The sequence below is a fragment of the Schistocerca serialis genome, chromosome 3 (genome assembly GCF_023864345.2).
Source record: "Schistocerca serialis cubense isolate TAMUIC-IGC-003099 chromosome 3, iqSchSeri2.2, whole genome shotgun sequence".
Classification (NCBI taxonomy): Eukaryota; Metazoa; Arthropoda; class Insecta; order Orthoptera; family Acrididae; genus Schistocerca; species Schistocerca serialis.
The window spans coordinates 224,166,765-224,743,480 of record NC_064640.1 but is presented as its reverse complement, the minus strand read 5'-3'; the positions used below and the strand labels follow the sequence as shown (position 1 = coordinate 224,743,480).

General features: G+C 41.4%; 1 protein-coding gene across 1 annotated transcript; it reads right to left on the bottom strand.

The window, feature by feature from the left end:
• Positions 1-146,152: 146,152 nt before the first annotated feature.
• Positions 146,153-426,451, bottom strand: LOC126470759 (uncharacterized; the record flags this gene model as incomplete). The annotated part of the gene is made up of 2 exons (XM_050098766.1): positions 146,153-146,297; positions 426,222-426,451. Coding segments are annotated over 2 exons (375 nt in total), but the record flags the coding sequence as incomplete, so codon positions are not given.
• Positions 426,452-576,716: the final 150,265 nt, after the last annotated feature.

Below are 576,716 nucleotides of genomic sequence, written 5' to 3'. Positions count from 1 at the left end.
AGAAGACAACTAAAAGGTAGTCTCATCATCAAAACCTCTTTTTACGCAGGAGCAGCTCATTTTCACATGACTGCTGATAACAAAAATATTACACACGATGTGTCACATACAAAAGCTAAAAGTCAACTCAGCTGACTACTATGTCCAATCTGATTTGGGATGCATACAGTTCCATATAACACAAAATTGTTGTCCAAAATTTTCTAGAATTTCCTTTGTCAAAATAAATATTTTAATGACGTCTGGTTTTACAAACAGTGGCGATTGATGCAAAAATTATACCTTTTTATGGTTAAAAAAAAATGCTATTTAGAAATGAAATTTTATATATTGTTGAATTAAAATTTAGAAATTCCAAAATACACCATGTCCCAAGATTTGTTTACATATTGCAGGATTAAATTATTATGTCAATCGGAAATTTTCCGGTAAAGTTAGTTACGGTTTTTGAATACACTGAAGATTATTGTCTGATAAACAGTCAATTACGTTTTTCTACAGCTCATATGACATTTGGAAGTTTGTTGCGTACATGTCATATACAAGAAAAACTGTATTTATGAAATGAAATCCAATAAAACCTTTAAGGTTAACAATACTTTTTAAATATCGACTTCTGTAAAGACAAATCAGTAAGATGACCAGTTCTCATAATTTTATGTCTTCATAGTTTAACTCGCACTAAAGAGGTAAATTTGGAAAAGAACAGGCTACTATTCGTAAATACTTCAAAGTATCGCGTATCTATATAAGAGTTGTAAATATCATACTTTACGATCTAAATCGGAATAAATGTTAGACAAATGGATGTGGTATCGTATCTTTTGGTTTTGCCTAGGCAGGTGTCGTAACGACTTGCTGTTCCAGGAAGCCCTTCATTTTTCTTTTTTATACTCTCAAGTAGACAATCTCGTGTTTTGCACGAAATTATTGGACTCCTGAGGAAATGGGTCTTCCTTAATGTTTTCTAGTTGACTTTCTCGTTTCTGTGCACAGCTCAAGGCAAATTTGAAATTTGTACTAATACACAATAGTAACAAATTTAGTTCAATATCACCTGCTCCGTGAATGGAAGTGAAAGAAGAACATAAAAACCTAGTTTTGATCTTTGAGAAGATTACGTCTCATACATCAATGGATGGTTTGTCTAGACTTATGAATGGTAAACTTTCTCCTTGGTTAGCAAAGTGCTTCTTGTGACTCTGGAATAGCAGAGAAAAAACACATCCCAGTTGGGCCTTTTGAGGCAGTGTGTAAAGGTTTTTGATAAGAACGGATCACGCTTTCCATATATAGGGAAAAATGTCTGAGCTGAAAGCGGAAAAGTTAAAGCAGAAATATTTGACGATCCACAAATGCCAATGCAAAGGCCCTCGTGATAAAATAAAACGTTATAAAGTACACAGAGGGCATCCACCGCATTCACCAAACTTCATCACTAAAACCCAGCGAGGTGACGAAGTGGGATGACCCAGAAGTCACAGTTAGGAGCCCAGTGGTTTGTATCTCAATCAGGCCATCCACATTTAAGTTTCCAGCAGTCTTCCAAGCATAAGCTTAGACTGGAGAATGATGAGAATGAAACCTAAATGTAAATGCCCTGACTGAGATTCGAACCACTGTCCTCCTGACTGTGAGTCCTGTGTCTTCCCACTTCGCCACCTCGCTGGGTTTGAGCTTTTGTCTACGGAGAGGAGTTTTCTCCTACACAGAAATATGGAAGTGATTGCGCATGCGCGCGTGTCTGTTTGTGTGCGCACGCGCGCGCGCGCGCGCGCGCGCGCGCGCGTGTGTGTGTTTGTGTGTGTGTGTGTGTGTGTGTGTGTGTGTGTGTGCTCGGCCGCAAGGCGGGCTGGTGTGACGGTAGCGGACTACGCGAAGGCGTACCTCCAGGAATGTTAGGACGCTTTGTCGTGTGTCGGATAGCCAGATGCTGGATTTACTACCATTCATGTTCCCTTGAACAATCTTATAGTACACAGCCATTTCTGCAGAAGCAGAGAATGAAGGAGGAACTTCGTAACTTGGTTATTTCTAGCACTAGTCTATATCTACATCTACAGGGCGTGGACACAAATATGGAACAACGTAAAGTACAACATCGTACCACGCATAACGCGGAGAAGGAAAAAAACAGCTTCTAGTCATCAGAGAACGGCGAAATACATGTACTGTGCGGTTTCCAGGGGAATCTTATACCATTGTCCCTGAAAAATATTGGGAACTTCAGGTAGTGATGATGGAAGTGAGTAGTGATCACGTACACTTCATTCCCAAATTGACGATGAAGGCTCAAAAATGCTGAGATCTGTCACTGCGGTGGTCAGGGGAGATGCGACAACTCAATCTCTTGGTCACAAACCAGTCCAGTACTATGTGAGCTGTGCGAACAGGAACCATAACTTCTTGGAACACAGCATCTACATCTACATGATTACTCTGCTGTTCATAAGAAAGTACCTGGCAGAGGGTTCAATGAACCATCTTCAAGCTGTCTCTCTACCGTTCCACTCTCAAACGGTGCACGGGAAAACGAGCACTTAAATTTTTCTGTGCGAGCCCAGGTTTCTCATATTTTATCGTGATGATCATTTCTCCCTATGTAGGTGGGTTCTCGCGATCGGAGTAGCAAACTGGTGATTGAAATATCATGAGAAGATCCCATCGCAACAAAAACCGCCTTTGTTTTAATGATTGCCACTCCAATTCACATATCATGTCTGCGGCACTATCTCCCCAACTTCGCGGTAATACAAAACGAGCTGCCCTCCTTATACCTTTTCGATGTCATCCGCCTGTCCCATCTGATGCGGTTCCCACACCGCACAGAAACATTCCAGAACAGGGCGGACAAGCGTGGTGTAAGCAGTCTCTTTAGAAGACCTGTCGCACCTTCTAAGTGTTCTGCCATTGAATCTCAGGCTTTGGTTGGCTCTACCCACAACATTATCTATGTGATCGTTCCAATTTAGGGTATTTGTAATTGCAATCCTTAATTATTTAGTTGAATTTACACCCTTCAGATTTGTGTGTCTTCCGCGAAACGAAATTCAGCGGATTTCTTTTAGTACTCATGTGAATAACTTCACATTTTACTTTGCTCAGGGTCAATTGCTATTTTTCGCACCATACCGATTCCTTATCTAAAACATTTTGTAATTTGTTTTGGTCATCTGATGACTTTACAACACGGTAAATGACAGCATCATCTGCAAACAATCTAAGATGGCTACTGAGATTGTCTTTTATGTCGTTAATACAGATCAGGAAAAATACAGGGCCTATAACACAGCCTTGGGGAACGCCGGATATTATTTCTGTTTTACAGATGACTTTCCGTCTATTACTACGAACTGTGACCTTTCTGACAGGGAATCATGAATCCAGCCGCATAACTGAGGCGATATTCCATAGGCACACAGTTGGTTAGAAGATGCTTGTGAGGAACAGTGTCGAAATCCTTCTGGAAATCTAAAAATATGGAATCGGTTTGACATCCCCTGTCTATAGCACTCATTACTTCATTAGTATAAAGAGCTAGCTGTGTTTCGAAAGAATGATATTTTCTGAATTCGTGCTGACTACGTGTCAATAAATCGTTTTCCTCGAGGTACTTCATAAAGTCCGAATACGGTGTATGTTCCAAAATCCTATTGCAAATCGACGTTAGTGATATGGGTCTGTTATTCAATGGATTACTCCTACTTCCCGTTTTGGGTATTGGTGTCACTTGAGTAATTTTCCAGTCTTTAGGTACGGATCTTTCTGGGAACGACCGGTTGTATCTAATTGCTAAAAATGGAGCTATTGTATCAGCATACTCTGAGAGGAACCTTACTGGTATACAGTCTTGACCGGAAGCCTTGCTTTTATTAAGTGATTCTAGCTACTTTGCGACAGCAAGGATATCTATTTCCATGTTTCTCATCTTTACAGTTGTTCTTTGATAGGAATTCAGGAATATTAACTTCGTCTTCTTTGTTGAAGGAGTTTCTGAAAATTATGTTTAATATCTGTTCTTTAGTGGCAGTGTCATTAGTGACTTCAGCGTTGTTATCGCGCTGTGAAGGCAGGGGAACTAGGGGCAGAACGGGATAGCGGGGCACAATGGGAAATTGCTCTTTTCCAGACTGCACAGTGTTGCAACCTGTAAGGGAAGTGAGGGCAGCCATTCTGATTTAGTTTGAAGTGCGAGATCTAAGTGAATTGTTCTCCGTCACGTAACCGCTTGCGTTGTTCTAACGTTTGGTGAGTTTCATCGTCAGGTAAGTTGTTAATTGTATACCCTAAAATGACACATTCCCTTAAAGTGCATGGTATTTGTTATATTTTAGTTATTTAATGCATTTAAATACGTTAGTTACCGCTCTCCATAAAAGTTGTTATCCTCAAAAGTGCTCTTGGGCGGAACGGGACAGGGCAGAATGGGATAGTGTCCCGTTGTGCTCCGTCATATTTTGATGCAAGTAGAAAGCAAACCCAGCCTGGATGTTCATGGATGCCAGACTCTCCCAACCAGCTACGTTCGCCGAACAACACAGTTTTCCAGATATCGCCCGAGGCTGTCATTCCAATCCCACTAATCTGTCAATATACTCGGCGGAGTACAAGACGAAAAGGAAAAACCGTCGTATTAACAGATTCTCCTTATAAGAAGGAACTGCAGAATGCTGTCACACATAAACTAGGCCTACAGAAAGGAGGAGGGTGCACAAATATAAACAAAGTCAGGACAGAGACGTCAGGTGCAATGCAACTTAAGGCAAAAATATCAGACTGTACACCCAAAATACTGAAAGAAAGAACGTCAGAGACCTTAAGAAAAATAAAAGAAAGAAGTGGTGGAGAAGAGAGAATCAGAGAGAGAGGATGCTGAGTGTCTCTACTGTGGGGACTTCTACTCTGTTTCTAATGAGGGCTGGGTCGCATGCCAGAGTGGGCACACAATTCATGAGTTGGCATAGACAGTGAAGATGAAGAGGAAATACTGATTTGTGACTATTGTAGAAAGGGCTAGTGGTTTGGTGGTTATTAAGCATTGTACATTTTTCAGAATGACATTAAAATATTTTCTTATTTTGAAGAATGACTTTTTAATTATTTAAATTACACATTCCTTAGTCTGAATTGCCTGTTATACAACATTTTGTCATAGTTTAATACGATATTCGTAATTCAAATTCAACGTGTATGCAATAATTTAATAAAAAATACCCTTATCCCACTCTGCCCCGTGGGTGAGGCAGAACGGGCAATATCCAAGACTTTCTTCGAAAAATTGTAAAAAATGCAAAATGTACTGTTTTAAGTGATTTTAAAATAAGGTACATTAGGATACATTACAAGGAGTTTTTTATCACTTTAAGATTTGTTTCCTTGTGTTCCCTTACTTTATAGAAATTCTTAAACGTTAAGTATCCCGTTCCACCCTGAGTTCCTCTATTAATTGCGTCTTGCCGCTAGTGTGCTTTATGTATCACCAGAATCTCTTTGGGTTTTCTGCCAGATTTAGTGACAGAGTTTCGTTGTGGAAATTATTGAAAGCATCTCGCATTGAAGTACGAACTATATTTCGAACTTCGGCAAAACTTTGCCAGTCTTGGTTATTTTGCGTCCTTTTAAATTTGGTACGCATATTTCGCTGTTTTTACAACATTGATCTGATCCGTTTTGTGTACCATGGGGAATCAGTACCATCACTTATTAATTTATGTGGTATGTATCTCTCAATTGCTGTCGATATTATCTTTTGTAAATCATTCCACAACTTTTCTACACTTACATGATCAAATCGGAAGGGGTGCAGACTCTCTCTTAAACAGGCGTTAAGAGCATTTTTATCAGTTTTTTAAACAGATATACTTTGCGTTTCTTTTTGATGGTTGTAGGAGTTATTGTATTCAGACTAGCAACTACTGCCTTGTGGTCGCTAATCCTTGTATTCGTCACGATAGTCACTATTTGTCCAGGATTATTTGTTGCTAAGAGGTCAAGTATGCTTTCGCAACCATTTACGCTTCGAGTTGGCTTATGAACTAACTGTTCAAAATAATTTTCTGAGAAAGCGTTTAGTACAATTTCGGATGACGTTATATGCCTGTCCCCAGCTTTAAACGTATAATTTTTCCAGCAAGTCGAGGATTGATCAAAGTCACCACCGACTATAATTGTATGAGTGGGGTACCTATTTGAAATGAGAATCAAGTTTTCTTTGAACTGTTCAACAACTACATCCTTGCAGAGTAACCATGGGGTACAAGGAATACCACGGTATGGCTGAATAAATCATCACCGAACCCTCGCCATGTTTCGCTGTTGGCAGCAAGCTGTCTGTATCGTAGGCATGGGACATGCATATGCCAGACATTAACTCGGGCAGCAATTGGAAACAGTGTAAAACAAGACTCAGACAACCAAATCACTTTCTTCCATTGTTCCACATTTAAGTTTTTATGGCTTCAGTACCACCTTTTCCTGTTACACCCATTGCAGTCGCTAATACTTGGTTTCGAAATCCCACTTCAGCCTGCAGTTCTCTGCTTATGAAGATCCCTTACTGTTGTTTTGGTGCTCACAGTGTACTCGAGTGCGAAATTGAGTTCTACAGTGATTATTATAGCTGCTGTCCTCTTATTTTTCGTCACAGTCCTCTTCAGTGATCATATGCAGTGGTTACTCAACACACACTTTCGTTCGCATTGTGACTCAGAGTACACGTTTCCGCTCTATTCGGTATAAATCTTTGATACGGTGCCTCATGAAACACGAACCACTTCAGCTACTTGGTAACACAAGCAAATACCATTAAATCACCAACAATCTGGCCATTTATGAATTCACTTACCTCTGACATAACACACTTACAGCTGCACAGAACACTCTTCCGACCACAACTGACACTTGCAACGTATTGAGGGCATTGCACAGGTGGCGTTCGTGATCAAATACAACAGCGCACCCAGCAGGTTTGGATAGCATCCGCATTTATGATTACGCATGCCTTGTATTTCCCTCAGTGCTTGCAAGTTTTTGTCCAACACCTGTATATCTACATCCATTGTTGAACCCCTGTGTACCTACATACAGACTCTGCAAACCACTATGAGATGTGTGGTAGAGGGTACATCCAACTGAACTAATTAGGGTTTCTTCTCCTTCCATTCACGTACGGATTTCATGAAAAATTGCCATTTGTATGCCTTTATAGTCGCTGGAGTTAACCTAATCCTGTCCTCTCGATTGCTGCAGAGGAGTTGCAGTATATTCTAAAATTCGTCTACTGGTTCCTGACACTTTGTATGGAGATGTCTGCAAGTCCAGTTTCTCCAGAATTTCCGTGACACTGTCCTGTAGATCAGACAAACCTGTGATCGTTGCAGAGTCATTTCTCTGTATACGTTCAGTGCTCTTGTTCGTCCTGTTTGGAAAGGATCACACACACTAGTGCAATATTCTAGGAAGGGTCGCATGAGTGTTTTGTAAGCAGTCTCCTTTGAAGACTGAGTACATCCTAGTATTCTACTTATGAAACGAATTCTGCGATCTGCTTTGCCTACGGATGAGCAAATGATATGCAATTATTCAGTTTGCAGGGTACGTATATATGACGACTGTTTACATTAATGAACACTTTTTTTGTCCTATTCGCTCAATTACATTTAAAAATATTTTCTTTCTCAGGCTACCGGCTTTTAAAGATAAGTTCGTCCATGAAGTAGAACTGGGTTGTCCATGGAAAATGATTCTAATATATATATAAATCTTGCTACGCTACCTGTCAGACATAGTACGTTATGGTGTAAATAATGAAAAAATTTTTGCAGCGTATTGAACTCATTTGTGAGTCACTGAAAGCTTTAATAATGGGTAATAAACTTCACTTTTCCCTCTAGTGTTGCAGGTGAGTAAATGACTACTCTTCTCAAATTGTTTTCGATTATGTATGACGAATTCGTGACATCGTGTTTAAAATGCACAGCTCCTTGAAGAAGTATGAACATGACGACCGCGTGTGAACGTCACTTATTATTGCTTATTATTCTTACTGCTCGCTTTTGGGCAATCAGTACCTTATTTCTTACTGGTAATGTCCCAAGAAAATTACTACATGAGTCATTATTCAGAGTAAATACGCAAAATATGTTAGTATGTTGTTTCCAAGACTAGCTATTATACTAAGAACAAAAGTAGCTGAACTTCACTGTTTGAGAAACTCAGCAATACGCTTCTTCTACTTCAAGTTTTCATAAGTATGTAGACCCAAAAATTTGGAGTATTCTACCCTGTTTACTGACTCCTGTTCTTGTGCCGCGTCAATTATTGATATTAGTCTAGTCATTGAACAGAACTGAATATAGTGCATTTTCCCAAATATTTAGGGAAAGTCCATTTCAGAGAACCAGTTAATAAGCCTTTGAAAAACGTCATTGACAAATGAATCTGCAAAAAGTACCAGTTCTGCGATCAACTTCGATTCCACAAGGAACTGTTGCGTGCAGCGGCCGTAGACTATAAGGAAGGAGAGAAGCACAACATTCAGTCGCATTTCCATTAGTTTTATTACTTTTGCATTTCTGAAGACGGCTATTTAGAGCCGAAATCTAGATAGGCAAGAGTAGTAAAACTAATGTGTCGCGAATGGTTACTTCCTTAAATTCTGCGACCACCCCGTTTTATACATTCAAACCTGTTACATCCAAGTATTTGTATGTGTTAACAGATTCCAATTAAGACTCGTTGATATTGTAGACATAAAATGCTACATTGTTTTCTTTTTGCGAAGTGCGTAATTTTGCATTCTTAGCACTTGAAGAAAGTGTCCAGGTGTTGCATCACTCTGAAATTCTATCAAGATTAGACTAAATATCTGTGGACCGTATTTCAGGCAGCTCTTATTGTAAATAACTACAGCATCTACAAAAAACTTGAGGTTACCGTTAATATTTTCTGCACTGTCATTAATATTCAACATGAACAGCAAGGGCCCCAACACACCTTCCTGGGGAACACTGTGTCCCAGGAGCAATGGTCAATATTAAGGGATATCACAGGAACGATCGTTTGAAGCAAAAAACATCAGACAGGCATATACCCTATTCCGAATGATTTTCGAGACAGAACACATTTAATAGATATCGTTATTTATTTTCTGTACCCTTGAATAAATTGCCAGCTTCGCACATGTACGCATGTACAATAGTTAGTTAATACAACACTATCCGTTTAGCAAGGTATCAGTTTTAAAAAAACGTATTTTTAGCACATTCATCTCTAAGTATTGTACAGGTCATATCACAGCTGATGTACGGTGCACAATCAATGTTCGAGTATCCCAGAGCGAACTTCAATGCATTTGTGCACTCTTGGGGGAACATGTGTTGCCTGTCTGAGTGCCTCAGCACGTTTCCTAGAGCCAAAATCTAGATAGGCAGCAGTGTCCATGATGCGTCCACGCAGTTCATCTCGCGGATTCATCTTTTGCTTGTACATCTTAGACTACATCCAACCTTATAATGAAAATGGTGTAAGGTCTGGCTATCTTAATGGCCAATTAATTGCACTACCACGACCAAACCAGCGACAAGGGAAGTGCTGCTGGGAAGTTTTCTCATACGTCTGGTAAAATGTAGAGGGTCTCCATAATGCTGGAAGTAAATTGCACTCCGAGTGTGTAAGAGAATGCTCTCAAGCTTTCAACATGCAAATCATTCTGTCTTGTTAGTCGCTCTTCTAAACCTATCAGCATGTTACCGTTCGTGTCACACCAAACAGTGATCGTAAAACGAACCTGTAAATTGGTTTCCACTGTAGCGTGCAGATTCTCCTGCGGCCATCGATAATTATTGAGTGTGTTGTTGATTACATACCACATGAACGCGTCTACATGAGCAAAAAGTATTAATGGAAGCAAATGACGACTGTCATGTAACCAGTGACAAAATTTAATTACGACGCTGTTGTCGCTATTATGAAGATTGTGAAAAGGTAGTACGTAGAATGGGTAAAAGTAACCAGCGAGGGCGAGGCCACAGGCAGCTGCGACAGCGGCGCTTCCCAAGTGAGTGACACGCCAGAAGGCGACCTGGCTGCTCCTTGCTCAGCGGTTGTGCGTGGGTCTGTACCCATGCCCCTCAGACAGGCGATAGACGGGGGCTGACGGTGTGACGTCGAGTCCCTCCCTGGGTCTCATCCTTTGCGGCAGCAGACCGGAACAGCAACCCAACAGGGCTATGACGCTAAGTCTCACATAGGACCGAGTGTGGCGGCAGACGCAGCCTGGTCTCGAACCATAGGCTGCTGCTGGCGCTGCCCAGTCGTCTGATTGGCCAGTGGTGCTCCAGTATTGTAGTGCGGCTACGCAGCAATTACCAAGTCCCTGACTCGAATGACGTAATCTCCTCAAATTCAGCCTCATTTATACACCAGTACTGCCCATTTGTTCCTCTAAAGACTGGTATCTAGTCACACTGCCCATAACAGAGAGACTCCACTTCAGTGCAGTGGCAACGATCCAATTGTTACATCATTATGAATTACCTCGAAAAAAACTGTCTATTGACACACAGCCAACATGGGTTTAGACAAGATCGTTCCTGTGAAAGGCAACTAGCTCTTTATTCAAATGAAGTGCTTAGTGCTATTGACAAGGGATTTCAGATCGATTCCAAATTTCTGGATTTCCGGAAAGTTTTAGAAACTGTAACGCATAAGCTGCTTGTAGTGAAATTGCGTGCTTATCGAATATCGTCTCAGATATGTGACTGAATTTGTGATTTCCTGTCAGAGAAGTCACAGTTCGTAGTAACTGACGGAAAGTCATCGAGTCCAACAGATGTGATTTCTCGCGTTCCGCAAGGTAGTGTTATGGGCCCTTTGCTTTCCTTGGCAGACAACCTGAGTAGCCGTCTTACGTTGGTTGCAGATGACGCTATGGTTTATCGACTAATAAAGCCATCAGAAGACCAAAACAAATTGCAAAGCGATTTAGATAAAATATCTCAATGTTGCGAAAATTGGCAGTTGACCCTAAATAACGAAAAGTATGAAGTCATCCACATGAGTGGGAAAAGGAATTCGATAAACTTCGGTTACACAATATTTCTGTCTAATCTAAAAGCCATAAATTCGACTAAAAGCCTAGTTATTACAATTACGAACAACTTAAATTAGAAGGAACACCCAAATACTGCGTTTTATTGGCAGGACACTTACAAAATGTAACAGAACTACTAACGAGACTGCCTATACTACGCTTGTCCGTCGTCTCTTACAATACTGCTGAACGGTGTGGGATCCTTACCAGACAGGACTGACAGAGTACATCGAAAAAGTTCAAAAAAGGGCAGCACGTTTTGTATTATCTCAAAATATGGGAGAGAGTGTAACAGAAATGATACAGAATTTTGTCTGGACAAAATTAAAAGAAAGGCGTTTTTCGTAACGACGGAATCTGCTCACGTAACTCCAAACACCAACTTTTTCCACCGAATGAGAAAATATTTTGTTGACAACGACCTACATAGGGAGAAACGATCACCACGATAAAATAAGATATATCAGAGCTCGTACGGAAAGATATAGGTTTTCGTTCTTTCCGCACGGTATACGAGATTGGAATAACAGAGAATTGTGATGTTGGTTCGATTCGCCCTCTGCCAGGCACTTAAATGTGATTTGCAGAGTATCCTTGTAGATATAGATGTAGATTCTTTGCTGCGTGGGGCAATTTACCATTGCGCTAAGCTATACTTGCTTCACAACTCCTTTACGCATCTATTATCTGCCCTGTTTGTCGATGTAGCATGGCTGACGGCCAGCGCTGTCACTGCAATACTCCGTGGTGGCCTCCATGCTACTCTCAGCGCTTACAATAAAAATTTAATACTTTTACCAGAATTCTGGGTAGTGTCACTACACAGTGTAGTAGGAGTAATACGACCTACATTTTGTATTTATGGGTTTCTCATTCAGAATAATGTTTGCTTGTGAGATGATCGTGTTACGCCTTACTTACGAACAGAAACGTCTACTAGCCCGTGTCAGAATTCAACAGTGGCAGCATCGTGAACATTCGAAACAGTGGTTTATCGTTCCGCGATATCACTACTTACGTTGGTTGGCATCCCACGATTGTCACGTGATATGGAATTAATGAGTTTAGTAGATTCCTATTCAGCGACTTGAAGGATCGCAACAGTCACCTATGTCTGGCGCCCGAGGGACATGCATATTCATTCACCTGTGCAGGATCACAAAGTAAAGTTACATGCCAAGAACCAGGAAATGAGTTTGCTTACAACATGACAAGTATCCACGTGGAGAATGAGGTGGCGTCTCGAGCACTACGTACTATCAGTGCAGAGACCATTGCTGCTGCAATCCTTGACACTGCAGCAGAGGGAGGTGTGGTGACAACCTTGGACACAGGAGTGGCGCCATGACACGCTTTCTGCGTATATCATCATGGTTTTTCAGCTTTACAATCATTGTCATACATGCTCCAATACATGGCATCATGCTTTTCAGGGCCAATGCGTACAGGAAATGTCTACTTCTGGTTCTTACAGCCGGTAACTTGGTCAGCAGCCGTTACATTTCAGACTCCTTAAGCCCAAAGATGTTGCCTTATATTTGAGGTCTCCAAAACGTTATGCTTCACCAACACGAAGCAAGACCGCATGTAACCACACTGTGCAAACCAATCTCTATACAGAGGGTGTACAACTGTAGTCCTGGCCAACACGTTCTCCACATCTTTCGCCCATTGAATACATTTGGTCACGGGTTGCCAAGAGGCTAGGATGCTTGTACTTGACACCACGATTGTCATGTAACTGAAACAGCATAGTGTGCTGCACCCATACCTCTCATACAAGCTCAGTTCAACTCAATGCTCAGACAAATTGGAGGCATCGTTGCTGCCAGAACTAACCACCTGACAAAAGCCTCATTTACCACCTTTTGCAGTGTGAGATATGCAGAAGGAGTCAGTGAGGTTCTAGGGGTACAGAGAGGGGCGTGGAGTCGAGCCGACTCCATGGCCATTGCCAGCTGTGCTAAGTTTCTCGGTTGAGGCTCCCTGGTGGGATCGAGCCAGTATCATAGATTCTCAACTAGGTTCAATACAGGGAGGTTGGCAGCCAGGGGAGAAAATTATACTCATCCTGGTGCTACTCGAAACAAGCACATACACTTCAAGCTATTTGACATGATGCTTTGTCCGCCTTGTAGGTGGCATCATGTCAGGAAAAACAAAATTCGTGTAGGGGACAGATGGATATAAGTACTTTGTTGAAACATTCTGCCTCCAGAATGATGAGATTATCCATGGAATGTCACTAAAAACATTGCCTAGATTATAACGCTCCCTCCTGGTTGCAGGGTGTTTCCTTTCAGACATTCCTATGGAACATAATACGTGATTCATCTGAAAAGGACAGCTGTCGAGACACACAGTGGCCGCCAGTTGAGATATTGGCGTGCAAATTACAGCCTTTGTCGCCGATGAATAGCAGTCAGCATGGGTGCATGAACCATAGACCTGCAGCATGGCTCATACACAGCGAAGTTCGCTGAGAGATCGTAGAGGAGACACTGTTGATACCTCCTTGGGTCATCTAGGTGGTCAATTGCTTAACAGCTGCACGTCTATTCCCCAATACATATCTCTGCAGCCGTCGTTCTCCTCTGTTATCTACAGGTGCACCACAGTTGCCTCAATGCAGGTTTTGAGTGCACGGTATACTGCAACCGCAGTGGCACATGAACAGTTTACAAAAATAGCCATTTCGGAAATACTTCCACCCTTGGTCCGAAAGTCAATGATCATGTCCTTTTGGGCATAATATAAATCACTCCATTACCGCATTACGATAACGACTGCATTGTTTTCCGCATCCCCCCAACACTGCTGGTGGTGTCACCTGTCACCTCAAATCTTTGAGTGGTTATTGCATGTTGACGTCGAACATATTCGGAGGCCACATTAATGTTACTGGACCGTGTAAAATTTCGGAACCTGTATGCTTTCAAATCACCTACAGATTTATTCACGTGTTCTTTCTACTACACTTTATAAGCATTATGAGTAAAATGTCATTATTTTCTATCCTTCCTGGTGAGCAGTTTCAACGGCCAGCAATGTATTTTCGATCGTTCTTACAATGTGCTACAAGGTTGTCATCAACTATTACCACTGGCGGATTCTGATTTCTATTCGAAAACAATGTTTCCATACATCTCCACAGCTGTCAGGTGTTGCAAGTACGAAGCACGTAATGGTTTCCCATGAATTATCATTTCAGCACGTAACGTGTCATCTAGCACTGCAGCTGTTTCCTAGCTAGTGGAAGTGGAGCGTTCTGGTTTTGCAAAGATATAAATTATACAACGAAACTAATTTTCGTTGAGAGAAGAGCAGTAGAAAGAAAGAAGGGAAGTTCAATAGTCCATCATTCTGTTTTGCACAGCGTGGTCACCAAAGATATTAACTAAACAACGAAACTAGTCTTTGTACAACGAAGACGATGGAGACAAAATGGAACATTGGGGCTCAAATCCTCAGCGACGACGGTATGATTATGTACCGAATACTTCCTCAGTGAGAGAAGGATGGGGAAAGATATTCGTCTGCGTCTCATTCAAAGAACCGACCTGGAAATTGCTTGCATCGATTCAAGTGAACCATAGACAACCTTACCCTGAATGGCCAGATCATTTACTCGAACTCTATTTCTACTGGAAACAAATCTACTATCTTAGCAGAAATAAATTATTGTTCATTTAATGCATCAGATTGAAGAAGTCAAATGTATATTGGTGCTTCGCACATCTATTATCAACAATAATAACTATTACGCCATGATAAGATAATCAGGCAAACTAACAATGAAATATTTTACACAGGCCAAAAACAAACTGTTTCTTACATCTAGGATTTTAGAATTGATTCTAGCCACAGTTGGGGCGTTGAATCAAAAAGTGAAATCAGTCTTCCTCTATCTGCTCTAATATTTTTGATCATTGTTGTTTTACATGCACTTCTACATGAAATGTGCATTTGTAACTCTGGTTTGTGCACTTCTAAATCACATGTACGAGGATTGGTTCTTGTAGGTTTGCCTTATTGCCGGTCTCCTTTCTAATTACTTTCAGGAATATCCACCAGATGGAGTTGGAGGTTACTGTGTGAGCTAGGCCGTAAAGGGCTGAGCGAGAATGACGTCGCTTGATCTATGCTGTAGTTTTTTGCACTAGTGCTGTTGAACAGAAATAATATAAGTCAAAGTAGAAGAAGTTGCGTAAATCACTTTGATGGTTTCTGCTACATATGCAGAGAATAAACGCTGAAAGGAAACCGACAACCTGTTGTTGAGTTTGTAAATGCTTTTGCAATAAATCTGTAAAACTTGTACAGAAAATTTACGATTGGGGAATACTGGGAAACGAAAACGTCTGAAACAATGGCGACGCCCTCAGATACTAACGACGATGACAGTGATTATACAGGTATGGCATTAATTCCTCAAGGTTAACCTGGGATGAGTTAATAACCCACCAGGGATCTCAAGCTGTCAAAAGAAGCTTCTGAATTACTGGCTTCCAACAAAAATTTACTGGATCAAGGAACCAAAGTTACCTTTTCCCATACAACAGAAAAGGTATGCTACCCTTCTTGCTCTTGAAATGGTTCATCTGAGGCAAAATATCCCAGATGAGCCATTCCAATTGAAATAAATCTCTACTGTAATTACATAATAGTTTTAGTTCAACAGAACGTCATGAGAAAATTACTCTTTCAAGATATATTCAAACAATTTGTAGAATAAAAGTAAATACTTTTTTTGTTTCAAAGAGAAGCGGCAGCATTCACCTAATTTGGACATGAATAGGTTCTCAGTTTGTTTACTAGCTTGTGAAGATACTATTTCTTAATATTTCTTCTTGATTTATTTCACAATTAGTTTGTTACCCATAGTAAAACATAATACACAATTTTTTCTTAGTGTCAACTTTTTTACCCACCAACAAGACAAAAAAAACGTAGTCATACCACCAAAACCTCTTCTTACACAGAAGGAGCTCATTTTCAATTGATTGCTGATAACAAAAACGTTACACACGTGTCTCACATACAAAATCTTGAAAGTCAACTCAGCTAACAACTATGCCCAATCTGATTTGGGATGCATACAGTTCTATATAACACAAAATTGTTGTCCAAAATGTTCTAGAATTTCCTTTCTCAAAATAATTATTAGAACGACATCTGGTTTTACAAACAGTGGCGATTTATGCAATAATTATACCTTTTTATGGTTACAAAAATGCGATTTGCAAAAGAAATTTTATATATTCCTACATTAAAATGTAGAAATATAAAAATCCACAACGTTACAAAATTTGTTTACATAATGCAGTATTAAATTATTATGTCAAGTAGAAATTTTCTGGTGAAGTTAACTGCGGTTTTTTGAATACACTGAAGACTATTGTCTGATAAACAATCTATTACGTTTTTCTACAGCTCATATGACACTTGGAATTTTGTTGAGTATATGTCATATACAGGAAAAACTGTATATATGAAATGAAATCCAATAAAAACCTTTAAGGTTAACAATACCTTTTAAATATAGATTACTATAAAGCGAAATCTGTAGGATGACCAGTTTTCATGATGTTATGTCTTCATGGTGTAACCCACACTAAAGAGGTAAACTTGGAAAAAAACAGGCTACTATTTCGGAAATACTTCAAAGTATCGCGTACCTATATAAGAGTCGTAAGTCTCATACTTTACGATCTAAATCGGAATAAATGTGTGGAATCGGATCTTTCGGTTTTGCCCAGGCTGGTGTTGTAACGACTTGTTGATCCAGGAAGCCCTCCATTTTTATTTTTTACACTGTCAAGAAGACAATCTCGTGGTTTGCACGAAATTAGTGGACTCCTAGGGAAATGGGTCTTCCTCATTGTTTTATAGTTGATTTTCTTGTTTCTGTGTACAGCTCAAGGCAGGTTTGAAATTTGTACTAATACACAATGGTAACAAATTTAGTTCAATATCAGCTGCTCCGTCAAGGGAAATGCAAGAAGAAGATATAACTGTAGTTTTGATCTTTGAGAAGATTAAGTCTCATCAACATCAATGGATGGTTTGTCTAGAATTATGAACGGTAAACTTTCTCCTTGGTTTGCAATGTGATTCTTGTGACTCTGGAATAGCAGAGACAAAAAACATCACAGTGTTGAAAAAGAACGGCCAAAGAGAGAAAACATGTACGGAGGGAGGAAGAATGTCATTAACGACCCCTTAGCTGAATGAGAGAAAATCATTTGTCGTCCACTGCATATCAAGTTGGGCCTTTTGAAGCAGCTTGTAAAGGCTTATGATAAGAATGGGTCACGCTTTGCATATATAGGGAAAAATGTCTGAGCTGAGAACGGAAAAATTCAAGCAGGAATATTTGACTATCCACAAATAAGGCAACTCTGCAATATGAAAACTGTCGAGGAACGCTACCAAAGAAGATCGGATATGCCCGTGATTGTAGTTTACTGCTCGAATTTATAAAATGGAACGCTCCATAGTACATTCAAGAATGTTATGGAAAAGAAGCTTCCTAAATGTTCAGGGACTGGATGTTATCATCTATGACCTTTTTATTTAGTATAGAATAATATTTATATAATACAGTAGTAATATTATTGTTTCATTTTTTATCCATGGACTTCTATTAACACAGTATAACATATATTCACTAAAAACTTGTATTTTAGAATTTTTAGCTCCTTTGAAAATACTAATGAATTGTTTGAATTCATCCATTGCCGAAGCCCTGTATATCTACAAACCCTGTATATCTGCAAACCACTATGAAATGTACGGCAGAGGGTACTTCCAACTGAACTAAATACCGTTTCTTCTCCTTCCATAAACGTACGGATTGCGTGAAATATAACTGTTTGTACGCCTTTATACGCGCTGCAATTAACCTAATCCTGTCCTCTCGATCCTTGTAAGGGCTTTGTAGTATATTCCAAAATTCGTCTACTAAAACTGTCCTGAAAATCAGACGAACCTGTGATCATTGCTGTGTCATTTCTCTCTATACGTTCAGTACTCTAGTTCATCCTATTTGGAAAGGATCACACACGCTATTGCAATATTCTAGGAAGTGTCGTATGAGTGTTGTGTAAGCAGTCTCCTTTGAAGGAGGAGTATTTCCTAGTATTCTACCAATGAAACGAATTCTGAAATCTTCTTTGCCTATGGCTCAGCAAATGATATGGAATTATTCAGTTTACAGGGTACGTATATATGACGACTGTTTACATTAATGAACACATTATCTTTTGTCCTACTCACCAAACTACATTTAAAAATATTTTCTATCTGAGGCTACCGGGATTTAAAGAGAAGCTCGCCAATGAAGCAGATGTGGGTTGTCCAGGGAAAATGATTCTAATTTATATATAAATCTTGCTGCGCTACCTGTCAGACATAGTACGTTATTGTACAAATGATCAAATTTTTTTTGCAGGCCATTGAACACCTTTGTTAGCCACTGACTGCTTTAATAATGGGTAACAAAGTACATTTTTTTTCCTTTAGTTTTGTAGGTGTGTATTATTTATGACGAATTTTACTAGCGGGTATATGTATTGAGACACTACAATTAAAATGCACAGCTACCTTATTTCAAACTGGTAACTTTCCAATAAAATTATTTCATGAGTCATTATTCAGAGTAAATACGCAAAATATGTTAGTATTTTGTTTCCAAGACTAGCAATTATACGAAGTACAAAAGTAGCTGAACTTCACTGTTTGAGAAACTCAGCAATACGCTCCTTCCAGTTCAAGTTTTCATCAATATGTAGACCCAAAAATCTGAAGCATTCTACCCTGTTAACTGACACGTGTTCTTGTGCCACGTCTATTGTTGACATTACTCTGTTTATTGTACAGAACTGAATATAGTGCATTTTCCCAAAAATTTAGGGCGGACCAGTTACAGAGAACCAGTTAATAACTCTTTGAATGTCTTCTGATGCTTTCCCTTTAATGACATTTCTTAAAACACAAGCATCATCTGCAAATACGTACCAGTTTTGCGATCAACTTTGATTCCACAAGTAACTGTTGTGCACAGGGACCGTAGACGACAAGGACGGAGAGAAACACAGCATTCAGTCGCATTTCCATTACTTTTCTTACTCTTGCATATGCGAAGAACTATCCGCGGTGACGGAGCGGTTCTAGGCGCTTCAATCAGGAACCGCGCGACTGCTACGGTCGCAGGTTCGAATCCTGCCTCGGGCATTGATGTGTGTGATGTCCTTAGGTTAGTTAGGTTTAAGTAGTTCTAAGTTTTAGGGGACTGATGACCTCAGATGTTAAGTCCCATAGTGCTTAGAGCCATTTGAACCATATGTGAAGACGGCTACTTAGAGCCGAATTCTAGATATGCAAATGTAGTAAAACTAATGGGTCGCGAATGATTGCCATGTGACATTTCTTCCTTAAATTCTGCGATCATCCCGTTTCATACCTTCAAAACCTGTTACATCCAAGTATTTTTATGTGTTGACAGATTCCAGTTAAGACTCATTGATATTGTAGTTATAAAATACTGCATTGTTTTCTTTTTGCGAAGTATGTAATTTTGCATTCTTAGTATTTGAAGCAAGTGTCCAGGTGTTGCATCACGCTGAAATTCTATCAAGATTAGACTGAATATCTGTGGACCGTATTTCGGGCAGCTCTTAATTGTAAATAACTATACCATCTACAATAAGTCTGAGGTTACCGTTAATATTTTCTGCACTGTCATTAATTTTCAACATGAATAGCAAGAGCCCCAACGCACTTCCGTGGGGCACAGGGTGTCCCAAGAGAAATGGTTAATATTCATGAATGTCACAGGAACGATCGTTTGAAGCAAAAAACTTCATACAGGCATATGCCCTATTCCGAATGAGTTTCGACACAGAACACATTTAATGTACATCGTTATTTATTTTCTGTGCTCTTCAATAAATTGCCAGCTTCACTCACGTGCAACAGTTAGTAAATATAACATTATTAGCTTAACAAAGAATCAGCTCAAAAATACGTTTTTTAGCACATTCACCTCCAAGTATTATCGTACACGTCACATCACAGCTGATGTACGGTGCACAATCAGTATTCGAGTATCCCAGCGCCAACTTCAATGCATTTGTTCACTCTTGGAGTACATGTTGTGTTGCCTGTCAGTGCCTCAGCGTGTTCCCTAATGAGGGTAGCAGTGTCCATGATGCGACCATGCGGTTCATCTCTCGTACATATCTTCCGCTTGTACATCTGAAACTTCATCAAAACTCAAAGTCAAAAATCTAATGACGTAATACCTGGCGATCTTAGTGGCCAGTTAATTGGAGTATTACGACCAAACCCGCGACTAAGGAATTGCCGCTGAGAAGTTTTCTCATATGTCTGGTAAAATGAAGAGGGACTCCATAATGCTGGAAATAAATTGCACTCCGAGAGTGTAAGAGAATGCTCTCAAGCTTTCAACATGCAAATCATTCTGCCTTCTTATTTGCTCCTCTAAAATTAGTGAACCTATCAGCATATCACCGATCGTGTCAGACCAAACAGTGATCGTAAAAAGGACTTGTAAATTGGTTTCCACTGTAGCGTGAAAATTTTTGTGCCCCCATCGATAATTATGTGTTGTTGATTACATTCCATATAAACGTGTCTACATGAGCAAAAAGTATTAATGGAAGCAAATGACGATTGTCATGTAACCAGTGACAAAATTTAATTACGATGCTATTGTCGCTATTATGAAGATTGTGTAAAGGTAGTACGTAGAATGGGTCAAAGTAACCAGCGAGGGCGAGGCCACAGGCAGCTGCGACAGCGGCGCTTCCCAGGGGAGTGACACGCCAGAAGGCGACCTGGCTGCTCCTTGCTCAGCGGTTGTGGAGGCTGTTGTGCGTGGGTCTGAACCTATGTCCCTCAGACAGACGACAGACGGCGGCTGACGGTGTGATGTCGAGTACCTCCAGGGTCTCATCATTTGCAGCAGCAGACAGGAGCAGCAAGCCAGCAGGACTATGACGCCAAGTCTCACAAAGGACCGAGTGTGGCGGCAGACACAGCCTGGGCTCGAACCATTGGCTGCTCCTGGCGCTGCCCAGCCGTCTGATTGGCCAGTGGTGCTCCAGCATTGTAGTGCGGCTACTCTGCAGTTACCAAGTCCCTGACTCGAATAACGTCCTATTCTCAAATTCAGCCTCATTTATAATCCATTACTGTGTCTAGTCACACTGCCCATAACTGCTTCAGTGCAGTGGCAACGACCAAATTGCTACATCATTATGAATTACCTCGATGAAAACTTTTTAACACACAGTCAATATGGGTTTAGAAAAGATCTTTCCTGTGAAACGCAACTAGCTCATTATTCACATGAAGTGTTTAGTGCTATTGACAAGGGATTTCAAATCGATGCCATATTTCTGGATTTCCGGAAAGCTTTAGACACTGTACCGCACAAGTGGCTTGTAGTGAAATTGCGTGCTTATGGAATATCGTCTCAGTCATGTGACTGGATTTATGATTTCCTGTCCGAGAGGTCACAATTCGTAGTAATTGACCTAAAGTCGTCGAATATAACAGATGTGATTTCTCGTGTTCCCCAAGGTAGTATTACAGGCCCTTTGCTGTTCGTTATCTATATGATAACGACAACCTGAGCAGCCGTCTTAAGTTGTTTGCAGATGACGCTGTATTTATCGATTAATAAAGTCATCATAAGATCAAAACAAATTGCAAAACGATTTAGAAAGTATATCTGAGTGGGGCGAAAATTGGCGGTTGACCCTAAATAACGAAAAGTGTGAGGTCATCCACATGAGTGCTAAAAGGAATTCGTTAAACTTCGGTTTACAATAAACCTGTCTAATATAAAAGCCATAAATTCAACTAAAAGCCTAGGTATTACAAATACGAACAACTTAAACTGGAAGGAAAACATGGAAAATGTTTTGGGGGGAAATCTACCCAAAGAATGCGTTTTATTGGCAGGACACTTAGAAAACGTAACAGAACTACTAAGGAGACTGCCTATACTACGCTTGTCCGTCGTCTTTTAAAATACTGCTGCGCAGTGTGGGATCCTTACCAGATAGGACTTTCGGAGTACATCGAAAAATTTCAAAGAAGGGCAGCACGTTTTGTATTATCTCAATATATGGGGGAGAGTGTCACAGAAATGATAAGAATTTTGGCTGGACAAAATTAAAAGAAAGGCGTTTTTCGCAGCGGCGGAATCTTTTCACGAAATTCCAGTCTCCAACTTTCCCCTCCGAATGCGAAAATATTTTGTTGAGACCGACCTACATAGAGAGAAACAATCACCTCGATAAAATAAGGGAAATCAGAGCCCGTACGGTGCTTGTTCTTTCCACACTCTATACGAGATTGGAATAATAGAGAATTGTGATGGTGGTTCGATTAGCCCTCTGCCAGGCACTTCAATGTGATATGCACAGTATCTTTGTAGATGTCGATGTAGATGTAGATTCTTTGCTGCGTCGGGCAATTTACCATTGCGCTAAGCTATACTTGCTTCACAACTCACTTACGCATCTATTATTCTGCCCTATCTGTCGACGTAGCATGGGTGATGGCCAGCGCTGTCACTATAATACTCCGTGGAGGCCTCCATGCTACTTTCAGCGCTTACAATAAAGATTTATTACTTTTACCAGAATTCTGGGTAGTGCCATTACGCAGTGTAGTAGGAATAATACCACCTACATTCAGCATATATGGGTTTCTCATTCAGAATGTTGTTTGCTAGTGAGATGATCGTGTTACGCCTCATGTACGGACAGAAACGTCTACCAGCACATGTCAGAATTCGACAGTGGCAGCATCGTGAACATTCGAAACAGTGGTTTATCGTTCCGCGATATCACTATTGCCTTAGTTGGCATCCCACGATTGTCACGTGACACGGAATTAATGCGTTCAGTAGACTCTTTCTCCGTATACCATCATGGTTTTTCAGCTTTCCCATCGCTGTCATACATGCTCCAATACCTGGTATCATGCTATTCAGGGCCAATGCATACAGGAAATATCTACTTCTGGTTCTCATAGCCGGTAACTTGGACAACAGCCGTTACATTTCCGACTCCTTAAGGCCAGTGATATTGTCTTATATTTGAGGTCTCCAAAACGTTATGTTTCACCAAGTCCGCATGTTATCACACTGTCCAAACCTCCTGCTATACAGAGGGTGTACAACTGTAGTCCTCGCCAACACGTTCTCCAGATCTCTCGCCCATTGAATACGTTTGGTCACGGGTTGCCAAGAGACTACGATGCTTCCACTTGACACTTCGATTGGCATGTAACTGAAGCAGCATAGCGTGCTGCTCCCATACCACAGTCTTTAGGTACGGATCTTTCTGTGAGCGAGCGGGTGTATATAATTGCTAAATATGGAGCTATTGTATCAGCATACTCTGAGGCGAACCTGACTGGTATACAATCTGGACTGGAAGCCTTGCTTTTATTAAGTGACTCTAGCTGCTTTGCGACTGCGAGGATATCTGTTTCTATGTTTCTCATCTTGGCAGTTGTTCTTGTTTTCAGGAATATTTACTTTGTCTTCTTTGTTGAAGGAGTTTCGGAAAATCGTGTTTAATAACAGTGCTTTAGTGGCACTGTCATCAGTGACTTCACCGTTGTTATCGCGCAATGAAGGTATTGACTGCGTGTTGCCACTGGTGTGCTTTATGTATGACCGAATTTCTTTGGGTTTTCTGCATTATTATTTGTCCCGGATTATTTAATCTTAAGAGGTCAAGTATACTTTCACAAGCATTTACGCTTCGAGTGGGCTTATGAACTAATTGTTCAAAATAATTTTCTGAGAATGACCCAGTACAATTTCGGATGACGTTTTATGCCTGCCGCCAGTTTTAACGTATAATTTTTCCACCATATCGAGGGTAGATTAAGGTCACCACCGACTATTACTGTATGAATGGGGTACCTATTTTAAATCAGGCTGAAGTTTTCTTTGAACTGTTCAGCAACTGTATGTTCTGAGTCGGTGGGTCGGCAAAACGACCAAATTAATAAATGGTTCTGAGCACTATGGGACTTAACATCTATGGTCATCACTCCCCTAGACATGTCCCCTAAGGACATCACACAACACCCAGTCATCACGAGGCAGAGAAAATCCCTGACCCCGCCGGGAATCGAACCCGGGCCCTGGGCGCGCGAAGCGAGAACGCTATCGCACGACCACGAGCTGCACACTAGGGCTTGGAGCTCTGTTTCTTTCCCAACACAGCTACGACAATTTACACCCACAATACCGATCGTTTCAACATCTAACTTACTGTGTTTTACCTGCCCCCTTTTAGACGGACGCCCTTTCTGTGGTTCCTTGAGTCCCACTAATCTAAAAACACCACCCAGTCCCTTCCGCACAGCCCCCGCTACCTGTGTAGCAGCTTGCTGTGTGTAGTGGACTGCTGACCTATTAAGCGGAACCCGGAAACCCACCACCCGATGGCGCAAGTCAAGGAATCTGCAGCCTACACGGTCACAGAACCGCCTGAGCCTCTGATTCAGACCCTCCCCTCGGCTCTGCACCAAAGGACCACAGTGCAGTACATCGACGATGCTGCAGCTCACTATTGGAGAACAAATATTGTACCATGAAATGGATCTGGCCAGACAAAATTGACACACAATGCTTGGCAGTAATATGACCTTGCAGAGTAACCATGGGGTCCAAGGAATAGCAGGGTATGACTGACCGAATTATCACCGAACCCTCGCCATGTTGCGCTCTTGGCAGCAAGCTGTCTGTATTGTAGGCTTGGGACATGCAAATGCCAGATATTAACTCGGGCAGAAATCGAAAAAAGTGTAAAACAAGACTTAGCCAACCAAATGAATTTCTTCCATTGCTCCATATTTAAGGTTCTATGGCTTCAGTACCACATTTTCCTGTTACACCCACTGCAGTCGCTAATGCTTGGTTTTGAAATTCCACATCGGCCTGCAGTTCTCTGCTTATGAAGAGCCATTCCTGGCTTTTGGTGCTGACAGGGTACTCGAGTGCGATATTGAGTTCTGCAGTGACTATTATAGCTTTTGTCCTCTTATTTTTCGTCACAGTCCTATTTAATGATGATCTGCGTTGGTTACTCAACACACACTTTCCTTCGCATTGTGACTAAGAGGGCGCGATTCCGCTCTATCGGTATTCGGTATTAATCTTAGATACGGTGCCTCATGAAACACGAACCACTTCTGCTACTTGAGGGCATTGCACAGGTGCCGTTCGTGATCAAATACAACAGCGCACCCTGCAGGTTTGGCCAGCATCTGCAGTTATGTTCAAGAATCCTTTGTATTTCTCGCAGTGCTTCCATGTTTTTGTTCAACACCCGTATATCTATATCCATTGTCGAACCCCTGTATATCTACATCCATAGTCTGCAAACCACTATGAAATGTATGGTAGAGTGTACTTCCACCCGGCCAGGTGGCCGAGCGCTTCTAGGCGGTACAGTCTGGAACCGAGCGACCGCTACGGTCGCAGGTTCGAATCCTGCATCGGGCATGGATGTGTGTGTTGTCCTTAGGTTAGTTAGGTTTAAGTCGTTCTATGTTCTAGGGGACTGATGACCTCAGAAGTTGCCGTTTGTATGCCATTATACTCGCTGGAGTTAACCTAATCCTGTCCTCTCGATTGTTGTAGAGGAGTTGTAGTATATTCCTAAATTCGTCTACTAAAACTGGAACCTGACACTTTGTATGTAGGTGTCTGCCAGTCCAGTTTCTCCAGAATTTCCGTGACTCTGTCCTGCAGATCAAACAAACATGTGATCATTGCTGTTGTCTTTGTCTGTATATGTTCAGTACTCTTGTTCGTCCTATTTGGAAAGGATTTACATCACCATCTACATGGCTACTCTGCAATTCACACTTAAGTGCCTGGTACAGGTTTCATCGTACCATTTTCCTACTACTTCTCTACCATTCCACTCTCGAATGGCACGTGGGGAAAAGGAACACCTAAATCTTTCCGATCGAGCTCTAATTTCTCTTATTTTATTATAATGATCATTTCTCCCTTCGAAGGTGGATGTCAAGAAAAGATTTTCGCGTTCGGAAGAGAAAGTTGGTGATTGAAATTTCGTAAATAGATTTCACCGCAAAGAAAACCGCCTTTGTTTCAGTGACTGCCACCCCAACTCACGTATCGTATCAGTGACACTCTCACCCCTATTGCGCGATAACACGAAACGAGCTGCCCTTCTTTGCACTTTTTCGATGTCCTCCGTCAATCCCACCTGGTAAGGATCTCACACCACGCAGCAATATTCCAGCAGAGGACGGACAAGTGTAATGTAGGCTGTCTCTTTAGTGGGTTTGTCACATCTTCTTAAGTGTTCTGCCAACAAATAGCAGTCTTTGTTTCGCCCTCCCTACAATATTATCTATGTTGTCTTTCTAATTTAAGTTGCTCGTAGTATTTAGTCGATTCGACAGCCCTACGATTTGTGCGATTTATCGTATACCAAAAATTTATTGGATTTCTTTTAGTACCCATGTGGATGACCTCGCACTTTTCTCTGCTTAGTGCCAATTGCCACTTTTCGCGCCATACAGAAATTCTCTCTAGATCCTTTTGTAATTAGAGTTGATCGTCTGATGATTTTACTAGACGGCAAATTACAGCGTCATCTGTAAACAATCTAAGGGGGCTGCTCAGATTATCTCCCAGATAATTTATGTAAATCAGGAACAGCAGATGGCCTATGACACTGCCTTAGGGAACGCCAGATATCACTTCTGTTGTTCTCCATGATTTACCGTCTATCACTGCGAACTGTGACACTAGAACAATACTCGAGGAAGGGTCGTATGAGTATTGTATAAGCAGTCTCATTTGAAGACTGAGTACTTCCTAGTATTCTACCAATGAAACGAATTCTGCGATCTGCTTTGCCTACAACGCAGCAAATGGTACGGAATTATTCAGTTTACAGGGTACGTACATGTGACGACTGTTTACATTAATGAACACATTTATTTTGTCATACTCACTCAACTACATTTAAAAGTATTTCCTTTCTCAGGCTACCGGCTTTTAAAGAGAAGTTCGCCCATGAAGTAGAACTGGGTTGTCCAGGGAAGATGATTATAATTTTTATTTAAATCTTGCTGCGCTACCTGTTAGATATATTACGTTATTGTGCAAATGATGAAAAATTTTTTTGCAGCGCATTGAACTCGTTTGTAACGCACTGACTCCTTTAATAATGGGTAACAAAGTACACTCTTTCCTATAGTTTTGTAGGTGTGTAAATCACTGTTCTTCTCAAATTGTGGTGGATTATATTTGACGAATTTGTGACATCACAGTTAAAATGCACAGCTCCTTGAAGAAGTACCTACATGACGACCGCGTGTGAACATCACTTATTATTACTTATTATTCTTACTGCTCGCTTTTGGGCAATCAGTACCTTATTTCTAACTGGTTATGTTCCAAGAAAATTACTACATGAGTCATTATTCAGAGTAAATAGGCAAAATACGTTAGTATATTGTTTCCAAGACTAGCAATTATACGAAGAACAAAAGGAGCTGAACTTAACTGTTTGAGAAACTCAGCAACACGCTTCTTCCAGTTCAAGTTTTCATCAGTATGTAGACCCAAAATTCAGAAGCATTCTACCCTGTTTACTGACTCCTGTTCTTGCGCCACGTCTATTGTTGATATTACTCTGTTTATTGTGCAGAACTGAATATACTGTATTTTCCCAAAAAATTTGGGAGAGTCCAGTTTCCGAGAATCAGTTAATAACATCATTAAAATGTCTTCAGATGCTTTCCCTTTAACGGCATTTCTTAAAACGCAAACATCATCTGCAAAAACCTACCAGTTTTGTGATCAGCTTTGATGCCACAAGGAACTGTTGTGCACAAGGTTCAAAATCGTTCAAATGGCTCTGAGCACTATGGGACTCAACTGCTGAGGTCATTAGTCCCCTAGAACTTAGAACTAGTTAAACCTAACTAACCTAAGGACATCGCAAACATCCATTCCCGAGGCAGGATTGGAACCTGCGACCGTAGCGGTCTTGCGGTTCCAGACTGCAGCGCCTTTAACCGCACGGCCACTTCGGCCGGCTGTGCACAAGGACCGGAGACTACAAGGAAGGAGCCAACCACAGCATTCAGTCGCATTTCCATTTCTTTTCTTACTCTTGCATATGCGAAGAGCCGGCCGCGGTGGCCGAGCGGTTTTAGACGCTTCAATCCGGAACCGCGCGACTGCTACGTTCGCAGGTTCGAATCCTACCTCGGGCATGGATGTGTGTGATATCCTTAGGTTAGTTAGGTTTAAGTAGTTCAACGTTCTAGAGGACTGATGACCTCAGATGTTAAGTCCTATAGTGCTCAGGGCCATTTGAACCATATGTGAAAACGGCTACTTAGAGCCGAAATCTAGATATGCAACAGTAGTAAAACTAATGGGTCGCGAATAATTGCCGTGTGTCTCTTCTTCCTTAAATTCTGCGATCATCCCGTTTCATTCCTTCAAAACCTGTTACATCCAAGTACTTGTATGTGTTGACAGATTCTGTTGTGGTTGGCAGGAGAGCAAACACCGTGTTACTAGAGGAGGCCGAAAGGCACGCGTTTTAGCTCACGCAGGCAGGCGTGAGGTCTGGAACAGGACAAGGAAATTAGACTTTAGAAAAACGGACGTAGCTGGTGGAATACTTAACTTTAATCCATTAATGATGAACGTCGCTCTAGACGGTACATGATTCACAATATCAATAGTAACTGAATATGGCGCCTTGCTAGGTCGTAGCAAATGACGTAGCTGAAGGCTATGCTAAACTATCGTCTCGGCAAATGAGAGCGTATTTTGTCAGTGAACCATCGCTAGCGAAGTCGGTTGTACAACTGGGCGAGTGCTAGGAAGTCTGTCTAGACCTGCCGTGTGGCGGCGCACGGTCTGCAATCACTGATAGTGGCGACACGCGTGTCCGACGTATACTAACGGACCGTGGCCGATTTAAAGGCTACCACCTAGTAAGTGTGGTGTCTGGCGGTGACACCACAGACTCCAATTAAGACTCGTTGATATTTTAGTTATAATATACTACAGTGTTTTCTTTTTGCGAAGTGCATAATTTTGCATTCTTAGCACTTGAAGGAAGTGTCCAGGTGTTGCATCACTCTGAAATTCTATCAAGATTAGACTAAATATCTGTGGACCGTATTTCAGGCAGCTCTTATTCTAAATAACTACACCATCTACAAAAAATCTGAGGTTACCGTTAATATTTTCTGCACTGTCATTAATATTCAACATGAACAGCAAGGGCTCCAACACACATTCCTGGGGAACATGGAGTCCCAGGAGGAATGGTCAATATTAAGGGACATCACAGGAACGATCATTTGAAGCAAAAAACTTCATACAGGCACATGCCCTATTCCGAATGATTTTCGAGACAGAATACATTTAATGTACATCGTTATTTATTTTCTGTATTCTCCTATAAATTGCCAGATTCACTCATTTACAACAGTTAGTAAATATAACATTATTAGTTTAACAAACTATCAGCTCAAAAATATGATTTTTAGCACATTCATCTCAAAGTATTATCGTACACGTCACATCACAGCTGATGTACGGTGTACAATCAGTGTTGGAGTATCCCAGCACCAATTTCAATGCGCCGGCCGAGGTGGCCGAGCGGTTCTAGGTGCATCTCTCCGGAACCGTGCGACTGCTACGGTCGCAGGTTCGAATCCTGCCTCGGGCATGGATGTGTGTGATGTCCTTAGGTTAGTTAGGTTTAAGTAGTTCTAAGCTCTAGGGCACTGATGACCTCAGATGTTAAGTCCCATGTTCCCTAATGAGGGTAGCAGTGTCCATGATGCGACCATGCGGTTCATCTCGCGTACATATCATTCGCTTGAACATCTGAGACTTCACCCAACTTAAAAGTCAAAAATCTAACGATGTAATATCTGGCGATCTTATTGGCCAGTTAATTGGACTACTACGACTAATCCAGCGACTAGGGAAGAGCGGCTGAGAAGTTTTCTCGTACGTCTGGTAAAATGTACAGGGTCTCCATAATGCTCGAAGTACATTGCAGTTCCTGAGGCCAAGAGAACGCTCTTAAGCTTTCAACATACAAATCATTCAGTCTTGTTATTCGCTCTTCTAAACTGATTGAACCAATCAGCATTTAACCGATCGTGTCACACCAGTGATCGTAAAAAGAACTTGTAAATTGGGTTCCACTGTAGCGTGCAGATTTTCCTGCGGCCACTGATAATTATTGAGTGTGTTATTGATTACGTTCCATATAAACGTGTCTACATGAGCAAAAAGTAATAATGGAAGCAAATGACGATTGTCATGTACCCTGTGACAAAATTTAATTACGATTCTATTGTCGGTATTATGAAGATTGTGAAAAGGTAGTATGTAGAATGGGTAAAAGTAACCAGCGAGGGCGAGGACACAGGCAGCTGCGACAGCGGCGCTTCCCAGGGGAGTGACACTCCAGAAGGCGACCTGGCTGCTCTTTGCTCTGCGGTTGTGGAGGCGGTTTTGCGTTGGTGTTAACCCATGCCCGTCAGACAGGCGATAGACGGGGGCTGACGATGTGACGTCGAGTCCCTTCCTGGGTCTCATCATTTGCGGCAGCATACAGGAACAGCAAGCCAGCAGGGCTATGACGCCAAGTCTCACAAAGGACCCAGTGTGGCGGCAGACACAGCCTGGTCTCGAACCATAGGCTGCTGCTGGCACTGCCCAGTCGTCTTATTGGCCAGTGGTGCTCCAGCATTGTAGTGCGGCTACTCAGCAATTACCAAGTCCCTGACTCGAATAACGTCCTATCCTCAAATTCAGCCTCATTTATACTCCATTACTGCCCATTTGTTCCTCTAAAACCTGGTGTCTAGTCGCACTGCCCATAACAGAGAGACCTGCTTCAGTGCAGTGGCAACGACCAAATTGCCACTTCATTATGAATTACCTCGAAGAAAACTGTCTGTTGACACATAGTCAACATGGGTTTAGAAAACAGCGTTCCTGTGAAACACAACTGGCTCTTTATTCACATGAAGTGCTTAGTGCTATTGATAAGGGATTTCAGATCAATTCTATAATTCTGGTTTTCCGGAAAGTTTTAGACACTGTACCGCACAAGCGGCTTGTAGTGAAATTGCGTGTTTAAGGAATATTGTCTCAGTTATGTGACTGGAATTGTGATTTCCTGTCAGAGACGTCACAGTTCGTAGTAATTGACGGAAAGTCATTGAGTAAAACAGATGTAATTCCGCGCGTTCCCCAACGTAGTGTTATAGGCCCTTTGATGTTCCTTATCTATATAAACGATTTGGACGACAGCCTCAGCTGCCGTCTTAACTTCTTTGCAGATCACGCTGTCGTTTATCGAATAATAAAGACATCAGAAGATAAAAACAAATTGAAAAACGATTTACAAAAAATATCTGAATGGTGCGAAAATTGACAGTTGACCCTAAATAACGAAAAGTGTGAGGTCATCCACATGAGTGCTAAAAGGAATTCGTTAAACTTCGGTTACACTATAAATCTGTCTAATCTAAAAGCCGTAAATTCTACTAAAAGCCTAGGTATTACAATTACGAACAACTTAAACTGGAAGGAATACATAGAAAATAGTGTGGGGAAGGCTACCAAAAGACTGCGCCTTATTGGCAGGACACTTCGAAAACGTAACATAACTACTAAGGAGACTGCCTATGCTACGCTTGTCCGTCGTCTCTTACAATACTGCTGCGCGGTGTGGGATCCTTACCAGATAGGACTGACGGAGTACATCGAAAAAGTTCAAAGAAGGGCAACACGTTTTGTACTATCGCAAAATATGGGAGAGAGTGTCACAGAAATGATACAGAATTTTGGCTGGACATAATTAAAAGAAAGGCGTTTTTCGTAGAGACGGAATCTTCTCACGAAATTACAATCACCAACTTTATCCTCCGAATGCGAAAATATTTTGTTGACATCGTCCCACAGGGAGAAACGATCATCACGTTAAAATAAGGGAAATCAGAGTTCGTACGGAAAGATATAGGTGTTTGTATTTTCTGCGCACTATAAGAGATTGAAATATTAGAGAATTTTGATGGTGGTTCGATTAGCCATCTGCCAGGCACTTAAATGTGATTTGCAGAGTATGCTTGTGGATGTAGATGTAGATTCTTTGCTGTGTGGGGCAAATTACCATTGCGCTACGCAACACTTGCTTCACAACTCCCTTACGCATCTATTATTCTGCCTTATTTGTCGACGTAGCTTGGATGATAGCCAGCGCTGTCACTATAATACTCCGTGGAGGCCTCCATGCTACTTTCAGCGCTTACAATAAAGATTTATTACTTTTAGCAGATTTCTGGGTAGTGTCACTACGCAGTGTAGTAGGAGTAATACCACCTATATTTTGGATATATCGGTTTCTCATTCAGAATGTTGTTTGCTTGTGACATGATCGTGTTACGCCTCACGTACGAACAGAAACGTCTACCAGCCCATGTCAGAATTCGACAGTGGCAGCATCAAGAACATTCGAAACTGTGGTTTGTCGTTCCGTGATATCAGTACTTGCGTTGGTTGGCATCCCACGATTGTCACGCAGATATGGAATTAATGTGTTCAGTAGATTTTTATTCAGCGAAATGAGGGATTGCAACAATCACATATGTCTCGAGCCCGTGGAACATCAAGTATCCACGCGGAGAAAGAGATTACGTCTCGAGCACTACAGACTATCAGTTCAGAAACCATTGCTGCTGTAACCCTTGACACAGTAGCAGAGAGAGGTGTGGTGAGGACCCTGGACACAGGAGTGGCGCCGTGACACTATTTCTGCGTATACCATCATGGTTTTCAGCTTTCCCATCATTGTCATGCATGCTCCAATACCTGGCATCGTGCTATTGAAGACCAATGGGTACAGGAAATATCTACTTCTGGTTCTCATAGTCGGTAACTTGGACAGCAGCCGTTACATTTCCGACTCCTTAAGGCCAGTGATATTGCCTTATATTTGAGGTCTCCAACAGCTGTCAGGTGTCAGGTGTCAGTTGTTGCAAGTATGAAGCAAGTAATGGTTTCCCATGAATTAGCATTTCAGCACATAACGTGTCATCTAGCATTGCAGCTGTTTCCTAGCTAGTGGAAGTGGAGCGTACTGGCTTTTCACATATATTAGTTATACAACGAATCTAATTTTCGTTGAGCGAAGAGCAGTAGAAAGTAAGAAGGAAAGTTCAATAGCCCATCTTCTGTTTTGAACAGCGTGCTCACCAAAGATATTAACTAACAACGAAACTAGTCTTCCTACAACGAAGACGATGGAGACATAACGGAACGTTGGGGCTCAAATCCTCAACGACGACGATATGATTGTGTACAGAATACGTCCTCAGTGGGAGAAGGATGGGGAAGACATTCGTCTGCGTCTCATTCAAAGAATCGACCTGGAAATTGCTTGCATCGATTCAAGTGAACCATAGACAACCATAACCTGAATGGACAGATCATTTACTCGAACTCTATTTCTATTGGAAGGAGGTCTACTATCTTAGCAGAAATATATTATCGTTCATTTAATGCATCAGACTGTGGAAGTCAAATCTACATTGGAGCTTTGTACACCTATTATCAACATTAATAACTGTTAGGCCATTTTAAAATACTCAGGGAACCTAGCAATGAAGTAATTACACAGGCCAAGAACAAACTGTTTTTTTTTTTTTTTTTTTATCTAGGACTTTAGAATTGATTGTAGCCACAGTTGTCGCATTGAATCAAAAAGTGAAATCAGTCATCCAATATCTGCTCTTATTTTTTGATCATTGTTGTTTAACTAGCACTTCTACATGAATATGCATTTGTAACTCTGGTTTGTGCACTTTTAAATCACATGTACGAGGATTGGTTCCTGAAGGTTTGCCGTATTGCCGGCCTGCTTTCTTATTAGTTCCAGGAATATCCACCAGATGGAGTAGGAGGTTATTGTGTGAGCTCTGGCCGTACAGGGCTGACCAAGGATGATGCACATGACAATTCAGTTAGGAAACATCTATGCTGTACGTTTTTGCACTTGTGTTGTTGAACATAAATAATATAACTTAAAGTACAAGAAGTAGCGTAAATCATCTTGGTGGTTTTGGTTACATATGCAGAGAATTAACGTTAAAAGGAAACCAAAAACATATTATTGACTTTGTAAAGACTTTTGCAATAAATCTGTAAAACTTGTACAGAACATTTATGATTGTGGACTACTGGGAAACCAAAACGTCTGAAAAAAAGGCCACTCCAATACCTGTTGTTTGTGGCGACTGGTGTTGTCCCTCTGATACTAATGACGATGACAGTGATTATGCAGTTATGGCATTAATTCCTCTGAGTTTAAACTGGGATCACTTAGTAACCCACCAGAGATTTCAAGCCGTCAAAAGAAGCTTCTGAATTACTCGCTTCCAACAAAAATGTACTGAATCAAGGATCCAAAGTTACCTTTTACCATACAACAGAAAAAGTATGCTACCCCTCTTGCTCTTGAAATGGTACATCTGAGGCAAAATATCCCTGATGAGCCATTCCAATCGAAATAAATCTCTTCTGTAACTACGTAATAGTTTTAGTAGAACAGAACATCATGAGAAAATTACTCTTCCAGAATGTGGTTAAACAATTTGTAGAATAAAGGTAAATACTCATCTTGTTTCAATGTGAAGCGGCAGCATTCGCCTAATTTGGGTATAAATAGGTTCTCAGATTGTTTACTAGCTTTTGAAGATACTATTTCTTAATATTTATTCTTGTTTTATTTCACAATTAGTTTGTCACACATAGTAAAACATAATACACAGTTTTTTGTTAGTGTCAACTTTTTTACCAATCAACAAGGCAAAAAAAAACATAGTCTCATCACTAAAACCGCTTTTTACACAGAATGAGCTCATTTTCACATGATTGCTGATAACAACAACATTGCACACGGTGTGTCACATACAAAAGCTTAAAAGTCAATTCAGCTATCAACGATGCCCAATCTGATTTGAGATGCATACAGTTCTATATAACACAAAATTGTTGTCCAAAATGGTCTAAAACTACCTTTGTCAAAGTAATTATTATAACGACTTCTGTTTTTGCAAACAGTGGTGATTTGTCCAAATATTATACCTTTTTATGGTTACAAAAATGCGATTTGCAAAAGAAATTTTATATATTGTTGAAATAAAATTTGGAAATATAAAAATCCACCATGTCCCAAGATTTGTTTACATATTGCGGTATTAAAATAGTGTCAAGAGGAAATTTTCTGGTGAAGTTAACTGGAGTTTTTGAATACACTGAAGACTATTGTCCGATAAACAATCAATTACGTTTTTCTAGAGCTCATTTGACATTTGGAATTTTGGTGAGTAACTGTCATATACGGGAAAAACTGTATATATGAAATGAAATCCAATAAAAACCTTTAAGGTTAACAATGTTTTTTAAATATAGACTTCTGTAAAGTGAAATCTGTGGGATGACCAGTTTTCATAATTTTATGTCTTCATGGTTTAAGTCGCACTAAAGAGGTAAATTTTTAAAGAATACTACTTCGTAAATACTTCAAAGTATTGTGTAACTATATAAGAGTCGTAAATCTCATACTTTACGATTTAATCGGAATAAATGTACATCAAATTGATGTGGAATCGTATCTTTCGGTTTTGCCCCGGCTGCTGTCGTAACGTCTTGTTGATCCAGGAAGCCCTTCATTTTTATTTTTTATACTCTCAAGAAGACAATCTCGTGTTCTGAACGAATCTGTGGACTCCTGAGGAAATGGGTCTTACTGAATGTTTTCTAGTTGATTTTCTTGAGTTTGTGCACAGCTCAAGGCAAGTTTGAAATTTGTATTAATACACAATGGTAACAAATTTAGTTCAATGCCAGCTGATCCCTCAAGGGAAATGAAATAAGAACGTAAAACCATAGTTTTGATCTTTGAGAAGATTAAGTCTCATAAACATCAATGAATGGTAAACTTTCTGTTCTTGTGACTCTGGAATAGCAGAGAAAAAACACATCACAGTGTTGGAAAAGAACGGCCAAAGGGAGAAAACATGTTCGGAGGGAGGAATAATGTCATTAACGGCCCCTTCGTTGAATCATATCAAGTTGGGCCTTTTGAAGCAGTTTGTAAAGGCTTTTGATAAGAATGAGTCACGGTTTGAAAATATAGGGAAAAATGTCTCAGCCGAGAATGGAAAAATTCAGGCACGAATATTTGACGATCCACAAATAATGCAACTCTGCATATGAAAACTGTCGAGGAACGCTACCAAGGAAGTTCGGTTATGCACGTTATGCCAGTTGACATTCAAGAATCTCATGGAAAAGAAGTTTCCTAAATGTTCAGGGACTGAATGTTATCATCAATGACGTTTTTATTTAGTATAGAATAATATTTATATAATACAATAGTAAAACTATTGTTTCATTTTTTATCCATGGACTTATAAGAAAACAGTATAACATATATTTCACTAAAATCTTGTATTTTAGAATTTTGAGCTCCTTGGCAAATATTAACTAATTGTTTGAAATGAGGGCATCAAATTCTTAGAAAATCAACTCAAAACACTCCAGTGTTATGCAAATAAATAGCATTTTACACGAATCTTAATGCCATCGTTTTCAGTCAAGACTAGTTAATGCAATTACAGTAAGAAACTTCAAAATAGTAGCATTTTAAACATTTCATAGGATTGTTTGCCAGGTAATTGTTACACTGACAATAATCTATGTTTTTACTCGTGAGTATTAACTTTTGCTCTGTGGTCTGTGGTAATGAAGGTTAGAATGTAACGTACCTTGAATCAGAATTATTACAAAGGGGCACTATCTTACTTGAAAGGACAGTTTAGAAAATTGGTCATAACCTTGTTCAAGGAGCTGTAATATCATTTGCATGAAATGAGTTAGAGAAACATGAGGAATTCTTAATCTTCCTGAACGAGAGTCCAGTGTTTCCATGGCTGCACCACATCGTACATAAAATACAATGTGGAATGCTGATGTGCTGCTATTATTTTTTATTATCTGTTGTTGGATTCTGCTGAAAGAACAAGTTTTGAAGTACTCGAACATGTAGGGTTGGCTACACCAAAAATAGCTACCTCACGAGAACTTCCCAATGCGAAGGCTGTCTTGATAAAAGAAAACCTTATAAACTACACAGAGCGCATCCATAGCATTCACCAAATTTCATTAATAAAACCCAGCGGGGTGACGAAGTGGGATGACCCAGAAGTCACAGTTAGGAGATCAGAGGTTTGTATCTCAATCAGTCCATCCACATTTTGGTTTCCTGCAGTTTTCCAAGCATAAGCTTGGATAGGAGACTGCTGAGAAAGAAACCTAAATGTGGATGGCCTGACAGAGATTCGAACCACTGCCCTCCTGACTGTAAGTCCTGTGTCTTCCCACTTCGCCACCTCGCTGGGTTTGTACTTTCGTCTAAGGAAAGGAGTATTCTCCTACACAGATATGTGGACGTGATTACGCATGCGCGCGTGTCTGTGTGTGCGCGTGTGCGTGCGTGCGTGCGTGTGTGTGTGTGTGTGTGACTGTGAGCTCATGGTCATGTGCTCGGTGGAAGGCGGGCTGGGGCGATGGTAGCAGACACGTGAAGGCGTACCTCCAGGAACGTTACGACGCTTTCTCGTGTGTCGGATAGCCAGATGGATTTACTACCGTTCCTGTTCCCTTGAACAATCTAGTACACAGCCATTTCTGCAGAAGCAGAGAATGAAGGAGGAACTTCGTAACTTGGTTATTTCTAGCACTAGTCTATATCTACATCTACAGGGCGTCGACACAAATATGGAAAAACGTAAAGTACAACATCTTACCACGCCTAACGCGGCGTAGGATGAAACAGATTATACTCATCACAGAACGGCGAAATATAGGTTCTGTGCGGTTTTCACGGGAATCTTATACCATTGTCAGTGAAAAATATTGGGAACGTCAGGTAGTGATGATGGAAGTGAGTAGTGATCACGTACACTTCATTCCCAATTTGACGATGAAGGCTCAAACATGCTGAGATCTGTCACTGTGGTGGTCAGGGGAGATGCGACAACTCAATCTCTTGGTCACAAACCAGTCCTGGACTATGTGAGGTGTGCGAACAGGAACCATGTCTTCCTGGAACACAGCATCTACATCTATATGATAACTCTGCTGTTCACAAGAAAGCGCCTGGCAGAGGGTTCAATGAACCACTTTCAAGCTGTCTCTCTACCGTTCCACTCTGAAACGGTGCGCGGGAAAGCGAGCTCTTAAATTTTTCTGTGCGAGCCCTGATTTCTCTTATTTTATCGTGATGATCATTTCTCCCTATGTAGGTGGGTTTTCGGAATCGGAGTAGCAAACTGGTGACTGAAATATCGTCAGAAGATCCCATCGGAACAAAAACCGCCTTATTTTAATGATTGCCACTCCAATTCACGTATCATCTCTGCGGTACTATCTCCCCAACTTCGCGACAGTACAAAACGAGCTGCCCTCCTTTATACCTTTTCGATGTTATCCACCAGTCCCATCTGATGCGGTTCCCACACCGCACAGAAACATTGCAGAACAGGGCGGACAAGCGTGGTGTAAGCAGTCTCTTTAGAAGACCTGTCGCACCTTCTAAGTGTTCTGCCATTGAATCGCAGGCTTTGGTTGGTTCTACCCACAACATTATCTATGTGATCGTTCCAATTTAGGGTATTTGTAATTGCAATCCTTATTAATGTAGTTGAATTTACACCCTTCAGATTTGTGTGACTTCCGCGAAACGAAATTCAGCGGATTTCTTTTAGTACTCATGTTAATAACTTCACATTTTACTTTACTCAGGGTCAGTTGCTACTTTACGCACCATTCAGATCCCTTATCTAAATCATTTTGTAATTTATTTTGGTCATCTGATGACTTTACAACACGGTAAACGACAGCATCATCTGCAAACAATCTAAGACGGCTACTGAGATTGTCTTTTATGTCGGTAATGTTGTTTGTTTCCTTTACTGCTTGCTCAATATACAGATTGAACAACATCGGGGAGAGGCTACAACCCTGTCTTACTCCCTTCCCAACCACTGCTTCCCTTTCATGTCCCTCGACTCTTATAACTGCCATCTGGTTTCTGTAAATAGCCTTTCGCTCCCTGTATTTTACCCCTGCCACCTTTAGAATTTGAAAGAGAGTATTCCAGTCAACATTGTCAAAAGCTTTCTCTAAGTCTACAAATGCTAGAAACGTAGGTTTGCCTTTCCTTAATCTTTCTTCTAAGATAAGTCGTAAGGTCAGTATTGCCTCACGTGTTCCAGTGTTTCTACGGAATCCAAACTGATCTTCCCCGAGGTTGGCTTCTACTAGTTTTTCCATTCGTCTGTAAAGAATTCGTGTTAGGATTTTGCAGCTGTGACTTATTAAGCTGATAGTTCGGTAATTTTCACATCTGTCAACACCTGCTTTCTTTGGGATTGGAATTATTATATTCTTCTTGAAGTCTGAGGGTATTTCGCCTGTTTCATACATCTTGCTCACCAGATGGTAGAGTTTTGTCAGGACTGGCTCTCCCACGGCCGTCAGTAGTTCCAATGGAATATTGTCTACTCTGGGGGCCTTGTTTCGACTCAGGTCTTTCAGTGCTCTGTCAAACTCTTCACGCAGTATCGTATCTCCCATTTCATCTTCATCTACATCCTCTTCCATTTCCATAATATTGTCCTCAAGTACATCGCCCTTGTATAGATCCTCTATATACTCCTTCCACCTTTCTGCTTTCCCTTCTTTGCTTAGAACTGGGTTTCCATCTGAGCTCTTGATATTCATACAAGTCGTTCTCTTATCTCCAAAGGTCTCTTTAATTTTCCTGTAGGCGTTATCTATCTTACCCCTATTGAGGTAGCCTCTACATCCTTACATTTGTCCTCTAGCCATCCCTGCTTAGCCATTTTGCACTTCCTGCCGATCTCATTTTTGAGACGTTTGTATTCCTTTTTGCCTGTTTCACTTACTGCATTTTTATATTTTCTCCTTTCATCAATTAAATTCAATATTTCTTCTGTTACCCAAGGATTTCTACTAGCCCTCGTCTTTTTACCTACTTGATCCTCTGCTGCCTTCACTACTTCATCCCTCAAAGCTACCCATTCTTCTTCTACTGTATTTATTTCCCCCATTCCTGTCAATTGCTCCCTTATGCTCTCCCTGAATCTCTGTACAACCTCTGGTTCTCTTAGTTTATCCAGGTCCCATCTCCTTAAATTCCCACCTTTTTGCAGTTTCTTCAGTTTTAATCTACAGGTCATAACCAATAGATTGTGGTCAGAGTCCACATCTGCCCCTGGAAATGTCTTACAATTTAAAACCTGGTTCCTAAATCTCTGTCTTACCATTATATAATCTATCTGATACCTTTTAGTATCTCCAGGGTTCTTCCAGGTATACAACCTTCTTTCATGATTCTTAAACCAAGTGTTAGTTATGATTATGTTGTGCTCTGTGCAAAATTCTACCAGGCGGCTTCCTCTTTCATTTCTGTCCCCCAATCCATATTCACCTACTATGTTTCCTTCTCTCCCTTTTCCTACACTCGAATTCCAGTCACCCATGACTATTAAATTTTCGTCTCCCTTCACAATCTGGATAATTTCTTTTATTTCATCATACATTTCTTCAATTTCTTCGTCATCTGCAGAGCTAGTTGGCATATAAACTTGTACTACTGTAGTAGGTGTGGGCTTCGTATCTATCTTGGCCACAATAATGCGTTCACTATGCTGTTTGTAGTAGCTTACCCGCATTCCTATTTTCCTATTCATTATTAAACCTACTCCTGCATTACCCCTATCTGATTTTGTGTTTATAACCCTGTAGTCACCTGACCAGAAGTCTTGTTCCTCCTGCCACCGAACTACACTAATTCCCACTATATCTAACTTCAACCTATCCATTTCCCTTTTTAAATTTTCTAACCTACCTGCCCGATTAAGGGATCTGACATTCCACGCTCCGATCCGTAGAACGCCAGTTTTCTTTCTCCTGATAATGACATCCTCTTGAGTAGTCCCCGCCCGGAGATCCGAATGGAGGACTATTTTACCTCCGGAATATTTTACCCAAGAGGACGCCATCATCATGTAATCATACAGTAAAACTGCATGCCCTCGGGAAAAATTACGGCTGTAGTTTCCCCTTGCTTTCAGCCGTTCGCAGTACCAGCACAGCAAGGCCGTTTTGGTTATTGTTACAAGGCCAGATCGGTCAATCATCCAGACTGTTGCCCTTGCAACTACTGAAAAGGCTGCTGCCCCTCTTCAGGAACCACACGTTTGTCTGGCCTCTCAACAGATACCCCTCCGTTGTGGTTGCACCTACGGTACGGCTATCTGTATCGCTGAGGCACGCAAGCCTCCCCACCAACGGCAAGGTCCATGGTTCATGGGGGGGATGAATGGGGTACCTGTTTTAAATGAGACTCAAGTTTTCTTTGAACTGTTCAGCAACTGTATGTTCTGAGTCGGTGGGTCGGCAAAACGACCAAATTAATAAATGGTTCTAATGGCTCTGAGCACTATCGGACCTAACATCTGAGGTCGTCAGCCCCCTAGAACTTAGAACTACTTAAACCTTACTAACCTGAGGACAACACACAAATCCATGCCCGAGGCAGGATTCGAACCTGCTACCATAGCGGTCGCGCGGCTCCAGACTTAAGCGCCTAGAACCGCTCTTCCACGGCGGCCGGCCCCAATTGATAGTTTAGTCAAATTGACAAGTATAACCTCTACCCATACTATTTCGCAGGAACTATGTACTTCTATTTCACTACAAGGTAAACTACATCTGACAGCAATAAATACTCCACCACCAATTGTATTTAACCTATCCTTTCTGGAAACTGCTAGATCGTTAGAAAAAATTTCTGCTGAACTTGTTTCTGGCTTTAGCCAACTTTCTGTACCTATAACTATTTGAGCTTCAGTGCTTTGTATTACGGCTTGGAGCTCTGGTTCTTTCCCAACACAGCTACTCAATTTACAACCACAATACCGATCGTTTCAACATCTGACTTACTGTGTTTTACCTGCCCCCTTTTAGACGGACGCCCTTTCTGTGGTTCCCTGAGTCCACTAATCTAAAAACACCGCCCAGTCCCTTCCGCACAGCTCCTGCTACCCGTGTAGCAGCTCTTGCTGTGTATAGTGGACTGCTTACCTACTAAGCGGAACCCGGAAACCCACCATCCGATGGCGCAAGTCAAGGAATCTGCAGCTGCACCGTCACAGAACCGCCTGAGCCTCTGATTCACACCGTCCACTCGGCACTGCACCAAAGGACCACAGAACGGTACATCGACGATGCTGCAGATCACTATTGGAGAACAAATATTGTACCATGAAATGGATCTGATTAGACAAAATTGACACACAATGCTTGGCAGTAATATGACCTTGCAGAATAACCATGGGGTCCAAGGAATACCAGGGTATGGCTGACCGAATCATCACCGAACCCTCGCCGTGTTTCGCTCTTTGCAGCAAGCTGTCTGTATCGTAGGCTTGGGACATGCATATACCAGACATTAACTCGGGCAGAAATTGGAAACAGTGTAAAACAAGACTCAGCCAACCAAATGACTTTTATTCCATTGCTCCATATTTAAGGTTTTGTGGCTTCAGTACCACATTTTCCTGTTACACCCACTGCAGTCGCCAATGTCTGGTTTTGAAATTCCACATTGGCCTGCCGTTCTCTGCTTATGAAGACCCCTTCCTATTGTTTTGGTGCTGGCAGGGTACTCGAGTGCGACATTGAGTTCTGCAGTGACTGTTATAGCTGTGGTCCTCTTATTTTTCGTCACAGTTCTCTTCAGTGATCATTTGCGATGGTTACTCAACACGCACTTTCGTTCGCATTGTGACTAAGAGGGCACGTTTCCGCTCTCTTTGTATTCGGTATAAACCTTTGATATGGTGCCTCATGAAACACTAACCACTTCAGCTACTTGGTAACAGAAGCAAATACCACAAAATCACCAACAATCTGTCCATTTATGAATTCACTTACCTGTGACATAACACACTTACAGCTACACAAAACACTCTTCTGACCACGACTGACACGTGCAACGCATTGAGGGCATAGCACAGGTGCCGTTCCTGATCAAGTACAACAGCGCACCCAGCAGGTTCGGCTAGCATCTGCAGTTATGTTCAAGAATGCTTTGTATTTCTCGCAGTGCTTCCCTGTTTTTGTCCAACACCCGTATATCTACATCCATTGTCGACCCCCTGTATATCTACATCCATACTCTGCAAACCACTATGAAATGTATGGTAGAGTGTACTTCCACCCGGCCTGTGTGGCCGAGTGGTTCTAGGCGCTACAGTCTGGAACCGCGCGACCGCTACGATCGCAGGTTCGAATCCTGCATCGGGCATGGATGTGTGTGAAGTCCTTAGTTTAGTTAGGTTTAAGTAGTTCTATGTTCTATGGGACTGATGACCTCAGAAGTTAAGACCCATAGTGCTCAGAGCCATTTAAACCATTTGGTAGTTCCAACTGAACTAATTAGGGTTTCTTCTCCTTCCATTCACGTACAGATTTCGAGAAAAATGAATGTTTGTACGCGTTTATACTCTCTGTAGTTAACTTAATCTTGTCCTCTCTATCCCTGTAGGGGCGTTGTAGTATATTCCAAAATTCGTCTACTAAAACTAGTTCCTGACACTTTGTATGTAGGTGTCTGCCAGTCCAGTTTCTCCAGAATTCCCGTGACACTGTCCTGCAGATCAAACAAACATGTGATCATTGCTGTAGTCTTTCTCTGTATATGTTCAGTACTCTTGTTCGTCCTGTTTGGAAAGGATTTACATCACCATCTACATGGCTACTCTGCAATTCACACTTAAGTGCCTGGCAGAGGTTTCATCGAACCATTTTCCTACTACTTCTCTACTATTCCACTCTCGAATGGCGCGGAGAAAAAGGAACACCTAAATCTTTCCGATCGAGCTCTAATTTCTCTTATTTTATTATAATGATCATTTCTCCCTACGTAGGTGGGTGTCAACAAAAGATTTTAGCGTTCGGAAGAGAAAGTTGGTGATTGAAATTTCGTAAATAGATTTCGCCGCCAAGAAAACCGCCTTTTATTTTCAGTGACTGCCACCCCAACTCGCGTATCGTATCAGTGACACTCTCACCCCTATTACGCGATAACACGAGACGAGCTACCCTTCTTTGCACATTTTTGATGTCCTCCGTCAATCCCACCTGGTAAGGATCTCACACCACGCAGTAATATTCCAGCAGAGGACGGACAAGTGTAATGTAGGCTGTCTCTTTATTCGGTTTGTCACATCTTCTAAGTGTTCTGCCAACAAAGCGCAGTCTTTGTTTCACCTTCCCCACAATATTATCTATGTTGTCTTTCCAATTTAAGTTGCTCGTAGTATTTAGTGGAATTGACAGCCCTTAGATTTGTGCGATTTATCGTATACCAAAAATTTATTGGATTTCTTTTAGTACCCATGTGGATGACCTCGCACTTTTCTCTGTTTAGTGCCAATTGCTACTTTTCGCGCCATACAGAAATTCTCTCTAGATCATTTTGTAATTAGAATTGATCGTCTGATGATTTTACTAGGTGGCAAATTACAGCGTCATCTGCAAACAATCTAAGGGTGCTGCTCAGATTATCACCTAGATCATTTATGTAAATCAGGAACAACAGAGGGCCTATGGCACTGCCTTGGGGAACACCAGATGTCACTTCTGTTGTACTCGATGATTTACCGTCTATCACTACGGACTGTGACACTAGAGCAATATTCTAGGAAGGGTCGTATGAGTGTTGTGTAAGCAGTCTCCTTTGAAGACTGAGTATATCCTAGTATTCTACCAATGAAACGAATTCTGCGATCTGCTTTGCCTACAGAGCAGCAAATGATATGGAATTATTCAGTTTACAGGGTACGTATATATGACGACTACTTACATTAATGAACACGTTTATTTTGTCATATTCACTCAACTACATTTAAAAATATTTCCTTTCTCAGGCTACCGGCTTTTAAAGAGAAGATCGCCCATGTAGTAGAACTGGGTTGTCCAGAGAAAATGATTCTAATTTATATTTAAATCTTGCTGTGCTACCTGTCAGACATAGTACGTTATTGTACAAATGCTCAAAAAAATTTTTGAAGGGCATTGAACTCCTTTGTGAACCACTGACTGCTTTAATAATGGGTAATAAAGTACATTTTTTCCTATAGTTTTGTAGGTGTGTAAATCACTATTCTTCTCAAATTGTGATGGATTATTTATGACGAATTTTACTAGCGAATATATGTATTGTGACAATACAGTTAAAATGCACAGCTCCTTGAAGCAGTACCAACATGACGACCGCGGGTGAACACCACATATTATTCTTACTGCTCGCTTTTGGGCAATCAGTACCTTATTTCAAACTGGTAACTTTCCAATAAAATTATTTCATGAGTCATTATTCAGAGTAAATACGCAAAATATGTTAGTATGTTGTTTCCAAGACTAGCAATTATACGAAGTACAAAAGTAGCTGAACTTCACTGTTTGAGAAACTCAGCAATACGCTTCTTCTAGTTCAAGTTTTCATAAGTATGCAGACCCAAAAATTTGGAGTATTCTACCCTGTTTACTGAGTCCTGTTCTTGTACCGCGTCAATTGTTGATATTATTCTACTCATTGTACAGAACTGAATATAGTGCATTTTCCCAAAAATTTAGGGAAAGTCCAATTTCAGAGAACCAGTTATTAAGCCTTATAAAAACATCATTAACAATGTCTTCTATTGCTTTCCCTTTAATGGCATTTCTTAAAACACAAGCATCATCTGCAAAAACGTACCACTTTTGCGACCAACTTTGTTTCCACAAGGAACTGATATGCACAGGAACCGTAGACTACAAGGAAGGAGAGATACACAGCACTCAGTCACATTTGAATAGCTACTATTACTCTTGCATATGTGGAGACGGCCACTTAGAGCCGAAATCTAGAAGAGCAAGAGTAGTAAAACTAATGGGTGGCGAATGATTGCCGTGTGTCTGTTCTTCCTTAAATTCTACGATCATCCCGTTTGATACCTACAAAAACTGTTATATCCAAGTATTTTTATGTGTTTACAGATTACAGTTAAGACTCGTTGATATTGTAGTTATAAAATACTACATTGTTTTCTTTTTGCGAAGTGCGTAATTTTGCATTGTTAGCACTTGAAGAAAGTGTCCAGGTGTTGCGTCACTCTGAAATTCCATCAAGATTAGACTGAACATCTATGGACCATATTTCAGGCAGATCTTAATTGTAAATAACTACACCATCTACAAAAAGTCTGAGGTTACCGTTAATATTTTCTGCCCTGTCATTAATATTCAAGATGAACAGCAAGGGCACCAACACACTTTCCTGGGGAACAGGGTGTCCCAGGAAGAATGGCCAATATTCAGGGATGTTAAAGGAACGATTGTTTGAAGCAAAGAACTTCATACAGACATATCTACATCTACATACATATTCCGCAATCTACCATACGGTGCGTGGCGGAGGGTACCTCGTACCATAACTAGCATCTTTTCTCCCTGTTCCACTCCCAAACAGAACGAGAGAAAAATGACTGCCTATATGCCTCTGTACGAGCCCTGATCTCTCTTATCTTATCTTTGTGATCTTTTCGCGAAATGTAAGTTGGCGGCAGTAAAATTGTACTGCAGTCAGCCTCAAATGCCAGTTCTCTATATTTCCTCAGTAGCGATTCACGAAAAGAACGCCTCCTTTCCTCTAGAGACTCCCACCCGAGTTCCTGAAGCATTTCCGTAACACTCACGTGATGATCAAACCTACCAGTAACAAATCTAGCAGCCCGCCTCTGAATTGCTTTTGTGTCCTCCCTCAATCCGACGTGATAGGGATCTCAAACGCTCGAGCAGTACTCAAGAATAGGTCGTATTAGTGTTTTATAAGCGGTCTCCTTTACAGATGAACCACATCTTCCCAAAATTCTATCAATGAACCGAAGACGACTATCCGCCTTCCCCACAACTGCCATTACATGCTTGTCCCACTTCATATCGCTCTGCAATGTACACCCAAATATTTAATCGACGTGACTGTGTCAAGCGCTACACTACTAATGGAGTTTTCAAACACTGCAGGATTCTTTTTCCTATTCATCTGCATTAATTTACATTTATCTATATTTAGAGTTAGCTGCCATTCTTTACACTAATCACAAATCCTGTCCAAGTCATCTTGTATCTTCCTACAGTCACTCAACGACGACACCTTCCCGTACACCACAGCATCATCAGCAAACAGCCGCACATTGCTATTCACCCTATCCAAAAGATCATTTATGTAGATAGAAAACAACGGCGGACCTACCACACTTCCCTGGGGCACTCCAGATGATACCCTCACCTCCGATGAACACTCACCATCGAGGACAACATACTGGGTTCTATTACTTAAGAAGTCTTCGAGCCACTCACATACTTGGGAACCAATGCCATATGCTCGTACCTTAGTTAGGAGTCTGCAGTGGGGCACCGAGTCAAACGCTTTCCGGAAGTCAAGGAATATGGCATCCGTCTAATACCATTCATCCATGGTTCGCAGGATATCATGTGAAAAAAGGGCGAGTTGCGTTTCGCAGGAGCGATGCTTTCTAAAGCCGTGCTGATTCATGAACAGCAACTTCTCTGTCTCAAGGAAATTCATTATATTCAAACTGAGAATATGTTCGAGAATCCTGCAACAAACCGATGTTAAGGATATTGGTCTGTAATTTTGAGGATCCATCCTTCTACCCTTCTTATATACAGGCGTCACCTGTGCTTTTTTCCAGTCGCTCGTGACTTAATGTTGGGCAAGAGATTCGCGATAAATGCATGCTAAGTAAGGAGCCAATGCAGTAGAGTACTCTCTGTAAAAACCGAATTGGAATCCCATCAGGACCTGGCGATTTATTTATTTTCACCCCATTCAGCTGCTTCACAACCCCAGGGATGTCTATCACTATGTCCTCCATACGGGAATCTGTACGAGACTCAAACGGCGGTATGTTTGTACGATCCTCCTGCGTGATAGATTTCTCAAATGCTAAATTTAAAATTTCAGCTTTCGTTTTGCTGTCTTCCGTTGCCAGGCCAGACTGATCAGTGAGTGACTGGATGGAAGCCTTCGACCCGCTTACCGATTTTACGTAAGACCAGAATTTCGTTGGGTTTTCAGCGAGATATTTTGCTAAGGTATGACGGTGGTAGTGGTTGAATGCTTCACGCATCGCTCTTTTTACAGCAGCACGAATCTCTACTAACTTTTGCCTGTCCCCATGCTCACGATCGTTCTTGTATCGCGAGTGCAACTGCCTTTGCTTCCTGAGCATTCTCCGAATTGCGCTGTTAAACCACGGTGGGTCTTTTCCGTCCGTAACCCACTTTTTCGGCACATACTTGTCCAATGCGTGATTTACAATGTGTTTAAAATTTGCCCATAATTCTTCCACGACCATCGTACCGGAAGTAAATGAAGTCGATTCATTTACTAAGTGGAATGCTAACAACTGCTTATCTGCTCTTTCTTCTGGATTTCTTTCCAGCCCTGTACACTATTTCCCTAAGGGGTTCCTTCACCCGCCTAACGTTGGAGCTCCCAATAACCATCAAGCCCTTGCCCCCGTGTGCCTGCTCGGACCCACTGGCAGGATGAACGGGCGAGGCCAGCCGGCCAGCCTCCACATTGGCCCTCCGCATCGAGTGACGCGATCGCGTTGCATCCCGCCACTCACCCTGAGGTGAGTATCATCCAACGCGCCGGGTACACTAGACGGTGCCTCGGCGGCTGAGTCAGCGGACGCAGCAAGCGACACCTGTGGTGTCTCAAGCGACGCGCCAGACCCTCCGCCATCGCTGCACCTCGAGGCAGCAGCCTGAAGGCGGCTGACCGTGGCCAGCAGCACGCTCAGCTGCTCGCGAACCGCGGAAAGTTCCCCTGCGCCCGCACACAGCACGCAGACACCCTATCCATCCTACTGCTAATATCTAACGACTCCGCGAATTTGTACTCTACGGCTGTCAATAAGCAATATTACTCCTCTCAAATACGGGGATACGCAAGGATTTTTTGAATTTAATATGCAAGCGCACAAACACACGGAAAGAAATTAAGAATCAAACTACAAAACAATTATCAAAGCTAAACATGCGACTCGCTACTGCACTGCTGCAGCGCTAATGCTTCACCAGCAGCTGCTCAAGGCTCACTGACCTATGTCAAAAGCGCACTGGCTGTCCAAAACAAACAACTGCGCGAATTTATACTCTACGGCTATCAATAAAGGCAACGGCCTTGCCGCAGTGGATACGCCGGTTCCCGTGAGATCACCGAACTTAAGCGCTGTCGGGCGTGGTCGGCAGTTGGATGGGTGACCATCCTGCCGCCATGCGCTGTTGCCATTTTTCGGGGTGCACTCAACCTCGTGATGCTAAATGAGAAGCTACTCGACCGAATAGTAGCGGCTCTGGTCAAAGAAAACCATCATAACGACTGGGAGAGCGGTGTGCTGACCGCATCCTCAACCGAAGATGACACGGCGGTCGGATGGTCCCGATGAGCCACTTGTGGCCTGAAGACGGAGTGCTTGCTTTGCTATCAATAAGCAATATTACTCCTCACAAATACGAGAATACGCAAGGATTTTATGTATTTAAATATGCAAGCGCACAAACATTCGGAAAGAAATTAAGAATCAAATTACAAAACAAATATGAAAGCTAAATATGCGCTACTGCACTGCTGCTGCACTGATACTTCACCAGCGGCTGCTCAAGGCTCACATATGCCCTATTCCGAATGATTTTCGAGACAAAACACATTTAATGTACATCGTTATTTATTTGCTGTATCCCTAAATAAATTGCCAGCTTCACACATGTAGGCATGTACAACAGTTAGTTAAAATAACAATATTCGTTTAGCAAAGTATCAGTTTAAAAATATGTTTTTTAGCACATTCATCTCCAAGTACTATCGTACACGTCACATCACAGCTGATGTACGGTGCACAATCAGTGTTCGTGTATTCCAGCGCCAACTTCAATGCATTTGTTCACTCTTGGAGAACATGTTGTGTTGCCTGTCTGACTGCCTCAGCACGTTCCCTAATGAGGGCAGCAGTGTCCATTATGCGCCCACGCAATTTATCTCACGTATTCATCTTTTGCTTGTACATCTCAGACTTCATTCAACCTCAAAATCAAAATGGCGTAAGGTCTGGCTATCTTAGTGGCCAGTTAATTGCACTACCACGACCAAACCAGCGACTAGGGAAGTGCGGCTGAGAAGTTTTCTCATACGTCTGGTAAAATGTAGAGGGTCTCCATAATGCTGGAAGTACATTGCAGTCCGTGAGGGCAAGAGAACGCTCTCAAGCTTTTAACATGAAAATCATTCCGTCTTGTTATTCGCTCTTCTAAAATGCGTGAACCTATCAGCATGTTACCGATCGTGTCACACCATACAGTTCTTGTAAAAAGAATTTGTAAATTCTTTTCCACTGTAGCGTGCAGATTTTCCTGCGGCCACCGATAATTATTGAGTGTGTCGTTGATTACGTTCCGTATAAACGCGTCTACACGAGTAAAAAGTGTTAATGGAAGCAAATGACGATTGTCATGTAACCAGTTACAAAATTTAATTACGATGCTATTGTCGCTATTATGAAGATTGTGAAAAGGTAGTACGTAGAATGGGTAAAAGTAACCAGCGAGGGAGAGGCCAGAGGCCCTTGCGACAGCGGCGCTTCCCAGGGGAGTGAAATGCCAGAAGGAGACCTGGCTGCTCTTTGCTCAGCGGTTGTGCGTGGGTCTCAACCCATGCCCCTCAGGCAGGCGACATACGGCGGCTGACGGTTTGACGCCGAGTTCCTCCCTGGGTCTCATCATTTGCGGCAGCAGACAGGAACAGCAAGCCAGCAGGGCTATGACGCCAAGTCTCACAAAGGACCCAGTGTGCCCGCAGACAGAGCCTGGTCTCGAACCATAGGCTGCTGCTGGCACTGCCCAGTCGTCTGATGGACCAGTGGTGCTCCAGCACTGTAGTGCGGCTACTCAGCAATTACCAAGTCCCTGACTCGAATAACGTCCTATCCTCATTTATACTCCATTACTGCCCATTTGTTCCTCGAAAACCTGATGCCTAGTCACACTGCCCATAAGAGAGAGACCTGCTTCAGTGCAGTGGCAACGACCCAATTGCTACTTCATTATGAATTACCTCGAAGAAAACTGTCTATTGACACACAGTCAACATGGGTTTAGAAAAGATCGCTCCTGTGAAACACAACTAGCTCTTTATTCAAATGATGTGCTTAGTGCTATTGACAAGGGATTTCAGATCGATTACATATTTCTGGTTTTCCGGAAAGCTTTAGACACTGTACCGCACAAGCGGTTTGTAGTGAAATTGCGTGATTATGGAATATCGTCTCAGTTACGTGACTGGATTTGAGATTTCCTGTCAGAGAGGTCACAGTTGGTTGAAATTTACGGAAAGTCATCGAGTAAAACAGATGTGATTTCTCGTGTTCCCCGAGGTAGTATTATAGGCCCTTTGCTGTTCCTTATCTATATAAACGATTTGGCAGACAACCTGAGCAGCCATCTTACGTTGTTTGCAGATGACACTGTCGTTTATGGACTAATAAAGTCATCAGAAGATCAAAACAAATTGCAAAACGATTTAGAAAAAATATCTGAATGGAGCGAAAATAGGCAGTTAACCCTAAATAACGAAGCGTGTGAGGTCATCCACATGAGTGGTAAAAGGAATTCGTTAAACTTTGGTTTACAATAAACCTGTCTAATCTAAAAGCCGGAAATTCAACTAAAAGCCTAGGTATTACAATCACGAACAACTTAGACTGGAAGGAACACATAGAAAATGTTGTGGGGAAGGGTACCCAAAGACGGCGTTTTATTGGCAGGACACTTAGAAAATGTGGCAGAACTACTACGAATATCCGTCGTCTTTTAGAATACTGCTGCGCGGTGTGGGATCCTTACCAGAAAGGACTGACGGAGTACATCGAAAAAGATCAAAGAAAGGCAATACGTTTTGTATTATCGCAAAATATGGGACATGTTCCACATCCACGAGGATCTCCTCAGCACGGATCTATCAAACGAAAAAATTATCTAATCTAATGAAAAGAGTGTCACAGTAATGATACAGAATTTTGGCTGGACAAAATTAAAAGAAAGGCGTTTTTCGTAGCGACGGAATCTTCTCACGAAATTACAATCACCAACTTTTTCCTCCGAATGCGAAAATATTTTGTTGACACCGACCTACATAGGGACAAACGAACACCCCGATAAAATAAGGGAAATCAGAGCTCGTACGGTAAACTTTAGGTGTTTGTTCTTACCGCACGCTATACGAGATTGGAATAATAGAGAATTGTGATGGTGGTTAGATTAGCCCTCTGCCAGGCACATCAATGTGATTTGCAGAGTATCCTCATAGATGTAGATGTAGATTCATTGCTGCGTGGGGCAATTTACCATTGCGCTAAGCTATACTTGCTTCACAACTCACTTACGCATCTATTATTCTGCCTTATTTGACGACGTAGCATGGCTGATGGCCAGCGCTGTCACTATAATACTCCGTGGTGGCCTCCATGCTACTTTCAGCGCTTACAATAAAGATTTATTACTTTTACCAGATTTCTGGGTAGTGTCACAACGCATTGTAGTAGGACTAATACCACCTACATTATGTATATATGGGTTTCTCATTCAGAAAGTTGTTTGCTTGTGAGATGATCGTGTTACGCCTCACATACGAACAGAGACGTGTACCAGCACATGTCAGAATTTGAGAGTGGCAGCATCGTGAACAATCGAAACAGTGGTTTATTGTTCAGCGATGTCACTACTTGCGTTGGTTGGCGTCCCACGATTGCCACGTGATATGGAATTAATGCGATCAGTAGATTCCTATTCAGCGACATGAGGGATCGCAACAATCACATATGTCTGGAGCCCGTGGGACATGCATATTTATTCAGCTGTGCAGGATCACAAAGTAAAGTTACATGCCAAGAACCTGGAAATGGGTTTGCTTACTACACAACAAGTATCGACGCGGAGAGTGAGGTGACGTCAGTGCAGAAACCATTGCTGCTGCAACCCTTGACACTGCAGCAGAGGGAGGCAAGGTGACAACCCAGGACACAGGAGTGGCGCCATGACACTCTTTCTGCGTATACCATCATGGTTTTTCAGCTTTCCCATCGTTGTCATACATGCTCCAATACCTGCTATCATGTTATTCAGGGCCAATGCGTACAGGAAATGTCTACTTCTGGTTCTCATAGCCGGTAACTTGGACAGCAGCCGTTACATTTCCGACTCCATAAGGCCAGTGATATTGCCTTATATTTGAGGTCTCCAAAACGTTATGTTTCAGCAACACGATGCAAGACCGCATGTAACCACACTGTCCAAACCTACCTCTATACAGAGGGTGTACAACTGTAGTCGTCGCCTCGCCAACACGTTCTCCAGATCACTCGCCCATTGAATACGTTTGGTCACGGGACTACGATGCTTGCACTTGACACTTCGATTGGCATGTAACTGAAGCAGCATAGCGTGCTGCACCCATACCTCTCATACAAACTCAGTTCAACTCAATGCTCAGCCAAACTGGAGCCATTGTTGCTGCCAGAACAGGCAATTCTGTGTACTGCTTGGGCCACTCTTATTAATGTGACCACCCGACAAAAGTCTGAATGACCACCTTTTGCAATGTGAGATGTGCAGAAGTAGTCAGTAAGGTTCTAGGGGTTCAGAGAGGGATGTGGAGTCATGCCAACCCCACCACTATTGCCAGCTGATCTACGTTTCTCGGTTGAGGCTCCATTGTGGGATCGAGCTAGTCTCACAGATTCTCAACTAGGTTCAATCGAGGGAGGTTGACAGCCAGGGGAGAACAGTGTAGTCATCCTGGTGCTCCTCGAAACACGCAACACATACATTGCAACCTATGTGACATTATGCTTTGTCCTGCCGGTCGGTGGCATCATGTCAAGGAAAAACCAAATTCATGTAGGGGCCAGATGGATGTAAGTATTTTGTTGAAATATTGTGCCTCCAGAATGACAAGATTACCCAGGGAATGCCACTGAAAACATTGCCCAGATCATAACGCTCCCTCCTGGTTGCAGGGTGTTTCCTTTCAGACATTCCTATGGAACATAATACGTAATTCACCTGAAAAGGACAGCTGTCGAGACACTCAGTGGCCGTCAGTTGAAGTATTGGCGTGCTAATTACAGCCTTTGCCTCCGATGAATAGCAGTCAGCATGGGTGCATGAACCAAACACCTACTCCAGGGCTCATACACAACGAAGTTCGCTGAACAGTAGTTGAGGAGACACTTTTGCTACCTCCTTGGGTCGTACTTTAACCACAGTTGCACATAAACACTCTAAAAAAATAGCCGTTTCGGAAATACATCCTCCCTTGGCCAAAATGCCAATGATCATACCCTTTTCGGCATCATATAAATCACTCCATTTCCACATTACGATAACGACTGCATTGTTTTCCGCATCCCCCCAACACTGCTGGCGGTGTCACATATCACCTCAAATCTTTGAGTGGTTATTGCATGTTGACGTCGAACATAGGCGGTGGCCACATTAATGTTACTGGACCGTGCAAAATTCGGAACCTCTATGCTTCCAAATCACTTACAGTTTTATTCACGTATTCTTTCTACTACACCGTATAAGCACTACAAGTAAAATGTTATTATGTTCTATCCGTCCTGGGGAGCCGTTTCATGGCCAGCAATATATTTTAGATCGTTCTTACAATGTGCTACAAGGATGTCATCAACTATTACCTCTGGTGGATTCTGATTTCTATTCCAAAACAATGTTTGCATTTATCTCCACAGCTGTCAGGTGTTGCAAGTACGAAGTTACTAATGTTTTCCCACTAATTAGCATTTCAGCACGTAACGTGTCATCTAGCACTGCAGCTGTTACCTAGCTAGTGGATCTGGAGCGTTCTGGTTTTGCTCAGATGTTAATTACACAATGAAACTAATTTTCGTAGAGAGTAGAGCAGTAGAAAGAAAGGAAGAAAGTTCAATAGCCCATCATGCTGTTTTGCACAGCGTGATCACCAAAGATATTAACTAAACAACGAAACTAGTCTTCGTACAAGGAAGACGATGGAGACAAAACGGAATGTTGGGGCTCAAATCTTCAACGACGATGGTATGACTATGTACCGAATACTTCCTCTGTGGGAGAAGGATAAGGAAGAAATTCGTCTGCATCTCATTCAAAGAATCGTCCTGGAAATTGCTTCAATCGATTCAAGTGAACCATAGACAACCTTAATCTCTGTGACTAGATCATTCACTCAAAATCTGTTTCCACTGGAAGCAAATCTACTATCTTAGCAGAAATAAATTATTATTCATTTAATGCATCAGACTGAAGAGGTCAAATCTATTTTTGCGCTTTGCACACCTATTATCAACATTAATAATTGTACATCAGCCTACTGCAACGTTACCCCATTTTACCATACTCAGGGAAACTAGCAATGAAGTAATTCCACAGGCCAAGAACAAACGGTTTTCTTATATCTAGGAATTTAGAATTGATTTTAGCCAAAGTTGGAGAGTTGAATCAAAAAGTGAAATCAGTCTTCCTCTATCCACTCTTATTTTTTGATCGTGGTTGTTTAACATGCATTTCAAGATGAAATGGGCATTTGTAACTCTGTTTTGTGCACTTCTAAATCACTTGTACGAGTATTGGTTCCTGTAGATTTGCCCTATTGCCGGTCTGCTTTCCAATTAGTTCCAGGAATATCCACCAGATGGAGTTGGAGGTTACTGTTTGAGCTCTGGCCATACCGTGCTGAGCTAGAATGACGTCACATGATAAATCAGTCAGGAAACATCTATGCTGAAGTTTTTGCACTAGTGTAGTTGAACAGAAATAATATAAGTAAATCACGTAGATGGTTTTTGCTACTTATTCAGAGATTAAACGCTGAAAGGAAACCAAAATTAGAATAAATCAGTAAAACCTGTACAGAACATTTACGATTGTGGACTACTGGGAAACGAAAACGTCTGAAAGAAAAGCCATTCCGATACCTGTTGTTTGTGAGGACTGGTGTTGCCCCTCTGATACTAATGACGATGACAGTGATTATGCGGGTATGGCATTAATTCCTCAGCGTTTAAACTGGGATGAGTTAATAACTCACCACAGATCTCAAGCCGTCAATAGAAGCTTCTGAATTACTGGCTTCCAACAAAAATATACTGGATCCAGAAACCATAGTTCACTTTTACCATACAACGTAAAGAGTATGCTACCCTTCTTGCTCTTGAAATGGTACATCTGAGGCAAACTATCCCTGATGAGCCATTCCAATTGAAATAAATCTCTACTGTAACTACGTAATGGTTTTAGTTCAACAGAACGCCATGAGAAAATGAGTCTTTCAAGATGTGATTAAACAATTTATAGAATAAAGGTAAATACTACCCTTGCTTCAATGAGAAGCGGCAGCATTCGCCTAATTTGGGTATGAATAGGTTCTCAGATTGTTAACTAGCTTGTGAAGATACTATTTCTTAATATTTCTACTTGATTTATTTCACAATTAGTTCGTCACCCACAGTAAAACATAATACACTGTTTTTTCTTAGTGTCAACTTTTTTACCAATCAACAAGGCAAAAAAACGTAGTCTCATCACCAAAACCTCTTTTTAGACAGAAGGAGCTCATTTTCACATGATTGCTGATAACAAAAACATTACACACGATGTGTCACATACAAAATCTTAAAAGTCAACTCAGCTAACAACTATGCCCAATCTGATTTGGGATGCATACAGTTCTATGTAACACAAAATTTCTGTCCAAAATGTTCTAGAATTTCCTTTGTCAAAATAATTATTATAACGACATCTGTTTTTAGAAACAGTGGCGGTTTATGCAAAATTTATACCTTGTTATGGTTACAAAAATGCGATTTGCAAAAGAAATTTTTCTATATTCCTGCAATAAAATTTAGAAACATAAAAATCCATCACGTCCCAAGATTTGTTTACATATTGCAGTATTAAATTATTATGCCAAGCAGAAATTTTCTGGTGAAGTTAACTGCGGTTTTTGAATACACTGAAGACTATTGTCTGATAAACAATCAACTACGTTTTCCTACAGCTCATATGACAATTGCAATTTTGGTGAGTAACTGTCATATACGGGAAAAACTGTATATATGAAATGAAATCCAATAAAAAACTTTAAGGTTAACAATGATTTTTAAATATAGACTTCTGTAAAGTGAAATCTGTAGGATGACCAGTTTTCATAATTTTATGTCTTCGTGGTTTAACTCGCACTAAAATAGTAAATTTGAAAAAGAATACTATTTCGTAAATACTTCAAAGTATCCTGTACCTATATAAGAGTCGTAAATCTCATACTTTACGATCTAAATCGGAATAAATGTTAAACAAATGGATGTGGACTCATCTTTCGGTTGTGCCCAGGCTGGTGTCATAACGACCTGTTGATCCAGGAAGCCCTTCATTTTTATTTTTTATAATCTCAAGAAGACAATCTCGTGTTCTGCACGAAATTAGTGAACACCTGAGGAAATGGGTCTTCCTGAATGTTTTCTAGTTGAATTTTTCGGTTCTGTGCACAGCTCAGGGCAAGTTTGAAATTTGTTTTAATACACAATGGTACCAAAATTAGTTCAATATCAGCTGCTCCCTTAAGGGAAATGAAAGAAGAACATAAAACCGTAGTTTTGCTCTTTGAGACGATTAAGTCTCATAAACATCGATGGATGGTTTGTCTAGACTTATGAACGGTAAACTTTCTCCTTGGTTTGCAAAGTGCTTCTTGTGACTCTGGAATAGCAGACACAAAACAGATGACAGTGTTGGAAAAGAACGGCCAAAGAGAGAAAACATGTACGGAGGGAGGAAGAATGTCATTAACGACCCCTTAGTTGAACGAGAGGAAATCATTTGTCGTCTACTGTATATCAAGTTGGGCCTTCTGAAGCAGTTTGTAAAGGCTTTTGATAAGAACGGGTCACGCTTTGCCATATAAAGGGAAAAATGTCTGAGCTGAGAACGGAAAAATTCAAGCAGGAATATTTGACTACCCGCAAATAAGGCAACTCTGCATATTAAAACTGTCGAGGAACGTTACCAAGGAAGATCGGATATGCACGTGATGGCAGTTTACTGCTCGAATTTAAAAATGGACCGCTTCATAATACATTCAAGAATGTCATGGAAAAGAAGCTTCCTAAATGTTCAGGGACTGGATGTTATCATCAATGACCTTTTTATTTAGTATAGAATAATAGTTATATAATACAATAGTAAAATTATTGTTTCATTTTTTATCCATGGACTTATATTAAAACAGTATGACATATATTTCACTAAAATCTTGTATTTTAGAATTTTGAGCTCCTTGGCAAATATTAATGAGTTGTTTGAATTCAGGGCATGAAATGCTTAGCAAATCAACTCAAAACACTCCGGTGTTACGCAAATAAATAGGACTTTACACGAATCTTAATGCTCATTGTTACACTAATAATAATCTACGTTTTTGCTCGTGAGTATTATCTTTCGCTATGTGCTCTGTGGTAACGAAGGTTAGAATGTAACGTACCTTGAATCAGAATTATTACAAAGGGGCACTGTCTTACTTGAAAGGGCAGTTTAGAAAATTGGTCATAACCTTGTTCAAGGAGCCGTAATATCATTTGCATGAAATGAGTTAGAGAAACATGAGGAATTGTTAATCTTCCTGAACGAGAGTCCAGTGTTTCCATGGCTGCACCACATCGTACATAAAATACAATGTGGACTGCTGATGTGCTGCAATTATTTTTTATTATCTGTTGTTGGATTTACTGAAAGAACAAGTTTTGAAGTATTCGAACATGTTGGGTTGGCTATACCAAAAATAGCTACCTCACGTGAACTGGCCAATGCGAAGGCTGTCGTGATAAAATAAAACGTTATAAACTGCACAAAGGGCATCCATCGCATTCACCAAATTTCTTTAATAAAACCCAGTGGGGTGACGAAGTGGGATGACCCAGAAGTCACAGTTAGGAGATCAGTGGTTTGTATCTCTATCAGTCCATCCACATTTAGGTTTCCTGCAGTTTTCCAAGCATAAGCTAGGATATTAGACTGCTGAGAAAGAAATCTAAATGTGAATGGCCTGACAGAGATTCGAACCACTGGCCTCCTGACTGTGAGTCCTGTGTCTTCCCACTTCGCCACCTCTCTGGGTTTGTGCTTTTGTCTAAGGAAAGGAGTATACTCCTACATAGAAATATGGAAGCGATTGCGCATGCTCGCGCGTCTGTGTGTGTGCGCGTGTGCGTGTGTATGTGTGTGTGTGTGTGTGTGTGTGTGTGTGTGACTGTGAGCTCATGTGCTCGGCAGAAGGCGGGCTGGGGCGACGGTAGCAGACACGCGAAGGGTTACCTCCAGAGTCGTTACGATGCTTTCTCGTGTGTCGGATAGCCAGATGACGGATTTACTACCGTTCCTGTTCTCTTGAACAATCTTATAGCACACAGCCATCTCTGCAGAAGCTGAGAAAGAAGGAGGAACTTCGTAACTTGGTCATTTCTAGCACTACTCTATATCTACATCTACAGGGCGTGGACACAAATATGGAACAACGTAAAGTACAACAGGAACCACGTCTCCTTGGAACACAGCATCTACATCTACATGATTACTCTGCTGTTCACAAGAAAGTATCTGGCTGAAGGTTGAATGAACCACCTTCAAGCTGTCTCTCTACCGTTCCTCTCACGAACGGTGCGCGGGAAAACGAGTACTTAAATTTTTTCTGTGCGATCCCTGATTTCTCTTATTTTATCGTGATGATCATTCCTCCCTATGTAGGTGGGTTCCAAGAGAATGTTTTCGCAATAGGAGTAGAAAGCTGGTGATTGAAATATCATGAGAAGATCCCTTCGCAACGAAAAACGCTTTTGTCTTAATGATTGCCACACCAATTCACTTATCATGTCTGCGGCACTGTCTCCCCTACTTCGCGGTAATACAAAACGAGTTGCCCTCCTTTGTACTTTTTCGGTGTCATCCGCCAGTTCTATCTGATGCGGATCCCACACCCCACAAATACACCCGAGAATAGGGCGGACAAGCGTGGTGTAAGCAGTCTCTTTAATAGACCTGTCGCACCCTCTAAGTGTTCTGCCATTGAATCTCAGTCTTTGGTTGGCTGTGCCCACAACATTATCTATGTGATCGTTGCAATTTAGGGTATTTGTAATTGCAATTCTTAATTATTTAGTTGAATTTACAGTCTTCAGATTTATGTGACTTACCTTGAATCGAAATTTAGCTGTTTTCTTTCAGTACTCAGGTGAATAACTTCAACGTCAATTGCCACTTTTTACACCATACAGATACCTTATCTAAATTATTTTGCAGTTCGTTTTGGTCATATGATTACTTTACAAGACGGCAAATAACAGCATCATCTGCAAGCAATCTAAGACGGCTACTGAGATTGTCTCCTTCCTGCTGAACTTGTTTCTGGCTTTAGCCAGCTATTTGATATTCACTGCTGGCTATTGGGGCTTGGAGCTCTGGTTCCTTCCCAACACAGCTACAACAATTATCAAGTAGAATACTGACCGTTTTTACAACTAACTGACTGTGTTTTACCTACCCCCTTTTAGACAGACGCCCTTTCTGTGGTTCCCTGAGGCCCACTAACCTAAACAACCTCCCAGTCCCTTCCACACATTCCCCACTACCTGTGTAGCACCTTCCTGACCTATTAAGCTGAACCCGGAAACCCAGCACCTGATGGCGCAAGTCAAGGAATCTGCAACCTACACCGTCACAGAACCGCCTGAGCCTCTGATTCAGTCCCTCCACTCGGCTCTGGACCAAAGGACCACAGCCTGTTCTATCGACGATGCTGCAGGTCACTATTGGAGAACAAGTATTGTACCATGAAATGGATCTGATCAGACAAAATTGACACACAATCCTTGGAAGTAATATGACCTTGTAGAGTTACCATGGGGTCCAAGGCATACCAGGGTATGGCTGACCAAATCTTCACCAAACCCTCGCATTGTTTCGCTCTTTGCAGCAAGCAATCTATAACATGGGCTTGGGACATGCACATGACAGACATTAACACGGGCAGCAGTTGGAAACAGTGTAAAACAAGACTCACTCAACCAATTGACTTTCTTCCATTGCTCCATATTTAAGGTTTTAGGCCTTCAGTACCACAATTTCCTGTTACATCCATTGCAGTCGCTAATGCTTGGTTTTGAAATTCCACATCAGCCTGCAATTCTCTGCTTATGAAGACCGCTTCCTGTTGTTTTGGTGCTTACAGGGTTCTCGAGTGCGACATTGAATTCTGCAGTGACTACTATATCTGTTGTCCTCTTATTTTTCGTCACAGTCCTCTTCAATGATCATCTGCGGTGGTTACTGAACACACATATTCGTTCGCATTGTGACTCAGAGGATGCGTTTCCGCTCTCATTGTATTCGGTACAAATCTTTGATGCGGTGCCTCATGAATCACGAACCACTTCAGCTACTTGGTAACAGAAGCAAATACCATAAAAATACCAAAAACTTGGCAATATATGAATTCACTTACCTCTGACATAACACATTTACAGCTACACAAAACACTCTTCTGACCACGACTGACACTTGCATCGAATTGAGGGCATCGAACAGGTGCCATTAGTGATCAAATACAACAGCTAATCCAGCAGGTTTGGCTAGCATCTGCATTTATGTTCAAGAATGCTTTGTATTTCTTGAAGTGATTCCATGTTTGTGTCCAACACCTGTATATCTACAGCCATTGTCGAAACCCTGTATATCTACAAACCCTGTATATCTGCAAACCACTATGAAATGTATGGCAGAGGGTACTTCCAGCTGAACTAAATACCGTTTCTTCGCCTTCCATTCATGTACGGATTTCGTGAAAAATGACCGTTTATACATCTTTATACGCGCTGCAGTTAACCTAATCCTGTCCTCTCGATCCCTGTAGGGTCGTTGTAGTATATTCCAAAATTCGTCTACTAAAACTGGTTCCTGACACTTTGTATGTAGGTGTCTGCCAGTCCAGTTTCTCCAGAATTTCCGTGACACTATCCTGCAGATCTGACAAACTTGTGATCATAGCTGTGTCTCTTCTCTGTATACGTTCACTACTCTTGTTCGTCCTATTTGGAACGGATCACACACACTAGTGCAATATTCTAGGAAGTGTCGTATGAGTGTTTCGTAAGCAGTCTCCTTTGAAGACTGAGAACATCCTAGTATTCCACTTATGAAACGAATTCTGCGATCTGCTTTGCATACGGATGAGCAAATGATATGGAATTATTCAGTTTACAGGGTACGTATATATGACGACTGTTTACGTAAGTGAACCCATTATTTTTTGTCCTACTCAAATGGTTCAAATGGCTCTGAGCACTATGGGACTCAACTGCTGAGGTCATTAGTCCCCTAGAACTTAGAACTAGTTAAACCTAACTAACCTAAGGACATCACAAACATCCATGCCCGAGGCAGGATTCGAACCTGCGACCGTAGTGGTCTTGCGGTTCCAGACTGCAGCGCCTTTAACCGCACGGCCACTTCGGCCGGCTTGTCCTACTCACTCAACTACATTTAAAAATATTTTCTTTCTCAGGCTACCTGCTTTTAAGGAGAATTTCGCCCATGAAGTAGAACTGGGTTGTCCAGGGAAAATGATTCTAATTTATATTTAAATCTTGCTACGCTACCTGTCAGACTTAGTACATTATTGTGCAAATAATCAAAAATTTTTTTGCAGCGTATTGAACTCATTTGTGAATCAATGAAGCTTTCATAATGGGTAATAAAGTTCACTTTTTTCCTCTACCGTTGCAGGTGAGTAAATCCCTATACTTCTCAAATTGTGGTGGATTATTTATGACGAATTTGTGACATCACAGTTAAAATGCACAGCTCCTTTATGGAATTAACTGCTTCCAGTTGCTGACCTGCTATTTTGTAGCTAAATGATAAGGGATTTATCTTTCTATGTATTCGCAGCACATTACACTTGTCTAAATTGAGATTCAATTGTCATTCCCTGCACCATGCGTCAATTCGCTGCAGATCCTCCTGCATTTCAGTACAATTTTCCATTGTTACAACCTCTCGATACACCACAGCATCATCTGCAAAAATCCTCATTAAACTTCCGATGTCATCCACAAGGTCATTAATGTATATTGTGAATAGCAACGGTCCTATGACACTCCCCTGCGGCACACCTGAAATCACTCTTACTTCGGAAGACTTCTCTCCATTGAGAATGACAAGCTGCGTTCTGTTATCTAGGAACTCTTCAATCCAATCACACAATTGGTCTGATAGTCCATATCCTCTTACTGTGTTTATTAAACACTGTGGGGAACTGTATCGAACGCCTTGCGGAAGTCTACCTGTGAACCTGTCTCTATGGCTCTCTGAGTCTCGAGGACGAATAGCGCGAGCTGGGTTTCACACGACCGTCTTTTTCGAAACCCATGCTGATTCCTACAGAGTTGATTACTAGTCTCCAGAAAAGTCATTATACTCGAACATAATACGTGTACCAAAATTCTACAACTGATCGACGTTAGAAATATAGGTCTATAGTTCTGCACATCTGTTCGACGTCCCTTCTTGAAAACGGGGATGACCTGTGCCCTTTTCCAATCCTTTGGAACGCTACGCTCTTCTAGAGACCTACGGTACACCGCTGCAAGAATGGGGGCAAGTTCAAATGGCTCTGAGCACTATGCGACTTATCTTCTGAGGTCATCAGTCGCTCAGAACTTAGAACTAATTAAACCTAACTAACCTATGGACATCACACACATCCATGCCCGAGGCAGGATTCGAACCTGCGACCGTAGCGGTCGCTCGGCTCCAGACTGTAGCGCCTAGAACCGCACGGCCACTCCGGCCGGCGGGACAAGTTCCTTCGCGTACTCTGTGTAAAATCGGACTGATATCCCATCAGGTCCAGCGGCCTTTTCTCGTTTGAGCGATTTTAATTTTTTCACTATCCCTCTCTCGTCTATTTCGATATCTACCATTTTGTCATCTGTGCGACAATCTTGAGAAGGAACTAGAGTGCAGTCTTCCTCTGTGAAACAGCTTTGGAAAAAGACATTTAGTATTTCGGCCTTTAGTCTGTCATCCTCTGTTTCAGTACCATTTTGGTCACAGAGTGTCTGGACATTTTGTTTTGATCCACCTACCGCTTTGACATAAGACCAATATTTCTTAGGATTTTCTGCCAAGTCAGTACATTGAACTTTACTTTCGAATTCATTGAACGCCTCTCGCATAGCCCTCCTCACACTACATTTCGCTTCGCGTAATTTTTGTTTGTCTGCAAGGCTTTGGCTATGTTTATGTTTGCGGTGAAGTTCCCTTTGCTTCCGCAGCAGTTTTCTAACTCGGTTGTTGTACCACGGTGGCTCTTTTCCATCTCTTACGAACTTGCTTGGCACATACTCATCTAACGCATATTGTAACATGGTTTTGAACTTTGTCCACTGATCCTCAACACTATCTGTACTTGAGACAAAACTTTTGTGTTGAGCCGTCAGGTACTCTGTCACTTTTGCTAAACAGAAAAATCGTCCTACCTTTTTTAATATTTCTATTTACAGCTGAAATCATCGATGCGTTAACCGCTTTATGATCGCTGATTCCCTGTTCAGTGTTAACTGTTTCAAATAGTTCGGGTCTGTTTGTCACCAGAAGATCTAATATGTTTTTGCCACGAGTCGGTTCTCTGTTTAACTGCTCAAGGTAGTTTTCAGATAAAGCACTTAAAAAAATTTCACTGGATTCTTTGTCCCTGCCACCTGTTATGAACGTTTGAGTCTCCCAGTCTATACCCGGCAAATTAAAATCTCCACCCAGAACTATAACATGGTGGGGAAATCTACTCGAAATATTTTCCAAATTATCCTTCAGGTGCTCAGCCACAACAAATGCTGAGCTAGGGGGCCTATAGAGACATCCAATTACTATGTCTGAGCCTGCTTTAACCGTGACCTTCGCCCAAATTATATCACATTTTGGATCTCCGTCAATTTCCTTCGATACTATTGCACTTCTTATCGCTATAAACACGCCTCCCCCTTCACTGTCCAGCCTGTCTCTGCGGTATACATTCCAATCTGAGTTTAGGATTTCGTTACTGTTTACGTCTGGTTTCAGCCAACTTTCTGTCCCTAGTACTATATGGGCTTTGTGACCGTTTATTAATGAGAGCAATTCTGGGACCTTTCTATAGACGCTCCTGCAATTTACTACTAGCAGATTAATATTGTTATTCCCTGTTGCATTTTGCCTACTCCTACCTTGCCGCGTCTCAGGAGGCGTCTTGACGGGCCTAGGGAGGGAATTGTCAAACCTAAAAAAACCACATGTGCACTCCACACGTACTCCGCTACCCTTGTAGTCGCTTCCGGCGTGTAGTGCACGCCTGACCTATTCAGGGGGACCCTACATTTCTCCACCCGATAGCGGAGGTCCAGAAATTTGCACCCCAGATCTCCGCAGAATCGTCTGAGCCTCTGGTTTAAGCCTTCCACTCGGCTCCAAACCAGAGGACCGCGATCGGTTCTGGGAACTATACTACAAATAGTTAGCTCTGATTCCACCCCGCGAGTGAGGCTTTCCGCCTTCACCAATTCCGCCAACCGCCTGTACGAACTGAGGATGACCTCTGAACCCAGAAGGCAGGAGTCATTGGTGCCGACATGAGCAACAATTTGCAGTCGGGTGCACCCAGTGCTCTCTATCGCCGCAGGCAGGGCCTCCTCCACATCTCGGAATAGACCCTCCGGCAAGCAGACAGAGTGAAACACCTTTCCGCTATTTCCCTGAGCGGCTCCATCACCCGCCTAACGTTGGAGCTCCCAATAACTAATAAACCCCTCCCTCCGTGTGCCTGCTCGGACCTTGCTGAAGGAGCGGCCACATGTCCACTAACAGGTAGAGCGGGCGATGCCACACGGCCAGCCTCCACATTGACCCTCCACCTCGTGCGCCGTGAACGCCGCTGAACCCGCCACTCCCCTTGGGGAGAGGGTGACCCAACCGCGCCCGGTACCCGCGAAGATGTCTCGACAGCAGAGACAGTGGGTGAAGCATGTAACACTGGGGTGTACCATGCGACGCACCAGACTCCCCACTGCCGCTACCCTCCGAGGCAGCAGCCTGAAGACGGCTGACCGCGGCCATCAACACGTTCAGCCGTTCGCGAACAGTGGTCAGCTCATCCAGCGTCCGTACACAGCAGTCACACATCCTATCCATCCTAAGAAATCAATTTACTGTAGAGAGTTAATCAACTTTTAACTAGACTGCTAATTCACTAAAGGCGGCTGAATGTTGACTAAACTGTGGTTGCTAGCCAATTCTTGTAGAAAACAATAAAAATAGCACTACCTGTCTCTGGACTGCTTTCAAAAACAGTTAATATTTTCTGCAGTGTCATTAATATCCAACATGAACAGCAAGGGCCCCAACACACCTTCCTATGGAACATGGTGTCTCAGGAAGAATGGTCAATATTAAGGGAAATCACAGGAACGATCGTTTGAAGCAAAAAACTTCATACAGGCATATGCCGTAATCCGAATGACTTTCGAGCCAGAACACATTTAATGTACATCGTTATTTATTTTCTGTATTCTTCAATAAATTGCCAGATCCACTCATTTACAACAGTTAGTAAATATAAAATTATTAGTTTAACAAAGTATCACCTCAAAAATATGTTTTATGGCACATTAATCTCCAAGTATTATCGTACATGTCACATCACAGCTGATGTACGGTGTACCATCAGTGTTCGAGTATCCCAGCGCCAACTTCAATGCATTTGTTCACTTTTGGAGAACATGTTGTGTTAACTGTCACTGCCTCAGCATGTTCCCTAATGAGGGTCGCACTGTCCATGATGCGACCATGCGGTTCATCTCTCGTACATATCTTTCGCTTGTACATCTGAGACTTCATCCAACTTCAAAGTCAAAAATCTAATGATGTAATACCTGGCGATCTTATGGGCCAGTTAACTGGAGTACTACGACCAAACCAGCGACTAGGGAAGAGCGGCGGAGAAATTTTCTGATACGTCTGGTAAAATGAAAGGGGTCTACATAATGCTGGATGTACATTGCAGTTCCTTAGGCCAAGAGAACGCTCTCAAGAATTCAACACGCAAATCATTCTGTCTTGTTATTCGCTGTTCTAAACTGATTGAACCTATCAGCATTTTACCGATCGTGTCACACCAGACAGTGATCGTAAAAAGAACTTGTAAATTGGGTTCCACTGTAGCGTGCACTGGTGTCTAGTCACACTGCCCATAACAGAGAGACCTGCTTCAGTGCAGTGGCAACGACCAAATTGCCACTTCATTATGAATTACCTCGAAGATAACTGTCTATTGACACACAGTCAACATGGGTTTAGAAAACAGCGTTCCTGTGAAACACAACTGGCTCTTTATTCACATGAAGTGCTTAGTGCTATTGATAAGGGATTTCAAATCAATTCCATATTTCTGGTTTTCCGGAAAGTTTTAGACACTGTACCGCACAAGCGGCTTGTAGTGAAATTGCGTGTTTACGGAATATAGTCTCAGTTATGTGACTGGATTTGTGATTTCCTGTCAGAGAGGTCACAGTTCGTAGTCATTGACGGAAAGTCATCGAGTAAAACAAATGTGATTTCGCGCGTTCCCCAACGTAGTGTTATAGGCCCTTTGATGTTCCTTATCTATATAAACGATTTGGAAGACAACCTGAGCAGCCGTCTTAACTTCTTTGCAGATGACGCTGTCGTTTATCGAATAATAAAGACATCAGAAGATCAAAACAAATTGAAAAACGATTTAGAAAAAATATCTGAATGTTGCGAAAATTGACAGTTGACCCTAAATAACGAAAAGTGTGAGGTCCTCCACATGAGTGCTCAAAGGAATTCGTTAAACTTCGGTTACACTATAAATCTGTCTAATCTAAAAGACGTAAATTCAACTAAAAGCCTAGGTATTACAATTACGAACAACTTAAACTGGAAGGAACACATAGAAAATATTGTGGGGAAGGCTACCAAGAGACTGCGCCTTATTGGCAGGACACTTCGAAAACGTAACATAACTACTAAGGAGACTGCCTATACTACGCTTGTCCGTCGTCTCTTACAATACTGCTGCGCGGTGTGGGATCCTTAACAGATAGGACTGACGGAGTACATCGAAAAAGTTCAAAGAAGGGCAATACGTTTTGTACTATCGCATAATATGGGAGAGAATGTCACAGAAATGATACAGAATTTTGGCTGGACGAAATTAATGGAAAGGCGTTGTTCGTAGCGACGGAATCTTCTCACGAAATTACAATCACCAACTTTTTCCTCCGATTGCGAAAATATTTTGTTGACACCGACCTACATAGGGACAAACGAACACCCCGATAAAATAAGGGAAATCAGAGCTCGTACGGTAAAATATAGGTGTTCGTTCTTACCGCACGATATACGAGATTAGAATAATAGAGAATTGTGATGGTGGTTAGATTAGCCCTCTGCCAGGCACATCAATGTGATTTGCAGAGTATCCTCATAGATGTAGATGCAGATTCATTGCTGCGTGGGGCAATTTACCATTGCGCTAAGCTATACTTGCTTCACAACTCACTTACGCATCTATTATTCTGCCTTATTTGTCGACGTAGCATGGCTGATGGCCAGCGCTGTCACTATAATACTCCGTGGTGGCCTCCATGCTACTTTCAGCGCTTACAATAAAGATTTATTACTTTTACCAGATTTCTGGGTAGTGTCACAACGCATTGTAGTAGGAGTAATACCACGTACATTATGTATATATGGGTTTCCCATTCAGAATATTGTTTGCTTGTGACATGATCGTGTTACGCCTCGCGTACAAACAGAAACGTCTACCAGCCCATGTCAGAATTCGACAGTGGCAGCATCATGAACATTCGAAACTGTGGTTTATTGTTACCCGATATCACTACTTGCGTTGGTTGGCATCCACGATTGTCACGCAGATATGGAATTAATGTGTTCAGTAGATTTTTATTCAGCGACATGAGGGATCGCAACAATCACATATGTCTGGAGCCCGTGGGACATGCATATTAATTCAGCTGTGCAGGATCACAAAGTAAAGTTACATGCCAAGTACCAGGAAATGGGTTTGCTTACTACACGACAAGTATCCACGCAGAGTGAGAGGTTACGTCTCGAGCACTACGGACTATCAGTGTAGAAACCATTGCAGCTGCAACCCTTGACACATCAGCAGAGGTAGGTAAGGTGACAACCCTGAACACAGGAGTGGCGCCATGACACTCTTTCTGCGTATACCATAATGGTTTTTCAGCATTCCCATCGCTGTCATACATGCTCCAATACCTGGTATCATGCCATTCAGGGCCAATGCGTACAGGAAATGTCAACTTCTGGTTCTCATAGCCGGTAACTTGGACAGCAGCCGTTACATTTCCGACTCCTTACGGCCAGTGATATTGCCTTATATTTGAGGTCTCCAACAGCTGTCAGGTGTCAGGTGTCAGGTGTTCCAAGTATGAAGCAAGTAATGGTTTCCCATCAATTAGCATTTTAGCACATGACGTGTCATCTAGCACTGCAGCTGTTTCCTAGCTAGTGGAAGTGGAGCGTTCTGGTTTTGCACAGATATTAATTATACAACGAAACTAATTTTCGTTGAGAGACGAGCAGTAGAAAGAAAGAAGGAAAGTTCAATAGCCAATCATTCTGTTTTGCACAGCGTGGTCACCAAAGATATGAACTAAACAACGAAACTAGTCTTCGTACAACGAAGACGATGGAGACAAAACGGAACGTTTGGGCTCAAATCCTCAATGACGACAGTATGATTATGTACCGAATACTTCCTCAGTGGGAGAAGGATGGGGAAGAAATTCGTCTGCGTCTCATTCAAAGAATCGACCTGGAAATTGCTTGCATCGTTTCAAGTGAACCATAGACAACCGTAACCTGAATGGACAGATGATTTACTCGAACTCTATTTCTATTGGAAGGAGATCTACTATCTTAGCAAAATAAATTATTATTCATTTAATGCATCAGACGGAGGGAGTCAAATCTATATTGGCGCTTTGCACATCTATTATCAACATTAACAACTGATACGCCATTTTAAGGTACTCAGGGAAACTAGCAATAAAGTAATTCCACAGGCCAAGAACAAACTGGTTTTTTTATATCTAAGATTTTAGAACTGATTTTAGCCACAGTTGGGGCATTGAATCAAAAAGTGAAATCAGGCATCCTCTATCCGCTCTTATTTTTTTGATCATAGTTGTTTAACATGCACTTCTACGTGAAATATGCATTTGTAACTCTGGTTTGTGCACTTCTAAATCACATGCATGAGGATTGGTTCCTGTAGGTTTGCCCTATTGCCGGTCTGCTTTCTAATTAGTTCCAGGAATATCCACCAGATGGAGTTGGAGGTTATTTTGTGAGCTCTGACGGTACAGGTCTGAGCGAGATTGATGTCGCATGATAAGTTAGTTAGGAAACATCTATGCTGTAGTTTTTTGCACTAGTGTTGTTGAACAGAAATAATATAAGATGAACTTGAAGAAGTTACGTGAATCACTTTGATGGTTTTTGCTACATATGCAGAGAATAAACGCTGAAACGAAACCGATAACCTATTATTGACTTTGTAAAAACTTTTGCAATAAATCTGTAAAACTTGTACAGAACATTTACAATTGTGGACTACCGGAAAATGAAAACGTCTGAAACAAAAGCCACTGCAATACATGTTGTTTCTGAGGACTGTTGTTCTCCCACTGATACTAATAATGATGAGAGTGATTATGCAGGTGTGGCATTAATTTCTCAGGGTTTAAACCGGGATTAATTAATAACTCACCAGAGATCTCAAGGGAAACTAGCAATGACTTAATTACACAGGCCAAGAACTAACTGTTTTTTTATATCTAGGATTTTAGAATTGATTTTAGCCACAGTTGGGGCATTGAATCAAAATGCGAAATTAGTCTTCCTCTATCCACTCTTATTTTTTTGATCATTGTTGTTTAACATGCACTTCTACATGAAATGTGCACTTGTGACTCTGGTTTGTGCACTTCTAAATCACACGTACGAGGATTGGTTCCTGTAGGTTTACCCTACTGACGGTCTGCTCTCTAATTAGTTCCGGGAATATCCACCAGATGGAGTTAGAGGTTATTGTGTGAGCTCTGGCCATACAGGGCTGACCGAGGATGATGTCACATGACAGTTCACTTAGGAAACAAATATGCTGTGAGTTGCACTTGTGTTGTTGAACAGAAATAATATAAGTTAAAGTAGAAGAAGTTGCGTAAATCACCTTGATGGTTTTTGCTACATATACAGAGATGAAACGCCGAAAGGAAACCAAAAACTTATAATTGACTTTGTAAAGACTTTTGCAGTAAATCTGTAAAACTTGTACAGAACATTTACAATTCTGGACTATAGGGAAACAAAAACGTCTGAAACAAAGGCCCCTAGGATGCCTGTTGGTTGGGAGGACTGGTGTTGTCCCTCTGATACTAATGACGATGACAGTGATTATGCAGTTATGGCATTAATTCCGTTGGGTTTAAATTGGGATGACTTAATAACCCACTAGAGATTTCAACCCGTCAAAAGAAGCTTCTGAATTACTGGCTTCCAACAAAAATTTACTGGATGAAGGAACCAAAGTTACCTTTCAGCATACAATAGAAAAAGTATGCTATCCTTCTTGCTCTTGAAATGGTTCATTAGATGCAAAATATCCATGACGATATTGAAATAATTGAAATAAATCTCTACTGTAACTACATAATAGCTTTAGTACAACAGAACGTCAAGAGAAAATATCTCTTCCAAGATGTGATTAAACAATTTGTGGAATAAAGGTAAATACTCATCTTGTTTCAATGAGAAGTGGCAGCATTCGCATAATTTGGGCATGAATAGGTTCTCACTTTTTTTACTAGCCTGTGATGATACTATTTCTTAATATTTCTTCTTGATTTATTTCACAATTAGTTTCTCACCCATAGTAAACCATAATACACAGTTTTTTTTAGTGTCAACTTTTTACCAATCAACATGATAAAAAAAATGTAGTCTCATCACCAAAACCTTTTTTTACACAGAAGGAGCCTATTTTCACATGATTGCTGATAACAACAACATTATGTACGATGTGTCACACACAAAATCTTAAAAGTCAACTCAGCTAACAACTATGTCCAATCTGATTTGGGATGCATACAGTTCTATATAACACAAATTGTTGTCCAAAATGTTCTAGAATTTCTTTGTCAAAATAATTATTACAACGACATCTGTTTTTACAAACAGTGGTGATTTATGCAAAAATTATACCTTTTTACGGTTACAAAAATGCGATTTGCAAAATAAATTTTATATATTCCTGAAATAAAATTTAGAAATTTAAAAAAAAAAACACGTCCAATGATTTGTTTACATATTGCAGTATTAAATTATTATGTCAAGCAGAAATGTTTCTGGTGAAGGTAACTGCGGTTTTTGAATACACTGATGACTATGGTCTGATGAACAATCAATTACGATTTTCTACAGCTCATATAACATTTGGAATTTTGGTGAATACATGTGATATACGAAAAAAACTGTATATATGAAATGAAATCTAATAAAAAGCTTTAAAGTTAACAATTATTTTTAAATATAGACTTCTGTAAAGTGAAATCTGTAGGATGACCAGTTTTCATAATTTTATGTCTTCTTGGTTTAACTCGCACTAAAGAGGTAAATTTGGAAAAGAATACTATTACATAAATACTTGAAAGTATCGCCTACCTATATAAGAGTCGTAAATCTCATACTATACGATCTAAATCGGTATAAATGTTAAACAAATGGACGTGGAATCGTATCTTTCGGTTTTGCCCAGGCTGGTGTCGTAACGACCTGTTGATCCAGGAAGCCCTTCATTTTTATTTTTTATACTCTCAAGAAGACAATCTCGTGTTCTGCATGAAATTAGTGAACACCTGAGGAAATGGGTCTTCCTGAATGTGTTCTAGATGATTTTCTTGTGTTTGTGCACAGCTCAAGGCAAGTTTGAAATTTGTACTAATACACAATGGTAACAAATTCAGTTCAATGTCAGCTGCTCCCTCAAGGGAAGTTAAAGAAGAACATAAAATCATAGTTTTGATCTTTGAGAAGATTAAGTCTCATAAACGTCAATGGATGGTTTGTCTAGACTTATGAATGGTAAACTTTCTCCTTGGTTTGCAAAGTGCTTCTGGTGTCTTTGGAATAGCAGAGACAAAACACATTACTGTGTTAGAGAAAATAATGGTCTAAGAGAGAAAACATGCACGAAGGGAGAAAGAATATCATTAACGACCCCTCAGTTGGACGAGAGAAAATCATCTTTCCTCCACTGCACATCAAGTTGGACCTTTTGATCCGATTTGTAAAGGCTTTTGATAAGAACGGGTCACGTTTTGCATACACAGGGAAAAATATTTGAGGAGTTGAGTACGGAAAAATTAAAGCGGGAATATTTGACGTTCCACAAATAAGGCAACTCTGCATATGAAAACTGCGGAGGTCCGCTACCAAGGAAGATCAGATATGCACGTGGTGGCAGTTTACTCCTGGAATTTAAAAATGGACCGCTCTATAATACACTCAAGAATGTCATACAAAAGAAGCTTCCTAAATGTTGAGGGACTAGACGTTTTCATCAGTGACTTTTTTATTTAGTATAGAATAATATTTATATAATACAATCGTAAAACTATTGTTTCATATTTATCCATGGACTCATATTAAAACAGTATAACAAATAAATCACTAAAATCTTGTATTTTAGAATTTTGAGCTCCTTGGTAAATATTAATGAAATGTTTGAATTTAAGGGATCAAATTCTCAGAAAATCAGCTCAAAACACTCCGGTGTTATGCAAATAAATAGCACTTTATACGAATATGAATGCTATCATTTTCACTCAATGTTAGTTAATGCAATTATTGTAAGCAACATAAAAGTTGGAGCATTTTAAACATTTCATAGGATTTTTAGCCAGCTCATTGTTACACTGATAATAATGTATGTCTTTCCTCGTGAGTATTAACTTTTGCTCTGTGGTCTGTGGTAATGAAGGTTAGAATGTAACGAACCTTGAATCAGAATTATTTCAAAGGGTCACTGTCTTACTTGAAAGGGCAGGGTAGAAGGAAAATGGTACCGCCCTAGGTGGCCGAGCGGTTCCAGGCGCTACAGTCTGGAACCGCGCGACCGCTACGGTCGCAGGTTCGAATCCTGCCTCGGTCATGGATGTGTGTGTTGTCCTTGGGTTAGTAAGGTTCAAGAAGTTCTGAGTTCTAGCGGACTGATGACCTCAGAAGTTAAGTCCCATAGTGCTCAGACCCATTTGGCTCAGACCCATTTGAAGCAAAGAAATTGGTCATAACCTTGTTCGAGGAGCCATAACATCCCTTGCATGAAATAAGTTAGAGATACATCAGGAAATGTTAATCTTCCTGAACGAGAGTCCAGCAAAATACAATTTGGACTCCAGATGTGCTGCAGATATTGTTTATTATCTGTTGTTTGATTCTGCTGAAAGAACAAGTTTTGGGAAGCACTCGAACATGTTGGGTTGCCTACACCAAAATTGGCTACCTCACGTGAACCAGTCAATGCGAAGGCCCTCGTGATAAAATAAAACGTTATAAACTACACAGAGGGCATCCACCGCATTCACCAAATTTCATCACTAAAACCCAGCGAGGTGACGAAGTGGGATGACCCACAAGTCACAGTTAAGAGACCAGTGGTTTGTATCTCAGTCAGTCCATCCACGTGTAGGTTTCCTGCAGTCTTCCAAGCATAAGCATAGACTGGATAATGACGAGAAAGAAACCTAAATGTAAATGCAATTACTGAGATTCGAACCACTGCCCTCCTGACTGTGAGTCCTGGGTCTTCCCACTTCGCCACCTCGCTGGGTTTGTGCTTTTGTCTAAAGATAGGAGTATTCTCGTACACAGAAATATGGAAGTGATTGCGCGTGCGCATGCGCGCGTGTCTGTGTGTGTGTGTGTGTGTGTGCGTGTGTGCGCGCGTGTGTGTGTGTGTGTGTGTGTGTGTGCCTAATGCGGCAAAGGAAAAAACAGCTTCCAGTCATCGCAGAACGGCGAAATACAGGTTCTGTGCCGTTTTCAGGGGAATCTTATACCATTGTTCCTGAAAAATACTGGGAACGTCAGGTAGTGATGATGGAAGTGAGTAGTGATCACGTACACTTCATTCCCAATTTGACGGTGAAGGCTGAATAATGCTGAGATCTGTCACTGTGGTGGCCAGGGGAGATGCGACAACTCAATCTCTTGGTCACAAACCAGTCCTGGACTATGTGAGCTGTGCGAACAGGAACCATGTCTTCTTGGAACACAGCATCTACATCTACATGATTACTCTGCTGTTCACAGGAAAGTGCCTGGCAGAGGGTTCAATGAACCACCTTCAAGCTGTCTCTTTACTGTTCTACTCTCGAACAGAGCGCGGGAAAACGAGCACTTAAATTTTTCTGTGCGATCCCTGATTTCTCTTAATTTATCGTGATGATCATTTTTCCCTATGTAGGTGGGTGCGAAGAGCATGTTTTCACAATCTGGTGATTGAAACTTCTTGAGAAGATCCCATCGCAACGAAAAGCGCCTTTGATTTAACAATTGCCACTCCAATTCACGTAGCATGTCTGCGGCACTATCTCCCCAACTTCGCAGTAATACAAAACGAGCTGCCCTCCTTTATACTTTTTCGATGTCATCCGCCAGTCCCATCTGATGCGGATCCCACACCGCACAGAAACATTCCAGAATAGGGCGTACAAGCGTGGTGTAAGCAGTCTGTTTAGTTGGGTGGCTTGCGGAGTATAAATGTAGATGTAGATGAAGACCTGTCGCAACTTCTAAGTGTTCTGCCATTGAAACTCAGGCTTTGGTTGGCTCTACCCACAACATTATCTATGTGATCGTTCCAGTTTTTGGATATTTATAATTGCAATCCTTTACTATTTAGTTGAATTTACACCCTTCAAATTTGTGTGACTTAACGCGAATCGAAATTTAGCGGATTTCTTTTAGTACTCATGTGAATAACTTCACACTATACTTTACTCAGGGTCAATTGCCACTTTTTACGCCATACAGATACCTTATCTAAATCTTTTTGTCGTTCGTTTTGGTCATCTGATGACTTTACAAGACGGTAAATCAGAGCATCATCTGCAAACAATCTAAGACGACTACTGAGATTGTCTCCTACGTCGTTACCATAGATCAGGAACAATAGAAGGTCTGTAACACTTCCTTGGGAACGCCGGATATTATTTCTGTTTTACTAGATGACTTTCCGTCTATTACTACGAACTGTGACCTTTCTGACAGGGAATCATGAATCCAGCCGCATAACTGAGGCGACATTCCATAGGCACACAGTTGGTTAGAAGATGCTTGTGAGGAACAGTGTCAAAATCCTCCCGGAAATCTAAAAATATGGAATCAGTTTGATATCCCATGTCGATAACACTCATTACTTCATTAGTATAAAGAGCTAGCTGTGTTTCGAATGAATGATATTTTCTGAATTCGTGCTGACTACGTGTCAATAAATCGTTTTCCTCGAGGTACTTCATAAAGTCCGAATACGGCGTATGTTCCAAAATCCTATTGCAAATCGACGTTAGTGATATGGGTCTGTTATTCAATGGATTACTCCTACTTCCCGTTTTGGGTATTGGTGTCACTTGAGTAATTTTCCAGTCTTTAGGTACGGATCTTTCTGGGAACGACGGGTTGTTTCTAATTGCTAAATATTGAGCTGTTGTATCAGCATACTCTGAGAGAAACCTGACTGGTATACAATGCGGACCGGAAGCCTTGCTTTTATTAAGTGATTCTATCTACTTTGCGACACCAAGGATATCTATTTCTATATTTCTCATCTTGGCAGTTGTTCTTGATAGGAATTCAGGAATATTAACTTCGTCTTCTTTGTTGAAGAAGTTTCTGAAAATTATGTTTAATATCTGTTCTTTAGTGGCAGTGTCATTAGTGACTTCAGCGTTGTTATCGCGCTATGAAGGTAGGGGAACTAGGGGCAGAACGGGATAGCGGGGCACAATGGAAAATTGCTCTTTTCTAGACTGCACAGTGTTGCAACCTGCTGTATGGCCATGTAACTATTTCTCCGAATGTAAGGGAAGTGAGGCAGCCATTCTGATTTAGTTTGAAGTGCGAGATCTAAGTGAATTGTTGACCGTCACGTTACCGCTTGCGTTGTTCTAACGTTTGGTGAGTTTCAACGCCAGGTAAGTTGTTAATTGGATACCCTAAAACGACACATTCCCTTGAAGTGCATGGTATTTGTTATACTTTAGTTATTTAATGCATTTAAATACGTTAGTTACTACACTCCATAAAAGTTGTTATCCTCAAAAGTGCTCTTGGGCCAGAACGAGACAGGGCAGAATGGGATAGTGTCCCGTTGTGCTCCGTCATATTTTGATGCAAGTAGAAAGCAAACCCAGCCTGGATGTTCGTGGATGCCAGACTCTCCCAACTAGCTATGTTCGCCGAAAAACTCAGTTTTCCAGATATCGCCCGAGGCTGTCATTCCAATCCCACTAATCTGTCAATATACTCAGCGGAGTACAAGACGAAAAGGAAAAACTGTCGTATTAACAGATTCTCCTCATAAGAAGGAACTGCAGAATGCTTTCGCATGTAAACTAGGCCTACAGAAAGGAGGAGGGTGCACAAATATAAACAATGTCAGGACAGAGACGTCAGGTGCAGTGCAACTTACGGCAATAATATCAGACTGTACACCCAAAATACTGAAACAGAGAACATCAAAGACCTTAAGAAAAATAAATGAAAGAAGTGATGGAGAAGAGAGATCAGAGAGAGAGGATGCTGAGTGTCTCTACTGTGGGGACTTCTACTCCGTTTCTAATGAGGGCTGGGTAGCATGCCAGAGTGGGCACACAATTCATGTGCTGGCATAGACAGTGAATATGAAGAGGAAATACTGATTTGTGACTATTGTGGAAAGGGCTAGTAGCTGGTGGTTTGGTGGTTATTAAGCATTGTACATTTTTCAGAATGACATTAAAATATTTTCTTATTTTGAAGAATGACTCTTTAATTATTTAAATTACACATTCCTTAGTCTGAATTGCCTGTTATACAACATTTTGTCATAGTTTAATACGATATTCGTAATTCAAATTCAACGTGTATGCAATAAATTAACAAAAAGTACCCTTACCCATTCTGCCCGTGGGTGGGGCGGAACGCGCAATATGCAAGACTTTCTTCGAAAAATTGTAAAAAATGCAAAATGTATTGTTTTAATTGATTTGAAAATAAGGTACATTAGGTTACATTACAAGGTGTTTTTTATCACTTTAAGAAGTTTTTCCTTGTGTTCCCTTATTTTATAGAAATTCTTAAACCTTAAGTATCCCGTTCCGCCCCGAGTTCCCCTATTAATTGCGTCTTGCCACTAGTGTGCTTTATGTATCACCAGAATCTCGTTGAGTTTTCTGCCAGATTTAGTGACAGAGTTTCGTTGTGGAAATTATTGAAAGCATCTCGCATTGAACAACGCGCTATATTTCGAACTTCTGCAAAACTTTTCCAGCGTTGGTTATTTTGCGTTCTTTTAAATTTGGCGTGCATTTTTCGCTGTTTCTTCAACGGTGATCTGATCCGTTTTGTGTACCATGTGGGATCAGTACCATCATTTATTAATTTATGTGGTATGTATCTCTCAATTGCTGTCGATATTATCTTTTGGAAATCATTCCACAACTGGTAGACTGATGACCATAGATGTTAAGTCCCAAAGTGCTCAGAGCCATTTGAACCATTTGAATCATTCCACAACTTTTCTACACATACATGATCAGATCGGTAGGAGTGTAGACTGTCTTTTAAAAAGGCGTTAAGAGCATTTTTATCAGTTTTTTTAAATAGATATACTCTGTGTTCCTTTTTGATGATTGTAGGAGTTGTGGTATTCAAACAAACAACTACTGCCTTGTGGTCGGTAATCCTTGTATTCGTCACGATACTCACTATTTGTCCAGGATTATTTGTTTCTAAGAGGTCAAGTACGCTTTCGCACCCGTTTACGCTTCGAGTTGACTTATGAACTAACTGTTCAAAATAATTTTCTGAGAAAGCATTCAGTACAATTTCGGATGATGTTCTATGTCAGCTGCCTGCTGTAAACGTATAATTTTTCGAGCAAATCGAGTGTAGATCAAAGTCACCACCGACTATAATTTTATGAGTGGGGTACCTATTTGAAATGAGAATCAAGATTTCTTTGAACTGTTCAGCAACTACATCATCTGAGTCGGAGGGTCGGTAAAATGACCCAGTTAATAGTTTAGTCCGATTGTCAAGTATAACCTCTACCCATACTATTTCGCAGGAACTATCTATTTCAGTTTCACTACAGTCAACTACTTCTGACAGCAGTAAATACTCCACCACCAATTGTATTTAATCTACCCTTTCTGAAAACTGTTAGACCTTTAGAAAAAATTTATGCTGAACTTGTTTCCGGCTTTAGCCAGCTTTCTGTACCTGTAACTATTTGATCTTCAGTGCTTTCTATTAGGACTCGTAGCTCTGGTTCTTTTTCAATACTGCTACGCCAATTTACAACTATAATACCGATCGTTTCTACAACTAACTTACTGTGTTTTACCTACCCCCTTTTAGACGGACGCCCTTTCTGTGGTTCCATGATGCCCATTAACCTAAAAAACCGCCCAGTCCCTTCCACACAGTCCCCGCTACCCGTGTAGCAGCTTCCTGTGTGTAGTGGACTCCTGACCAATTAAGCAAAACCCAGAAACCCACCACCCGATGGCTCAAGTCAAGGAATCTGCAGCCTACACCGTCACAGAACCGCCTGAGCCTCTGATTCACACTCTCCACTCGGCTCTGCACCAAACGACCACAGTCCATTCTATCGACGATACTGCAGATCACTATTGGAGAACAAATATTGTACCATGAAATGGATCTGATCAGACAAAATTGACACACAATGCTAGGCAGTAATATGACCTTGCAGAGTAACCATGGGAACCAAGGAATACCAGGGTATGGCTTACCGAATCATCACCGAACCCTCGCCATGTTTCGCTCTTGGCAGCATGCTGTCTGTATCGAAGGCTTGGGACATGCATATACCAGACATTAACTCGCGGAGCAATTGGAAACAGTGTAAAACAAGACTCAGCCAACCAAATGACTTTTTTCCATTGTTCCACATTTAAGTTTTTATGGCTTCAGCACCACGTTTTCCTGTTACACCCATTCCAGTCGCTAAAACTTGGTTTCGAAATCACACATCAGCCTGCAGTTCTCTGCTTATGAAGATCCCTTCCTGTTGTTTTGGTGCTGACAGTGTACTCGAGTGCGAAATTGAGTTCTGCAGTGATTATTATAGCTTTTATCCTCTTATTTTTCATCACTGTCCTCTTCAATGATAATCTGCGGTGGTTACTCAATACACACTTTCGTTCGCATTGTGACTCAGTGTACGCGTTTCTGCTCTCATTGTATTCGGTATAAATCTTTGATACGGCGCCTCATGAAACACGAACCACTTCAGCTACTCGGTAACAGAAGCAAATACCATAAAAATACTGCGAATCTGGCCATTTATCAATTCACTTACCTCTGACATAACACACTTACAGCTACACAGAACACGCATTGAGGGCATTGCACAGGTGCCGTTCGTGATCAAATACAACAGCGCACCCAGCAGGTTTGGCTAGCATCTGCATTTATGTTCAAGCATCCTTTGTATTTCTCGCAGTGCTTCCATGTTTTTGTCCAACACCTATATATCTGCATCCAATGTCGAAAACCCTGTATATCCACATCCATACTCTGCAAACCACTGTGAAATGTATGGTAGGGGGCACTTCCAAACGAAATAATTACTGTTTCTTCTCCTTGCATTCGCGTACGGTTTTCATGAAGAATGACGTTTGTACGCCTCTATACGCGCTGCAGTTAAGCTAATCCTATCCTCTCGATCCCTGTAGGGGCGTTGTAGTATATTCCAAAATTCGTCTACTAAAACCGGTTACTTACACTTTGTATGTAGATGTCTGCCAGTCCAGTTTCTCCAGAATTTCCGTGACACTGCCCTGCAGATCAGACAAACCTGTGATCATTGCTGTGTCATTTCTCTGTATACGTTCAGTACTCTTGTTCATCCTATTTGGAAAGGATTACTTGCACTAGTGCAATATTCTAGGAAGTGTCATATGAGTGTTTCGTAGGCAGTCTCCTTTGAAGACTGAGTACATCCAAGTATTCTACCACTGAAACGAATTCTGCGATCTGCTTTACTACGGCTGAGCAAATGATATGGAATTATTCAGTTTACAGGGTACGTTTATATGACGACAGTTTACGTTAATGAACCCATTATTTTTTTTCCTACTCACTCAACTACATTTAAAAATATTTTCGTTCTCAGGCTTCCGGCTTTTAAAGAGAAGTTCGCCCATGAAGTGGAACTGGGTTCTCCAGGCAAAATGATTAAATTTTGCTGCGCTACCTGTCAGACATAGTACGTTATGGTGCAAATGATCAAAAAAAATCTTTGCTGCCTATTGAACTCCTTTGTGAGTCATTGAAAGCTTTAATAATGGGTAATAAAGTTCACTTTTTCCACTATTGTGCAAATGATCAAAAAATTCTTTGCAGCGTATTGAACTTCTTTGTGAGTCACTGAAAGCTTTAATAATGGGTACTAAAGTTCACTTTTTCCTCTAGTGTTGCAGGTGAGTAAGTCACTATCATTCTCAAATTGTGGTAGATTATTTATGAGGAATTTGTGACATCACAGTTAAACTGCACAGCACCTTGAAGAAGTAACTACATGTCGACCGCGTGTGAACATCACTTATTTTTACTTATTATTCTTACTGCACGCTTTGGGCAATCAGTACCCTATTTCTAATTGCTAATGTCCCAAGAAAATTACTAGATGAGTCATTTTTCAGAGTAAATACGCAAAATATGTTAGTATGTTGTTTCCAAGACTAGCAATTATACGAAGAACAAAAGTAGCTGAACTTCACTGTTTGAGAAACTCAGCAACACGCTTCTTCCAGTTCAAGTTGTCATCAGTATGTAGACACAAAAATCTGAAGCATTCTACCCTGTTTACTGACTCCTGTTCTTGTGCCACGTCTATTGCTGATATTACTCTGTTTATTGTACAGAACTGAATATAGAGTATTTTCCCAAAAATTAAGGGGGAGTCCAATATCCGAGAACCAGTTAATAACCCTTTGAAAAACATCATTAACTATGTACATCATTAACTATGTCTTCTGATGCTTTCCCTGTAATGGCATTTTTTAAAACACAAGCATCATCTGCAAAAACGTACCAGTTTTGCGCTCAACTTTGATTGCGCAAGGAACTGTTGTGCACAGGGACCGTAGACTACGAGGAAGGAGACAAACACAGCATTCAGTCGCATTTCCATTACTTTTCTTACTCTTGCATATGCGAAGAGCCGGCCGCGGTGACCGAGCGGTTCTAGGCGTTTTAATCCGGTACCGCGCGACTGCTACAGCCGCAGGTTCGAATCCTGCCTCGGGCTTCGATATGTGTGATGTCCTTAGATTAGTTAGGTTTAAGTAGTTCTACGTTCTAGGGGACTGATGACCTCAGATGTTAAGTCCATTTGCTCAGAGCCATTTGAACCATATGTGAAGACGGCTACTTAGAACCGAAATCTAGATATGCATTAGTAGTAAAACTAATGGGATCCCGAATGATTGCCGTGTGTCTCTTCTTCGTTAAATTCTGCGAGCATCCCATTTCGTTCCTTCAAAACCTGTTACATCCAAGTATTTGTATGTGTTGACAGATTCCAATTAAGACTCGTTGATACTGTAGTTATAAAATACTGCATTGTTTTATTTTTGCGAAGTATGTAATTTTGCATTCTTAGGATTTGAAGCAAGTGTCCAGGTGTTGCATCACTCTGAAATTCTATCAAGATTAGGCTGAGTATGTGTGGACCGTATTTCAGGCACATCGTAATTGTAAATAAGTACACCATCTACAAAAACTCTGAGGTTACTGTTAATATTTTCTGCACTGTCATTAATTTTCAACATGAACAGCAAGGGCCCCAACACACCTTCCTGGGGAACATGGTGTCCCAGGAGAAATTGTCAATATTCAGGCATGTCACAGGAACGATCGTTTGAAGCAAAAAACTTCATACAGGCATATGCCCTATTCCGAATGATTTTCGAAACAGAACACATTTAATGTACATCGTTATTTTCTGTTTTCTTCAATAAATTGACAGCTTCACTCATTTACAACAGTTAGTAAATGAACATTATTAGTTTAACAAAATATCAGCTCAAAAATATAGCACATTCATCTCCAAGTATTATCGTACACGTCACATCACAGCAGATGAACGGTACACAATCAGTGTTCGAGTATCCCAGCGCCAACTTCATTGCGTTTGGTCACTCCTGGAGAACATGTTGTGTTACCTGTCAGTGTCTCAGCGTGTTCCCTAATGAGGGTAGCAGTGTCCATGATGCGACCATGCGGTTCATCTCTCGTACATATCTTTCACTTGTACATCTGAAACTTCATCCAACTTCAAAGTCAAAAATTTAGTGATGTAATACCTGGCGATCTTAGTGGCCTCTTAATTGGACTACTTCGACCAAACCAGCGACTAGGGAAGAACGGCTGAGAAGTTTTCTCGTACGTCTGGTAAAATGAAGAGGGTCTCCATAATGATGGAAGTACATTGCAGTTCCTGAGGCCAAGAGAACGCTCTCAAGCTTTCAGCATGAAAATAATTCTTTCTTGTTATTCGCTCTTCTAAACTGATTGAACCTATGAGCATTTTACTGACCGTGTCACACCAGTGATCGTAAAAAGAACTTGTAAATTGGGTTCCACTGTAGCGTGCAGATTTTCCTGGGGCCACCGATAATTATTAAGTGTGTTGTTGATTACGTTCCATATAAACGTGTCTATATGAGCAAAAAGTTTTAATGGAATCAACTGACGATTGTCATATAACCAGTGACAAAATGTAATTACGGTGCTATTGTCGCTATTATGAAGATTGTGAAAAGGTAGTATGTAGAATGGGTAAAAGTAACCAGCGAGGGCGAGGACACAGGTTGTTGCGACAGCGGCGCTTCCCAGGGGAGTGACACGCCAGAAGACGACTTGGCTGCTCTTTGCTCTGCGGTTGCAGAGGCGGTTTTACGTTGGTCTGAACCCATACCCCTCAGACAGGCGACAGACGGCGGCTGACGTTGTGACGTCGAGTCCCTCCCTGGGTCTCATCATTTGCGGCAGCAGACAGGAGCAGCAAGCCAGCAGGGCTATGACGCCAAGTCTCACAAAGGACCCAGTGTGGCGGCAGACACAGCCTGGTCTCGAACCATAGGATGCTGCTGGCGCTGTCCAGTCGTCTGATTGGCCAGACTTTGAGAGATTATTGCATGTTGACGTAGAACATGGGCGGTGGCCACATTAATGTTACGGGACCGTGCAAAATTCGGAACCTGTATGCTTCCAAATCACCTACAGATTTATTCACGTATTCTTTCCACTACACTGTATAAGCACTATGAAAAATGTCATTATTTTCTATCCTTCCTGGGGAGCAGTTTCAATGGCCAGCAATGTATTTTCGATCGTTCTTACAATGTGCTACAAGGGTGTCATCAACTATTACCACTGGCGGATTCTGATATCTATTCCAAAAGAATGTTTGGATATATCTCCACGGTTGCCCGGTGTTGCAAGTATGAAGCAAGTAATGGTTTCCCATGATTTAGCATTACAGCACATAACGTGTCATCTAGCACTGGAGCTGTTTCCTAGCTAGTGGAAGTGGAGCGTACTGCTTTTGCACATATATTAGTTATACAACGAATCTAATTTTCGTTGAGCGAAGAGCAGTAGAAAGTAAGAAGGAAAGTTCAATAGCCCATCTTCTGTTTTGAACAGCGTGCTCACCAAAGATATTAACTAACAACGAAACTAGTCTTCGTACAACGAAGACGATGGAGACATAACGGAACGTTGGGGCTCAAATCCTCAAGGACGACGATATGATTGTGTACAGAATACGTCCTCAGAGGCAAAAGGATGGGGAAGAAATTCGTCTGCGTCTCATTCAAAGAATCGACCTGGAAATTGCTTGCATCGATTCAAGTGAACAATAGACATCCTTAATCTGAATGGACAGAGCATTTACTCGAACTCTGTTTCTACTGGAAGCAAATCTACTATCTTATTAGAAATAAATTATTGTTCATTTAATGCATCAGAATGAAGAAGTCAAATCTAAATTGGCGCTTTGCACACCTATTATCAACATTAATAACTGTTACGCCATTTTAAGACAATCAAGGAATCTAGCAGTGAAATAATTACACAGGCCAAAAACCAACTGTTTTTTATATCTAGGATTTTAGAATTGATTTTAGCCACAGTTGGGGCATTGAATCAAAAAGTGAATTCAGTCTTCCTCTATCCGCTCTTCTTTTTGTTTATCATTGTTGTTTAACATGCACTTCTACGTGAAATGTGCATTGGAAACTCTGGTTTGTGCACTTCTAAATCACATGTACGAGGATTGGTTCCTGTAGGTTTGCCCTATTGCCGGTCTGCTTTCTAATTAGTTTCAGGAATATCCACCAGATGGAGTTGGAGGTTACTGTGTGAGCTCTGGCCGTACAGGGCTGAGCGAGAATGACGTCGCTTGATCTATGCTGTAGTTTTTTGCACTAGTGCAGTTGAACAGAAATAATATCGGTTACAATAGAAGAAGTTTCGTAAATCACTTTGATGGTTTTTGCTACATATGCAGAGAATAAACACTGAAAGGAAACCGAATACCTATTATTGACTTCGTAAGACTTTTGCAATAAATTTGTAAAACGTGTACAGAATATTTACAATTGTGGACTACCGGGAAACGAAAACGTCTGTAACTTAAGTCACTCCGATACCTGTTGTTTGTGCGAACTGGTGTTGTCCCTCTGATACTAATGATGATGACAGTGATTAAGCTGGTACAGCATTAATTGCTCACGGTTTAAACTGGGATGAGTTAATAACACACCAGAGATCTCAAGGGAACCTAGTAATAAGGTAATAACACAGGCCAAGAACAAACTGTTTTTTTTTTTTTTATATCTAGGATTTTAGAATTGATTTTAGCCACAGTTGGGGCGTTGAATCAAAAAGTGAAATCAGTCTTCCTCTATCCGCTCTTATTTTTTTGATCATTGTTGTTTAATATGCACATCTACATGAAATGTGCATTTGTAACTCTGGTTTGTGCACTTGTAATTCACATGTATGAGAATTGGCTCCTGTAGGTTTGCACTATTGCGGGTCTGCTTTCTAATTAGTTCCAGGAATATCCACCAGATGGAGTTAGAGGTTACTGTGTGAGCTAGGCCGTACAGGGCTGAGCGAGCATGACATCGCTTGATAATTCAGTTAGGAAACATCTATGTTGTAGTTTTTTACACTTGTGTTGTTGAACAGAAATAATATAAATTAAACTAGAAGATGTTGCGTAAATCACCTTGATGGCTTTTGCTACATATGCAAAGAATAAAACGCTGAAAGGAAACCGAAAATCTATTATTGACTTTGTAAAGCAATAAATCTGTAAAACTTGTACAGAACATTTACGATTGTGGACTACAGGGAAATGAAAACATCTGAAAAAAAAGCCACTCCAAAACCTGTTGTTTGTGGGGACTAGTATTGTCCCTCTGATACTAATGACAATGACAGTGATTATGCAGGTATGGCATTAATTCCTCTGGGTTTAAACTGGGATGAGTTAATAACCCACCAGAGATCTCAAGCCGTCAAAAGAAGCTTCTGAATTACTGGCTTCCAACAAAAATGTACCGGATCAAGGTACCAAGGTTACCTTTTACCATACAACACAAAAAGGCTGGTACCCTTCTTGCTATTGAAATGGACCACCTGAGGCAAAATATATCTGATGAGCCATTCCAGTTATAATAAATCTCTGCTGTAACTATGTAATAGGTTTAGTTCAACGGAACGTCATGAGAAAATGACTCTTTCAAGATATGATTAAACAATTTGTAGAATAAAGGTAAATACTCATCTAGTTTCAATGAGAAGAGGCAGTATTCGCCTAATTTGGCTATGAATAGGTTCTCAGATGGTTTACTAGCTTGTGAAGATACTATTTCTTAATATTTCTACTTGATTTATTTCACAATTAGTTTGTCACCCATAGTAAAACATAATACACAGTTTTTTCTTAGTGTCAACTTTTTTACCAATCAACAAGACAAAAAAGACGTAGTCTCATTGCCAAAACCTCTTTTCACTCAGAAGGAGCTCATTTTTAGATGACTGCTGATAACAAAAACATTACACACGATGTGTCACATACAAAATCTTGAAAGTCAATTCAGCTAACAACTATGCCCAATCTGATTTGGGATGCATACAGTTCTATGTAACACAAAATTTTTTTCCAAAATGTTCTAGAATTTCCTTTGTCAAAATAATTATTAGTATGACATCTGTTTTTACAAACAGTGGCGATTTATGCAAAAATTATACCTTTTTGTGGTTATATATTCCTGTAGCAAAATTTAGAAATACAAAAATCCACCATGTCCCAAGATTTGTTTACATATTGCAGGTTTAAATAATTAAGACAAGTGGAAATTTTCTGGTGAAGTTAATTACAGTTTTTGAATACACTCAAGACTATTGTCTGATAAACAATCAATTACTTTTTTCTACAGCTCATACGACATTTGGAATTTTGGTGAGTAACTGTCATATACGGGAAAAACTGTATATATGAAATGAAATCCAATAAAAACCTTTAAGGTTAACAATATTTTTTAAATATAGACTGCTGTAAAGTGAAATCTGTAGGATAACCAGTTTTCATAATTTTATGTCTTCATGGTTTAACTCGCACTAAAGAGGTAAAATGCAAAAGAACAGGCTATTATTTTGTAAATACTTCAAAGTATCGTGTACCTATATAAGAGTCATAAATCTCATACTATACGATCTGAATCGGTATAAATGTTAAACAAATGGATGTGGAATCGTATCTTTCGGTTGTGCCCAGGCTGGTGTCGTAACGACCTGTTGATCCAGGAAGCCCTTCATTTTTATTTTTTATACTCTCAAGAAGACAATCTCGTGTTCTGCACGAAATTAGTGAACACCTGAGGAAATGGGTCTTCCTGAATGTGTTCTAGATGATTTTCTTGTGTTTGTGCACAGCTCAAGGCAAATTTGAAATTTGTACTAATCCACAATGGTAACAAATTTAGTTCAATGCCAGCTGATCCCTAAAGGGAAATGAAATAAGAACGTAAAACCATAGTTTTGATCTTTGAGAAGATTAAGTCTCATAAACATCAATGAATGGTAAACTTTCTCTTCTTATGACTCTGGAATACCAGAGAAAAAACACATCATAGTGTTGTAAAAGAACGGCCAAAGAGAGAAAACATGTTCAGAGGGAGGAATAATGTCATTAACAACCCCTTCGTTGAATCATATCAAGTTGTGCCTTTTGAAGCAGTTTGTAAAGGCTTTTGATAAGAACGAGCCACGGTTTGAATATATAGGGAAAAACATCTGAGCTGAGAACGAAAAAATTCAGGCACGAATATTTGACGATCCACAAATAATGCAACTCTGTATATGAAAACTGCCGAGGAAGATCGGATATGCACGTGATGGCAGTTTACTGCTGGAATTTAAAAATGGACCGCTTCATAATACATTCAAGAATGTCATGGAAAAGAAGTTTCCTAAATGTTCGGGGACTGGATGTTACCATCTATGACTTTTTTATTTAGTATAGAATAATATTTATATAATACAATACTAAAACTATTGTTTCATTTTTTATCCATGGACTTATAAGAAAACAGTATAACATGTATTTCACTAAAATCTTGTATTTTAGAATTTTGAGCTCCTTGGCAAATATTAACTAATTGTTTGAATTGAGGGCATCAAATTCTTAGAAAATCAACTCAAAACACTCCAGTGCTAAGCAAATAAATAGCATTTTACACGAATCTTAATGCTATCGTTTTCAGTCAAGACTATTTAATGCAATTATAGTAAGAAACTTCAAAGTTGTAGCATTTTAAACATTTCATAGGATTGTTTGCCAGGTAATTGTTACACTGATAATAATCTATGTTTTTACTCGAGAGTATTAACTTATGAAGGTTAGAATGTAACGTACCTTGAATCAGAATTATTACAAAGGGGCACTATCTTACTTGAAAGGACAGTTTAGAAAATTGGTCATAACCTTGTTCAAGGAGCTGTAATATCATTTGCATGAAATGAGTTAGAGAAACATGAGGAATTGTTAATCTTCCTGAACGAGAGTCCAGTGTTTCCATGGCTGCACCACATCGTACATAAAATACAATGTGGAATGCTGATGTGCTGCAATTATTTTTTATTATCTGTTGTTGTATTCTGCTGAAAGAACAAGTTTTGAAGTACTCGAACATGTTGGGTTGGCTACACCAAAAATAGCTACCTCACGTGAACCGGAAAATGCGAAGGCCCTTGTGATAAGATAAAACGTTATAAACTACACAGAGGGCATTCACCGCATTCACCAAATTTCATTAATAAAACGCAGTGGGGTGATGCAGTGGGATGACCCAGAAGTCACAGTTAGGACATCAGTCGTTTGTATCTCTATCACTCCATCCACATTTAGGTTTCCTGCAGTTTTCCAAGCATAAGCTTGGATAGGAGACTGCTGAGAAAGAAATCTAAATGTGGATGGCCTGACAGAGATTCGAACCACTGCCCTCCTGACTGTGAGCCCTGTGTCTTCCCACTGCACCACCTCGCTGGGTTTGTACTTTCGTCTAAGGAAAGCAGTATTCTCTTACACAGATATGTGGACGTGATTGCGCATGCGCGCGTGTCTGTGTGTGCGCGTGTGCGTGTGTACGTGTGTGTGTGTGTGTGTGTGTGTGTGTGTGTGTGACTGTGAGCTCGTGGTCATGTGCTCGGCGGAAGGCAGGCTGGGGCGATGGCAGCAGACACGTGAACGCGTACCTCCAGGAACGTTACGACGCTTTCTCGTGTGTCGGATAGCCAGATGACGGATTTACTGTCGTTCCTGTTCCCTTGAAAAATCTTATAGTACACAGCCATCTCTGCAGAAGCAGAGAAAGAAGCAGGAACTTCGTAACTTGGTCATTTCTAGCACTAGTCTATATCTACATCTACAGGGCGTGGACACAAATATGGAACAACGTGAAATACAACATCTTACCACGCCTAACGCGGCGAAGGAAAAAACAGCTTCTAGTTATTACAGAACGGCGAAATACAGGTTCTGTGCCGTTTTCAGGGGAATCTTATACCATTGTTCCTGAAAAATATTGGGAACGTCAGGTAGTGATGATGGAAGTGAGTAGTGATCACGTACACTTCGTTCCCAATTTGACGATGAAGGCTGAATAATGATGAGATCTGTCACTGTGGTGGCCAGGGAAGATGCGACAACTCAATCTCTTGGTCACAAACCAGTCCTGGACGACGTGAGCTGTGCGAACACGAACCATGTCTTCTTGGAACACAGCATCATCATCTACATGATTACTCTGCTGTTCACAAGAAAGTGCCTGGCAGAGGGTTCAATGAACCATCTTCAAGCTGTCTCTCTACCGTTCCACCCTCAAACGGTGCGTGGGAAAAACGAGCACTTAAATTTTTCTGCACGAGCCCTGATTTCTCTTATTTTATAGTGATGATACTTTCTCTCTATGTAGGTGGGTTTTCGCAATCGGAGTAGCAAACTGGTGATTGAAATATCATGAGAATATCCCATCGCAATAAAAACCGCCTTTGTTTTAATGATAGCCACTCTAATTCACGTATCATGTCTGCGGCACTATCTCCCCAACTTCGCGGTAATACGAAACGAGCAGCCCTCCTTTATACTATTTCGATGTCATCCGCCAGTCCCATCTGATGCGGATCCCACACCGCACAGAAACATTGCAGAACAGGGCGGACAAGCGTGGTGTAAGCAGTCTCTTTAGAAGACCTGTCGCACCTTCTAAGTGTTCTGCCATTGAATCTCAGGCTTTGGTTGGTTCTACCCACAACATTATATATGTGATCGTTCCAATTTATGGTATTTGTAATTGCAATCCTTAGTTATTTAGTTGAATATACACCCTTCAGATTTGTGTCACTTCCGCGAAACGAAATTCAGCGTATTTCTTTTAGTACTCATGTGAATAACTTCACATTTTACTTTATTCAGGGTCAATTGCTACTTTTCGTTCCATACAGATTCCTTATCAAAATCATTTTGTAGTTTGTTTTGGTCATCTGATGACTTTACAACACGGTAAATAACAGCATCACCTGCAAACAATCTAAGACGGCTACTGAGATTGTCTTTTATGTCGTTAATACAGATCAGGAAAAATAGAGGGCCTATAACCCTGCCTTGGGGAACGCCGGATGTTATTTCTATTTTATTTGATGTCTTTCCGTCTGTGACTACGAACTGTGACCTTTCTGACAGGAAATCACGAATCCAATTGCACAACTGATGTGATATTCCATAGCCACGCAGTTAGGTTAGAAGACGATTGTGAGGAACGGTGTCGAAAGCCTTCTGGAAACTTAACAATATGGAATCAATTTGAAATCCCCTGTCGATAGCTCTCACTACTTCATGACTATAAAGAGCTAGTGTGTTTCAAAAGAACGATATTTTCTGAATCCGTGCTGACTACGTGTCAAAAATGGTTCAAATGGCACTGAGCACTATGGGACTTAACAACTGAGATCATCAGTCCCCTGGAACTTAGAACTTCGTAAAACCTAACTAATCTAAGGACATCACACACATGCATGCCCGAGGCAGGAGTCGAACCTGCGACCGTAGCGGCCGCGCGGTTCCAGACTGAAGGGCCTACAACCGCTGGCCACACTGGAAGGCGTCTACGTGTCAATAAACGGTTTTCTTCGCGGTACCTCATAATGTTCGAATACAGTATATGTTGCAAAACCCTACTGCAAATCGACGTTAGTGATATGGGCCTGTAACGAACGGATTACTCCTGCTTCCTGTTTTGGGTATTGGTGTCACTTGAGTAATTTTCCAGTCTTTAGGTACGGATCATTGTGTGAGCGAGCGTGTGTATATAGTTGTTAAATATGGAGATATTGTATCAGCATACTCTGAGACGAACCTGACTGGTATACCATCTGGGCTGGAAGCCTTGCTTTTATTAAGTGATTCTAGCTGCTTTGCGACTGCGAGGATATCTATTTCTATGTTTCTCATCTTGGCAGTTGTTGGATTTCAGGTATATTTACTTTGTCTTCCTTGTTGAAGGACTTTCGGAAAATCGTGTTAAATAACAGTGCTTTAGTGGCACTGTCATCAGTGACTTCACCGTTGTTATCGCGCAATGAAGGTATTGACTACGTATTGCCACTGGTATGCTTTATGTATGACCGAATTTCTTTGGGTTTTCTGCCTCATTATTTGTCCAGGATTATTTAATGCTAAGAGGTCAAGTATGCTTTCACAAGCATTTACGCTTCGAGTGGGCTTATGAACTAATTGTTCAAAATAATTTTCTGAGAATGCCCCAGTACAATTTCGGATTACGTTTTATGCCTGCCGCCAGTTCTAACGTACAATTTTTCCAGCATATCGAGGGTAGATTAAGGTCACCACCGACTATTACTGTATGAATGGGGTACCTATTTTAAATGAGACTCAAGTTTTCTTTGAACTGTTCAGCAACTGTGTGTTCTGAGTCGATGGGTCGGCAAAACGACCAAATTAATAAATGGTTCTAATGGCTCTGAGCACTATGGGACTTAACATCTATGGTCATCAGTCCCCTAGAACTTAGAACTACTTAAACCTAACTAACCTAAGGACATCACACAACACCCAGTCATCACGAGGTAGAGAAAATCCCTGACCCCGCCGGGAATCGAACCCGGGAACCCGGGCGCGGGAAGCGAGAACGCTACCGCACCACCACGAGCTGCAGACTAGGGCTTGTAGCTCTGGTTCTTTCCCAACATAGCTACGACAATTTACAACCACAATACCGATCGTTTCAACATCTAACTTACTGTGTTTTACCTGCCCCCTTTTAGACGGACGCCCTTTCTGTGGTTCCCTGAGTCCCACTAATCTAAAAACACCGCCCAGTCCCTTCCGCACAGCTCCTGCTACCCGTGTAGCAGATTGCCGTGTGTAGTGGACTGCTGACCTATTAAGCGTAACCCGGAAATCCACCACCCGATGGCGCAAGTCAAGGAATCTGCAGCCTACACCGTCACAGTACCACCTGAGCCTCTGATTCAGACCCTCCACTCGGCTCTGCACCAAAGGACCACAGTGCAGTACATCGGCGATGTAGCAGATCGCTATTGGAGAACAAATATTGTACCATGAAATGGATATGATTAGACAAAATTGACACACAATGCTTGGCAGTAATATGACTTTGCAGAGTAACCATGGGGACCAAGGACTACCAGGGTATGGCTTACCGAATCATCACCGAACCCTCGCCATGTTTCGCTCTTGACAGCAAGCTGTCTGTATTGTAGGCTTGGGACATGCATATGCCAGACATTAATTCGAGCAGAAATTGGAAACAGTGTAAAACAAGACTTAGCCAACCAAATGACTTTCTTCCACCGCTCCTTATTTAAGGTTTCATGGCTTCAGTACCACATTTTCCTGTTACACCCACTGCAGTCGCTAATGCTTGGTTTTGAAATTCCACATCGGCCTGCAGTTCTCTGCTTATGAAGACCCATTCCTGGCTTTTGGTGCTGACAGGGTACTCTAGTGCGATATTGTCCTATTGTAGCTTTTGTCCTCTTATTTTTCGTCACAGTCCTCTTTAATGATGATCTGCGATGGTTACTCAACACAGTTTTGTTCGCATTGTGACTAAGGGGGCGCGTTTCCGCTCTATCGGTATTCGGTATAAATCTTAGATACGGTGCCTCATGAAACACGAACCACTTCAGCTACTTGGTAACGGAAGCAAATACATAAAATCACCAACAATCTGGCCATGTATGAATTCACTTACCTCTGACGTAACACACTTACAGCTACACAAAACACTCTTCTGGCCACGACTGACACTTGCAACGTATTGAGGGCATTGCACAGGTGCCGTTCGTGATCAAATACAACAGCGCACCCAGCACGTTTGACCTCCATCTGCGTTTATGTTCAAGAATGCTTTGTATTTCTCTCAGTGGTTCCATGTTTTTGTCCAACACCCGTATATCTACATCCATTGTCGAACCCCTGTATATCTACATCCATACTCTGCAAACCACTATGAAATGTATGGTAGAGTGTACTTGACCCGGCCTGTGTGGCCGAGCGGTTCTAGACGCTACAGTCTGGAACCGCGCGACCGCTACGGCTGCACGTCCGAATCCTGCATTGGGCATGGATGTGTGATGTCCATAGGTTAGTTAGGTTTATGTAGTTCTATGTTCTAGAGGACTGATGACCTCAGAAGTTAAGACCCATAGTGCTCAGAGCCATTTAAACCATTTGGTAGTTCCAACTGAACTAATTAGGGTTTCTTCTCCTTCCATTCACGTACAGATTTCGAGAAAAACGACTGTTTATACGCCTTTAAACTCTCCGTAGTTAACTTAATCTTGTCCTCTCGATCCCTGTAGTGCCGTTGTAGTATATTCCAAAATTCGTCTACTAAAACTGGTTTCTGACACTTTGTATGTAGGTGTCTGCCAGTTCAGTTTCTCCAGAATTTTCGTGACACTGTCCTGTAGATCAAACAAACATGTGATCATTGCTGTTGTCTTTCTCCGTATATGTTCAGTACTCTTTTCGTCCTATTTGGAAAGGATTTACATCACCATCTACGTGGTTACTCTGCAATTCACACTTAAGTGCCTGGCAGAGGTTTCATCGAACCATTTTCCTACTACTTCTCTACTATTCCACTCTCGAATGGCACGTGGGGAAAAGAAAGACCTAAATCTTTCCGATCGAGCTCTAATTTCTCTTATTTTATTATAATGACCATTTCTCCCTGCGTAGGTGGGTGTCAAAAAAATATTTTCGCGTTCGGAAGAGAAAGTTGGTGATTGAAATTTTGTAAATAGCTTTCGCCGCCAAGAAAACCGTCTTTTATTTTCAGTGACTGCCACCCCAACTCGCGCATCGTATCAGTGACACTCTCACCCCTATTACGCGATAACACGAGACGAGCTGCCCTTCTTTGCACATTTTTGATGTCCTCCGTCAATCCCACCTGGTAAGGATCTCACACCACGCAGTAATATTCCAGCAGAGGACGGACAAGTGTAATGTAGGCTGTCACTTTATTCGGTTTGTCACATCTTCTAAGTGTTCTGCCAACAAAGCGCAGTCTTTGCTTCACCTTCCCCACAATATTATCTATGTTGTCTTTCCAATTTAAGTTGCTCGTAGTATTTAGTGGAATTGACAGCCCTTAGATTTGTGCGATTTATCGTATACCCAAAATTTATTGGATTTCTTTTAGTACCCATGTGGATGACCTCGCACTTTTCTCTGTTTAGTGCCAATTGGCACTTTTCGCGCCATACAGAAATTCTCTCTAGATCATTTTGTAATTAGAATTGACCGTTTGATGATTTTACTAGACAGCAAATTACAGTGTCATCTGCAAACAATCTAAGGGGGCTCAGATTATTACCTAGATAATTTATGTAAATCAGGAGCAGCAGATGGCCTATGACACTGCTTTGGGGAACGCCAGATATCTCTTCTGTAGTTCTCCATGATTTACCGTCTATCACTACGGACTGTGACACTAGAGCAATACTCGAGGAAGGGTCGTATGAGTGTTGTATAAGCAGTCTCATTTGAAGACTGAGTACTTCCTAGTATTCTACCAATGAAACGAATTCTGCGATCCGCTTTGCCTACAGCGCAGCAAATGATATGGAATTATTCAGTTTACAGGGTATGTACACTCCTGGAAATGGAAAAAAGAACACATTGACACCGGTGTGTCAGACCCACCATACTTGCTCCGGACGCTGCGAGAGGGCTGTACAAGCAATGATCACACGCACGGCACAGCGGACACACCAGGAACCGCGGTGTTGGCCGTCGAATGGCGCTAGCTGCGCAGCATTTGTGCACCGCCGCCGTCAGTGTCAGCCAGTTTGCCGTGGCATACGGAGTTCCATCGCAGTCTTTAACACTGGTAGCATGCCGCGACAGCGTGGACGTGAACCGTATATGCAGTTGACGGACTTTGAGCGAGGGCGTATAGTGGGCATGCGGGAGGCCGGGTGGACGTACCGCCGAATTGCTCAACACGTGGGGCGTGAGGTCTCCACAGTACATCGATGTTGTCGCCAGTGGTCGGCGGAAGGTGCACGTGCCCGTCGACCTGGGACCGGACCGCAGCGAAGCACGGATGCACGCCAAGACCGTAGGATCCTACGCAGTGCCGTAGGGGACCGCACCGCCACTTCCCAGCAAATTAGGGACACTGTTGCTCCTGGGGTATCGGCGAGGACCATTCGCAACCGTCTCCATGAAGCTGGGCTACGGTCCCGCACACCGTTAGGCCGTCTTCCGCTCACGCCCCAACATCGTGCAGCCCGCCTCCAGTGGTGTCGCGACAGGCGTGAATGGAGGGACGAATGGAGACGTGTCGTCTTCAGCGATGAGAGTCGCTTCTGCCTTGGTGTCAATGATGGTCGTATGCGTGTTTGGCGCCGTGCAGGTGAGCGCCACAATCAGGACTGCATACGACCGAGGCACACAGGGCCAACACCCGGCATCATGGTGTGGGGAGCGATCTCCTACACTGGCCGTACACCACTGGTGATCGTCGAGGGGACACTGAATAGTGCACGGTACATCCAAACCGTCATCGAACCCATCGTTCTACCATTCCTAGACCGGCAAGGGAACTTGCTGTTCCAACAGGACAATGTACGTCCGCATGTAACCCGTGCCACCCAACGTGCTCTAGAAGGTGTAAGTCAACTACCCTGGCCAGCAAGATCTCCGGATCTGTCTCCCATTGAGCATGTTTGGGACTGGATGAAGCGTCGTCTCACGCGGTCTGCACGTCCAGCACGAACGTTGGTCCAACTGAGGCGCCAGGTGGAAATGGCATGGCAAGCCATTCCACAGGACTACATCCAGCATCTCTACGATCGTCTCCATGGGAGAATAGCAGCCTGCATTGCTGCGAAAGGTGGATATACACTGTACTAGTGCCGACATTGTGCATGCTCTGTTGCCTGTGTCTATGTGCCTGTGGTTCTGTCAGTGTGATCATGTGATGTATCTGACCCCAGGTATGTGTCAATAAAGTTTCCCCTTCCTGGGACAATGAATTCATGGTGTTCTTATTTCAATTTCCAGGAGTGTATATTGTAAGTAGGCTGTTTAGGTTTTTTATTGGTAACGCCACCTCTGTATGAAAATCTCTTTCTGTGCTGTGTGCAGTCTGTGTCTAGTTTGCATTGTTGTCTGCCATTGTAGTGTTGGGCAGCGGCAACTGGATGGGAACAGCGCGTAGCGTTGCGCAGTTGGAGGTGAGCCGCCAGCAGTGGTGGATGTGGGGAGAGAGATGGCGGAGTTTTGTAATTTGTCATGAACTGCTAGATATATGATGATATTAAGGTAAATACATTGTTTGTTCTCTATTAATATCTTTCATTTGCTAACTATCCCTATCAGTAGTTAGTGCCTTCTGTAGTTTGAATCTTTTATTTAGCTGGCAGTAGATTTTTGTGAGGTAAGTGATTTGTGAAACATATTGGTTAATGTTAGTCAGGGCCATTCTTTTGTAGGGATTACTGAAAGTCAGATTGCGTTGCGCTAAAAAAATATTGTGTGTCAGTTTAAGCACAGTCTTGTATAAATAGTTCAAAGGGGACGTTTCATATGGCGACCCTGCCAGGATGCAAAAGAATGGCCCTGACTAACATTAACCAATATGTTTCACAAATCACTTACCTCACAAAAATCTACTGCCAGCTAAATAAAAGATTCAAACTACGGAAGGCACTAACTACTGATAGGGATAGTTAGCAAATGAAAGATATTAATAGAGAACAAACAATGTATTTACCTTAATATCATCATATATCTAGCAGTTCATGACAAATTACAAAACTCCGCCATCTCTCTCCCCACATCCACCACTGCTGGCGGCTCACCTCCAACTGCGCAACGCTATGCGCTGTTCCCATCCAGCTGCCGCTGCCCAACACTACAATGGCAGACAACAGTGCAAACTAGACACAGACTGCACACAGCACAGCCAGTGATCTTTATACAGAGGTGGCGTTACCAATAAAAAACCTAAACAGCCTACTTACAATATGTGATGACTGTTTACATTAATGAACACATTTATTTTGTCATACTTACGCAACTATATTTAAAAGTACTTCCTTTCTCAGGCTACCGGCTTTTAAAGAGACGTTCGCCCATGAAGTAGAACTGGGCTGTATAGGGAAGATGACTATAATTTTTATTTAAATCTTGCAGCGCTACCTGTCAGATATTTTACGTTATTGTGCAAATGATGAAAAATTGTTTTGCAGCGCATTGAACTCCTTTGTAACGCACTGACTGCTTTAGTAATGGGTAATGAAGTACACTTTTTCCTATAGTTTTGTAGGTGTGTAAATCACTATTCTTCTCAAATTGTGGTAGATTATTTATGACGAATTTGTGACGTCCCAGTTAAAATGCACAGCTCCTTGAAGAAGTACCTACATGACGACCGTGTGTGAACATCACTTATTATTACTTATTATTCTTACTGCTCGCTTTTGGGCGATCAGTACCTTATTTCTAACTGGTAATGTCCCAAGAAAATTACTACATGAGTCATTATTCAGAGTAAATACGCAAAATATGTTAGTATATTGTTTCCAAGACTAGCAATTATACGAAGAACAAAAGGAGCTGAACTTAACTGTTTGAGAAACTCAGCAACACGCTTCTTCCAGTTCAAGTTTTCATCAGTATGTAGACCCAAAATTCAGAAGCATTCTACCCTGTTTACAGACTCCTGTTCTTGTGCCACGTCTATTGTTGATATTACTCTGTTTATTGTGCAGAACTGAATATAGTGTATTTTCCCAAAAATTTTGGGAGAGTCCAGTTTCCGAGAATCAGTTAATAACCCTTTGAAAAACATCATTAACAACATCTACAGATGCTTTCCCTTTAATGGCATATCTTAAAAAACAAGCATCATCTGCAAAAACGTACCAGTTTTGCGATCAGCATTGATTCCACAAGGAACTGTTGTGCTCAAGGACCGTAGACTACAAGGAAGGAGACAACTACAACATTCAGTCGCATTTCCATTTCTTTTCTTACTCTTGCATATGTGAAGAGCCGGCCGTCGTGGCCGAGCGCTTCTAGTCGCTTCAGTCCGGAACCGCGCGACTGCTACGTTCGCAGGTTCGAATCCTGCCTCGGGCATGGATGTGTGTGATGTCCTTAGGTTAGTTAGGTTTAAGTAGTTCTACGTTCTAGAGGACTGATGACCTCAGATGTTAAGTCCCATAGTGCTCAGGGCCATTTGAACCATATGTGAAGACGGCTACATAGAGCCGAAATCTAGATATACAACAGTAGTAAAACTAATGGGTCGCGAATGATTGCCGTGTGTCTCTTCTTCCTTAAATTCTGCGATCATCCCGTTTCATTCCTTCAAAACCTGTTACATCCAAGTTTTTGTATGTGATGACAGATTCTGTTGTGGTTGGCAGGAGAGCCAACACCGTCTTACTAGAGGAGGCCGAAAGGCACGCGTTTTAGCTCACGCAGGCTGGCGTGAGGTCTGGAACAGGACGAGGAAATTAGACTTTAGAAAAACGGACGTAGCTGGTGGAATACTTAACTTTAATCTGTCGCTCTTGACGGTACATGATTCACAATATCAATAGTAACTGAATATGGCGCCTGTCTAGGTCGTAGCAAATGACGTAGCTGAAGGCTATGCTAAACTATCGTCTCGGCAAATGAGAGCGTGTTTTGTCAGTGAACCATCGCTAGCAAAGTCGGTTGTGCAACTGGGCGAGTGCTAGGAAGTCTGTCTAGACCTGCCGTGTGGCGGCGCTCGATCTGCAATCATTGATAGTGGCGACACGGGGGTCCGACGTATACTAGCGGACCGCGGCCGATTTAAAGGCTACCAAAATGGTTCAAATGGCTCTGAGCACTATGGGACTTAAAATCTCAGGTCATCAGTCCCCTATAACTTAGAACTACTTAAACCTAACTAACCTACGGGCATCACACACATCCATGCCCGAGGCAGGATTCGAACCTGCGACCGTAGCGGTCGCGCGGTTCCAGACTGAAGCGCCTAGAACCACTCGACCACACAGGCCGGCTAAAAGGCTACCACCTAGCAAGTGTGGTGTCTGGCGGTGACACCACAGATTCCAATTAAGACTCGTTGATATTTTAGTTATAAAATACTACAGTGTTTTCTTTTTGCGAAGTGCATAATTTTGCATTCTTAGCACTTGAAGAAAATGTCCAGGTGTTGCATCACTCTGAAATTATATCAAGATTAGACTAAATATCTGTGCACCGTATTTCAGGCAGCTCTTATTGTAAATAACTACACCATCTACAAAAAATCTGAGGTTACCGTTAATATTTTCTGCACTGTCATTAATATTCAACATGAACAGCAAGGGCCCCAACACACCTTCCAGGGGGAACATGGTGTCCCAGGAGGAATCGTCAATATTAAGGGACATCACAGGAACGATCATTTGAAGCAAAAAACTTCATACAGGCATATGCCCTATTCCGAATGATTTTCGAGACGGAACACATTCAATGTACATCGTTATTTATTTTCTGTATTCTTCGATAAATTGCCAGCTTCACGCATTTACAACAGTTAGTAAATATAACATTATTAGTTTAACAAAGTATCAGCTCAAAAATACGATTTTTAGCACATTCATAACCAAGTATTATCGTACACGTCACATCACAGCTGATGTACGGTGTACAATCAGTGTTGGAGTATCCCAGCGCCAACTTCAATGCGCCGGCCGCGGTGGCCGAGCGGTTCTAGGCCTTTCAGTCCGGAACCATGCGACTGCTACGGTCGCAGGTTCGAATCCTGCCTCGGGCATGGATGTGTGTCATGTCCTTAGGTTAGTTAGGTTTAAGTAGTTCTAAGATCTAGGGGACTGATGACCTCAGATGTGAAGTCCCATGGTGCTCAGAGGCAACTTCAATGCATTTGTTCACTCTTGGAGAACATGTTGTGTTACCTGTCACTGCCTCAGCATGTTCCATGATGCGACCATGCGGTTCATCTCTCGTACATATCTTTCGCTTGTACATCTGAGACTTCATCCAACTTCAAAGACAAAAATCTAATCATGTAATACCTGGCGATCTTATTGGCCAGTTAATTGGAGTACTACGACCAAACCAGCGACTAGGGAAGAGCGGCTGAGGAGTTTTCCCGTACGTCTGGTAAAATGAAGAGGGTCTCCATAATGCTGGAAGTACATTGCAGTTCCTGAGGCCAAGAGAACGCTGTCAAGCTTTCAACATGCAAATCATTCAGTCTTGTTATTCGCTCTTCTAAACTGCATTTTACCGATCGTGTGACACCAATGATCGTAAAAAGAACTTGTAAATTGAGTTTCACTGTAGCGTGCAGATTTACCTGCGGCCACCGATAATTATTGAGTGTGATGTTGATTACGTTCCATATAAACGTGTGTAATGAGCAAAAAGTATTAATGGAATCAACTGACGATTGTCATATAACCAGTGACAAAATGTAATTACGGTGCTATTGTCGCTATTATGAAGATTGTGAAAAGGTAGTATGTAGAATGGGTAAAAGTAACCAGCGAGGGCGAGGACACAGGTTGTTGCGACAGCGGCGCTTCCCAGGGGAGTGACACGCCAGAAGGCGACCTGGCTGCTCTTTGCTCTGCGGTTACAGAGGCGGTTTTACGTTGGTCTGAACCCATACCCCTCAGACAGGCGACAGACGGCGGCTGACGTTGTGACGTCGAGTCCCTCCCTGGGTCTCATCATTTGCGGCAGCAGACAGGAGTAGCAAGCCAGCAGGACTATGACGCCAAGTCTCACATAAGACCCAGAGTGGCGGCAGAGACAACCTGGTCTCGGACCATAGGCTGCTGCTGGCGCTGCCCAGTCGTCTGATTGGCCGCTGGTGCTCCAGCATTGTAGTGCGGCTACTCAGCAATTACCAAGTCTCTGGCTCGAATAACGTCCTATCCTCAAATTCAGCCTCGTTTATACTCCATTACTGCCCATTAGTTGCTCTAAAACCTGGTGTCTAGTCACAATGCCCGTAACAGAGAGACCTGCTTCAGTGCACTGGCAACGACCCAATTGCTACTTCATTATGAATTACCTCGAACAAAACTGTCTATTGACACACAGTCAACATGGGTTTAGAAATCATCGTTCGTGTGAAATACAACTGGCTCTTTATTCACATGAAGTGCTTAGTGCTACTGATAAGGGATTTTAGATCGATTCCATACTTCTGGTTTTACCGGAAAGTTTTAGACACTGTACCGCACAAGCGGCTTGTAGTGAAATTGCGTGTTTAAGGAATATCGTCTCAGTTATGTGACTGGATCTGTGATTTCCTGGCAGAGAGGTCACAGTTCGTAGAAATTGACGGAAAGTCATCGAGTAAAACAAATGTGATTTCTCGCGTTCCCCAACGTAGTGTTATAGGCCCTTTGACGTTCCTTATCTATATAAACGATTTGGAAGGCAACCTGAGCAGCCGTCTTAAGTTCTTTGCAGATGACACCGTCAGAAGATCAATACAAATTGCAAAACGATTTAGAAAAAATATCTGAATGGTGCGAAAATGGGCAGTTGACACTAAATATCGAAAAGTGTGAGGTCATCCACACGAGTGTTAAAAGGAATTCGTTAAACTTCTGTCTAATCTAAAAGACGTAAATTCAACTAAAAGCCTAGGCCTTACAATTACGAGCAACTCAAACAGGAAGGAACAGATAGAAAATATTGTGGGGAAGGCTACCAAAAGACTGCGCCTCATTGGCGGGACACTTCGTAAACGTAACAGAACTACTAAGGAGACTCCCTATACTACGCTTGTCCGTCGTCTCTTGCAATACTGGTGCCCGGTGTGGGATCCTTACCAGATAGGACTGACGGAGTACATCGAAAAAGTTCAAAGAAGAGCAACACGTTTTGTACTATCGCAAAATATGGGAGAGAGTGTCACAGAAATTATACAGAATTTTGGCTGGACATAATTAAAACAGAGGCGTTTTTCGTAGCGACGGAATCTTCTCACGAAATTACAATCACCAACTTTATCCTCCGAATGCGAAAATATTTAGTTGACATCGTCCTACACAGGGAGAAACGATCATCACGATAAAATAAAAGAAATCAGAGCTCGTACGGAATGATATAGGTGTTTGTATTTTCTGCGCACTATAAGAGATTGAAATACTAGAGAATTGTGATGGTGGTAGGATTAGCCTTCTGCCAGGAACTTAAATGTGATTTGCAAAGTATCCTTGTAGATGTAGATGTAGATTCTTTGCTGCGTGGGGCAAATTACCATTGCGCTGCGCAATACTTGTTTCACAGCTCACTTACGCATGTATTATTCTGCTTTATTTGTCGACGTAGCTGGTAGCCAGCGCTGTCACTATAATACTCGGTGGAGGCCTCCATCCTACTTTCAGCGCTTACAATAAAGATTTATTACTTTTAGCAGAATTATGGGTAGTGACACTACGCAGTGTAGTAGGAGTAATACCTCCTATATTTTGGATATATCGGTTTCTCATTCAGAATGTTGTGTGCTTGTGATATGATCGTGTTACGCCTCACGTACGAACAGAAACGTCTACCAGCCCATGTCAGAATTCGACACTGGCAGCATCGTGAACATTCGAAACTGCGGTTTATCTTTCCCTGATATCACTACTTGCGTTGGTTGGCATCCCACGATTGTCACGCAGATATGGAATTAATGTGTTCAGTAGATTTTTATTCAGCGACATGAGGGATTACAACAATCACATATGTCTCGAGTCCGTGGGACATGCATATTCATTCAGCTGTGCAGGATCACAAAGTAAAGTTACATGCCAAGAACCAGGATATGGCTTTGCTTACTACACGACAAGTATCCACGCGGAGAGTGAGGTACGTCTCGAGCACTACAGACTATCAGTGCAGAAACCATAGCTGCTGTAACCCTTGACACAGCAGCAGAGAGAGCATTACCGAACTATCAGTTTAATAAGTCACAGCTGCAAAATACTAACGCGAATTCTTTACAGACGAATGGAAAAACTAGTAGAAGTCGACCTCGGGGAAGATCAGTTTGGATTCCGTAGAAATATTGGAACACTGGAGGCAATACTGACCCTACGACTGATCTTAGAAGCTAGATTAAGGAAAGGCAAACCTACGTTTCTAGCATTTGTAGACTTGGAGAAAGCTTTTGACAATGTTGACTGGAATACTCTCTTTCAAATTCTGAAGGTGGCAGAGGTAAAATACAGGGAGCGAATGGCTATTTACAATTTGTACAGAAACCATTTATGGCACTTATAAGAGTCGAGGGACATGAAAGGGAATCAGTGGTTGGGAAGGGAAAGATACAGGGCTGTAGCCTCTCCCCGATGTTATTCAATCTGTATATTGAGCAAGCAGTAAAGGAAACAAAAGAAAAATTCGGAGTAGGTATTAAAATCCATGGAGAAGAAATAAAAACTTTGAGGTTCGCCGATGACATTGTAATTCTGTCAGAGACAGCAAAGGACTTGGAAGAGCAGTTGAACGGAATGGATAGTGTCTTGAACGGAAAGGATAGTGTCTTGAAAGGAGGATAAAGATGAACATCAACAAAAGTAAAACGAGGATAATGGAATGTAGTCGAATTAAGTTGGGTGATGCTGAGGGAATTAGATTAGGAAATGAGACACTTAAAGTAGTAAAGGAATTTTGCTATTTGGGGAGCAAAAAACTGATGATGGTCGAAGTATAGAGGATATCAAATGTAGACTGGCAATGGCAAGGAAAGCGTTTCTGAAGACGAGAAACTTGTTAAAATCGAGTATAGATTTAAGTGTCAGGAAGTCGTTTCTGAAAGTATTTGTATACAGTCTAGCCATCTATGGAAGTGAAACATGGACGATAAATAGTTTGGACAAGAAGGGAAAAGAAACTTTTGAAATGTGGTGCTACAGAAGAATGCTGAAAATTAGATGGGTAGATCACATAACTAATGAGGAGGTATTGAATAGGATTGGGGAGAAGAGAAATTTGTGGCACAACTTGACTAGAAGAAGGGATCGGTTGGTAGGACATGTTCTGAGGCATCAAGGGATCTTCAATTTAGTATTGGAGGGCAGCGTGGAGGGTAAAAATCGTAGAGGGAGACCAAGAGATGAATACACTAAGCAGATTCAGAAGGATGTAGGTTGCAGTAGGTACTGGGAGATGAAGAAGCTTGCACAGGATAGAGTAGCATGGAGAGCTGCATCGAACCAGTCTCAGGACTGAAGACCACTACAATAACAACAGTGTTAAGCACGCCCAGGCGTTTCTGCCTACAGCAGACCTGGCGTTCACCGTGCCTTGTTGACGTGACATCACCAACAAGCGCCGAGGCCTTCCTTTGAGTCGGTGTTGATCAGGGGCGCCGCTATTGGCCGCTGGAACCACGTGGCGCCCTCACTCTAAATGCAGGCCATCAGACGCGCGCCATCACACCTTACGGTGCGATGGTGCCATGGTGAACAAAAGTAAGGGAACTTAACTGTTTGAGAAACTCAGCAATTCGCTTCTTCCAGTTCAAGTTTTCATCAGTATGGAGACCCAAAAATTTGAAGCATTCTACCCTGTTTACTGACTCCTGTTCTTGTGCCACGTCTATTGTTGATATTACTCTGTTTATTGTACAGTACTAAATATAGTGTATTTCCCCAAAAATTTAACGTGAGTCCAATTACAGAGAACCAGTTAATAAGCCTTATAAAAACATCATTAACAATGTCTTCTATTGCTTTCCCTTTAATGGCATTTCTTAAAACACAAGCATCATCTGCAAAAACATACCAGTTTTGCGACCAACTTCGATTCCACAAGGAACTGATGTGCAGAGGAACCGTAGACTACAAGGAAGGAGAGAATCACAGCACTCAGTCGCATTTCCGTTACTTTTATAACTCTTGCATATATGGAGACGGCTACTTAGAGCAGAAATCTAGATAGGCAAGAGTAGTAAAACTAATGGGTCGTGAATGATTGCCGTGTGTCTCTTCTACCTTAAATTCTGCGATCATCCCGTTTGATACCGACAAAAACTGTTACATCGAAGTATTTTTATGTGTTTACAGATTCCAATTAAGAGGCGTTGATATTGTAGTTCTAAAATTCTACATTGTTTTCTTTTTGCGAAGTGCGTAATTTTGCATTCTTACCATTTCAAGCAAGTGTCCAGGTGTTGCATCACTCTGAAATTCAATCAAGATAACACTGAATATCTGTGAACCCTATGTCAGGCAGCTCCTAATTGTAAATAACTACACCATCTACAAAAAGTCTGAGGTTACCGTTAATATATTCTGCACTGTCAATAATATTCAACTTGAAAAGCAAGGGCCCCAACACACTTCCCTGGGGCACAGGGTGTCCCAGGAGGAATGGTTTATATTGATGAAGGTCACAGCAACGATCGTTTGAAGCAAAAAACTTCATACAGACATATGTCCTATTCCGAATTACTTTCGAGACAGAACACATTTAATGTACATCGTTATTTATTTTCTGTGTTCTTCAATAAATTGCCAACTTAACTCATTTACAACAGTTAGTAAATATAACATTATTAGTTTAACAAAGTATCAGCTAAAAATTTGTTTCTTAGCACATTCATCTCCAAGTATTATCGTACACGTCACATCACAGCTGATGTACGGTGTACAGTCACTGTTCGAGTATCCCAGTGCCATCTTCACTGCATTTGTTCACTCTTGGAGAACATGTGTTAACTGTCACTGTGTCAGCATGTTCCCTAATGAGGGTAGCAATGCCCATGATGCAACCATACGGTTCATCTCACGTACATATCATTCGCTTGTACATCTGAGACTTCATCCAACCTCAAAGTCAAAAATCTAACGACGTAATACCTGGCGATCGTAGTGGCTAGTTAATTAGACTGCTACAACCAAACCAGCGACTAGGGAAGTGCGGCTGAGACGTTTTCTCATACGTCTGGTAAAATGTAGATGGTCTCCATAATGCTGGAAGTACATTGCAGTTCCTGAGCCTAAGAGAACTTTCTCAAACTTTCAACATGCAAATCATTCTGTCTTGTTATTCGCTCTTCTAAACTGATTGAACCTATCAGCATTTTACCGATCATGTCACACCATTGATCGTAAAAAGAACTTGTAAATTGGTTTCCACTGTAGCGTGCAGATTTTCCTGCGGCCACCGATAATTGAGTGTGTTGTCGATTACGTTCCATGTAAATGAGTGTAATGAGCAAAAAGTGTTAATGGAAGCAAATGACGATTGTCATGTAACCAGTGACAAAATTTAATTACGGTGCTATTGTCGCTATTATGAAGATTGTGAAAAGGTAGTATGTAGAATGGGTAAAAGTAACCAGCGAGGGCGAGGACACAGGCAGCTAAGACAGCGGCGCTTCCCAGGGGAGTGACACGCCAGAAGGCGACCTGGCTACTCCTTGCTCTGCGGTTGTGGAGGCGGTTGTGCGTGGGTCTGAACCTATGTCCCTCAGACAGACGACAGACGGCGGCTGACGGTGTGATGTCGACTACCTCCAGGGTCTCATCATTTGCAGCAGCAGACAGGAGCAGCAAGCCAGCAGGACTATGACGCCAAGTCTCACAAAGGACCGAGTGTGGCGGCAGACACAGCCTGGGCTCGAACCATTGGCTGCTCCTGGCGCTGCCCAGCCGTCTGATTGGCCAGTGGTGCTCCAGCATTGTAGTGCGGCTACTCAGCAATTACCAAGTCCCTGACTCGAATAACGTCCTATCCTCAAATTCACCCTCATTTATACTCCATTACTGCCCATTTGTTCCTCTAAAACCTGTTGTCTAGTCACACTGCCCAAAACAGAGAGACCTGCTTCAGTGCAGTGGAAACGACCCAATTGCTACATCATTATGAATTACCTCGAAGAAAACTGTCTATTGACACACGTTCAACATCGGTTTAGAAAAGGTCGTTCCTGTGAAACACAACTAGCTCTTTATTCACATGAAGTGATTAGAGCTATTGACAAGGGATTTCAGATCGATCCCATCTTTCTGGATTTCCGCAATGTTTTAAACACTGTACCGCACAAGTAGCCTGCAGTGAAATGGACTGGATTTGTGATTTTCTGTCAGAGAGGTCACAGTTCGTAGTAATTGACGGAAAGTCATCGAGTAAAACAGAAATGATTTCTCGCGTTCCCCAAGGTAGTGTTATAGGCCGTTTGCTGTTCCTTATCTATCTAAACGAATTGGGAGAAAACCTGAGCAGCCGTCTTAAGTTGTTTTCAGATGACGCTGTCGTTTATCGACTAATAAAGTCATCAGAAGATCAAAACAAATTGCAAAACGATTTAGAAAAAATATCTGAATGGTGCGAAAATTGGCAGTTGACATTAAATAACGAAAAGTGTGAGGTCATCCACATGAGTGCTAAAAGGAATTCGTTAAACTTCGGTTACACATAAATCTGTCTACTCCAAAAATCATAAATTCAACTAAAAGCCTAGGTATTACAATTACGAACAACTTAAGCTGGAAGGAACACACAGAAAATGTTGTGGGGAAGGGTACCCAAAGACTGCATTTTATTGACAGGACACATAAAAAATATAACAGAACTACTAACGAGACTGCCTATACTACGCTTGTCCGTTGTCTCTTACAATACTGCTGCACGGTGTGGGATCCTACCAGATAGGACTGACAGAGTACATCGAAAAAGTTCAAAGAAGGGCAGCACGTTTTGTATTATCGCAGAATATGGGAGAGAGTGTCACACAAATGATACAGAATTTTGTGTGGATAAAATTAAAAGAAAGGCGTTTTTCGTAGCGACGGAATCTGCTCACGAAATTCCAAACACCATCTTTTTCCTCCGAATGCGAAAATATTTTGTTGACACTGACCTACATAGGGAGAAACGATCACCACGATAAAATAAGGGATATCAGAGCTCGTACGGAAAGATATAGATGTTTGTTCTTTGTGCACGCCATACGAGATTGGAATAGTAGAGAATTGTGATGGTGGTTCGATTAGCTCTCTGTCGGGCACTTAAATGTGATTTGCAGAGTATCCTTGTAGGATATACTTGCTTCACAATTCACTTACGCATCTATTATTCTGCCTTATTTGTCGACATAGCATGGCTGATGGCCAGCGCTGTCACTATAATACTCGGTGGAGGCCTCCATGCTACTTTCAGCGCTTACAATAAAGATTTATTAGTTTTTGCAGAATTCTGGGTAGTGCCATTACGCAGTGTAGTAGGAGTAATACCACCTACATTCTGCATATATGGGTTTCTCATTCAGTATATTGTTTGCTTGTGAGATGATCGTGTTACGCCTCACGTACGAACAGAAACGTCTACCAGCACATGTCAGAATTCGACAGTGCCAGCATCCTGAACATTGGAAACAGTGGTTTATCGTTCCGCGATATCACTACTTGCGTTGGTTGGCATCCCACGATTGTCACGTGATATGGAGTTAATGCGTTTAGTGGATTCCTATTCAGCGACATGAGGCATCGCAACAATCACATATGTCTGGAGCCCATGGGACATGCATATTCATTCAGCTGTGCAGGATCACAAAGTAAAGTTACATTCCAAGAATCAGGAAATGGGTTTGCTTACTACACGACAAGTATCCACGCGGAGAGTGAGGTGACGTCTCGAGCACTACGGACTATCAGTGCAGAAACCATTGCTGCTGCAACCCTTGACACTGCAGCAGAGGGAGATGTTGTGACAACCTTGGACACAGGAGTGGCGCTGTGACACTCTTTCCGCTTATACCATAATGGTTTTTCAGCTTTCCAATCATTATCATACATGCTCCAATACATGGCATCACGCTATTCAGGGCCAATGCGTACAGGAAATGTCTACTTCTGGTTCTAACAGCCGGTAAGTTGGTCAGCAGCTGTTACATTTCCGACTCCTTAAGCCCAAAGATGTTGCCTTATATTTGAGGTCTCCAAAACGTTATGCTTCACCAACACGAAGCAAGACCGTATGTAACCACACTGTGCAAACCAATCTCTATACAGAGGGTGTACAACTGTAGTCCTGGCCAACACGTTCTCCAGATCTTTTGCCCATTGAATACATTTCGTCACGGGTTGCCAAGAGGCTAGGATGCTTGTACTTGACACCACGATTGTCATGTAACTGAAACAGCATAGTGTGCTGCACCCATACCTCTCATACAAGCTCAGTTCAACTCAATGCTCAGACAAATTGGAGGCATCGTTGCTGCCAGAACTAACCACCTGACAAAAGCCTCAATTACCACCTTTTGCAGTGTGAGATATGCAGGAGGAGTCAGTGAGGTTCTAGGGGTACAGAGAGGGGTGTGGAGTCGAGCCGACTCCATGGCCATTGCCAGCTGTGCTAAGTTTCTCGGTTGAGGCTGCCTGGTGGGATCGAGCCAGTATCACAGATTCTCAACTACGTTCAATACAGGGAGCTTGGCAGCCAGGGGAGAACATTATACTCATCCTGGTGCTACTCGAAACACGCACATACACTTCAAGCTATTTGACACAGTGCTTTGTCCTGTCGGCAGGTGGCATCAAGTCAAGAAAAACAAAATTCATGTAGGGGACAGATGGATAAAAGTACTTTGTTGAAATATTCTGCCACAAGGATGATGAGATTATCCAGGGAATGCCACTAAAAACATTGCCTAGATCATAACGCTCCCTCCTGGTTGCAGGGTGTTTCCCTTTAGACGTTACTATGGAACCTAATACGTCATTCATCTAAAAAGGACAGCTGTCGAGACACTCAGTGGCCGCCAGTTGAAGTATTGGCGTGCAAATTACAGCCTTTGTCGCCGACGAATAGCAGTCAGCATGGGTGCATGAACCAGAGACCTGCTCCAGGGCTCATATACAGTGAAGTACCCTGACGGGTCGTAGAGGAGACACTGTTGATACCTCCTTGGGTCATCTAGGTGGTCAATTGCTTAACAGCTGCACGTCTATTCCCCCATACATATCTCTGCAGCCGTCGTTCACCTCTGTTATCTACAGGTGCACCACAGTTGCCTCAGTACTGGTTTTGAGTGCATGGTATACTGCAACCACAGTGGCACATGAACAGTTTACAAAAATAGCCATTTCGGAAATACTTCCACCCTTGTTCCGAAAGTCAATGATCATGTCCTTTTGGGCATAATATAAACCACTCCATTTCCGCATAACGATAACGACTGCATTGATTTCCGCATCCCCCCGACACTGCTGGTGGTGTCACCTGTCACCTCAAATCTTTGAGTGGTTATTGCATGTTGACGTCGAACATAGTCGGTGGCCACATTAATGTTACTGGACTTTGCAAAATTTCGGAACCTGTATGCTTCCAAATCACCTACAGATTCATTCACGTTGTCTTTCTACTACACTTTATTAGCACTATGAGTAAAATGTCATTATTTTCTATCCTTCCTGGTGAGCAGTTTCAATGGCCAGCAACGTATTTTCGATCGCTCCTCCAATGTGCTACAAGGGTGTCATCAACTATTACCACTGGCGGATTCTGATTTCTATTTCAAAACAATGTTTGCATACATCTCCACAGCTGTCAGGTATTGCAAGTATGGAGCAAGTAATGGTTTCCCATGAATTAGTATTTCAGCACGTAACATGTCATCTAGCACTGCAGCTGTTTCCTAGCTAGTGGAAGTGGAGCGTTCTGGATTTGCAGAGATATAAATTATACAACGAAACTAATTTTCGTTGAGAGAAGAGCAGTAGAAAGAAAGAAGGAAAGTTCAATAGTCCATCATTCTGTTTTGCACAGCGTCGTCACCAAAAATATTAACCAAACAACGAAACTAGTCTTTGTACAACGAAGACGATGGAGACAAAACGGAACGTTGGGCTCAAATCTTCAACGACGACGGTATGATTATGTACAGAATACTTCCTCAGTGGGAGAAGGATGGGGAAGACATTCGTCTGCGTCTCATTCAAAGAATCGACCTGGAAATTGCTTGCATCGATTCAAGTGAACCATAGACAACCTTAATCTGAGTGGAAAGATCATTTACTGGAACTCTATTTCTACTGGAAACAAATCTACTATCTTAGTAGAAATAAATTATTGTTCATTTAATGCATCAGAATGAAGAAGTGAAATCTATATTGGCGCTTTGCACACCTATTATCAACGTTAATAACTGTTCCCGCCATTTTAAGATATTCAGGGAAACTAGCAATGAAATAATTACACAGGCCAAAATCAAACCGTTTTTTATAGCTAGGATTTTAGAATTGATTTAAGGCACAGTTGGGGCGTTGAATCAAAAAGTGAAATCAGTCTTCCTCTATCCGCTCTTCTTTTTTTGATCATAGTTGTTTAACATGCACGTCTACATTAAATGTGCATTTGCAACTCTGGTTTGTCCACTCCTAAATCACATGTACGAGGATTGGTTCCTGTAGGTTTGCCCTATTGCCGGTCTGCTTTTATATTAGTTTCAGGAATATCCACCAGATGGAGTTGGAGGTTACTGTGTGAGCTCTGGCCGTACAGGGCTGAGCGAGAATGACATCGCTTGATCTATGCTGTAGTTTTTTGTACTAGTGCTGTTGAACAAAAATAATATAAGTTAAAGTAGAAGAAGTTGCATAAATCACTTTGATGGTTTTTGGTACATATGCAGATAATAAACGCTGAAAGAAAACCAAAAACGTATTGTTGAGTTTGTAAACACTTTTACAATAAATCTGTAAAACTTGTACAGAAAATTTACGATTGTGGACTACCGGGAAACGAAAACGTGTGAAGCAATGGCCACGCCAATACCTGTTGTTTGTGAGGACTGGTGTTATCCCTCTGATAGTAATGTTGATGACAGTGATTATGTGGGTATGGCATTAATCCCTCAAGGTTTAACCTGGGATACGTTAATAACCTACCAGGGATCTCAAGCTGTCAAAAGAAGCTTCTGAATTACTGGCTTCCAACAAAAATTTACTGGATCAAGGAACCAAAGTTACCTTTTACCATACAACAGAAAAAGTATGCTACCCTTCTTGCTCTAGAAATGGTTCATCTGAGGCAAAATATCCCAAACGAGCCATTCCAATTGAAATAAATCTCTACTGTAATTATGTAATAGTTTTAGTTCAACAGAACGTCATGAGAAGATGACTCTTTCAAGATATGATTAAACAATTTGTAGAATAAAAGTAAACACTCATTTTGTCTCAATGAGAAGCGACGGCATTCACCTAATTTGGGTATGAATAGGTTCTCAGATTGTTTACTAGCTTGTGAAGATATTATTTCTTAATATTTCTTCTTGATTTATTTCACAATTAGTTTGTCACCCATAGTAAAACATAATACACAGTTTTTTCTTAGTGTCAACTTTTTTACCCATCAACAAGACAAAAAAACGTAGTCTCATCACCAAAACCTCTTTTTATACAGAAGGAGCTCATTTTCAGTTGATTGCTGATAACAAAAACGTTACACACGTGTCTTACATAAAAAAGCTTAAAAGTCAACTCAGCTAACAACTATGCCCAATCTGATTTGGTTCTATTTAACACAAAATTGTTGTCCAAAATGTTCTAGAATTTCCTTTGTCATAATAATTATTAGAACGATATCTGGTATTCACTGAAGACTATTGTCTGATAAACAACCAATTACGTTTTTCTACAGCTCATACGACACTTGGAATTTTGTTGAGTATATGTCATATACGGGGAAAACTGTATATATGAAATTAAATCCAATAAAAATCTTTAAGGTTAACAATACCTTTTAAATATAGACATCTGTAAAGTGAAATCTGTAGGATGACCAGTTTTCATAATTTTATGTCTTCATGGTTTAACTCACACTAAAGAGTGAAAATTGGAAAAGAATACTATTTCATAAATACGTCAAAGTATCGTGTACCTGTATAAGAGTCCTAAATCTCATACTTTACGATCAAAATCGGAATAAATGTTAAGCAAATGGATGTGGAATCGTATCTTTCGGTTTTGCCCAGGCTGGTGTCGTAACGACATGTTGATCCAGGAAGCCAATAATTTTTATATTTTCTACTCTCAAGAAGACAATCTCGTGTTTTGCATGAAATGAGTGGACTCCTGAGGAAATGGGTCTTCCTTAATGTTTTCTAGTGGATTATCTCGTTTCTGTGCACAGCTAAAGTCAAGTCTGAAATTTGTACTAATACACAATGGTAGCAAATTTAGTTCAATATCAGCTGCTCCCTCAAGGGAAATGAAAGAAGAACATAAAACCTTAGTTTTGATCTTTTGGAAGATTAAGTCTCATAAACATCAATGGATGGTTTGTCTATACTTATGAACGGTAAACTTTCTCCTTGGTTTGCAATGTGCTTCTTGTGACTCTGGAATAGCAGAGACAAAACACATCACAGTGTTGGAAAAGAATGGCCAAAGAGAGAAAACATGTACAGAGGGTGGAAGAATGTCATTAACGACCCCTTAGTTGGACGAGAGAAAATCATTTGTCGTGCACTGCATATCAAGTTGGGCCTTTTGAAGCAGTTTGTAAAGGCTTTTGATAAGAACGGGTCGCGCTTTGCCATATACAGGGAAAAATGTCTGAGCTGAGAACGGAAAAATTCGAGCAGGAATATTTGACTATCCACAAATAAGCCAACTCTGCATATGAAAACTGTCGAGGAATGCTACCAAGGAAGATTGGATACGCACGTGATGGCAGTTTACTGCTCCAATTTAAAATTGGACCGCTCCATAATACATTCAAGAACGTCACGGAAAAGAAGCTTCCTAAATGTTCAGGGACCAGATGTTTACATCAATGACTTTTTTTATTTAGTATAGAATAATATTTATATAATACAATAGTAAAACTATTGTTTCATATTTATCCATGGACTCATATTAAACATTATAACATATATTTCACTAAAATCTTGTATTTTAGAATTTTGAGCTCCTTAGCAAATATTAATGAATTGTTTGAATTCAGGGCATCAAATTCTTAGAAAATCAGCTCAAACCACTCCTGTGTTATGCAAATAAATAGCACTTTACACGAATCTTAATGCTATCGTTTTCAGTCAACACTAGATAATGCAATTATAGTAAGAAACTTCAAAGTTGTAGCATTTTAAACATTTCAAAGGATTTCTTGCCAGCTAATTGTTACACTGATAATAATCTATGTTTTTACTCGTGAGTATTAACTTTTGCTCTGTGGTCTGTGGTAATGAAGGTAAGAATGTAACGTACCTTGAATCAGAATTATTACAAAGGGGCACTATCTTACTTGAAAGGACAGTTTAGAAAATTGGTCATAACTTTGTTCAAGGAGCTGTAATATCATTTGCATGAAATGAGTTAGAGAAACATGAGGAATTGTTAATCTTCCTGAACGAGAGTCCAGTGGAATGCTGATGTGCTGCAATTATTTTTTATTATCTGTTGTTGGATTCTGCTGACAGAACAAGTTTTGAAGTACTCGAACATGTTGGGTTGGCTACACCAAAAATAGCTACCTCACGTGAACTGGCCAATGCGAAGGTTGTCTTGATAAAATAAAACCTTATAAACTACACAGAGGGCATCCAACGCATTCACTAAATTTTATTAATAAAACCCAGCGGGGTGACGAAGTGGGATGACCCAGAAGTCACAGTTAGGAGATCAGTGGTTTGTATCTCTATCAGTCCATCCACATTTAGGTTTCCTGCAGTTTTCCAAGCATAAGCTTGGATGGGAGACTGCTGAGAAAGAAACCTAAACGTGGATGGCCTGACAGAGATTCGAACCACTGCCCTCCTGACTGTGAGTCCTGTGTCTTCCCACTTCGCCACCTCGCTGGGTTTGTGCTTTTGTCTAAGGAAAGGAGTATTCTCCTACACAGATATGTGGACTTGATTGCGCATGCGCATGCGCGCGTGTCTGTGTGTGCTCACGTGCGTGTGTGTGTGTGTGTGTGTGTGTGTGTGTGTGTGTGTGTGTGTGTGGGTGTGTGTTTGTGTGTGACTGTGAGCTCGTGGTCATGTGCTTGGTGGCGACGGTAGCAGACACGCGAAGGCGTACCTCCAGGAACGTTACGACGCTTTCTCGTGTGTCGGATAGCCAGATGACGGATTTACTACCGTTCCTGTTCCCTTGAACAATCTTATACTACACAGCCATTTCTGCAGAAGCAGAGAATGAAGGGGGAACTTCGTAACTTGGTTATTTCTAGAACTAGTCTATATCAACATCCACATGTCGTGGACACAAATATGGAACAACGTAAAGTACAACATCGTGCCACGCCTAACGCGGCGACGGAAAAAACAGCTTCTAGTCATCACAGAACGGCGAAATACATGTACTGTGCTGTTTTCAGGGGAATCTTATACCATGGTCCCTGAAAAATATTGGAAACTTCAGGTAGTGATGATGGAAGTGAGTAGTATTCACGTACACTTCATTCCCAATTTGACGATGAAGGCTCAAAAATGCTGAGATCTGTCACTGTGGTGGTCAGGGGAGATGCGACAACTCATTCTCTTGGTCACAAACCAGTCGTGGACTATGTGAGCTGTGCGAACAGGAACCATGTCTTCTTGGAACACAGCATCTACATCTACATCTACATGATTACTCTGCTGTTCATAAGAAAGTGCCTGGCAGAGGGTTCAATGAACCATCTTCAAGCTGTCTCTCTACCGTTCCACTCTCAAACGGTGCGCGGGAAAACGAGCACTTAAATTTTTCTGTGCGAGCCCAGGTTTGTCATATTTTATCGTGATGATCATTTCTCCCCATGGAGGTGGGTTCTTGCGATCGGAGTAGCAAACTGGTGATTGAAATATCATGAGAAGATCCCATCGTAAGAAAAACCGCGTTTGTTTTAGTGATTGCCACAATTCACGTATCATGTCTGCGGCACTATCTCCCCAACTTCGTGGTAATACAAAACGAGCTGCCCTCCTTTATACCTTTTCGATGTCATCCGCCAGTCCCATTTGATGCGGATCCCACACCGCACAGAAACATTCCAGAACAGGGCGGACAAGCGTGGTGTAAGCAGTCTCTTTAGAAGACCTGTCGCACCTTCTAAGTGTTCTGCCATTGAATCTCAGGCTTTGGTTGGCTCTACCCACCACATTATCTATGTGATCGTTCCAATTTAGGATATTTGTAATTGCAATCCTTAATTATTTAGTTGAATTTACATCCTTCAGATTTGTGTGACTTCCGCGAAACGAAATTCAGCGTATTTCTTTTAGTACTCATGCGAATAACTTCACATTTTACTTTACTCAGGGTCAATTGCTACCGTTCGCACCATACAGATTCCTTATCTAAATCATTTTGTAATTTGTTTTGGTCATCTGATGACTTTACAACACGGTAAACGATAGCATCATCTGCAAACAATCTAAGACGGCTACTGAGATTGTCTTTTATGTCGTTAATACAGATCAGGAAAAATAGAGGGCCTATAACACTGCCTAGGGGAACGCCGGATATTATTTCTGTTTTACTTGATGTCTTTCCGTCTATTACTACGAACTGTGACCTTTCTGACAGGAAATCACGAATCCAATTGCACAACTGATGCGATATTTCATAGCCATGCAGTTACGTTAGAAGAGGATTGTGAGGAACGGTGTCGAAAGCCTTCTGGAAACTTAACAATATGGAATCAATTTGAAATCCCCTGTCGATAGCTCTCATTACTTCATGACTATAAAGAGCTAGTGTGTTTCAAAAGAACGATATTTTCTGAATCCGTGCTGAATACGTGTCAAAAATGGTTCAAATGGCACTGAGCACTATGGGACTTAACAACTGAGATCATCAGTCCCCTGGAACTTGGAACTTCGTAAAACCTAACTAATCTAAGGACATCACACACATCCATGCCCGAGGCAGGATTCGAACCGGCGACCGCAGCGGCCGCGCAGTTCCGGACTGTAGGGCCTAGAACTTCTTGGCCACAGTGGAAGGCAGCTACGTGTCAATAAAGCGTTTTCTTCGCGGTACTTCATAATGTTCGAATACAGTATATGTTCCAAAACCCTACTGCAAATCGACGTTAGTTATATGGGCCTGTAATTGAACGGATTACTCCTGCTTCCTGTTTTGGGTATTGGTGTCACTTGAGTAATTTTCCAGTCTTTAGGTACGGATCTTTCTGTGAGCGAGCGGGTGTATATAATTGCTAGATATGGAGCTATTGTATGAGCATACTCTGAGACGAACCTGACTGGTCTACTATCAGGACTGGAAGCCTTGCTTTTATTAAGTGATTCTAGCTGCTTTGCGACTGCGAGGATATCTATTTCTATGTTTCTCATCTTGGCAGTTGTTCTTGATTGGAATTCAGGAATATTTACTTCGTCTTCTTTGTTGAAGGAGTTTCGGAAAATCGTGTTTAATAACAGTGCTTTAGTGGCACTGTCATCAGTGACTTCACCGTTGTTATCGCGTAGTGGAGGTATTGATTGCGTCTTGCCACTGGCGTGCTTTATGTATGATCAGAATTTCTTTGGGATTTCTGCCTTATTATTTGTCCAGGATTATTTAATGCTAAGAGGTCAAGTATGCTTTCACAAACATTTACGCTTCGAGTGGGCTTATGAACTAATTGTTCAAAATAATTTTCTGAGAAAGCCCAGTACAATTTCGGATGACGTTTTATGCCTGGCGCCAGTTTTAACGTATAATTTTTTGAGCATATCGAGGGTAGAATAATGTCACCACCGACTATAACTGTTTGAATAGGGTACCTATTTTAAATGAGACTCAAGTTTTCTTTGAACTGTTCAGATACTGTATGTTCTGAGTCGGTGGGTCGGCAAAACGACCAAATTAATAAATGGTTCTAATGGCTCTGAGCACTATGGGACCTAACATCTGAGGTCATCAGTCAACTAGAACTTAGAACTACTTGAACCTAACTAACCTGAGGACAGCACACACATCCATCCCCGAGGGAGGATTCGAACCTGCGACCGTAGCGGTCGCGCGGCTCCAGACAGAAGCGCCTAGAACCGCTCGGACACTGCGGCCGGCCCCAATTGATAGTTTAGTCAAGTTGTCAAGTCTAACCTCTACCCATACTATTTCGCAGCAACTATGTATTTCTATTTCACTACAAGGCAAACTACTTCTCACAGCAATAAATACTCCACCACCAATTGTATTTAACTTATCTTTTCTGGAAACTACAAGATCGTTAGAAAAAATTTCTGCTGAACTTGTTTCCGGCTTTAGCCAGCTTTCTGTACCTATAACTATTTGAGCTTCAGTGCTTTGTATTAGGGGTTGGAGCTCTGGTTCTTTCCCAACATAGCTACGACAATTTACGACCACAATACCGATCGTTTCAACAATTGACTTACTGTGTTTTACCTGCCCCATTTTTGACAGACGTCCTTTCTGTGGTTCCCTGAGTCCCCCTAATCTCAAAAAACCGCCCAGTCCCTTCCGCACAGCCTCCGCTACCCGTGTAGCAGCTTGCTGTGTGTAGTGGACTGCTGACCTTTTAAGCGGAACCCGGAAACCCACCACCCGAAGGTGCAAGTCAAGGAATCTGCAGCCTACACCGTCACAGAACCCCCTGAGCCTCTGATTCAGTCCCTCCACTCGGCTCTGCACCAAAGGACCACAGAGCGGTACATCGACGATGCTGCAGATCACTATTGGAGAACAAATATTGTACCATGAAATGGATCTGATCAGACAAAATTGACACACAATGCTTCACAGTAATGTGACCTTGCAGAGTAACCATGGGGTCCGAGGAATACCAGTGTGTGGCTGACCGAATTATCACCGTACCCTCGCCATGTTTCGCTCTTGACAGCAAGCTGTCTGTATTGTAGGCTTGGCACATGCATATGCCAGACATTAGCTCAGGCAGAAATTGGAAACAGCGTAAAACAAGACTCAGCCAACCAAATGACTTTCTTCCATTGCTCCATATTTAAGGTTTTATGCCTTCAGTACCACATTTTCGTGTTGCACCCACTACAGTCGCTAATGCTTGGTTTTGAAATTCCACATCGGCCTGCAGTTCTCTGCTTATGAAGACCCCTGCCTGGCTTTTGGTGCTGACAGGGTACTCGAATGCGATATTGAGTTCTGCAGTGACTATTACAGCTTTTGTCCTCTTATTTTCCGTCACAGTCCTCTTTAATGATGATCTGCGATGGTTACTCAACACACACTTTCGTTCGCATTGTGACTAAGAGGGCGCGTTTCCACTCTATCGGTATTCGGTATAAATCTTAGATACGGTGCCTCATGAAACACCAACCACTTCAGCTACTTGGTAACGGAAGCAAATACATAAAATCACCAACAATCTGGCCATGTATGAATTCACTTACCTCTGACATAACACACTTATAGCTATACAAAACACTCTTCTGGCCACGACTGACACGTGCAACGTATTGAGGGCAATGCACGGGTGCCGCTCGTGATCAAATACAACAGCTAATCCAGCAGGTTTGGCTAGCATCTGCATTTCTGTTCAAGAATGCTTTGTATTTCTCGCAGTGCTTCCATGTTTTTGTCCAACACCCGTATATCTACATCCACTGTCTAACCCCTGTATATCTACATCCATGCTCTGCAAACCACTATGAAGTGTATGGTAGAGTGTACTTCCACCCGGCCTGTGTGGCCGAGCGGTTCTAGACGCTACAGTCTGGAACCGCGCGACCGCTACCGCAGCAGGTTCGAATCCTGCATCGGGCGTGGATGTGTGTGATGTCCTAAGGTTAGTTATGTCTAAGTAGTTGTATGTTCTACGGGATTGATGACCTCAGAAGTTAAGACCCATAGTGTTCAGAGCCATTTGAACCATTTGGTAGTTCCAACTGAGCTAATTAGGGTTTCTTCTCCTTCCATTCACGTACAGATTTCGAGAAAAATGACTGTTAATACGCCTTTATACTCTCTGTAGTTAATCTTGTCCACTCGATCTCTATAGGGGCATTGTAGTATATTCCAAAATTCGTCTACTAAAACTGGTTCCTGACACTTTGTATGTAGGTGTCTGCCAGTCCAGTTTCTCCAGAACTTCCGTTACCTGTCCTACATGGTTACTCTGCAATTCACACTTAAGTGCCTGGCAGAGGTTTCATCGAACCATTTTCATACTACTTCTCTACCATTCCACTCTCGAATGGCGCGGAGAAAAAGGAACACCTAAATCTTTCCGATTGAGCTCTAATTTCTCTAATTTTATTATAATGATCATTTCTCCCTACGTAAGTGGGTGTCAAAAAAAGATTTACGCGTTCGGAAGAGAAAGTTGGTGATTGAAATTTCGTAAATAGATTTCGCCGCAAAGAGAACCGCCTTTGTTTCAGTGACTGCCACCCCAACTCGCGTATCGTATCAGTGACACTCTCACTCTATTGCGCGATAACACGAAACGAGCTGCCCTTCTTTGCACTTTTTCGATGTCCTCCGTCAATTCCACCCGGTAAGGATCTCACACCACGCAGCAATATTCCAGCAGAGGACGGACAAGTGTAGGCTGTCTCTTTAGTGGGTTTGTCACATCTTCTAAGTGTTCTGCCAACAAAGCGCAGCCTTTGTTTCGCCTTCCCGACAATATTATCTATGTGGTCTTTCCAATTTAAGTTGCTCGTAGTATTTAGTCGATTCGACAGCCCTACGATTTGTGCGATTTATCGTATACCAAAAATTTATTGGATTTCTTTTAGTACCCATGTGGGTGAACTCGCACTTTTCTCTGTTTAGTGCCTATTGCCACTTTTCGCGCCATACAGAAATTCTCTCTAGATCATTTTGTAATTAGTATTGATCGTCTGATGATTTTAGTAGACGGCAAAGTACAGCGTCGTCTGTAAACAATCTAAGGGGACTGCTCAGATTATCATCTAGATAATTTATGTAAATCAGGAACAGCAGAGGGCCTATGACACTGCCTTGGGGATCGCCAGATATCACTTCTGTTGTACTCGATGATTTACCATCTATCACTGCGAACTATGACACTAGAGCAATATTCTAGGAAGGGTCGTATGAGTGTTGTGTAAGCAGTCTCATTTGAAGACTGAGTACTTCCTAGTATTCTACCAGTGAAACGAATTCTGCGATCTGCTTTGCCTACAGCGCAGCAAATGATACGGAATTATTCAGTTTACAGGGTCCGTATATGTGACGACTGTTTACATTAATGAACACATTTATTTTGTCGTACTCACTCAAATACATTTAAAAATATTTCCTTTATCAGGCTACCGGATTTTTGAGAGAAGTTCGCCCATGAAGCAGAACTGGGTTGTCCAGGGAAGATGATTATAATTTTTATTTAAATCTTGCTGCGCTACCTGTCAGATATATTACGCTATTGTGCAAATGATCAAAAATTTTTTTGTAGGGCGTTGAACTCCTTGGTGAGCCATTGACTGCTTTAATAACAGTTACTAAAGTACATTTTTTCCTATTGTTTTTTAGATGTGTAAATCACTATTCTTCTCAAATTGTGGTTGATTATTTATGACGAATTTGTGACATCACAGTTAAAACTGAAGTGATATCAGGTGTTGCCCATGGAAGCGTCCTGGGACCTCTGCTGTTCCTGATCTATATAAATGACCTGGGTGACAATCTGAGCAGTTTTCTTAGGTTGTTCGCAGATGATGCTGTAATTTACCGTCGAGTAAGGTCATCCGAAGACCAGTATCAGTTGCAAAGCGATTTAGAAAAGATTGCTGGATGGTGTGGCAGGTGGCAGTTGACGCTAAATAACGAAAAGTGTGAGGTGATCCACATGAGTTCCAAAAGAAATCCGTTGGAATTCGATTACTTGATAAATAGTACAATTCTCAAGGCAGTCAATTCAACTAAGTACCTGGGTGTTAAAATCACGAACAACTTCAGTTGGAAAGACCACATAGATAATATCTCGGGGAACGCAAGCCAAAGATTGCGTTTCATTGGTAGGACACTTAGAAGATGCAACAAGTCCACTAAAGAGACAGCTTAAACTACAACTGGTTCGTCCTCTGTTAAAATATTGCTGTGCGGCGTGGGATCCTTACCAGGTGGGATTACGGAGGACATCGAAATGGTGCAAAAAAGGGCAGCTCGTTTTGTATTATCACATAATAGGGGAAAGAGTGTGGCAGATATGATACGCGAGTTGGGATGGAAGTCATTAAAGCAAAGACGTTTTCGTCGCGGCTAGATCTACACTCCTGGAAATGGAAAAAAGAACACATTGACACCGGTGTGTCAGACCCACCATACTTGCTCCGGACACTGCGAGAGGGCTGTACAAGCAATGATCACACGCACGGCACAGCGGACACACCAGGAACCGCGGTGTTGGCCGTCGAATGGCGCTAGCTGCGCAGCATTTGTGCACCGCCGCCGTCAGTGTCAGCCAGTTTGCCGTGGCATACGGAGCTCCATCGCAGTCTTTAACACTGGTAGCATGCCGCGACAGCGTGGACGTGAACCGTATGTGCAGTTGAGGGACTTTGAGCGAGGGCGTATAGTGGGCATGCGGGAGGCCGGGTGGACGTACCGCCGAATTGCTCAACACGTGGGGCGTGAGGTCTCCACAGTACATCGATGTTGTCGCCAGTGGTCGGCGGAAGGTGCACGTGCCCGTCGACCTGGGACCGGACCGCAGCGACGCACGGATGCACGCCAAGACCGTAGGATCCTACGCAGTGCCGTAGGGGACCGCACCGCCACTTCCCAGCAAATTAGGGACACTGTTGCTCCTGGAGTATCGGCGAGGACCATTCGCAACCGTCTCCATGAAGTTGGGCTACGGTCCCGCACACCGTTAGGCCGTCTTCCGCTCACGCCCCAACATCGTGCAGCCCGCCTCCAGTGGTGTCGCGACAGGCGTGAATGGAGGGACGAAAGGAGACATGTCGTCTTCAGTGATGAGAGTCGCTTCTGCCTTGGTGCCAATGATGGTCGTATGCGTGTTTGGCGCCGTGCAGGTGAGCGCCACAATCAGGACTGCATACGACCGAGGCACACAGGGCCAACACCCGGCATCATGGTGTGGGGAGCGATCTCCTACACTGGCCGTACACCACTGGTGATCGTCGAGGGGACACTGAATAGTGCACGGTACATCCAAACCGTCATCGAACCCATCGTTCTACCATTCCTAGACCGGCAAGGGAACTTGCTGTTCCAACAGGACAATGCACGTCCGCATGTATCCCGTGCCACCCAACATGCTCTAGAAGGTGTAAGTCAACTACCCTGGCCAGCAAGATCTCCGGATCTGTCCCCCATTGAGCATGTTTGGCAATGGATGAAGCGTCGTCTCACGCGGTCTGCACGTCCAGCACGAACGCTGGTCCAACTGAGGCGCCAGGTGGAAATGGCATGGCAAGCCGTTCCACAGGACTACTACATCCAGCATCTCTACGATCGTCTCCATGGGAGAATAGCAGCCTGCATTGCTGCGAAAGGTGGATATATACTGTACTAGTGGCGACATTGTGCATGCTCTGTTGCCTGTGTCTATGTGCCTGTGGTTCTGTCAGTGTGATCATGTGATGTATCTGACCCCAGGAATGTGGCAATAAAGTTTCCCCTTCCTGGGACAATGAATTCACGGTGTTCTTATTTCAATTTCCAGGAGTGTATTTACGAAATTTCAGTCACCAACTTTCTCTTCCGAATGCGAAAATATTTTGTTCAGCCCTACCTACATAGGTAGGAATGATCATCAAAAGAAAATAAGAGAAATCAGAGCTCGAACAGAAAAATTTAGGTGTTCGTCTTTCCCGCGCGCTGTTCGGGAGTGGAATGGTAGAGAGATAGTATGATTGTGGTTTGATGAACCCTCTGCCAAGCACTTAAATGTGAATTGCAGAGCAATCATGTAGATGTAAATGTAGATGTAAAATGCACAGCTCCTTGAAGAAGTACCTACATGACGACCGTGTGTGAACATCACTTATTATTACTTATTATTCTTAATGCTCGCTTTTGGACAATCAGTACCTTATTTCTAACTGGTAATGTCCCAAGAAAATTACTACATGAGCCATTATTCAGAGTAAATACGCAAAATATGTTAGTATGTTGTTTCCAAGACTAGCAATTATACGAAGAACGAAAGTAGCTTAATTTAACCGTTTGAGAAACTGAGCAACACGCTTTTCCAGTTCAAGTTTTCATCAGTATGTAGACCGAAAAATCTGAAGCATTCTACCCCGTTTTCCGACTCCTGTTCTTGTGCCACGCCTATTGTTGATATTACTCTGTTTATTGGACAGAACTGAATATAGAGTATTTTCACAAAAATTTAGGGAGAGTCCAATTTCAGAGAATCAGTTAATAACCCTATGAAAAACATCATTAACAATGTCTTCTGATGCTTTCCCTTTAATGGCATTTCTTAAAACACAAGCATCTTCTGCAAAAACGTACAAGTTTTGCGATCAACTTTCATTCCACAAGGAACTGTTGTGCACAGGGACCGTAGACTACAAGGAAGGAGACAAACACAGTACTCAGTCGCATTTCCATTTCTTTTCTTACTCTTGCATATGTGAAGAGCCGGCCGCGGTGACAGAGCGGTTCTAGACGCTTCAATCCGGAACCGCGCGACTGCTATGGTCGCAGGTTCGAATCCTGCCTCGGGCATTGATGTGTGTGATGTCCTTAGGTTAGTTAGGTTTAAATAGTTCTACTTTCCAGAGGACTGATGACCTCAGATGTTAAGTCCCATAGTGCTCAGGGCCATAAAATAAATAAATCAATACCAAAATACTCAGAAAATATTCCGAAAATACTCCAAAAACATTCCTAAAAAACTCTGAAATTTATCCCATGAATTCAGGTTCCCCATGTATGTGAAGTGATTCCATATCCTGTATTTTATATAAATTACAGAAATACTTTAATCCTGTCCTGTGTGTGCGTGGGGGGGGGGGGGGGGGGGGGAGGGATGGACTGAAAAATACGTCTGTATCTTTAGGTGTATAAAATTTTTTAGCTGCATCTGTTACTATTCTGTGTTTCTTTTTGTGATTGGTACTATACATTTGATGAATGTGGCCTTATTGTTAGGTGGCTGTAATTGTAATTGTAACAAATCTTACCTGATAATTGTTAAGTGTGTTTCCTTTCATGTTTTTCAGCTATCTGTGATTGTGTAATGTTATTTGATGGTGTAATAGTTCAGAAAGACAGACTAAGTGATACCCCCTACGCTGATTACTGTTAAAGATAAGGGAACAGGCTTATATGAATTACTTTTTATGCATGGAAATGACACTCTGTGGCCCATACATACATGAAACATTGATGTACATCACACAAAAACAGGGGTATTTATATTGAAAGCACTTAAGATCAAAAAACTTAAAAGCTCTAGAATTAGGTGTGCATCATTATGTATTTAGTGTAGATAATACTACTTATATTAATGTACTCTTATTGAAGGTAGACACACTGTTCATGGAAATATGTAAAATTTTAAGAAGTTGGTAATACAACTTCAATATTTTCTTTGAGAAGTCTTGCAACAGACTCATTATGGGTTACCAGATTTATAAATTTTTGTTTATGCTATGTGTTGTTAGTAATCATTTTAAGTTGTGCTCAAAGGTAGCTAACTTTTGTATGGAATGAAAATCTGGTTCTCTAGTCCCTCAACAAATTTGCAATTTTTAGTGAGGTGTGCGATATATGCAGCTGCGTTGTTATTTGTACTACTTTTTATTGATAGTGTCATATTTTTATTTATTTTCTTGGAGAAGGTAACTGTGAGATTTACTGCGGTGTACATTTTTTTGTTTCAACATCTTTATATTTGTTTCTTGCATATTTTACTTGGTAGCAGTTAGTTTCTTTGAGTTCAGACTCTATGCAGACTGTTAAATTTTGTTATAAAAAGATTAATGATATTTATGATGCCATTGGTTTCATACTACACAGTGAATGTATTGTCTTTGTGTAGATTATTAAATTAAATTCACTTTCATTGTTTATTTGTCCTTAGATCTTATAATGCTTGTATGTCTGGGAGTAAACAATCTGACCATACTTGATATAATTAACAATTTCAACAAACTTCTTCCCACCTGTAGGTCAGTAATTAGCAATGATAGTGCTTTTACATTTTTTGTAGAGACATATGACAATGACTTGCTATGTTTAATGGAGCAGGATATATTCTGTTATCAAATTAGACATTGATAATATCGGACAGAAGCTCACTAATAAAATGAACATTTGAGGGAAAAGAATAGGGAAAAATTCTGAACACAGTCTCTGGCAGGTTTCATTTTCTTAGTTCATTTACATATCAATTTTTATACTAATTACTATATCATCAAGGCATACTGTAGGTATACTCTCATTTTTTCACTTGAGTTTATTTGCATTAACCGATTTTTAAAAAAAATTAATAGCAACATCATAGCCATTGTTAGTATTTTCATTTTCAGAATCTAGAGAGATTTATTCTCTGAAGCTTAGTGTTCGTTTTTTTTTTTTTTTTTTTTAAGGTGTTTGGAATATTCTCCACAGGTTCACATTTATTGTATTATATTGAATTAGCATGTTGTAGTCAGCTTTCTTGGGTAATTTCATGACTTTTTTTATAAATTAGGTGCTCTAGCACTATTTGAAATTTGAACAGTTTTAGTTTTGTGTTTGGCTCTTTCCTGTGAAATGCAGTGTAGGCAAATAGATCTTGGGAGGTCTATATGGAAATGTCAAATATTTTATCTACAGACTAATGTTTAAACCAATTATTCAATTTTTCTCTTTTTTACAAAAATACAAACGAAATCAAAAATATTGTTGTAATTATACAGTCTGCATTCTGGAGTTAAGTTTGCTGATGACAGTTCAGACTGAGGCAATATTGTAGGTATAATAAGGAACATATTTTCCAACATACCTACATTAATTACATTCAGAGAGCAGTTAAATTTTCTCTTTTGTTGAGACTGCTGGTGGTATGAGAATATACTTGAGACCAACATTAGTAAATATCAAGTTTACATGTGATATTATTTTGGTGAAAAACACTATGCTTAAGTTCAGATTAAATGAGTGCATTAGGTATACAGACTATTTTTTCAAGTATCATAGATGTGTTGTCATGAAGGTTGCAACCGAAGTCTTAGGATATATGTTATAGGTCTAACAAATGTTACTGCTGAAGGAATTGCAACAACCAGTCACTATTTATGTGAAAAAATGTATTTTATTGACCTTTATCAGTTTTGGGTGTTTGTACACACATACATGGAAGGTGCACAGTAATAGGTATAATCTTTGTTCTTTACATTTGTCTTTTGTGCTGCACACTCATATTTAAAAGACATGAAGTCTGTGTTAACAGTCCATTGTGCCCATATTTCTGTTTTTACACTTAGAAAAGGAAGAAGAAAATGTGTGTGGTAATAACAAATATTAGACCTAGTATTTGATTTATGTTAGGTGGGTCTGAGAACACCCAAAACTGGTAAAGGATAATAAAATAAATTTGTTATGAGAAATAGTGATTGGGTGCTGCAATTCCTTCCACAGGAATACATGACAGTCCAGGTGTTCCTTCATCCATTACGGAAAAATGAATATATTACAAAGATGATGAAATAGAGTAGTTCAGCCCATAATAACTCTATGTATTCCTCTGTACAAAACATTTATACAAAATATGAGGAATTCCTTCAATATCTTTCATGTATATATAAGTTCCTCCATTTGCCTTTAGTTTCTGCTTGGAAACTGTTTGATTAATTTGAAATTTGGTATAACAAGGCATGACAGTTATGTTTCTTTTACCAGTGTTTATTCACTAATGTACCACATGTGATGAGGATATCATAGCTATGATCTGTATTTCATTCACCTTATTGTTGAAGAAATGAACATAATAACACTGAATTGTTAAATATTGCTATTTTATGCACTTAATGGTGGTGTTAATGGAGAAACACAAATTTCTACTTACCTTGGAATCTTCTTATTTTTGTAGCCTGGCTGTAAGAAATCATTATCATGAACACCAGATGTTTGTCCTGGAAGATTTCTTTTCTGTATTGTCCAATAATTTGTTAGGGCTGAAGGAGATTTGATGACAGATGTCTCCACTTCTTTTGTGATTGTTTTGGTCCTTTTTCGGTACCTTTCTGTCCTTCCTTCTTACTAAGAAAAGTATTCTAATTTACCACTCCATTGGAGCTAGTTGTGGCTAAATAAGGATTAGTTTTGGGAGCAGTTGAAACTGTAGTTACTTGTGTTGACATTAAACATTTGATGTTAAAACATTAGACAGTGTTATGTATAATGACTCTGTCTAAGGAAGCATATAGCTATATAAAGTAATTGTGCTATAAAATAAAATGTTTCTCATCCAAGGTTATATAATGCTCTGAATAACAGGTGATTATGTATACAGAGGGCAAAAAACCCTGATACTGTGACTGGAAGATCAGAGTGCCAGGGGGCAGTGTTACCCTCAAGCAGCAAGCACTGTTTGACAGTGCTCTGCATGTACCTTCAAAAGAGGCAACACAACAAGCATGTTGTGCCTGAGAAAGAACAGCTGGATGGTGACTGGCCCCTACCATTCAACTAATTGAAACATCAATAGCAAAGCTATTTTAACTGAAATATAGTCTTGATGATTATGTGCTTAAAGTCCCTGTTAATGTGGCAAGTGTCATTTGTACATGCCTAAACTGCACCACAGTTACTGTTGCCAAAACTTTCAATTTTGATTTGTGTATGGCTGAAATCATCTTTAAAAGCCACTTTATAGGTTATTGATGTACTAGTGTTTGTACATGATGTTCATTTTCTGTGCATTGAGCCTATTATGACTGTCAGTGAAAGCATTCTTTTCTTTAATTTTAAATTCATGAATATGTTGTAGGTTTTTGCATTCACAGGGCTCACTTACACTCATGAGCCAAATCGTTATAACCACTTGGTTAACAGCTTGTTGGTCCACTTTTGGAATGCAGTACAGCAGTAATTTTGCATGGAAAGTATTTTGTACGTTTCTGGAGGTATGTGGCACCAAATGCCTATGCACTGTAAACTACGGGCTAGTGGTTTGTCGGTGTGGAGCACCCAATAGTATCCCAGATGCGTTCCATCAGATCGCCAAGATATCGATGTCAGTTGACCATCATGCTTCTCAAACCACTGTAGCATGGTTCTGGCCTTGCGATTCAGAAAGTTATCCTGCTGGAAGATGCCACTGCCATTGGGGAAGACATCAAGCATGAAATGATGCAGATGATCCACAACAGCATTTACATAGTCCACAGCTGTCGTGCCTTGGATTGCTACCACAAGTCTTGTGAAAGCCCAGTAAATGTCTCCCATAGTATAATACTGCCCCCACTAGCCTGGATCCAGGCAACAAGTTTCCATCGATCCACAGTCTGACATGGGTGATACCATATCCACTACAGTTGTAATTGACAATGTTGATGGGTCAGCAAGGCATGGGTAACCATAGAAGTCATCAGCTGTTGAGTCCCGTGTTCAGCATGTGTGCCAAATAGTGTGTACCAAAATACTTCTGTCTGCAACAAAACTGTATGGTTTCATCAGATGTGGCACTTCTTCAACCACTTTCCATAGATGCCTGTGCCAGTAGCAAGTGAACAGCCAACCAGCTTCAATATTTCTGAGGCGCTTGTACCGAGGTGCCAGACTGTAACAATTGGCCCTTTGTCAAAGTTGCTTATGTCAGTGGATTTCCCCATTTGCATTTCCTTATCCCCACTAGATTGGTTTCCCATTCTTCTCTGCTCCATCTATATAGTTTCCTTACCATGTCACATGCCTCCAATGAACAATCTTGCTGTGATCAGTGGTCAAAATATTTTGGTTCATCAGTGTATTTATTTGTCAATGTGTGTCATACATTCATATTTTTTAAAGTGGACTATTTAATTTCACTAATGTATGTTCATTTATCAGAGTAACTGTTGTAGGGCACATGTAATTGACTTTAATTAACTTTCATTCATTTTAACATCAATTTGCTAATAACATCTTGTGTAATAATTATAGTATAAAAGTTCCAGTTTATCGATCATTTAATATTTTGACACCTGTGCAGCCCTGGTTATCAGATTTGCACAGTGCGCACATCAGTTGTACATATAGCATTTTATTTGTGGCAAATATACCAATTTGTGCTTTGTAACTATGAAAGACTTCTCCATTCAAATATTGGTAGATAAATTAAACTTATGAAGCAGAGCAACTTCTTTATTTTGGGATACTGATATATTAAATTTAATCTATTTGTCTGTAGATATTCTTCAGTGAATAGTTTCCCTTAAACTAAGATTGGGGTCAATTTTTGATTAATTCTACAGCCTAGGGGCTCTCTGCTATGTGCTGTTGACATACATGTGGAACCTGCTGTTTGTATTTTAAATTGCAGGTACTGGATGATGGGAGCCATGTAGTCAAATTTTGTAGTGCCAACCAAAAAACTAAAAATTAAATAGTGACTGACACAGTTAATCATTTTTATTCATGTAAAGAAACTCTTGATTTCTGTAGGCTGAGAGGAACCTGGTAACAGCTGTGTGTCTTCCGTTTTGCTCAAATGCTGATCTTTCATGTTAAAGATGTTAGAAAACCAACAAATATATCTGTATAATAAAAATCATAATATGTGATATGAGATACCAGTTGACAAGAAAGAAAAGAAGGAAGGGAAGCGGGGAGGGGGGGGGGGGGAGAGGCAGGGGGGGGGGAGAGAGAGAGAGAGAGAGAGAGAGAGAGAGAGAGTGTTTTCATGGAGTACAGTTCATGCCTCAACCTGTAATTTAAAAAAAAAAAATCATTTCGGTGTATTTATTTAATCTTAACTGTAACACTTTACGGCAGACATATGACTGGTTTGTCAAATATTTTGTAAAAACTGCTCTGTGTTGACACATGTGATACACACAGTAGGAAACCATGAGTACAGGTTTAAATCCAGTACTTTTCACTGTTGTGAAATAATGATTGCCCATATTTTCCATAGCAATTGCATCTTTTATACTCACATATAGCAACTACTATTGATCATTGAACATACTTTCAATAGGATCTTGCTGTGTGTGTAACATGTAAAATAAAAGAAAATGTTACACTAAAGTTGTTGTTGTAAAGCTTATTTTGTTACATTTCCTGCCGTGACATCTTTTTTGTATTTATAAAGATATTGAGAGAAAAGGAAGTTTTGTGTTTTTATTTTAGTCTCTTTCATAGAATAAAGATGTTAAGCCCAAGAAATAAATCACCAGGAAGAAAAGAACACTGTAAAACTCCAAGGGGCATACACAGAACAAGAAACAAAATGTATTTAATGCACACTGTTCTGTCGTTTTATTATAATTATAATAGCAATTACAGGGATTTATTAAGCATAATTCTCATCAGACCACTGTACTGTTGACAGAATCTGTGTTTTCCATTTCAGTGTGTCTGGTGACATCAGCATTGTATGTGCTCGATGATGAGGACAGTGTGTATCGCGGTCTGATGCTTTTCTGTTGTGTGATTGTGCCATGATGCAATCTGCTGCTTCTGAAACTGCTGCTCCTGTGCCTGGACAAATTTCTTCTGCAGCCAAGAGTCTCAAACTGTCTTTTCAGTGAACGGCGGAAGTTTTTTGACATGAAAGAGTATATTACTGGATTAAAGCAAGCATGAATGACTGGCAGGATGTTGAACACAACCCTCATTGTGTACTCAGTTGGAGTAAAACTTTGTAGACCAATTTTAGTAAGCATGTTCATTATTATTCTTGGTCCCCAACATAGGAGGAAAAGTACTACTACCAAAATCAGCATTTTGATAACCTGGAAAAAAAGGAAATTAACATTTTAAATCCATACATCAGTGAAACTTTTCTTTACACTTGGAACTGGCTGTGGGAAAATACAATTCATTTTACCTGTCTATATTGTAAACTAGTTGTTATCAACATATATGTAATTCAAACTGGAAGTTATCAGGTTAGGGGAAAATGGAATAACATGCACACTACGATATTTAAATTTCACACACACACACACACACACACACACACACACACACACACACACACACACACACACACACACACACACACAAACTGATGAGAATGATACCACAAAATGACAAAGGCAAAGCGTATAACACCTACAGCTCAGCATAGAAAAAAATATGTAAAGAGTGAACTTCTACTATAGCCAACTGAAGGCCAGGACAGAAAGGAATGAAAGTCAAAACACACTCTTACAAATATGGAGAAGATTCGACAGAGGGAATAGGAAAATACTTGAAAGCAAAACAATAAAAAAAAAAAATGCTGTGTAATTGAAAAGGCCATAGTATGTCAAGGTGCATAACTTGCACTGAATTCTGGTTGAAGGTTTTACTATATTGTTTGGACAATACTTTTATTATGAGCATTACTTTGTAGACCAAGAAAGACTGCTAGAATTGCCTTATTGTGTTGTTTAATGACATTTGTTCCATCTTTGCACCTCTTATGTAATAAAGACCAACAAAAACATATAGAAACCATGACGTGTGTCAAAACTGTTGTCAAATTAATGTTAAACATCAGGTTCCATTTTCAGAAGTTTCTTTCCCATTTCCAGCAATTTCTTTTTTACTTGTGAAGGAAGAGGAAGAAATCACAAGTTGCAGAAAAGTTATTGGAGTTGACTATGAGAAAAGGATGTGAAGTTACAAGAGAACAACAATCTAAACAAAAATAGAGCACACTTGTAGAAAATAGAGGAGGAAAATGAAAAGCATAGGGTGAAATTAAAAATAAAAAATAAGAAGCCTGACACAGGCGGAAAGAGAGGTACCTATCAAAGGTAAAGGTGAAGTAAAGGAGCAGGCAAAGAGGAAATTGACATTATGGGAACAAGATGCAAAATAACAAACATATGGTACTCTCAGAACAGCAGATCTCACAAAGTAAGAGATGGACATGGCAGAAACACACATTGTACAATGGAGACAGCAGGCAGAATGTAAAAGATCATCACAAGTTAAATCAAAACAGAGTATGAGAGACGAGTGTGTAATTTTTAATGAGTTTATGTCTGTCGGTTGTAAATACTTGCTGCAAGAGGGGAAGAGTCACCTTCACTATGTACAGGATAAAATTGTTATATTTTATGGCCAATTTCATTGTTACTTTTTGCCTGTTGGTATTATTTTCTGTCAGTGTTTTTTTTTTTTTTTGCCTTCTTTGGCTTGCAGTATGTTCTTATTTTTGTCTTATTTCGTTGTTTTCCAGTGTTATGTTGAAGATGTAAATATAATTAGCAATTACATTATATTTACTAACCTAATTTTTATTTAAAGAGAAATCATTTATATTAAACCCATTAAATCTAATCAGTTAAAGAAAAAAATAGTTTTGTAACCAGACACCACTAAAAATATTAAGAGAAAGCATTGCCGTAACCTTGAAAGTTCTCTTCTGAGACTTTATGCCAGCGATATGTGAGTACTTCACTGTAGTGTGAAACAGCCCCCCCCCCCCCCCCCCCCCCCCCCGCCACTGAGTCTAAACTCGAACATAGAAGACAGAAACTGACTTCAGCATAACACCAGACATTTTGCGATGTCCACAAATCTTGCTGGCATAAAAATTTGCTTTTCCACTATATTGTGAATGATATTGTATCCCTTTAGAATATCTTACACAGATGAGATCTGCCATTCTAGGTACACATAACAGACTCTTTGCAAAGTCAGCATTACTAGAGTTAACTATCTTCCCATAGTTGAAACAAGAACATAGAGCTGTGAACACAGACTTAATGAATGGATCTGTAGCCATAAAAGAAATTAGACTAATTCGAAAGTGCAATACAGGGCATTTCAGTATTTCCTTCACCTCTTTCTGAAGTATGCTTATTTCTTTCTGAATTATGCATATTTCTCAAAAGCTTACTAGTTTAATAGCAAAAAGTTATTTTTTGTACATTAATGAAGCAATCTTCGTGTTTAACTTATAAATACAGTTAATGTTTTATCCAGCTGCTATCAGCCAATCACAGAAAAAGATACAATTTCATTCAAACATTTTTATGGCAGTAAAACACAACACTGATTATTTATTTCAATATTTATACACTATTATTTTTACTGTTGATTGAATGAAGATTGAGGTAACAACATGATCCGTTGTGTAGGCTAGAACGTAAGTTAGGTTGAAAAGTATCAGATGCTATGTTGACTTAAGTGTTTGCAAAGCTATACTGCAGAATTCTGTGATTTCATGTTTATACTAGCGTACCATCAAACGGGGTGATTTTGGACACCGGGGCGAATTCAGACAGTATGGCTTATTTGCTCTTTGCCACTGCGCAGAAACAAAGAGTTACTTATTTTAACGTCTGTGCACCAGTTATTTTAAGTGCAAGATAGCATTTATCACTTCCCACAACTTTTCTTTTGTGTCAATTTTTTCCATAGGGGAATAATTGATGAACAGTCTCAGTGTTAAAAATCCATGCATTATCTTAAAGTGGAAACTTTCTATTGTTGCACCGAGCAGGAAGTTATTGTAACCATAATTCTTGATGCGCTCAGTAGCTAACAGCATTGAGACAATTTCTGTACAAGTTTGTCGAGTTTCTTGTGCAAGGTTATAAAATAATGATGGTTTTTGTAAAACTGTGTACTGTGTGGGGTGATTTTGGACAATGCCAAGAACGTATAAGAGCAGGAGAGGTGCTACAGTACGGTGTAATTATGATCCAGAACTTTTAGATAAAGATGTTCGTGATATTCAGAGTGGTAAATTATCATACAGAAAAGCTTCAGATTTGTATGGTATACCTAAATCAACACTAAAAAATTAAGTGCAAAAAGCACATCCGAAAAAAATGGGAGGACAGCCAATGCTAAATAAAGAAGAAGAAGAAGAAGAAGAAGATAAGAAGAAGAAGAACTGTTGAAGCAAGGTATCTTGAGGGCTGCACATTGCCGATTTCCCTTCACTAAATAAGATATTAGATATTTAGTTAAAGGCTACCTTGATAAATCTGGCTGAAAAGAGAAGAAATTTCGTAATAATTTGCCAGGAGAAGAATGGGTGCATTTATTCCTCAAATGACAGTCAGAAGATCTTTCTGTTCACTTAAGCAAAAATATTAAACGAGCTGGTCCAGAACTTATCTGTAATACATAAAATTCATTATATCGTTCTATATCACTTATTTGTAACAAAGGGCTACCTTAAAATGTGTAAAATGTCACCCAAATGAAATAAAATGCATGTAGAATTTTTAAAAAAGGCAGTAACTGTCCGAATTAGCCCTCTATATTCTGTAACTTCGGACAGAGATTTAAAAAACACGTGTCTGAAATCACCCCAATCCATGGGGTGACTTCGGACACTTTATTTAACTGCCTCAGATAAATATACCTACACATACACTTTCTGGTTCTGGGATATTTTATTCGTTACACTTATACCCTACCACTTCCATAACAATCAATTTAATCTAACAATATATACAAAAGTTACAATCAAAATAACGACAAAACTGTCCGAAATCACCCTGTTTGGCGGTACTACCAAAGTATCTAGTTTGATTGATGCATCACATTAAAGAACTCTCAAAAACAGGGAAATATCACCTCAGCAACTAAAACTGCTACAGGAATATAGTCTGCATGACGACATATCTAGAGCGATAGTTCTTTATTTGGGAAATCAACTGTTGTTTTAAAATTATATGCAATTTTCAAATTTGAGAAGAAAGATAAAATCCAATTTCACCATTCAGTAATTATCATTTACCAATGTTCATGAACTCCCATCCTCAGATTTACAACATTTATATGTAGGAACAGGAAAAATGTCAAATTTAGTGACAATTTATAAAAACCACCACTTTTGCATTGCATTGTTAAAATTCAAAAAGTTCACATTATTTTCTTCTGCTTTGTCATTTCTGCAGGATTTTCATATCCCTAGACTAATCAGATGAATCGACATTCCTTGCAGATGTATCAGCAAAAGACGTCATGTAACGGGATACTGTATGTCGTTGGTACAGATAGTTGTTCTGCAGCTATTCATTATAAATCAGCCTGCAGAGAGACCTCTTTGATATTTAATATAACCTGCAACTACATTTCCTTCAGTATTCTCAAACAGTATTATAAAATAACAGACAACAATCAGCAATGATGACACTAAAGCTGCTAGCATGACACCAACTTGATTGTTTACAAAGCTGGAAAAACTTACACTGTTTACCTTAACACTGCTGACTTGGACTAATTCTGACCGAGGACGACCAGTCAAAATAAAAGTGAACAAATAGTACTGAGTATATGTTGTAGCCTTATAGTCTGCTGTGATTGGGTGACAGATTTGTCTGCATTATGTTTTGTATGAGCTGAATAAGGGATACGAATGCAAAGGATGAAATGAAATAATCATGGAGCATTTACATATCAGTTTTCAGAGTCGTTTAAAGCACTTTTGTGCTTAATGAACTGTAGAACCTATGGCTTTTCTACTGCAACAATAGAGCATATCTTATTCTTAATAATTAGGTGTAAATAGAACCTCTCAGTAGAGACAGGTTCGAGAGTTTTTGTTAGAGGCTGAGCAGCAGTGGCATAAATCAACAGTGTAAGTTATATATCTGTCGACATCCACAAATTGTCACAACTGCTGTGATCACATTGCTGAGATTTCTCCAAAAATGTACAAATTTTGTATCATTGTTCAATATTTAATCCTCAGTGGCTGATGTTGGAAAAGATACGCTAAAAAATATAGATAAGTAATAGTTCTACGGGGTGTGAAAAGATAAATTTTCAGCAGACACTTTGTGTATGAAAAGGAAAGGTAACCACGTGCCCTGAAGAAATAACTGAAAAACAATGCTGTACTTGAGTATTTCCACTCCCTTATTTTTTTCCCGTACCTGAGTTGTCAAACTCAACACAATAACACCTGATATAGCAATCTTACTGTGATAAAGAACATGAAATTAATGCATGAGTTATATGTCAAAATATCATGAGGCTAAGAGTTTGCTGTACAAGAATTAAATATTCCAACAACAACAGCCTTCATTCACCTGTAAACAATTTTGGCAGAATATGTTTGCTTTAAGATCAGCTTTGAAGCTTCTCCAAGAAGGAAAAAGAATGGAGCACAAGCTGGATCTATAAAATGCTGAAAAGATCAGCCTATAAATCCTCCCCCCCTTTTTTTTTACTAGCTTTGTGGGTGCTCTGAAGAACAACACTAGTTTGTAAGCTGTCTACATTATACAGTGAGCTGTTATCTCTGTTTATTCCACTGTTTGTATTCCACTCAGTATTTTCCAAGAAATATCAATGTTGACATGAGATTACCAATGTGCAATGTGCTTTACCAGCCATGACAAACTGTGAAAGCTGGATGAAGAGTGATCCGTGCCAAACTGTGATGGCATTACATTAAGAGAGTGTGCTTTATTTCAAATTTCCTCACCAGTTACAATAATTTGAAAAACTCAAGAATATCCCATGTATCCAATAAACAACAAATGTTGTTACAAGAAAATGGGCCTTTATCTTCTCTAAAGTTTCATATATTTTAAATATGTAGGCAAAAGTAATGGTTTGTGATGGAATATGGAAAATACATTTTAGATGAGGACATTAAACTTGTTGAACCCATTAGTATTTGAGATTAGTAGGTGCTGTGTTGGTGGCAGATTTCACCCTCTTTCTTCTCTTACCATCTTCCAACACATATGTGACACCACACTACACTTACACCCATTACAGTCACCTATTCTATTCTTAACAATTACACTTAACAAACACACACTGCATGCAATTCGTGAAGGAAAGGTGCCTATGGGTGCAAAGGATAGAATATACTTTTCCAGTTCAGGTGGCTGAACCTAACCTTTGGGATTTCACAGATAGTTGTATCATACAACTTTACTTTTGTTGCACAATGGTTTGACAGTGATGCAGTAAACATAACACTTCTTGAAACTGACCATTCAACCAAGAAGTTAATCATGAATCATATTGCACCTGGTGTTGGGATTCAGCAGCTATTCTTAATTGTTAGTGAGACACTATGAGAGCAATGTGACAACTTTTTGGCCTGGCAGTGTAACACAGTATTTGTTAGATAAAAAGTGCACTTATGTTTCAACATCGTCCTCTTATGGCTGTGCACTTTACTTTTCCAATTAGGAGAGTCCACCCCTGAAGATTTATTTTGGAGGGTGTGTAAAATAGCCACTAATGGTTCTCATAGTCTCTTCATTTGACTTGAAACATTTTTTAAGCCACAAATTTCCTTAAATGTGAAAATACAAGGGCTATTCAGAAAGTAACTTGGTTTTTAGAATTAAAAAAAAAAAAAGAAAAAAGAAATGAAACTTATTTTATTACTTACATTTGAAATGCACATTGTTCAGTTATTTCTCAACATAATTTCCGTACAAATTAATGCACTTATCGTAATGATACACCATCTTGTTAATACCATCATTGTAGAATGTTGCCACCTGAGACTTCAACTCTGTTTGGACACCTTTGTACAGTTTCTTGTCATCATCGAAGCCCTGTGTTGCAGGCCAGGTCTTCATGTGTGGAAACAAGTGGAAATTGTTCACAGTAAGTTCCAGAATGTGCAGTGGACGACTAAAATGCTCCCAACCAAAGCCATTCGAGATCCTTTGAGTCTAAATCACTGTGTGAGGTCATGTATTGTCATGAATGAAAAAAAAAAAAACCTTGGAATGTAACTTTCCTTGATGTTTTGATTTATATCACTCTCCTCGATTTCTTTAATGTTTCACATGTGCAAATATTATCACTGATTTTCTCCACCAGTTCAGCACTGACAATTCTGGGCCACTTCACACTTTCTCCTGAAGATTAGTATGGCTGGCCATTGTTAAATGTGATGCACTATTGTCTCACTTCAGCTTCACTCAGTTCATCATTTCCATACATTATACAAACTTCCTGACAAATCTCAATTGGCCTCAGTTTTTTGGAGAACAAAAACGCGTGTGTACGCGCGCGCAGTTCATGGACTGGTCTTTGTAAATCATCTTCTGACTATGTTGTGATTACTTGGTCATCTACAGCAAATAAGTCCACCTTTGGTACTGCTCTGTATTAGATTTCAGAGCCAAGACTTTCTTTACAGTTACAAATAACAATTTATATGTAAAACTTAAACAACAGTGCAGATGATAAAAGACATGTTTATCTGAAGTATTGGTTTACAGTTATTTGCTTTTTTCCCACATTACCTCCGCTTTACTGTTTCTCTTGGGCCAGAGATTTCTAACAGCATTTAACATATGGGCTGGAACTCCTTTCTCTTTCATAATTTCCAATAGTTTTTGTCTACTGACTCCAAGAAAAGTTTTAGCATGCCATAATTTTTGACTGTTAGAAATGTAGGTTTGTTGAATTCTTTTTGTTTTCCAGTTAACTAGATTATGTTATAGACTCAATATGTATAGGCTCTTCCTCTTAAAAACTATGTTGGTTGTTTAATAGCATAAGGGAGGCTGTTTGATAATACTTCATATATCATCATCATGATGGACAAAATGCTATAATGGTGCCTTAATTGATATAACATGGTGTCTCCTTAGTCTTTAAAAATGTGGGGCTAAAATCATACCACTTGGTGTAGAGTAAAAGTTGTTAAAATATCTAGGGTATAGATTGATGATTTTCACTAGGAGAACTTCATTTGTACTGAGGCACAGTATCATGTATCAGATATTAAATTGCCAATTACTCTACTCATACCATCCCCATCATGTGTAGGACTTCAACAATGCAGAATTGCCTTCCAACTGCATTTCTGCTCTGCCACAATTTATTATTAAACATAATTATCTTCTTTTAAAGAACAGATTCAGCTGAGATGGTATTTTTAATTCCATAACTGATATGTTTGGACTGACTGTAATGTTTATAATGCACACTTCACAATATCAGCAGTACATCTTACTGAGTATCCGTGTGAGATTACTCTCTCACTGTGTAAATGGACCTTAATTCTTGCTACATAGATTAACATTTATGAAGTATCTTCACTTGTAGCAAAGTGTTCTTCCTGATCTTTTATAAGATGTCTCATTTTAACTGTGGCTGAAAATTTGGTTAATACACTAGTGCATAGTCCTAGATCGCTGGACTTATTCCATGGATTCCTGCATTTTTGGTCATGTAAAATACCTCATGCACATGGCTCACATTACAACACTGGAAAATTGGGAATGTTGCTTTGAAGGATAAACTGATGGAAAACACAGGAGAGCAACAGAAGATTCACAGATTATTGCAGAGACATGCTATATAATATATGGACACAAGAACAGCATTCTGAACACTTTTTTCTGTAACATTGTGTTGATGAATTGATTACAAGTTTCTATGGAACTCAGAAATAGGTGTCACTATTTCAAAATTGGATAATTTGTGGAACCATTGTTTGTTTATGTGTCTCCTTTTCACTTTCCTATAATTAACAATTATTTATGAAGCACATGCAAGAAAATAGATTAAGGAAAGGCAAACCTACATTTCTAGCATTTGTAGACTTAGAGAAAGCTTTTGACCATGTTGACTGGAATACTCTCTTTCAAATTCTGAAGGTGGCAGGGGTAAAATACAGGGAGTGAAAGGCTTTTTACAATTTGTATAGAAACCAGATGGCAGTTATAAGATTTAAGGGGCATGAAAGGGAAGTAGTGGTTGGGAAGGGAGTGAGACAGGGTTGTAGCCTATCCCCGATGTTATTCAGTCTGTATATTGAGCAAGCAGTAAGGGAAACAAAAGAAAAATTCAGAGTAGGAATTAAAATACATGGAGAAGAAATAAAAACTTTGAGGTTCGCCGATGACATTATAATTCTGTCAGAGACAGCAAAGGACCTGGAAGAGCAGCTGAACGGGATGGACATGGTCTTGAAAGGAGGATATAAGATGAACATCAACAAAACCAAAACAAGAATAATGGAATGTAGTCAAATTAAATTGGGTGATACTGTGGGAATTAGATTACGAAATGAGACACTTAAAGAAGTAAATGAGTATTGCTATTTGGAGAGCAAAATAACTGATGATGGTCGAAGTAGAGAGCATATAAAAAGTAGACTGGCAATGGCAAGGAAAACGTTTCTGAAGAAGAGAAATTTGTTAACATCGAGTATAGATTTAAGTGTCAGGAAGTCGGTTCTGAAAGTATTTGTATGGAGTGTAACCATGTATGGAAGGGAAATGTGGACAATAAATAGTTTAGGCAAGAAGAGAATAGAAGCTTTCGAAATGTGGTGCTACAGGAGAATGCTGAAGATTAGATGGGTAGACCACATAACTAATGAGGAGGTATTGAATAGAATTGTAGAGAAGAGAAATTTCTGGCACAACTTGACTAGAAGAAGGGATCGGTTGGTAGGGCATATTCTGAGGCATCGAGGGATCACCAATTTAGTATTAGAGGGCAGCATGGAGGGCAAAAATTGTAGAGGGAGACCAAGAGGTGAATAGACTAAACAGATTCTTAAAGATGTAGGTTGCAGTAGTTACTGGGAGATGAAGAAGCTTGCACAGGATAGAGTGGCATGGAGAGCTGCATCAAACCAGTCTCTGCACTGCAGACCACAACAACAACATGCTATAAGAATTGTTCTAAGAAGTGTCCTGATAGAAGTTTGACTTCTGATGACAAGGGCCAGAAGTGTTCAAAAAAGCTTGAACTATAATATTAAACTAATCTGGCATCTCAGTGTTTTCTAGTTTTAGTGTTTTGTAGATGTCTGTAACAGAGAGTTTTTTCATATGAATATGTCTTCATATTTCTATAGCTGAGCGTCACTTACTTAATGTATCTTATATAATACATATCTCTAAAATTGAATTAAATCACATATCATATTTTCCTTTAACAACAAAGAAGGAAGTTTGTATCATAAGTAATTTTTATAAGTATTTTTCTTCCATTCAAGTTGCTGAAATATTTATTTTGGGCACAAACAAGAAACAATTGTGCATTGATCTACACATGTTGGGACAACCGTCAATTGCAGCCAGACTCACTGCCATCAGCTATTTTAAACCAGCAAACCTAAAGTGGCTCTAAATGTTTACTAAGTCATTAAAAGAGGTTGCAAGAACCAGTTTGCAGTGACAGAAACACTTGCCAGCCTAATAACTGTAGAGAGGATCTCCTGACCAATTATGCCATATGATCATCTCAATGTAAAATGAAAACTATTTTGTGGCAAAAATTTCCTTTGTGCTCAATTTGTGTTTGGAAGAAGTGTGTCAATGTCGTATAATATGAGGATAACTATTCCTTATACTGAAATCAAACTGAAGATTTGACGAGTGTTTTGTTTCAGTGCCATAAGATAGACCAACCATTACTTGTGTTATGTCTTTTATTGAGCATCATAATAGATTTTACACGAGGAGAAAAAGTTATTGTTGATTGTTTCGAAGTCATAATATGTTTAAATTCTTCAGAATTCACAATACACCATATTTATTTTGGTACTTAATTACTGCATGTACGAGGGCAGTTCAATAAGTAATGCAACACATTTTTTTTCTGAAACAGGGGTTGTTTTATTCAGCATTGAAATACACCAGGTTATTCCCCAATCTTTTAGCTACACAACACTATTTTTCAACATAATCTCCATTCAATGCTACGGCCTTACGCCATCTTGAAATGAGGGCCTGTATGCCTGCACGGTACCATTCCACTGGTCGATGTCAGAGCCAACGTCGTACTGCATCAATAACTTCTTCATCATCTGCATAGTGCCTCCCACGGACTGCGTCCTTCATTGGGCCAAACATATGGAAATCCGATGGTGCAAGATCGGGGCTGTAGGGTGCATGAGGAAGAACAGTCCACTGAAGTTTTGTGAGCTCCTCTCGGGTGCGAAGACTTGTGTGAGGTCTTGCGTTGTCATGAAGAAGGAGAAGTTCGTTCAGATTTTTGTGCCTACGAACACGCTGAAGTCGTTTCTTCAATTTCTGAAGAGTAGCACAATACACTTCAGAGTTGATCGTTTGACCATGGGGAAGGACATAGAACAGAATAACCCCTTCAGCGTCCCAGAAGACTGTAAACATTTTCTTGGTAGGGGAGTGGGTGTGGCGCCACTCCATTGATTGCCGTTTTGTTTCAGGTTCGAAGTGATGAACCATGTTTCATCACCTGTAACAATCTTTGACAAGAAATTGTCACCCTCAGCCACATGACGAGCAAGCAATTCCGCACAGATGGTTCTCCTTTGCTCTTTACGGTGTTCGGTTAGACAACGAGGGACCCAGCGGGAACAAACCTTTGAATATCCCAACTGGTGAACAATTGTGACAGCACTACCAACAGAGATGTCAAGTTGAGCACTGAGTTGTTTGATGGTGATCCGTCGATCATCTCGAACGAGTGTGTTCGCACGCTCCGCCATTGCAGGAGTCACAGCTGTGCACGGCCGGCCCGCACGCGGGAGATCAGACAGTCTTGCTTGACCTTGCGGCGATGATGACACACGCTTTGCCCAACGACTCACCATGCTTTTGTCCACTGCCAGATCACCGTAGACATTCTGCAAGCGCCTATGAATATCTGAGATGCTCTGATTTTCCGCCAAAAGAAACTCGATCACTGCCCGTTGTTTGCAACGCACATCCGTTACAGACGCCATTTTAACAGCTCCGTACAGCGCTGCCACCTGCCGGAAGTCAATGACACTATACGAGATGAAGCGGGAATGTTTGAAAATATTCCACAAGAAATTTCTGGCTTTTTCAACCAAAATTGGCCGAGAAAAAAAGTGTGTTGCATTACTTATTGAACTGCCCTCGTACATATAATTATGCAGAGAAATAAATTATCTCCACTTGTAAAATTTAGTAAATGTTTATAAACTGACTGGACAAGTCTATACATCAGAATTAGAGACCAGTAACTAAAAAATCTGTGTTCACCTGAATTAAGTTTCAATGTCTTCTACTTTTTAATGATGTTTAATTGCATATGTTGAATTTTATGCAATGTATCTCTTGCCTCCAAGCCATGCACTAGAGAATTTTGTGAGTACTCAATCAGTGGTAGCATTTAGTTGACTGATGTACCTGCTTCCTTGTGGTGCATGCTGTGTCAGCCCTGTTTCGTCTTCTAGTCACTGTGTGTCTGCTGCTTTGTGAGGCTGTCAATGTGTTCTCTTGACGGCTGGAAATTCTGTTTGTGCTGAAAAGTACAGTCTTTTATTGAGTATGTTTATAATAGTTTTTTAAATAGATGACCTCTACATATCATGCTCACAGAGTATAGATGAAAATAATTTAGAATAAAAAATAAAGACACACTGTTTTAACCCTAAATACAAGAGTGACACTTTAACTTAACATACTTTCATACTTTTCCTAAAAAACTGAGCAGAATGGTCTCCTGATTAAAAAAAATTGCACCTTTAAACAAAGTTAACTCAACATACGCATCTGTGATTGAAATGTAATTCTATTTATATTATGTGCAATGTCTTTGTTTCTTGTGGATTAAATGTTTTCAGTCATTTTACACAAACAAGTCACGATGAGACTGAACGGCTAGCCAGCACTTTCCATCAGGAGTTTAAATTAACCATATGGATGTGGAGCATCAGTGATTGCAAGTTATTACAAAACCATTTCATTTTCAGTCATAATCCCAAGCATGTTCAACAGCTATTACCAATTTTTATGGTAATGTCATCTTCAAATAATCAGCTGTACTGAGGGGCATATTATCACTGCTATATGTTGAAATACTAAATAAACAAAGACCTGTAAGACAAGCATGGTGAAATCTGTCTGGCTACATTGTCCTCAGTAATGTTGCACAGCTTAACATGCAGCTGTTGGTCAGCTTCTGGTATGGCGAAACTTGGTGTGTATCTCCTTCCATAAAACTACACAAAATAGCTGCAGTTTTCTAGTGTTATTTTTATTTATACAATTATTTGCTTAACAACTACTTTTTAATGATAACGACATGAAAGAACTACATCACAACAGTCAATATCAGCAGTTTGCAACTGATCAGTGTTGGCAATCCAGAATTGGCATTGCTTGTACGTTGTTGATGATTCTAGGCTTTCACATTTTGGATTACTCTCAATTTGCCCTTTCGGATGTGTGTACATTTTTTCCCATCATCCACTTGGTCCTTTTGGCCACTTGCCAGAAACTCACTCGTGGCATTCCCTCACCTGGGTAGTGTGTTACTAAAGTGGTGAAGAGGCTGATTCTTGCATGTGCATAAATTCATAACAATGGATCAAAAGTTTCTGGAGCCTTTGGCAGCATAAAACAATGCTACAGGCACAACAGCAGGAACATATGAAACTGCAACTGCTGTCAACTACTACAGCAGGAGCAGATGCAAGAGCTGTCAAGCGAGATGTAGAGCTGGTCCAAAACGCAAGCATGCAGCCAGTGGGGCGAACATCTGCAAGCAGCCATTACCCCTGTCTCCACAGTTTTCTATGTCTCACGGCACTGTAGAGAGGTGGAAAAACTACTTGTGTAGATTTACGCTGTATTCGAGGTAAGAAACATGTCAGATCCCGCAGTCCTGAGTGCTTTGTTACTTAGCAGTAGTAACAGTTTGCACAAGATTGTGCAAAAGTATGGACCCTCCCTTTCTGTATCTACAGCAGATCACAAGATGCTACCCCACCTCAACATTGGATTCACTCCCATAGCCATTTAAGTCTTGTCCAAACTGTTGGCTTCATCATGGGCATTGCCAGTGTCCACTTTTTTTGCATGTCTCAAGTGAGGGCTCTTAGCAGTACTGTGCCAGGACAGGACAACGGAGTGATGAGTCAACATGCTGGTGTTTGCCACTACATTCTGGGTGCAGTACCTGACCAAGCATCTGTGCTTGCTTTAACCCTTGTGTTGGCAGAACCCGGCCGAGCACCTAATAACCTCTTGTTTGAATTAAATACCAGTGGTGTTACAACACAGTTCTAAGTTCACACAGAGGAAGTAATTCCTTTGGTTAACTGGGAAACCTATCAGAGTTTGGGCTCCATCTGTCTGCAGATGCCGCAGTGGCAGGTTATTTGATATAGCCAGCAAAAGATTCCTTTGAGAGGACAAACTGCTGTGTGGGCAGAATACTAGGATATGGAATGGCACATCACCTTGTTGATCATAATTTCACTGCCAGCTGTAAACATTTTTGGTTTAGATGCATTCACTGCATTCAGTTTTTGAGTACTGGATGATGTGAAGCTGGCATCAAGCTCAATACAATTCTAGATTTTAGAACCATTATCACAAAATTATCAGCAGTTATTCCGATCAACGTTGGGTATGGCTAAAGAGTTTAACGTTCATATGTCACTCATGCAGTCCACTGTACCTATGCTGGATGCCATAAAGGCCAACTTATCCACATTACAGGTGTGTGGAGCAATTACACCAGTCTTCGATAGTTCTTGGTGACACTCATGGCCATTATAAAGAAAGAGAATAGGTTCATCAGAATTTTCAGTGATTTTAAGACCATGATTAATGCACAAAGTTGGATCGACATTTCCCCAGTTCCTTGACCAGGACCTTGTTAGAAAGTTAGCAGGGGCACAATATTTTACGTAGACTGATTTGAAGGATGCATACTTGCAGCTACCTCTAGATGCAGATACATGAGAAGCCTTGGTAAAAAAAAGCATTTTAGAATGTTTCATTACAAGAGACAACGTTTTGGGGGTTGCCTCAGCAACAGTAAGTTTCCGAAGATACACACAGCAACTAACTCAAGGTATTCCAAAGTGCATAAACTATTTAAATGACATTTAGGTGACTGGTGCTACCATGAATGAACTCACGTAAAACTTGTAAACATTGTTTTAGCAGCTGTTAGAGAACAGACTGAATTGTAACCTGGAGTAATGCAAGATCCTGTGCAGTATTGGGGCATATGTTAAGCAGCAAAGGGATCATGCTGATGACAGAGCATATCAATGCTATTGAGAAACTGCTGGGTCAAAAATCTGGAAGAAATTGCAGTCTTTTCTGGTGAAAGTGATCTGCTACACAAAGTTCATTCCCCAGGCAACTCACCTTACACATCCAGTGACCTTGTAAGGGTAGAGATGTAAATGTGGCATTTGCCAGATTGAATCTACCCCTATACTTTATGCTACAGCACAGTGTACCTCTTTGCTACAGTGCAGTGGCATCACTGATAGGGTGCCCCATAGTTCTGGAAGGTACAAGCTCGTTCTAGAGACTGGCTGGTGGTAGGCAGTCAGTTGCACTCGAGCCATACTTGTAGCCTTCATGTGAGCAGGATGTGAATATGTATGAGAGCACCATCATGAGAACTGTGTTAAAAATATTAATTCATCAATTATGAAATATTTAATTTGGAAAAGAAGACTGCACAGAAAAAGAATGTCAATGACTAACACATTTGATATTATGAATGAGGAGGATATGCAAGTGTAGTGCAAGTGCAGTTAGAAACCATGTGAAATTGATTTGCAATCAAGAAACAAATAAAATCAAGTGCTTCATACCAGTGTGTTATCTAGTTGACAACATCAATCACTTTCCTAACTTTTTTATGGGATTGTTTCGCATTAGTTTGAATGAAGTAGATAGGACATGTGTTGTAATTTACACAGTAGAGACTCTAAATACAGTTGCATGTACTTTGAGAGTATGATTGCCACTCAAAAAACTAGTTGTCTAGATGTTTGATAGCCTTGAAAATGTCAAGCAGCCAGAGTGAAACATTGCAAGCAAACTGAGATACATATAGGGGGCAGCTTACATGTAACAACACATGACAACATGGACTGCATGATTCTCAGATGTGCTCATAAGAAGAACAAAGGAAGGAACAATTTTCTAAACATTTAGGATATGACAGAAGAGCTGCTACAAGAAAGAAGAAGAAGCCAGGCTACCTGATGATTAGCAGATCAAGCAGATGCCACATCACAAAAATCAGCAGCTAGCAGTACAGTGGCCAACAGCAGCAGCAGAAGTACAAAACAAGTTGCAAGTTGCTGTAAGCCATTAAGCAAAAAATTATGCAGTAGAAATTGATAAATAGTGTGACAAAAAGTAATCAATGACAGTTGCTGTATAGGCTATGAAGTATGTGTGTGACAAAACAGCGAAATTTTAGAACAGTGAATATTGGTAAATTTGGGATCAGATACAGAAAAGTAGCAGTAAATTTCAAATAGTGTAAAATGAGCCAACATTGCATGTAGAGGAAATCAAACAGGAGAGTGTTTCAGAGGAGGCAAATATCAGTCAAATGTAGAGCAACAGGAAAACTGGTTACCAGGGAGTGAAATGAAACAAGAAAATGAATCCGATGGGGAGGAAAATCTGTTAATTAACTCAAAAAAATTATTCTTTGAAGATAGCATGGAGTGGGAAAGTGCAGGAATTCAGGCCACACCCCAAGCATTTGGCACAAAAGCCATGATCACACCCAAAATGGAAAATTGAGAAGCTATGGAGGCAAGCAAAGATAGTTAGTACAACATTTTCGAAGAAACCCCAGAGCTAAGGGGAGGAACTGGTTTTGATTTACAACTAATGATGAAGGCAGTCAAGGAATTAGATGAAAAAGTAGATAAGTGAGTAAAAGAAATGTAATGGTCACTAAACAGAAAAATAATTAAGCAAATAGAAGAAATTAAAAGTCAAACAAGGAAATTAAATCATTAATATTAAGCAAACTCAAATCAGACATTAAAGCACTTGAAGAAGATCAGGGAAAACAATTTGTGATTCACAAGTTTTGAGGCAAGATTTAAAGCATGGGAGGAAAAGATGGATAATGAATTAAAATGAAAGGGAAGGAAGAACATGAAAAAGTAAACAATGAAATAAAATCACAATTCAGAAAACAGGCAATAGTAGTTAAACAAATAAAAGAACAACAAAAACAGATGCAGGATAACATAACACTAGAGATAAACACAATATGGGTTTTGGCAAATATGATCGCACAAGGATGAGAAGAAACTAATAAATGAGTAGAAGAGGTTGAGAAGATGGTGAAAGTCACAGGGGAGATGATAGCAGAAATGTAGAAAGTACAAAAAAATATTGAGCAAAAGATCAAGCCGGTTGTAACTGAGAAACTAATTAGTGAAATAAAACATTAAGTGCCTAAACTGCAGTAGTGACCCTCAAGTGGAGTTCATAAACAGTTGTAAGTTCAGTAAATTCCACCACAAAGGCAAGTTACACCCTGCTGCATTTATAAGGAATTTCCAGAGATCATTACCAAAATTACAGGATAAGGAACTAAAATTGCTTACATCATAAATCAAATAGAGGGTGAAGCATATGACTGGGGCATATGGTTAGATATGGAACATTTAACGTATGCAGAATTTAAGAAGCTGCTCCTAAAAAAGTATTGGCCCAAGAACAAACAGGATGACATATTAATCTTTATATGGAAATTTCCATATTAAGAGAATGAGGAAGAACTTACAGTGAGTTCTTTGAAAAGGAATTAGAGAGGAATCAGATGAGAAAAATGTGGTGCAATTGGGGTGATACAAAGGCTGCCACGTGAAGTATGTAGTCATTTAATAGTAACCATTACTGACTCCGTGGGCCAGGCCAGGGTTATATTTGAGCAATTAGAGTGTGCAGATAGGTTGCCACAAGTGAACACAGACCATTCCAGTAGTGCAGCCCCACATCATGGGACATGCTACTAACAGTAGTGGCAGAATGAACAGAGTGTTGTATTCTGCCAGCTCGTCTAATATAGGGTGCCTAGGAAAGCTGATTTCTAGGATCACTAGACAACAATTCAAGCAAATCATATTAATGGACTTTATTACAAAAGGAAATGATTAAAATGATTACAATAATTAACTTTGTGAGATACTGACATGTTTTAAGCAAGGGGCAATAGACAAACACAAGCAAGCTCTTCAGCAAATACAATTCCAATACAAGCAAAACAATACATTTCATAAGTCATAAGTCACTGCTGTAGCATTAATAGGATGGCTTGTCTTCAACTCAAGCTACAGCCAGACAGAGCGGTACTTATATTCTCTTGGCCTAGATGCCGCTTATGTCTTGCTGATGTCCTAGAGAGGGGTCTGTCAGTGTGCTATTGGCTGATGTCGTCTCACAGCCCTCTCTGCTCTTCCTTTCTTGATGGTTGTGTTGGCACTTGACATTACGCCGGAACACAGAGAAATGGTAGAGGCCAAGAACATGGTAGTTATGCTTTCAGATCTCATGATGATCAAAGGACAGGTAGAAGAGAGGAAGAAAGGTGCAGCTTGCACAAAGATAGCTGCAGTGGATGGGGGCAGGGAAGTGGAGCAGAACCCTCTGAGAATGGAGGAACGGAAAACATGTAGGTGTTTCAGGAGTGGCCCGACCTGAAGTATACATGGCAGGGCCTGTAAACGCAGACAATGAAGAAATAAATATTTATGCCATAAAGGCTGAACATCTAAATGATGAACTAGAAGACCCACTAGAGGAAACAGTAAAAGATAAGGTGATAATTACTCCAATAATTGAAGTTAAAATACGTGGGTGTGCAACTAGGTCTGTAGTCAATTTGGGAAACCAGCTGCATGATATAGCTAACAACATATATAATGAGCTACTGAAATCAGGAAACAACATATGGAGTTTACAATAAAAGAAGCTGTTGATGGATACGGGAATGTGGTGAATTGTCAAGTAATGGTGGAGGCTGAGACTGAAGGAGACATATACAGAATGGATGTGGTAGTCATGCCTAATTTGCAAGAAGTCATTATAGAGTCAGACTGGTTGACAGAGCACGAAGTAGAAATAAGTAGAGAAAATAAGGCGAGACTTTACGATGGAGAAAAAGAGAAGATAAGTTTCAATGACAAAATTACACTAGATAGAGTACTAGATTTTTCCCACGTTGCTAAGTAGCAACCTGTGAAGATGTAATGGAAGAGGAAAATTTAGCAATCCGCATCTGTCAGTACAAATGATGCAAGTGAGCTCACATGGGAAGAAGTCAGCAAAAAAATACATGGAATTAAGAATATTGATAAAAGAGCAGCTGAACGGCTATCCAAATTAATCAGAAGATACAGAAAAGTTTTTGGAAACAGATCCTGAATAATAAAAGGCTTAGCATATCATATAAAATTAAAGCTGCATAAGCCATATTTTAAGCCATCTTATCCAATACTACATGCAAGAAAAGAAGTAGTAGAGAGGAAACTGCAGTAGATCCTAACAAATGAAGTAATAGACAGATCTAAAAGTCAATACAACAGCCTATTAGTTACTGTGGCTAAGAAGAGGGAGTGTAAGGCTTGTGTTGGGTGCATGACAAGCAAACAAGGTATCTGAACCAGAAAAGAAACAATCAAAGAACATAGACAAACTGTTGCAGAAATTTAAACGAGCAAAGATGTTTACAAATCTGGATTTGATGTCTGAATACCATCAAATACTGCTAGACCCAGAGTCAAGGCCATTTACAGCATTTTCGTACAAGGGAAGATATTATCAATATAGAGTGCTGCCTTTTGGACTGAACATATCCCTGTCTGATTTTATTACAATGCTAGACCAAATGCTAGGAGAAGATTTGCTGAAGAAAATTATGATATATTTAGATGACATGTTTGTAGCCAGTGAAATGTGGGAGGAAGACTTAAGCACTCTGGAGGAAATGTTAGAAAGTTGTGAATGTGCAGGTGCCATCCTTAATTTTCAGAAGTCAGAATTCAGAAGACTGGAAATACCTTTCATGGGACATATTATTGGGCCAGAAGGAATAAAACCACGACCCAGAGAAGCTGACAGCAATAAGAAATTTTCAGATACCGATAAACAGGAAGCAGGTGATAAGTTTTATTGGTCTCTGTGGATTCTACTGTTGATTCATTGGTGAGCAAACATTAAATAGCAAAGCACTGCATAGATGGCTGAAGAAAAGCAATGCATTGTCATGGACAGAGGAGGGTACTGCGGATTTTGCAAAAATAAAACAAAAACTTTGTAATGCTCCAAAATAGCTCATCCAGATATGTCAAAGGCATTTTACTTGGGGTGTGATGCTTTGGATTATGGACTAGGGGTCCATTTATATAAAAAACATGAGAAAAAAGGAAAGGAATAATTAGAACCATTGCTTTTGGTAGTCAGGTGTTGAATGAACAAGAACAGAAGTAGTCAATAATGGAGAAGGAAGCATCAGAAGTAGTGTATCATTTTGCTAAATTTAGACATTATTTGAGAAGACGAAAATTTATTGTAGTAACAGATCACAAGGCTTTGTCATCTATGTTAACATGCAGACTGTGGCATAACAGATCAATGTGATGGATGCTTGCTCCATGAGAATCTAATTTCGATATTCAATGCATACCAAGAACTTCACAGACAGTGCCAGATGCGCTATCTCAAATGCATATAGGATTAGAAGAACATTTTGCACCTCCTTTGCCAACAAAAAGCAAGATTTATCTGATAAAAGGGGTTATACAGGAAGGGGCAGCGTGCAGAGTGGTAAGGAACATCTAAGAGAGCAAATGAGGGTGAAAAGTTAGTGCTACTTAAAAGTAAGTAGAATAGCACTGGGGAAGACAAGATCATGGCATATTACCTTTTGCATGATGGAGTGTTATGCCATAGAAACAATGTAAATGAGGAGGAATGGAGGGTGTGCATTCTGGAACAAAGTATAACGTTCATAATATGGTATACCAATCTCAGCTGTGGACATTTTGGTCTCAGGAAATATATGGAAAAATCATGGCAAGATTGCTAGTTTTTTGACATGACAAGATGGATAAAGAAACTGTTGAAGAATTATGAGACATTTCAGAAAACGAAGACTGTTACAGTACAGCACAAAGGGTTTGTGCTTGTAGTACTGCCAAAGGAACCCAAGGAAGCAATTGCGGTAAATCTCCTGGGCCCACTCCCGAAATCTAGTGGTGCAATGACATATGTATTTGTGGCAATTGAGTTAGTCTCTCAATACTTTGAGGAAAGCAACAGGAGGTGAAGTTGGAAGGAAAGTTGGCCAAAGTCTATTTTCATAATTCATGCCTACCAAAGTACATAATAATAAGTGACAATGGGAGTCAGTTCACTAGAAAGGCATGGACCAATGTGTTGAAGCAATATAGAGTAGACCCAACAGATAGAGCGGGTTTCACAATTCGCATTACACACTTCTAGAGGTTTTAGAGGGAACTTATCAAGTTTTTCATAGGAACCCATGTCCAGAAACATTTGTTTCCATTTTACGAGGAAACAACACAAACAGATTTCACTCCTATTAATTGCAGTGTTACAACAGCTTTTTGATATGATGACCACCATGTTCAAATGGTTCAAATGGCTCTGAGCACTATGGGACTTAACATCTGAGGTCATTAGTCCCCTAGAACTTAGAAGTACTTAAACCTAACTAATCTAGCGACATCACACACAGCCATGCCCGAGGCAGGATTCAAACCTGTGACCGTAGTGGTCTCGCGGTTCCAGACTGAAGTGCCTAGAACCTCTCGGCCACGCCAGCCGGCCACCATGTTCAGTGCACACAGTTTATCTGCACAGCAAGTTTGCACAAACTCTGTCCAAAATGTGTGATGTATGGATAATGACATCTGCTGCACCCATGATCCATACAATTAGATCTTCCTCTGACTGGACAGGGGTCTCATAAACAAGAATCTTCATGTGGCCCCACAAGAAAATGTCCAAAGGATTAAATCGGGGAATCTCGGTGGCCAAGCTTGTGGTCCACCTCGACTGATCCACCTATCCCTGTAGATTATATTCAAATGATTTTGGACGAGAACTGTAAAATATACTGCCACACCATCATGCTGGAACCACAACTTGTTCTGAATCTCCAATGGCACATCTTCCAAAAACTCCACCAACACCTGCTGCAGGAACATCAAGTACCTGGCACCCATTAGGTGGGGTGGAAGGATGTATGGCCCAATCACATGACCATCATAGACACTTGCCCAGGCACTGATGCCAAAGGAGTGTTGAAATCTTTGTGTACATGTGGCTTTGGGTTTTTCTTGACCCCGAATGTGGCTATTTCAAGTATTCAAAACACAGTCTTTGTTGAAATGTACTTCATCGATGAACAAAATTTACCTTGGAAACTGAGGAAATCCGCACAACAGTCTAAAAAAACAAGTACAGAAATTGACCTGTGGCACAGAATCCGCCAGGTCCTGACAAGGACCTGACATGGGAAGAAAAACCTGAAAAGGCCAAGTAAATTGTTATTAGGGGAGCTGAAGTACAAGGACAAATTGACTAGCTTGTGCATCTAGTAGTGTACAGCATTGCCCGCTGTGAATGCTACCAATGGTCAGCACCTCTTGGCGTCACTGGGAAGACAGCACTGTAGTGCTAAGTGGTAAGCGTGGTGTTGGTTCCTTGGTTACTTCTCGCACTGACCATTAATAGTTCTACTTTTTAACTCTGATAGTTTTAAAACAACTACTCTTCGAATTAGTCAAGCTGAAAGCGCTTCACACTAATATGATTAAAAAATAGAATATGACTGTACGAATTATGAGAACGTTCACAGACAGTTTTGCAGTTCCACGTAGTTGCGTATGTTTATCGATTAAAATAATTATCAGGATATCATAAACACCATTTTCACCATAGTAATGTTTCGCATCAAATTGTTGTTTTTGTTCTTGTGGGCTTCAGTGCTGAGACTGGCTTGATGCAGCTCTCCATGCTACTCTATCCTGTGCAAGCTTCTTCATCTCCCAGCACGTACAGCAGCCTACATCCTTCTGAATCTGCTTAATGTATTCATCTCTTGGTCTCCCTCTAAGATTTTTACCCTCCACGCTGCCCTCAAATACTAAATTGGTGATCCCTTGGTGCCTCAGAACATGTCCTACCAACCGATCCCTTCTTCTAATCAAGTTGTGCCACAAACTCCTCTTCCCCACAATCCTATTCAGTACTTCCTCATTAATTATGTGGTCTACCAATCTAATCTTCAGCATTCTTCTGTAGCACCACATTTCGAAAGCTTCTATTCTCTTCTTGTCTGAACTATTTATCATCCATGTTTCACTTCCATACATGGTTACACTCCATACAAATACTTTCAGAAACGACTTCCTGACACTTAAATCTATACTCAATGTTAACAAATTTCTCTTCTTCAGAAATGCTTTCCTTGCCATTGCCAGTCTACATTTTATATCCCCTCTACTTCGACCATCATCAGTTATTTTGCTCCCCAAATAGCAATACTCATTTACTACTTCAAGTGTCTCATTTCCTAATCTAATTCCCTCAGCATCACCCGACTTAATTCGACCACATTCCATTATCCTTGTTTTGCTTTTGTTGATGTTCATCTTATATCCTCCTTTCAAGACACTGTCCATTCCGTTCAACTGTTCTTCCAAGTCGTTTGCTGTCTCTGACAGAATTACAATGTCATCGGCGAACCTTAATGTTTTTATTTCTTCTCCATGGATTTTAATACCTACTCCGAATTTTTCTTTTGTTTCCTTTACTGCTTGCTCAATATACATATCGAACAACATCGGGGAGAGGATACAACCCTGTCTCACTCCCTTCCCAACCACTGCTTCCCTTTCATGTCCCTTGACTCATATAACTGCCATCTGTTCTCTGTACAAATTGTAAATAGCCTTTCACTCCCTATATTTTACCCCTGCCACCTTCAGCATTTCAAAGAGAGTATTCTAGCCAACATTCTCAGAAGCTTTCTCTAAGTCTACAAATGCTAGAAACGTAGGTTTGTCTTTTCTTAATCTAGCTTCTAAAATAAGTCATAGGGTCAGTATTGCCTCATGTGTTCCAACATTTCCACGGAATCCAAACTGATCTTCCCCAAGGTCTGCTTCTACCAGTATTTCCTTTCGTCTGTAAAGAATTTGCATTAGTATTTTGCATCTGTGACTTATTAAACTGTTAGTTCGGTAATTTTCACATCTGTCAACGCCTACTTTCTTTGGGATTGGAATTATTATATTCTTCTTAAAGTCTGAGGGTGTCTCATACATTTTGCTCACCAGATGGTAGAGTCTTGTCAGGACTGGATCTCCCAAGGCCGTCAGTAGCTCTAATGGAATGTTGTCTACTCCCGGGGCCTTGTTTCGACACAGGTCTTTCAGTGCTCTGTCAAACTCTTCACGCAGTATCATATCTCCCTTTTCGTCTTCGTCTACATCGTCTTCCATTTCCATAATATTGTCCTCAAGTACATCGCCCTTGTATAGACCCTCTATATACTCCTTCCACCTTTCTGCTTTCTCTTCTTTGCTTAGAACTGGGTTTCCATCTGAGCTCTTGACATTCAAACAAGTGGTCCTCTTTTCTTTAATTTTCCTGTAGGCGGTATCTATCTTACCTCTAGTGATATAAGCCTCTACATCTTTACATTTGTCCTCCAAACATCCCTGCTTAGCCATTCTGCACTTCCTATCGATCTCCTTTTTGAGACGTTTGTATTCCTTTTTGCCTGCTTCATTTACTGCGTTTTTATATTTTCTCCTTTCATCAATTAAATTCAATATTTCTTCTGTCACCCAAGGATTTCTACTAGCCCTCGTCTTTTTACCTACTTGATGCTCTGCTGCCTTCACTACTTCATCCCTCAAAGCTGCCCATTCTTCTTCTAATGTATTTCTTTCCCCCGGGATGGTTCCTTTGAAAGGGCACGGCTGATTTTCCTTCCCCATCCTTCCCTCACCCGAGCTTGCGCTCCGTCTCTAATGACCTCGTTGTCAACGGGACGTCTAACACTAATCTCCTCCTCCTCCTCCTTCTTTCCCCCATTTTTGTCAATTGTTCCCTTATGCTCTCCCTGAAACTCTGTACAACCTCTGGTTTAGTCAGTTTATCCAGGTCCCATCTCCTTAAATTCCCACCTTTTTGCAGTTTCTTCAGTTTTAATCTACAGTTCATAACCAATAGATTGTTTTCAGAGTCCACATCTGCCCCTGGAAATGTCTTACAATTTAAAACCTGGTTCTTAAATCTCTGTCTTACCATTATATAATCTATCTGAAACCTGTCAGTATCTCCAGGCTTCTTCCATGTATACAACCTTCTTTTATGATTCTTGAACCAAGTGTTAGCTATGATTAAGTTGTGCTCTGTGCAAAATTCCACCAGGCGGCTTCCTCTTTCATTTCTTACCCCCAATCCATATTCATCTACTATGTTTCCTTCTCTTCCTTTTCCTACTATCGAATTCCAGTCACCCATGACTATTAAATTTTCGTCTCCCTTCACTATCTGAATAATTTCTTTTATCTCATCATACATTTCTTCAATTTCTTCGTCATCTGCAGAGCTAGTTGGCATATAAACTTGTACTACTGTAGTAGGCGTGGGCTTCATGTCTATCTTGGCCACAATAATGCATTCACTATGCTGTTTGTGGTAGCTTACCTGCGTTCCTATTGTTTTATTCATTATTAAACCTACTCCTGCATTACCCCTATTTGATTTTGTTTTTATAACCCTGTATTCACCTGATCAAAAATCTTGTTCCTCCTGCCACCGATCTTCACTAATTCCCACTATATCTAACTTTAACCTATCCATTTCGCTTTTTAAATTTTCTAACCTACCTGCCCGATTAAGGGATCTGACATTCCACGCTCCAATCCGTAGAACGCCAGTTTTCTTTCTCCTGATAACGACATCCTCCCGAGTAGTCCCTGCCCGGAGGTCCAAAAGGGGGACTATTTTATCTCCGGAATATTTTACCCGAGAGGACGCCATCGTCATTTATCCATACAGTAAAGCTCCATGCCCTCGGGAAAAATTACGGCCGTAGTTTCCCTTTACTTTCAGCCATTCGCATCACCAGCAAGGCCGTTTTGGTTAGTGTTCCAAGGCCAGATTAGTCAATCATCCAGACTGTTGCCCCTGCAACTACTGAAAAGGCTGCTGCCCCTCTTCAGGAACCATACGTTTGTCTGGCATCTCAACAAATACCTCTCCGTTGCACCTACGGTACGGCTATCTGTATCACTGAGGCACACAAGCCTCCCCACGGCAAGGTCTATGGTTTAAGGTGGGGGGGGGGGGGGTCACATCAGATACACAACGAAAAAAATCGTTTGGTTTAAACGATGTTAGCGCAATAGGTTGAATCTGTGAATGCTAAAAGAGACTTAGCTCCGAGCAGGTTTCTTCTTGCTGCATTCTTCTTAATAGCCACCCATTTAGCATTCATGTTTAGACACCTGATCCCAATCAAAGTCCTCGGTTTCACATACAAGGAAATGGCTTTTGCTAATTTTGTCAAAGTGTGACTATATGAGTATTTCCATAACCTATTTGTACTTCAAAATTCTCTCTCTGTGGAAAGCTGCGAAAATATGCTGGAACTCGAGTAATGTACCCGGCCACTCAGGTGATGGATATGAGATCTCGTTTAGAAATCACAGTCGCCTAGTCTTGATCCGCGATTTGTTTTTTAGCAGATTTGGCCTCCCAGTGAACTGTCCATGATCTTGCATTTGAAGGCATGGCTAGGAACTGTGTGCTGTATCTTCAGTGAGACATACTGAACTGTTGTTGTCAATATTTAGTTAGGAACCGTTCTCTGGGCTTCTATTTTGAAGTTGTTACCAATTAAACTGGCACCTAGTTTGTAGCACTGGCAAGAAAATTTTCATAATATCCCTAGGAGCTTGTGCTATGTTCTTAGGTATTTGCTGGGTATGAGTGAGTAACATTGAGACACCTGCCATGGCTAATACAAGAAGCTACGGGCTGGCCAGGTGAAGTTACATCAGGGGCAACTTGCTGATATGATAAGTACTGCCCCTGAGTCACAGAGCAGTTACTTCATAACCCAGCACGGCAGAGGGACCACGGTCATGACATTGTCAATGCAGCGAAAAAGAGAAGCCACTGGATGAGTTAGACTGCTTTACATCAGAGCCACAGTCCTGTTATGACTTACGTGATAGAAACCGATGCTTTAGCTAAACAAGGATGGCCCAAGCCTGTATAAGTAATCGTCATTTGTAGTCAGAGGTATTTCAGTCTACCAGCCACTAGCTCTGAGGAGGTTCTATGACAGTTCGCGAGTCTACAAGGAGCAAGAGGTCATCTCCTCTTGACTCTGCCACTGCTAGCTGCGGGACTACTGTTCACGTTAAGTCCAGTGCTGTGGACTTAACGCCCTCCAACCATAGTGCCACCTGGGGGCCTACCTTAACCGCTGCCGGACTCGTACCCAGCAGGCGGCCTACTGTTCAAGCCTGGGGCTGTGCAGGCACCATCGCCTGTACAGGAAAACTCCTTAAAGCCGTCGGCACACGGACCGTGCATCCGAATGTTGAGCGTTGAGCGTGCCCAGTTTCTGATGCCATAGCGTGGAATAGCACGTTCGGGAGTCTTTCCGAACGTGCAGAGCAATATCTGGCATGTCAGATATTCTGAGCGAGCGTCTGAGGGTTGACCAATGAGATGGCACAACGCTACCGACGTCACACGCACGCCGTCTCTCTTCATTACAGAGTTGTGAGGTGCCATATTGGCATTCATTTCGAGCCTATATCTACATATGCCGTTTCTGAGCACCAGCAAATTGAGAATCACTGGAAAACCCGTTGTTAACTCTGTGATTCGTTCCAACAAAATAATGAGAAACATCATATTCGTGGCAAAAGAATGATTGTAACTTGCATATTATGAGAGTTTGCTATTTGAAGGCAGCGACACACTGAAGATCCACCCAAAACGCTTTGTTCTTGGTACAATTTGTTATACTTAAATTTAAATTAGTAACATATCTACGATTATGGTTTTCAGCAAGGGTAACATACTATGATTAGATGGAGAGGCTGTGTTGTTGGCTTAGCGTAATGAGAAGAATCCTTGTCTTGAAGTGCGTTGTTTGTTGGGGCAGTGGTTTGCGTCTTGTCCCATCTAAATTTTTATCTTAACATTCGCGTTTTTATTAGGTTCTGATACTTTATTATTAGTTTAATATAAGTATATACTATAATATTTGATGTTATGTAAATATAAGTTCACCATTTTTTTGAGGGGTAACTTTGTTCGATTGGCGTAATCTACTAGACAGCTTGCGCTACCTGTATAAAGATATCTTGCTCCTTTTTCTTTTACGCTTCATAATTCACATGTTGCAAAGCTTCTGCTACTGGGTAGTAAAAGTGATAAAGTAAGACTGACCTTGGGGTTTTACTAAAATGTGGTAATGATGAAATAATAAACATTATTTATTATTCTTATGCGGAGAAGTATTCCAGATTTGTACTGCACTGTTTGTAATGGAACTTATATAAGCCTGTGTCCTTATTGATTCGACATGGTACTTTCCTTTTCGTGGACAATGGAGGAAATGTGCCTTTTAATAGAGCTAACGTGGGAATTTTACGCGGGCCCGTTGAGCAAACAGTCTGATTTACGAATTAGAAATATCTCTCAGCTGCCCCTGGAGTGCGTTGCGATTGCGTATACCACGTTGGGGCCCACGTACTGTATGCACAAGTCGCATCGTTCCTGAGCGTTCAGCAGCACGTCGAACTTGGCACGCTCAACGTTAATGTTCGACAGCACGGTCCGTGTGCCGACGGCTTAAGCTGTCGGCACACGGACTCGTGCATCCGAACGTTGAGTGTTGAGAGTGCTGAGTTTCTGACGTCATAGCATGGAACAGCACGTTCGGGAGTCTTTCCGATCGTGCAGAGCAGTATCTGGCATGTCAGATATTCTGAGCGAGCGTCTGAGCGTTGACTAATGAGATGGCACAACGCCACCTACGTCACACGCACGCCACCTCCCTTCAGTACAGAGTTGTGAGGCGCCATATTGGCATTGATTTCAAGCCTATATGTATATATGCCGTTTCTGAGCACCAGTAAATTGAGAATCACTGGAAAACTCATTAACTGTGTGATTCGTTGCAATAAAATAATGAGAAACATCATATTCGTGGCAAAAGAATGATTGTAACTTGCGTATTATGAGAGTAGGCTATTTGAAGGCAGCGACACACGGAAGATCCATCGAAAACGCATTGTTCTTGGTACAATTTGTTATAATTAAATTTCAATTAGTAACATATCTACGATTAAAGTTTTCAGCACGCCGTAAGAGAATGTGATTAGATTTAACAGGTGTGTTGTTGGATTAGCATAATAAGTAGCGTCACTCTCTGGTGATGAATTGTTTAATAGGGCCCTGGTTCGCGTATGGACACTTCCGAACTTTTTTTCCAAACATTCGCGTTTTTATTAGGTTCTGATACTTTATTATTAGTTTAATATAAGTATATACTATAATATTTGATGTTATGTATATATAAATTCACCTTATTTTGAGGGGTGACTTTGTTCGATTGGCTTAATCAACAGGACAGCTTGAGCTATCTGTGTAAAGATATTTTGCGCCTTTTTTCTTTCACGCTTCGTAATTCACATGTTGCAAAGATTCTGCTGCTGTGTAGGAATAGTGATCAAGTAAGACTGACCGTGGGGTTTCACGAAAATGTGGGAATGATGAAATAATGTTTATCTTATGCAGAGAAGTATTCCAAATTTGTACCGCACTGTTTGTAATGGATCTTTTATAAGCCTGTGTGCTTATTGATTGGACATGGTACTTTCCTTTTCGTGGACGATAGAGGAAACGTGCGTTTTAATAGAGCTAACGTGGGAATTTTACGCGAGTCCGTTGAGTAAACAGTGTGATTTGCGAACTAGAAACAACCCTCAACTACCGCTGGAGTGCATTGCGATCGCGTATACCACGTTGGGGCCCACGTACCTTATGTGCAAGTCGCATCGTTCCTGAGCGTTCAGCAGCACGTCGAACTTGGCACGCTCAACATTAACGTTCGACAGCATGGTCCGTGTGCCGACGGCTTTACTCTGCTCGTGTGGGCAGACACTGCTGCTGCCGTGAGCCATCGTATCCATTCTGGATCCACGGCGTAATTCCACGCGCCCTTCCTGTGCTGGAAGGAAGTCTCTTGTCTGCACTGCGAGCCGCCGCCCGCTGCCGCGGTCAGTTTCCTTGCAGAATCGCTGCCGTCATCACCACCGGTCGCACGATACTGCCAGCCTTCCCACTGACTGCCGTGCCCCCTCGCAGACTGTGTACAGCTTATGTACTTCTCTGAGTATCATCACGATTTTGAAGTTGATGAACAATAAATGAATGTTTTACTAATGATGTTTTCATGACAACACTTATGACGGCTTCCAGGAATCCTCAGCACTCAACTTTACCTCGCCAAAGTAGAGGTCATACCAATGTCTCTGCAGCAGTGGTCGTCAAACGTTTTTGCTCATGAGCCAATACTGGTGCTGTGGGGCGGAGCCTAGGACCGCATATGTGGGGATGTTATTGTCAATTGATAACTTACATAAATTAGTATGTTACGAGCTCACAGTACTATACACGCAGACTAAGTTGACTCTCGGCGCGGTGGCTGATGGGAGCGATCGTAAAGGCTTTTCTCATTCATTGTCGCTCCATCAGCCACCGCGCTGAATGTCAACTTATTTGGCACTATCTATAGTTAGGGCAAGGTAAGTTGGCCACCGGCCCCGAAATAGCTGCTGGTCGTTAAAAGTTGCCACCATTCGGAACACTTCGTGTCTGTTCTCTGTTTCTCTCCATTTCTCTCCATACTACGTCCACTACTGTTTCTTGTGTATATTAATGACCTGCATCTGTTACATTACCAGACGCCAAGTTTGTCTTATTTGCAGATGATACAAACATTGCAATAAATAATAAATCAAATATAAATTTAGAAAGAGCAGCTAATCAAATTTTTACTGACGTTAATAAGTGGTTCATAACCAATTCACTGTCATTAAACTTTGAAAAGACCTGCTATGTGCAATTCAGAACTTCCAAGAGATTTCCTTCTGGTGTGTGTATAAAATATGATGACATGGAAATAGGAGAAGTTGAGAGTGTAAAATTCTTGGGATTACAACTTGATAATAAATTCAGTTGGGAGCAACGTACTAACGAACTGCTAAAGCGCCTAAACAAGTCTGTGTATGCAATGCGAATGATGTCAGACATAGGCGATATAAATATAAAAAAACTGGCATATTTTGCTTATTTTCACTCCATTATGTCATATGGTATCATATTTTGGGGTAACTCCACAAACAGAGAAAAAAATTTTAGAGTACAGAAGCGTATAATAAGAGTAATGAGTAGTGTAAATCCAAGAACATCATGTCAAAACCTACTCAAAGAATTGGGCATATTAACCACAGCTTCTCAGTATATTTATTCCTTAATGAAGTTTGTTGTAAATAATACATCTCTTTTTCCAACTAACTGCTTAGTACTCAGTATCAATACTAAGAATAAGAACAATATACATAAAGATTTAAAATCACTTACTCTTGCCCAGAAAGGAGTCCAGTATTCAGCAACGCATATTTTCAATAAGTTACTAGCAACCATTAAGAGTTTAGTTTCAAACAAGGCACAATTTAAACATAATCTGAAAGAATTTTTGGTGGGCAACTCCTATTCCATCCATGAGTTTCTCAACAAGTGCAGTAGACCATTTTAATGAAATTTTATTATACTTTAATTTTTGACAATACTTGGTTGTAACAGCCAAGTAACTACCTACTGTGTGAATGATGGATGTATGGAAAGCAGATGTAAGTCTTAAGTCTGTAAATAGTGAAAGTTTAATTTTAAATCTTGTCCATAATCTGACTGTTCTTAACTGAGGATCACTGAAATGAATAATTTACTTTAATTTTTGACAATACTTGGTTGTAATAGCCAAGAAACTAGCAAATGTCTGAATGATGAATTTAATGAAAGCAGATGCATGTATTAAACCTGTAAATATTAGAAGTTGAAATTTAATTAATGTATATAATTTTACTGTTTATTGACTGAGGATCATTAAAATTAATGAAACTCAAGTTTTTCTAATTACAATTTTGTAATGTGTTTATCTGACATGTTTGGGTCTATGGAATGAATAATTAATCTAAGCTAATCTAATCTTCGGATTGTTGCTGCACTCAGAAATCCTAAAACTGTAACACCGCAACTGCCTGACGAAGTGTTGTTGCAGTTGTCTGTGAGAGTGAATGATTAATTGATTCGTAACAGTAACTTTACTTATCTTCAAATGCATTACGCAGTAGGAGACATGTTCACAAACGTTTACTAAATGTTTGGATGTCATTGACTCACTGCATTGTATTACAACAGCCTTAAATTAATTTCATATTGCTTGCTACGATCTGGGTGGCTAAATCGTTCGCTCGCATTGTCCAGAATGTTCCTCAAACCAGTCGCGAACAGTCATTATCCGGTGACATGGCGCATTGTAACCCATAAAAATTCCATCGTTGTTTTGGAACATTTAGTCCATGAATGGCTGCAAATGCTCCCCAGGTAGCCGAATGGAACCATTTCTAGTCAGTGATAGGTTCTGGGCTCACTCCATTCTATGCAACACAGCCCATACCATTGTAGATCCACAACCAGCTTTCACAGTGCCTTGTTCACAATTTGGGTCAATAGCTTTGAGGGGTCTGCGCCACTCCCGAACCCTACCATCAGCTCTTACCAACTGAACTCGGGACACATCTGACCAGGTCATGGTTTTCTAATCTTCGAGTCCAAACGATATGGTCACCAGCCCAGGAGTCCGCCCCAATAGCTGAATGATCAGCGTGACAGACTGCCGTCCTAAGGGAACCGGGTTCGATTGACGGCTGCGTCGGGGATTTTCTCCGCTCCGGGACTGGGTGTTGTGTTATCTTCATCATCATTTCATCCCCATCTGGCGTGCAGGTCGCCCAATGTGGAGTCTAATGTAATGAGACCTGCACCAAGACGGCCGGACCTGCCCCGTAAGGGGCCTCCCGGCCCATGACGCCAAACACTCATTCCATTACCAGCCCAGGAGACGGCTGCAGGCGATGTCGTGGTGTTAGCAGAGGCACTCGCGTCGGTCGTCTCCTGCATTAGCCAGTTAACGGCATATGTCGCCGCACTGAACTACGGGTACGTTTGTCGCACGTCCCAATTTGATTTTTGCGGTTATTTCACGCAGCGTTGCTTGTGTGTTACCACAGACAACTCTACTCAAACGCCGCTGCTCTACATCTACATCTACATCTACACCCATACTCCGCAAGCCACCTGACCGTGTGTGGCGGAGGGTACTTTGAGTACCACTATCGATTCTCCTTTCTATTCCAGTCTCGTATTGTTCGTGGAAAGAAAGATTGTCGGTATGCCTCTGTGTGGGCTCTAATCTCTCTGATTTAATTCTCATGGTCTCTTCGCGAGATACACGTAGGAGGGAGCAATATACTGCTTGACTCCTCGGTGAAGGTATGTTCTCGAAACTTCAACAAAAGCCCGTACCGAGCTACTGAGCGTCTCTCCTGCAGAGTCTTCCACTGGAGTTTATCTATCATCTCCGTAACGCTTTCGCGATTACTAAATGATCCTGTAACGAAGCGCGCTGCTCTCCGTTGGATCTTCTCTATCTCTTCTATCAACCCTATCTGGTACGGATCCCACACTGGTGAGCAATATTGAAGCAGTGGGCGAACAAGTGTACTGTAACCGACTTCCTTTGTTTTCGGACTGCATTTCCTTAGGATTCTTCCAATGAATTTCAGTCTGGCATCTGCTTTACCGACGATCAACTTTATATGATCATTCCATTTTAAATAACTCCTAATGCCTACTCCCAGATAATTTATGGAATTAACTGCTTCCAGTTGCTGAACTGCTATATTGTAGCTAAATGATAAAGGATCTTTCTTTCTATGTATTCGCACCACATTACACTTGTCTACATTGAGATTCAATTGCCATTCCCTGCATCATGCACATCTGTTCGACGTCCCTTCTAAAAACGGGGATGACCTGTGCCCTTTTCCAATCCTTTGGAAGCTACGCTCTTCTAGAGTCCTACGGTACACCGCTGCAAGAAGGGCGGCAAGTTTCTTCGCGTACTCTGTGTAAAATCGAACTGGTATCCCATCACGTCCAGCGGCCTTTCCTCTTTTGGGCGATTTTGTTTTTCTATCCCTCTGTCATCTATTTCCACATCTACCAGTTTGTCATCTGTGCGAAAATCTAGAGAAGGAACTACAGTGCAGTCTTCCTCTGTGAAACAGCTTTGGAAAAAGACATTTAGTATTTCGGCCTTTAGTCTGTCATCCTCTGTTTCAATACCATTTTGCTCACAGAGTGTCTGGACATTTTGTTTTGATCCACCTACCGCTTTGACGTAAGACCAAAATTTCTTAGGATTTTCTTCTCTCGGTCATTACGTGAAAGCCCTCGGTCATTGCGTTGTCCGTGCTGAGAATAACGCCTGAAATTTGGTATTTTCGGCACACTCTTGACACTGTGAATCTCGGAATACTGAATTACCTATCGATTTTCGAAATGGAATGTCCCGCGCGCGTAGGTCCAACAACCATTCCATGAGCAACTGACATTGGTTATTTCTTAATTGTCACTTTACTGCTAATTCCTCTCAACTTTTCTGACATTTTAAGAAGTAACAAACGATGGGGATTAAGATTCTGACGGCAAAGAAAAAGGCAAGGAGCGGAAATAAGTAATAGAAGTGCGTGTTGTGTAGCCGGACACACAAGAATTTCAGTAGATGCGTACCTGATGCTGTTGGTCAGGACCTACATGTTGCGCGTGCTCTTCCAGAGTTCGACAATGACGCAGCTGTAGCAGAAGAGCATGAGCACGCCCGGCGCCCCGAACAGCAGCACCAGCTGGTAAACGGCCAGGCTGAGACCACCCACCGTGTCGGCGCAGTGGTGTATCGTCACATTCACTATCATGTTGGTGTACAGCATCGCGTAAGTACCCTGCAACAGCACCATTAAATGAAACACCACACTGCAAATAATGAACACGCGCGGCAATCATGAGAACTCTGGTCCGTCTATTATATCCAAATATGTTTCGGCACCCTGGGGGCTATCCTCGGTAGGTGCTTTATTACGGTCTTGTTCTCCAGACTGTTAGGCAGTGCGTGACCATCTTTCTGCAATTTTACAGCTTGCCACAGCTATTTTCGTGGCAATTGTCCTCTGTCCTCATGCGCACGCTCGTCTGTTACAGGAAAAAAAAGAGGTACTGAATTACACTTTCAAGCTCAGACATGGATGTGTCTTTGTGAACCTGCAGAGTTTGTATTTCGGAATGTGATTCAGTAAAATTATGTGCCGTCTCTCTGCGTGTGTTTCAGATGAGCAAGCAGGCGGGGATCAGTGGCATGAACATAACTACGGCATAGAAATCTATACAGGGTATAAACGATAACTGTTTGTAACGTACCTTGGTGGTGTAGAGGAGGGGTTCCCAAACTTTGAGAATCCTGGTACTTTGATGGAACACCTTATTTATTTTTAAAAACGAGAAAAACTGGTTTTATTCAGTGATTACTTCAATTTGAAATCATAACTACAGAAATCATAATAAAATTAAAAAAAACGTAGTTAGTATCGTCAAAATGGCGAGACAAAAATCCTCCAAGTTGTTAATAGTTTTTCGCGGCGCACTTCTGCACTTCCCGTGGAGCACTGCTGTTCCGCGGAACACAATTTGGGAAACCCTGGTGTAGGGCAAGTCGAGACGAAGAATTTGATATGGGACGCTTGTGGTCTGTCAGTTCGGGAAACTACATCAAATGGGTCTACAAAGATCACCTAAGCGACAATACATAGGCATCGCGTGAGATTTTCATTGTTCTCTTGCTCTCTTCGCGAAAACTGTTAGTCCTAGAGAAAAAATATTATGACCTTTTTGTAGTAAATTTGATTTAGTTTAATTTTGTACTGGTGCACGTTTCCGCCGAAGGCCTTTACTTTCGAGTTAGTCTAGGACCACTGTACTAAAAATTTGACTACGCAAATTATTTGCCATATTCGACCTTTTGATTACGCCACGAGCTTAGACGTGCCCTTACAAATTGCTAAACTGACGTTTGTGTGAATTTTATATCACAATTTTGTGAATGTTAGCAGATTCAAATTAGCAATTAAATCGTTTTGTCTAACCTTTCTAAGAAAGCGTAATGCTTGTAAGGGTTTGATTAGATCGAATTCTAAACGAAATTAGGTTTTGCGTAACGTTTACAAACGTCTTTTTTCTTTCATTGCCCTTACTGGAAAGTTTAAATTAATAACGAAATAGCCCACTAAGCCGGTGGCGTAATAGCCCAATCAATGAACATCAAAAACGTCAACCATAGAAAATAATTCACATAGTCGCAAATCTTTGTACAGTGGTAGGATGGAGTACCGTGAACAATATTCCAAAAGGACTAACGGTGAGAGGGTGAGTTGGCGTTTGAAGGTCACTTTTTATGTTTTTCTTGATAAACTCGATAAGTACGGCAATAGCGAAAACGTATCTCAGTTTAAAATCAAATTAAAGCTCCTACAGGAAAGGTCCTATTAATTTTTTCTCTAGGACTAATACTTTGCGTGAAGAGAGCGAGAGAATATTGAGAATCTCTCGCTATGTGCATGGGCTGTAGCTTAAATGGTTTTTGCACGCCAATTTGAGATATTTTTCCGACTTGATAGACCGGAAGTGTCCTGTATCAAATTGTTTGTCTCGACTCCCTCTACACTACTGTGGTACGTTTTAAACAATTATCGTTTACATCTTGTAAATAAAGAGAAGATGGTCTTACAATAACTAACAATGTGGAGTATAAGACCGTACCGGTAATAAGAATATCCACTGAGGATGGTGCAAAATTGCTGAAACACGTTTGAGCTCGTAACTGAATAACCGTTGTTTGCATAATGTGTATCTACATCCACACTCTGCAAACCACAGTGAAGGCGTGGTAGTTTCATCTCACCACACGTAATCCACCAACATTTACTAGCAAAGAAGGCTCACAATGTTTATTTTATAATACTTCTACTCGCGCTGTCGAAATGTTAAGAAATCCTTCAAATAAACATTTGCTGAGGAACTGGATAGCATAATATTAAATGACCGCAAAATTCTAGATGGCTCGAGCCATGTGCTACTTTGAAAAATGCTTTAGGTTAGGTTAGGTAGAGGGCACACCGGATGAATCATCTAAAACAAGACAGAGTAATTTCGAAACGATACCTACAATTGAAGTATTTTTTTCAAAAAAGTGAAGTACAGTAAGGGGCTCACAAAGTTAACTTACACAGTAATTCGAAAAACGATGGAAATACGTTTACGAACATCACTTGTACATTTATTAAATGCAGCAACGCACATTTTTGACGAAACTGATAGTAGAGGCGACTTTATTCGATGTAGAGCTTACTGCGGTACTCCATAGCAAACAGTTCATGAGTTATATTTAATTTTCGCTTGTTCCTACTTCGAACAACATGGGGAATAATTCCTCACAGAATCGATAAAGCTTAGGGTGCCGTTCCCTGCAAACATTCTTGGTCCTTTACTAAAGAATGGTAAAGCAGTTGTTAGATTTCAGATAAGATTAACTGCAGTTAGCAATTTTAACATATGTCCACAGAGCTGCAGACCAGGCGTAATTACCATTTTTTATTGGTTAAAGTTAAAGAAATTACAACTCAGAGCTGTAATTGCTTTAATTTGTAAATGGTCGCTGACTACGCAGTCATGTTTAAAAAATTGTAGTGGTTAATTCAACGAAATTGTTTGTGTCTCAAAGGATACTGATTGCACAAACCTGTTGTAAACATGTTTTGTAACGAAAAATTTGTTTATTATTTCTGCATTTAGAAAGTAAGAAGTCATTCCTTTTTTATTTCTGCTATACTGTAAAGAAATATTGTTCAGTTATTTTAAAATCACATGTTCATTTACATGTTCTGTGAAAACAATTTTTTGTAATTGTTGGTGGCTAAGTAGTGTAATCGTCGAAGGCTAAATACTATAATTATGGATGGCTAAATAGTGTATTCATCCTGAAGGCCAAATAAAAAAAAAGAGCTATGATAATTACACTCAACGGGTGTTATCCCTGCCATTGGAACCACTACTAGCAAGATACTTGAACCTTAACCTCGAGAGTATCAAGTAGCCATGTTCATACTTATGTTTCCATGGTCGCCGGCCGCGGTGGTCGAACGGTTCTAGGCACTTCAGTCCGGAACCGCGTGACTGCTATAGTCGCAGGTTCGAATCGTGCCTCGGGCATGGATGTTTGTGATGTCCGAAGGTTAGTTAGGTTTAGGTAGTTCTAAGTTCTAGGGGACTGATGACCTCCGATGTTAAGTCCCATAGTGCTCAGAGCCATTTGAACCATTTTCCAGTGTGGCTGGTCCCAGCGGAGGTTCGAGTCCTCCCTCGGGCATGGGTGTGTGTGTTTGTCCTTAGGATAATTTAGGTTAAGTAGTGTGTAAGCTTAGGGACTGATGACCTTAGCAGTTAAGTCCCATAAGATTTCACACACATTTGAACATTTGAACCATTTTCCATAGTCTTGTGCTAGTGCACCACTGAAGTCAACTGTACGGAGCAAGTTAGATTTTTTGGTGTTTAGAATGGCTGAGAAAGTCGAAATGATCCTTATGTATGGAGAATATTACCTGCATAGACAACAACCACCAGGACAACAATTTACCAAGCTCCTACATGATTTAAGTGTCACACGGTACAAATGAGTTCACAAACTTGTTCGAAATAAACTCGTGGCCGGAATAAATGGCGAAGTTCATTTTCTAGCAGCCGTAGCTATTGATTGACACATTTCCTTCTCATCTGTTACGAGAGAAAGTGACATTATTAGATCTAATGAACACTATATTATTCACCGACAAATACTCCATCTGTATCATATCAAAAATGGTTCAAATAGCTCTAAGCACTATGGGACTTAACATCTGTGGTCATCAGTCCCCTAGACTTAGAACTATTTAAACCTAACTAACCTAATAGTCCAGTGAAACTGTCAGAAAAAAAGCCTGTACCTTGCAAAAGGTGGGGTAGAAGATTTTATTTTTTTAACTCGTTCATATTGTTGGAAAGGTTAGAAAACCAAGTTTTTCCAACAAAATTTCTTTTGGGAAAACTTTCTGCAGTCAAAAATATTCAAAAATTTCGCACTTTTTTCAGTTTTTTCAAAATATCTCAGTTTCATTTGCTCCTATCGCTTTGGCGTCTAATTTCTTTTTTAAAGAGCACAAAATTCTCTACAAATTTGATTTTTACCTTTTTTTCTACTCCAAATATCTAAGGAGCTACAGCGTGTCAAAAAATACCAATTTTTCAAATTTCGAGCAAAGTGGCAAATTACCTAATTTTTGAACACTGTTATTTCAGTTTCTATTTGTGTAGTATAAACATATTACTCGTAATGTTATTCATTGGAATTTACCATCTCACTCTGCTGCAGGGCCAGGACAAACAGCATCATATTCAGTAACTACGAACACATTCACGTCGGATTGCGTGAAGTTTATTTGTGTTACAATATGTAATACGATTGCACGCAGGTGCTGTAAATTTTCTACAGTTGATTGCCGTTAATGATCAGTTATAAGAAAAAGTATGTAGGAATTGTTCTTTAGCGGACAAAAGCGTATTTATTCTTTGGCGGGCGGAAGGCAATTATCTCTAGTGATTGTTCACAATGCGCTGACAGCTATTAGCACACAACAATAAGGGTCCTACAGTTTGGAGTCGCGTCCATTCAGTATATGTTGTGGTGCTGAAAATGAGTATGTCTGACATGAATTTGTGTTTCATTTGAGAAAAAACTATGGTGAGTGGTGGATGCAATGAGAAAAAGAAACGACTGAGCACACTTAACGATTGTAGTGCTAAACGCAGGGAGTCTGCTCACACCCGTTTCTTGGAAACGCTCAGTGAAGTGATGGTGCATGAAATATGCTACAAGAAGTACATTAATGAGAGAATGATAGCAGCTAACCTTTGACATCCTCAGGAACCAACAGGCGTGCTACGTCGGTCGCAGGAAAAAGGTCAGTTCAGTTTCAAAGAGAAATGCTTCTTATGTTGAAAAGGGAATTCTGATGACTTGTTAACCAAGCAGTTAAGACTGCCATATGCCAAATGAAATTTTGATGGAGGGTACCTTATCCACAAAGTGACTTGGACTCGAAATGTTTGCTTCAAGTCAATAGCCCAAAGCTATGTTTCTTACCTACAACGTCAATTTGGACCTCAATTTGCTTTTGTATTTGATGGGTATCCATGTGAGGGAGACAAATGTAGCACAAAGAGTGCTGAGAGGATTTGTAGGTCCAAAAACATACTTCGGTTGAGGTTGTGGTTGAATCAGAGATGGTGAACCAAGTCCCTCAGGACAAGTTCTTGTACAACGAACGAAACAAGATGCGTTTGATCACACTTCTTAAAAAGGAATTTCTGGAGTGTAGCGTTGAAGTGCACCAGGCACAAGAAGATGCTGACGTTATGATTGTAACATCTGTCATTTCAAGAACCAAAGATTTTGGAAGTATTATCATTGTCGGAGAAGATGTTGACCTGCTTGTGCTCATGACCGGTTTGGGGTAAGGCATTGAAAACTTATTTTTCTTAAAGCCAGGAAGAGGAAATGCAGAGGACAAGTGGTTTTCCACTGCATCTTACAAGTTTGACAGTGAATATATTCTGTTCACTCACGCCTTTAGCGGATGTGACACAACATCCGCTTTTTTTGGTCAAGGAAAAATTAAGTGCTGCAATATTGTTGCGAAAAATGAACACCTAACCTCAGCGCTTTGCACGTTCAATAAACCACATGCTACCCGTGAAGAAATAATAACAGCAACAGAACAGGTTACTATTGCATTGTATAGTGGAGGTGTCAGCAATTCCCACACACTAGACCATTTGCGGTACCAGCTATTCGCCAAGTCTGCCACAAAAAGCAAACTGAATCTTACACGGTTGCCACCTACACTAGATGCTGCACAACATCATTCGTTGCGGACTTACGAACAAGTCCAAAGTTGGATGGGAAACTGGAAGCCCCCTGAAAAATGGGGCTGGAATCACAGTGACCACGGTCCAATACCCGTTATAATGAGCCAAGATCCAGCACCTGAACCACTTCTTCACATTGTTTCATGCTCATGCAAGCTGAATTGTGGCGGTGCGTGCTCCTGCAGAAAAGCGGGTTTGAAATGTTCTTCAGTTTGCAAGAAATGTATTGGGGTCAAATGTGAAAACGTGCCAAAATTTTTATATGAAGACAGTGAAGAAGATGTTATGGAGGATGTTGAGGAAACCGCCGACGAAATCAACGAACTTGCTGAGGCTGACTCGCTGTTTAAAGAAGAGGTCAATTTGGGATCAACTCTAGGTACAGACCATGAATCCGTAACTCAAGGTATTTCTGGTGACACTGAGGAACCTGGACCATCAAAACGTTGGAAGTGATGCTCATATCTGTATCAAGTGCGCTAATGTGCGATATTACAAGTATTACATACCCAGAACTGTCAACATTTTTTAGTAACTGACAATGCATTTTAATTGTAATAAAGCTACTTATTTTTAATGTCAACTGTGTGGCTTTTATACACAAGAATAATTACCTACCTAATTAGGTTGCCTATTGCAGCTAATAACAGTTCAGTTTCCTGAGACAATTTATTTTGTGTGCGTGTGTATATGTATGTGTGTGTGTGCGTGTGTGTGCGTGTGCGTGCGTGTGTGTGTGTGTGTGTGTGTGTGTGTGTGTGTGTGTGTGTGTGCGTGTGCGTGTGTGTGTCTAAGTCTCTTAATGATGTATTTTTATATTTATAGTTTTACAAATACCAGGGCTGAGGTGGCCCATAGTGAACTTAAGGTAGTGATGTAAGAATCACAATAGTTGGGTGCCCAGCAATCCTCATGTTGCATACAGAGAAATTGAATACTTGAAAGTGAGGTGGTAAGTTCCAACATATAACATGATGTATAATGTATTTATACTACACAAACAGAAACTGAAAAAATACTGTTAAAAAATAAGGTATTTGCCAATACGCTCAAAATTTGAAAAATTGGTATTATTTGAGGCGCTGTAGCTCCTTAGATATTGGGAGTAGAAAAAAATGGCAAGAATCAAATTTGTAGAGAACTGTGCGCTCTTTAAAAAAGAAAATAGACGTTAAAGCGATTGGAGCAAATGAAACTGAGATATTTTGAAAAAAACTGAAAAAAGGCCGAAATTTTCCAAGTTTTTTGACTGCAGAAAGTTTTCCCGAGCGAAATTTTGTTGGCAAAATCGGTTTTCTAATCTTTCAAACCATATGAACGAGTTGAAAAAATAAACTCTTCTACCCCACCTTTTGCAAGGTATATCTGCAATTTGACTGGACTATAAGGACATCGCACCGAGCGAGGTGGCGCAGTGGTTAGACATTGGACTCGCATTCGGGAGGACGACGGTTCAATCCTGCGTCCGGCCATCCTGATTTAGGTTTTCCGTGATTTCCCTAAATCGCTCCAGGCAAATACCAGGATGGTTCCTTTGAAAGGGCACGGCCGACTTCCTTCCCTAATCCGATGAGACCGATGACCTCGCTGTCTGGTCTCCTTCCCCAAAACAACCCAACCCAACCTAAGGACATCACACACATCCATACCCGAGGCAGGATTCGAACCTGCGACCGTAGCAGCAGTGCGGGGTACCGGACTGAAGCACCTAGAACAGCTCGGCCAAAGAGCTACTTGAAAACGATTTTGTTCAAATGGTTCAAATGGCTCTGAGCACTATGGGACTTAACTTCTGAGGTCATCAGTCCCCTAGAACTTAGAACTACTTAAAGCTAACTAACCTAAGGACATCACACACATCCATGCCCGAGGCAGGATTCGAACCTGCGACCGTAGCGGTCACGCGGTTCCAAACTGAAGCGCTTAGAACCGCACGGCCACACTGGCCGGCCAACGATTTTGTTACCTTCTTATCCATTTGAACAATGTTTCATACGCGACCAGCTACTTGGCACTTTGTAAGGTTTCATTAATGCTGGAGATGTCGTGTACCTTGTTTACTGACGAAGTAACCTTCACTAACCATAGAAAAGTTATACTGGAGAATATTCATATAGGTAGGTAAACATCTCTTTCCAAGTGCAACGTCGGTGCCGTCAGTGGAGTGTAAGTGTGTAGTAGAAATAATGAGGCAATCATCTTACATACAATTTTTTATACGCTATTCACTGAGTGCCAACAAGCATGTCAACCTTCCAACACATCGTCTTCCACCAACTTTTGAAGGATCTTCCGTTACAGAAACTTCTCTACTCAAAACGCGTGTGGTGTCTTATCCCATGTGCCACCTCACAATGTACGTCACGCACCAACCAGTTTTTTTGTATCGTCACATACATTATGCATTTATTGGTCAAATTAACTGTAAATAAACAAATTCCCATTAAATAAGAGAAGTAAAACAATTTTTTCTGGAAATTACATAAACTGTGAGTCAGAGAAGTTCGTGATATTGGTACTCTCACAAAGAACGATCCACAAAGAAATAGAGCACCACATACACCAGTGGGAGGGATACAGAGGGGACTTATTTTAACCCTTGTTACATAAAAATGACAGCAACGGGCTACATAGGGAGAGCAGCACTTGTTCAGATGTCCATCAGCTAGCAGTATTCCAGGAGATTGTACTTGGGCCGACGATGCTAACACACGGCTGTCTTGTCGGCATATACGAAGTCAGGTGGTCGGTACATCGTACAGCTCAGTGTGAGTGCTGTGACTACAATGTGACTAATGTACAGGGTGATTCAAAAAGAATACCACAACTTTAGGAATTTAAAACTCTGCAACGACAAAAGGCAGAGCTAAGCACTACCTGTCGGCGAATTAAGGGAGCTATAAAGTTTCATTTAGTTGTACATTTGTTCGCTTGAGGCGCTGTTGACTAGGCGTCGGTGTCAGTTGATGCTAAGATGGCGACCGCTCAACAGAAAGCTTTTTGTGTTGTTGAGTACGGCAGAAGTGAATCGACGACAGTTGTTCAGCGTGCATTACGAACGAAGTATGGTGTTAAACCTCCTGATAGGTGATGTATTAAACGTTGGTATAAACAGTTTACACAGAATGGGTGTTTGTGCAAAGGGAAAAGTTCTGGACGGCCGAGAATGAGTGATGAAAATGTAGCACGCATCCAGCAAGCATTTGTTCGCAGCCCAGGAAAATCGACTCGCAGAGCTATTCAATTTCAATTACAATTCATATTTCAGCAGGATGGAGCGCCACCACATTGGCACTTATCTGTCCGTAACTACCTGAACGTCAACTACCCGAGGCGATGGATCGGCCGCCAGGCAGCCCGTGACAGAGCACTTCATCACTGGCCTCCAAGAAGCCCTGATCTTACCCCCTGCGATTTTTTCTAATGGGGGTATGTTAAGGATATGGTGTTTCGGCCACCTCTCCCAGCCACCATTGATGATTTGAAACGAGAAATAACAGCAGCTATCCAAAATGTTACACCTGATATGCTACAGAGAGTGTGGAACGAGTTGGAGTATCGGGTTGATATTGCTCGAGTGTCTGGAGGGGGCCATATTGAACATCTCTGAACTTGTTTTTGATTGAAAAAAAACCTTTTAAATACTCTTTGTAATGATGTATAACAGAAGGTTATATTATGTTTCTTTCATTAAATACACATTTTTAAAGTTGTGATATTCTTTTTGAATCACCCTGTATATGTCTGGCATGGCCGGCCGCTGTTGCCGAGCGGTTCTAGGTGCTTCAGTCCGGAACCGCGCTGCTGCTGCTGTCGCAGGTTCGAATCCTGCCTCGGGCATAGATGTGTGTGATGTCCTTAGGTTAGTTAGGTTTAGGTAGTTCTAATTCTATGGGACTGATGACCTCAGATGTTAAGTCCCATAGTGCTTGGAGCCATTATTTTGTCTGGCATGAGTGCATATGAAGTGAAATATTGTATTTATTTCACTAATGACAAAGAGAGAGGATGAAACGCGGTGCCAGCACATAACCTACTCCGCCCAAGGAATGTCAAAGAGATTCCACGTGCAGACGGATCACCGGTACAGCATCACATGCGCTCGCTCGATGAGATTCGTTGGACAGATTTGGAATTTAATGAAAGACATTTACACAAAGTCTGATAATCAGAAAATGTAGTTTGCTATCTCTCCTCACCTTGCCCTCCAATTAGTAATGATCTCTCACAGCCGTGTGTCAGATTGGTTGTCTCGTGGTTGACTTTCACCGCACTAGTGTCCAATAGTGGCCTCGGCTATAGAGTCATGTCTGTATCCGATGCTTGGTAAGAGTACTGCAACGTCTGTTATCGTTTATAGAAGATGTTTGTAATCATTTGTAACAAACATTGGGAGATACTTCCTTGGATCTAGATAATAAACATGTCGCACCAAGTGTTGTTTCTGAATTGCACGCTAAGCGCTACAAAACTTACAGTAGCCACATCATAGGGGACGTTCTGACAGGCATATCGGATAGGCCAGTGCCATGAACTTCAACGTTAGATCTACCTTCTTGGGAAGCAGTCGTCCAAAAGATGGCGTACTCACTAACTGATATATTTTAGGCCCCCATATATGAATCACGGGGCTCGGCGTTCTGCTAGGAGCACATTTTCCATTAGTGTAACCAGCGTGATTTGCAAGAAGTTCTAGGACGCTGGGTCATTCAGTCACCGTTGTTGCATGGATAATATCGCGTCACACACTGAGTCTGAAAATCAGTGTTTATGTTAACTGACCAGCATCCGTTGGGGATTAACACCTGCCTACAGCAAGAGACTATTGTACGCTCTAAGACAAAGAAAAACGACGTACCGCGAAGGAACTATCCGCATGTGACGGAAATAGGTAGATGTGATGTAAATGTACAGACAAATAAATGACTACAGTTTCAGAAAAAAATGGATGATTTATTCAAGAGAAAGAGCTTCACAAATTGATCAAGTCAATAATAGACTGGTCCACCTTTGGCACTTATCTAAGCAGTTATTCGGCTTGGAATTGATCGATAAAGTTGTTGAACGTCCTCCTGAAGGATATCGAGCCAAATTCTGTCCAACTGGCGCATTAGATCGTCGAAATCCCGAGCTGGATGGAGGGCCCCGCCCATAATGCTCAAAATTTTCTCATTTGGGGAGAGATCCGGCGACCTTGCTGGGCAAGGTAGGGTTTGACAAGCACGAAGACTATAACAAAAGTTCCTATAACATACGTCTGGAAACCAACAGCTGTTGAGATATGGCTCACTGTACCTGTGATGAGTATTGTGTAGTATTCGAAGGCTCACAAGAAATAACAAAGTAAATTACCACAATACACACGTGTGGGCAGCCATGGAAGTGAGGAACCACGATCGCTTCAGCATCGATATATGGGCAGGAATTGTCAATGACAGACTCATGGGACCATACACTTTGCCAACAGATTAACAGGTACTATGTATCACCGATTTCTGCGCGATGAATTACCAGCATTATAGGAGAACGTTACCTTTGCAGGAAGAGAACGACAGTGATTACGCACGACGGAGCATCTCACCCTTTTCTACGGATCGTACGAAAGTACGTACGTTTCACGGGCGAAAGGTTGGTTAAGAAGGTCCGGTAGCATGGTCCGTCTGTTCAGTGGTCCTGAATTAGTTGGATTTCTGGTTATGGGGACATTTAAGGGCATTGGTGTATGCCCAATTCGAAGTAAATGTGCCGACGTTATAGGAGCCTTTGACCAACGCATGTGACTTAATCTGAATGGAGCCAGGTGTGTTTGAAAAGTGCGTGATTTATTTCGAAGAAGGGCTGAACACATCCTTCAGCCCTTCTTCGAAAGGATTTGTGGTAATCGCATTCAGGATTGCCTATAGTGTTTACTTCTACAAAACAGGCAGATGGGAGTGACAGGACAAATTGCCTGATATCTCAATAGGTACTGGTGTCCGAGCATGTCGTTATAGGAAGTTTTCTTCTGGTTTTGACCAATATTACCTCTTGTAAAAATATGTGTTACTTTTTTAAACACCCTATATTTTTTGAAGTTAAAATACGTAACTTCTTTACGAGGTACCTACAAGATGACTGAGGGAGAATACCACAAATTATACTTACTGCTTGCTTTTACGCGATCAGTGCTTGCTTTCTAAGTCACGAATGACCCCAGAAAATTAGTCCATAAGACATTATTTATTGTAAATATCTAAAATATGTTAGGAGATTGATCTTTTGTTTCGAAGGCTACCACTTAGAAGAACAGAATTAGCTGAACTTAACTGTTGAGAAGCTCAGTAATAAGTTTCTCCCAGTTCAAGTTTTCATTAATAGGGGCAGTCAATAATTTTTAGCATTCTACCTTGCCTATACAGGCGTGCAGCTTCACGCCAAGCGCTTTTTCGTTGTACCACCATACCTGAACAACATGTCACATTCTTATCCGTTTGAACAATGTATAAATGTTTCATATGCGACCAGCTACTTGCCTTGTTTCGCCGTTCACTACTCGCTGTGCTTGAGGGTGTTTCAGCCTTTGGTATACGCACATCCAGTTACCGTGTACGATAACAGGTACCATCTGTGTATTTCAGGCCTAGACACGTTTGTTTAGTACTACATATGGATGGTATAAGCGCCTTTACAACAAATGTGTCACAATAGAATGTATCGGTGGAAGGACACGAAATAATGTTTTTTGCAGCGTCTGTAACTCACTACAAATGCGTTGTAGAACATAATTATGCTGATAAGTACATTTTGTCTTTCCTGATCACGATGCATTAAATCATCTTTCTTCTTTCTTTTGGGAACAGAGATTTACAGACGCATTCTCTCTTTCCTTGAGTTAATACAACTGTACAGAGCCCGCTGTTTTCATGATTTCGCAGATTTATTTTAGCTTCGTGGCCAGATGTTCTTGTAGAAACACGTCTACCAACTTTCGTTTATGTCGCACAACCCCTTCTTCGTGTTGCGATGTTTTTATGTCAATGGATAACAACCTTGAAAACCCAGAATGCGTTTTTTTATAAAAAAAAAGCAATAAAATATCACAGAAACTGTAAATGAAGTGGGTTTGAAAAGATGTGACACACAACGACTCACCTAAACTTCGGGTTTAGAAATGCAGCTACGAATTCCACTTCAAAACCACAGTTACAGTTTCAAGGTAACGGTCTCGTCTCACAACCCACTACTTTACAAACTGAGAGGATTACGGGGAGTGGGTCGGGGAGGGCTCTCTCACCTTAAAGCAGTAAGCACATCTGTCATAGTGCTACGCTGCTCAGTTGACCCATATGGTAAAAATCATTTCCAGCCAGAAAGACCAGTGTTACCCTAAAAGAAAGATACTCATAGATCTGAGACGAAAGTAGACACACAAACGTCATTCCGTTGCAAGTACAGCTCGATTTGTGCTGTGACGCAAGATTTCTCCAAGTACTGAGAGGCCATCATCGCCTTCATGAAAGTTATTCTTCGCCACTAACTGTGACGTCTGTTAACTGTTTCCTGTACCATAAAGACCTACTCAACATAGATATAATGAAAGCTGGTTTGAACTATAAAACTATAAATTTCCCAACTATCTGAAAAGTGTTGGCCGCAAAGAGAGCGCATCCCATGGCAATGAAGAAACCTGGTCTCATCGAAATCGCTCAACTAGTTTCAAACTGTCGTCCACAGAGCAAAGGACAAACTGAAGAAATGGAACATCCCGGGGAAAGGACATATACGCTCTAACACAAGCAGAAATATGATTTACATGTAGAGACAAACAACTGATTACAATTTAAGAAAAATTGGATGCATTCAAGAAGAAGAGCTTCGCAAATTGAGCAAGTCAGTAATAGACTTATCCACCTCTGGCCCTTATCCAAGCAGTTATTCTGCTTGGCATTGATTGATAGAGTTGTTGTACGAGGCGTGTTTTTTTTTTTTTTTTTTTTTTTTTTTAGTAAGATCCGTTTTGTTGTAGACACTTGTAGTGCAACGAGCCCGTGCGTCGTGCGCCGACATGCCTCGGGAACAACTGCGCTCAGTTTAAGGTCTGAAGCTAACCTGTACGGTTCTGTTCTGTGCTGTCAAAGTGTTTAAGACTATCAACTCGCCCGCCGCGTGTGAGGGTCGCTCAGTGATATGGTTTTTGTCTGGAAGGAACCTGTCTGCTGCAGAAATTCATGGACAGATTTGTGAAGTGTACGGTGATACTGTTATGAGTGAAAGCAAAGTGCGTAAGTGGGTACGAGAGTTCAAAGATGGCCGTGACAACGTTCATGATGAGGACAGCTCCAGTCGCCCTTCTTTGATTACAGACGATTTGGTGGCTTCAGTTGAAGCGAGGATTCGTGAGAACAGGCGCTTCACAATAACAGGTCTCTCAAACGAATTTACTGAAGCGTCAAGATCAGTGCTTTACAACACTGTTTCTGATCACCTAAAGTTTAGGAAACTGTGCTCCCGCTGGATCCCGAAACTCCTAACAGAGGACCACAAAAACCAAAGATTTGAGTGTGCGATGAAGTTCTTGACTCGTAATCACGAAGAAGGCGACGGCTTCTTGAGTCAGATCGTAACTGGAGACAAGACATTGGATTCGCATATCATGCCCGAATCGAAGCAACCAGCATGGAATGGAGACACACACACTCGCCTGTAAAGGTGAAGGAAAACAGACTGTCCCAGCGCAAAATCATGGCATGGGTGTTTTGGTATAGGAATGGTGTTTTGTTGGTCAACTTCATGCAACGAGGAACCACTATCAATGCAGAAGCATACTGCCAAACCCTGAGAAAGGTACACAGAGCGATTCGAAACAAAAGACGCGGCATGCTGACAAAGGAAATTGTCCTTCTTCATGACAATGCAAGACCTCACACTGCAGGTCAGACCCGCGATTTATTGGACAGTTTTGGCTGGGAAGCTTTAGACCACCCACCCTACAGTCCTGATCTTGCGCCGAGCGATTACCATCTGTTCCTCCACCTCAAACAACATCTCAGTGGCAGCCGTTACAATGATGACGACGTGAAAACGGCAATGAACTCTTGGTTATCGGAGCAGGCGGAAAGTTTTTATGAAGAGGGTATTTTAAAATTGGTTGAGAGGTATGATACGTGTTTCAACAAACTTGGCAACTATGTCGAAAAATAGAGTGAAGTATGTACTTTCTGAAAATAAATTTACTTTTTTGAAATAACCTTTCGTTGTGTATTTATGTTCAAACGGACCTTACTTAAAAAACACACCTCGTATGTCTTCCTGAGGGATATCGGACCAAATTCTGTCCAGCCACGATCTTCAAAATTACGAGCTAGTTGGAAGGCTCTACTCACAAATGCTCCAAACGTTCTCAGCTGGCGAGGGGTCCGGCGACCTTGCTAGCCAAAATAGGGTTTGGGAAACACGAGGACAAGCAGTACAAGCACCAACCGTGTGTGTGGATGGCCATTATATTGCTCAAATGTTAACCCAGGACGGCTTTCCATAAAGAGCAAATAAACGGTGCGTAGAATATCGTTAACATACCGCTGCGATGTAACAGTGCCGTAGATGACAACCAAAGCGATCCTGCTATGAAATGAAATGGCAATCCAGGCCCTCACTCCTGGCTGTCGGACCGTATGGAAGGCGGCAGTCAGGTTGTGTCTCACAGTTGCCCAGACACATCTTCGCTGGTCATCGGGGCTCAGTTCGAAGCGGAACTCATCACTGAAGACAATTCTACTCCAGCCAGTATCTGGAGACGCCCAGGACAACGGTGGGGTACCTACCTGACTGTCGCTAGGGACTGATGACCATCGCAGTCTGGTCCCTTCAATCTCACACACCAACCAACCTAACTGTCGCCCTCCATACGGCCCAACAGCCAGAAGCGATGATATGGGCTGCCCTTTCTTTTCAGAGGAGGACCGCTTTGAATGTCATCAGCGGCACCCTTACAGCACAGCGGTATATCGCCTATATTCTACGCCCCGTTTTGTTGCCTTTCATGGCAGGGTGGCCTGGACTTACATTTCAGTAAGACAATGCCCGCCTGTACATGACGAGAGTTTATACTACTTGTCTTTGTGCTTACCAAACCTTACATTGGCCAGCAAGGTCACCGGATCTCTTCCCAAATGAGAACGTTTGGGGCATTATAAACAGCGCCCTCCAACCACTTCGGGATTTTGACGACCTAACGCGCCTATTGGACATAATTTAGCACGATATCCCTCAGGACGACATGCAGAAACTCTGTCAATCAATACCAAGCCGAACAGCTGCTTGCATAGTGGCCAGAGGTGCACCACTGTATTATTGGCCTCCTCAGCTTGTGAAGCTCTTTTTCTTGACCAAATCATCCAATTTCTCTGAAACTGTAATCATTTGTTTATCTCTACATATACATCGTATATGCCGATTTCCATCGGCATCGGATAATTTCTTCGTGGTTCGCAGTTTTCTTTGTCTTAGTATGTGTCATGGATGAGCGAGAATAAAACAACCTTTTACATGATGAAGCACTAGACAGTGCTGCACCTCAAAAATTTTGGCGCGCGAATTGTAAGTTTTTAAAGTTTGATTCCAGACACGGCGAGGCAGTAGAGGCCATATTGGCTGGTGTGCTAATCAAATAAGCCACTGGACAGTACTGTTGACATTACGTCAAAACACTCCAGTCATACGGGGCTTGTGACACTGGTCACATCCGAGATGCATAGGACTGTGGACGCCACAACACAGTGTGACGAAGAGTGAGGTAATATTTTGTAACTCAGAGCAAGTGCGTGCTGCAGAGAAACTCACGCGTCGCTAATTTAACCGGGTCTAACAACTCGTGCTCGAGGCTGAGCGAGCGAAGGAAAAGCTGACAGGACAAGAGTATGGCAAACCTACCCATTCCCCTTCACGCGATAGGACTATGTCACGATCTTAGATACAAGGGTATAAATAATCGAGCTAAGGCATTCACTCATGTTGCCATTATGTCTGCATCACGAACAGGAGAGAATGAAGGGCTTTTGTGTTCTAGAGAAACCAAAGCTAGTCCTGGACGATGAAGATATGTTGGCTCCCTGCTCGCTGATTAACACGAATTCCAATACAAGGCTCGAAGTACTTGTGCCAGGGCGACTGCGGGATTTGGCAAATTCTACCGATGCGGAGAGCTTGTGTCAGGCCAACCTTTGCCCTCTGAGGGACTTTGGCTGACGAACTGCAAGCTGCCTATGGTATGACTGGGGGAGGAACGACCTTGCGGCCTCCTAGCCACTCCCTCGCGGCCTTCTAGCCACCTAGACGTCACCGGCACTGTCCTGGTCTACCCCTGGGGGTTCCGGGGCATTGCTGTTTGTCATCAGGACATCTAGTGTCGGCTATTGCACCCATGAGCGCGACATGTGGACAAGGAGTACTCGTGGGGGTGCATAGCTGGCCAAATTTCGGAGGGCCTGGGCAGACAGCGCTTGTTCTTCGCTGGATGGTAGCAGCCGCCTGCGACCCAGGACAGTGGACGTCACCGGCATAATAGGAGTGGCAGCACATTCCGCAGTCAACTGTGTTTGCATACACACATTACGATCCTGAGGCCGGCCGGAGTGCTGTATAAGGCTGCGTGAATAAACCACCTGTCAATACTATCACTGTACGCCCAGGCGTGGTTCTACCCTTTCCTTAAACATTTCTCTCGCCCATTCTGACTTGTAGCGACCCGGAGTAGGCTGGATCGTTGGACTAGCTAGTTACAAACAGCTACAAACAGCACTATCCGTGCCACTGTCACTAATGCGGCCAAATTTTAGAATAACTATTTGTTTCTAAAATGTATCTTTCTGCGGACAATTTCACAGGTGATAATTTAGCTCTTCTCTCTTTTCTAAGTAGTTTGTTACATTCAAAGTGAATCATTAAGTTATATAAGACGTAATTACCAAAGAGCACTGTCTCACACGTCAATATTTGTAGATATTTTGCAATTATTAGAGCCTACTACTTTTTTCACAGTATTCGTATTTATTTGCTACAGTTTTATTATTGAGAGACGTATCTGGATACTGTGCTAGGATAGCATTTAATGGAAAGAGAATATGTCAAACAATGGCTTAATGACAATGATAGAAAAATTCACCTGTCAAAGGCAAAGGTTATGGGTTTGACTTATTTTCTGGTACACAGTTTTAATGAAGGAGGAAGTATCAAATCAGTATACACGCCGCTATTGGGTGAAGATACATTTTGGGGTGAAAAGATTATGTGAAGAACGAATCTTTCACTCTGTTTAGGAGCATGTGCAGAAATCAAGCTTCCTGACACATCGAAATTGGGTGCTAGTCCATAAATGTATGCAAGAGAAATGGAAGGTACAACAGAGGCATAGAAGAAACGTATAAACCTACGAGTACACTATCAACGAGTGACAGTTGGAATCGTTCAACTGATACCAATATCTGGGTGTAATATTTTGCAAGGATATGAAATGGAATTTTTCACAGAGGCTCAGTCGTAGGTCAGGCAGATGGCAGGCTTCAGTTCATAGGTAGAATACTTGGGAAATGCAATCAGTCTACAAAGGAGATTGTTTGCAAATCATTTGTGCGACCTATCCTAGAATATCGCCCAAATGTGTGGGACTCGTACGAAATAGAACCAACAGGTGATACTGAACATATACAGAGAAGAGCAGCACAAATGGTTACTGTTTGTTTGACACGTGGTAGAGTGTCACAGGGTTGCTGGAGAAACTGTACTGACAGGTACCCGAAGAGATGCAAATTATCCCGAGAGAGTCTACTTGCAAATTTTCAAGAATCAGCTTTAAATAGTGAATCCAGCAATATGCTACAACCCTCTTCGTATTGCTTCCATGAGGCTTGTGAGGACAATATTAGATTATATAAATGCGTGGTGTCTGTTCGTTCGGACGAAAGAAGACACACGACACATTCATACAACTGAGTCGCCTCGATGGGCTATGAATCCACCGTCTTCAGTGCGAGATGCATAGTCACGTTCGATCTACAGCAGGAATCTCAAAGTAGCGAGCATGGAGGACATGGGCGGGGTCTGTGGAGAGATGGTGATAGGTGGGAATGTGGGTCGGCCGAGAGGCGTATCGAGTGAGTTCGCGGGTGGCGCAGCGGTTAACGCAGGTGCCTACTAAGCAAGATATCCCCGTTTAGAATCCCGGTCTGACACACATTTTCATTCGACGCCACTGACTCTGCATAATGTTCCGATGAAGCTGACATCGTGAATTCCTTCTCTTTCCTTTCCTTTCTCCCACAACCACCTTAAATTTATACAAAATTAGATTAATTACAACTGCACAGAGGCATTTAAATAATCATTCTCCCTGCGCTCCATGCGTGAGTGGATTGAGAAGAAGTCCCAATAACTGGTACAATGTGAAGTACCTTCCGCCATGCACTTCACGGTGGTTTGCAGAGTATGAATGTAGATGTAAGACTGAAGTTTGAGCTTTACCTATAGGTGTGCTCGGATAGCTCAGTTTGACAGGAAGCTTCATGTGTTGCAAATCACTGCAACCATCCCCCTCAACAATACTCCACATTTATACGGATCGGTATTTCCATAGCCTTGGCTCACTTAGGTGTAAATCAGAAGTATAGGGTACGAATACTGAATAAATTTTCATCTTGTAGGATCGCTAAAATCATAATACTACAGATAGCCCCCACGCTGACGATTCCAGAAGTGGATACAGGGTTTTACAAAAAGGTACTGCCAAACTTTCAGGAAACATTCCTCACACACAAAGAAAGAACATAGGGCCCAATAAAGACATCACCAACAATGCTTGCCCAAACGTTCACAGAAAATCTGTGTTGATGACGTGATTGCACAATTGCGTGCTGATTCTTGTCAGCCCACACATGTTGATTGTGAAAATTTACAATTTGATCACGTTCGAATGAAGTCTCATCCGTATTGAGAACATTAGCACTGAAATGAGGATTAACACATTGTTGGATGAACCATTCGCAGAAATGTACCCGTGGAGGCCAATCAGCTGCTGATAGTGCCTGTACACGCTGTACATGGTACGGAAACAACTGGTTCTCCCGTAGCACTCTCCATACAGTGACGTGGTCAACGTTACCCTGTACAGCAGCAACGTCTCTGACGCTGACATTAGGGTTATCATCAACTCCACGAAGAATTGCCTCGTCCATTGCAGATGTCCTCGTCGTTCTAGGTCTTCCCCAGTCGCCAGTCATAGGCTGGAATGTTCCGTGCTCTCAAAGACTCCGATCAATTGCTTCGAACGTCTTCCTGTCGGGACACCTTCGTTCTGGAAATCTGTCTCGATACAAACGTACCGCGTCACGGCTATTGTCCCATACATCAAATGGGCATCTGCCAACCCCGCATTTGTAAACATTGCACTGACTGCAAAACCACGTTCGTGATGAACACTAACCTGTTGATGCCACGTACTGAAGTGCTTGATGCTAGTACTATAGGGCAATCAGTCGCATGTCAACACAAGCACCGAAGTCAACATTACCTTCCTTCAATTGGGCCAACTGGCGGTGAATCGAGGAAGTACAGTACATACTGACGAAACTAAAATGAGCTCTAACATGGAAATTAAGCGTTTCTGGACACATGTCCACATAACATTTTTCTTTATTTGTGTGTGAGGAATGTTTCCTGTAAGTTTGGCAGTACCTTTTCTTAACACCCTGTATAATACAGGGTATTCTCGAAACTGGTTGTGCGTTTAGGTCCCGTGAAGTAAAGAGGAAAATCAGTAATTGTATGTTTTACGTTATTAACAATATCATTCTTGTATTTAATGTAACACGATTTAAACAATTACCTGTGGAGATAACAGCATAGATAATGTAATGGCAAAAAGCACTCCCACTTGATACAAAGGCCGCGGTTACTAGGACCATTGTGGATGTTAATTATCCGTCTCCGTTATTACAGCCTACCATAAAAAATGTTTTGGGTCGGGATGAAAATTTGCAGTTGTTAATAACTGTTTAAACATCTTTTTTTCCAGCACCTGTCCTCTTTTTGCATCTCATTTTCCATATGATTCAATTCACCCAGGAAAACTATTGTGCAGTTACAATAGAGGATGTATCACAAGGGCATTAAGCTTTGTGAACGGATTCCTCCAACCAACATAGGGTATAGATATAGGTCCGAAAGTCTTTCGTTTTTAAGTTATATATGGAAGAGCGTGATACAAATTTCTCAACTCAGGAAAAGCGTGAAAAATGTTTAAAATATCCTCAGCTCGCTTCCACACAAACACATGCGTTCATCGGCTCATTGACTGTTTTAAACACAGTATCCGCTCGGGTAGCCGCGCGTGTGAACGCTCCGCTCCGAGACGGGGAGTATGCCGGCCTTGATGGAAACCGCCTGGCGGATTAAAAATGAGGTTTCGGTGTGGTAGCCAGCCTGGATGTGGATTTTAGGCGGTTTTCTCATCCCACTAGGTGAATACTAGGGTGGTTCCCAGGTTCCATCTCAGATACACGCTACGCAAACATTTAGAGCAGTTTCTCATACTTGCACACTGAATTGACTATGTACACAGACAGACTGTATACGCTGTTTCCGGCCTGGGGGTGAGGGGGGGGGGTGAATTGGAGACAGATGACCTTCGCTGGGTGGTATTCTTAAACACTTACTCAGTATCAAGCATTGCTTGACGGTGTTGAATGGTTTCGCAGGCTTCTATGAACTGACAACGAAGTGCCTCCTCATTTTGAACATCTGCTGCATAATTCAGCTGTTTTAAAGGATGTAGCTGATAATCTGAAGGATTGTTATAGGCCATGAAACTGATCCTCTCCTACTTATCCATTCGTTATGACAGATATCATCCAATTTTGTTGCTGTGGTATTCAGTCTGAAGACCGACTGGTTTGATGCAGGTCTCCACACTAGTCCATCCTGTGCAAGTCTCTTCATCTTTGCATAACTATTGCATCCTACATCCACTTCAGCCTGCTTACTTTAGTCAAGAGTGGGTCTCCCTCTACAATTTTTACCCGCTGCACTCCCCTCCATTACCAAATTAACTATTCCTTCTTGCCTCAGGATATGTCGTAGAAACTGATCGTTTAGTCAAGTTGTGACTAAATTCCTTCTCGATTATTACCTCTTCATTAACTTTCCAGTCTGACCATCTAATCTACAACATTCTTCTGTAGTACATTTCAGAAGCCTCTATTCTCTATTCGCCTGTACTGTTCGTCGCCCACGTTTCACTTCCGTATAAGGTTGCACTCCAGATTAATACTGTTAACAAAACTTCCTTACTCTTTAATTTGTATTGGATGCTAAGTACAGGGCGTATCAAAAAGAATCATGCGATTTGGCACGTCTATATTTCTGAAACAAATAAACATATACAATGAATTTTGTTTTTAGGTGAACGGGAAACTCTAAAACTTTTTTTTTTCGTGCCTTTTCGTAGGTGTTCAATATGCCCACCTTGAGATGCATGGCATATGTCAAAGCGGTATTCAAATTGTACCCTCACTGCAGCGAGCATGGCGGTGTCCCATACTGTTCGCGAATGAAGTCGTTCGAATCAGTCTCCAACTGAAGGAAAAGAAAGTTCTGAGGCATATCGAGATATGTGCTTCCTGTAACAGTGTTCTCGGCGAGGAAAAATGGACTATACATCTTTTAAAATGAAACTGCACAAAACAAATTAAATTTTGGAGAGTCCCTCTCACGTTGTACAACTTTAAGTGGTTGTTCCGTACGCCATATACTCAGATTATGATGGTTCACCTTTCCATTTAATGGAATGTTGCCTCGTTACTTAACACTAAGCGTGGGAGAAAACTGTTACCCTCCATCTTGCCAAGAACGACATTACAGAACTCCACGTTGTTGTCTGACATCTTCAGGAAGAGCTTGCAGTAGCTGAATTTTGTATGGTTTCATGTGTAAACGTCGACGGAACACACGCCAGACGGACACCGGGGGCATGTTGAGCTGTCGAGCTGCACGGTGAACGAAATTCTGCGGACTCCTTGTGAAACTATGGCGCATGCGTTCGACATCTGTGTCAGACACTCTGCGACGGCCCGGCGATTTGCCTTTACACAAACAATATGTTTTTCGGAGTTGTTGATGCCGTCGTCTAATGCTCTGTGCTGTAGGAGGATGCACATCATACCTAGCACGAAAGTCACGCTGAACAGTTATTACTGACCCGCACATCACAAATCGTAGAACACAAAACGCTTTCTGTTGTCCTGACACCATTTTTACTAGAACTGAAGTGGGCGCACACTGTCGCTACCTAGCGGGAACCATGTAAGACTCGAGAGTTTGCTCTTTCCAACATTACGTTGTTCACGCACATGTCTCAAGTAACATAATAGTAACGATTTTTTTCAATCGTATCATTATTTTTGAGACACCCTGTACTCTGCCTGACAAAAAAATTAAGCACTCATAGAGGTAGGAGGAAATGAAATGACCTTCATGGGTTGACGGGGTATGTGACGTTATTTCAATGATTTTAAAATCGAGCCAGATTTACAAACTTCATAGCAGTACGAGCCGACTTATCAATATGACGTTACACCCACTCTGACCTCAATGTATGCACTAATTTTGTTGGGAAGGGTGTCTTAAAGGCGTTGTATCCTCTCTCGTAGCAAACTGGCCCGCACCTGTTTTAACTGGTCCACAATATCCTGGAAACTGAACTCGAATGGAGTTGACATCCGAGCTGGTCTCACACATTATTCTATGGATGACAGATCTAGGGATATTGCTGGCCAAATCACACAGGTAGTTCATAAAAAAAAAATCGTCCTGAAGAATGGCATCGCGAAACTTTTGCATGAGAGGTAAAATGTAAATGTCGCGTGACTAGGGTCTTCCGTCGGGTAGACTGTTCGCCGGGTGCAAGTCTTTCGATTTTACGCCACTTCGGTGACTTGCGCGTCGATGGGGATAAAATGATGATGATGACAACACAACACCCAGTCCCTGAGCGGAGAAAATCTCCGACCCAACCGGCAATCGAACCCGGTCCCTTAGGATTGATATTCTGTCGCGCTGACCACTCAGCTACCGGGGCCGGACTGCATGAGATGTAACACGTGAAGACGCAGGATGTCTGTGACGTGTCGTTCTGCCTTCAGAGCTCCCTCCTCAATCACTACCAGCCGTTACCTGACGTCACAGACGAGGACTCCGCACGTTACGAGCCCGGAATGACACCGCTGTGCCTCTCCAAAGCACTGGAAGAATGAGACCCTCCAGGTCGCCGCCATACTCGCCAGTGATGGTCATCCATGGTAGTGCAGAACCGCAGTTCATTACTGAACGCAGGCCACTGTGGCCGAGCGGTTCTAGGCGCTTCAGTCCGGAACCGCGCTGCTGCTACGGTCGCAGGTTCGAATCCTGCCTCGGGCATGGATGCGTGTGATGTCCTTAGGTTAGTTAGGTTTAAGTAGGTCTAAGTCCAGGGGACTGATGACCTCAGATGTTAAGTCCCATAGTGCTTAGAGCCATTCGAACAATTGCTGAACACAGTGTGACACCATTCATCACTAGTCCATTCTTTCCGGTCACGGTACCACTCCAAACGCGGCCGTTTATGTTGTGGTGGTGACAGCAACCTATTCATCGGACTGTAATTCCCTAGGCCTGCTGCTGATAGTCTCTGACGTATGTTGCGGGATGACACAGAATGTAGTAGGGAGTCCATTACTTGTTCTCAGGATGGAGGGACAGATGTGAAGAGGTTACGCTGTGCTTTCTGTTCAATACCGTGATCATCCCTTTTGCTGATCAGACGTGGTTGCCCAGAATATTAACGACGAGTATGCCTGCCCTCGCGTTCTCAAGCAGTCCAGCATCGGACCACTGACATCTGAATACCTCACAAATCTGAATATTGCACTACTGAAACAATTGGAAAATGGAAACCCATTATGAGTCCCTTTACAAACTCTATCAGGTGCTGATAACGCTGTCTCTCAAGAGTGGTTACCATCTTTTTATCCCACACAGTGATCAATCAACATTTGGTGATGTCCACGTCCATTATGTACCCTAGCAGGCCTGCTAACAGCATTAAACACGAACAATGTTAATGCATTCTGATGGTCGTTCTGTCAGTCACACAGACTTGTAGCACTAATAATTTACATGTCAATGGTGTGTACGTGTATGAAGCTACACTGACATCCCGCCATGTCTTCTGGGTGCTTCACTCATTATTGTCAAGCGTTGTATATCCCTGCGAAAGCCTTTTGTCGCTATCGCGAGTCCGCGTTTCATATCCACTCTACTTCAATCATCATCAGTTATTTTGCTGCCCAAATACCAGAACTTCTCCACTTCTTTTAATATCTCATTTCCTCATCTGATTCCCTCAGAATCATCTGATATAATTAAACTACACTCCATACCGTTTTGTTTATGATAATCTTAAAATCTCTTTTCAATACACAATCCGTTCCGTACAACTGCACTTCAATATCCTGTGTCGTCTCTGACAGAATCAGAATGCCATCGACAAGCTTCAATATTTTGTTTCTTCTTCCTGAACTTTAATCCCTTTCCATATTTCTCCTTGGTTTCCCTTACTGCGTGTTCACTGTACAGGTTGAGTAGCATCGAGGATATGCTACAACTCTGTCTCACTACCTTCTCAACAACTGCTTTCCTTTCATGTCCTTAGGTTCTTGTAAGTGTAGTTTGGTTTCTGTAAAAGTTGTAGATAACATATTGCTCACTGTATTTTATCTCTTCTACATTCAAAATTTTGAAGACTGTATTCCAGTCTACATTGTCAAAGTGTTTCTCAAAATCTACGAGAGCTATAAATGCTGGTTTGCTTTTCTTCAGTCTTCTAAGATAAGCCGTCGGGTCATCATTGCCTCGCGTGTTCCTTCATTTTTCCGTAATCCAAATTGATCTTCCCAAAGGTCAGCTTCTGCCAGTCCTTTCCTTTTTCTATAAATAATTTGTGTTAATATTTTGCTACGAAGATTTATTAAACGCATGGTTAGAAAATATTCACACCTGTCAGCATTTGTCTTTTTTGAAATTGGGATTGCTACATTGTTTTTGATGGCAGATGATATTTCGACTGTCTTCTATATCTTGATTAGCAGGTGGAACGGATTTTTCATGGTTGGTTTTCCCAAGAATCTTATTAATTCTGTGGGTATGTCGTCTACTCCAGATGGTTGTTCCGACTTGGGTTTTGCGGACCACTGTCAAATTCTTCTCGCAGTATCGTATCCCTAATATGTCTTCATCTATTTCTTTTCTCTTTCATAACATTGTCATCATGTTTGTTTCCTTTGTATAGCCCTTTCATATATTCCTTTCACGTTACTTGACAATCAGCTACAGTTCCGATCCACGCGCTAAGCATAAACTAGTGGTGTTGCCTAGCCTGATTTACACCATGAGGATTTTCATTTGACCGCAAATATTGGCTGTCTAAAGTTACTATTTAATCTCTTCCAGCTATTAACTATAAGCAAGACTAAAGACTGCGACAACTGATTGGTTATTTGTATAAGAAATCATAAGCAAAATAAAAGTTCTCTGTGGTCGTTTATCGGCGGGCGAATTACCTTCGCTGTGGAGCTAGGAGCTGAGTAACATTTTACTGCGACGTTGTATGTAACGTTGTTAATCGAAGTCTGCCACTTAGTACACGTGTGTAGTAGGATGCTTCTCAATTGACACTGCACATCAGCGCACGAATTTATCATTGTTACGCGCGTCTGGCAAGAAAGAAAAAAAATTAAGTCAGAAAAAAATGGTTCAAATGGTTCTAAGCACTATGGGACTTAACATCTGAGGTCATCAGTCCCCTAGACTTAGAACTACTTAAACCTAACTAACCTAAGGACATCACACACATCCATGTCCGAGGCAGGATTCGAACCTGCGATCGTAGTAGCAGCGCGGTCCCGGACTGAAGCGCCTAGAACCACTCAGCCACAGCGGCCAGCTAAGTCAGAAATTCCAAAATGAAATTATAACCATTTCGCAAAGATGGTATTTATTTACTAAGACCTCACAAAATAACACAGATTTTCTTTTCCCAAAATACCATGACGAAATTGAATGTGTTGCCCCTTGAAGCACCAGTTTGATATTTATCAAATTTTTAGGAGATGTTCATCATGTAACTGGTTAAACATACCTTGATGGTTGGGCCTGCTGTGAAATAAGTGTCTTTAAAGGACATTGTAAGTAAGGTTCCAGTATCACTGCTGAAACCATTTATTAATTATTACGACAGCTGCTTCGGTAGGTTTCCAGTTTCAAGTACCTGGGTATAGAAAGTTTGAGAGTTACAATGTGCTATTTCTATAGGAATCTTAGACTTAAATTTTTTTAAAAAAAATGTTCAAATGTGTGTGAAATCTTATGGGACTTAACTGCTACGGTCATCACTCCCTAAGATTACACACTACTTAACCTAAATTATCCTAAGGACAAACCCACACACCCATGCCCGAGGGAGCACTCGAGCCTCCGCCGGGACCAGCCGCACAGTCCATGACTACAGCGCTTTTGACCGCTCGGCTAATCCCGCGCGGATTATTATTGTTATTATTATCATTATTATTTTTAGTGAAGAATTTCGTAAGCTAAGATACACTGAACACAACTTTGAACTATACTGAAAGCCTACCACTACCGATTGTATCATAAATACCGATTCATGTCATCCGACTTCACATAAATTTGCATATTTAACTCCGTGATAAACAGATTAATAAATTTACCACTAAATAAAGAAGCAATCCGTAATGACTTGAAATACTACAATATATAGCTTACAAAAATAACTTTGACGGTAAAATTGTCACCCAATTATATAACAAACGAATAAAACCAAAACAAGACACACTACACGAAGACATCCACTTAGTTACAGAAAACAGGACACACACTAAATTTAAATAAATATCCACAGTGTATTTAGGTAACATTCACAACAAAATTAACGAACTTTTCAAAAATACCATAATTAATGTCGTTTTTTGCACTAACAACAATTTAAGAACGAAACTACACTTAGCAACCTCCAGAAGTACTTACTACTCAGAACCAGGAGCCGGCCGGGGAGGCCGAGCGGTTCTAGGCGCTACAGTGTAGAACCGCGCGACCGCTACGGTCGCAGGTTCGAATCCTGCCTCGGGCATGGATGTGTGTGATGTCCTTAGGTTAGTTAAGTTTAAATTGTTCTAAGTTCTAGGAGACTGATGACCTCAGAAGTTAAGTCCCATAATGCTCAGAGTAATTTGAGAGCCAGAACCGGGAATTTACAAAATCAAATGTGGAACTGGAAACACTTCTACATCTGTCAGGCAGGACGTAATTTCATCGCACGATTCCGTGAACACGTAAGAGTCAGTGAAAACGACCAATCAATTTTCTATCTACATCTAAAAACCGAAAACTACTGAGCACAAAACTTCGAAACAGCTCTAACATTACATAAAGCACGAAAACGATTAGAAGTGGTAGGATCATCCCCAATAGCTAGAGAGGATTTTGACTGCAGAGGACAGATCCTTCCTCACACTGAGAACACTGGGTGGGAAGTTGCACAACATGTGGCCATGCGTCTGCGGATGCACTATCAAAAACACTTCATATACTGCCCAACTATGGACGTGAATCTTCTCAGTATAGAGAAGAGAATAGCATTCGAAAGGAACTGAAGCTTCTGCTGTGGGTTTTCTGAAAGATAGTCTTCACAGGGGTACAAGTGTTCAGATGCACAACTGATACAATTTTGTAGTGTACTGTCAAGGAATCTGTGAACCTCAGTATTTAATTAGTTTTATTAGTCATATTCTGTTCCACTACGTGAGCCAGAGTCCTAGATTGTGCACTGAGTTTCTACGTCTGCGTCTACATACGTACTCCACAAGCCACCCTTGTGAGGTAACGGGCGAGTTCTGGAGCCCTGAAAATATTCGAAGTTTGAAGTTGGCGTGGCCGCACGGGCCGCTCGGCAACCACATGGTGCGAAACGTTAGCCGAGCAAGAGGGGTAGCCCCCGTGCGTGGTCCAGCTGACGCGTGGTTGGGAATTCCATGGTGATGCTGTGTTGATGAAGGAGACACGCCGGAAGTGCCAAAGATGGCGGACTTTGTGAAACCTTAATGGCAGACATTTCACAGTTCGTATAGAAATTGATAGTAGCCAGATGAATCATGATACCTCAAGAAGAAACATGTACATTTCCATTATTTGCACGACGATTCTGATGGTGTAATCAGATTTTCAATATCTTTATTAGTATAAAGTTTTGTATCTGACTGTAAATTATACAGGTAACACCCAGCAACGAATTTCCAAAATCTAAACGGTTCATCCGATTTTGTCGATCAACGTGTCTTTAGAAAGCTATTAGTGTAAACCTAAATTAGTATAAATTACGGGCATCTAACTTGAATAGCACATGAGTTATTTGAGGTCAAAGTTGCCGATTACTATCGAACGCGTCAGGCCATAAGTACTCCACAGTTAAACGAAAAAAACGGTAGTAGCATGCTTATAAATATATTTATTCATCTATGCATCTAGGTCTTTGTTTATATCAGATATATACTATTCATGGAGAAATTGGTCAATTATTTACTGTGTTTTAGAAAGCACAGAGACATTAGGCTACTGGCTTACCTCTGTTCTATTCCTTTGATATACACTCCTGGAAATGGAAAAAAGAACACATTGACACGAGTGTGTCAGACCCACCATACTTGCTCCGGACACTGCGAGAGGGCTGTACAAGCAATGATCACACGCACGGCACAGCGGACACACCAGGAACCGCGGTGTTGGCCGTCGAATGGCGCTAGTTGCGCAGCATTTGTGCACCGCCGCCGTCAGTGTCAGCCAGTTTGCCGTGGCATACGGAGCTCCATCGCAGTCTTTAACACTGGTAGCATGCCGCGACAGCGTGGACGTGAACCGTATGTGCAGTTGACGGACTTTGAGCGAGGGCGTATAGTGGGCATGCGGGAGGCCGGGTGGACGTACCGCCGAATTGCTCAACACGTGGGGCGTGAGGTCTCCACAGTACATCGATGTTGTCGCCAGTGGTCGGCGGAAGGTGCACGTGCCCGTCGACCTGGGACCGGACCGCAGCGACGCACGGATGCACGCCAAGACCGTAGGATCCTACGCAGTGCCGTAGGGGACCGCACCGCCACTTCCCAGCAAATTAGGGACACTGTTGCTCCTGGGGTATCGGCGAGGACCATTCGCAACCGTCTCCATGAAGCTGGGCTACGGTCCCGCACACCGTTAGGCCGTCTTCCGCTCACGCCCCAACATCGTGCAGCCCGCCTCCTGTGGTGTCGCGACAGGCGTGAATGGAGGGACGAATGGAGACGTGTCGTCTTCAGCGATGAGAGTCGCTTCTGCCTTGGTGCCAATGATGGTCGTATGCGTGTTTGGCGCCGTGCAGGTGAGCGCCACAATCAGGACTGCATACGACCGAGGCACACAGGGCCAACACCCGGCATCATGGTGTGGGGAGCGATCTCCTACACTGGCCGTACACCACTGGTGATCGTCGAGGGGACACTGAACAGTGCACGGTACATCCAAACCGTCATCGAACCCATCGTTCTACCATTCCTAGACCGGCAAGGGAACTTGCTGTCCCAACAGGACAATGCACGTCCGCATGTATCCCGTGCCACCCAACGTGCTCTAGAAGGTGTACGTCAACTACCCTGGCCAGCAAGATCACCAGATCTGTCCCACATTGAGCATGTTTGGGACTGGATGAAGCGCCGTCTCACGCGGTCTGCACGTCCAGCACGAACGCTGGTCTAACTGAGGCGCCAGGTGGAAATGGCATGGCAAGCCGTTCCACAGGACTACATCCAGCATCTCTACGATCGTCTCCATGGGAGAATAGCAGCCTGCATTGCTGCGAAAGGTGGATATACACTGTACTAGTGCCGACATTGTGCATGCTCTGTTGCCTGTGTCTATGTGCCTGTGGTTCTGTCAGTGTGATCATGTGATGTATCTGACCCCAGGAATGTGTCAATAAATTTTCCCTTTCCTGGGACAATGAATTCACGGTGTTCTTATTTCAATTTCCAGGAGTGTATGTTTATTTAATTTGTTTATGCATTTCATAATGTGTTTAGAGTATGTTTATGGTCCAGACGTAGGAATATTTATTTAATTTCAATGTATTTAAATGTAAATCCAGTATTTCAAATGTGTTTCAAAATCTTGGTGAATATGCGTTGGCTTGGAGACATTATGGGAGCGCTATCGCCAATCACCGCGCTCGTTACTAAGGGAGGCGACTACCAAAGTGATTGGGGGGGGGGGGGGGGGTTCTGGACAGGGTGGCGGGAGGGACAGTCGTACGGGACACGGAGAGTTCTGGACAGTACGGGAGAGGACACGGGAGTGTCCTGGACAGTACGACGCGACGGACGCACGGTCGCAGGAGAGACTTGGAGAATGTGGAGCGGTTTGCTCGTGTTCACGGGAGATAGAAATATTTCGTAGTGCCGACTTGTGCACTTGTGAGACTTTCGTGGCTTCTGCAGTGAAGACGTAGTATTTGTTTAGAAGTGAATATCTCGTGAGCTATGTTGTTGTTCATAACTAATTAAGTGAAGTAGGAATCTATTGACATGTGGAATAATCGGGTCTACTGCCGGATGTTTGTGTCGCTCTGGCACAATATTTCGGCCACGTAACTCGTTGCCTTCTTCAAGTGCGATCTGCCAGAGCGACACAAACATCCGGCGGTAGACCCGATTACTCCACATGTCAAGATCTCGCAGGGGAAGCCTGGAGAATTAGGAATCTATTGTTTCCCTGTTATTCAACTTATATTTTATTTAATTGCTAGACCATCGACACCAATAAGTGTTTGCAGTAATAAAGGAAGTTCTTAAAGGTACTTCTGCTATCGTACTCTTCATTTAAAGTCGTTAAAATAGTACTTGCAGATTTTATTTAATTGCAATCTTTCATTTACAAATTTCTATATAACATTTATAATTCGCAATTGCCGAGTGATAGGAACCTTCGACCATTCGATTCATGTGTATATTCATATTGTATACTGTAGACTCAGCAGTATTTGGCTTGTAATGCGGCAACTACGTATCCCAGCCCCTAGACAACGAAACCAGCCAAAACTTTTAATATTTCAACTCTGAGTCAGAGGGTAAGTAGTTGAGGGCCACACTCCATTTCATCATTTATTTTTGAAAGCCCGCACCCTGTACCATTATTTGTCATTTCCTTTCCTGTTTAACTCGCATATACAGCGAGGGAAGAACGACTGCCTATATGCCTCCGTTCGAGTCCTACTTTCTCTTATGTTATCTTCGTGGTTCTTACGCGAAATATACGTTGGAAGCAGCAGAATCGTTCTCCAGTCAGCTTTCGATGCCGGCTCTCTAAATTTTCTCAATAGCGTTCGTCGAAAAGAACGTCGTCTTCCTTCCAGGCATTCCCATGTGAGGTCCCGAAGCATATCCGTTACACCTGCGTGTTGTTCGAACATACCGGTAAAAAATCTTGTAGCCCGCGTCTGAACTGTTTCGATGTCTTCCTTTAAACCGACCAGTAGCGTCCTATATGCGGTCTCCTTTACAGATGAACAACACTTTCCTAAAATTCTCGCAATGAATCGAAATCAACCATTCGCCTTGCCTACAACAATCCTCACATGCTAGTTCCACTTCATATAGCTCTGGAACGTTACTCCTACATATTTCATCGCCGTGATTGTGTCAAGCAGCACACATTCGAACATTATGGGTTTGTTTTTCCCTCTCATTTGCATTACTTCATTTAGAGAAACCAAATAAGAAGTTTAAAAGGCAAAAGGAAGACTATAGGAATAAAAGAAACAGAAATGGTTTAGTATAGTATATGCAATCAATAATATGTTGTAGTGCAAGGCTCTAAGCCACTGCATCGAAATTAGGTACAGAATAGAAAGGAGCGTGATATAAGTAACCTTATATTTGAGTATCTGGCGATTATCACTCATTTTTATAGTTTCTCTGGAAGCCCATTGAAAGTGGAATGGTGCACACACCTCTCTGTACAATAGTTAAAAAATGCATATCGTTATTCCGTCTAGCGTTCTCTCAGTGAATGTGGCAGTTGATTTTGACTAAACGTTTTGACTAACTATTTTGACTAACTATTTTCACCAGACCATTAATCATAAATCACATAGGCAGTATACGTACAGGGATGGCAAAGTTAGAATTCCGAGGCACTTCAACAATGGTCTGTTCTTAGTTCGACTACTCTTTTCCGGTCTGAGATTATGTTTTGTGAACGCACAGTGTTGCCGCAAAATATGATAGTATAGGCTATAGTAGAGAGAAAATATGCAAAGTAAACAAACTTTCGTGCTTCATTGTCAGAGATAGTAGCAATTATAGCAAACACAGTGGCATTTAGTTTCTGAAAGTGGTACTACCAAATATTACCTTGTTGTTGTTGTTGTTGTTGTTGTCTTCAGTCTTATGACTGGTTTGATGTTCTCCGTGCTAGTCGATCCTGTTGCAAGGTTCGTCATCTCCATGTGACTGCTGCAACCTACATCCATATGAACCTGCTTACTGTACTCAACTCTTGGTCTCACTCTGTATAATTTTTGCTCTCCTTACTTCCTTCCATTACCAAACTGACTGTTCCTTGATGCCTTAGGATGATTCCCATCAACCGATTCCTTCTTTTAGCCTAGAGGTGCCGCAAATTTCTTTTTTTCTGCATTTAGATTCAGTGCCTCCTCATTAGTTATTCGATAGATCCAAGAAATGAAATACCTCCAGAAGAGACTTCGTAACATTTAAATTTGTGTTCGATATTAACAAATTTCTGTTTCAGAAACACATTTCTTGCTATTGCCAGTCTACATATCCTCTCTCCTTCGGCTGTGGTCAGTTATTTTGCTGTCCAAAGAGCTAAACTCGTCAACTACTTTTCGGGTCCTATTTCCTGATTTTGTTCCAGCAGTACCACGTGATTTATTTCAGCTGCATTAGATTTTTATAGTTTTACTTTTGTTGATCAACATCTTATAATCTCCTTCCAAGACATTACCCATTCCATTCAGTTGGTATTGCAAGTCTTTTGCCATCTCTGACAGAAATACAGAGTCATCGGCAAACATCTAACTTTTCATTTCTTCACCCTGAAATTTATCTGTTTCCAAATTTCGCATTGATTTCCTGTATTGCTTGCTCACTGTAAAGGTAAATAAGGAGGCACAGAAACCTATCTCACCCTCTTCTCAACAAGTGCTTCCCTTGCATTACCCTCTACTCGTACAACTGCAGTGTTGCTTTCCTCTGTATTTTTTGTGTGAAGTCTCCTAAAGCTTTTTAAATTAAACAAACGTTGTTAACATGCTACATCTTTAATTTTCACGTCTACATATTAGCAGCCACTGCTACTCGAGGTCTCCGAATTGTAGGGTGTAACATGACGGTGTGTAACGAAATTACGTCGGTGCGTGTGAAACAGCGTGCTCTAATCGAATTTCAAATTCGAAGAATTCGTCCACTCATGGAGCACCCTCTCCTTCAGCACGGCAATTCCAGACGATAAACGAGCGCTGCGACGTCTGCAGCAATCCGACGCCTTGGGTTCATTATCATCTACGAGGGATATTCGGAAAGTAAGGAACGATAGGTCGCTAAATGGATGCCAAAGTGAAAATCAAAACTGTTTTATTTGAAACAGTTAGCTACAACTTCCAGCTACTTTTCTCCATAGTCGCCGATACGACTTAGACGTTTGTCGTAGCGTTGTACTAACTTTCCAATACCCACGTTATACAAGACAGCTGCCAGTGCTTTCTGCCAATTCTCTACGCTGGTCTACAGCTCGTTGTCTGTGCCAAAATGTTGTTTTCATAGCCAGCGGTTCGTGTGAGCAGAGATGAAACTTAGAGGGAGACAATAGCAACCTGTTTTGTCGGTAATCAAACATTTCCAACTGAAAACGATGCGGGAGAATCTTCATTGCCCCTGCAGAATGCGGATGAGAATTGTCTTGAAGAAGAAAACGCACGACAGTTATGTAATGTTGGCTGCATAGCTTCAGGCGAAATTTCTCACCAGGCCCTCGTACTTATCGGGAGACACTATTGTTCTAGGTATCTTTATGTGCTCCCTGTGTGCTCAGAGCTAAAAAGAACGACGTAACACGATCGACGGGCACACTAGAAACACAGCCCAACAGATCTGTACAAAACGTCATCGTATTTTCACTGTGGTTTCCATTTCGCGACCGATCGTTCCTTAATTTCCGAATAACCCTCGTATTGTACTCCACACAGTTCCAACTTGGCCCCAGACGATTTTCATCTGTTTTCAAAAGTTAAAGAACACCTTCAAGAACTTCACTTTGATAGTGATGGAACGATGCAAGCACAGGTGAGATTATGGCTCCATCAATGAAGTCAAAGGTTCCACAGTGACGGTGAGAGAAATGTGCTCGTCGCCAGGGTGACTACGTTAAGAAATAAATACGCAGACATGGAGAATAAAGATGTAGAATGCTACAAACGTTTGAGATATTTCAAAAGTTTTAAGAGTTTTCACATAAAAAATTCGAAGGCATTATTTTTCAACACGCCCTTGAGGATTACTTTTCGCTCTCTGTATTTTATATCTGCTGCCTTCGTAATTTCTAAAAGTGTGTTGCTTTCAAAATTGCCAAAACTTTTTCTAAATCTACTAATATTATAAATATAAAGTTGCCTTTCTTGAAGTTATTTTCGAAGATACATCGTAAGGTCAGTATTGCGTCACAGGTTCCTACATTTCTCCGAAACCCAAACTGATCATTCTAGAGGCCGGCTTCAACTCAGTTTTTCCATTCTTCCGTTTATGATTCGTGTCAGTATTTTGAAACTTGACTTCTCACCTGTCAGCACATGCATTCTTTGGAATAGGAACTACGCCTTCTGAGTTCTTGATATTTGTACAGACCCTTCTTTTTTCTCTAAAGACCTCTTCACTTTTCCCATAGGCTGCATCTTTCTTTCCTTTAGCTATGCACGCTTCTACAGCCTTTGATTTTTCGTCCAGACATTTCTGCTTTGGCGTTTTGCACTTCCTGTCAATCTCATTTTAGACCATTATATTCTCTTTTTCTAGCTTAATTTGCTGCATTTTAAAATTCTCTCCGTTCCTCAATTAGAATCAATACAGCCTGGGGTATCCAAGAATTTCTGTTGGACGATGTCCTTTTACCTATTCGATCCTCTGCTAGCTTCAGTACTCCAGCTCTCAAAGGTGCTCATTCTTCGACAAATGAGTTCCTTTTCTCTGTTTCAGTCAGTCATTGCCTAACGGTATCTTAGAAACTCTCAACAGCCTCTGCTTCTTCCAGCTTATTTAGATTACATCTCCTTAATTTTCTACGTTTATGAAATACAGCCTTCTTTCATAGCTCTGAAACAAGATTACAGTAATGATTAAATTTCTCTCTGTGCAAAATTTTAATAGGAACTTACCCTTTCATTCTTTTCCACCAGTCTATCTTCTCCTGCTACTTTCCCTCCTCTTACTTTTCTTACCATAGAATTGCAGTCCCCCATCACAATTAAATTTTCGTCTTCTTTAACTGTTTGAATAATTCACACATTCTTTCAGTTTCCTCATTCTATGCGGAGCTTATAAGCACGCAAACTTGTGCTCCTGTAGCGGACGTTGGCTTTGTATGTGTCTGGGCTACTATAATGGGTTCACTATGCTGCTCAGAGTAGTTTACCCACATTCCTATATTCTTATCCATTTTTAGACCTACTCCTGCATTACCCCTATTTGATTTTGTGTTGATAATCGTATATGACATGGTCGGAAGTACTGTTCTTGCTGCCATCACATTTCACTAATTCTCTTCATGTTTAACTTATACCTATAGATTTCTGTTTTTAAAATCTCTAGCCTAAGGGATCTAACATTCCACACCCCGACCCAAAGAATAGCAGTTTTGTTTCTTCTGGTGACAGCATCCTCCCGAGTAGTCCCTATCCGGATATCAGAATGCGGGCTGTTTCAGCTCCGGAATATTTTACCCAACAGGATGCCACAGTCAAGGCAAACAGTAGAGCAATAAAACGGCTGTAATTTCCCCGTTATTTCTGCTGGTGGCAGTACGAACATAGCAAGACCATGTTACCCAATGTTACAAGACTAGATCAGTCAATCATCTAGACTGCTGTCCCTGTAACTACTGTAAAGGCTGCTGCCCCTTTACAGTAACCAAGTGTCTATATGGCCTCTCACAGATACCCCCATGATGTTGTTGCACCTACAGTACAATTATATATCGGGTAGATTGATCTACCTAGGCAAGGTCCGTGGCTCGTGGGAGGTCGTTTACTTAAGGTCTAAGAATTTGCAATTTTCGACTTCACTGCGTACATCGTCACCTTGTGAAAATAAAATTGCATTTCCACAAGAGTTCCGTGTCGTGTTGTTGCCGGTGAACATCAATCTAATTTCCGCAACCCACGAGCTAATGTTATTCATTACTGTAGTTACTAAATCATTTACATTATAGCCCACGTTTTTCCCAATGACTCTTGTTTCATATGCAAATAGAAATATATGTGAATCGCCTGCCATGTTATGTGGCAGATCATTGTCACATGTTAAGAAAAAGCAAGGGCCTCAGAATAGAGCCCTATGCTGCCACCCCTCTACCTCTCCACTACTTTACAGTATTCCAGTCAGATTCAAACCTGTTCACTGTTTTGTGAGATTGGAGGACATCAATCTGTTTCTTATTTCAAAGATGTGAAATGAATACTTATATAGTTTTTCTATTAATTCCGCTATGTTACAGCTCATACATGGTCCACACAATCGAAAGCTCTTGTTAAATCAAAGAAGATATCTACCCCCTCATCCTATCATTTAGCCCCGCAAGCGCTTCGCCAGGTGTAGCTCTCAAGCGTATTGTATTGACGTCCTCCTTAATCCTTGCTGAGGCCTTCCTTAGCAGCTCGAGTACATTGGTCAATGACAGAACGATCCAGTGTTGGTCTGTGGCGCAATGAAAGTTGTTTTTGTGGAATATAAATCACTGGATATCATGCGACGTTCATGTGGACGTATACGAATCTGGTCCGTGGCTATTGCATGATAATTTCTCATTGTGTTCTCGTAAACCTGAAACTATGTGGACGTTATGCTCTGCAGCTAGTTATCAGGGATTGGGTTCAGAATATTGTTTTTGGTGGATTGTAGAATCAAAGCAGGTATTTAGGAAAACATGTCAGATAGTAACTTGATTCCATCATGTGGCAACAGTGTAGTATCAGACATTTTCTACCTTAGGTACATAATATTTCTTTTAAGAAAGGAAGAAGCATTAAATGATGGTTTGAAGAATATCTGGGTAAATTTATGGACTAGGCTCCCCGAAGTCCTGATTTGAACCTCATTCGAATATCTTTGAAATGAACTAGAGCGACGATATAACAGAACTCAGCGGAAAGCATTTTCCTACGGCAAAACGGTGTAATAGTATCAAAGGTTAGTCCTATACGATAGTAATTGGGGTGCTGAGAACCAGAAGGGCCCAGAGCACGTCATCGTTGATTTTGAGAGTGTAGCATTAATGCATGTTTCTGAAATCTGTTGATCTTAAGGTGAGTAAGATTTATGTGTGCTGTAGCCCACATTGTATATATGAACATTCAGGAGAAGGTGTCTGATCGATTTCTCTGATATTCACTTCAATGCGGAATCGACGACGGTGTGCTTTAGGATCTTGTGGTTCTCAGCGCCTCATTTATGTTAGTTACATAATCAGTGTCTTTGCAACAAACACGAACGGGTGTCCACAACACTATGGCTTAATAACACGGCTGTGTGATAATTGATTAGTGTCTCCTTTGGACTGACACTTTCGATTTCCCTTAGTAGCACTGGAAATAGGTGATCGTACAGCGTTCCAATTATAATTTTCCTGAAGGCCAAAAAATGAAGATTTACTGCATAGTTAATCTGATACAATGTTTCGAAGTGTCACAGCTATCACTGACAATGAAGATTCAAAATGGAGCGCAAACGGAGGAGAAATGTGGACAAGAAGTTAAATTTCAGACAGCGCGTGTCTGCTTTATGTGCGTAACGTATGTATACAGCGCGTGGTGCGGCTTCCGCTTGTAAAACACGCTTACTGCCGCTAGGACCTTGGCGCCTGTCATGCCTCACTCTCTGCCTAACGCCTTGTCACTCAGTGTAGCCCAGTTTCTCTACCTAGCAGGAGAAAAAATATATTTCGAACTTTGCGAAAAAGCAGGAACGTTTTATCTCAAAATTGTCCAACAATACTAGATTGTAGTCGACAAGAGCAACAAGTCTTGCCGATCGACGCGTGCTCGTTACAGTGCCTATAAGTTAATGCATCTCTTCGACGGACTTTGTTGTCGATGAGACAATAAACAAAATAATGAGGTTGTGAATAATTATGCATTACGGCAACTGTAAGTGGTTCCACGACACCATTGTTTAAAGATAAGGAAAAATTAGATAAAGATAGACCACCTAACAAAAAAAGTGAAGCACCGAAAAGAGGAGGAGGAAACGAAATGAAACTTTACTGTTTGAGAGAGTCTCTGATGATATTTTAGTGATGACAAAATCGAGTCAAATTATCAAAAAACTTTGCAGTATGAGTCACTTCTCAGAATGGCGTTATACCCCCTTTGGTCTTCATACATGCACTGATTAGGTTGGGAATCATGTCATAAATTCGTTGTAGTCTCTTGTGAGGCAATCTGGCCCACAACTCTTCTAACTGATTTTAGGTATCCTGAATAGTGGCGTTGGTACAGGGTTAATGCCCGAGCTGGTCTCACATGTGTTCTATGGGGGACAATTTTGGGATCTTGCTGGCCACGGGAGTACACAATATTACGCAGACGTTTCACGGAGACACATGCTTTGTGTGGACGAGCATTTTCAAAAACGGTTCAAATGGCTCTAAGCACTATGGGACTTAACATCTGAGGTCATCAGTCCCCTAGACTTAGAACTACTTAAACCTAACTAACCTAAGGACATCACACACGTTCATGCCCGAGGCAGGATTCGAAACTGCGACCGTAGCAGCACCGCGGTTCCGGACTGAAGCGAGCATTTTCCTGTAGAAAAATGTCACCAAGATACTGTTGTATGAGAGGTAACTCGTAAGGACGCAGGATGTCCGTGATGTACCGCTGTGCAGTCAGTCCCCTAGGTCACTAACAGCGATAGCCTGAAGTCATACCCAACGGCTCCCAGCACCATTACTCCAGAGTAACAACGCTGTGCCTCTCCAAAACATTGAAAAAATGGTTCAAATGGCTCTAAGCACTATGGGACTTAACATCTGAGGTCATCAGTCCCCTAGACTTAGAACTACTTAAACCTAACTAACCTAAGGACATCACACGCATCCATGCCCGAGGCAGGATTCGAACCTGCGACCACAACAGCCTCGTGGTTCCGGGCTGAAGCGCCTAGAAACTCTCGGCTACCGCGGCCGGCAAAAACATTGAAAGAATGGCACCTCTTTCTAGGTCGCTGCCATACACCCCGTTGATGGTCATCCATTGTAGTACTGAACCGCAATTCATTACTGAACACAGTGTGACGCCATTCATCAACAGTCCATATTTCCGTGTCACGGCACCACTCCAAATGCAGTTGTTTGTACTGTGTTAACGGCACCCTACACGTGGGACGGTAAGTCCTTAGTCCAGCTGTTGCTAGACCCTGACCAGTGGCCCGGAATCACAAAGAAAGTTGCAGTTGGTGCTTTACTTGTTCTTGGGTGGCAGGCGCAGATGTGAAGGATTCACAATGAGCTTGATGTGCAATGTATTGATCCTTCCTTCCTTTTAGTGGTCAGATGCGACAGTTGATGACGAGTATGCCTGCCCTCATATCTCCACGCAGTCCAAGATCGGGCCACTGACACCCGACTGCATGAAAAATCTGGATATTGCACGATTCGACTAGCAGGACAAATGGAGACCCACAATGCGGCCCTTTCCAAACTCTGTCAGGTGCTGATAACGCGGTCTCAGACGACCTTCGTGTCTTTCGCAGTAGTCACTCACCACCTGATGCAGTTCACGCTCTTTATACGCTTTAACAGGCCTGGTAACAACACTAAACAGGAAAAACACTAACACACTCTGCTGGCCATTCTACCTGTTACAGAGAATTGCAGTTCAAATTATTTACGTACCCGTCGATGGTGTTCAAAGTTATATTGACATTCGACCATGTCTTCTGGGTGCTTAACATTTTTGTCTGTCAGTGCAGATATTCTTTCATCTGGCGTGGGAATTCCTTCAAACCGCAGACGCTTTTGACGCCATATAATACATTATCGTTAGCAGTGTCTTCATCATATGCCTATTCTCTGTGGACATCTGTTTATGCCTTTGTTACGACCGCATTGGCCAGCGCGGTGTGGCCGCGCGGTCAGAAGCGTCATGTCACGGATTGCGCGGCCCCTCCCGCCGGAGGTTCGAGTCCTCCCTCAGGCATGGGTGTGTGTGTGTGTTGTTCTTAGCATAAGTTAGATTGAGTTAGTTTAAGTAGTGTGTAAGTCTAGGGACCGATGACCCAGCAGTTTGGTCCATTAGGAATACACACACATTTGAAGATTTCGACCGTTGTGATTATTCACAGGTTACACAGGAGAGAAAAAATGTCTTATGTAAAGAGCAGCCTACTGCCAAGATGGAATTTAAAGAAGACTGACTGGGGTGCATTCCAAGCATACGTATGTTACGCATCAAGATAAATGGCTCTGAGCACTATGGGACTTAACATCTATGGTCATCAGTCCCCTAGAACTTAGAACTACTTAAACCTAACTATCCTAAGGACATCACACAACACCCAGTCATCACGAGGCAGAGAAAATCCCTGACCCCGCCGGGAATCGAACCCGGGAACACGCATCAAGATAGTAAGGGACCAGGAAAGAGAAAATTTTTCTAAGTCCTTATAGTCCGTCATAGCTCAGGCACACGGAAGAATCAACACGGGCCCACTGCTAAGCGTAAACATGGTTAATAGGTCACCAATAGTGTGACATTAACACTTCTGTGTGTGATTGCGAACGAGCTCAGCGGAAAATTGTTCAGACCATCTTGCTTCCATTACTCTAGTAACATGTAAGAAGCACTAGATAGGATGCAACAACAGCTATAAGGGGTTTGACAAGGCAGTTATGATACTGAAACAAATTGATTAAGCCAAAACAGCAAAAATGAAGACCGATTCTTTTTTTCTTTGGCTTACCTCATAGTGCCGCAGCGATCGCAGGGTCGGCGTGGTTACAACGGATTTGGCAATGTTAGTGTCAGGGATGGCCGGATGCCTTCCTGCCACCACCCCATACCCTCCAGGACGGAATCAGAGTACCCCAACTGTCTGTGTCTAGTGTAAATCGTGAAATAGTACGAACGTGTGTCAAATGTCTGCGACACGTGTAACTGGGGCGGAACGTGGGGACCAGACCGGTATTCACCTAGCGGGATATGGAAAACAAAATTGAAGACCGATGATGACTCATAATGAGCGAGATGGATTTGGTCGTTATAAATGACATCATACAGCGAAGCTGCTCCTCAACAACATAAATAATCCACCCTGCTAGCCTAGAGAGAGGCGATCAATAGAATCTATGGCGTTTATGTCGTTTGCATTCGATTGTATGATTATTACACTGCAACATTTTGTGTGAGATTGTTCCAGTATTGCTGTCTGATGTGATAACAACCGATCTGTAGCCACGGATGATTATGAACCAGCATCCAGTACTGAATCCGCCACTGAGTGGTTGTCCATGAGTCTATCAACAACGTTCCAGTTCAGGGTACCATCTGCTCTGAACCTTCAGCATCGTTCGGTTCAGATGGCCTACCAAATCGGTGGGCCAGGATCAGCATTCAGCACGACGCCACGGTATCCTTTATCGTGGTACATTTGGTGGGACAACATGGGCAGTGATCTGAGGGAGACAGAGTACTCTCAGGGTGGCGTGTGAGCGAAACACAAACTCGCCGCAGTCATAACCTCTTCCGTAGCAGACCAGCTAACAGGAAGAGCTTTCCGAACCAACGGGCGAGCAACTCGCCGCACTCCAAATCTCCGGCCTGCACACGGCGCTGATGCAGCAATCTTTGGCAGTCCTGAGACTGCCTCTTGTTCAGCGGATTCCACTCCGGTTTACGATACTACCAGCTGGCGCAGAAGACACGGTGACAAGATGTGTTCTGAAGAATAAAAAAATTATATTTAATCTTGTTGTATAGCGTCTGTCGACGCCACACAGGTTCCTCGGCCTTCATCCTGACGAAACAGTAGGGGTTTCCACCTTGGTGTGGGCAACTCCTACACAAGAGAAAGGGAATGTGAACTGGACACAGTAGTGGCAAAAAATTATCGGAGGTTCCCCAAGATACTACACAAAGCTGCATCCGAGTCTCACAGAGGTAATACAGTGCTTACTGGACTACAGAGTGTGGAGGAACATGTGGAGGTACATGTCCAGAGTCACGATCCCGAGGTCGTGCGTCAAGTATCCATAGCTATGAATAACGAACGAAAATAATGACTGCATAAGACGATGGAAAAGTTCGACTTTGCTCACTCTAGTGGTAGTAGTTGGGGATGTGTAAACTGAGAGGAGCTACTAGGAAAATGTATCACCTAACCAAGGACAATGAACCTGAAGCAGACCTTGGAAGTCCTATTGAAGATAGAGAAGAAAAGTGGTTTCCATCTAAGCGAACAGTGGCTGCAGGAAACCCCCACCGAGGAAGACATAACGTCTCCAGCAGGAACAGAAGAAGAAGTACCTTCAGCTTGAAATTTATGAAACCTTGGAAAGCTGCAAGCAGAGTAGCAAATTTTCAGAGTATTTCAAGAACCTAAGCAGTCGTGGGAAAATCTGTCTAGAATGACTATACGGAGCATATTAAAACAAACAAAATCTATGAGATCTGTAAGGAATCCAATGTAACAGAAACACTGAAACGCCCGCATCTCGTGGTCGTGCGGTAGCGTTCTCGCTTCCCACGCCCGGGTTCCCGGGTTCGATTCCCGGCGGGGTCAGGGATTTTCTCTGCCTCGTGATGGCTGTGTGTTGTGTGCTGTCCGTAGGTTAGTTAGGTTTAAGTAGTTCTAAGTTCTAGGGGACTGATGACCATAGATGTTAAGTCCCATAGTGCTCAGAGCCATTTGAAATACTGAAACCAGTTACGATATGCGACAATCGAAGCCCTTTATGATACACTTCTTACAAACTGTTTGAAAATATCGTAGTAAATACACTGTGAAACAAAATTAAAGGCTCACATCTTCGTGCATGAGTTTGAAATTTGGCAAAACAAAGAAAAAAAGGCCACAGCATAGAAGTTCATGTGAGTTGGAATGAGGGTAAATGATTTCATATATACACCAAATTTCACCACAATTTTGCCCAGCGCCACCATGCTCGTGCCATATGATGGGAAGGTCACCACACACGACTCACGCACATTTCACTTCTTCTTTTAATACCTCAGCGGTGGAGGTCAAAACTAGGTCAACCAGTCTTGATATCACGTGTTTTCTTGACGGATGGTTGAGAAAAACATTTCAGAGATACCGACGCTATGGATCGACACGAAAGCGTCTCACGGAGTGGCATAAAGGATGTCAATGATATCATGCCTTCGCTTGGGGTATTGATTCTCATGCTTTGAGCGGTCGAAAACAACAGTTCACAGTGCAGTGAGCAGTAGGACGACGCTCTTGACAACGTTCGACACTGCTGCCATCCCCTGGGCGTTTCAACCCTACTCTAAAGACATCGTGGGTCTGCAACCCCACTGGACTTGATCTGACCCTATGGAGTATAGTCCGGCTGCAGTTTTTGCTCTGTTGTACAGCTTGGAATCACTAGCGACTGTTTACAAGAATTCGACGAAATCTGAATGTGGACCGAAGCAGCAGGTGTTCACATGGTTTTTCATTCTTCCGTTTTCGCGTCATCCTATAGCGCGGTCACGGCGGTAGGAGGAGGAGGGGGAGCAATATTAGGATGTGCGTGAATAAAACAGGAAAGGGTCTCTGTTAGATTCCCCAGTTTGGCAACAGCTTCAGTGCCAACCACGCACGTTAGTTGAGTAAGTTACAAATGCACCTGTCGGAAACCTCGGCATACATTCAGTGTACAGACTGCGTTAGCCCCTGAGAGTTAGGCAACTCCTTGGACGTCCGTCAGGTGATGTTTGCATTCTGGCGCTAGAGTGTTGCAGAACTGGGGTGGGGGGGGGGGGGAGGGGGGGCGCTTAGAGAGACCCTTCGCCATTTTATTCACGCACATATTAATGTTGCACCCCACCCCCCCACCCCCGATCACACAATAGGAGAGCGAGACAAAAGAGAGATGCAAAAACATATGAACACTTTGCTGCTTCGGATCATGTTCAGACTTCGTCGAACTGTCGAACTGTTTTTAACAGTCCTTGGTGATTCCAAGCTGTACAGCAGAACTAAAATTGCGGTTACGCTACATTCTAAAGGGGTGAGATCACGTTCGATGGGGCTGTAGCCCCACGATGTCCTTACAGTAGGTTTGAAACGCCCAGGGGCTGGCAGACATTCTAAAGGGGTGAGATCACGTTCGATGGGGCTGTAGCCCCAAGATGTCCTCACAGTAGGCTTGAAACGCCCAGGGGATGGCAGCAGTGTCGAACGTTGTCAAGAACGTTGTACTGTTGCTTATCGCACAGCGAAATGTCATTTCAATCGAGAAATGTGTGGGAATAAAATCCCCAAGAGAAGGGGTGGTCTCCTGATGCTCTTTATACCGTCCCTTGAGGCGTTTTTGTGTCGATTCTGAGTAGTGCCACACCTGAAATGTTTTTCTCAGCCTTCCATAAGAAAACCGCATGATTTCAATGCTGGGCGTCTCAGTTTTGACCTCCACCATTGAGGCGTCAAAAGAAGGTATCAAATTTGGGTAAGAGAGAGGGGGTGTGTGGCGGCTTTCCCATCGTGTGAGGAGAGCATGGTGGCGTTGGGCAGAACTGTGGTGAAATTTGGTCCTTTTTTTGCATTTATCGACACTTGCTGTTTGAAGAGTCGCCGATACCGAAGGTTACGTTGCAGGTCGCCACGATTTTGCACGATTACAGAGAAGCTTGTAGACATCTTTGAGCCAAATTTTAACCATAGGTGTCGCAATGGGAGACAATTACGGGGTTTAGAAAGAGTGATCCTTTAATCTTGTTGCGCAATATAGATCGAATCCATACATCAAGCTTAATCTTCCCAATAAACTAAGCAGGCTTGGCGGCTGGCGGAAATAGTGTGCATGTCTTGGCACTTAAAACATAAGCCGAAAAAGGATACCATAATAAAGGTAAGGTTGTATTTATTAACCATTCCTCAGCTTATGTTACAGTATGAGTTGCAGGATTGTAGATCATTCAATCAAGGATCATCAAATGCACAGACATTTATGTTACTTATAAATATACTCACTGGAAGAAAATCCCGAATTATACTTAATGTTAAGTCCAATAAAATCTAAGCGTTGTAAAATGTCTTACCATAGGATTCTGCGTCGTTCTATCTCGTAAATTTGTATACTACACTGATTACCTGGCCATAGTGTGGAAAAGCGAAACCTTATAAGAAGTTCAAGTCAATAAAGACGCTGGTATCTAATCTAAACAACAATACAGACTTATTCAGCTGCCCCTACTTTTTTTTTTTTTTTTTTTTTTAAAGATTGCAAATTCTTCTGGTAACGCCACCGCAAAATTTTTTTATTCTCTCGCTCGCTAAGCGCAAACTATCAGTCCTACAGAAAACATGAACAAGACCTTTTCGTGGTAAATTTGATGCAGTTAAATTTTGTAGTGGGATACGTTTTCGATAGAGGGTACTGTTTCCAAGTTATTCAAGAAAAATGCGCTTGAAGGTCACGTTTGCACGTTTTTCTTGAATAATTAGAAAATTACGGCCTGTAGCGAAAAAGGATCTCAGTAAAAAATTTTATTACATTAAATTTGCTACAAAAAAAATTCAGTTCATTTCTTCTGTAGGGCTAATGGTTTACGTGTAATGAGCGACAGAATATGAAAATCTAACATGTGGTATTTGGAAGTGTTGCGGCTTGCATAAAACCCAGAGGCAGGCGTAGCTGAATCATCCTATATAAAGACAAATCGTTGTTTAACGTTGTTACCAAAAATCTCGGAAAGTTCTTGACCGATTTACTTCAAATACTCTAATAAACATTCAGACGGATGTAGGCTACATATTTTATAAACAACAGCGTGCAGGTTTTCTGTTAAAACATACTGTGGGAAGAAATTTCTGTGCTCTGAAAATGTGCGGTATCGTTTTCTTTCTCATAGTCAGTTTTAACTACAAAAGCAGGTCTTTTAAAACATTAGACAAGCTGTCGCTCCAATGTACACTATGAGACAAAAAGAAAGCGCAGCACCACGAAGGAATTATTCAGGAAAATTGGATGATTTATTCAAGAGAAAGAGCTTCACAAATTGAGTATGTTAATAGTGAGTTGGTCCACCTCTGGCCATTATGCAAACAGTTATTCGTCTAATGTGGTTATCCAAGGAAGGGAGACTATGAGAATAAACTTAGAAGCAGATAGCCCTACACATCTTACACACATCGAACCTCCTGAAGTACCAGACTATGAAGATCATGTTCCGTCTTCCCATAAACCAGATTCACATATTTACTAAAAGCCTCAAATACAGGTCCCTGATACGCAGAGATTTCAAGCACTGCTGAATTTTGACGTACGAGGTGCTATCCAAAATTTTCGGGACTGGTGCTGCCATCTGTTGAAAAACTTACCTTTGGACTAATGGTCACCATCACCCTCGAAGTAGTTCCCATCCGCACGTACACACTGGTACCAGCGCTTCTGAAAGTCCTGTTCTTTGAGGGTATTTATCACCGCCAGTGATGCTTCTTGAACCCTCTCTAGAGTGTCGAAGCAACGGCCTTTCAACCTGAGTTTCAGTTTTGGGAATAGCGCGAAGTCGCAAGGTGCCAAATCTGGCGAGAACGGTCAGTGGGGTACAACCGCCATGTTGTTTTTTGCCAAAAAGCAAGGACGTGTGGCAGGGCGGGTTGTCGTGATGCAGCAGCCAGTTCCCTTGACGCCAAAGTTCGGGCCGTCGTCGTCGCACATTTTCACGGAGCCGTCGCAAAACGTCACAGTAGTGTGCGGAATTCACTGTTTGGCTAGGTGGGACGAATTCTTTGTGCACAATTCCCTTGGTATCAAAGAAAACGATGATCATGCTCTTCATTTTGCTCTTCAGCTGTCTCGCGTTTTTGGGTATTGGAGAGCCTGGGCTCTTCCACTGGGACGATTGTTGCTTTGTCTCTGGGTCATAACCGTAAATCCAGCTATCGTCGCCGGTAATAACCCGTGACAAGAAGGCTGGATCATCAGATGCGCTGTTCTGTTAGCGGATCCATCGTAAAATCGCCACACACCAGACACAGAGTATTACGGAAGTCACTGTGGACATGCAACTCGCCCTCCCAGACGAATGCCACTCCGCACACTTGACTCATCAGATATGCAGCTCTCGCCAGCTAGCGGTGCAAAGATCTACTACTACTTTCCAGACGGCAGCACCAGTCCCGATAATTTTGGATTCCACCTCTATACAGGTATGTAGGGCGATTAGGGACCCAATAAAATCTAGGAATTGTATTCTTATGACTGACTTAACTTGTAAGATGGAAGGCTTCAGCCTCACTAGAAAACAATGTGTGACGTCAGATCGAGTGATTAAGGGAGTGCACAGATGCAGCAACATGCAAACAGTGTGCGTAGAGCCGACAAGATAAGCCCTCATGCGACACTGGAATCCGACTTGTATGGGCTCTACACAGACCATGCACACACTTTTGCCAAGTGCAGCAATGGAACGGCTAGAGGAAATTAGTGCTGTAGTTTAAATTGGAGGGTATTCCTTGTTATTATACCTTTCAAATTATGTATTTCCGGTGAATTATACAGGGTGAGGGACATGTCCGAAAGAACAGACACCACTCATTCATGTAATTAATTAAGCGTAGCTGGACAAAGGATCCACCTTCTTCAGCGGATGCATAAATACGTCCGACCTCCTGTGGGAATCGTAGAGTAGCGAGCTTGGAGGAAATGGACAGGAACTGCGGGTAGATGGCGCTCGATGGGAATGTGGATCGGCCATGAGGCGTACTGAGACAGTTCGCGCAATTGCGAGAACGCTGTGTCCGGATGGCGCAGTGGTTGGCGCACTTGCTTAATAAGCAGGAGATCCCGAATTTGGTACACATTTTCACCTATCGCCGCTGATTTGCGCAATGTCCCGGTGCAGCTGACAGTAGTGATCCTCTCTCTTTCCTTTCTCCCCTTATCATCCCTCAATTTACGCATAACCAACTATTTTGTTTCGAGCGCCTGAGTATGTTACATAGAATTTGTCGCTTCAGAAATCTCCTTTGTTTTCCTATTGAATTTCACTCATTCCTAATATATTTATAGACTTGTCGTCTCCCATTTTATGTTCTCCAGTTTACCAGCAACTCCCAGTGAACTGCATTGTCACTTTTTAATGCAATTTCTTTGCTTTATCTTTATTATTTCTTGGTTACTGTTATTAATCGCCTCTGAGACTTTCCCCATTCGGAGATACGACTGGGGGTCTGTTTTACTGCCGAAAAATATAGATACATGATAGATTCAAATGGTTTGCTGCAGTGAGATTATTTATGTGGTAGTTACTCCTTGCTTTCCATGTGGTAGCTTCTCCTTGCTTTCCACATCGCAGTACGGCAGCCGTATTGATGGTTGCCATCTTCGCCTGTATGTTTCTGTTCTCTAACTGTACCGCCTTTGCTCCTGTCATGAATATTCCTCTCTCTGTCCAAGCTGGCTTCACAACTGGAATAGTACTCCAGTCATGGGACTTAGAGCCTACGCCGACAGAGAATACAAGAACAAAGCTGAAGTAGTTATTTACTGACATCCCGTCAGCCTATAATACGGTATGAGTTGTGAGATTCCTGAACACGTCATCAAATGCAGGCAGCCATATATTCCACTGAGACATACGTCAAGTGGAAGAAAAACCCAAGTTACACGTAACTGGAAGTCCAGTAAGTTTATAGGATTGAAAACTGTGTTAACACAAGGTTGAGCGTTGTCCTCTCTCTTGTTTAACTTATATTGACGCTGCTGTTGACTGGACCATAACTAGCCAGAGCAAAACCTTCGGAGAAACTCGTTTCTAACTCTACAAGGATTTTGAGACACTACATAAATATTTCAGGAAATAACGCTCGTATTCCCATCCAAACGAGTACAGTGATGAACCACAATAAAAGTTACAACTATATATAATTGGTTAGTGTACAAGGCGTGACGACAGACCCAAATATCTGGGATTACCGCTGGATCCAATGTTATCCTATACAGTCCACCTAGAAGAAGTAAAGCTGAAACTCAAGATTCGCAATTCAGTTTTGGCTACACTCGCAGGTACATTATCAGGCTGTCATGAAGACATCTTAGGAACCTTTGCTTGGTACTACTCACAAGAATCATAAACGTCTGCATGATCAACAGCTACTACCCCACAGCATGGAAAACGAGCAAAGTAGTCCCAATACCGAAAAAAGGAAAAGACACCAGTAAACCCGAAAATCATTGACCTATCAGTCTCCTTCCCAATATGTGCAAAGTAATGGAGAGGGTACTGGTACCTAGAATACGCCAGCCGCTGCTAGGCGGCAACATAATAAGACGTGAACAATTCGCGTATCAATCAACATTATCGGCAGAACTGTAACTGCTGCGGATAACAGAACATGTAACCAAAACCATGAACTTATCTCGATACATGGCGGCCGTCCTATAGGACATAGAGAAAGCGTACGACAGAGTATGGGTGGACAACCTAATCGTCAAGCTATACGAAAACACAGATCTACCCAAATGCTACCTACGCCTAGTGGACAGCTGTCTTACCAACAGACAGAGCTACGTACAAATTGACGGCCAACGATCAGAAACGAAAACCCTGGAGGAAGGAATCCCCCAAGGTTCAGTCATCTCCCCAACACTCTTCACGGTCTACGTTAACGATCTGCCCACCACGCCACACACAGTACTCGCACAGTTCGCTGACGACACAGCACTATTGGTCAGCAACAGAAGGCTAGACACAACCATCAGACGCCTGCAAGAACAAGTTACCAACACCGAAAAGTGGGCAAGACTTAACCATATCAAAATAAACGCAACAAAAACCGAAGCCATCCTCTTCACCAGGAGAAGACCCATCCTAGAAGAAAGGATAGAAATCAACGGACAACATATTCCGTGGAAGACGTCAGTGAGATATCTGGGGGTCCAACTAGATAACAAAATGCTCTTCAAACAACACGTAGAAGACAAGAAAGCAAAAACAATAAGAGCAATACACGCATTGTACCCACTTCTATCCAGCAAGGAAATGCTCCCGGCCACAAAACTACAAATCTATAAATCAATAATAGTACCAGCAATGCTCTACGGCTGCTCCTCATGGAGCATAACAAGCAAAACCAACGCCCAAACACTGCAAGTTCTCCAAAACCGCTGACTAAAGCTCATCCTAAACGTGCCACCCTGGACCAGCACGGACGTCATACACGAAGAACTCGAGATCCCAAGAATTGAGCAAGAAATCAAAGACGCAGCAACGAGACTGGCTGAAAAGGTGGCCCGACTCAGGCCCAGACTTTAACAACTGAACGAAATCGCAGCCTATGAACCAGCACCATGGCACAAAGTTCGAGTGCCATTAGCAATAATTAGACAGTAGCATGTAGGCTAGATGGAAACATCAAGACCGACAGGCTAAACGATCGGAACAAACCAGATAGATTTCCGCACTTCGAACCTCCTGAAGTTAGAAGAACCTTACGGTGACTAAGAAGTAGAAGACTATCAAGAACATGACTGGTATTCCATATATCAGGAATCCATAGGCAGTAAACGTTTCGAATACAGGTCCCTGATACGGCGGGCGTTCAAAGCTTTGCAGAACTCTCACAAATACAGGAATGGAGAGAATATCGGGGACGTACTCAAACCTACGAATCTTGGCTTCTGACAACATACCTTGTAAGATGGGAGGCTACAACCTTACCAGAAACCAGGTGGCGTTAAATCGACTAAATACGGGAGTGGGCCCTACTTGACGAGCCTTGATGCCACTGTGGAGACCTGCAATCTGTCGGACACTTGGTGGAATGTGATTTATATGGGGTGGACAGAAATTTGTTAAATTTGGACCAATACCGCTGGAATGTCTAGAAAAAAAACAGCACTGGTGTGTAGAATATTAGATCTTCCCTGTAACTCTACTTGTTAAATTACGCAGGTTGTAACGGACATAAATACAGATATTTTTTTATGTGGTACCTTAACATGTACACACATCAGTCTATTAGTTGTTTCTTCTCTGCCTCGAACAACCTTCCCACAAACACGTCATAAACTATACTACCCAAATGTTTTTGCACCACTAAGTGGACCCCGACTGTCAGTGTAGAGTAACCATTTTTCATCCACGTGTCCATACCTTAACACCTGACCTTCTGCCCAGAGGGAAATACGCATTAGTGGCTAGCTCTTGCCATATGCACTTGGAGGTACTAACCAACCTAAAAACATACAACACCAATAGAAATATTTTCACTTATACCCGTTATGCTTGTTATAAACTGATGAAGAAATAAATTATGACTGTCTGCTTAATAGTGTGTTGGTCCACCTATGGAGTGAAGTACTGCAGCGATTCTGCGTTGGTATGTTTGTGGAGGTATGTGGCCACACAGTTCCCGTAAATTACGGGCCGGTGGTTTGTAGTCTCGGAACTTGCGCCCTATGGCGTCCGCAGTGCGTCCCATATGGTCCTGATCAGGCGGATACGGTAGCCAACACGTCAACTTGAGTTCACTGCCATTCTCTTCAAACCGCTGTACCACGATTTTGGCCTTCACAGCTATCACGGTGCCCTTGATTACACAGGTGAATATCGCCTACACCATTAATACTGCCCACACAGGCCTGCAATTGTGGCGCGGTCCAGGTTTCAAGCAGCCGTTTGCCTAGATAACGGAGAATCCGATGTAACAAGAAGCGTGATTCATTCGATCAGCGGCACCTCCTGCCGGGGGTTCGAGTCCTTCCTCGGGCATGAGTGTGTGTATTGTTCTTAGCACAAGTTAGTTTAAGTAGTGCGTAAGTCTAGGGACCGATGGCCTAAGCAGTTTGGTCCCTTAGGAATTCACACAAATTTGAACATTCGATCAGGCGAGAAGTTTCCAATGATCCACGGTCCAGTCTCTATAACCTCGTGTTCAATGAAACCTTAAGTGCTGATGTCGTTGTGTTAAGATGGGAACACTAGGAGACGTCCCCGATGTTCAACAATGTGCTCTTAAAAATGTACTCGGAAACACTTGTGCCTGTACCAGTACTGGAGTGTGTCGTCAGACGTGCCACGTATCACCGTCCATCGGGCCTTACAGCATGGACAAGCCTCTGACCTCCACGTTGTCTGATGAGGTGTGACGTCTACTGACGTGGCGAGAAGTCAGAGAATGTTTCATACACCTACTCATCCACTTGTGATTTAACTGCCCTTCAATCACCTGCCATAGATGCTGTTTCAGAGATGTTCGTTCCCAGACACAGAACCATAACGACATGCCCTTTGTCAAAATCGCTTATGGCAGTGTGCGGTTCGTATCGTCGCTAGAGTGATTCTCCATTCGACTCTTTTCCACTTATATACTTTCCTTTCCGCATTTCGTACCCGGATCACCACCGGGCGGCATTCAGTCTCGCGGATTTGGCTCATCATTGTACTTTATAACACGTGACTTAACACAGGGCGAGGAAACAGTTCCAAAATAGTTTTTCCCAAATTCGTACGCCACGAAATGACATTCCAACTGAATTTCATAAAACTGAGAAATATGAAGGGAGGTTTTGAGCGTGTTTTTGGGTGCGTAAGCCAGGAGGAAAGGGCGTCAAGACTGCACAACTTGCGCGCACTGTAATAATCTGTGCCATAATTATAAGGCAAGGGATATAGTATAATGGGACGGTCTACGTGACCGAATACTATCAAAGAGAGCGGCCAGTTCTCTCTCCTTCTTCTTCTTCTTCTTCTTCTTCTTCTTCTTCCTCTTTTTCTTCTTCAACTGGTAGTGTGCATCGCGGCTAGTCGACACGCGGTAAGGAAGTTATATAGGAACAGTATATAAGAGGCGTGTTTTCTAAGTAAGGTACGTTTTGTTGTAGATACTAGTAGTTCTCGCGCGTGCCACAACGAGCGCATGCGTCGTGTACCCGCATGCCTCGGGAACCAGTGTACTCAGTTTCAGCTCTGTAGCTAACCTGTACGGTTCTGTTCTGTGCTTTCAAAATATTTAAGGCTATGGACTGGCCCGCCGCGTGTGAGGTTCGCTCAGTGATACGGTTTTTGCCACCAAGGAACCTGTCTGCTGCAAAAATTCATCGACAGATTTGCGAAGTGTACGGTGATACTGTTGTGAGTGAAAGCAAAGTGCGTACGTGGGTACGAGATTCAAAGATGGCCGTGACAACGTCCATGATGAGGACCGCTTCGGTCGCCCTTCTTTGATTACAGACGATTTGGTGGCTTCAGCTGAAACGAGAATTCATGAGAACAGGCGCTTCACAATAACAGGTCTCTCAAACGAATTTCCTGAAGTGTCGAGATCAGTGCTTTACAACATTGTTCCTGAACACCTAAAGTTTAAGAGATTGTGTTCCCATTGGATCCAAAAGCTCCTAACAGAGGACCACAAAAACCAAAGATTTGAGTGTACGTCGTCATCACGAAGAAGATGACGGCTTCTTGAGTCAGATCGTAATTGGAGACAAAACATGGATTTCGCATATCACGCCTGAGTCGAAGCAACAGATCATGGAATGGAGAGACACACACTCGCCTGTAAAGGTGAAGGCCAAACAGACTCTGTCCCAGCGCAAAATCATGGCGTCGGTGTTTTGGGATAGGCATGGTGTTCTGTTGGTCGACTTCATGCGACGAGGAACCACTATCAATGCAACAGCATACTGCCAAACCCTGAGAAAGCTACGCAGAGCGATTCGAAACAAAAGATACGGCATGCTGACAAAGGGAATTGTCCTTCTCCATGACAATCCAAGACCTCACACTGCAGGTCAGACCCGCGATTTTTTGGACAGTTTTGGCTGAGAAGTTTTAGACCACCCATCCTACAGTCCTTATCTTGCGCCGAGCGATTAACGTCTGTTCCTCCACCTCAGACAACACCTCAGTGGCAACCGTTACAGTAATGACGACGATGTGAAAACGGCAGTGAACTCTTGGATATCGGAGCAGGCGGCAAGTTTTTATCAAGAGTGTATTTTAAAATTGGTTGAGAGGTATGATACGTGTTTCAACAAACTTGGCAACTATGTCGAAAAATAGAGTGAAGTATATACTTTTTGAAAATAAATTTACTTTTTTGAAATAACCTTTCATTGTGTGCTTACGTTCAAATGGACCTTACTTAAAAAACACGCCACGTACTTAATGTGACCACCGCCTATACTCGTCATCAATGTGCAATAACCACTCACAAATGGTTCAAATGGCTCTGAGCACTATGGGACTTAACTTCTAAGGTCATCAGTCCCCTAGAACGTAGAACTACTTAAACCTAACTAACCTAAGGACATCACACACATCCATGCCCTAGGCAGGATTCGAACCTGCGACCTTAGCAGTCGTGCCGATCCAGACTGTAGCGCCTAGAACCGCTCGGCCCCCCGCCAGCTAACCAATCACAGACGCCAGGTGGCAGCACTAGCAGTGGAGCTATGTACAGCAAATGGAAGAGGGTAGGGGGGACCGGGAAACAGTGCAGCTGTTGACATAAAGCAGAAACGGAGCAGTTTATCTGACTTACAAAAGGACGTGATCATTGGCTTTTGGGCCAAGGGTGGAAGCATTTCCGAAATAGGTAAGTTTGTAAACTGTTCACATGCTGCCGTGGTTATAACATACCGTGGGTGGCAAAATGGCGTGTCCGTAATTGCCGCCGAGGCAACTGTGGTGCACCAGAAGTGAACAACGGATGTGGAGATGTGTACAGGTGAATAGTCGTACTACTATTGACCCACTGACCGCCTATATGAACCAAGGGACTACTGACTGTGTCTCCTCAGCGACCGTACAGCCAACGTTGGTGCGTGTGAATCTCTGTAGCAGGCGTCTTTTTGATACCTCCATGTCGAATACCATTTATCGGCGACGAAGGCTGGAATTTGCACGTCAATACCGCAACTGGACATCCACTGAATGGCGACAGGGTGGCCTTCTCATATGAATCACGTTTTACACTCCGTCGGACTGAAAGAAAACAACTTTTAACCATTGTCGGAAGGGTCCAGGCCGGAAGAGGGAGCGTTATGATCTGGGGAATGTTTTCGTGGCATTCTCTGTGTGATGTCATTCTGGAAGGCACAATGGATCAATACAAGTATATCTATCCTTAGGAACCATGTCCATCCCTACATGCTGTTTGTTTTTCCTCAGCACGATGTCATTTACCAGCAATGTGTGAAACAGCTCGCAGTGTATATGCGTGGATCGAAGGGCATCAATAAGAGTTTACCGTAGTCTGCTGGCCACCAAACTCCCCGGATTAAAACCCGGTCGAGAATCTGTGGGACGACCTCGATCGGGCTGTTCGCGCCATGGATTCTCAGTCGACAACCCTAGCGCAGTTGGCCACGGCACAGGAGTCGGTATGACTCCACATCTTTGTCGGTGCCTTCTAGAACCTCCCTGACCATCTACCTGCACGTCTCGCAGCAGTCTTCGCTGCAAAAAGTGGTTATTTCAGGCTTCTGATAGATGGTCACCCATTAATGTGAATGGACACTGTAGGTGTACGCCAGTTTTAGAGTTAGTGCTAAATAATGTTGCCAAAAAATCACAATGAAAAATACAAATACTATGCTATGTTTCTGTTGAACCAAAGGAGTAAAATACAAGGGTAAATTCGAAAATAACACAGAAATACAAGACCCGAAGCTGCAATGGTATTTTATAAGTATCGTTCGAAATGACTGCCACAGTGTGCACGGCAAACATAGAATACTTGGAAAAAAGATTGGTGAACACAGTCCATCCCTTCTTGCAGTGTCGTGGCGTGTTGTACTCTCCGTCCCAGATTAAGGTGAGCAACCTCTCCTCCATTAATTAAGGATTTCTGCTGGCCTCATAAAAAAAAGTGGATTTAAGTCGGGCGATCTGACCAGTCGTGCTACAGAACCTCCACTGCCACTCTACTTAGAAAGAAAGGAATGGTTCAGGTGGTGTCGCAGTGTGACGCAAATTTTGGTGGAATCTTCGTCATGCACGAACCACGTTTTCATAAGGTAGCCCATACTAACGACTTCCAGTAATTCCGGTAAAGAAACATCCATGAAACCCAAGTATCGATATGCTGTTATCCGTGTTGTTTCCATACGTGGTTCTGTGAGTTAGTTGTCTATAATACCACACCCAATAGTGGCATTGTACTTTTGTTAGTTCCCTCATACTTGCGTGCTGTGGAGAAATTCTTCTACAAGTCGTATATATTATGAGAATTTACTATATCCTATCTCGTGCAGCAGGTTTAGTCGGTGGAAAGGATTGTCCTTCAAAAATACTAGTCTTGCATCTGATGACCTTTGGCGAACTTGCTGGCAGTGTAGTAGCAGCAACACTTGCATCTACTGCATGCAAAACCGGGTGGAACAGATTACTCTGCAGTACTCGTAAAACGGCACATAGCAACATTCGTAAGTCAGAGCTGAGACAACTGGCTTGGCTGCTTATTTATCGCTGCAACACAACAATTTCTAAGAAACTCTCTTTGTCCTACTTTCTGTACGTAGACGGTCAGCTCCAGTCACTAAATGCTAGGTGTGCCAACAGTGCACTACAGTCCCTCAAAGGGCTGTAAGTGGAATATGAACTAGTGGTGCTGCCCCAACCGCCAGAATTTTTGTGATAGCTAACCTGAAAAAATACAATTTTATAGTAATTTCCATATTTAAAGCCTATAATACAGCATTTAAGATTTATTATTTAACTATATGAAATTTTATTATACAATTTATGATTTAATAAACTGATGAGAATGAAAAATGAAATGTATTTAAATTATTAATATATTAATTATGATATATGAACAAATATGTTTTAAAGAAGATTGACTTACATGTTCTTCTAAAAATCGGTATTTCAATTTTAAAAATAATTTACTGTGACTAAAAGCAATCATATTTGTTAGGCAAATGCAAGATAAGGAAATGAATGTAACATCCAGGCAAATTTTGCCTAAATGTAATACAAATGCAAAATTTCCCGAACAATCAGCATTAAAATTAAAGTGTCAAATTGTCTTAATGGGCAATTAGTTTGAGGCTACTCTTCACACTGACGAAATTACTTATTCTTCATAACTTAGTTGCCTTGAAGTACCACTTTCAATAGTGAGTGAAGCCGAAATACTGAGTCTGTCTTCTAATACAGAGATTCGAAGCCTATTTTTTTTATAAACTTCAATTTAGAAAATGACCTTCCTCCATTGCTGTTTGTAACCATAAGTGATAGGAACATTCTTAGTAATGACCACGACATTAGTAAAACAATCACTGACGACTTTTTACAAGGATTAGAATGCACACACACTTATTCTGACTAATGACCCTTTTATTTACGTCATCATTACATTACATTGTATTACATCAATAATTGTTCCATAGATCACGAATATGTGTCAGTTTAACATAAGTTTTCTTTACACTTTTTTTTTTACAATTACTTCTTCACATGCAAAAATTTATTTATTGAGTAGAAGGAGTTGTCATACAGAAATTCTTTTAATGTGTTTTAAATGCTGGTTTACTGCTTGTCAAGCTTTCAATGCTATTTGGTAAACTGCCAAAGATATTTGTGACAGCGTAATTGCATCCCTTTCTGTGCCAAAGTCAGATTTAACCCAGAATAGCGGAGATCATCCTTTCTTCCATTGTTGCAGCTATGCACTTTGCTATTATTTTTGGACTGGGATGGGTTATTAATAACAGATTTCATAAGTGAATATATGTATTGCGAAGTTACTGTGAATGTCCAGGGTTCCTGAAATAAATATCTGCAAGATGATCTTGGGTGGGCTCCAGTTATTATTCTGATTAAACGCTTTTGTGCAATGAATACTTTTTCTCTTGATGATGATTTACCCCAAAATATGATGCCATATGAAAACAATGAATGAGAACAGGCATAGTAGGCTAATTTACTAGTCTGTTTATCGCCAAAATTTGCAATAACCCTGATACCAAAAGTAGCTGAACATAAACGTTTCAGCGTGTCATCAATTCAATTTCTCATCAATGCATGCATCAAAAAATTTTGAATATTCTGCCTTAGCAATAGATTTCTGGTCAAAGTCTATGTTTATCAATGATGTTATGCAGTTTACTGTACGAAACTATGTATGCTGCGTTTTCTCAAAATTGAGTGAGAGTCAGTTTGCAGAGAACCACTTAATAATTGTCTGAAAGATATTATTTACAATTTCCTCAGATAATTCTTGTTTGTTGTGTGTGATTACTATACTAGTATCATCAGCAAAAGAACTAGCTTTGCATCTTCATGAATATAGAGTGGAAAGTCATATTATGTATTAAGAACAATAAGGGACCCAAGACTGAGCCCTGTAGGACACCATTCTTGATACCTCCCAAATCAGAGGAATCTGCCGATTTTTGCAGACTATTTATACTGTTAATTTCAACCTTCTGCGTTCTTCCAGTTAAATATGAATTAAAACATTTTTGCACTGTCCACTCATACCACAATAATTAAGCTTATCTAGTTGAATTTCATGATTCACACAGTCTAAAGCCTTTGAGAGTTAAAAAAAATTCCAATCGGTGATATTCGGTTATTCAGATCATTTAATATTTGATCAGTGAAAGCATATATAGCATCTTTTATTGAAAAACCTTCCTGAAATCAGTTTGACATTATGTCAGTACTTCATTTTTGCAAATGTGTGAGTCTACTCTTGAATACATTACTTTTTCAAGAATTTTGGATAAAGCTGTCAGAAGTAAGATTGGGCGGTAGTTGTCAGCACCAGACCTATCCTCTTTTTATGCAATGGTTTAACAATAGCTTATTTCAGTTTGTCGGGAAAAAGGCCTGTTTCAGTGAGCTACAACATATGTGGCTGAAAATCCTACTTATATGTTGGGAACAAGCTTTCAGTATTCTGTTGGAAGTTCTATCAATTCCATGCGAGCTTTCACCTTGACTGAACGTATAATTTTCCTAATTTCAGTGGGAGAGGGATCTCGAATTTCAGTTTTATCAAATTGCGTATGTATTACCTCTTCCATATACAGTCTTGAATTTTCTAATGAACAACTGGATCCTATTTTCTCTACAACACTTAAAAATGATTATTAAAAATATTTTCTACTTCTGACTTCTTGTTAACAAACTTTTCATTGACTTTGATAGAAATACAATCCTCCTGTGCTCTCGGTTGCCCTGTTTCCCTTTTAAGAACATTCCAAATTGTTTTAAACAAAGGTGCTAATCTCAGACATAATGCATATACTAATAACTTTTCTTAATACAGTGCACTAGTTTTTATAATATTATACTGTTTCTGGATCATTACTCTTAGCTATGAGATACATTTCCCTTTTCTGTTTACAGAATATTTTTATTCCTTTACTAAGCCTAGCTTTTTCGATGGTTTCTTAAGCTCGTGTCTCACTGTTTTCTTAGGGAATCTGTTTTCAAATATACTCATAAAGATACCATGAAATAGATTAAGTTTTAAATTAGCATAAGGTTCTCTGTACACCTCATCCTAGTCTAACTGTTGCAAGCTTTCTTCTTGAAACACATAGTCAAAAGCCTTGAACTGAAACATGTAATTTAATTTCGTAGTTGACCATCTAAGCCACTGTTACACATCTCAACTAAATTGTGAGCTACATTAATTGCACTCTGGTGCATGTCCCTAGGCTACTGCGTAGATAGCCTATGTGTGTAAATAAGCCCCTGCTCCCTCAAGAGTCTGTCTACTGAGTAAAATGTTTCTGCTAACGTGAGAGGCATGATGGTAAATACTTGAATTCTAGTACCAAGAAGGCTAGTAAATAATGACATTTTATTTATATTTTGCGTATACAGTATAGTACAAATGAATCAATCTGTAGCTAATGATGGAACCTGAAGAAATGAATTAAAATTTGTGCAACGACCGGAACATGAATCAGGGTCTCCTGTAGATGATTTTTGCTTATATAGGCAACAGTGGCTCTAACCCGATTTGGTTTTTGATAATATGCACACATCACAAATAGTTCTTCATCACCTCGGTTCCGAGAGTTCCGGAACCTGTACAGAAAATTGGATAGAGATTAACATAAACATCATTTCCGCCTTTTTTATTGCTCATGAAAACCACACATTGCATGTTGTACCACCATACAGCGAAACCTTCAGAGGCGATGGTCCAGATTGCTGTACACACTGGTACCTCTAATACCCAGTAGCACGTCCTCTTGCATTGATGCATGCCTGTATTCGTCGTGGCATACTATCCACTAGTTCATCAAGGCACTGTTGGTCCAGATTGTCCCACTCTTCAACGGCGATTCGGCGTAGATCCCTCAGAGTGATTGGTGAGTCACATCGTCCATAAACAGCCATTTTCAATCTATCCCAGTCATGTTTGATAGGGTTAGAGTCCGGAGAACATGCTGGCCATTCTAGACGAGCGATGTTGTTATCCAGAAGGAAGTCATTCACAAGATTTGCACGATGGTGGCGCGAATTGTCGTCCATGAAGACGAATTCCTCGTCAATACGCTGCCGATATGGTTGCACTATCGGTCGGAGGATGGTATTCACGTATCATACAGCCGTTACGGCGTCTTCCATGACCACCAGTGGCGTACGTCGGCCACACGTAATGCCACCCCAAAGCAACAGGGAGCCTCCACCTTGCTGCACTTGCTGGACAGTGTGTCTAAGGCGTTCAGCCTGAACGGGTTGCCTCCAAACACGTCTCCTACGACTGTCTGGTTGAAGGCATATGCGACACTCATCGGTGAAGAGAACGTGATGCCAATCTTGAGCGGTCCATTCGGCATGCTGTTGGGCCCATCTGTACCGCGCTGCATGGTGTCGTGGCTGCAAAGATGGACCACGCCATGGACGTAGGAAGTGAAGTGGCACATCATGCAGTCTATTGTGTACTGTTTGAGTCGTAACACGACGTCCTGTGTCTGCACGAAAAGCATTATTCAACATTGTGCGGTTGCTGTCAGGGTTCCTCCTAGCCATAATCTGTAGGTAGCGGTCATCCACTGCAGTAGTATCCCTTGGGCGGCCTGAGCGAGGCATTTCATCGACAGTTCCTGCCTCTCTGTATCTCCTCCATGTCCGAAAAACATCGCTTTGGTTCACTCCAAGACGCCTGGACACTTCCCTTTTTGAGAGCCCTTCCTGGCACAAAGTAACAATGCGGACGCTATCGAACCGCGGTATTGACGTCTCGGCATGGTTGAACTACAGTTAACACGACCTGTGTACCTCCTTCCTGGTGGAATGACTGGAACTGATCGGCTGTTGGACCCCCTCCGTCTAATAGGCGCTGCTGATTCATGGTTGTTTACATCTTTGGGCGGATTTAGTGACATCTCTGAAATGTCAAAAGGACTGTGTCTGTGATACAATATCCACAGTCAACGTCTATCTTCAGTACTTCTGGTAACCGTCGTGATGCAAAACTTGTTTTGATATATGTATATGGGCAGAATAATCCATGCTGTTTCAACTCTACGCCAGAGTTCATAAATCGAAATGGCAGTGGCTTGGTGATCAGTGACCATATGTTTCAAATGCGTGAAATCCTATTGTACTCGCCAGTGCAATAGTCGAACATCCCACATGTTGAGCTAGGTCAGGACAGCATAGAAAAAACACGTTCTTTGTTTATTATTTGAAAGATAACGTCACGAAGACATTAAATAGGTATATTAAATATAGGGCATAGCCAGTGGTCTCAACAAGTCAGAACTGTAATACCTGCTGCGGTACAAATTACTAGCTATCCGAACCAGAAGTGATTATGTTTTGTTGTAAAGTGACCTTGTCTTCGGAAACCTTCGCTGTCACCTCATATTTTTATTGATTGAGAAATGATTAAAACCTTTGTATAGGTAAATAAGTATTTAAATTTTCCTGAACTTATCCCCCTTTTTACAGTTTCCAGTCTCATTAATGTGACCACCTGCCGAAAGCCTGAATAAACCACCTTTTGCAGCGCGGACCGCTGCGAGATTTGCAGGAAGAGAGACGATGAGCTTTTGGCAGGTACTGACTCCAGTGCCGTGACCAGCTGCGCTAGGTTTCTCCATAGCGCGAACAGCCTGATCAAGGTGGTCCCACAGATTCTCCATTGGGTTTAAATCCAAGGAGTTTTGAGGTCAGGGGGCTACGGTAAACTCATCCCGGTGCCCTTCGAACCGTGCACGTACGCTGCAACCAGCGTGACACGTTGCATTGTACTGCTGGTAGATGCCATCGTACCGTGGAAAAGCAAACTGCGTATAGGGGTGGACATGGTTCCAAAGGATGGGTGCATGCTTGTGTTGATCCATTTTGGCTTCCTGAATGACGAGATCACCCACGGAATACCACAAAAACCTGGACCCTTTCAACGACTGTTGCATGGCTGTACATGCCAATGGCCATCTATCATATGGAGTATAAAACTTGATTCATATGAAAAGGCCATCCGTCGCTACTCAGTGGACCTCCAGTTGTGATACTGGCGAGCAAATTCCATACCGACGAACAGCAGTCAGTTTGAGTGCATGAAGCATGTGGCAGATGCAGAGGCCAATAAACATCAAAGTTCAAAGAACAGTCGTTGAGGAGCCACTGTTGGTAGCCCCTTGGTTTATCTGGGCGGTCAGTTGTTCATCAGTTGCACGTCTGCTTGCCTGTACACATCTCCGCTGCCGTCGTTCACCCCCGCCATGTATGGCCCGTGGTGCACCACAGCTGCCTCGGCGCCGGTTTTGGATAACGCCCTTTTGCCATACATGGTACACTTTAATCATGTCGGCACGCGAACAGTTTACAGACTTAGCCGTTTAGGAAATGCTTCCACCCTTGGCACGCAAGCCAATGATCAGCCTCTTTTGTACGTCAGACAAATCGCTCCGTTTCCGCTTTATGACAACAACTGCATTGCTCGAACAGCCCACTGGTTTACTGCGGGTCCGTAGTGTCCAACGGGCACAATATTTCGGCAATCAGACATGTCGCCATCGTCAGGCGCACTGACGAACTGAGCTCCTGAGAGCGGGTGGCCGTATTAAATCCCCTCCCCTCGCGAGGAATGGCAGATCAGACGCGCTCTCCACCCCACCTTTACAGTACAGCGTGTGGAGACGGAAGAAGTCACGGAGAAAGAGAAAGCCACTTCCTATATACCGTATACTGGCGCACTATCGGGGAAAATAGGACGAATATTGAGAAAACACCGGGTATGAATTGTCGTTTTCCCACGAAATAAAATACGAGCATTATTGGGAAGTGTCAAAGACGATCTCGGTTTGCTGAAGGCCGGCGTATACCAGATTCCGTGTCAATGTGGGAAGACTTATATTAGACAGACAGTGCGCACAATCGAAGACCGTTGCCGAGAACATCAGAGGCACACTCGACTTGGGTACCCCAACAAGTCGGCTGTCGCAGAGCAATGTTTGTCCGAAAATCACGAACTGGACCACCAACATACCAGGGTCTTGGCACAGACATCTAAATACTGGGACAACGTCGTTAGAGAGGTTATCCAAAATCGTACCAGGGACGGACTCATCAACCGAGATTGCGGCTACAACCTCAGCAGGGCATGGGAACCAGCATCAAGTCTAATTAAAACGACGCTCAGCAAAGGAAACGAATGGGCGACTAGGGCGGATGAGGCAATTACACCGACACCAGCACAGACGCCGACGACAGCTGTCTCAGAGACCGCTGACGCGCGGGTGCGGACCGTGGAGAGAACGCCACGCGAGGGGAGGGGATTTAATACGGCCGCTCCTGCTGAGTTCGTCAGCACACCTGACGATGGCGACATGTCTGATTGCCGAAATATTGTGCCCGTTGGACACGATGCATCGGCAGTACACCCGTGGACTGTTCGAACAAGAAATACGCTGGGAGTAACTGAAGAATCACAACAACTGCATTGTTCTCCGGTCCCTCCCCCCTCTCCGGCACGCTTGACCCGAGAGTCAATGATCATGCCCTTTTGTACGTGAGATAAATCGCTCCGTTTTCGCTTTATAACACCAAGTGCACTGTTTTCTGGTTCCCTCCCCACCTGCCATCTCCGACACGCTTTATATAGTTCTACCGCCTTTGTTGCCACCTGGCCTCTGTGAGTGCTTATTGGGCGTTGATGTCGAGCATAGGCAGTGGTACATTAATACGAGTGGACGGTGTATGTAGCAGTTTGATGATAAAGAACACATATAAGAAGTGGTAATTGTTTGGAAGAGTATTGCAGTCATCGGCAATTCACGTGAAACAATGTGGTGCAGTCGGTGAAAAAGCATAACCTGCGATGTAGGGACGCTAAACCGCTGGAGCGGACGCCGAGGTAGCTTTACAATACTGCAGAGCGACCTACGACGTCGAGTAGAGGGCGCAAGCGTAAACGACGGATGATACTGGAGTGCCGTAGGCATATTGAAATACTTAGCAATTTTTGAAAGAATACTCAGGACTCAAGATGTGTCGACTACTGAATAAGAAAATTATCGAACATGTTTTATTTTTAACAGTGTCGAACATAGTGAAAAAGTGATGCAGTCAATGGTAATATTATATTGCAACAGTTGGTGCCATAAAACAAAGTGGAAATATAACGCAAAAGGAATGAATGTAGAAGTCTTACTTCATTTAACCATTTATCTACGAATCAACGACAAGAAAAGCAGAACTTACCATAATTTCGGAGTTCACACATAGCATATTATGCGCATTTGCAGTAGAATACTTATTCAGAGTAGAATATACATGAGAACACTATTTAAAGATAAAGAATTTCAGCGATCGCCATTAAAGTTTGCATGTCGCGGATTCTGTTACTAATATTTCATTACAGTCAACGACATCATACAGACAGATATAAAAATCCATTGCGCAAATAAGTATTTAAACATTAATACTTAAAAGTTCAAAACATGGAAAATTTCAGAAGACGGCACATTGTAGTATACGCAATGGCACCCCCATACCATAACGCCAAGTACTGAGCCGTTACGAAGATGAAAAATGGAGTCTGGCAACGCTTGTTCTTTTCGGAGCCTTCCCACATGGATACAGTCATCACGATGCTGTACACGGAACTAGGAGTCGTCTGAACAGACAACGTGAAATCTCTCCTGCGTCCAGTGTTGTCGCTGGGAGCACCACTGACAGCGCGGCTCCTCTTCCTGCTGCCACGTCAACGGAAGCTGCAACAATGGTCGCCGTGCTGGCAGTCTCTGCTGCTTCAGACGTAGTCGCACTGCCCGTCTGGATACTTGTCTCGCTTTCTGACTCAACGCACGTCACTTGGCTGTACGATCATGCAATATGTCTATCCTTTCGGGCGATAGTCGAGGACGGGCCGTTGATATACTGCATGGTGTTGAGTATGGCCGTTGTGAAGTCGTCAATTCCATATTCTCATGACCGCCTTGGAATCCCGACCAACGGGAGCAGCAGTATCGCTGAACCACGATCCGCATTCTCTATGGGCCACGATCTGCCGCTGTCGAATTGCGACACGTGCTGGTACATATTTACGATGCGTAACACGATTTTTTCACAAATAACTAACACCCGTATGCGGTTTCTGAACGAGAAACCCGCTGCATAGTGCTTCCTTACGTACAGAATGAAACAGCTGATGGTATTACTCCTGCCTATGTTGTGCGGTGACGCTGAAATCCTGATAATCTCCATATCGAAGCATGTCAGTTTGATATTTATTATATGCTTCATGGTGTTGCATTTTTTGTGGACAGCAGCGCAAATTAGAATCTTAGTGCTTTTAGCATGTCACATTTGTTTAGTTTTCAGATAGTTTTATCTTCTTCTTGCACTGACACTACATCCCAGGATGGGACTTGGCCCCGTTGATAATTTTCCGCAATTCCTCTCTGGACTTCGCTGTAGATCTTTAGTTATGGCAACCAACTTGGGCAGTGTCTTCTCCAATCTCATCACTTCATCCCAAACTCGATCGTCCTCTTACTCTTCTTCCTCCTAGTTCACAGCAGCAGGCTTTCCTTCCAGGATCTGTCTTATCGACCCGTAATACAGTACATGTCTAAGACATCCCAACCTACACAACTTTATGAATTTGACCACATCATCCTCATTATAGCAATCAATAAGCTCGTCATTCCTTCGCCTTCTCCAAATCCCATTTTCATACACAAGTCCAAAGATTCTCCTCAATATAATTGTTTCGTGTGATCTCAGTCTACTTTCACCCTTCTTTACAATCGTCCATTTTTCTGAACAATATGTGCGTACTGGGCGTATCAGCGTTTTATCAAGTCAGTACTTAGTCTCTCGAGATAGCAGCTTGGATTTAAAATGACGCAGAATTTCGAAATAGCCTCGATTAGGAGCACTTATGCGGGCCATAATTTCAGTGTAAGTGCTGTCATTTGCTTCTATCTTTGGGCCCAGCTAAGAGAAACATTTCACTCACTCAAAAGTCGTTCCATCAAGGGTTACTGTGGGCTGTAAAGGCTGATTTGTACCGTTATACTTGGTCTTTCCGTCATTAATTTTCAGTACCATCTTCTTTGCCCTCAATTTAAGAGCTGAGAAAGCACTTTGTAGTCCTCTAAATGCTCTAGTCATTAGGTTCAAATCATCTGCATATTCCAACAATTGTACGGACTGGTAGTAGATAGTACCTCTTGTCTGGATACCCGATTCACGCACCACTTTTTCGAGTGCCAAATTGAAGAGTAGGCAGGAGAGCCTATTCCCTTTTCTTAGCCCAGTTCGTATGGGAAACTGAGGTGATAGCCTCGACTGCACTCGCACAGTACACTGAGGGTGCCTTTGGGTAACCTCTATCAAATCACCAACTTCTCAGGCACCCGAAATTCCCGCATTGCCTCATAAAGTTTAGCCCGATTTATTGTGTCATATGGAGATTTGAAATCAATGGAAAGATGGTGCATGAAATTCATTGGTCTTTTCTACTGTTTGCGGGAGAGAAAAATCTGGTTCACAGTTGACTTTCCTGGTCTGAATCCACACTGATAACTTCCAATAATGTTTTCTGCTATAGATGAAAGTCTACTATACAAGATTTTTGATAATACTTTATATGTAGTATTTAAGAGTGTTGTGCGTCTGTAGTTGCTGCATTTAAATATATCTCCTTTCTTGTATATCAAATGCACTATCCCTACATTCCATTCTTTTGGAAACTCTTCCTTTTCCCAGATAAGGCACAAAATCTTGTATACCCTGTGATTTAACTCAACTCCCTCGGCTTTCTATAGTTCTGATGTTACATTATCAGTCGCTGGTGCTTTATTGTTCTTCAGTCGGACTATTGCTTTCTCTACTTCTCCTTGATAGAGGGGAGGGGAGACTATGACCTCATCATCATCTTCTGGAAGGATTAGTATTTCTTCATTTTTCTACCCTACGTTGCACTATCTCTTGGTCATAAGTTAATAATTCCCATTTTTACTTTTACATATATTAGTACGCGGCTTAAATGTTCTACTTTCACTATTAATTTTCTGATTGAATTTTCTGGCATCATTTGTATTTCCATTTGTCTCCACTTCTTCAATCTGCTTTCTTTCAAATTCCCTTTTCTTCTTCCGACGCTGTTCCTTCTCTTCTTTCCTTTTATCTCGATAATTTCTTACATCTAAACGTGTATACAATGTCTCAAGCACTTTCCTATAAGCCACGTTTTTCTCATGACTTATTGTCTTACAGTCTTCATCAAACCAGGAAATCCTTGGTTGTTTTCCTTCTTTCCCTAGCATTTCTACTGCTGCCTTAATGACTGCATCCCTGCAAGCACTCCATTCCTAATACAGAGTATCACTTACACTAAGAGTGTATAGTGCAAGATTCTCAGTAGCTTTCTCAGAGTACGTTTTAGTAATCTCTTCATTTTTTAGCTTTGATACCATATACTTTCTTTAAGATGTTCTCTTTACGTTCCTTGAGATAGATGCTCGAGCTCTGAATTTCGAAATTACAAGGTGGTGGTCTGAATCGATATCAACTCCTATGTAGGTACGTACATCTAGTAAGTTTGAGAAATGCCTGCCGTCAACAATTACATGATAGTTTTTGTTGAAGGTATGCTGATCAGGGCTACACCATGTTGCTTTGTGGATTTTTTTGTGTAGGAACATAGTGCTACCTACAGCCATGTTATGTGACAGTGCAAACTGAACAACTATGTGTCCATTATCATTTGTGTATTCATGAAAGCTACGCTTTCCTATTGCTGGACGATAATGATCTTCTTTTCCTAACTGTGCATTGAGGTCTCCAATAATTATTTTAACATCATGCCCAGGGCATCCGTCATAGGCTCCCTCGAGGTTCTCATAGAAGGCGTCATTTATCCTAGTCATCTACTACTTCCGTAGATGCATGTGCATTGATCGATGAATGAATAGTTTGCGAATCGAGCTTTCAATATCATTTGTGAGATTATAGATGTTATTCCTGTAAACCCACCCTCTATATGTTTAAATTTTTGTCTTATTGCGAACCTTGTACCAAATTCATGGTTGTTCTCTGGACCATGGTAGAAAACTATCCAGATTCCCATATCAAGCATTCCGTGTCCATTCCATCACATTTCCTGTAGTGTAACTAGCCTCCCTGGGTTTTATCGATTTGTTCTAGCAGTGACCTCAGGGCCCCCGCCTTGTATAATGATTTTTCATTCCAGATTCCAAAAGACACATCATTTTCCCTTTTTCATCTGCCTTTGCCTTCCCTTTAACACTGCTGTGTCATTGTCCATGTATCAGTCCGGTTTCTTTACGTTGAGGTTTCTGAACAGGGTTGGAGCCCCAAATTCGTTTCGAGCTTACTCGTTTAGGGAAGTTGGTTTCACTACGCCTCTAGAACCCTCCGAGTCCTATGTTATGGGGCACACTTTGTCTGGCTCCTCCGTCAAGGCCACTCCGGCTTGGGTGACCCTGCTAGTAGGTACACTACCGCCGGTACAGCTCTTGACTTCGATGGAACACACAAGCCCTCCCACCCGGCAATCTTCATATCGAAGCATGTCAGTTTGATATTTTTTATACGGTGTCTTCATGGTGTTACAGTTTTGATAGCCAGCAGCGTAAATCAGAATCTTAGCGCTTTTAGCATTTCACATTTTTTACTCGTAATTTTCAGATCGTTTAATGATTCCTCTAATTCTTCATTCATACATTCAGGTTCCATTACTATTACTTCCATTTTTCCTTCTTCTTCTATTTCTTTTAATTATGCTGGCTCATGGCACAACTCTTTAGCATGTTTTTATTTTCGTTTCCTGTAAATGTCTTTCCTTTCTTGGAGCGGATCGATTTCGCTGTGTTGCTTGCATTTTGCAAACTGTTTCCTTATCTTGTTGTTCGCTTTTCTGTGATTCCTCTTGTACAGTTTTTATTAATTTCGTGACATTTTGCTTCTACCCATTTTTCTATTGCTTTTTTCCTCTTCGTCAAGTGCTTGTTTTGTATTTTCTTCGTTATGTTAATGAAATTATGTGCTCTTTTTACACGGTTACCTCGGTTCATTTTTGAACGATCAATTGCGCCCGCTGCTGTAGTTACTGTTACCTATTTTAGATCTTCTCAGCGGTCGATTGTTCGACATTTGTTGTTTTTCAGCAACACTTTCACTGCATTTTTATAATTTCTCTGCTACTCATTGTGTTTAATTCAGTTATAGCTCATCTCTCAGATCCCAGGTTGAATTTAAAACTTCTTTTGTATAGTTTGTACTGCATGAAGACTACGTTATGGTCACCGCATAATATATTATCTCCAGGATGGGTTTTACTTTGATTTGATTTCTACGTTTTTTTGCTGACCTTCAAATTTTCTTTCGTACAACAGTCGAAGAGTCTTTATTCTCTTCAATTTCTAGCTCTGCTTTATTTTAATTTATTTATTTAACCATTTAACCTGATGTCTTATATTCTCTTCAATTTCTAGTTTCTATTTTATTTTACTTTGTTAAATTATATATTTAACCCGATCTCTTATATCGTACCAGGGTTTCACATAAACAGTACCTTTTTTACATCATAGTTACCTAAGAAATAGCAATTTTAATACGACAAATAATATTAAAATACTCTGATTGTCTGTAAAGACAATGTGAGTAAGCCTTACTGACTATGAACTCATAATGTTAATAGCGGCAGTAATTCTACTGCTGCTGCTTCCACTAATAAAGATACGAGGCGTGTTTTTTAAAGTAAGTACTGCTTTGAAATTAAAAAAAGACGTGCTAAGATATCTCAATAATTTTATTTTTACATGAAAGCCTGTACCTTAATCTACGCACTGGCGCCATTACAGTCTGATTCTTCCTTGTTTACGTTGTGTACTGAGTGTTTAAGATGCCTCCGATAATCGTGGGTCTCGCCGACTGTGAAGTACGGGCTGTTATAAGATTTCTTAGTGCTAAAGACCTAAAAGCGATCGATATTCATCGTGAGATCTGTGCAGTTTACGGAGAAAACATTATGAGTGATGGAATGGTAAGAAAGTGGGTGAGAGCATTTAAAGATGGCCGTACAAATGTGCATGATGAACAACGGAGTGGGCGTCCTTCGGTCGTAAATGAAAGTTTGGTGCAGGAAGTGGACAATAAGGTGAGAGAAAACAGACGCTTTACGATTTCCTCCTTGCGGAATGACTTTCCTAATGTTTCTCGTAGTGTTTTGCATGGATTGTGACCGAGCACTTGAATTACCGAAAATTGTGCGCACGTTGGGTACCGAAAATGTTGACGGATGTGCACAAAACCAAACATTTAGACAGTGCATTGACTTTCCTTGAGCGGTACCACAACGACGGTGATGATTTATTAAGCCAAATTGTTACGGGCGATGAAACATGGGTGGCCTACGTCACACCAGAATCAAAGCAAAGTCCATGGAAATTGAGCAAGGGCATCGTTTTGCTGCAAGACAATGCCCGTCCGCATGTGGCGAATCAGATCAAAGATCTCATCACATCTTTTCGATGGGAAACTCTAGATCATCCTCCGTACAGCCCCGGTCTTGCGCCCAGTGACTACCATCTGTTCCTGCACTTGAAGAAACACCTGGGCGGTCACCGTCTTTAAGACGATGACGAAGTCTAAACAGTGGTGATGCAGTGGTTAACAAGTCAGGCGGCAGACTTCTATGAGGAGGGTATTCAAAAACTGGTACAACGTTATGACAAGTGCCTCAATAATGACGGAAATTATGTAGAAAAGTAGATTAAGGTACAGGCTTTCATGCAAAAATAAAGTTATTGAGATATCTTAGCATGTCTTTTTTTAATTTAAAAACGGTACTTACTTGAAAACACGCCTCGTAATAATAATAACAATAATAGCAGTAACGATAATAATAACAATGACGATAGTGGGAGATCTTGTTCCTGCCCTTGAGAAGGACTTCTAGAAAGTTACTGAACGATGGACTAGGACAGAAAGGATTTTGCTCTGATGGGAACGGGTGTTTCTGCCATGTTGTTCGGACAAGAGCGTTATGATCAAAGAGGGATGTAGGGGACAGTGTACGTTGATAAAACAGTGGAGAGGAAAGAGAGTATGCAAATCTGTGCGCTTGTCTGCACGCATCCAGGGTAGTTGTCCACATGATGGTGAAATATGGTCAAAAAGACGAACATCACAGATAGGAGGAACACATGTACTCCAGGCGCTGTGAGCTCTCTTAAGGAAGGCCTTGCAGGATAATACCGCTGTAATCAATAATTGGAAGTATAAGGGTTTGTGCAAGTTTCTTTTTCAGCTCAAGATGGAAGAGCTTTTTATGTTTTTGGGCAGATTGGAAAGATGCTGAAGCCTTCTTGCACACTGCACATTCATTCTCAGTTCAATTTATAATTTCAACTATTATCAGTTCTAGATTCTTTGCTGAAGGAGAGAAGTTGATATTTGTTCCATTTACGGTTCAAGATGGTAAGGATTCCCGATAATTCGCGCTAATCGGCCTAGAATTACCAACCAGTATCGTTTTGGTTTTGGAGGGGTTGAACTTTAACACTCTATTCTGCGCCCATTTTGATAGTGCACACAGACAGGTATTGAGATTCTCAATAGCCGTCTTCAGGTTTATTGGCTTTGCACCTAGATACAAATGAAGGGCATCAGCGTACATTCGGTATTTGTAGTAGGACAACAAACCTACAACGAAAAGAGTATATAACACGAAAAGAATATAGAACCTAATACCAAACCATGGGGGAAGCCTGATACACCACATTGCTGGCGAGACATCATGATTGATCGAAACCATTACACAGCACTTGGCGAGAAATTTAGGCTGTTGAGTTTAACAAGTGAAATGTCAAAGGCTTTGATGAAGTCTAAGAAGCACATGATAATCGCCTCTTGTGTATCCATGGCAAGTTTCAGGTCATCTGTCACCTTTATTAACGCAGATGTTGTGCTGCGATGTTTACGGAAACCTGATTGGTATTCGTCTAGGAACTTTTGGTTGTTAGGTAGTTTGTTACCCTCGAGTCGAGTTTCCGCTGCTGCTCAACGGGGCTCATTTCGAAGCGGGACTCATCACGAAAGACAATTCTACACTAGTCAGTGAGATACCGGGCCGAAGACGTGTCTGAAGACGCCCCAAACAGCGTTGGAATATCAACCCGACTGTCGCCTCTCGGACGGCCGGAATACCAGGACTGATGGTCTGGGGTGTCATTTCTTTTCATAGGTCTGAGGCGCCTTGTCACGGTCCGTGCGGCTCCCTCCGTCGGAGGTTCGAGACCTCCCTCGGGCATGGGTGTGTGTGTTGTCCTTAGCGCAAGTTAGTTTAATTTAGATTAAGTAGTGTGTAAGTTTAGGGACCGGTGACCTCAGCAGTTTGGTTCAATACGATCTTACCACAAATTTCCAAAAAAATTTCTTTTCATAGCAGGACCCATTTTGTTGTCATCCCCGGCACCCTTACAGCGCAGTCATACATCGCCGATATTCTACGTCCCGTTTTGTTACCCTTCATGGTAAGTCATCCCGGTCTTACGTTTCAGCAAAATAAAACTCGCCCGCACAGGACGAGAGTTTCTGCTGCTTGTCTTAGTGCTTTCCAAATCCTACCTTTACCAGCAAAGTCGCTATACCTCTTCCAAATTGAGAACGTTTGGAGCATTATGGGCGAAGCCTTCCAAATATCTTGGGAGTCTGACGACGTAAAGGGCCAGTTGGATAGAATTTGGCTCGATATCCCTCAGGAGGACATCTGACAATTCTGTCAGTCAATGTCAAGCGGAATGACATCTTGCATATGGGCCAGAGGTGGACCAACGAGTTAATGAGTTGCTCAGTTTGTGAAGCTCTTCCTCTTCAATCACATCTACTGATTTCCGTCCCGTTCGGATAATTCGGGGTTTTCTTCCCTTTGTCTTAGAGTGTATAACATTCATCTGCATAGAAAGAAATTTATGTAATTCATTGTGAGAACACATCTAAAACAAATCTTCAATGTTATCACCAAGGCGTCTAGATTTGGTGCATGGCGTTTCAACAACCACTAAACTCAGGTTTTCTTTTAATCATTTTTGTGTCAGAATAAACTTTTCAACCTCTGGATCACGGGGTCCCGGGTTCGATTCCCGGCCAGGTTGGGGATTTTCTCTGCCCGGGGGCTGGGTGTTTGTGTTGTCCTCATCATTTCATCATCATCATCATTTGTGACTGTGGCTAGATTGGATTGTGTAAAAAAATTGGACTGTGTAAAAACTGGGACTTTGTACGGGCGCTGATGACCGCGCAGTCGAGCGCCCCCCAAACCAAACATCATCAATAAATTTTTCCGAAAACTAAATGACGTTAAAATAATGATGATGCTAACTCCGATGCTGTTTCTTACGATGCGCACTATAACTGGCGAGCGGTCCGCAACAGTTAAGCGAATAGCACGGTAACAAAGGGGAACGAATCTGACGTCACTTCCGCTAAAGCTCATCAGCCTCGCAACGTTTACTGGAATGAGCGTCAGCATCACTGCTCACCCAACTGGCCGTGGAAAACTACAACGACCGTCGCCGCGTCATTTCTGAATCGTAGTGGTGTTGTGGATTGCGTTCACTGCCCAGATAAACATTTGTGCAGCTACGAAAGTAAAGTATTGCAGCGCCGTTGTCTGGGAAACCGCGCTGAATAGAGCACTCTCTGTAAATGGAATGCTTTCTCCTCAGTCGCTTTAAATTCCTCTGTTGCATGTTCATTGTTTTCGAATCAAAGCTGCTCATTATACATGGTTCCTCAAACCTTAGGCGATAATGGGCCCACAACCGATTACATTGAGGTACGGAACCAATAGTCGGAAATTCATATTTATTGTGTTATAGTCATACAATGTGTACACCGCATAACAACAACGTAGCTCGTAGTAATTATTCAGAGTGACAAGAGCCAGTATCAGTGTATGCATGGCAGTGGTGCATGAAGTTCTTCCACATTCTCTCAAAGATCCCTAATGTCGGTTGTACCAGGAGACAGGCAGCTTGGACCCTAGCAAGCAAGTCTTCATTCGTTTCTAATGGGATTTCATACACCAAAGTCTTGACGATCGCGGTGGCCATGGGATAGGACCTCCCCTTCCAATGCAACGATGAGGTTCAGGTGCTCATGGACACTGACATGAAGTGGGCTGGTGCACTATCGTGTTGAAATTACATCCTTTCGCGGACAGCAAGGGGTACAATCTCCAAGGACTGCATGCGCGATTGCAATACATGCATTGAAATTGACGGTCGTCGCGTTAAATGGTTCAAATGGCTCTGAGCACTATGCGACTCAACTGCTGAGGTCATCAGTCGCCTAGAACTTAGAACTAATTAAACCTAACTAACCGAAGGACATCACACACATCCAAGCCCGAGGCAGGATTCGAACCTGCGACCGCAGCGGTCGCTCGGCTCCAGACCGTAGCGCCCAGAACCGCACGGCCACTCCGGCCGGCGTCGTCGCGTTAAATAATTCCTATGAGCTACATTGTTGTTATTCGGTGTACGCTGTGTAACACAGTAAATATGTATTTCCTGCCATTGGTTCACTATTACCTGGACCAGTTTGACGCAAAAGGTTTCAGATTCCCTGAATAAGAGTGAGATTAATACCTGCGAGTGTAATATTACGTTTGTATTGCCATGAAAGTATAAGAAACCTCATGACAACAAGTAAATTATGTTGTGTTGGCTGAAGAGCCAACACCGTTTTACGAGGGGAGGCCGAAATGCACGCGTTTTAGCTCACGCAGGCTGGCGTGAGGAGGGAAGGACTATACTGACGCGAGGTCTGGAATATGACAAGGAATGAGAATTCAGAAAGCGGACGTAATTAGTTTCATACTTAACTTTAATCCATTAATGATGATGTCGCTCTTGACGGTACATGATTCACAATATCATCTGTTCAGAATAGTAACTGAATATCGCGCCTTGCTAGGTCGTAGCAAATGACGTAGCTGAAGGCTAGGCTAAACTGTCGTCTCTGCAAATGAGAGCGTATGTAGGCAGTGAACCATCGCTAGCAAAGTCGGCTGTACAACTGGGGCGAGTGCTAGGGAGTCTCTCTAGACTAGATCTGCCGTGTTTCGGCGCTCGGTCTGCAATCACTGATAGTGGCGACACGCGGGTCCGACGTATACTAACGGACCGCGGCCGATTTAAAGGCTACCACCTAGCAAGTGTGGTGTCTGGCAGTGACACCACAAATTATCCCTTTATGAAAGCATTTAGGGCCACCAAGTGGTCTGGCAGACGGACTATAGTGTCACATGCCCTCACTTTATAAGCCACTGAGGAGATATCTGCATTTTAATGTGGTGCACAGGTGTACAGTACTTCGTTCCTGAAATGTACGCCGCTACCTCGCCACCTCTTGACCGTCAAATTCCCCAGATGAACGTCCTTTAGAACGAGCATTTGAGTTATCTATATCGGTATAAAACTTCTTGGTGCACTGATACCTGAAAATCAAGGAAAAGTGACAAAAATACCAGTGACCAATAATACAGAAATGCAAACTTCGAATGACGGTATTCATATCCTCGGCGATGTTGGTTTTATGGGTCTGAAACATATTTCTGTCCTAATGTTTCGTCTTCCACTGCGGGAAACATCCTTAGCAACTATAAAGACGTAGTTAGTTAAATTACAAACGTAAACTTATTTAGATAGCCGAAACTTGCAACTCTTTATAGGTAACCGCGCAACTGTCGAGTTGTGACGTCAGCCGACCGCTCCAAATGTGGCGGAGTGGTGCCGACGTGAGCGATGGAGCTTGTACCGCAGAAGAGTTGGCACTGTTTGCTTTATTTAGCACTGAGACCCACAGTGTACCTAATTTCAATCCTTCTGTTCTGTTAAAGTTGAAGAAATTAAAAAAAACACATTAACAACTTAAAAAAGAAGCTGTAATCTTCTGTACCACTACTGACAAGGGAACCTCCCCATCGCACCCCCCTCAGATTTAGTTATAAGTTGGCACAGTGGATAGGCCTTGAAAAACTGAACACAGGTCAATCGAGAAAACAGTTAGAAGTTGTGTGGAACTATGAAAAAAATAAACAAAATATACAAACTGAGTAGTCCATGCGCAACATAGGCAACATCAAGGATAGGGAGAGCTTAGGAGCGCCGTGGTCCCGTGGTTGGTGTGAGCAGCAGGAACGTATCCATCGAGTGAAAAGTTTAATTTTTTATTTTCAGAAAATTATTATCTGTACGTCCGTCCGTCCGATGCGAGGTAAACTGCGCCGTAGTATCGGGCAAGGTAGAAGAATCTTTTTACCCATTCGCCAAGTGTATAAGTTAGGTGGGTCGACAACATATTCCTGTCATGTGACGCACATGGCGTCACCAGTGTCGTATAGAATATATCAGACGTGTTTTCCTGTTGAGGAATCGGTTGACCTATGACCTTGCAATCAAATGTTTTCGGTTCCCATTGGAGAGGCACGTCCCTTCTTCTACTAACCGCACGGATTTGCGGTGCGGTCGCATAACACAGACACAGACACAGATCATAACTTTGCGAAAATAAAGAAAGTAAATTTTTCACTCGAGGGAAGACTTTAACCAAGGACCTCTCGTTCCGCAGCTGCTCACGCTAACCACGGGACCACGGCGCTCCTGAGCTCGTACTCTTCTTGATGTTGCCTATTTTGCACATGGACTACTCAGTTTGTATATTTTACTTATTTTTTTCATAGTTCCACAGAACTTCTTCCTGTTTTCTCGATTGATCTGTGTTCAGTTTTTCAAGGCCTATCCACCATGCCAACTTCTAACTAAATCTGAGGGGGGTTCGATGGGGAGGTTCCCTTGTGAGCAACTACCATGCCAACTGTTGCATGGTCTTCAGAATTATCACTAATCTTCTGAATTTTTCCCAACTTACGGAAAACAGCGAATATAGACACTTAGAAGTAACAATCGGATTTGGCTTATAAAAAAGATGAGAGGTCGATGAAATATGAGGGTTGTCCATAAAGTAAGTTCCACTCAGTCGCTAAATGGAAATCACAGTGAAAATCAGAAACATTTTATTGGCAAGAGTTAGCTACACTTTTCAGATACGTCTTTACATAGTCACCACTCCGACGTAGACCTTTTTCGGAGCGTTATACCAAATTTCCAACACCATCGTCATAGAAGGCAGCCGCCTATGCTTTCCGATAATACTCTACGCTGGTCTACAGAGGTTAGCCTGCTGCCAAGTGTTGTCTTCGTATCCAACGTTTCATGTGAACAGAGATGATACTCAGGACGAGCCAATTAGGGCTGTGTTGTGGGTGATCGAACACTTCCCATCGAAATGGCTGCAGGAGTATCTTCACTGCCCCTGCAGATTGCGGCTGAGAATTGCCGTGAAGAAGGAAGTGCGTGCCAGTTGTTGTGTTAGGTGGGCTGCATTCATTAAGGCGAAGCCTCTCAGCGGACCCTCCTACTTGGCTGGAGACATCGTTGTTCTAGGCACCTTTACTCGCTCACAGTGCGCTCACAGCTGAAAAGAGCGTCTTGATGTGATCGACGGTCATACTATAGACACTACGCAAGACATCTGTGCAAAGCTTCATCAGGTTTTCACTGTGGTGTCCATTTCGCGACCGATCGGAACTTACTTTCTGGAGAACCCTCGTATATAGGGTGTTTAAAAAAAGTGTCACATTTTCTTACAGGTGTTGGTCAAAACTGACAGTAAAGCTCCTGTAATGACATATCTGGAAACCAAAATCTGCTGAGATGTGGGCCAGTACCTCTTGTCGTTCTCATCTGTCTGCTACGTAGAAGTAGACACTATAGGCAGTGCTGCATGTAGTTCTCACGCATCCTGATACAACTTTCAGTCCTTCTTCGCAGTGAATCTCGCACTCTTCTGAAAAGACCTGGCTCCATTCGAATTCCGTTACATGCATTTTTCACACACTGCTGTAACGTCTGCACGTGGGGTGGGCATGCAACAGTGCCTTTAAATGTCCTCATAGCCAGAAATCCAACGGATTGAAGACTGGTGAAATCCCCTCGTGAATAAACCACAATCGTTGCCTTTTTACAAGGGTTACGTTCGCTAATAGTGGTGGTAATTTATCCCACAGGAGTCGGCGATACACAGTACCTGTTAATCTGTTTGATAAAGTTTATGCTCCTATGAGTCTCTCACCGACAACTCTTACTCATATATTGATACCGAATCGATCCTGATGTCTCACCTCCATGATTACTCGAGCAGTTCTATCTGCCCGCACGTGCGTATTGAGATAATTTACTGTGATGGGTTCACCCCTAAATACTACACACCACTCGTTACAAGTAAACTGCTCCAGATCTCAAGAAGTACAAAATTAGACATTTAATTACGTAAATTTTTCTTCTAGGTTTGATCATTACTACCTCCTGTATGCATATGTGACACATTTTTTAAACACCCTGTATGGATAACGTACACTAGTGAGCGAAAATATTATGATCACTGCGCACCGCATGGTTGAATGCCTCCTGGTGGTGTTGGAAGCACGTGCCGCAGTAAGGAAAAAATGTAAGCAGAAGAGAGACGAACAGGGAGCCATTATAGAGAAGAAACGGGCCGCAAATGCAGAAGTCCACTGATATAAGCGGTTTTGACGAAGGGCACATGTTGTGGCAGTGCGGTTGGACACGAGAATCTCTGAAATTGTGAAGCTGGTCATCTGCTGGTGTACTACTGTCGTGAGAGCCTATGAAAAGTGGTTGAAGAACGGTGAAATAAGGAATATGGCGTATGGTATTGGACGACCACATCTCATCACAAAACGGAGATGTCGGTGAACCCCTCCCCCCCCCCCCCCCCCACTATGTAATCCAGTATAGGCAGCGACCCGTGGCAGATCTGATGACAGAGTACAATGCTGGTGCAGGCACAAGAGCTTCGGAGCACACCGTTCAAAGGCCATTGTTGAACATGGAGCTCCACGTCACACGATCCCTATGTGTTCACCAAACGACATCAGTTATGACTGCAGTGAGCACAGCATCACTAAGTTTTTAACGTATCAATAGGAATAGGTCGTCTGTTGAACGAATCGCATTTCTTGTTGCACCAGGTAGATAGTCGATATGCAACAGGATTTTGGAACATATATTGCGTTCAAACATTATGAATTACCTCGAAGAAAGCTGTTTATTGACACACAGCCAAAATGGGTTTAGAAAACATCGTTCCTGTGAAACACAACTAGCCCTTTATTCACACGAAGTGTTGAGTGCTATTGACAAGGGATTTCAGATCGATTCCGTATTTCTGGATTTCCGGAAATCTTTTGACACTGTACCACACAAGCGGCTTATAGTGAAATTGCGTGCTTATGGAATATCGTCTCAGATATGTGACTGGATTTGTGATTTCCTGTCAGAGAGGACACAGTTCGTAGTAACTGACGGAAAGTCATCGAGTCTAACAGATATGATTTCTCGCGTTCCGCAAGGTAGTGTTATAGGCCCTTTGCTTTCCTTATCTAAATAAACGATTTGGCAGACAACCTGAGTAGCCGTCTTAAATTGTTTGCAGATGACGCTGTCGTTTATCGACTAATAAAGTCATCAGAAGATCAAAACAAATTGCAAAACGATTTAGAAAAAATAGCTGAATGGTGCGAAAACAGGCAGTTAACCCTAAATAACGAAAATGTGAGGTCATCCACATGGGTGGTAAAAGGAATTCGTTAAACTTCGGTTTACAATAAATCTGTCTAATCTAAAAGCCGTAAATTCAACTAAAAGCCTAGGTATTACAATTACGAACAACTTAAACTGGAAGGAACACATAGAAATTGTTGTGGGGAAGGGTACCCAAAGACGGCGTTTTATTGGCAGGACATTTAGAAAACGTAACAGAACTACTAAGGAGACTGCCTATACTACGCTTGTCCGTCGTCTTTCAGAATACTGCTGGGCGGTGTGGGATCCTTACCAGATAGGACTGACGGAGTGCATCGAAAAAGTTCAAAGAAGGGCAGCACGTTTTGTATTATCGGAAAATATGGGAGAGAGTATCACAGAAATGATAAGAATTTTGACTCGACAAAATTAACAGAAAGGCGTTTTTCGTAACGGCGGAATCTTTTCACGAAATTCCAGTCTCCAACTTTCCCCTCCTAATGCGAAAATATTTTGTTGACACCGACCTACATAGGCAGAAACAATCACCTCTATAAAATAAGAGAAAACAGAGCTCGTACGGAAAGATATAAGTGTTTGTTTTTTCCCCACGCTATAAGAGATTGGAATAATAGAGAATTGTGATGATGTTTCGATTAGCCCTCTGCCAGGCACTTAAATGTGATTTGCAGAGTATCCTTGTACATGTAGAGGTACAATCTTTGCTGCGTGGGGCAATTTACCATTGCGTAGGCTGTACTTGCTTCACAACTCACTTTCGCATCTATTATTCTGCCTTATTTGTCGACGTAGCATGGCTGGTGGCCAACGGTGTCACTATAATATTCCGTGGTAGCCTCCATGCTACTTTCAGCGCTTACAGTAAAAATTTATTACTTTTACCAGAATTCTGGGTAGTATCACTACGCAGTGTAGTAGGAGTAATACCACCTACATTCTGCATATATGGGTTTCTCATTCAGAAAGTTGTTTGCTTGTGAGATGATCGTGTTACGCCTCACATACGAACAGAGACGTGTACCAGCACATGTCAGAATTTGAGAGTGGCAGCATCGTGAACAATCGAAACAGTGGTTTATTGTTCAGCGATGTCACTACTTGCCTTGGTTGGCATCCCACGATTGTCACGTGATATGGAATTAATGTGTTTAGTAGATTCCTATTCAGCGACATGAGGGATCGCAACAATCACATATGTCTTGGGCCGAGGGACATGCATATTCATTCAACTGTGCAGGATCACAAAGTAAAGTTACATGCCAAGTACCAGGAAAAGGGTTTGCTTACTACACGACAAGTATCCACGCGGAGACTGAGGTGACGTCTCGAGCACTACGGACTATCAGTGCAGAAATCATTGCTGCTGCAACCCTTGACACTGCAGCAGAGGGAGGTGTGGTGACAACCTTGGACACAGGAGTGGTGCCATGACACTCTTTCTGCGTATACCATCATGGTTTTTCAGCTTTCCCATCATTGTCATACATGCACCAATACCTGGCAATATGCTATTGAGGGCCAATGCGTACAGGAAATGTCTACTTGTGGTTCTCACAGCCGGTAACTTGGTCAGCAGCCGTTATATTTCCGACTCCTTTAGCCCAATGACATTGCCTTATATTTGAGGTCTCCAAAACGTTATATTTCAGCAAGACGAGGCAAGAACGCATGTAACCACACTGTCCAAAACCTACCTCTATACAGAGGGTGTACAACTGTAGTCCTGGCCAACACGTTCTCCAGATCTTTCGCCCATTGAATACATTTGGTCACGGGTTGCCAAGAGACTAGGATTCTTGCACTTGACACTACGATTGTCATGTAACTGAAACAGCATAGCGTGCTGCACCAATGCCTCCCATACAAGCTCAGTGCAACTCAATGCTCAGACAAATTGGAGCCATCGTTGCTGCCAGAACTGACCACCTGACAAAAGCCTGAATGACCACCTTTTGCAGTGTGAGATGTGCAGAAGGAGTCAGTGAGGTTCTAGGGGTACAGAGAGGGATGTGGAGTCATGCCGACTCCAGCACCATAGCCAGCTGAGCTAGGTTTTTCGGTTGAGGCTCCATGGTGGGATCGAGCTAGTCCCACAGATTCTCAACTAGGTTCAATCCAGGGAGGTTGGCCGACAGGGGAGAACAGTATACTCATCCTGGTGCTCCTCGAAACACGCACATACACTGCAAGCTGCAGGTAGGTGGCATCGAGTCAAGGAAAAACTAAATTCATGAAGGGAACAGATGGATATAAGTATTTTGTTGAAATATTGTGCCTCCAGAATGATGAGATTACCCAGGGAATGCCACTGAAAACATTCCCCAGATCATAAAGCTCCCTCCTGGTTGCAGGGTGTTTCCCTTCAGATATTCCTATGGAACATTATACTTGACTCATCTGAAAACGACAGCTGTCGAGACACTCAGTGGCCGCCAGTTGAAGTATTGGCGTGCAAATTACAGCCTTTGCCGCCGATGAATTTCAGTCAGCATGGGCGCATGAACCAGAGACCTCTTCCAGGGCTCATACACAGCGAAGTTCGCTGAACGGTCGTTGAGGAGACACTGTTGCTACCTCCTTGGGTCATCTAGGTTGCTTAACAATAGCACGTCTATTCCCCCATATACATCTCCTCCACCGTCGTTCACCTCTGTTGTCTATGGCCCGTGGTGCACCACAATTGCCTCAATGCCAGTTCTGGATGTGCAGTATACTTTAACCACAGTGGCAAATGAACAGTTTACAAAAATAGCCATTTCGGAAATACTTCCGCCCTTGGCCCGAAAGCCAATCATCATACTCTTTTCGGCATCACATAAATCACTCCATTTCCTTATTGCGATAACAACTGCACTGTTTTCCGCATCCCCACGACACTGCTGGTGGTGCCACCTGTCACCAAATGTCTTTGAGAGGTTATTGCATGTTGACGTCGAGTATAGGCGGTGGTCACATTAATGTTACTGGACTGTGTAAAATTCTACCACCACTGTATGCGCACTATGACTAAAATGTCATTATTTCCTATCCTTCCTGGTGAGCAGTTTCAACGGCCAGCAATGTATTTTCGATCGTTCTTACAATAAGATACAAGGGTGTCATCAACTGTTAGCACTGGCGGATTCTTATTTCTATTCCAAAACAATGTTTGCATATATCTCCAAATTTGCCAGGTGTTGCAAGTATGAAGCTAGTAATGGTTTCCCACGAATTAGCATTTCAGCATGTAACGTGTCATCTAGCACTGCAGCTGTTTCCTTAGCTAGAGGAAGTGGAGCGTTCTGGTTTTGCACATATATTAATTATACAAAAAAATTAATTTTCGTTGAGAGAAGAGTAGTAGAGGGAAAGAGGAAAGTTCAATATCCCATCATTCTGTTTTGCACAGCGTGGTCACCAAAGATATTAACTAAACAACGAAACTAGTCTTTGTACAACGAAGACGATGGAGACATAACGGAACGTTGGGGCTCAAATCCTCAACGACGATGGTATGATTATGTACCGAATACTTCCTCAGTGGGGTAAGCATGGGGAAGAAATTCGTCTGCGTCTAATTCAAAGCATCGACCTAGAAATTGCTTCAATCGATTCATGTGAACCACAGACAACCTTAATCTCAGTGGCCAGATCATTTACTCGAACTCTATTTCTACTGGAAGCAAATCTACTATCTTAGCAGAAATAAATTATTATTCATTTAATGCATCAGACTGAAGAAGTCAAATCTATATTGGCGCTTTGTACACCTATTACCAACATTAATAACTGTTACAATATTTTCAGATACTCAGGGAATGCAGAGAATGAAAGCTGAAAGGAAACCGAAAACCTATTATTGACATTGTAAAGACTTCTGCAATAAATCTGTAAAACTTTACGATTGTGGACTACTGGGAAACGAAAACGTCTGAAACAAAAGCCATTCCGAAACCTGTTGTTTGTGATGACTGGTGTCGTCCCACTAATACTAATGATGATGACAGTGATTATGCAGTTACTGCATTAATTCCTCAGGGACTGAACTGGGATGAGTTAAAAACTCACCAGATATCTCAAGGGAAACTAGCAATGAAGTAATTACAAAGGCCAATAGCAAACAGTTTTTTCGTATCTAGGATTTTAGAATTGATTTTAGCCACAGTTGTGGCGTTAAATCAAAAAGTGAAATCAGTCTTCCTCTATCCGCTCTTATTTTCTTGATCATTGTTGTTTAACATGCACTTGTACATTAAATGTGCATTTGTAACTCTGGTTTGTGCGCTTCTAAATCACACGTTCGAGGATTGGTTCGTGTAGGTTTGCCATACTGCCGGGCTGCTTTCTAATTAGTTCCAGAAATATCCACCAGATGGAGTTGGAGGTTAGTGTGTGAGGTCTGGCCGTACAGGGCTAACTGAGAAAGATGTCACATGACAGTTCTGTTTGAAAACATCTATGTTGCAGTTTTTTGCAGTTGTGTTGTTGAACAGAAATAATATAAGTTAAAGTAGAAGAAGTTGTGTAAATCACTTTGATGGTTTTAGCTACATATGCAGAGAATAAACGCTGAAGGGAAACCGAAAACCTATTATTGACTTTGCAAAGACTTTTGCAATAAATCTGTAAAACTTGTAGAAAATCGTTTACGATTGTGGACTACTGGGAAACGAATACCTCTGAAACGAAAGCCACTCTGAAACCTGTCGTTTGTGAGGACTGGTGTTGTCCCACTGATACTAATGATGATGACAGTGATTATGCGGTTATGACATTAATTCCTCAGGGTTTTAACTGGGATGAGTTAATAATTCACCAGATATCTCAAGGGAAACTAGCAGTGGAGTAATTACACAGGCCAAGCGCAAATAGTTTTTCCATCCAGGATTTTAGAATTGATTTTAGCCACAGTTGCGGCGTTAAACCAAGAAGTTATATCAGTCTTCCTCTATCCACTCTTCTATTTTTAATCATTGTTGTTTAACATGGACATCTACATGAAATGTGCTTTTCTATATCTGGTTTCTGCGCTTCTAAATCACATGTACGTGGGCTGGTTCCTGTAAGTTTGCCCTATTGCCGGTCAGCTGTGTATTTAGTTCCAGAAATATCCAACAGATGGAGTTCGATATTTGAGCGTGAGCTTTGCCCGTACAGGGCTCAGCAAGGATGATGTCACATAATAGTTCAGTTAGGAAACACCCATGTTGTAGCTTTTTGCACTTGTGTTGTTGAACAGAAATAATATAAATTAAAGTAGAAGGAGTTGTGTAAATCACATTGATAGTTTTTGCTACATATGCAGAGAATGAAAGCTGAAACGAAACCGAAAACCTATTATTGACATTGTAAAGACTTTTGCAATAAATCTGTGAAACTTTACGATTGTGGACTACCGGGAAACGAAAACGTATGAAACAAAACCCATTAAAATACCTTTTGTCTGTGAGGACAGGTATTGTCCCACTGATACTAATGATGATGACAGTGATTCTGCAGTTATGGCATTAATTCCTCAGGGACTGAACTGAGATGAATCAAAAACTCACCAGATATCTCTAGGGAAACTAGCAATGAAGTAATTACACAGGCCAAGAGCAAACTGTTTTTTTGTATCTAGGATTTTAGAATTGATTTTAGCGACAGTTGTGGTGTTAATTCAGAAGTGAAATCAGTCTTCCTCTATCTGCTCTTATTTTTTTGATAATTGTTGTTTAACATGAACTTGTAGATGAAATGTGCATTTGTAACTCCGGTTTGTGCGCTTCTAAATCACACATACGAGGATTGGTTCCTGTAGGTTTGCCCTATTGCCGGTCAGCTCCCTAATTAGTTCCAGGAATATTCACCAGATGGAGTTGGAGGTTACTGTGTGAGCTCTAACCGTACAGGGCTGACTGAGGAAGATGTCACATTACAGTTCTGTTACGAAACATCTATGTTGTACTTTTTTGCACTTGTCTTGTTGAACAGAAATAATATAAGTTAAAGTAGAAGAAGTTGTGTAAATCACTTTGATGGTTTTTGCTACATATGTAGAGAATAAACGCTGAAGGGAAACCGAAAACTTATTACTGACTTTGTAAAGACTTTTGCAATAAATCTCTAAAACTTCTACAAAACGTTTACGATTGTGGACTACCAGGAAACGAATTCCTCTGAAACAAAAGCCATTCTGAAACCTATTGTTTGTGAGGACTGGTGTTGTCCCACTGATACTAATGATGATGACAGTGATTATGCGGTTATGGCATTAATTCCTCAGGGTTTTAACTGGGACGGGTTACACAGGCCAAGAACAAACTGTTTTTTTATATCTAGTATTTTAGAATTGCTGTTAGCCACAGTTGGGGCGTTGAATCAAAACGTGGAATCAGTCTTCCTCTATCTGCTCTTATTTTTTTGATCATTGTTGTTTAATATGCACTTCAACATGAAATGTGCATTTTTAACTCTGGTTTGTGCACTTCCAATTCACATGTATGAAGATTGGTTCCTGTAGGTTTGCACTATTGTCAGTCTGCTATCAAATTAGTTCCAGGAATGTCCACCAGATGGAGTTGGAGGTTACTGTGTGAGCTAGGCCGTACAGGGCTGAGCGAGAATGACGTCGCTTGATAATTCAGTTAGGAAACATCTATGCTGTAGTTTTTTGCACTTGTGTTGTTGAACAGAAATAATATAAGTTAAAGTGGAAGAAGTTGCGTAAATCACTTTGATGGATTTTGCTACATATGCAAAGAATAAATGCTGAAAGGAAACCGAAAACCTATTATTGACTTTGTAAAGACTTTTACAATAAATCTGTAAAACTTGTACAGAACATTTACAATTGTGGACTACCGGGAAATGAACACGTCTGAAACAAAAGCCACTCTGGAACCTGTTGTTTGTGAGGACTGGTGTTGTACCTCTGATACTAATGACAATGACAGTGATTATGTGGGTACGGCATTAATTCCTCAGGTTTTAAACTGGGATGAGTTAATAACCCATCAGGGATCTCAAGCCGTCAAAAGAAGCTTCTGAATTACTAGCTTCCAACAGAAATGTACCAGATCAAGGAACCAAGGTTACCGTTTACCATACAACTGAAAAATTCTGGTACCCTTCTTGCTATTAAAATGGACCATCTGAGGCAAAATATCCCTGATTTATAATAAATCTCTGCTGTAAATATGTAATAGGTTTAGTTCAATGGAACGTCAAGAGAAAATGACCCTTATAAGAGATGATTAAACAATTTGTAGAATAAAGGTAAATACTCATCTTGTTTCAATGTGAAGAGGCAGCATTCGCCTAATTTGGGTATGAATAGGTTCTCAGATTGTTTATTAGCTTGTGAAGATACTATTTCTTAAGATTTCTTCGGGATTTATTTCAGAATTTGTTTGTTACTCATAGTAACACATAATACACAGTTTTTTCTTAGTGTGAACTTTTTTTACCAATCAACAAGACAAAAAAACGTAGTCTTATCACCAAAACCATTTTTCACTCAGAAGGAGCTCATTTTTAGATGTTTGCTGATAGCAAAAACATTACACACCATGTGTCACATACAAAATCTTGAAAGTCAACTCAGCTAACAGCTATGCCAAATCTGAATTGGGATGCATACACTTCTATGTAACACAAAATTTTTGTCCAAAATGTTCTAGAATTTCCTTTGTCAAAATAATTATTAGTACGACATCTGTTTTTACAAACAGTGCCGATTCATGCAAAAATTATACCTTTTATAGTTACAAAAATGCGATTTGTAAAAGAAATTTTATATATTCCTGTAGTAAAATTTAGAAATATAAAAATCCAGCGTGTCCCAAGATTTGTTTACATATTGCAGTATTAAATTATTATGTCAAGCAGAAATTTTCTTGTGAAGTTAACTGCCGTTTTTTAATACACTGAAGACTATTGTCTGATAAAAAACAATTACATTTTTTACAGCTCATATGACATTTGGAATTTTGGTGAGTAACTGTCATATATGGGAAAAACTGTATATATCGGAAATGAAGTCCAATGAAAACCTTTAAGGTCAACAATACTTCTTAAATATAGACTTCTGTAAAATTAAATCTGTAGGATGACCAGTTTTCCTAATTTTATGTTTTCATGGTTTAACTCGCACTAAAGAGGTAAATTTGGAAAAGAACAGGCTACTATTTCGTAAATACTTCAAAGTATCATGTACCTATATAAGAGTCGTAAATCTCATACTATACGATCTAAATCGGAATAAAAGTTAAACAAATGGATGTGGAATCGTATCTTTCGGTTTTGCCCAGGCTGGTGTCGTAACGACCTGTTGATCCAGGAAGCCCTTCATTTTTATTTTTTATACTCTCAAGAAGGCAATCTCGTGTTCTGCACGAAATTAGTGGACACCTGAGGAAATGGGACTTCCTAAACGTTTACTAGCTGATTTTCTTGTGTTTGTGCACAGCTCAAGGCAAGTTTGAAATTTGTACTAATACACAATGGTAACAAATTTAGTTCAATGTCAGCTGGTCCCTCAAGGGAAGTTAAAGAAGAACATAAACCCACAGTTGTGAACTTTGAGAAGATTAAGTCTCATAAACATTAATGGATGATTTGTCTAGACTTATGAATGGTAAACTTTCTCCTTGGTTAGCAAGGTGCTTCTTGTGACTCTGGAATACCAGAGACAACAAACGTAACAGTGTTGAAAAAGAACGGCAAAAGAGAGAAAACATGTACGGAGGGAGGAAGAATGTCATTAACGACCCCTTAGTTGAATGAGAGAAAATCATTTGTTGTCCACTGCATATCAAGTGGGGCCTTTTGAAGCGGTTTGTAAAGGCTTTTGATAAGAATGGGTCATGCTTTGCATATATAGGGAAAAATGTCTGAGCTGAAAACGGAAAAATTCAAGCAGGAATATTTGACTATCCTCAAATAAGGCAACTCTGCAATATGAAAACTGTCGAGGAACGCTACCAAGGAAGATCGGATATGCCCGTGACTGCAGTTTACTGCTCGAATTTATAAAATGGAACGCTCCATAGTACATTCAAGAATGTCATGGAAAAGAAGCTTCCTAAATGTTCAGGGACTGGATTTTATCATCAATGACTATTTATTTTGGATATAATAATATTTATATAACAGAATAGTAAAATTATAGTTTAATTTTTATCCATGGACTTATATTAAAACAGTATAACATATATTTCATTAAAATCTTCTATTTTAGAATTTTGAGCTCCTTGGCTCAAAACTCTCCGGTGTTATGCAAATAAATAGCACTTTACACGAATTTTAATGCTATCGTTTTCAGTCAAGACTAGTTAATGCAACTATAGTAAGAAACATCAAAGTTCCATTGCTCCACATTGAAGTTTTTATGGCTTCAGTACCACGTTTTCCTGTTACACCCATTGCAGTCGCTAATACTTGGTTTTGAAATTCCACATCAGCCTGCAGTTCTCTGCTTATGAAAATCCCTTCCTGTTGTTTTGGTGCTGACAGTGTACTGGAGTGCGACATTGAGTTCTGCAGTGATTATTATATCTGTGGTCCTCTTACTTTTCGTCACAGTCCTCTTCAGTGAACAGAACGGCCAAAGTGAGAAAACATGTACGGAGGGAGGAAGAATGTCATTAACGACCCCTTAGTTGGACGAGAGAAAATCATTTGTCGTCCACTGCAAATCAAGTTGGGCCTTTTGAAGCAGTTTGTAAAGGCTTTTGATAAGAACTGGTCACGCTTTGCATATATAGGGAAATAAGTCTGAGCTGAGAACGGAAAAAATCAAGCAGGAAACTAGTTAATGCAATTATAGTAAGAAACACCAAAGATGAAGCATTTTAAACATTTCATAAGATTTTTATCCAGCTCGTTGTTACACTGATAATAATCTATGTTTTTACTCGTGAGTATTATGTTTCGCTCTGTGCTCTGTGGTAATGAAGGTTAGAGTTTAACGTACCTTAAATCAGAATTATTACAAAGGGCCACTGCCTTACTTGAAAGGGCAGTTTACAAAGAAATTGGCCATAACCTTATTGAAGAAACCATAACATCATTTGCATGAAATGACTTAGACAAACATCAGGAATTGTTAATCTTCCTAAATGAGAGTTCAGCGTTTCCATGGCTGCACCACATCGTACGTAAAATATAATGTGGACTGCTGATGTGCTGCAAATTGTGTTTATTATCTGTTGTTTGATTCTGCTGAAAGAACAAGTTTTGGGAAGTACTGGAAAATGTTGGATTGACTACACCAAAAATAGCTACCTCACGTGAACCGGCAAATGCGAAGGAACTTGTGATAAGATAAAACGTTATAAACTACACAGAAGGCATCCACCGCATTCACCAAATTTCATTAATAAAACCCAGCGGGGTGACGAAGTGGGATGACCCAGAAGTCACAGTTAGGAGACCAGTGATTTGAATCTCAGTCAGTCCATCCACATTTAGGTTTCCTGCAGTCTTCCAAACATAAGCTTAGACTGGAGAATGATGAGAAAGAAACCTAAACGTAAATGCACTGACCGAGATTCGAACCACTGTCCTCCTGACTGTGAGTCCTGGATCTTCCCACTTCGCCACCTCGCTGGGTTTGTGCTTTTGTCTAAGGAAAGGAGTATTCTCCTACACAGAAACGTGGAAGTGATTGCGCATGCGCGCGTGTCTGTGTGTGCGCGTGTGCTTGTGTATGTGTGTGTGTGTGTGTGTGTGTGTCTGTGAGCTCGTGGTCATGTGCTCGGTGGAAGGCGGGCTGGGGCAACGGTAGCGGATGCGCGAAGGCGTATCTCCAGGAACGTTACGACGCTTTCACGCGTGTCGGATAGCCATAAAACGGATTTACTACCGTTCCTGTTCGCTTGAACAATCTTATAGTACACAGCCATCTCTGGAGAAGCAGAGAAAGAAGGAGGAACTTCGTAACTTGGTCATTTCCAACAGTAGTCTATATCTACATCTACAGGGCGTCGACACAAATAAGGAAAAACGTAAAGAACAACATCTTACCACGCCTAACGCGGTGAAGGAAAATCGTTGCAATTCTGAACAGCTTCTAGTCATCACAGAATGACGAAGTACAGGTTCTGTGCGGTTTTCAGGGGAATCTTGTACCATTGTTCTTGAAAAATATTGGGAACTTCAGGTAGTGATGATGGAACTGAGTAGTGATCACGTACACGCCATTCCCAATTTGACGATGAAGGCTGAATAATGCTGAGATCTGTCACTGTGGTGGCCAGGGAAGATGCAACAAATCGATCTCTTGGTCACAAACCAGTCCTGGACGATGTGAGCTGTGCGAACAGGAACCATGACTTCTTGGAACACAGCATCTATATCTACATGATTACTCCGCTGTTCACAAGAAAGTGCCTGGCAGAGGGTTCAATAAACCACTTTCAAGCTGTCTCTCTACTACTCCACTCTCGAACGGTGCACGGGGAAAGCGAGCCCATAAATTTTTCTGTGCGAGCCCTGATTTCCCTTACTTTATCGTCATGATCATTTCTTCCTGTGTAGGTGGGTGCCAAGAGAATGTTTTCGCATTCGCAGTAGAAAGCTGGTATTGAAGTTTCATGAGAAGATCCCGTTGCAACGAAAAACTCCTTTGTTTTAATCATAGCCATTCCAATTCACATATCATGTCTGTGGCACTATCTCCTCAACTTCGCGGTAATACATAACGAGCTGCCCTTCTTGGTACTTTTTCGATGTCATCGGCCAGTCCCATCTGTTGCGAATCCCACACCACACAGAAATACTCTAGAATAGGGCGGACAAGCGTTGTGTAAACAGTCTCTTTAGTAGACCTGTCACACCTTGTAAGTGTTCTACCATTGAATCTCAGTCTTTGGTAGGCTGTATCCACAACATTATATATGTGATCGTTCCAATTTAGGATATTTGTAATTGCAATCGTTTATTATTTAGTTGAATTTGCACAGTTCAGATTTGTGTGACTTACCGTGAATCGAAATTTAGCGGATTTCTTTTAATACTCATGTGAATAACTTCACACTATACTTTACTCAGGGTCAATTGCATCTTTTCACACCATACTGATACCTTATCTAAATCATTATGTCGTTCGTTTTGGTCGTCTGATGACTTTACAAGACGGTAAATAACAGCATCATCTGCAAACAATCTAAGACGGCTACTGAGATTGTCTCCTACGTCGTTAACATAGATCAGGAACAATACAAGGTCTGTAACACTTTCTTGGGGAACGCCGGATATTATTTCTGTTTTACTAGATGACTTTCCGTCTATTACTACGAACTGTGACCTTTCTGACAGGGAATCATGAATCCAGCCGCATAACTGAGGCGATATTCCATAGGCACACAGTTGGTTAGAAGATGCTTGTGAGGAACAGTGTCAAAATCCTTCTGGAAATCTAAAAATATGGAATCAGTTTGACATCCCCTGTCTATAGCACTCATTACTTCATTAGTATAAAGAGCTAGTTGTGTTTCGAAAGAATGATATTTTCTGAATTCGTGCTGACTGCGTGCCAATAAATCGTTTTCCTCGAGGTACTTCATAAAGTCCGAATACGGCGTATGTTCCAAAATCCTATTGCAAATCGACGTTAGTGATATGGGTCTGTTATTCAATGGATTACTCCTACTTCCCGTTTTGGGTATTGGTGTCACTTGAGTAATTTTCCAGTCTTTAGGTACGGATCTTTCTGGGAACGACCGGTTGTATCTAATTGCTAAATATGGAGCTATTGTATCAGCATACTCTGAGAGGAACCTTACTGGTATACAGTCTTGACCGGAAGCCTTGCTTTTATTAAGTGATTCTAGCTACTTTGCGACAGCAAGGATATCTATTTCCATGTTTCTTATCTTGACAGTTGTTCTTGATAGGAATTCAGGAATATTAACTTCGTCTTCCTTGTTGAAGGAGTTTCTGAAAATTATGTTTAATATCTGTTTTTTAGTGGCAGTGTCATTAGTGACTTCAGCGTTGTTATCGCGCAGTGAAGGTAGGGGAACTCGGGGCAGAACGGGATAGCAGGGCACAATGGGAAATTACTCTTTTCTAGACTGCACAGTGTTGCAACCTGCTGTATGGCCATGTAACTATTTCTCCGAATGTAAGGGAGGTGAGGGCAGCCATTCTGATTTAGTTTGAAGTGCGAAATCTAAGTGAATTGTTGTCCGTCACGTTACCGCTTGTGTTGTTCTAACGTTTGGTGAGTTTCAACGCCAGGTATGTTGTTAATTGGATACCCTAAAATGACACATTCCCTTAAATTGCATGGTATTTGTTATACTTTAGTTATTTAATGCATTTAAATACGTTAGTTACTGCTCTCCATAAAAGTTATTATCCTCAAAAGTGCTCTTGGGGCAGAACGGGACAGGGCAGAATGGGATAGTGTCCCGTTGTGCTCCGTCATATTTTGATGCAAGTAGAAAGCAAACCCAGCCTGGATGTTCATGGACGCTAGACTCTTCCAACCAGCTACGTTCGCCGAACAACACAGTTTTCCAGATATCGCCCGAGGCTGTCATTCCAATCCCACTAATCTGTCAATATACTCGGCGGAGTACAAGACGAAAAGGAAAAACCGTCGTATTAACAGATTCTCCTTATAAGAAGGAACTGCAGAATGCTGTCACACATAAACTAGGCCTACAGAAAGGAGGAGGGTGCACAAATATAAACAAAGTCAGGACAGAGACGTCAGGTGCAGCTCAACTTAAGGCAAAAATATCAAACTGTACAACCAAAAAAACCGAAACAGAGAACATCAAAGACCTTAAGAAAAATAAAAGGAAGAAGTGATGGAGAAAAGAGAATCAGAGAGAGAGGATGCTGAGTGTCTCTACTGCGGGGACTTCTACTCCGTTTCTAATGAGGGCTGGATATCATGCCAGAGTGGGCACACAATTCATATGCTGGCATAGACAGTGAAGATGAAGAGGAAATACTGATTTGCGACTATTCTCGAATGGGCTAGTGGTTTGGTGGTTATTAAGCATTGTACATTTTTCAGAATGACATTAAAATATTTTCTTATTTTGAAGAATGACTTTTTAATTATTTAAATTACACATTTCTCAGTCTGAATTGCCTGTTATACAACATTTTGTCATAGTTTAATACGATATTCGTAATTCAAATTCAACGTGTATGCAATAATTTAACAAAAAATACCCTTATCCCATTCTGCCCCGTGGGTGGGGCGGAACGGGAAATATGCAAGACTTTCTTCGAAAAATTGTAAAAAATGCAAAATGTATTGTTTCAAGTGATTTTAAAATAAGGTACATTAGGTTACATTACAAGGTGTTTTTTTTATCACTTTAAGAAGTGTTTCCTTGTGTTCCCTTATTTTATAGAAATTCTTAAACTTTAAGTATCCCGTTCTGCCCCGAGTTCCCATGTTAATTGCTTCTTGCCACTTGTGTGCTGTATGTATCTCCAGAATCACTTTGGGTTTTCAGCCAGAGTTCGTGACAGAGTTTCGTTGTGGAAATTATTGAAAGCATCTCGCATTGCAGTACGCACTATATTTCGAACTTCTGCAAAACTTTGCCAGTCTTGGTTATTTTGCGTTCTTTTAAATTTGGCATGCATTTTTCGCTGTTTCTTCAACAGTGATCTTATCTGTTTTGTGTACCATGGGGGATCAGTACCATCACTTATTAATTTATGTGGTATGTATCTCTCAATTGCTGGCGATATTACCTGTTGTAAATCATTCCACAACTTTTCTACACTTACATGATCAAATCGGGAGGAGTGCAGACTGTCTCTTGAAAAGGCGTTAAGAGCATTTTTATCAGTTTTTTAAATAGATATACGTTGCGTTTCTTTTTGATGGTTGTAGGAGTTATGGTATTCAGACTAGCAACTACTGCCTTGTGGTAGCTAATCCTTGTATTCGTCACGATACTCACTATTTGTCCAGGATTATTTGTTGCTAAGAGGTCAAGTATGGTTTCGCAACCATTTACGCACGAGTTGGCTTATGAACTAACTGTTCAAAATAATTTTCTGAGAAAGCATTCAGTACAATTTCGGATGACGTTCTATGTCAGCCACCTGCTTGAAACGTATAATTTTTCGAGCAAATCGAGGGTAGATCAAAGTCACCACCGACTATAATTGTATGAGTGGGGTACCTATTTCAAATGAGAATCAAGTTTCCTTTGAACTGTTCAGCAGCTACATCTTCTGAGTCGGAGGGTCGGTAAAATGACCCAGTTAATAGCTTAGTCCGATTGTCCAGTATAACCTCAACCCATACTATTTCGCAGGATCTATCTATTTCAATTTCACTACAAGTCAACTACTTCTGACAGCAGTAAATACTCCACCACCAATTGTATTTAACCTATCGTATTTGAAAACTGTTAGACTGTTAGAAAAAATTTATGCTGAACTTGTTTCCGGCTTTAGCCGGCTTCCTGTACCTGTGACTATTTGATCTTCAGTGCTTTCTATTAGGGCTCTTAGCTGTGGTTCTTTCCCAACACCGCTACGCCAATTTACAACTATAATACTGATCCTTTCTACAACTAACTTATTGTGTTCTACCTGCTCCCTTTTAGACGGACGCCCATTCTGTGGTTCCCTGAGGCCCATTAACATAAGAAGCCGCCCAGTCCCTTCCACACAGCCCCCGCTACCCGTATAGACGCTTCCTGTGTGTAGTGGACTCCTGACCAATTAAGCAAAACCCGGAAACCCACCACCCGATGGCGCAAGTCAAGGAATCTGCAGCCTACACCGTCACAGAACCGCCTGAGCCACTGATTCAGTCTCCACTCGGCTCTGCATCAAACGACCGCAGTCCACTCTATCGACGATGCCTCAGATCACTATTGGAGAACAAATATTGTACCATGAAATTGACAGACAATCCTAGGTAGTTATATGACCTTGCAGACTAAACATGGGGTCCAAGGAATACCACGGTATGGCTGAATAAATCATCACCGAACCCTCGCCATGTTTCGCTCTAGGCAGCATGCTGTCTGTATCGTAGGCTTGGGACATGCATATGCCAAACATTAACTCGGGCAGCAATTGCAAACAGTGTAAAACAAGACTCAGACAACCAAATTACTTTCTTCCATTGTTCCACATTTAAGTTTTTATGGCTTCAGTGCCACGTTTTCCTGTTAAACCCATTGCAGTCGCTAATACTTGGTTTCGAAATCCCACATCAGCCTACAGTTCTCTGCTTATGAAGATCCCTTCCTGTTGTTTTGGTGCTGACAGTGTACTCGAGTGCGAAATTTGAGTTCTGCAGTGATTATTATAGCTGTTGCCCCCTTATTTTTCGTCACAGTCCTCTTCATTTATCATCTGCGGTGGTTACACAACACACACTTTCGTTCGCATTGTGACTCAGAATACGCGTTTCCGCTCTCATTGTATTCGGTATAAATCTTTGATACGTTGCCTCATGAAACACGAGCCACTTCAGCTACTTGGTAACAGAAGCAAATACTATAAAATCACCAAGAATCTGGCCATTTATGAATTCACTTACTTCTGACATAACACACTTACAGCTGCACAGAACACTCTTCTGACCATGACTGACACTTGCAAGGTATTAAGTGTATTGCACATGTGACGTTCGTGATCAAATACAACAGCGCACCCAGCAGGTTTGGCTAGCATCAGCATTTATGATTAAGCATGCTTTGTATTTCTAGCAGTGTTCCCAAGTTTTTGTCCAACACCTGTATAACTACATCCATTGTCGAACACCCTGTATATCCACATCCATACTCTGCAAACCACTATGAAATGCATGGCAGAGGGTACTTCCAACTGAACTTATTACCGTTTTTTCTCCTTGCATTCACGTACGTGCAGTTAAGATAATCCAATTCTCTCGATCCCTGAGGGGGCGTTGTAGGATATTCCAAATTTCGCCTACTAAAACTGGTTCCTTACACTTTGTATGTCGATGTCTGCCAGTCCTGTTTCTCCAGAATATCCGTGACACAGTCCTGAAGATCAGACAAACCTGTGATCATAGCTGTGTCTCTCCTCTGTATATGTTCAGTACTGTTGTTCGTCCTATTTGGAAAGGATCACACACACTAGTGCAATATTCTAGGACGGATCGTATGAGTATTTTGTAAACAGTCTCATTTGAAGACTGAGTACATCCTAGTATTCCGCCTGTGAAACGAATTCTACGATCTGCTTTGCCTACGGCTGAGCAAATGATATGGAATTATTCAGTTTACAGGGTACGTATATTAGACTTCTGTTTACATTACTGACCACATTATTATTTGTCCTGCACACTCTACTATATTCAAAAACATTTTCTTTTTTGAGGCTACCGGCTTTTAAAGAGAAGTTCGCCTATGTAGTAGAACTGGGTTGTGCAGGGAAAATAATTCTAATTTATATTTAAATCTTGCTGCGCTACCTGTCAGACATAGTACGTTATTGTGCAAATGATCAAAAAATTCTTTGCAGCGTATTGAACTCCTTTGTGAGTCACTGAAAGCTTTAATAATGGGTAATAAAGTTCACTTCTTCCTCTAGCGTTGCAGGTGAGTAAATGACTACTCTTCTCAAATTGTTGTGGATTATTTATGACGAATTTGTGACATCGTGGTTAAAATGCACAGCTCCTTGAATAAGTATGAACATGACGACCGTGTGTGAACATCACCTATTATTACTTATCATTCTTACTGCTCACTTTTGGGCAATCAGTACCTTATTTCTAACTGGTAATGTCCCAAGAAAATGACTACATGAGTCATTATTCAGAGTAAATACACAAAATATGTTAGTATGTTGTTTCCAAGACTAGCAATTATACGAAGAACGAAAGTAGCTTAATTTAACCGTTTGAGAAACTGAGCAACACGCTTCTTCCAGTTCAAGTTTTCATCAGTATGTAGACCGAAAAATCTGAAGCATTCTACCCCGTTTTCCGACTCCTGTTCTTGTGCCACGCCTATTGTTGATATTACTCTGTTTATTGTACAGAAGTGAATATAGTGTATTTTCCCAAAAATTTAGGGATAGTCCCATTTCCGAAAATCGGTTAATAACGCTTAGAAAAACATAATTAACAATGTCTTCTGATGCTTTCCCTTTAATGGCATTTCTTAAAACACAAGTAACATCTCCAAAAACGTACAAGTTTTGCGATCAACTTTGATTCCAGAAGGAACTGTTGTGCACAGGGACCGTACACTACAAGGAAGGAGACAAACACAGCATTCAGTCGCATTTCCATAACTTTTCTTACTCTTGCATATGCGAAGAGCCGGCCGCGGTGGCCGAGTGGTTCTAGGCTCGTCAATCCGGAACCTCCCCCCCCCCCCCCCCAATGCTACGGTCACAGGTTCGAATCCTGCCTCAGGCAGGCATGGATGTGTGTGATGTCATTAGGTTAGTCAGGTTAAAGTAGTTCTACGTTCTAGGGGACTGACGACATCAGATATTAAGTCCCATAGTGCTCAGAGGCATTTGAACTATATGTGAAGACGGCTACTTAGAGCCGAAATCTAGATATGCAACACTAGTAAAACTAATGGATCGCGAATGATTGCCGTGTGTCTCTTCTTCCTTAAATTCTGCGATCATCCCGTTTCATTCCTTCAAAACCTGTTACATCTAAGTATTTGTATGCGTTGACAGATTCGAATTAAGACTCGTTGATATTTCAGTTATAAAATACTACATTGTTTTCTTTTTGCGAAGTGCATAATTTCGTATTATTGGCACTTGAAGAAAGTGACCAGGTGTTGCATCACTCTGAAATTCTATCAAGATTAGACTAAATATCTGTGGACCGTATTTCAGGCAGCTCTTATTGTAAATAACTACAGCATCTACAAAAAATCTGAGGTTACCGTTAATATTTTCTGCACTGTCATTAATATTCAACATGAACAGCAAGGGCTCCAACACACCTACCTGGGGAACATGGTGTCCCAGGAGGAATGGTCAATATTAAGGGATACCACAGGAACGATCGTTTGAAGCGAAAAACTTCACACAGGCATATGCCCTATTCCGAATGATTTTCGAGACAGAACACATTTAATAGACATCGTTATTTATTTTCTGTATTCTTCAATAAATTGCCAGCTTCACTCTTGTACAACAGTTAGTAAATATAACATTATTAGTATCAGCTCAAAAATATGTTTTTTAGCACATTCATCTCAAAGTATTATCGTACACGTAACATCGCAGCAGATGTACGGTGTACAATCAGTGTTCGAGTATCCCAGCGCCAACTTCAATGCATTTGTTCACTCTTGGAGAAGATGTTGTGTTGCCTGTCACTGCCTCAGCATGTTCCCAAATAAGGGTAGCAGTGTCCATGATGGGACCATGCGGTTCATCTCTTGTACTTATCTTTCGCTTGTACATCTGAGACTTCATCAAAACTCAAAGTCAAAAATGTAATGACGTAATACCTGGCGATCCTAGTGGCCAGTTAATTGAACTACTGCGACCAAACCAGCGACTAGCGAAGTGCGGCTAAAAAGTTTTCTCATACATCTGGTAAAATGTAGAGGGTCTCCATAATACTGGAAGTACATTGCAGTCCGTGTGTGTAAGAGAATGCTGTCAAGCTTTCAACATGCAAATCATTCTGCCTTGTTATTTGCTCTTCTAAAATGAGTGAACCTATCAGCATGTTGCCCAAAGTGTCACACCAAACAGTGATCGTAAAAAGAACTTGTAAATTGGTTTCCGCTGTTGCATGCAGATTTTCCTGCGGCCATCGATAATTATTGAGTGTGTTGTTGATTACATTCGATATAAACGTGTCTACATGAGCAAGAAGTATTAATGGAAGCAAATGACGATTATCATGTAATCAGTGTCAAAATTTTATTACGATGGTATTGTCGTTATTATGAAGATTGTGGAAAGGAAGTGTGGAAAATGAGTAAAAGTAACCAGCGAGGGCGAGGCCACAGGCACTTGCGACATCGGCGCTTCCCAGGGGAGTGACACGCCAGAAGGCGACTTGGCTGCTCTTTGCCCTGCGGTTGTGGAGGCGGTTTTGCGTTGGTCTGAACCCATGCCCCTCAGGCGATAGAGGGGGGCTGACGTTGTGACGTCGAGTCCCTCCCTGGGTCTCATCATTTTCGGCAGCAGACAGGAGCAGCAAGCCAGCAGGACTATGACGCCAAGTCTCACAAAGGACCCAGTGTGGCGGCAGACACAGCCTGGTCTCGAACCATAGGCTGCTGCTGGCGCTGCCCAGCCGTCTGATTGGCCAGGGTGCTCCAGCATTGTAGTGCGGCTACTCAGCAATTATCAAGTCCCTGACTCGAACAACATCCTTTCCTCAAATTCAGCCTCGTTTATACTCCATTACTGCCCATTTGTTCCTCTAAAACCTGGTGTCTAGTCACACTGCGCATAACAGAGAGACCTGCTTCAGTGTAGTCGCAACGACCCAATTGCTACATCATTATGAATTACCTCGAAGAAAACAGTCTATTGACCACAGTCAACACGGGTTTGGAAAAGATCGTTCCTGTGAAACACAACTAGCTCTTTATTCACATGAAGTGCTTAGTGCTATTGACTAGGGATTTCAGATCGATTCCATATTTCTGGATTTCTGGAAAGTTTTATACACTGTACTGCACAAGCGCCTTGTAGTGAGATTACGTGCTTATGGAATATCGTCTCAGTTATGTGACTGGATTTGTGATTTCCTGTCAGAGAGGTCACAGTTTGTGGTAATTGGCGGAAAGGCATCGAGTAAAACAGATGAGATTTCTCGCGTTCCTCAAAGTAGTGTTATAGGGCCTTTGCTGTTCCTTGCCTATATAAACGATTTGGGAGACAACCTGGGCAGCCGTCTTAAGTTGTTTGCAGATGACGCTGTCGTTTATCGACTAATAATGTCATCATAAGATCAAAACAAATTGCAAAACTATTTAGAAAAAATATCTAAATTGTGCGAAAATCGGCGGTTGACCCTAAATAACGAAAAGTGTGAGGTCATCCACATGAGTGCTAAAAGGAATTGGGTTACACCATAATTCTGTCTAATCTAAAAGCCATATTCAACTAAAAGCCTAGGTATTACAATTACGAACAACTTAAACTGGAAGGAACACTTAGAAAATGTTGTGGGGATGGCTATCCAAAGACTACGTTTTATTGGAAGGACACTTCGAAAACGTAACAGAACTACTAAGGAGACTGCCTATACTACGCTCGTCTGTCGTCTCTTACAATACTGCTGCGCGGTGTAGGATCCTTACCATATAGGACTGACGGAGTACTTCGAAAAATTTCAAAGAAGGGCAGCACGTTTTGTATTATCGCAAAATTTGGGAGAGAGTGTCACAGAAATGATACAGAATTTTGGCTGGACAAAATTAAAAGACAGGCGTTTTTCGTAGCGACGGAATCTTCTCATGAAATTCCAATCACCAACTTTCTCCACCGAATGCGAGAATATTTTGTTGACACCGATCTACATAGGTAGAAACGATCACCTCGGTAAAATAAGGGAAATCAGAGCTCGTACGGAAAGATATAGGTGTTTGTTCTTTACACACGCTACACGAGATTGGAATAGTAGAGTTGTGAAGGTGGTTCGATTAGCCCTCTGCCAGGCACTTCAATGTTATTTGAAGAGTATCCTTGTAGATGTAGATATAGATGTAGATGTAGATTCTTTGCTGCGTGGGACAATTTACCATTGTGCTAAGCTATTCTTGTTTCACAACTCACTTACGCATCTATTATTCAGAATGTTGTTTGCTTTTGAGATGATCGTGTTACGCCACACGTACGAACAGAAACGTCTACCAGAACGTTTCAGAATTCGACAGTGGCAGCATCGTGAACATTCGAAACAGTGGTTTATCGTTCCGCGATAACACTACTTGCGTTGGTTGGCACCCCACGATTGTCGCGTGATATGGAATTAATGCGTTTAGTAGATTCCTATTCAGCGACATGAGGGATCGCAACAATCACATGTGTCTGCAGCCCGTGGGGCATGCATATTCATTCAGCTGTGCAGGATCACAAAGTAAAGTTACATGCCAAGAACCAGGAAATGGGTTTGCTTACTACACGACAAGTATCAACGCGGAGAGTGAGATGACGTCTCGAGCACTACGGACTATCAGTGCAGAAACCATTGCTGTTGCAACCTTTGACACTGCAGCAGAGGGAGGTGTGGTGACAACCTTGGACACAGGAGTGGCGCCATGACACTCTTTCTACGCATCATGGTTTTTCAGCTTTCCAATGATTGTCACAGATGCTCCAATACATGGCATCATGCTATTTAGGCCAATGCGTACAGGAAATGTCTACTTCCGGTTCTCACAGCCGGTAACTTGGTCAGCAGCCGTTACATTTAAGACTCCTTAGGCCCAAAGATGTATCCTTATATTTGAGGTCTCCAAAACGTTATGTTTCAGCAACACGCTGCAAGACCGCATGTAACTACACTGTGCAAACCAATCTCTATACAGAGGGTGTACAACTGTAGTCCTGGCCAAAACGTCCTCCAGATCTCTCGCACATTGAATACATTTGGTCACGGGTTGCCAAGAGACTAGACTTCTTGCACTTGACACTACTATTGGCATGTAACTGAAACAGCATAGCGTGCTGCACCAATACCTCTCATACAAGCTCAGTGCAACTCAATGCTCAGACAAATTGGAGCCATCGTTGCTGCCAGAACTGACCACCTAACAAAAGCCTGAATGACCACCTTTTGCAGTGTGAGATGTGCAGAAGGAGTCAGTGAGGTTCTAGGGGTTCAGACAGGAATGTGGAGTCATGCCGACTCCATGGCCATTGCCAGCTGAGCTAAGTTTCTCGGTTGAGGCTCCCTGGTGGGATCGAGCTAGTCTCACAGATTCTCAACTAGGTTCAATAAAGGGAGGTTGGTAGCCAGGGGAGAACAGTATACTCATCCTGGTGCTACTCGAAACATGCACATATACTTCAAGCTATTTGACATGATGCTTTGTCCTGCCGGTAAGTGGCATCATTCCAAGAAAAACAAAATTCATGTAAGGGACAGATGGAATTAAGTACTTTGTTGAAATATTCTGCCTCCAGAATGATGATATTATCCAGGTAATGCCATTAAAACATTGCCCAGATCATAACCCTCCCTCCTGGTTGCAGAGTGTTTCCTTTCAGACATTCCTATGGAACATAATACGTAATTCATCTGAAAAGGACAGCTGTCGAGACACTCAGTGGCCGTCAGTTGAAGTATTGGCGTGCAAATTACAGCCTTTGCCTCCGATGAATAGCAGTCAGCATGGGTGCATGAACCAAACACCTACTCCAGGGCTCATACACAACGAAGTTCGCTGAACAGTAGTTGAGGAGACACTGTTGCTACCTCCTTGGGTCATCTAGGTGGTCAATTGCTTAACAGTTGCACGTCTATTCCCCCATACACATCTCCGCAGCCGTCGTTCACCTCTGTTATCTATGGCCCGAGGTGCACCACCGTTGCCTCAATGCAGGTTTTGAGTGCATGGTATACTGCAACCACAGTGGCACATGAACAGTTTACAAAAATAGCCATTTCGGAAATACTTCCACCATTGGTCCGAAAGTCAATGATCATGTCCTTTTGGGCATAATATAAATCACTTCATTTCCGCATTACGATAACGACTGCATTGTTTTCCGCATCCCCCCTACACTGCTGGTGGTGTCACCTGTCACCTCAAATCTTTGAGTGGTTAGTGCATGTTGACATCGAACATAGTCGGTGGCCACATTAATGTTACTGGACCGTGCAAAATTTTGGAACCTATATGCTTCCAAATCACCTACAGATTTATCCGCGTATTCCTTCTACTACACTTTATAAGCACTATGAGTAAAATGTCATTATTTGCTATCCTTCCTGGTGAGCAGTTTCAATGGCGAGTAATGTATTTTCGATCGTTCTTACACTGAGCTACAAGGGTGTCATCAACTATTACCACTGGCGGATTCAGATTTCTATTCCAAAACGATGTTTGCATACATCTCCACAGCTGTCAGGTGTTGCAAGTATGAAGCAAGTAATGGTTTCCCATGAATTAGCATTTCAGCACGTAACGTGTCATCCAGCACTGCAGCTGTTTCCTCGCTAGTGGAAGTGGAGCGTTCTGGTTTTGCAAAGATATAAATTATACAACGAAAACTAATTTTCGATGAGAGAAGAGCAGTAGAAAGAAAGAAGGGAAGTTCAATAGTCCATCATTCTGTTTTGCACAGCGTGCTCAACAAAGATATTAACTAAACAACGAAACTATCCTTGTACAACGAAGACGATGGAGACAAAACGGAACGTTGGGGCTCAAATCCTCAACGACGACCGTATGATTATCTACCGAATACTTCCTCAGTTGGAGAAGGATGGGGAAGAAATTCGTGTGCGTCTCATTCAAAGAATCGACCTGGAAATTGCTTGAATCGATTCAAGTGAACTATAGACAACCTTAATCTCAGTGGCCAGATCATTTACTCGAAATCTATTTCTACTGGAAGCAAATCTACTATCTTAGCAGAAATAAATTATTATTCATTTAATGCATTAGACTGAAGAGGTCAAATCTATATTGGCGCTTTGCACATCTATTATCAACAATAATAACTGTTACGCCATGATAAGATAATCAGGCAAACTAACAATGAATTATTTTACGCAGGCCAAAAACAAACTGTTTCTTACATCTAGGATTTTAGAATTTATTCTAGCCACAGTTGGGGCGTTGAATCAAAAAGTGAAATCAGTCTTCCTCTATCTGCTCTAATATTTTTGATCATTGTTGTTTTACATGCACTTCTACATCAAATGTGCATTTGTAACTCTGGTTAGTGAACTTCTAAATCACATGTACGAGGATTGGTTCCTGTAGGTTTGCCCTATTGCTGGTCTGCTTTCTAATTAGTTCCAGGAATATCCACCAGATGGAGTTGCAGGCTACTGTGTGAACTAGGCCATACAGGGCTGAGAGAGAATGACGTCGCTTGATAGTTCAAATAGGAAACATCTCTGTTGTGGTTTTTCGCACTTGTGTTGTTGAACAGAAATAATAGAAGTTAAAGTAGAAGAAGCTGCGTAAATTACGTTGATGGTTTTTGCTTCATATGCAGAGAATAAACGCTAAATAGGAAACCGAAAACCTATTATTGTCTTTGTAAAGACTTTTGCAATAACTCTGTAACTCATAGAACTTTTACGATTGTGGACTACCGGGAAACGATAACTTCTGAAACAAAAGGCACTCCGATACCTCTTGGTTGTGAAGACTGGTGTGGTCCCTCTGATACTAATGATGCTGACAGTGATGATGCGGTTATGACATTAATTCGTCAAGGTTTAAAGTGGGATGAGTTAATAATTTACCAGATATCTCAAGGGAAATTAACGATGAAGTAATTACACAGGCTAAGAACAAACAGTTTTTTTTATATCTAGTTTTTAGAGTTGATTTTAGCTACAGTTGGGGCGTTGAATCAAAATGTGAAACCAGTCTTCCTCTATCCGCTCTTATTTTTTTATCATTGTTGTTTAACATGCACTTCTACATGAAATGTGCATTTGTAACTCTGGTTTTTGCGCTTCTAAATCACATGTAAGAGGACTGGTTCCTGTAGGTTTGCCCTACTGCCAGTCTGCTTTCGAATTAGTTCCAGGAATATCCACCAGATGGAGTTGGAGGTTACTGTGTGAGCTCTGGCTGTACAGGGCTGATCAAGGAAGATATTACATGACAGTGCTGTTAGGAAACACGTATGTAGTAGGTTTTTGCACTTGTGTTGTTGGACAGAAATAATATAAGTTAAAGTAAAAGAAGTTGCGTAAATCACCTTGATGGTTTTTGCTTCATATTCAGAGAATAAACGCTGAAAGGAAACGGAATACCTACTACTGACTTTGTAAAGACTTTTGCAATAAATCTGTAAAGCTTGTACAGAACATTTACGATTGTGGACTACCGGGAAACGAAAACGTCTGAAACTAAAGCCACTCCTATAGCTGTTGTTTGTGAGGACTGGTGTTGTCCCACTGATAGTAATGGTGATGACAGTGATTATGAGGTTATGGCATTAATTCCTCAGGGATTAAGCTCGGATGAGTTATTAACTCACCAGATATCTCAAGGGAAACTAGCAATGAATACATTACACAGGCGAAAAACAAACTGATTTCTTTTGTATCTAGGATTTTAGAATTGATTTTAGCCACGGTTGGGGCATTGAATCAAAAAGTGAAATCAGTCTTCCTCTATCTGCTCTTATTTTTTGATCAGTGTTATTTAACATGCACTTCTACATGAAATGTGCATTTGTAACTCTGGTTTGTGCGCTTCTAAATCACATTTACGAGGATTTGTTCTTGTAGGTTTGCCCTATTGCCGGTCTGCTTTCTAATTAGGTCCAGCAATATCCACCAGATGGAGTTGGAGGTTACTGTATGAGCTCTGGCCGTACAGGGCTGACCGAGGAAGATGTCACATGACACTTCTGTTAGGAAACATCTATGTTGTGGTTTTTGGCACTTGTGTTGTTGAACAGAAATAATATAAGTTAAAGTAGAAGAAGTTGCGTAAATCACCTTGATGGTTTTTGCTTCATATTCAGAGAATAAACGCTGAAAGGAAACGGAATACCTACTACTGACTTTGTAAAGACTTTTGCAATAAATCTGTAAAGCTTGTACAGAACATTTACGATTGTGGACTACCAGGAAACGAAAACGTCTGAAACAAAAGCCACTCCGATACCTGTTGTTTGTGAGGACTGGTGTTGTCCCTCTGATACTAATGATGATGACAGTGATTAAGCATGTATGGCGTTAATTTCTAAAAGTTTGAAGCGGGATTTGTTAATAACTCACCAGAAATCTCAAGTTGTCAAAAGAAGCTTCTGAATTACTGACTTCCAACAAAAATGTACTGGATCAAGGAACCAAGGTTATCTTTTACTATGCAACATAAAAAGTCTGCTGCCCTTCTTGCTATTGAAATGGTCCATCTGAGGCAAAATATCCTCGATTAGCAATTCCAATTGTAATAAATCTCTACTTTAACTACGTAATAGTTTTAGTTCTATGGAACGTCATGAGAATAAGACTCTTTCAAGATGTGATTAAACAATTTGTAGAATAAAGGTAAATACACATGTTGTTTCAATGAGAAGCGGCAGTATTCGCTTAATTTGGGTATGAATAGGTCCTCAGATTGTTTACTAGCTAATGAAGATACTATTTCTTTACAATTCTTCTTCATTTACTTCACAATTAGTTTGTCACTCATAGTAAAATACAATACACAGTTTTTTCTTAGTGTCAACATTTTCCATAGTCAAGAAGACAACTAAAAGGTAGTCTCATCATCAAAACCTCTTTTTACGCAGGAGCAGCTAATTTTCACATGACTGCTGATAACAAAAATATTACACACGATGTGTCACATACAAAAGCTAAAAGTCAACTCAGCTAACTACTATGTCCAATCTGATTTGGGATGCATACAGTTCCATAAAACACAAAATTGTTGTCCAAAATGTTCTAGAATTTCCTTTGTCAAAATAAATATTTTAATGACGTCTGGTTTTACAAACAGTGGCGATTGATGCAAAAATTATACCATTTTATGGTTAAAAAAATGCTATTTAGAAATGAAATTTTATATATTGTTGAATTAAAATTTAGAAATTCCAAAATACACCACGTCCCAAGATTTGTTTACATATTGCAGGATTAAATTATTATATCAATCGGAAATTTTCCGGTAAAGTTAGTTACGGTTTTTGAATACACTGAAGATTATTGTCTGATAAACAGTCAATTACGTTTTTCTACAGCTCATATGACATTTGGAAGTTTGTTGCGTACATGTCATATACAAGAAAAACTGTATATATGAAATGAAATCCAATAAAAACCTTTAAGGTTAACAATACATTTTAAATATAGACTTCTGTAAAGACAAATCAGTAAGATGACCAGTTCTCATAATTTTATGTCTTCATAGTTTAACTCGCACTAAAGAGGTAAATTTGGAAAAGAACAGGCTACCTTTCGTAAATACTTCAAAGTATCGCGTACCTATATAAGAGTCGTAAATATCATACTTTACAATCTAAATCGGAATAAATGTTGGACAAATGGATTTGGTATCGTATCTTTTGGTTTTGCCTAGGCAGGTGTCGTAACGACTTGCTGTTCCAGGAAGCCCTTCAATTTTTCTTTTTTATACTCTCAAGTAGACAATCTCGTGGTGTGCACGAAATTATTGGACTCCTGAGGAAATGGGTCTTCCTTAATGTTTTCTAGTTGACTTTCTCGTTTCTGTGCACAGCTCAAGGCAAATTTGAAATTTGTACTAATACACAATGGTAACAAATTTAGTTCAATATCACCTGCTCCCTGAAGGGAAGTGAAAGAAGAACATAAAAACCTAGTTTTGATCTTTGAGAAGATTACGTCTCATACATCAATGGATGGTTTGTCTAGACTTATGAATGGTAAACTTTCTCCTTGGTTAGCAAAGTGCTTCTTGTGACTCTGGAATAGCAGAGAAAAAACACATCCCAGTTGGGCCTTTTGAGGCAGGGTGTAAAGGTTTTTGATAAGAACGGATCACGCTTTCCATATATAGGGAAAAATGTCTGAGCTGAAAGCGGAAAAATTAAAGCAGAAATATTTGACGATCCACAAATGCCAATGCAAAGGCCCTCGTGATAAAATAAAACGTTATAAACTACACAGAGGGCATCCACCGCATTCACCAAACTTCATCACTAAAACCCAGCGAGGTGACGAAGTGGGATGACCCAGAAGTCACAGTTAGGAGCCCAGTGGTTTCTATCTCAATCAGGCCATCCACATTTAAGTTTCCCGCAGTCTTCCAAGCATAAGCTTAGACTGGAGAATGATGAGAAGGAAACCTAAATGTAAATGCCCTGACTGAGATTCGAACCACTGTCCTCCTGACTGTGAGTCCTGAGTCTTCCCACTCCGCCACCTCGCTGGGTTTGAGCTTTTGTCTACGGAGAGGAGTTTTCTCCTACACAGAAATATGGAAGTGATTGCGCATGCGCGCGTGTCTCTATGTGTGCGCAGCGCGCGAGCGCGCGGGCGCGTGTGTGTGTGTGTGTGTGTGTGTGTGTGTGTGCTCGGCGCAAGGCGGGCTGGTGTGACGGTAGCGGACTACGCGAAGGCGTACCTCCAGGAATGTTAGGACGCTTTTCGTGTGTCGGATAGCCAGATGCCGGATTTACTACTGTTCCTGTTCCCTTGAACAATGTTATAGCACACAGCCATCTCTGCAGAAGCATAATACAACATGCGGCCTGTAGGACGAACCCCATGAACGAGGAACTTCGTAACTTGGTCATTTCCAACAATAGTATATAATGACATCTACTGGGCGTGGACACAAATATGGAAAAACCAAAAGTACAACATCTTACCACGCCTAAGGCGGAGTTGGAAAATCGTTGGCATTCTAAACAGATTCTAGTAGTCACAAACTGGCGAAATACAGGTACTGTGCGGTTTTCAGGGGAATCTTATACCATTGTTCCTGAAAAATATTGGGAACTTCAGGTAGTGATGATGGAAGCGTGTAGTGATCACGTACACTTCATTCCCAATTTGACGATGAAGGCTGCATAATGCTGAGATCTGTCACTGTGGTGGCCAGGGGAGATGCGACAATTCAGTCTCTTGGTCACAAACCAGTCTTGGACGATGTGAGCTGCGAACAGGAGCAATGTCTTCCTGGAACACAGCATCTATATCTTCATGATTACTTTGCTATTCACAATAAAGTGCGTGGTAGTGGGTTCAATGAACCACTTTCAAGCTGTCTCTCTAGCGTTCCACTCACAAACGGCGCACGGATAAAACGAGCACTTAATTTTTCTGTGCAAGCCCTAATATCTCTTATTTTATCGTGATGATGATTTCTACCTATGTAGGTGGGTGCCAAGAGAATTTCTTCACAATCGAAGGAGAAAACTGGTATTAAAGTTTCATGAGAAGATCCCGTCACAACGAAGAACGCCTTTGTTTTAACGATTGCCACTCCAATTCACGTATCATGTCTGTGGCACTATCCCACGTACTTGGCGATAATGCCAATCGATCTGCCCTCCTTTGTACTTTTTCGATCTCATCCGCCAGTCCCATCTGATGCTCATCCCGTGCCGCACAGCAATACTCCAGAATAGGGCGGACAAGCGTGGTGTAAGCAGTCTCTTTAGTAGACCTGTCACATATTCTAAGTGTTCTGCCATCGAATCTCAGTCTTCGGTTATCTGTACAAACAACATTATCTATGTGATCGTTCCAATTTAGGGTATTTATAATTATAGTCCCTAAGCATTTAGTTGAATTAACAGCCTTCAGATTTGTGTGACTTACCGTGAATCGAAATTTTGCGGTTTTATTTAGTACTCATGTGAATAACTTCACACTTTACTTTATTCAGGGTCAATTGCCACTTTTTGCACCATACAGATACCTTATCTAACTTATTTTGCAGTTCGTTTTGGTCATATGATGACTTTACAAGACGGTAAATAACAGCATCTTCTGCAAGCAATCTAAGACGACTACTGAGATTGTCTCCTTTCTGCTGAAGTTGTTTCCGGCTTTAGCCAGCTATTTGATATTCAGTGCTGGCTATTTGGGCTTGGAGATCTGGTTCTTTCCCAACACAGCTACAACAATTAACAAGTATAATACCCATCGTTTTTATAACTAACTGACTGTGTTTTACCTACCCCCTTTTAGACGGACGCCCTTTCTGTGGTTCCTTGAGGCCCACTAACCTAAAAAACCACGCAGTCCCTTCCATACAGTCCCCACTACCTGTGTAGCAGCTTCCTGTGTGTAGTGGACTCCTGACCTACTAATCGGAACACGGAAACCCAGCACATGATGGTGCAAGTCAAGTAATCTGCAACCTACACCGTCACAGAACCGCCTGAGCCTCTGATTCGGACCCTCCACTCGGCTCTGCACCAAACGACCACAGTCCGTTCTATCGACGATGCTGCAGGTCACTATTGGAGACGAAATATTGTACCATGAAATGGATCTGATCAGACAAAACTGACACACAATCCTTGGCAGTAATCTGACCTTGTAGAGTAACCATGGTGTCCAAGGCATACCAGTGTATGGCTGACCAAATTATCACCGAACCCTCGCCATGTTTCGCTCTTTGCAGCAAGGAGTCTGTAACATAGGCTTGGGACATGCATATGCCAGACATTAACTCGGGCAGCAATTGGAAACAGTGTAAAACAAGACTCAGCCAACCAAAGGACTTTCTTCCATTGCTCCATATTTAAGGTTTCATGGCTTCAGCTCCACATTTTCCTTTTACAGCCATTGCAGTCACTAATGCTTGGTTTTGAAATTCCACATCGGACTGCAGTTCTCTGCTTATGAAGATCCCTTCCTGGCTTTTGGTGCTGACGGTGTACTCGAGTGCGACATTGAGTTCTGCAGTGATTATTATAGCTGTGGTCCTCTTCCTTTTCGTCACAGTCCTCTTCAGTGATCATTTGCGACAGTTACTCAACACACACTTTTGTACTCATTGTGACTAAGAGGGCGCGTTTCTGCTCTCTTTGTATTCGGTATAAATCTTTGATACGGTGCCTCATGAAACACGAACCACTTCAGCTACTTGGTAACAGAAGCAAAATACCATAAAGACACCAACAATGTGGCCATGTATGAATTCACATACCTCTGACATAACACACTTACAGCTGCACAGAACGCTCTTCTGACCACGACTGACACTTGCAACGTATTGAGGGCATTGCACAGGTGGCGTTCGTGATCAAATACAACAGCGCACCCAGCAGGTTTGATAGCATCTGCAGTTATGTTCAAGCATGCTTTGTATTTCTCTCAGTGCTTCCAAGTTTTTGACCAACACCTATATATCTACATCCACTGTCGAACCCCTGTGTATCTACATACAGACTCTGCAAACCACTATGAAATGTGTGGTAGAGGGTATATCCAACTGAACTAATTAGGGTTACTTCTCCTTCCATTCAAGTACGGATTTCATGAAAAATTGCCATTTGTATGCTGGAATTAACCTAATCCTGTCCTCTCGATTGCTGTAGAGGAGTTGTAGTATATTCTAAAATTCGTCTACTAAAACTGGTTCCTGACACTTGTAGATGTCTGCCAAGCCAGTTTCTCCAGAATTTCCGTGACACTGTCCTGTAGATCAGACAAACCTGTGATCGTTGCTGTGTCATTTCTCTGTATACGTTCAGTGCTCTTGTTCGTCCTATTTGGAAAGGATCACACACACTAGTGCAATATTCTAGGAAGGGTCGTATGAGTGTTTTGTAAGCAGTCTCCTTTGAAGACTGAGTACATCCTAGTGTTCTACTTATGAAACGAATTCTGCGATCTGCTTTGCCTACGGATGAGCAAATGATATGCAATTATTCAGTTTTGCAGGGTACGTATATATGACGACTGTTTACATTAATGAACACATTTTTTGTCCTATTATCGCTCAACTACATTTAAAAATATTTTCTTTCTCAGGCTACCGGCTTTTAAAGATATGTTCGTCCATGAAGTAGAACTGGGTTGTCCACGGAAAATGATTCTAATATATATATAAATCTTGCTGTGCTACCTGTCAGACATTACGTTATTGTGCAAATGATTGTTGTAACTGCGACGGGAAAGGTCGTGGGGTTGAAGTGACGGAAAGTGCGGCGGGACCTGCGGAGCAGCCCGCGAACAACAGTACAACGGGAGAGGACGGACACGACCAACGAAGGACAGAACAAACAACAACGAGATCGAAACAACGGAGTCAGCAGGAAACCTTACAACCACGTCCACTCGTACACGGAACAAGAAAGTAAGTAACTAAGCTGTGTCCACAGACGTACGAAAGATCAGACTCGTTCGCTGAGTGAGAGGCAGGCGCTTAAATACTCTTATCAGGGCAACACCGACTCTAAAGGAAGTCCTCGGCGCTTGTTCGTGACGTCACGTCAGCTAGGCACGGCCAACGCCAGGTCTGTTGCAGGCATACTCATAATGGTGGTGTCTCCCTCTCTGACACAGGAATATGTGAAACTATTGGCGGTAGTTTACCAACACACATTGGTCTGAGAGATTTCTGCAATCAATTAATTCTGCAATTCATTACATTTCTTAACAAATAGTGAACTACTGAATTTAAGTTTCCACCTGTTTTAAGGATTGACATACAAAAACAACTTCATGGTCTAGCTGCAACAGAATTCGTGCTTCTTTACCTTATTTGTAAATCTGAGGAATTTACGTTTGTACTGGGTTGCTTTTACAACAAATTGTGAACATATTGGTGCTCTTCTTAGGTATCTTGGTTGAATATGGGGTGGGGAGCACTGAATGTTAGTGAAATATCTTGCGATTGTACACGTTGGGAGAGGGGGTGGGAGACAGAAGAAGAGGCAAAAGAGAGATACTTGTTTTATCAAATAATTTTTTTTATCCTATAAAGTTTCTCCTTTCAGTTGCAAGAGGGGAATATTTATCTTTTCTAATGTGCATGTTTAGAAAAGTTTAAGCTCAGCAGTATTTTCGATGTATGAAGCTTCTCATATTGATCTACGATTGTTTCGACAAGATTCAGTAATACAGAACTATGATCTTCATTTGTAGCTTTACAATGGTAAGAAAATCTTTCATCTAAATAAAACTGCAGAATCCAAAACAATATCAAACATGTCGTCCAAAAATAAGAGATTTATAGTGATAAGCACGCCCAGGCGTTTCTGCCTGCAGCAGACCTGGCGTTCGCCGTGCCTAGTTGACGTGACGTCACCAACAAGCGCCGAGGCCTTCCTTTGAGTCGGTGTTGATCAGGGGCGCCGCTATTGGGCGCTGCAATCACGTGGCGCCCTCACTCTAAATGCAGGCCATGAGGCGCGCTCCACCACAGCTTATGGCGCGATGGAGAACAAAAGTGGGTGAACTTAACTGTTTGAGAAACTCAGCAATTGGCTTCTTCCAGTTCAAATTTTCATCAGTATGTAGACCCAAAAATTTGAAGCATTCTATCCTGTTTATTGACTAATGTTCTTGTGCCACGTCTATTGTTGATATTACTCTGTTTATTGTACAATACTAAATATAGTGTATTTCCCCAAAAATTTAACCTGAGTCCAATTTCAGAGAACCAGTTAATAAGCCTAATAGAAACATCATTAACAATGTCTTCTATTCCTTTCCCTTTAATGCCATTTCCTAAAACACAAAAATCATCTGCAAAAACATACCAGTTTTGCGACCAACTTTGATTCCACAAGGAACTGATGTGCACAGGAACCGTAGATTACAAGGAAGGAGACAAACACTGCACTCAGTTGCATTTCCATTACTTTTATAACTCTTGCATATGTGGAGACGGCTACTTAGAGCCGAAATCTAGATAGGCAAGAGTAGTAAAACCAATGGGTCGCGAATGATTGCTCCGTGTCTCTTCTTCCCTATATTCTGCCATCATCAAGTTTGATACCCACAAAACTATTACATCGAAGTATTTTTATGTGTTTACAGATTCCATTTAAGATGCGTTGATATTGTAGTTAAGAAATACTACATTGTTTCCTTTTTGCGAAGTGCGTAATTTTGCATTATTACCATTTCAAGCAAGTGTCCAGGTGTTGCATCACTCTGAAATTCAATCAAGATAACACTGAATATCCGTGAACCGTATTTCAGGCAGCTCTTAATTGTAAATAACTAAACCATCTACAAAAAGTCTGAGGTTACCGTTAATATATTCTACACTGTCATTAATATTCAACATGAACAGCAAGGGCCCAAACACACTTCCCTGGGGCACAGGGTGTCCCAGGAGGAATGGTCAATATTGATGAAGGTCACAGGAACGATCGTTTGAAGCAAAAAACTTCATACAGACATATGCCCTATTCTGAATGACTTTCGAGACAGATCACATTTAATGTACATCGTTCTTTATTTTCTGTATTCGTCAACAAATTGCCAGCTTCATTCATTTACAACAGTTAGTAAATATAACATTATCAGTTTAACAAAGTATCAGCAAAAAAATTGATTTTAGCACATTCATCTCAAAGTATTATCGTACACGTCACATCACAGCTGATGTACGGTGCACAATCAGTGTTCGAGTATCCCAGCGCCAACTTCAGTGCATTTGGACACTCTTGGAGAACATGTTGTGTTGCCTGTCTGAGTGCCTCAGCACTTTCCCTAATGAGGGTATCAGTGTCCATGATGCAACCATGCGGTTCATGCCTCGTACATATCAGATGTCTGAGACTTCATCCAACCTCAAAGTCAAAAATCTAACAACATAATACCTGGCGATCTTAGTGGTCAGTTAATTGGACTACTACAACCAAACCAGCGACTAGGGAAGTGCGGCTGTGAAGTTTTCTCATACGTCTGGTAAAATGTACAGGGTCTCCATAATGCTCGAAGTACATTGCAGTTCCTGAGGCCAGGAGAGTGTTCTCAAGCTTTCAACATGCAACTCATTCTGTCCTGTTATTCGCTCTTCTAAACTGATTGAACCTATCAGCATTTTACCGATCGTGTCACACCAGTGATCGTAGAAAGAACTTGTAAATTGGTTTCCACTGTAGCGTGCAGATTTTCCAGCGGCAGCCGATAATTATTGAGTGTGTTGTTGATTACGTTCCATATAAACGTGTCTACAGCAGCAAAAAGTATTAATGGAAGCAAATGACGATTATCATGTAACCAGTCGCAAAATTTAATTACGATGCTATTGTCGGTATTATGAAGATTGTGAAAAGGTAGTATGTAGAATGGGTAAAAGTAACCAGCGAGGGCGAGGCCACAGGCAGCTGCGACAGCGGCGCTTCCCGGGGGAGTGACACGCCAGAAGGCGACATGGCTGCTCTTTGCTCAGCGGTCGTGCGTGGGTCTGAACCCATGCCTCTCAGACAGGCGACAGACAGTGGCTGACGGTGTGATGTCGACTCCCTCCCTGGGTCTCAGCATTTGCGGCAGCAGAGAGGAACAGCAAGCCAGCAGGGCTATGACGCCAAGTCTCACAAAGGACACAGTGTGCCCGCAGACACAGCCTGGTCTCGAACCACAGGCTGCTGCTGGCGCTGCCCAGTCGTCTGATTGGCCAGTCTTTGAGTGATTATTGGATCTTGACGTTGAACATGGGCGGTGGCCACATTAATGTTACGGGACCGTGCAAATTTCGGAACCTGTATTCTTCCAAATCACCTACAGATTTATTCACGCATTCTTTCCACTACACTTTATAAGGACTATGAGTAAAATGTCATTATTTTCTATATTTCCTGGTGAGCAGTTTCAATGGCCAGCAATGTATATTCGATCGATCCTACAATGTGCTACAAGGGTGTCATCAACTATTACCACTGGCGGATTCTGATTTCTATTCCAAAACAATGTTTGCATATATCTCCACGGCTGTCAGGTATTGCAAGTATGAAGCAAGTAATGGTTTACCATGAATTACCATTTCAGCACTTAACGTGTCATCTAGCACTGCAGCTGTTTCCTAGCTAGTGGAAGTGGAGCGTTCTGGTTTTGCAAAGATATAAATTATACAACGAAACTAATTTGCGTTGAGAGAAGAGCAGTAGATAGAAAGAAGTAAAGTTCAATAGTCCATCATTGTGTTTTGCACAGCGTGGTCAACAAAGATATTAACTAAACAACGAAAGTAGTTTTTGTACAACGAAGACGATGGAGACAAAACGGAACGTTGGGGCTCAAATCCTCAACGACGACGGTATGATTATCTACCGAATACTTCCTCGGTGGGAGAAGGATGGGGAAGAAATTCATCTGCGTCTCATTCAAAGAATCGACCTGGAAATGCCTTGCATCGATTCAAGTGAACCATAGACAACCTTAATCTCAGTGGCCAGATCATGTACTCGGAATCTATTTCTACTGGAAGCAAATCTACTATCTTAGCAGAAATAAATTATTATTCATTTAATGCATCAGTCTGAAGAGGTCAACTCTATATTGGCGCCTTGCACACCTATTATCAACAATAATAACTATTACAACATTTTAAGATACTCAGGGAAACTAGCAGTGAAGTAATTACATAGGCCAAGAACAAACTGTTTTTTTTATATATCTAGGATTTTAGAATTGATTTTAGCCACAGTTGGGGCATTGAATCAAAAAGTGAAATTAGTATTCCTCTATCTGCTGTTATTTTTTTGATCATTGTGGTTTAACATGCACTTCTATATGAAATGTGCATTTGTAACTCTGGTTTGTGAGCATCTAAATCACATGTACGAGGATTGGTTCCTGTAGGTTCGCCCTATTGCCGGTCTGCTTTCTAATTAGTTCCAGGAATATCCACCAGATGGAGTTGCAGGTTACTGTGTGAACTAGGCCATACAGGGCTGAGCGAGAATGACGTCGCTTGATAGTTCAGATAGGAAACATCTATGTTGTAGTTTTTTGCACTTCTGTTGTTGAACAGAAATAATATAAGTTAAAGTAGAAGAAGTTGTGTAAATCACCTTGGTGGTTTTTCCTTCATATGCAGAGAATAAACGCTGATAGGAAACTGGAAACCTATTATTGACTTTATAAAGACTTTTGCAATAAATCTGTAAAACTTGTACACAACATTTACGATTGTGATCTACCAGGAAACGACAACGTCTGAAACAAAAGCCATTCTGACACCTGTTGTTTGTGAGGACAGGTGTTGTCCCACTGATACTAATGATGATGACAGTGATTATGAGGGTATGGCATTAATTCCTCAGGGTTTAAACTGGGATGAGCTAGTAACTCACCACAGATCTCAACAGAAACGAGCAATGATGTAATTACACAGGCCAAGAACAAACTATTTTTTTTTTTTACATCTAGGATTTTAGAATTGATTTTAGCCACGGTTGGGGCGTTGAATCAAAAAGTGAAATCAGTCTTCCACTATCCACTCTTATTTTTTTATCATTGTTGTTTAACATGCACTTCCACATGAAATGTGCATTTGTAACTCTATTTTGTGCGCTTATAAATCACATGTACGAGGACTGGTTCCTGTAGGTTTGCCCTATTGCCGGTCTGCTTTCTAGTTAGTACCAGGAGTATCCAACAGATGGGGTTGGAGGTTACTGTGTCAGCTCTGGCCATACAGGGCTGAGCGAGAATGACGTCGCATGATAAATCAGTTAGGAAACATCTATGCTGTAGTTTTTTGCACTTCTGTTGTTGAACGGAAATAATATAAGTTAAAGTATAAGAAGTTGCGTAAATTACCTTGATGGTTTTTGCTAAATATGCAAAGAATAAACGCTGAAGGGAAACCGAATACCTATTATTGACTTTGTAAAGACTTTTGCAATAAATTTGTAAAACTTGTACAGAACATTTATGATTGTGGACTACCGGGAAATGAAATCGTCTGAAACAAAAGACACTCCAAAACCTGTTGTTTGTGAGGACTGGTGTTGTACCTCTGATACTAATGATGATGTCAGTGATTAAGCCAGTATGGCATTAATTACTCAGGGTTTAAACTGGGATGAGTTAATAATGCACGAGAGATCTCAAGGGAAACTAGCAATAAGGTAAACACACAGGCCAAGAACAAACGGTTTTTTTTTATATCTAGGATTTTAGAATTGATTTTAGGCACAGTTGAGGCATTGAATCAAAAAGTGAAATCAGTCTTCCTCTATCTGCTGTTATTTTTTTGATCATTGTTTTTTAATATGCACATCTACATGAAATGAGCATTTCTAATTATGGTTTGTGCACTTCTAATTTACATGTATGAGGATTGGTTACTGTAGGTTTGCACTATTGCCGGTCTGCTTTCTAATTAGTTCCAGGAATATCCACCAGATGGAGTTGGAGGTTACTGTGTGAGCTAGGCAGTACAGGGCTGAGCGAGAATGACGTCGCTTGATAATTCAGTTAGGAAACATCTATGTTGTGGTTTTTTGCACTTGTGTTGTTGAACAGAAATAATATAAGTTAAAGTAGAAGAAGTTGCGTAAATCACCTTGATGGTTTTTGCTACATATGCAAAGAATAAACGATGAAAGGAAACCGAAAACCTATTATTGACTTTGTAAAGACTTTTGCAATAAATCTGTAAAACTTGTACAGAACATTTACGATTGTGGACTACCGGGAAACGAAAACGTCTGAAACAAAAGCCACTTCAAAACCTGTTGTTTGTGAGGACTGGTTTTGTCCCTCTGATACTAATGACAATGACAGTGATTATGTGGGTACGGCATTAATTCCTCAGGTTTTAAACTGGGATGAGTTAATAACCCACCAGAGATGTCAAGCTGTCAAAAGAAGCTTCTGAATTACTGACTTCCAACAAAAATGTACTGGATCAAGGAACCAAGGTTATCTTTTACCATACAACAGAAAAAGTCTGGTACCCTTCTTGTTATTGAAATGGACCATCTGACGCAAAATATCCCCGATGAGCCAGTCCAATTATAATAAATCTCTGCTGTAACTATGTAACACGTTTAGTTCAACGGAATGTCATGAGAAAATGACTCTTTCAAGATATGATTAAACAATTTGTAGAGTAAAGGTAAATACTCATCTTGTTTCAATGATAAGAGGCAGCATTTGCCTAATTTGGGTATGAATAGGTTCTCAGATTGTTTACTAGCTTGTGAAGATACTATTTCTTAATATTTCTTCTTGATTTATTTCACAATTAGTTTGTCACCCATAGTAAAACATAATACACAGTTTTTTCTTAGTGTCAACTTTTTTACCAATCAACAAGACATAAAAAACGTAGCCTCATCACCAAAACCTCTTTTCACTCAGAAGGAGCTCATTTTCAGATGATTGCTGATAACAAAAACATTACACACCGATCGTCACATACAAAATCTTGAAAGTCAACTCAGCTAACAACTATGCCCAATTTGATTTGGGATGCATACAGTTCTATGTAACACAAAATTGTTGTCCAAAATGTTCTAGAATTTGCTTTGTCAAAATAATTAATAGTACGACATTTGTTTTTAAAAACAGTGGCGATTCATGCAAAAATTATACCTCCTTATGGTTACAAAAATGCGATTTGTAAAAGAAATTTTATATATTCCTGTAGTAAAATTTAGAAATATAAAAATCCAGCGTGTCCCAAGATTTGTTTACATATTGCTGTATTAAATTATTATGTCAAGCAGAAAATTTCTTGTGAAGTTAACTGTCGTTTTTTAAAACACTGAAGACTATTGTCTGACAAACAATCAATTACGTTTTTCTACAGCTCATATGACATTTGGAATTTTGGTGAGTAACTGCCATATACGGGAAAAACTGTATATATGAAATGAAATCCAATAAAAACCTTTAAGGTTAACAATACTTCATAAATATATACTTCTGTAAAGTGAAATCTGTAGGATGACCAGTTTTCATAATTTTATTTTTTTCTCGCACAAAAGAGGTAAATTTGGAAAAGAACAGGCTACTATTTCGTAAATACTTCAAAGTATCGTGTACCTATATAAGAGTCGTAAATCTCATACTATACGATCTAAATCGGAATAAATGTTAGACAAATGGATTTGGTATCGTATCTTTTGGTTTTGCCTAGGCAGGTGTCGTAACGACTTGCTGTTCCAGGAAGCCCTTCAATTTTTCTTTTTTATACTCTCAAGTAGACAATCTCGTGGTGTGGACGAAATTATTGGACTCCTGAGGAAATGGGTCTTCCTTAATGTTTTCTAGTTGACTTTCTCGTTTCTGTGCACAGCTCAAGGCAAATTTGAAATTTGTACTAATACACAATGGTAACAAATTTAGTTCAATATCAGCTGCTCCCTCAAGGGAAATGAAAGAAGAACATAAAACCGTAGTTTTAATCTTTGAGAAGATTAAGTCTCATAAACATTAATGGATGATTTGTCTACACTTATGAATGGTAAACTTTCTCCTTGGTTAGCAAGGTGCTTCTTGTGACTGTGGAATACCAGAGACAACAAACGTAACAGTATTGAAAAAGAACGGCAAAAGAGAGAAAACATGTACTGAGGGAGGAAGAATGTCATTAACGACCCCTTAGTTGAATGAGAGAAAATCATTTGTCGTCCACTGCATATCAAGTTGGGCCTTTTGAAGCGGTTTGTAAAGGCTTTTGATAAGAATGGGTCATGCTTTGCATATATAGGGAAAAATGTCTGAGCTGAAAACGGAAAAATTCAAGCAGGAATATTTGACTATCCACAAATAAGGCAACTCTGCAATATGAAAACTGTCGAGGAACGCTACCAAGGAAGATCGGATATGCCCGTGACTGCAGTTTACTGCTCGAATTTATAAAATGGAATGCTCCATAGTACATTCAAGAATGTCATGGAAAAGAAGCTTCCTAAATGTTCAGGGACTGGATTTTATCATCAATGACTATTTATTTTGGATATAATAATATTTATATAACAGAATAGTAAAATTATAGTTTAATTTTTATACATGGACTTATATTAAAACAGTATAACATATATTTCACTAAAATCTTCTATTTTAGAATTTTGAGCTCCTTGGCTCAAAACACTCCGGTGTTATGCAAATAAATAGCACTTTACACGAATTTTAATGCTATCGTTTTCAGTCAAGACTAGTTAATGCAACTATAGTAAAAAACATCAAAGTTCCATTGCTCCACACTGAAGTTTTTATGGCTTCAGTACCACGTTTTCCTGTTACACCCATTGCAGTCGCTTATACTTGGTTTCGAAATCCCACTTCAGCCTGCAGTTCTCTGCTTATGAAGATCCCTTACTGTTGTTTTGGTGCTCACAGTGTACTCGAGTGCGAAATTGAGTTCTACAGTGATTATTATAGCTGCTGTCCTCTTATTTTTCGTCACAGTCCTCTTCAGTGATCATCTGCAGTGGTTACTCAACACACACTTTCGTTCGCATTGTGACTCAGAGTACGCGTTTCCGCTCTATTCGGTATAAATCTTTGATACGGTGCCTCATGAAACACGAACCACTTCAGCTACTTGGTAACACATGCAAATACCATTAAATCACCAACAATCTGGCCATTTATGAATTCACTTACCTCTGACATAACACACTTACAGCTGCACAGAACACTCTTCCGACCACAACTGACACTTGCAACGTATTGAGGGAATTGCACAGGTGGCGTTCGTGATCAAATACAACAGCGCACCCAGCAGGTTTGGATAGCATCCGCATTTATGATTACGCATGCCTTGTATTTCCCTCAGTGCTTGCAAGTTTTTGTCCAACATCTGTATATCTACATCCATTGTTGAACCCCTGTGTACCTACATACAGACTCTGCAAACCACTATGAGATGTGTGGTAGAGGGTATATCCAACTGAACTAATTAGGGTTTCTTCTCCTTCCATTCACGTACGGATTTCATGAAAAATTGCCATTTGTATGCCTTTATAGTCGCTGGAGTTAACCTAATCCTGTCCTCTCGATTGCTGCAGAGGAGTTGCAGTATATTCTAAAATTCGTCTACTGGTTCCTGACACTTTGTATGGAGATGTCTGCAAGTCCAGTTTCTCCAGAATTTCCGTGACACTGTCCTGTAGATGAGACAAACCTGTGATCGTTGCTGAGTCATTTCTCTGTATACGTTCAGTGCTCTTGTTCGTCCTGTTTGGAAAGGATCACACACACTAGTGCAATATTCTAGGAAGGGTCGCATGAGTGTTTTGTAAGCAGTCTCCTTTGAAGACTGAGTACATCCTAGTATTCTACTTATGAAACGAATTCTGCCATCTGCTTTGCCTACGGATGAGCAAATGATATGCAATTATTCAGTTTGCAGGGTACGTATATATGACGACTGTTTACATTAATGAACACATTTTTTTGTCCTATTCGCTCATTTACATTTAAAAATATTTTCTTTCTCAGGCTACCGGCTTTTAAAGATAAGTTCGTCCATGAAGTAGAACTGGGTTGTCCACGGAAAATGATTCTAATATACACTCCTGGAAATGGAAAAAAGAACACATTGACACCGGTGTGTCAGACCCACCATACTTGCTCCGGACACTGCGAGAGGGCTGTACAAGCAATGATCACACGCACGGCACAGCGGACACACCAGGAACCGCGGTGTTGGCCGCCGAATGGCGCTAGCTGCGCAGCATTTGTGCACCGCCGCCGTCAGTGTCAGCCAGTTTGCCGTGGCATACGAGCTCCATCGCAGTCTTTAACACTGGTAGCATGCCGCGACAGCGTGGACGTGAACCGTATGTGCAGTTGACGGACTTTGAGCGAGGGCGTATAGTGGGCATGCGGGAGGCCGGGTGGGCGTACCGCCGAATTGCTCAACACGTGGGGCGTGAGGTCTCCACAGTGCATCGATGTTGTCGCCAGTGGTCGGCGGAAGGTGCACGTGCCCGTCGACCTGGGACCGGACCGCAGCGACGCACGGATGCACGCCAAGACCGTAGGATCCTACGCAGTGCCGTAGGGGACCGCACCGCCACTTCCCAGCAAATTAGGGACACTGTTGCTCCTGGGGTATCGGCGAGGACCATTCGCAACCGTCTCCATGAAGCTGGGCTACGGTCCCGCACACCGTTAGGCCGTCTTCCGCTCACGCCCCAACATCGTGCAGCCCGCCTCCAGTGGTGTCGCGACAGGCGTGAGTGGAGGGACGAATGGAGACGTGTCGTCTTCAGCGATGAGAGTCGCTTCTGCCTTGGTGCCAATGATGGTCGTATGCTTGTTTGGCGCCGTGCAGGTGAGCGCCACAATCAGGACTGCATACGACCGAGGCACACAGGGCCAACACCAGGCATCATGGTGTGGGGAGCGATCTCCTACACTGGCCGTACACCACTGGTGATCGTCGAGGGGACACTGAATAGTGCACGGTACATCCAAACCGTCATCGAACCCATCGTTCTACCATTCCTAGACCGGCAAGGGAACTTGCTGTTCCAACAGGACAATGCACGTCCGCATGTATCCCGTGCCACCCAACGTGCTCTAGAAGGTGTAAGTCAACTACCCTGGCCAGCAAGATCTACGGATCTGTCCCCCATTGAGCATGTTAGGGACTGGATGAAGCGTCGTCTCACGCGGTCTGCACGTCCAGCACGAACGCTGGTCCAACTGAGGCGCCAGGTGGAAATGGCATGGCAAGCCGTTCCACAGGACTACATCCAGCATCTCTACGATCGTCTCCATGGGAGAATAGCAGCGTGCATTGCTGCGAAAGGTGGATATACACTGTACTAGTGCCGACATTGTGCATGCTCTGTTGCCTGTGTCTATGTGCCTGTGGTTCTGTCAGTGTGATCATGTGATGTATCTGACCCCAGGAATGTGTCAATAAAGTTTCCCCTTCCTGGGACAATGAATTCACGGTGTTCTTATTTCAATTTCCAGGAGTGTATATATAAATCTTGCTACGCTACCTGTCAGACATAGTACGTTATGGTGCAAATAATCAAAAAATTTTTGCAGCGTATTGAACTCATTTGTGAGTCACTGAAAGCTTTAATAATGGGTAATAAACTTCACTTTTTCCTCTAGTGTTGCAGGTGAATAAATGACTACTCTTCTCAAATTGTTTTCGATTATGTATGACGAATTCGTGACATCGTGTTTAAAATGCACAGCTCCTTGAAGAAGTATGAACTTGACGACCGCGTGTGAACGTCACTTATTATTGCTTATTATTCTTACTGCTCGCTTTTGGGCAATCAGTACCTTATTTCTTACTGGTAATGTCCCAAGAAAATTGCTACATGAGTCATTATTCAGAGTAAATACGCAAAATATGTTAGTATGTTGTTTCCAAGACTATCTATTATACTAAGAACAAAAGTAGCTGAACTTCACTGTTTGAGAAACTCTGCAATACGCTTCTTCTACTTTTTTCCATAAGTATGTAGACCCAAAAATTTGGAGTATTCTACCCTGTTTACTGACTCCTGTTCTTGTGCTGCGTCAATTATTGAAATTAGGCTAATCATTGAACAGATCTGAATATAGTACATTTTCCCAAATATTTAGGGAAAGTCCGTTTCAGAGAACCAGTTAATAAGCCTTTGAAAAACGTCATTGACAAATGCATCTGCAAAAAGTACCAGTTCTGCGATCAACTTCGATTCCACAAGGAACTGTTGCGTGCAGCGGCCGTAGACTATAAGGAAGGAGAGAAGCACAACATTCAGTCGCATTTCCATTAGTTTTATTACTTTTGCATTTCTGAAGACGGCTATTTAGAGCCGAAATCTATATAGGCAAGAGTAGTAAAACTAATGTGTCGCGAATGGTTACTTCCTTAAATTCTGCGACCACCCCGTTTTATACCTTCAAACCTGTTACATCCAAGTATTTGTATGTGTTGACAGATTCCAATTAAGACTCGTTGATATTGTAGACATAAAATGCTAAATTGTTTTCTTTTTGCGAAGTGCGTAATTTTGCATTCTTAGCACTTGAGGAAAGTGTCCAGGTGTTGCATCACTCTGAAATTCTATCAAGATTAGACTAAATATCTGTGGACCGTATTTCAGGCAGCTCTTATTGTAAATAACTACAGCATCTACAAAAAATCTGAGGTTACCGTTAATATTTTCTGCACTGTCATTAATATTCAACATGAACAGCAAGGGCCCCAACACACCTTCCTGGGGAACACTGTGTCCCAGGAGGAATGGTCAATATTAAGGGATATCACAGGAACGATCATTTGAAGCAAAAAACTTCATACAGGCATATGCCCTATTCCGAATGATTTACGAGACAGAACACATTTAATAGACATCGTTATTTATTTTCTGTAACCTTGGATAAATTGCCAGCTTCGCACATGTACGCATGTACAATAGTTAGTTGATACAACACAATTCGTTTAGCAAGGTACCAGTTTTAAAAAAACGTATTTTTAGCACATTCATCTCTAAGTATTGTACAGGTCACATCACAGCTGATGTACGGTGCACAATCAATGTTCGAGTATCCCAGAGCGAACTTCAATGCATTTGTGCACTCTTGGGGGAACATGTATTGCCTGTCTGAAAGCCTCAGCACGTTTCCTAATGGGGGCAGCAGTGTCCATGATGCGTCCACGCAGTTCATCTCGCGGATTCATCTTTTGCTTGTACATCTCAGACTACATCCAACCTTATAATGAAAATGGTGTAAGGTCTGGCTATCTATATGGCCAATTAATTGCACTACCACGACCAAACCAGCGACAAGGGAAGTGCTGCTGAGAAGTTTTCTCATACGTCTGGTAAAATGTAGAGCGTCTCCATAATGCTGGAAGTAAATTGCACTCCGAGTGTGTAAGAGAATGCTCTCAAGCTTTCAACATGCAAATCATTCTGTCTTGTTAGTCGCTCTTCTAAACCTATCAGCATGTTACCGTTCGTGTCACACCAAACAGTGATCGTAAAACGAACTTGTAAATTGGTTTCCACTGTAGCGTGCAGATTCTCCTGCGGCCATCGATAATTATTGAGTGTGTTGTTGATTACATACCACATAAACGCGTCTACATGAGCAAAAAGTATTAATGGAAACAAATGACGACTGTCATGTAACCAGTGACAAAATTTAATTACGACGCTATTGTCGCTATTATGAAGATTGTGGAAAGGTAGTACGTAGAATGGGTAAAAGTAACCAGCGAGGGCGAGGCCACAAACAGCTGCGACAGCGGCGCTTCCCAAGTGAGTGACACGCCAGAAGGCGACCTGGCTGCTCCTTCCTCAGCGGTTGTGCGTGGGTCTGTACCCATGCCCCTCAGACAGGCGATAGACGGGGGCTGACGGTGTGACGTCGAGTCCCTCCCTGGGTCTCATCCTTTGCGGCAGCAGACCGGAACAGCAACCCAACAGGGCTATGACGCCAAGTCTCACAGAGGACCGAGTGTGGCGGCAGACACAGCCTGGTCTCGAACCATAGGCTGCTGCTGGCGCTGCCCAGTCGTCTGATTGGCCAGTGGTGCTCCAGTATTGTAGTGCGGCTACGCAGCAATTACCAAGTCCCTGACTCGAATGACGTAATCTCCTCAAATTCAGCATCATTTATACACCAGTACTGCCCATTTGTTCCTCTAAGGACTGGTATCTAGTCACACTGCCCATAACAGAGAGACCCCACTTCTGTGCAGTGGCAACGATCCAATTGTTACATCATTATGAATTACCTCGAAAGAAACTGTCTATTGACACACAGCCAACATGGGTTTAGACAAGATCGTTCCTGTGAAAGGCAACTAGCTCTTTATTCAAATGAAGTGCTTAGTGCTATTGACAAGGGATTTCAGATCGATTCCATATTTCTGGATTTCCGGAAAGTTTTAGAAACTGTAACGCACAAACTGCTTGTTGTGAAATTGCGTGCTTATCGAATATCGTCTCAGATATGTGACTGAATTTGTGATTTCCTGTCAGAGAAGTCACAGTTCGTAGTAACTGACGGAAAGTCATCGAGTCCAACAGATGTGATTTCTCGCGTTCCCCAAGGTAGTGTTATTGGCCCTTTGCTTTCCTTGGCAGACAACCTGAGTAGCCGTCTTACGTTGGTTGCAGATGACGCTGTGGTTTATCGACTAATAAAGCCATCAGAAGATCAAAACAAATTGCAAAGCGATTTAGATAAAATATCTGAATGTTGCGAAAACAGGCAGTTGACCCTAAATAACGAAAAGTATGAAGTCATCCACACGAGTGGGAAAAGGAATTCGCTAAACTTCGGTTACACAATATTTATGTCTAATCTAAAAGCCATAAATTCGACTAAAAGCCTAGGTATTACAATTACGAACAACTTAAACTGGAAGGAACACCCAAATACTGCGTTTTATTGGCAGGACACTTACAAAATGTAACAGAACTACTAACGAGACTGCCTATACTACGCTTGTCCGTCGTCTCTTACAATACTGCTGAACGATGTGGGATCCTTACCAGATAGGACTGACAGAGTACATCGAAAAAGTTCAAAAAAGGGCAGCACGTTTTGTATTATCTCAAAATATGGGAGAGAGTGTAACAGAAATGATACAGAATTTTGTCTGGACAAAATTAAAAGAAAGGCGTTTTTCGTAACGACGGAATCTGCTCACGTAATTCCAAACACCAACTTTTTCCACCGAATGCGATAATATTTTGTTGACACCGACCCACATAGGGAGAAACGATCACCACGATAAAATAAGATATATCAGAGCTCGTACGGAAAGATATAGGTTTTCGTTCTTTCCGCACGGTATACGAGATTGGAATAATAGAGAATTGTGATGTTGGTTCGATTCGCCCTCTGCCAGGCACTTAAATGTGATTTGCAGAGTATCCTTGTAGATATAGATGTAGATTCTTTGCTGCGTGGGGCAATTTACCATTGCGCTAAGCTATACTTGCTTCACAACTCCTTTACGCATCTTTATCTGCCCTGTTTGTCGATGTAGCATGGCTGACGGCCAGCGCTGTCACTGCAATACTCCGTGGTGGCCTCCATGCTACTCTCAGCGCTTACAATAAAAATTTAATGCTTTTACCAGAATTCTGGGTAGTGTCACTACGCAGTGTAGTAGGAGTAATACGACCTACATTTTGTATTTATGGGTTTCTCATTCAGAATAATGTTTGCTTGTGAGATGATCGTGTTACGCCTTACTTACGAACAGAAACGTCTACTAGCACGTGTCAGAATTCAACAGTGGCAGCATCGTGAACATTCGAAACAGTGGTTTATCGTTCCGCGATATCACTACTTACGTTGCTTGGCATCCCACGATTGTCACGTGATATGGAATTAATGCGTTTAGTAGATTCCTGCGAATGCGAATGCTGAATGCGACTTGAATGATCGCAACAGTCACCTATGTCTGGCCCCCGAGGGACATGCATATTCATTCAGCTGTGCAGGATCACAAAGTAAAGTTAAATGCGAAGAACCAGAAAATGAGTTTGCTTACAACATGACAAGTATCCACGTGGAGAATGAGGTGACGTCTCGAGCACTACGTACTATCAGTGCAGAAACCATTGCTGCTGCAATCCTTGACACTGCAGCAGAGGGAGGTGTGGTGACAACCTTGGACACAGGAGTGGCGCCATGACACGCTTTCTGCGTATATCATCATGGTTTTTCAGCTTTACAATCATTGTCATACATGCTCCAATACCTGGCATCATGCTTTTCAGGTCCAATGCGTACAGGAAATGTCTACTTCTGGTTCTTACAGCCGGTAACTTGGTCAGCAGCCGTTACATTTCAGACTCCTTAAGCCCAAAGATATTGCCTTATATTTGAGGTCTCCAAATCGTTATGTTTCAGCAACACGCTGCAAGACCGCATGTAACTACTCTGTGCAAACCAATCTCTATACAGAGGGTGTACAACTGTAGTCCTGGCCAACACGTTCTCCAGATCTTTCGCCCATTGAATACATTTGGTCACGGGTTGCCAAGAGGCTAGGATGCTTGTACTTGACACCACGATTGTCATGTAACTGAAACAGCATAGTGTGCTGCACCCATACCTCTCATACAAGCTCAGTTCAACTCATTGCTCAGACAAATTGGAGGCATCGTTGCTGCCAGAACTAACAACCTGACAAAAGCCTCAATTACCACCTTTTGCAGTGTGGGATATGCAGGAGGAGTCAGTGAGGTTCTAGGGGTACAGAGAGGGGCGTGGAGTCGAGCCGACTCCATGGCCATTGCCAGCTGTGCTAAGTTTCTCGGTTGAGGCTCCCTGGTGGGATCGAGCCAGTATCACAGAGTCACAACTAGGTTCAATACAGGGAGGTTGGCAGCCAGGGGAGAAAATTATACTCATCCTGGTGCTACTCGAAACACGCACATACACTTCAAGCTATTTGACATGATGCTTTGTCCGCCTGGTACGTGGCATCATGTCAGGAAAAACAAAATTCGTGTAGGGGACAGATGGATATAAGTACTTTGTTGAAACATTCTGCCTCCAGAATGATGAGATTATCCATGGAATGTCACTAAAAACATTGCCTAGATTATAACGCTCCCTCCTGGTTGCAGGGTGTTTCCTTTCAGACATTCCTATGGAACATAATACGTGATTCATCTGAAACGGACAGCTGTCGAGACACACAGTGGCCGCCAGTTGAGGTATTGGCGAGCAAATTACAGCCTTTGTCGCCGATGAATAGCAGTCAGCATGGGTGCATGAACCAGAGACCTGCTCCGGGGCTCATACACAGCGAAGTTCGCTGAGAGATCGTAGAGGAGACACTGTTGATACCTCCTTGGGTCATCTAGGTGGTCAATTGCTTAACAGTTGCACGTCTATTCCCCCATACATATCTCTGCAGCCGTCGTTCACCTCTGTTATCTATGGCCCGAGGTGCACCACAGTTGCCTCAGCGCAGGTTTTGAGTGCATGGTATACTGCATCCACAGTGGCACATGAACAGTTTACAAAAATGGCCATTTCGGAAATACTTCCACCCTTGGTCCGAAAGTCAATGATCATGTTCTTTTGGGCATAATATAAATCACTCCATTACCGCATTACGATAACGACTGCATTGTTTTCCGCACCCCCCCGACACTGCTGGTGGTGTCACCTGTCACCTCAAATCTTTGAGTAGTTATTGCATGTTGACGTCGAACATATTCGGAGGCCACATTAATGTTACTGGACCGTGTAAAATTTCGGAACCTGTATGCTTTCAAATCACCTACAGATTTATTCACGTGTTCTTTCTACTACACTTTATAAGCATTATGAGTAAAATGTCATTATTTTCTATCCTTCCTGGTGAGAAGTTTCAACGGCCAGCAATGTATTTTCGATCGTTCTTACAATGTGCTACAAGGGTGTCATCAACTATTACCACTGGCGGATTCTGATTTCTATTCGAAAACAATGTTTGCATACATCTCCACAGCCGTCAGGTGTTGCAAGTACGAAGCTCGTAATGGTTTCCCATGAATTAGCATTTCAGCACGTAACGTGTCATCTAGCACTGCAGCTGTTTCCTAGCTAGTGGAAGTGGGGCGTTCTGGTTTTGCAAAGATATAAATTATACAACGAAACTAATTTTCGTTGAGAGAAGAGTAGTAGAAAGAAAGAAGGGAAGTTCAATAGTCCATCATTCTGTTTTGCACAGCGTGGTCACCAAAGATATTAACTAAACAACGAAACTAGTCTTTGTACAACGAAGTTGATGGAGACAAAATGGAACGTTGAGGCTCAAATCCTCAACGACGACGGTATGATTATGTACCGAATACTTCCTCAGTGGGAGAAGGATGGGGAAAGATATTCGTGTGCGTCTCATTCAAAGAATCGACCTGGAAATTGCTTGCATCGATTCAAGTGAACCATAGACAACCTTACCCTGAATGGCCAGATCATTTACTCGAACTCTATTTCTACTGGAAACAAATCTACTATCTTAGCAGAAATAAATTATTGTTCATTTAATGCATCAGAATGAAGAAGTCAAATGTATATTGGTGGTTTGCACACCTATTATCAACAATAATAACTGTTACGCCATGATAAGATAATCAGGCAAACTAACAATGAATTATTTTACACAGGCCAAAAACAAACTGTTTCTTACATCTAGGATTTTAGAATTTATTCTAGCCACAGTTGGGGCGTTGAATCAAAAAGTGAAATCAGTCTTCCTCTATCTGTTATAATATTTTTGATCATTGTTGTTTTACATGCACTTCTACATGAAATGTGCATTTGTAACCCTGGTTTGTGCACTTCTAAATCACATGTACGAGGATTGGTTCTTGTAGGTTTGCCTTATTGCCGGTCTCCTTTCTAATTACTTTCAGGAATATCCACCAGATGGAGTTGGAGGTTACTGTGTGAGCTCTGGCCATACAGGGCTGAGCAAGAATGACGTCGCTTGATCTATGCTGTAGTTTTTTGCACTAGTGCTGTTGAACAGAAATAATATAAGTCAAAGTAGAAGAAGTTGCGCAAATCACTTTGATGGTTTTTGCTACATATGCAGAGAATAAACGCTGAAAGGAAACCGACAACCTGTTGTTGAGTTTGTAAATGCTTTTGCAATAAATCTGTAAAACTTGTACAGAAAATTTACGATTGGGGAATACCGGGAAACGAAAACGTCTGAAAGAATGGCGACGCCCTCAGATACTAACGACGATGACAGTGATTATACAGGTATGGCATTAATTCCTCAAGGTTAACCTGAGATGAGTTAATAACCCACCAGGGATCTCAAGCTGTCAAAAAAAGCTTCTGAATTACTGGCTTCCAACAAAAATGTACTGGATCAAGGAACCAAAGTTACCTTTTCCCATACAACAGAAAAGGTATGCTACCCTTCTTGTTCTTGAAATGGTTCATCTGAGGCAAAATATCCCAGATGAGCCATTCCAATTGAAATAAATCTCTACTGTAATTACATAATAGTTTTAGTTCAACAGAACGTCATGAGAAAATTACTCTTTCAAGATATATTCAAACAATTTGTAGAATAAAAGTAAATACTTTTTTTGTTTCAAAGAGAAGCGGCAGCATTCACCTAATTTGGACATGAATAGGTTCTCAGTTTGTTTACTAGCTTGTGAAGATACTATTTCTTAATATTTCTTCTTGATTTATTTCACAATTAGTTTGTTACCCATAGTAAAACATAATACACAATTTTTTCTTAGTGTCAACTTTTTTACCCATCAACAAGACAAAAAAAACGTAGTCATACCACCAAAACCTCTTCTTACACAGAAGGAGCTCATTTTCAATTGATTGCTGATATCAAAAACGTTACACACGTGTCTCACATACAAAATCTTGAAAGTCAACTCAGCTAACAACTATGCCCAATCTGATTTGGGATGCATACAGTTCTATATAACACAAAATTGTTGTCCAAAATGTTCTAGAATTTCCTTTCTCAAAATAATTATTAGAACGACATCTGGTTTTACAAACAGTGGCGATTTATGCAATAATTATACCTTTTTATGGTTACAAAAATGCGATTTGCAAAGGAAATTTTATATATTCCTACATTAAAATTTAGAAATATAAAAATCCATAACGTTCCAAAATTTGTTTACATGATGCAGTATTAAATTATTACGTCAAGTAGAAATTTTCTGGTGAATTTAACTGCGGTTTTTGAATACACTGAAGACTATTGTCTGATAAACAATCAATTACGTTTTTCTACAGCTCATATGACACTTGGAATTTTGTTGAGTATATGTCATATACAGGAAAAACTGTATATATGAAATGAAATCCAATAAAAACCTTTAAGGTTAACAATACCTTTTAAATATAGATTACTGTAAAGCGAAATCTGTCGGATGACCAGTTTTCATGATGTTATGTCTTCATGGTGTAAACTTGGAAAAAAACAGGCTACTATTTCGGAAATACTTCAAAGTATCGCGTACCTATATACGAGTCGTAAGTCTCATACTTTACGATCTAAATTGGAATAAATGTTAAACAAATCTTTCGGTTTTGCTCAGGCTGGTGTTGTAACGACTTGTTGATCCAGGAAGCCCTTCATTTTTATTTTTTACACTGTCAAGAAGACAATCTCGTGGTTTGCACGAAATTAGTGGACTCCTAGGGAAATGGGTCTTCCTCATTGTTTTCTAGTTGATTTTCTTGTTTCTGTGCACAGCTCAAGGTAGTTTTGAAATTTGTACTAATACACAATGGTAACAAATTTAGTTCAATATCAGCTGCTCCGTCAAGGGAAATGAAAGAAGAAGATATAACTGTAGTTTTGATCCTTGAGAAGATTAAGTCTCATCAACATCAATGGATGGTTTGTCTAGAATTATGAACGGTAAACTTTCTCCTTGGTTTGCAATGTGATTCTTGTGACTCTGGAATAGCAGAGACAAAAAACGTCACAGTGTTGAAAAAGAACGACCAACGAGAGAAAACATGTATGGAGGGAGGAAGAATGTCATTAACGACCCCTTAGCTGAATGAGAGAAAATCATTTGTCGTCCACTGCATATCAAGTTGGGCCTTTTGAACCAGCTTGTAAAGGCTTTTGATAAGAATGGGTCACGCTTTGCATATACTGTATAGGGAAAAATGTCTGAGCTGAGAACGGAAAAATTCAAGCAGGAATATTTGACTATCTACAAATAAGGCAACTCTGCAATATGAAAACTGTCGAGGAACGCTACCAAAGAAGATCGGATATGCCCGTGATTGCAGTTTACTGCTCGAATTTATAAAATGGAACGCTCCATAGTACATTCAAGAATGTTATGGAAAAGAAGCTTCCTAAATGTTCAGGGACTGGATGTTATCATCTATGACTTTTTTATTTAGTATAGAATAATATTTATATAATACAGTAGTAATATTATTGTTTCATTTTTTATCCATGGACTTATATTAACACAGTATAACATATATTTCACTAAAAACTTGTATTTTAGAATTTTTAGCTCCTTTGCAAATACTAATGAATTGTTTGAATTCATCCATTGTCGAAGCCCTGTATATCTACAAACCCTGTATATCTGCGAACCACTATGAAATGTACGGCAGAGGGTACTTCCAACTGAACTAAATACCGTTTCTTCTCCCTCCATAAACGTACGGATTGCGTGAAATATAACTGTTTGTACGCCTTTATACGCGCTGCAATTAACCTAATCCTGTCCTCTCGAACCTTGTAAGGGCTTTGTAGTATATTCCAAAATTCGTCTACTAAAACTGTCCTGAAAATCAGACGAACCTGTGATCATTGCTGTGTCATTTCTCTCTATACGTTCAGTACTCTAGTTCATCCTATTTGGAAAGGATCACACACACTATTGCAATATTCTAGGAAGTGTCGTATGAGTGTTGTGTAAGCAGTCTCCTTTGAAGGAGGAGTATTTCCTAGTATTCTACCAATGAAACGAATTCTGAAATCTTCTTTGCCTATGGCTCAGCAAATGATATGGAATTATTCAGTTTACAGGGTACGTACATATGACGACTGTTTACATTAATGAACACATTATCTTTTCTCCTACTCACCCAACTACATTTAAAATATTTTCTATCTGAGGCTACCGGGATTTAAAGAGAAGCTCGCCAATGAAGCAGATGTGGGTTGTCCAGGGAAGATGATTCTAATTTATATATAAATCATGCTGCGCTACCTGTCAGACATAGTACGTTATTGTACAAATGATCAAATTTTTTTTGCAGGGCATTGAACACCTTTGTTAGTCACTGACTGCTTTAATAATGGGTAACAAAGTACATTTTTTTCCTTTAGTTTTGTAGGTGTGTATCATTTATGACGAATTTTACTAGCGGATATATGTATTGAGACACTACAGTTAAAATGCACAGCTACCTTATTTCAAACTGGTAACTTTCCAATAAAATTATTTCATGAGTCATTATTCAGAGTAAATACGCAAAATATGTTAGTATTTTGTTTCCAAGACTAGCAATTATACGAAGTACAAAAGTAGCTGAACTTCACTGTTTGAGAAACTCAGCAATACGCTCCTTCCAGTTCAAGTTTTCATCAATATGTAGACCCAAAAATCTGAAGCATTCTACCCCGTTAACTGACACGTGTTCTTGTGCCACGTTGACATTACTCTGTCCATTGTACAGAACTGAATATAGTGCATTTTCCCAAAAATTTAGGGAGGTCCAGTTACAGAGAACCAGTTAATAACCCTTTGAATGTCTTCTGATGCTTTCCCTTCAATGACATTTCTTAAAACACAAGCATCATCTGCAAATACGTACCAGTTTTGCGATCAACTTTGATTCCACAAGTAGCTGTTGTGCACAGGGACCGTACACGACAAGGACGGAGAGAAACACAGCATTCAGTCGCATTTCCATTACTTTTCTTACTCTTGCATATGCGAAGAACTGGCCGCGGTGACGGAGCGGTTCTAGGCGCTTCAATCAGGAACCGCGCGACTGCTACGGTCGCAGGTTCGAATCCTGCCTCGGGCATTGATGTGCAAATGTAGTAAAACTAATGGGTCGCGAATGATTGCCATGTGACATTTCTTCCTTAAATTCTGCGATCATCCCATTTCATACCTTCAAAACCTGTTACATCCAAGTATTTGTATGTGTTGACGGATTCCAGTTAAGACTCATTGATATTGTAGTTATAAAATACTGCATTGTTTTCTTTTTGCGAAGTATGTAATTTTGCATTCTTAGTATTTGAAGCAAGTGTCCAGGTGTTGCATCACGCTGAAATTCTATCAAGATTAGACTGAATATCTGTGGACCGTATTTCGGGCAGCTCTTAATTGTAAATAACTATACCATCTACAATAAGTCTGAGGTTACCGTTAATATTTTCTGCACTGTCATTAATTTTCAACATGAATAGCAAGAGCCCCAACGCACTTCCGTGGGGCACAGGGTGTCCCAAGAGAAATGGTTAATATTCATGAATGTCACAGGAACGATCGTTTGAAGCAAAAAACTTCAGACAGGCATATGCCCTATTCCGAATGAGTTTCGACACAGAACACATTTAATGTACATCGTTATTTATTTTCTGTGCTCTTCAATAAATTGCCAGCTTCACTCACGTGTAACAGTTAGTAAATATAACATTATTAGCTTAACAAAGTATCAGCTCAAAAATACGTTTTTTAGCACATTCACCTCCAAGTATTATCGTACACGTCACATCACAGCTGATGTACGGTGCACAATCAGTGTTCGAGTATCCCAGCGCCAACTTCAATGCATTTGTTCACTCTTGGAGTACATGTTGTGTTGCCTGTCAGTGCCTCAGCAAGTTCCCTAATGAGGGTAGCAGCGTCCATGACGCGACCATGCGGTTCATCTCTCGTACATATCTTCCGCTTGTACATCTGAAACTTCATCAAAACTCAAAGTCAAAAATCTAATGATGTAATACCTGGCGATCTTAGTGGCCAGTTAATTGGAGTACTACGACCAAACCAGCGACTAGGGAAGTGCCGCTGAGAAGTTTTCTCATACGTCTGGTAAAATGAAGAGGGTCTCCATAATGCTGGAAGTAAATTGCACTCCGAGAGTGTAAGAGAATGCTCTCAAGCTTTCAACATGCAAATCATTCTGCCTTCTTATCGTGTTTAATAACAGTGCTTTAGTGGCACTGTCATCAGTGACTTCACCGTTGTTATCGCGCAATGAAGGTATTGACTGCGTGTTGCCACTGGTGTGCTTTATGTATGACCGAATTTCTTTGGGTTTTCTGCCTTATTATTTGTCCCGGATTATTTAATCCTAAGAGGTCAAGTATACTTTCACAAGCATTTACGCTTCGAGTGGGCTTATGAACTAATTGTTCAAAATAATTTTCTGAGAATGACCCAGTACAATTTCGGATGACGTTTTATGCCTGCCGCCAGTTTTAACGTATAACTTTTCCACCATATCGAGGGTAGATTAAGGTCACCACCGACTATTACTGTATGAATGGGGTACCTATTTTAAATCAGGCTCAAGTTTTCTTTGAACTGTTCAGCAACTGTATGTTCTGAGTCGGTGGGTCGGCAAAACGACCAAATTAATAAATGGTTCTAATGGCTCTGAGCACTATGGGACTTAACATCTATGGTCATCACTCCCCTAGACATGTCCCCTAAGGACGAGGCAGAGAAAGTCCCTGACCCCGCCGGGAATCGAACCCGGGACCTGGGCGCGCGAAGCGAGAACGCTATCGCAAGACCACGAGCTGCACACTAGGGCTTGGAGCTATGTTTCTTTCAAAACACAACTACGACAATTTACAACCACAATACCGATCGTTTCTACATCTAACTTACTGTGTTTTACCTGCCCCCTATTAGACGGACGCCCTTTCTGTGGTTCCTTGAGTCCCACTAATCTAAAAACACCGCACAGTCCCTTCCGCACAGCCCCCGCTACCTGTGTAGCAGCTTGCTGTGTGTAGTGGACTGCTCACCTATTAAGCGGAACCCGGAAACCCACCACCCGATGGCGCAAGTCAAGGAATCTGCAGCCTACACGGTCACAGAACCGCCTGAGCCTCTGATTCAGACCCTCCACTCGGCTCTGCACCAAAGGACCACAGTGCAGTACATCGACGATGCTGCAGCTCACTATTGGAGAACAAATATTGTACCATGAAATGGATCTGGTCAGACAAAATTGACACACAATGCTTGGCAGTAATATGACCTTGCAGAGTAACCATGGGGTCCAAGGAATAGCAGGGTATGGCTGACCGAATTATCACCGAACCCTCGCCATGTTGCGCTCTTGGCAGCAAGCTGTCTGTATTGTAGGCTTGGGACATGCAAACGCCAGATATTAACTCGGGCAGAAATTGAAAAAAGTGTAAAACAAGACTTAGCCAACCAAATGAATTTCTTCCATTGCTCCATATTTAAGGTTCTATGGCTTCAGTACCACATTTTCCTGTTACACCCACTGCAGTCGCTAATGCTTGGTTTTGAAATTCCACATCGGCCTGCAGTTCTCTGCTTATGAAGACCCATTCCTGGCTTTTGGTGCTGACAGGGTACTCGAGTGCGATATTGAGTTCTGCAGTGACTATTATAGCTTTTGTCCTCTTATTTTTCGTCACAGTCCTATTTAATGATGATCTGATGGTTACTCAACACACACTTTCCTTCGCATTGTGACTAAGAGGGCGCGTTTCCGCTCTGTCGGTATTCGGTATTAATCTTAGATACGGTGCCTCATGAAACACGAACCACTTCTGCTACTTGAGGGCATTGCACAGGTGCCGTTCGTGATCAAATACAACAGCGCACCCTGCAGGTTTGGCCAGCATCTGCAGTTATGTTCAAGAACCCGTATATCTACATCCATTGTCGAACCCCTGTATATCTACATCCATACTCTGCAAACCACTATGAAATGTATGGTAGAGTGTACTTCCACCCGGCCTGTGTGGCCGAGCGCTTCTAAGCGGTACAGTCTGGAACCGAGCGACCGCTACGGTCGCAGGTTCGAATCCTGCATCGGGCATAGATGTGTGTGTTGTCCTTAGGTTAGTTAGGTTTAAGTAGTTCTATGTTCTAGGGGACTGATGACCTCAGAAGTTGCCGTTTGTATGCCTTTATACTCGATGGAGTTAACCTAATCCTGTCCTCTCGATTGTTGTACAGGAGTTGTAGTATATTCCAAAATTCGTCTACTAAAACTGGAACCTGACACTTTGTATGTAGGTGTCTGCCAGTCCAGTTTCTCCAGAATTTCCGTGACACTGTCCTGCAGATCAAACAAACATGTGATCATTGCTGTTGTATTTGTCTGTATATGTTCAGTACTCTTGTTCCTCCTATTTGGAAAGGATTTACATCACCATCTACATGGCTACTCTGCAATTCACACTTAAGTGCCTGGTCCAGGTTTCATCGAACCATTTTCCTACTACTTCTCTACCATTCCACTCTCGAATGGCACGTGGGAAAAAGGAACACCTAAATCTTTCCGATCGAGCTCTAATTTATCTTATTTTATTATAATGATCATTTCTCCCTTCGAAGGTGGGTGTCAAGAAAAGATTTTCGCATTCGGAAGAGAAAGTTGGTGATTGAAATTTCGTAAATAGATTTCGCCGCAAAGAAAACCGCCTTTGTTTCAGTGACTGCCACCACAACTCGCGTATCGTATCAGTGACACTCTCACCCCTATTGCGCGATAACACGAAACGAGCTGCCCTTCTTTGCACTTTTTCGATGTCCTCCGTCAATCCCACCTGGTAAGGATCTCACACCACGCAGCAATATTCCAGCAGAGGACGGACAAGTGTAATGTAGGCTGTCTCTTTAGTGGGTTTGTCACATCTTCTTAAGTGTTCTGCCAACAAATAGCAGTCTTTGTTTCGCCCTCCCTACAATATTATGTATGTTGTCTTTCCAATTTAAGTTGCTCGTAGTATTTAGTCGATTCGACAGCCCTACAATTTGTGCGGTTTATCGTATACCAAAAATTTATTGGATTTCTTTTAGTACCCATGTGGATGACCTCGCACTTTTCACTGCTTAGTGCCAATTGCCACTTTTCGCGCCATACAGAAATTCTCTCTAGATCCTTTTTTAATTAGAATTGATCGTCTGATGATTTCACTAGACGGCAAATTACAGCGTCATCTGTAAACAATCTAAGGGGGCTGCTCAGATTATCTCCCAGATAATTTATGTAAATCAGGAACAGCAGATGGCCTATGACACTGCCTTAGGGAACGCCAGATATCACTTCTGTTGTTCTCCATGATTTACCGTCTATCACTGCGAACTGTGACACTAGATCAATACTCGAGGAAGGGTCGTATGAGTATTGTATAAGCAGTCTCATTTGAAGATTGAGTACCTCCTAGTATTCTACCAATGAAACGAATTCTGCGATCTGCTTTGCCTACAGCGCAGCAAATGATATGGAATTATTCAGTTTACAGGGTACGTACATGTGACGACTGTTTACATTAATGAACGCATTTATTTTGTCATACTCACTCAACTACATTTAAAAGTATTTCCTTTCTCAGGCTACCGGCTTTTAAAGAGAAGTTCGCCCATGAAGTAGAACTGGGTTGTCCAGGGAAGATGATTATAATTTTTATTTAAATCTTGCTGCGCTACGTGTTAGATATATTACGTTATTTTGCAAATGATGAAAAATTTTTTTGCAGCGCATTGAACTCGTTTGTAACGCACTGACTCCTTTAATAATGGGTAACAAAGTACACTTTTTCCTATAGTTTCGTAGGTGTGTAAATCACTGTTCTTCTCAAATTGTGATGGATTATATATGACGAATTTGTGACATCACAGTTAAAATGCACAGCTCCTTGAAGAAGTACCTACATGACAACCGCGTGTGAACATCACTTATTATTACTTATTATTCTTACTGCTCGCTTTTGGGCAATCAGTACCTTATTTCTAACTGGTAATGTCCCAAGAAAATTACTACATGAGTCATTATTCAGAGTAAATACGCAAAATATGTTAGTATATTGTTTTCAGGACTAGCAATTATACGAAGAACAAAAGGAGCTGAACTTAACTGTTTGAGAAACTCAGCAACACGCTTCTTCCAGTTCAAGTTTTCATCAGTATGTAGACCAAAAATTCAGAAGCATTCTACCCTGTTTACTGACTCCTGTTCTTGCGCCACGTCAATTGTTGATATTACTCTGTTTATTGTGCAGAACTGAATATACTGTATTTTCCCAAAAAATTTGGGAGAGTCCAGTTTCCGAGAATCAGTTAATAACCCGTTGAAAAACATCATTAACTATGTCTTCAGATGCATTCCCTTTAATGGCATTTCTTAAAACGCAAACATCATCTGCAAAAACCTACCAGTTTTGCGATCAGCTTTGATGCCACAAGGAACTGTTGTGCACAAGGTTCAAAATGGTTCAAATGGCTCTGAGCACTATGGGACTCAACTGCTGAGGTCATTAGTCCCCTAGAACTTAGAACTAGATAAACCTAACTAACCTAAGGACATCACAAACATCCATGCCCGAGGCAGGATTCGAACCTGCGACCGTAGCGGTCTTGCGGTTCCAGACTGCAGCGCCTTTAACCGCACGGCCACTTCGGCCGGCTGTGCACAAGGACCGGAGACTACAAGGGAGGAGCCAACCAGAGCGTTCAGTCGCATTTCCATTTCTTTTCTTACTCTTGCATATGCGAAGAGCCGGCCGCGGTGGCCGAGCGGTTTTAGACGCTTCAATCCGGAACCGCGCGACTGCTACGTTCGCAGGTTCGAATCCTGCCCCGGGCGTGGTTGTGTGTGATGTCCTTAGGTTAGTTAGGTTTAAGTAGTTCTACGTTCTAGAGGACTGATGACCTCAGATGTTAAGTCCAATAGTGCTCAGGGCCATTTGAACCATATGTGAAAACGGCTACTTAGAGCCGAAATCTAGATATGCAACAGTAGTAAAACTAATGGGTCGCGAATAATTGCCGTGTGTCTCTTCTTCCTTAAATTCTGCGATCATCCCGTTTCATTCCTTCAAAACCTGTTACATCCAAGTATTTGTATGTGTTGACAGATTCTGTTGTGGTTGGCAGGAGAGCCAACACCGTGTTACTAGAGGAGGCCGAAAGGCACGCGTTTTAGCTCACGCAGGCAGGCGTGAGGTCTGGAACAGGACAAGGAAATTAGACTTTAGAAAAACGGACGTAGCTGGTGGAATACTTAACTTTAATCCATTAATGATGAACGTCGCTCTTGACGGTACATGATTCACAATATCAATAGTAACTGAATATGGCGCCTTGCTAGGTCGTAGCAAATGACGTAGCTGAAGGCTATGCTAACCTATCGTCTCGGCAAATGAGAGCGTATTTTGTCAGTGAACCATCGCTAGCGAAGTCGGTTGTACAACTGGGCGAGTGCTAGGAAGTCTGTCTAGACCTGCCGTGTGGCGGCGCACGGTCTGCAATCACTGATAGTGGCGACACGCGGGTCCGACGTATACTAACGGACCGTGGCCGATTTAAAGGCTACCACCTAGTAAGTGTGGTGTCTGGCGGTGACACCACAGACTCCAATTAAGACTCGTTGATATTTTAGTCATAATATACTACAGTGTTTTCTTTTTGCGAAGTGCATAATTTTGCATTCTTAGCACTTGAAGGAAGTGTCCAGGTGTTGCATCACTCTGAAATTCTATCAAGATTAGACTAAATATCTGTGGACCGTATTTCAGGCAGCTCTTATTCTAAATAACTACACCATCTACAAAAAATCTGAGGTTACCGTTAATATTTTCTGCACTGTCATTAATATTCAACATGAACAGCAAGGGCTCCAACAGACATTCCTGGGGAACATGGTGTCCCAGGAGGAATGGTCAATATTAAGGGACATCACAGGAACGATCATTTGAAGCAAAAAACTTCATACAGGCACATGCCCTATTCCGAATGATTTTCGAGACAGAACACATTTAATGTACATCGTTATTTATTTTCTGTATTCTTCTATAAATTGCCAGATTCACTCATTTACAACAGTTAGTAAATATAACATTATTAGATTAACAAACTATCAGCTCAAAAATATGATTTTTAGCACATTCATCTCAAAGTATTTTCGTACACGTCACATCACAGCTGATGTACGGTGTACAATCAGTGTTGGAGTATCCCAGCGCCAATTTCAATGCGCCGGCTCGGTGGCCGAGCGATTCTAGGCGCATCACTCCGGAACCACGCGACTGCTACGATCGCAGGTTCGAATCCTGTCTCGGGCATGGATGTGTATGATGTCCTTAGGTTAGTTAGGTTTAAGTAGTTCTAAGCTCTAGGGGACTGATGACCTCAGATGTTATAGTCCCATGTTCCCTAATGAGTGTAGCAGTGTCCATGATGCGACCATGCGGTTCATCTCTCGTACATATCATTCGCTTGTACATCTGAGACTTCACCCAACTTAAAAGTCAAAAATCTAATGATGTAATATCTGGCGATCTTATTGGCCAGTTAACTGAACTACTACGACTAATCCAGCGACTAGGGAAGAGCGGCTGAGAACTTTTCTCGTACGTCTGGTAAAATGTACAGGGTCTCCATAATGCTCGAAGTACATTGCAGTTCCTGAGGCCAAGAGAACGCTCTTAAGCTTTCAACATACAAATCATTCAGTCTTGTTATTCGCTCTTCTAAACTGGTTGAACCAATCAGCATTTAACCGATCGTGTCACACCAGCGATCGTAAAAAGAACTTGTAAATTGGGTTCCACTGTAGCGTGCAGATTTTCCTGCGGCCACTGATAATTATTGAGTGTGTTATTGATTACGTTCCATATAAACGTATCTACATGAGCAAAAAGTAATAATGGAAGCAAATGACGATTGTCATGTACCCTGTGACAAAATTTAATTACGATTCTATTGTCGGTATTATGAAGATTGTGAAAAGGTAGTATGTAGAATGGGTAAAAGTAACCAGCGAGGGCGAGGACACAGGCAGATGCGACAGCGGCGCTTCCCAGGGGAGTGACACTCCAGAAGGCGACCTGGCTGCTCTTCGCTCTGCGGTTGTGGAGGCAGTTTTGCGTTGGTGTTAACCCATGCCCGTCAGACAGGCGATAGACGGGGGCTGACGATGTGACGTCGAGTCCCTTCCTGGGTCTCATCATTTGCGGCAGCATACCGGAACAGCAAGCCAGCAGGGCTATGACGCCAAGTCTCACAAAGGACCCAGTGTGCCCGCAGACACAGCCTGGTCTCGAACCATAGGCTGCTGCTGGCACTGCCCAGTCGTCTGATTGGCCAGTGGTGCGCCAGCATTGTAGTGCGGCTACTCAGCAATCACCAAGTCCCTGACTCGAATAACGTCCTATCCTCAAATTCAGCCTCATTTATACTCCATTACTGCCCATTTGTTCCTCTAAAACCTGGTGTCTAGTCACACTGCCCATAACAGAGAGACCTGCTTCAGTGCAGTGGCAACGACCCAATTGCCACTTCATTATGAATTACCTCGAAGAAAACTGTCTATTGACACACAGTCAACATGGGTTTAGAAAACAGCGTTCCTGTGAAACACAACTGGCTCTTTATTCACATGAAGTGCTTAGTGCTATTGATAAGGGATTTCAGATCAATTCTATAATTCTGGTTTTCCGGAAAGTTTTAGACACTGTACCGCACAAGCGGCTTGTAGTGAAATTGCGTGTTTAAGGAATATTGTCTCAGTTATGTGACTGGATTTGTGATTTCCTGTCAGAGACGTCACAGTTCGTAGTAATTGACGGAAAGTCATTGAGTAAAACAGATGTAATTCCGCGCGTCCCCCAACGTAGTGTTATAGGCCCTTTGATGTTCCTTATCTATATAAACGATTTGGACGACAACCTCAGCTGCCGTCTTAACTTCTTTGCAGATCACGCTGTCGTTTATCGAATAATAAAGACATCAGAAGATAAAAACAAATTGAAAAACGATTTAGAAAAAATATCAGAATGGTGCGAAAATTGACAGTTGATCCTACATAACGAAAAGTGTGAGGTCATCCACATGAGTGCTAAAAGGAATTCGTTAAACTTCGATTACACTATAAATCTGTCTAATCTAAAAGACGTAAATTCAACTAAAAGCCTAGGTAATACAATTACGAACAACTTAAACTGGAAGGAACACATAGAAAATATTGTGGGGAAGGCTACCAAAAGACTGCGCCTTATTGGCAGGACACTTCGAAAACATAACATAACTACTAAGGAGACTGCCTATACTACGCTTGTCCGTCGTCTCTTACAATACTGCTGCGCGGTGTGGGATCCTTACCAGATAGGACTGACGGAGTACATTGAAAAAGTTCAAAGAAAGGCAACACGTTTTGTACTATTGCAAAATATGGGAGAGAATGTCACAGAAATGATACAGAATTTTGGCTGGACATAATTAAAAGAAAGGCGTTTTTCGTAGAGATGGAATCTTCTCACGAAATTAGAATCACCAACTTTATCCTCCGAATGCGAAAATATTTCGTTGACATCGTCCCACAGGGAGAAACGATCATGACGTTAAAATAAGGGAAATCAGAGTTCGTACGGAAAGATATAGGTGTTTGTATTTTCTGCGCACTATAAGATATTGAAATATTAGAGAATTTTGATGGTGGTTCGATTAGCCCTCTGCCAGGCACTTAAATGTGATTTGCAGAGTATCCTTGTGGATGTAGATGTAGATTCTTTGCTGTGTGGGGCAAATTACCATTGCGCTACGCAACACTTGCTTCACAACTCACTTACGCATCTATTATTCTGCCTTATTTGTCGACATAGCTTGGATGATAGCCAGCGCTGTCACTATAATACTCCGTGGAGGCCTCCATGCTACTTTCAGCGCTTACAATAAAGATTTATTACTTTTAGCAGATTTCTGGGTAGTGTCACTACGCAGTGTAGTAGGAGTAATACCACCTATATTTTGGATATATCGGTTTCTCATTCAGAATGTTGTTTGCTGGTGACATGATCGTGTTACGCCTCACGTACGAACAGAAACGTCTACCAGCCCATGTCAGAATTCGACAGTGGCAGCATCAAGAACATTCGAAACTGTGGTTTGTCGTTCCGTGATATCACTACTTGCGTTGGTTGGCATCCCACGATTGTCACACAGATATGGAATTAATGTGTTCAGTAGATTTTTATTCAGCGAAATGAGGGATTGCAACAACCACATATGTCTCGAGCCCGTGGGACATGAATATTCATTCATCTGTGCAGGATCACAAAGTAAAGTTACATGCCAAGAACCGGGAAATGGGTTTGCTTACCACACGACAAGTATCCACGCGGAGAGTGAGATTACGTCTCGAGCACTACAGACTATCAGTGCAGAGACCATTGCTGCTGTAACCCTTGACACAGCAGAAGAGAGAGGTGTGGTGAGAACCCTGGACACAGGAGTGGCGCCGTGACACTATTTCTGCGTATACCATCATGGTTTTCAGCTTTCCCATCATTGTCATACATGCTCCAATACCTGGCATCGTGCTATTGAAGACCAATGGGTACAGGAAATATCTACTTCTGGTTCTCATAGCCGGTAACTTGGACAGCAGCCGTTACATTTCCGACTCCTTAAGGCCAGTGATATTGCCTTATATTTGAGGTATCCAACAGCTGTCAGGTGTCAGGTGTCAGGTGTTGCAAGTATGAAGCAAGTAATGGTTTCCCATGAATTGGCATTTCAGCACATAACGTGTCATCTAGCATTGCAACTGTTTCCTAGCTAGTGGAAGTGGAGCGTACTGGTTTTGCACATATATTAGTTATACAACGAATCTAAATTTCGTTGAGCGAAGAGCAGTAGAAAGTAAGAAGGAAAGTTCAATAGCCCATCTTCTGTTTTGGACAGCGTGCTCACCAAAGATATTAACTAACAACGAAACTAGTCTTCCTACAACGAAGACGATGGAGACATAACGGAACGTTAGGGCTCAAATCCTCAACGACGACGATATGATTGTGTACAGAATACGTCCTCAGTGGGAGAAGGATGGGGAAGACATTCGTCTGCGTCTCATTCAAAGAATCGACCTGGAAATTGCTTGCATCGATTCAAGTGAACAATAGACAACCTTAACCTGAATGGACAGATCATTTACTCGAACTCTATTTCTATTGGAATGCGATCTACTATCTTAGCAGAAATATATTATCGTTCATTTAATGCATCAGACTGTGGAAGTCAAATCTACATTGGAGCTTTGCACACCTATTAACAACATTAATAACTGTTAGGCCATTTTAAAATACTCAGGGAACCTAGCAATGAAGTAATTACACAGGCCAAGAACAAACTGTTTTTTTTTTATATCTAGGACTTTAGAATTGATTGTAGCCACAGTTGTGGCGTTGAATCAAAAAGTGAAATCAGTCATCCAATATCTGCTCTTATTTTTTGATCATTGTTGTTTAACTAGCACTTCAACATGAATATGCATTTGTAACTCTGGTTTGTGCACTTCTAAATCACATGTACGAGGATTGGTTCCTGAAGGTTTGCCGTATTGCCGGCCTGCTTTCTAATTAGTTCCAGGAATATCCACCAGATGGAGTAGGAGGTTATTGTGTGAGCTCTGGCTGTACAGGGCTGACCAAGGATGATGCACATGACAGTTCAGTTAGGAAACATCTATGCTGTACGTTTTTGCACTTGTGTTGTTGAACATAAATAATATAAGTTAAAGTACAAGAAGTTGCGTAAATCATCTTGGTGGTTTTGGCTACATATGCAGAGAATTAACGTTAAATGGAAACCAAAAACATATTATTGACTTTGTAAAGACTTTTGCAATAAATCTGTAAAACTTGTACAGAACATTTATGATTGTGGACTACTGGGAAACCAAAACGTCTGAAAAAAAGGCCACTCCGATACCTGTTGTTTGTGGCGACTGGTGTTGTCCCTCTGATACTAATGACAATGACAGTGATTCAGTGATTATGCAGTTATGGCATTAATTCCTCTGAGTTTAAACTGGGATGACTTAATAACCCACCAGAGATTTCAAGCCGTCAAAAGAAGCTTCTGAATTACTCGCTTCCAACAAAAATGTACTGAATCAAGGATCCAAAGTTAACTTTTACCATACAACTGAAAAAGTATGCTACCCTTCTTGCTCTTGAAATGGTACATCTGAGGCAAAATATCCCTGATGAGCCATTCCAATCGAAATAAATCTCTTCTGTAACTACGTAATAGTTTTAGTAGAACAGAACATAATGAGAAAATTACTCTTCCAGAATGTGGTTAAACAATTTGTAGAATAAAGGTAAATACTCATCTTGTTTCAATGTGAAGCGGCAGCATTCGCCTAATTTGGGTATAAATAGGTTCTCAGATTGTTTACTAGCTTGTGAAGATACTATTTCTTAATATTTATTCTTGTTTTATTTCACAATTAGTTTGTCACACATAGTAAAACATAATACACAGTTTTTTGTTAGTGTCAACTTTTTTACCAATCAACAAGGCAAAAAAAAACATAGTCTCATCCCTATAACCTCTTTTTACACAGAATGAGCTCATTTTCACATGATTGCTGATAACAACAACATTGCACACAATGTGTCACATACAAAAGCTTAAAAGTCAATTCAGCTATCAACGATGCCCAATCTGATTTGAGATGCATACAGTTCTATATAACACAAAATTGTTGTCCAAAATGTTCTAGAATTACCTTTGTCAAAGTAATTATTATAACGACTTCTGTTTTTGCAAACAGTGGTGATTTGTCCAAATATTATACCTTTTTATGGTTACAAAAATGCGATTTGCAAAAGAAATTTTATGTATTGTTGAAATAAAATTTGGAAATATAAAAATCCACCATGTCCCAATATTTGTTTACATATTGCGGTATTAAAATATTGTGTCAAGAGGAAATTTTCTGGTGAAGTTAACTGCAGTTTTTGAATACACTGAAGACTATTGTCCGATAAACAATCAATTACGTTTTTCTAGAGCTCATTTGACATTTGGAATTTTGGTGAGTAACTGTCATATACGGGAAAAACTGTATATATGAAATGAAATCCAATAAAAACCTTTAAGGTTAACAATGCTTTTTAAATATAGACTTCTGTAAAGTGAAATCTGTGGGATGACCAGTTTTTATAATTTTAAGTCTTCATGGTTTAAGTCGCACTAAAGAGGTAAATTTTTAAAGAATACTACTTCGTAAATACTTCAAAGTTTCGTGTACCTATATAAGAGTCGTAATTCTCATACTTTACGATCTAAATCGGAATAAATGTACAACAAATTGATGTGGAATCGTATCTTTCGGTTTTGCCCAGGCTGCTGTCGTAACGTCTTGTTGATCCAGGAAGCCCTTCATTTTTATTTTTTATACTCTCAAGAAGACAATCTCGTGTTCTGAACGAAACTGTGGACTCCTGAGGAAATGGGTCTTACCGAATGTTTTCTAGTTGATTTTCTTGTGTTTGTGCACAGCTCAAGGCAAGTTTGAAATTTGTATTAATACACAATGGTAACAAATTTAGTTCAATGCCAGCTGATCCCTCAAGGGAAATGAAATAAGAACATAAAACCATAGTTTTGATCTTTGAGAAGATTAAGTCTCATAAGCATCAATGAATGTTAAACTTTCTCTTCTTGTGACTCTGGAATAGCAGAGAAAAAACACATCACAGTGTTGGAAAAGAACGACCAAAGGGAGAAATCATGTTCGGAGGGAGGAATAATGTCATTAACGACCCCTTCGTTGAATCATATCAAGTTGGGCCTTTTGAAGCAGTTTGTAAAGGCTTTTCATAAGAATGAGTCACTGTTTGAATATATAGGGAAAAATGTCTGAGCCGAGAATGGAAAAATTCAGACACGAATATTTGACGATCCACAAATAATGCAACTCTGCATATGAAAACTGTCGAGGAACGCTACCAAGGAAGTTCGGATATGCACGTTATGGCAGTTGACATTCAAGAATGTCATGGAAAAGAAGTTTCCTAAATGTTCAGGGACTGGATGTTATCATCAATGTCTTTTTTATTTAGTATAGAATAATATTTATATAATACAATAGTAAAACTATTGTTTCATTTTTTATCCATGGACTTATAAGAAAACAGTGTAACATATATTTCACTAATATCTTGTATTTTAGAATTTTGAGCTCCTTGGCAAATATTAACTAATTGTTTGAAATGAGGGCATCAAATTCTTAGAAAATCAACTCAAAACACTCCAGTGTTATGCAAATAAATAGCATTTTACACGAATCTTAATGCCATCGTTTTCAGTCAAGACTAGTTAATGCAATTATAGTAAGAAACTTCAAAATCGTAGCATTTTAAACATTTCATAGGATTGTTTGCCAGGTAATTGTTACACTGACAATAATCTATGTTTTTACTCGTGAGTATTAACTTTTGCTCTGTGGTCTGTGGTAATGAAGGTTAGAATGTAACGTACCTTGAATCAGAATTATTACAAAGGGGCACTATCTTACTTGAAAGGACAGTTTAGAAAATTGGTCATAACCTTGTTCAAGGAGCTGTAATATCATTTGCATGAAATGAGTTAGAGAAACATGAGGAATTGTTAATCTTCCTGAACGAGAGTCCAGTGTTTCCATGGCTGCACCACATCGTACATAAAATACAATGTGGAATGCTGATGTGCTGCTATTATTTTTTATTATCTGTTGTTGGATTCTGCTGAAAGAACAAGTTTTGAAGTACTCGAACATGTTGGGTTGGCTACACCAAAAATAGCTACCTCACGTGAACCGGAAAATGCGAAGGCCCTTGTGATAAGATAAAACGTTATAAACTACACAGAGGGCATTCACCGCATTCACCAAATTTCATTAATAAAACGCAGCGGGGTGATGCAGTGGGATGACCCAGAAGTCACAGTTAGGAGATCAGTCGTTTGTATCTCTATCACTCCATCCACATGTAGGTTTCCTGCAGTTTTCCAAGCATAAGCTTGGATAGGAGACTGCTGAGAAAGAAATATAAATGTGGATGGCCTGACAGAGATTCGAACCACTGCCCTCCTGACTGTGAGTCCTGTGTCTTCCCACTTCACCACCTCGCTGTTTGTACTTTCGTCTAAGGAAAGGAGTATTCTCCTACACAGATATGTGGACGTGATTGCGCATGCGCGCGTGTCTGTGTGTGCGCGTGTGCGTGTGTACGTGTGTGTGTGTGTGTGTGTGTGTGTGTGTGTGTGTGTGTGTGTGTGACTGTGAGCTCGTGGTCATGTGCTCGGTGGAAGGCGGGCTGGGGCGACGGTAGCAGACACGCGAAGGCGTACCTCCAGGAACGTTACGACGCTTTCTCGTCTGTCGGATAGCCAGATGGATTTACTACCGTTCCTGTTCCCTTGAACAATCTAGTACACAGCCATTTCTGCAGAAGCAGAGAATGAAGGAGGAACTTCGTACCTTGGTTATTTCTAGCACTAGTCTATATCTACATCTACAGGGCGTCGACACAAATATGGAACAACGTAAAGTACAACATCTTACCACGCCTAACGCGGCGTAGGGTAAAACAGATTCTACTCATCACAGAACAGCGAAATACAGGTTCTGTGCGGTTTTCACGGGAATCTTATACCATTGTCCGTGCAAAATATTGGGAACGTCAGGTAGTGATGATGGAAGTGAGTAGTGATCACGTACACTTCATTCCCAATTTGACGATGAAGGCTCAAAAATGCTGAGATCTGTCACTGTGGTGGTCAGGGGAGATGCGACAACTCATTCTCTTGGTCACAAACCAGTCCTGGACTATGTGAGGTGTGCGAACAGGAACCATGTCTTCCTGGAACACAGCATCTACATCTATATGATAACTCTGCTGTTCACAAGAAAGCACCTGGCAGAGGGTTCAATGAACCACTTTCAAGCTGTCTCTCTACCGTTCCACTCTGAAACGGTGCGCGGGAAAGCGAGCTCTTAAATTTTTCTGTGCGAACCCTGATTTCTCTTATTTTATCGTGATGATCATTTCTCCCTATGTAGGTGGGTTGTCGCAATCGGAGTAGCAAACTGGTGATTGAAATATCGTCAGAAGATCCCATCGCAACAAAAACCGCCTTTGTTTTAATGATTGCCACTCCAATTCACGTATCATGTCTGCGGCACTATCTCCCCAACTTCGCGATAATACAAAACGAGCTGCCCTCCTTTATACCTTTCCGATGTCATCCGCCTGTCCCATCTGATGCGGTTCCCACACCGCACAGAAACATTCCAGAACAGGGCGGACAAGCGTGGTGTAAGCAGTCTCTTTAGAAGACCTGTCGCACCTTCTAAGTGTTCTGCCATTGAATCGCAGGCTTTGGTTGGTTCTACCCACAACATTATCTATGTGATCGTTCCAATTTAGGGTATTTGTAATTGCAATCCTTAATAATTTAGCTGAATTTGCACCCTTCAGATTTGTGTGACTTCCGCGAAACGAAATTCAGCGGATTTCTTTTAGTACTCATGTTAATAACTTTACATTTTACTTTACTCAGGGTCAATTGCTACTTTACGCACCATTCAGATTCCTTATCTAAATCATTTTGTAATTTATTTTGGTCATCTGATGACTTTACAACACGGTAAATAACAGCATCACCTGCAAACAATCTAAGACGGCTACTGAGATTGTCTTTTATGTCGTTAATACAGATCAGGAAAAATAGAGGGCCTATAACACTGCCTTGGGGAACGCCGGATGTTATTTCTATTTTACTTGATGTCTTTCCGTCTGTGACTACGAACTGTGACCCTTCTGACAGGAAATCACGAATCCAATTGCACAACTGATGCGATATTCCATAGCCACGCAGTTAGGTTAGAAGACGATTGTGAGGAACGGTGTCGAAATCCTTCTGGAAACTTAACAATATGGACTCAATTTGAAATCCCCTGTCAATAGCTCTCATTACTTCATGACTATAAAGAGCTAGTGTGTTTCAAAAGAGCGATATTTTCTGAATCCGTGCTGACTACGTGTCAAAAATGGTTCAAATAGCACTGAGCACTATGGGACTTAAAAACTGAGATCATCAGTCCCCTAGAACTTAGAACTTCTTACACCTAACTAATCTTAGGACATCATACACATCCATGCCCGAGGCAGGGTTCCAACCCGCAGCCGTAGCGGTCGCGCGGTTCCAGACTGAAGGGCCTACAACCGCTTGGCCACAGTGGAAGGCGTCTACGTGTCAATAAACCGTTTTCTTCGCGGTACTTCATAATGTTCGAATACAGTATATGTTCCAAAACCCTACAGCAAGTAGACGTTAGTGATATGGGTCTGTAATTGAACGGATTACCCGTGCTTCCTGTTTTGGGTATTGGTGTCACTTTAGTAATTTTCCAATCTTTAGGTACGGACTTTCTGTGAGCGAGCGGGTGTATATAATTGCTAAATACGAAGCTATTGTATCAGCATACTCTGAGACGAACATGACTGGTATACAATCTGGACTGGAAGCCTTGCTTTTATTAAGTGATTCTAGCTGCTTTGCGACTGTGGGGATATCTATTTCTATGTTTCTCATCTTGACAGTTGTTCTTGATTGGAATTCAGGAATATTTACTTCGTCTTCTTTGTTGAAGGAGTTTCGGAAAATTGTGTTTAATAACAATGCTTTACTGGCACTGTCATTAGTGACTTCACCGTTATCGCGCAGTCAAAGTATTGATTGCGTCTTGCAATTGGTGTGCTGTATGTATGATCTGAATTGCTTTGGGTTTTCTGCCTTATTATTTGTCCAAGATTATTTAATGCTAAGAGGTCAAGTATGCTTTCACAAGCATTTACCCTTCGATTTGGCTTATGAACTAATTGTTCGAAATAATTTTTTGAGAAAGCCCAGTACAATTTCGGATGACGTTTTATGCCTGCCGCCAGTTTTAATGTATAATTTTTCCAGCATATCGAGGGTAGATTAAAGCCACCACCGACTATTACTGTATGAATGGGTACCTGTTTTAAATGAGACTCAAGTTTTCTTTGAACTGTTCAGCAACTGTATGTTCTGAGTCGGTGGGTCGGCAAAACGACCAAATTAATAAATGGTTCTAATGGCTCTGAGCACTATCGGACCTAACATCTGAGGTCGTCAGCCCCCTAGAACTTAGAACTACGTAAACCTTACTAAACTGAGGACAGCACACACATCCATGCCCGAGGCAGGATTCGAACCTGCTACCATAGCGGTCGCGCGGCTCCAGACTTAAGCGCCTAGAACCGCTCTTCCACGGCGGCCGGCCCCAATTGATAGTTTAGTCAAATTGAGAAGTATAACCTCCACCCATACTATTTCGCAGGAACTATGTATTTCTATTTCACTACAAGGTAAACTACATCTGACAGCAATAAATACTCCACCACCAGTTGTATTTAACCTATCCTTTCTGGAAACTGCATAACTTTCTGTACCTATAACTATTTGAGCTTCAGTGCTTTGTATTAGGGCTTGGAGCTCTGGTTCTTTCCCAACACAGCTACGACAATTTACAACCACAATACCGATCGTTTCAACATCTGACTTACTGTGTTTTACCTGCCCCCTTTTAGACGGACGCCCTTTCTGTGGTTCCCTGAGTCCCACTAATCTAAAACCACCGCCCAGTCGCTTCCGCACAGCTCCTGCTACCCGTGTAGCAGCTCTTGCTGTGTATAGTGGACTGCTTACCTATTAAGCGGAACTCGGAAACCCACCACCCGATGGCGCAAGTCAAGGAATCTGCAGCCTACACCGTCACAGAACCGCCTGAGCCTCTGATTCACACCGTCCACTCGGCTCTGCACCAAAGTACCACAGAGCGGTACATCGACGATGCTGCAGATCACTATTGGAGAACAAATATTGTACCATGAAATGGATCTGATCAGACAAAATTGACACACAATGCTTGGCAGTAATATGACCTTGCAGAATAACCATGGGGTCCAAGGAATACCAGGGTATGGCTGACCGAATCATCACCGAACCCTCGCCATGTTTCGCTCTTTGCAGCAAGCTGTCTGTATCGTAGGCTTGGGACATGCATATGCCAGACATTAACTCGGGCAGAAATTGGAAACAGTGTAAAACAAGACTCAGCCAACCAAATGACTTTTATTCCATTGCTCCATATTTAAGGTTTTGTGGCTTCAGTACCACATTTTCCTGTTACACCCACTGCAGTCGCCAATGCTTGGTTTTGAAATTCCACATTGGCCTGCCGTTCTCTGCTTATGAAGACCCCTTCCTATTGTTTTGGTGCTGGCAGGGTACTCGAGTGCGACATTGAGTTGTGCTGTGACTATTATAGCTGTGGTCCTCTTATTTTTCGTCACAGTTCTCTTCAGTGATCATTTGCGATGGTTACTCAACACGCACTTTCGTTCGCATTGTGACTAAGAGGGCACGTTTCCGCTCTCTTTGTATTCTGTATAAACCTTTGATATGGTGCCTCATGAAACACTAACCACTTCAGCTACTTGGTAACAGAAGCAAATACCACAAAATCACCAACAATCTGTCCATTTATGAATTCACTTACCTCTGACATAACACACTTACAGCTGCACAGAACACTCTTCTGACCACGACTGACACTTGCAACGCATTGAGGGCATTGCACAGGTGCCGTTCCTGATCAAGTACAACAGCGCACCCAGCAGGTTCGGCTAGCATCTGCAGTTATGTTCAAGAATGCTTTGTATTTCTCGCAGTGCTTCCCTGTTTTTGTCCAACACCCGTATATCTACATCCATTGTCGAACCGCTGTATATCTACATCCATACTCTGTAAACCACTATGAAATGTATGGTAGAGTGTACTTCCACCCGGCCTGTGTGGCCGAGTGGTTCTAGGCGCTACAGTCTGGAACCGCGCGACCGCTACGGTCGCAGGTTCGAATCCTGCATCGGGCATGGATGTGTGTGAAGTCCTTAGGTTAGTTAGGTTTAAGTAGTTCTATGTTATAGGGGACTGATGACCTCAGAAGTTAAGACCCATAGTGCTCAGAGCCATTTAAACCATTTGGTAGTTCCAACTGAACTAATTAGGGTTTCTTCTCCTTCCATTCACGTACAGATTTCGAGAAAAATGACTGTTTGTACGCCTTTATACTCTCTGTAGTTAACTTAATCTTGTCCTCTCGATCCCTGTAGGGGCGTTGTAGTATATTCCAAAATTCGTCTACTAAAACTAGTTCCTGACACTTTGTATGTAGGTGTCTGCCAGTCCAGTTTCTCCAGAATTCCCGTGACACTGTCCTGCAGATCAAACAAACATGTGATCATTGCTGTTGTCTTTCTCTGTATATGTTCAGTACTCTTGTTCGTCCTGTTTGGAAAGGATTTACATCACCATCTACATGGTTACTCTGCAATTCACACTTAAGTGCCTGGCAGAGGTTTCATCGAACCATTTTCATACTACTTCTCTACTATTCCACTCTCGAATGGCGCGGAGAAAAAGGAACACCTAAATCTTTCCGATCGAGCTCTCATTTCTCTTATTGTATTATAATGATCATTTCTCCCTAAGTAGGTGGGTGTCATAAAAAGATTTTAGCGTTCGGAAGAGAAAGTTGGTGATTGAAATTTCGTAAATAGATTTCGCCGCCAAGAAAACCGCCTTTTATTTTCAGTGACTGCCACCCCAACTCGCGTATCGTATCAGTGACACTCTCACCCCTATTACGCGATAACACGAGACGAGCTGCCCTTCTTTGCACATTTTTGATGTCCTCCGTCAATCCCACCTGGTAAGGATCTCACACCACGCAGTAATATTCCAACAGAGGACGGACAAGTGTAATGTAGGCTCTCTCTTTAGTGGGTTTGTCACATCTTCTAAGTGTTCTGCCAACAAATAGCAGTCTTTGTTTCGCCCTCCCTACAATATTATCTATGCTGTCTTTCCAATTTAAGTTGCTCGTAGTATTTAGTGGAATTGACAGCCCTTAGATTTGTGCGATTTATCGTATACCCAAAATTTATTGGATTTCTTTTAGTACCCATGTGGATGACCTCGCACTTTTCTCTGTTAAGTGCCAATTGCTACTTTTCGCGCCATACAGAAATTCTCTCTAGATCCTTTTTTAATTAGAATTGATCGTCTGATGATTTTACTAGGCGGCAAATTACAGCGTCATCTGCAAACAATCTAAGGGTGCTGCTCAGATTATCACCTAGATCATTTATGTAAATCAGGAACAACAGAGGGCCTATGGCACTGCCTTGGGGAACACCAGATGTCACTTCTGTTGTACTCGATGATTTACCGTCTATCACTACGGACTGTGACACTAGAGCAATATTCTAGGAAGGGTCGTATGAGTGTTGTGTAAGCAGTCTCCTTTGAAGACTGAGTATATCCTAGTATTCTACCAATGAAACGAATTCTGCGATCTGCTTTGCCTACAGCGCAGCAAATGATATGGAATTATTCAGTTTACAGGGTACGTATATATGACGACTACTTACATTAATGAACACATTTATTTTGTCATAGTCACTCAACTACATTTAAAAATATTTCCTTTCTCAGGCTACCGGCTTTTAAAGAGAAGTTCGCCCATGTAGTAGAACTGGGTTGTCCAGAGAAAATGATTCTAATTTATATTTAAATCTTGCTGTGCTACCTGTCAGAGATAGTACGTTATTGTACTCGTACAAATGATCAAAAAAATTTTTGCAGGGCATTGAACTCCTTTGTGAACCACTGACTGCTTTAATAATGGGTAATAAAGTACATTTTTCCTATAGTTTTGTAGGTGTGTAAATCACTATTCTTCTCAAATTGTGATGGATTATTTATGACGAATTATTCCAGCGAATATATGTATTGTGACAATACAGTTAAAATGCACAGCTCCTTGAAGCAGTACCAACATGACGACCGCGGGTGAACACCACATATTATTCTTACTGCTCGCTTTTGGGCAATCAGTAACTTATTTCAAACTGGTAACTTTCCAATAAAATTATTTCATGAGTCATTATTCAGAGTAAATACGCAAAATATGTTAGTATGTTGTTTCCAAGACTAGCAATTATACGAAGTACAAAAGTAGCTGAACTTCACTGTTTGAGAAACTCAGCAATACGCTTCTTCTAGTTCAAGTTTTCATAAGTACGCAGACCCAAAAATTTGGAGTATTCTACCCTGTTTACTGAGTCCTGTTCTTGTATCGCGTCAATTGTTGATATTATTCTACTCATTGTACAGAACTGAATATAGTGCATTTTCCCAAAAATTTAGGGAAAGTCCAATTTCAGAGAACCAGTTAATAAGCCTTATAAAAACATCATTAACAATGTCTTCTATTGCTTTCCCTTTAATGGCATATCTTAAAACACAAGCATCATCTGCAAAAACGTACCACTTTTGCGACCAACTTTGTTTCCACAAGGAACTGATATGCACAGGAACCGTAGACTACAAGGAAGGAGAGATACACAGCACTCAGTCACATTTGAATAGCTACTATTACTCTTGCATATGTGGAGACGGCCACTTAGAGCCGAAATCTAGAAGAGCAAGAGTAGTAAAACTAATGGGTCGCGAATGATTGCCGTGTGTCTGTTCTTCCTTAAATTCTACGATCATCCCGTTTGATACCTACAAAAACTGTTATATCCAAGTATTTTTATGTGTTTACAGATTCCAATTAAGATTCGTTGATATTGTAGTTATAAAATACTACATTGTTTTCTTTTTGCGAAGTGCGTAATTTTGCATTCTTAGCACTTGAAGAAAGTGTCCAGGTGTTGCGTCACTCTGAAATTCCATCAAGATTAGACTGAACATCTGTGGACCGTATTTCAGGCAGATCTTAATTGTAAATAACTACACCATCTACAAAAAGTCTGAGGTTACCGTTAATATTTTCTGCCCTGTCATTAATATTCAAGATGAACAGCAAGGGCACCATCACAGCTTCCTGGGGAACAGGGTGTCCCAGGAAGAATGGCCAATATTCAGGGATGTTACAGGAACGATTGTTTGAAGCAAAGAACTTCATACAGACATATCTACATCTACATACATATTCCGCAATCTACCATACGGTGCGTGGCGGAGGGTACCTCGTACCATAACTAGCATCTTTTCTCCCTGTTCCACTCCCAAACAGAACGAGGGAAAAATGACTGCCTATATGCCTCTGTACGAGCCCTGATCTCTCTTATCTTATCTTTGTGATCTTTTCGCGAAATGTGAGTTGGCGGCAGTAAAATTGTACTGCAGTCAGCCTCAAATGCCAGTTCTCTATATTTCCTCAGTAGCGATTCACGAAAAGAACGCCTCCTTTCCTCTAGAGACTCCCACCCGAGTTCCTGAAGCATTTCCGTAACACTCACGTGATGATCAAACCTACCAGTAACAAATCTAGCAGCCCGCCTCTGAATTGCTTTTGTGTCCTCCCTCAATCCGACCTGATAGGGATCTCAAACGCTCGAGCAGTAATCAAGAATAGGTCGTATTAGTGTTTTATAAGCGGTCTCCTTTACAGATGAACCACATCTTCCCAAAATTCTATCAATGAACCGAAGACGACTATCCGCCTTCCCCAAAACTGCCATTACATGCTTGTCCCACTTCATATCGCTCTGCAATGTACACCCAAATATTTAATCGACGTGACTGTGTCAAGCGCTACACTACTAATGGAGTTTTCAAACACTGCAGGATTCTTTTTCCTATTCATCTGCATTAATTTACATTTATCTATATTTAGAGTTAGCTGCCATTCTTTACACTAATCACAAATCCTGTCCAAGTCATCTTGTATCCTCCTACAGTCACTCAACGACGACACCTTCCCGTACACCACAGCATCATCAGCAAACAGCCGCACATTGCTATTCACCCTATCCAAAAGATCATTTATGTAGATAGAAAACAACGGCGGACCTACCACACTTCCCTGGGGCACTCCAGATGATACCCTCACCTCCGATGAACACTCACCATCGAGGACAACATACTGGGTTCTATTACTTAAGAAGTCTTCGAGCCACTCACATACTTGGGAACCAATGCCATATGTTCGTACCTTAGTTAGGAGTCTGCAGTGGGGCACCGAGTCAAACGGTTTCCGGAAGTCAAGGAATATGGCATCCGTCTGATGCCCTTCATCCGTGGTTCGCAGGATATCATGTGAAAAAAGGGCGAGTTGCGTTTCGCAGGAGCGATGCTTTCTAAAGCCGTGCTGATTCATGAACAGCAACTTCTCTGTCTCAAGGAAATTCATTATATTCAAACTGAGAATATGTTCGAGAATCCTGCAACAAACCGATGTTATGGATATTGGTCTGTAATTTTGAGGATCCATCCTTCTACCCTTCTTATATACAGGCGTCACCTGTGCTTTTTTCCAGTCGCTCGGGACTTAACGTTGGGCAAGAGATTCGCGATAAATGCATGCTAAGTAAGGAGCCAATGCAGTAGAGTACTCTCTGTAAAAACCGAATTGGAATCCCATCAGGACCTGGCGATTTATTTATTTTCACCCCATTCAGCTGCTTCACAACCCCAGGGATGTCTATCACTATGTCCTCCATACGGGAATCTGTACGAGACTCAAACGGCGGTATGTTTGTACGATCCTCCTGCGTGATAGCTTTCTCAAATGCTAAATTTAAAATTTCAGCTTTCGTTTTGCTGTCTTCCGTTGCCAGGCCAGACTGATCAGTGAGTGACTGGATGGAAGCCTTCGACCCGCTTACCGATTTTACGTAAGACCAGAATTTCCTTGGGTTTTCAGCGAGATATTTTGTTAAGGTATGACGGTGGTAGTGGTTGAATGCTTCACGCATCGCTCTTTTTACAGCAGCACGAATCTCTACTAACTTTTGCCTGTCCCCATTCTCACGATCGTTCTTGTATCGCGAGTGCAACTGCCTTTGCTTCCTGAGCATTCTCCGAATTGCGCTGTTAAACCACGGTGGGTCTTTTCCGTCCGTAACCCACTTTTTCGGCACATACTTGTCCAATGCGTGATTTACAATGTGTTTAAAATTTGCCCATAATTCTTCCACGACCATCGTACCGGAAGTAAATGAAGTCGATTCATTTACTAAGTGGAATGCTAACAACTGCTTATCTGCTCTTTCTAGTAAGAATACCCTCCTAGCCTTCTTGACCTACTTTTTAACTTTCGTAACCATAGTCGTAATGACAACATCATGAGCACTAATCCCTGTCTCGACACTGACACCGTCGATGAGGTCTAGTCTGTTCGTGGCTACCAGATCTAAATTACTTCCATTACGCATTGGCTGTCGATTTAGCTGCTCAAGACAGTTTTCGGATATTGTGTTCAAAACTAATTCACACGACGGCTTGTCTGTACCACCTGTAATGAATCCATAGACATCCCAGTCTATACTAGGTGGGTTGAAGTCGCCTCCGACTAATATAGCATGATTTGGGTACTTCTGCAATACAGAATGTAGACTCCCTTCGAATGATTCTAGAACTGTCACGGTGGAACCTGGTGGCCGGTAATAACACCCCACAATTAACTTTATTTCCGCTATCCCTGTTAAACGTGTCCAGATAACTTCACAATCACACTCTACTTTGACCTCAGTAGACACAATATTTTTTCCAACTGCAGTGGAGACACCACCTCCTACGGTGTCTAATCTGTCTTTCCGATACACGTTCCAACCCTCACTGAATATTTCAGAACTTCCTATCTCAGGGTTCAGCCAGGTCTCAGTCCCGAGAATAATTTGCGAGCCACACGCTTCCTGGAGGGCAGTAAATTCAGGAACTTTATTCCGAACACTCTGAAAATTTACTGCTAGTACCTTGATAGCTGAAGTGTCTTTACACTGAGCGCGTCTTGATTTCCCTGCATGCACGTCGACTGGTGAGTGTTCATCAGGACACCTCGCACTACTGCCTAGCCTAAAAAAAACCCACGTGCATGCCACAAGTACTCTGCTACCCAAGTAGCCGCTTCCTTTGTGTAGTGCACCCCTGACCTATCTAGGGGCGTCCTACAATTCCCCACCCAATAGCGCAAGTCTAGAAATCTGCAGCCAAGACCGTCACAGAGTCGACGAAGCCTCTGGTTGAGATCCTCCACTCGGCTCCAAACCAAAGGACCCCGATCCGCTCTGGGAACAATGCTGCAAATAGAGAGCTCTGCTTGCACCCCACGTGCGAGGCCAGCGGTCTTCACCATATCCGCCAGCCGCCTGTACGCACTGAGGATCGCCTCAGAACCCAAGCGACAGGCATAATTGGTGCAGACGTGAGCAACTATTTGTAGACGACTGCACCCCGTACGCTCGATAGCTGCCTCCACATCTTGGACGAGGCTCCCTGGCAGACAAACCGAGTACACGTTGGATTTCTATCCAGCCCTGTACACTATTTCCCTAAGGGGCTCCTTCACCCGCCTAACGTTGGAGCTCCCAATAACCAGCAAGCCCTTGCCCCCGTGTGCCTGCTCGGGCCCACTGGCAGGATGAACGGGCGAGGCCAGCCGGCCAGCCTCCACATTGGCCCTCCGCCTCGAGTGACGCGAACGCGTTGCAGCCCGCCACTCACCCTGAGGTGAGTATCATCCAACGCGCCGGGTACACTAGACGGTGCCTCGGCGGCTGAGTCAGCGGACGCAGCAAGCGACACCTGTGGTGTCTCAAGCGACGCGACAGACCCTCCGCCATCGCTGCACCTCGAGGCAGCAGCCTGAAGGCGGCTGACCGTGGCCAACAGCACGCTCAGCTGCTCGCGAACCGCGGAAAGTTCCCCTGCGCCCGCACACAGCACGCATACACCCTATCCATCCTACTGCTAATATCTAACGACTCCGCGAATTTATACTCTACGGCTGTCAATAAGCAATATTACTCCTCTCAAATACGGGAATACGCAAGTATTTTATGTAATTAAATATGCAAGCGCACAAACACTCGGAAAGAAATTAAGAATCAAACTACAAAACAAATATCAAAGCTAAACATGCGACTCGCTACTGCACTGCTGCAGCGCTAATGCTTCACCAGCAGCTGCTCAAGGCTCACTAACCTATGTCAAAAGCGCACTGGCTGTCCAAAACAAACATCTGCCCGAATTTATACTCTACGGCTATCAATAAAGGCAACGGCCGTGCCGCAATGGACACGCTGGTTCCCGTGAGATCACCGAAGTTAAGCGCTGTCGGGCGTGGCCGGCAGTTGGATGGGTAACCATCCTGCCGCCATGCGCTGTTGCCGTTTTTCAGGGTGCACTCAACCTCGTGATGCTAAATGAGAAGCTACTCGACCGAATAGTAGCGGCTCCGGTCAAAGAAAACCATCATAACGACTGGGAGAGCGGTGTGCTGACCGCATCCTCAACCGAAGATGACACGGCGGTCGGATGGTCCCGATGAGCCACTTGTGGCCTGAAGACGGAGTGCTTGCTTTGCTATCCATAAGCAATATTACTCCTCACAAATACGAGAATACGCAAGGATTTTATGTATTTAAATATGCAAGCGCACAAACATTCGGAAAGAAATTAAGAATCAAATTACAAAACAAATATGAAAGCTAAATATGCGCTGCTGCACTGATGCTTCACCAGCGGCTGCTCAAGGCTCACATATGCCCTATTCCGAATGATTTTCGAGACAAAACACATTTAATGTACATCGTTATTTATTTGCTGTATCCTTCAATAAATTGCCAGCTTCACACATGTACCCATGTACAACAGTTAGTTAAAATAACAATATTCGTTTAGCAAAGTATCAGTTTAAAAATATCTCCAAGTACTATCGTACACGTCACATCACAGCTGATGTACGGTGCACAATCAGTGTTCGAGTATTCCAGCGCCAACTTCAATGCATTTATTCACTCTTGGAGAACAAGTGTTGCCTGTCTGACTGCCTCAGCACGTTCCCTAATGAGGGCAGCAGTGTCCATTATGCGCCCACGCAATTTATCTCACGTATTCATCTTTTGCTTGTACATCTCAGACTTCATTCAACCTCAAAATCAAAATGGCGTAAGGTCTGGCTATCTTAGTGGCCAGTTAATTGCACTACCACGACCAAACCAGCGACTAGGGAAGTGCGGCTGAGAAGTTTTCTCATACGTCTGGTAAAATGTAGAGGGGTCTCCATAATGCTGGAAGTACATTGCAGTCCGTGAGGGCAAGAGAACGCTCTCAAGCTTTTAACATGAAAATCATTCTGTCTTGTTATTCGCTCTTCTAAAATGCGTGAACCTATCAGCATGTTACCGATCGTGTCACACCAAACAGTGATTGTAAAAAGAATTTGTAAATTCTTTTCCACTGTAGCGTGCAGATTTTCCTGGGGCCACCGATAATTATTGAGTGTGTCGTTGATTACGTTCCATATAAACGCGTCTACACGAGTAAAAAGTACTAATGGAAGCAAATGACGATTGTCATGTAACCAGCTACAAAATTTAATTACGATGCTATTGTCGCTATTATGAAGATTGTGAAAAGGTAGTATGTAGAATGGGTAAAAGTAACCAGCGAGGGAGAGGCCAGAGGCACTTGCGACAGCGGCGCTTCCCAGGGGAGTGAAATGCCAGAAGGAGACCTGTCTGCTCTTTGCTCAGCGATTGTGCGTGGGTCTCAACCCATGCCCCTCAGGCAGGCGACAGACGGCGGCTGACGGTTTGACGCCGAGTTCCTCCCTGGGTCTCATCATTTGCGGCAGCAGACAGGAACAGCAAGCCAGCAGGGCTAGGACGCCAAGTCTCACAAAGGACCCAGTGTGCCCGCAGACACAGCCTGGTCTCGAACCATAGGCTGCTGCTGGCGCTGCCCAGTCGTCTGATTGGCCAGTGGTGCTCCAGCACTGTAGTGCGGCTACTCAGCAATTACCAAGTCCCTGACTCGAATAACGTCCTATCCTCATTTATACTCCATTACTGCCCATTTGTTCCTCGAAAACCTGATGCCTAGTCACACTGCCCATAAGAGAGAGACCTGCTTCGGTGCAGTGGCAACGACCCAATTGCTACTTCATTATGAATTACCTCGAAGAAAACTGTCTATTGACACACAGTTAACATGGGTTTAGAAAAGATCGCTGCTGTGAAACACAACTAGCTCTTTATTCAAATGATGTGCTTAGTGCTATTGACAAGGGATTTCAGATCGATTACATATTTCTGGTTTTCCGGAAAGCTTTAGACACTGTACCGCACAAGCGGTTTGTAGTGAAATTGCGTCCTTATGGAATATCGTCTCAGTTACGTGACTGGATTTGAGATTTCCTGTCAGAGACGCCACAGTTGGTTGAAATTTACGGAAAGTCATCGAGTAAAACAGATGTGATTTCTCGTGTTCCCCGAGGTAGTGTTATAGGCCCTTTGCTGTTCCTTATCTATATAAACGATTTGGCAGACAACCTGAGCAGCCATCTTACGTTGTTTGTAGATGACACTGTTATTTATGGACTAATAAAGTCATCAGAAGATAAAAACAAATTGCAAAACGATTTAGAAAAAATATCTGAATGGAGCGAAAATAGGCAGTTAACCCTAAATAACGAAAAGTGGTAAAAGGAATTCGTTAAACTTTGGTTTACGATAAACCTGTCTAATCTAAAAGCCGGAAATTCAACTAAAAGCCTAGGTATTACAATTACGAACAACTTAAACTGGAAGGAACACACAGAAAATGTTGTGGGGAAGGGTACCCAAAGACGGCGTTTTATTGGCAGGACACTTAGAAAATGTGGCAGAACTACTACGAATGTCCGTCGTCTTTTAGAATACTGCTGCGCGGTGTGGGATCCTTACCAGAAAGGACTGACGGAGTACATCGAAAAAGATCAAAGGAAGGCAATACGTTTTGTATTATCGCAAAATATGGGACATGTTCCACATCCACGAGGATCTCCTCAGCACTGATCTATCAAACGAAAAAATTATCTAATCTAATGAAAAGAGTGTCACAGTAATGATACAGAATTTTGGCTGGACAAAATTAAAAGAAAGGCGTTTTTCGTAGCGACGGAATCTTCTCACGAAATTACAATCACCAACTTTTTCCTCCGAATGCGAAAATATTTTGTTGACACCGACCTACATAGGGACAAACGAACACCCCGATAAAATAAGGGAAATCAGAGCTCGTACGGTAAAATATAGGTGTTTGTTCTTACCGCACGCTATACGAGATTGGAATAATAGAGAATTGTGATGGTGGTTAGATTAGCCCTCTGCCAGGCACATCAATGTGATTTGCAGAGTATCCTCATAGATGTAGATGCAGATTCATTGCTGCGTGGGGCAATTTACCATTGCGCTAAGCTATACTTGCTTCACAACTCACTTACGCATCTATTATTCTGCCTTATTTGTCGACGTAGCATGGCTGATGGCCAGCGCTGTCACTATAATACTCCGTGGTGGCCTCCATGCTACTTTCAGCGCTTACAATAAAGATTTATTACTTTTACCAGATTTCTGGGTAGTGTCACAACGCAGCATAGTAGTAGTAATACCACCTACATTATGTATATATGAGTTTCTCATTCAGAATGTTGTTTGCTTGTGAGATGATCGTGTTACGCCTCACATACGAACAGAAATGTCTACCAGCCCATGTCAGAATTCGACAGTGGCAGCATCATGAACATTCGAAACTGTGGTTTATCGTTACCCGATATCACTACTTGCGTTGGTTGGCATCCCACGATTGTCACGCAGATATGGAATTAATGTGTTCAGTAGATTTTTATTCAGCGACATGAGGGATCGCAACAATCACATATGTCTGGAGCCCGTGGGACATGCATATTCATTCAGCTGTGCAGGATCACAAAGTAAAGTTACATGCCAAGTACCAGGAAATGGGTTTGCTTACTACACGACAAGTATCGACGCGGCAGGTGAGGTGACGTTAGTGCAGAAACCATTGCTGCTGCAACCCTTGACACTGCAGCAGAGGGAGGCAAGGTGACAAACCTGGACACAGGAGTGGCGCCATGACACTCTTTCTGCGTATACCATCATGGTTTTTCAGCTTTCCCATCGCTGTCATACATGCTCCAATACCTGGTATCATGCTATTCAGGGACAATGCGTACAGGAAATGTCTACTTCTGGTTCTCATAGCCGGTAACTTGGACAGCAGCCGTTACATTTCCGACTCCATAACGTCAGTGATATTGCCTTATATTTGAGGTCTCCAAAACGTTATGTTTCAGCAACACGATGCAAGACCGCATGTGACCACACTGTCCAAACCTACCTCTATACAGAGGGTGTACAACTGTAGTCCTCGCCAACACGTTCTCCAGATCTCTCGCCCATTGAATACGTTTGGTCACGGGACTACGATGCTAGCACTTGACACTTCGATTGGCATGTAACTGAAGCAGCATAGCGTGCTGCACCCATACCTCTCATACAAGCTCAGCTCAACTCAATGCTCAGCCAAACTGGAGCCATTGTTGCTGCCAGAACTGGCAATTCTGTGTACTGCTTGGGCCACTCTTATTAATGTGACCACCCGACAAAAGTCTGAATGACCACCTTTTGCAGTGTGAAATGTGCAGAAGTAGTCAGTAAGGTTCTAGGGGTTCAGAGAGGGATGTGGAGTCATGCCGACCCCACCACTATTGCCAGCTGATCTACGTTTCTCGGTTGAGGCTCCATGGTGGGATCGAGCTAGTCTCACAGATTCTCAACTAGGTTCAATCTAGGGAGGTTGACAGCCAGGGGAGAACAGTGTAGTCATCCTGGTGCTCCTCGAAACACGCAACACATACATTGCAACCTATGTGACATTATGCTTTGTCCTGCCGGTCGGTGGCATCATGTCAAGGAAGAACCAAATTCATGTAGGGGACAGATGGATATAAGTATTTTGTTGAAATATTGTGCCTCCAGAATGACGAGATTAGCCAGGGAATGCCACTGAAAACATTGCCCAGATCATAACGCTCCCTCCTGGTTGCAGGGTGTTTCCATTCAGACATTCCTATGGAACATAATAAGTAATTCATCTGAAAAGGACAGCTGTCGAGACACTCAGTGGCCGTCAGTTGAAGTATTGGCGTGCAAATTGCAGCCTTTGCCTCCGATGAATAGCAGTCAGCATGGGTGCATGAACCAAGCACCTACTCCAGGGCTCATACACAACGAAGTTTGCTGAACAGTAGTTGAGGAGACACTTTTGCTACCTCCTTGGGTCGTACTTTAACCACAGTTGCACATAAACACTCTACAAAAATAGCCGTTTCTGAAATACATCCTCCCTTGGCCCAAATGCCAATGATCATACCCTTTTCGGCATCATATAAATCACTCCATTTCCACATTGCGATAATAACTGCACTGTTTTCCGCACCCCCCCCCCCCCCCCCCCCAACACTGCTGGTGGTGTCACATATCACCTCAAATCTTTGAGTGGTTATTGCATGTTGACGTCGAACATAGGCGGTGGCCACATTAATGTTACTGGACCGTGCAAAATTCGGAACCTCTATGCTTCCAAATCACTTACAATTTTATTCACGTATGCTTTCTACTACACTGTATAAGCACTACAAGTAAAATGTTATTATGTTCTATCCGTCCTGGGGAGCAGTTTCATGGCCAGCAATATATTTTAGATCGATCTTACAATGTGCTACAAGGATGTCATCAACTATTACCACTGGCGGATTCTGATTTCTATTCCAAAACAATGTTTGCATATATCTCCACAGCTGTCAGGTGTTGCAAGTATGAAGTTAGTAATGTTTTCCCACTAATTAGCATTTCAGCACGTAACGTGTCATCTAGCACTGCAGCTGTTACCTAGCTAGTGGATCTGGAGCGTTCTAGTTTTGCTCAGATGTTAATTACACAACGAAACTAATTTTCGTTGAGAGTAGAGCAGTAGAAAGAAAGGAGGAAAGTTCAATAGCCCATCATGCTGTTTTGCACAGCGTGATCACCAAAGATATTAACTAAACAACGAAACTAGTCTTCGTACAAGGAAGACGATGGAGACAAAATAGAATGTTGGGGCTCAAATCTTCAACGACGATGGTATGACTATGTACCGAATACTTCCTCTGTGGGAGAAGGATAAGGAAGAAATTCGTCTGCATCTCATTCAAAGAATCGTCCTGGAAATTGCTTCAATCGATTCAAGTGAACCATAGACAACTTTAATCTCTGTGACTAGATCATTCACTCGAAATCTATTTCCACTGGAAGCAAATCTACTATCTTAGTAGAAATAAATTAGTATTCATTTAATGCATCAGACTGAAGAGGTCAAATCTATTTTTGCGCTTTGCACACCTATTATCAACATTAATAATTGTACATCAGCCTACTGCAACGTTACCCCATTTTACAATACTCAGGGAAACTAGCAATGAAGTAATTCCACAGGCCAAGAACAAACGGTTTTCTTATATCTAGGAATTTAGAATTGATTTTAGCCAAAGTTGGAGAGTTGAATCAAAAAGTGAAATCAGCCTTCCTCTATCCACTCTTATTTTTTGATCGTGGTTGTTTAACATGCATTTCAAGATGAAATGTGCATTTGTAACTCTGTTTTGTGCACTTCTAAATCACTTGTACGAGGATTGGTTCCTGTAGGTTTGCCCTATTGCCGGTCTGCTTTCCAATTAGTTCCAGGAATATCCACCAGATGGAGTTGGAGGTTACTGTTTGAGCTCTGGCCATACCGTGCTGAGCTAGAATGACGTCACATGATAAATCAGTCAGGAAACATCTATGCTGAAGTTTTTGCACTAGTGTAGTTGAACAGAAATAATATAAGTAAATCACGTAGATGGTTTTTGCTACTTATTCAGAGATTAAACGCTGAAAGGAAACCAAAATTAGAATAAATCAGTCAAACCTGTACAGAACATTTACGATTGTGGACTACTGGGAAACGAAAACGTCTGAAAGAAAAGCCATTCCGATACGTGTTGTTTGTGAGGACTGGTGTTGCCCCTCTGATACTAATGACGATGACAGTGATTATGCGGGTATGGCATTAATTCCTCAGCGTTTAAACTGGGATGAGTTAATAACTCACCACAGATCTCAAGCCGTCAATAGAAGCTTCTGAATTACTGGCTTCCAACAAAAATATACTGGATCCAGAAACCATAGTTCACTTTTACCATACAACGTAAAAAGTATGCTACCCTTCTTGCTCTTGAAATGGTACATCTGAGGCAAACTATCCCTGATGAGTCATTCCAATTGAAATAAATCTCTACTGTAACTACGTAATGGTTTTAGTTCAACAGAACGCCATGAGAAAATGACTCTTTCAAGATATGATTAAACAATTTATAGAATAAAGGTAAATACTAACCTTGCTTCAATGAGAAGCGGCAGCATTCGCCTAATTTGCGTATGAATAGGTTCTCAGATTGTTAACTAGCTTGTGAAGATACTATTTCTTAATATTTCTAATTGATTTATTTCACAATTAGTTCGTCACCCACAGTAAAACATAATACACAGTTTTTTCTTAGTGTCAACTTTTTTACCAATCAACAAGGCAAAAAAACGTAGTCTCATCACCAAAACCTCTTTTTAGACAGAAGGAGCTCATTTTCACATAATTGCTGATAACAAAAACATTACACACGATGTGTCACATACAAAATCTTAAAAGTCAACTCAGCTAACAACTATGCCCAATCTGATTTGGGATGCATACAGTTCTATGTAACACAAAATTTCTGTCCAAAATGTTCTAGAATTTCCTTTGTCAATATAATTATTATAACGACATCTGTTTTTAGAAACAGTGGCGATTTATGCAAAATTTATACCTTGTTATGGTTACAAAAATGCGATTTGCAAAAGAAATTTTTCTATATTCCTGCAATAAAATTTAGAAATATAAAAATCCATCACGTCCCAAGATTTGTTTACATATTGCAGTATTAAATTATTATGCCAAGCAGAAATTTTCTGGTGTAGTTAACTGCGGTTTTTGAATACACTGAAGACTATTGTCTGATAAACAATCAATTACATTTTCCTACTGCTCATATGACAATTGCAATTTTGGTGAGTAACTGTCATATACGGGAAAAACTGTATATATGAAATGAAATCCAATAAAAAACTTTAAGGTTAACAATGATTTTTAAATATAGACTTCTGTAAAGTGAAATCTGTAGGATGACCAGTTTTCATAATTTTATGTCTTCGTGGTTTAACTCGCACTAAAATGGTAAATTTGAAAAAGAATACTATTTCGTAAATACTTCAAAGTATCCTGTACCTATATAAGAGTCGTAAATCTCATACTTTACGATCTAAATCGGAATAAATGTTAAACAGATGGATGTGAACTCGTATCTTTCGGTTGTGCCCAGGCTGGTGTCATAACGACCTGTTGATCCAGGAAGCCCTTCATTTTTATTTTTTATACTCTCAAGAAGACAATCTGGTGTTCTGCACGAAATTAGTGAACACCTGAGGAAATGGGTCTTCCTGAATGTTTTCTAGTTGAATTTCTCGGTTCTGTGCACAGCTCAGGGCAAGTTTGAAATTTGTTTTAATACACAATGGTACCAAAATTAGTTCAATATCAGCTGCTCCCTCAAGGGAAATGAAAGAAGAACATAAATCCGTAGTTTTGCTCTTTGAGAAGATTAAGTCTCATAAACATCAATGGGTGGTTTGTCTAGACTTATGAACGGTAAACTTTCTCCTTGGTTTGCAAAGTGCTTCTTGTGACTCTGGAATAGCAGAGACAAAGCAGATGACAGTGTTGGAAAAGAACGGCCAAAGAGAGAAAACATGTACAGAGGGAGGAAGAATGTCATTAACGACCCCTTAGTTGAACGAGAGGAAATCATTTGTCGTCTACTGTATATCAAGTTGGGCCTTCTGAAGCAGTTTGTAAAGGCTTTTGATAAGAACGGGTCACGCTTTGCCATATACAGGGAAAAATGTCTGAGCTGAGAACGGAAAAATTCAAGCAGGAATATTTGACTACCCGCAAATAAGGCAACTCTGCATATTAAAACTGTCGAGGAACGCTACCAAGGAAGATCGGATATGCACGTGATGGCAGTTTACTGCTCGAATTTAAAAATGGACCGCTTCATAATACATTCAAGAATGTCATGGAAAAGAAGCTTCCTAAATGTTCAGGGACTGGATGTTATCATCAATGACCTTTTTATTTAGTATAGAATAATAGTTACATAATACAATAGTAAAATTATTGTTTCATTTTTTATCCATGGACTTATATTAAAACAGTATGACATATATTTCACTAAAATCTTGTATTTTAGAATTATGAGCTCCTTGGCAAATATTAATGAGTTGTTTGAATTCAGGGCATGAAATGCTTAGCAAATCAGCTCAAAACACTCCGGTGTTACGCAAATAAATAGCACTTTACACGAATCTTAATGCTCATTGTTACACTAATAATAATCTACGTTTTTGCTCGTATTATCTTTCGCTATGTGCTCTGTGGTAATGAAGGTTAGAATGTAACTTACCTTGAATCAGAATTATTACAAAGGGGCACTGTCTTACATGAAAGGGCAGTTTAGAAAATTGGTCATAACCTTGTTCAAGGAGCCGTAATATCATTTGCATGAAATGAGTTAGAGAAACATGAGGAATTGTTAATTTTCCTGAACGAGAGTCCAGTGTTTCCATGGCTGCACCACATCGTACATAAAATACAATGTGGACTGCTGATGTGCTGCAATTATTTTTTACTATCTGTTGTTGGATTTACTGAAAGAACAAGTTTTGAAGTGTTCGAACATGTTGGGTTGGCTACACCAAAAATAGCTACCTCACGTGAACTGGCCAATGCAAAGGCTGTCGTGATAAAATAAAACGTTATAAACTACACAAAGGGCATCCATCGCATTCACCAAATTTCATTAATAAAACCCAGTGGGGTGACGAAGTGGGATGACCCAGAAGTCACAGTTAGGAGATCAGTGGTTTGTATCTCTATCAGTCCATCCACATTTAGGTTTCCTGCAGTTTTCCAAGCATAAGCTAGGATAGGAGACTGCTGAGAAAGAAATCTAAATGTGAATGGCCTGACAGAGATTCGAACCACTGCCCTCCTGACTGTGAGTCCTGTGTCTTCCCACTTCGCCACCTCTCTGGGTTTGTGCTTTTGTCTAAGGAAAGGAGTATACTCCTACATGGAAATATGGAAGCGATTGCGCATGCGCATGCCCGCGCGTCTGTGTGTGTGCGCGTGTGCGTGTGTATGTGTGTGTGTGTGTGTGTGTGTGTGTGACTGTGAGCTCGTGGTCATGTGCTCGGCGGAAGGCGGGCTGGGGCGACGGTAGCAGACACGCGAAGGGTTACCTCCAGAGTCGTTACGACGCTTTCTCGTGTGTCGGATAGCCAGATGACTGATTTACTACCGTTCCTGTTCTCTTGAACAATCTTATAGCACACAGCCATCTCTGCAGAAGCAGAGAAAGAAGGAGGAACTTCGTAACTTGGTCATTTCTAGCACTACTCTCTATCTACATCTACAGGGCGTGGACACAAATATGGAACAACGTGAAGTACAACAGGAACCATGGCTCCTTGGAACACAGCATCTACATCTACATGATTACTCTGCTGTTCACAAGAAAGTATCTGGCTGAAGGTTCAATGAACCACCTTCAAGCTGTCTCTCTACCGTTCCACTCACGAACGGTGCGCGGGAAAACGAGCACTTAAATTTTTTCTGTGCGATCCCTGATTTCTCTTATTTTATCGTGATGATCATTCCTCCCTATGTAGATGGGTTCCAAGAGAATGTTTTCGCAATAGGAGTAGAAAGCTGGTGATTGAAATATCATGAGAAGATCCCTTCGCAACGAAAAACGCTTTTGTCTTAATGATTGCCACACCAATTCACTTATCATGTCTGCGGCACTGTCTCCGCAACTTCGCGGTAATACAAAACGAGTTGCCCTCCTTTGTACTTTTTCGGTGTCATCCGCCAGTTCCATCTGATGCTGATCCCACACCCCACAAATACACCCGAGAATAGGGCGGACAAGCGTGGTGTAAGCAGTCTCTTTAATAGACCTGTCGCACCCTCTAAGTGTTCTGCCATTGAATCTCAGTCTTTGGTTGGCTGTGCCCACAACATTATCTATGTGATCGTTGCAATTTAGGGTATTTGTAATTGCAATTCTTAATTATTTAGTTGAATTTACAGTCTTCAGATTTATGTGACTTACCTTGAATCGAAATTTAGCTGTTTTCTTTCAGTACTCAGGTGAATAACTTCAACGTCAATTGCCACTTTTTACACCATACAGATACCTTATCTAAATTATTTTGCAGTTCGTTTTGGTCATATGATTACTTTACAAGACGGTAAATAACAGCATCATCTGCAAGCAATCTAAGACGGCTACTGAGATTGTCTCCTTCCTGCTGAACTTGTTTCTGGCTTTAGCCAGCTATTTGATATTCACTGCTGGCTATTGGGGCTTGGAGCTCTGGTTCCTTCCCAACACAGCTACAACAATTATCAAGTATAATACTGACCGTTTTTACAACTAACTGACTGTGTTTTACCTACCCCCTTTTAGACAGCCGCCCTTTCTGTGGTTCCCTGAGGCCCACTAACCTAAACAACCTCCCAGTCCCTTCCACACATTCCCCACTACCTGTGTAGCACCTTCCTGACCTATTAAGCTGAACCCGGAAACCCAGCACCTGATGGCGCAAGTCAAGGAATCTGCAACCTACACCGTCACAGAACCGCCTGAGCCTCTGATTCAGTTCCTCCACTCGGCTCTGGACCAAAGGACCACAGTCTGTTCTATCGACGATGCTGCAGGTCACTATTGGAGAACAAATATTGTACCATGAAATGGATCTGATCAGACAAAATTGACACACAATCCTTGGAAGTAATATGACCTTGTAGAGTTACCATGGGGTCCAAGGCATACCAGGGTATGGCTGACCAAATCTTCACCAAACCCCCGCAATGTTTCGCTCTTTGCAGCAAGCAGTCTGTAACATGGGCTTGGGACATGCACATGACAGACATTAACACGGGCAGCAGTTGGAAACAGTGTAAAACAAGACTCACTCAACCAATTGACTTCCTTCCATTGCTCCATATTTAAGGTTTTAGGCCTTCAGTACCACAATTTCCTGTTACATCCATTGCAGTCGCTAATACTTGGTTTTGAAATTCCACATCAGCCTGCAATTCTCTGCTTATGAAGACCGCTTCCTGTTGTTTTGGTGCTTACAGGGTTCTCGAGTGCGACATTGAATTATGCAGTGACTACTATATCTGTTGTCCTCTTATTTTTCGTCACAGTCCTCTTCAATGATCATCTGCGGTGGTTAATGAACACAGACATTCGTTCGCATTGTGACTCAGAGGATGCGTTTCCGCTCTCATTGTATTCGGTACAAATCTTTGATGCGGTGCCTCATGAATCACGAAATACTTCAGCTACTTGGTAACAGAAGCAAATACCATAAAAACACCAAAAACTTGGCAATATATGAATTCACTTACCTCTGACATAACACACTTACAACTACACAAAACACTCTTCTGACCACGACTGACACTTGCAACGAATTGAGGGTATCGAACAGGTGCCATTAGTGATCAAATACAAAAGCTAATCAAGCAGGTTTGGCTAGCATCTGCATTTATGTTCAAGAATGCTTTGTATTTCTTGAAGTGATTCCATGTTTGTGTCCAACACCTGTATATCTACAGCCATTGTCGAAACCCTGTATATCTACAAACCCTGTATATCTGCAAACCACTATGAAATGTATGGCAGAGGGTACTTCCAGCTGAACTAAATACCGTTTCTTCGCCTTCCATTCACGTACGGATTTCGTGAAAAATGACCGTTTATACATCTTTATACGCGCTGCAGTTAACCTAATCCTGTCCTCTCGATCCCTGTAGGGTCGTTGTAGTATATTCCAAAATTCGTCTACTAAAACTGGTTCCTGACACTTTGTATGTAGGTGTCTGCCAGTCCAGTTTCTCCAGAATTTCCGTAACACTATCCTGCAGATCAGACAAACTTGTGATCATAGCTGTGTCTCTTCTCTGTATACGTTCACTACTCTTGTTCGTCCTATTTGGAACGGATCACACACACTAGTGCAATATTCTAGGAAGTGTCGTATGAGTGTTTCGTAAGCAGTCTCCTTTGAAGACTGAGTACATCCTAGTATTCCACTTATGAAACGAATTCTGCGATCCGCTTTGCCTACGGATGAGCAAATGATATGGAATTATTCAGTTTACAGGGTACGTATATATGACGACTGTTTACGTTAGTGAACCCATTATTTTTTGTCCAACTCACTCAACTACATTTAAAAATATTTTCTTTCTCAGGCTACCTGCTTTTAGAGAGAATTTCGCCCATGAAGTAGAACTGGGTCGTCCAGAGCAAATGATTCTAATTTATATTTAAATCTTGCTACGCTACCTGTCAGACTTAGTACATTATTGTGCAAATAATCAAAAAATTATTGCAGCGTATTGAACTCATTTGTGAGTCACTGAAAGCTTTCATAATGGGTAATAAAGCTCACTTTTTCCTCTACCGTTGCAGGTGAGTAAATCCCTATACTTCTCAAATTGTGGTGGATTATTTATGACGAATTTGTGACATCACAGTTAAAATGCACAGCTCCTTTATGGAATTAACTGCTTCCAGTTGCTGACCTGCTATTTTGTAGCTAAATGATAAGGGATTTATCTTTCTATGTATTCGCACACATTACACTTGTCTAAATTGAGATTCAGTTGTCATTCCCTGCACCATGCGTCAATTCGCTGCAGATCCTCCTGCATTTCAATACAATTTTCCATTGTTACAACCTCTCGATACACCACAGCATCATCTGCAAAAATCCTCATTAAACTTCCGATGTCATCCACAATGTCATTAATGTATATTGTGAATAGCAACGGTCCTATGACACTCCCCTGCGGCACACCTGAAATCACTCTTACTTCGGAAGACTTCTCTCCATTGAGAATGACATGCTGCATTCTGTTATCTAGGAACTCTTCAATCCAATCACACAATTGGTCTGATAGTCCATATCCTCTTACTGTGTTTATTAAACACTGTGGGGAACTGTATCGAACGCCTTGCGGAAGTCTACCTGTGAACCTGTCTCTATGGCTCTCTGAGTCTCGAGGACGAATAGCGCGAGCTGGGTTTCACACGAGCGTCTTTTTCGAAACCCATGCTGATTCCTACAGAGTTGATTTCTAGTCTCCAGAAAAGTCATTATACTCGAACATAAGACGTGTACCAAAATTTTACAACTGATCGACGTTAGAGATATAGGTCTATAGTTCTGCACATCTGTTCGACGTCCCTTCTTGAAAACGGGGATGACCTGTGCCCTTTTCCAATCCTTTGGAATGCTACGCTCTTCTAGAGACCTACGGTACACCGCTGCAAGAATGGGGGCAAGTTCAAATGGCTCTGAGCACTATGCGACTTATCTTCTGAGGTCATCAGTCGCTCAGAACTTAGAACTAATTAAACCTAACTAACCTAAGGACATCACACACATCCATGCCCGAGGCAGGATTCGAACCTGCGGCCGTAGCGGTCGCTCGGCTCCAGACTGTAGCGCCTAGAACCGCACGGCCACTCTGGCCGGCGGGGCAAGTTCCTTCGCGTACTCTGTGTAAAATCGGACTGATATCCCATCAGGTCCAGCGGCCATTTCTCGTTTGAGCGATTTTAATTGTTTCTCTATCCCTCTGTCGTCTATTTCGATAGCTACTATTTTGTCATCTGTGCGACAATCTAGAGAAAGAACTACAGTGCAGTCTTCCTCTGTGAAACAGCTTTGGAAAAAGACATTTAGTATTTCGGCCTTTAGTCTGTCATCCTCTGTTTCAGTACCATTTTGGTCACAGAGTGTCTGGACATTTTGTTTTGATCCACCTACCGCTTTGACATAAGACCAAAATTTCTTAGGATTTTCTGCCAAGTCAGTACATTGAACTTTACTTTCGAATTCATTGGACGCCTCTCGCATAGCCCTCCTCACACTACATTTCGCTTCGCGTAATTTTTGTTTGTCTGCAAGGCTTTGGCTATGTTTATGTTTGCGGTGAAGTTCCCTTTGCTTCCGCAGCAGTTTTCTAACTCGGTTGTTGTACCACGGTGGCTCTTTTCCATCTCTTACGATCTTGCTTGGCACATACTCATCTAACGCATATTGTAACATGGTTTTGAACTTTGTCCACTGATCCTCAACACTATCTGTACTTGAGACAAAACTTTTTTGTTGAGCCGTCAGGTACTCTGTCACTTTTGCTAAACAGAAAAATCGTCCTACCTTTTTTAATATTTCTATTTACAGCTGAAATCATCGATGTGTTAACCGCTTTATGATCGCTGATTCCCTGTTCTGTGTTAACTGTTTCAAATAGTTCGGGTCTGTTTGTCACCAGAAGATCTAATATGTTTTTGCCACGAGTCGGTTCTCTGTTTAACTGCTCAAGGTAGTTTTCAGATAAAGCACTTAAAAAAATTTCGCTGGATTCTTTGTCCCTGCCACCTGTTATGAACGTTTGAGTCTCCCAGTCTATATCCGGCAAATTAAAATCTCCACCCAGAACTATAACATGGTGGGGAAATCTACTCGAAATATTTTCCAAATTATCCTTCAGGTGCTCAGCCACAACAAATGCTGAGCTAGGGGGCCTATAGAGACATCCAATTAACATGTCTGAGCATGCTTTAACCGTCACCTTCACCCAAATTATATCACATTTTGGATCTCCGTCAATTTCCTTCGATACTATTGCACTTCTTATCGCTATAAACACGCCTTCCCCTTCACTGTCCAGCCTGTCTCTGCGGTATACATTCCAATCTGAGTTTAGGATTTCGTTACTGTTTACGTCTGGTTTCAGCCAACTTTCTGTCCCTGGTACTATATGGGCTTTGTGACCGTTTATTAATGAGAGCAGTTCTGGGACCTTTCTATAGACGCTCCTGCAATTTACTATTAGCAGATTAATATTGATATTCCCTGTTGCATTTTGCCTACTCCTACCTTGCCGCGTCTCAGGAGGCGTCTTGTCGGGCCTAGGGAGGGAATTGTCTAACCTAAAAAACCCACATGTGCACTCCACACGTACTCCGCTACCCTTGTAGCCGCTTCCGGCGTGTAGTGCACGCCTGACCTATTCAGGGGGACCCTACATTTCTCCACCCGATAGCGGAGGTCGAGAAATTTGCACCCCAGTTCTCCGCAGAATCGTCTGAGCCTCTGGTTTAAGCCTTCCACTCGGCTCCAAACCAGAGGACCGCGATCGGTTCTAGGAACTATACTACAAATAGTTAGCTCTGATTCCACCCCGCGAGTGAGGCTTTCCGCCTTCACCAATTCCGCCAACCGCCTGTACGAACTGAGGATGACATCTGAACCCAGAAGGCAGGAGTCATTGGTGCCGACATGAGCAACAATTTGCAGTCGGGTGCACCCAGTGCTCTCTATCGCCGCCGGCAGGGCCTCCTCCACATCTCGGAATAGACCCTCCGGCAAGCAGACAGAGTGAAACACCTTTCCGCTATTTCCCTAAGGGGCTCCATCACCCGCCTAACGTTGGAGCTCCCAATAACTAATAAACCCCTCCCTCCGTGTGCCTGCTCGGACCTTGCTGAAGGAGCGGCCACATGTCCACTCACAGGTAGAGTGGCGATGCCACACGGCCAGCCTCCACATTGACCCTCCGCCTCGTGCGCCGTGAACGCAGCTGAACCCGCCACTCCCCTTGGGGAGAGGGTGACCCAACCGCGCCCGGTACCCGCGAAGATGTCTCGACAGCAGGGACAGTGGGTGAAGCATGTAACACCTGGGGTGTACCATGCGACGCACCAGACTCCCCACTGCCGCTAGCCTCCGAGGCAGCAGCCTGAAGACGGCTGACCGCGGCCATCAACACGTTCAGCTGTTCGCGAACAGTGGTCAGCTCATCCAGCGTCCGTACACAGCAGTCACACATCCTATCCATCCTAAGAAATCAATTTACTGTAGAGAGTTAATCAACTTTTAACTAGACTGCTAATTCACTAAAGGCGGCTGAATGTTGACTAAACTGTGGTTGCTAGCCACTTCTTGTAGAAAACAATAAAAATAGCACTACCTGTCTCTGGACTGCTTTCAAAAACAGTTAATATTTTCTGCAGTGTCATTAATATCCAACATGAACAGCAAGGGCCCCAACACACCTTCCTATGGAACATGGTGTCTCAGGAAGAATGGTCAATATTAAGGGAAATCACAGGAACGATCGTTTGAAGCAAAAAACTTCATACAGGCATATGCCGTAATCCGAATGACTTTCGAGCCAGAACACATTTAATGTACATCGTTATTTATTTTCTGTATTCACCAATAAATTGCCAGATCCACTCATTTACAACTGTTAGTAAATATAAAATTATTAGTTTAACAAAGTATCACCTCAAAAATATGTTTTATGGCACATTAATCTCCAAGTATTATCGTACATATCACATCACAGCTGATGTACGGTGTACCATCAGTGTTCGAGTATCCCAGCGCCAACTTCAATGCATTTGTTCACTTTTGGAGAACATGTTGTGTTAACTGTCACTGCCTCAGCATGTTCCCTAATGAGGATCGCACTGTCCATGATGCGACCATGCGGTTCATCTCTCGTACATATCTTTCGCTTGTACATCTGAGACTTCATCCAACTTCAAAGTCAAAAATCTAATGATGTAATACCTGGCGATCTTATGGGCCAGTTAACTGGAGTACTACGACCAAACCAGCGACTAGGGAAGAGCGGCGGAGAAATTTTCTGATAAGTCTGGTAAAATGAAGAGGGTCTACATAATGCTGGATGTACATTGCAGTTCCTTAGGCCAAGAGAACGCTCTCAAGAATTCAACACGCAAATCATTATGTCTTGTTATTCGCTGTTCTAAACTGATTGAACCTATCAGCATTTTACCGATCGTGTCACACCAGACAGTGATCGTAAAAATAACTTGTAAATTTGGTTCCACTGTAGCGTGCACTGGTGTCTAGTCACACTGCCCATAACAGAGAGACCTGCTTCAGTGCAGTGGCAACGACCCAGTTGCCACTTCATTATGAATTACCTCGAAGAAAACTGTCTATTGACACACAGTCAACAAAGGGTTTAGAAAACAGCGTTCCTGTGAAACACAACTGGCTCTTTATTCACATGAAGTGCTTAGTGCTATGGATAAGGGGTTTCAGATCAGTTACATATTTCTGGTTTTCCGGAAAGTTTTAGACACTGTACCGCACAAGCGGCTTGTAGTGAAATTGCGTGTTTAAGGAATATAGTCTCAGTTATGTGACTGGATTTGTGATTTCCTGTCAGAGAGGTCACAGTTCGTGGTCATTGACGGAAAGTCATCGAGTAAAACAAATGTGATTTCGCGCGTTCCCCAACGTAATGTTATAGACCCTTTGATGTTCCTTATCTATATAAACGATTTGGAAGACAACCTGAGCAGCCGTCTTAACTTCTTTGCAGATGACGCTGTCGTTTATCGAATAATAAAGACATCAGAAGATAAAAACAAATTGAAAAACGATTTAGAAAAAATATCTGAATGGTGCGAAAATTGACAGTTGACCCTAAATAACGAAAAGTGTGAGGTCATCCACATGAGTGCTAAAAGGAATTCGTTAAACTTCGGTTACACTATAAATCTGTCTAATCTAAAAGACGTAAATTCAACTAAAAGCCTAGGTATTACAATTACGAACAACTTAAACTGGAAGGAAAACATAGAAATTATTGTGGGGAAGGCTACCAAGAGACTGCGCCTTATTGGCAGGACACTTCGAAAACGTAACATAACTACTAAGGAGAATGCCTATACTACGCTTGTCCGTCGTCTCTTACAATACTGCTGCGCAGTGTGGGATCCTTAACAGATAGGACTGACGGAGTACATCGAAAAAGTTCAAAGAAGGGCAATACGTTTTGTACTATCGCAAAATATGGGAGAGAATGTCACAGAAATGATACAGAATTTTGGCTGGACGAAATTAAACGAAAGGCGTTGTTCGTAGCGACGGAATCTTCTCACGAAATTACAATCACCAACTTTTTCCTCCGAATGCGAAAATATTTTGTTGACACCGACCTACATAGGGAGAAACGAACACCTCTATAAAATAAGGGAAATCAGAGCTCGTACGGTAAAATATAGGTGTTCGTTCTTACCGCACACTATACGAGATTAGAATAATAGAGAATTGTGATGGAGGTTAGATTAGCCCTCTGCCAGGCACATCAATGTGATTTGCAGAGTATCCTCATAGATGTAGATGTAGATTCATTGCTGCGTGGGGCAATTTACCATTGCGCTAAGCTATACTTGCTTCACAACTCACTTACGCATCTATTATTCTGCCTTATTTGTCGACGTAGCATGGCTGATGGCCAGCGCTGTCACTATAATGCTCCGTGGTGGCCTCCATGCTACTTTCTGCGCTTACAATAAAGATTTATTACTTTTACCAGATTTCTGGGTAGTGTCACAACGCATTGTAGTTGGAGTAATACCACCTACATTATGTATATTTGGGTTTCTCATTCATAATATTGTTTGCTTGTGACATGATCTTGTTACGCCTCGGGTACAAACAGAAACGTCTACCAACCCATGTCAGAATTCGACAGTGGCAGCATCATGAACATTCGAAACTGTGGTTTATCGTTACCCGATATCACTACTTGCGTTGGTTGGCATCCCACGATTGTCACGCAGATATGGAATTAATGTGTTCAGTAGATTTTTATTCAGCGACATGAGGGATCGCAACAATCACATATGTCTGGAGCCCGTGGGACATGCATATTCATTCAGCTGTGCAGGATCACAAAGTAAAGTTACATGCCAAGTACCAGGAAATAGGTTTGCTTACTACACGACAAGTATCCACGCGGAGTGAGTGGTTACGTCTCGAGCACTACGGACTATCAGTGCAGAAACCATTGCTGCTGCAACCCTTGACACATCAGCAGAGGTAGGTAAGGTGACAACCCTGAACACAGGAGTGGCGCCATGACACTCTTTCTGCGTATACCATAATGGTTTTTTAGCATTCCCATCGCTGTCATACATGCTCCAATACCTGGTATCATGCCATGCAGGGCCAATGCTTACGGGAAATGTCAACTTCTGGTTCTCATAGCCGGTAACTTGGACAGCAGCCGTTACATTTCCGACTCCTTACGGCCAGTGATATTGCCTTATATTTGGGGTCTCCAACAGCTGTCAGGTGTCAGGTGTCAGGTGTTGCAAGTATGAAGCAAGTAATGGTTTCCCATGAATTAGCATTTCAGCACATAACGTGTCATCTAGCACTGCAGCTGTTTCCTAGCTAGTGGAAGTGGAGCGTTCTGGTTTTGCACAGATATTAATTATACAACGAAACTAATTATCGTTGAGAGACGAGCAGTAGAAAGAAAGAAGGAAAGTTCAATAGCCAATCATTCTGTTTTGCACAGCGTGGTCACCAAAGATATTAACTAAACAACGAAACTAGTCTTCGTACAACGAAGACGATGGAGACAAAACGGAACGTTTGGGCTCAAATCCTCAATGACGACAGTATGATTATGTACCGAATACTTCCTCAGTGGGAGAAGGATGGGGAAGAAATTCGTCTGCGTCTCATTCAAAGAATCGACCTGGAAATTGCTTGCATCGTTTCAAGTGAACCATAGACAACCGTAACCTGAATGGACAGATGATTTACTCGAACTCTATTTCTATTGGAAGGAGATCTACTATCTTAGCAAAATAAATTATTATTCATTTAATGCATCAGACGGAGGGAGTCAAATCTATATTGGCGCTTTGCACATCTATTATCAACATTAACAACTGATACGCCATTTTAAGATACTCAGGGAAACTAGCAATGAAGTAATTACACAGGCCAAGAACAAACTGTTTTTTTGTATCTAGGATTTTAGAATTGATTTTAGCCACAGTTGGGGCATTGAATCAAAAAGCGAAATTAGTCTTCCTCTATCCACTCTTATTTTTTTGATCATTGTTGTTTAACATGCACTTCTACATGAAATGTGCACTTGTAACTCTGGTTTGTGCACTTCTAAATCACACGTACGAGGATTGGTTCCTGTAGGTTTACCGTATTGCCGGTCTGCTCTCGAATTAGTTCCGGGAATATCCACCAGATGGAGTTGGAGGTTATTGTATGAGCTGGCTTCCGGCGGCTATCTGATTTGGTGAAGACTGCCAGTCTCGCTAGCGGGGTGAAAGCAGAGCTCACCATCTGCGGCATCGTCGACAGGACTGACTGCGGACCTTTGGTACAGAGCCGAGTGGAGGGTCTGAATCAGAGGCTGAGACGGTTCTGCGACCGTGTGGGCTGCAGATTCCTCGACTTGCGCCATAGGGTGGTGGGGTTTCGGGTTCCGCTGGATAGGTCAGGAGTCCACTACACGCAACAAGCGGCTACACGGGTAGCAGGGGTTGTGTGGCGTGGGCTGGGCGGTTTTTTAGGTTAGATGGCCTTGGGCAAGTACAGAAAGGGCAACAGCCTCAACGGGTGCGGGGCAAAGTCAGGACATGCGGGGACCAAGCAGCAATCGGTATTGTAATTGTCAACTGTCGAAGCTGCGTTGGTAAAGTACCGGAACTTCAAGCGCTGATAGAAAGCACCGAAGCTGAAATCGTTATAGGTACAGAAAGCTGGCTTAAGCCAGAGATAAATTCTGCCGAAATTTTTACAAGAGTACAGACGGTGTTTAGAAAGGATAGATTGCATGCAACCGGTGGTGGAGTGTTTGTCGCTGTTAGTAGTAGTTTATCCTGTAGTGAAGTAGAAGTGGATAGTTCCTGTGAATTATTATGGGTGGAGGTTACGCTAAACAACCGAACTAGGTTAATAATTGGCTCCTTTTACCGACCCTCCGACTCAGCAGCATTAGTGGCAGAACAACTGAGAGAAAATTTGGAATACATTTCACATAAATTTTCTCAGCATGTTATAGTCTTAGGTGGAGATTTCAATTTACCAGATATAGACTGGGACACTCAGATGTTTAGGACGGGTGGTAGGGACAGAGCATCGAGTGACATTATACTGAGTGCACTATCCGAAAATTACCTCGAGCAATTAAACAGAGAACCGACTCGTGGAGATAACATCTTGGACCTACTGATAACAAACAGACCCGAACTTTTCGACTCTGTATGTACAGAACAGGGAATCAGTGATCATAAGGCCGTTGCAGCATCCCTGAATATGGAAGTTAATAGGAATATAAAAAAAGGGAGGAAGGTTTATCTGTTTAGCAAGAGTAATAGAAGGCAGATTTCAGACTACCTAACAGATCAAAACGAAAATTTCTGTTCCGACACTGACAATGTTGAGTGTTTATGGAAAAAGTTCAAGGCAATCGTAAAATGCGTTTTAGACAGGTACGTGCCGAGTAAAACTGTGAGGGACGGGAAAAACCCACCGTGGTACAACAACAAAGTTAGGAAACTACTGCGAAAGCAAAGAGAGCTCCACTCCAAGTTTAAACGCAGCCAAAACCTCTCAGACAAACAGAAGCTAAACGATGTCAAAGTTAGCGTAAGGAGGGCTATGCGTGAAGCGTTCATTGAATTCGAAAGTAAAATTCTATGTACCGACTTGACAGAAAATCCTAGGAAGTTCTGGTCTTACGCTAAATCAGCAAGTGGCTCGAAACAGCATATCCAGACACTACGGGATGATGATGGCATTGAAACAGAGGATGACACGCATAAAGCTGAAATACTAAACACCTTTTTCCAAAGCTGTTTCACAGAGGAAGACCGCACTGCAGTTCCTTCTCTAAATCCTCGCACAAACGAAAAAATGGCTGACATCGAAATAAGTGTCCAAGGAATAGAAAAGCAACTGGAATCACTCAATAGAGGAAAGTCCACTGGACCTGACGGGATACCAATTCGATTCTACACAGAGTACGCGAAAGAAATTGCCCCCCTTCTAACAGCCGTGTACCGCAAGTCTCTAGAGGAACGGAGGGTTCCAAATGATTGGAAAAGAGCACAGATAGTCCCAGTCTTCAAGAAGGGTCGTCGAGCAGATGCGCAAAACTATAGACCTATATCTCTTACGTCGATCTCTTGTAGAATTTTAGAACATGTTTTTTGCTCGCGTATCATGTCATTTCTGGAAACCCAGAATCTACTATGTAGGAATCAACATGGATTCCGGAAACAGCGATCGTGTGAGACCCAACTCGCCTTATTTGTTCATGAGACCCAGAAAATATTAGATACAGGCTCCCAGGTAGATGCTATTTTTCTTGACTTCCGGAAGGCGTTCGATACAGTTCCGCACTGTCGCCTGATAAACAAAGTAAGAGCCTACGGAATATCAGACCAGCTGTGTGGCTGGATTGAAGAGTTTTTAGCAAACAGAACACAGCATGTTGTTATCAATGGAGAGACGTCTACAGACGTTAAAGTAACCTCTGGCGTGCCACAGGGGAGTGTTATGGGACCATTGCTTTTCACAATATATATAAATGACTTAGTAGATAGTGTCGGAAGTTCCATGCGGCTTTTCGCGGATGATGCTGTAGTATACAGAGAAGTAGCTGCATTAGAAAATTGTAGCGAAATACAGGAAGCTCTGCAGCGGATAGGCACTTGGTGCAGGGAGTGGCAACTGACCCTTAACATAGACAAATGTAATGTATTGCGAATACATAGAAAGAAGGATCCTTTATTGTATGATTATATGATAGCGGAACAAACACTGGTAGCAGTTACGTCTGTAAAATATCTGGGAGTATGCGTGCGGAACGATTTGAAGTGGAATGATCATATAAAATTAATTGTTGGTAAGGCGGGTACCAGGTTGAGATTCATTGGGAGAGTGCTTAGAAAATGTAGTCCATCAACAAAGGAGGTGGCTTACAAAACACTCGTTCGACCTATACTTGAATATTGCTCATCAGTGTGGGATCCGTACCAGGTCGGGTTGACGGAGGAGATAGAGAAGATCCAAAGAAGAGCGGCGCGTTTCGTCACCGGGTTATTTGGTAACCGTGATAGCGTTACAGAGATGTTTAATAAACTCAAGTGGCAGACTCTGCAAGAGAGGCGCTCTGCATCGCGGTGTAGCTTGCTCGCCAGGTTTCGAGAGGGTGCGTTTCTGGATGAGGTATCGAATATATTGCTTCCCCCTACTTATACCTCCCGAGGAGATCACGAATGTAAAATTAGAGAGATTAGAGCGCGCACGGAGGCTTTCAGACAGTCGTTCTTCCCGCGAACCATACGCGACTGGAACAGGAAAGGGAGGTAACGACAGTGGCACGTAAAGTGCCCTCCGCCACACACCGTTGGGTGGCTTGCGGAGTATCAATGTAGATGTAGATGTAGATGTAGCTCTGGCCATACAGGGCTGACCGAGGATGATGTCACATGACAGTTCACTTAGGAAACAAGTATGCTGTAAGTTGCACTTGTGTTGTTGAACAGAAATAAAATAAGTTAAAGTAGAAGAAGTTGCGTAAATCACCTTGATGGTTTTTGCTACATATGCAGAGATGAAACGCCGAAAAAAAAAAACTTATAATTGACTTTGTAAAGACTTTTGCAGTAAATCTGTAAAACTTGTACAGAACATTTACAATTCTGGACTATAGGGAAACAAAAACGTCTGAAACAAAGGCCCCTAGGATGCCTGTTGGTTGGGAGGACTGGTGTTGTCCCTCTGATACTAATGACGATGACAGTGATTATGCAGTTATGGCATTAATTCCGTTGGGTTTAAATTGGGATGACTTAATAACCCACTAGAGATTTCAACCCGTCAAAAGAAGCTTCTGAATTACTGTCTTCCAACAAAAATGTACTGGATCAAGGAACCAAAGTTACCTTTCAACATACAATAGAAAAGAATGCTATCCTTCTTCCTCTTGAAATGGTTCATTAGATGCAAAATATCCATGATGATATTGAAATAATTGAAATAAATCTCTACTGTAACTACGTAATAGCTTTACTACAACAGAACGTCAAGAGAAAATATCTCTTCCAAGATGTGATTAAGCAATTTGTGGAATAAAGGTATATACTCATCTTGTTTCAATGAGAAGTGGCAGCATTCGCATAATTTGGGCATGGATAGGTTCTCACATTTTTTACTAGCCTGTGATGATACTATTTCTTAATATTTCTTCTTGATTTATTTCACAATTAGTTTCTCACCCATAGTAAACCATAATACACAGTTTTTTCTTAGTGTCAACTTTTTACCAATCAACATGATAAAAAAATGTAGTCTCATCACCAAAACCTCTTTTTACACAGAAGGAGCCTATTTTCACATGACTGCTGATAACAACAACGTTATGTACGATGTGTCACACACAAAATCTTAAAAGTCAACTCAGCTAACAACTATGTCCAATCTGATTTGGGATGCATACAGTTCTATATAACACAAATTGTTGTCCAAAATGTTCTAGAATTTCTTTGTCAAAATAATTATTACAACGACATCTGTTTTTACAAACAGTGGTGATTTATGCAAAAATTATACCTTTTTACGGTTACAAAAATGCGATTTGCAAAAGAAATTTTATATATTCCTGAAATAAAATTTAGAAATTTAAAAATACACCACGTCCAATGATTTGTTTACATATTGCAGTATTAAATTATTATGTCAAGCGGAAATGTTTCTGGTGAAGGTAACTGCGGTTTTTGAATACACTGAAGACTATGGTCTGATGATCAATCAATTACGATTTTCTACAGCTCATATAACATTTGGAATTTTGGTGAATACATGTGATATACGAAAAAAACTGTATATATGAAATGAAATCTAATAAAAAGCTTTAAAGTTAACAATTATTTTTAAATATAGACTTCTGTAAAGTTAAATCTGTAGGATGACCAGTTTTCATAATTTTATGTCTTCTTGGTTTAACTCGCGATAAAGAGGTAAATTTGGAAAAGAATACTATTACGTAAATACTTGAAAGTATCGCCTACCTATATAAGAGTCGTAAATCTCATACTATACGATCTAAATCGGTATAAATGTTAAACAAATGGATGTGGAATCGTATCTTTCGGTTTTGCCCAGGCTGGTGTCGTAACGACCTGTTGATCCAGGAAGCCCTTCATTTTTATTTTTTATACTCTCAAGAAGACAATCTCGTGTTCTGCACGAAATTAGTGAACACCTGAGGAAATGGTTCTTCCTGAATGTGTTCTAGATGATTTTCTTGTGTTTGTGCACAGCTCAGGGCAAGTTTGAAATTTGTACTAATACACAATGGTAACAAATTCAGTTCAATGCCAGCTGCTCCCTCAAGGGAAGTTAAAGAAGAACATAAAATCATAGTTTCGATCTTTGAGAAGATTAAGTCTCATAAACATCAATGGATGGTTTGTCTAGACTTATGAATGGTAAACTTTCTCCTTGGTTTGCAAAGTGCTTCTGGTGTCTTTGGAATAGCAGAGACAAAACACATTACTGTGTTAGAGAAAATAATGGTCTAAGAGAGAAAACATGCACGGAGGAAGAAAGAATATCATTAACGACCCCTCAGTTGGACGAGAGAAAATCATCTTTCCTCCACTGCATATCAAGTTGGACCTTTTGATGCGATTTGTAAAGGCTTTTGATAAGAACGGGTCACGTTTTGCATACATAGGGAAAAATATTTGAGGAGTTGAGTACGGAAAAATTAAAGCGGGAATATTTGACGTTCCACAAATAAGGCAACTCTGCATATGAAAACTGCGGAGGTCCGTTACCAAGGAAGATCGGATATGCACGTGGTGGCAGTTTACTGCTGGAATTTAAAAATGGACCGCTCTATAACACACTCAAGAATGTCATAGAAAAGAAGCTTCCTAAATGTTGAGGGACTAGACGTTTTCATCAGTGACTTTTTTATTTAGTATAGAATAATATTTATATAATACAATAGTAAAACTATTGTTTCATATTTATCCATGGACTCATATTAAAACAGTATAACAAATAAATCACTAAAATCTTGTATTTTAGAATCTTGAGCTCCTTGGTAAATATTAATGAAATGTTTGAATTTAAGGGATCAAATTTTCAGAAAATCAGCTCAAAACACTCCGGTGTTATGCAAATAAATAGCACTTTATACGAATATTAATGCTATCTTTTTCACTCAATGTTAGTTAATGCAATTATTGTAAGCAACATAAAAGTTGGAGCATTTTAAACATTTCATAGGATTTTTATCCAGCTCATTGTTACACTGATAATAATGTATGTCTTTCCTCGGGAGTATTAACTTTTGCTCTGTGGTCTGTGGTAATGACGGTTAGAATGTAACGAACCGTGAATCAGAATTATTACAAAGGGTCACTGTCTTACTTGAAAGGGCAGGGTAGAAGGAAAATGGTACCGCCCTAGGTGGCCGAGCGGTTCCAGGCGCTACAGTCTGGAACCGCGCGACCGCTACGGTCGCAGGTTCGAATCCTGCCTCGGTCATGGATGTGTGTGTTGTCCTTGGGTTAGTAAGGTTCAAGTAGTTCTGAGTTCTAGGGGACTGATGACCTCAGAAGTTAAGTCCCATAGTGCTCAGACCCATTTGAACCAAAGAAATTGGTCATAACCTTGTTCGAGGATCCATAACATCCTTTGCATGAAATGAGTTAGAGATACATCAGGAAATGTTAATCTTCCTGAACGAGAGTCCAGCGTTTCCGTGCCTGTGCCACGACGCACATAAAATACAATTTGGACTCCAGATGTGCTGCAGATATTGTTTATTATCTGTTGTTTGATTCTGCTGAAAGAACAAGTTTTGGGAAGCACTCGAACATGTTGGGTTGCCTACACCAAAATTGGCTATCTCACGTGAACCGGTCAATGCGAAGGCCCTCGTGATAAAATAAAACGTTATAAACTACACAGAGGGCATCCACCGCATTCACCAAATTTCATCACTAAAACCCAGCGAGGTGACGAAGTGGGATGACCCACAAGTCACAGTTAAGAGACCAGTGGTTTGTATCTCAGTCAGTCCATCCACGTGTAGGTTTCCTGCAGTCTTCCAAGCATAAGCATAGACTGGATAATGATGAGAAAGAAACCTAAATGTAAATGCAATTACTGAGATTCGAACCACTGCCCTCCTGACTGTGAGTCCTGGGTCTTCCCACTTCGCCACCTCGCTGGGTTTGTGCTTTTGTCTAAAGATAGGAGTTTTCTCGTACACAGAAATATGGAAGTGATTGCGTATGCGCATGCGCGCGTGTCTGTGTGTGTGTGTGTGTGTGTGTGTGTGTGTGTGTGTGTGTGTGTGTGTGTGTGTGCCTAATGCGGCGAAGGAAAAAACAGCTTCCAGTCATCGCAGAACGGCGAAATACAGGTTCTGTGCCGTTTTCAGGGGAATCTTATACCCTTGTCCCTGAAAAATATTGGGAACGTCAGGTAGTGGTGATGGAAGTGAGTAGTGATCACGTACACTTCATTCCCAATTTGACGGTGAAGGCTGAATAATGCTGAGATCTGTCACTGTGGTGGCCAGGGGAGATGCGACAACTCAATCTCTTGGTCACAAACCAGTCCTGGACTATGTGAGCTGTGCGAACAGGAACCATGTCTTCTTGGAACACAGCATCTACATCTACCTGATTACTCTGCTGTTCACAAGAAAGTGCCTGGCAGAGGGTTCAATGAACCACCTTCAAGCTGTCTCTTTACCGTTCTACTCTCGAACGGAGCGCGGGAAAACGAGCACTTAAATTTTTCTGTGCGATTTCTCTTAATTTATCGTGATGATCATTTTTCCCTATGTAGGTGGATGCGAAGAACATGTTTTCACAATCTGGTGATTGAAACTTATTGAGAAGATCCCATCGCAACGAAAAGCGGCTTTGTTTGAACAATTCCCAGTCCAATTCACGTATCATGTCTGCGGCACTATCTCCCCAACTTCGCGGTAATACAAAACGAGCTGCTCTCCTTTATACTTTTTCGATGTCATCCGCCAGTCCCATCTGATGCGGATCCCACACCGCACAGAAACATTCCAGAATAGGGCGTACAAGCGTGGTGTAAGCAGTCTGTTTAGTTGGGTGGCTTGCGGAGTATAAATGTAGATGTAGATGAAGACCTGTCGCACCTTCTAAGTGTTCTGCCATTGAACCTCAGGCTTTGGTTGGCTCTACCCACAACATTATCAATGTGATCGTTCCAGTTTTTGGATATTTATAATTGCAATCCTTTACTATTTAGTTGAATTTACACCCTTCAAATTTTTATGACTTAACGCGAATCGAAATTTAGCTGATTTCTTTTAGTACTCATGTGAATAACTTCACACTATACTTTACTCAGGGTCACTTGCCACTTTTTACGCTATACAGATACCTTATCTAAATCATTTTGTCGTTCGTTTTGGTCATCTGATGACTTTACAAGACGGTAAATCAGAGCATCATCTGCAAACAATCTAAGACGGCTACGTCGTTAGCATAGATCAGGAACAATAGAAGGTCTGTAACACTTCCTTGGGAACGCCGGATATTATTTCTGTTTTACTAGATGACTTTCCGTCTATTACTACGAACTGTGACCTTTCTGACAGGGAATCATGAATCCAGCCGCATAACTTAGGCGACATTCTATAGGCACACAGTTGGTTAGAAGATGCTTGTGAGGAACAGTGTCAAAATCCTCCTGGAAATCTAAAAATATGGAATCAGTTTGATATCCCCTGTCGATAACACTCATTACTTCATTAATATAAAGAGCTAGTTGTGTTTCGAAAGAATGATATTTTCTGAATTCGTACTGACTGCGTGTCAATAAATCGTTTTCCTCGAGGTACTTCATAAAGTCAGAATACGGTATATGTTCCAAAATCCTATTGCAAATCGACGGTAGTGATATGGGCCTGTAATTCAATGGATTACTCCTACATCCCGTTTTGGGTATTGGTGTCACTTGAGTAATTTTCCAGTCTTTAGGTACGGATCTTTCTGGGAACGACGGGTTGTTTCTGATTGCTAAATATTGAGCTATTGTATCAGCATACTCTGAGAGAAACCTGACTGGTATACAATGCGGACCGGAAGCTTTGCATTTATTAAGTGATTCTAGCTACTTTTTGCGACACCAAGGATATCTATTTCTATATTTCTCATCTTGGCAGTTGTTCTTGATAGGAATTCAGGAATATTAACTTCGTCTTCTTTGTTGAAAAAGTTTCTGAAAATTATGTTTAATATCTGTTCCTTAGTGGCAGTGTCATTAGTGACTTCAGCGTTGTTATCGCGCTGTGAAGGTAGGGGAACTCGGGGCAGAACGGGATAGCGGGGCACAATGGGAAATTGCTCTTTTCTAGACTGCACAGTGTTGCAACCTGCTGTATGGCCATGTAACTATTTCTCCGAATGTAAGGGAAGTGAGGCAGCCATTCTGATTTAGTTTGAAGTGCGAGATCTAAGTGAATTGTTGACCGTCACGTTACCGCTTGCGTTGTTCTAACGTTTGGTGAGTTTCAACGCCAGGTAAGTTGTTAATAGGATACCCTAAAATGACACATTCCCTTGAAGTGCATGGTATTTGTTATACTTTAGTTATCTAATGCATTTAAATCCGTTAGTTATCACACTCCATAAAAGTTGTTAACCTTAAAAGTGCTCTTGGGGCGGAACGGGACAGGGCAGAATGGGATAGTGTCCCATTCTGCTACGTCATATTTTGATGCAAGTACAAAACAAACCCAGCCTGGGTGTTCATGGATGCCAGACTCTCCCAACCAGCTACGTTCGCCGAACAACTCAGCTTTCCAGATATCGCCCAAGGCTGTCATTCCAATCCCCCTAATCTGTCAATATACTCAGCGGAGTACAAGACGAAAAGGAAAAACTGTCGTATTAACAGATTCTCCTCATAAGAAGGAACTGCAGAATGCTGTCGCATGTAAACTAGGCCTACAGAAAGGAGGAGGATGCACAAATATAAACAATGTCAGGACAGAGACGTCAGGTGCAGTGCAACTTACAGCAAAAATATCAGACTGTACACCCAAAATACTGAAGCAGAGGACATCAAAGACCTTAAGAAAAATAAATGAAAGAAGTGATGGAGAAGAGAGATCAGAGAGAGAGGATGCTGAGTGTCTCTACTGTGGGGACTTCTACTCCGTTTCTAATGAGGGCTGGGTAGCATGCCAGAGTGGGCACACAATTCATGTGCTGGCATAGATAGTGAAGATGAAGAGGAAATACTGATTTGTGACTATTGTCGAAAGGGCTAGTAGCTGGTGGTTTGGTGGTTATTAAGCATTGTACATTTTTCAGAGTGACATTAAAATATTTTCTTATTTTGAAGAATGACTCTTTAATTATTTAAATTACACATTCCTTAGTCTGAATTGCCTGTTATACAACAATTTGTCATAGTTTAATACGATATTCGTAACTCAAATTCAACGTGTATGCAATAAATTAACAAAAAGTACCCTTACCCATTCTGCCCGTGGGTGGGGCGGAACGCGCAATATGCAAGACTTTCTTCGAAAAATTGTAAAAAATGCAAAATGTATTGTTTTAAGTGATTTTAAAATAAGGTACATTAGGTTACATTACAAGGTGTTTTTTTATCACTTTAAGAAGTTTTTCCTTGTGTTCCCTTATTTTATAGAAATTCTTAAACGTTAAGTATCCCGTTCCGCCCCGAGTTCCCCTATTAATTGCGTCTTGCCACTAGTGTGCTTTATGTATCACCAGAATCTCGTTGAGTTTTCTGCCAGATTTAGTGACAGAGTTTCGTTGTGGAAATTATTGAAAGCATCTCGCATTGAACCACGCGCTATATTTCGAACTTCTGCAAAAATTTTCCAGCCTTGGTTATTTTGCGTTCTTTTAAATTTGGCGTGCATTTTTCGCTGTTTCTTCAACGGTGATCTGATCCGTTTTGTGTACCATGTGGGATCAGTACCATCATTTATTGATTTATGTGGTATGTATCTCTCAATTGCTGTCAATATTATTTTTTGGAAATCATTCCACAACTGGTAGACTGATGACCATAGATGTTAAGTCCCAAACTGCTCAGAGCCATTTGAACCATTTGAATCATTCCACAACTTTTCTACACATACATGATCAGATCGGTAGGAGTGTAGACTGTCTTTTAAAAAGGCGTTAAGAGTATTTTTATCAGTTTTTTAAATAGATATACTCTGCGTTTCTTTTTGATGATTGTAGGAGTTGTGGTATTCAGACAAACATCTACTGCCTTGTGGTCGGTAATCCTTGTATTCGTCACGATACTCACTATTTGTCCAGGATTATTTGTTGCTAAGAGGTCAAGTACGCTTTCGCACCCGTTTACACTTCGAGTTGGCTTATGAACTAACTGTTCAAAATAATTTTCTGAGAAAGCATTCAGTACAATTTCGGATGATGTTCTATGTCAGCTGCCTGCTGTAAACGTATAATTTTTCGAGCAAATCGAGTGTAGATCAAAGTCACCACCGACTATAATTTTATGAGTGGGGTACCTATTTGAAATGAGAATCAAGTTTTCTTTGAACTGTTCAGCAACTACATCATCTGAGTCGGAGGGTCGGTAAAATGACCCAGTTAATAGTTTAGTCCGATTGTCAAGTATAACCTCTACCCATACTATTTCGCATGAACTATCTATTTCAATTTCACTAGTCAACTACTTCTGACAGCAGTAGCAATACTCCACCACCAATAGTATTTAATCTACCCTATCTGAAAACTGTTAGACCTTTAGAAAAATTTATGCTGAACTTGTTTCCGGCTTTAGCCAGCTTTCTGTACCTGTAACTATTTGATCTTCAGTGCTTTCTATTAGGACTCGTAGCTCTGGTTCTTTTTCAACACTGCTACGCCAATTTACAACTATAATACCAATCGTTTCTACAACTAACTTACTGTGTTTTACCTACCCCCTTTTAGACGGATGCCCTTTCTGTGGTTCCCTGAGGCCCATTAACCTAAAAAACCGCCCAGTCCCTTCCACACAGTCCCCGCTACCCGTGTAGCAGCTTCCTGTGTGTAGTGGACTCCTGACCAATTAAGCAAAACCCAGAAACCCACCATCTGATGGCTCAAGTCAAGGAATCTGCAGCCTACACCGTCACAGAACCGCCTGAGCCTCTGATTCACACTCTCCACTCGGCTCTGCACCAAACGACCACAGTCCAATCTATCGACGATACTGCAGATCACTATTGGAGAACAAATATTGTACCATGAAATCGATCTGATCAGACAAAATTGACACACAATCCTAGGCAGTAATATGACCTTGCAGAGTAACCATGGGGTCCAAGGAATACCACGGTATGGATGAATAAATCATCACCGAACCCTCGCCATGTTTCGCTCTTGGCAGCATGCTGTCTGTATCGAAGGCTTGGGACATGCGTATACCAGACATTAACTCGCGGAGCAATTGGAAACAGTGTAAAACAAGACTCAGCCAACCAAATGACTTTTTTCCATTGTTCCACATTTAAGTTTTTATGGCTTCAGCACCACGTCTTCCTGTTACACCCATTCCAGTCGCTAAAACTTGGTTTCGAAATCACACATCAGCCTGCAGTTCTCTGCTTATGAAGATCCCTTCCTGTTGTTTTGGTGCTGACAGTGTACTCGAGTGAGAAATTGAGTTCTGCAGTGATTATTATAGCTTTTATCCTCTTATTTTTCATCACTGTCCTCTTCAATGATAATCTGCGGTGGTTACTCAATAAACACTTTCGTTCGCATTGTGACTCAGTGTACGCGTTTCCGTTCTCATTGTATTCGGTATAAATCTTTGATACGGCGCCTCATGAAACACGAACCACTTCAGCTCCTTGGTAACAGAAGCAAATACCATAAAAATACTGCGAATCTGGCCATTTATGAATTCATTTACCTCTGACATAACACACTTACAGCTACACAGAACACGCATTGAGGGCATTGCACAGGTGCCGTTCGTGATCAAATACACCAGCGCACCCAGCAGGTTTGGCTAGCATCTGCATTTATGTTCAAGCATCCTTTGTATTTCTCGCAGTGCTTCCATGTTTTTGTCCAACACCTATATATCTGCATCCAATGTCGAACACCCTGAATATCCACATCCATACTCTGCAAACCACTATGAAATGTATGGTAGAGGGCACTTCCAAACGAAATAATTACTGTTTCTTCTCCTTGCATTCGCGTACGGTTTTCATGAAGAATGACGTTTGTACGCCTCTATACGCGCTGCAGTTAAGCTAATCCTATCCTCTCGATCCCTGTAGGGGCGTTGTAGCATATTCCAAAATTCGTCTACTAAAACCGGTTACTTACACTTTGTATGTAGATGTCTGCCAGTCCAGTTTCTCCAGAATTTCCGTGACACTGCCCTGCAGATCAGACAAACCTGTGATCATTGCTGTGTCATTTCTCTGTATACGTTCAGTACTCTTGTTCATCCTATTGGGAAAGGATTAGATACACTAGTGCAATATTGTAGGAAGTGTCATATGAGTGTTTCGTAAGCAGTCTCCTTTGAAGACTGAGTACATCCAAGTATTCTACCACTGAAACGAATTCTGCGATCTGCTTTACTACGGCTGAGCAAATGATATGGAATTATTCAGTTTACAGGGTACGTATATATTACGACTGTTTACGTTAATGAACCCATTATTTTTTTTCCTACTCACTCAACTACATTTAAAAATATTTTCGTTCTCAGGCTTCCGGCTTTTAAAGAGAAGTTCGCCCATGAAGCAGAACTGGGTTCTCCAGGCAAAATGATTAAATTTTGCTGCGCTACCTGTCAGACATAGTACGTTATGGTGCAAATGATCAAAAAAAATCTTTGCTGCGTATTGAACTCCTTTGTGAGTCATTGAAAGCTTTAATAATGGGTAGTAAAGTTCACTTTTTCCACTATTGTGCAAATGATCAAAAAATTCTTTGCAGCGTATTGAACTTCTTTGTGAGTCACTGAAAGCTTTAATAATGGGTACTAAAGTTCACTTTTTCCTCTAGTGTTGCAGGTGAGTAAGTCACTATCATTCTCAAATTGTGGTAGATTATTTATGAGGAATTTGTGACATCACAGTTAAACTGCACAGCACCTTGAAGAAGTAACTACATGTCGACCGCGTGTGAACATTACTTATTTTTACTTATTATTCTTACTGCAGGCTTTGGGCAATCAGTACCCTATTTCTAATTGCTAATGTCCCAAGAAAAATACTAGATGAGTCATTTTCAGAGTAAATACGCAAAATATGTTAGTATGTTGTTTCCAAGACTAGAAATTATACGAAGAACAAAAGTAGCTGAACATCACTGTTTGAGAAACTCAGCAACACGCTTCTTCCAGTTCAAGTTTTCATCAGTATGTAGACACAAAAATCTGAAGCATTCTTCCCTGTTTACTGACTCCTGTTCTTGTGCCACGTCTATTGCTGATATTACTCTGTTTATTGTACAGAACTGAATATAGAGTATTTTCCCAAAAATTAAGGGGGAGTCCAATATCCGAGAACCAGTTAATAACCCTTTGACAAACATCATTAACTATGTCTTCTGATGCTTTCCCTGTAATGGCATTTTTTAAAACACAAGCATCATCTGCAAAAACGTACCAGTTTTGCGCTCAACTTTGATTCCGCAAGGAACTGTTGTGCACAGGGACCGTAGACTACGAGGAAGGAGACAAACACAGCATTCAGTCGCATTTCCATTACTTTTCTTACTCTTGCATATATGAAGAGCCGGCCGCGGTGACCGAGCGGTTCTAGGCGTTTTAATCCGGTACCGCGCGACTGCTACAGTCGCAGGTTCGAATCCTGCCTCGGGCTTGGATATGTGTGATGTCCTTAGATTAGTTAGGTTTAAGTAGTTCTATGTTCTAGGGGACTGATGACCTCAGATGTTAAGTCCATTTGCTCAGAGCCATTTGAACCATATGTGAAGACGGCTACTTAGAGCCGAAATCTAGATATGCATTAGTAGTAAAACTAATGGGATCCGGAATGATTGCCGTGTGTCTCTTCTTCGCTTAATTCTGCGAGCATCCCATTTCATTCCTTCAAAACCTGTTACATCCAAGTATTTGTATGTGTTGACAGATTCCAATTAAGACTCGTTGATACTGTAGTTATAAAATACTGCATTGTTTTATTCTTGCGAAGTATGTAATTTTGCATTCTTAGGATTTGAAGCAAGTGTCCAGGTGTTGCATCACTCTGAAATTCTATCAAGATTAGGCTGAGTATGTGTGGACCGTATTTCAGGCACATCTTAATTGTAAATAAGTACACCATCTACAAAAACTCTGAGGTTACTGTTAATATTTTCTGCACTGTCATTAATTTTCAACATGAACAGCAAGGGCCCCAACACACCTTCCTGGGGAACATGGTGTCCCAGGAGAAATTGTCAATATTCAGGCATGTCACAGGAACGATCGTTTGAAGCAAAAAACTTCATACAGGCATATGCCCTATTCCGAATGATTTTCGAAACAGAACACATTTAATGCACATCGTTATTTTCTGTTTTCTTCAATAAATTGACAGCTTCACTCATTTACAACAGTTAGTAAATGAACATTATTAGTTTAACAAAATATCAGCTCAAAAATATAGCACATTCATCTCCAAGTATTATCGTACACGTCACATCACAGCAGATGAACGGTACACAATCAGTGTTCGAGTATCCCAGCGCCAACTTCATTGCGTTTGGTCACTCCTGGAGAACATGTCGTGTTACCTGTCAGTGCCTCAGCGTGTTCCCTAATGAGGGTAGCAGTGTCCATGATGCGACCATGCGGTTCATCTCTCGATATCTTTCACTTGTACATCTGAAACTTCATCCAACTTCAAAGTCAAAAATTTAGTGATGTAATACCTGGTGATCTTAGTGGCCTGTTAATTGGACTACTTCGACCAAACCAGCGACTAGGGAAGATCGGCTGAGAAGTTTTCTCGTACGTCTGGTAAAATGAACAGGGTCTCCATAATGATGGAAGTACATTGCAGTTCCTGAGGCCAAGAGAACGGTCTCAAGCTTACAACATGCAAATAATTCTGTCTTGTTATTCGCTCTTCTAAACTGATTGAACCTATGAGCATTTTACTGACCGTGTCACACCAGTGATCGTAAAAAGAACTTGTAAATTGAGTTTCACTGTAGCGTGCAGATTTTCCTGTGGCCACCGATAATTATTGAGTGTGTTGTTGATTACGTTCCATATAAACGTGTCTACATGAGCAAAAAGTATTAATGGAATCAACTGACAAAATGTAATTACGGTGCTATTGTCGCTATTGTGAAGATTGTGAAAAGGTAGTATGTAGAATGGGTAAAAGTAACCAGCGAGGGCGAGGACACAGGTTGTTGCGACAGCGGCGCTTCCCAGGGGAGTGACACGCCAGAAGGCGACCTGGCTGCTCTTTGCTCTGCGGTTGCAGAGGCGGTTTTACGTTGGTCTGAACCCATACCCCTCAGACAGGCGACAGACGGCGGCTGACGTTGTGACGTCGAGTCCCTCCCTGGGTCTCATCATTTGCGGCAGCAGACAGGAGCAGCAAGCCAGCAGGGCTATAACGCCAAGTCTCACAAAGGACCCAGTGTGGCGGCTGACACAGCCTGGTCTCGAACCATAGGCTGCTGCTGGCGCTGCCCAGTCGTCTGATTGGCCAGTCTTTGAGTGATTATCGCATGTTGACGTAGAACATGGGCGGTGGCCACATTAATGTTACGGGACCGTGCAAAATTCGGAACCTGTATGCTTCCAAATCACCTACAGATTTATTCACGTATTCTTTCCACTACACTGTATAAGCACTATGAAAAATGTCATTATTTTCTATCCTTCCTGGGGAGCAGTTTCAATGGCCAGCAATGTATTTTCGATCGTTCTTACAATGTGCTACAAGGGTGTCATCAACTATTACCACTGGCGGATTCTGATTTCTATTCCAAAACAATGTTTGCATATATCTCCACGGCTGTCAGGTATTGCAAGTATGAAGCAAGTAATGGTTTCCCATGAATTACCATTTCAGCACTTAACGTGTCATCTAGCACTGCAGCTGTTTCCTAGCTAGTGGAAGTGGAGCGTTCTGGTTTTGCAAAGATATAAATTATACAACGAAACTAATTTGCGTTGAGAGAAGAGCAGTCGATAGAAAGAAGGAAAGTTCAATAGCCCATCTTCTGTTTTGAACAGCGTGCTCACCAAAGATATTAACTAACAACGAAACTAGTCTTCCTACAACGAAGACGATGGAGACATAACGGAACGTTGGGGCTCAAATCCTCAACGACGACGATATGATTGTGTACAGAATACGTCCTCAGAGGCAAAAGGATGGGGAAGAAATTCGTCTGCGTCTCATTCAAAGAATCGACCTGGAAATTGCTTGCATCGATTCAAGTGAACAATAGACATTCTTAATCTGAATGGACAGAGCATTTACTCGAACTCTGTTTCTACTGGAAGCAAATCTACTATCTTATTACAAATAAATTATTGTTCATTTAATGCATCAGAAGGAAGAAGTCAAATCTATATTGGCGCTTTGCACACCTATTATCAACATTAATAACTGTTATGCCATTTTAAGATAATCAAGGAATCTAGCAGTGAAATAATTACACAGGCCAAAAACCGACTGTTTTTTATATCTAGGATTTTAGAATTGATTTTAGCCACAGTTAGGGCGTTGAATCAAAAAGTGAATTCAGTCTTCCTCTATCCGCTCTTCTTTTTTTTTATTATTGTTGTTTAACATGCACTTCTACGTGAAATGTGCATTGGTAACTCTGGTTTGTGCACTTCTAAATCACATGTACGAGGATTGGTTCCTGTAGGTTTGCCCTATTGCCGGTCTGCTTTCTAATTAGTTTCAGGAATATCCACCAGATGGAGTTGGAGGTTACTGTGTGAGCTCTGGCCGTACAGGGCTGAGCGAGAATGACGTCGCTTGATCTATGCTGTAGTTTTTTGCACTAGTGCAGTTGAACAGAAATAATATCAGTTATAATAGAAGAAGTTTCGTAAATCACTTTGATGGTTTTTGCTACATATGCAGAGAATAAACACTGAAAGGAAACCGAATACCTATTATTGACTTCGTAAGACTTTTGCAATAAATTTGTAAAATGTGTACAGAACATTTACAATTGTGGACTACCGGGAAACGAAAATGTCTGTAACTTAAGTCACTCCGATACCTGTTGTTTGTGAGAACTGGTGTTGTCCCTCTGATACTAATGATGATGACAGTGATTAAGCTGGTACAGCATTAATTACTCAGGGTTTAAACTGGGATGAGTTAATAACACACCAGAGATCTCAAGGGAAACTAGCAATAAGGTAATAACACAGGCCAAGAACAAACTGCTTTTTTTTATATCTAGGATTTTAGAATTGATTTTAGCCACAGTTGGGGCGTTGAATCAAAAAGTGAAATCAGTCTTCCTCTATCCGCTCTTATTTTTTTGATCATTGTTGTTTAATATGCACTTCTACATGAAATGTGCATTTGTAACTCTGGTTTGTGCACTTGTAATTCACATGTATGAGAATTGGCTCCTGTAGGTTTGCACTATTGCGGGTCTGCTTTCTAATTAGTTCCAGGAATATCCACCAGATGGAGTTAGAGGTTACTGTGTGAGCTAGGCCGTACAGGGCTGAGCGAGCATGACGTTGCTTGATAATTCAGTTAGGAAACATCTATGTTGTAGTTTTTTACACTTGTGTTGTTGAACAGAAATAATATAAATTAAACTAGAAGATGTTGCGTAAATCACCTTGATGGCTTTTGCTACATATGCAAAGAATAAAACGCTGAAAGGAAACCGAAAACCTATTATTGACTTTGTAAAGCAATAAATCTGTAAAACTTGTACAGAATATTTACGATTGTGGACTACAGGGAAATGAAAACATCTGGAAAAAAAAGCCACTCCAAAACCTGTTGTTTGTGAGGACTGGTATTGTCCCTCTGATACTAATGACAATGACAGTGATTATGCAGGTATGGCATTAATTCCTCTGGGTTTAAACTGGGATGAGTTAATAACCCACCAGAGATCTCAAGCCGTCAAAAGAAGCTTCTGAATTACTGGCTTCCAACAAAAATGTACCGGATCAAGGTACCAAGGTCACCTTTTACCATACAACACAAAAAGGCTGGTACCCTTCTTGCTATTGAAATGGACCACCTGAGGTAAAATATCCAAAATGAGCCATTCCAGTTATAATAAATCTCTGCTGTAACTATGTAATAGGTTTTGTTCAACGGAACGTCATGAGAAAATGACTCTTTCAAGATATGATTAAACAATTTGTAGAATAAAGGTAAATACTCATCTAGTTTCAATGAGAAGAGGCAGTATTCACCTAATTTGGCTATGAATAGGTTCTCAGATGGTTTACTAGCTTGTAAAGATACTATTTCTTAATGTTTCTACTTGATTTATTTCACAATTAGTTTGTCACCCATAGTAAAACATAATACACAGTTTTTTCTTAGTGTCAACTTTCTACCAATCAACAAGACAAAAAATACGTAGTCTCATCACCAAAACCTCTTTTCACTCAGAAGGAGCTCATTTTTAGATGACTGCTGATAACAAAAACATTACACACCGAGCGTCACATACAAAATCTTGAAAGTCAACTCAGCTAACAACTATGCCCAATCTGATTTGGGATGCATACAGTTCTATGTAACACAAAATTTTTGTCCAAAATGTTCTAGAATTTCCTTTGTCAAAATAATTATTAGTACGACATCTGTTTTTACAAACAGTGGCGATTTATGCAAAAATTATACCTTTTTGTGGTTATATATTCCTGTAGCAAAATTTAGAAATATAAAAATCCACCATGTCCCAAGATTTGTTTACATATTGCAGGTTTAAATAATTAAGTCAAGTGGAAATTTTCTGGTGAAGTTAATTACAGTTTTTGAATACACTCAAGACTATTGTCTGATAAACAATCAATTACTTTTTTCTATAGCTCATACGACATTTGGAATTTTGGTGAGTAACTGTCATATACGGGAAAAACTGTATATATGAAATGAAATCCAATAAAAACCTTTAAGGTTAACAATATTTTTTAAATATAGACTGCTGTAAAGTGAAATCTGTAGGATAACCAGTTTTTATAATTTTATGTCTTCATGGTTTAACTCGCACTAAAGAGGTAAAATGCAAAAGAACAGGCTATTATTTTGTAAATACTTCAGAGTATCGTGTACCTATATAAGAGTCATAAATCTCATACTATACGATCTGAATCGGTATAAATGTTAAACAAATGGTTGTGGAATCGTATCTTTCGGTTGTGCCCAGGCTGGAGTCGTAACGACCTGTTGATCCAGGAAGCCCTTCATTTTTATTTTTTATACTCTCAAGAAGACAATCTCGTGTTCTGCACGAAATTAGTGAACACCTGAGGAAATGGGTCTTCCTGAATGTGTTCTAGATGATTTTCTTGTGTTTGTGCACAGCTCAAGGCAAATTTGAAATTTGTACTAATCCACAATGGTAACAAATTTAGTTCAATGCCAGCTGATCCCTAAAGGGAAATGAAATAAGAACGTAAAACCATAGTTTTGATCTTTGAGAAGATTAAGTCTCATAAACATCAATGAATGGTAAACTTTCTCTTCTTGTGACTCTGGAATACCAGAGAAAAAACACATCATAGTGTTGTAAAAGAACGGCCAAAGAGAGAAAACATGTTTGGAGGGAGGAATAACGTCATTAACGAGCCCTTCGTTGAATCATTTCAAGTTGGGCCGTTTGAAGCAGTTTGTAAAGGCTTTTGATAAGAACGAGCCACGGTTTGAATATATAGGGAAAAACATCTGAGCTGAGAACGAAAAAATTCAGGCACGAATATTTGACGATCCACAAATAATGCAACTCTGCATATGAAAACTGCTGAGGAAGATCGGATATGCACGTGATGGCAGTTAACTGCTGGAATTTAAAAATGGACCGCTTCATAATACATTCAAGAATGTCATGGAAAAGAAGTTTCCTAAATGTTCGGGGACTAGATGTTACCATCTATGACTTTTTTATTTAGTATAGAATAATATTTATATAATACAATACTAAAACTATTGTTTCATTTTTTATCCATGGACTTATAAGAAAACAGTGTAACATGTATTTCACTAAAATCTTGTATTTTAGAATTTTGAGCTCCTTGGCAAATATTAACTAATTGTTTGAATTGAGGGCATCAAATTCTTAGAAAATCAACTCAAAACACTCCAGTGTTATGCATATAAATAGCATTTTACACGAATCTTAATGCTATCGTTTTCACTCAAGACTATTTAATGCAATTATAGTAAGAAATTTCAAAGTTGTAGCGTTTTAAACATTTCATAGGATTGTTTGCCAGATAATTGTTACACTGATAATAATCTATGTTTTTACTCGAGAGTATTAACTTTTGCTCTGTGGTAATGAAGGTTAGAATGTAACGTACCTTGAATCAGAATTATTACAAAGGGCCACTATCTTACTTGAAAGGACAGTTTAGAAAATTGGTCATAACCTTGTTCAAGGAGCTGTAATATCATTTGCATGAAATGACTTAGAGAAACATGAGGAATTGTTAATCTTCCTGAACGAGAGTCCAGTGTTTCCATGGCTGCACCACATCATACATAAAATACAATGTGGAATGCTGATGTGCTGCAATTATTTTTTATTATCTGTTGTTGGATTCTGCTGAAAGAACAAGTTTTGAAGTACTCGAACATGTTGGGTTGGCTACACCAAAAAGAGCTACCTCACGTGAACCGGCAAATGCGAAGGCCCTTGTGATAAGATAAAACGTTATAAACTACACATCGGGCATTCACCGCATTCACCAAATTTCATTAATAAAACGCAGTGGGGTGATGCAGTGGGATGACCCAGAAGTCACAGTTAAGAGATCAGTCGTTTGTATCTCTATCACTCCATCCACATGTAGGTTTCCTGCAGTTTTCCAAGCATAAGCTTGGATAGGAGACTGCTGAGAAAGAAATCTAAATGTGGATGGCCTGACAGAGATTCGAACCACTGCCCTCCTGACTGTGAGCCCTGTGTCTTCCCACTGCACCACCTCGCTGGGTTTGTACTTTCGTCTAAGGAAAGGAGTATTCTCTTACACAGATATGTGGACGTGATTGCGCATGCGCGCGTGTCTGTGTGTGGGCGTGTGCTTGTGTACGTGTGTGTGTGTGTGACTGTGAGCTCGTGGTCATGTGCTCGGCGGAAGGCAGGCTGGGGCGTTGGTAGCAGACACGTGAACGCGTACCTCCAGGAACGTTACGACGCTTTCTCGTGTGTCGGATAGGCAGATGACGGATTTACTATCGTTCCTGTTCCCTTGAACGATCTTATAGTACACAGCCATCTCTGCACAAGCAGAGAAAGAAGGAGGAACTTCGTAACTTTTCTAGCACTAGTCTATATCTGCATCTACAGGGCGTGGACACAAATATGGAACAACGTGAAGTACAACATCTTACCACGCCTAACGCGGCGAAGGAAAAAACAGCTTCTAGTCATCACAGAACGGCGAAATACAGGTTCTGTGCCGTTTTCACGGGAATCTTATACCATTGTCCGTGAAAAATATTGGGAACGTCAGGTAGTGATGATGGAAGTGAGTAGTGATCACGTACACTTCATTCCCAATTTGACGATGAAGGCTGAATAATGCTGAGATCTGTCACTGTGGTGGTCAGGGGAGATGCGACAACTCATTCTCTTGGTCACAAACCAGTCCTGGACGACGTGAGCTGTGCGAACACGAACCATGTCTTCTTGGAACACAGCATCATCATCTACATGATTACTCTCCTGTTCACAAGAAAGTGCCTGGCAGAGGGTACAATGAACCATCTTCAAGCTGTCTCTCTACCGTTCCACTCTCAAACGGTGCGTGGGAAAAACGAGCACTTAAATTTTTCTGTGCGATCCCTGATTTCTCTTATTTTATCGTGATGATCCTTTCTCCCTATGTAGGTGGGTTTTCGCAATCGGAGTAGCAAACTGATGATTGAAATATCATGAGAATATCCCATCGCAATAAAAACCGCCTTTGTTTTAATGATTGCCACTCTAATTCACGTATCATGTCTCCGGCACTATCTCCCCAACTTCGCGGTAATACGAAACGAGCTGCCCTCCTTTATACTATTTCGATGTCATCCGCCAGTCCCATCTGATGCGGATCCCACACCGCACAGAAACATTGCAGAACAGGGCGGACAAGCGTGGTGTAAGCAGTCTCTTTAGAAGACCTGTCGCACCTTCTAAGTGTTCTGCCATTGAATCTCAGGCTTTGGTTGGTTCTACCCACAACATTATATATGTGATCGTTCCAATTTAGGGTATTTGTAATTGCAATCCTTAGTTATTTAGTTGAATATACACCCTTCAGATTTGTGTGACTTCCGCGAAACGAAATTCAGCGTATTTCTTTTAGTACTCATGTGAATAACTTCACATTTTACTTTATTCAGGGTCAATTGCTACTTTTCGTTCCATACAGATTCCTTATCAAAATCATTTTGTAGTTTGTTTTGGTCATCTGATGACTTTACAACACGGTAAATAACAGCATCACCTGCAAACAATCTAAGACGGCTACTGAGATTGTCTTTTATGTCGTTAATACAGATCAGGAAAAATAGAGGGCCTATAACCCTGCCTAGGGGAACGCCGGATGTTATTTCTATTTTATTTGATGTCTTTCCGTCTGTGACTACGAACTGTGACCTTTCTGACAGGAAATCACGAATCCAATTGCACAACTGATGTGATATTCCATAGCCACGCAGTTAGGTTAGAAGACGATTGTGAGGAACGGTGTCGAAAGCCTTCTGGAAACTTAACAATATGGAATCAATTTGAAATCCCCTGTCGATAGCTCTCACTACTTCATGACTGTAAAGAGCTAGTGTGTTTCAAAAGAACGATATTTTCTGAATCCGTGCTGACTACGTGTCAAAAATGGTTCAAATGGCACTGAGTACTATGGGACTTAACAACTGAGATCATCAGTCCCCTGGAACTTAGAACTTCGTAAAACCTAACTAATCTAAGGACATCACACACATGCATGCCCGAGGCAGGAGTCGAACCTGCGACCGTAGCGGCCGCGCGGTTCCAGACTGAAGGGCCTAGAACCGCTTGGCCACACTGGAAGGCGTCTACGTGTCAATAAACGGTTTTCTTCGCGGTACCTCAGAATGTTCGAATACAGTATATGTTCCAAAACCCTACTGCAAATCGACGTTAGTGATATGGGCCTGTAACGAACGGATTACTCCTGCTTCCTGTTTTGGGTATTGGTGTCACTTGAGTAATTTTCCAGTCTTTAGGTACGGATCATTGTGTGAGCGAGCGTGTGTATATAGTTGCTAAATATGGAGATATTGTATCAGCATACTCTGAGACGAACCTGTCTGGTATACTATCTGGACTGGAAGCCTTGCTTTTATTAAGTGATTCTAGCTGCTTTGCGACTGCGAGGATATCTATTTCTATGTTTCTCATCTTGGCAGTTGTTATTGATTGGATTTCAGGTTATTTACTTTGTCTTCTTTGTTGAAGGACTTTCGGAAAATCGTGTTAAATAACAGTGCTTTAGTGGCACTGTCATCAGTGACTTCACCGTTGTTATCGCGCAATGAAGGTATTGACTACGTATTGCCACTGGTATGCTTTATGTATGACCGAATTTCTTTGGGTTTTCTGCCTCATTATTTGTCCAGGATTATTTAATGCTAAGAGGTCAAGTATGCTTTCACAAGCATTTACGCTTCGAGTGGGCTTATGAACTAATTGTTCAAAATAATTTTCTGAGAATGCCCCAGTACAATTTCGGATTACGTTTTATGCCTGCCGCCAGTTCTAACGTACAATTTTTCCAGCATATCGAGGGTAGATTAAGGTCACCACCGACTATTACTGTATGAATGGGGTACCTATTTTAAATGAGACTCAAGTTTTCTTTGAACTGTTCAGCAACTGTGTGTTCTGAGTCGATGGGTCGGCAAAACGACCAAATTAATAAATGGTTCTAATGGCTCTGAGCACTATGGGACTTAACATCTATGGTCATCAGTCCCCTAGAACTTAGAACTACTTAAACCTAACTAACCTAAGGACATCACACAACACCCAGTCATCACGAGGTAGAGAAAATCCCTGACCCCGCCGGGAATCGAACCCGGGAACCCGGGCGCGGGAAGCGAGAACGCTACCGCACCACCACGAGCTGCAGACTAGGGCTTGTAGCTCTGGTTCTTTCCCAACATAGCTACGACAATTTACAACCACAATACCGATCGTTTCAACATCTAACTTACTGTGTTTTACCTGCCCCCTTTTAGACGGACGCCCTTTCTGTGGTTCCCTGAGTCCCACTAATCTAAAAACACCGCCCAGTCCCTTCCGCACAGCTCCTGCTACCCGTGTAGCAGATTGCCGTGTGTAGTGGACTGCTGACCTATTAAGCGTAACCCGGAAATCCACCACCTGATGGCGCAAGTCAAGGAATCTGCAGCCTACACCGTCACAGTACCGCCTGAGCCTCTGATTCAGACCGTCCACTCGGCTCTGCACCAAAGGACCACAGTGCGGTACATCGGCGATGTAGCAGATCACTATTGGAGAACAAATATTGTACCATGAAATGGATCTGATTAGACAAAATTGACACACAATGCTTGGCAGTAATATGACCTTGCAGAGTAACCATGGGGACCAAGGAATACCAGGGTATGGCTTACCGAATCATCACCGAACCCTCGCCATGTTTCGCTCTTGACAGCAAGCTGTCTGTATTGTAGGCTTGGGACATGCATATGCCAGACATTAACTCGAGCAGAAATTGGAAACAGTGTAAAACAAGACTTAGCCAACCAAATGACTTTCTTCCATCGCTCCATATTTAAGGTTTCATGGCTTCAGTACCACATTTTCCTGTTACACCCACTGCAGTCGCTAATGCTTGGTTTTGAAATTCCACATCGGCCTGCAGTTCTCTGCTTATGAAGACCCCTTCCTGGCTTTTGGTGCTGACAGGGTACTCTAGTGCGATATTGTCCTATTATAGCTTTTGTCCTCTTATTTTTCGTCACGGTCCTCTTTAATGATGATCTGCGATGGTTACTCAACACAGTTTTGTTCGCATTGTGACTAAGAGGGCGCGTTTCCGCTCTATCGGTATTCGGTATAAATCTTAGATACGGTGCCTCATGAAACACGAACCACTTCAGCTACTTGGTAACGGAAGCAAATACATAAAATCACCAACAATCTGGCCATGTATGAATTCACTTACCTCTGACGTAACATACTTACAGTTACACAAAACACTCTTCTGGCCACGACTGACACTTGCAACGTATTGAGGGCATTGCACAGGTGCCGTTCGTGATCAAATACAACAGCGCACCCAGCACGTTTGACCACCATCTGCGTTTATGTTCAAGAATGCTTTGTATTTCTCTCAGTGGTTCCATGTTTTTGTCCAACACCCGTATATCTACATCCATTGTCGAACCCCTGTATATCTACATCCATACTCTGCAAACCACTATGAAATTTATGGTAGAGTGTACTTCCACCCGGCCTGTGTGGCCGAGCGGTTCTAGGCGCTACAGTCTGGAACCGCGCGACCGCTACGGCTGCAGGTCCGAATCCTGCATTGGGCATGGATGTGTGTGATGTCCTTAGGTTAGTTAGGTTTATGTAGTTCTATGTTCTAGAGGACTGATGACCTCAGAAGTTAAGACCCATAGTGCTCAGAGCCATTTAAACCATTTGGTAGTTCCAACTGAACTAATTAGGGTTTCTTCTCCTTCCATTCACGTACAGATTTCGAGAAAAATGACTGTTAATACGCCTTTATACTCTCTGTAGTTAATCTTGTCCACTCGATCTCTATAGGGGCATTGTAGTATATTCCAAAATTCGTATACTAAAACTGGTTCCTGACACTTTGTATGTAGGTGTCTGCCAGTCCAGTTTCTCCAGAACTTCCGTGACCTGTCCTACATGGTTACTCTGCAATTCACACTTAAGTGCCTGGCAGAGGTTTCATCGAACCATTTTCATACTACTTCTCTACCATTCCACTCTCGAATGGCGCGGAGAAAAAGGAACACCTAAATCTTTCCGATTGAGCTCTAATTTCTCTTATTTTATTATAATGATCATTTCTCCCCACGTGGGTGGGTGTCAAAAAAAGATTTACGCGTTCGGAAGAGAAAGTTGGTGATTGAAATTTCGTAAATAGATTTCGCCGCAAAGAGAACCGCCTTTGTTTCAGTGACTGCCACCCCAACTCGCGTATCATATCAGTGACACTAAATGGTTCAAATGGCTCTGAGCACTATGGGACTCAACTGCTGAGGTCATTAGTCCCCTAGAACTTAGAACTAGTTAAACCTAACTAACCTAAGGACATCACAAACATCCATGCCCGAGGCAGGATTCGAACCTGCGACCGTAGCGGTCTTGCGGTTCCAGACTGCGGCGCCTTTAACCGCACGGCCACTTCGGCCGGCTATCAGTGACACTCTCACCCCTATTGCGCGATAACACGAAACGAGCTGCCCTTATTTGCACTTTTTCGATGTCCTCCGTCAATCCCACCTGGTAAGGATCTCACACCACGCAGCAATATTCCAGCAGAGGACGGACAAGTGTAATGTAGGCTGTCTCTTTAGTGGGTTTGTCACATCTTCTAAGTGTTCTGCCAACAAAGCGCAGCCTTTGTTTCGCCTTCCCGACAATATTATCTATGTGGTCTTTCCAATTTAAGTTGCTCGTAGTATTTAGTCGATTCGACAGCCCTACGATTTGTGCAATTTATCGTATACCAAAAATTTATTGGATTTCTTTTAGTACCCATGTGGGTGACCTCGCACTTTTCTCTGTTTAGTGCCTATTGCCACTTTTCGCGCCATACAGAAATTCTCTCTAGATCATTTTGTAATTAGTATTGATCGTCTGATGATTTTAGTAGACGACAAAGTACAGCGTCGTCTGTAAACAATCTAAGGGGGCTGCTCAGATTATCATCTAGATAATTTATGTAAATCAGGAACAGCAGAGGGCCTATGACACTGCCTTGGGGATCGCCAGATATCACTTCTGTTGTACTCGATGATTTACCATCTATCACTGCGAACTGTGACACTAGAGCAATATTCTAGGAAGGGTCGTATGAGTGTTGTGTAAGCAGTCTCATTTGAAGACTGAGTACTTCCTAGTATTCTACCAGTGAAACGAATTCTGCGATCTGCTTTGCCTACAGCGCAGCAAATGATACGGAATTATTCAGTTTACAGGGTCCGTATATGTGACGACTGTTTACCTTAATGAACACATTTTTTTGTCGTACTCACTCAAATACATTTAAAAATATTTCCTTTCTCAGGCTACCGGATTTTAGAGAGAAGTTCGCCCATGAAGTAGAACTGGGTTGTCCAGGGAAGATGATTATAATTTTTATTTAAATCTTGCTGCGCTACCTGTCAGATATATTACGCTATTGTGCAAATGATCAAAAATTTTTTTGTAGGGCGTTGAACTCCTTTGTGAGCCACTGACTGCTTTAATAACAGTTACTAAAGTACATTTTTTCCTATTGTTTTTTAGATGTATAAATCACTATTCTTCTCAAATTGTGGTTGATTATTTATGACGAATTTGTGACATCACAGTTAAAACTGAAGTGATATCAGGTGTTCCCCATGGAAGCGTCCTGGGACCTCTGCTGTTCCTGATCTATATAAATGACCTGGGTGACAATCTGAGCAGTTCTCTTAGGTTGTTTGCAGATGATGCTGTAATTTACCATCTAGTAAGGTCATCCGAAGACCAGTATCAGTTGCAAAGCGATTTAGAAAAGATTGCTGTATGGTGTGGCAGGTGGCAGTTGACGCTAAATAACGAAAAGTGTGAGGTGATCCACTTGAGTTCCAAAAGAAATCCGTTGGAATTCGATTACTTGATAAACAGTACAATTCTCAAGGCTGTCAATTCAACTAAGTACCTGGGTGTTAAAATCACGAACAACTTCAGTTGGAAAGACCACATAGATAATATCTCGGGGAACGCAAGCCAAAGATTGCGTTTCATTGGTAGGACACTTAGAAGATGCAACAAGTCCACTAAAGAGACAGCTTAAACTACAACTGGTTCGTCCTCTGTTAGAATATTGCTGCGCGGTGTGGGATCCTTACCAGGTGGGATTACGGAGGACATCGAAATGGTGCAAAAAAGGGCAGCTCGTTTTGTATTATCACATAATAGGGGAGAGAGTGTGTCAGATATGATACGCGAGTTGGGATGGAAGTCATTAAGGCAAAGACGTTTTCGTCGCGGCTAGATCTATTTACGAAATTTCAGTCACCAACTTTCTCTTCCGAACGCGAAAATATTTTGTTGAGCCCAACCTACATAGGTAGGAATGATCATCAAAATAAAATAAGAGAAATCAGAGCTCGAACAGAAAAGTTTAGGTGTTCGTCTTTCCCGCGCGGTGTTCGGGAGTGGAATGGTAGAGAGATAGTATGATTGTGGTTTGATGAACCCTCTGCCAAGCACTTAAATGTGAATTGCAGAGCAATCATGTAGATGTAAAATGCACAGCTCCTTGAAGAAGTACCTACATGACGACCGTGTGTGAACATCACTTATTATTACTTATTATTCTTAATGCTCGCTTTTGGACAATCAGTACCTTATTTCTAACTGGTAATGTCCCAAGAAAATTACTACATGAGCCATTATTCAGAGTAAATACGCAAAATATGTTAGTATGTTGTTTCCAAGACTAGCAATTATACGAAGAACGAAAGTAGCTTAATTTAACCGTTTGAGAAACTGAGCAACACGCTTTTCCAGTTCAAGTTTTCATCAGTATGTAGACCGAAAAATCTGAAGCATTCTACCCCGTTTTCCGACTCCTGTTATTGTGCCACGCCTATTGTTGATATTACTCTGTTTATTGGACAGAACTGAATATGGAGTATTTTCACAAAAATTTAGGGAGAGTCCAATTTCCGAGAATCAGTTAATAACCCTATGAAAAACATCATTAACAATGTCTTCTGATGCTTTCCCTTTAATGGCATTTCTTAAAACACAAGCATCTTCTGCAAAAACGTACAAGCTTTGCGATCAACTTTGATTCCACAAGGAACTGTTGTGCACAGGGACCGTAGACTACAAGGAAGGAGACAAACACAGCACTCAGTCGCATTTCCATTTCTTTTCTTACTCTTGCATATGCGAAGAGCCAGCCGCGGTGACCGAGCGGTTCTAGACGCTTCAATCCGGAACCGCGCGACTGCTACGGTTGCAGGTTCGAATCCTGCCTCAGGCATTGATGTGTGTGATGTCCTTAGGTTAGTTAGGTTTAAATAGTTCTACATTCTAGAGGACTGATGACCTCAGATGTTAAGTCCCATAGTGCTCAGGGCCATAAAATAAATAAATAAAGAAATAAATAAATACCAAAATACTCAGAAAATATTCCGAAAATACTCCAAAAACATTCCTAAAAAACTCTGAAATTTTATCACATGAATTCAGGTTCCGCATGTATGTGAAGTGATTCCATATCCTGTATTTTCTATAAATTACAGAAATTCTTTAATCCTGTCCTGTGTGTGTGTGTGGGGGGGGGGGGGGGGGGGAGGGGGGGGGAGGGAAGGATGGACTGAAAAATACGTCTGTATCTTTAGGTGTATAAAAATTTTTAGCTGCATCTGTTACTATTCCGTGTTTCTTTTTGTGATTGGTGCTATACATTCGATGAATGTGGCCTTATTGTTAGGTGGCTGTAACTGTAATTGTAATAAATCTTACCTGATAATTGGGAAGTGTGTTTCCTTTGATGTTTTTCAGCAATCTTTGATTGTGTAATGTTATTTGATGGTGTAATAGTGCAGAAAGACAGACTAAGTGATACCCCCTACGCTGATTACTGTTAAAGATAAGGGAACGGTCTTATATGAATTACTTTTTATGCATGGAAATGACACTCTGTGGCCCATACATACATGAAACATTGATGTACATCACACAAAAACAGAGGTATTTATATTGAAAGCACTTAAGATCAAAAAACTTAAAAGCTGTAGAACTAGGTGTGCATCATTATGTGTCTAGTGTAGATAATACTACTTATATTAATGTACACTTATTGTAGGTAGACACACTGTTCATGGAAATATGTAAAATTTTAAGAAGTTGGTAATTCAACTTCAATATTTTCTTTGAGAAGTCTTGCAACAGACTCATTATGGGTTACCAGATTTATAAATTTTTGTTTATGCTATGTGTTGTTAGTAATCATTTTAAGTTGTGCTCAAAGGTAGCTAACTTTTGTATGGAATGAAAATCTGGTTCTCTAGTCCCTCAACAAATTTGCAATTTTTAGTGAGGTGTACGATATATGCAGCTGCGTTGTTATTTGTACTACTTTTTATTGATAGTGTCATATTTTTATTTATTTTCTTGGAGAAGGTAACTGTGAGATTTACTGCGGTGTACATTTTTTTGTTTCAACATCTTTATATTTGTTTCTTGCATATTTTACTTGGTAGCAGTTAGTTTCTTTGAGTTCAGACTCTATGCAGACTGTTAAATTTTGTTATAAAAAGATTAATGATATTTATGATGCCATTGGTCTCATACTACACAGTGAATGTATTGTCTTTGTGTAGATTATTAAATTAAATTCACTTTCATTGTTTATTTGTCCTTAGATCTTATAATGCTTGTATGTCTGGGAGTAAACAATCTGACCACACTTGATATAATTAACAATTTCAACAAACTTCTTCCCACCTGTAGGTCAGTAATTAGCAATGATAGTGCTTTTACATTTTTTGTAGAGACATATGACAATGACTTGCTATGTTTCATGTAGCAGGATATATTCTGTTATCAAATTAGACATTGATAATATCGGACAGAAGCTCACTAATAAAATGAACATTTGAGGGAAAGGAATAGGGAAAAATTCTGTACACAGTCTCTGGCAGGTTTCATTTTCTTAGTTCATTTACATATCAATTTTTATACTAATTACTATATCATCAAGGCATACTGTAGGTATACTCTCATTTTTTCACTTGAGTTTATTTGCATTAACCGTTTTTTAAAAAAAATTAATAGCAACATCATAGCCATTGTTAGTATTTTCATTTTCAGAATCTAGAGAGATTTATTCTCTGAAGCTTAGTGTTCGTTTTTTTTTAAGGTGTTTGAAATATTGTCCACAGGTTCACATTTATTGTATTATATTGAATTAGCATGTTGTAGTTAGCTATCTTGGGTAGTTTCATGACTTCTTTTATAAATTAGGTGTTCTAGAAGTATTTGAAATTTGAACAGTTTTAGTTTTGTGTTTGGCTCTTTCCTGTGAAATGCAGTGTAGGCAAATAGATCTTGGGAGGTCTATATGAAAATGTCAAATATTTTATCTACAGACTAATGTTTAAACCAATTATTCAATTTTTCTCTTCTTACAAAAATACAAATGAAATCAAAAATATTGTTGTAATTATACTGTCTGCATTCTGGAGTTAAGTTTGCTGATGACAGTTCAGACTGAGGCAATATTGTAGGTATAATAAGGAACATATTTTCCAACATACCTACATTAATTACATTCAAAGAGCAGTTAAATTTTCTCTTTTGTTGAGACTGCTGGTGGTATGAGAATATACTTGAGACCAACATTAGTAAATATCAAGTTTACATGTGATATTATTTTGGTGAAGAACATGCTTAAGTTCAGATTAAATGAGTGCATTAGGTATACAGACTATTTTTTCAAGTATCATAGATGTGTTGTCATGAAGGTTACAACTGAAGTCTTAGGATATATGTTATCGGTCTAACAAATGTTACTGCTGAAGGAATTGCAACAACCAGTCACTATTTATGTTAAAAAATGTATTTTATTGACCTTTATCAGTTTTGGGTGTTTGCACACACATACATGGAAGGTGCACAGTAATAGGTATAATCTTTGTTCTTTACATTTGTCTTTTGTGCTGCACACTCATATTTAAAAGACATGAAGTCTGTGTTAACAGTCCATTGTGCCCATATTTCTGTTTTTACACTTAGAAAAGGAAGAAGAAAATGTGTGTGGTAATAACAAATATTAGACCTAGTATTTGATTTATGTTAGGTGGGTCTGAGAACACCCAAAACTGGTAAAGGATAATAAAATAAATTTGTTATGAGAAATAGTGATTGGGTGCTGCAATTCCTTCCACAGGAATACATGACAGTCCAGGTGTTCCTTCATCCATTACGGAATAATGAATATATTACAAAGATGATGAAATAGAGTAGTTCAGCCCATAATAATTCTATGTATTCCTCTGTACAAAACATTTATACAAAATATGAGGAATTCCTTCAATATCTTTCATGTATATATAAGTTCCTCCATTTGCCTTTAGTTTCTGCTTGGAAACTGTTTGATTAATTTGAAATTTGGTATAACAAGGCATGACAGTTATGTTTCTTTTACCAGTGTTTATTCACTAATGTACCACATGTGATGAGGATATCATAGCTATGATCTGTATTTCATTCACCTTATTGTTGAAGAAATGAACATAATAACACTGAATTGTTAAATATTGCTTTTTTATGCACTTAATGGTGGTGTTAATGGAGAAACACAAATTTCTACTTACCTTGGAATCTTCTTATTTTTGTAGCCTGGCTGTAAGAAATCATTATCATGAACACCAGATGTTTGTCCTGGAAGATTTCTTTTCTGTATTGTCCGATAATTTGTTAGGGCTGAAGGAGATTTGATGACAGATGTCTCCACTTCTTTTGTGATTGTTTTGGTCCTTTTTTGGTACCTTTCTGTCCTTCCTTCTTACTAAGAAAAGTATTCTAATTTACCACTCCATTGGAGCTAGTTGTGGCTAAATAAGGATTAGTTTTGGGAGCACTTGAAACTGTAGTTACTTGTGTTGACATTAAACATTTGACGTTAAAACATTAGACAGTGTTATGTATAATGACTCTGTCTAAGGAAGCAGATATCTATATAAAGTAATTGTGCTATAAAATAAAATGTTTCTCATCCAAGGTTATATAATGCTCTGAATAACAGGTGATTATGTATACAGAGGGCAAAAAACCCTGATACTGCGACTGGAAGATCAGAGTGCCAGGGGGCAGTGTTACCCTCAAGCAGCAAGCACTGTTTGACAGTGCTCTGCATGTACCTTCAAAAGAGGCAACACAAGAAGCATGTTGTGCCTGAGAAAAAATAGCTGGATGGTGACTGGCCCCTACCATTCGACTCATTGAAACATCAATAGCAAAGCTATTTTAACTGAAATATAGTCTTGATGATTATGTGCTTAAAGTCCCTGTTAATGTGGCAAGTGTCATTTGTACATGCCTAAACTGCACCACAGTTACTGTTGCCAAAACTTTCAATTTTGATTTGTGTATGGCTGAAATCATCTTTAAAAGCCACTTTATAGGTTATTGATGTACTAGTGTTTGTACATGATGTTCATTTTCTGTGCATTGAGCCTATTATGACTGTCAGTGAAAGCATTCTTTTCTTTAATTTTAAATTCGTGGATATGTTGTAGGTTTTTGCATTCACAGGGCTCACTTACACTCATGAGCCAAATCGTTACAACCACTTGGTTAACAGCTTGTTGGTCCACTTTTGGAATGCAGTACAGCAGTAATTTTGCATGGAAAGTATTTTGTACGTTTCTGGAGGTATGTGGCACCAAATGCCTATGCACTGTAAACTACGGGCTAGTGGTTTGTCGGTGTGGAGCACCCAATAGTATCCCAGATGCGTTCCATCAGATCGCCAAGATATCGATGTCAGTTGACCATCATGCTTCTCAAACCACTGTAGCATGGTTCTGGCCTTGCGATTCAGAAAGTTATCCTGCTGGAAGATGCCACTGCCATTGGGGAAGACATCAAGCATGAAATGATGCAAATGATCCACAACAGCATTTACATAGTCCACAGCTGTCGTGCCTTGGATTGCTACCACAAGTCTTGTGAAAGCCCAGTAAATGTCTCCCATAGTATAATACTGCCCCCACTGGCCTGCATCCAGGCAACAAGTTTCCATCGATCCACAGTCTGATATGGATGATACCATATCCACTACAGTTGTAATTGACAATGTTGATTGGTCAGCAAGGCATGGGTAACCATAGAAGTCATCAGCTGTTGAGTCCCGTGTTCAGCATGTGTGCCAAATAGTGTGTACCAAAATACTTCTGTCTGCAACAAAACTGTATGGTTTCATCAGATGTGGCACTTCTTCAACCACTTTTCATAGATGCCTGTGCGAGTAGCAAGTGAACAGCCAACCAGCTTCAATATTTCTGAGGCGCTTGTACCGAGGTGCCAGACTGTAACAATTGGCCCTTTGTCAAAGTTGCTTATGTCAGTGGATTTCCCCATTTGCATCCCTTATCCCCACTAGATTGGTTTCCCATTCTTCTCTGCTCCCTCTATATAGTTTCCTTACCATGTCACATGCCTCCAATGAACAATCTTGCTGTGATCAGTGGTCAAAATATTTTGGTTCATCAGTGTATTTATTTGTCAATGTGTGTCATACATTCATATTTTTTAAAGTGGACTATTTAATTTCACTAATGTATGTTCATTTATCAGAGTAACTGTTGTAGGGCACATATAATTGACTTTAATTAACTTTCATTCATTTTAACATCAATTTGCTAATAACATCTTGTGTAATAATTATAGTATAAAAGTTCCAGTTTATCGATCATTTAATATTTTGACACCTGTGCAGCCCTGGTTATCAGATTTGCACAGTGTGCACATCAGTTGTACATATAGCATTTTATTTGCGGCAATATACCAATTTGTGCTTTGTAACTATGAAAGACTTTTCCATTCAAATATTGGTAGATAAATTAAACTTATGAAGCAGAGCAACTTCTTTATTTTGGGATACTGATATATTAAATTTAATCTATTTGTCTGTAGATATTCTTCAGTGAATAGTTTCCCTTAAACTAAGATTGGGGTCAGTTTTTGATTAATTCTACAGCCTAGGGGCTCTCCGCTATGTGCTGTTGACATACATGTGGAACCTGCTGTTTGTATTTTAAATTGCAGGTACTGGATGATTGGAGCAATGTAGTCAAATTTTGTAGTGCCAACCAAAAAACTAAAAATTAAATAGTGACTGACACAGTTAATCATTTTTATTCACGTAAAGAAACTCTTGATTTCTGTAGGCTGAGAGGAACCTGGTAACGGCTGTGCGTCTTCCTTTTTGCTCAAATGCTGATCTTTCATGTTAAAGATGTTAGAAAACCAAGAAATATATCTGTATAATAAAAATCATAATATGTGATATGAGATACTAGTTGACAAGAAAGAAAAGAAGGAAGGGAAGGGGGGGGGGGGGAGAGGGAGGGGGGGAGAGAGAGAGAGAGAGAGAGAGAGAGAGAGAGAGAGAGAGAGAGAGTGTTTTCATGGAGTGCAGTTCATGCCTCAACCTGTAATTTAAAAAAAAAAAAAATCATGTCGGTGTATTTATTTAATCTTAACTGTAACACTTTACGGCAGACATATGACTGGTTTGTCAAATATTTTGTAAAAACTGCTCTGTGTTGACACATGTGATACACACAGTAGGAAACCATGAGTACAGGTTTAAATCTAGTACTTTTCACTGTTGTGAAATAATGATTGCCCATATTTTCCATAGCAATTACATCTTTTATACTCACATATAGCAACAACTATTGATCATTGAACATACATTCCATAGGATCTTGCTGTGTGTGTAACATGTAAAATAAAAGAAAATGTTACACTAAAGTTGTTGTTGTAAAGCTTATTTTGTTACATTTCCTGCCGTGACATCTTTTTTGTATTTATAAAGATATTGAGAGAAAAGGAAGTTTTGTGTTTTTATTTTAGTCTCTTTCATAGAATAAAGAGGTTAAGCCCAAGAAATAAATCACCAGGAAGAAAAGAACACTGTAAAACTCCAAGGGGCATACACAGAACAAGAAACAAAATGTATTTAATGCACACTGTTCTGTCATTTTATTATAATTATAATAGCAATTACAGGGATTTTTTAAGCATAATTCTCATCAGACCACTGTACTGTTGACAGAATCTGTGTTTTCCATTTCAGTGTGTCTGGTGACATCAGCATTGTATGTGCTCGATGATGAGGACAGTGTGTATCGCGGTCTGATGCTTTTCTGTTGTGTGATTGTGCCATGATGCAATCTGCTGCTTCTGAAACTGCTGCTCCTGTGCCTGGACAAATTTCTTCTGCAGCCAAGAGTCTCAAACTGTCTTTTCAGTGAACGGCGGAAGTTTTTTGACATGAAAGAGTATATTACTGGATTAAAGCAAGCATGAATGACTGGCAGGATGTTGAACACAACCCTCATTGTGTACTCAGTTGGAGTAAAACTTTGTAGACCAATTTTAGTAAGCATGTTCATTATTATTCTAGGTCCCCAACATAGGAGGAAAAGTACTACTACCAAAATCAGCATTTTGATGACCTGGAAAAAAAGAAAATTAACATTTTAAATCCATATATCAGTGAAACTTTTCTTTACACTTGGAACTGGCTGTGGGAAAATACAATTCATTTTACCTGTCTATATTGTAAACTAGTTGTTATCAACATATATGTAATTCAAACTGGAAGTTATCAGGTTAGGGGAAAATGGAATAACATGCACACTACGACATTTAAATTTCACACACACACACACACACACACACACACACACATACACACACACACACAAACTGATGAGAATGATACCACAAAATGACAAAGGCAAAGCATATAACACCTACAGCTCAGCATAGAAAAAAATATTTAAAGAGTGAACTTCTACTATAGCCAACTGAAGGCCAGGACAGAAAGGAATGAAAGTCAAAACACACTCTTACAAATATGGAGAAGATTCGACAGAGGGAATAGGAAAATACTTGAAAGCAAAACAATAAAAAAAAATGCTGTGTAATTGAAAAGGCCATAGTATGTCAAGGTGCATAACTTGCACTGAATTCTGGTTGAAGGTTTTACTATATTGTTTGGACAATACTTTTATTATGAGCATTACTTTGTAGACCAAGAAAGACTGCTAGAATTGCTTTATTGTGTTGTTTAATGACATTTGTTCCATCTTTGCCCTTCTTATGTAATAAAGACCAACAAAAACATATAGAAACCATGACGTGTGTCAAAACTATTGTCAAATTAACATTAAACATCAGGTTCCATTTTCAGAAGTTTCTTTCCCATTTCCAGCAATTTCTATTTTACTTGTGAAGGAAGAGGAAGAAATCACAAGTTGCAGAAAAGTTATTGGAGTTGACTATGAGAATAGGATGTGAAGTTACAAGAGAGCAACAATCTAAACAAAAATAGAGCACACTTGTAGAAAATAGAGGAGGAAAATGAAAAGCATAGGGTGAAATTATAAATAAAAAATAAGAAGCCTGACACAGGTGGAAAGAGAGGTACCTATCAAAGGTAAAGGTGAATTAAAGGAGCAGGCAAAGAGGAAATTGACATTATGGGAACAAGATGCAAAATAACAAACATATGGTACTCTCAGAACAGCAGATCTCACAAAGTAAGAGATGGACATGGCAGAAACACACATTGTACAATAGAGACAGCAGGCAGAATGTAAAAGATCATCACAAGTTAAATCAAAACAGAGTATGAGAGACGAGTGTGTAATTTTTAATGAGTTTATGTCTGTCGGTTGTAAATACTTGCTGCAAGAGGGGAAGAGTCACCTTCACTATGTACAGGATAAAATTGTTATATTTTATGGCCAATTTCATTGTTACTTTTTGCCTGTTAGTATTATTTTCTGTCAGTGTTTTTTTTTGCCCTCTTTGGCTTGCAGTATGTTCTTATTTTTGTCTTATTTCATTGTTGTCCAGTGTTATGTTGAAGATGTAAATATAATTAGCAATTACATTATATTTACTGACCTCACTTTTATTTAAAGAGAAATCATTTATATTAAACCCATTAAATCTAATCAGTTAAAGAAAAAAATAGTTTTGTAACCAGACACCACTAAAAATATTAAGAGAAAGCATTGCCGTAACTTGAAAGTTCTCTTCTGAGACTTTATGCCAGCGATATGTGAGTACTTCACTGTAGTGTGAAACAGCCCCCCCCCCCTCCCCTCTGAGTCTAAACTCGAACATAGAAGACAGAAACTGACTTCAGCATAACACCAGACATTTTGCGATGTCCACAAATCTTGCTGGCATAAAAATTTGCTTTTCCACTACATTGTGAAGGATATTGTATCCCTTTAGAATATCTTACACAGATGAGATCTGCCATTCTAAGTACACATAACAGACTCTTTGCAAAGTCAGCATTACTAGAGTTAACTATCTTCCCATAGTTGAAACAAGAACATAGAGCTGTGAACACAGACTTAATGAATGGATCTGTAGCCATAAAAGAAATTAGACTAATTCGAAAGTGCAATACAGGGCATTTCAGTATTTCCTTCACCTCTTTCTGAAGTATGCTTATTTCTTTCTGAATTATGCATATTTCTCAAAAGCTTACTAGTTTAATAGCAAAAAGTTATTTTTTGTACATTAATGAAGCAATCTTTGTGTTTAACTTATAAATACAGTTAATGTTTTATCCAGCTGCTATCAGTCAATCACAGAGAAAGATACAATTTCATTCAAACATTTTTGTGGCAGTAAAACACAACACTGATTATTTATTTCAATATTTATACACTATTATTTTTACTGTTGATTGAATGAAGATTGAGGTAGCAACATGATCCGTTGTGTAGGCTAGAACGTAAGTTAGGTTGAAAAGTATCAGATGCTATGTTGACTTAAGTGTTTGCAAAGCTATACTGCAGAATTCTGTGTTTTTCATGTTTATACTAGCGTACCATAAACGGGGTGATTTTGGACACCGGGGCGAATTCAGACAGTATGGCTTATTTGCTCTTTGCCACTGCGTAGAAACAAAGAGTTACTTATTTTAACGTCTGTGCACCAGTTATTTTAAGCGCAAGATTGCATTTATCACTTCCCACAACTTTTCTTTTGCGTCAATTTTTTCCATAGGGGAATAATTGATGAACAGTCTCAGTGTTAAAAATCCATGCATTATCGTAAAGTGGAAACTTTCTATTGTTGCGCCGAGCAGGAAGTTATTGTAACCATAATTCTTGATGCGCTCAGTAGCTAACAGCATTGAGACAATTTCTGTACAAGTTTGTCGAGTTTCTTGTGCAAGGTTATAAAATAATGACGGTTTTTGTAAAACTGTGTACTGTGTGGGGTGATTTTGGACAATGCCAAGAACGTATAAGAGCAGGAGAGGTGCTACAGTACAGTGTAATTATGACCCAGAACTTTTAGATAAAGATGTTCGTGATATTCAGAGTGGTAAATTATCATACAGAAAAGATTCAGATTTGTATGGTATACCTAAATCAACACTAAAAAATAAAGTGCAAAAACCACATCCGAAAAAAATGGGAGGACAGCCAGTGCTAAATAAAGAAGAAGAAGAAGAAGAAAAGAAGAAGAAGAAATGTTGAAGCAAGGTATCTTGAGGGCTGCACATTGCCGATTCCCCTTCACTAAATAAGATATTAGATATTTAGTTAAAGGCTACCTTGATAAATCTGGCTGAAAAGAGAAGAAATTTTGTAATAATTTGCCAGGAGAAGAATGGGTGCATTTATTCCTCAAATGACAGTCAGAAGATCTTTCTGTTCACTTAAGCAAAAATATTAAACGAGCTGGTCCAGAACTTATCTGTAATACATAAAATTCATTATATCGTTCTATATCACTTATTTGTAACAAAGGGCTACCTTAAAATGTGTAAAATGTCACCAAAATCAAATAAAAAGCATGTAGAATTTTTAAAAAAGGCAGTAACTGTCCGAATTAGCCCTCTATATTCTGTAACTCTGGACAGAGATTTAAAAAACACGTGTCCGAAATCACCCCAATCCATGGGGTGACTTCGGACACTTTATTTAACTGCCTCAGATAAATATACCTACACATACACTTTCTGGTTATGGGATATTTTATTCGTTTCACTTATACCCTACCACTTCCATAACAATCAATTTAATCTAACAATATATACAAAAGTTACAATCAAAATAACGACAAAACTGTCCGAAATCACCCTGTTTGGCGGTACTACCAAAGTATCTAGTTTGATTGATGCATCACATTAAAGAACTCTCAAAAACAGGGAAATATCACCTCAGCAACTAAAACTGCTACAGGAATATAGTCCGCATGACGACATATCTAGAGTGATAGTTCTTTATTTGGGAAATCAACTATTGTTTTAAAATTATATGAAATTTTCAAATTTGAGAAGAAAGATAAAATCAAATTTCACCATTCAGTAATTATCATTTACCAATGTTAGTGAACTCCCATCCCCAGATTTACAACATTTTTATGTAGGAACAGGAAAAATGTCAAATTTAGTGACAATTTATAAAAACCACCACTTTCACATTGCATTGTTAAATTTCAAAGAGTTCACATTATTTTTTGCTTTGTCATTTCTGCAGGATTTTCATATCCCTAGACTAATCAGATGAAATCGACATTCCTTGCAGAAGTATCAGCAAAAAACGTCATGTAACGGGATACTGTATGTCGTTGGTGCAGATAGTTGTTCTGCAGCTATTCATTATAAATCAGCCTGCAGAGAGACCACTTTGATATTTAATATAACCTGCAACTACATTTCCTTCAGTATTCTCAAACAGTATTATAAAATGACAGACAACAATCAGCAATGATGACACTAAAGCTGCTAGCATGACACCAAATTGATTGTTTACAAAGCTGGAAAAACTTACACTGTTTACCTTAACACTGCTGACTTGGACTAATTCTGACCGAGGAAGACCAGTCAAAATAAAAGTGAACAAATAGTATTGAGTATATGTTGTAGCCTTATAGTCTGCTGTGATTGGGTGACAGATTTGTCTGCATTATGTTTTGTATGAGCTGAATAAGGGATACAAATGCAAAGGATGAAATGAAATTATCATGGAGCATTTACATATCAGTTTTCAGAGTCGTTTAAAGCACTTTTGTGTTTAATGAACTGTAGAACCTATGGATTTTCTACTGCTACAATAGAGCATATCTTATTCTTAATAATTAGGTGTAAATAGAACCTCTCAGTAGAGACAGGTTGGAGAGTTTTTGTTAGAGGCTGAGCAGCAGTGGCATAAATCAACAGGGTAAGTTATATATCTGTCGACATCCACACATTGTCACAACTGCTGTGATCACATTGCTGAGATTTCTCCAAAAATGTACAAATTTTGTATCATTGTTCAATATTTAATCCTCAGTGGCTGATGTTGGAAAAGATATGCTAAAAAATATAGATAAGTAATAGTTCTACGGAAAGCAAGACAACTGAAAAGATAAATTTTCAGCAGACACTTTGTGTATGAAAAGAAAAGGTAACCACGTGCCCTGAAGAAATAACTGAAAAACAATGCTGTACTTGAGTATTTCCTCTCCCTTATTTTTTGCCCCTACCTGAGTTGTCAAACTCAACACAATAACACCTGATATAGCAATCTTACTGTGATAAAGAACATGAAATTAATGCATGAGTTATATGTCAAAATATCATGAGGCTAAGAGTTTGCTGTACAAGAATTACATATTCCAACAACAACAGCCTTCATTCACCTGTAAACGATTTTGGCAGAATATGTATGCTTTAAGATCAGCTTTGAAGCTTCTCCAAGAAGGAAAAAGTATGGAGCACAAGCTGGATCTATAAAATGCTGAAAAGATCAGTCTATAAATCCTCCCCCCCCATTTTTTACTAGCTTTGTGGGTGCTCTGAAGAACAACACTAGTTTGTAAGCTGTCTACATTATACAGTGAGCTGTTATCTCTGTTTATTCCACTGTTTGTATTCCACTCAGTATTTTCCAAGAAATATCAATGTTGACATGAGATTACCAATGTGCAATGTGCTTTACCAGCCATGACAAACTGTGAAAGCTGGATGAAGAGTGATCCGTGCCAAACTGTGATGGCATTACTTTAAGAGAGTGTGCTTTATTTCAAATTTCCTCACCATTTACAATAATTTGAAAAACTCAAGAATATCCCATTTATCCAATAAACAACAAATGTTGTTACAAGAAAATGGGCCTTTATCTTCTCTAAAGTTTCATATATTTTAAATATGTAGGCAAAAGTAATGGTTTGTGATGGAATATGGAAAATACATTTTAGATGAGGACATTAAACTTGTTGAACCCATTAGTATTTGAGATTAGTAGGTGCTGTGTTGGTGGCAGATTTCACCCTCTTTCTTCTCTTATCATCTTCCAACACATATGTGACACCACACTACACTTACACCCATTACAGTCACCTATTCTATTCTTAACAATTACACTTAAGAAACACACACTGCATGCAATTCGTGAAGGAAAGGTGACTATGGGTGCAAAGGATAGAATATACTTTTCCAGTTCAGGTGGCTGAACCTAACCTTTGGGATTTCACAGCTAGTTGTATCATACAACTTTACTTTTGTTGCACAATGGTTTGACAGTGATGCAGTAAACATAACACTTCTTGAAACTGACCATTCAACCAAGAAGTTAATCATGAATCATATTGCACCTGGTGTTGGGATTCAGCAGCTATTCTTAATTGTTAGTGAGACACTATGAGAGCAATGTGACAACTTTTTGGCCTGGCAGTGTAATACAGTAGTTGTTAGATAAAAATGCACTTATGTTTCAACATCGTCCTCTTATGGCAGTGCACTTTACTTTTCCAATTAGGAGAGTCCACCCCTGAAGATTTATTTTGGAGGGTGTGTAAAATAGCCACTAATGGTTCTCATAGTCTCTTCATTTGACTTGAAACATTTTTTCAGCCACAAATTTCCTTAAATGTGAAAATACAAGGGCTATTCAGAAAGTAACTTGGTTTTTAGAATTAAAAAAAAAAAAAAAGAAAAAAGAAATGAAACTTATTTTATTACTTACATTTGAAATGCACATTGTTCAGTTATTTCTCAACATAATTTCCGTACAAATTAATGCACTTATCATAATGATACACCGACTTGTTAATACCATCATTGTAGAATGTTGCCACCTGAGACTTCAACTCTGTTTGGACACCTTTGTACAGTTTCTTGTCATCACCGAAGCCCTGTGTTGCAGGCCAGGTCTTCATGTGTGGAAAAAAGTGGAAATTGTTCACAGTAAGTTCCAGAATGTGCAGTGGACGACTAAAATGCTCCCAACCAAAGCCATTCAAGATCCTTTGAGTCTAAATCACTGTGTGAGGTCATGTATTGTCATGAATGAAAACAAACCTTGGAATGTAACTTTCCTTGATGTTTTGATTTATATCACTCTCCTCGATTTCTTTAATGTTTCACATGTGCAAATATTATCACTGATTTTCTCCACCAGTTCAGCACTGAGAATTCTGGGCCACTTCACACTTTCTCCTGAAGATTAGTATGGCTGGCCATTGTTAAATGTGATGCACTATTGTCTCACTTCAGCTTCACTCAGTTCATCATTTCCATACATTATACAAACTTCCTGACAAATCTCAATTGGCCTCAGTTTTTTGGAGAACAAAAATGCATGTGTGCACGCGCGCAGTTCATGGACTGGTCTTTGTAAATCATCTTCTGACTATGTTGTGATTACTTGATCATCTACAGCAAATAAGTCCACCTTTGGTACTGCTCTGTATTAGATTTCAGAGCCAAGACTTTCTTTACAGTTACAAATAACAATTTATATGTAAAACTTAAACAACAGTGCAGATGATAAAGGACATGCTTATCTGAAGTATTGGTTTACAGTTACTTGCTTTTTTCCCACATTACCTTCGCTTTATTGTTTCTCTTGGGCCAGAGATTTCTAACAGCATTTAACATATGGGCTGGAACTCCTTTTTCTTTCATAATTTCCAATAGTTTTTTTCTACTGACTCCAAGAAAAGTTTTAGCATGCCATAATTTTTAACTGTTAGAAATGTAGGTTTGTTGAATTCTTTGTGTTTTCCAGTTAACTAGATTATGTTATAGACTCAATATGTATAGGCTCTTCCTCTTAAAAAGCCATGTTGGTTGTTTAATAGCATAAGGGAGGCTGTTTGATAATACTTCATATATCATCATCATGATGGATAAAATGCTATAATGGTGCCTTAATTGATATAACATGGTGTCTCCTTAGTCTTTAAAAATGTGGGGCTAAAATCATACCACTTGGTGTAGAGTAAAAGTTGTTACAATATCTAGGGTATTGATTGATGATTTTGACTAGGAGAACTTCATTTGTACTGAGGCACAGTATCATGTATCAGATATTAAATTGCCAATTACTCTACTCATACCATCCCCATCATGTGTAGGACTTCAACAATGCAGAATTGCCTTCCAACTGCATTTCTGCTCTGCCACAATTTATTATTAAACATAATTATCTTCTTTTAAAGAACAGATTCAGCTGAGATGGTATTTTTAATTCCATAACTGATATGTTTGGACTTACTGTAATGTTTATAATGCACACTTCACAATATCAGCAGTACATGTTACTGAGTATCCGTGTGAGATTACTCTCTCACGGTGTAAATGGACCTTAATTCTTGCTACATAGATTAACATTTATGAAGTATCTTCACTTGTAGCAAAGTGTTCTTCCTGATCTTTTATAAGATGTCTCATTTTAACTGTGGCTGAAAATTTGGTTAATACACTAGTGCATAGTCCTAGATCACTGGACTTATTCCATGGATTCCTGCATTTTTGGTCATGTAAAATACCTCGTGCACATGGCTCACATTACAACACTGGAAAATTGGGAATGTTGCTTTGAAGGATAAACTGATGGAAAACACAGGAGAGCAACAGAAGATTCACAGATTATTGCAGAGACATGCTATATAATATATGGACACAAGAACAGCATTCTGAACACTTTTTTCTGTAACATTGTGTTGATGAATTGATTACAAGTTTCTATGGAACTCAGAAATAGGTGTCACTATTTCAAAATTGGATAATTTGTGGAGCCGTTGTATACTGGAACTTTCTTGCTTGTTTATGTGTCTCCTTTTCACTTTCCTATAAATAACAATTATTTATGAAGCACATGCATGAAAATAGATTAAGGAAAGGCAAACCTACATTTCTAGCATTTGTAGACTTAGAGAAAGCTTTTGACCATGTTGACTGGAATATTCTCTTTCAAATTCTGAAGGTGGCAGGGGTAAAATACAGGGAGTGAAAGGCTATTTACAATTTGTATAGAAACCAGATGACAGTTATAAGAGTTAAGGGGCATGAAAGGGAAGTAGATGTTGGGAAGGGAGTGAGACAGGGTTGTAGCCTATCCCCGATGTTATTCAGTCTGTATATTGAGTAAGCAGTAAGGGAAACAAAAGAAAAATTCCGATTAGGAATTAAAATACATGGAGAAGAAATAAAAACTTTGAGGTTCGCCGATGACATTGTAATTCTGTCAGAGACAGCAAAGGACCTGGAAGAGCAGCTGAACGGGATGGACATGGTCTTGAAAGGAGGATATAAGATGAACATCAACAAAAGCAAAACAAGAATAATGGAATGTAGTCAAATTAAATTAAGTGATACTGTGGGAATTAGATTACGAAATGAGACACTTAAAGAAGTAAGTGAGTATTGCTATTTGGAGAGCAAAATAACTGATGATGGTCGAAGTAGAGAGGATATAAAAAGTAGACTGGCAATGGCAAGGAAAACGTTTCTGAAGAAGATAAATTTGTTAACATTGAGTATAGATTTAAGTGTCAGGAAGTCGGTTCTGAAAGTATTTGTATGGAGTGTAACCATGTATGGAAGGGAAATGTGGACAATAAATAGTTTAGGCAAGAAGAGAATAGAAGCTTTCGAAATGTGGTGCTACAGAAGAATGCTGAAGATTAGATGGGTAGAGCACATAACTAATGAGGAGGTATTGAATAGAATTGTAGAGAAGAGAAATTTCTGGCACAACTTGACCAGAAGAAGGGATCGGTTGGTAGGGCATATTCTGAGGCATCGAGGGATCACCAATTTAGTATTAGAGGGCAGCATGGAGGGCAAAAATCGTAGAGGGAGACCAAGAGATGAATAGACTAAACAGATTCAGAAGGATGTAGGTTGCAGTAGTTACTGGGAGATGAAGAAGCTTGCACAGGATAGAGTGGCATGGAGAGCTGCATCAAACCAGTCTCTGCACTGAAGACCACAACAACAACATGCTATAAGAATTGTTCTAAGAAGTGTCCTGATAGAAGTTTGACTTCTGATGACAAGGGCCAGAAGTGTTCAAAAAAGCTTGAACTATAATATTAAACTAATCTGGCATCTCAGTGTTTTCTAGTTTTAGTGTTTTGTAGATGTCTGTAACAGAGAGTTTTTTCATATAAATATGTCTTCATATTTCTATAACTGAGCGTCACTTACTTAATGTATCTTATATAATACATATCTCTAAAATTGAATTAAATCACATATCATATTTTCCTTTAACAACAAAGGAGGAAGTTTGTATCATAAGTAATTTTTATAAGTATTTTTCTTCCATTCAAGTTGCTGAAATATTTATTTTGGGCACAAACAAGAAACAATTGTGCATTGATCTACACATGTTGGGACAAACGTCAATTGCAGCCAGACTCACTGCCATCAGCTATTTTAAACCAGCAAACCTAAAGTGGCTCTAAATGTTTACTAAGTCATTAAAAGAGGTTGCAAGAACCAGTTTGCAGTGACAGAAAGACTTGCCAGCCTAATAACTGTAGAGAGGATCTCCTGACCAATTATGCCATATGATCATCTCAATGTAAAATGAAAACTATTTTGTGGCAAAAATTTCCCTTGTGCTCAATTTGTGTTTGGAAGAAGTGTGTCAATTTCGTATAATATGAGGATAACTATTCCTTATACTGAAATCAAACTGAAGATTTGACGAGTGTTTTGTTTCAGTGCCATAAGATAGACCAACCATTACTTGTGTTATGTCTTTTATTGAGCATCATAATAGATTTTACACGAGACGAAAAACTTATTGTTGATTGTTTTGAAGTCATAATATGTTTAAATTCTTCAGAATTCAGAATACACCATATTTATTTTGGTACTTAATTACTGCATGTACGAGTACATATAATTATGCAGAGAAATAAATTATCTCCACTTGTAAAATTAAGTAAATGTTTATAAACTGACTGGATAAGTCTATACATCAGAATTAGAGATCAGTAACTAAAAAATCTGTGTTCACCTGAATTAAGTTTCAATGTCTTCTACTTTTTAATGATGTTTAATTGCATATGTTGAATTTTATGCAATGTATCTCTTGCCTTCAAGCCATGCACTAGAGAATTTTGTGAGTACTCAATCAGTGGTAGCATTTAGTTGACTGATGTACCTGCTTCCTTGTGGCGCGTGCTGTGTCAGCCCTGTTTCGTCTTCTAGTCACTGTGTGTCTGCTGCTTTGTGAGGCTGCCAATGTGTTCTCTTGACGGCTGGAAATTCTGTTTGTGCTGAAAAGTACAGTCTTTTATTGAGTATGTTTATAATAGTTTTTTAAATAGATGACCTCTACATATTATGCTCACAGAGTATAGATGAAAATAATTTAGAAAAAAAATGAAGACACACTGTTTTAACTCTAAATACAAGAGTGACACTTTAACTTAACATACTTTCATACTTTTTCTTAAAAACTGATCAGAATGGTCTCCTGATTAAAAAAATTGCACCTTTAAACAAAGTTAACTCAACATACGCACATATGATTGAAATGTAATTCTATTTTTATTATGTGCAATGTCTTTGTTTCTTGTGGATTAAATGTTTTCAGTCATTTTACACAAACATGTCACGATGAGACTGAACGGCTAGCCAGCACTTTCCATCAGGAGTTTAAATTAACCATATGGCTGTGGAGCATCAGTGATTGCAAGTTATTACAAAACCATTTCATTTTCAGTCATAATCCCAAGCATGTTCAACAGCTATTACCAATTTTTATGGTAATGTCACCTTCAAATAATCAGCTGTACTGAGGGGCATATTATCACTGCTATATGTTGAAATACTAAATAAACAAAGACCTGTAAGACAAGCATGGTGAAATCTGTCTGGCTACATTGTCCTCAGTAATGCTGCACAGCTTAACATGCAGCTGTTGGTCAGCTTCTGGTATGGCGAAACTTGGTGTGTATCTCCTTCCATAAAACTACACAAAATAGCTGCAGTTTTCTAGTGTTATTTTTATTCATACAATTATTTGCTTAACAACTACTTTTTAATGATAACGACATGAAAGAACTACATCACAACAGTCAATATTAGCAGTTTGCAACTGATCAGTGTTGGCAATCCAGAATTGGCATTGCTTGTACTTTGTTGATGATTCTAGGCTTTCACATTTTGGATTACTCTCAATTTGCCCTTTCGGATGTGTGTACATTTTTTCCCATCATCCACTTGGTCCTTTTGCCACTTGCCAGAAACTGACTCATGGCATTCCCTCACCTGGGTAGTGTGTTACTAAAGTGGTGAAGAGGCTCATTCTTGCATGTGCATAAATTCATAACAATGGATCAAAAGTTTCTGGAGCTTTTGGCAGCAGAAAACAATGCTACAGACACAACAGCAGGAACATATGAAACTGCAACTACTGCCAACTACTACAGCAGGAGCAGATGCAAGAGCTGTCAAGCGAGATGTAGAGCTGGTCCAAAACGCAAGCATGCAGCCAGTGGGGCGAACATCTGCAAGCAGCCATCACCCCTGTCTCCGCAGTTTTCTATGTCTCATGGCACTGTAGAGAGGTGGAAAAACTACTTGTGTAGATTTACGCTGTATTCAAGGTAAGAAACATGTCAGATCCCACAGTCCTGAGTGCTTTGTTACTTAGCAGTAGTAACAGTTTGCACAAGATTGTGCAAAAGTATGGACCCTCCCTTTCTGTATCTACAGCAGATCACAAGATGCTACCCCACCTCAACATTGGATTCACTCCCATAGCCATTTAAGTCTTGTCCAAACTGTTGGCTTCATCATGGGCATCGCCAGTGTCCACTTTTTTTGCATGTCTCAAGTGAGGGCTCTTAGCAGTACTGTGCCAGGACAGGACAACGGAGTGATGAGTCAACATGCTGGTGTTTGCCACTACATTCTGGGTGCAGTACCTGACCAAGCATCAGTGCTTGCTTTAACCCTTGTGTTGGCAGAACCCGGCCGAGAACCTAATAACCTCTTGTTTGAATTAAATACCAGTGGTGTTACAACACAGTTCTAAGTTCACACAGAGGAAGTAATTTCTTTGGTTAACTGGGAAACCTATCAGAGTTTGGGCTCCATCTGTCTGCAGATGCCGCAGTGGCAGGTTATTTGATATAGCCAGCAAAAGATTCCTTTGAGAGGACAAACTGCTGTGTGGGCAGAATACTAGGATATGGAATGGCACATCACCTTGTTGATCATAACTTCACTGCCGGCTGTAAACATTTTTGGTTTAGATACATTCACTGCATTCAGTTTTTGAGTACTGGATGATGTGAGCTAGCATCAAGCTCAATACAATTCTAGATTTTAGAACCATTATCACAAAATTATCAGCAGTTATTCCGATCAATGTTGGGTATGGCTAAAGAGTTTAACATTCATATGTCACTCATGCAGTCCACTGTACCTATGCTGGATGCCATAAAGGCCAAATTTTCCACATTACAGGTGTGTGGAGCAATTACACCAGTCTTCAATAGTTCTTGGTGACACTCATGGCCATTATAAAGAAAGAGAACAGGTTCATCAGAATTTTCAGTGATTTTAAGACCATGATTAATGCACAAAGTTGGATCGACATTTCCCCAGTTCCTTGACCAGGACCTTGTTTGAAAGTTAGCAGGGGCGCAATATTTTACGTAGACTGATTTGAAGGATGCATACTTGCAGCTACCTCTAGATGCAGATACATGAGAAGCCTTGGTAAAAAAAAGCATTTTAGAATGTTTCATTACAAGAGACAACGTTTTGGGGGTTGCCTCAGCAACAGTAAGTTTCCGAAGATACACACAGCAACTAACTCAAGGCATTCCAAAGCGCATAAACTATTTAAATGACATTTAGGTGACTGGTGCTACCATCGATGAACTCACGTAAAACTTGTAAACATTGTTTTAGCAGCTGTTAGAGAACAGACTGAATTGTAACCTGGAGTAATGCAAGATCCTGTGCAGTATTGGGGCATATGTTAAGCAGCAAAGGGATCATGCTGATGACAGAGCATATCAATGCTATTGAGAAACTGCTTGGTCAAAAATCTGGAAGAAATTGCAGTCTTTTCTGGTGAAAGTGATCTGCTACACAAAGTTCATTCCCCAGGCAACTCACCTTACACATCCAGTGACCATGTAAGGGTAGAGATGTAAATGTGGCATTTGACGGATTGAATCTACCCCTATACTTTATGCTACAGCACAGTGTACCTCTTTGCTACAGTGCAGTGGCATCACTGATTGGGTGCCCCATAGTTCTGGAAGGTACAAGCTCATTCTAGAGACTGGCTGGTGGTAGGCAGTCAGTTGCACTCGAGCCATACTTGTAGCCTTCATGTGAGCAGGATGTGAATATGTATGAGAGCACCATCATGAGAACTGTGTTAAAAATATTAATTCGTCAATTATGAAATATTTAATATGGAAAAGAAGACTGCACAGAAAAAGAATGTCAATGACTAACACATTCGATATTATGAATGAGGAGGATATGCAAGTGTAGTGCAAGTGCAGTTTGAAACCATGTGAAATTGATTTGCAATCAAGAAACAAATAAAATCAAGTTCTTCATACCTGTGTGTTATCTAGTTGACAACATCAATCACTTTCCTAACTTTTTTATGGGCTTGTTTCACATTAGTTTGAATGAAGTAGATAGGACATATGTTGTAATTTACACAGTAGAGACTCTAAATACAGTTGCATGTACTTTGAGAGTATGTTTGCCACTCAAAAAACTGGTTGTATAGATGTTTGATAGCCTTGAAAATGTCAAGCAGCCAGAGTGAAACATTGAAAGCAAACTGAGATACATATAGGGGGCAGCTTACATGTAACAACACATGACAACATGGACTGCATGATTCTCAGATGTGCTCATAAGAAGAACAAAGGAAGGAACAATTTTCTAAACATTTAGGATATGACAGAAGAGCTGCTACAAGAAAGAAGAAGAAGCCAGGCTACCTGATGATTAGCAGATCAAGCAGATGCCACATCACAAAAATCAGCAGCTAGCAGTACAGTGGCCAACAGCAGCAGCAGAAGTACAAAACAAGTTGCAAGTTGCTGTAAGCCATTAACCAAAAAATGATGCAGTAGAAATTGATAAATAGTGTGACAAAAAGTAATCAATGACAGGTGCTGTATAGGCTATGAAGTATGTGTGTGACAAAACAGCGAAATTTTAGAACAGTGAATATTGGTAAATTTGGGATCAGATACAGAAAAGTAGCAGTAAATTTCAAATAGTGTAAAATGAGCCAACATTGCATGTAGAGGAAATCAAACAGGAGAGTGTTTCAGAGGAGGCAAATATCAGTCAAATGTAGAGCAACAGGAAAACTGGTTACCAGGGAGTGAAATGAAACAAGAAAATGAATCCGATGGCGAGGAAAATCTGTTAATTAACTCAAAAAAATTATTCTTTGAAGATAGCATGGGGTGGGAAAGTGCAGGAATTCAGGCCACACCCCAAGCAGTTGGCACAAAAGCCATGATCACACCCAAAATGGAAAACTGAGAAGCTATGGAGGCAAGCAAAGATAGTTAGTACAACATTTTCGAAGAAACCCCAGAGCTAAGAGGAGGAACTGGTTTTGATTTACAACTAATGATGAAGGCAGTCAAGGAATTAGATGAAAAAATAGATAAGTGAGTAAAAGAAATGTAATGGTCACTAAACAGAAAAATAATTAAGCAAATAGAAGAAATTAAAAGTCAAACAAGGAAATTAAATCATTAATATTAAGCAAACTCAAATCAGACATTAAAGCACTTGAAGAAGATCAGGGAAAACAATTTGTGATTCACAAGTTTTGAGGCAAGATTTAAAGCATGGGAGGAAAAGATGGATAATGAATTAAAAAGAAAGGGAAGGAAGGACATGAAAAAGTAAACAATGAAATAAAATCACAATTCAGAAAACAGGCAATAGTAGTTAAACAAATAAAAGAACAACAAAAACAGATGCAGGATAACATAACACTAGAGATAAACACACTAGGGGTTTTGGCAAATATGATCGCACAAGGATGAGAAGAAACTAATAAATGAGTAGAAGAGGTTGAGAAGATGGTGAAAGTCACAGGGGAGATGGTAGCAGAAATGTAGAAAGTACAAAAAAAATATTGAGCAAAAGATCAAGCCGATTGTAACTGAGAAACTAATTAGTGAAATAAAACATTAAGTGCCTAAACTGCAGTAGTGACCCTCAAGTGGAGTTCATAAACAGTTGTAAGTTCAGTAAATTCCACCACAAAGGCAAGTTACACCCTGCTGCATTTATAAGGAATTTCCAGAGATCATTACCAAAATTACAGGATAAGGAACTAAAATTGCTTACATCATAAATCAAATAGAGGGTGAAGCATATGACTGGGGCATATGGTTAGATATGGAACATTTAACGTATGCAGAATTTAAGAAGCTGCTCCTAAAAAAGTATTGGCCCAAGAACAAACAGGATGACATATTAATCTTTATATGGAATTTTCCATATTAAGAGAATGAGCAAGAACTTACAGTGAGTTCTTTGAAAAGGAATTAGAGAGGAATCAGATGAGAAAAATGTGGTGCAATTGGGGTGATACAAAGGCTGCCACGTGAAGTATGTAGTCATTTAATAGTAACGATTACTGACTCCGTGGGCCAGGCCAGGGTTATATTTGAGCAATTAGAGTGTGCAGATAGGCTGCCACAAGTGAACACAGACCATTCCAGTAGTGCAGCCCCACATCATGGGACATGCTACTAACAGTAGTGGCAGAATGGACAGAGTGTTGTATTCTGCCAGCTCGTCTAATATAGGGTGCCTAGGAAAGCTGATTTCTAGGATCACTAGACAACAATTCAAGCAAATCATATTAATGGACTTTATTACAAAAGGAAATGATTAAAATGATTACAATAATTAACTTTGTGAGATACTGACATGTTTTAAGCAAGGGGCGATAGACAAACACAAGCAAGCTCTTCAGCAAATACAATTCCAATACAAGCAAAACAATACATTTCATAAGTCACTGCTGTAGCATTAATAGGATGGCTCGTCTTCAACTCAAGCTACAGCCAGACAGAGCGGTACTTATATTCTCTTGGCCTAGATGCCGCTTATGTCTTGCTGATGTCCTAGAGAGGGGTCTGTCAGTGTGCTATTGGCTGATGTCGTCTCACAGCCCTCTCTGCTCTTCCTTTCTTGATTGTTGTGTTGGCACTTGACATTACGCTGGAACACAGAGAAATGGTAGAGGCCAAGAACATGGCAGTTATGCTTTCAGATCTCATGATGATCAAAGAACAGGTAGAAGAGAGGAAGAAAGGTGCAGCTTGCACAAAGATAGCTGCAGTGGATGGAGGCAGAGAAGTGGAGCAGAACTTTCTGAGAATGGAGGAACGGAAAACATGTAGGTGTTTCAGGAGTGGCCCGACCTGAAATATACATGGCAGGGCCTGTAAACACAGACAATGAAGAAATAAATATTTATGCCATAAAGGCTGAACAGCTAAATGATGAACTAGAAGACCCACTAGAGGAAACAGTAAAAGATAAGGTGATAATTACTCCAATAATTGAAGTTAAAATACGTGGGTGTGCAACTAGGTCTGTAGTCAATTTGGGAAACCAGCTGCATGATATAGCTAACAACATATATAATGAGCTACTGAAATCAGGAAACAACATATGGAGTTTACAATAAAAGAAGCTGTTGATGGATACGGGAAAGTGGTGAATTGTCAAGTAATAGTGGAGGTTGAGACTGAAGGAGACATATACAGAATGGATGTGGTAGTCATGCCTAATTTGCAAGAAGTCATTATAGAGTCAGACTGGTTGACGGAGCACGAAGTAGAAATAAGTAGAGAAAATAAGGCGAGACTTTATGATGGAGAAAAAGAGAAGATAAGTTTCAACGACAAAATTACACTAGATAGAGTACTAGATTTTTCCCACGTTGCTAAGTAGCAACCTGTGAAGATGTAATGGAAGAGGAAAATTTAGTAAACCGCATCTGTCAGTACAAATGATGCAAGTGAGCTCACATGGGAAGAAGTCAGCAACAAAATACGTGGAACTAAGAATATTGATAAAAGAGCAGCTGAAAGGCTATCCAAATTAATCAGAAGATACAGAAAAGTTTTTGGAAATAGATCCTGAATAATAAAAGGCTCAGCATATCATATAAAATTAAAGCTGCATAAGCCATATTTTAAGCCAATCTTATCCAATACTACATGCAAGAAAAGAAGTAGTAGAGAGGAAACTGCAGTAGATCCTAACAAATGAAGTAATAGAGAGATCTAAAAGTCAATACAACAGCCTATTAGTTACTGTGGCTAAGAAGAGGGAGTGTAAGGCTCGTGTTGGGTGCATGACAAGCAAACAAGGTATCTGAACCAGAAAAGAAACAATCAAAGAACATAGACAAACTGTTGCAGAAATTTAAACGAGCAAAGATGTTTACAAATCTGGATTTGATGTCTGAATACCATCAAATACTGCTAGACCCAGAGTCAAGGCCATTTACAGCATTTTCGTACAAGGGAAGATATTATCAATATAGAGTGCTGCCTTTTGGACTGAACATATCCCAGTCTGATTTTATTACAATGCTAGACCAAATGCTAGGAGAAGATTTGCTGAAGAAAATTATGATATATTTAGATGACATGTTTGTAGCCAGTGAAATGTGGGAGGAAATGTTAGAAAGTTGTGAATGTGCAGGTGCCATCCTTAATTTTCAGAAGTCAGAATTCAGAAGACTGGAAATACCTTTCATGGGACATATTATTGGGCCAGAAGGAATAAAACCACGACCCAGAGAAGCTGACAGCAATAAGAAATTTTCAGATACCGATAAACAGGAAGCAGGTGATAAGTTTTATTGGTCTCTGTGGATTCTACTGTTGATTCATTGGTGAGCAAACATTAAATAGCAAAGCACTGCATAGATGGCTGAAGAAAAGCAATGCATTGTCATGGACAGAGGAGGGTACTGCGGATTTTGCAAAAATAAAACAAAAACTTTGTAATGCTCCAAAATAGCTCATCCAGATATGTCAAAGGCATTTTACTTGGGGTGTGATGCTTTGGATTATGGACTAGGGGTCCATTTATATAAAAAACATGAGAAAAAAGGAAAGGAATAATTAGAACCATTGCTTTTGGTAGTCAGGTGTTGAATGAACAAGAACAGAAGTAGTCAATAATGGAGAAGGAAGCATCAGAAGTAGTGTATCATTTTGCTAAATTTAGACATTATTTGAGAAGACGAAAATTTATTGTAGTAACAGATCACAAGGCTTTGTCATCTATGTTAACATGCAGACTGTGGCATAACAGATCAATGTGATGGATGCTTGCTCCATGAGAATCTAATTTCGATATTCAATGCATACCAAGAACTTCACAGACAGTGCCAGATGCGCTATCTCAAATGCATATAGGATTAGAAGAACATTTTGCACCTCCTTTGCCAACAAAAAGCAAGATTTATCTGATAAAAGGGGTTATACAGGAAGGGGCAGCGTGCAGAGTAGTAACGAACATCTAAGAGAGCAAAACGAGGGTGAAAAGTTAGTGCTACTTAAAAGTAAGTAGAATAGCACTGGGGAAGACAAGATCATGGCATATTACCTCTTGCATGACGGAGTGTTATGCCATAGAAACAATGTAAATGAGGAAGAATGGTGGGTGTGCATTCTGGAACAAAGTATAACGTTCATAATATGGTATACCAATCTCAGCTGTGGACATTTTGGTCTCAGGAAATATATGGAAAAATCATGGCAAGATTGCTAGTTTTTTGACATGACCAGATGGATAAAGAAACTGTTGAAGAATTATGAGACATGTCAGAAAACGAAGACTGTTACAGTACAGCACAAAGGGTTTGTGCATGTAGTACTGCCAAAGGAACCCAAGGAAGCAATTGCGGTAAATCTCCTGGGCCCACTCCCGAAATCTAGTGGTGCAATGACATATGTATTTGTGGCAATTGAGTTAGTCTCTCAATACTTTGAGGAAAGCAACAGGAGGTGAAGTTGGAAGAAAAGTTGGCCAAAGTCTATTTTCATAATTCATGCCTACCAAAGTACACAGTAATAAGTGACAATGGGAGTCAGTTCACTAGAAAGGCATGGACCAATGTGTTGAAGCAATATAGAGTAGACCCAACAGATAGAGCGGGTTTCACAATTCGCATTACACACTTCTAGAGGTTTTAGAGGGAACTTATCAAGTTTTTCATAGGAACCCATGTCCAGAAACATTTGTTTCAATTTTACGAGGAAACAACACAAACAGATTTCACTCCTATTAATTGCAATGTTACAACAGCTGTTTGATATGATGACCACCATGTTCAAATGGTTCAAATGGCTCTGATCACTATGGGACTTAACATCTGAGGTCATTAGTCCCCTAGAACTTAGAAGTACTTAAACCTAACTAATCTAGCGACATCACACACAGCCATGCCCGAGGCAGGATTCAAACCTGTGACCGTAGTGGTCTCGCGGTTCCAGACTGAAGTGCCTAGAACCTCTCGGCCACTCCAGCCGGCCACCATGTTCAGTGCACACAGTTTATCTGCACAGCAAGTTTGCACAAACTCTGTCCAAAATGTGTGATGTATGGATAATGACATCTGCTCCACCCATGATCCATACAATTAGATCTTCCTCTGACTGGACAGGGGTCTCATAAACAAGAATCTTCATGTGGCCCCACAAGAAAATGTCCAAAGGATAAAATCGGGGAATCTTGGTGGCCAAGCTTGTCGTCCACCTCGACTGATCCACCTATCCCTGTAGATTATGTTCAAATGATTTTGGACGAGAAATGTAAAATATACTGCCACACCATCATGCTGGAACCACAACTTGTTCTGAATCTCCAATGGCACATCTTCCAAAAACTCCACCAGCACCTGCTGCAGGAACATCAAGTACCTGGCACCCATTAGGTGGGGTGGAAGGATGTATGGCCCAATCACATGACCATCATAGATACTTGCCCAGGCACTGATGCCAAAGGAGTGTTGAAATCTTTGTGTACATGTGGCTTTGGGGTTTTCTTGATCCCGAATGTGGCTATTTCAAGTATTCAAAACACAGTCTCTGTTGAAATGTACTTCATCGGTGAACAAAATTTACCTTGGAAACTAAGGAAAATCCGCACAACAGTCTAAAAAAACAAGTACAGAAATTGACCTGTGGGACAGAATCCGCCAGGTCCTGACAAGGACCTGACATGGGAAGAAAAAACTGAAAAGGCCAAGTAAATTGTTATTAGGGGAGCTGAAGTACAAGGACAAATTGACTAGCTTGTGCATCTAGGAGTGTACAGCATTGCCCGCTGTGAATGCTGCCAATGGTCAGCACCTCTTGGCGTCACTGGGAAGACAGCACTGTAGTGCTAAGTAGTAAGCGTGGTGTTGTTCCTTGGTTACTTCTCGCACTGACCATTAATAGTTCTACTTTTTAACTCTGATAGTTTTAAAACAACTACTCTTCGAATTAGTCAAGCTGAAAGCGCTTCACACTAATATGATTAAAAAATAGAATATGACTGTACGAATTATGAGAACGTTCACAGACAGTTTTGCAGTTCCACGTAGTTGCGTATGTTTATCGATTAAAATAATTATCAGGATATCATAAACACCATTTTCACCATAGTAATGTTTTGCATCAAATTGTTGTTTTTGTTGTTGTGGGCTTCAGTCCTGAGACTGGCTTGATGCAGCTCTCCATGCTACTCTATCCTGTGCAAGCTTCTTCATCTCCCAGCACGTACTGCAGCCTACATCCTTCTGAATCTGCTTAATGTATTCATCTCTTGGTCTCCCTCTAAGATATTTACCCTCCACGCTGCCCTCCAATACTAAATTGGTGCTCCATTGGTGCCTCAGAACATGTCCTACCAACCGATCCCTTCTTCTAATCAAGTTGTGCCACAAACTCCTCTTCCCCACAATCCTATTCAGTTCCTCCTCATTAGTTATGTGGTCTACCCATCTAATCTTCAGCATTCTTCTGTAGCACCACATTTCGAAAGCTTCTATTCTCTTCTTGTCTGAACTATTTATCATCCATGTTTCACTTCCATACATGGTTACACTCCATACAAATACTTTCAGAATCGACTTCCTGACACTTAAATCTATACTCAATGTTAACAAATTTCTCTTCTTCAGAAATGCTTTCCTTGCCATTGCCAGTCTACATTTTATATCCCCTCTACTTCGACCATCATCAGTTATTTTGCTCCCCAAATAGCAATACTCATTTACTACTTCAAGTGTCCCATTTCCTAATCTAATTCCCTCAGCATCACCCGACTTAATTCGACTACATTCCATTATCCTTGTTTTGCTTTTGTTGATGTTCATCTTATATCCTCCTTTCAAGACACTGTCCATTCCGTTCAACTGTTCTTCCAAGTCGTTTGCTGTCTCTGACAGAATTACAATGTCATCGGTGAACCTTAAAGTTTTTATTTCTTCTCCATGGATTTTAATACCTACTCCGAATTTTTCTTTTGTTTCCTTTACTGCTTGCTCAATATACATATTGAACAACATCGGGGAGAGGATACAACCCTGTCTCACTCCCTTCCCAACCACTGCTTCCCTTTCATGTCCCTTGACTCATATAACTGCCATCTGGTTTCTGTACAAATTGTAAATAGCCTTTCGCTCCCTATATTTTACCCCTGCCACCTTCAGCATTTCAAAGAGAGTATTCTAGTCAACATTCTCAAAAGCTTTCTGTAAGTCTACAAATGCTAGAAACGTAGGTTTGTCTTTTCTTAATCTAGCTTCTAAAATAAGTCGTAGGGTCAGTATTGCCTCACGTGTTCCAACATTTCCACGGAATCCAAACTGATCTTCCCCGAGGTCTGCTTCTACCAGTATTTCCTTTCGTCTGTAAAGAATTTGCGTTAGTATTTTGCATCTGTGACTTATTAAACTGTTAGTTCGGTAATTTTCACATCTGTCAACGCCTACTTTCTTTGGGATTGGAATTATTATATTCTTCTTAAAGTCTGAGGGTGTTTCTCCTGTCTCATACATTTTGCTCACCAGATGGTAGAGTCTTGTCAGGACTGGATCTCCCAAGGCCGTCAGTAGCTCTAATGAAATGTTGTCTACTCCCAGGGCCTTGTTTCGACACAGGTCTTTCAGTGCTCTGTCAAACTCTTCACGCAGTATCATATCTCCCTTTTCGTCTTCGTCTACATCCTCTTCCATTTCCATAATATTGTCCTCAAGTACATCGCCCTTGTATAGACCCTCTATATACTCCTTCCACCTTTCTGCTTTCCCTTCTTTGCTTAGAACTGGGTTTCCATCTGAGCTCTTGACATTCATACAAGTGGTCCTCTTTTCTTTAATTTCCCTGTAGGCGGTATCTATCTTACCTCTAGTGATATAAGCCTCTACATCTTTACATTTGTCCTCCAAACATCCCTGCTTAGCCATTCTGCACTTCCTATCGATCTCCTTTTTGAGACGTTTGTATTCCTTTTTGCCTGCTTCATTTACTGCGTTTTTATATTTTCTCCTTTCATCAATTAAATTCAATATTTCTTCTGTCACCCAAGGATTTCTACTAGCCCTCGTCTTTTTACCTACTTGATCCTCTGCTGCCTTCACTACTTCATCCCTCAAAGCTGCCCATTCTTCTTCTAATGTATTTCTTTCCCCCGGGATGGTTCCTTTGAAAGGGCACGGCCGATTTTCCTTCCCATCCTTCCCTCACCTGAGCTTGCGCTCCGTCTCTAATGACCTCGTTGTTGACGGGACGTTAAACACTAATCTCCTCCTCCTCCTCCTTCTTTCCCCCATTCTTGTCAATTGTTCCCTTATGCTCTCCCTGAAACTCTGTACAACCTCTGGTTTAGTCAGTTTCTCCAGGTCCCATCTCCTTAAATTCCCACCTTTTTGCAGTTTCTTCAGTTTTAATCTACAGTTCATAACCAATAGATTGTTTTCAGAGTCCACATCTGCCCCTGGAAATGTCTTACAATTTAAAACCTGGTTCCTAAATCTCTGTCTTACCATTATATAATCTATCTGAAACCTGTCAGTATCTCCAGGCTTCTTCCATGTATACAACCTTCTTTTATGATTCTTGAACCAAGTGTTAGCTATGATTAAGTTGTGCTCTGTGCAAAATCCCACCAGGCAGCTTCCTCTTTCATTTCTTACCCCCAATCCATATTCATCTACTATGTTTCCTTCTCTTCCTTTCCCTACTATCGAATTCCAGTCACCCATGACTATTAAATTTTCGTCTCCCTTCACTATCTGAATAATTTCTTTTATCTCATCATACATTTCTTCAATTTCTTCGTCATCTGCAGAGCTAGTTGGCATATAAACTTGTACTACTGTAGTAGGCATGGGCTTCATGTCTATCTTGGCCACAATAATGCATTCACTATGCTGTTTGTAGTAGCTTACCTGCGTTCCTATTGTTTTATTCATTATTAAACCTACTCCTGCATTACCCCTATTCGATTTTGTTTCTATAACCCTGTATTCACCTGATCAAAAATCTTGTTCCTCCTGCCACCGATCTTCACTAATTCCCACTATATCTAACTTTAACCTATCCATTTCGCTTTTTAAATTTTCTAACCTACCTGCCCGATTAAGGGATCTGACATTCCACGCTCCGATCCGTAGAACGCCAGTTTTCTTTCTCCTGATAACGACATCCTCCCGAGTAGTCCCTGCCCGGAGGTCCAAAAGGGGGACTATTTTATCTCCGGAATATTTTACCCGAGAGGACGCCATCGTCATTTATCCATACAGTAAAGCTCCATGCCCTCGGGAAAAATTACGGCCGTAGTTTCCCCTTACTTTCAGCCATTCGCATTACCAGCAAGGCCGTTTTGGTTAGTGTTCCAAGGCCAGATTAGTCAATCATCCAGACTGTTGCCCCTGCAACTACTGAAAAGGCTGCTGCCCCTCTTCAGGAACCATACGTTTGTCTGGCCTCTCAACAAATATCTCTCCATTGTGGTTGCACCTACGGTACGGCTATCTGTATCGCTGAGGCACACAAGCCTCCCCACGGCAGGGTCTATGGTTTAAGGGGGGGGGGGTCACATCAGATACACAACGAAAAAAATCGTTTGGTTTAAACGATGTTAGCGCAATAGGTTGAATCTGTGAATGCTAAAAGAGACTTAGCTCCGAGCAGGTTTCTTCTTGCTGCATTCTTCTTAATAGCCACCCATTTAGCATTCATGTTTAGACACCTGATCCCAATCAAAGTCCTCGGTTTCACATACAAGGAAATGGCTTTTGCTAATTTTGTCAAAGTGTGACTATATGAGTATTTCCATAACCTATTTGTACTTCAAAATTCTCTCTCTGTGGAAAGCTGCGAAAATATGCTGGAACTCGAGTAATGTACCCGGCCACTCAGGTGATGGATATGAGATCTCGTTTAGAAATCACAGTCGCCTAGTCTTGATCCGCGATTTGTTTTTTAGCAGATTTGGCCTCCCAGTGAACTGTCCATGATCTTGCATTTGAAGGCATGGCTAGGAACTGTGTGCTGTATCTTCAGTGAGACATACTGAACTGTTGTTGTCAATATTTAGTTAGGAACCATTCTCTGGGCTTCTATTTTGAAGTTGTTACCAATTAAACTGGCACCTAGTTTGTAGCACTGGCAAGAAAATTTTCATAATATCCCTAGGAGCTTGTGCTATGTTCTTAGGTATTTGCTGGGTATGAGTGAGTAAAATTGAGACACCTGCCATGGCTAATACAAGAAGCTACAGGCTGGCCAGGTGAAGTTACATCAGGGGCAACTTGCTGATATGATAAGTACTGCCCCTGAGTCACAGAGCAGTTACTTCATAACCCAGCATGGCAGAGGGACCACGGTCATGACATTGTCAATGCAGCGAAAAAGAGAAGCCACTGGATGAGTTAGACTGCTTTACATCCGAGCCACAGTCCTGTTATGACTTACGTGATAGAAACCGATGCTTTAGCTAAACAAGGATGGCCAAGCCTGTATAAGTAATCGTCATTTGTAGTCAGAGGTATTTCAGTCTACCAGCCACTAGCTCTGAGGAGGTTCTATGACAGTTCGCGAGTCTACAAGGAGCAAGAGGTCATCTCCTCTGGACTCTGCCACTGCTAGCTGCGGGACTACTGTTCACGTTAAGTCCAGTGCTGTGGACTTAACGCCCTCCAACCATAGTGCCACCTGGGGGCCTACCTTAACCGCTGCCAGACTCATACCCAGGCGGCCTACTGTTCAAGCCTGGGGCTGTGCAGGCACCATCGCCTGTACGGGAAAACTCCTTAAAGCCGTCGGCACACGGACCGTGCATCCGAATGTTTAGCGTTGAGCGTGCCGAGTTTCTGATGCCATAGCGTGGAATAGCACGTTCGGGAGTCTTTCCGAACGTGCAGAGCAATATCTGGCATGTCAGATATTCTGGGCGAGCGTCTGAGCGTTGACCAATGAGACGGCACAACGCTACCGACGTCACACGCACGCCGTCTCTCTTCATTACAGAGTTATGAGGCGCCATATTGGCATTCATTTCAAGCCTATATCTACATATGCCGTTTCTGAGCACCAGCAAATTGAGAATCACTGGAAAACCCGTTGTTAACTCTGTGATTCGTTCCAACAAAATAATGAGAAACATCATATTCGTGGCAAAAGAATGATTGTAACTTGCATATTATGGGAGTAGGCTATTTGAAGGCAGCGACACACTGAAGATCCACCCAAAACGCTTTGTTCTTGGTACAATTTGTTATACTTAAATTTCAATTAGTAACATATCTACGATTATGGTTTTCAGCAAGGGTAACATACTATGATTAGATGGAGAGGCTGTGTTGTTGGCTTAGTGTAATGAGAAGAATCCTTGTCTTGAAGTGCGTTGTTTGTTGGGGCAGTGGTTTGCGTCTTGTCCCATCTAAATTTTTATCCTAACATTCGCGTTTTTATTAGGTTCTGATACTTTATTATTAGTTTAATATAAGTATATACTATAATATTTGATGTTATGTAAATATAAGTTCACCGTTTTTTTGAGGGGTAAGTTTGTTCGATTGGCGTAATCTACTAGACAGCTTGCGCTACCTGTATAAAGATATCTTGCTACTTTTTCTTTTACGCTTCGTAATTCACATGTTGCAAAGCTTCTGCTACTGGGTTGTAAAAGTGATAAAGTAAGACTGAGCTTGGGGTTTTACTAAAATGTGGTGATGATGAAATAATAAACATTATTTATTATTCTTATGCGGAGAAGTATTCCAGATTTGTACTGCACTGTTTGTAATGAAACTTATATAAGCCTGTGTCCTTATTGATTCGACATGGTACTTTGCTTTTCGTGGACAATGGAGCAAATGTGCCTTTTAATAGAGCTAACGTGGGAATTTTACGCGGGCCCGTTGAGCAAACAGTCTGATTTACGAATTAGAAATATCCCTCAACTGCCCCTGGAGTGCGTTGCGATTGCGTATACCACGTTGGGGCCCACGTACCGTATGCACAAGTCGCATCGTTCCTGAGCGTTCAGCAGCACGTTGAACTTGGCACGCTCAACGTTAATGTTCGACAGCACGGTCCCTGTGCCGACGGCTTAAGCTGTCGGCACACGGACTCATGCATCCGAACGTTGAGTGTTGAGAGTGCTGAGTTTCTGACGTCATAGCGTGGAACAGCACGTTCGGGAGTCTTTCCGATCGTGCAGAGCAGTATCTGGCATGTCAGATATTCTGAGCGAGCGTCTGAGCGTTGACCAATGAGATGGCACAACGCCACCTACGTCACACGCACGCCGTCTCCCTTCAGTACAGAGTTGTGAGGCGCCATATTGGCATTCATGTCAAGCCTATATGTATATATGCCGTTTCTGAGCACCAGTAGATTGAGAATCACTGGAAAACTCGTTAACTGTGTGATTCGTTGCAATAAAATAATGAGAAACATCATATTCGTGGCAAAAGAATGATGGTAACTTGCGTATTATGAGAGTAGGCTATTTGAAGGCAGCGACACACGGAAGATCCATCGAAAACGCATTGTTCTTGGTACAATTTGTTATAATTAAATTTCAATTAGTAACATATCTACGATTAAGGTTTTCAGCACGCCGTAAGAGAATGTGATTAGATTTAACAGGTGTGTTGTTGGACTAGCATAATAAGTAGCGTCACTCTCTGGTGATGAATTGTTTAATAGGGCCTTGGTTCGCGTATGGACACTTCCGAACTTTTTTTCCAAACATTCGCGTTTTTATTAGGTTCTGATACTTTATTATTAGTTTAATATAAGTATATACTATAATATTTGATGTTATGTAAATATAAATTCACCTTATTTTGAGGGGTGACTTTGTTCGATTGGCTTAATCAACAGGACAGCTTGAGCTACCTGTGTAAAGATATTTTGCGCCTTTTTTCTTTTACGCTTCGTAATTCACATGTTGCAAAGATTCTGCTGCTGTGTAGGAATAGTGATCAAGTAAGACTGACCGTGGGGTTTCACGAAAATGTGGGAATGATGAAATAATGTTTATCTTATGCAGAGAAGTATTCCAAATTTGTACCGCACTGTTTGTAATGGATCTTTTATAAGCCTGTGTGCTTATTGATTGGACATGGTACTTTCCTTTTCGTGGACGATAGAGGAAACGTGCGTTTTAATAGAGCTAACGTGGGAATTTTACGCGAGTCCGTTGAGTAAACAGTGTGATTTGCGAACTAGAAACAACCCTCAACTACAGCTGGAGTGCGTTGCGATCGCGTATACCACGTTGGGGCCCACGTACCTTATGTGCAAGTCGCATCGTTCCTGAGCGTTCAGCAGCACGTCGAACTTGGCACGCTCAACGTTAACGTTCGACAGCATGGTCCGTGTGCCGACGGCCTTACTCTGCTCGTGTGGGCAGACACTGCTGCTGCCGTGAGCCATCGTATCCATTCTGGATCCACGGCGTAATTCCACGCGCCCTTCCTGTGCTGGAAGGAAGTCTCTTGTCTGCACTGCGAGCCGCCGCCCGCTGCCGCGGTCAGTTTCCTTGCAGAATCGCTGCCGTCATCACCACCGGTCGCACGATACTGCCAGCCTTCCCACTGACTGCCGTGCCCCCTCGCAGACTGTGTACAGCTTATGTACTTCTCTGAGTATCATCACGATTTTGAAGTTGATGAACAATAAATGAATGTTTTACTAATGATGTTTTCATGACAACACTTATGACGGCTTCCAGGAATCCTCAGCACTCCACTTTACCTCGCCAAAGTAGAGGTCATACCAATGTCTCTGCAGCAGTGGTCGTCAAACGTTTTTGCTCATGAGCCAATACTGGTGCTGTGGGGTGGACCTAGGACCGCATATGTGGGGATGTTATTGTCAATTGATAACTTACATAAATTAGTATGTTACGAGCTCACAGTACTATACACGCAGACTAAGTTGACTCTTGGCGCGGTGGCTGATGGGAGCGATCGTAAAGGCTTTTCTCATTCATTGTCGCTCCATCAGCCACCCTGCTGAATGTCAACTTATTTGGCACTATCTATAGTTAGGGCAAGGTAAGTTGGCCACCGGACCCGAAATAGCTGCTGGTCGTTAAAAGTTGCCACCATTCAGAACACTTCGTGTCTGTTCTCTGTTTCTCTCCATTTCTCTCCATACTACGTCCACTACTGTTTCTTGTGTATATTAACGACCTGCATCTGTTACATTACCAGATGCCAAGTTTGTCTTATTTGCAGATGATACAAACATTGCAATAAATAATAACTCAAATATAAATTTAGAAAGAGCAGCTAATCAAATTTTTACTGACGTTAATAAGTGGTTCATAACCAATTCACTGTCATTAAACTTTGAAAAGACCTACTATGTGCAATTCAGAACTTCCAAGAGATTTCCTTCTGGTGTGTGTATAAAATATGATGACATGGAAATAGGAGAAGTTGAGAGTGTAAAATTCTTGGGATTACAACTTGATAATAAACTCAGTTGGGAGCAACGTACTAACGAACTGCTAAAGCGCCTAAACAAGTCTGTGTATGCAATGCGAATGATGTCAGACATAGGCGATATAAATATAAAAAAAACTGGCATATTTTGCTTATTTTCACTCCATTATGTCATATGGTATCATATTTTGGGGTAACTCCACAAACAGAGAAAAAAATTTTAGAGTACAGAAGCGTATAATAAGAGTAATGAGTAGTGTAAATCCAAGAACATCATGTCGAAACCTATTCAAAGAATTGGGCATATTAACCACAGCTTCTCAGTATATTTATTCCTTAATGAAGTTTGTTGTAAATAATACATCTCTTTTTCCAACTAACTGCTTAGTATGCAGTATCAATACTAGGAATAAGAACAATATACATAAAGATTTAAAATCACTTATTCTTGCCCAGAAAGGAGTCCAGTATTCAGCAACGCATATTTTCAATAAGTTACTAGCAACCATTAAGAGTTTAGTTTCAAACAAGGCACAATTTAAACATAATCTGAAAGAATTTTTGGTGGGCAACTCCTATTCCATCCATGAGTTTTTCAACAAGTGCAGTAGACCATTTTAATGAAATTTTATTATACTTTAATTTTTGACAATACTTGGTTGTAACAGCCAAGTAACTACCTACTGTGTGAATGATGGATGTATGGAAAGCAGATGTAAGTCTTAAGTCTGCAAATAGTGAAAGTTTAATTTTAAATCATGTCCATAATCTGACTGTTCTTAACTGAGGATCACTGAAATGAATAATTTACTTTAATTTTTGACAATACTTGGTTGTAATAGCCAAGAAACTAGCAAATGTCTGAATGATGAATTTAATGAAAGCAGATGCATGTATTAAACCTGTAAATATTAGAAGTTGAAATTTAATTAATGTATATAATTTTACTGTTTATTGACTGAGGATCATTAAAATTAATGAAACTCAAGTTTTTCTAATTACATTTTTGTAATGTGTTTATCTGACATGTTTGGGTCTATGGAATGAATAATTAACCTAAGCTAATCTAATCTTCGGATTGTTGCTGCCCTCAGAAATCCTAAAACTGTAACACCGCAACTGCCTGACGAAGTATTGTTGCAGTTGTCTGTGAGAGTGAATGATTACTTGATTCGTAACAGTAACTTTACTTATCTTCAAATGCATTACGCAGTAGGAGACATGTTCACAAACGTTTACTCAATGTTTGGATGTCATTGACTCACTGCATTGTATTACAACAGCCTTAAATTAATTTCATATTGCTTGCTACGATCTGGGTGGCTAAATCGTTCGCTCGCATTGTCCAGAATGTTCCTCAAACCAGTCGCGAACAGTCATTATCCGGTGACATGGCGCATTGTAACCCATAAAAATTCCATCGTTGTTTTGGAACATTTAGTCCATAAATGGCTGCAAATGCTCCCCAGGTAGCCGAACGGAACCATTTCTAGTCAGTGATCGGTTCGGGGCTCACTCCATTCTATGCAACACAGCCCATACCATTGTGGATCCACAACCAGCTTTCACAGTGCCTTGTTCACAATTTGGGTCAATAGCTTCGAGGGGTCTGCGCCACTCCCGAACCCTACCATCAGCTCTTACCAACTGAACTCGGGACACATCTGACCAGGTCATGCCGGCCGAAGTGGCCGTGCGGTTAAAGGCGCTGCAGTCTGGAACCGCAAGACCGCTACGGTCGCAGGTTCGAATCCTGCCTCGGGCATGGATGTTTGTGATGTCCTTAGGTTAGTTAGGTTTAACTAGTTCTAAGTTCTAGGGGACTAATGACCTCAGCAGTTGAGTCCCATAGTGCTCAGAGCCATTTTTTTTTACCAGGTCATGGTTTTCTAATCTTCGAGTCCAAACGATATGGTCACCAGCCCAGGAGTCCGCCCCAATAGCTGAATGATCAGCGTGGCAGACTGCCGTCCTAAGGGACCCGGGTTCGATTGACGGCTGCGTCGGGGATTTTCTCCGCTCCGGGACTGGGTGTTGTGTTATCTTCATCATCATTTCATCCCCATCTGGCGTGCAGGTCGCCCAATGTGGAGTCGAATGTAATGAGACCTGCACCAAGACGGCCGGACCTGCCCCGTAAGGGGCCTCCCGGCCCATGACGCCAAACACTCATTCCATTACCAGCCCAGGAGACGGCTGCAGGCGATGTCGTGGTGTTAGAAGAGGCACTCGCGTCGGTCGTCTCCTGCAATAGCCAGTTAACGGCATATGTCGCCGCACTGAACTACGGGTACGTTTGTCGCACGTCCCAATTTGATTTTTGCGGTTATTTCACACAGCGTTGCTTGTGTGTTACCACAGACAACTCTACGCAAACGCCGCTGCTCTACATCTACATCTACATCCACACCCATACTCCGCAAGCCACCTGACCGTGTGTGGCGGAGGGTACTTTGAGTACCACTATCGGTTCTCCCTTCTATTCCAGTCTCGTATTGTTCGTGGAAAGAAAGATTGTCGGTATGCCTCTGTGTGGGCTCTAATCTCTCTGATTTTATCCTCATGGTCTCTTCGCGAGATACACGTAGGAGGGAGCAATATACTGCTTGACTCCTCGGTGAAGGTATGTTCTCGAAACTTCAACAAAAGCCCGTACCGAGCTACTGAGCGTCTCTCCTGCAGAGTCTTCCACTGGAGTTTATCTATCATCTCCGTAACGCTTTCGCGATTACTAAATGATCCTGTAACGAAGCGCGCTGCTCTCCGTTGGATCTTCTCTATCTCTTCTATCAACCCTATCTGGTACGGATCCCACACTGGTGAGCAATATTGAAGCAGTGGGCGAACAAGTGTACTGTAACCGACTTCCTTTGTTTTCGGACTGCATTTCCTTAGGATTCTTCCAATGAATCTCAGTCTGGCATCTGCTTTACCGATGATCAACTTTATATGATCATTCCATTTTAAATCACTCCTAATGCCTACTCCCAGATAATTTATGGAATTAACTGCTTCCAGTTGCTGAACTGCTATATTGTAGCTAAATGATAAAGGATCTTTCTTTCTATGTATTCGCACCACATTACACTTGTCTACATTGAGATTCAATTGCCATTCCCTGCATCATGCACATCTGTTCGACATCCCTTCTAAAAACGGGGATGACCTGTGCCCTTTTCCAATCCTTTGGAAGCTACGCTCTTCTAGAGTCCTACGGTACACCGCTGCAAGAAGGGGGGCAAGTTTCTTCGCGTACTCTGTGTAAAATCGAACTGGTATCCCATCACGTCCAGCGGCCTTTCCTCTTTTGGGCGATTTTGTTTTTCTATCCCTCTGTCATCTATTTCGACATCTACCAGTTTGTCATCTGTGCGAAAATCTAGAGAAGGAACTACAGTGCAGTCTTCCTCTGTGAAACAGCTTTGGAAAAAGACATTTAGTATTTCGGCCTTTAGTCTGTCATCCTCTGTTTCAATACCATTTTGCTCACAGAGTGTCTGGACATTTTGTTTTGATCCACCTACCGCTTTGACGTAAGACCAAAATTTTTTAGGATTTTCTTCTCTCGGTCATTACGTGAAAGCCCTCGGTCATTGCGTTGTCCGTGCTGAGAATAACGCCTGAAGTTTGGTATTTTCGGCACACTCTTGACACTGTGAATCTCGGAATACTGAATTACCTATCGATTTTCGAAATGGAATGTCCCGCGCGCGTAGGTCCAACAACCATTCCATGAGCAACTGACATTGGTTATTTCTTAATTGTCACTTTACTGCTAATTCCTCTCAACTTTTCTGACATTTTAAGAAGTAACCAACGATGGGGATTAAGATTCTGACGGCAAAGAAAAAGGCAAGGAGCGGAAATAAGTAATACAAGTGCGTGTTGTGTAGCCGGACACACAAGAATTTAAGTAGATGCGTACCTGATGCTGTTGGTGAGGACCTGCATGCTGCGCGTGCTCTTCCAGAGTTCGACAATGACGCAGCTGTAGCAGAAGAGCATGAGCACGCCCGGCGCCCCGAACAGCAGCACCAGCTGGTAAACGGCCAGGCTGAGACCACCCACCGTGTCGGCGCAGTGGTGTATCGTCACATTCACTATCATGTTGGTGTACAGCATTGCGTAAGTACCCTGCAACAGCACCATTAAATGAAACACCACAGTGCAAATAATGAACACGCGCGGCAATCATGAGAACTCTGGTCCGTCTATTATATCCAAATATGTTTCAGCACCCTGGGGGCTATCCTCGGTAGGTGCTTTATTACGGTCTTGTTCTCCAGACTGTTAGGCACTGCGTGACCATCTTTCTGCAATTTTACAGCTTGCCACAGCTATTTTCGTGGCATTTGTCCTCTGTCCTCATGCGCACGCTCGTCTGTTACAGGAAAAAAAAGAGGTACTGAATTACACTTTCAAGCTCAGACATGGATGTGTCTTTGTGAACCTGCGGAGTTTGTATTTCGGAATGTGATTCAGTAAAATTATGTGCCGTCTCTCTGCGTGTGTTTCAGATGAGCAAGCAGGCGGGGATCGGTGGCATGAACATAACTACGGCATAGAAATCTATACAGGGTATAAACGATAACTGTTTGTAACGTACCTTGGTGGTGTAGAGGAGGGGTTCCCAAACTTTGAGAATCCTGGTACTTTGATGGAACACCTTATTTATTTTTAAAAACGAGAAAAACTTGTTTTATTCAGTGATTACTTCAATTTGAAATCATAACTACAGAAATCATAATAAAATTAAAAAAATCGTAATTAGTATCGTCAAAATGGCGAGACAAAAATCCTCCAAGTTGTTAATAGTTTTTCGCGGCGCACTTCTGCACTTCCCATGGAGCACTGCTGTTCCGCGGAACACAATTTGGGAAACCCTGGTGTAGGGCAAGTCGAGACGAAGAATTTGATGTGGGACGCTTGTGGTCTGTCAGTTCGGGAAACTACATCAAATGGGTCTACAAAGATCACCTAAGCGACAATACATAGGCATCGCTTGGGATTTTCATTGTTCTCTTGCTCCCTTCGCGAAAACTGTTAGTCCTAGAGAAAAAATATTATGACCTTTTCGTAGTAAATTTGATTTAGTTTAATTTTGTACTGGTGCACGTTTCCGCCGAAGGCCTTTACTTTCGAGTTAGTCTAGGACCACTGTATAAAAAATTTGACTACGCAAATTATTTGCCATATTCGACCTTTTGATTACGCCACGAGCTTAGACGTGCCCTTACAAATTGCTAAACTGACGTTTGTGTAAATTTTATATCACAATTTTGTGAATTTTAGCAGATTCAAATTAGCAATTAAATCGTTTTGTCTAACCTTTCTAAGAAAGCGTAATGCTTGTAAGGGTTTGATTAGATCGAATTCTAAACGAAATTAGGTTTTGCGTAACGTTTACAAACGTCTTTTTTCTTTCATTGCCCTTACTGGAAAGTTTAAATTAATAACGAAATAGCCCACTAAGCCGGTGGCGTAATAGCCCAATCAATGAACATCAAAAACGTCAACCATAGAAAATAATTCACATAGTCGCAAATCTTTGTACAGTGGTAGGATGGAGTACCGTGAACAATATTCCAAAAGGACTAACGGTGAGAGGGTGAGTTGGCGTTTGAAGGTCACTTTTTATGTTTTTCTTGATAAACTCGATAAGTACGGCAATAGCGAAAACGTATCTGAGTTTAAAATCAAATTAAAGCTCCTACAGGAAAGGTCCTATTAATTTTTTCTCTAGGACTAATACTTTGCGTGAAGAGAGCGAGAGAATATTGAGAATCTTTCACTACGTGCATGGGCTGTAGCTTAAATGGTTATTGCACGCCAATTTGAGATATTTTTCCGACTTGATAGACCGGAAGTGTCCTGTATCAAATTGTTTGTCTCGACTCCCTCTACACTACTGTGGTACGTTTTAAACAATTATCGTTTACATCTTGTAAATAAAGAAAAGATGGTCTTACAATAACTAACAATGTGGAGTATAAGACCGTACCGGTAATAAGAATATCCACTGAGGATGGTGCAAAATTGCTGAAACACGTTTGAGCTCGTAACTGAATAACCGTTGTTTGCATAATGTGTATCTACATCCACACTCTGCAAACCACAGTGAAGGCGTGGTAGAGGGTGTAATAGGAAGACCTGAATTGCTATAATTTAATCTGCAAACACGACTGCTGTAAGAATGTCAAAACCAAATAAATGATGACATGTCAGAGTATTTATGACTCTTTTTATTAGCCCAGTTATAAGGGAAATTACACGCAATACAAGACTGAGACTTGTAGTTTCATCTCACCACACGTAATCCACCAACATTTACTAGCAAAGAAGGCTCACAATGTTTTTTTTTATAATACTTCTACTCGCGCTGTCGAAATGTTAAGAAATCCTTCAAATAAACATTTGCTGAGGAACTGGATAGCATAATATTAAATGACCGCAAAATTCTAGATGACTCGATAGCCATGTGCTACTTTGAAAAATGCTTTAGGTTAGGTTAGGTAGAGGGCACACCAGATGAATCATCTAAAAGAAGACAGAGTAATTTCGAAACGATACCTACAATTGAAGTATTTTTTTCAAAAAAGTGAAGTACAGTAAGGGGCTCACAAAGTTAACTTACACAGTAATTCGAAAAACGATGGAAATACGTTTACGAACATCACTTGTACATTTATTAAATGCAGCAACGCACATTTTTGACGAAACTGATAGTAGAGGCGACATTATTCGATGTAGAGCTTACTGCCGTACTCCATAGCAAACAGTTCATGAGTTATATTTAATTTTCGCTTGTTCCTACTTCGAACAACATGGGGAATAATTCCTCACAGAATCGATAAAGCTTAGGGTGCCGTTCCCTGCAAACATTCTTGGTCCTTTACTAAAGAATGGTAAAGCAGTTGTTAGATTTCAGATAAGATTAACTGCAGTTAGCAATTTTAACATCTGTCCACAGAGCTGCAGACCAGGCGTAATTACCATTTTTTATTGGTTAAAGTTAAAGAAATTACAACTCAGAGCTGTAATTGCTTTAATTTGTAAATGGTTGCTGACTACGCAGTCATGTTTAAAAAATTGTAGTGGTTAATTCAACGAAATTGTTTGTGTCTCAAAGGATACTGATTGCACAAACCTGTTGTAAACATGTTTTGTAACGAAAAATTTGTTTATTATTTCTGCATTTAGAAAGTAAGAAGTCATTCCTTTTTTATTTCTGCTATACTGTAAAGAAATATTGTTCAGTTATTTTAAAATCACATGTTCATTTACATGTTCTGTGAAAACAATTTTTTGTAATTGTTGGTGGCTAAGTAGTGTAATCGTCGAAGGCTAAATAGTATAATTATGGATGGCTAAATAGTGTATTAATCCTGAAGGCCAAATAAAAAAAAAGAGCTATGATAATTACACTCAACGAGTGTTATCCCTGCCATTGGAACCACTACTAGCAAGATACTTGAACCTTAACCTCGAGAGTATCAAGTAGGCATGTTGATACTTATGTTTCCATGGTCGCCGGCCGCGGTGGTCGAACGGTTCTAGGCACTTCAGTCCGGAACCGCGTGACTGCTATAGTCGCAGGTTCTAATCCTGCCTCGGGCATGGATGTTTGTGATGTCCGTAGGTTAGTTAGGTTTAGGTAGTTCTAAGTTCTAGGGGACTGATGACCTCCGATGTTAAGTCCCATAGTGCTCAGAGCCATTTGAACCATTTTCCTGTGTGGCTGGTCCCGGCGGAGGTTCGAGTCCTCCCTCGGGCATGGGTGTGTGTGTTTGTCCTTAGGATAATTTAGGTTAAGTAGTGTGTAAGCTTAGGGACTGATGACCTTAGCAGTTAAGTCCCATAAGATTTCACACACATTTGAACATTTGAACCATTTTCCATGGTCTTGTGCTAGTGCACCACTGAAGTCAACTGTACGGAGCAAGTTAGATTTTTTGGTGTTTAGAACGGCTGAGAAAGTCGAAATGATCCTTATGTATGGAGAATATTACCTGCATAGACAACAACCACCAGGACAACAATTTACCAAGCTCCTACATGATTTAAGTGTCACACGGTACAAATGAGTTCACAAACTTGTTCGAAATAAACTCGTGGCCAGAATAAATGGCGAAGCTAATTTTCTAGCAGCCGTAGCTATTGATCGACACATTTCCTTCTCATCTGTTACGAGAGAAAGTGACATCATTAGATCTAATGAACACTATATTATTCACCGACAAATACTCCATCTGTATCATATCAAAAATGGTTCAAATAGATCTAAGCACTATGGGACTTAACATCTGTGGTCATCAGTCCCCTAGACTTAGAACTACTTAACCCTAACTAACCTAATAGTCCAGTGAAACTGTCAGAAAAAAAGCCTGTACCTTGCAAAAGGTGAGGTAGAAGATTTTATTTTTTTAACTCGTTCATATTGTTGGAAAGGTTAGAAAACCAAGTTTTTCCAACAAAATTTCTTTTGGAAAAACTTTCTGCAGTCAAAAATATTCGAAAATCTCGGACTTTTTTCAGTTTTTTCAAAATATCTCAGTTTCATTTGCTCCTATCGCTTTGGCGTCTAATTTCTTTTTTAAAGAGCACAAAATTCTCTACAAATATGATTTTTACCTCTTTTTCTACTCCAAATATCTAAGGAGCTACAGCGCGTCAAAAAATACCAATTTTTCAAATTTCGAGCAAAGTGGCAAATTACCTAATTTTTGAACACTGTTATTTCAGTTTCTATTTGTGTAGTATAAACATATTACTCGTAATGTTATTCATTGGAATTGACCATCTCACTCTGCTGCAGGGCCAGGACAAACAGCATCATATTCAGTAACTACGAACATATTCACTTCGGATTGTGTGAAGTTTATTTGTGTTACAATATGTAATACGATTGCACGCAGGTGCTGTAAATTTTCTACAGTTGATTGCCTTTAATGATCAGTTATAAGAAAAAGTATGTAGGAATTGTTCTTTAGCGGACAAAAGCGTATTTATTCTTTGGCGGCCGGAAGGCAATTATCTCTGGTGATTGTTCACAGCGCGCTGACAGCTGTTAGCACACAACAATAAGGGTCCTACAGTTTGGAGTCGCGTCCATTCAGTATATGTTGTGGTGCTGAAAATGAGTATGTCTGACATGAATTTGTGTTTCATTTGAGAAAAAACTGTGGTGAGTGGTGGATGCAATGTGAAAAAGGAAGGACTGAGCACACTTAACGATTGTAGTGCTAAACGCAGGGAGTCTGCTCACACCCGTTTTTTGGAAACGCTCAGTGAAGTGATGGTGCATGAAACATGCTACAAGAAGTACATTAATGAGAGAATGATAGCAGCTAACCTTTGACATCCTCAGGAACCAACAGGCGTGCTACGTCGGTCGCAGGAAAAAGGTCAGTTCAGTTTCAAAGAGAAATGCTTCTTACGTTGAAAAGGGAATTCTGATGACTTGTTAACCAAGCAGTTAAGACTGCCATATGCCAAATGAAATTTTGATGGAGGGTACCTTATCCACAAAGTGACTTGGACTCGAAATGTTTGCTTCAAGTCAATAGCCCAAAGCTATGTTTCTTACCTACAACGTCAATTTGGACCTCAGTTTGCTATTGTATTTGATGGGTATCCATGTGAGGGAGACAAATGTAGCACAAAGAGTGCTGAGAGGATTCGTAGGTCCAAAAAACATTCTTCGGTTGAGGTTGTGGTTGAATCAGAGATGGTGAACCAAGTCCCTCAGGACAAGTTCTTGTACAACGAACGAAACAAGATGCGTTTGATCACACTTCTTAAAAAGGAATTTCTGGAGTGTAGCGTTGAAGTGCACCAGGCACAAGAAGATGCTGACGTTATGATTGTAACATCTGTCATTTCAAGAACCAAAGATTTTGGAAGTATTATCATTGCCGGAGAAGATGTTGACCTGCTTGTGCTCATGACCGGTTTGGGGCAAGGCATTGAAAACTTATTTTTCTTAAAGCCAGGAAGAGGAAATGCAGAGGACAAGTGGTTTTCCACTGCATCTTACAAGTTTGACAGTGAATATATTCTGTTCACTCACGCCTTTAGCGGATGTGACACAACATCCGCTTTTTTTGGTCAAGAAAAAATTAAGTGCTGCAATATTGTTGCGAAAAATGAACACCTAACCTCAGCGCTTTGCACGTTCAATAAACCACATGCTACCCGTGAAGAAATAATAACAGCAACAGAACAGGTTACTATTGCATTGTATAGTGGAGGTGTCAGCAGTTCCCACACACTAGACCATTTGCGGTACCAGCTATTCGCCAAGTCTGCCACAAAAAGCAAACTGAATCTTACACGGTTGCCACGTACACTAGATGCTGCACAACATCATTCGTTGCGGACTTACGAACAAGTCCAAAGTTGGATGGGAAACTGGAAGCCCCCTGAAAAATGGGGCTGGAATCACAGTGACCACGGTCCAATACCCGTTATAATGAGCCAAGATCCAGCACCTGAACCACTTCTTCACATTGTTTCATGCTCATGCAAGCTGAACTGTGGCGGTGCGTGCTCCTGCAGAAAAGCGGGTTTGAAATGTTCTTCAGTTTGCAAGAAATGTATTGGGGTCAAATGTGAAAACGTGCCAAAATTTTTTTATGAAGACAGTGAAGAAGATGTTATGGAGGATGTTGAGGAAACCGCTGACGAAATCAACGAACTTGCGGAGGCTGACTCGCTGTTTAAGGAAGAGGTCAATTTGGGATCAACTCTAGGTACAGACCATGAATCCGTAACTCAAGGTATTTCTGGGGACACTGAGGAACCTGGCCCGTCAAAACGTTGGAAGTGATGCTCATATCTGTCTCAAGTGCGCTAATGTGCGATATTACAAGTATTACATACCCAGAACTGTCAACATTTTTAGTAACTGACAATGCATTTTAATTGTAATAAAGCTACTTATTTTTAATGTCAACTGTGTGGCTTTTATACACAAGAATAATTACCTACCTAATTAGGTTGCCTATTGCAGCTAATAATAGTTCAGTTTCCTGAGACAATTTATTTTGTGTGCTTGTATATATGTATGTGCGTGTGTGTGCGTGTGCGTGTGCGTGTGTGTGTGTGTGTGTGTGTGTGTGTGTGTGTGTGTGTGCGTGTGCGTGTGCGTGTGCGTGTGTGTGTCTAAGTCTCTTAATGATGTATTTTTATATTTATAGTTTTACAAATACCAGGGCTGAGGTGGCCCATAGTGAACTTCAGGTAGTGATGTAAGAATCACAATAGTTGGGTGCCCAGCAATCGTCATGTTGCATACAGAGAAATTGAATACCTGAAAGTGAGGTGGTAAATTCCAACATATAACATGATGTATAATGTATTTATACTACACAAACAGAAACTGAAAAAATACTGTTAAAAAATAAGCTATCTTGCCACTACGCTCAAAATTTGAAAAATTGGTATTTTTTGAGGTGCTGTAGCGCCTTAGATATTGGGAGTAGAAAAAAAATGGCAAGAATCAAATTTGTAGAGAATTGTGTGCTCTTTAAAAAAGAAAATAGACGTTAAAGCGATTGGAGCAAATGAAACTGAGATATTTTGAAAAAAACTGAAAAAAGGCCGAAATTTTCCAAGTTTTTTGACTGCAGAAAATTTTCCCAAGCGACATTTTGTTGGCAAAACTCGGTTTTCTAGTCTTTCCAACCATATGAACAAGTTGAAAAAACAAACTCTTCTACCCCACCTTTTGCAAGGTATATCTGCAATTTGACTGGACTATAAGGACATCGCGCCGAGCGAGGTGGCGCAGTGGTTAGACATTGGACTCCCATTCGGGAGGACGACGGTTCAATCCCGCGTCCGGCCATCCTCATTTAGGTTTTCCGTGATTTCCCTAAATCGCTCCAGGCAAACGCCGGGATGGTTCCTTTGAAAGGGCACGGCCGACTTCCTTCCCTAATCCGATGATACCGATGACCTCGCTGTCTGGTCTCCTTCCCCAAAACAACCCAACCCAACCTAAGGACATCACACACATCTATACCCGAGGCAGGATTCGAACCTGCGACCGTAGCAGCAGTGCGGTCCCGGACTGAAGCACCTAGAACAGCTCTGCCACATGTATCGTATCCCTTTTCATCAAGAGCTTGTAACCTCCCCCTCACTTATCGACCTTAATGACAGTGAAAAATGAAACCGCGTGTACCTAATGGGAATTTTGGAAAAGCAATCGTCACCGAAGTTAACCTGTCGGTAAAGAGGGAGGAAAGGGTTACATCTTAATGAAAGGAAAAATGCAAGTGAAACTGGTGGAAATTAATTTTGAAATAGGGATAAAGTTAATAAAGAAAGTAAATGTGCGGCCGTTACGTTAACAATCAACTAGCGGTAATTAGATATTTGAGATTTGGGGGAAATTACGGTCGCCAGTCCTATGGACAATTACTATAATAACTGAAAAAGAAAGGTTATTACACATATAATTAGCACTAGAAGTGTGGCAACTGAAGGTTGACACGTGTAGTGTGAAAACTGAAAGTTTGTCAGAAGTAATAAATTTCGCTACACTTAATTTAGCAAAAGAATTAATGAAACCGGAAAATCGAAAGTTAATTTAGTGACTGAAGTTAATAGTGAGCTTTCTTTCTGAAGCACATCGAAATACAGTTAGTCTTGGACTACCTCAACAATCATTTCTAAAGCTACTTGAATCCACGCAATTTAGAAAGAAGAGATTTAACTTTGAACTTGAATTAAACGATTCTGAACAATTAACAATAGTAAAATTTAGTACGTACCAAGCTGAGCTGCAGTCACAGGTAAGCTAAAATACGGTAACAAAACTCGCACTCTTAATTTGTGATTGTGTAATCTAACTATTGTAGCCAGCTAATGCTTAAATTGAACTTTGAAATTAAAGCAGTGAAATGGAATTATGCTGGCGTTTGAATTTCAACGACACTCGGGATCATTTCGTAAAAGGAAGGGACCCTGCTTGGCAATGCAATTGGGACAATGAGCAACAAAGGTTCATGCTAAGTTGCTGTAATTTTGCGAGGCAAATGGAACAATTTGAAAAGCTGAGGTCTGCCATACAGTTCTGAAACTTTACGTGCTTTTAGTCTTCCTTGTTGGTTGATTGAAGGTATGAAGCCGTCGATCGAGGAGGTGGCGACAGTCACTCATTGTCGGCCGTCGCTGTTGCAGAAGCTGGATGTTGGCGCGCCTTCTTCTCGACACGGTCACCAGACGAAACGGGCTCTTGATGTGCGCCAGCTAATGCTTCCCGTCCGCGACACCATGTCAGAAACTATCATCGCGAGTCGAGCGCAATTACATGCTGCCAAACCCCGAAAGCGCGGCAACTCGCGGGAGCGTCACACAACACACCTGCTCCACTCGCTACTCCAGCCAGACCCCGACCGCTCTGCCCGCGCTCCACGCGGCAGAGTTAACACTACCAAAGATCCTACACACTTTGAGTCTTCACACGACCTATCGATGTAATCGTTCGATAGCAGTTTTCCCTAGGCAAGACCCAGCGTAAAAATACAAATAATATTTACGAAACAAACCAATTATACATCGACATACAGTAAATGCATAAATACATATATACAAATAGTAAAACAATTACAATATATAAAGAGACAGAAATGTCATATCTTGAGGTAACAAAAGAAGGAAAAAAAATAATAGTACAATAGATGGAAATAGGAGGATATGCATTTCCGGCGTTACAAGCTACATGAAAACGATTTTGTTACCTTCTTATCCGTTTGAACAATGTTTCATACGCGACCAGCGACTTGGCACTTTGTCAGGTTTCATTAATGCTGGAGATGTCGTGTATCTTGTTTACTGACGAAGTAACCTTCACTAACCATAGAAAAGTTATACTGGAGAATATTCATATAGGTAGGTAAACATCTCCTTCCAAGTGCAACGTCGGTGCCGTCAATGGAGTGTAAGTGTGTAGTAGAAATAATGAGGCAATCATCTTACATACAATTTTTTATACGCTATTCACTGAGTGCCAACAAGCATGTCAACCTTCCAACACATCGTCTTCCACCAACTTTTGAAGGATCTTCCGTTACAGAAACTTCTCTACTCAAAACGCGTGTGGTGTCTTATCCCATGTGCCACCTCACAATGTACGTCACGCACCAACCAGTTTTTTTGTATCGTCACATACATTATGCATTTATTGGTCAAATTAACTGTAAATAAACAAATTCCCATTAAATAAGAGAAGTAAAACAATTTTTTCTGAAAATTACATAAACTGTGAGTCAGAGAAGTTCGTGATATTGGTACTCTCACAACGAACGATCCATCAAGAAATAGATCAGCACCACATACACCAGTGGGAGGGATACAGAGGGGACTTATTTTAACCCTTGTTACATAAAAATGACAGCAACGGGCTACATAGGGAGAGCAGCACGTGTTCAGATGTCCATCAGCTAGCAGTATTCCGGGAGATTGTACTTGGGCCGACGATGCTTACACACGGCTGTCTTGTCGGCATATACGAAGTCAGGTGGTCGGTACGTCGTACAGCTCAGTATGAGTGCTGTGACTACAATGTGACTAATGTATATGTCTGGCATGGCCAGCCGCTGTTGCCGAGCGGTTCTAGGTGCTTCAGTCCGGAACCGCGCTGCTGCTGCGGTCGCAGGTTAGAATCCTGCCTCGGGCATGGATGTGTGTGATGTCTTTAGGTTAGTTAGGTTTAGGTAGTTCTAATTCTATGGAACTGATGACCTCAGATGTTAAGTCCCATAGTGCTTGGAGCCATTTTTTTGTCTGGCATGAGTGCATATGAAGTGAAATATTGTATTTATTTCACTAATGACAAAGAGAGAGGATGAAACGCGGTGCCAGCACATAACCTACTCCGCCCAAGGAATGTCAAAGAGATTCCACGTGCAGACGGATCACCGGTACAGCATCACATGCGCTCGCTCGATGAGATTCGTTGGACAGATTTGGAATTTAATGAAAGACATTTACACAAAGTCTGATAATCAGAAAATATAGTTTGGTATCCCTCCTCACCTTGCCCTCCAATTAGTAATGATCTCCCACAGCCGTGTGTCAGATTGGTTGTCTCGTGGTTGACTTTCACCGCACTAGTGTCCAATAGTGGCCTCGGCTATAGAGTCATGTCTGTATCCGATGCTTGGTAACGGTACTGCAACGTCTGTTATCGTTTATAGAAGATGTTTGTAATCATTTGTAACAAACATTGGGAGATACTTCCTTGGATCAAGATAATAAACATGTCGCACCAAGTGTTGTTTCTGAATTGCACGCTAAGCGCTACAAAACTTACAGTAGCCACATCATAGGGGACGTTCTGACAGGCATATCGGATAGGCCAGTGCCATGAACTTCAACGGTAGATCTACCTTCTTGGGAAGCAGTCGTCCAAAAGATGGCGTACTCACTAACTGATATATTTTAGGCCCCCATATATGAATCACGGGGCTCGGCGTTCTGCTAGGAGCACATTTTCCATTAGTGTAACCAGGGTGATTTGCAAGACGTTCTAGGATGCTGGGTTATTCAGTCACCGTTGTTGCATGGATAATATCGCGTCACACACTGAGTCTGAAAATCAGTGTTTATGTTAACTGACCAGCATCCGTTGGGGATTAACACCTGCCTACAGCAAGAGACTATTGTACGCTCTAAGACAAAGAAAAACGACGTACCGCGAAGGAACTATCCGCTTGTGATGGAAATAGGTAGATGTGATGTAAATATACAGACAAATAAATCACTACAGTTTCAGAAAAAAATGGATGATTTATTCATGAGAGCTTCACAAATTGATCAAGTCAATAATAGACTGGTCCACCTTTGGCACTTATCTAAGCAGTTATTCGGCTTGGCATTGATCGATAAAGTTGTTGAACGTCCTCCTGAAGGATATCGAGCCAAATTCTGTCCAATTGGCGCATTAGATCGTCGAAATCCCGAGCTGGATGGAGGGCCCCGCCCATAATGCTCAAAATTTTCTCATTTGGGGAGAGATCCGGCGACCTTGCTGGGCAAGGTAGGGTTTGACAAGCACGAAGACTATAACAAAAGTTCCTATAACATACGTCTGGAAACCAACAGCTGTTGAGATATGGCTCACTGTACCTGTGATGAGTATTGTGTAGTATTCGAAGGCTCACAAGAAATAACATAGTAAATTACCACAATACACAGGTGTGGGCAGCCATGGAAGTGAGGAACCACGATCGCTTCAGTATCGATATATGGGAAGGAATTGTCAATGACAGACTCATGGGACCATACACTTTGCCAACAGATTAACAGGTACTATGTATCACCGATTTCTGCGCGATGAATTACCAGCATTATAGGAGAACGTTACCTTTGCAGGAAGAGAACGACAGTGATTACGCACGACGGAGCATCACACCCTTTTCTACGGATCGTACGAAAGTACGTACGTTTCACGGGCGAAAGGTTGATTAAGAAGGTCTGGTAGCATGGTCTGTCTGTTCAGTGGTCCTGAATTAGTTGGATTTCTGGTCATGGGGACATTTAAGGGCATTGGTGTATGCCCAATTCGAAGTAAATGTGCCGACGTTATAGGAGCCTTTGACCAACGCATGTGACTTAATCTGAATGGAGCCAGGTGTGTTTGAAAAAGTGCGTGCTTTATTACGAAGAAGGGCTGAAGGATGTGTCAGGATTTGTGGTAATCACATTCAGGATTGCCTATAGTGTTTACTTCTACAAAACAGGCAGATGGGAGTGACAGGACAGACTGCCTGATATCTCAATAGGTACTGGTGTCCGAACATGTCGTTATAGGAAGTTTTCTTCTGGTTTTGACCAATATTACCTCTTGTAAAAATATGTGATACTTTTTTAAACACCCTATATTTTTTTAAGTTAAAATACGTAACTTCTTTACGAGGTACCTACAAGATGACTGCGGGAGAATACCACAAATTATACTTACTGCTTGCTTTTACGCGATCAGTGCTTGCTTTCTAAGTCACGAATGACCCCAGAAAATTAGTCCATAAGACATTATTTATTGTAAATATGTAAAATATGTTAGGAGATTGATCTTTTGTTTCGAAGGCTACCACTTAGAAGAACAGAATTAGCTGAACTTAACTGTTGAGAAGCTCAGTAATAAGTTTTTCCCAGTTCAAGTTTTCATTAATAGGGGCAGTCAATAATTTTTAGCATTCTACCTTGCCTATACAGGCGTGCAGCTTCACGCCAAGCGCTTTTTCGTTGTACCACCATACCTGAACAACATCTCACATTCTTATCCGTTTGAACAATGTATAAATGTTTCACATGCGACCAGCTACTTGCCTTGTTTCGCCGTTCACTACTCGCTGTGCTTGAGGGTGTTTCAGCCTTTGGTATACGCACATCCAGTTACCGTGTACGATAACAGGTACCATCTGTGTATTTCAGGCCTAGACACGTTTGTTTAGTACTACATATGGATGGTATAAGCGCCTTTACAACAAATGTGTCACAATAGAATGTATCGGTGGAAGGACACGGAATAACATTTTTTGCAGCGTCTGTATCTCACTACAAATGCGTTGTAGAACATAATTATGTTGATAAGAACATTTTGTCTTTCCTGACCACGATGCATTAAATCATCTTTCTTCTTTCTTTTGGGAGCAGAGATTTACAGACGCATTCTCTCTTTCCTTGAGTTAATACAACTGTACAGAGCCCGCTGTTTTCATGATTTCGCAGATTTATTTTAGCTTCGTGGCCAGATGTTCTTGTAGAAACACGTCTACCAACTTTCGTTTATGTCGCACAACCCCTTCTTCGTGTTGCGATGTTTTTATGTCAATGGATAACAACCTTGAAAACCCAGAATGCGTTTTTTTATAAAAAAAAGCAATAAAATATCACAGAAACTGTAAATGAAGTGGGTTTGAAAAGATGTGACACACAACGACTCACCTAAACGTCGGGTTTAGAAATGCAGCTACGAATTCCACTTCAAAACCACAGTTACAGTTTCAAGGTAACGGTCTCGTCTCACAACCCACTACTTTACAAACTGAGAGGATTACGGGGAGTGGGTCGGGGAGGGCTCTCTCACCTTAAAGCAGTAAGCACATCTGTCATAGTGCTACGCTGCTCAGTTGACCCACATGGTAAAAATCATTTCCAGCCAGAAAGACCAGTGTTACCCTAAAAGAAAGATACTCATAGATCTGAGACGAAAGTAGACACACAAACGTCATTCCGTTGCAAGTACAGCTCGATTTGTGCTGTGACGCAAGATTTCTCCAAGTACTGAGAGGCCATCATCGCCTTCATGAAAGTTATTCTTCGCCACTAACTGTGACGTCTGTTAACTCTTTCCTGTACCATAAAGACCTACTCAACATAGATATAATGAAAGCTGGGTTGAACTATAAAACTATAAATTTCCCAACTATCTGAAAAGTGTTGGCCGCAAAGAGAGCGCATCCCATGGCAATGAAGAAACCTGGTCTCATCGAAACCACTCAACTAGTTTCAAACTGTCGTCCACAGAGCAAAGGACACACTGAAGAAATGGAACATCCCGGGGAAAGGACATATACGCTCTAACACAAGCAGAAATATGATTAGCAAGTCAGTAATAGACTTATTCACCTCTGGCCCTTATCCAAGCAGTTATTCTGCTTGGCATTGATTGATAGAGTAGTTGTACGAGGCGTGTTTTTTTTTAGTAAGATCCGTTTTGTTGTAGACACTTGTAGTTCGCGCGCATACCGCAACGAGCCCGTGCGTCGTGTGCCGACATGCCTCGGGAACAACTCAGTTTAAGGTCTGAAGCTAACCTGTACGGTTCTGTTCTGTGCTGTCAAAATGTTTAAGACTATCAACTCGCCCGCCGCGTGTGAGGGTCGCTCAGTGATATGGTTTTTGTCTGGAAGGAACCTGTCTGCTGCAGAAATTCATCGACAGATTTGTGAAGTGTACGGTGATACTGTTATGAGTGAAAGCAAAGTGCGTAAGTGGGTACGAGAGTTCAAAGAGGGCCGTGACAACGTTCATGATGAGGACCGCTCCAGTCGCCCTTCTTTGATTACAGACGATTTGGTGGCTTCAGTTGAAGCGAGGATTCGTTAGAACAGGCGCTTCACAATAACAGGTCTCTCAAACGAATTTCCTGAAGTGTCAAGATCAGTGCTTTACAACACTGTTTCTGAACACCTAAAGTTTAGGAAACTGTGCTCCCGTTGGAGCCCGAAACTCCTAACAGAGGACCACAAAAACCAAAGATTTGAGTGTGCGAAGAAGTTCTTGACTCGTAATCACGAAGAAGGTGACGGCTTCTTTAGTCAGATCGTAACTGGAGACAAGACATTGGATTCGCATATCATGCCCGAATCGAAGCAACCAGCATGGAATGGAGACACATACACTCGCCTGTAAAGGTGAAGGAAAACAGACTGTCCCAGCGCAAAATCATGGCATGGGTGTTTTGGTATAGGAATGGTGTTTTGTTGGTCAACTTCATGCAACGAGGAACCACTATCAATGCAGAAGCATACTGCCAAACCCTGAGAAAGGTACACAGAGCGATTCGAAACAAAAGACGCGGCATGCTGACAAAGGAAATTGTCCTTCTCCATGACAATGCAAGACCTCACACTGCAGGTCAGACCCGCGATTTATTGGACAGTTTTGGCTGGGAAGCTTTAGACTACCCACCCTACAGTCCTGATCTTGCGCCGAGCGATTACCATCTGTTCCTCCACCTCAAACAACATCTCAGTGGCAACCGTTACAATGATGACGACGTGAAAACGGCAATGAACTCTTGGTTATCGGAGCAGGCGGAAAGTTTTTATGAAGAGGGTATTTTAAAATTGGTTGAGAGGTATGATACGTGTTTCAACAAACTTGGCAACTATGTCGAAAAATAGAGTGAAGTATGTACTTTCTGAAAATATATTTACTTTTTTGAAATAACCTTTCGTTGTGTATTTATGTTCAAACGGACCTTACTTAAAAACACACACCTCGTATGTCTTCCTGATGGATATCGGACCAAATTCTGTCCAGCCACGATCTTCAAAATTACGAGCTAGTTGGAAGGCTCTACTCACAAATGCTCCAAACGTTCTCAGCTGGCGAGGGGTCCGGTGACCTTGCTAGCCAAAATAGAATTTGGGAAACACGAGGACAAGCAGTACAAGCACCAACCGTGTGTGTGGATGGCCATTATCTTGCTCAAATGTTAACCCAGGACGGCTTTCCATAAAGAGCAAATAAACGGTGCGTAGAATATCGTTAACATACCGCTGCGATGTAACAGTGCCGCAGATAACAACCAAAGCGATCCTGCTATGAAATAAAATGGCAATCCAGGCCCTCACTCCTGGCTGTCGGACCGTATGGCGGGCGGCAGTCAGGTTGTGTCTCACAGTTGTCCAGACACATCTTCGCTGGTCATCGGGGCTCAGTTCGAAGCGGAACTCATCAATGAAGACAATTCTACTTCAGCCAGTATCTGGAGACGCCCAGGACAACGGTGGGGTATCTACCTGACTGTCGCTAGGGACTGATGACCATCGCAGTCTGGTCCCTTCAATCTCACACACCAACCAACCTAACTGTCGCCCACCATACGGCCCAACAGCCAGAAGCGATGATATAGGCTGCCCTTTCTTTTCAGAGCAGGACCGCTTTGAATGTCATCAGCGGCACCCTTACAGCACAGCGGTATATCGCCTATATTCTACGCCCCGTTTTGTTGCCTTTCATGGCAGGGTGGCCTGGACTTACATTTCAGTAAGACAATGCCCGCCTGTACATGGCGAGAGTTTATACTGCTGGTCTTTGTGCTTGCCAAACCTTACATTGGCCAGCAAGGTCCCCGGATCTCTTCCCAATTGAGAACGTTTGGGGCATTATAAACAGCGCCCTCCAACCACTTCGGGATTTTGACGACCTAACGCGCCTATTGGACAGAATTTAGCACGATATCCCTCAGGACGACATGCAGAAACTCTGTCAATCAATACTAAGCCGAACAGCTGTTTGCATAGTGGCCAGAGGTGCACCACTGTATTATTGGCCTCCTCAGCTTGTGAAGCTCTTTTTCTTGACCAAATCATCCAATTTTTCTGAAACTGTAATCATTTGTTTATCTCTACATATACATCGTATATGCCGATTTCCATTCGATTCGGATAATTTCTTCGTGGTTCGCAGTTTTCTTTCTCTTAGTATGTGTCATCGATGAGCGAGAATATGACAACCTTTTACATGATGAAGCACTAGACAGTGCTGCACCTCAAAAATTTTGGCGCGCGAATTGTAAGTTTTTAAAGTTTGATTCCAGCCACGGCGAGGCAGTAGAGGCCATATTGGCTGGTGTGCTAATCAAATAAACCACTGGACAGTACTGTTGACATTACGTCAAAACACTCCAGTCATACGGGGCTTGTGACACTGGTCACATTCGAGATGCATAGGACTGTGGACGCCACAACACAGTGTGACGAAGAGTGAGGTAATATTTTGTAACTCAGAGCAAGTGCGTGCTGCAGAGAAACTCACGCGTCGCTAATTTAACCGGGTCTAACAACTCGTGCTCGAGGCTGAGCGAGCGAAGGAAAAGCTGACAGGACAAGAGTATGGCAAACCTACCCATTCCCCTTCACGCGATAGGACTATGTCACGATCTTAGATACAAGGGTATAAATAATCGAGCTAAGGCATTCACTCATGTTGCCATTATGTCTGCATCACGAACAGGAGAGAATGAAGGGCTTTTGTGTTCTAGAGAAACCAAAGCTAGTCCTGGACGATGAAGATATGTTGGCTCCCTACTCGCTGATTAACACGAATTCCAATACAAGGCTCGAAGTACTTGTGCCAGGGCGACTGCGGGATTTGGCAAATTCTACCGATGCGGAGAGCTTGTGTCAGGCCAACCTTCGCCCTCTGAGGGACTTTGGCTGACGAACTGCAAGCTGTCTATGGTATGACTGGGGGAGGAACGACCTTGCGGCCTCCTAGCCACTCCCTCGCGGCCTTCTAGCCACCTAGACGTCACCGGCACTGTCCTGGTCTACCCCTGGGGGTTCCGGGGCATTGCTGTTTGTCATCAGGACATCTAGTGTCGGCTATTGCACCCATGAGCGCGACATGTGGACAAGGAGTACTCGTGGGGGTGCATAGCTGGCCAAATTTCGGAGGGCCTGGGCAGACAGCGCTTGTTCTTCGCTGGCTGGTAGCAGCCGCCTGCGACCCAGGACAATGGACGTCACCGGCATAATAGGAGTGGCAGCACATTCCGCAGTCAACTGTGTTTGCATACACACATTACGATCCTGAGGCCGGCCGGAGTGCTGTATAAGGCTGCGTGAATAAACTACCTGTTAGTACTATCACTGTACGCCCAGGCGTGGTTCTACCCTTTCCTTAAACATTTCTCTCGCCCATTCTGACTTGTAGCGACCCGGAGTAGGCTGGATCATTGGACTAGCTAGTTACAAACAGCTACAAACAGCACTATCCGTGCCACTGTCACTAATGCGGCCAAATTTTAGAATAACTATTTGTTTCTAAAATGTATCTTTCTGCGGACAATTTCACAGGTGATAATTTAGCTCTTTTCTACGTAGTTTGTTACATTCAAAGTGAATCATTAAGTTATATAAGACGTAATTACCAAAGAGCACTGTCTCACACGTCAATATTTGTAAATATTTTGCAATTATTAGAGCCTACTACTTTTTTTCACAGTATTCGTATTTATTTGCTACAGTTTTATTATTGAGAGACGTATCTGGATACTGTGCTAGGATAGCATTTAATGGAAAGAGAATATGTCAAACAATGGCTTAATGACAATGATAGAGAAATTCACCTTTCAAAGGCAAAGGTTATGGGTTTGACTTATTTTCTGGTACACAGTTTTAATGAAGGAGGAAGTACCAAATCTGCATACACGCCGCTGCTGGGCGAAGATACATTTTGGGGTGAAAAGATTATGTGAAGAACGAATCTTTCACTCTGTTTAGGAGCATGTGCAGAAATCAAGCTTCCTGACACATCCAAATTGGGTGCTAGTCCATAAATGTATGCAAGAGAAATGGAAGGTACAACAGAGGCATAGAAGAAACGTATAAACCTACGAGTACACTATCAACGAGTGACAGTTGGAATCGTTCAACTGATACAAATATCTGGGTGTAATATTTTGCAAGGATATGAAATGGAATTTTTCACAGAGGCTCAGTCGTAGGTCAGGCAGAGGGCAGGCTTCAGTTCATAGGTAGAATACTTGGGAAATGCAATCAGTCTACAAAGGAGATTGTTTGCAAATCATTTGTGCGACCTATCCTAGAATATCGCCCAAGTGTGTGGGACTCGTACGAAATAGAACCAACAGGTGATACTGAACATATACAGAGAAGAGCAGCACAAATGGTTACTGTTTGTTTGACACGTGGTAGAGTGTCACAGGGTTGCTGGAGAAACTGTACTGACAGGTACCCGAAGAGATGCAAATTATCCCGAGAGAGTCTACTTGCAAATTTTCAAGAATCAGCTTTAAATAGTGAATCCAGCAATATGCTACAACCCTCTTCGTATTGCTCCCATGAGGCTTGTGAGGACAATATTAAATTATATAAATGCGTGGTGTCTGTTCTTTCGGACGAAAGAAGACACACGACACATTCATACAACTGAGTCGCCTCGATGGGCTATGAATCCACCGTCTTCAGTGCGAGATGCATAGTCACGTTCGATCTACAGCAGGAATCTCAAAGTAGCGAGCTTGAAGGACATGGGCGGGGTCTGTGGAGAGATGGTGATAGGTGGGAATGTGGGTAGGCCGAGAGGCGTATCGAGTGAGTTCGCGGGTGGCGCAGCGGTTAACGCAGGTGCCTACTAAGCAAGATATCCCCGTTTAGAATCCCGGTCTGACACACATTTTCATTCGACGCCACTGACTCTGCATAATGTTCCGATGAAGCTGACATCGTGAATTCCTTCTCTTTCCTTTCCTTTCTCCCACAACCACCTTAAATTTATACAAAATTAGATTAATTACAACCTGCACAGAGGCATTTAAATTATCATTCTCCCTGCGCTCCATGCGTGAGTGGATTGAGAAGAAGTCCCAATAACTGGTACAATGTGAAGTTTCTTCCGCCATGCACTTCACGGTGGTTTGCAGAGTATGGATGTAGTTGTAAGACTGAAGTTTGAGCTGGAGCAATAGGTGTGCTCGGATAGCTCAGTTTGACAGGAAGCTTCATGTGCTGCAAATCACTGCAACCATCCCCCTCAACAATCCTCCACATTTATACGGATCGGTATTTCCATAGCCTTGGCTCACTTAGGTGTAAATCAGAAGTATAGGGTACGAATACTGAATAAATTTTCACCTTGTAGGATCGATAAAATCATAATACTACAGATAGCCCCCACGCTGACGATTCCAGAAGTGGATACAGGGTTTTACAAGAAGGTACGGCCAAACTTTCAGGAAACATTCCTCACACACAAAGAAAGAACATGGGGCCCAATCAAGACATCACCAACAATGCTTGCCCAAACGTTCACAGAAAATCTGTGTTGATGACGTGATTGCACAATTGCGTGCTGATTCTCGTCAGCCCACACATGTTGATTGTGAAAATTTACAATTTGATCACGTTCGAATGAAATCTCATCCGTAAAGAGAACATTTGCACTGAAATGAGGATTAACACATTGTTGGATGAACCATTCGCAGAAATGTACCCGTGGAGGCCAATCAGCTGCTGATATTGCCTGCACACGCTGTACATGGTACGGAAACAACTGGTTCTCCAATGGCTCTGAGCACTATGGGACTTAACTGCTGAGGTCATCAGTCCCCTAGAACTTAGAACTACTTAAACCTAACTAACCTAAGGACATCACACACATCCATGCCCGAGGCAGGTTTCGAACCTGCGACTGCAGCAGTCGCGCGGTTCCGGACTGAAGTGCCTAGAACCGCTCGGCCACCGAACCCGGCAACTGGTTCTCCCGTAGCACTCTCCATACAGTGACGTGGTCAACGTTACCCTGTACAGCAGCAACGTCTCTGACGCTGACATTAGGGTTATCATCAACTGCACGAAGAATTGCCTCGTCCATTGCAGATGTCCTCGTCGTTCAAGGTCTTCCCCAGTCGCGAGTCATAGGCTGGAATGTTCCGTGCTCTCAAAGACTCCGATCAATTGCTTCGAACGTCTTCCTGTCGGGATACCTTCGTTCTGGAAATCTGTCTCGATACAAACGTACCGCGCCACGGCTATTGCCCCGTACATCAAATGTGCATGTGCCAACCCCGCATTTGTAAACATTGCACTGACTGCAAAACCACGTTCGTGATGAACACTAACCTGTTGATGCTACGTACTGATGTGCTTGATGCTAGTACTATAGGGCAATGAGTCGCATGTCAACACAAGCACCGAAGTCAACATTACCTTCCTTCAATTGGGCCAACTGGCGGTGAATCGAGGAAGTACAGTACATACTGACGAAACTAAAATGAGCTCTAACATGGAAATTAAGCGTTTCTGGACACATGTCCACATAACATTTTTCTTTATTTGTGTGTGAGGAATGTTTCCTGTAAGTTTGGCCGTACCTTTTTTTTAACACCCTGTATAATACAGGGTATTCTCGAAACTGGTTGTGCGTTTAGGTCCCGTGAAGTAAAGAGGAAAATCAGTAATTGTGTGTTTTACGTTATTAACAATATCATTCTTGTATTTAATGTAACACGATTTAAACAATTACCTGTGGAGATAACAGCATAGATAATGTAATGGCAAAAAGCACTCCCACTTGATACAAAGGCCGTGGTTACTAGGACCATTATGGACGTTAATTATCCGTCTCCGTTGTTACAGCCTACCATAAAAAATGTTTTGGGTCGGGATGAAAATTTGCAGTTGTTAATAACTGTTTAAACATCTTTTTTTCCAGCACCTGTCCTCTTTTTGCATCTCATTTTCCATATGATTCAATACACCCAGGAAAACTATTGTGCAGTTACAATAGAGGATGTATCACAAGGGCATTAAGCTTTGTGAACGGATTCCTTCAACCAACATAGGGTATAGATATAGGTCCGAAAGTCTTTCGTTTTTAGGTTATATATGGAAGAGCGTGACACAAATTTCTCAACTCAGGAAAGCGTAAAAAATGTTTAAAATATCCTCAGCTCGCTTCCACACAAACACATGCGTTCATCGGCTCATTGACTGTTTTAAACACAGTATCCGCTCGGGTAGCCGCGCGTGTGAACACTCCGCTCCGAGACGGGGAGTATGCCGGCCTTGATGGAAACCGCCCGGCGGATTAAAAATGAGGTTTCGGTGTGGTAGCCAGCCTGGATGTGGATTTTAGGCGGTTTTCTCATCCCACTAGGTGAATACTAGGGTGGTTCCCAGGTTCCATCTCAGATACATGCTACGCAAACATTTAAAGCAGTTTCTCATACTTGCACACTGAATTGACTATGTACACAGTCAGACTGTATACGCTGTTTCCGGCCTGGGGGTGAGGGGGGGGGGGTGATTTGGAGACAGGTGACCTTCGCTGGGTGGTCTTCTTAAACACTTACTCAGTATCAAGCATTGCTTGACGGTGTTGAATGGTTTCGCAGGCTTCTATGAACTGACAACGAAGTGCCTCCTCATTTTGAACATCTGCTGCATAATTCAGCTGTTTTAAAGGATGTAGCTGATAATCTGAAGGATTGTTATAGGCCATGAAACTGATCCTCTCCTACTTATCCATTCGTTATGACAGATATCATCCAATTTTGTTGCTGTGGTATTCAGTCTGAAGACCGACTGGTTTGATGCAGGTCTCCACACTAGTCCATCCTGTGCAAGTCTCTTCATCTTTGCATAACTATTGCATCCTACATCCACTTCAGCCTACTTACTTTAGTCAAGAGTGGGTCTCCCTCTACAATTTTTACCCGCTGCACTCCCCTCCATTACCAAATTAACTATTCCTTCTTGCCTCAGGATATGTCGTAGAAACTGATCGTTTAGTCAAGTTGCGACATAAATTCCTTCTCGATTATTACCTCTTCATTAACTTTCCAGTCTGACCATCTAATCTACAACATTCTTCTGTAGTACATTTCAGAAGCCTCTATTCTCTATTCGCCTGTACTGTTCGTCGCCAACGTTTCACTTCCGTATAAGGTTGCACTCCAGATTAATACTGTTAACAAAACTTCCTTACTCTTTAATTTGTATTGGATGCTAAGTACAGGGCGTATCAAAAAGAATCATGCGATTTGGCACGTCTATATTTCTGAAACTAATAAACATATACAATGAATTTTGTATTTAGATGAACGGGAAACTCTAAAACTTTTTTTTTTCATGCCTTTTCGTAGGTGTTCAATATGCGCACCTTGTGATGCATGGCATATGTCAAAGCGGTATTCAAATTGTACCCTCACTGCAGCGAGCATGGCGGTGTCCCATACTGTTGGCGAATGAAGTCGTTCGAATCAGTCTCCAACTGAAGGAAAAGAAAGTTCTGAGGCATATCGAGATATGCGCTTCCTGTAACAGTGTTCTCGGCGAAGAAAAATGGACTATACATCTTTTAAAATGAAACTGCACAAAACAAATTAAATTTTGGAGAGTCCCTCTCACGTTGTACAACTTTAAGTGGTTGTTCCGTACGCCATATACTCAGATTATGACGGTTCACCTTTCCATTTAATGGAATGTTGCCTCGTTACTTAACACTAAGCGTGGAACAAAACTGTCACCCTCCATCTTGCCAAGAACGACATTACAGAACTCCACGTTGTTGTCTGACATCTTCACGAAGAGCTTGCAGTAGCTGAATTTTGTATGGTTTCATGTGTAAACGTCGACGGAACATACGCCAGACGGACACCGAGGGCATGTTGAGCTGTCGAGCTGCACGGTGAACGAAATTCTGCGGACTCCTTGTGAAACTATGGCGCATGCGTTCGACGTCTGTGTCAGACACTCTGCGACGGCCCGGCGATTTGCCTTTACACAAACAATTTGTTTTTCGGAGTTGTTGATCCCGTCGTCTAATGCTCTGTGCTGTAGGAGGATGCACATCATACCTAGCACGAAAGTCACGCTGAACAGTTATTACTGACCCGCACATCACAAATCGTAGAACACAAAATGCTTTCTGTTGTCCTGACACCATTTTTACTAGAACTGAAGTGGGCGCACACTGTCGCTACCTAGCGGGAACCATGTAAGACTCGAGAGTTTGCTCTTTCCAACATTACGTTGTTCACGCACATGTCTCAAGTAACATAATAGTAACAATTTTTTTCAATCGTAACATTCTTTTTGAGACACCCTGTACTCTGCCTGACAAAAAAATTAAGCACTCATAGAGGTAGGAGGAAATGAAATGACCTTCATGGGTTGACGGGGTATGTGACGTTATTTCAATGATTTTAAAATCGAGCCAGATTTACAAACTACATACCAGTACGAGCCGACTTATCAATATGACGTTACACCCACTCTGACCTGAATGTATGCACTAATTTTGTTGGGAAGGGTGTCTTAAAGGCGTTGTATCCTCTCACGTAGCAAACTGGCCCGCACCTGTTTTAACTGATCCATAATATCCTGGAAACTGAACTCGAATGCAGTTGACATCCGAGCTGGTCTCACGCATTATTCTATCGATGACAGATCTAGGGATATTGCTGGCCAAATCACACAGGTAGTTCATAAAAAAAAATCGTCCTGAAGAATGGCATCGCGAAACTTTTGCATGAGAGGTAAAATGTAAATGTCGCGTGACTAGGGTCTCCCGTCGGGTAGACCGTTCGCCGGGTGCAAGTCTTTCGATTTTACGCCACTTCGGTGACTTGCGCGTCGATGGGGATAAAACGATGATGATGACAACACAACACCCAGTCCCTGAGCGGAGAAAATCTCCGACCCAGCCGGCAATCGAACCCGGTCCCTTAGGATTGACATTCTGTCGCGCTGACCACTCAGCTACCCGGGCCGGACTGCATGAGATGTAACACGTGAAGACGCAGGATGTCTGTGACGTGTCGTTCTGCCTTCAGAGCTCCCTCCTCAATCACTACCAGCCGTTACCTGACGTCACAGACGAGGACTCCCCACGTTATGAGCCCGGAATGACACCGCTGTGCCTCTCCAAAGCACTGGAAGAATGAGACCCTCCAGGTCGCCGCCATACTCGCCAGTGATGGTCATCCATGGTAGTGCAGAACCGCAGTTCATTACTGAACGCCGGCCACTGTGGCCGAGGGTTCTAGGCGCTTCAGTCCGGAACCGCGCTGCTGCTACGGTCGCAGGTTCGAATCCTGCCTCGGGCATGGATGTGTGTGATGTCCTTAGGTTAGTTAGGTTTAAGTGGGTCTAAGTCCAGGGGACTGATGACCTCAGATGTTAAGTCCCATAGTGCTTAGAGCCATTCGAACAATTGCTGAACACCGTGTGACAACATTCATCACTAGTCCATTCTTTCCGGTCACGATACCACTCCAAACGCGGCCGTTTATGTTGTGGTGGTGACAGCAACCTATTCATCGGACTGTAATTCCCTAGGCCTGCTGCTTATAGTCTCTGACGTATGTTGTGGGATGACACAGAATGTTGTAGGGAGTCCATTACTTGTTCTCAGGATGGAGGGACAGATGTGAAGAGGTTACGCTGTGCTCTCTGTTCAATACCGTGATCATCCCTTTTGCTGATCAGACGTGGTTGCCCAGAATATTAACGACGAGTATGCCTGCCCTCGCGTTCTCAAGCAGTCCAGCATCGGACCACTGACTTCTGAATGCCTCACAAATCTGAATATTGCACGACTGAAACAATTGGAAAATGGAGACCCATTATGAGTCCCTTTACAAACTCTATCAGGTGCTGATAACGCTGTCTCTCAAGAGTGGTCACCACCTTTTTATCCCACACAGTGATCAATCAACATTTGGTGATGTCCACGTCCATTATATACCCTATCAGGCCTGCTAACAGCATTAAACACGAACAATGTTAATGCATTCTGATGGTCGTTCTGTTAGTCACACAAACTTGTAGCACTAATAATTTACATGTCGATGGTGTGTACGTGTATGAAGCTACACTGACATCCGACCATGTCTTCTGGGTGCTTCACTCATTATTGTCAAGCGTTGTATATCCCTGCGAAAGCCTTTTGTCGCTATCGCGAGTCCGCGTTTCATATCCACTCTACTTCAATCATCATCAGTTATTTTGCTGCCCAAATATCAGAACTTCTCCACTTCTTTTAATATCTCATTTCCTCATCTGATTCCCTCAGAATCATCTGATATAATTAAACTACAGTCCATACCGTTTTGTTTATGATAATCTTAAAATCTCTTTTCAATACACAATCCGTTCCGTACAGCTGCACTTCAATATCCTGTGTCGTCTCTGACAGAATCAGAATCCCATCGACAAGCTTCAATATTTTGTTTCTTCTTCCTGAACTTTAATCCCTTTCCATATTTCTCCTTGGTTTCCCTTACTGCGTGTTCACTGTACAGGTTGAGTAGCATCGAGGATATGCTACAACTCTGTCTCACTACCTTCTCAACAACTGCTTCCCTTTCATGTCCTTAGGTTCTTGTAAGTGTAGTTTGGTTTCTGTAAAAGTTGTAGATAACATATTGCTCACTGTATTTTACATTCAAAATTTTGAAGACTGTATTCCAGTCTACATTGTCAAAGTGTTTCTCAAAATCTACGAGAGCTATAAATGCAGGTTTGCTTTTCTTCAGCCTTGTAAGATAGGCCGTCGGGTCATCATTGCCTCGCGTGTTCCTACATTTCTCCGCAATCCAAATCGATCTTCCCAAAGGTCAGCTTCTGCCAGTCCTTCCCTTTTTCTATAAATAATTTGTGTTAATATTTTGCTACGAAGATTTATTAAACTCATGGTTAGAAAATATTCACACCTGTCAGCATTTGTCTTTTTTGAAACTGGGATTGCTACATTGTTTTTGATGGCAGATGATATTTCGACTGTCTTCTATATCTTGATTAGCAGGTGGAACGGATTTTTCATGGTTGGTTTTCCCAAGAATCTTATTAATTCTGTGGGTATGTCGTCTACTCCAGATGGTTGTTCCGACTTGGGTTTTGCGGACCACTGTCAAATTCTTCTCGCAGTATCGTATCCCTAATATGTCTTCATCTACTTCTTTTCTCTTTCATAACATTGTCATCATGTTTGTTTCCTTTGTATAGCCCTTTCATATATTCCTTTCACGTTACTTGACAATCAGCTACAGTTCCGATCCACGCGCTAAGCATAAACTAGTGGTGTTGCCTAGCCTGATTTACACCATGAGGATTTTCATTTGACCGCAAATATTGGCTGTCTAAAGTTACTATTTAATCTCTTCCAGCTATTAACTACAAGCAAGACCAAAGACTGCGACAACTGATTGGTTATTTGTATAAGAAATCATAAGCAAAATAAAAGTTCTCTGTGGTCGTTTATCGGCGGGCGAATTACCTTCGCTGTGGAGCTAGGAGCTGAGTAACATTTTACTGCGATGTTGTATGTAACGTTGTTAATCGAAGTCTGCCACTTAGTACACGTGTGTAGTAGGATGCTTCTTAAGTGACAGTGCACATCAGCGCACGAATTTATCATTGTTACGCGCGACTGGGAAGAAAGAAAAAAAATTAAGTCAGAAAAAAATGGTTCAAATGGTTCTAAGCACTATGGGACTTAACATCTGAGGTCATCAGTCCCCTAGACTTAGAACTACTTAAACCTAACTAACCTAAGGACATCACACACATCCATGTCCGAGGCAGGATTCGAACCTGCGATCGTAGTAGCAGCGCGGTCCCGGACTGAAGCGCCTAGAACCACTCAGCCACAGCGGCCAACTAAGTCAGAAATTCCAAAATGAAATTATAACCATTTCGCAAAGATGGTATTTATTTACTAAGACCTCACAAAATAACACAGATTTTCTTTTCCCAAAATACCATGACGAAATTGAATGTGTTGCCCCTTGAAGCACGAGTTTGATATTTATCAAATTTTTAGGAGATGTTCATCATGTAACTGGTTAAACATACCTTGATGGTTGGACCTGCTGTGAAATGTCTTTAAAGGACATTGTAAGTAAGGTTCCAGTATCACTGCTGAAACCATTTATTAATTATTACGACAGCTGCTTCGGTAGGTTTCCATTTTCAAGTACCTGGGTATACAAAGTTTGAGAATTACAATGTGCTATTTCTATAGGAATCTTAGACTTAATTTTTTTAAAAAAAATGTTCAAATGTGTGTGAAATCTTATGGGACTTAACTGCTAAGGTCGTCACTCCCTAAGATTACACACTACTTAACCTAAATTATCCTAAGGACAAACCCGCACACCCATGCCCGAGGGAGCACTCGAGCCTCCGCCGGGACCAGCCGCACAGTCCATGACTGCAGCGCTTTTGACCGCTCGGCTAATCCCGCGCGGATTATTATTATTATTATTATTTTTAGTGAAGAATTTCGTAAGCTAAGATACACTGAACACAACTTTGAACTATACAGAAAGCCTACCACTACCGATTGTATCATAAATACCGATTCATGTCATCCGACTTCACATAAATTTGCATATTTAAACTCCGTGATAAACAGATTAATAAATTTACCACTAAATAAAGAAGCAATCCGTAATGAACTTGAAATACTACAATATATAGCTTACAAAAATAACTTTGACCGTAAAATTGTCACCCAATTATATAACGAACGAATAAAACCAAAACAAGACACACTACACGAAGACATCCACCTAGTTACAGAAAACAGGACACACACTAAATTTAAATAAATATCCACAGTATATTTAGGTAACATTCACAACAAAATTAACGAACTTTTCAAAAATACCATAATTAATGTCGTTTTTTGCACTAACAACAATTTAAGAACGAAACTACACTTAGCAACCTCCAGAAGTACTTACTACTCAGATCCAGGAGCCGGCCGCGGAGGCCGAGCGGTTCTAGGCGCTACAGTGTAGAACCGCGCGACCGCTACGGTCGCAGGTTCGAATCCTGCCTCGGGCATGGATGTGTGTGATGTCCTTAGGTTAGTTAAGTTTAAATAGTTCTAAGTTCTAGGAGACTGATGACCTCAGAAGTTAAGTCCCATAATGCTCAGAGTAATTTGAGAGCCAGAACCGGGAATTTACAAAATCAAATGTGGAACTGCAAACACTTCTACATCTGTCAGGCAGGACGTAATTTCATCGCACGATTCCGTGAACACGTAAGAGTCAGTGAAAACGACCAATCAATTTTCTATCTACATCTAAAAACCGAAAACTACTGAGAACAAAACTTCGAAACAGCTCTAACATTACATAAAGCACGAAAACGATTAGAAGTGGTAGGATCATCCCCAATAGCTAGAGAGGATTTTGACTGCAGAGGACAGATCCTTCCTCACACTGAGAACACTGGGTGGGAAGTTGCACACCATGTGGCCATGCGTCTGCGGATGCACTATCAAAAACACTTCATATACTGCCCAACTATGGACGTGAATCTCCTCAGTATAGTGAAGAGAATAGCATTCGAACGGAACTGAAGCTTCAGCTGTGGGTTTTCTGAAAGATAGTCTTCACAGGGGTACAAGTGTTCAGATGCACAACTGATACCATTTTGTAGTGTACTGTCAAGGAATCTGTGAACCTCAGTATTTAATTTAGTTTTATTAGTCATATTCTGTTCCACTACGTGAGCCAGAGTCCTAGATTGTGCATTGAGTTTCTACGTCTGCGGCTACATACGTACTCCACAAGCCACCCTTGTGAGGTAACGGGCGAGTTCTGGAGCCCTGAAAATATTCGAAGTTCCAAGTTGGCGTGGCCGCACGGGCCGCTCGGCAACCACATGGTGCCAAACGTTAGCTGAGCAAGAAGGGTAGCCCCCGTGCGTGGTCCAGCTGACGCGTGGTTGGGAATTCCATGGCGATGCTGTGTTGATGAAGGAGACACGCCAGAAGTGCCAAAGATGGCGGACTTTGTGAAACCTTAATGGCAGACATTTCACAGTTCGTATAGAAATTGATAGTAGCCAGATGAATCATGATACCTCAAGAAGAAACATGTACATTACCATTATTTGCACGACGATTCTGATGGTGTAATCAGATTTTCAATATCTTTATTAGTATAAAGTTTTGTATCTGACTGTAAATTATACAGGTAACACCCAGCAACGAATTTCCAAAATCTAAACGGTTCATCCGATTTTGTCGATCAACGTGTCTTTAGAAAGCTATTAGTGTAAACCTAAATTGGTATAAATTACGGGCATCTAACTTGAATTGCACATGAGTTATTTGAGGTCAAAGTTGCCGATTACTATCGAACACGTCAGGCCATAAGTACTCCACAGTTAAACGAAAAAACGGTAGCAGCATGCTTATAAATATATTTATTCATCTATGCATCTATGTCTTTGTTTATATCAGATATATACTATTCATGGAGAAATTGGTCAATTATTTACTGTGTTTTAGAAAGCACAGAGACATTAGGCTACTGGCTTACCTCTGTTCTATTCCTTTGATATATGTTTATTTAATTTGTTTATGCATTTCATAATGTGTGTTAGAGCATGTTTATGGTCCAGCCGTAGGAATATTTATTTAATTTCAAGGTATTTAAATGTAAATCCAGTATTTCGAATGTGTTTCAAAATCTTTGTGAGTGTGCGTTGGCTTGGAGACATTATGGGAGCGCTATCGCCAATCACCGCGCTCGTTACTAAGGGAGGCGACTACCGAAGTGATTTGGGGGGGGGGGGGGGGTTCTGGACAGGGTGGCGGGAGGGACAGTCGTACGGGACACGGAGAGTTCTGGACAGTACGGGAGAGGACACGGGAGTGTCCTGGACAGTACGACGCGACGGACGCACGGTCGCAGGAGAGACTTGGAGAATGTGGAGCGGTTTGCGCGTGTTCACGGGAGATAGAAATATTTCGTAGTGCCGACTTGTGCACTTGTGAGACTTTCGTGGCTTCTGCAGTCAAGACGTAGTATTTGTTTAGAAGTGAATATCTCGTGAGCTATGTTGTTGTTCATAACTAATTAAGTGAAGTAGGAATCTATTGACATGTGGAATAATCGGGTCTACTGCCGGATGTTTGTGTCACTCTGGCACAATATTTCGGCCACGTAACTCGTTGCCTTCTTCAGGTGCGATCTGAGACTGTCTCAGGTCGTACCTGAAGAAGGCAACGAGTTACGTGGCCGAAATATTGTGCCAGAGCGACACAAACATCCGGCGGTAGACCCGATTACTCCACATGTCAAGATCTCGCAGGGGAAGCATGGAGAATTAGGAATCTATTGTTTCCCTGTTATTCAACTTATATTTTATTTAATTGCTAGACCATCGACACCAATAAGTGTTTGCAGTAATAAAGGAAGTTCTTAAAGGTACTTCTGCTATCGTACTCTTCATTTAAAGTCGTTAAAATAGTACTTGCAGATTTTATTTAATTGCAATCTTTCATTTACAAATTTCTATATAACATTTATAATTCGCAATTGCCGAGTGATAGGAACCTTCGACCATTCGATTCATGTGTATATTCATATTGTATACTGTAGACTCAGCAGTATTTGGCTTGTAATGCGGCAACTACGTATCCCAGCCCCTAGACAACGAAACCAGCCAAAACTTTTAATATTTCAACTCTGAGTCAGAGGGTAAGTAGTTGAGGGCCACACTCCATTTCATCATTTATTTTTGAAAGCCCGCACCCTGTACCATTATTTGTCATTTCCTTTCCTGTTTGACTCGCATATACAGCGAGGGAAGAACGACTGCCTATATGCCTCCGTTCGAGTCCTACTTTCTCTTATGTTATCTTCGTGGTTCTTACGCGAAATATACGTTGGAAGCAGCAGAATCGTTCTCCAGTCAGCTTCCGATGCCGGCTCTCTAAATTTTCTCAATAGCGTTCGTCGAAAAGAACGTCGTCTTCCTTCCAGGCATTCCCATGTGAGGTCCCGAAGCATATCCGTTACACCTGCGTGTTGTTCGAACATACCGGTAAAAAATCTAGTAGCCCGCGTCTGAATTGTTTCGATGTCTTCCTTTAAACCGACCAGTAGCGTCCTATATGCGGTCTCCTTTACAGATGAACAACACTTTCCTAAAATTCTCGCAATGAATCGAAATCAACCATTCGCCTTGCCTACAACAATCCTCACATGCTAGTTCCACTTCATATAGCTCTGGAACGTTACTCCTACATATTTCATCGCCGTGATTGTGTCAAGCAGCACACATTCGAACATTATGGGTTTGTTTTTCCCTCTCAATTGCATTACTTCATTTAGAGAAACCAAATAAGAAGTTTAAAAGGCAAAAGGAAGACTATAGGAATAAAAGAAACAGAAATGGTTTAGTATAGTATATGCATTCAATAATATGTTGTAGTGCAAGGCTCTAAGCCACTGCATCGAAATTAGGTACAGAATAGAAAGGAGCGTGATATAAGTAACCTTATATTTGAGTATCTGGCGATTATCACTCATTTTTATAGTTTCTCTGGAAGCCCATTGAAAGTGGAATGGTGCACACACCTCTCTGTACAATAGTTAAAAAATGCATATTGTTATTCCGTCTAGCGTTCTCTTAGTGAATGTGGCAGTTGATTTTGACTAAACGTTTTGACTAACTATTTTGACTAACTATTTTCACCAGACCATTAATCATAAATCACATAGGCAGTATACGTACAGGGATGGCAAAGTTAGAATTCCGAGGCACTTCAACAAAGGTCTGTTCTTAGTTCGACTACTCTTTTCCGGACTGAGATTATGTTTTGTGAACGCACAGTGTTGCCCCAAAATATGATAGTATAGGCTATAGTAGAGAGAAAGTATGCAAAGCAAACAAACTTTCGTGCTTCATTGTCAGAGATAGTAGCAATTATAGCAAACACAGTGGCATTTAGTTTCTGAAAGTGGTACTACCAAATATTACCTTGTTGTTGTTGTTGTTGTTGTTGTCTTCAGTCTTATGACTGGTTTGATGTTCTCCGTGCTAGTCGATCCTGTTGCAAGCTTCGTCATCTCCATGTGACTGCTGCAACCTACATCCATATGAACCTGCTTACTGTACTCAACTCTTGGTCTCACTCTGTATAATTTTTGCTCTCCTTACTTCCTTCCATTACCAAACTGACTGTTCCTTGATGCCTTAGGATGATTCCCATCAACCGATTCCTTCTTTTAGCCTAGAGGTGCCGCAAATTTCTTTTTTTCTGCATTTAGATTCAGTGCCTCCTCATTAGTTATTCGATAGATCCAAGAAATGAAATACCTCCAGAAGAGACTTCGTAACATTTAAATTTGTGTTCGATATTAACAAATTTCTGTTTCAGAAACACATTTCTTGCTATTGCCAGTCTACATATCCTCTCTCCTTCGGCTGTGGTCAGTTATTTTGCTGTCCAAAGAGCTAAACTCGTCAACTACTTTTCGGGTCCTATTTCCTGATTTTGTTCCAGCAGTACCACGTGATTTATTTCAGCTGCATTAGATTTTTATAGTTTTACTTTTGTTGATCATCATCTTATAATCTCCTTCCAAGACATTACCCATTCCATTCAGTCGGTGTTCCAAGTCTTTTGCCATCTCTGACAGAAATACAGAGTCATCGGCAAACATCTAACTTTTCATTTCTTCACCCTGAAATTTATCTGTTTCCAAATTTCGCATTGATTTCCTGTATTGCTTACTCACTGTAAAGGTAAATAAGGAGGCACAGAAACCTATCTCACCCTCTTCTCAACAAGTGCTTCCCTTGCATTACCCTCTACTCGTACAACTGCAGTCTTGCTTTCCTCTGTATTTTTTGTGTGAAGTCTCCTAAAGCTTTTTAAATTAAACAAACGTTGTTAACATGCTACATCTTTAATTTTCACGTCTACATATTAGCAGCCACTGCTACTCGAGGTCTCCGAATTGTAGGGTGTAACATGACGGTGTGTAACGAAATTACGTCGGTGCGTGTGAAACAGCGTGTTCTAATCGAATTCCAAATTCGAAGAATTCGTCCACTCATGGAGCACCCTCTCCTTCAGCATGGCAATTCCAGACGATAAACGAGCGCTGCGACGTCTGCAGCAATCCGACGCCTTGGGTTCATTATCATCTACGAGGGATATTCGGAAAGCAAGGAACGATAGGTCGCGAAATGGATGCCAAAGTGAAAATCAAAACTGTTTTATTTGAAACAGTTAGCTACAACTTCCAGCTACTTTTCTCCATAGTCGCCGATCCGACTTAGACGTTTGTCGTAGCGTTGTACTAACTTTCCAATACCCACGTTATAGAAGGCAGCTGCCAGTGCTTTCCGTCAATTCTCTACGCTGGTCTACAGCTCGTTGTCTGTGCCAAAATGTTGTTTTCATAGCCAGCGGTTCGTGTGAGCAGAGATGAAACTTAGAGGGAGACAATTGCAACCTGTTTTGTCGGTAATCAAACATTTCCAGCTGAAAACGATGCAGGAGAATCTTCATTGCCCCTGCAGAATGCGGCTGAGAATTGTCTTGAAGAAGAAAACGCACGACAGTTATGTAATGTTGGCTGCATAGCTTCAGGCGAAATTTCTCACCAGGCCCTCGTACTTATCGGGAGACACTATTGTTCTAGGTATCTTTATGTGCTCCCTGTGTGCTCAGAGCTAAAAAGAACGACGTAACACGATCGACGGGCACACTAGAAACACAGCCCAACAGATCTGTACAAAACGTCATCGTATTTTCACTGTGGTTTCCATTTCGCGACCGATCGTTCCTTAATTTCCGAATAACCCTCGTATTGTACTCCACACAGTTCCAACTTGGCCCCAGACGATTTTCATCTGTTTTCAAAAGTTAAAGAACACCTTCAAGAACTTCACTTTGATAGTGATGGAACGATGCAAGCACAGGTGAGATTATGGCTCCATCAATGAAGTCAAAGGTTCCACAGTGACGGTGAGAGAAATGTGCTCGTCGCCAGGGTGACTACGTTAAGAAATAAATACGCAGACATGGAGAATAAAGATGTAGAATGCTACAAACGTTTGAGATATTTCAAAAGTTTTAAGAGTTTTCACATAAAAAATTCGAAGGCATTATTTTTCAACACGCCCTTGAGGATTACTTTTCGCCCTCTGTATTTTATATCTGCTGCCTTCGTAATTTCTAAAAGTGTGTTCCTTTCAAAATTGCCAAAACTTTTTCTAAATCTACAAATATTATAAATATAAAGTTGCCTTTCTTGAAGTTATTTTCGAAGATACATCGTAAGGTCAGTATTGCGTCACAGGTTCCTACATTTCTCCGAAACCCAAACTGATCATTCTAGAGGCCGGCTTCAACTCAGTTTTTCCATTCTTCCGTTTATGATTCGTGTCAGTATTTTGAAACTTGACTTCTCACCTGTCAGCACATGCATTCTTTGGAATAGGAACTACGCCTTCTGAGTTCTTGATATTTGTACAGACCCTTCTTTTTTCTCTAAAGACCTCTTCACTTTTCCCATAGGCTGCATCTTTCTTTCCTTTAGCTATGCACTCTTCTACAGCCTTTGATTTTTCGTCCAGACATTTCTGCTTTGGCGTTTTGCACTTCCTGTCAATCTCATTTTAGACCATTATATTCTCTTTTTCTAGCTTAATTTGCTGCATTTTAAAATTCTCTCCGTTCCTCAATTAGAATCAATACATCCTGGGGTATCCAAGAATTTCTGTTGGACGATGTCCTTTTACCTATTCGATCCTCTGCTAGCTTCAGTACTCCAGCTCTCAAAGGTGCTCATTCTTCGACAAATGAGTTCCTTTTCTCTGTTTCAGTCAGTCATTGCCTAACGGTATCTTAGAAACTCTCAACAGCCTCTGCTTCTTCCAGCTTATTTAGATTACATCTCCTTAATTTTCTACGTTTATGAAATACAGCCTTCTTTCATAGCTCTGAAACAAGATTACAGTAATGATTAAATTTCTCTCTGTGCAAAATTTTAATAGGAGCTTACCCTTTCATTCTTTTCCACCAGTCTATCTTCTCCTACTACTTTCCCTCCTCTTACTTTTCTTACCATAGAATTGCAGTCCCCCATCACAATTAAATTTTCGTCTTCTTTAACTGTTTGAATAATTCACACATTCTTTCAGTTTCCTCATTCTATGCGGAGCTTATAAGCACGCAAACTTGTGCTCCTGTAGCGGACGTTGGCTTTGTATGTGTCTGGGCTACTATAATGGGTTCACTATGCTGCTCAGAGTAGTTTACCCACATTCCTATATTCTTATCCATTTTTAGACCTACTCCTGCATTACCCCTATTTGATTTTGTGTTGATAATCGTATATGACCTGGTCGGAAGTACTGTTCTTGCTGCCATCACATTTCACTAATTCTCTTCATGTTTAACTTGTACCTATAGATTTCCCTTTTTAAATTCTCTAACCTAAGGGATCTAGCATTCCACGCCCCGACCCAAAGAATAGCAGTTTTGTTTCTTCTGATGACAGCATCCTCCCGAGTAGTCCCCATCCGGATATCAGAATGCGGGCTGTTTCAGCTCCGGAATATTTTACCCAACAGGATGCCACAGTTAAGGCAAACAGTAGAGCAATAAAACGGCTGTGATTTCCCCGTTATTTCTGCTGGTGGCAGTACGAACATAGCAAGACCATGTTACTGAATGTTACAAGACTAGATCAGTCAATCACCTAGTCTGCTGTCCCTGTAACTACTGTAAAGGCTGCTGCCCCTTTCCAGTAACCAAGTGTCTATATGGCCTCTCACAGATACCCCCATGATGTTGTTGCACCTACAGTACAATTATATATCGGGTAGATTGATCTACCTAGGCAAGGTCCGTGGCTCGTGGGAGGTCGTTTACTTAAGGTCTAAGAATTTGCAATTTTCGACTTCACTGCGTACATCGTCACCTTGTGAAAATAAAATTGCATTTCCACAAGAGTTCCGTGTCGTGTTGTTGCCGGTGAACATCAATCTAATTTCCGCAACCCACGAGCTAATGTTATTCATTACTGTAGTTACTAAATCATTTACATTATAGCCCACGTTTTTCCCAATGACTCTTGTTTCATATGCAAATAGAAATATATGTGAATCGCCTGCCATGTTATGTGGCAGATCATTGTCACATGTTAAGAAAAAGCAAGGGCCTCAGAATAGAGCCCTATGCTGCCACCCCTCTACCTCTCCACTACTTTACAGTATTCCAGTCAGATTCACACCTGTTCACTGTTTTGTGAGATTGGAGGACATCAATCTGTTTCTTATTTCAAAGATGTGAAATGAATACTTATATAGTTTTTCTATTAATTCCGCTATGTTACAGCTCATACATGGTCCACACAATCGAAAGCTCTTGTTAAATCAAAGAAGATATCTACCCCCTCATCCTATCATTTAGCCCCGCAAGCGCTTCGCCAGGTGTAGCTCTCAAGCGTATTGTATTGACGTCCTCTTTAATCCTTGCTGAGGCCTTCCTTAGCAGCTCGAGTACATTGGTCAATGACAGAACGATCCAGTGTTGGTCTGTGGCGCAATGAAAGTTGTTTTTGTGGAATATAAATCACTGGATATCATGCGACGTTCATGTGGACGTATACGAATCTGGTCCGTGGCTATTGCATGATAATTTCTCATTGTGTTCTCGTAAACCTGAAACTATGTGGACGTTATGCTCTGCAGCTAGTTATCAGGGATTGGGTTCAGAATGTTGTTTTTGGTGGATTGTAGAATCAAAGCAGGTATTTAGGAAAACATGTCAGATAGTAACTTGATTCCATCATGTGGCAACAGTGGAGTATCAGACTTTTTCTACCTTAGGTACATAATATTTCTTTTAAGAAAGGAAGAAGCATTAAATGATGGTTTGAAGAATATCTGGGTAAATTTATGGACTAGGCTCCCCGAAGTCCTGATTTGAACCTCATTCGAATGTCTTTGAAATGAACTAGAGCGACGATATAACAGAACTCAGCGGAAAGCATTTTCCTACGGCAAAACGGTGTAATAGTATCAAAGGTTAGTCTTATACGATAGTAATTGGGGTGCTGAGAACCAGAAGGGCCCAAAGCACGTCATCGTTGATTTTGAGAGTGTAGCATTAATGCATGTTTCTGAAATCTGTTGATCTTAAGGTGAGTAAGATTTACGTGTGCTGTAGCCCACATTGTATATATGAACATTCAGAAGAAGGTGTCTGATCGATTTCTCTGATATTCACTTCAATGCGGAATCGACGACGGTGTGCTTTAGGATCTTGTGGTTCTCAGCGCCTCATTTATGTTAGTTACATAATCAGTGTCTTTGCAACAAACACGAACGGGTGTCCACAACACTATGGCTTAATAACACGGCTGTGTGATAATTGATTAGTGTCTCCTTTGGACTGACACTTTCGATTTCCCTTAGTAGCACTGGAAATAGGTGATCGTACAGTGTTCCAGTTATAATTTTCCTGAAGGCCAAAAAATGAAGATTTACTGCATGGTTAATCTGATACAATGTTTCGAAGTGTCACAGCTATCACTGACAATGAAGATTCAAAATGGAGCGCAAACGGAGGAGAAATGTGGACAAGAAGTTAAATTTCAGACAGCGCGTGTCTGCTTTATGTGCGTGACGTATGTATACAGCGCGTGGTGCGGCTTCCGCTTGTAAATCACGCTTACTGCCGCTAGGACCTTGGCGCCTGTCATGCCTCACTCTCTGCCTAACGCCTTGTCACTCAGTGTAGCCCAGTTTCTCTACCTAGCAGGAGAAAAAATATATTTCGAACTTTGCGAAAAAGCAGGAACGTTTTATCTCAAAATTGTCCAACAATACTAGATTGTAGTCGACAAGAGCAACAAGTCTTGCCGATCGACGCGTGCTCGTTACAGTGCCTATAAGTAAATGCATCTCTTCGACGGACTTTGTTGTCGATGAGACAATAAACAAAATAATGAGGTTGTGAATAATTATGCATGTACCCATGAAGGGTACAGGGTGCACCCATCTGCAGGTGGTCGCTCATGTCGGCACCAATGATGTGTGTCGCTATGGATCGGAGGAAATCCTCTCTGGCTTCCGACGGCTATCTGATTTGGTGAAGACTGCCAGTCTCGCTAGCGGGATGAAAGCAGAGCTCACCATCTGCAGCATCGTCGACAGGACTGACTGCGGACCTTTGGTACAGAGCCGAGAGGAGGGTCTGAATCAGAGGCTGAGACGGTTCTGCGACCGTGTGGGCTGCAGATTCCTCGACTTGCGCCATAGGGTGGTGGGGTTTCGGGTTCCGCTGGATAGGTCAGGAGTCCACTACACGCAACAAGCGGCTACACGGGTAGCAGGGGTTGTGTGGCGTGGGCTGGGCGGTTTTTTTAGGTTAGATGGCCTTGGGCAAGTACAGAAAGGGCAACAGCCTCAACGGGTGCGGGGCAAAGTCAGGACATGCGGGGACCAAGCAGCAATCGGTATTGTAATTGTCAACTGTCGAAGCTGCGTTGGTAAAGTACCGGATCTTCAAGCGCTGATAGAAAGCACCGAAGCTGAAATCGTTATAGGTACACAAAGCTGGCTTAAGCCAGAGATAAATTCTGCCGAAATTTTTACAAAGGTACAGACGGTGTTTAGAAAGGATAGATTGCATGCAACCGGAGTGTTCGTCGCTGTTAGTAGTAGTTTGTCCTGTAGTGAAATAGAAGTGGATAGTTCCTGTGAATTATTATGGGTGGAGGTTACACTAAACAACCGAACTAGGTTAATAATTGGCTCCTTTTACCGACCTCCCGACTCAGCAGCATTAGTGGCAGAACAACTGAGAGAAAATTTGGAGTACATTTCACATAAATTTTCTCAGCATGTTATAGTCTTAGGTGGAGATTTCAATTTACCAGATATAGACTGGGACACTCAGATGTTTAGGACGGGTGGTAGGGACAGAGCATCGAGTGACATTATACTGAGTGCACTATCCGAAAATTACCTCGAGCAATTAAACAGAGAAACGACTCGTGGAGATAACATCTTGGACCTACTGATAACAAACAGACCCGAACTTTTCGACTCTGTATGTACAGAACAGGGAATCAGTGATCATAAGGCCGTTGCAGCATCCCTGAATATGGAAGTTAATAGGAATATAAAAAAAGGGAGGAAGGTTTATCTGTTTAGCAAGAGTAATAGAAGGCAGATTTCAGACTACCTAACAGATCAAAACGAAAATTTCTGTTCCGACACTGACAATGTTGAGTGTTTATGGAAAAAGTTCAAGGCAATCGTAAAATGCGTTTTAGACAGGTAAGTGCCAAGTAAAACTGTGAGGGACGGGAAAAACCCACCGTGGTACAACAACAAAGTTAGGAAACTACTGCGAAAGCAAAGAGAGCTCCACTCCAAGTTTAAACGCAGCCAAAACCTCTCAGACAAACAGAAGCTAAACGATGTCAAAGTTAGCGTAAGGAGGGCTATGCGTGAAGCGTTCATTGAATTCGAAAGTAAAATTCTATGTACCGACTTGACAGAAAATCCTAGGAAGTTCTGGTCTTACGTTAAATCAGGAAGTGGCTCGAAACAGCATATCCAGACACTCCGGGATGATGATGGCATTGAAATAGAGGATGACACGCGTAAAGCTGAAATGCTAAACACCTTTTTCCAAAGCTGTTTCACAGAGGAAGACCGCACTGCAGTTCCTTCTCTAAATCCTCGCACAAACGAAAAAATGGCTGACATCGAAATAAGTGTCCAAGGAATAGAAAAGTAACTGGAATCACTCAATAGAGGAAAGTCCACTGGACCTGACGGGATACCAATTCGATTCTACACAGAGTACGCGAAAGAACTTGCCCCCCTTCTAACAGCCGTGTACCGCAAGTCTCTAGAGGAACGGAGGGTTCCAAATGATTGGAAAAGAGCACAGATAGTCCCAGTCTTCAAGAAGGGTCGTCGAGCAGATGCGCAAAACTATAGACCTATATCTCTTACGTCGATCTCTTGTAGAATTTTAGAACATGTTTTTTGCTCGCGTATCATGTCATTTCTGGAAACCCAGAATCTACTATGTAGGAATCAACATGGATTCCGGAAACAGCGATCGTGTGAGACCCAACTCGCCTTATTTGTTCATGAGAACCAGAAAATATTAGATACAGGCTCCCAGGTAGATGCTATTTTTCTTGACTTCCGGAAGGCGTTCGATACAGTTCCGCACTGTCGACTGATAAACAAAGTAAGAGCCTACGGAATATCAGACCAGCTGTGTGGCTGGATTGAAGAGTTTTTAGCAAACAGAACACAGCATGTTGTTATCAATGGAGAGACGTCTACAGACGTTAAAGTAACCTCTGGCGTGCCACAGGGGAGTGTTATGGGACCATTGCTTTTCACAATATATATAAATGACTTAGTAGATAGTGTCGGAAGTTCCATGCGGCTTTTCGCGGATGATGCTGTAGTATACAGAGAAGTTGCAGCATTAGAAAATTGTAGCGAAATGCAGGAAGATCTGCAGCGGATAGGCACTTGGTGCAGGGAGTGGCAACTGACCCTTAACATAGACAAATGTAATGTATTGCGAATACATAGAAAGAAGGATCCTTTATTGTATGATTATATGATAGCGGAACAAACACTGGTAGCAGTTACGTCTGTAAAATATCTGGGAGTATGCGTGCGGAACGATTTGAAGTGGAATGATCATATAAAATTAATTATTGGTAAGGCGGGTACCAGGTTGAGATTCATTGGGAGAGTGCTTAGAAAATGTAGTCCATCAACAAAGGAGGTGGCTTACAAAACACTCGTTCGACCTATACTTGAGTATTGCTCATCAGTGTGGGATCCGTACCAGGTCGGGTTGACGGAGGAGATAGAGAAGATCCAAAGAAGAGCGGCGCGTTTAGTCACCGGGTTATTTGGTAACCGTGATAGCGTTACGGAGATGTTTAATAAACTCAAGTGGCAGACTCTGTAAGAGAGGCGCTCTGCATCGCGGTGTAGCTTGCTCGCCAGGTTTCGAGAGGGTGCGTTTCTGGATGAGGTATCGAATATATTGCTTCCCCCTACTTATACCTCCCGAGGACACCACGAATGTAAAATTAGAGAGATTAGAGCGCGCACGGAGGCTTTCAGACAGTCGTTCTTCCCGCGAACCATACGCGACTGGAAGAGGAAAGGGAGGTAATGACAGTGGCACGTAAAGTGCCCTCCGCCACACACCGTTGGGTGGCTTGCGGAGTATCAATGTAGATGTAGATGTAGATGTAGCATTACGGCAACTGTAAGTGGTTCCATGACACCATTGTTTAAAGATAAGGAAAAATTAGATAAAGATAGACTACCTAACAAAAAAAGTGAAGCACCGAAAAGAGGATGAGGAACCGAAATGAAACTTTACTGTTTGAGAGAGTCTCTGATGATATTTTAGTGATGACAAAATCGAGTCAAATTATCAAAAAACTTTGCAGTATGAGTCACTTCTCAGAATGGCGTTATACCCCCTTTGGTCTTCATACATGCACTGATTAGGTTGGGAATCATGTCATAAATTCGTTGTAGTCTCTTGTGAGGCAATCTGGCCCACAACTCTTCTAACTGATTTTAGGTATCCTGAATAGTGGTGTTGGTACAGGGTTAATGCCCGAGCTGGTCTCACATATGTTCTATGGGGGACAATTTTGGGATCTTGCTGGCCACGGGAGTACACAATATTACGCAGACATTTCACGGAGACACATGCTTTGTGTGGACGAGCATTTTCAAAAATGGTTCAAATGGCTCTAAGCACTATGGGACTTAACATCTGAGGTCATCAGTCCCCTACACTTAGAACTACTTAAACCTAACTAACCTAAGGACATCACACACGTTCATGCCCGAGGCAGGATTCGAAACTGCGACCGTAGCAGCACCGCGGTTCCGGACTGAAGCGAGCATTTTCCTGTAGAAAAATGTCACCAAGATACTGTTGTATGAGAGGTAACTCGTAAGGACGCAGGATGTCCGTGATGTACCGCTGTGCAGTCAGTCCCCTAGGTCACTAACAGCGATAGCCTGAAGTCATACCCAACGGCTCCCAGCACCATTACTCCAGAGTAACAACGCTGTGCCTCTCCAAAACATTGAAAAAATGGTTCAAATGGCTCTAAGCACTATGGGACTTAACATCTGAGGTCATCAGTCCCCTAGACTTAGAACTACTTAAACCTAACTAACCTAAGGACATCACACACATCCATGCACGAGGCAGGATTCGAACCTGCGACCGCAAAGCCTCGTTGTTCCGGGCTGAAGCGCCTAGAAACGGTCGGCTACCGCGGCCGGCAAAAACATTGAAAGAATGGCACCTCTTTCTAGGTCGCTGCCATACACCCCGCTGATGGTCATCCATTGTGGTACTGAATCGCAATTCATCACTGAACACAGTGTGACGCCATTCATCAACAGTCCATATTTCCGTGTCACGGCACCACTCCAAATGCAGTTGTTTGTACTGTGTTGACGGCTCCCTACACGTGGGACGGTAAGTCTTTAGTCCAGCTGTTGCTAGACCCTGACCAGTGGCCCGGCATCACAAAGAAAGTTGCAGTTGGTGCTTTACTTGTTCTTGGGTGGCAGGCGCAGATGTGAAGGATTTACAATGAGCTTGATGTGCAATGTATTGATCCTTCCTTCCTTTTAGTGGTCAGATGCGAACGTTGATGACGAGTATGCCTGCCCTCATATCCCCACGCAGTCCAACATCGGACCACTGACACCCGACTGCACGAAAAATCTGGATATTGCACGATTCGACCAGCAGGACAAATGGAGACCCACAATGCGGCCCTTTCCAAACTCTGTCAGGTGCTGATAACGCGGTCTCAGACGATTTGCGGCACCTTCGTGTCCTTCGCAGTAGTCACTCACCACCTGATGCAGTTCACGCTCTTTATACGCTTTAACAGGCCTGGTAACAACACTAAACAGGAAAAACACTAACACACTCTGCTGGCCATTCTACCTGTTACAGAGAATTGCAGTTCAAATTATTTACGTACCCGTCGATGGTGTTCAAAGTTATATTGACATTCGACCATGTCTTCTGGGTGCTTAACATTTTTGTCTGTCAGTGCAGATATTCTTTGAACTGGCGTGGGAATTCCTTCAAACCGCAGACGCTTTTGACGCCATATAATACATTATCGTTAGCAGTGTCTTCATCATATGCCTATTCTCTGTGGACATCTGTTTATGCCTTTGTTACGACCGCGTTGGCCAGCGCGGTGTGGCCGCGCGGTCAGAAGCGTCATGTCACGGATTGCGCGGCCCCTCCCGCCGGAGGTTCGAGTCCTCCCTCAGGCATGGGTGTGTGTGTGTGTTGTTCTTAGCATAAGTTAGATTGAGTTAGTTTAAGTAGTGTGTAAGTCTAGGGACCGATGACCCAGCAGTTTGGTCCATTAGGAATACACACACATTTGAACATTTCGACCGTTGTGATTATTCACAGGCTACAGAGGAGAGAAAAAATGTCTTATGTAAAGAGCAACCTACTGCCAAGATGGAATTTAAAGAAGACTGACTGGGGTGCATTCCAAGCATATGTATGTTACACATCAAGATAAATGGCTCTGAGCACTATGGGACTTAACATCTATGGTCATCAGTCCCCTAGAACTTAGAACTACTTAAACCTACCTATCCTAAGGACATCACACAACACCCAGTCATCACGAGGCAGAGAAAATCCCTGACCCCGCCGGGAATCGAACCCGGGAACACGCATCAAGATAGTAAGGGACCAGGAAAGAGAAAATTTTTCTAAGTCCTTATAGTCCGTCATAGCCCAGGCATACGGAAGAATTAACACGGGCCCACTGCTAAGTGTAAACATGGTTAATAGGTCACCAATCGTGTGACATTAACACTTCTGTGCGTGACTGCGAGCGAGCTCAGCGGAAAATTGTTCAGACCATCTTGCTTCCATTACTCTAGTAACATGTAAGAAGCACTAGATAGGATGCAACAACAGCTATAAGGGGTTTGACAAGGCAGTTATGATACTGAAACAAATTGATTAAGCCAATACAGCAAAAATGAAGACCGATTCTTTTTTTCTTTCGCTTACGCCATAGTGCTGCAGCGATCGCAGGGTCGGCGTGGTTACAACGGATTTGGCAATGTTAGTGTCAGGGATGGCCGGATGCCCTTCCTGCCGCCACCCCGTACCCCCCAGGACGGAATCAGAGTACCCCAACTGTCTGTGTCTAGTGTAAATCGTGAAGTAGTACGAACGTGAGTCAAATGTCTGCGACACGTGTAACTGAGGCGGAACGTGGGGACCAGACCGGTATTCACCTAGCGGGATATGGAAAACAAAATTCAAGACCGATGATGACTCATAATAAGCGAGACTGATTTGGTCATTATAAATGACATCATACAGCGAAGCTGCTTCTCAACAACATAAATACTCCACCCTGCTAGCCTAGAGAGAGGCGATCAATCGAATCTATGGCGTTTATGTCGTTTGCATTCGATTCTCTGATTATTACACTGCAACATTTTGTGTGAGGTTGTTGCAGTATTGCTGTCTGATGTGATGACAACTGATCTGTAGCCACGGATGATTATGGACCAGCATCCAGTACTGAATCCGCCACTGAGTGATTGTCCATGAGTCTATCAACAACGTTCCAGTTCAGGGTACCAGCTGCTCTGAACCTTCAGCATCGTTCGGTTCAGATGGCCTACCAAACCGGTGGGCCAGGATCAGCATTCAGCACGACACCACGGTATCCTTTATCGTGGTACATTTGGTGGGACAACATGGGCAGTGATCTGAGGGAGACAGAGTACTCTCAGGGTGGTGTGTGAGCGAAACACAAATTCGCCGCAGTCATAACCTCTTCCGTAGCAGACCAGCTAACAGGAAGAGCTTTCCGAACCAACGGGCGAGCAACTCGCCGCACTCCAAATCTTCGGCCTGCACTCGGCGCTGATGCAGCAATCTTTGGCAGTCATGAGACTGCCTCTTGATCAGCGGATTCCACTCCGGTTTACGATACTACCAGCTGGCGCAGAAGACACGGTGACAAGATGTGTTCTGAAGAATAAAAAAATTATATTTAATCTTGTTGTATAGCGTCTGTCGACGCCACACAGGTTCCTCGGCCTTCATCCTGACGAAACAGTAGGGGTTTCCACCTTGGTGTGGGCAACTCCTACACAAGAGAAAGGGAATGTGAACTGGACACAGTAGTGGCAAAAAATTATCGGAGGTTCCTCAAGATACTACACAAAGCTGCATCCGAGACTCACAGAGGTAATACAGTGCTTACTGGACTACAGAGTGTGGAGGAACATGTGGAGGAACATGTCCAGAGTCACGATCCCGAGGTCGTGCGTCAAGTATCCATAGCTATGAATAACGAACGAAAATAATGACTGCATAAGACGATGGAAAAGTTCGACTTTGCTCACTCTAGTGGTAGTAGTTGGGGATGTGTAAACTGAGAGGAGCTACTAGGAAAATGTATCACCTAACCAAGGACAATGAACCTGAAGCAGACCTTGGAAGTCCTATTGAAGATAGAGGAGAAGAAAAGTGGTTTCCATCTAAGCGAACAGTGGCTGCAGGAAACCCCCACCGAGGAAGACATAACGTCTCCAGCGGGAACAGAAGAAGAAGTACCTCCAGCTTGAAATTTATGAAACCTTGGAAAGCTGCAAGCAGAGTAGCAAATTTTCAGAGTATTTCAAGAACCTAAGCAGTCGTGGGAAAATCTGTCTAGAATGACTTACGGAGCATATTAAAACAAACAAAATCTATAAGATATGTAAGGAATCCAATGTAACAGAAACACTGAAACCAGTTACGATATGCGACAATCAAAGCTCTTTATGATACACTTCTTACAAACTGTTTGAAAATATCGTAGTAAATACACAGTGCAACAAACTTAAAGGCTCACATCTTCGTGCATGAGTTTGAAATTTGGCAAAAAAAAGAAAAAAAGGCCACAGCATAGAAGCTCATGTGGGTTGGAATGAGGGTAAATGATTTCATATTGACACCAAATTTCACCACAATTTTGCCCAGCGCCACCATGCTCGTGTCATATGATGGGAAGGTCACCACACCCGACTCACGCACATTTCACTTCTTCTTTAATACCTCAGCGGTGGAGGTCAAAACTAGGTCAACCAGTCTTGATATCACGTGTTTTCATGACGGATGGTTGAGGAAAACATTTCAGAGATACCGACGCTATGGATCGACACGAAAGCGTCTCACGGAGTAGCATAAAGGATGTCAATGATATCATGCCTTCGCTTGGGGTATTGATTCTCATGCTTTGAGCGGTCGAAAACAACAGTTCACAGTGCAGTGAGCAGTAGGACGACGCTCTTGACAACGTTCGACACTGCTGCCATCCCCTGGGCGTTTCAACCCTACTCTAAAGACATCGTGGGTCTGCAACCCCACTGGACTTGATCTGACCCTATGGAGTATAGTCCGGCTGCAGTTTTTGCTCTGTTGTACAGCTTGGAATCACTAGCGACTGTTTACAAGAATTCGACGAAATCTGAATGTGGACCGAAGCAGCAAGTGTTCACATGGTTTTTCATTCCTCCGTTTTCGCGTCATCCTATAGCGCGCTCACGGCGGTAGGAGGAGGAGGGGGACCAATATTAGGATGTGCGTGAATAAAACAGCAAAGGGTCTCTGTAAGATTCCCCAGTTTGGCAACAGCTTCAGTGCCAACCACGCACGTTAGTTGAGTAAATTACAAATGCACCTATCGGAAATCTCGGCATACATTCAGTGTACAGACTGCGTTAGCCCCTGAGAGTTAGACAACTCCTTGGACGTCCGTCAGGTGATGTTTTCTTTCAGGCGCTAGAGTGTTGCAGAACTGGTGGGGGGGGGGGAGGGGAGGGGGGGGGCGCTTAGAGAGACTCTTCGCCATTTTATTCACGCACATATTAATGTTGAACCCCCCCCCCCCCCCCCCCCCCGATCACACAATAGGAGAGCGAGACAAATGAGGGATGCAAAAACATTTGAACACTTTGCTGCTTCGGATCATGTTCAGATTTCGTCGAACTGTCGAACTGTTTTAACAGTCCTTAGTGATTCCAAGCTGTACAGCAGAACTAAAATAGCGGTTACGCTACATTCTAAAGGGGTGAGATCACGTTCGATGGGGCTGTAGCCCCACGATGTCCTTACAGTAGGTTTGAAACGCCCAGGGGCTGGCAGACATTCTAAAGGGGTGAGATCACGTTCGATGGGGCTGTAGCCCCAAGATGTCCTCACAGTAGGCTTGAAACGCCCAGGGGCTGGCAGCAGTGTCGAAAGTTGTCAAGAACGTTGTACTGTTGCTTATCGCACAGCGAAATGGCCTTTCAATCGAGAAATGTGTGGGAATAAAATCCCCAAGAGAAGGGGTGGTTTCATTGATGCTCTTTATACCGTCCCTTGAGGCGTTTTTGTGTCGATTCTGAGTAGTGCCACGCCTGAAATGTTTTTCTCAGTCTTCCATAAGAAAACCGCATGATTTCAATGCTGGGCGGCTCAGTTTTGACCTCCACCGTTGAGGCGTCAAACGAAAGTATCAAATTTGGGTAAGAGGGAGGGGGTGTGTGGCGGCTTTCCCATCGTGTGAGGAGAGCATGGTGGTGTTGGGCAGAACTGTGGTGAAATTTGGTCCTTTTTTTGCATTTATCGACACTTGCTGTTTGAAGAGTCGCCGATACCGAAGGTTACGTTGCAGGTCGCCACGATTTTGCACGATTACAGAGAAGCTTGTAGACATCTTTGAGCCAAATTTTAACCTTAGGTGTCGCAATGGGAGACAAATACGGGGTTTCGAAAGAGTGATCCTTTAATTTTGTTGCGAAATATAGATTGAATCCATACATCAAGCTTAATCTTCCTTACAAACTAAGCAGGCTTGGCGGCTGGCGGAAATAGTGTGCATGTCTTGGCACTTACAACATAAGCCGAAAAAGGATACCATAATAAAGGTAAGGTTGTATTTATTAACCATTCATCAGCCTATGTTACAGTATGAGTTGCAGGATTGTAGATCATTCAATCAAGGATCATAAAATGCACAGACATTTATGTTACTTATATATATATTCTCACTGGAAGAAAATCCCGAATTATACTTAATGTTAAGTCCAATAAAATCTAAGCATTGTAAAATGTCTTACCATAGGATTCTGCGTCGTTCTATCTCGTAAATTTGTATACTACGCTGATTACCTGGCCATAGTGTGGAAAAGCGAAACCTTATAAGAAGTTCAAGTCAATAAACACGCTGGTATCTAATCTAAACAACAATACAGACTTATTCAGCTGCCCCTACTGGTTTTTTTTTATTTTTATTTTATTTTTATTTTTTTTTTTTTTTACTGATTGCAAAGTCTTCTAGTAACGCCACCGTAAAATTTTTTATATTCTCTCGCTCGCTAAGCGCAAACTATCAGTCCTACAGAAATCATGAACAAGACCTTTTCGTGGTAAATCTGATGCAGTTAAATTTTGTAGTGGGATACGTTTTCGATAGAGGGTACTGTTTCCGAGTTATTCAAGAAAAATGCGCTTGAAGGTCACGTTTGCACGTTTTTCTTGAATAATTAGAAAATTACGGCCTGTAGCGAAAAAGCATCTCAGTAAAAAATTTAATTACATTAAATTTGCTACAAAAAAATTCAGTTCATTTCTTCTGTAGGACTAATGGTTTACGTGTAATGAGCGACAGAATATGAAAATCTAACATGTGGTATTTGGAAGTGTTGCGGCTTGCATAAAACCCAGAGGCAGGCGTAGCTGAATCATCCTATATAAAGACAAATCGTTGTTTAACGTTGTTACCAAAGATTTCGGAAAGTTCTTGACCGATTTACTTCAAATACTCTAATAAACATTCAGACGGATGTAGGCTACATATTTTATAAACAACAGCGTGCAGGTTTTCTGTTAAAACATACTGCGGGAAGAAATTTCTGTGCTCTGAAAATGTGCGGTATCGTTTTCTTTCTCATAGTCTGTTTTAACTACAAAAGCAGGTCTTTTAAAACATTAGACAAGTTGTCGCTCCAATATACACTATAAGACAAAAAGAAAGCGCAGCACCACGAAGGAATTATTCAGGAAAATTGGATGATTTATTCAAGAGAAAGAGCTTCACAAATTGAGTATGTTAATAGCGAGTTGGTCCACCTCTGGCCATTATGCAAACAGTTATTCGTCTAATGTGGTTATCCAAGGAAGGGAGACTATGAGAATAAGCTTAGATGCAGATAGCCCTACACATCTTACACACATCGAACCTCCTGAAGTACCAGGCTATGAAGATCATGTTCCGTCTTCTCATAAACCAGGTTCATATACTTACTAAAAGCCTCAAATACAGGTCCCTGATACGCAGAGATTTCAAGCACTGCTGAATGTTGACGCACGAGGTGCTATCCAAAATTTTCGGGACTGGTGCTGCCATCTGTTGAAAAACTTACCTTTGGACTAATGGTCACCATCACCCTCGAAGTAGTTCCCATCCGCACGTACACACTGGTCCCAGCGCTTCTGCCACTGGTCAAACGTTTTATGAAAGTCCTGTTCTTTGAGGGTATTTATCACCGCCAGTGATGCTTCTTGAAACCTCTCTACAGTGTCGAAGCAACGGCCTTTCAACCTGAGTTTCAGTTTTGGGAATAGCGCGAAGTCGCAAGGTGCCAAATCTGGCGAGTACGGTCGGTGGGGTACAACCGCCATGTTGTTTTTTGCCAAAAAGCAAGGACGTGTGGCAGGGCGCGTTGTCGTGATGCAGCAGCCAGTTCCCTTGACGCCAAAGTTCGGGCCGTTGTCGTCGCACATTTTCACGGAGCCGTCGCAAAACATCACAGTAGTGCGCGGAATTCACTGTTTGGCTAGGCGGGACGAATTCTTTGTGCACAATTCCCTTGGTATCAAAGAAAACGATGATCATGCTCATCATTTTGCTCTTCAGCTGTCTCGCGTTTTTGGGTATTGGAGAGCCTGGGCTCTTCTACTGGGACGATTGTTGCTTTGTCTCTGGGTCATAACCGTAAATCCAGCTTTCGTCGCCGGTAATAACCCGTGACAAGAAGGCTGGATCATCAGATGCGCTGTTCTGTTAGCGGATCCATCGTAAAATCGCCACACACCAGACACAGAGTATTACGGAAGTCACTGTGGACATGCAACTCGCCCTCCCAGATGAATGCCACTCCGCACACTTGACTCATCAGATATGCAGCTCTCGCCAGCTAGCGGTGCAAAGATCTACTACTACTTTCCAGACGGCAGCACCAGTCCCGAAAATTTTGGATTCCACCTCTATACAGGTATGTAGGGCGATTAGGGACCCAATAAAATCTAGGAATTGTATTCTTATGACTGACTTAACTTGTAAGATGGAAGGCTTCAGCCTCACTAGAAAACAATGTGTGATGTTAGATCGAGTGATTAAGGGAGTGGACAGATGCAGCAACATGCAAACAGTGTGCGTAGAGCCGACAAGATAAGCCCTCATGCGACACTGGAATCCGACTTGTATGGGCTCTACACAGACCATGCACACACTTTTGCCAAGTGCAGCAATGGAACGGGTAGAGGAAATTAGTGCTGTAGTTTAAATTGGAGGGTATTCCTTGTTATTATACCTTTCAAATTATGTATTTCCGGTGAATTATACAGGGTGAGGGACATGTCCGAAAGAACAGACACCACTCATTCACGTAATTAATTAAGCGTAGCTGGACAAAGGATCCACCTTCTTCTGTGCGGATGCATAAATACGCCCGACCTCCTGTGGGAATCGTAGAGTAGCGAGCTTGGAGGAAATGGACAGGAACTGCGGGTAGATGGCGCTCGATGGGAATGTGGATCGGCCACGAGGCGTACTGAGACAGTTCGTGCAATTGGGAGAACGCTGTGTCCGGATGGCGCAGTTGTTAGCGCACTTGCTTTATAAGCAGGAGATCCCGAATTCGTTACACATTTTCACCTATCCCCGCTGATTTGCGTAATGTCCCGGTGCAGCTGACAGTAGTGATCCTCTCCCTTTCCTTTCTCCCCTTATCATCCCTCAATTTACGCATAACCAACTATTTTCTTTCGAGCGCCTGAGTATGTTACATAGAATTTGTCGCTTCAGAAATCTCCTTTGTTTTCCTATTGAATTTCACTCATTCCTAATATATTTATAGACTTGTCGTCTTCCATTTTATGTTCTCCAGTTTACCAGCAACTCCCAGTGAACTGCATTGTCACTTTTTAATGCAATTTCTTTGCTTTATCTTTATTATTTCTTGGTTACTGTTATTAATCGCCTCTGAGACTTTCCCCATTCGGAGATACGACTGAGGGTCTGTTTTACTGCCGAGAAATATAGATACATGATAGATTCAAATGGTTTGCTGCAGTGAGATTATTTATGTGGTAGCTTCTCCTTGCTTTCCGTGTGGTAGCTTCTCCTTGCTTTCCACATCGCAGTACGGCAGCCGTATTGATGGTTGCCATCTTCGCCTGTATGTTTCTGTTCTCTAACTGTACCGCCTTTGCTCCTGTCATGAATATTCCTCTCTCTGTCCAAGCTGGCTTCACAACTGGAATAGTACTCCAGTCATGGGACTTAGAGCCTGCGCCGACAGAGAATACAAGAACAAAGCTGAAGTAGTTATTTACTGACATCCCGTCAGCCTATAATACGGTATGAGTTGTGAGATTCCTGAACACGTCATCAAATGCAGGCAGCCATATATTCCACTGAGACATACGTCAAGTGGAAGAAAAACTCAAGTTACACGTAACTGGAAGTCCAGTAAGTTTATAGGATTGAAAAATGTGTTAACACAAGGTTGAGCGTTGTCCTCTCTCTTGTTTAACTTATATTGACGGTGCTGTTGACCGGACCATAACTAGCCGGAGCAAAACCTTCGGAGAAACTCGTTTCTAACTCTACAAGGATTTTGAGACACTACATAAATATTTCAGGAAATAACGCTCGTATTCCCATCCAAACGAGTACGGTGATGAACCACAATAAAAGTTACAACTATATATAATTGGTTAGTGTACAAGGCGTGACGACAGACCCAAATATCTGGGATTACAGCTGGATCTAATGTTATCCTATACAGTCCACCTAGAAGAAGTAAAGCTGAAACTCAAGATTCGCAATTCAGTTTTGGCTACACTCGCAGGTACATTATCAGGCTGTCATGAAGACATCTTAGGAACCTTTGCTTGGTACTACTCACAAGAATCATAAACGTCTGCATGATCAACAGCTACTACCCCACAGCATGGAAAACGAGCAAAGTAGTCCCAATACCGAAAAAAGGAAAAGACACCAGTAAACCCGAAAATCATTGACCTATCAGTCTCCTTCCCAATATGTGCAAAGTAATGGAGAGGGTACTGGTACCTAGAATACGCCAGCCGCTGCTAGGCGGCAACATAATAAGACGTGAACAATTCGCGTATCAATCAACATTATCGGCAGAACTGTAACTTCTGCGGATAACAGAACATGTAACCAAAACCATGAACTTATCTCGATACACGGCGGCCGTCCTATAGGACATAGAGAAAGCGTACGACAGAGTATGGGTGGACAACCTAATCGTCAAGCTATACGAAAACACAGATCTACCCAAATGCTACCTACGCCTAGTGGACAGCTATCTTACCAACAGACAGAGCTACGTACAAATTGACGGCCAACGATCAGAAACGAAAACCCTGGAGGAAGGAATCCCCCAAGGTTCAGTCATCTACCCAACGCTCTTCACGGTCTACGTTAACGATCTGCCCACCACGCCACACACACTACTCGCACAGTTCGCTGACGACACAGCACTATTGGTCAGCAACAGAAGGCTAGACACAACCATCAGACGCCTGCAAGAACAAGTTACCAACACCGAAAAGTGGGCAAGACTTAACCATATCAAAATAAACGCAACAAAAACCGAAGCCATCCTCTTCACCAGGAGAAGACCCATCCTAGAAGAAAGGATAGAAATCAACGGACAACATATTCCGTGGAAGACGTCAGTGAGATATCCGGGAGTCCAACTAGATAACAAAATGCTCTTCAAACAACACGTAGAAGACAAGAAAGCAAAAACAATAAGAGCAATACACGCATTGTACCCACTTCTATCCAGCAAGGAAATGCTCCCGGCCACAAAACTACAAATCTATAAATCAATAATAGTACCAGCAATGCTCTACGGCTGCTCCTCATGGGGCATAACAAGCAAAACCAACGCCCAAACACTGCAAGTTCTCCAAAACCGCTGACTAAAGCTCATCCTAAACGTGCCACCCTGGACCAGCACGGAAGTCATACACGAAGAACTTGAGATCCCAAGAATTGAGCAAGAAATCAAAGACGCAGCAACGAGACTGGCTGAAAAGGTGGCCCAACTCAGGCCCAGACTTTAACAACTGAACGAAATCGCAGCCTATGAACCAGCACCATGGCACAAAGTTCGAGTGCCATTAGCAATAATTAGACAGTAGCATGTAGGCTAGATGGAAACATCAAGACCGACAGGTTAACGATCGGAACAAACCAGATAGATTTCCGCACTTCGAACCTCCTGAAGTTAGAAGAACCTTACGGTGACTAAGAAGTAGAAGACTATCAAGAACATGTCTGGTATTCCATATACCAGGAATCCATAGGCAGTAAACGTTTCGAATACAGGTCCCTGATACGGCGGGCATTCATTCAAAGCTTTGCAGAACTCTCACAAATACAGGAATGGAGAGAATGTCGGGGACGTACTCAAACCTAAGAATCTTGGCTTCTGACATACATATCTTGTAAGATGGGAGGCTACAACCTTACCAGAAACCAGGTGGCGTTAAATCGACTGAATACGGGAGTGGGCCCTACTTGACGAGCCTTGATGCCACTGTGGAGACCTGCAATCTGTCGGACACTTGGTGGAATGTGATTTATATGGGCTGGACAGAAATTTGTTAAATTTGGACCAATACCGCTGGAATGTCTAGAAAAAAAAACAGCACTGGTGTGTAGAATATTAGATCTTCCCTGTAACTCTACTTGTTAAATTACGCAGGGTGTAACGGACATAAATACATATATTTTTATATGTGGTACCTTAATATGTACACACATCAGTCTATTAGTTGTTTCTTCTCTGCCTCGAACAACCTTCCCACAAACACGTCATAAACTATACTACCCAAATGTTTTTGCACCACTAAGTGGACCCCGACTGTCAGTGTAGAGTAACTATTTTTCATCCACGTGTCCATACCTTAACACCTGACCTTCTGCCCAGAGGGAAATAAGCATTAGTGGCTAGCTCTTGCCACATGTACTTGGAGGTACTAACCAACCTAAAAACATACAACACCAATAAAAATATTTTCACTTATACCCGTTACGCTTGTTATAAACTGATGAAGAAATAAATTATGACCGTCTGCTTAATAGTGTGTTGGTCCACCTATGGAGTGAAGTACTGCAGCGATTCTGCGCTGTATGGATTCGACAAGTCGTTGGTATGTTTGTGGAGGTATGTGGCACCTGATGTATACGCATTGGCCACACAGTTCGCGTAAATTACGGGCCGGTGGTTTGTAGTCTCGGAACTTGCGCCCTATGGCGTCCGCAGTGCGTCCCATATGGTCCAGATCAGGCGGATACGGTAGCCAACACGTCAACTTGAGTTCACTGTCATTCTCTTCAAACCGCTGTACCACGATTTTGGCCTTCACAGCTATCACGGTGCCCTTGATTACTCAGGTGAATATCGCCTACACCATTAATACTGCCCACACAGGCCTGCAATTGCGGCGCGGTCCAGGTTTCAAGCAGCCGTTTGCCTAGATAACGGAGAATCCGGTGTAACAAGAAGCGTGATTCATTCGATCAGCGGCACCTCCTGCCGGGGGTTCGAGTCCTTCCTCGGGCATGAGTGTGTGTGTTGTTCTTAGTACAAGTTATTTTAAGTAGTGCGTAAGTCTAGGGACCGATGTCCTAAGCAGTTTGGTCCCTTAGGAATTCACACAAATTTGAACATTCGATCAGGCGAGAAGTTTCCAATGATCCACGGTCCAGTCTCTATAACCTTGTGCTCAATGAAACCGTAAGTGCTGATGTCGTTGTGTTAACATGGGAACACCAGGAGACGTCCCCGATGTTCAACAATGTGCTCTTAAAAATGTACTCCGAAACACTTGTGGCTGTACCAGTACTGGAGTGTGTCGTCAGACGTGCCACGTATCACCGTCCATGGGGCCTTACAGCATGGACAAGCCTCTGACCTCCACGTTCTCTGATGAGGTGTGACGTCTACTGACGTGGCGAGAAGTCCGAGAATGTTTCATACACCTACTCATCCACTTGTGATTTAACTGCCCTTCAATCACCTGCCATAGATGCTGTTTCAGAGATGTTCGTTCCCAGACACAGAACCATAACGACATGCCCTTTGTCAAAATCGCTTATGGCAGTGTGCGGTTCGTATCGTCGCTAGAGTGATTCTCCATTCGACTCTTTTCCACTTATATACTTTCCTTTCCGCATTACGTACCCGGATCACCACCGGGCGGTATTCAGTCTCGCGGATTTGGCTCATCATTGTACTTTATAACACGTGACTTAACACAGGGCGAGGAAACAGTTCCAAAATAGTTTTCCCATATTCGTACGCCACGAAATGACATTCCAACTGAATTTCATAAAACTGAGAAATATGAAGGGAGGTTTTGAGCGTGTTTTTGGGTGCGTAAGCCAGGAGGAAAGGGCGTCAAGACTGCACAACTTGCGCGCACTGTAATAATCTGTGCCATAATTATAAGGCAAGGGATATAGTATAATGGGACGGTCTACGTGACCGAAGACTATCAAAGAGAGCGGCCAGTTCTCTCTCCTTCTTCTTCGTCTTCTTCTTCACCCTCTTTTTCTTCTTCAACTGGTAGTGTGCATCGCGGCTAGTCGACACGCGGTAAGGAAGTTATATAGGAACAGTATATACGAGGCGTGTTTTCTAAGTAAGGTACGTTTTGTTGTAGATACTAGTAGTTCTGGCGCATGCCACAACGAGCGCATGCGTCGTGTACCCGCATGCCTCGGGAACCAGTGTACTCAGTTTCAGCTCTGTACATAACCTGTACGGTTCTGTTCTGTGCTTTCAAAATGTTTAAGGCTATGGACTGGCCCGCCGCGTGTGAGGTTCGCTCAGTGATACGGTTTTTGCCACCAAGGAACCTGTCTGCTGCAAAAATTCATCGACAGATGTGCGAAGTGTACGGTGATACTGTTATGAGTGAAAGCAAAGTGCGTACGTGGGTATGAGAATTCAAAGATGGCTGTGACAACGTCCATGATGAGGACCGCTCCGGTCGCCCTTCTTTGATTACAGACGATTTGGTGGCTTCAGCTGAAGCGAGGATTCGTGAGAACAGGCGCTTCACAATAACAGATCTCTCAAACGAATTTCCTGACGTGTCGAGATCAGTGCTTTACAACATTGTTCCTGAACACCTAAAGTTTAAGAGATTGTGTTCCCGTTGGATCCAAAAACTCCTAACAGAGGACCACAAAAACCAAAGATTTGAGTGTACGTCGTCATCACGAAGAAGATGACGGCTTCTTGAGTCAGATCGTAATTGGAGACAAAACATGGATTTCGCATATCACGCCTGAGTCGAAGCAACAGATCATGGAATGGAGAGACACACACTCGCCTGTAAAGGTGAAGGCCAAACAGACTCTGTCCCAACGTAAAATCATGGCGTCGGTGTTTTGGGATAGGCATGGCGTTTTGTCGGTCGACTTCATGCAACGAGGAACCACTATCAATGCAGCAGCATACTGCCAAACCCTGAGAAAGCTACGCAGAGCGATTCGAAACAAAAGATACGGCATACTGACAAAGGGAATTGTCCTTCTCCATGACAATCCAAGACCTCACACTGCAGGTCAGACCCGCGATTTTTTGGACAGTTTTGGCTAAGAAGTTTTAGACCACCCATCCTACAGTCCTTATGTTGCGCCGAGCGATTAACATCTGTTCCTCCACCTCACACAACACCTCAGTGGCAACCGTGACAATAATGACGACGATGTGAAAACGGCAGTGAACTCTTGGTTATCGGAGCAGGCGGCAAGTTTTTATGAAGAGGGTATTTTAAAATTGGTTGAGAGGTATGATACGTGTTTCAACAAACTTGTCAACTATGTCGAAAAATAGAGTGAAGTATGTACTTTCTGAAAATAAATTTACTTTTTTGAAATAACCTTTCATTGTGTGCTTACTTTCAAATGGACCTTACTTAAAAAACACGCCTCGTACTTAATGTGACCACCGCCTATACTCGTCATCAATGTGCAATAACCACTCACAAATGGTTCAAATGGCTCTGAGCACTATGGGACTTAACTTCTAAGGTCATCAGTCCCCTATAACTTAGAACTACTTGAACCTAACTAACCTAAGGACATCACACACATCCATGCCCTAGGCAGGATTCGAGCCTGCGACCGTAGCAGTCGTGTCGATCCAGACTGTAGCGCCTAGAACCGCTCGCCCCCCCCCGCCAGCTAACCAATCACGGACGCCAGGTGGCAGCACTAACATTGGAGCTATGTACAGCATGTGGAAGAGGGTAGGGGGGACCGGGAAACAGTGCTGCTGTTGACATAAAGCAGAAACGGAGCAGTTTATCTGACTTAAAAAAGGGCGTGATAATTGGCTTTTGGGCCAAGGGTGGAAGCATTTCCGAAATAGGTAAGTTTGTAAACTGTTCACATGCTGCCGTGGTTATAACATACCGTGGGTGGAAAAATGGCGTGTCCGTAATTGGCGCCGAGGCAACTGTGGTGCACCAGAAGTGAACAACGGCTGTGGAGATGTGTAGAGGCGAATAGACGTACAACTATTGACCCACTGACCGCCTATATGAACCAAGGGACTACTGACTGTGTCTCCTCAGCGACCGTACAGCCAACGTTGGTGCGTGTGAATCTCTGTAGCAGGCGTCTGTTTGATACATCCATGTCGAATACCATTCTTCAGCGACGAAGGCTGGAATTTGCACGTCAATACCGCAACTGGACATCCACTGAATGGCGACAGGGTGGCCTTCTCATATGAATCACGTTTTACACTCCGTCGGACTGAAAGAAAACAACTTTTAACCGTTGTCGGAAGGGTCCAGGCCGGAAGAGGGAGCGTTATGATCCGGGGAATGTTTTCGTGGCATTCTTTGTGTGATGTCGTCATTCTGAAAGGCACAATGGATCAACACAAGTATATCTATCCTTAGGAACCATGTCCATCCCTACATGCTGTTTGTTTTTCCTCAGCACGATGTCATTTACCAGCAATGTGTGAAACAGCTCACAGTGTATATGCGTGGATCGAAGGGCATCAGTAAGAGTTTACCGTACTCTGCTGGCCACCAAACTCCCCGGATTAAAACCCTGTCGAGAATCTGTGGGACGACCTCGATCGGGCTGTTTGCGCCAAGGATTCTCAGTCGAGAACCCTAGCGCAGTTGGCCACGGCACAGGAGTCGGTATGACTCCACATCTTACCTTATAGGACCTCCCTGACCATCTACCTGCACGTCTCGCAGCAGTCTTCGCTGCAAGAAGTGGTTATTTCAGGCTTCTGATAGGTGGTCACCCATTAATGTGAATGGACACTGTAGGTGTACGCCAGTTTTAGAGTTAGTGCTAAATAATGTTGCCAAAAAATCACAATGAAAAATACAAATACTATGCTATGTTTCTGTTGAACCAAAGGAGTAAAATACAAGGGTAAATTCGAAAATAACACAGAAATACAAGACCCGAAGCTGCAAAGGTATTTTATAAGTATCGTTCGAAATGAGTGCCACAGTGTGCACGGCAAACATAGAATACTTGGAAAAAAGATTGGTGAACACAGTCCATCCCTTCGTGCAGTGTCGTGGCGTGTTGTACTCTCCGTCCCAGATTAACGTGAGCAACCTCTCCTCCATTAATTACGGATTTGTGTTGGCCTCATAAAAAAAAGTGGATTTAAGTCGGACGATCTGACCAGCCGTGCTACAGAACCTCCACCGCCTCTCTACTTAGAAAGAAAGGAATGGTTCAGGTGGCGTCGCAGTGTGACGCAAATTTTGGTGGAATCTTCGTCATGCACGAACCACGTTTTCATAAGGTAGCCCATACTAACGACTTCCAATAATTCCGGTAAAGAAACATCCATGAAACCCTAGTATCGTTATGCTGTCATCCGTGTTGTTTCCATACGTGGTTCTGTGAGTTAGTTGTCTATAATACCACACCCAATAGTGGCATTGTACTTTTGTTAGTTCCCTCATACTTGCGTGCTGTGGAGAAATTCTTGTACAAGTCGTATATATTATGAGAATTTACTATATCCTCTCTCGTGCAGCAGGTTTAGTCGGTGGAAAGGATTGTCCTTCAAAAATACTAGTCTTGCATCTGATGACCTTTGGCGAACTTGCTGGCAGTGTAGTAGCAGCAACACTTGCATCTACTGCATGCAAAACCGGGTGGAACAGATTTCTCTGCAGTACTCGTAAAACGGCACATAGCAACATTCGTAAATCAGAGCTGAGACAACTGGCTTGGCTGCTTATTTATCGCTGCAACACAACAATTTCTAAGAAACTCTCTTTGTCCTACTTTCTGTACGTAGACGGTCAGCCCCGGTCACTAAATGCTAGGTGTGCCAACAGTGCACTACAGTCCCTCAAAGGGCTGTAAGTGGAATATGAACTAGTGGTGCTGCCCCAACCGCCAGAATTTTTGTGATAGCTAACCTGAAAAAATACAATTTTATAGTAATTTCCATATTTAAAGCCTATAATACAGCATTTAAGATTTATTATTTAACTATATGAAATTTTATTATACAATTTTTTGATTTCATAAACTGATGAGAATGAAAAATGAAATGTATTTAAATTATTAATATATTAATTATGATATATGAACAAATATATTTTAAAGAAGATTGAGTTACATGTTCTTCTAAAAATCGGTATTTCAATTTTAAAAATAATTTACTGTGACTAAAAGCAATCATATTTGTTAGGCAAATGCAAGATAAGGAAATGAATGTAACATTCAGGCAAATTTTGCCTAAATGTAATACAAATGCAAAATTTCCCGAACAATCAGCATTAAAATTAGAGTGTTAAATTGTCTTAATCGGCAATTAGGTTGAGGCTACTCTTCACACTGCCGAAATTACTTATTCTTCATAACTTAGTTGTCTTGAAGTACCACTTTCAATAGTGAGTGAAGCCGAAATACTGAGTCTGTCTTCTAATTTAGAAAATGACCTTCCTCCATTGCTGTTTGTAACCATAAGTGATAGGAACATTCTTAGTAATGACCACGACATTAGTACAACAATCACTGACGACTTTTTACAAGGATTAGAATGCACACACACTTATTCTGACTAATGATCTTTTTATTTACGTCATCATTACATTACATTGTATTACATCAATAATTGTTCCATAGATCACGAATACGACATTTCGTAATGATGTAGAACGTGTCAGTTTAACATAAGTTTTCTTTACACGATTTTTTTTTTTTTACAATTACTTCTTCACATGCAAAAATTTATTTATTGAGTAGAAGGAGTTGTCATACAGAAATTCTTTTAATGTGTTTTAAACGCTGGTTTACTGCTTGTCAAGCTTTCAATGCTATTTGGTAAACTGCCAAAGATATTTGTGACAGTGTAATTTCATCCCTTTCTGTGCCAAAGTCAGATTTAACCGAGAATAGCGGAGATCATCCTTTCTTCCAGTGTTGTAGCTATGCACTTTGCTATTATTTTTGGACTGGGATGGGTTATTAATAACAGATTTCATAAGTGAATATATGTATTGCGAAGTTACTGTGAATGTCCAGGGTTCCTTAAATAAATATCTGCAAGATGATCTTGGGTGGGCTCCAGTTATTATTCTGATTAAACGCTTTTGTGCAATGAATACTTTTTCTCTTGATGATGACTTACCCCAAAATATGATGCCATATGAAAACAATGAATGAGAACAGGCAGAGTAGGCTAATTTACTAGTCTGTTTATCGCCAAAATTTGCAATAACCCTGATACCAAAAGTAGCTGAACATAAACGTTTCAGCATGTCATCAATTCAATTTCTCATCAATGCATGCATCAAAAAATTTTGAATATTCTGCCTTAGCAATAGATTTCTGGTCAAAGTCTATGTTTATCAATGATGTTATGCAGTTTACTGTACGAAACTATGTATGCTGCGTTTTCTCAAAATTGAGTGAGAGTCAGTTTGCAGAGAACCACTTAATAATTGTCTGAAAGATATTATTTACAATTTCCTCAGATAATTCTTGTTTGTTGTATGTGATTACTATACTAGTATCATCAGCAAAAGGACTAGCTTTGCATCTTCATGAATATAGGGTGGAAAGTCATATTATATATTAAGATCAATAAGGCACCCAAGACTGAGCCCTGTAGGGTACCATTCTTGATACCTCCCAAATCAGAGGACTCTGCCGATTTTGCAGACTATTTATACTGTTAATTTCAACCTTCTGCGTTCTTCCAGTTAAATACGAATTAAAACATTTTTGCACTGTCCACTCATGCCACAATAATTAAGCTTATCTAGTTGAATTTCATGATTCACACAGTCAAAAGCCTTTGAGAGTAAAAAAAAAAAAAAAATTCCAATCGGTGATATTCGGTTATTCAGATCATTTAATATTTGATCAGTGAAAGCATATATAGCATCTTCTATTGAAAAGCCTTTCCGAAAATCAGTTTGACATTATGTCAGTACTTCATTTTTGCAAATGTGTGAGTCTACTCTTGAATACATTACTTTTTCAAGAATTTTGGATAAAGTTGTCAGAAGTAAGATTGGGCGGTAGTTGTTAGCACCAGACCTATCCCCTTTTTATGCAATGGTTTAACAATAGCTTATTAGAGTCTGTCGGGAAGAAGACCTGTTTCAGTGAGCTACAACATATGTGGCTGAAAATCCTACTTATATGTTGGGAACAAGCTTTCAGTATTCTGTTGGAAGTTCTATCAATTCCATGCAAGCTTTCACCTTGACTAAACGTATAATTTTCCTAATTTCAGTGGGAGAGGGATCTCGAATTTCAGTTTTATCAAATTGCGTATGTATTACCTCTTCCATATACAGTCTTGAATTTTCTAATGAACAACTGGATCCTATTTTCTCTACAACACTTAAAAATGATTATTAAAAATATTTTCTACTTCTGACTTCTTGTTTACAAACTTTTCATTGATTTTGATAGAAATACAGTCCTCCTGTGCTCTCGGTTGCCCTGTTTCCCTTTTAAGAACATTCCAAATTGTTTTAAACAAAGGTGCTAATCTCAGAGATAATGCATATACTAATAACTTTTCTTAATACAGTGCACTAGTTTTTATAATGTTATACTGTTTCTGGATCATTATTCCTAGCTATGAGATACATTTCCCTTTTCTGTTTACAGAATATTTTTATTCTTTTAGTAAGCCTAGCTTTTTCGATGGTTTCTTAAGATTGTGTCTCACTGTTTTCTTAGATAATTTGTTTCCAAATATACTCATAAAGATACCATGAAATAGATATAGTTTTAAATTAGCATAAGGTTCTCTGTACACCTCATCCTAATCTAACTGTTGCAAGCTTTCTTCTTGAAACACATAGTCAAAAGCCTTGAACTGAAACATGTAATTTAATTTCGTAGTTGACCATCTAAGCCACTGTTACACATCTCAACTAAATTGTGAGCTACATTAATTGCACTCTGGTGCATGTCCCTAGGCTACTGCGTAGATAGCCTATGTGTGTAAATAAGCCCCTGCTCCCTCAAGAGTCTGTCTACTGAGTAAAATGTTTCTGCTAACGTGAGAGGCATGATGGTAAATACTTGAATTCTAGTACCAAGAAGGGTAGTAAATAACGACATTTTATTTATTTTGCGTATACAGTATAGTACAAATGAATCAATCTGTAGCTAATGATGGAACCTGAAGAAATGAATTAAAATTTGTGCCATGACCGGAACATGAATCAGAGACTCCTGTAGATGATTTTTGCTTATATAGGCGCGAGTGGCTCTAACCCGATTTGGTTTTTGATAATATGCACACATCACAAATAGTTCTTCATCACCTCGGTTCCGAGAGTTCCGGAACCTGTACAAAAAATTGGATAGAGATCAACATAAACATCATTTCCGCCTTTTTTATTGCTCATGAAAACCACACATTGCATGTTGTACCACCATACAGCGAAACCTTCAGAGGCGATGGTCCAGATTGCTGTACACACCGGTACCTCTAATACCCAGTAGCACGTCCTCTTGCATTGATGCATGCCTGTATTCGTCGTGGCATACTATCCACTAGTTCATCAAGGCACTGTTGGTCCAGATTGTCCCACTCTTCAATGGCGATTCGGCGTATATCCCTCAGAGTGATTGGTGAGTCACATCGTCCATAAACAGCCCTTTTCAATCTATCCCAGTCATGTTTGATAGGGTTAGAGTCCGGAGAACATGCTGGCCACTCTAGACGAGCGATGTCGTTATCCAGAAGGAAGTCATTCACAAGATTTGCACGATGGTGGCACGAATTGTCGTCCATGAAGACGAATTCCTCGTCAATATGCTGCCGATATGGTTGCACTATCGGTCGTAGGATGGTATTCACGTATCATACAGCCGTTACGGCGTCTTCCATGACCACCAGTGGCGTACGTCGGCCACACGTAATGCAACCCCAAAGCAGCAGAGAGCCTCCACCTTGCTGCACTCGCTGGACAGTGTGTCTAAGGCGTTCAGCCTGACCGGGTTGCCTCCAAACACGTCTCCTACGATTGTCTGGTTGAAGGCATATGCGACACTCATCGGTGAAGAGAACGTGATGCCAATCTTGAGCGGTCCATTCGGCATGTTGTTGGGCCCATCTGTACCGCGCTGCATGGAGTCGTGGCTGCAAAGATGGACTACGCCATGGACGTCGGAAGTGAAGTTGCACATCATGCAGTCTATTGTGTACTGTTTGAGTCGTAACACGACGTCCTGTGGCTGCACGAAAAGCACTATTCAACATTGTGGGGTTGCTGTCAGGGTTCCTCCTAGCCATAATCTGTAGGTAGCGGTCATCCACTGCAGTAGTATCCCTTGGGCGGCCTGAGCGAGGCATGTCATCGACAGTTCCTGCCTCTCTGTATCTCCTCCATGTCCGAAAAACATCGCTTTGGTTCACTCCGAGACGCCTGGACACTTCCCTTTTTGAGAACCCTTCCTGGCACAAAGGAACAATGCGGAAGCTATCGAACCGCGGTATTGACGCCTCGGCATGGTTGAACTACAGTTAACACGAGCTGTGTACCTCCTTCCTGGTGGAATGACTGGAACTGATCGGCTGTTGGACCCCCTCCGTCTAATAGGCTGTGGGGCGGCGGATAGAATTAATGTTGCTGTTTGAATGTTGAAACACTTCCCAGCCGATGCACCATATGTGGGGCGGCGGATAGGATTATGTTAATTTTATAAATATAACACTGCATTTCCCGGCCGATTAATCATATGTGCGGCGGCGGGTGGAATTATTGTTGTTAAATGTGTTCCTATTATTTTTGCTGTTGTTTGCTGTTCTCAACACTGGCTCTCTAACTACAATATTGGCTACCAGAAAGTGATTAGCAAAACGTGAAGCCTGTAATTAGAATTCCTAGTGCCCACTTCATCTGAGAATACACTTATCGTTACAGCTTATAGCTCTGAGGAATTAGGAGATTGTCTGGGATTTCTAATTAAAAACGGTCGTGAAAAAAAAAAAAAGTTCTGTATTCTGAAAGTCACAGATGAAAACAAAAGAATCCACACAACCTAACTAACAGAGCAGTTCAGAGTCTAATGCGCTGATGCAACTATAATTGTCCAAATTGAATATTTAAATGAATGCTCGCCATAATTTGATGATTAGGTTCATCAAACGCCACGCTAAATAATGGTAGAATGTCTGTCCCGCGGTGGCACGTGAAAATACGACAATACGCAAACTGAAGATCGATAATTAAAGTCAACCCAGAATTAACATTTCACTCGAAAATGATTTCCTGGTTACGCATATCCTGAGTAATTTAATACAGCATCCGTGGCTGTTTGTAGCAATGATACCGACGCGACGCTACTTTCGACACAGGTGGTGTGCTATTCAGCGTCTGGTGAGAACTGGGGCCCTCCTTCCTCGCGCAGCGTCCTCATATATGAAGCCGCGGTGCGGACGGCTAAGGGAACGCCTGATCAAATCGGCTCTCCCGACTAGCCGCTGGGCTAGTAATGCACCACATTAAGATACCGAATAAATCATAGCTTCTTTTGCTGATGGCCGATGAAGCTCTTAATTTAAATGTGCATTGAACACACAGGTAAGTATTGATAATAAAATTTTGACGTGGCTAAGTTAAATATTTTGGGCGAGAGAATTAATTTAATTACACTGCACGCAGTAGACGAGCTCTGAACTGGCCCTTTGGAGATACGCTATCGCTATAGTTTTATAGGTATTCAAATGAAACTTCTCACATCTTCATAGTTATAGCGGATCTCCAACCTACTTAAATATAAACATCCTAGTCTTATTTATTAGCCTACTTAATCTATCTTGCTGTCTTAAGTTTTAAGACAAAAACCAGAAAATATTGAATTTCAACTAAAATCTTAATTTGTGAAACCCGAAGTACTGTTTTTATTAAATTATTATGAAAGATGAATCAAATTATAAAATTTTAACTTTCTAGCTCTTTTCTGTTGCGCCAATGATTTTTACAGAAAAACGTCAAAATTTCGAAAATGGCTAAAGTTATCGAACTGATATTCAACACACATTAAATTAGTATTATTCCTGACCTGCTAGAAACATTTTAGGTTATTTATTTGATTTTTAAAGTATTGCGCAACATTTATGACGTCAGAGCTAGTTACAGCAGACTGGCTGGCACACAATGGAAAGACTGTTGTGAAATTACTACAGCGTGAGTAGGCTGCTTCCCTACAAGGCGCTGCTGATTCATGGTTGTTTACATCTTTGGGCGGATTTAGTGACATCTCTGAAATGTCAAAAGGACTGTGTCTGTGATACAATATCCACAGTCAACGTCTATCTTCAGTACTTCTGGTAACCGTCGTGATGCAAAACTTTTTTTGATCTGTGTATATGGGCAGAATAATCCATGCTGTTTCAACTCTACGCCAGAGTTCATTAATCGAAATGGCAGTGTTTTGGTGATCAGTGACCATATGTTTCAAATGCGTGAAATCCTATTGTACTCGCCAGTGAAATAGTCGAACATCCCACATATTGAGGTAGGTCAGGACAGCACGGAAAAAAGACGTTCTTTGTTTATTATTTGAAAGATAACGTCACGAAGACATTAAATAGGTATATTAAATATAGGGCATAGCCAGTGGCCTCAACAAGTCAGAACTGTAATACCTGCTGCGGTATAAATTACTGGCTATCCGAACCAGAAGTGATTATGTTTTGTTGTAAGGTGACCTTGTCTTCGGAAACCTTCGCTGTCACCTCATATTTTTATTGATTGAGAAATAATTAAAGCCTTTGTATAGGTAAATAAGTATTTAAATTTTCCTGAACTTATCCCCCTTTTCACAGTTTCCAGTCTCATTAATGTGACCACCTGCCGAAAGCCTGAGTAAACCACCTTTTGCAGCGCGGACCGCTGCGAGATTTGCAGGAAGAGAGACGATGAGCTTTTGGCAGGTACTGACTCCAGTGCTGTGACCAGCTGCGCTAGGTTTCTCCATAGCGCGAACAGCCTGATCGAGGTGGTCCCACAGATTCTCCATTGGGTTTAAATCCAAGGAGTTTTGAGGTCAGGGGGCTACGGTAAACTCATCCCGATGCCCTTAGAACCGTGCACGTACGCTGCAACCAGAGTGACACGTTGCATTGTACTGCTGGTAGATGCCATCGTACCGTGGAAAAGCAAACTGCGTATAGTGGTGGACATGGTTCCAAAGGATGGATGCATGCTTGTGTTGATCCATTTTGGATTCCTGAATGACGAGATCACCCACGGAATACCCCAAAAACCTGGACCCTTTCAACTACTGTAGCATGGCTGTACATGCCAATGGCCATCTATCCTATGGAGTATAAAACTTGATTCATATGAAAAGGCCATCTGTCGCTACTCAGTGGACCTCCAGTTGTGATACTGGCGAGCAAATTCCATACCGACGAACAGCAGTCAGTTTGAGTGCATGAAGCATGTGGCAGATGCAGAGGCCAATAAATATCTAAGTTCAAAGAACAGTCGTTGAGGAGCCACTGTTGGTAGCCCCTTGGTTTATCTGGGCGGTCAGTTGTTCATCAGTTGCACGTCTGCTTGCCTGTACACATCTCCGCTGCCGTCGTTCACCCCCGCCATGTATGGCCTGTGGTGCGCCACAGTTGCCTCGGCGCCGGTTTTGGATAACGCCCTTTTGCCATACATGGTACACTTTAATCATGTCGGCACGCGAACAGTTTACAGACTTAGCCGTTTAGGAAATGCTTCAACCTTTGGCCCGCAAGCCAATGATGAGGCTCTTTTGTACGTCAGACAAATCGCTCCGTTTCCGCTTTATGACAACAACCGCATTGCTCGAACAGTCCACGGGTGTACTGCGGGTCCGTAGTGTCCAACGGGCACAATATTTCGGCAATCAGACATGTCGCCATCGTCAGGCGCACTGACGAACTGAGCTCCTGAGAGCGGGCGGCCGTATTAAATCTCGTCCCCTCGCGAGGAATGGCAGATCAGACGCGCTCTCCACCCCACCTTTACAGTACAGCGTGTGGAGACGGAAGAAGTCACGGAGAAAGAGAAAGCCACTGCCTATATACCGTATACTGGTGCACTATCGGGGAAAATAGGACGAATATTGAGAAAACACCGGGTAGGAATTGTCGTTTTCCCACCAAATAAAATTCGAGCATTATTGGGAAGTGTCAAAGACGATCTCGGTTTGCGGAAGGCCGGCGTATACCAGATTCCGTGTCAATGTGGGAAGACTTATATTGGACAGACAGTGCGCACAATCGAAGACCGTTGCCGAGAACATCAGAGGCACACTCGACTTGGGTACCCCAACAAGTCGGCGGTCGCAGAGCAATGTTTGTCCGAAAATCACGAAATGGACCACCAACATACCAGGGTCTTGGCACAGACATCTAAATACTGGGACAACGTCATTAGAGAGGCTATCCAAAATCGTACCAGGGACGGACTCATCAACCGAGATTGCGGCTACAACCTCAGCAGGGCATGGGAACCAGCATCAAGTCTAATTAAAAAGACGCTCAGCAAAGGAAACGAATGGGCGACTAGGGCGGACGAGGCAATTACACCGACGCCACCGCAGACGCCGACGACAGGGTCTCAGCGACCGCTGACGCGCGGGTGCGGACCGTGGACAGAACGCCACGCGAGGGGAGGGGATTTAATACGGCCGCCGCCCACAGGAGCTGAGTTCGTCGGCACACCTGACGATGGCGACATGTCTGATTGCCGAAATATTGTGCCCGTTGGACACGATGCACCGGCAGTACACCCGTGGACTGTTCGAACAAGAAATACGCTGGGAGAAACTGAAGAATCACAACAACTGCATTGTTCTCCGGTCCCTCCCCCCTTTCCGGCACGCTTGACCCGAAAGTCCATGATCATGCTCTTTTGTACGTGAGATAAATCGCTCCGTTTTCGCTTTATAACACCAAGTGCACTGTTTTCTGGTTCCCTCCCCACCTGCCATCTCCGACACGCTTTATATAGCTCTGCCGCCTTTGCTGCCACCTGGCCTCTGTGAGTGCTTATTGGGCGTTGATGTCGAGCATAGGCAGTGATACATTAGTACGAGTGGACTGTGTATGTAGCAGTTTGATGATAAAGAACACATATAAGAAGTGGTAATTGTTTGGAAGAGTATTGCAGTCATCGGCAATTCACGTGAAACAATGTGGTGCAGTCGGTGAAAAAGCATAACCTGCGATGTAGGGACGCTAAACCGCTGGAGCGGACGCCGAGGTAGCTTTACAATACTGCAGAGCGACCTACGACGTCGAGTAGAGGGCGCAATCGTAAACGACGGATGGTACGGGAGTGCCGTAGGCATATTGAAATACTTAGCAATTTTTGAAAGAATACTCAGGACTCAAGATGTGTCGACTATTGAATAAGAAAATTATCGAACATGTTTTATTTTTAACAGTGTCGAACATAGTGAAAAAGTGATGCAGTCAATGGTAATATTATATTGCAACAGTTGGTGCCATAAAACAAAGTGGAAATATAACGCAAAAGGAATGAGTGTAGAAGTCTTACTTCATTTAACCATTTATCTACGAATCAACGACAAGAAAAGCAGAACTTACCATAATTTCGAAGTTCACACACAGCATATTATGCGCATTTGCAGTAGAATACTTATTCAGAGTAGAACATACATGAGAACACTATTTAAAGATAAAGAATTTCAGTGATCGCCATTAAAGTTTGCATGTCGCGGATTCTGTTACTAATATTTCATTACAGTCAACGACATCGTACAGACAGATATAAAAATCCATTGCGCAAATAAGTATTTAAACATTAATACTTAAAAGTTCAAAACATGGAAAATTTCAGAAGACGGCACATTGTAGTATACTCAATGGCACCCCCATACCATAACGCCAGGTACTGAGTCGTTACGAAGATGAAAAATGGAGTCTGGCAACGCTTGTTCTTTTCGGAGCCTTCCCACATGGATACAGTCATCACGATGCTGTACACGGAACTAGGAGTCGTCTGAACAGAAAACGTGAAATCTCTCCTGCGTCCAGTGTTGTCGCTGGGAGCACCACTGACAGCGCGGCTCCTCTTCCTGCTGCCACGTCAACGGAAGCTGCAACAATGGTCGCCGTGCTGGCAGTCTCTGCTGCTTCAGACGTAGTCGCACTGCCCGTCTGGATACTTGTCTCGCTTTCTGACTCAACGCACGTCACTTGGCTGTACGATCATGCAATATGTCTATCCTTTCGGGCGCTAGTCGAGAACGGGCCGTTGATATACTGCATGGTGTTGAGTATGGCCGTTGTGAAGTCGTCAATTCCATATTCTCATGACCGCCTTGGAATCCCGACCAACGGGAGCAGCAGTATCGCTGAACCACGATCCGCATTCTCTATGGGCCACGATCTGCCGCTGTCGAATTGCGACACGTGCTGGTACATATTTCTCCTTCTCATACGAGGCGTAACACGATTTTTTCACAAATAACTAACACCCGTATGCGGTTTCTGAACGAGGACCCGCTGCATAGTGCTTCCTTACGTACAGAATGTAACAGCTGATGGTATTACTCCTGCCTATGTTGTGCGGTTATGCTGAAATCCTGATAATCTCCATATCGAAGCATGTCAGTTTGATATTTATTATATGCTTCATGGTGTTGCATTTTTAGTGGACAGCAGCGCAAATTAGAATCTTAGTGCTTTTAGCATGTCACATTTGTTTAGTTTTCAGATAGTTTTATCTTCTTCTTGCACTGACACTACATCCCAGGATGGGACTTGGCCCCGCCGATAATTTTCCGCAATTCCTCTCTGGACTTCGCTGTAGATCTTTAGTTATGGCAACCAACTTGGGCAGTGTCTTCTCCAATCTCATCACTTCATCCAAAACTCGATCGTCCTCTTACTCTTCTTCCTCCTAGTTCACTGCAGCAGGCTTTCCTTCCAGGATCTGTCTTATCGACCCGTAATACAGTACATGTCTAAGACATCTCAACCTACACAACTTTATGAATTTGACCACTTCATCCTCATTATAGCAATCAAGAAGCTCGTCATTCCTTCGCCTTCTCCAAATCCCATTTTCATACACAGGTCCAAAGATTCTCCTCAATATAATTCTTTCGTGTGATCTCAGTCTACTTTCATCCTTCTTTACAATCGTCCATGTTTATGAACAATATGTATGTACTGGGCGTATCAGCGTTTTATCACGTCAGTACTTAGTCTCTCGAGATAGCAGCTTGGATTTAAAATGTCGCAGCATTCCGAAATAGCCTCGATTAGGAGCACTTATGCGGGCCATAATTTCAGTGTAAGTGCGGTCATTTGCTTCTATCTTTGGGCCCAGCTAAGTGAAACATTTCATTCACTCAAAAGTCGTTCCATCAAGGGTTACTGTGGGCTGTAAAGGCTGATTTGTACCGTTATACTTGGTCTTTCCGTCATTAATTTTCAGTACCATCTTCTTTGCCCTCAATTTCAGAGCTGAGAAAGCACTTTGTAGTCCTCTAAATGTTCTAGTCATTAGGTTCAAATCATCTGCATATTCCAACAATTGTACGGACTTGTAGTAGATAGTACCTCTTGTCTGGATACCCGATTCACGCACCTCTTTTTCGAGTGCCAAATTGAAGAGTAGGCAGGAGAGCCTATTCCCTTTTCTTAGCCCAGTTCGTATGGGAAACTGAGGTGATAGCCTCGACTGCACTCGCACAGTACACTGAGGGTGCCTTTGGGTAACCTCTATCAAATGCACCAACTTCTCAGGCACCCGAAATTCCCGCATTGCCTCATAAAGTTTAGCCCGATTTATTGTGTCATATGGAGATTTGAAATCAATGAAAAGATGGTGCATGATGTTCATTGGGCTTTTCTACTGTTTGCCGGAGAGAAAATATCTGGTTCACAGTTGACTTTCCTGGTCTGAATCCACACTGATAACTTCCAATAATGTTTTCTGCTATAGATGAAAGTCTACTATACAAGATTTTTGATAATACTTTATATGTAGTATTTAAGAGTGTTGTGCTTCTGTAGTTGCTGCATTTAAATATTTCTCATTTCTTGTATATCAAATACACTATCCCTACATTCCATTCTTCTGGAAACTCTTCCTTTTCGCAGATAAGGCACAAAATCTTGTATACCCTGTGATTTAACTCAACTCCCTCGGCTTTCTATAGTTCTGATGTTACATTATCAGTCGCTGGTGCTTTATTGTTCTTCAGTCGGACTATTGCTTTCTCTACTTCTCCTTGAGAGAGGGTAGGGGAGACTATGACCTCATCATCATCTTCTGGAAGGATTAGGATTTCTTCATTTTTCTACCCTACGTTGCACTATCTCTTGGTCATAAGTTAATAATTCCCCATTTTTACTTTTACATATATTAGTACGCGGCTTAAATGTTCTACTTTCACTATTAATTTTCTGATTGAATTTTCTGGCATCATTTGTATTTCCATTTGTCTCCACTTCTTCAATCTGCTTTCTTTCAAATTCCCTTTTCTTCTTCCGATGCTGTTCCTTCTCTTCTTTCCTTTTTTCTTGATAATTTCTTACATCTAAACGTGTATACAATGTCTCAAGCATTTTCCTATAAGCCACGTTTTTCTCATGACTTATTGTCTTACAGTCTTCATCAAACCAGGAAATCCTTGGTTGTTTTCCTTCTTTCCCTAGCATTTCTTCTGCTGCCTTAATGACTGCATACCTGCAAGCACTCCATTCCTAATACAGAGTATCACTTACACTAAGAGTGTATAGTGCAAGATTCTCAGTAGCTTTCTCAGAGTACGTTTTAGTAATCTCTTCATTTTTTAGCTTTGATACCATATACTTTCTTTAAGATGTTCTTTTTACGTTCCTTGAGATAGATGCTCGAGCTATGAATTTCGAAATTACAAGGTGGTGGTCTGAATCGATATCAACTCCTATGTAGGTACGTACATCTAGTAAGTTTGAGAAATGCCTGCCGTCAACAATTACATGATAGTTTTTGTTGAAGGTATGCTTATCAGGGGTACACCATGTTGCTTTGTGGATTTTTTTTGTGTAGGAACATAGTGCTACCTACAGCCATGTTATGTGACAGTGCAAACTGAACAACTATGTGTCCATTATCATTTGTGTATTCATGAAAGCTACGCTTTCCTATTGCTGGACGATAATGATCTTCTTTTCCTAACTGTGCATTGAGGTCTCCAATAATTATTTTAACATCATGCCCAGGGCATCCGTCATAGGCTCCCTCGAGGTTCTCATAGAAGGCGTCTTTTATCCTAGTCATCTACTACTTCCGTAGATGCATGTGCATTGATCAATGAATGAATAGTTTGTGAATCGAGCCTTCAATATCATTTGTGAGATTATAGATGTTATTCCAGTAAACCCACCCTCTATATGTTTAAATTTTTGTCTCATTGCGAACCTTGTACCAAATTCATGGTTGTTCTCTGGATCATGGTAGAAAATTATCCAGATTCCCATATCAAGCATTCCGTGTCCATTCCATCACATTTCCTGTAGTGTAACTAGCCTCCCTGGGTTTTATCGATTTGTTCTAGCAGTGACCTCAGGGCCCCCGCCTTGTATAATGATCTTTCATTCCAGATTCCAAGAGACACATCATTTTCCCTTTCTCATCTGCCTTTGCCTTCCCTTTAACACTGCTGTGTCATTGTCCATGTAACAGTCCGGTTTCTTTACGTTGAGGTTTCTGAACAGGGTTGGAGCCCCAAATTCGTTTCGGGCTTACTCGTTTAGGGAAGTTGGTTTCACTACGCCTCTAGAACCCTCCGAGCCCTATGTTATGGGACACACTTTGTCTGGCTCCTCCGTCAAGGCCACTCCGACTTGGGTGACCCTGCTAGTAGGTACACTACCGCCGGTACAGCTCTTGACTTCGATGGAACACACAAGCCCTCCCACCCGGCAATCTTCATATCGAAGCATGTCAGTTTGATATTTTTTATACGGTGTCTTCATGGTGTTACAGTTTTGATAGCCAGCAGCGTAAATCAGAATCTTAGCGCTTTTAGCATTTCACATTTTTTACTCGTAATTTTCAGATCGTTTAATGATTCCTCTAATTCTTCATTCATACATTCAGGTTCCATTACTATTACTTCCATTTTTTCTTCTTCTTCTATTTCTTTTAATTATGCTGGCTCATGGCACAACTCTTTAGCATGTTTTTATTTTCGTTTTCTGTAAATGTCTTTCCTTTCTTAGAGCGGATCGATTTAGCTGTGTTGCTTGCATTTTGCAAACTGTTTCCTTATCTTGTTGTTGGCTTTTCTGTGATTCCTCTTGTACAGTTTTTATTAATTTCGTGACATTTTGCTTCTAGCCATTTTTCTATTGCTTTTTTCCTCTTCGTCAAGTGCTTGTTTTGTATTTTCTTCGTTATGTTAATGAAATTATGTGCTCTTTACACACGGTTCCCTCGGTTCATTTTTGAACGATCAATTGCCCCCGCTGCTGTAGTTACTGTTACCTATTTTAGATCTTCTCAGCGGTCGATTGTTCGACATTTGTTGTTTTTCAGCAACACTTTCACTGCATTTTTATAATTTCTCTGCTACTCATTGTGTTTAATTCAGTTATAGCTCATCTCTCAGATCCCAGGTTGAATTTAAAACTTCTTTTGTATAGTTTGTACTGCATGAAGACTACGTTATGGTCACCGCATAATATATTATCTCCAGGATGGGTTTTACTTTGATTTGATTTCTACGTTTTTTTGCTGACCTTCAAATTTTCTTTCATACAACAGTCGAAGAGTCTTTATTCTCTTCAATTTCTAGCTCTGCTTTATTTTAATTTATTTATTTAACCATTTAACCTGATGTCTTATATTCTCTTCAATTTCTAGTTTCTATTTTATTTTACTTTGTTAAATTATATATTTAACCTGATCTCTTATATCGTACCAGGGTTTCACATAAACAGTACCTTTTTTACATCATAGTTACCTAAGAAATAATAATTTTAATACGACAAATAATATTAAAATACTCTGATTGTCTGTAAAGACAATGTGAGTAAGCCTTACTGACTATGAACTAATAATGTTAATAGCGGCAGTAATTCTACTGCTGCTGCTTCCACTAATAAAGATACGAGGCGTGTTTTTTAAAGTAAGTACTGCTTTGATATTAAAAAAAGACGTGCTAAGATATCTCAATAATTTTATTTTTACATGAAAGCCTGTACCTTAATCTACGCACTGGCGCTATTACAGTCTGATTCTTCCTTGTTTACGTTGTGTACTGAGTGTTTAAGATGCCTCCGATAATCGTGGGTCTCGCCGACTGTGAAGTACGGGCTGTTATAAGATTTCTTAGTGCTAAAGACCTAAAAGCGATCGATATTCATCGTGAGATCTGTGCAGTTTACGGAGAAAACATTATGAGTGATGGAATGGTAAGAAAGTGGGTGAGAGCATTTAAAAATGGCCGTACAAATGTGCATGATGAACAATGGAGTGGGCGTCCTTCGGTCGTAAATGAAAGTTTGGTGCAGGAAGTGGACAATAAGGTGAGAGAAAACAGACGCTTTACGATTTCCTCCTTGCGGAATGACTTTCCTAATGTTTCTCGTAGTGTTTTGCATGGATTGTGACCGAGCACTTGAATTACCGAAAATTGTGCGCACGTTGGTTACCGAAAATGTTGACGGATGTGCACAAAACCAAACATTTAGACAGTGCATTGACTTTCCTTGAGCGGTACCACAACGACGGTGATGATTTCTTAAGCCAAATTGTTACGGGCGATGAAACATGGGTGGCCTACGTCACACCAGAATCAAAGCAAAGTCCATGGAAATTGAGCAAGGGCATCGTTTTGCTGCAAGACAATGCCCGTCCATCTTTTCGATGGGAAACTCTAGATCATCCTCCGTACAGCCCCGGTCTTGCGCCCAGTGACTACCATCTGTTCCTGCACTTGAAGAAACACCTGGGCGGTCACCGTCTTTAAGACGATTACGAAGTCTAAACAGTGGTGATGCAGTGGTTAACAAGTCAGGCGGCAGACTTCTATGAGGAGGGTATTCAAAAACTGGTACAACGTTATGACAAGTGCCTCAATAATGACGGAAATTATGTAGAAAAGTAGATTAAGGTACAGGCTTTCATGCAAAAATAAAGTTATTGAGATATCTTAGCATGTCTTTTTTTAATTTAAAAACGGTACTTACTTAAAAACACGCCTCGTAATAATAATAACAATAATAGTAGTAACGATAATAATAACAATGACGATAGTGGGAGATCTTGTTCCTGCCCTTGAGAAGGACTTCTAGAAAGTTACTGAACGATGGACTAGGACAGAAAGGATTTTGCTCTGATGGGAACGGGTGTTTCTGCCATGTTGTTCGGACAAGAGCGTTATGATCAAAGAGGGATGTAGGGGACAGCGTACGTTGATAAGACAGTGGAGAGGACAGAGAGTATGCAAATCTGTGCGCTTGTCTGCACGCATCGAGGGTAGTTGTCCACATGATGGTGAAATATGGTCAAAAAGACGAACATCACAGATAGGAGGAACACATGTACTCCAGGCGCTGTGAGCTCTCTTAAGGAAGGCCTTGCAGGATAATACCGCTGTAATCAATAATTGGAAGTATAAGGGTTTGTGCAAGTTTCTTTTTCAGCTCAAGATGGAAGAGCTTTTTATGTTTTTGGGCGGCATGGAAAGACGCTGAAGCCTTCTTGCACACTGCACATTCATTCTCAGTTCAATTTAGAATTTCAACTATTATCAGTTCTAGATTCTTTGCTGAAGGAGAGAAGTTGATATTTGTTCCACTTACGGTTCAAGATGGTAAGGATTCCCAATAATTCGCGCTAATCAGCCTAGAATTACCGACCAGTACCGTTTTGGTTTTGGAGGGGTTGAACTTTAACACTCTATTCTGCGCCCATTTTGATAGTGCACACAGGCAGGTATTGAGATTCTCAATAGCCGTCTTCAGGTTTATTGGCTTGCACCTAGATACAAATGAAGGGCATCAGCGTACATTCGGTATTTGTAGTAGGACAACAAACCTACAACGAAAAGAGTATATAACACGAAAAGAATATAGAACCTAATACCAAACCATGGGGGACGCCTGATACACTACATTGCTGGCGAGACATCATGATTGAGCGAAACCATTACACAGCACTTGACGAGAAATTTAGGCTGTTGAGTTTAACAAGTGAAATGTCAAATGCTTTGATGAAGTCTAAGAAGCACATGATAATCGCCTCTTGTGTATCCATGGCAAGTTTCAGGTCATCTGTTACCTTTATTAACGCAGATGTTGTGCTGCGATGTTTACGGAAACCTGATTGGTATTCGTCTAGTAACTTTTGGTTGTTAGGTAGTTTGTTACCCTTGAGTCGAGTTTCCGCTGCTGCTCAACGGGGCTCATTTCGAAGAGGGACTCATCACTAAAGACAATTCTACACTAGTCAGTGAGATACCGGGCCGAAGACGTGTCTGAAGACGCCCCAAACCGCGTTGGGATATCAACCCGACTGTCGCCTCTCGGACGGCCGGAATACCAGGACTGATGGTCTGGGGTGTCATTTCTTTTCATAGGTCTGAGGCGCCTTGTCACGGTCCGTGCGGCTCCCTCCGTCGGAGGTTCGAGACCTCCCTCGGGCATGGGTGTGTGTGTTGTCCTTAGCGCAAGTTAGTTTAATTTATATTAAGTAGTGTGTAAGTTTAGGGACCGGTGACCTCAGCAGTGTGGTTCAATACGATCTTACCACAAATTTCCAAAAAATTTCTTTTCATAGCAGGACCCATTTTGTTGTCATCCCCGGCACCCTTACAGCGCAGTCATACATCGCCGATATTCTACGTCCCGTTTTGTTACCCTTCATGGTAAGTCATCCCGGTCTTACGTTTCAGCAAAATAAAACTCGCCCGCACAGGACGAGAGTTTCTGCTGCTTGTCTTAGTGCTTTCCAAATCCTACCTTTACCAGCAAAGTCGCCATACCTCTTCCAAATTGAGAACGTTTGGAGCATTATGGGCGAAGCCTTCCAAACATCTTGGGAGTCTGACGACGTAAAGGGCCAGTTGGATAGAATTTGGCTCGATATCCCTCAGGAGGACATCTGACAATTCTGTCAGTCAATGTCAAGCGGAATGACAGCTTGCATATGGGCCAGAGGTGGACCAACGAGTTAATGAGTTGCTCAGTTTGTGAAGCTCTTCCTCTTCAATCACATCTACTGATTTCCGTCCCGTTCGGATAATTCGGCGTTTTTTTCCCTTTGTCTTAGAGTGTATAACATTCATCTGCATAGAAAGAAATTTATGTAATTCATTGCAAGAACACATCTAAAACAAATCTTCAATGTTATCACCAAGGCGTCTAGATTTGGTGCATGGCGTTTCAACAACCACTAAACTCAGGTTTTCTTTTAATCATTTTTGTGTCAGAATAAACTTTTCAACCTCTGGATCACGGGGTCCCGGGTTCGATTCCCGGCCAGGTTGGGGATTTTCTCTGCCCGGGGGCTGGGTGTTTGTGTTGTCCTCATCATTTCATCATCATCATCATCATTTGTGACTGTGGCTAGATTGGATTGTGTAAAAAAATTGGACTGTGTAAAAACTGGGACTTTGTACGGGCGCTGATGAACGCGCCGTCGAGCACCCCCCAAACCCAACATCATCAATAAATTTTTCCCGAAACTAAATGACGTTAAAGTAATGATGATGCTGACTCCGATGCTGTTTCTTACGATGCGCACTATAACTGGCGAGCGGTCCGCAACAGTTAAGCGAATAACACGGTAACAAAGGGGAACGAATCTGACGTCACTTCCGCTAAAGCACATCAGCCTCGCAACATTTACTGGAATGAGCGTCAGCATCACTGCTCACCCAACTGGCCGTGGAAAACTACAACGACCGTCGCGGCGTCATTTCTGAATCGCAGTGGTGTTGTGGATTGCGTTCACTGCCCAGATAAACATTAGTGCAGCGACGAAAGTAAAGTATTGCAGCGCCGTTGTCTGGGAAACCGCGCTGAATAGAGCACTCTCTGTAAATGGAATGCTTTCTCCTGAGTCGCTTTAAATTCCCCTGTTGCATGTTCATTGTTTTCGAATCAAAGCTGCTCATTATACATGGTTCCTCAAACCTTAGGCGATAATGGGCCCACAACCGATTACATTGAGGTACGGAACCAATAGTCGGAAATTCATATTTATTGTGTTATAGTCATACAAGGTGTACACCGCATAACAACAACGTAGCTCGTAGTAATTATTCAGAGTCACAACAGCCAGTATCAGTGTATGCATGGCAGTGGCGCATGAAGTTCTTCCACATTCTCTCAAAGATCCCTAATGTCGGTTGTACCAGGAGACAGGCAGCTTGGACCCTAGCAAGCAAGTCTTCATTCGTTTCTAATGGGATTTCATACACCAAAGTCTTGACGATCGCGGTGGTCATGGGATAGGACCTCCCCTTCCAATGCAACGATGAGGTTCAGGTGCTCATGGACACTGACATGAAGTGGGCTGGCACACTATCATGTTGAAATTACATCCTTTCGCGGACAGTAAGGGGTACAATCTCCAAGAACTGCGTGGGCGATTGCAATACATGCATTGAAATTGACGGTCGTCGTGTTAAATAATTCCTATGAGCTACATTGTTGTTATACGGTGTACGCTGTGTAACACAGTAAATCTGTATTTCCTGCCATTGGTTCACTGTTACCTGGACCAGTTTGACGCAAAAGGTTTCAGACTCCCTGAATAAGAGTGAGATTAATACCTGCGAGTGTAATATTACGTTTGTGTTGCCATGAAAGTATAAGAAACCTGATGACAACAAGTAAATTATGTTGTGTTGGCTGAAGAGCCAACACCGTTTTACGAGGGGAGGCCGGAATGCACACGTTTTAGCTCACGCAGGCTGGCGTGAGGAGGGAAGAACTATACTGACGCGAGGTCTGGAACATGACAAGGAATGAGAATTCAGAAAGCGGACGTAATTAGTTTCATACTTAACTTTAATCCATTAATGATGATGTCGTTCTTGACGGTACATGATTCACAATATCATCTGTTCAGAATAGTAACTGAATATCGCGCCTTGCTAGGTCGTAGCAAATGACGTAGCTGAAGGCTAGGCTAAACTGTCGTCTCTGCAAATGAGAGCGTATGTAGGCAGTGAACCATTGCTAGCAAAGTCGGCTGTACAACTGGGGCGAGTGCTAGGGAGTCTCTCTAGACTAGATCTGCCGTGTTTCGGCGCTCGGTCTGCAATCACTGATAGTGGCGACACGCGGCTCTGACGTATACTAACGGACCGCGGCCGATTTAAAGGCTACCACCTAGCAAGTGTGGTGTCTGGCAGTGACACCACAAATTATCCCTTTATGAAAGCATTTAGGGCCACCAAGTGGTCTGGCAGACGGACTATAGTGTCACATGCCCTCACTTTATAAGCCACTGAGGAGATATCTGCATTTTAATGTGGTGCACGGGTGTACAGTATTTCGTTCCTGAAATGTACGCCGCTACCTCGCCACCTCTTGACCGACAAATTCCCCAGATGAACGTCCTTTAGAACGAGCATTTGATTTATCTATATCGGTATAAAACTTCTTGGTGCACTGATATCTGCAAATCAAGGAAAAGTGACAAAAATACCAGTGACCAATAACACAGAAATGCAAACTTCGAATGACGGTATTCATATCCTCGGCGATGTTGGTTTTATGGGTCTGAAACATATTTCTGTCCTAATGTTTCGTCTTCCACTGCGGGAAACATCCTTAGCAACTATAAAGACGTAGTTAGTTAAATTACAAACGTAAACTTATTTAGATAGCCGAAACTTGCAACTCTTTATGGGTAACCGCGCAACTGTCGAGTTGTGACGTCAGCCGACCGCTCCAAATGTGGCGGAGTTGTGCCGACGTGAGCGATGGAGCTTGTACCGCAGAAGAGTTGGCACTGTTTGCTTTATTTAGCACTGAGACTCACAGTGTACCTAATTTCAATCCTTCTGTTCTGTTAAAGTTGAAGAAATTAAAAAAAAACACATTAACAGCTTAAAAAAGAAGCTGTAATCTTCTGTACCACTACTGACAAGGGAACCTCCCCATCGCACCCCCCTCAGATTTAGTTATAAGTTTGCATAGTGGATAGCCCTTGAAAAACTGAACACTGGTCAATCGAGAAAACAAGTAGAAGTTGTGTGGAACAATGAAAAAAATAAACAAAATATACAAACTGAGTAGTCCATGCGCAACATAGGCAACATCAAGGATAGGGAGAGCTTAGGAGCGCCGTGGTCCCGTGGTTGGCGTGAACAGCAGGAACGTATCCATCGAGTGAAAAGTTTAATTTTTTATTTTCAGAAAATTATTATCTGTACGTCCGTCCGTCCGATGCGAGGTAAACTGCGCCGTAGTATCGGGCAAGGTAGAAGAATCTTTTTACCCATTCGCCAAGTGTATAAGTTAGGTGGGTCGACAACATATTCCTGTCATGTGACGCACATGGCGTCACCAGTGTCGTATAGAATATATCAGACGTGTTTTCCTGTTGAGGAATCGGTTGACCTATGACCTTGCAATCAAATGTTTTCGGTTCCCATTGGAGAGGCACCTCCTTTCTTCTACTAATCGCACGGTTTTGCGGTGCGGTCGCATAACACAGACACAGACACAGATCATAACTTTGCGAAAGTAAAGAAAGTAAATTTTTCACTCGAGGGAAGACTTTAACCAAGGACCTCTCGTTCCGCAGCTGCTCACGCTAACCACGGGACCACGGCGCTCCTGAGCTCGTACTCTTCTTGATGTTGCCTATGTTGCACATGGACTACTCAGTTTGTATATTTTGCTTATTTTTTTCGTAAATCCACACAACTTATTCCTGTTTTCTCGATTGATCTGTGTTCAGTTTTTCAACGCCTATCCACTATGCCAACTTATAACTAGCCTAAATCTGAGGGGGGTTCGATGGGGAGGTTCCCTTGTGAGCAACTACCATGCCAACTGTTGCATGGTCTTCAAAGTTATCACTAATCTTCTGAGCTTTTCCAAACTTACGGCCGGCCGCGGTGGTCTAGCGATTCTAGGCGCGCAGTCCGGAACCGTGCGACTGCTCCGGTCGCAGGTTCGAATCCTGCCTCGGGCATGGATGTGTGTGATGTCGTTAGGTTAGTTAGGTTTAAGTAGTTCTAAGTTCTAGGGGACTAATGACCACAGCAGTTGAGTCCCATAGTGCTCAGAGCCATTTGAACCATTTTAACCAAACTTACGGAAAACAGCGAATATAGACACTTAGAAGTAACAATCGGATTTGGCTTACAAAAAAGATGAGAGGTCGATGAAATATGAGGGTTGTCCATAAAGTAAGTTCCACTCGGTCGCTAAATGGAAATCACACTGAAAATCAGAAACATTTTATTGGCAAGGTTTAGCTACACTTTTCAGATATTTCTCTACATAGTCACCACTCCGACGTAGACCTTTGTCGGAGCGTTATACCAAATTTCCAACACCATCGTCATAGAAGGCAGCCGCCTATGCTTTCCGATAATTCTCTACGCTGGTCTACAGAGGGTAGACTGCTCCCAAGTGTTGTCTTGGTATCCAACGTTTCATGTGAACAGAGATGATACTCAGGACGAGCCAATTAGGGCTGTGTTGTGGGTGATCGAACACTTCCCATCGAAAAGGCTGCAGGAGCGTCTTCACTGCCCCTGCAGATTGCGGCTGAGAATTGCCATGAAGAAGGAAGTGCGTGGCAGTTGTATTAGGTGGGCTGCATTCATTAAGGCGAAGCCTCTCAGCGGACCCTCCTACTTGGCTGGAGACATCGTTGTTCTAGGCACCTTTACTCGCTCACAGTGCGCTCACAACTGAAAAGAGCGTCTTGATGTGATCGACGGTCATACTAGAGACACTACGCAAGACATCTGTGCAAAGCTTCATCGGGTTTTCACTGTGGTGTCCATTTCGCGACCGATCGGAACTTACTTTCTGGAGAACCCTCGTATATAGGGTGTTTAAAAAAAAGTGTCACATTTTCCTACAGGTGTTGGTCAAAACTAACAGTAAAGCTCCTGTAATGACATATCTGGAAACCAAAATCTGCTGAGATGTGGGCCAGTACCTCTTGTCGTTCTCATCTGTCTGCTACGTAGAAGTAGACACTATAGGCAGTGCTGCATGTAGTTCTCACGCATCCTGATACAACCTTCAGTCCTTCTTCGCAGTGAATCTCGCACTCTTCTGAAAAGACCTGGCTCCATTAGAATTCCGTTACATGCATTTTTCACACACCGCTGTAACGTCTGCACGTGGGGTGGGCATGCAACAGTGCCTTTAAATGTCCCCATAGCCAGAAATCCAACGGATTCAAGACTGGTGAAATCCCCTCGTGAATAAACCACAATCGTTGCCTTTTTACAAGGGTTACGTTCGCTAATAGTGGTGGTAATTTATCCCACAGGAGTCGGCGATACACAGTACCTGTTAATCTGTTTGATAAAGTTTATGCTCCTATGAGTCTCTCACCGACAACTCTTACTCATATATTGATACCGAATCGATCCTGCTGTCTCACCTCCATGATTACTCGAGCAGTTCTATCTGCCCGCACGTGCGTATTGAGATAATTTACTGTGATGGGTTCACCCCCAAATACTACACATCACTCGTTACAAGTAAACTGCTCCAGATCTCAAGAAGTACAAAATTAGACATTTAATTACGTAAATTTTTCTTCTAGGTTTGATCATTGCTACCTCCTGTATGCATATGTGACACATTTTTTAAACACCCTGTATGGACAACGTACACTAGTGAGCGAAAATATTATGATCACTGCGCACCGCATGGTTGAATGCCTCCTGGTGGTGTTGGAGGCACGTGCCGCAGTAAGGAAAAAATGTAAGCAGAAGAGAGACGAACAGGCAGTCATTATAGAGAAGACACGGGCCGCAAATGCAGAAGTCCACTGAAATAAGCGGTTTTGACAAAGGGCACATGTTGTGGCAGTGCGGTTGGACACGAGAATCTCTGAAATTGTGAAGCTGGTCATCTGCTGGTGTACTATTGTCGTGAGAGCCTATGAAAAGTGGTTGAAGAACGGTGAAATAAGGAATATGGCGTATGGTATTGGACGACCACATCTCATCACAAAACGGAGATGTCGGTGAACCCCTCCCCCCCCCCCCCACTATGTAATCCAGTATAGGCAGCGACCCGTGGCAGATCTGATGACAGAGTACAATGCTGGTGCAGGCACAAGAGCTTCGGAGCACACCGTTCAAAGGTCATTGTTGAACATGGAGCTCCACGTCACACGATCCCTATGTGTTTACCAAACGACATCAGTTATGACTGCAGTGAGCACAGCATCACTAAGTTTTTAACGTATCAATCGGAATAGGTCGTCTGTTGAACGAATCGTATTTCTTGTTGCACCAGGTAGATAGTCGATATGCAACAGGATTTTGGAACATATATTGCGTTCAAACATTATGAATTACCTCGAAGAAAGCTGTTTATTGACACACAGCTAAAATGGGTTTAGAAAACATCGTTCCTGTGAAACACAACTAGCCCTTTATTCACACGAAGTGTTGAGTGCTATTGACAAGGGATTTCAGATCGATTCCGTATTTCTGGATTTCCGGAAATCTTTTGACACTGTACCACACAAGCGGCTTATAGTGAAATTGCGTGCTTATGGAATATCGTCTCAGATATGTGACTGGATTTGTGATTTCCTGTCAGAGAGGACACAGTTCGTAGTAACTGACGGAAAGTCATCGAGTCTAACAGATATGATTTCTCGCGTTCCGCAAGGTAGTCTTATAGGCCCTTTGCTTTCCTTATCTAAATAAACGATTTGGCAGACAACCTGAGTAGCCGTCTTAAATTGTTTGCAGATGACGCTGTCGTTTATCGACTAATAAAGTCATCAGAAGATCAAAACAAATTGCAAAACGATTTAGAAAAAATAGCTGAATGATGCGAAAACAGGCAGTTACCCCTAAATAACGAAAATGTGAGGTCATCCACATGGGTGGTAAAAGGAATTCGTTAAACTTCGGTTTACAATAAATCTGTCTAATCTAAAAGCCGTAAATTCAACTAAAAGCCTAGGTATTACAATTACGAACAACTTAAACTGGAAAGAACACATAGAAATTGTTGTGGGGAAGGGTACCCAAAGACGGCGTTTTATTGGCAGGACATTTAGAAAACGTAACAGAACTACTAAGGAGACTGCCTATACTACGCTTGTCCGTCGTCTTTTAGAATACTGCTGGGCGGTGTGGGATCCTTACCAGATAGGACTGACGGAGTGCATCGAAAAAGTTCAAAGAAGGGCAGCACGTTTTGTATTATCGGAAAATATGGGAGAGAGTATCACAGAAATGATAAGAATTTTGACTCGACAAAATTAACAGAAAGTCGTTTTTCGTAACGGCGGAATCTTTTCACGATATTCCAGTCTCCAACTTTCCCCTCCTAATGCGAAAATATTTTGTTGACACCGACCTACATAGGCAGAAACAATCACTTCTATAAAATAAGAGAAAACAGAGCTCGTACGGAAAGATATAAGTGTTTGTTTTTTCCCCACGCTATACGAGATTGGAATAATAGAGAATTGTGATGATGTTTCGATTAGCCCTCTGCCAGGCACTTAAATGTGATTTGCAGAGTATCCTTGTACATGTACAGGTACAATCTTTGCTGCGTGGGGCAATTTACCATTGCGTAGGCTGTACTTGCTTCACAACTCACTTTCGCATCTATTATTCTGCCTTATTTGTCGACGTAGCATGGCTGGTGGCCAGCGGTGTCACTATAATACTCCGTGGTAGCCTCCATGCTACTTTCAGCGCTTACAGTAAAAATTTATTACTTTTACCAGAATTCTGGGTAGTATCACTACGCAGTGTAGTAGGAGTAATACCACCTACATTCTGCATATATGGGTTCTCATTCAGAATAATGTTTGCTTGTGAGACGATCGTGTTACGCCTCACAGTACGAACAGAAACGTCTACCAGAACGTTTCAGAATTCGACAGTGGCAGCATCGTGAACATTCGAAACAGTGGTTTATCGTTCCGCGATATCACTACTTGCCTTGGTTGGCATCCCACGATTGTCACGTGATATGGAATTAATGTGTTTAGTAGATTCCTATTCAGCGACATGAGGGATCGGAACAATCACATATGTCTTGGGCCGAGGGACATGCATATTCATTCAACTGTGCAGGATCACAAAGTAAAGTTACATGCCAAGTACCAGGAAAAGGGTTTGCTTACTACACGACAAGTATCCACGCGGAGACTGAGGTGACGTCTCGAGCACTACAGACTATCAGTGCAGAAATCATTGCTGCTGCAACCCTTGACACTGCAGCAGAGGGAGGTGTGGTGACAACCTTGGACACAGGAGTGGCGCCATGACACTCTTTCTGCGTATACCATCATGGTTTTTCAGCTTTCCCATCATTGTCATACATGCACCAATACCTGGCAATATGCTATTGAGGGCCAATGCGTACAGGAAATGTCTACTTGTGGTTCTCACAGCCGGTAACTTGGTCAGCAGCCGTTATATTTCCGACTCCTTTAGCCCAATGACATTGCCTTATATTTGAGGTCTCCAAAACGTTATATTTCAGCAAGACGAGGCAAGAACGCATGTAACCACACTGTCCAAAACCTACCTCTATACAGAGGGTGTACAACTGTAGTCCTGGCCAAAACGTTCTCCAGATCTTTCGCCCATTGAATACATTTGGTCACGGGTTGCCAAGAGACTAGGATTCTTGCACTTGACACTACGATTGTCATGTAACTGAAACAGCATAGCGTGCTGCACCAATGCCTCCCATACAAGCTCAGTGCAACTCAATGCTCAGACAAATTGGAGCCATCGTTGCTGCCAGAACTGACCACCTGACAAAAGCCTGAATGACCACCTTTTGCAGTGTGAGATGTGCAGAAGGAGTCAGTGAGGTTCTAGGGGTACAGAGAGGGATGTGGAGTCATGCCGACTCCAGCACCATAGCCAGCTGAGTTAGGTTTTTCGGTTGAGGCTCCATGGTGGGATCGAGCTAGTCCCACAGATTCTCAACTAGGTTCAATCCAGGGAGGTTGGCCGACAGGGGAGAACAGTATACTCATCCTGGTGCTCCTCGAAACACGCACATACACTGCAAGCTGCAGGTAGGTGGCATCGAGTCAAGGAAAAACTAAATTCATGAAGGGAACAGATGGATATAAGTATTTTGTTGAAATATTGTGCCTCCAGAATGATGAGATTACCCAGGGAATGCCACTGAAAACATTCCCCAGATCATAAAGCTCCCTCCTGGTTGCAGGGTGTTTCCCTTCAGACATTCCTATGGAACATGATACTTGACTCATTTGAAAACGACAGCTGTCGAGACACTCAGTAGCCGCCAGTTGAAGTATTGGCGTGCAAATTACAGCCTTTGCCGCCGATGAATTTCAGTCAGCATGGGCGCATGAATCAGAGACCTCTTCCAGGGCTCATACACAGCGAAGTTCGCTGAACGGTCGTTGAGGAGACACTGTTGCTACCTCCTTGGGTCATCTAGGTGGTCAATTGCTTAGCAGTTGCACGTCTATTCCCCCATATACATCTCCTCCGCCGTCGTTCACCTCTGTTGTCTATGGCCCGTGGTGCACCACAATTGCCTCTATGCCGGTTCTGGATGTGCAGTATACTTTAACCACAGTGGCAAATGAACAGTTTACAAAAATAGCCATTTCGGAAATACTTCCGCCCTTGGCCCGAAAGCCAATCATCATACTCTTTTCGGCATCACATAAATCACTCCATTTCCATATTGCGATAACAACTGCACTGTTTTCCGCATCCCCACGACACTGCTGGTGGTGCCACCTGTCACCAAATGTCTTTGAGAGGTTATTGCATGTTGACGTCGAGTATAGGCGGTGGTCACATTAATGTTACTGGACTGTGTAAAATTCTACTACCACTGTATGCGCACTATGACTAAAATGTCATTATTTCCTATCCTTCCTGGTGAGCAGTTTCAACAGCCAGCAATGTATTTTCGATCGTTCTTACAATAAGATACAAGGGTGTCATCAACTGTTAGCACTGGCGGATTCTTATTTCTATTCCAAAACAATGTTTGCATATATCTCCAAATTTGCCAGGTGTTGCAAGTATGAAGCTAGTAATGGTTTCCCACGAATTAGCATTTCAGCATGTAACGTGTCATCTAGCACTGCAGCTGTTTCCTTAGCTAGAGGAAGTGAAGCGTTCTGGTTTTGCACATATATTAATTATACAAAGAAATTAATTTTCGTTGAGAGAAGAGTAGTAGAAGGAAAGAGGAAAGTTCAATATCCCATCATTCTATTTTGCACAGCGTGGTCACCAAAGATATTAACTAAACAACGAAACTAGTCTTCGTACAACGAAGACGATGGAGACATAACGGAACGTTGGGGCTCAAATCCTCAACGACGATGGTATGATTATGTACCGAATACTTCCTCAGTGGGGTAAGCATGGGGAAGAAATTCGTCTGCGTCTAATTCAAAGCATCGACCTAGAAATTGCTTCAATCGATTCATGTGAACCACAGACAACCTTAATCTCAGTGGCCAGATCATTTACTCGAAATCTATTTCTACTGGAAGCAAATCTACTATCTTAGCAGAAATAAATTATTATTCATTTAATGCATCAGACTGAAGAAGTCAAATCTATATTGGCGCTTTGTACACCTATTACCAACATTAATAACTGTTACAACATTTTCAGATACTCAGGGAATGCAGAGAATGAAAGCTGAAAGGAAACCGAAAACCTATTATTGACATTGTAAAGACTTCTGCAATAAATCTGTAAAACTTTACGATTGTGGACTACTGGGAAACGAAAACGTCTGAAACAAAAGCCATTCCGAAACCTGTTGTTTGTGATGACTGGTGTCGTCCCACTAATACTAATGATGATGACAGTGATTATGCAGTTACGGCATTAATTCCTCAGGGACTGAACTGGGATGAGTTAAAAACTCACCAGATATCTCAAGGGAAACTAGCAATGAAGTAATTACAAAGGCCAATAGCAAACAGTTTTTTCGTATCTAGGATTTTAGAATTGATTTTAGCCACAGTTGTGGCGTTAAATCAAAAAGTGAAATCAGTCTTCCTCTATCCGCTCTTATTTTCTTGATCATTGTTGTTTAACATGCACTTGTACATTAAATGTGCATTTGTAACTCTGGTTGGTGCGCTTCTAAATCACACGTTCGAGGATTGGTTCGTGTAGGTTTGCCATACTGCCGCTCTGCTTTCTAATTAGTTCCAGAAATATCCACCAGATGGAGTTGGAGGTTAGTGTGTGAGGTCTGGCCGTACAGGACTAACTGAGAAAGATGTCACATGACAGTTCTGTTTGAAAACATCTATGTTGCAGTTTTTTGCAGTTGTGTTGTTGAACAGAAATAATATAAGTTAAAGTAGAAGAAGTTGTGTAAATCACTTTGATGGTTTTAGCTACATATGCAGAGAATAAACGCTGAAGGGAAACCAAAAACCTATTATTGACTTTACAAAGACTTTTGCAATAAATCTGTAAAACTTGTAGAAAATCGTTTACGATTGTAGACTACTGGGAAACGAAGACCTCTGAAACGAAAGCCACTCTGAAACCTGTCGTTTGTGAGGACTGGTGTTGTCCCACTGATACTAATGATGATGACAGTGATTATGCGGTTATGACATTAATTCCTCAGGGTTTTAACTGGGATGAGTTAATAATTCACCAGATATCTCAAGGGAAACTAGCAGTGGAGTAATTACACAGGCCAAGCGCAAATAGTTTTTCCATCCAGGATTTTAGAATTGATTTTAGCCACAGTTGCGGCGTTAAACCAAGAAGTTATATCAGTCTTCCTCTATCCACTCTTCTATTTTTAATCATTGTTGTTTAATATGATCATCTACATGAAATGTGCTTTTCTATATCTGGTTTCTGCGCTTCTAAATCACATGTACGTGGGTTGGTTCCTGTAAGTTTGCCCTATTGCCGGTCAGCTGTGTATTTAGTTCCAGACATATCCAACAGATGGAGTTCGATATTTGAGCGTGAGCTTTGCCCGTACAGGGCTCAGCAAGGATGATGTCACATAATAGTTCAGTTAGGAAACATCCATGTTGTAGCTTTTTGCACTTGTGTTGTTGAACAGAAATAATATAAATTAAAGTAGAAGGAGTTGTGTAAATCACATTGATAGTTTTTGCTACATATGCAGAGAATGACAGCTGAAACGAAACCGAAAACCTATTATTGACATTGTAAAGACTTTTGCAATAAATCTGTGAAACTTTACGATTGTGGACTACCGGGAAACGAAAACATATGAAACAAAACCCATTAAAATACCTTTTGTCTGTGAGGACAGGTATTGTCCCACTGATACTAATGATGATGACAGTGATTCTGCAGTTATGGCATTAATTCCTCAGGGACTGAACTGAGATGAATCAAAAACTCACCAGATATCTCTAGGGAAACTAGCAATGAAGTAATTACATAGGCCTAGAGCAAACTGTTTTTTTCTATCTAGGATTTTAGAATTGATTTTAGCGGCAGTTGTGGTGTTAATTCAGAAGTGAAATCAGTCTTCCTCTATCTGCTCTTATTTTTTTGATAATTGTTGTTTAACATGAACTTGTAGATGAAATGTGCATTTGTAACTCCTGTTTGTGCGCTTCTAAATCACACATACGAGGATTGGTTCCTGTAGGTTTGCCCTATTGCCGGTCAGCTCCCTAATTAGTTCCAGGAATAACCACCAGATGGAGTTGGAGGTTACTGTGTGAGCTCTAACCGTACAGGGCTGACTGAGGAAGATGTCACATTACAGTTCTGTTAGGAAACATCTATGTTGTAGTTTTTTGCACTTGTCTTGTTGAACAGAAATAATATAAGTTAAAGTAGAAGAAGTTGTGTAAATCACTTTGATGGTTTTTGCTACATATGTAGAGAATAAACGCTGAAGGGAAACCGAAAACTTATTACTGACTTTGTAAAGACTTTTGCAATAAATCTCTAAAACTTCTACAAAACGTTTACGATTGTGGACTACCAGGAAACGAATTCCTCTGAAACAAAAGCCATTCTGAAACCTGTTGTTTGTGAGGACTGGTGTTGTCCCACTGATACTAATGATGATGACAGTGATTATGCGGTTATGGCATTAATTCCTTAGGGTTTAAACTGGGATGGGTTACACAGGCCAAGAACAAACTGTTTTTTTTGTATCTAGTATTTTATAATTGCTGTTAGCCACAGTTGGGGCGTTGAATCAAAAAGTGGAATCAGTCTTCCTCTATCTGCTCTTATTTTTTTGATCATTGTTGTTTAATATGCACTTCAACATGAAATGTGCATTTTTAACTCTGGTTTGTGCACTTCCAATTCACATGTATGAGGATTGGTTCCTGTAGGTTTGCACTATTGTCAGTCTGCTATCAAATTAGTTCCAGGAATGTCCACCAGATGGAGTTGGAGGTTACTGTGTGAGCTAGGCTGTACAGGGCTGAGTGAGAATGACGTCGCTTGATAATTCAGTTAGGAAACATCTATGCTGTAGTTTTTTGCACTTGTGTTGTTGAACAGAAATAATATAAGTTAAAGTGGAAGAAGTTGCGTAAATCACTTTGATGGATTTTGCTACATATGCAAAGAATAAATGCTGAAAGGAAACCGAAAACCTATTATTGACTTTGTAAAGACTTTTACAATAAATCTGTAAAACTTGTACAGAACATTTACAATTGTGGACTACCGGGAAATGAAAACGTCTGAAACAAAAGCCACTCTGGAACCTGTTGTTCGTGAGGACTGGTGTTGTACCTCTGATACTAATGACAATGACAGTGATTATGTGGGTACGGCATTAATTCCTCAGGTTTTAAACTGGGATGAGTTAATAACCCACCAGGGATCTCAAGCCGTCAAAAGAAGCTTCTGAATTACTGGCTTCCAACAGAAATGTACCAGATCAAGGAACCAAGGTTAGCGTTTACCATACAACTGAAAAATTCTGGTACCCTTCTTGCTATTAAAATGGACCATCTGAGGCAAAATATCCCTGATTTATAATAAATCTCAGCTGTAAATATGTAATAGGTTTAGTTCAATGGAACGTCAAGAGAAAATGACCCTTATAAGAGATGATTAAACAATTTGTAGAATAAAGGTAAATACTCATCTTGTTTCAATGTGAAGAGGCAGCATTCGCCTAATTTGGGTATGAATAGGTTCTCAGATTGTTTACTAGCTTGTGAAGATACTATTTCTTAAGATTTCTTCGGGATTTATTTCAGAATTTGTTTGTTACTCATAGTAAAACATAATACACAGTTTTTTCTTAGTGTGAACTTTTTTTACCAATCAACAAGACAAAAAAACGTAGTCTTATCACCAAAACCTCTTTTCACTCAGAAGGAGCTCATTTTTAGATGTTTGCTGATAGCAAAAACATTACACACCATGTGTCACATACAAAATCTTGAAAGTCAACTCAGCTAACAACTATGCCAAATCTGATTTGGGATGCATACACTTCTATGTAACACAAAATTTTTGTCCAAAATGTTCTAGAATTTCCTTTGTCAAAATAATTATTAGTACGACATCTGTTTTTACAAACAGTGGCGATTCATGCAAAAATTATACCTTTTATGGTTACAAAAATGCGATTTGTAAAAGAAATTTTATATATTCCTGTAGTAAAATTTAGAAATATAAAAATCCAGCGTGTCCCAAGATTTGTTTACATATTGCAGTATTAAATTATTATGTCAAGTAGAAATTTTCTTGTGAAGTTAACTGCCGTTTTTTAATACACTGAAGACTATTGTCTGACAAAAAACAATTACATTTTTCTACAGCTCATATGACATTTGGAATTTTGGTGAGTAACTGTCATATATGGGAAAAACTGTATATATCGGAAATGAAATCCAATAAAAACCTTTAAGGTCAACAATACTTCTTAAATATAGACTTCTGTACAATTAAATCTGTAGGATGACCAGTTTTCCTAATTTTATGTTTTCATGGTTTAACTCGCACTAAAGAGGTAAATTTGGAAAAGAACAGGCTACTATTTCGTAAATACTTCAAAGTATCGTGTACCTATATAAGAGTCGTAAATCTCATACTATACGATCTAAATCGGAATAAAAGTTAAACAAATGGATGTGGAATCGTATCTTTCGGTTTTGCCCAGGCTGGTGTCGTAACGACCTGTTGATCCAGGAAGCCCTTCATTTTTATTTTTTATACTCTCAAGAAGGCAATCTCGTGTTCTGCACTAAATTAGTGGACACCTGAGGAAATGGGACTTCCTAAACGTTTACTAGCTGATTTTCTTGTGTTTGTGCACAGTTCAAGGCAAGTTTGAAATTTGTACTAATACACAATGGTAACAAATTTAGTTCAATGTCAGCTGGTCCCTCAAGGGAAGTTAAAGAAGAACATAAACCCACAGTTGTGAACTTTGAGAAGATTAAGTCTCATAAACATTAATGGATGATTTGTCTAGACTTATGAATGGTAAACTTTCTTCTTGGTTAGCAAGGTGCTTCTTGTGACTCTGGAATAGCAGAGACAACAAACGTAACAGTGTTGAAAAAGAACGGCAAAAGAGAGAAAACATGTACGGAGGGAGGAAGAATGTCATTAACGACCCCTTAGTTCAATGAGAGAAAATCATTTGTTGTCCACTGCATATCAAGTGGGGCCTTTTGAAGCGGTTTGTAAAGGCTTTTGATAAGAATGGGTCATGCTTTGCATATATAGGGAAAAATGTCTGAGCTGAAAACGGAAAAATTCAAGCAGGAATATTTGACTATCCACAAATAAGGCAACTCTGCAATATGAAAACTGTCGAGGAACGCTACCAAGGAAGATCGGAGATGCCCGTGACTGCAGTTTACTGCTCGAATTTATAAAATGGAACGCTCCATAGTACATTCAAGAATGTCATGGAAAAGAAGCTTCCTAAATGTTCAGGGACTGGATTTTATCATCAATGACTATTTATTTTGGATATAATAATATTTATATAACAGAATAGTAAAATTATAGTTTAATTTTTATCCATGGACTTATATTAAAACAGTATAACATATATTTCATTAAAATCTTCTATTTTAGAATTTTGAGCTCCTTGGCTCAAAACACTCCGGTGTTATGCAAATAAATAGCACTTTACACGAATTTTAATGCTATCGTTTTCAGTCAAGACTAGTTAATGCAACTATAGTAAGAAACATCAAAGTTCCATTGCTCCACATTGAAGTTTTTATGGCTTCAGTACCACGTTTTCCTGTTACACCCATTGCAGTCGCTAATACTTGGTTTTGAAATTCCACATCAGCCTGCAGTTCTCTGCTTATGAAGATCCCTTCCTGTTGTTTTGGTGCTGACAGTGTACTCGAGTGCGACATTGAGTTCTGCAGTGATTATTATATCTGTGGTCCTCTTACTTTTCGTCACAGTCCTCTTCAATGAACAGAACGGCCAAAGTGAGAAAACATGTACGGAGGGAGGAAGAATGTCATTAACGACCCCTTAGTTGGACGAGAGAAAATCATTTGTCGTCCACTGCAAAACAAGTTGGGCCTTTTGAAGCAGTTTGTAAAGGCTTTTGATAAGAACGGGTCACGCTTTGCATATATAGGGAAATAAGTCTGAGCTGAGAACGGAAAAATTCAAGCAGGAAACTAGTTAATGCAATTATAGTAAGAAACACCAAAGATGAAGCATTTTAAACATTTCATAAGATTTTTAGCCAGCTCGTTGTTACACTGATAATAATCTATGTTTTTACTCGTGAGTATTATGTTTCGCTCTGTGCTCTGTGGTAATGAAGGTTAGAGTTTAACGTATCTTAAATCAGAATTATTACAAAGGGCCACTGCCTTACTTGAAAGGGCGGTTTACAAAGAAATTGGCCATAACCTTATTGAAGAAACCATAACATCATTTGCATGAAATGAGTTAGACAAACATCAGGAATTGTTAATCTTCCTAAATGAGAGTTCAGCGTTTCCATGGCTGCACCACATCGTACGTAAAATATAATGTGGACTGCTGATATGCTGCAAATTAAGTTTATTATCTGTTGTTTGATTCTGCTGAAAGAACAAGTTTTGGGAAGTACTGGAAAATGTTGGATTGACTACACCAAAAATAGCTACCTCACGTGAACCGGCAAATGCGAAGGAACTTGTGATAAGATAAAACGTTATAAACTACACAGAGGGCATCCACCGCATTCACCAAATTTCATTAATAAAACCCAGCGGGGTGACGAAGTGGGATGAACCAGAAGTCACAGTTCGGAGACCAGTGATTTGAATCTCAGTCAGTCCATCCACATTTAGGTTTCCTGCAGTCTTCCAAACATAAGCTTAGACTGGAGAATGATGAGAAAGAAACCTAAACGTAAATGCACTGACCGAGATTCGAACCACTGTCCTCCTGACTGTGAGTCCTGGATCTTCCCACTTCGCCACCTCGCTGGGTTTGTGCTTTTGTCTAAGGAAAGGAGTATTCTCCTACACAGAAATGTGGAAGTGATTGCGCATGCGCGCGTGTCTGTGTGTGAGCGTGTGCGTGTGTGTGTGTGTGTGTGTGTGTGTGTGTGTGACTGTGAGCTCGTGGTCATGTGATCGGTGGAAGGCGGGCTGGGGCAACGGTAGCGGATGCGCGAAGGCGTATCTCCAGGAACGTTACGACGCTTTCACGCGTGTCGGATAGCCATAAAACGGATTTACTACCGTTCCTGTTCGCTTGAACAATCTTATAGTACACAGCCATCCCTGGAGAAGCAGAGAAAGAAGGAGGAACTTCGTAACTTGGTCATTTCCAACAGTAGTCTATATCTACATCTACAGGGCGTCGACACAAATAAGGAAAAACGTAAAGAACAACATCTTACCACGCCTAACGCGGTGAAGGAAAATCGTTGCAATTCTGAACAGCTTCTAGTCATCACAAAATGACGAAGTACAGGTTCTGTGCGGTTTTCAGGGGGATCTTGTACCATTGTTCTTGAAAAATATTGGGAACTTCAGGTAGTGATGATGGAACTGAGTAGTGATCACGAACACTTCATTCCCAATTTGACGATGAAGGCTGAATAATGCTGAGATCTGTCACTGTGATGGCCAGGGAAGATGCAACAAATCAATCGCTTGGTCACAAACCAGTCCTGGACGATGTGAGCTGTGCGAACAGGAACCATGACTTCTTGGAACACAGCATCTATATCTACATGATTACTCTGCTGTTCACAAGAAAGTGCCTGGCAGAGGGTTCAATAAACCACTTTCAAGCTGTCTCTCTACCACTCCACTCTCGAACGGTGCACGGGGAAAGCGAGCCCATAAATTTTTCTGTGCGAGCCCTGATTTCCCTTACTTTATCGTCATGATCATTTCTTCCTGTGTAGGTGGGTGCCAAGAGAATGTTTTCGCATTCGCAGTAGAAAGCTGGTATTGAAGTTTCATGAGAAGATCCCGTTGCAACGAAAAACTCCTTTGTTTTAATCATAGCCACTCCAATTCACATATCATGTCTGTGGCACTATCTCCCCAACTTCGCGGTAATACATAACGAGCTGCCCTTCTTGGTACTTTTTCGATGTCATCGGCCAGTCCCATCTGTTGCGAATCCCACACCACACAGAAATACTCCAGAATAGGGCGGACAAGCGTTGTGTAAACAGTCTCTTTAGTAGACCTGTCACACCTTGTAAGTGTTCTGCCATTGAATCTCAGTCTTTGGTAGGCTGTATCCACAACATTATATATGTGATCGTTCCAATTTAGGATATTTGTAATTGCAATCGTTTATTATTTAGTTGAATTTACACAGTTCAGATTTGTGTGACTTACCGTGAATCGAAATTTAGCGGATTTCTTTTAATACTCATGTGAATAACTTCACACTATACTTTACTCAGGGTCAATTGCATCTTTTCACACCATACTGATACCTTATCTAAATCATTATGTCGTTCGTTTTGGTTGTCTGATGACTTTACAAGACGGTAAATAACAGCATCATCTGCAAACAATCTAAGACGGCTACCGAGATTGTCTCCTACGTCGTTAACATAGATCAGGAACAATACAAGGTCTGTAACACATCCTTGGGGAACGCCGGATATTATTTCTGTTTTACGAGATGACTTTCCGTCTATTACTACGAACTGTGACCTTTCTGACAGTGAATCATGAATCCAGCCACATAACTGAGGCGATATTCCATAGGCACACAGTTGGTTAGAAGATGCTTGTGAGGAACAGTGTCGAAATCCTTCTGGAAATCTAAAAATATGGAATCAGTTTGACATCCCCTGTCTATAGCACTCATTACTTCATTAGTATAAAGAGCTAGTTGTGTTTCGAAAGAATGATATTTTCTGAATTCGTGCTGACTGCGTGCCAATAAATCGTTTTCCTCGAGGTACTTCATAAAGTCCGAATACGGCGTATGTTCCAAAATCCTATTGCAAATCGTCGTTAGTGATATGGGTCTGTTATTCAATGGATTACTCCTACTTCCCGTTTTGGGTATTGGTGTCACTTGAGTAATTTTCCAGTCTTTAGGTACGGATCTTTCTGGGAACGACCGGTTGTATCTAATTGCTAAATATGGAGCTATTGTATCAGCATACTCTGAGAGGAACCTTACTGGTATACAGTCTTGACCGGAAGCCTTGCTTAAGTGATTCTAGCTACTTTGCGACAGCAAGGATATCTATTTCCATGTTTCTTATCTTGACAGTTGTTCTTGATAGGAATTCAGGAATATTAACTTCGTCTTCCTTGTTGAAGGAGTTTCTGAAAATTATGTTTAATATCTGTTCTTTAGTGGCAGTGTCATTAGTGACTTCAGCGTTGTTATCGCGCAGTGAAGGCAGGGGAACTCGGGGCAGAACGGGATAGCAGGGCACAATGGGAAATTACTCTTTTCTAGACTGCACAGTGTTGCAACCTGCTGTATGGCCATGTAACTATTTCTCCGAATGTAAGGGAGGTGAGGGCAGCCATTCTGATTTAGTTTGAAGTGCGAAATCTAAGTGAATTGTTGTCCGTCACGTTACCACTTGTGTTGTTCTAACGTTTGGTGAGTTTCAACGCCAGGTAAGTTGTTAATTGGATACCCTAAAATGACACATTCCCTTAAATTGCATGGTATTTGTTATACTTTAGTTATTTAATGCATTTAAATACGTTAGTTACTGCTCTCCATAAAAGTTATTATCCTCAAAAGTGCTCTTGGGGCAGAATGGGACAGGGCAGAATGGGATAGTGTCCCGTTGTGCTCCGTCATATTTTGATGCAAGTAGAAAGCAAACCCAGCCTGGATGTTCATGGACGCCAGACTCTTCCAACCAGCTACGTTCGCCGAACAACACAGTTTTCCAGATATCGCCCGAGGCTGTCATTCCAATCCCACTAATCTGTCAATATACTCGGCGGAGTACAAGACGAAAAGGAAAAACCGTCGTATTAACAGATTCTCCTTATAAGAAGGAACTGCAGAATGCTGTCACACATAAACTAGGCCTACAGAAAGGAGGAGGGTGCACAAATATAAACAAAGTCAGGACAGAGACGTCAGGTGCAGCTCAACTTAAGGCAAAAATATCAAACTGTACAACCAAAAAAACCGAAACAGAGAACATCAAAGACCTTAAGAAAAATAAAAGGAAGAAGTGATGGAGAAGAGAGAATCAGAGAGAGAGGATGCTGAGTGTCTCTACTGTGGGGACTTCTACTCCGTTTCTAATGAGGGCTGGATATCATGCCAGAGTGGGCACACAATTCATATGCTGGCATAGACAGTGAAGATGAAGAGGAAATACTGATTTGCGACTATTCTCGAATGGGCTAGTGGTTTGGTGGTTATTAAGCATTGTACATTTTTCAGAATGACATTAAAATATTTTCTTATTTTGAAGAATGACTTTTTAATTATTTAAATTACACATTTCTCAGTCTGAATTGCCTGTTATACAACATTTTGTCATAGTTTAATACGATATTCGTAATTCAAATTCAACGTGTATGCAATAATTTAACAAAAAATACCCTTATCCCATTCTGCCCCGTGGGTGGGGCGGAACGGGAAATATTCAAGACTTTCTTCGAAAAATTGTAAAAAATGCAAAATGTATTGTTTCAAGTGATTTTAAAATAAGGTACATTAGGTTACATTACAAGGTGTTTTTTTTATCACTTTAAGAAGTGTTTCCTTGTGTTCCCTTATTTTATAGAAATTCTTAAACTTTAAGTATCCCGTTCTGCCCCGAGTTCCCATGTTAATTGCTTCTTGCCACTAGTGTGCTTTATGTATCACCAGAATCTCTTTGGGTTTTCAGCCAGAGTTCGTGACAGAGTTTCGTTGTGGAAATTATTGAAAGCATCTCGCATTGCAGTACGCACTATATTTCGAACTTCTGCAAAACTTTGCCAGTCTTGGTTATTTTGCGTTCTTTTAAATTTGGCATGCATTTTTCGCTGTTTCTTCAACAGTGATCTTATCCGTTTTGTGTACCATGGGGGATCAGTACCATCACTTATTAATTTATGTGGTATGTATCTCTCAATTGCTGGCGATATTACCTTTTGTAAATCATTCCACAACTTTTCTACACTTACATGATCAAATCGGGAGGAGTGCAGACTGTCTCTTGAAAAGGCGTTAAGAGCATTTTTATCAGTTTTTTTAATAGATATACGTTGCGTTTCTTTTTGATGGTTGTAGGAGTTATGGTATTCAGACTAGCAACTACTGCCTTGTGGTAGCTAATTCTTGTATTCGTCACGATACTCACTATTTGTCCAGGATTATTTGTTGCTAAGAGGTCAAGTATGGTTTCGCAACCATTTACGCACGAGTTGGCTTATGAACTAACTGTTCAAAATAATTTTCTGAGAAAGCATTCAGTACAATTTCGGATGACGTTCTATGTCAGCCACTTGCTTGAAACGTATAATTTTTCGAGCAAATCGAGGGTAGATCAAAGTCACCACCGACTCTAATTGTATGAGTGGGGTACCTATTTCAAATGAGAATCAAGTTTCCTTTGAACTGTTCAGCAGCTACATCTTCTGAGTCGGAGGGTCGGTAAAATGACCCAGTTAATAGCTTAGTCCGATTGTCCAGTATAACCTCAACCCATACTATTTCGCAGGATCTATCTATTTCAATTTCACTACAAGTCAACTACTTCTGACAGCAGTAAATACTCCACCACCAATTGTATTTAACCTATCGTATTTGAAAACTGTTAGACTGTTAGAAAAAATTTATGCTGAACTTGTTTCCGGCTTTAGCCGGCTTCCTGTACCTGTGACTATTTGATCTTCAGTGCTTTCTATTAGGGCTCTTAGCTGTGGTTCTTTCCCAACACCGCTACGCCAATTTACAACTATAATACTGATCGTTTCTACAACTAACTTATTGTGTTCTACCTGCTCCCTTTTAGACGGACGCCGTTTCTGTGGTTCCCTGAGGCTCATTAACATAAGAAGCCGCCCAGTTCCTTCCACACAGCCCCCGCTACCCGTATAGACGCTTCCTGTGTGTAGTGGACTCCTGACCAATTAAGCAAAACCCGGAAACCCACCACCCGATGGCGCAAGTCAAGGAATCTGCAGCCTACACCGTCACAGAACCGCCTGAGCCACTGATTCAGTCTCCACTCGGCTCTGCATCCAACGACCGCAGTCGACTCTATCGACGATGCCTCAGATCACTATTGGAGAACAAATATTGTACCATGAAATTGACAGACAATCCGAGGCAGTTATATGACCTTGCAGACTAACCATGGGGTCCAAGGAATACCACGGTATGGCTGAATAAATCATCACCGAACCCTCGCCATGTTTCGCTCTAGGCAGCATGCTGTCTGTATCGTAGGCTTGGGACATGCATATGCCAGACATTAACTCGGGCAGCAATTGCAAACAGTGTAAAACAAGACTCAGACAACCAAATTACTTTCTTCCATTGTTCCACATTTAAGTTTTTATGGCTTCAGTACCACGTTTTCCTGTTAAACCCATTGCAGTCGCTAATACTTGGTTTCGAAATCCCACATCAGCCTACAGTTCTCTGCTTATGAAGATCCCTTCCTGTTGTTTTGGTGCTGACAGTGTACTCGAGTGCGAAATTTGAGTTCTGCAGTGATTATTATAGCTGTTGCCCCCTTATTTTTCGTCACAGTCCTCTTCAATTATCATCTGCGGTGGTTACACAACACACACTTTCGTTCGCATTGTGACTCAGAATACGCGTTTCCGCTCTCATTGTATTCGGTATAAATCTTTGATACGTTGCCTCATGAAACACGAGCCACTTCAGCTACTTGGTAACAGAAGCAAATACTATAAAATCACCAAGAATCTGGCCATTTATGAATTCACTTACTTCTGACATAACACACTTACAGCTGCACAGAACACTCTTCTGACCATGACTGACACTTGCAACGTATTAAGTGTATTGCACATGTGACGTTCGTGATCAAATACAACAGCGCACCCAGCAGGTTTGGCTAGCATCAGCATTTATGATTAAGCATGCTTTGTATTTCCAGCAGTGTTCCCAAGTTTTTGTCCAACACCTGTATAACTACATCCATTGTCGAACACCCTGTATATCCACATCCAAACTCTGCAAACCACTATGAAATGCATGGCAGAGGGTACTTCCAACTGAACTTATTACCGTTTTTTCTCCTTGCATTCACGTACGTGCAGTTAAGATAATCCAATTCTCTCGATCCCTGAGGGGGCGTTGTAGGATATTCCAAATTTCGCCTACTAAAACTGGTTCCTTACACTTTGTATGTCGATGTCTGCCAGTCCTGTTTCTCCAGAATATCCGTGACACAGTCCTGAAGATCAGACAAACCTGTGATCATAGCTGTGTCTCTCCTCTGTATATGTTCAGTACTCTTGTTCGTCCTATTTGGAAAGGATCACACACACTAGTGCAATATTCTAGGACGGATCGTATGAGTATTTTGTAAACAGTCTCATTTGAAGACTGAGTACATCCTAGTATTCTACCTATGAAACGAATTCTACGATCTGCTTTGCCTACGGCTGAGCAAATGATATGGAATTATTCAGTTTACAGGGTACGTATATATGACGTCTGTTTACATTACTGACCACATTATTATTTGTCCTGCACACTCTACTATATTCAAAAACATTTTCTTTTTTGAGGCTACCGGCTTTTAAAGAGAAGTTCGCCTATGTAGTAGAACTGGGTTGTGCAGGGAAAATAATTCTAATTTATATTTAAATCTTGCTGCGCTACCTGTCAGACATAGTACGTTATTGTGCAAATGATCAAAAAATTCTTTGCAGCGTATTGAACTCCTTTGTGAGTCACTGAAAGCTTTAATAATGGGTAATAAAGTTCACTTCTTCCTCTAGTGTTGCAGGTGAGTAAATGACTACTCTTCTCAAATTGTTGTGGATTATTTATGACGAATTTGTGACATCGTGGTTAAATGCACAGCTCCTTGAATAAGTATGAACATGACGACCGTGTGTGAACATCACCTATTATTACTTATCATTCTTACTGCTCACTTTTGGGCAATCAGTACCTTATTTCTAACTGGTAATGTCCCAAGAAAATGACTACATGAGTCATTATTCAGAGTAAATACACAAAATATGTTAGTATGTTGTTTCCAAGACTAGCAATTATACGAAGAACGAAAGTAGCTTAATTTAACCGTTTGAGAAACTGAGCAACACGCTTCTTCCAGTTCAAGTTTTCATCAGTATGTAGACCGAAAAATCTGAAGCATTCTACCCCGTTTTCCGACTCCTGTTCTTGTGCCACGCCTATTGTTGATATTACTCTGTTTATTGTACAGAAGTGAATATAGTGTATTTTCCCAAAAATTTAGGGATAGTCCCATTTCCGAAAATCGGTTAATAACGCTTAGAAAAACATAATTAACAATGTCTTCTGATGCTTTCCCTTTAATGGCATTTCTTAAAACACAAGTAACATCTCCAAAAACGTACAAGTTTTGCGATCAACTTTGATTCCAGAAGGAACTGTTGTGCACAGGGACCGTACACTACAAGGAAGGAGACAAACACAGCATTCAGTCGCATTTCCATAACTTTTCTTACTCTTGCATATGCGAAGAGCCGGCCGCGGTGGCCGAGTGGTTCTAGGCTCGTCAATCCGGAACCTCCCCCCCCCCCCCCCCCCAATGCTACGGTCCCAGGTTCGAATCCTGCCTCAGGCAGGCATGGATGTGTGTGATGTCATTAGGTTAGTTAGGTTAAAGTAGTTCTACGTTCTAGGGGACTGATGACATCAGATATTAAGTCCCATAGTGCTCAGAGCCATTTGAACTATATGTGAAGACGGCTACTTAGAGCCGAAATCTAGATATGCAACACTAGTAAAACTAATGGATCGCGAATGATTGCCGTGTGTCTCTTCTTCCTTAAATTCTGCGATCATCCCGTTTCATTCCTTCAAAACCTGTTACATCTAAGTATTTGTATGCGTTGACAGATTCGAATTAAGACTCGTTGATATTTCAGTTATAAAATACTACATTGTTTTCTTTTTGCGAAGTGCATAATTTTGTATTCTTGGCACTTGAAGAAAGTGACCAGGTGTTGCATCACTCTGAAATTCTATCAAGATTAGACTAAATATCTGTGGACCGTATTTCAGGCAGCTCTTATTGTAAATAACTACAGCATCTACAAAAAATCTGAGGTTACCGTTAATATTTTCTGCACTGTCATTAATATTCAACATGAACAGCAAGGGCCCCAATACACCTACCTGGGGAACATGGTGTCCCAGGAGGAATGGTCAACATTAAGGGATACCACAGGAACGATCGTTTGAAGCAAAAAACTTCATACAGGCATATGCCCTATTCCGAATGATTTTCGAGACAGAACACATTTAATAGACATCGTTATTTATTTTCTGTATTCTTCAATAAATTGCCAGCTTCACTCTTGTACAACAGTTAGTAAATATAACATTATTAGTATCAGCTCAAAAATATGTTTTTTAGCACATTCATCTCAAAGTATTATCGTACACGTAACATCGCAGCAGATGTACGGTGTACAATCAGTGTTCGAGTATCCCAGCGCCAATTTCAATGCATTTGTTCACTCTTGGAGAAGATGTTGTGTTGCCTGTCACTGCCTCAGCATGTTCCCAAATAAGGGTAGCAGTGTCCATGATGGGACCATGCGGTTCATCTCTCGTACTTATCTTTCGCTTGTACATCTGAGACTTCATCAAAACTCAAAGTCAAAAATCTAATGACGTAATACCTGGCGATCCTAGTGGCCAGTTAATTGGACTACTGCGACCAAACCAGCGACTAGCGAAGTGCGGCTAAAAAGTTTTCTCATACATCTGGTAAAATATAGAGGGTCTCCATAATGCTGGAAGTACATTGCAGTCCGTGTGTGTAAGAGAATGCTGTCAAGCTTTCAACATGCAAATCATTCTGCCTTGTTATTTGCTCTTCTAAAATGAATGAACCTATCAGCATGTTGCTCAAAGTGTCACACCAAACAGTGATCGTAAAAAGAACTTGTAAATTGGTTTACGCTGTTGCATGCAGATTTTCCTGCGGCCATCGATAATTATTGAGTGTGTTGTTGATTACATTCGATATAAACGTGTCTACATGAGCAAGAAGTATTAATGGAAGCAAATGACGATTATCATGTAATCAGTGTCAAAATTTTATTACGATGGTATTGTCGTTATTATGAAGATTGTGGAAAGGAAGTGTGGAAAATGAGTAAAAGTAACCAGCGAGGGCGAGGCCACAGGCACTTGCGACATCGGCGCTTCCCAGGGGAGTGACACGCCAGAAGGCGACTTGGCTGCTCTTTGCCCTGCAGTTGTGGAGGCGGTTTTGCGTTGGTCTGAACCCATGCCCCTCAGGCGATAGAGGGGGGCTGACGTTGTGACGTCGAGTCCCTCCCTGGGTCTCATCATTTGCGGCAGCAGACAGGAGCAGCAAGCCAGCAGGACTATGACGCCAAGTCTCACAAAGGACCCAGTGTGGCGGCAGACACAGCCTGGTCTCGAACCATAGGCTGCTACTGGCGCTGCCCAGCCGTCTGATTGGCCAGGGTGCTCCAGCATTGTAGTGCGGCTACTCAGCAATTATCAAGTCCCTGACTCGAATAACATCCTTTCCTCAAATTCAGCCTCGTTTATACTCCATTACTGCCCATTTGTTCCTCTAAAACCTGGTGTCTAGTCACACTGCCCATAACAGAGAGACCTGCTTCAGTGTAGTCGCAACGACCCAATTGCTACATCATTATGAATTACGTCGAAGAAAACAGTCTATTGACACACAGTCAACACGGGTTTGGAAAAGATCGTTCCTGTGAAACACAACTAGCTCTTTATTCACATGAAGTGCTTAGTGCTATTGACTAGGGATTTCAGATCGATTCCATATTTCTGGATTTCTGGAAAGTTTTATACACTGTACCGCACAAGCGGCTCGTAGTGAGATTACGTGCTTATGGAATATCGTCTCAGTTATGTGACTGGATTTGTGATTTCCTGTCAGAGAGGTCACAGTTTGTGGTAATTGACGGAAAGGCATCGAGTAAAACAGATGAGATTTCTCGCGTTCCTCAAAGTAGTGTTATAGGGCCTTTGCTGTTCCTTGCCTATATAAACGATTTGGGAGACGACCTGGGCAGCCGTCTTAAGTTGTTTGCAGATGACGCTGTCCTTTATCGACTAATAATGTCATCATAAGATCAAAACAAATTGCAAAACTATTTAGAAAAAATATCTAAATTGTGCGAAAATCGGCGGTTGACCCTAAATAACGAAAAGTGTGAGGTCATCCACATGAGTGCTAAAAGGAATTGGGTTACACCATAATTCTGTCTAATCTAAAAGCCATATTCAACTAAAGCCTAGGTATTACAATTACGAACAACTTAAACTGGAAGGAACACTTAGAAAATGTTGTGGGGATGGCTATCCAAAGACTACGTTTTATTGGAAGGACACTTCGAAAACGTAACAGAACTACTAAGGAGACTGCCTATACTACGCTCGTCTGTCGTCTCTTACAATACTGCTGCGCGGTGTGGGATCCTTACCAGATAGGACTCACGGAGTACTTCGAAAAATTTCAAAGAAGGGCAGCACGTTTTGTATCATCGCAAAATTTGGGAGAGAGTGTCACAGAAATGATACAGAATTTTGGCTGGACAAAATTAAAAGACAGGCGTTTTTCGTAGCGACGGAATCTTCTCATGAAAATCCAATCACCAACTTTCTCCACCGAATGCGAGAATATTTTGTTGACACCGATCTACATAGGTAGAAACGATCACCTCGGTAAAATAAGGGAAATCAGAGCTCGCACGGAAAGATATAGGTGTTTGTTCTTTACACACGCTACACGAGATTGGAATAGTAGAGTTGTGAAGGTGGTTCGATTAGCCCTCTGCCAGGCACTTCAATGTTATTTGAAGAGTATCCTTGTAGATGTAGATATAGATGTAGATGTAGATTCTTTGCTGCGTGGGACAATTTACCATTGTGCTAAGCTATTCTTGTTTCACAACTCACTTACGCATCTATTATTCAGAATGTTGTTTGCTTTTGAGATGATCGTGTTACGCCACACGTACGAACAGAAACGTCTACCAGAACGTTTCAGAATTCGACAGTGGCAGCATCGTGAACATTCGAAACAGTGGGTTATCGTTCCGCGATAACACTACTCGCGTTGGTTGGCACCCCACGATTGTCGCGTGATATGGAATTAATGCGTTTAGTAGATTCCTATTCAGCGACATGAAGGATCGCAACAATCACATGTGTCTGCAGCCCGTGGGACATGCATATTCATTCAGCTGTGCAGGATCACAAAGTAAAGTTACATGCCAAGAACCAGGAAATGGGTTTGCTTACTACACGACAAGTATCAACGCGGAGAGTGAGATGACGTCTCGAGCACTACGGACTATCAGTGCAGAAACCATTGCTGTTGCAACCTTTGACACTGCAGCAGAGGGAGGTGTGGTGACAACCTTGGACACAGGAGTGGCGCCATGACACTCTTTCTGCGCATACCATCATGGTTTTTCAGCTTTCCAATGATTGCCGTAGATGCTCCAATACATGGCATCATGCTATTTAGGCCAATGTGTACAGGAAATGTCTACTTCCGGTTCTCACAGCCGGTAACTTGGTCAGCAGCCGTTACATTTAAGACTCCTTAGGCCCAAAGATGTATCCTTATATTTGAGGTCTCCAAAACGTTATGTTTCAGCAACACGCTGCAAGACCGCATGTAACTACACTGTGCAAACCAATCTCTATACAGAGGGTGTACAACTGTAGTCCTGGCCAAAACGTTCTCCAGATCTCTCACCCATTGAATACATTTCGTCACGGGTTGCCAAGAGACTAGGCTTCTTGCACTTGACACTACTATTGGCATGTAACTGAAACAGCATAGCGTGCTGCACCAATGCCTCTCATACAAGCTCAGTGCAACTCAATGCTCAGACAAATTGGAGCCATCGTTGCTGCCAGAACTGACCACCTAACAAAAGCCTGAATGACCACCTTTTGCAGTGTGAGATGTGCAGAAGGAGTCAGTGAGGTTCTAGGGGTTCAGACAGGAATGTGGAGTCATGCCGACTCCATGGCCATTGCCAGCTGAGCTAAGTTTCTCGGTTGAGGCTCCCTGGTGGGATCGAGCTAGTCTCACAGATTCTCAAATAGGTTCAATAAAGGGAGGTTGGTAGCCAGGGGAGAACAGTATACTCATCCTGGTGCTACTCGAAACATGCACATATACTTCAAGCTATTTGACATGATGCTTTGTCCTGCCGGTAAGTGGCATCATTCCAAGAAAAACAAAATTCATGTAAGGGACAGATGGAATTAAGTACTTTGTTGAAATATTCTGCCTCCAGAATGATGACATTATCCAGGTAATGCCATTAAAACATTGCCCAGATCATAACCCTCCCTCCTGGTTGCAGAGTGTTTCCTTTCAGACATTCCTATGGAACATAATACGTAATTCATCTGAAAAGGACAGCTGTCGAGACACTCAGTGGCCGTCAGTTGAAGTATTGGCGTGCAAATTACAGCCTTTGCCTCCGATGAATAGCAGTCAGCATGGGTGCATGAACCAAACACCTACTCCAGGGCTCATACACAACGAAGTTCGCTGAACAGTAGTTGAGGAGACACTGTTGCTACCTCCTTGGGTCATCTAGGTGGTCAATTGCTTAACAGTTGCACGTCTATTCCCCCATACACATTTCCGCAGCCGTCGTTCACCTCTGTTATCTATGGCCCGAGGTGCACCACCGTTGCCTCAATGCAGGTTTTGAGTGCATGGTATACTGCAACCACAGTGGCACATGAACAGTTTACAAAAATAGCCATTTCGGAAATACTTCCAACATTGGTCCGAAAGTCAATGATCATGTCCTTTTGGGCATAATATAAATCACTCCATTTCCGCATTACGATAACGACTGCATTGTTTTCCGCATCCCCCCGACACTGCTGGTGGTGTCACCTGTCACCTCAAATCTTTGAGTGGTTAGTGCATGTTGACATCGAACATAGTCGGTGGCCACATTAATGTTACCGGACCGTGCAAAATTTTGGAACCTATATGCTTCCAAATCACCTACAGATTTATCCGCGTATTCCTTCTACTACACTTTATAAGCACTATGAGTAAAATGTCATTATTTTCTGTCCTTCCTGGTGAGCAGTTTCAATGGCGAGTAATGTATTTTCGATCGTTCTTACACTGAGCTACAAGGGTGTCATCAACTATTACCACTGGCGGATTCAGATTTCTATTCCAAAACGATGTTTGCATACATCTCCACAGCTGTCAGGTGTTGCAAGTATGAAGCAAGTAATGGTTTCCCATGAAATAGCATTTCAGCACGTAACGTGTCATCTAGCACTGCAGCTGTTTCCTCGCTAGTGGAAGTGGAGCGTTCTGGTTTTGCAAAGATATAAATTATACAACGAAAACTAATTTTCGATGAGAGAAGAGCAGTAGAAAGAAAGAAGGGAAGTTCAATAGTCCATCATTCTGTTTTGCACAGCGTGGTCAACAAAGATATTAACTAAACAACGAAACTATCCTTGTACAACGAAGACGATGGAGACAAAACGGAACGTTGGGGCTCAAATCCTCAACGACGACCGTATGATTATCTACCGAATACTTCCTCAGTTGGAGAAGGATGGGGAAGAAATTCGTGTGCGTCTCATTCAAAGAATCGACCTGGAAATTGCTTGAATCGATTCAAGTGAACCATAGACAACCTTAATCTCAGTGGCCAGATCATTTACTCGAAATCTATTTCTACTGGAAGCAAATCTACTATCTTAGCAGAAATAAATTATTATTCATTTAATGCATCAGACTGAAGAGGTCAAATCTATATTGGCGATTTGCACATCTATTATCAACAATAATAACTGTTACGCCATGATAAGATAATCAGGCAAACTAACAATGAATTATTTTACACAGGCCAAAAACAAACTGTTTCTTACATCTAGGATTTTAGAATTTATTCTAGCCACAGTTGGGGCGTTGAATCAAAAAGTGAAATCAGTCTTCCTCTATCTGCTCTAATATTTTTGATCATTGTTGTTTTACATGCACTTCTACATCAAATGTGCATTTGGTACTCTGGTTAGTGAACTTCTAAATCACATGTACGAGGATTGGTTCCTGTAGGTTTGCCCTATTGCTGGTCTGCTTTCTAATTAGTTCCAGGAATATCCACCAGATGGAGTTGCAGGTTACTGTGTGAACTAGGCCATACAGGGCTGAGAGAGAATGACGTCGCTTGATAGTTCAAATAGGAAACATCTCTGTTGTGGTTTTTCGCACTTGTGTTGTTGAACAGAAATAATAGAAGTTAAAGTACAAGAAGCTGCGTAAATCACGTTGATGGTTTTTGCTTCATATGCAGAGAATAAACGCTAAATAGGAAACCGAAAACCTATTATTGTCTTTGTAAAGACTTTTGCAATAACTCTGTAACTCATAGAACTTTTACGATTGTGGACTACCGGGAAACGATAACTTCTGAAACAAAAGGCACTCCGATACCTCTTGGTTGTGAAGACTGGTGTGGTCCCTCTGATACTAATGATGCTGACAGTGATGATGCGGTTATGACATTAATTCGTCAAGGTTTAAAGTGGGATGAGTTAATAATTTACCAGATATCTCAAGGGAAACTAACGATGAAGTAATTACACAGGCTAAGAACAAACAGTTTTTTTTATATCTAGTTTTTAGAGTTGATTTTAGCTACAGTTGGGGCGTTGAATCAAAATGTGAAACCAGTCTTCCTCTATCCGCTCTTATTTTTTGATCAGTGTTATTTAACATGCACTTCTACATGAAATGTGCATTTGTAACTCTGGTTTGTGCGCTTCTAAATCACATGTACGAGGATTTGTTCCTGTAGGTTTGCCCTATTGCCGGTCTGCTTTCTAATTAGGTCCAGGAATATCCACCAGATGGAGTTGGAGGTTACTGTGTGAGCTCTGGCCGTACAGGGCTGACCGAGGAAAATGTCACATGACACTTCTGTTAGGAAACATCTATGTTGTGGTTTTTGGCATTTGTGTTGTTGAACAGAAATAATATAAGTTAAAGTAGAAGAAGTTGCGTAAATCACCTTGATGGTTTTTGCTACATATGCAGAGAATAACCGCTGAAAGGAATCTGAATGACTATTATTGACTTTGTAAAGACTTTTGCAATAAATCTGTAAAACTTGTACAGAACATTTACGATTGTGGACTACCAGGAAACGAAAACGTCTGAAACAAAAGCCACTCCGATACCTGTTGTTTGTGAGGACTGGTGTTGTCACTCTGATACTAATGATGATGACAGTGATTAAGCATGTATGGCGTTAATTCCTAAAGGTTTGAAGCGGGATTTGTTAATAACTCACCAGATATCTCAAGTTGTCAAAAGAAGCTTCTGAATTACTGACTTCCAACAAAAATGTACTGGATCAAGGAACCAAGGTTATCTTTTACTATACAATATAAAAAGTCTGCTGCCCTTCTTGCTATTGAAATGGTCCATCTGAGGCAAAATATCCTCGATCAGCAGTTCCAATTGTAATAAATCTCTACTTTAACTACGTAATAGTTTTAGTTCAATGGAACGTCATGAGAATAAGACTCTTTCAAGATGTGATTAAACAATTTGTAGAATAAAGGTAAATACACATCTTGTTTCAATGAGAAGCGGCAGTATTCGCTTAATTTGGGTATGAATAGGTCCTCAGATTGTGTACTAGCTAGTGAAGATACTATTTCTTTACAATTCTTCTTCATTTACTTCACAATTAGTTTGTCACTCATAGTAAAATACAATACACAGTTTTTTCTTAGTGTCAACATTTTCCATAGTCAAGAAGACAACTAAAAGGTAGTCTCATCATCAAAACCTCTTTTTACGCAGGAGCAGCTAATTTTCACATGACTGCTGATAACAAAAATATTACACACGATGTGTCACATACAAAAGCTAAAAGTCAACTCAGCTAACTACTATGTCCAATCTGATTTGGGATGCATACAGTTCCATATAACACAAAATTGTTGTCCAAAATGTTCTAGAATTTCCTTTGTCAAAATAAATATTTTAATGACGTCTGGTTTTACAAACAGTGGCGATTGATGCAAAAATTATACCTTTTTATGGTTAAAAAAATGCTATTTAGAAATGAAATTTTATATATTGTTGAATTAAAATTTAGAAATTCCAAAATACACCACGTCCCAAGATTTGTTTACATATTGCAGGATTAAATTATTATGTCAATCGGAAATTTTCCGGTAAAGTTAGTTACGGTTTTTGAATACACTGAAGATTATTGTCTGATAAACAGTCAATTACGTTTTTCTACAGCTCGTATGACATTTGGAAGTTTGTTGCGTACATGTCATATACAAGAAAAACTGTATATATGAAATGAAATCCAATAAAAACCTTTAAGGTTAACAATACTTTTTAAATATAGACTTCTGTAAAGACAAATCAGTATTGTCTCCTTTCTGCTGAAGTTGTTTCCGGCTTTAGCCAGCTATTTGATATTCAGTGCTGGCTATTTGGGCTTGGAGATCTGGTTCTTTCCCAACACAGCTACAACAATTAACAAGTATAATACCCATCGTTTTTACAACTAACTGACTGTGTTTTACCTACTCCCTTTTAGACGGACGCCCTTTCTGTGGTTCCTTGAGGCCCACTAAACTAAAAAACCACGCAGTCCCTTCCACACAGTCCCCACTACCTGTGTAGCAGCTTCCTGTGTGTAGTAGACTCCTGACCTATTAATCGGAACACGGAAACCCAGCACATGATGGTGCAAGTCAAGTAATCTGCAACCTACACCGTCACGGAACCGCCTGAGCCTCTGATTCGGACCCTCCACTCGGCTCTGCACCAAACGACCACAGTCCGTTCTATCGACGATGCTGCAGGTCACTATTGGAGACGAAATATTGTACCATGAAATGGATCAGATCAGACAAAACTGACACACAATCCTTGGCACTAATCTGACCTTGTAGAGTAACCATGGTGTCCAAGGCATACCAGTGTATGGCTGACCAAATTATCACCGAACCCTCGCCATGTTTCGCTCTTTGCAGCAAGCAGTCTGTAACATAGGCTTGGGACATGCCTATGCCAGACATTAACTCGGGCAGCAATTGGAAACAGTGTAAAACAAGACTCAGCCAACCAAAGGACTTTCTTCCATTGCTCCATATTTAAGGTTTCATGGCTTCAGCTCCACATTTTCCTTTTACAGCCATTGCAGTCACTAATGCTTGGTTTTGAAATTCCACATCGGACTGCAGTTCTCTGCTTATGAAGATCCCTTCCTGGCTTTTGGTGCTGACAGTGTACTCGAGTGCGACATTGAGTTCTGCAGTGATTATTATAGCTGTGGTCCTCTTCCTTTTCGTCAGACTCCTCTTCAGTGATCATTTGCGACAGTTACTCAACACACACTTTTGTACTCATTGTGACTAAGAGGGCGCGTTTCTGCTCTCTTTGTATTCGGTATAAATCTTTGATACGGTGCCTCATGAAACACGAACCACTTCAGCTACTTGGTAACAGAAGCAAAATACCATAAAAACACCAACAATGTGGCCATGTATGAATTCACATACCTCTGACATAACACACTTACAACTGCACAGAACGCTCTTCTGACCACGACTGACACTTGCAACGTATTGAGGGCATTGCACAGGTGGCGTTCGTGATCAAATACAACAGCGCACCCAGCAGGTTTGATAGCATCTGCAGTTATGTTCAAGCATGCTTTGTATTTCTCTCAGTGCTTCCAAGTTTTTGACCAACACCTGTATATCTACATCCATTGTCGAACCTCTGTGTATCTACATACAGACTCTGCAAACCACTATGAAATGTGTGGTAGAGGGTATATCCAACTGAACTAATTAGGGTTACTTCTCCTTCCATTCACGTACGGATTTCATGAAAAATTGCCATTTGTATGCCTTTATAGTCGCTGGAATTAACCTAATCCTGTCCTCTCGATTGCTGTAGAGGAGTTGTAGTATATTCTAAAATTCGTCTACTAAAACTGGTTCCTGACACTTTGTATGTAGATGTCTGCCAAGCCAGTTTCTCCAGAATTTCCGTGACACTGTCCTGTAGATCAGACAAACCTGTGATCGTTGCTGTGTCATTTCTCTGTATACGTTCAGTGCTCTTGTTCGTCCTATTTGGAAAGGATCACACACACTAGTGCAATATTCTAGGAAGGGTCGTATGAGTGTTTTGTAAGCAGTCTCCTTTGAAGACTGAGTACATCCTAGTGTTCTACTTATGAAACGAATTCTGCGATCTGCTTTGCCTACGGATGAGCAAATGATATGCAATTATTCAGTTTTGCAGGGTACGTATATATGACGACTGTTTACATTAATGAACACATTTTTTGTCCTATTATCGCTCAACTACATTTAAAAATATTTTCTTTCTCAGGCTACCGGCTTTTAAAGATAAGTTCGTCCATGAAGTAGAACTGGGTTGTCCACGGAAAATGATTCTAATATATATATAAATCTTGCTGTGCTACGTGTCAGACATTACGTTATTGTGCAAATGATTGTTGTAACTGCGACGGGAAAGGTCGTGGGGTTGAAGTGACGGAAAGTGCGGCGGGACCTGCGGAGCAGCCCGCGAACAACAGTACAACGGGAGAGGACGGACACGACCAACGAAGGATAGAACAAACAACAACGAGATCGAAACAACGGAGTCAGCAGGAAACCTTACAACCACGTCCACTCGTACACGGAACAAGAAAGTAAGTAACTAAGCTGTGTCCACAGACGTACGAAAGATCAGACTCGTTCGCTGAGTGAGAGGCAGGCGCTTAAATACTCTTATCAGGGCAACACCGACTCTAAAGGAAGTCCTCGGCGCTTGTTCGTGACGTCACGTCAGCTAGGCACGGCGAACACCAGGTCTGTTGCAGGCATACTCATAATGGTGGTGTCTCCCTCTCTGACACAGGAATATGTGAAACTATTGGCGGTAGTTTACCAACACACGTTGGTCTGAGAGATTTCTGCAATCAATTAATTCTGCAATTCATTACATTTCTTAACAAATAGTGAACTACTGAATTTAAATTTCCACCTGTTTTAAGGATTGACATACAAAAACAACTTCATGGTCTAGCTGGAACAGAATTCGTGCTTCTTTACCTTATTTGTAAATCTGAGGAATTTACGTTCGTACTGGGTTGCTTTTACAACAAATTGTGAACATATTGGTGCTCTTCTTAGGTATCTTGGTTGAATATGGGGTGGGGAGCACTGAATGTTAATGAAATATCTTGCGATTGTACACGTTGGGAGAGGGGGTGGGAGACAGAAGAAGAGGCAAAAGAGAGATACTTGTTTTACCAAATAATTTTTTTTATCCTATAAAGTTTCTCCTTTCAGTTGCAAGAGGGGAATATTTATCTTTTCTAATGTGCATGTTTAGAAAAGTTTAAGCTCAGCAGTATTTTCGATGTATGAAGCTATTTTTTCCTGTTTAGAATTCCTTTCGTTGAAAACGACTGTAATCTAATGACTGGCAACAGTTGGACATTTACACATGTAAATTAGTTCACATTTCCAGTGACGATGTCAAACGGAAATAAATAAATAAGTAAATAAAAGAAACGAGGTAATTGTAAGGGGTTTGGGGTACGTTTCGATAACAAAATGGATCAAGTAATTATAGTTACTTGAATGTAAAATTTCCGAAGCTTGCAGTGGGGCAAAGCATCTTCTCATATTGATCTACGTTTGTTTCGACAAGATTCAGTAATACAGAACTATGATCTTCATTTGTAGCTTTACAATGGTAAGAAAATCTTTCATCTAAATAAAACTGCAGAATCCAAAACAATACCAAACATTTCGTCCAAAAATAAGAGATTTATAGTGATAAGCACGCCCAGGCGTTTCTGCCTGCAGCAGACCTGGCGTTCGCCGTGCCTAGTTGACGTGACGTCACCAACAAGCGCCGAGGCCTTCCTTTGAGTCGGTGTTGATCAGGGGCGCCGCTATTGGGCGCTGCAACCACGTGGCGCCCTCACTCTAAATGCAGGCCATGAGGCGCGCTCCACCACAGCTTATGGCGCGATGGAGAACAAAAGTGGGTGAACTTAACTGTTTGAGAAACTCAGCAATTGGCTTCTTCCAGTTCAAATTTTCATCAGTATGTAGACCCAAAAATTTGAAGCATTCTATCCTGTTTACTGACTAATGTTCTTGTGCCACGTCTATTGTTGATATTACTCTGTTTATTGTACAATACTAAATATAGTGTATTTCCCCAAAAATTTAACGTGAGTCCAATTTCAGAGAACCAGTTAATAAGCGTAATAGAAACATCATTAACAATGTCTTCTATTCCTTTCCCTTTAATGCCATTTCCTAAAACACAAAAATCATCTGCAAAAACATACCAGTTTTGCGACCAACTTTGATTCCACAAGGAACTGATGTGCACAGGAACCGTAGATTACAAGGAAGGAGACAAACACTGCACTCAGTTGCATTTCCATTACTTTTATAACTCTTGCATATGTGGAGACGGCTACTTAGAGCCGAAATCTAGATAGGCAAGAGTAGTAAAACCAATGGGTCGCGAATGATTGCTGCGTGTCTCTTCTTCCCTATATTCTGCCATCATCAAGTTTGATACCCACAAAAACTATTACATCGAAGTATTTTTATGTGTTTACAGATTCCATTTAAGATGCGTTGATATTGTAGTTAAGAAATACTACATTGTTTCCTTTTTGCGAAGTGCGTAATTTTGCATTATTACCATTTCAAGCAAGTGACCAGGTGTTGCATCACTCTGCAATTCAATCAAGATAACACTGAATATCCGTGAACCGTATTTCAGGCAGCTCTTAATTGTAAATAACTAAACCATCTACAAAAAGTCTGAGGTTATCGTTAATATATTCTACACTGTCATTAATATTCAACATGAACAGCAAGGGCCCAAACACACTTCCCTGGGGCACAGGGTGTCCCAGGAGGAATGGTCAATATTGATGAAGGTCACAGGAACGATCGTTTGAAGCAAAAAACTTCATACAGACATATGCCCTATTCTCAATGACTTTCGAGACAGATCACATTTAATGTACATCGTTCTTTATTTTCTGTATTCGTCAACAAATTGCCAGCTTCATTCATTTACAACAGTTAGTAAATATAACATTATCAGTTTAACAAAGTATCAGCAAAAAATTTGATTTTAGCACATTCATCTCAAAGTATTATCGTACACGGCACATCACAGCTGATGTACGGTGCACAATCAGTGTTCGAGTATCCCAGCGCCAACTTCAGTGCATTTGGACACTCTTGGAGAACATGTTGTGTTGCCTGTCTGAGTGCCTCAGCACTTTCCCTAATGAGGGCACCAGTGTCCATGATGCAACCATGCGGTTCATGTCTCGTACATATCAGATGTCTGAGACTTCATCCAACCTCAAAGTCAAAAATCTAACAACATAATACCTGGCGATCTTAGTGGCCAGTTAATTGGACTACTACAACCAAACCAGCGACTAGGGAAGTGCGGCTGTGAAGTTTTCTCATACGTCTGGTAAAATGTACAGGGTCTCCATAATGCTCGAAGTACATTGCAGTTCCTGAGGCCAAGAGAGTGTTCTCAAGCTTTCAACATGCAACTCATTCTGTCCTGTTATTCGCTCTTCTAAACTGATTGAACCTATCAGCATTTTACCGATCGTGTCACACCAGTGATCGTAGAAAGAACTTGTAAATTGGTTTCCACTGTAGCGTGCAGATTTTCCAGCGGCAGCCGATAATTATTGAGTGTGTTGTTGATTACGTTCCATATAAACGTGTCTACAGCAGCAAAAAGTATTAATGGAAGCAAATGACGATTATCATGTAACCAGTGACAAAATTTAATTACGATGCTATTGTCGCTATTATGAAGATTGTGAAAAGGTATTGTGTAAAATGGGTAAAAGTAACCAGCGACGGCGAGGCCACAGGCATCTGCGACAGCGGCGCTTCCCGGAGGAGTGACACGCCAGAAGGCGACATGGCTGCTCTTTGCTCAGCGGTTGTGCGTGGGTCTGAACCCATGCCTCTCAGACAGGCGACAGACGGTGGCTGACGGTGTGATGTCGAGTCCCTCCCTGGGTCTCAGCATTTGCGGCAGCAGACAGGAACAGCAAGCCAGCAGGGCTATGACGCCAAGTCTCACAAAGGACCCAGTGTGTCGCCAGACACAGCCTGGTCTCGAACCACAGGCTGCTGCTGGCGCTGCCCAGTCGTCTGATTGGCCAGTCTTTGAGTGATTATTGGATGTTGACGTTGAACATGGGCGGTGGCCACATTAATGTTACGGGACCGTGCAAATTTCGGAACCTGTATGCTTCCAAATCACCTACAGATTTATTCACGCATTCTTTCCAGTACACTTTATAAGGACTATGAGTAAAATGTCATTATTTTCTATATTTCCTGGTGAGCAGTTTCAATGGCCAGCAATGTATATTCGATCGATCTTACAATGTGCTACAAGGGTGTCATCAAGTATTACCACTGGCGGATTCTGATTTCTATTCCAAAACAATGTTTGCATATATCTCCACGGCTGTCAGGTATTGCAAGTATGAAGCAAGTAATGGTTTACCATGAATTACCATTTCAGCACTTAACGCGTCATCTAGCACGGCAGCTGTTTCCTAGCTAGTGGAAGTGAAGCGTTCTGGTTTTGCAAAGATATAAATTATACAACGAAACTAATTTGCGTTGAGAGAAGAGCAGTAGATAGAAAGAAGTAAAGTTCAATAGTCCATCATTGTGTTTTGCACAGCGTGGTCAACAAAGATATTAACTAAACAACGAAAGTAGTCTTTGTACAACGAAGACGATGGAGACAAAACGGAACGTTGGGGCTCAAATCCTCAACGACGACGGTATGATTATCTACCGAATACTTCCTCAGTGGGAGAAGGATGGGGAAGAAATTCATCTGCGTCTCATTCAAAGAATCGACCTGGAAATGCCTTGCATCGATCCAAGTGAACCATAGACAACCTTAATCTCAGTGGCCAGATCATGTACTCGGAATCTATTTCTACTGGAAGCAAATCTACTATCTTAGCAGAAATAAATTATTATTCATTTAATGCATCAGTCTGAAGAGGTCAAATCTATATTGGCGCCTTGCACACCTATTATCAACAATAATAACTATTACAACATTTTAAGATACTCAGGGAAACTAGCAGTGAAGTAATTACACAGGCCAAGAACAAACTGTTTTTTTTATATATCTAGGATTGTAGAATTGATTTTAGACACAGTTGGGGCATTGAATCAAAAAGTGAAATTAGTATTCCTCTATCTGCTCTTATTTTTTTGATCATTGTGGTTTAACATGCACTTCTATATGAAATGTGCATTTGCAACTCTGGTTTGTGAGCATCTAAATCACATGTACGAGGATTGGTTCCTGTAGGTTCGCCCTATTGCCGGTCTGCTTTCTAATTAGTTCCAGGAATATCCACCAGATGGAGTTGCAGGTTACTGTGTGAACTAGGCCATACAGGGCTGAGCGAGAATGACGTCGCTTGATAGTTCAGATAGGAAACATCTAATATGTTGTAGTTTTTTGCACTTGTGTTGTTGAACAGAAATAATATAAGTTAAAGTAGAAGAAGTTGTGTAAATCACCTTGATGGTTTTTCCTTCATATGCACAGAATAAACGCTGATAGGAAACCGGAAACCTATTATTGACTTTATAAAGACTTTTGCAATAAATCTGTAAAACTTGTACACAACATTTACGATTGTGATCTACCAGGAAACGACAACGTCTGAAACGAAAGCCATTCCGACACCTGTTGTTTGTGAGGACAGGTGTTGTCCCACTGATACTAATGATGATGACAGTGATTATGAGGGTATGGCATTAATTCCTCAGTGTTTAAACTGGGATGAGCTAATAACTCACCACAGATCTCAACAGAAACGAGCAATGATGTAATTACACAGGCCAAGAACAAACTGTTTTTTTTTTTTTTACATGTAGAATTTTGAATTGATTTTAGCCACGGTTGGGGCGTTGAATCAAAAAGTGAAATCAGTCTTCCACTATCCACTCTTATTTTTTTATCATTGTTGTTTAACATGCACTTCCACATGAAATGTGCATTTGTAACTCTATTTTGTGCGCTTATAAATCACATGTACGAGGACTGGTTCCTGTAGGTTTGCCCTATTGCCGGTCTGCTTTCTAGTTAGTACCAGGAGTATCCAACAGATGGGGTTGGAGGTTACTGTGTGACCTCTGGACATACAGGGCTGAGCGAGAATGACGTCGCATGATAAATCAGTTAGGAAACATCTATGCTGTAGTTTTTTGCACTTCTGTTGTTGAACAGAAATAATATAAGTTAAAGTATAAGAAGTTGCGTAAATTACCTTGATGGTTTTTGCTAAATATGCAATGAATAAACGCTGAAGGGAAACCGTATACCTATTATTGACTTTGTAAAGACTTTTGCAATAAATTTGTAAAACTTGTACAGAACATTTATGATTGTGGACTACCGGGAAATGAAAACGTCTGAAACAAAAGACACTCCAAAACCTGTTGTTTGTGAGGACTGGTGTTGTCCCTCTGATACTAATGATGATGTCAGTGATTAAGCCAGTATGGCATTAATTACTCAGGGTTTAAACTGGGATGAGTTAATAATGCACGAGAGATCTCGAGGGAAACTAGCAATAAGGTAAACACACAGGCCAAGAACAAACTGTTTTTTTTATATGTAGGATTTTAGAATTGATTTTAGGCACAGTTGAGGCATTGAATCAAAAAGTGAAATCAGTCTTCCTCTATCCGCTCTTATTTTTTTGATCATTGTTTTTTAATATGCACATCTACATGAAACGAGGATTTCTAATTATGGTTTGTGCACTTCTAATTTACATGTATGAGAATTGGTTACTGTAGGTTTGCACTATTGCCGGTCTGCTTTCTAATTAGTTCCAGGAATATCCACCAGATGGAGTTGGAGGTTACTGTGTGAGCTAGGCCGTACAGGGCTGAGCGAGAATGACGTCGCTTGTTAATTCAGTTAGGAAACATCTATGTTGTAGTTTTTTGCACTTGTGTTGTTGAACAGAAATAATATAAGTTAAAGTAGAAGAAGTTGCGTAAATCACCTTGATGGTTTTTGCTACATATGCAAAGAATAAACGATGAAAGGAAACCGAAAACCTATTATTGACTTTGTAAAGACTTTTGCAATAAATCTGTAAAACTTGTACAGAACATTTACGATTGTGGACTACCGGGAAACGAAACCGGTCGAAACAAAAGCCACTTCAAAACCTGTTGTTTGTGAGGACTGGTTTTGTCCCTCTGATACTAATGACAATGACAGTGATTATGTGGGTACGGCATTAATTCCTCAGGTTTTAAACTGGGATGAGTTAATAACCCACCAGAGATGTCAAGCTGTCAAAAGAAGCTTCTGAATTACTGACTTCCAACAAAAATGTACTGGATCAAGGAACAAAGGTTACCTTTTACCATACAACAGAAAAAGTCTGGTACCCTTCTTGTTATTGAAATGGACCATCTGACGCAAAATATCCCCGATGAGCCAGTCCAATTATAATAAATCTCTGCTGTAACTATGTAACAGGTTTAGTTCAACGGAATGTCATGAGAAAATGACTCTTTCAAGATATGATTAAACAATTTGTAGAGTAAAGGTAAATACTCATCTTGTTTCAATGAGAAGAGGCCGCATTTGCCTAATTTGGGTATGAATAGGTTCTCAGATTGTTTACTAGCTTGTGAAGATACTATTTCTTAAGATAACTTCTTGATTTATTTCACAATTAGTTTGTCACCCATAGTAAAACATAATACACAGTTTTTTCTTAGTGTCAACTTTTTTACCAATCAACAAGACATAAAAAACGTAGCCTCATCACCAAAACCTCTTTTCACTCAGAAGGAGCTCATTTTCAGATGATTGCTGATAACAAAAACATTACACACCGATCGTCACATACAAAATCTTGAAAGTCAACTCAGCTAACAACTATGCCCAATTTGATTTGGGATGCATACAGTTCTATGTAACACAAAATTGTTGTCCAAAATGTTCTAGAATTTGCTTTGTCAAAATAATTATTAGTACGACATTTGTTTTTAAAAACAGTGGCGATTCATGCAAAAATTATACCTCCTTATGGTTACAAAAATGCGATTTGTAAAAGAAATTTTATATATTCCTGTAGTAAAATTTAGAAATATAAAAATCCAGCGTGTCCCAAGATTTGTTTACATATTGCTGTATTAAATTATTATGTCAAGCAGAAAATTTCTTGTGAAGTTAACTGTCGTTTTTTAAAACACTGAAGACTATTGTCTGACAAACAATCAATTACGTTTTTCTACAGCTCATATGACATTTGGAATTTTGGTGAGTAACTGCCATATACGGGAAAAACTGTATATATGAAATGAAATCCAATAAAAACCTTTAAGGTTAACAATACTTCTTAAATATATACTTCTGTAAAGTGAAATCTGTAGGATGACCAGTTTTCATAATTTTATTTTTTTCTCGCACAAAAGAGGTAAATTTGGAAAAGAACAGGCTACTATTTCGTAAATACTTCAAAGTATCGTGTACCTATATAAGAGTCGTAAATCTCATACTATACGATCTAAATTGCAATAAATGTTAAACAAACGGATGTGGAATCGTATCTTTCGGTTTTGCCCAGGCTGGTGTCGTAACGACATGTTGATCCAGGAAGCCATTCATTTTTATATTTTCAACTCTCAAGAAGACAATCTCGTGTTTTGCATGAAATGAATGGACTCCTGAGGAAATGGGTCTTCCTTAATGTTTTCTAGTCGAGTATCTCGTTTCTGTGCACAGCTAAAGTCAAGTTTGAAATTTGTACTAATACACAATGGTACCAAATTTAGTTCAATATCAGCTGCTCCCTCAAGGGAAATGAAAGAAGAACATAAAACCGTAGTTTTAATCTTTGAGAAGATTAAGTCTCATAAACATTAATGGATGATTTGTCTAGACTTATGAATGGTAAACTTTCTCCTTGGTTAGCAAGGTGCTTCTTGTGACTCTGGAATAGCAGAGACAACAAACATAACAGTGTTGAAAAAGAACGGCAAAAGAGAGAAAACATGTACGGAGGGAGGAAGAATGTCATTAACGACCCCTTAGTTGAATGAGAGAAAATCATTTGTCGTACACTGCATATCAAGTTGGGCCTTTTGAAGCGGTTTGTAAAGGCTTTTGATAAGAATGGGTCATGCTCTGCATATATAGGGAAAAATGTCTGAGCTGAAAACGGAAAAATTCAAGCAGGAATATTTGACTATCCACAAATAAGGCAACTCTGCAATATGAAAACTGTCGAGGAACGCTACCAAGGAAGATCGGATATGCCCGTGACTGCAGTTTACTGCTCGAATTTATAAAATGGAATGCTCCATAGTACATTCAAGAATGTCATGGAAAAGAAGCTTCCTAAATGTTCAGGGACTGGATTTTATCATCAATGACTATTTATTTTGGATATAATAATATTTATATAACAGAATAGTAAAATTATAGTTTAATTTTTATACGTGGACTTATATTAAAACAGTATAACATATATTTCACTAAAATCTTCTATTTTAGAATTTTGAGCTCCTTGGCTCAAAACACTCCGGTGTTATGCAAATAAATAGCACTTTACACGAATTTTAATGCTATCCTTTTCAGTCAAGACTAGTTAATGCAACTATAGTAAGAAACATCAAAGTTCCATTGCTCCACATTGAAGTTTTTATGGCTTCAGTACCACGTTTTCCTGTTACACCCATTGCAGTCGCTAATACTTGGTTTCGAAATCCCACTTCAGCCTGCAGTTCTCTGCTTATGAAGATCCCTTACTGTTGTTTTGGTGCTCACAGTGTACTCGAGTGCGAAATTGAGTTCTACAGTGATTATTATAGCTGCTGTCCTCGTATTTTTCGTCACAGTCCTCTTCAGTGATCATCTGCAGTGGTTACTCAACACACACTTTCGTCCGCATTGTGACTCAGAGTACGCGTTTCCGCTCTATTCGGTATAAATCTTTGATACGGTGCCTCATGAAACACGAACCACTTCAGCTACTTGGTAACACAAGCAAATACCATTAAATCACCAACAATCTGGCCATTTATGAATTCATTTACCTCTGACATAACACACTTACAGCTGCACAGAACACTCTTCCGACCACGACTGACACTTGCAACGTATTGAGGGCATTGCACAGGTTGCGTTCGTGATCAAATACAACAGCGCACCCAGCAGGTTTGGATAGCATCCGCATTTATGATTACGCATGCCTTGTATTTCTCTCAGTGCTTGCAAGTTTTTGTCCAACACCTGTATATCTACATCCATTGTTGAACCCCTGTGTACCTACATACAGACTCTGCAAACCACTATGAGATGTGTGGTAGAGGGTACATCCAACTGAACTAATTAGGGTTTCTTCTCCTTCCATTCACCTACGGATTTAATGAAAAATTGCCATTTGTATGCCTTTATAGTCGCTGGAGTTAACCTAATCCTGTCCTCTCGATTGCTGCAGAGGAGTTGCAGTATATTCTAAAATTCGTCTACTGGTTCATGACACTTTGTATGGAGATGTCTGCAAGTCCAGTTTCTCCAGAATTTCCGTGACACTGTCCTGTAGATCAGACAAACCTGTGATCGTTGCTGAGTCATTTCTCTGTATACGTTCAGTGCTCTTGTTCGTCCTGTTTGGAAAGGATCACACACACTAGTGCAATATTCTAGGAAGGGTCGCATGAGTGTTTTGTAAGCAGTCTCCTTTGAAGACTGAGTACATCCTAGTATTCTACTTATGAAACGAATTCTGCCATCTGCTTTTCCTACGGATGAGCAAATGATATGCAATTATTCTGTTTGCAGGGTACGTATATATGACGACTGTTTACATTAATGAACACATTTTTTTGTCCTATTCGCTCATTTACATTTAAAAATATTTTCTTTCTCAGGCTACCGGCTTTTAAAGATAAGTTCGTCCATGAAGTAGAACTGGGTTGTCCACGGAAAATGATTCTAATATATATATAAATCTTGCTACGCTACCTGTCAGACATAGTACGTTATGGTGCAAATAATCAAAAAATTTTTGCAGCGTATTGAACTCATTTGTGAGTCACTGAAAGCTTTAATAATGGGTAATAAACTTCACTTTTTCCTCTAGTGTTGCAGGTGAATAAATGTCTACTCTTCTCAGATTGTTTTCGATTATGTATGACGAATTCGTGACATCGTGTTTAAAATGCACAGCTCCTTGAAGAAGTATGAACATGACGACCGCGTGTGAACGTCACTTATTATTGCTTATTATTCTTACTGCTCGCTTTTGGGCAATCAGTACCTTATTTCTTACTGGTAATGTCCCAAGAAAATTGCTACATGAGTCATTATTCAGAGTAAATACGCAAAATATGTTAGTATGTTGTTTCCAAGACTATCTATTATACTAAGAACAAAAGTAGCTGAACTTCACTGTTTGAGAAACTCTGCAATACGCTTCTTCTACTTTTTTCCATAAGTATGTAGGCCCAAAAATTTGGAGTATTCTACCCTGTTTACTGACTCCTGTTCTTGTGCCGCGTCAATTATTGATATTAGGCTAATCATTGAACAGATCTGAATATAGTGCATTTTCCCAAATATTTAGGGAAAGTCCGTTTCAGAGAACCAGTTAATAAGCCTTTGAAAAACGTCATTGACAAATGCATCTGCAAAAAGTACCAGTTCTGCGATCAACTTCGATTCCACAAGGAACTGTTGCGTGCAGCGGCCGTAGACTATAAGGAAGGAGAGAAGCACAACATTCAGTCGCATTTCCATTAGTTTTATTACTTTTGCATTTCTGAAGACGGCTCTTTAGAGCCGAAATCTAGATAGGCAAGAGTAGTAAAACTAATGTGTCGCGAATGGTTACTTCCTTAAATTCTGCGACCACCCCGTTTTATACCTTCAAACCTGTTACATCCAAGTATTTGTATGTGTTGACAGATTCCAATTAAGACTCGTTGATATTCTAGACATAAAATGCTACATTGTTTTCTTTTTGCGAAGTGCGTAATATTGCATTCTTAGCACTTGAGGAAAGTGTCCAGGTGTTGCATCACTCTGAAATTCTATCAAGATTAGACTAAATATCTGTGGACCGTATTTCTGGCAGCTCTTATTGTAAATAACTACAGCATCTACAAAAAATCTGAGGTTACCGTTAATATTTTCTGCACTGTCATTAATATTCAACATGAACAGCAAGGGCCCCAACACACCTTCCTGGGGAACACTGTGTCCCAGGAGGAATGGTCAATATTAAGGGATATCACAGGAACGATCATGTGAAGCAAAAAACTTCATACAGGCATATGCCCTATTCCGAATGATTTACGAGACAGAACACATTTAATAGACATCGTTATTTATTTTCTGTAACCTTGGATAAATTGCCAGCTTCGCACATGTACGCATGTACAATAGTTAGTTAATACAACACAATTCGTTTAGCAAGGTACCAGTTTTAAAAAAAACGTATTTTTAGCACATTCATCTCTAAGTATTGTACAGGTCACATCACAGCTGATGTACGGTGCACAATCAATGTTCGAGTATCCCAGAGCGAACTTCAATGCATTTGTGCACTCTTGGGGGAACATGTATTGCCTGTCTGAAAGCCTCAGCACGTTTCCTAATGGGGGCAGCAGTGTCCATGATGCGTCCACGCAGTTCATCTCGCGGATTCATCTTTTGCTTGTACATCTCAGACTACATCCAACCTTATAATGAAAATGGTGTAAGGTCTGGCTATCTATATGGCCAATTAATTGCACTACCACGACCAAACCAGCGACAAGGGAAGTGCTGCTGAGAAGTTTTCTCATACGTCTGGTAAAATGTAGAGGGTCTCCATAATGCTGGAAGTAAATTGCACTCCGAGTGTGTAAGAGAATGCTCTCAAGCTTTCAACATGCAAATCATTCTGTCTTGTTAGTCGCTCTTCTAAACCTATCAGCATGTTACCGTTCGTGTCACACCAAACAGTGATCGTAAAACGAACTTGTAAATTGGTTTCCACTGTAGCGTGCAGATTCTCCTGCGGCCATCGATAATTATTGAGTGTGTTGTTGATTACATACCACATAAACGCGTCTACATGAGCAAAAAGTATTAATGGAAGCAAATGACGACTGTCATGTAACCAGTGACAAAATTTAATTACGACGCTATTGTCGCTATTATGAAGATTGTGAAAAGGTAGTACGTAGAATGGGTAAAAGTAACCAGCGAGGGCGAGGCCACAAACAGCTGCGACAGCGGCGCTTCCCAAGTGAGTGACACGCCAGAAGGCGACCTGGCTGCTCCTTGCTCAGCGGTTGTGCGTGGGTCTGTACCCATGCCCCTCAGACAGGCGATAGACGGGGGCTGACGGTGTGACTCCGAGTCCCTCCCTGGGTCTCATCCTTTGCGGCAGCAGACCGGAACAGCAACCCAACAGGGCTATGACGCCAAGTCTCACAGAGGACCGAGTGTGGCGGCAGACACAGCCTGGTCTCGAACCATAGGCTGCTGCTGGCGCTGCCCAGTCGTCTGATTGGCCAGTGGTGCTCCAGTATTGTAGTGCGGCTACGCAGCAATTACCAAGTCCCTGACTCGAATGACGTAATCTCCTCAAATTCAGCCTCATTTATACACCAGTACTGCCCATTTGTTCCTCTAAGGACTGGTATCTAGTCACACTGCCCATAACAGAGAGACCCCACTTCAGTGCAGTGGCAACGATCCAATTGTTACATCATTATGAATTACCTCGAAAGAAACTGTCTATTGACACACAGCCAACATGGGTTTAGACAAGATCGTTCCTGTGAAAGGCAACTAGCTCTTTATTCAAATGAAGTGCTTAGTGCTATTGACAAGGGATTTCAGATCGATTCCATATTTCTGGATTTCCGGAAAGTTTTAGAAACTGTAACGCATAAGCTGCTTGTTGTGAAATTGCGTGCTTATCGAATATCGTCTCAGATATGTGACTGAATTTGTGATTTCCTGTCAGAGAAGTCACAGTTCGTAGTAACTGACGGAAAGTCATCGAGTCCAACAGATGTGATTTCTCGCGTTCCCCAAGGTAGTGTTATTGGCCCTTTGCTTTCCTTGGCAGACAACCTGAGTAGCCGTCTTACGTTGGTTGCAGATGACGCTGTGGTTTATCGACTAATAAAGCCATCAGAAGATCAAAACAAATTGCAAAGCGATTTAGATAAAATATCTGAATGTTGCGAAAACAGGCAGTTGACCCTAAATAACGAAAAGTATGAAGTCATCCACACGAGTGGGAAAAGGAATTCGCTAAACTTCGGTTACACAATATTTATGTCTAATCTAAAAGCCATAAATTCGACTAAAAGCCTAGGTATTACAATTACGAACAACTTAAACTGGAAGGAACACCCAAATACTGCGTTTTATTGGCAGGACACTTACAAAATGTAACAGAACTACTAACGAGACTGCCTATACTACGCTTGCCCGTCGTCTCTTACAATACTGCTGAACGATGTGGGATCCTTACCAGATAGGACTGACAGAGTACATCGAAAAAGTTCAAAAAAGGGCAGCACGTTTTGTATTATCTCAAAATATGGGAGAGAGTGTAACAGAAATGATACAGAATTTTGTCTGGACAAAATTAAAAGAAAGGCGTTTTTCGTAACGACGGAATCTGCTCACGTAATTCCAAACACCAACTTTTTCCACCGAATGCGAAAATATTTTGTTGACACCGACCTACATAGGGAGAAACGATCACCACGATAAAATAAGATATATCAGAGCTCGTACGGAAAGATATAGGTTTTCGTTCTTTCCGCACGGTATACGAGATTGGAATAATAGAGAATTGTGATGTTGGCTCGATTCGCCCTCTGCCAGGCACTTAAATGTGATTTGCAGAGTATCCTTGTAGATATAGATGTAGATTCTTTGCTGCGTGGGGCAATTTACCATTGCGCTAAGCTATACTTGCTTCACAACTCCTTTACGCATCTTTATCTGCCCTGTTTGTCGATGTAGCATGGCTGACGGCCAGCGCTGTCACTGCAATACTCCGTGGTGGCCTCCATGCTACTCTCAGCGCTTACAATAAAAATTTAATACTTTTACCAGAATTCTGGGTAGTGTCACTACGCAGTGTAGTAGGAGTAATACGACCTACATTTTGTATTCATGGGTTTCTCATTCAGAATAATGTTTGCTTGTGAGATGATCGTGTTACGCCTTACTTACGAACAGAAACGTCTACTAGCACGTGTCAGAATTCAACAGTGGCGGCATCGTGAACATTCGAAACAGTGGTTTATCGTTCCGCGATATCACTACTTACGTTGCTTGGCATCCCACGATTGTCACGTGATATGGAATTAATGCGTTTAGTAGATTCCTATTCAGCGACATGAAGGATCGCAACAATCACATGTGTCTGCAGCCCGTGGGACATGCATATTCATTCAGCTGTGCAGGATCACAAAGTAAAGTTACATGCCAAGAACCAGGAAATGGGTTTGCTTACTACACGACAAGTATCAACGCGGAGAGTGAGATGACGTCTCGAGCACTACGGACTATCAGTGCAGAAACCATTGCTGTTGCAACCTTTGACACTGCAGCAGAGGGAGGTGTGGTGACAACCTTGGACACAGGAGTGGCGCCATGACACTCTTTCTGCGCATACCATCATGGTTTTTCAGCTTTCCAATGATTGCCGTAGATGCTCCAATACATGGCATCATGCTATTTAGGCCAATGTGTACAGGAAATGTCTACTTCCGGTTCTCACAGCCGGTAACTTGGTCAGCAGCCGTTACATTTAAGACTCCTTAGGCCCAAAGATGTATCCTTATATTTGAGGTCTCCAAAACGTTATGTTTCAGCAACACGCTGCAAGACCGCATGTAACTACACTGTGCAAACCAATCTCTATACAGAGGGTGTACAACTGTAGTCCTGGCCAAAACGTTCTCCAGATCTCTCACCCATTGAATACATTTCGTCACGGGTTGCCAAGAGACTAGGCTTCTTGCACTTGACACTACTATTGTCATGTAACTGAAACAGCATAGTGTGCTGCACCCATACCTCTCATACAAGCACAGTTCAACTCATTGCTCAGACAAATTGGAGGCATCGTTGCTGCCAGAACTAACAACCTGACAAAAGCCTCAATTACCACCTTTTGCAGTGTGGGATATGCAGGAGGAGTCAGTGAGGTTCTAGGGGTACAGAGAGGGGCGTGGAGTCGAGCCGACTCCATGGCCATTGCCAGCTGTGCTAAGTTTCTCGGTTGAGGCTCCCTGGTGGGATCGAGCCAGTATCACAGAGTCACAACTAGGTTCAATACAGGGAGGTTGGCAGCCAGGGGAGAAAATTATACTCATCCTGGTGCTACTCGAAACACGCACATACACTTCAAGCTATTTGACATGATGCTTTGTCCGCCTGGTACGTGGCATCATGTCAGGAAAAACAAAATTCGTGTAGGGGACAGATGGATATAAGTACTTTGTTGAAACATTCTGCCTCCAGAATGATGAGATTATCCATGGAATGTCACTAAAAACATTGCCTAGATTATAACGCTCCCTCCTGGTTGCAGGGTGTTTCCTTTCAGACATTCCTATGGAACATAATACGTGATTCATCTGAAACGGACAGCTGTCGAGACACACAGTGCCGGCCGGTTGAGGTATTGGCGAGCAAATTACAGCCTTTGTCGCCGATGAATAGCAGTCAGCATGGGTGCATGAACCAGAGACCTGCTCCGGGGCTCATACACAGCGAAGTTCGCTGAGAGATCGTAGAGGAGACACTGTTGATACCTCCTTGGGTCATCTAGGTGGTCAATTGCTTAACAGTTGCACGTCTATTCCCCCATACATATCTCTGCAGCCGTCGTTCACCTCTGTTATCTATGGCCCGAGGTGCACCACAGTTGCCTCAGCGCAGGTTTTGAGTGCATGGTATACTGCATCCACAGTGGTACATGAACAGTTTACAAAAATGGCCATTTCGGAAATACTTCCACCCTTGGTCCGAAAGTCAATGATCATGTTCTTTTGGGCATAATATAAATCACTCCATTACCGCATTACGATAACGACTGCATTGTTTTCCGCACCCCCCCGACACTGCTGGTGGTGTCACCTGTCACCTCAAATCTTTGAGTAGTTATTGCATGTTGACGTCGAACATATTCGGAGGCCACATTAATGTTACTGGACCGTGTAAAATTTCGGAACCTGTATGCTTTCAAATCACCTACAGATTTATTCACGTGTTCTTTCTACTACACTTTATAAGCATTATGAGTAAAATGTCATTATTTTCTATCCTTCCTGGTGAGAAGTTTCAACGGCCAGCAATGTATTTTCGATCGTTCTTACAATGTGCTACAAGGGTGTCATCAACTATTACCACTGGCGGATTCTGATTTCTATTCGAAAACAATGTTTGCATACATCTCCACAGCTGTCAGGTGTTGCAAGTACGAAGCTCGTAATGGTTTCCCATGAATTAGCATTTCAGCACGTAACGTGTCATCTAGCACTGCAGCTGTTTCCTAGCTAGTGGAAGTGGGGCGTTCTGGTTTTGCAAAGATATAAATTATACAACGAAACTAATTTTCGTTGAGAGAAGAGTAGTAGAAAGAAAGAAGGGAAGTTCAATAGTCCATCATTCTGTTTTGCACAGCGTGGTCACCAAAGATATTAACTAAACAACGAAACTAGTCTTTGTACAACGAAGACGATGGAGACAAAATGGAACGTTGGGGCTCAAATCCTCAACGACGACGGTATGATTATGTACCGAATACTTCCTCAGTGGGAGTAGGATGGGGAAAGATATTCGTCTGCGTCTCATTCAAAGAATCGACCTGGAAATTGCTTGCATCGATTCAAGTGAACCATAGACAACCTTACCCTGAATGGCCAGATCATTTACTCGAACTCTATTTCTACTGGAAACAAATCTACTATCTTAGCAGAAATAAATTATTGTTCATTTAATGCATCAGACTGGAGAAGTCAAATGTATATTGGTGCTTTGCACACCTATTATCAACAATAATAACTGTTACGCCATGATAAGATAATCAGGCAAACTAACAATGAATTATTTTACACAGGCCAAAAACAAACTGTTTCTTACATCTAGGATTTTAGAATTTATTCTAGCCACAGTTGGGGCGTTGAATCAAAAAGTGAAATCAGTCTTCCTCTATCTGCTCTAATATTTTTGATCATTGTTGTTTTACATGCACTTCTACATGAAATGTGCATTTGTAACCCTGGTTTGTGCACTTCTAAATCACATGTACGAGGATTGGTTCTTGTAGGTTTGCCTTATTGCCGGTCTCCTTTCTAATTACTTTCAGGAATATCCACCAGATGGAGTTGGAGGTTACTGTGTGAGCTCTGGCCATACAGGGCTGAGCAAGAATGACGTCGCTTGATCTATGCTGTAGTTTTTTGCACTAGTGCTGTTGAACAGAAATAATATAAGTCAAAGTAGAAGAAGTTGTGTAAATCACTTTGATGGTTTTTGCTACATATGCAGAGAATAAACGCTGAAAGGAAACCGACAACCTGTTGTTGAGTTTGTAAATGCTTTTGCAATAAATCTGTAAAACTTGTACAGAAAATTTACGATTGGGGAATACCGGGAAACGAAAACGTCTGAAAGAATGGCGACGCCCTCAGATACTAACGACGATGACAGTGATTATACAGGTATGGCATTAATTCCTCAAGGTTAACCTGGGATGAGTTAATAACCCACCAGGGATCTCAAGCTGTCAAAAAAAGCTTCTGAATTACTGGCTTCCAACAAAAATGTACTGGATCAAGGAACCAAAGTTACCTTTTCCCATACAACAGGAAAGGTATGCTACCCTTCTTGTTCTTGAAATGGTTCATCTGAGGCAAAATATCCCAGATGAGCCATTCCAATTGAAATAAATCTCTACTGTAATTACATAACAGTTTTAGTTCAACAGAACGTCCTGAGAAAATTACTCTTTCAAGATATATTCAAACAATTTGTAGAATAAAAGTAAATACTTTTTTTGTTTCAAAGAGAAGCGGCAGCATTCACCTAATTTGGACATGAATAGGTTCTCAGTTTGTTTACTAGCTTGTGAAGATACTATTTCTTAATATTTCTTCTTGATTTATTTCACAATTAGTTTGTTACCCATAGTAAAACATAATACACAATTTTTTCTTAGTGTCAACTTTTTTACCCATCAACAAGACAAAAAAAACGTAGTCATACCACCAAAACCTTTTCTTACACAGAAGGAGCTCATTTTCAATTGATTGCTGATAACAAAAACGTTACACACGTGTCTCACATACAAAATCTTGAAAGTCAACTCAGCTAACAACTGTGCCCAATCTGTCCAAAATGTTCTAGAATTTCCTTTCTCAAAATAATTATTAGAACGACATCTGGTTTTACAAACAGTGGCGATTTATGCAATAATTATACCTTTTTATGGTTACAAAAATGCGATTTGCAAAAGAAATTTTATATATTCCTACATTAAAATTTAGAAATATAAAAATCCACAACGTTCCAAAATTTGTTTACATAATGCAGTATTAAATTATTACGTCAAGTAGAAATTTTCTGGTGAATTTAACTGCGGTTTTTGAATACACTGAAGACTATTGTCTGATAAACAATCAATTACGTTTTTCTACAGCTCATATGACACTTGGAATTTTGTTGAGTATATGTCATATACAGGAAAAACTGTATATATGAAATGAAATCCAATAAAAACCTTTAAGGTTAACAATACCTTTTAAATATAGATTAAGATTACTGTAAAGCGAAATCTGTCGGATGACCAGTTTTCATGATGTTATGTCTTCATGGTGTAACCCACACTAAAGAGGTAAACTTGGAAAAAAACAGGCTACTATTTTGGAAATACTTCAAAGTATCGCGTACCTATATAAGAGTCGTAAGTCTCATACTTTACGATCTAAATTGGAATAAATGTTAAACAAATCTTTCGGTTTTGCTCCGGCTGGTGTTGTAACGACTTGTTGATCCAGGAAGCCACTCATTTTTATTTTTTACACTGTCAAGAAGACAATCTCGTGGTTTGCACGAAATTAGTGGACTCCTAGGGAAATGGGTCTTCCTCATTGTTTTCTAGTTGATTTTCTTGTTTCTGTGCACAGCTCAAGGCAGTTTTGAAATTTGTACTAATACACAATGGTAACAAATTTAGTTCAATATCAGCTGCTCCGTCAAGGGAAATGAAAGAAGAAGATATAACTGTAGTTTTGATCCTTGAGAAGATTAAGTCTCATCAACATCAATGGATGGTTTGTCTAGAATTATGAACAGTAAACTTTCTCCTTGGTTTGCAATGTGATTCTTGTGACTCTGGAATAGCAGAGACAAAAAACGTCACAGTGTTGAAAAAGAACGACCAACGAGAGAAAACATGTATGGAGGGAGGAAGAATGTCATTAACGACCCCTTAGCTGAATGAGAGAAAATCATTTGTCGTCCACTGCATATCAAGTTGGGCCTTTTGAACCAGCTTGTAAAGGCTTTTGATAAGAATGGGTCACGCTTTGCATATATAGGGAAAAATGTCTGAGCTGAGAACGGAAAAATTCAAGCAGGAATATTTGACTATCTACAAATAAGGCAACTCTGCAATATGAAAACTGTCGAGGAACGCTACCAAAGAAGATCGGATATGCCCGTGATTGCAGTTTACTGCTCGAATTTATAAAATGGAACGCTCCATAGTACATTCAAGAATGTTATGGAAAAGAAGCTTCCTAAATGTTCAGGGACTGGATGTTATCATCTATGACTTTTTTATTTAGTATAGAATAATATTTATGTAATACAGTTGTAATATTATTGTTTCATTTTTTATCCATGGACTTATATTAACACAGTATAACATATATTTCACTAAAAACTTGTATTTTAGAATTTTTAGCTCCTTTGCAAATACTAATGAATTGTTTGAATTCATCCATTGTCGAAGCCCTGTGTATCTACAAACCCTGTATATCTGCAAACCACTATGAAATGTACGGCAGAGGGTACTTCCAACTGAACTAAATACCGTTTCTTCTCCTTCCATAAACGTACGGATTGCGTGAAATATAACTGTTTGTACGCCTTTATACGCGCTGCAATTAACCTAATCCTGTCCTCTCGAACCTTTGTAGTATATTCCAAAATTCGTCTACTAAAACTGTCCTGAAAATCAGACGAACCTGTGATCATTGCTGTGTCATTTCTCTCTATACGTTCAGTACTCTAGATCATCCTATTTGGAAAGGATCACACACACTATTGCAATATTCTAGGAAGTGTCGTATGAGTGTTGTGTAAGCAGTCTCCTTTGAAGGAGGAGTATTTCCTAGTATTCTACCAATGAAACGAATTCTGAAATCTTCTTTGCCTATGGCTCAGCAAATGATATGGAATTATTCAGTTTACAGGGTACGTACATATGACGACTGTTTACATTAATGAACACATTATCTTTTGTCCTACTCACCCAACTACATTTAAAATATTTTCAATCTGAGGCTACCGGGATTTAAAGAGAAGCTCGCCAATGAAGCAGATGTGGGTTGTCCAGGGAAAATGATTCTAATTTATATATAAATCTTGCTGCGCTACCTGTCAGACATAGTACGTTATTGTACAAATGATCAAATTTTTTTTGCAGGGCATTGAACACCTTTGTTAGTCACTGACTGCTTTAATAATGGGTAACAAAGTACATTTTTTCCTTTAGTTTTGTAGGTGTGTATTATTTATGACGAATTTTACTAGCGGATATATGTATTGAGACACTACAGTTAAAATGCACAGCTACCTTATTTCAAACTGGTAACTTTCCAATAAAATTATTTCATGAGTCATTATTCAGAGTAAATACGCAAAATATGTTAGTATTTTGTTTCCAAGACTAGCAATTATACGAAGTACAAAAGTAGCTGAACTTCACTGTTTGAGAAACTCAGCAATACGCTCCTTCCAGTTCAAGTTTTCATCAATATGTAGACCCAAAAATCTGAAGCATTCTACCCCGTTAACTGACACGTGTTCTTGTGCCACGTCTATTGTTGACATTACTCTGTCCATTGTACAGAACTGAATATAGTACATTTTCCCAAAAATTTAGGGAGGTCCAGTTACAGAGAACCAGTTAATAACCCTTTGAATGTCTTCTGATGCTTTCCCTTCAATGACATTTCTTAAAACACAAGCATCATCTGCAAATACGTACCAGTTTTGCGATCAACTTTGATTCCACAAGTAGCTGTTGTGCACAGGGACCGTACACGACAAGGACGGAGAGAAACACAGCATTCAGTCGCATTTCCATTACTTTTCTTACTCTTGCATATACGAAGAACTGGCCGCGGTGACGGAGCGGTTCTAGGCGCTTCAATCAGGAACCGCGCGACTGCTACGGTCGCAGGTTCGAATCCTGCCTCGGGCATTGATGTGCAAATGTAGTAAAACTAATGGGTCGCGAATGATTGCCATGTGACATTTCTTCCTTAAATTCTGCGATCATCCCATTTCATACCTTCAAAACCTGTTACATCCAAGTATTTGAATGTGTTGACAGATTCCAGTTAAGACTCATTGATATTGTAGTTATAAAATACTGCATTGTTTTCTTTTTGCGAAGTATGTAATTTTGCATTCTTAGTATTTGAAGCAAGTGTCCAGGTGTTGCATCACGCTGAAATTCTATCAAGATTAGACTGAATATCTGTGGACCGTATTTCGGGCAGCTCTTAATTGTAAATAACTATACCATCTACAGTAAGTCTGAGGTTACCGTTAATATTTTCTGCCCTGTCATTAATATTCAAGATGAACAGCAAGGGCACCATCACACTTTCCTGGGGAACAGGGTGTCCCAGGAAGAATGGCCAATATTCAGGAATGTCACAGGAACGATCGTTTGAAGCAAAAAACTTCAGACAGGCATATGCCCTATTCCGAATGAGTTTCGACACAGAACACATTTAATGTACATCGTTATTTATTTTCTGTGCTCTTCAATAAATTGCCAGCTTCACTCACGTGCAACAGTTAGTAAATATAACATTATTAGCTTAACAAAGTATCAGCTCAAAAATACGTTTTTTAGCACATTCACCTCCAAGTATTATCGTACACGTCACATCACAGCTGATGTACGGTGTACAATCAGTGTTCGAGTATCCCAGCGCCAACTTCAATGCATTTGTTCACTCTTGGAGTACATGTTGTGTTGCCTGTCAGTGCCTCAGAAAGTTCCCTAATGAGGGTAGCAGCGTCCATGACGCGACCATGCGGTTCATCTCTCGTACATATCTTCCGCTTGTACATCTGAAACTTCATCAAAACTCAAAGTCAAAAATCTAATGATGTAATACCTGGCGATCTTAGTGGCCAGTTAATTGGAGTACTACGACCAAACCAGCGACTAGGGAAGTGCCGCTGAGAAGTTTTCTCATACGTCTGGTAAAATGAAGAGGGTCTCCATAATGCTGGGAGTAAATTGCACTCCGAGAGTGTAAGAGAATGCTCTCAAGCTTTCAACATGCAAATCATTCTGCTTTCTTATTTTCTCTTCTAAAATTAGTGAACCTATCAGCATATTACCGATCGTGTCAGACCAAACAGTGATCGTAAAAAGGACTTGTAAATTGGTTTCCACTGTAGCGTGCAAATTTTTGTGCGCCCATCGATAATTATGTGTTGTTGATTACATCCCATATAAACGTGTCTACATGAGCAAAAAGCATTAATGGAAGCAAATGACGATTGTCATGTAACCAGTGACAAAATTTAATTACGATGCTATTGTCGCTATTATGAAGATTGTGAAAAGGTAGTATGTAGAATGGGTAAAAGTAACCAGCGAGGGCGAGGACACAGGTTGTTGCGACAGCGGCGCTTCCCAGGGGAGTGACACGCCAGAAGGCGGCCTGGCTACTCTTTTGCTCTGCGGTTGTGGAGGCGGTTGTGCGTGGGTCTGAACCTATGTCCCTCAGACAGACGACAGACGGCGGCTGACGGTGTGATGTCGAGTACCTCCAGGGTCTCATCATTTGCAGCAGCAGACAGGAGCAGCAAGCCAGCAGGACTATGACTCCAAGTCTCACAAAGGACCGAGTGTGGCGGCAGACACAGCCTGGGCTCGAACCATTGGCTGCTCCTGGCGCTGCCCAGCCGTCTGATTGGCCAGTGGTGCTCCAGCATTGTAGTGCGGCTACTCAGCAATTACCAAGTCCCTGACTCGAATAACGTCCTATTCTCAAATTCAGCCTCATTTATAATCCATTACAGCCCATTTGTTCCTCTAAATCCTGGTGTCTAGTCACACTGCCCATAACTGCATCAGTGCAGTGGCAACGACCCAATTGCTACATCATTATGAATTACCTCTAGGAAAACTTATTGACACACAGTCAATATGGCTTTAGAAAAGATCTTTCCTGTGAAACGCAACTAGCTCATTATTCACATGAAGTGTTTAGTGCTATTGACAAGGGATTTCAGATCGATGCCATATTTCTGGATTTCCGGAAAGCTTTAGACACTGTACCGCACAAGTGGCTTGTAGTGAAATTGCGTGCTTATGGAATATCGTCTCAGTTATGTGACTGGATTTATGATTTCCTGTCCGAGAGGTCACAATTCGTAGTAATTGACCTAAAGTCGTCGAATATAACAAATGTGATTTCTCGTGTTCCCCAAGGTAGTATTACAGGCCCTTTGCTGATCGTTATCTATATGATAACGACAACCTGAGCAGCCGTCTTAAGTTGTTTGCAGATGACGCTGTATTTATCGACTAATAAAGTCATCATAAGATCAAAACAAATTGCAAAACGATTTAGAAAAAATATCTGAATTGTGCGAAAATTGGCGGTTGACCCTAAATAACGAAAAGTGTGAGGTCATCCACATGAGTGCTAAAAGGAATTCGTTAAACTTCGGTTTACAATAAACCTGTCTAATTTAAAAGCCATAAATTCAACTAAAAGCCTAGGTATTACAAATACGAACAACTTAAACTGGAAGGAAAACATGGAAAATGTTTTGGGGGGAAATCTACCCAAAGAATGCGTTTTATTGGCAGGACACTTAGAAAACGTAACAGAACTACTAAGGATACTGCCTATACTACGCCCGCATCTCGTGGTCGTGCGGTAGCGTTCTCGCTTCCCACGCCCGGGTTCCCGGGTTCGATTCCCGGCGGGGTCAGGGATTTTCTCTGCCTCGTGATGGCTGGGTGTTGTGTGATGTCCTTAGGTTAGTTAGGTTTAAGTAGTTCTAAGTTCTAGGGGACTGATGACCATAGATGTTAAGTCCCATAGTGCTCAGAGCCATTTTTTTGCCTATACTACGCTTGTCCGTCGTCTTTTAAAATACTGCTGCGCGGTGTGGGATCCTTAACAGATAGGACTTTCGGAGTACATCGAAAAATTTCAAAGAAGGGCAGCACGTTTTGTATTATCCCAAAATATGGGAGAGAGTGTCACAGAAATGATAAGAATTTTGGCTGGACGAAATTAAAAGAAAGGCGTTTTTCGTAGCGGCGGAATCTTTTCACGAAATTCCAGTCTCCAACTTTCCCCTCCGAATGCGAAAATATTTTGTTGAGACCGACCTACATAGAGAGAAACAATCACCTCGATAAAATAAGGGAAATCAGAGCCCGTACGGAAAGATATAGGTGTTTGTTCTTTCCACACTCTATACGAGATTGGAATAATAGAGAATTGTGATGGTAGTTCGATTAGCCCTAGCCCTCTGCCAGGCACTTCAATGTGATATGCACAGTATCTTTGTAGATGTCGATGTAGATGTAGATTCTTTGCTGCATGGGGCAATTTACCATTGGGCTAAGCAATACTTGCTTCACAACTCACTTACGCACCTGTTATTCTGGCCTATCTGTCGACGTAGCATGGCTGATGGCCAGCGCTGTCACTCTAATACTCCGTGGAGGCCTCCATGCTACTTTCAGCGCTTACAATAAAGATTTATTACTTTTACCAGAATTGTGGGTAGTGCCATTACGCAGTGTAGTAGGAATAATACCACCTACATTCAGCATATATGGGTTTCTCATTCAGAATGTTGTTTGCTAGTGAGATGATCGTGTTACGCCTCATGTACGGACACAAACGTCTACCAGCACATGTCAGAATTCGACAGTGGCAGCGTCGTGAACATTCGAAACAGTGGTTTATCGTTCCGCGATATCACTATTGCCTTAGTTGGCATCCCACGATTGTCACGTGACACGGAATTAATGCGTTCAGTAGACTCTTTCTCCGTATACCATCATGGTTTTTCAGCTTTCCCATCGCTGTCATACATGCTCCAATACCTGGTATCATGCTATTCAGGGCCAATGCATACAGGAAATATCTACTTCTGGTTCTCATAGCCGGTAACTTGGACAACAGCCGTTACATTTCCGACTCCTTAAGGCCAGTGATATTGCCTTATATTTGAGGTCTCCAAAACGTTATGTTTCACCAAGACGATCCAAGTCCGCATGTTATCACACTGTCCAAACCTACTGCTATACAGAGGGTGTACAACTGTAGTCCTCGCCAACACGTTCTCCAGATTTCTCGCCCATTGAATACGTTTGGTCACGGGTTGCCAAGAGACTACGATGCTTCCACTTGACACTTCGATTGGCATGTAACTGAAGCAGCATAGCGTGCTGCACCCATACCACAGTCTTTAGGTACGGATCTTTCTGTGAGCGAGCGGGTGTATATAATTGCTAAATATGGAGCTATTGTATCAGCATACTCTGAGACGAACCTGACTGGTATACAATCTGGACTGGAAGCCTTGCTTTTATTAAGTGATTCTAGCTGCTTTGCGACTGCGAGGATATATGTTTCTATGTTTCTCATCTTGGCAGTTGTTCTTGATTTCAGGAATATTTACTTTGTCCTCTTTGTTGAAGGAGTTTCGGAAAATCGCGTTTAATAACAGTGCTTTAGTGGCACTGTCATCAGTGACTTCACCGTTGTTATCGCGCAATGAAGGTATTGACTGCGTGTTGCCACTGGTGTGCTTTATGTATGACCGAATTTCTTTGGGTTTTCTGCCTTATTATTTGTCCCGGATTATTTAATCCTAAGAGGTCAAGTATACTTTCACAAGCATTTACGCTTCGAGTGGGCTTATGAACTAATTGTTCAAAATAATTTTCTGAGAATGACCCAGTACAATTTCGGATGACGTTTTATGCCTGCCGCCAGTTTTAACGTATAATTTTTCCACCATATCGAGGGTAGATTAAGGTCACCACCGACTATTACTGTATGAATGGGGTACCTATTTTAAATCAGGCTCAAGTTTTCTTTGAACTGTTCAGCAACTGTATGTTCTGAGTCGGTGGGTCGGCAAAACGACCAAATTAATAAATGGTTCTAATGGCTCTGAGCACTATGGGACTTAACATCTATGGTCATCACTCCCCTAGACATGTCCCCTAAGGACATCACACAACACCCAGTCTTCACGAGGCAGAGAAAATCCCTGACCCCACCGGGAATCGAACCCGGGACCTGGGCGCGCGAAGCGAGAACGCTATCGCAAGACCACGAGCTGCACACTAGGGCTTGGAGCTATGTTTCTTTCCCAACACAACTACGACAATTTACAACCACAATACCGATCGTTTCTACATTTAACTTACTGTGTTTTACCTGCCCCCTTTTAGACAGACGCCCTTTCTGTGGTTCCTTGAGTCCCACTAATCTAAAAACACCGCCCAGTCCCTTCCGCACAGCCCCCGCTACCTGTGTAGCAGCTTGCTGTGTGTAGTGGACTGCTGACCTATTAAGCGGAACCCGGAAACCCACCACCCGATGGCGCAAGTCAAGGAATCTGCAGCCTACACGGTCACAGAAGCGCCTGAGCCTCTGATTCAGACCCTCCACTCGGCTCTGCACCAAAGGACCACAGTGCAGTACATCGACGATGCTGCAGCTCACTATTGGAGAACAAATATTGTACCATGAAATGGATCTGGTCAGACAAAATTGACACACAATGCTTGGCAGTAATATGACCTTGCAGAGTAACCATGGGGTCCAAGGAATAGCAGGGTATGGCTGACCGAATTATCACCGAACCCTCGCCATGTTGCGCTCTTGGCAGCAAGCTGTCTGTATTGTAGGCTTGGGACATGCAAATGCCAGATATTAACTCGGGCAGAAATTGAAAAAAGTGTAAAACAAGACTTAGCCAACCAAATGAATTTCTTCCATTGCTCCATATTTAAGGTTTTGTGGCTTCAGTACCACATTTTCCTGTTACACCCACTGCAGTCGCTAATGCTTGGTTTTGAAATTCCACATCGGCCTGCAGTTCTCTGCTTATGAAGACCCATTCCTGGCTTTTGGTGCTGACAGGGTACTCGAGTGCGATATTGAGTTCTGCAGTGACTATTATAGCTTTTGTCCTCTTATTTTTCGTCACAGTCCTATTTAATGATGATCTGCGATGGTTACTCAACACACACTTTCCTTCGCATTGTGACTAAGAGGGCGCGTTCCGCTCTGTCGGTATTCGGTATTAATCTTAGATACGGTGCCTCATGAAACACGAACCACTTCTGCTACTTGAGGGCATTGCACAGGTGCCGTTCGTGATCAAATACAACAGCGCACCCTGCAGGTTTGGCCAGCATCTGCAGTTATGTTCAAGAATCCTTTGTATTTCTCGCAGTGCTTCCATGTTTTTGTCCAACACCCGTATATCTACATCCATTGTCGAACCCCTGTATATCTACATCCATACTCTGCAAACCACTATGAAATGTATGGTAGAGTGTATTTCCACCCGGCCTGTGTGGCCGAGCGCTTCTAGGCGGTACAGTCTGGAACCGAGCGACCGCTACGGTCGCAGGTTCGAATCCTGCATCGGGCATGGATGTGTGTGTTGTCCTTAGGTTAGTTAGGTTTAAGTAGTTCTATGTTCTAGGGGACTGATGACCTCAGAAGTTGCCGTTTGTATGCCTTTATACTCGCTGGAGTTAACCTAATCCTGTCCTCTCGATTGTTGTACAGGAGTTGTAGTATATTCCAAAATTCGTCTACTAAAACTGGAACCTGACACTTTGTATGTAGGTGTCTGCCAGTCCAGTTTCTCCAGAATTTCCGTGACACTGTCCTGCAGATCAAACAAACATGTGATCATTGCTGTTGTATTTGTCTGTATATGTTCAGTACTCTTGTTCGTCCTATTTGGAAAGGATTTACATCACCATCTACATGGCTACTCTGCAATTCACACTTAAGTGCCTGGTACAGGTTTCATCGAACCATTTTCCTACTACTTCTCTACCATTCCACTCTCGAATGGCACGTGCGAAAAAGGAACACCTAAATCTTTCCGATCGAGCTCTAATTTCTCTTATTTTATTATAATGATCATTTCTCCCTTCGAAGGTGGGTGTCAAGAAAAGATTTTCGCATTCGGAAGAGAAAGTTGGTGATTGAAATTTCGTAAATAGATTTCGCCGCAAAGAAAACCGCCTTTGTTTCAGTGACTGCCACCACAACTCGCGTTTCGTATCAGTGACACTCTCACCCCTATTGCGCAATAACACGAAACGAGCTGCCCTTCTTTGCACTTTTTCGATGTCCTCCGTCATTCCCACCTGGTAAGGATCTCACACCACGCAGCAATATTCCAGCAGAGGACGCACAAGTGTAATGTAGGCTGTCTCCTTGGTGGGTTTGTCACATCTTCTAAGTGTTCTGCCAACAAATAGCAGTCTTTGTTTCGCCCTCCCTACAATATTATCTATGTTGTCTTTCCAATTTAAGTTGCTCGTAGTATTTAGTCGATTCGACAGCCCTACGATTTGTGCGATTTATCGTATACCAAAAATTTATTGGATTTCTTTTAGTACCCATGTGGATGACCTCGCACTTTTCACTGCTTAGTGCCAATTGCCACTTTTCGCGCCATACAGAAATTCTCTCTAGATCCTTTTTTAATTAGAATTGATCGTCTGATGATTTTACTAGACGGCAAATTACAGCGTCATCTGTAAACAATCTAAGGGGGCTGCTCAGATTATCTCCCAGATAATTTATGTAAATCAGGAACAGCAGATGGCCTATGACACTGCCTTAGGGAACGCCAGATATCACTTCTGTTGTTCTCCATGATTTACCGTCTATCACTGCGAACTGTGACACTAGATCAATACTCGAGGAAGGGTCGTATGAGTATTGTATAAGCAGTCTCATTTGAAGATTGAGTACCTCCTAGTATTCTACCAATGAAACGAATTCTGCGATCTGCTTTGCCTACAACGCAGCAAATGGTATGGAATTATTCAGTTTAGAGGGTACGTACATGTGACGACTGTTTACATTAACGAACACATTTATTTTGTCATACTCACTCAACTACATTTAAAAGTATTTCCTTTCTCAGGCTACCGGCTTTTAAAGAGAAGTTCGCCCATGAAGAAGAACTGGGTTGTCCAGGGAAGATGATTATAATTTTTATTTAAATCTTGCTGCGCTACGTGTTAGATATATTACGTTATTGTGCAAATGATGAAAAATTTTTTTGCAGCGCATTGAACTCGTTTGTAACGCACTGACTCCTTTAATAATGGGTAACAAAGTACACTTTTTCCTATAGTTTCGTAGGTGTGTAAATCACTGTTCTTCTCAAATTGTGATGGATTATATATGACGAATTTGTGACATCACAGTTAAAATGCACAGCTCCTTGAAGAAGTACCTACATGACAACCACGTGTGAACATCACTTATTATTACTTATTATTCTTACTGCTCGCTTTTGGGCAATCAGTACCTTATTTCTAACTGGTAATGTCCCAAGAAAATTACTACATGAGTCATTATTCAGAGTAAATACGCAAAATATGTTAGTATATTGTTTTCAAGACTAGCAATTATACGAAGAACAAAAGGAGCTGAACTTAACTGTTTGAGAAACTCAGCAACACGCTTCTTCCAGTTCAAGTTTTCATCAGTATGTAGACCAAAAATTCAGAAGCATTCTACCCTGTTTACTGACTCCTGTTCTTGCGCCACGTCTATTGTTGATATTACTCTGTTTATTGTGCAGAACTGAATATACTGTATTTTCCCAAAAAATTTGGGAGAGTCCAGTTTCCGAGAATCAGTTAATAACCCGTTGAAAAACATCATTAACTATGTCTTCAGATGCTTTCCCTTTAATGGCATTTCTTAAAACGCAAACATCATCTGCAAAAACCTACCAGTTTTGCGATCAGCTTTGATGCCACAAGGAACTGTTGTGCACAAGGTTCAAAATGGTTCAAATGGCTCTGAGCACTATGGGACTCAACTGCTGAGGTCATTAGTCCCCTAGAACTTAGAACTAGATAAACCTAACTAACCTAAGGACATCACAAACATCCATGCCCGAGGCAGGATTCGAACCTGCGACCGTAGCGGTCTTGCGGTTCCAGACTGCAGCGCCTTTAACCGCACGGCCACTTCGGCCGGCTGTGCACAAGGACCGGAGACTACAAGGGAGGAGCCAACCACAGCGTTCAGTCGCATTTCCATTTCTTTTCTTACTCTTGCATATGCGAAGAGCCGGCCGCGGTGGCCGAGCGGTTTTAGACGCTTCAATCCGGAACCGCGCGACTGCTACGTTCGCAGGTTCGAATCCTGCCCCGGGCGTGGTTGTGTGTGATGTCCTTAGGTTAGTTAGGTTTAAGTAGTTCTACGTTCTAGAGGACTGATGACCTCAGATGTTAAGTCCTATAGTGCTCAGGGCCATTTGAACCATATGTGAAAACGGCTACTTAGAGCCGAAATCTAGATATGCAACAGTAGTAAAACTAATGGGTCGCGAATAATTGCCGTGTGTCTCGTCTTCCTTAAATTCTGCGATCATCCCGTTTCATTCCTTCAAAACCTGTTACATCCAAGTATTTGTATGTGTTGACAGATTCTGTTGTGGTTGGCAGGAGAGCCAACACCGTGTTACTAGAGGAGGCCGAAAGGCACGCGTTTTAGCTCACGCAGGCAGGCGTGAGGTCTGGAACAGGACAAGGAAATTAGACTTTAGAAAAACGGACGTAGCTGGTGGAATACTTAACTTTAATCCATTAATGATGAACGTCGCTCTTGACGGTACATGATTCACAATATCAATAGTAACTGAATATGGCGCCTTGCTAGGTCGTAGCAAATGACGTAGCTGAAGGCTATGCTAAACTATCGTCTCGGCAAATGAGAGCGTATTTTGTCAGTGAACCATCGCTAGCGAAGTCGGTTGTACAACTGGGCGAGTGCTAGGAAGTCTGTCTAGGCCTGCCGTGTGGCGGCGCACGGTCTGCAATCACTGATAGTGGCGACACGCGGGTCCGACGTATACTAACGGACCGTGGCCGATTTAAAGGCCACCACCTAGTAAGTGTGGTGTCTGGCGGTGACACCACAGACTCCAATTAAGACTCGTTGATATTTTAGTCATAATATACTACAGTGTTTTCTTTTTGCGAAGTGCATAATTTTGCATTCTTAGCACTTGAAGGAAGTGTCCAGGTGTTGCATCACTCTGAAATTCTATCAAGATTAGACTAAATATCTGTGGACCGTATTTCAGGCAGCTCTTATTCTAAATAACTACACCATCTACAAAAAATCTGAGGTTACCGTTAATATTTTCTGCACTGTCATTAATATTCAACATGAACAGCAAGGGCTCCAACAGACATTCCTGGGGAACATGGTGTCCCAGGAGGAATGGTCAATATTAAGGGACATCACAGGAACGATCATTTGAAGCAAAAAACTTCATACAGGCACATGCCCTATTCCGAATGATTTTCGAGACAGAACACATTTAATGTACATCGTTATTTATTTTCTGTATTCTTCTATAAATTGCCAGATTCACTCATTTACAACAGTTAGTAAATATAACATTATTACTTTAACAAACTATCAGCTCAAAAATATGATTTTTAGCACATTCATCTCAAAGTATTATCGTACACGTCACATCACAGCTGATGTACGGTGTACAATCAGTGTTGGAGTATCCCAGCGCCAATTTCAATGCGCCGGCTCGGTGGCCGAGCGATTCTAGGCGCATCACTCCGGAACCACGCGACTGCTACGGTCGCAGGTTCGAATCCTGCCTCGGGCATGGATGTGTGTGATGTCCTTAGGTTAGTTAGGTTTAAGTAGTTCTAAGCTCTAGGGGACTGATAACCTCAGATGTTAAGTCCCATGTTCCCTAATGAGTGTAGCAGTGTCCATGATGCGACCATGCGGTTCATCTCTCGTACATATCATTCGCTTGTACATCTGAGACTTCACTTAACTTAAAAGTCAAAAATCTAATGATGTAATATCTGGCGATCTTATTGGCCAGTTAATTGAACTACTACGACTAATCCAGCGACTAGGGAAGAGCGGCTGAGAAGTTTTCTCGTACGTCTGGTAAAATGTACAGGGTCTCCATAATGCTCGAAGTACATTGCAGTTCCTGAGGCCAAGAGAACGCTCTTAAGCTTTCAACATACAAATCATTCAGTCTTGTTATTCGCTCTTCTAAACTGGTTGAACCAATCAGCATTTAACCGATCGTGTCACACCAGCGATCGTAAAAAGAACTTGTAAATTGGGTTCCACTGTAGCGTGCAGATTTTCCTGCGGCCACTGATAATTATTGAGTGTGTTATTGATTACGTTCCATATAAACGTATCTACATGAGCAAAAAGTAATAATGGAAGCAAATGACGATTGTCATGTACCCTGTGACAAAATTTAATTACGATGCTATTGTCGGTATTATGAAGATTGTGAAAAGGTAGTATGTAGAATGGGTAAAGTAACCAGCGAGGGCGAGGACACAGGCAGCTGCGACAGCGGCGCTTCCCAGGGGAGTGACACGCCAGAAGGCGACCTGGCTGCTCTTTGCTCTGCGGTTGTGGAGGCAGTTTTGTTTTGGTGTTAACCCATGCCCGTCAGACAGGCGATAGACGGGGGCTGACGATGTGACGTCGAGTCCCTTCCTGGGTCTCATCATTTGCGGCAGCATATAGGAACAGCAAGCCAGCAGGGCTATGACGCCAAGTCTCACAAAGGACCCAGTGTGGCGGCAGACACAGCCTGGTCTCGAACCATAGGCTGCTGCTGGCACTGCCCAGTCGTCTGATTGGCCAGTGGTGCGCCAGCATTGTAGTGCGGCTACTCAGCAATTACCAAGTCCCTGACTCGAATAACGTCCTATCCTCAAATTCAGCCTCATTTATACTCCATTACTGCCCATTTGTTCCTCTAAAACCTGGTGTCTAGTCACACTGCCCATAACAGAGAGACCTGCTTCAGTGCAGTGGCAACGACCCAATTGCCACTTCATTATGAATTACCTCGAAGAAAACTGTCTATTGACACACAGTCAACATGGGTTTAGAAAACAGCGTTCCTGTGAAACACAACTGGCTCTTTATTCACATGAAGTGCTTAGTGCTATTGATAAGGGATTTCAGATCAATTCTATAATTGTGGTTTTCCGGAAAGTTTTAGACACTGTACCGCACAAGCGGCTTGTAGTGAAATTGCGTGTTTAAGGAATATTGTCTCAGTTATGTGACTGGATTTGTGATTTCCTGTCAGAGACGTCACAGTTCGTAGTAATTGACGGAAAGTCATTGAGTAAAACAGATGTAATTCCGCGCGTTCCCCAACGTAGTGTTATAGGCCCTTTGATGTTCCTTATCTATATAAACGATTTGGACGACAACCTCAGCTGCCGTCTTAACTTCTTTGCAGATCACGCTGTCGTTTATCGAATAATAAAGACATCAGAAAATAAAAACAAATTGAAAAACGATTTAGAAAAAATATCTGAATGGTGCGAAAATTGACAGTTGACCCTAAATAACGAAGAGTGTGAGGTCATCCACATGAGTGCTAAAAGGAATTCGTTAAACTTCGGTTACACTATAAATCTGTCTAATCTAAAAGCCGTAAATTCAACTAAAAGCCTAGGTAATACAATTACGAACAACTTAAACTGGAAGGAACACATAGAAAATATTGTTGGGAAGGCTACCAAAAGACTGCGCCTTATTGGCAGGACACTTCGAAAACGTAACATAACTACTAAGGAGACTGCCTATACTGCGCTTGTCCGTCGTCTCTTACAATACTGCTGCGCGGTGTGGGATCCTTACCAGATAGGACTGACGGAGTACATCGAAAAATTTCAAAGAAAGGCAACACGTCTTGTACTGTTGCAAAATATGGGAGAGAATGTCACAGAAATGATACAGAATTTTGGCTGGACATAATTAAAAGAAAGGCGTTTTTCGTAGAGATGGAATCTTCTCACGAAATTAGAATCACCAACTTTATCCTCCGAATGCAAAAAT